Source organism: Fundulus heteroclitus, chromosome 4 (assembly GCF_011125445.2).
Source record: "Fundulus heteroclitus isolate FHET01 chromosome 4, MU-UCD_Fhet_4.1, whole genome shotgun sequence".
NCBI lineage: Eukaryota > Metazoa > Chordata > Actinopteri > Cyprinodontiformes > Fundulidae > Fundulus > Fundulus heteroclitus.
The window spans coordinates 6,498,607-7,075,322 of record NC_046364.1 but is presented as its reverse complement, the minus strand read 5'-3'; the positions used below and the strand labels follow the sequence as shown (position 1 = coordinate 7,075,322).

The 576,716-nt window shown below is 39.5% G+C and overlaps 4 protein-coding genes, 3 long non-coding RNA genes and 2 other non-coding genes across 12 annotated transcripts; 5 read left to right on the top strand and 4 right to left on the bottom strand.

The window, feature by feature from the left end:
* The first annotated feature begins 67,777 nt into the window (after window positions 1-67,777).
* Window positions 67,778-212,151, top strand: lrp4 (low density lipoprotein receptor-related protein 4). Of its 3 annotated transcripts, XM_021320592.2 has the most exons (39): window positions 67,778-68,149; window positions 124,253-124,399; window positions 150,136-150,252; window positions 155,134-155,247; window positions 155,334-155,450; window positions 164,908-165,036; window positions 171,516-171,635; window positions 171,726-171,851; window positions 172,546-172,671; window positions 174,253-174,387; window positions 175,914-176,039; window positions 176,434-176,664; window positions 177,668-177,824; window positions 178,341-178,558; window positions 186,767-186,943; window positions 190,229-190,354; window positions 191,798-192,006; window positions 192,541-192,622; window positions 192,713-192,818; window positions 192,896-193,097; window positions 193,192-193,381; window positions 193,954-194,085; window positions 195,178-195,318; window positions 195,405-195,491; window positions 195,570-195,741; window positions 196,531-196,693; window positions 196,851-197,076; window positions 197,429-197,732; window positions 197,895-198,113; window positions 201,229-201,363; window positions 202,818-202,926; window positions 203,257-203,449; window positions 203,951-204,064; window positions 206,366-206,477; window positions 206,835-206,896; window positions 207,315-207,402; window positions 207,513-207,654; window positions 207,857-207,918; window positions 209,447-209,534. In XM_021320592.2, exons 1-38 carry the CDS (start codon window positions 68,089-68,091, stop codon window positions 207,896-207,898), a joined length of 5,457 nt encoding a protein of 1,818 aa, XP_021176267.2. In that variant the 5' UTR covers window positions 67,778-68,088; the 3' UTR covers window positions 207,899-207,918; window positions 209,447-209,534. The 3 variants fall into 3 exon arrangements, with proteins under 3 accessions (XP_021176267.2, XP_021176266.2, XP_012726230.2); XM_021320591.2 differs by lacking the exon at window positions 207,857-207,918 and having other exon boundaries at window positions 67,779-68,149; window positions 203,305-203,449; window positions 209,447-212,151; XM_012870776.3 differs by lacking the exon at window positions 207,857-207,918 and having other exon boundaries at window positions 67,779-68,149; window positions 209,447-212,151.
* LOC118562881 lies at window positions 156,579-163,151 on the bottom strand. Of its 2 annotated transcripts, none has more exons than XR_004930856.1 (2): window positions 157,208-163,151; window positions 156,579-156,647 (listed from the first exon to the last, which is right to left on the bottom strand). XR_004930856.1 is itself a non-coding variant. In XM_036135973.1 (2 exons), exons 1-2 carry the CDS (start codon window positions 162,921-162,923, stop codon window positions 161,834-161,836), a joined length of 1,056 nt encoding a protein of 351 aa, XP_035991866.1. In that variant the 5' UTR covers window positions 162,924-163,151; the 3' UTR covers window positions 156,587-161,833. The 2 variants fall into 2 exon arrangements, 1 of the variants encoding a protein (XP_035991866.1); XM_036135973.1 differs by having other exon boundaries at window positions 156,587-161,994; window positions 162,029-163,151.
* On the bottom strand, window positions 163,816-164,643 carry LOC118562882. Its single transcript, XR_004930857.1, has 2 exons — window positions 164,445-164,643; window positions 163,816-163,884 (listed from the first exon to the last, which is right to left on the bottom strand). It is a non-coding gene; the product is annotated as an uncharacterized LOC118562882 (long non-coding RNA).
* Window positions 212,152-214,619: 2,468 nt separating the features above from the next.
* LOC105931883 lies at window positions 214,620-220,124 on the top strand. Its single transcript, XR_001166541.3, has 6 exons — window positions 214,620-214,753; window positions 215,086-215,209; window positions 216,046-216,125; window positions 217,317-217,413; window positions 219,420-219,535; window positions 219,627-220,124. It is a non-coding gene; the product is annotated as an uncharacterized LOC105931883 (long non-coding RNA).
* LOC118563015 lies at window positions 215,277-215,390 on the top strand. The gene has a single exon (XR_004930965.1). It is a non-coding gene; the product is annotated as a small nucleolar RNA SNORD67 (small nucleolar RNA).
* LOC118563011 lies at window positions 217,122-217,234 on the top strand. The gene has a single exon (XR_004930961.1). It is a non-coding gene; the product is annotated as a small nucleolar RNA SNORD67 (small nucleolar RNA).
* Window positions 220,125-251,906: 31,782 nt separating the features above from the next.
* Window positions 251,907-252,467, bottom strand: LOC118562798. The gene is made up of 2 exons (XR_004930806.1): window positions 252,076-252,467; window positions 251,907-252,007 (listed from the first exon to the last, which is right to left on the bottom strand). It is a non-coding gene; the product is annotated as an uncharacterized LOC118562798 (long non-coding RNA).
* A 40,268-nt stretch (window positions 252,468-292,735) lies between these two features.
* LOC105931903 (protein kinase C-binding protein NELL1) lies at window positions 292,736-562,475 on the bottom strand. Its single transcript, XM_036135703.1, has 19 exons — window positions 562,472-562,475; window positions 562,093-562,276; window positions 537,095-537,265; window positions 503,525-503,621; window positions 491,157-491,229; window positions 490,561-490,643; window positions 483,546-483,680; window positions 479,632-479,734; window positions 476,349-476,422; window positions 471,594-471,693; window positions 468,315-468,443; window positions 389,964-390,089; window positions 369,295-369,417; window positions 337,080-337,175; window positions 321,237-321,377; window positions 310,114-310,307; window positions 303,187-303,363; window positions 301,886-302,110; window positions 292,736-298,136 (listed from the first exon to the last, which is right to left on the bottom strand). Exons 1-19 carry the CDS (start codon window positions 562,473-562,475, stop codon window positions 298,086-298,088), a joined length of 2,286 nt encoding a protein of 761 aa, XP_035991596.1. The 3' UTR covers window positions 292,736-298,085.
* LOC105924062 (piggyBac transposable element-derived protein 4) lies at window positions 428,079-435,680 on the top strand. Its single transcript, XM_036135972.1, has 2 exons — window positions 428,079-428,379; window positions 432,224-435,680. Exons 1-2 carry the CDS (start codon window positions 428,252-428,254, stop codon window positions 434,247-434,249), a joined length of 2,154 nt encoding a protein of 717 aa, XP_035991865.1. The 5' UTR covers window positions 428,079-428,251; the 3' UTR covers window positions 434,250-435,680.
* Window positions 562,476-576,716: the final 14,241 nt, after the last annotated feature.

Below are 576,716 nucleotides of genomic sequence, written 5' to 3'. Positions count from 1 at the left end.
AATCTGCGTCGGAATCTGCTACATCACTCACAGTGTACAGACATCAGGTATAAATACAGGTAAAAATCTTTGTTTTTTGACATATGTAACGAAATAAAAGGGAGGTTGTGAGTTTGTGATATATCCTTTGTTCCACAGCCGAGTAACTGGCTACTCAGGCTGTGAGATGTTCAATGTGTTCATTAGAAAGACAGGCTGGGGAACTAAACTTTCTCTATTGTGTCTCGTTTTTGCAAATACCTCTCTGTAGCACCAAGGAAAAAGTCTAGAAAGTTTGTGTGCAGGAAACTTTGGGTCTGCAGAGATGTAAGCTGTCCTTTTCCTGACCGTAGACCTGTACATAACCTGGAAGTAGGGAACATCAGCCCACATTATTTTATCTTCTCCATGTACCTAATTGTTTTTTGTAATTTGGACCCATCCTGTTTTGTGGATGAGCCAAACTACAGAGTGGTGGGCAAACACAGGCCAGACAGCAGTGATATCAGTGTAAAAGATGACCAGCAGTTTCTGTGGAAGGTTGTACTTCTTGAAATGCAGCAGGAAACTAAGCTCTGGGTGGTACTAATGGTATCAGTGGACCAGCCGATCCACTTCAATTTTATACAGACGCCTCACCATCCTGGATCAGATCAATGACCTTGGTGTCATTTGCAAATTTCAAGAGTTTTACATATGGTTCCCATGAGGTGCAGTTGTTTGTGTTGTTAAAGAATTGATCTGGCTGTGGTCACCCCAGGTTCTTTTTCTGAATAATGTGGAGTTTCTATTGTAGAGTTATGTAGCAATAAAAAGACTCTTGAAACCAAAACTATATTTTACCATATTTAATCTAAAGGGCAAAGGGATGTTTACAGCTTCAGTACTGGGCTTTTATACACAACAATGCGATTGGCAGATTTACGGATGCCAGAGAGCCACGTTCATTCCTCACATTAAGTAGGATCCATTGTGTACACCCATTCAGGGGTGAGCACAGTATGATATCAGCGCTCCCCTCATCACATTGGTGGAGAAGTTCATACTATAATGTAGACGTGTCCTAGCTGACACGTCTTCCCCTAATCAGTCATACTGTCTAATCTAAGTATGTTGGAAGAGAATGAGGGGGGAGAAAACCCACCGCTGGGGATACCGGTGCTGATGGTTGTTATGCAGGAGAAGATGCTCCCCAGCTTTACCTGCTACTGCAGGTGAGTCAGGAAGCTAATGATACACTAACAGGAGGAGGCTGACACTGAGCCCGGTGAGCTTCTAATGGAGGATATTTAGGTTGATAGTGGTAGAGGCAAAGCTAAAGTCCACAAAATGAATCTGAGCGTACATCCCTGGGTGGTCAAGGTATTGCAAGCTGAACTGTAGTCTTAGGTTGACCACATCGTCTGTCGATCTGTTGATATGGTGAGCAAACTACAGGGTATCCAGCAGGGGGTTTGTGATGTCCTCCAAAATATTCAACACCAGTTGCTCAAAGGATTTCATGACCACAGATGTCACAGTGAGACTTCAGTAGTCATTTAGCCCTCTGATGCTATCTTTCTTGTGGACAAGGATGATGGTGGTACATTTGAAACAGGAGGGAACCTCACAAAACTCCAGAGACTTGTTGAAGACCTGAGTAGAGATTGGTGCTGGTTAGTCAGGTCAGACTTTGAGGTGAAAGGGAGAATTCCATATTGGTCTTGGAGCTATTATGGTTTTATGACGCTGAAGGAAAATATCAATATGTTCTTCAGTTATCTTTGGCAGAGGTAGCAGGTCAACGGTGAGAGCAGAGGGGGTTGCAGAGTTGTTGGTGAGAGGTGCAGGTGATTCTGTGGAAGTGAGGTGGGAATGGCTGGTTTTCAAACCTAGAGAAGAACCTTTTGAGGTTGTCAGCCATTTGGGGGTAATCACAATGTGAAGGTATAGGCTCCTATAGCTTGTAATGTTGTTCAAGGTCATGTTGTGTATTTCGGGTGTTGGACCAAACTGCAGCTAAGAGCTGGGACGCCTCATGATGTGATAAAAAAATGTTTTAATGAAAGAAAAGGTAACACTTATATAAAAAACTGGCCAGGCACTAAACTGAGACGGACCAGGGAACAAACATGAGGTGTCAAACGCAGGGTGGCATAATTAATGGTAATATAATGGAGAATCCGACAACTAAGGGAAGTGACAGGTGCAATCCAAAAATAACAAAATCCAATCAAACCCCCCATGGGTCATGACAAAGATCTCCCAGAGTGTAGCAGGGTCATTAGCTGAAAAGCTGCTGTTTAGCTTCTCACTTTAGCTTCTCTTAGCTGCTCTTATCTCCTTGTTCCGTTTGTTCCGTGGCATCAGAGGTTACATTTTGAGTTTTTCTTGCATCCATCTTGTCCATACGATGCCACAGTTTGCTACCTAAGAGAAAACGGAAGATCAGGTTGGCAAGTGCTCTAATAGAAATTGTTCTTAAAATGAAAACATGATAGATTACCTCCAGTTATATTATGAGAGGTGGAAGCCTAGGAGATTGCATGTGAGCTCTGTCTAGAACACATAATGGTACACTCTGAAGTAAGTCTTTTAATTGCTTCGGTGGCTTTAGTGTGGCTGGAAAAACCTAGGACTTTGAATCTATGGTTGAGGAGGGTAGCTTGGAATAGGAAAATCTGTGGCTCATCCCATAGTTGTCTTTTGAGGTTGTCTCCAAAGTCTAATGCAGCTGCTAGTTCTGGCTCTGTCTTCTCCTCCTGAAGGCTTCGCTCCAATATCTTCATGAGCGGAACCACTCAGCAAACAGCTCAACAGTGGCATCATAAAATGGAGCCAGTAAAGAAAGGCACCCTCCAACAACGTTGAATTTTTTGAAGTTAATAAAACAATGTAAGTTTGTAGGCCAGCTAATGCTGCTCCAACTGGCTCCCTTAATTCTAGCAAACATGGTAACATTGAGTATGTGCTATTTCATCTGGTCTCCACCTCTGGCATCAGCTTCAGTTGTTCCAGGCCCAGATTAAGCTGTACTTGTGAAAGCTTCTCTTTTAAATCCACTGATGATTGGACCATTGATTCACTACAGTAGGAACATAGGAAATCTATTGGGTTTATTCTAAATTGGAAGAGCATACCTTGGCAGTGGTGCTGCTTCTAAAGTAGCCAACCAGTTTCATCGCTTTGGCCTGGATGGTGGTCAAGTGACTTCTTCACCATCAAATTCATTGCATGTGCAATGCAAATGTGATGGCAAAGCTTCAGCTCTCTTACACAGGCAAACCTATCAGGAGCACCGTCAGTGACCATACATGTCACCTTATAAGTGATTCCCCACTCCTCCATCAAGGAGGTTTTCACATTAGCTATATTTTCAACAGTGTTTAATTGGGGGAATTACTGCACTCCCAGCAGTCCTGCACTGACCCAAGCTTTCTCATCCACAAAGTGACATGTTACAGCCAGGTACGCATCAATGTTGACGGATAACAGCAGCCAACTTATCTCATAAAAACTTTCTGGATCAATAAAGACCAAATAAAAACTGTTAAGCGAGGATTTCTTGATGCCTAGGAGTTGCTCTCTGGTAAAACTCACTGGTATAGCAGCAAATTATAGTGGAAATACACCTAAAAATATAAAGTATGAGCGAGCGTAGTATAGATGGGGCCATCCGCAGTGCCATAAAACCGATGATGAAATCAACATCAAACCAACAACAAATTTAGTCTGACAGGGTCAGGTGGTAATTGAATATGGATAAAGAAAACAAGGCAAAAAAAATAACATCACACTGTGGTACGCTGTAAATTCTTACTAACATTTTCATCAAAATATTTACTCAAACACGTATATTTCACATACATGAAAGGACTTGATTTCCAAATCATGTTCATTTGTCATTGTTTTGGACCCCTTAAGAAATGCTAAAACATGCAGCATAGAAAGGTAAGAAATAGTGTGACAGCAACAAAAAACATTACTGTATAAGTTGGTTATAAATAAAAATCCTAAAATATGCATAGTTTAAAGACATGACTCAATGAAATAAGAAAATAATGAGCTGTGTAAATCATATGTAAGTTTTAATTGTTGCATGCTTGTCCAATTCCAGATTTTTCAAGTAGACCACAGCCCTTTTTTTGATACTTTGGTAAGTTGCTGCTGATGTAATTTATATTGCACACTTAAATAGAACCACCTTCAAATTGGGTCAGTCTCTTTGTAATGTAACATCCACAAAACATAATCAGAGAATCAGTGTAAAAGTGTCCAAAACATTAAATGTGTGGTGAAAACCTGACATCAAGAAATAAAACAAGGAAAATTGGAGAAATGTTTTCCTCTTGAAGCACCTGTGATTGCTTATCGTAGGAAATAGTGGAGCCTGCTCAAATTTGCCATTGCACTCATGTCTTAAACTCTGTCTCTATTCTTTCATCATTAGCAAAGTGGGCCTAGTGATCCACAAAATGAAGAAAGCTGAAGCCTATATAATTAAAGACATTTTTAATGAGTGGAGTTATGCCCTTCTTAGAGAAATTGACAGGACATTGTAGAATAATAAACTAAGGGCTTTTTGCTTCCCTGACCTGGCTTTTTTTTAAGAGGCCTAAAATTCTGTTCTTTTGGCTTGCCTGGCCTTGGATAAGTAAATCACACTCAGTCCACCTTGAGGCCAGACACTTTTTGATATGTTTCCATCCTTCTAGCTCAATCAAGATTGAAAAATCTCAGAAATGTTGCAGTTTTGTTGAGAAGGGGTCATTTCAAAGTCTAGACTAAGGCTGGTTGGTAATGCAACTTGGTAATGATTAATGTGGACTGACATACGTTTTTACTGAATGTATCAATTTTTATTTTGTTTAATCAGTTTTGGCCAAAAACCGCCGAAGTTTCTCAAAATGCTCAGGTTCATCAAGGACATTGAGGTATTCTCGACTGAAAAGGAGGTCAAGTGATGCGAAGACATGAAAAGAAACAAGGAGCGGCTGTCGCTTGTCATCATGAAGGACATTTATAAGGTGTTTGAAAAAATGCAGTATGACATCAGGGAGTTGTGCAGAGACATTAAAACTAGTTAAAAACGGGTTTAAAGGATTGGGACAAAGAGCCAATAAACCCCACTGTTTATAAGCTTACCTTAACTGTTCAAGAAGGTCGTCAAATTGAGATTTAATAATTCTGGGAAGATCTTTGGTATAAAGAAAGGACTGCCCTTCGAGATTATGTTTCTTTGTTGTTTCCAATCATTGGTTACACAGCCTTATTAGTCATCTTCAGCACTACCCTGGTCACCTTTAAAACTCCCTCTTGTCCTTTCTGGGATTTATTGGCTTTCATCTCACTTCTAAACTTTAACCTTTAGTAAGGAAGAATGAGTTTAACAGAAGAACAAATTATAGAGGTTGATATAAGCCAAGCCATTTCCAACTAAACACACACACACACACACACACACACACACACAAAGCATTTTGTTTTGCATCTTTAGTGAATTAAAACTGTCAAAAAGAGTGAAAAGGAGAGTGGTTTTGAAACCAATATTTTTGTAAAAGAAAAAAAGAAAAAAACGTCTGAGGCCTGTACAGGTGAATGATTAATACTGTCTGGTTGCTTTGGTTCAAATAGAGACTAAAGATAGTGTTTTGATGTAAAATCAATCACTACTTAATTTAGTGCAGCTGAGGAAAACTAGCAGGGGCCTCAATGGGAAGCTGCAGTCTGGTGTGTAACAGCTGAAAGTATCCCCACCACAGTCACCTTCCCCATGTGAGCCTCCCACGGTGCTGCACTTATCATGACAAATGACTGCATTGATGGGATTGAAATACATCAACACATTTCATAAAACATCTCCCATGTGGACTATTCTTAAGCTGTACTCCCTCATTCCCAATGTTAGTCACGCCAGTCGGTCTTGACTCCTCCCACCATCACCAACCCCACAGCCCCCCCACACCGTCTGCAGTCGCCCTTCTTCATTTTCTTCATGTTCTGCAGACGGCAGTTTTCCTAAGCGAAAATCAATATTATATAGAGTGTTTCTACATGTCCACGACTGCAATATATTCTGTTTGATTTAGCCATAAAAGAAGTAGGCTATCAATTTGTGCTTTTTTCTGATTGGAGTACAGTAAAAGACAGCAATGACAGAAGAAAACTAAATTACTAATCTATAAATGATTTTGACATAAGCAATGTATATTAAAAATAATCTAATTCACAACAAATCAGAAATGAGAGCAAAGGTCTAAGACTTTTACATGTATACAGCAATACACACTGAAATGTCAGTTGAGTGTGTTGGATGAAGCCTGCTTTTTTTAGTGACTTAACAATTTGCACATATTGAGAAACATGAGCATAATTCTAGACTACATAAACACTAAAGGCACTAACTACAGATGAATGGGAGTTAACTGCAGTAACACACTTGTATAAATTTTATTTTTATTTTGTAATTGTTTTTTTTTTATTCAGTCATTAGAGTCAATATAAACACAAAGAATGATGTCCTTTAAACTCTATAATAAATACTTAAAACTCTTAGTTACATTAGGGTTCTACTATGTTTTAGCACTTTAAGATCCTCGAACATTTGTTAAAGATTATATATAGGACAGAGACACCTTGCTATATAATGCCTTACAACAGAAATCTCAGTAATGACGGATGATGAGAAATATTGGAAGTGTCCAAAAGTACATCACTCTCTAATAATATAAAATAAACCACCAACAAACTTCTTCTATCAGCATTTTGTTTCACTGAGTAACTGCTGAAAAGCTTTTCTCGGGCAAATGGCCACATTGAGCCTCATCCAGAGTGCAACCATTGGTTTAGCAATTCATTATTGGGGCATTGCTGATACGAAAGTCATTATTCTCTGGACCGTTTCAGCCTGATTAAAGAATTTGTGATCGCAGACAATCATTCAAGGTTTAAAGCTGAAACAAAAAATAAAAAACAATAATAAAAAAAATTTAGGAGATGACTTAAATCATTCAGGTGATCACTGAGAAGTATGATTGCTCCATGTGTTCCTAACTGAGCACTTTGCTCTTAGGCTGCAGGGGGGTTTCTAGAGTTTCTAGAGTTTCAGTTATCAGGCTCCTCTTCTGTGGAACCAACTCCCAGTTTAGTCTGTGAGGCAGACACCCTGTCTACTTTCAAACATTCCTTGATGATAAAGCTAATAGTTAGAGTGGCTCATGTTATGCTGAACTATCCCCGCAGTGATGCTGCTATAGTCTTACGCCTTGTCTACACAGAGACAAACACGGTTAATTTTCATAAACTTTAGAGGACAAAGCACAACTGAAAAGGCTGTAGTAGGTATGCTGGGCCCATTGGTGGCACTGTGACGCTGCCAAAGTAACATGCCAAAAACATCAGGCATGCGCAGAGGAAAAAACGCGTTTGAAGTAAACAGCACCATACCGGGGGATCAGACCCAGGGCATTATGTGGAGCAGGCTCGTTAGAAAGGAAGAGTTTGAAGACCCTACTAACAGCCATAACAAAGCAACACTGGACAGCGCCATCTTTGTTGTTATTTGTGAGAGTAAACAGCTGACCTGGTTTTCTGTTTAGCTGTCACGCCGTCCTGGAGGGCGGCATCGGCTGAGCTACCACTGCCAGCAACTTCATGTTCTCCTGTGGATGATACAGTTGGTCCTGTCTTTCAGTGTTTAGCCCTGTTTCTCTCCTAGATAGCTATTAGCTGAGCTTTTACTACAACTAACTGTATGTGCTCTCTTTAATTCTCTAGACCTCAAAACTGGCACAGAGCTTATTTGCCTATAAAGATAAAGCCATATATGCAGCTAATCTTGCCATTGCCCTTTTAATTTTCTCTAACATGGAAAGTATACTCATAATGAGGGATTGCTGAAAAGTCAATGGCAGTGCAAGCAACTGTCCACTGTGGCTATATATGTAATGATTTGTCATGGAAGAACCCAAATGTAAGCCGGACACAGAGCTGATGCTTAAAAAAAGGGGTTTATTAACAAAATCCAGGAGGCAAACAGGCAGACTTTAGGCAAGCAATAGAATCAAAAAGGGACAATAAAACAAATTCAAAAAACAGGCGAGGAGAAAACTGAATGGGCAAAACTGGCAGACAGGCAGGTTAAACTGAAACAAGCAAGGGTGAAGTTCTCTTACCAAATAGCTTGTGGGTGAGGATAATACAAGACGTTCTGGCACTGGAGACTGATCTGGACTGAGTATATATGAATGTTAAACAGGTGGAACCAGTGAGAGGAATGGAGCAGGTGTAAAGAATTGTAATCAGATCAGCTTCAGTGCCAGAACATTACAATATGCTCATCCAGTAAGAATGAATGCTCCAAGTCAGTGAATCAATACAATCTGCTGGACTTCTTTGATAGAAAACTTTTTAACCAAGCTGTCTGCATCATACAATAGAATTTACTCTATAAAGTGCCTTAAGCTGATGTGTTGTGAATTGACGCTTTATAAAAAAAACAAATGGAATGGAAACAAGCCCCTTCACATAGACAGCTTATGATTTCTTTCAACTGCAGTGTCTAAATTTTTGTTTCTTTAATATTGCTGACTATTTTAAAACTCAGCACCTATATAAATGAATCTTCTGGTAAAAATTGTCCTTCAACAAAACTAAAGATGAGCTTTCTAAATTTCTTGGAGTTTTTCCTGCTTGTACAGATCTTACTTGTGCAGTCACATCTTTCCTGGGATTTTTGGGGTTTTTAGTGTGGTAAGAATAGTATCTTCTTGTCTAAAATGTGTGTCTTTCAAACTGATATGAACGAAGCCCCAGACTGACAACTGCATACAAATATATCTATATAAGTTTAGGCTTGACAAAGGCAGTAGAAGATTTCTGAAATGTAGAGGAAGATGTATAGGTGTGATGCAATTACGGTGAGCAGTGATGGTTTCCAAAGAGGCACTAACTGCAGCATGAAGTGTTCTTGTTCAAAGTTATGTTTTGCCTAAGGGTAGATTTCAGCACTCTATTTTTTTGTAGAAAAAACTTCTATCCGGCTTCTTCATCTGTGTATATAATTTAAGTGTCCATCAAATAAATACAGCCATTGAAAAGGGAATGTAATAAAGAGAGTCTGGCTTTACCAAATAGATAGGTCTTAGAGGTTTTCATCATTTTGAAGGACAACAAATATGTCAATGTACATATCTACAGTTCACAAAAATGATACTCAAGCAGACATTTCATTGAAATCCAGTATTAGCATTTCTGTCATGGCATTTCTTTCAGAATTGTCAAAGGTGGAAACCAAAGTAAGCTATGTGGAGTATGTCACTCTCAGTCACATTGTGTTGTGGCTAGAGACTGTATTATTGTAACCTACTGTTGGGAAATCTGCCAGGAAAGAACATAAGTGTAAGACAGTGGCTGAAACCCACAGTAAATGTGAGAAGCTGCAGACTCTCCTCCCTAAAGAACTAGTTCACTGCAGGGTGCCAAAAGAAACTATAAAGCCCCCATACCCCCCCCCCCCCCCCCCCACCCCCACCCCCACCCACGGGCTTCTCTCCTTCTTTCGCCTGCTGGCAGCCGCATCAGGGAGGCCCCCCTCTCCTCTTTTCCGTGGGCCTTAGTGACAAGAAGGTCTACTTCAGAGACCTGCAACCATGTGCTCAAGCTGGAAAAGGAGCTAAGTAGATACAATCTGTCTTCTGTGGAATCAGACGTCGGAGTAAGGAACCAGCTTCAACAGAAACCAGCTTTTGTGATTTTTTTTTCTCAGCTTTTGCAGAACATCTGATCTGTGACTGCATGAAGCGGTTTACTGCGGCTGGATGGTGCCTAAGTACGTTGTAGGCTCGCCAGCACCCCACAGCGCCGAACTTCCTACAGCCAGTCATACTGACCACTCAAAGTGCTTTTCACTATAGCCACGCTTACCCAATCGCCCTCACTAACACACACACACACATTCATAAACCGATCTCGAAATCAGATCAGTAGGCAACTTCGGGTTAAGTGCCTTGCCCAGGGGCACAAAACATGACATTGGGAATCTGTAATTGAACCCACAACATTCTGATTTTACAACAGCTACTCTACCCATCAACCCACAGTTGGGAATATCAGCTGATTGGGCTGATGTTCACTAGACAATACCTAACAGACCAAGAGTTATTTGATAATCAATAAATATCTTAAAATCATGCGTTATGGCACCACACTACCTATGTCTTTACCGGTCTTTGGTAATACTGCTAAGCTATGGATATTTCCAGCTTCATTATTGCAATAGTTTAGTGTTTGTAAATGTAACTTGATCTGTTTTATGTCACGGTTGGATTTTCCATGAAGTAAGGTTAACCTGACCAACCAGATTGATAATGTGTGGCACTCTAATTATACACTTTATCAATCTGGGACTGCTCCATTTAAATCCGTTTGGGGAAAGGAGGGAATTTTAGCAGAACTCTGAGCTGATTGGGTGAAGTGCCCGGCTACCAAAGGTTGGTTTTAGTCAATAACGGTATCAAATTAAAACGTAAGCAGCAAGCGCTATGAAAAACCACAAGAAGGTAAGTTCTACCATCAAAAAAGAAAAAAGTGAATTCTGACAAAATTGTTGATAGCAGTAGCTACGCGTGTGTCCATCTGCGCTGCCATGTTTGTGTTGGTTTGTCTGTGGACTCAACCGCTCTTGCTTTTATCACACCGGTATGTCCCACCCTAAACCTTAATACTGCAACATGATTGGCCCGAACTGTTTTTAGTTCGGACACAAACGGTTGAAGCTGGAGCGGTACAAGATGGATTCTTGTGTGTTTGTGAACGTACAAATACCATGAGAATTCATCTTGCAGGCAAGGTTAGTGTAAGGTAAAAAGTGTTTATTGACATAGAGAATGGTCGGATTTTATGGTGATGAATGATGCGAGGCGATGGGTGACTGGTAAGGCTCTGGTCATGGACTGTGTAGAACGAAAAGAGAGATAATGAGCACCGGCAGCAACAGGCCAGAAAATGGCCAAAGGTTGGCGTATGGATAGATGGTTTGACTGGAGCTAGGCGAATACTAGCCAGGCTTGGACTGTACAGACAGACCAAGGTGTTGTTCGTGGCAGGAGGACGATTTCATGACGGGGGTCGGAGAGGCTTGATGGAACCAGAGGAGGAGCACTATGATCCCTGGAGGCTCCAAGGATTTCCGACTAGCCACGGAGTCGGGATGGAGAGAACCAACAGTGGAGTGGTAATGGTTGAGTTGGAGCAGAATCATAGAACCAGGACAGAGTGAACCAGAAGCTGGATGACAGGACCTGAATAGGAACCAAAATGGATCTAGGATCTAGAATAGAAATTTAAATGCTACAAATGTAATAATGTCTAAAATAAGGTTTGTATAAAAACAGACACTGTGTGGTTATTTAAAACAAGAATATATTTCTGTTGGTGCATTATCTATACCCGCTTATTTTTGCAGGGACTCATTTTACTGTTGCGTTTATCTGTTTCCAAGCACACTGATTTTAAGCCTGGGGTATTGTGTCATGCACATAAAGTTACCTTTATTAGGACTGTGCTTAAGGTATGGTTACGTTAATCACAAAGACTTTACTGTAATCCTGGATGAATCATTACTCTTAAATGTGTTGATAATATCTCCTGTATCTTGGGCTGTGTAAGTCTTTCATTTTATAACTGGGGTCTCCATCATAATAACGTAGTATGGTCTGTGAGTTAGTCATAAAAAGAAGCTTGTTTTTACTGCCTTCCAAACGTTTTTATTTAGCCTTTGTAATTTCAGTGCTGCAGGACCCCATTTCTTCCCAACCCCCATTTCTTCCCAAAGCTGGCAGATTTATGAGTGGAATGTGGGTTTTCTGTGTAAAATCCCAAACCAGAATGAGATTGTTTACTATATTTACCAAAGAGAGACTGAACATAGAAGCATAACATCCAAATAGAGCTAAAGGTCATCCAGCTGAGTAACTTAATTTTCTTATCAAAGTTTTAAGACGTTCATATTTTTTCACGATTCTAACACTTTTATACAAGCAACAAGCGATGTTTCACCATGACGTGGAGCTTGAGCACTGTCTGTAGACCAAAACAAGATATGTATCAAGCTGCTCCAGCACCCATTTCCCCTTCTCAACCATCGGCTGGTATGAGCCTATTTGCAAAGGATTAAAAAAAAAGCATAAAAAGGATAAAAACACAGCAAAACAGCATCACCTTTCAGAGGAACATGTCTAGTGAAGAAGTAAGTACTGTATTTTTCAGACTATAAGGCACACTTAAAATCCCAAAACTTTCTCAAAAAGTGATGATGCGCCTTATAATCCGGTGGGCATTATGGTCCAAAAAATACAGTAACTCATAACTTTATAATGTTGTTAGCAAGAGAACGTTGTGATCCAATGGACATGCTCTCCGCCCTTTTGTGCCTGGCAGTGGCATCTTATGCGCAGGACGTGGGTAAGCCCTTAATGGCAGCTGTTCCCATGCACGTACATATCAGAGAGAGATATTGTGTGATGTATAACCATAGTCCATCTAAAAAGATAGCTTTAGTTATTCACAAAACATTTTTTTTGTTCTTTCTATCTAAAATAATGGAATTTTTCTTATTGTTCCTTTAAAATATAATCAAATGGTTTCTGCACGGACGAGTAAGAATTATGTTCAGTAGTTTGGTTTGAATCTTGAGGATGTTTCTGCCCACTTTTCTGCCTTGCTATTTTTAATCAATGCTTACAGTGAAAAAAATACACCTTAGGAGCAAAATAACTGTTTCTTTCTGAGCACATTGAAATAAAAAATGTTGCTTTAACACAATATAAATTCCCTTGATTGGCTTCAAGACCAATTATTAATGCTGTGCTGTTTCTTCAGCCCTTTGTCCCCACAAAGCTTTGGCTTTAATCAAAGTTGATAGAATTACAGTAACAATATTGATCGGTGGCCATCTGAGCAGCTCTCTGCTTTTGCTGCCAGCTCTCCCATGGGATTCAGAGCCTGCTTTTCAGGGTAAAGGGAAAGACCAGCTTTGAGTACAAAATACAATGACATTGCTTCGAAACATGAAAACCATGATGATACTGTGATAGCTTGTAAAATAATTCTAATGATTAAAATTTTAATTTCTAAAAGCTTAGATCAAAAGGTCAATTACATCAGGGCTGCAGTACAAACATTGTTAAAGGCATATATGCAGACGGGCAGGTATATGCATAATAACTACCATAGCTGAATATGAATAGGCAAGTTGCATGGAGAAGACCAAGGAATACACCAACTTGGGTATGAAATTTTGAATAATAGAATAGTTTTAAACAATATTGAAAGGTTTGACAAACGTTTGAGTAATTGTAAACATTTACCTAAAAGGCTAAAAGTAAAATTATGTAAGTTTTGGTGGCCAGTGTACTCACCCATACTTGATGGGTGCCAAGTCAATGTATAATCAGCCACTGAGAACTTTCCGGACGCCGTTAAAAGGATGAATGACAAGTTTGTTTTATTTTCAGCTCCTTTATATCCCCTTCTTTATGGCGTACCCTTTCGCACAAGCTCTCCTCATTCTCCAAGGAACTGGAAGGGAACTGGAAGGTAAAGGACAAGTACATGTCAGGATTTGGGGTTTTGTTATTGGTTTATTTTGTACTCCTTTCTATTTTACCGATTCTGTCTTAGGTTTAGGTTCTGTTTTAGTTTTGGTTTATGGAATAGTTTGAGTTTTGTTGTGGTTTGCTTTTGTTCTTTATTTTATATTATCAGTCAGGGTTCTGCAAGCTTTTAGTTCAGTTCTGTTTACCTCCCTGTTTTCACCCAATCAGTTTGTCACTCCCCTGTCAGCAGTCACCAACCTATCAGTTCGGTTCTGTCAGTCACTTCCTTGCCTCTGATTAGTTCCACCTGTTTTCCTGTAATTAGTTTCTACTCAATTCACCTGCTCACTCCTCTACTTATACCTGCCTCTGTCTCCTGCACTCGGCTAGATCATTGTCTAACTAGCCTTCGGTGAGTTTTGTCCAGCATACCTATTGTCTGTAGATTAAACCCAACTGCCTTTTTTGACATCTGAGCCAGCCTGATACCTGATCCTGATTTTCCTGCTCTGTTTCTGATTTTTCTGCCCGTTTTTGGACTGCCTCTATGTGTACAGGTTTTTGGACTGTAATTCTTACCACTGAGTTTTGCCTGCCCCTGTATTGTTTAAGATCGCCTCCATTAAGCCTGCTTTTTCATTCACCCTGCCTGTTCGGCCTGAATACTGGGTCCTGAATCAGTCTCTCGTTCATGACAGTACAGGAAAGGAGGATGTGCAATCTGGGGATAAATCATCATGTGGGAAGCACAGCAATCACGTTCAAGAAGACGCTCTGGGCAGATGAGACCACGATGGAAATGTTTGGCTAGCAGGCAAAATGCTATCTGCCTGAACACACCATCCCCACCGTGAAACAATGGTGGTAACATCATAATTCAATTCAATTCATTTTTATTTTTACAGTGCCAATTTACAACACGTCATATTAAGGCACTTTAGAAAGTCAAATTCAGTCAAATCCTCCAGACAGATTGCTCTAGAAGTTTCCTCTCTAAGGAAACCCAGCAGATTATATCGAGTCTCGACAAGCAGCATTCACTCCGCCTGAAAAAGCGGAGAACCACAGGGACAGTCGTCTGCATTGTTGATGGCTTTGCAGCAATCCCTTATATTGAGCATGCATGAAGCGACAGTGGAGAGGAAAACTCCCCTTTAACAGGGAGGAGAACCTCCAGCAGAACCTGAACCAGGCTCAGTGTGAACTCTCATCTGCCTCGACCCACTGGGGCTTAGAGAAGACAGAGCAGAGACACAAAAAAGCACAGAAGCTCACATTGATCCAGGAATCCTTTCTATGTTATATGGTATTAGCGGATAACAGAACGCCAGACCAGGCGTACCTACTATAAAGAGAAAAAGACACAGAATAAAAAGTTAAAAGCTGAAATAATAATACAAAAATAATAACAGAGTGATAAAAATAGACCCTGATGTCCTCCTGCAGCCCAAGCCTATAGCAGCATAACTAAAAAATAATGCGTTGAAACATTTCTTCAGAAAGGACAGAAATGCATGTCAGTTGATGGGAGGATTGATGGAGCCAAACCCACTACATTCATTGAATACAATCTGTTGAAGGCATCAAAACCACAAGACTAGGGTGGAGGTTCTCCCTCCAGTATGATAGTAACTACAAACATACAGCCAGATCGATGAATTCAAGGAGCAACGCATATTTACATGTTAGGTCTGGCTTTTCAAAGTCCAGATCCAAATGAAAATTTCTGGCAAAATTAAAACTGGAAGTTGACAAAAACTGACATCATTGCCACCTTTTGAACTAAACTGTGAAACTGTAGAATGAGGAGACAAACTCCAAGACACAGTGTCCAACCCATTGGTTCACAGTGTTCTCGAAAGCGCACTAACATTATTATGGCGTGTATATCTGCAAGGCACCGGGGACTGATGCATGAAAGCACGCAGAAGTCACTCAGAAGCATTAGGTTACCATAGTGATCTCACAATGTTAAACGTGAACAGTTAAGATCCAATACCACATGTGTTGGAGCCCATGAATCTCCTTTCACAGCATGACCCGTGAGACTGACGTGCAGCACATAATCGCAGTCCCTGTTAGTCCTGGTTGTGCTGTGGCGGGGATGAGGGAATATAGAGGAGCGGAGGTAGAGCGAAAGCTGTTGTTGTGTTTGTTATGTTTGGGTGATTCACTATGTTGGGCTGGCAAGAGAAGAAAGCAGGATGCTTGAGTCATGAGTGCGTTGTGTTTACTGCTGTTCATCAGAGAGCTCTGATTACTGTACCTATAAAGTCATTTTATAGCTTCTATAAAAGGAACACACACTGAAACAATTCTTGCTTGCATCATCTCTGGTTCTACAACGTGATTGAAGGCAAACTGCTTTTTCAGGTTTGTTTAGAGTTAGCCTAAACTGAGAACTTCTTCAGTTGGTAGTGTCCAGTCCGGTGGTTGCAGTTTTCCTTTCTTCCAGTGTGAGTTGATAGAATTGATTGAGGTATAAAGAAGGGCTTTGCTCAATCGTTGTTCCAGGATACTTTTCTAATCTTCCAGGAGATGAGTCTGGGGATGCTTTCTCCCTCTGACTGAACTAATCTGATTGAGCACATATCCTGTTTTTTTTTTTTGTTTGTTTTTTTCAAACTCTGTTTTTATTATTAACTTTCTGCAGTCAATATTGCTGTCAAGTTTCATTGGAGAAAAATATGTTGTTTTTATCTGCTTTCCTTTTATAAACACACAATTGATGGGCAGCATTTTGATTGTTGATTCTTTATTTATTATACTACAAAGCACAGAAACAGCAAATCCCACGCGTTCTGAGAACTACCTGGCATTTCATCAGATTTACCAAGCTGATACGATGCTGGATTACATGACACGTGTTTGACAACTTTCTATTTACTTTAAAATGATCACTAAGGGAAATATTTTTCTGTCATCAATAGCAAAAAAATTATTTTACTTTTCTTTTCACCTGAATTTCACCCCCACTGTGTGACAATAAAATTATTTCTCTTCTTATCTTTTTTTTTAACAACAGTGAATAACTTTTGTGGCTACAACTTCAAGTGCAACAGTTTTCAGGTGCCAGAGCCTGGAATTTAGCAGCTGCATTAATCTCTTTAGGGTGGAAATGTGCAAAAGCCCTTCAAGATAAAAGACTTAGATACTGGGATAGAATCAGTAGATATGATGCCTTAAAAAAAAAAGACTAGAACTGGTTGGTTTATGGATTGATGATTTCAATCGTACTGAAGCAGAAGACTCGAGTCCAAGGTTTCCATTGACCATGGTGATTTGAGTCCTAATGTCGGCTGCTGCTAAAAGACTCAAACTTACAGACAGTGACAATACAACCCCAGGTCAAAGGGCTGCGCCATACACAGTCAGGTCTGTAGCAGAAATGGAGGAAATATTACAATGGTTTTACATTGTGAGTTTTCAACAGCATCTATTTTCCCATGAGGAATATTAATGAAGGACCACAAAACAAGCACACAGACAAAAAAAACTTCAGCCGCAGCGATTTACATTTAAAAAGAAATACCTTCATTCATCTTTTCAGTTCATTTTATAATTCTCTTTTCTATGTGGAAAGTTTCCAAACCAGCACATTGGCCCCTGACACCACAGCAACAGTGCTTGTTTTCAAGTGACTCAAGTGAACCAGATCACTTTAGAGAATGACGTGGAGTTGTCATAAAACACAAGCAAGGCATGTCCTTCATCTGACTAACTCTACGACTAAAGATCGCATTAAGGGGTGTTGAAAGTCTGACTCACACATTTACAAGTCTTTCAAAGTTTTTAAATTATTTATACTTACTAAATGGCTTTTGGCAAGTCTGAAACCTGACATATTGAGATATTTAATGGTTACTATCAACATAGTGTATGTTTATTTTGTAATTAATCACATAGGACTATCTTAAGTCCTTTAAGTCTAATGTCCTTCAGTAACTAAACCCCTTGGAAATTGTGTTTAATTTCCAAAATGTAAATATAAACATACTTGGAATCATTAGGTAGAACTTGTAGACATCGTGTGCTCACACTGAATGAATAACGCATATACAGCGGCCCTCAAAAGCTTCTTGTGACAGAATAAATGTTACCATGATAACTCAAACTTTTGTACATGAATAATACATTCCTCCTGTGTATTTAAACTGAAAAAGAAAAAGAAGTTAAAAAGGCTGCAATAGCCCAGTTGCGTAGGTTTTGTACCCTTAAACTCTTTAGCCCCTTTTCGATTTTTTTTTTGTTTTTGAGATTTAATCTTTTTAATTAAACACCTCATTCAATTTATAGTGAATCTTACAAACCAGAAATAGTTTAGCTGACCCAGTAGGATAATTGAAACTTTGCTGTTTGCATCATTTTTGTTAAAGCCGACAATTGCAGGGAAGTTAGAAAAGGTCAAAAATGAACTCACTGAACAAACATATGAGTCACATTTACATGACACAGAAATACCCATAAACGTCCATACACACAAAAACAACACCGCACCACAAGAACACCATACACAGCGAAAGATGGTGGTGGCAGCATTGTAAACTAGGGTTACTTTTCTTAAGAAAGAGCTGAGGTTTTAGTGAAGGTGACTTAAACAACAGTGAGCTTTGACTTAAAACCATCAGTGTGTCTACTTTCAGCATCACTCTGAGTCCAAGCATACACTCATACGACCAAGAAAACACTCAATGAGAGGAAAATCAAAGCTCTAGAAAGACCTGGCCAGAGTTCAACACTAAAGTTAACATAAAATATGCGGCATAAACAAAAGAGGACTGTTGACAATAGATGTCCTCACAATGCAATACTCGGGGAAACTTGCAAGACAGTTTGGGTAAATATTCTCCAAGCAAGATCCTAATAGACTTCTACAAAATTTAACTGAGCTCTGAAGTTGAATCAAAAGGTGTTTTTACTGAATATTTTTTAACGGTGTGCACACTTATTTTTTACAAGTTTTTTACAAACTTGTTAGATTTCCCGTTGAATTGTACAGGACAGATGCCATATCAATTATGAGAAGACACATAGATAGATATTTTAACTCGGATGTGTACACTTTTGAAAGTCACTGTACGCTAAAATCATGTGCTCTTAAAAAGCAGAGACTGGCCACATCTTCCTGGGACTGGCTTCAGTTATGAGGAAATTCTATGTAAAGACTAATTAAATCATGGACTTTGCTTTGGGTTAAGAAGGCAGGTTTCATTTTTAGGACCTCATTTTAATAACCCATAAACCTACGTCATCTGAACAAGTCACCATTGTCAAGTCGTTATTGTTGACATGAAACAGGGAAAAGGTTCCCTCAGTCCAGAAACGGCACCTAAGAGCAACCTGACCTGATGCAGCAGGATAAAAGAAGAAACACAAGAACTTGAAAAGCATAGAGAGAGATATGAGGAACATGGAAATGATTCATTTCATTGAATTAATAAAAACGCAGGGTTTTCATTACTCTTGCCAATGACTGAATGAATCAGAAGAGCACCGCCTGAGGCTAAAACAGTGAGGTCATTCTGCACATGAACTGTTACAGCAACACAGGCTGGTTAGACTCATGTTAACACATGTGGGACATAAATTCCTGTTCTGCAGCCATATGAATTCTGCTCAAGGCTTTTTTTTATTGCTTCTATATCTTCCTTCCACACTGAGCTGTTGTGACATCCCACAACCTTCTTTACAATAAAGATAAATGTTGGCAAAGCAACAGGTGCATCTTCTTGCAATATTTGACCTTTGTTGAACATTTTGTTATAGTTTGCCTTCAACACAATTTATGAACAAAAATAGTAAATGGTAAATGTATGTCTAAGTTTTAAAGTAGCGTTTTCTGTTACAAAGAATTAAAAAAACAGTTTTCAAATAAATGAAGTCAAAATCTAGCAAATTTGATAGCTATGAAGTGTGTAATGATGAAACAAATTTGAATACATGATTAATTACAAGCCAAATTATGGCTATTAAAAAAAGCTTTGAAAGCATAATTTATTAGGGCTTTTACTGTACTGTATACATAAAAATAAATATGTCTGCTTTCGGAATTGATTTAGGCACAAGTTAGTGATTGTACATCTACAAATTTTAATGTTGAATATAAAACTAATCTATACCTTTTACCAGGGGGAAAAGTGTTAATTGATACAGGACACATAAATACCAATGATGACAATGAGGATGAAGTTAAATAATCATTATTGTGGACTTTATTAATGGAATATGATGCCTTTAAAGCCAAAAAGCCATTGAATTTTCACTTCAAGACTGCAGGGGTATTTTAAATCACTTTAATTTGGTTTAGCCTCATCGTTATAGATTTCAAATGTAAATAGGTATAAAAACACAGAAGAAATTAAACTGAATTGTTAATTTCTCCATAAATCTTATGATAAAGGTCTTTAAGTTTTTAATACCTAAGAATTCCCCAACTGAACAAAGGAAGAATTCAAATTTGACGTAATGTCAAAGAAGCAAAGACTCTTTACCACTGTTAATGGATAGTGTTTGAAGTGCTTCTAAAGCTTGGAAGAAGCAAAATATCTCTAAAATATTTTAAATGCTGCAGTATTAATTAGGCAAAAGTAGCATGGATCCTGCCCTGTATTAAAGCTACAATTGGTAATTATGTTCACAAATACTTTGTGTTATATTGGGTAAAAGTTGTTCGCAAAAAGGAGGTTTAAAAAAAATTCGTCTCTGTGGGAGATGCAGGCCTGTAAAAACTATAATCAGTCTCTGCCATTTGGCCAAAGGTCTTGGATTTGTCAAAGTTTTATTCCTACACTCACCAGTAGATGTTATATACTCAACCCCCTCTGTCCCTCAAGTTCTGGGGGAATCACCTTATCTATTGGTTGTCCCACATGGCAATCATTCTGACGTGCTCACGTAACACCAGTGTCCATGCTCTTTCCTTCAGAGTTTCCACTTGCCGGCCGTGCATGCGCACTTCTAGTGTTTATGTATCTTGTTAGGTTAGCAGCTAGGTTAGTGTTTAACTTAGCAGTTAGCCATTCATCTTATACTTTGAACATGTCGGAAAGTCGCAAAAAGCGAACTGTGTTCATGTTAATGAGAAGAAGAGAAAGGCCTCAGTAGAAAGAAATAAGACCAGAGTGGATTTTTTCAGGCAATCCCTCTGAATAGCAGAAGAGCAGCTAAGATGGTGTTGCGCATGTGCAGTTATTCAAAAAAAGGATATGGGAAAACTTTCGGAAAAATCGCAGACTTTAAACATCCAGATTGCTGGTGGTAGTGTGTTGTTGTGGGGGATATTCTTTGGCACACTTTGGGCCACTTAGTACTTATTGTGCATTGTTTAAGTTGTTGTTGACCATGTCAATTCCTTTACAGCCAGTTACTGTTATGAGTCTTGCTTCTCCATGTCATGTTTATGCTTTGGACCACCACTGTGTCTCCTTTGCCTTCTCCGAACTAATCAGACTCAGCTCAGCTCACCTGCCCCATGCCTGATTGTCTCTCTGCTGCACCTGCACTCTGGATTATTTAAGATCACCTCAGCCTCTTCCTCCTTTTTGCCCTGTTACATCATCAGCTCTGCACAAACCTTTATGTGCATCATCATGGACCACTGTTCACCACATCGATGGCATCACTTTAGCCCTGCCCACTGAGCAATTCCATAGCTTTAGGTGGCCGATGACACAATAATTTGTTGAAGTTTGTAGACTTATACAAATCATTCCAGGAAGTGTGTTGAGGTAGCGATGAGGAACAGCCACAATGGCAACACATGGAGTGGCGCAGAGGTGTGAGGAGCAGTTAAACACCGCTTGAAACTTAAATTCAATTTATTATTTACATTGCAGGTTATGGATTCATCGTTCGCTCCTAAATTTAGCTGATCAAAAGCAAAATTAAGTCAGGGAACTTAAACATGGTACTCACACTTTTCCCAAGTTTCTGACAAAAGCAGTTTCCTCTGACGATGGATGGATGGATGGATGGATGGATGGATGGATGGATGGATGGATGGATGGATGGATGGATGGATGGATGGATGGATGGATGGATTTTTTTTTCTCAAGTATACAAGAAAAGAACTCCACATGCTATTTGTCCAATACGGCAATGAAGGCCTGTAACTCCCTCATGTCAGTATTTGCCCACTTTTCCAGCTGATCCAACATGTTGAGCAGGCAATTATGGCTTGATGCAGAGTTCTAAAAAGATTTAGAGTTGTGCAAAGGAATCCAATATAAAGTACAATCTATCACTTCACTCTGATCAGGCTTCACAAGCTCGATAACGTTTTTGCCAGGTTTCAGCCACAAGTTATGTGCAGACAATAAATCTCAATGTGTTCTTTTGTTCCTGAACATTCCTTCTTTTGAGGTTAGATGAAAAGTGGAAACTACTCTGGCGATGTACTCTGCCTCACTTGCGCAACCAGGTAAGAGGGGGGGTGGACATTTATCTTTTGTTTCTCCACACTAAATCTAAAAAATAATAATTTGCAACATCTGGTTCATGTCTGACATTGCTGAGGAATAAAATCATTTACAATCCACACTCGCTTTGCTTAGTCTGGAAAAGAAGTTGCTGACCATCTGAACAAAAAAGTATTCTGATGTTTCTTTGTCTTGTTTGATCTCTGTCAACTAACAGCTGAGAGTTTTGTAAACCAGACCTTTAAGAAAGGTAGCCCTTAATGAGACGCATGCTTTCTGCGCATCATCACCACGACTTGTTTCTTTTTTTTTTCACAGTGTGTTATTTTGACGTCTTTAAAGCAAATCCTATACAGTAGTTACAAATGTGCATTTCCCCTGTTTGTTAGTGTAGGGAAGATTCCCTCAAGCGTTTTCCCCATCAAAAAGTTACATTGAAACTGAAGTGGATGTTGAAGAAAAAGCTCTGTAGGGATTTGGAGAAACATATAACTTGTATTTGGCAACAAATCCAGAAATAAGTTGTTAAAAGCTCCTGTTTATTAATTTTTTGTTCAATGATTTACATGTGTAAATCGCGCCAAGGGGTTCAGACGTCGAAAATGACCCACCAATATTAATATATCGGTGGAACAATACTAAAATATTAAATAAATAAATAAATAACAATTAAATGGAGCCAAAAATGTTAGTTACAGGACCAACTGAGAATGAAGTTTTTGAAAGCTGTGTATGAGTTAATAAATCAAACTGCACCCTTGAGGGATAAAAAGCCCCTTTTATAATCACCTATTGCAGCTGAAAGTGTAATTGTTTCAATTACCTGATTAGATAAATTTCAAGACAATTTTCTGTTCCACACTGTATAATTTTTCTTTCTTTTTTCTTTATTGCAGGTTTTTTTTCTGACTTCAGTCAGTATTGTGGAACGTGCTAGACTTTTAGTGAATTTAAATTTGGTTTATACTTTACAGTATCCTATGAAATAGAATTTCAAACTGTAAATATAATCCATAGATAGTTTTTTTTCAGTTTGTATTGTAAAACTAAATTGTAAAACTAAACTTTAAATAGATTGAGTGCTTTTGTAAGCATTTAGATACAATTCAGACCAACAATACTGATGTCTTGTGTCTCTTTCTCTTCATTAATGTCTGGTTATTTTACACTCTCGTGTTTTTTGTCTGTAAACATGAGTAAAATCAGTAAAATGTGGTCAATCTTTACCACATTTACAGTACAAAAGCTTCGCCAATTGTCCTGCACGATATTTGCACAGCTCACCACCGGACTAGATAGGACTGCAGCAAAGTAATTTGACATAGACTGATTTCTGATTTACCCTCTGCAGACAATAGCTGAAAGCTTGGGGAGGGATTTTTCCAGCTAAGAGAAGCTTTTATCTTTTATCATTGTTGCTGGGCTCTTTACAGTAAGTTTCTCTGCTGTTTGCCACAGTTACACACAAACAGACCTACAAAGTGAAATCAATACCTGCTTCACCATGGTGACTGGTAATGATATACGTAGCTTTTCTTCTGTCTCTGCCAGACTGCTGACTCGGGTAAAAAGATAACAAATGCATCACACACCTGTCTTGGCCACCACACAATGTATTGTATTGACTTTGGTATTATAAAACTAGTGTTATACAGGACTTGCAAGACTGTGCCATACAACATATCAGATTGTCAACAGGATCATGTTGTTTACAACTCTACCAAAAAGAGAACCCTTTGTTTTCTACTGGCAATAAAAAAGCCATAAAGAGGCCACTTGTTTAACTATCAACTGGCAAGGACTGGAGCCAGTGGTGCAATTTCTCCTGTTAAAGTCTGACTGCCACCTGAAAAGCTCCTGCTTATTTATAGAAGAGTAATAATTATAGAGAACAGTAGTTACCCTTTGAGCTTTCCCCATTAATACCACATTTGCCTTGTTGATGTACATCCACAATATGCTTGTGCAAATTCTCAGTTACTACCCTGGTCTTCACCACAGCAAACAGGCTTAAATCAGAGACAACCGGACTTTTGCTCAGTTCTTTCTGAAAACATTTAGGCACCTATCCAGGGGTCTTTGTCAATTCTGGTGGCTTGCACTTTAGCAACCTGCAGTTGGTGCACGGCTGTTTTTAAGGACATGGAGGCCCATCCTCCTAGGCGCATTCTCAGTCAGATGCAAATCAATGACCCACTCCACCTGTCCTGGGTCGTTAGATACCATTGCTTGGTGTAAGTGGAGTACTTGGTCACATGGATCATGATGAGACTGCTGATGTTATCTCTCTGGAATGTGTTGGAGGACCAAGCTGTAATCCTCCCCCTCTGTTTAGTACCTACAAAATATTAGCTGAATTTTTTTTTTTTTACCTTTCTCAATAATTCATATAAAATTAATATTAGCATTACAGCAGACAACTCCTTACTCCTTGCTGACTGACACTTTGCCCGTTTCCCTTGGTATTTTGATGATCTATCTCTGGTGATGAGCTCCATGTCTCCATGTGGAAGTAGGGAGACCTCTTTGTCATTACCCTGATCCAGTGGTCTCAAAATCCAGTCCTCAAGGTGTGTAGGGAGAGGGGCACATCCCAAAGTTACAGAATACCGGCTGCTTCATGATTGAGTTTAAGATCGGTTCCTTGCACTGATTCTCCATTTGATTCTCAGTCTTGACCACCACACCGCATTGTTATCATTCCACGTCTGAAGTACCATGGTCAAACCGAAAATTTACTTTATACCTAAATCTGCCAAAGGTAGGTTGATTTTTTATTTATTGATAGTAATAGAGGGTGGATGTTTTTCATATCTATCTTTTCTGAAATAAAACCCCAAAAATGTTATTTAGGCTGATACAACTGACAGCCTCAACCACTGCAACTTTGATAAAGTAGAACAATTGTTGTTGAACCGGGAATAACTGGACAAGAATCCCTTCCGAAAGAGCACATGATTAATATCTGCTGATATCCACTATATCCTTTGGATATGAACATTTAAAATTTGATATTAAAATTCCCAAAATTATGTAAAGTGGGTGCCATCTTTATTACTGGTTGTTAAGCCTTACACCCCACTAAAGTTTTCTTTCATTTTTTACAATCTTACAGTACAATTGTGGGTTTATTGAAAGTATAAAAAAAGAAAATTAAAGTTATTTTTAGCCATATTGAATATAAAGTGACAAAAGTTAGTCTTAGTTTAGCATATCACAGCTCAGTACTGTAAATGCTGTCCATATGCCTCCTGTACAAAACCTGCTGCCAGTGTTCAATCAGAAGCAGGAGGATCAGATGTGACATGCTTTAAAAAGTTGACAAGGATGACAAGAGTGTGAGACCACAAGAGACAACCTTGTCTGCTTACCCAAGTGATGTTTTAATTTCAGCTGTGGGCCTCCACTTGCTTTTTTTTTCCTCGAATCCTTTCAGCATGGAGAGGCTTTTTTCCTTTTCCCTTAATAAAATCCAGGACCTTAAGACAACATTGACTTTGGCACGAGGGCAAGAGCTTTGGGAAGTGACAGGACTCCTAAAGAAGTTTTCCTCTTCCGTGGCTTGCAACTCCGATCAATGTTACCTCAGACTTGACATTCCAACAAGCAGGCCTGCCGCCTTCTGTCCCATGGCGTGTGTTCGTGCTCTACCGATGAGGTCACTGACTCCTGCGAAGGTCAAAGCTATAAAGGAAAATGATCGCTTTTGGAAATAAATACTGAAGAAATCTTTTTTTTATCTTTAAGAATATCAAGCACAAACCATTTATTTTAATCAGCTTAGATTATGATTTTCCATTCATTTTACTGTGTCAAGATAAGTTTGAGGCTTTGTAGCTAATCTTTCACTTTAATAAGACATTTTATTAACACTTCTATTAACTTAACTTTTTGCACTGATTTAACATTATAGTATAACAAAATAAGCAAAAACTTTATTCAGCCTTTGTACCTTTCACTAAGAATAAAAATGTTTTTGCTCATTGGGAACTTTCATGGTTTAATGGTTTAAAAGGAATCCATTTGTTTGCAACGTTTGTGAGATTATTATACATTTTTGCACTAAAAATTAATGAATGAAAAAATAATTGGGCATTCCCCTGGAATTTAGCTGGGAAGATGTTATTTTTGCATTCGACCAGGGTCAGTGTTACTACTGGTAGCATGAGGCAACCCTGTTCAGGTTGCACAGGCAGTCGAACTCAACCAGGATGGCACATCAACACAGGCCATTGCCAGGTTTGCTGTATCTCCCAGTACAGTCTCAAAAGCATGGAGGGAATTCCAGGAGGACAGGTAGTTATGCTAGGAGAGATGGATAGATGTCCTTAACCTGGTATCAGGTCTGGTATCTACCCCTTTGTCCTCCAGAGTCCTTACAATGTGACCTACAGTTGGTCACTGGACTGAATGTCTCTGACCAAACCATAAACAGAGTTCATGATTGGTGGCCTGAGGGCCCATTGTCTCTTGGTGGGCCCTGTGCTCACTGCCTGCATGAATTAGTGCATGATGGAGCTCTACTGGCATTCGCCAGAGAACACCTGAACTGGCAGGTTCAACACTAATGCCCTTTTCTTTTTCCAGATGAGAGCAGGTTCAGTCAGTCATGTCCAAAAGGTGTGGAGAAGTTGCAGCGAACGTTATGCTGCCTTCTACATTGTTCACTATCATTGGTTTGGTGGCGGGTCAGTGTTGGTCTGGGGCGGCACAGACTTGAACAGGACAAAATATGCCGCCCTGACTGACTGAGATAAAGTAAATTTAGACAAGTAGTTTGACCCTTTGCTTGTGCAGTGGGTCCTGGGTTCCTCCTGGTGCGTGATGATGCTGGGTCTCATGTGGCGAGAGGATGCAGGTAGTTCCTAGAGGATGAAGGAATTGATACCATTGGCTGGCCTCCATGCTCACCTGACCTAAATCCGACAGCTCATCTCTGAGACATCATGTTTAAGTCCATCCAACGCCATCAGGATTCACCTCAGACTGTCCAGGGGATCAGTAAGCATCTGGGAGGAGATACCCCTGGACACCATCCTTCATCTCTTAAGGAGCACGACCCGACATTCCATATCAGTATGGATATCCAGCAGAATATTTTTTTTTCCAATAGAGATCCAATGTGCTTTAAAGTATTCCTTTAATTTTTTTAACAGTGTAATTGGAAACCATGAGCAGCTGGGTTTAGAGGATTATCCCATCTTATTGTTGTGACAGAGTGTTAGGACTGCTGGTTATTTAATTTGCATTAGCTGACCATAGCAGTAATGAAGGGCTAATGTCAAATTACATGTATGCTTTTTTATTACTGAACACTATAATGATAAAATTAAACCGACATTTTCTGGATACAAACACACACACATACACACACACACACACACACACAATGTTTCATTTTGGGATTTGGAAACAGTAAATAGTTGCGGTAATCATAATAAATGTACAACAGAGGTTTAGACTGAATAGAATTTTGAATAAAAAAGGTTATGTGTCTTTCTGTGCAGTGATTTGTTTATATTCTCTGCTGATGTTTTTGAACTACTTGAATGCCAAAGAGATGCAACTTTGCCTGCAAGCTGACTTTTTGCAGTATTTGTGGGTACACAAACTCGTGAGAATCCATCTTGTCCCGCTCCAAGTGTTCGAAACCAAACCACGTGTCGGGCCAATCACGTTGCAATATCATGGTTTAAGGCGGAACATACCAGCTGTGACGAAAGCAATAGCTGCTGAGCCCACTGCCGAACCAAAATAAACATGGCAGCGCAGGAAGACGCACGCCTTGCTGTCACAATCACATCTGTTTGGTCAGAATCCACGATTGTCACTATCCAAATAAGTGTGCCTTGACCAGTTTAACTTGCAGTCTTTCATGGCACCTGCTGGTTACGACATTTTCATACATTTAATACTGTGATTGGCTAAAACCAACCTATGGTAGACGGGCACTAGGTGTGAGTTTGGCCATCAGCTGAGAAACTTCTGCTGAATGTTCCTTATTTCCCCGTACGGATTCGATGGGAGCAGACCCAGACTGATAATGTGCAGGACGTAGAGTGCTAGGCATTATCAAACTGGCTTGCCAGGCTAAAAGAAATTGGATTCCACTATCTATGGATATCTGACAATCCGTTCGATCGCATTTGGACCCCACAGCCTTTGATTAGTTTGTTATCTTGTTGACATTTTCCCCTAAGAGTGCCATTTGAGGAAATCTAATTTTATCTCAGGAAGTATTGGCATTATTTCTTCGAATCCCAGCCTGGGAGAGATAGATGTGATTGTTCCTGAATGTAAGCAACAACTTCTGTGGATTAATAATTGTCTCATTTTTAATTATATTTTTGCTGTTTTGAATAAAAAAAGAATAGTTATTGTTAGGGGGAAATAAGCATGTAATGTCTTTATTTATCTTTTATATCCTTACATCATGGGCTGTTTTCTGAACCTTTGTATTGACATTAATAACTTTATTTGACCTCCAACAATTCCTAAATAAAACACTAGCATTCATAAAGCTGCTTGTTCTGGGAAGCATGAACAATTTTTCTGACTGTCAGGCTATGGATGTAACAGATACAGCTTCATTTTCTGCTTGACTCAGGACTTTTTATTCTCATCACGAGTCTTTTTGTACCCACTTTTGTGTCATTTCACTTCTATTCAGTTGTCTAATAATTTATATAATCTAATTATACAGTGATATGCTGTAAGGAACATGGTTATCTGACTACAATAAATACTCCAATAAATTCAAAAGTTGCTCATAGATAGTTTGGTTTGATCAAATCATAAACGTTTAGATTTCACGACTCAACTAATCCAAATAGGAATCAGATTGAAATTTGATGGAAATGAGGACGAATAAAACTTTTTGAGGAAATAATAAACAACTACTAATTTAGAACCAAACACTCTTGTGACTATTGAGCTCCAATAATTATCCGGAAAGATGAAGGTGATATACAATGATTAAGTACATTGTTATAAAACAGCTTGCCTCTTGCTGGAGACTTTTAATAAAGTGATTGAAAAAGACTGCTTGGTATTGAATTCTAACAATTTTCATCCCAGATGAATTCTGTGATAACTTGTGTTTTTGTTGGGTCGTAATAGAAAAAAAAATTGATCTCTCACCCACCCTAAGATTCAATATTTCCTAATTTTATATATATATATACAATTTCAACATTTGTAAATTACCTGAGGTTTATGAGGGATAATAGGGTGCCATGGTTGTTAAGGATAAGTATTTTGACAGCATTTTTTTTTTATCAAGTAAAGGTTTATTATAACCCTGACACTGCTATCTAGGCCAAACTAAAGAAAACCAGCTGATATGTAGAAGTCTTCAGAAGCAACTCCCCCTGTGGTGAGCAGAGATTGAAGCTGAACCATGGCCTTAACACAGACTAATCATCCTCTCTGTCTTTACGGCACCCAGGGGTGAGATTTAATGAGGCTAATGGATGTATGACTAAACATCCTGCAGCTGTCATCCATCAGGAGAGCAGCAGGTCAGAGGCTTTTGATGGCTGTCTGTGTGACAGAAGAAGTAGAAGTTGTTTGCATGTCCTTTCACACGACTTTGCCATCTTACTTTTTTGACGAGTGAATTTCTCCATTGTGAGATCAATAAAGACTATCTTATCTTATCTTATCTATCTTATCTTATCTTATCTTACTTTTGAATTGTGAATGTAAAATGTCACAAAGCGAAATAATGCTCGTGCTTGAAAATGTCAGAGTTACTGAAGCTTCCTATAGTAGACCTGAAAGAGACCTCTGTTAGGCAGAATAACACAATCCAACAGTATTTAGATGTTCAGGTGGCACAGCCATCATCCTGACTAAAAATGTTTTTTGTTCTTAACCTATATATTTAGTTTAAATACCTTTTCTGCTATAGTAATTCAATACCAAATGCCCATTTTGTTATGTTTTTCAAGGCATTAGTTGAACCAAAACACAGACAGGACCATGGAAGCAGCATGGTGAGTGGAAAACGATTTAAATACAAAGAAATAAAACAAAACTTGCAAGCAGGTATGAGGAGACAAGAACATGCAATACAGACAAAGAACTGTGTGGAAAAGGAAATAGTTACGGAGAACAGCCAAGCTTATATATTGAGGTAGGGTTGGAGAAATGACAAGAAAACCAGGTGAGTTAATCAGGTAAAATAAGCAGCAGCCGATGCAGAGTGCAGAGGAGCAGCTTGAGGAGGGAGACTAATTAACACAGAATGGAGCTGAACAGAAACACAAAGAAATCCTGGGAAGTATCAATCAGAAACCAAACAGAAAATCTCTAGATGTACAAAAACAACAAACTAATAAAAACAAAGAAATAAACAAAACCCAAACACATAGAGATTGTGACAAATTCTAAGCATGTTTGTGTTCCTGTTGTTGTTTCTCCGTACTAAACCATCATCAGGTTCTCACTGATGTTGCTGCATACTTTCCAAAATTTGCCGTCATTTTGATTACATTTGCTGTAATAGCTCCTATGTGTACCTCTGGCAGAACTAAATTTAAAATAAAAGCAACTCCTTTAAAAAATATCAACACTGTTTTCACCTAAAATATGTTTACCTCAATTCCGATCAGAACGAAACTTCTTGGTTGAATGAAAATATTTTTTTAAATCTAAAGCATGATATTATTTTTAACATAAAGGGTTTATGTTATCACTTCCCATATTTCCTGTAACACTGCACCTTACTGGGGGTTTGAAGGTGTTGACTTAAACTAATTCAATTCAAATCAATTAAATTTTATTTATATAGCGGCAAATCATGAAACATGTCATCTCAAGGCACTTTACAAAGTCAAGTTCAATCATATTATACAGATTGGTCATACATTTCCTATATAAGGGAACCAGTTGATTGCATCAAAGTCCTGACAAGCAGCATTCACTCCTGGGGAAGCGTAGAGCCACAGGGAGAGTCGTCTGCATTGTACATGGCTTTGCTGCAATCCCTCATACTGAGCAAGCATGAAGCGACAGTGGGAAGAAAAACTCCCCATTAATGGGAAGGAAAACCTCCAGCAGAATCGGGCTCAGTATGAACGGTCATCTGGCTCGACCGATTGGGGGTTACAGAAGACAGAGACACAACAAGAGAGACAAAAAAGCACAGAAGCACACATTGATCCAGTAATCTGTTCTACATTATATGGTAATAGCGGGTGAGCCGTCTTCTCTGGATGATGTCACAGTTAACAGAACGCCAGACCAGATGTACCTACTATGAAGATAAAAGAGAGAGAACAGAAAGTTAAAGCAGAAATGACAACACATAATGCATAATTGAAGAACAGTAGAACTCTAAAGAGTGAAAAAATTAGATCCTGATGTCCTCCAGTAGCCTAAGCCTATAGCAGTAAAACTATAGAGGTAGCTCAGAGTAACATGAGCCACTCTAGTTATAAGCTTCTGTCAAAAAGGAAAGTAATCTGCAGGGTCATCTAATTCTGTGGTGTCTGACTAGAGGATGTTGTCTAAAACTGATTTGGGGGGGGGGGTGGGGGGGTTGGACATTTGTAAAACAAAGACTATACAGACAACAATTTTGTAGCCTACGGAAACAAATGTGGTAGTGTCAAATGTTGGATGTTGAAACCAGGTGCTTTCACATCAAACTTCCGCCTGCAAGCACAGCTGTGTGATGTGGAAAATCCAGTTGTGCACGTACAGGATAATCACTCATTCGGCTTGACTCCAAGACAAAGACTACAGTATATCCTCCTTTCACTGGATTTTTTTTCTTGCTTCTTTCACACGGTCACTTGGTGTTTGAGCAGAAATCCCAACAGCTGCATAAAACAGTAGGACTTCTCAGAAGTCGAACAACTTGTTTTCGCTGCTCTTTTGTCACAGCACTAATACCTATACAGCCCATTATAGCAGTAAAGTGTACGTTGTAATGCATCACAACACTTGAAAAGGTCTCAAAAAGGTTGCAAGAGCATAATATTACCTTTTGCATAAATACAGTTAAGCAGATAACTTTTTGTTGTTTTAGTTTCATATTAGTGGTGGTTTTACAATAAATGACAGATTTAAAACTGGAATTATTTGCAGAAACAGAACTTATGTTAGACATAAAAAGAAAGATTGTGAAATCTACTGATCACTCTGTAGAAATGGATTGTAACATGTTAAAGGAAAACCAGGGGAGTGCCTGACCTGTTTAATGCTGACTGTACAAAATGTCTCCCTTGGATAAAGGCTTCACGACTTTCACGTTCTTTACCGTTGTCTTTGAGAGCAAAAATTGCCCCTTATATTGCTGGTTTTCTTGACATGGAGTTTGCTTAGAGCGCTCATATCTCATGGTTGCACCTGGTTTTCACGGATGAAGCATCAGACTAATTAAACGCAACAAAATTGAGTGCCCATGCCTGAGAGAGCTGCTAATCCCGATGTTTTGCTAGTCTACACTATGATCGGCAATTTAAGGTACCATGACTGTCCGGGGTGGGTGTGTGGGGGGGGGGGGGGGGGTCAAAGATTGCTTTTGCTTACACGTTCCGATTCTGATCAATAGTATGTATTATTATCTTTGTTTTCAGTTTTCACAATTTGGCTCTGGAAAGTTCAGTACATTTTGGATCTGTGTCCTTGCAGCCTTTTTACTGTTTCAAGGTTGGTGTCCTGAACTCAAGGCTAATTCATGCAATGTTTTGGAGGGGGGAGGCATTGGAGTGTGACAGACCTTTCCAAAGTAAGTCCACCTTAGGGAAGAGGACAAAGATGGTGGACACATCACAGCGCCACTGAATATGAATGCTCTGTGACGGCGGGAGCTTCTGTCCAGCAGCCAGAAAATACACTGTCACTTGAAAGTCGTGCAGATGATTCAGTGTGTAAAAATGTATGACATAAATGTAAAAAGAAGATCTGAATAAGGTATAAATTTGATCCGTTAAACATCTATTTTTTAAAACCTTCCCATGGGACAACGTTTTACATGCATGAAGTTATTAAAAAAAACTGAACTAATTAAATTGTGACTACTTTGATGTCTGCACGACTATTTAACTGGGCTTAAAGATGTATCTATAATTGGCATTTGACATGCTCAGGTGAACACAATCGCATTTACATAGAGAGCTGCTCTGGCAGAGGTTTGCTCTGAAATGCAATTTGTTTTCACATAATTCAAATTAGATATTAATTAATCAAAATTAGGAGATTAGTTCTGTTTCTCAGGAAGGATTATTATATTGGTGTGAAATGTGAACATCAACCCCAGAATCGAAGCTAAAGACCTTGTGAAAATGGATTAAGAGAGTATCATTGTCATAGTAACGAGTCCGAAAAGGTCACTCAGCGAGGAAGAAGCCAACATTTCACAAGCAACATAAAATTGCTTATACTTAGGAAATGCAAAAAAGAAAGACCTTAATATTGGATAATATTAGATGTCCTGAGGTCGGATTAAACTAAAGCTCAAGCATATGGCCATACAGACTATTGTGAAGCTTAGTTCCTTTAGTGTTTGCAGCAAGATGTTGCAGATCTTCTATGACACTGTTGTGGTGAGTGCCAGCTGTTCTGCAGGCATTTGTTGGGGTCGTAGCATTATACCCTATGACTTAAAAAAGTTAAACCAATAAAGAAGGCTGGCTCAGTTCTGTTATCTGCTCTGGAGCCTCTAGAAGTGTTTATGATCGGCAGGATGCTTCTTAAAATGAAGAACATAACAGACAACACTGAGGTTTTTCTTAGTGACACTTTAACACAACAAAGGAATGTCTTCAGTCTGAGGCTGTTGATAAAGACTGATGCAGGGGACCTTTCCTGCCTCAGCCATCACCATTTAAACTGACCCTTTGAAGAAACTCATATGGTTCAAGTTGCTACAACGTTTTATTTTCCTTTAGGATCAATAAAGTTTTTTTTTTGGAATAGAGTTAAACGGAATTTTGTTTGATGGAAGCAACTCATAAGATCACCCAGGAAGATAAAGCTTAGACACAAACGTATTGTGAGCAGAGATGAAAAGGCGACTAAATCTTTAAGATTGGGCCAAAATTCCAGCAAACTATAGTGAGCAGCTTGTGGAAGGATACCCCAAGCATTATCCCAAAAATATTTCAACATTTACAGAAAATATTATGTATTTTATCATGAATAAAACCATTGTGATAATTCTAAATAGCATGGAAACAGGAAATGTGTAGCCTGTTTTAGGTGATGGTTTTTAAATCTTCCGGGGAATGTGAGCTGTACCTTTATCATAAAACTACAATATATATTTTTTTATTTTCAGAAAATTAGGCAAACTGTTCTTGGAATGCCCTGTTTATGTATTATGTATTATGCATGCTGACTAGGTTAAGAGTGTCAATTTGAAAATACATCAACACAAACATTTTCAACCAGTGCAGAGTAACACTGGAATCCTCAATTTAATTTCATGTAAATATTTTCCTCTGCTATTTCCCCCTGAACTTAAAGGTAGACAGAGAAGGTGCATAATAAATAAAGCCTCATCAGAATTTGGCTTTATAATTTCACAGTGAACCACCAGCCTCAACCTCCACCTTTTTTCTCCTCAGGTGCCTAACACTCTCATTCTTACCGTCTCCTGTCCTGCTCATTTCTCTATGTCTGACAGCAGAAGACTCTATTAGCTGTGATTGGTCACAGTTTACAGCCATGAAATGATCCTTGGAGAGGAAACACCAAAACCTAATAAAAAAAATAAAAAAAAACATTACACACATTAGTTATAATTCTGGACAGTAAACGGAAAGCAATCTAATGGTGTCACTTCAAGCCTGGCAAAACATTTGCTATTTTTGCTGTCTGGGACCAAACTGTCCGATTACCTGTTTCTCATTGTTCAGATGGTATGGCGAGAAATTCAAAGAAAATAGCCCACCCTGAGCAGAGCATGTATCAAGTGTTGGAAGAGAGAAAAAAAATAACTCATCTTCTGTGAGTCATCTGAAGCTTTGTTAGAATGATGTTCAGGTCGGCTGTTTTCCTGAAAAAAAATAAGAGTTGCAAGCTTGAATGCTTTCTGCCTTGGGATATGACACCAATGTTTGTTTGTTTTTATATATATAATTGCACAGATGGAGTCAAATGTGAATCAGAAAGGTGTTTTGAAGAGTTACAATACATTCTGAATGAGAGCAATTAAAATCAAAGAAGCATATTTTTACATTCTCATTCTTGTTTCAGAAGGAGACCTGACGATGACGATACAAAGATCTGATGAAAACTGCTGCTGCTTTATGTACCAAAAAAAAAAACACCTAACTTAACGTATAAAAACAGTAGCCTTTTGGTTTTTAGTGTGAATGCAGTTTAAATTATATGAAAACAGGAATACATACCATTTAGGTTTGATCAACCTTTCCACCCTAGAATAGAGATGTTCTTTTAAAGAAAATTTAAGGAATACTTGTATTCTTAAAGTATTGTCAAATGGTATTGTCTACCAGTTTAATACCAGTTTACATGATAGTTAGAATTTTGTGGACTAGCACTGTGGATGTGTGGTGACAAAAAAATACACATTTGTGTGTAAAAGGCATAAAAGATGTGAGCTTGTTTATGTGAAATAAAAACAGCCTGGGAATTTAGCGTTGAGCAACTCCACATGTGATCTTTAGTCACAAAGATTCAATTAAATTTCATTTCAAATCATTGCTTTCCAATGTCAAATAAACAACAACAAAAGAAAGAAGCAAAATGTTGCTTTTTCCTTATTCCTAGTTAGAAGAGAAGGGAAGCTTGACATGTGGAAGGCATGGATGCCATTTTTCCTGTAGTATCTTATCGATCAGAAACCTATGGGAAGAGAGAGGAAGCTGAAACAGCTAACAGTCTTTTGCAGGAACAGTGAGCAAGAATGTCTAAACAAGAGATAATAATTGTTGCGTGGCCACAAAATGATTTAGTAAGTTGTATACTTAAAAGATGAAAGAACTGTCCCATCTTAGATATTCACATTAGTGCCTTTTCTCTCAGTGCAAATTTCTAAAGGTTAAGTGCAACAAAGAAAACAAATACACAATTGACAAAATGATTTTAACTTCTTGGATTTTAGAAATTGCATCAGTCAGAGACCTATCTGTGTAACGGATAATCTGACTTTGCATCTACTTTAAATGTCGTGTCCCCTGTACTAACAGCTATACCTGCGTGTGTAAATCGCATCTGCTTGTGAGGAAAAGACAGCGTGCAATCACATACTTCTGGGGGAGGAGCGTCTGAGAGATTTACTGCTGATTTAGTGCGAGCAGTCATATTTGTCGAGGAGTGGAAATGTTTTCCTAAGGCTCAAAGCTCTTAATAGAAGGTGGGCGCAGTCACAAACACACGCTCTCTGCCACACAGGCCCAGACCTCGCACAGTTACAACCAAACTTCTCAGCTGCTGGAGAGCATCAGTAATGAAGTGCAGACTGAAAAGCATTTGATGTGAGAACCTTGCAATTATATGCACTCTCACCGACTGTACATTTATAAGCCCGCATGTTGAAAATTTACTGTATGCAGCCTTTTCAGTTATGGAATATCACCGACAGATCACAGCATGCCCCGCACTAAACATGGCAGCGCTAGCCGTGTTGACAAATATACCCGGGTGAAAGGATGCTTAACTTTTCCAACCCTAAGTATCTGTTACTGCCCTCACATCCTCCTCCCACAGGAACTAATCTCCTGAGTGTTTCCATCTGTAATCACTGAAACAACAGTGCCAAAGGTCTTACAGGCCTCTCGAGGGGGAAATCCATAAACACTAATGTCTACAATTGAGTTTCATGGAGGCAAATGTTCCGAGTTTTTATATGTTTGTGGTTGAATTTAATGTCAAGCTAGCTTTTCAGCTGATCAGTACACGTCTCGCTTTAAAGTTGAGCGATAGTTCTACTCCAAGTTCATGATCTTGGTTAAATTGAGCAAGGTTGCTGCTTTGGCATATGATTGACTATTTTACGTAGCATTTACAGACATGCTGTCATGCTATTCCAAACCAACTTTATTTATACAGAGCTTTAAAACAATGCACGGCTGAAATAAGGTGCTGCACATAACTGCTAACTACAAACATGCCGTAAAAAAGGGAAAAATTCAAACAGAAATGTGACATAAGAATGGTAAAAGATTAAAAACGGTGAAACCAATTCAAGCAAACAAGGTCAGACTAGGTCTTGCTGATGTTGAAAGCCAAAGAATAAAAATGGGTTTTAAGACGAGTATTAAAAGCAGGGACTGTAGGAGCCTCTCCGATGTGCAGGGGAAGGTTTTTCCATAGTTACGGAGTAGCAATAGAGATGGCCCTGGCCCCTCGAAGCTTCCTACTAGACATTGGTAGCTGCGGAAGCTGCTGTTCAGATGACCTGAGAATGTAAGTGGGGATGCAGAAGCTCTGAGTGCTACGGCAAGGCAGGATCATTCAAACATTTAAAAATAAAAATGAACTTTAAAATGCATAGGCAGCCAGTGGCTATTGCTTTCATTTCATTTGTGTTGTCAAAAACCTCCCAGTCTTCCCAAGCAATGATGGTTTAAAAGTGGCTGCAAGTTTGTTTATGTATGTTTGTGTAACTGGCTTTGATTATGTAGTTAAGCGTGATTTAGTGGTTTGCCAAAATGTCCTTATCACAAACAAATAGTTCTGTCAACAGTAGCCGAAGACAAACACAGAGGCCTGTTCTCTTTCTTTTGACTACTGCTCAAAGATCATGCAATAACGTGATCAGATACAGCCCGATCACACTTTAAACACTAAAGATAAAGTTTAATTATGATGAATGGCAAAGTTTTTTCTTGAAAGTACAAGCCGTAGGACAATATATCTTGCTCTTTTGCAAAGGCTATCCTATAATTAAACCATAATTCAAACAAAGTAGTTTTTCTATTAATTTCTTAGTAGTTAGGACCCCCCCCCCCCCCCCGCCAAAAAAAAAGAAAGAAAAAAGTAATGGAACTGGGTTCAGTACACAGACAACAGAAAGTTTTAATAATAGATATGTAGTGATGTTTTTTGACACGGGTCTTTTCTCAAAATTGTCAGATTTCATCAGGAAATAATATATCTGGGTGTTTAAATTCCTTGTTTGTGGATCCCCAAATTAAAACCCTGTTTTAAAGTTTCCATCAGTTGTGCAGGTTGAGTTATCTGAAGGATGGGTCCATCTTCATGGTGGTCATGACCACGCCTGGGTAACATATGCAGTGGTGGTTTTTGATGTGGGCGATGTGTAGAGTGCACCATCCTTTCAGGGGTTGGCACAAGTACTTGGCAAAACAAACAAAAGTGACGCGTCAGGAATTGTTTTATTTAAAACTCAAATGCAGAGAGAATGGCATGATGATGTTTATTGGGGATAAAATAACCACATTTTACAACCTCAGAGGAGACACGAAAGGAACTGGAAGGTCTACCGAGGATAAGCTGGGAAGCCATGCAGAGTTATGATGAGGAATTGGGAAAATTAACAGGCTTTAAGAAGTGATTGGGCAAAAAAGGACTAGATGAAACTAATCAACACAAATGCACAGCAGCTCTATGAGAAAAGTAACTGGATGGACTGAGAAAATGTGTCACAGAAATTAATATGTAGGGATCTGGAGAGAACAAACTGAGAAAACCTAAAAAAAATAACCGGGAATCAACCCAAACTGGAATCTACTTGCATGCAAATACTTAAAGGTGCCTTGACATCTCCGTATATACCATTTCATGTAGTTGTTATTATTACATTTGTAAATTCTCCAAAGAATTCATTAAAAAAAATGTTAGCTTGTTGTTTTTTCATGGTAAATGTCCCTCCTCAGTAAAAGGGTAGGGCACAGTGATGATATGCAGCTCTACCAAGTTGACTTTGCTCTGATTGGCTAAAACCGTATTTGAAAAACCAGTCAAACGCGGCTCCGCCACACCACTTCCCCCCTCCATCCACACCTGCCTTCTCGGCGCGACACTCCATTACAAATCCATTATGGTTTTATGGCTGGTGGAAGTGTTTGTGTTGCAGAATGTTAGACAGGCGCAGCCAAGCTGACCAAAGGCTTTAATCTTGGAGCCAGCTCTTCACCATGGTACCGCGGCAGAGAACTCGCTGCCAGTACAGCCGTGACACAGAAACGTTATTCATCTGGGAGCCATCTCTCCTGGGCAGTGACAGTAAAACCATGCAGCTGGCAGCTGGTTTAGCTTCAGTTAGTCAACCGGATTTTTCAGTTACAAACACACCTACCTCACATTTGACAGCATTTACATATGAAATGAACTTACGGGTAATGACAGCATTGTGGTCGCCACCTTCCGTTTTGGTGCTAAAGTTTGTTTTTTTGGGGGGGGTTTTCTAAAAAAAAAAACTATTTGAATCACAGCAGATCATTTTATACTCCCAAAACCTCAGAAAAACAAAATTTGTTGACATGGTCCCTTTAAAGATGAGAACACAATTCCAGAAACCTGACAACTGAAAGAGATGCTAAATGCGGTATACCTAAAGAGAAAATCACTATCATGGTACAAGAACAAACAAAATACAAAGCCAAAGTCAGTATTAAAACATAAAAACCCATGGATCCTAACATTATGGGAGCTGTCAATTAATGATGTATTATTTCTTTGCTTGTCCAGGCAGGAGTTGGTGCCCCTGTCATGTGCCCAATGGTAAATATGTAGCAGAATATGGCTGCACACCTTAGATGCTCCATGATGCTGAATATTCAAACATTAAATAACTTAAAACCGTGCATAATGGCAACATCATTCTGAAAACAGATTCTTTAAGACAGAATTAGAGATATTTTAAGGTGTTTTTAAATAAGAAACATTCTCAAATATTGCTTTTAAAATGCTTCTCGTTTTTTGGACTTTAGGACCGTCTTAAACTGAGACAAGTGAGTAAACTGCACGCTTTTGAAAATAGAGTGGAAGTAGCTAATCCATTGTGGGATATAAAAATGTTGCCAGTCATAAGTACATTGGACAATGAGGATGTTGTTGTTCAGTAGAGCTGTCTGATTATAATCCCTAAACAAAAAGGGATGCAACTATGACTAAGATGTAAAGAGAACCCTTACATTGTTGTAAGATAACTTATTCTGAATGAACTTCTGATGAATACTTTAAAATGACAGCTCAACAGTTTCAACACCACCTGGTTATCTTGGTTTTTTATGTCCATTACTGATTAGTTGTGCTGTACAGAAAGAAGAATTTGCCCCCTACACAAGATCAAGCTTAATGGACCTATTGAAAAGATATGGTGGTTCAGTCCGATTAACAGACTCAGTGCTTACCTTCTAGGCCAGTCAGCATCTTCTGTGTTGCTTTGTGAGACATGCATTCAAGTAGAACCTCGTCAGATAAAGTAACTAGTGGAAAATTGCCTTCAGGTTAGTTTCCTCAATTGGAGCCCAGATGTAAAGCAGAGAGTGCTCAACAGTTTTTTTGCCCCTTTTAAAAAATACATTATTCGTGATTTGAACTAATGGTTAAAATATTCTTGTCTAAAAATTACAAATATTTCAATAATTTGTTGAATCTTCAGATAAGTGGAGACAATGGACGTTGTTCATAGAATGCCTCCTCTAAGCACCAAACACCACAAGCCAAATCCTTCCATTAACACCCATTCATTCAGGGCTCTTTATGGCGTACATCAGGCACATGCCTCAGTCATAGACACGCTTACACACCAATGAATACAGTGGGGTCATCTTCAGGGACAACATCAACATCCTTCCAATTAGTGGATGATCTGCTCTTCCTCCCATGGCACAGGCTTTCATACACTCACCCCCTTCATCTCCACCATATTGGGCAAGAGTGAAGTGAATATATTTGAGTAGAGCAATAAAAAGCAGTGCTTGTTCAACTATGGAATCTGTTCTGTTTTTAGCACTGGACGTGGTTTCTATTGCTTCGCTGAGCTGTTGTGAGAATAAACACAATTGTGAAATATTTCATTTTAAATAATGCCTGCCGTTCTCCCACTGGTCATTTGAGTTAATGCTACACCAAGTGATAGGCCTCTGGCTGGAGCGACTTGTGTTGGACAAAAACATAAGGTCTCAATGAAAAAAATCATAAATTATTTAAAAGATTTCACATGTGAATAGAAGAACATTTCTAAATGTTACATTGTTATTGTTTTTGGGGGGGGGTTTTTTGTTTGTTTTTTAAGCATCCGGTCTGGCAACGTGGCAAAAAGAATTGTTGTCTTAATGCCAAACAGAGCCCAACAGTTTTTACTTTAACAAAAGAAAGAGTACAAGAAAGGGAGAGACAACATCCTGAGTCTGCTTCTTCACCTGCAAAGAGAAATGACTAAAGAACAGCACAACCAGCTCTTAAAGATTCAATCAACCAAAGCCTTGATACCATCACTGAAGAATATACAGTATTAATCAATACAACATCTATAATGTGACAGGAGAAGATAATAATAGGGGTTTTCTGTATGGCAGTGAGTCTGTAAGTGCCTGAATCCAAGCACCTGTAAGTGTTTGTGATAGTGCGCTTGTGTATAAAAGGTTTATCGATGAGAAAAATGCTCAATAGTAGTTGTGAAGAGCCAAAGACCCGCCCAGAGCAACGAGGCAGACGTCAGGGGACCCAAAACCCCAGCTGTCCCAAAGGATCCCCACAGCAAAGTTGCCCAAGAGGGGCCAACCCAGGAAATCTACCTTCCCCAACCAAGGGAAGAGGAGAGACGGTCCCAAGGAAACCCGGCAACAGCCAGAATGCCGAAGCCCCGGGGAGCCGCGGGGACGAGCCCGTGGATGTCGCCGGCAGCCAGCTACGCCAAAATCCTTGACCAGGTGATGACGACTGAAGCAGGTTTTGACCGGAGCAGAAGCTGATGAATCTCCAGAGAGGGCAGGGCAAGCTCTACATCCACACAGGAACACACTTTGATGCTGGTGGAGCACACAAGCCCTAGAATGTCGATCCAGAGAAAGAAGGGCGAGCGCAGAAACCCACGATCGGCTGGCTGAGCAACACAAACTCTGGAGTAGGTTCATGCAGGCAGAGAGATGAGACGTTCTGGCACTGACTTGCTGTGAGAGGCTGGTATATATTGGTGGTCCCAGGTGGAAAAGCTTGATGATGATTAGTCAGTAGCAGGTGGAGCTTATTATGGTGAATGAGAAGAGTGTGGAGCATGGACAGGGGGATAATGAGTCAATCAGACCCAGAAACACAAGAAAGGCCCAATCATGACATAAATTGAATTGATTGTATAGATAATTATGGTAATTGGAGTTATTACACATGTACTGGATTTGGAAATGACTTCACTCACAGACCTATCAGTATAACGGATACTCTGACTTTGTATCTACTTTAAATTTCATATCCCCAGTACTCATAGCTATACATGCGTGTGTAAATCGCATCTGCTTGTGAGGAAAAGAGAGCATGCAATCACATACTTCTGAGGGAGGAGTGTCTGAGAGATTTACTGCTGATTTAGTTTGAGCAGTCATGGTTGTTGAGGAGTGGAAATGTTTTCCTAAGGCTCAAAGCTCTTAATAGAAGGAGGGTACAGTCACAGATACACACTCTCTGCCACACACACACACACACACACACCCAGAACAACTGGGCTACGTTTAACTTTTCTTTTCCTGTAGGTTGTTTTGTTTGCTATGTTAGCCTTAGCTCTTCCTGAAGCTATATACCAGTCCGTACAGTGGAATGTTAAAACATAGCATAAATAAACATAATAAATGCTAACTGGACTCATCAGTCGCTATCTAGTTATGTTCGGCCCTTATGTTCTCTAGACCAACCTGGGTACGTGACACATGTACACACGGATGAGGCCGGTGACCATTGTGTCATCAGCAAACTTCAGGAGTTTGACAGAATGGGTTCTGAGGTGCAGTCATTGATGTAGAGGGAGAAGAGTAGTGGGGAGAGCACACATCCCTGGGGGGCACCAGTGCTAACAGTCGAGGTGCTGGATGTGAAGTTCCCAAGGCTAACCTATTGACTCCTGTTGGTCCTCTGACAGGTGGAGTCTTGCTCAGTGTGCTGTGTGAGGATCCTTGCATTTGTCCCTGGATCATTGAGGTGTTTGAGGATGTAATGCAGATCTAAGTTGGCTGCAACATCCACTAACCTGTTAGCCCTGCAGGCAAATTGCAGCGGGTCTAACAAGGGTCATGTGATGTCCTTCCTCTGGGCCAACACCAGTCTTTCAAAGGATTATCACTACAGCTGTCAGGGCGACAGGTCACTGTGTAAAAGAACAAAGTAAGTCGCTGGTCCTTGTCATTATGATTAAAAGCACCTTGTGTGGCAGATAAAATCCTATCTTAGACAGCATGCTGACATCCAGTAAAATCTTCTGTCAAAGATAATGATTGGGAATGACATTAAACTTCATTTGATGTAATTTATTAAGCTTTAAAGTGCATTAAAGAGTCTATAGTTGAATAGATCAAGGGATGAACGCTTCTTGTTTCTTTGATGTTCATCTCCACTTCTCCTCACAATGTGGATTTATGAATCGTGAATACTGGGAGGGAGAGCTTAATACCTCTTTATTGTCTCTATGACTATTCGTCTTTTACAACAAAATGCTCACTTTCAGGCAGGTCCAGACTCGGGTGTAGTGCAGCCTCCAGCAGAGCTGGGTGTGTGTGTGTGTGTGTGTGTGTGTGTGTGTGTGTGTGTGTGTGTGTGTGTGTGTGTGTGTGTGTGTGTGTGTGTGTGTGTGTGTGTGTGTGTGTGGGACAATAAACTGACTGTAAAAGAGCGGGGGGTGGATGGCATGGGAGAGGGCTCAAAAATGTGTTTGTGTGGGTTGGTGGGCTGGGGGGAGGTGTGCTAGAAGGTGCAATGTGTAATTCATCACTAGTGGGAGAAAATTAGCCTGCAGGGTATGTTAGATTTTATGAATTTCTACATATCAACAAAAGGCATTAGCTGTATGTAATCTAACACCACCAGTGCAAAATGAGATAAAAGCACCAATAACAAACAGGAATAACAATATCTGATCATGGGTAATCATGGGTATTATATTATTGAGTTAAGTGAACTTTCTTATTTTTTTTTAGATATCAGGATGTTTCAGGTTTGGCAAAGTCACATTTATAATTATTTATAAAAACATTTTTGATAAGGTCAGTCATGAAACACTCACTGTTAGATAAGAAAAGGTGAAATTTAAAAGGTTCTTTGTTTATTACATGTTTATTGGATTGAGTGTTTTATTGTTGATTTTGTAAGGTGACCTTGAGTGTTTAGAAAGGCGCCTATAAATAAAATGCATTGTTGTTATTATTATTATTATTATTATTATTATTATTATTATTATTATTATTATTATTATTATTATTTCTGAGTCAGCTGTCGTTTACACAACTTTGTTGGGTATATTTCGGTTCTGTGCGTATTAAAAATCATGGAAAGAGTTTTGCAATTAATTAACTTTTACAGTTATACTTAATATCAGCAACAATTGAAACAAAAAGATCAATAATTACTTAAGCTTGTTTTTCATCTATTGATTAACAATTTTCAGATAATACTTTTTTGCATTGCTCATTGCTCTATATTTGTCATGTTAAATCTTTCCTTTAGCTCAAAATATAGTAAGTTAGATATCTCATCAGTGGCTGGTATTACATATATTAATCAGTGGCTGTTCATTTCTGGCTTTTTTAACAGAATCCACATTTCTCCTAAAAATTTATTGAATATAATTTTCAAAAATTTTATTTAGTCAGTGTTTGATACCAATACATCTGTATTATTTTATACATGACATTTCTTTAATTTAAAGTTTACAGGAATGTTCACAACCACAATCTACCAAGTATCCTGTAGGTGACAAGGTGCTTGGGTTTTGGGTTCTTAGGCTCCATCTGTTGTCTCTGATCTCCTACTGTTTGTGTTCTCTAGGTGTTGCTATATTCATGTATTCTTATGTGTTTGGTTTCCTAGTATATATATATATATATATATATATATATATATATATATATATATATATATATATATATATATATATAGAGAGAGAGAGAGAGAGAGAGAGAGAGAGAGAGAGAGAGAGAGAGAGAGAGAGAGAGAGAGAGAGAGAGATGAGAACCCACTTTTATGCATAAACATTAAAGTTTAAACAATAATAGAAATGTTGTATGCTCTCATTGTATCACTTGAAATAGTGGTTTAAATTGCCTGGCAGACATTTGCTCCTCTCAGGAGATTGTTTAAGCATTAACCTTCTTTTTAGAGCCATCATGAGGTCACAGATTGTGCTGTTTATAGAGTAAACTTTGCAAGTAATTGCAATATTATGCCAGGAGTCACAACCAAGCGGAGGTTCAAAACTGTCAGTTTAATAAGTATGGGTAGAAGTTCAACAGGAGGAGGCAATCAGCAAAGCAGCAGTAATGGCAGGACCCCAAACCGTGCATCGAGATAAGAAAATCTAAAGAGCTAACAAAAACAAAATCTGGCCATTGAGAGAAGCAACATCTATCATGAAAGCAAAACATATTTGTCATTTGAATTACATTTATTTTACATTTCTTTCAGACAGATGAGCACAAAAAGTAAAGTGCAGCAGCCCCAGCAACCTGCTTCGAAGCATATTATTGCCTTTAGGCATGCTCCGCAGCATCTTATTTGTCTATTTTGGCTTGTCTGTGTTAAACTTGTCTATTTATTTGAATGTTACTGTGATTTCAGTTGTACAGCACTTTGTTGACTTGGGTTATTTTAAAGTGCTTTATAAATAAAGGTGGTATGGTTTTTGAGTCTGATGGGAGATGAATACATGTAAAGAGCAAGTGAAATGGTTGTGATTCAATATTTAACCCAAACAAGCAGATTTTGAAAGCCTGAGATTTCTTCTTCTGTCGTCTAAATCTACATTCATAACAGTGAAATTAATACAACAGACAAGTTGGCAAAAACAATTGGGTATGCATCGAACAATCAAACCCAAGAAACTATATTCCATTAAATGTTAAGAGTAATGTAACAGATTAAGCCACTCAGTGCTTTTGCTTTTGCTTCCCAGGCCTGGTCACATATTAAAATGTAATTGCTTATAATATAAATGGAAAGCTGCATATCATGTAAAGCTGAATGGCACTACTCACTAAGTGTATACACATTTCCCTTTTCTTAATTTCCTTGTATCCCCGTCAACACTGCAGTAGCGTTCAAAAGAATACCTTTCTATCTTTTACAAAAAAAAAAAAAAAAAAATACTATAACCTGAGCATTTAAAATCCCCCTGCTTCAAACCTCTCCAATTTAAATAAAACATGAGGTTTAAATTCACAAGAGTTGCCTGAAACAAGAAATAGTTCATCCTCCAGCCTACATAGTGCTCCATTAGTTTTAACAAATAACGGGCACCCTTATGGGGTCCTTTTAAAACACAAAGCCTGAACAGCCTAATGAGCTCTGGCTGCTCTCTGTAGCTTATTCAGCACTGGAGACAGAGGAGCTGGACAAGAGACCCCGAGTCAGCTGGTTGGAACACAGAACCGGCATGATCTTGGAGTCGCCCTTGTCTCACCAATCAGGCCAATTTGTAGCCATTCAATTCCTCCAATCTGTCAGGGTGTGGTGGAGGGAGTAAGGCGGAGCTCTTAGGAGAAATAATGCCAAATGAGACTCTGGGGGATTGGAGACAACAGAGAAGCTGGCTGTGTCCCCGTCTCTTCCAACACCGGTTTCTATAACATTCTCCTCCTTTCTTTCCCTTTCCAATTTCTGGAACAAAATGACTCCTACAGCCATTCTCTACCTCCACCCTGAAAAAGAAAAGATAAGCATTCAAACACTAATAGCTGTGCCCTTGAGATCTACTGGGCTAACCAGCACTCCTGTAAGCAAAGCTGAGCTTGTGCTTCTCTTGCTTTTTTGTTTCTGAGGCCACATACTCTGGAGACATTGTTAAGACTATTGAGTGTTGCTGAATATGTCACTGGCTTTGTCTCTAACAAATTTGGCCTCGAGCAGGAATAGAGAACTCCAGAGATGCATTTTTGAACTTGCCAAATAAGAGGGTGGTATGGAAACATTTAATTAAGCCCATCTTTTTTCAGTAGTCAATTTAACAAACATCAGCAAAAAATAATCTTACTGAGAACTAGAGTCATCTAAAATTAGTCAAAAAGTGACTAATTTTAAAACGAAATAAACATACAGAGCCTCTAAAGGGACATTGATAAAAAGGTGTGCACCAGAAAGTAATTTTATTTTACTGCCCTTCAATGTCCCTTTAGGGGCTCCGTATGTTTATCTCGTTTTAAAATTAGTCACTTTTTGACTGACTCTTTAGATGACTCTAGTTCTCAGGTCCAGGGTCAAAGTCCGCAGAAAAAGTTTTTTGACCAACATAACCGGAACCTGTGAAAGACACAACGGGACATCCTTACATTTATTCCATTTAAAGGAATATTAAGAGCAGAACATTTTTAACTGTATGTCCTTGTGACAGTTAACCTCTACCATGCTCCCTTAGTTGTTTGCAAAGTTGCCGATGCATCGACTTAATGAAACATGAAGCTCTGCCAGCTTCAGTTTTGCTGCTGCCGCTTCTTCTGTAGATTTTGAGCTCAGTCAAATTCCTCAGAGGAATATTTAAAGTAATTACACACTGTCTGCAACGCCTAATATTGCAAATTGGTTCACTAAATTCCTGAAAATTTCATCAGCATGCACTCTGGCCCGCAGCGTTTCTCTGGCCTGTTGGAGTTAATGTGGAATCATTAAGGCTGCTCTGTGTCGGGCACTCTGGACCGACACAGTTATGTTCTCAAATTTTAAGTGTGATAGGGGTCTGCTGAGCTGTCTGGCGCCATCGTCTTTCTAAGCGTGTCATTACTTTAACCACGAAAACAGCACAATGTATCTCCGCGCACAGACACACTCATGCACACACACACACACACACACACACACATCGCTGGGCTACCAGTCAATCCGGCTGCTTTACTAAAACATGAAATATGTTAATAAAAGCGTGTCGCAAACAAACCACAACAATTCTCAGATCTGGAAATTGCTTTCAGTTAAACTGGGAGATGTTGGGGCATATGACATTTTACCAAACTGAAATATGTGTAATAAATCGTTTTTATCATACTAATCTGTCAGCAGGGACACCAATTGCTATTACACACTGCAAAGACACATGACAAAGATTCCCTCTGTCTGAAACCCTTACTATAAAATGTTTTTTGTTGGCACTGGAGTCCACACGGTCATTTATCAGCTTTAACTTTTTTTCTGCTTTTTAAGTCATAGGATGAAGCCTGAAATTAGCCAGACCAGCTGAAAATATTCTGTACCAACCCAGAGGCTGGAAGTGGTGCCAGAACATCAACAGTATTTATAGTTTTTAAAAAGGGAACATAAATACAAAGTTTTGGCAAATTTTCTTAAGGTCTTTCAAAATTTTATTTGTCCATAATCTGTAAATGACACATATAAAAGTAACTATGTTTACTGTAATATTACTGCTTAAGTCTTCTTAAATTGAATTCAAAGGAATCATCATTATTGTACCAAAACTGTTCTAATGATTCCTTTGAATTTCATTTAAGAAGACCTAAATGATTACAGTAAAAAATAATTACTGTATTAATAATGTGAATATTAAATTTGATCATTCTAGTGTTTTCTTCTGTTTTCTCTACAAAGCATTAAAGTTCAAATAGCAAATAAAAGAGAGCATTTTTAAAACAATAATGTGTTTGTGGAAATCTGAATATTTTTGCATGAACACATTACAAAATGACATGTAAGGTTAAGAAAGATGATAGGCCATCGGTATGACTAGCATGAACAAGGTGGTTAGATGCCCTGATTGAATGCTTCGGATTTCTGACCAGGTGCCATAAAGGCAGACATATTTGTGCAGTTTGAGAGCCATATTAAAAGCCAAATAACAAGAAAATGAAGAATAGTATGATATACGCATTAATCATTTATATAATGAGTAATGACAAACTCATCACTCTCTTTCTCCAATGTTTCCATCTCATAAGAGCATGCTATTTTGGAAGAAACAATGTGGTGTTTGCTTTAATTTTTTTAACTAACTTACCTAATTCAGTGCGGCTAATACCCGGCTAATTTAGTGAAACAAGGCCCTTGATTTATTGCAGTAAATAGCATTACTGTTTAGCATTACACACAATAACAGTGATAGCATTACTGTTAAAATAAACCTTTACTGGAATAGTTGATGATCTTCTCCTTCCCCTGCTGCTTAAATCAAACCATTAGTACCCGACATAAGACTTGCCAAAAGTTCACGGGGTTCTTTCTTATCAAACAGGTGCTCCTCATCACTCAACACGTGCACATGCACACCTTTACACCAATGCATTGCCCGCGCCTTCTTCTCCGAGTGCAGGTGTCGTACCTTATAGAAAGAGCAAAGTGTAAACAGGTTGGTCTTTTTAAACAGAAGGGAAACATAAAAGGCGGCTTGCAGGCTTTTGAGGCTGCTTTAGATTTGCTTGGTAGCCTATTGACACAGCTGCAGGCCCCACCCTCTGCCCGTATCGCCTGAAGAAAAGGAGCTTGCCTGGCAGCCTACATGCTCTGCAATCTGTTATTATGAAAGCTAAAAAGAAAACTCTGACGTACAGAAGATATTGTGAAGAAGCCAAACAAAAAAACCTGACAAGCCTTTATAAGCTCTGGAGGATTCAACGCTTTTGTCAGTCGAGAAATTGGGATTCTGTGTGTCCTCACTCATGTCCAGGCACATTCTTGCATACGTGCTGATGTATATACTGTAGCTGTGTGGTTTTGATTATGTGCGTGTGATCTTTGTTTGTGCTGTCACTGCCCAGCTGTTGCATAAAAAAAAAAAATGCCGCTGCCTCAGAAAAGAAGTGGCACACAATTACAAGTTCCAGTCGGAGGAGCACAAAGAAAAGGCAGCAGCGGATTGGCCGATAAACAGGACCCTATTTATAGGGAACTCCTGGGCACTTCGGAGACGGCCAGCTCTGTGTTTGTGATGGAACATGCACATGAAGGAAACTGTCACGTAATTGCACCCTGTTAAGCATTTGACCTATCATTTTGCTGGAAAGTGGAAGGCTTGATTTGGTGAGAGCTTTGTTGTAATGATTACAGAGAGGAAGAATGAACAGAGGGTTTAAATCAAGTGCACGTCAATCAGTGGGTGCACAGAAAAGATGTGAATGAGGAACAATGTCTTTGGGTCTGGGACCTCCAGAGAGAACGCTCCTACGCATACAGTGCTTTGCAAAAGTATTGATACTTTCTGAAATTCACATTTTCTTATGTCAGAATGACACATTTTATTGAGATTTTGTGTGATGAACCAACACCTAATATTGCGTAATTGTGGAAGTAAGATTATTCAACAATTTAAAAAGTGGGGCATGTAATTTTACTCTGCCTCCTTAACGCTGATTCCACTAAACAATATTCAGTGCAACCAACACAAGTCACCTAGGCATTAAATAGAGTTCATACAATTTGATTCAAGTATAAACACAGAAGTATTGTGAAGGCCCCAACAAGTGAGAGCGCCTTCTATGGTGTTTGTTGGAGCGTATATACAGCTGAAAGGAATTATAGACCAGCTCTGTCCTAGGATCTGTCCTAGCATCAGGACAGATCCTAGGATCCTCACTTACCCCGTGCATGTGCTGGGAGACAGAAGCTGTTGCAGAACTGGAGAGATTCTTCAGCTACAGACGGCTGCATCCTAATTGCACAAAGTAGCGGTATCACAGATCCTTCCTCCCAGCAGCGTTTAGACTTTTTAACCATCACTGCTCTCAATAAACTGAATAAATGTTTACAACCCAGCAGTTATCTGGACCACTTTGTTTATTTTTTTTTTACATTTATTGTCTGTTATTGTTTTTTGATTCACAAACATACTTGCACATGTTGCAGACTTTTTTTAAATAATGATCCTACTCCTACACATTTCTTTGAATCTAAGTAGGTCACTTTAATAATTGTACAGCATATGTTTTGCCCTTACTGTACAGTCTCTTGTTGTTATACTCTCTGTTTTTATATTTTTACCTTTGTGTCAATCTGACTTTAATGTTGCTGCATGTACACCTGAATTCCCACCTGAGTAACATTGCAGAAGATTTCTAATCTATTATTTTATTATTTTTTAACATTAGTGAAGGAACAGCATCATAAAGACCCAAGAAACGCACCAGAGAGGTCAGGAATAAAGTTGTGGAGACGTTTGCAGCACAGTTTAATCATAGTCACTGTCCAAACCAGGGGTGACCAACACGGTCCCCGTGGGCACCAGGTAGCCCCCAAGGACCACATGTGGTATCATTCAGCCAGTTCTAAAAACAGCACAACCACCTAGTAAGCTGCATGTAAACTGTTATTTTATACCGTTGTTCTTCCTTTGTAATCACACTTGCATTTAGTTTTTTTAAAGAATAAAAATGTGTTTATTTACATGAAGTTAAGATGGTCAGGACTAGTCAGAAAGGTCAGGACTGAAAGTATCAAACAGTACCAGTGCAGTAGCGAAGTAGCTCTCTTTTTGAAAATGGTTGTTGACCCCTGGTTCAATCTATTATCCGAAAATAAAGTGTGGCACAACTGCAAACCATGGCCGTCCATTTAAACTGAAAGACTTGTCAGAAAGTTTTGTTGCATTTCCACTGGTTGTGTACACCACAGTGGCACACGTTTCCTCTGACAATGATGACATTTAAGTACAGGTTCCAAAGTAATAGGATTAAAAAAAAACATCCCAGTACAATACGTGGAAGTCGGAGCATTAATGTGAAAATGTGGAAGAGTTTGTTGGCTTAAATAAAGCTGTGGATGTTTTTGTCTTCATCCTTTCATTTACTAACACCTTTGGACTATGAGATCATTTTCATCTTCGGAGCCTCTGCAAAATGTGACTTTATGTAAAGAATGCAAATAACCAAGTGTCAGGATAAATTAACTAAAACTTTTTATTTCAGAAGGGCGCTCCAAGAGATATGAGGGATGTTCAACTGAGCAATCCGACGTATGGCCCTTTGCTCAGCACCCTGGTTGGGAGATGAATCGCTGCAAACTTTGATTGGGGAAGTTATGCAGAGCCTGCTAGTGGGCGTAGGTGGTGGCTTCCATGGGTGGGACGCAGTGGGCACGAGAAACCCAAGTCATCAGTGGTTCTGGTAGACACCAGGGTTCTGCAGCAGTTCTGGCTCACAGGACTGGCTGTTAATATTTGGGCCCGTTCCCTGTGGTCAGGGCTGTGATGCATTCATACCGAGTTGGATTTGTGCTGCAGCTCCTCACAGGATCTCAAGTCAAACAAACAAGCGGCTGTATTTTGCCTAAATACACATTCCAAGAGTAAAACACCATGCATACTATCTTATTGCTCCACACCAGCCAATGTGAAAAGATTTCTGTGCCACACACCTATCTTTAGGATCTGTAGAAAACTGGTTCAGTATAGAAGCTACAAAGGAAAGTTATATCTACGGTCTATAATATAGAGTTACATTTAGTTCCCCAGGGACATAGAGTGGAAAATCTGATTTCAGTACACTACAGAAAGCTTTCTGAAAACTGCTTAACTCTTTACTTTCAATATATTTGTTGTCTTGTGCTGAACATTCAACTAACGCTTGCCCAAGTGGAAGTGTAGTTTCTCAAGAAGAGGTGCCAAAAGTTGTTAGCTTCAAATTTTATAAATACGTAGCTGGTTTTATTTGGAAACCGCCATGATGAGCTCCAGTTTCTACATCTCACCAGATTTATTTTTTAATGACAGACAGACAAGAGAACATTTTGATATAATTATGACTTTGGATGAAAATTGTCAAACTGTAATACTTCTATTTCTGGATCCAAGTTAAACATACAACAATTATGCTTCATCCAGCATAGCCCAAATGTTATTTGATGTTTCTACGTGAAAGTGGGATATATAATGTAGATGTGTTGGACCAAAACAGCCTTTTTTTATTCCTAGCATGTTACAGGAATACTCCAACTCAACAAGATGAGGAGAGCAGCTCCAAAGACTCATGCACCAACATCAAGCATGGGCTCACATGAGACTTTCACCAAAACATTTTGCCATTTTAATAGCATGTTGTTAAATAGTGTTAGATCAACTATTAACACAAACTCTGAAAAGGGAGTCTTACAATGCAAGTTGAACATATACTAGATTCCTTAGGTTGAATAACAAAAAATAAATAATTTGAACACTTTAAACCTTTAGATCAGAGACTGTGATTGGTGCAGAGAACTGCAAGGTTTTATTATTTTTATAGTAAAATGAATTATGCTCTACAAAAATATTGTCTTAAATGGACAGTGTGTAACAAATTTGGCATTTAATTAGCAAAAATCAATGACTGTTTTCATAAATACATATTCCAGCAAAGTCTAATAACGTCACATCAAAGATTTAAGCGCTTATCATGACTTAGAATTAGTAGTTTATAAATACATAGGTGTCGGTGCACCTATGTTGCGTCGCTGTCAGCCATAAGCGTTTTACCTATCTGTCTTCTATATGAAGATGTGCTGTTGGTGGAGGAGTATAAAACAAGCTGAGATGACCGCAGCTCATTCTTATTATTACCGTTTTCTGTTGAAATTGAGTACCACCCATACTGTTTTTCCAGTGAGAGGGAAGAGAAAGTAACCAAAAAAAAAAAACAATATAATGGGGAAAAGAAACTAGAGTCTATAATGGCGCAGCTATTATTACCAGGTGGAGTGGAGCTAATTCTGAGGGTGCCCAGACTCACAACTGAGGTTGCAGGCTTTCTGCTGGACAGGTAAGTTGATTTAATATAACAATGAAGTTTATTTGTGGCGTTATGTTAGAAATAGGGCAGTGTAGTCCAGCAACTACTCTGTCTTCCCAACAGAAACGGATGATTTGTTTGCCTCGCTCTCTCCCTGTCAGGGAGGGTATGTATGACAAAGGGTATGTATGTGCAGTACGCGGAGGGATATTGGCCGGCCCGTTCAGTGTCTGTAGTACAGCAGCAAGACCAGCTAAGTCTCTTTGCTGGTGTTTATAGTCGCTTATTTTAGAGATCAAATAAGCGACTGCGTGTTCAGAAACGAACCCAAAAAACAAGCGGACTTGCCAACAGTGCCAAAAACCATTTCACACAACGACCGTAGCTATTAGCAGCAGCTACTACATGGAGGACATGTTTACGTTGCCACACTTATTATACTCCGAGGCTTCCGTAGTAGCTATTACAGCAAATTCATTTGTAATTCATTTAGCACCATGAGATGGTGGGCCAGTGTGAAAACTTTACACAGTGGAGCTTTAATTATGCATACATTTGCGTAGTTTTATAGTCAACTACCTAATAGTGTTTTGGAGTGCATTTTGCTGCCAGAACAACCTTGACGCAATGCGGCATGAACTAGACACCTGAAGGTGGGCTGTGGTATCAGGCACCAAGTTGTTACCAGCAGATCCCTTGAATCCTGTAAATTGCTTTGTGGGGCCTCCATGGGTGAGACTTTTCTGGCCAGCATATCTAACAGATACACGATGAGATTGAGGTCTAGAGAATTTGGAGGCCTGGTTAACCGCATAAACTGTTTTTGTGCTTCCTAAACCAGCCCTGAAACACTTTTGCTCTGTGGCAGGTCACATTATCCTGTTGAAAGAGACCACAGTCACCACAAAACACCATATCTGCGCAGAACGGTCTGCAGCTCTGCAAACTGTGATAAACTGTGTATTTTGAGCCCTTTCCATCAGAACCATCATTAACTTCTTCAGGAATTTGAGTTACTTGAGTTAGTTTATCCCACCCACCAACATATTTCATGATAAAGACAATCTGTGTAATTCTTCTAACCAGTCAGAACATTATGGCCAATCAGTGTTTATGATGTTTTACTCTGATCTGAATTGAGAAACCCCCAAAGTTCTATTACTTCCCACCCACAGACGTTCTTTACTTTTAATTTTTTTAGAAAGCCCAGTCACTTTTATTGTTGCTCACCTGCTCTGTGCAATGTAAAACCTTTGTCATAGAAGGGAAAAAAATAAAAAAAGTGAAAATTAAAAAATGAATGAGGGGAACTGTTTATTGTATATTGGAATAATGCTTCATCTCCATAAAATGCAATATCATCAAAATTCAAATTCATTTCAGTACATTGATTAAAAAAGTAAAACTCATCTGCGGGGCTTCGTTAAACATAATAGATTACACATAATCTAAACTTTTGTTTTTCAGAAAACTGAAAGTTAACATCAGGCATGGAAATCAAAATGATTGTTAATACAGAAATGTTGTTTGATGGCATGCTATGGCCTTTACAATCGTTGGGGAGGGTGCTGACTTGACAGCTGTTTAGCAGACAGTCACTGACACTCTCCAGAAGAAGGGTAAGTGACAAAAGCTCTTTGCTAAAGCAGCTGGCTCTTCAAAAGGTGCTGCACCCAGGCAAATTAACAGAAAGTAGGGTGAAAGGACAACACTGTTAGGAAACTTTTGAGTCACAGCCACCAAATCCACAAATATCCAGGACATGGACTGAACTGGTTTAATTGTTTTGTTTAGTTACTCCAAAACCAAAGACAATACCAGATGTCTCATGCCCTGGGCTAGAGAATAAAAAGACTGAACTGTTGCTCAGTTATCCAAAGAAATCTCTTCAAGTGAAACGAAATGTTGCATCTTATCTGGAAATCAAGGTTCCAGAGTCTGGATGAAGACTGCAGAGGCACAACATCCAAGTTGTTTGACATCCAACGTGAACTTTCAGACTTGGTGTCTGCCTTAGATACCAATGCCTGTTTTAATAGCCACTGTCCTTGACTGGCCAGCAAACTCTCTTCACTCCCATAATGATTCTAAGAATTATTGTCACGAGAAAAACAAGAGACACCAGAGCCAAAAATCTGATATCACTGTAAAGCTGTCTGGGCTTCCTTAACATCCCACTGGTGCTACAAACTGATCACCTCTATGGTGTAAGGTGTTTATGCAGTAATTCAACAAAAAGGAGGCATGATCAAACACTGAGTGGATAAAAGGCCCAGCACACCAACAAACCTTCAGTAGTCTCACAAAACAAACCTCTTTTGATGTGCTTATGTAGTTTTCTAATCATCTAAGAAACTGGGATTGAGTTTTTAATATATGTAAGTTGTCATCATCAAAATTAGTGAATGGGCGTGCTTCGGTGATGCAGTGGTTAGCGCACACCACCCATGTAAGGAGGCCTTAGTCCTTGACGCGGCTGACCCAGGTTTGACTCCGGCCTGCGGTACCTTTGCCGCATGTCTCTCCTCTCTCATACCCCCTTTCCTGTAAGCCCATAATATGAAAAACAAGCCACTAGTGCTGTAAAAACCTAAAAAAAAAAAAATTGTGGATATATATAAAAATTGTAATCTAATATTTAAACATTGCAGAAAGTCATGTAGGGATAATATTAATATAATATTTAGGTTTCACTTTTTAAATTGAATTACTGAAACAAAGTGACCTTTCATTAATATTCTAACTTATTGAGATGTACATTTATGTCTTTGGCATGATAAAACATAACAAAAAACAACAACAACAAAAAAAACATTATTTTCAGTGGACGCAGTCTGTTGATAGTAAGAAATGAATGTAACCATATACAAGTTGCTTTGATGTTTGAATTGAATCAGTTGGTGAAAACCGCTCATAATCCTACCAACTCTATTACATTAATAAATAAAAAAGTACAAAAAAGCTTGTGTTGAGATATAAATGAGGTACAGCCATAAACAGAAAATAAGATAAGATAAGATAAGAAAGGAATTCATCCATTACATCATCTCATGTAACAAATAGGAAACAAAAAGCTAAATTACTGTAAGAAGGAAGCAAATAAAAATCAACAAGTGAACAAAGTTGCAGAACAGTATCAATGACCCATCATATTTTTAGGGGTCAAGGCAGGATTATTTTTTTTTTCACATTCTTAAACGTTTCCCTTCAATTTTAAACTTATATAACTTTTCACTATTTGCATTTTACTGTAAACCTGAAGCTAATTCTCAACTTGTAGTGCCCATGGTCCTGGAAACAATATAAATACTGCCATCCTTCAATAACTTTACCTTAAAATGGTATCCAGAGGACATCATGTGTGCATTCTGTAAAACACTGTGAAAGGAGAAGGATGATTAACACCAAACTGTCAAACTCTCAGATCTTAATCTTCCCCCGAGAGATATTTCTTCACAAATCTGGATCAAAGCTCCCGGCTGCATTCTGTTATTGAGGGGCTTTTTTCTTTTTTTTTTTTCTTTTTTTTTTACAAAGCCAAGCCCTATCCTGGTCTAAAGCCACACAAGTTTCAGCCTCCCCCACTCCACCATGCGCAGGGCCAAATGCGTGCCCTTCAGCACTTAGAGCCTCTTTGGTAGCACCGCTGCCTCCAGTGATACAGAAGATTTGATGGCTTTTGTATGAGGATTTAAAACAGGCCAGGTGTGTCTGCCAGTGCACACCGGTTTGCAAATGTGTATGTATTTTTTATTTATTTTTTGCAAGAATGTGCATGCGTTCAGTTGAGCATCACTGGACGGATTCCTTCTCATGTACACCTGCAGGATCAAGTGTCTGTGTTTGCTCGAGTACTGTAGGTGATGACTGTGAACCAACGTGTATAAATCTCTCGAGCACCCACTGCTAATAAACAATGACAGATAATTCATGCTGAATATTAAGAGTAATCCTGTTGCCATGAAAAGAGAAATCTGTTTTCTGTTTGTTTAAAGCTCAGTTAAAACCAAGCAAACTTGGTGTTTTAACAGGTGAAAGTAAATCCCCAGGTAAGTGGGCGGCTGTGATATGGGGTTTACTTTATGGCACTACAGGTTTAATCCAGCTTTTCCTACAGGAGCTCAGTCAAAGCAGTGATTTTCTACAACTGCAGAAGTATTTATACCTATAAACCTCCCTCTTTCCACTGATCCACAGCATCCCTCTTTGCACATTTACAGACTTAAAGTGTTGCATATTCTTGTTTGCAAAGTTTGGTCAGTTTGGATGGAAAATATCTGTGAAAATCAAATTTCAAGTGTCGTGACAGATACTTTATGTAATTTAGATCTGGACTTTGACTAGGCCTTTGTAAAACATGAGCATCCTTCGATCTAAACAATTCCATGGTAGCTCCTGCTGTACATTTAGGGTTGCTTTCACAGTGGCAGATACACTGGAAGCCTTACTTTTTACAGGTTCTCTTCCAGTACTGCTGTGGATCCATAACCACCGTTACTCTCACCGCCTTCCACCGCTCCTGCCGAAGAATCCTCACAGCATGATGCTGCCACCACCATGTTTACCAAGGGTGTGGTGTTAAAGCTGATGTGCAATGTTACGTTGTTTTGCATATTTGCCAAAATATACAATATTAGTCTAGTTTTACCACTCATCCCCATGTTTGCTTTGTTCTCTGTCTGACTTTCTGCAAGCTTTAAACACTCATGGCTTACTCTCAGCAATTGCTCTGTTCTTGCCGAGTAATATTTGTCTACCTGCGCTTGGATCCCTGCTGCTCCTCCTCTCTGATTAACACACTTCCTGTCAGTTTAGGTCAATGGCCATGTCTTTGTAGGTTTGCATTTGTGAAATAATCTTACCTTTCGTAAATGATAGATTGAAAACTGCTGAATTATATGTCATTATATTATTTTTTTAACCCAACCATGCTTTTCACTTCTCCACAATTGTACCCCTGACCTGTCTGGTGTGTTCCCTGGTCTGTACACCAATGTTCTCTAACAAACATCTGAGGCCTTAACAAGCAGTTATTATATACGTTGTATGCTAAGATTAATTTGCACACTAATGGACTACTTTTACTAATAAGGTAACTTCTCAAGCCAGTTGTTTACACTGGATTTTATTGTTTTAGAGCAAGGGGCTGTAAATGTTGCATACTCTTTGGATTTTTATTTGTAGAACAAATAATTGAATAGATTATTTTTTTAAAAAACTGATATAACATGTGAGTTACCACAAATTACTTATTCTGATTACCAGCGCGGTTCTTTGAAACGGAGCAGACGGTTTGTCACTGTGCCAAAAATGACAGCCGATCCGCTTTTAGGAAAGAAGACCTTCCTCTTTGGAAATTGTGGTCAAAACCCAAGTCTCCACGCTATGAAAGGTCAACGGCGAGGCAAAAGCGTACATGTGTAGGGCCCATTGTACAAAGAGAACAAGGAGAAAGCAGAGCATCCACAAAAATAAACCGTACACAGAAAAGCCCTGTAGTTATCCAGGCCGCAGAACAGGCTGCTAGGCTCCGAACCACACCGCAGCAGGATGGAGTGAGAGAGAGAGAGAGAGAGAGAGAGAGAGAGAGAGAGAGAGAGAGAGAGAGTCAGGGTTGAGAGCATAGAGAGAGGAGTTGAGAGAGAGGAGATGGAGAGTCAGGGTGAACATAGGAAGTGGTGTGAATGATGGATGTAGTGTGGACAAGGATGTGTGTGTGTGTGTGTGTGTGTGTGTGTGTGTGTGTGTGTGTGTGTGTGTGTGTGTGTGTGTGTGTGTGTGGTGCAGCAGCAGCCAGTCCCGGCCATGTGGACTGCGGTGTGGTCGGGTTCCCCAGCTAAATTTAATAAGGGTGCTTCTGGTTACATCATGCCCAGAAAAACCAAAAGACCGAGAAAGAGAGTTGGAAAAAAGATGCCTCAGTCTACACTGACATTACTGAAGAACCACTCAGTGTGTTTAAAAGTTCCAGCTGCAGATTAAAGCTGCGATCATGTGTTTCTGTCTCTCATGTGTAAAAAAAAGAAAAAGAAAAAACTTTGTGGCCATAAGGCTTTGACGTTACCTCTTCTCCGGATAAAAGACATAGGTTCCTTACTTACATTTATACAACGACGTCCGTTTGTTCTTTCTTTCATGAAACTCTGCGAATTCTGTTGCAAATGTTTAGCTTTAGGTCTGTTTTTTTTTTGTTTTTTTTTCACAACTACTTTAACTCCTGAGGAAGTACATCAAAACGGCTCCCCGAGCCAAGATAATCTTGGAAGTAGTCCGTGAAAATCATTTCAGTAACATTGGAGAGAAGAGGGCTAAAATATACTTTTTCAAGGGTTTTTATTTGCATTTCCTTCAAAAATAACATTCTCCAGATTATGTATTAAGGACAACTCCTTGGAAGCTGCCAATTTAGACTAAACTCATGCCTTAACAAACCATAGTGAGATATTGAATGATCAGAATTATTAAAATACAACCATTTTTTACTGTACCTTGATAAAAAGTTTACTATCGTTCTTTGAATATTACTATCTCATTATTAGATAAAACATTTGTCTTATGCATATGCATAGGACTTTATAGACACATGACATTTATTTATATTTCAAGTCCAAAAAAGTTTTAACACCCTCTGAAATTCTCCATAAAACGTTTAAATTTTTTCCCTCAAATGTTGGAACCGTTTAGATCATCGTTGTCATCTTCACTTATCAAATTTAAATAGACTTCGATTCCAGCTACACACTTCATGAATTTTAAGCATAAGGCTTCAGAACATTACTGATCTGTGCAAAAAAAAAAAAAAAAACGTGTTTTTAATGCAGACTTGTGCTGAAATATTTTAACATCAACACTGGAAATGTGCAAGGAGTGACACAGTTTCTCAATGAGCAAAAAAATAACAGCTGCTAACGGGATCAGTAGGCGTTTGAGTATCACACCCTGAGCAATCTGGGAGAAGGTTTGATGGCATTTTAACCACAGTAGCCTGAAGGAATCCAGAGTAACTTGGAAGAGCACTGTCAGTCATCAGAGTCTGATGACACACCCAGAAACGTGACCTGAAGCTCTAATATGCAAAGAGGAAGGCATCCATTAACTTCTCCTACGTCTGTTGAGTTTGTTGGACCAAAGCACATCCTAGAGGTGAAGGGGGAACATATATGTATCTGTTAAATATGCAATTTGGAGGTTTTAAATAACGTTGTTCAGTAAAGGGCTGTAAATGAGAAATTTTTTCCCAAAAATAAAAAATAAAAAATATTTTTCCACTAGCTTTTACAAGCTTTAATGACGGTGACAGATGTGCTACGGGGAAACATGAACTGTATGGTTTTTGTGTTGGTGGCATTTTTATAGCTTCGGTTTGTGTTTGCATTTTAATAGTTCAGTAAATGAATGACTGGTGCAATCTAAGTTTGTACTCAGATTTAGAATTTTGTTTTTTCTTTTTTACATTCAGCTTTTATTGGGAATGAGAGCAGTTGACATATTCATGATGGCCAAATACTATTGCATTTTTCTTTTAAATGTGCATGCTGAATCAAAATTGTTCATTTTCCAAGTTCAATGTTGTGACAGTAATTACTTTTTACAGTGTTTGTGGTGCATGCAAGGTAAAACATATTGTCAAATAATTTTGTTAGGGATTCTAAAGAGTCAAACTTGTGATTACCTAAAAACTGTGTAATTCAATGAAACAAAACAGTGCTTGAATAACAAGAGTTTTTATAGTTGAATAAGGGAAAAATAGTTTTTTTGTGCTTTGGTTAAGAGATCAGTTTGCAAAAAAATCTAAATATACCACATGGGCTTCACAACTTGACCTCAGAAAAGTGGTGTGATTTTGCAGGTATGAACGTTTTGTACATTTCTTGAGACATGTGATCCCTCTTTTATTTCTCCCATCCACTCTAATTATCTTGAATGTCATATGTGAAAGGGGGGATCTTTGTGAGAGCAGAAAAAAGATCCTCAGAAAATTAATTAAATCACGTGTTAATCTCCTTTGATATTTTGTCTAAGCAAGTGGTGAGGAGGAAAGGTCACGTCTTTGTTCCATACTCCCGTAAGTGCACATGCAAACTCTCTTCTCTCTCTCTCACACACACACACACACACACACACACACACACACACACACACACACACACACTACATTTACTCTGACTGCGACATTTTGCTCTGACCCAAACCACGTCCAAAACCAGTGGTCTCTTAAAGTGACAGAAAATATACAAATCAGAGAAGCATAACTCAAACTTTTTAATCACTTTAGACATAATATAAGTCCTTGGTAAAATAAAGAACAATTACATACCTCCATATTACTAAAAACGGATCTTTAATCTCTGCCTTGTTAACCAAATCCAAAGCTTCTACCTATTTGACTTTGCTGTAATGAGAATGTGCTCCAGGCTATCCCACTAAGACATTTGCAAAGCGGTGTGGAGAAAAGGAGAAATGTTACATGTGGAATCCTTAAGAGAGGTTTAACCTTGAACTATTTAACACCAACCGCCAGGTACGTGATTGGAAATTACCCATATCCGCAAGTAAGAACGTTATTTCACAAACATTTAGCCGCGGGTAGACTTTTTTAATGATATTTACCAAATTGAATTACAACGTAATGGCATATTACACAGTACCGTTTACTTATTTTTATATTTTGTGCTCTCATCCTATGCTTTTTTGGCTGGACAGTGGTTAAAAATTTGCTTCAGATTTTCTAAGCTAAATAAATGCTGTTGTTGCTTTTTTCAAAATAGACGTTATTTGTTTCCCACACTTTAGATAACATGTCAAAGTGACTTCGGGGACCATGACCAGCGGAGGGGTGCACATCTGCTACCTCTACCTTACACCGACTCACTATGGCCAATTGTTTGGCATCGAAAAGCTCAGTCAGTGGCTCTAACATAAGAACTAATTTGGTTATCACAGCATCCAAACCAGTGAAAAAATAATATGACAAAAGCTTATAAGGAAAAGTTCAGAAGCATTACAAGCAAGCACTGAAGCACTGTCGGAAATCAGTTTACTTCAGCAAAGTGGACTAATTCAAAGCCTTAGTTTTATTAAAATCAAAAGTATTGGCATTCATTTCTCTCATACATTTAAATTGCTAGAAACTTTTTTTTTTCATTAAAAGAGCCTTAGCTGATGTTCAATGTCTTTTATTGGACAGGTAATTCTATTCATTTCAGACACGTTGGTCTGCAAGAATCACTCCATAGAGTTAATTGTTCTGCAACACCATCCACTATTTTACCCCCATCCAATAGTCTAAAAGAACTTTGGAGGATGTCTTTGGCTTTTGGAAACCATATGTTGTTTATTATCCTGGTTTCAGCTTTATTTTCCTTCACAATCTTTGGAGAACAATTTTTAAATCCAGTTGGAAAAATGGCTGAAATAAATCATGGACAGTCTTTAAGTAAAGGGATTTACACTTTCCTGATTGGCTTTGGCAAAAGATCTTAAACACACGAGGCAACATTCATATTACAACATGACAGATTTACTCTTATCTTTCTCAAACTGTTTTATGGAGGTCTGGAGAAATAGGTCTAATTTCTCGTCATCATTTAGGCGTAACATGCCTGGTGTGAATTTTTTAACTGCCAATGTTTTAACTGGACAACTGGATTGAACCTCACCTAAAGAGAAAAAGTTACCTTGCTTTTCTGCAGACAGATCCTCATTGTCACTCTCCTGCACAATAATCTTTCACGTTGAGCTGCATAAATTTGCATCTCTAACATAGAGTAATATTGTAATGATCTGCAAGGGGAAGAACATACTATTGCAGTCTTTTACAGAAAAAATCCAATTTACACCCAAGAATGAAGAAAAAATAATTTAAAAACCTGTTTTATAAAGCGCAAAGAGAGAAAGAAAACAAGATTTGAAAGTTCTTGATTTTTTTTTTTAAGTTTTCAACTTGAACCTGAATAGAAGGTTCAACGGCTCTAAATGTCAGATGTGTGTCAGAGAGGGAGTACAGAAGAAAATGAAATTGTTATTTTTTTGTTACAGTAAACAAGCAAGTAAGCCCTCTTCCCTAAAATCCCCTAAAAATGTATCAAAATCTTTTTTTTTTTTTACTTATTTGCATTGTTCCTGTTTATACGACCCTGTATTAATAAGTGGGCAGTGGTTGAAACGAAGATTATATTCTGAGGATTGAACAGCAGCTGGATGTAAAACAGCTGGTCTGTCACTTAAAGACCTTAGTGAGGACCGCTTCTCTCCTTTCTCGTAAGCAAAACAATGTGTACACTTTAAACATACTCGTTCGACTTTATGTACCTTCACCAGATCTTAAATTCAAAAATGTAATCAAAGTCAGTCAATTTATTTAGCCTATACTGTGTATGATTATGTTTTTGTTTTTTTTTGTACTCAAAAAACAAATCCCACAACCGCTCCTTTGATTTTTGTTGAGAAAAAAAAATGCATTCCTTTGGTCATGGCATCGCTGGTTAGAACGCTCTGCATTAAATCTGAAATATGTGGCGGCACAGACCACTTCTGTTGGGATGAAATGCAATTCTCTGATGGATGCTCCACAGGAAAGCGGAGGAAAGGCGTGTGCGGAATGATGATGGCCTGTTTAGGAACGTTGAAGCTCATGTCCCAACTAAAGCTGCCCTATAATTAGATAGTGGGGTCGACAGCTCCCTTTGCACCGACAAAGAAAAGCAGGAATACGTAGACTCTGGACTCTGAGTGTTTTATATATAAACACTAAAAGCTACCACACTGAAGCTATTCACCCTTATTTTTACAGATTTCCAGAGATAAAATTCCAAGAAAGTTTTGAATTTCACATTTTTGGGACAGAGTTGAAGAATTATGGGGTGTACGTTATTATTTTTTTTCAATAAAATAATTGAAAATGTACTTTGCTGATTTAGTTTCTTTTTTTGAAAAGGAGTTGGAGGAAGTGCAAACCTATCTAGTCCCATTCATCCCAAAATCATCAATTGTGTGAGTTAAAGAAGATTAATTTCCAACTCTGATTAAGCTTAGTGTAACAACCCTGCAAATTAATAAAACATGAGTGCAATGGGATTTTGCAACTATTTTACCAGAGCTCTACACAATAGCTTAAATAAAGTAGAACTGAAGAAGTCTTCTTCTATACCTACAGTGAGCTGCTTCTAAGAAATGAGATTAGTGATAAAATAAACTCCGGCATTTAACCAATGCAATTTGTAAATCAGTTTTACAAGGATAGATTTTGATCAATGTTTCTAAATAGATTTTTCTGATGGTTTATCACCTAAAAGACACCTACATAAAACTGTTAAATTCCAATTGATTTTCTGAAATTGTACTGCCTTAATTAAATTATCCAAATAAGTTTGCTGATCTGGTTGGTCCTGCCGCGTTAAAAGGAAACAAAACAGAAGAACTGGCTTCCGATTAGAGAACATACAGTTTATAATGTAGAAGTACCTTTTCAGTGACAACGGAAAGATGTGCCATACATTGTTATCTAATCTTTAAGAAGCTATGCTCGCTAGCAGGTTAATGACTTACCTTTAGCACTAATGCTAAACCAGTTAAAGCCAGACACAAGCTGTAATTCTTGCTGCAACACAGAAACTTTTCTCAATCACAAGTTACCACCAACTCTTTAACTTTTACCCATAAATCGTGCTTTGCGAAATGAGTATTTGCAAAATGCATTTTGCATTTTTGTTATGCTTACATGTTTCGGATCATCAAACAAATCTTAATATCAGACAAAAATCTAATGAGTAAATATAAAAGGCAATTTTGAACCAGTGATTTCATTTACTGAGGGAAAACGGTTGTCTAAGCCACTCTGAAGCAGCAAAGCAGACCCAGATCAGTACACAAGAACCACTGCCATGTTAGACTATCGGCATGATGCTCTTTTCCTGGATCAGTTTTTAACACTAGGTGTTACACAACCCACTCAACAGAATGCTTTCTGAAAGGTTTTGAGGAGGGGGGGGTTCACAGCTTTGGGAATTGAGCTTGTTTTAAGTCTGTTCGTTTACCTGATGGAAGTGGGACATGGGTGGGTGGTGAGTACAGGTCTTGTTGACGTCATCCCACTATCCCCTGTGCTGTCCTCACCACCCGTGCTAAATCCTTCTTCTCCTGCACTGTGCCGCTCCCATACCGCACTGTTACGCCGAGACACAAAATGCTTTCTATTGTAGCACTGTAGATGTTTTTTAACAGCTTAGTGGAAAGTCCCCGTTGTGGAGCTACAGGGCCAGCATGTCTGAGGGAGGGCACAGTGTTAAATGCTGAGCTAAGGTCTACGAATAGCATCGTAACATAGATGTTGGGATGCTGCAGATGAGTCAGAGCTGAGTGAAGTGCCAGGGAGAAAGCATCCTGTGTAGAGAGTGATTCTCCCAGTAGGTGAACTGCAGGCTGTCCAGGCCAGCAGTAGGATCCTCTCAAAGCACTTCATGATGACAGGGGTCAGGGCAGCAGGACGGTAGTCATTGAGGCAGATGAGGGTTGTTTTTTTTGGGAACAGGGCCGATGGTGGATGATTTCAGGCAGGCAGGCACTATAGAGAGCTGCAGAGAGAGGTTGAAGATGTCAGATCGACCTCTGTCAGAAAAACCTCTGCAAGTTGGTCAGCACATGTTTTTAGCGTCCGACCTGACACCATGTCTGGGCATGCAGCCTTGTTGATACTGACCTTCTTTAAGCATGAGGTCACCTGGTGCTGCTGTAGGTCGAGGGGATGATGCTGTACCTCTGGCTGGGGAAGACGTCCAGGCCTTCTACTACTATTAGAGTTGGTGCGTGCGACGACAATGGTTAAGATGTCGATGGAGGGACAGCAAAGCCCTTTTTACGCAGAATGAGCTGGAAATTGTAGTTGGAGGGGACGAATGGCTGGATTTTGGTCCTGGACCTGTTACCTCTATGGACTGATCTCAGATAACTGACGATGCATAGATGTTCGAATTTAACTTGACATACATTCACAAATGATTATGCCTGAATAGAACTGACAATATGCAAGGGCAACTGCTTGAAACGGCCTGCGTGATGGTGCAGCTGGTGGTGTCTTGCAGGGTGTCGTTCTGGGTTCAAATCCCAGCCTGGGGTCTTTCTGTGAGGAGCCAGAACGCTGGGCCTGTGTGGTATCTCTCCCACAGTGCAGAGGTGTCTGTTATGTGTTCTCTCTAAATAGCTCTAATGTGTGTGTGTGTGTGTGTGTGTGTGTGTGTGTGTGTGTGTGTGTGTGTGTGTGTGTCCCACCTCTCACCCAACGACTGAGAGAGGGCGTGCAGCAAGATCTTCTGAAACTATTGCCAGGCATATATTTGTCGTAAAATTATATCACTCTCAGCCGATGGAAAGTTGTGCAATTCTAGGAAAGCAAACCATGCATCTGCTAGAACATTGTTGGAATTAATTAGATTTTAATATCACCATAAGGTCCCTTTGGTAGCTCTGTGCAAATTTGCGGGATGAATGACTGCGTAATGACCTCATCTTTTGGTCATTATTCTCTACTCTAAAACCCGCCACTCTGTCATTCGCCTCCATTTACTTAAGTGAGAACAGAAAAGTTTTTTTTTTTTAACGCTCCGCTTCTTCTCCTCTCCAGCCTCCACTACATGGGAAAGAAAAAAAAGAGTCAGAAAATAAGTTTTAACTTGCGAGCGACAGGCTGTTTATTCGCGTCTCTGACGCGGCGCTCTGTTTTCTGCGAACCCACCGAAAGACGTAATTTAACAAATGACACAAGGGCAGAGATTTTGGACGAGCCCATTCGCGAAGGGACGGGGGCGCGCAGGACGGGCGTGAGATGAGACGCGACGTAGAGAAAAATGACGCTACATAACTTCCAACTACATTTCCCCTGTTTTGCCACTTTTAAAAAGTAACCACCCCCTACTGTTGGCCACTTATGCAGATGTTAACTTCCAGTGGCTTCATTAGCAGTGTGAACTCCCCTCCCAGCTCCGCTGTGGTACAGTCCTGGGCTCCTTTTGCCATCCACACCGTCGGGGAGCCGCTGCACAACATGCTGGAGACCGCGGCTGCGCTGCTCCGCTCAGAGTTAACTTTTTAATCCCGGCGTTGCTGCTTTCTCACCGGCGCGGAGGAGGCGGAGGAGACCGAGGGGGGCAGAAGGGGAAGAAAAAGTCAGTCATGCCAAGAGGTTAGGGTGCGAGCCGGGGGGAGAGCGTCTTCATGTGAAAAGAAGTCCGTCGGTATTTGTTTAGTGTTTAGGGGGAGAGAATAAAGAGAGGAGGGTGGGGGGGAGAGAGAGGACCGGGGGGTCGAGAAGCCCAGAGAAGAGCCGAGAGAGAAGAGGGGCGCAAGATGCAGCCGGCCGCCGTGCTGTGGGGCGTCCTGGCAACTTTGTTTGTCAGCCAGAGTCCAGGTAAGAGAGACGGCGCTGAGAGTCGGGCTTGAGACTGCCCTGTGTGCGTGTTATTGTGGAAGAGGTGGACCCAGGTGGATATGTGTATATATATATATATATATATATATATATATATATATATATATATATATATAAAAAGCATGAATATTTCCCCTGGATTGTGACACTTTGAGACAGCCAGACCCAGCAGCAGCTAACTTTCCCCCCTCAGCGGGGACGCAGGGTTGGTGATTGAAAGGGACTCGGGGTGAGAAATGTTTCATTTCCCTTGATCGATGCACTATTTTAAAAAAAAAACATTCTGAAACAAAACATAAAGTGGCTGGTCTGAGCGGCGTGTTGTTTTTTGTTGATTTTTGTTTGTTGTGTAACAAGACTTTGCTCTATTGTGACTTTTTTTTTTTTTTTTTTTGCATGAAATCCTACCGTGATGCTACGGAGCGCAAGTTTGCGCTGACTTGAAATGTGTTTTAAAATCAAGCCTGCATTTGGGCTCCTGCAGCATTGGAGGTGTGTGCATACGCCAGCTGCTGTCAGATCTTCGCCTTGGGGCTGATTTTATTTCTTTATTTATTTAATATTTTACCAGCATAAACTGATGTGGGAACAAATTATCCGTCCTGGAATCGGGCAGAGAGCTCTTTGCTTGACTTACCTCCATGGATGCTGGAAATGAGGCGTCGGATGCGTGAAATCTCGGGGTTTCAGTTCTCTGTTTCTCTGAGCTGGAAAAGTTGGGAGCACCGCTATGAAAAGCCTCCTGGGTTCCAGGGAAGCGACAGCGGGATTAATCTCCTGATATGAAGCCTATTGTGCTCTCATTGCAGGTGGAGAGAGGTGTAGCTTAGATCCTGTGCCCCCCCCCCCCCCCCCCCCACCACCCTGATCCCCCTTCAGGACCACTTGTCATAAGTATGAGGGTTTTCCACCACCCCCTGTCCAATGTTTCTCCAACACCTTGTGTTTACAACATGTTAGAACAGCCGCTGGAATGCCAGGACTCACTGAAGCCTTTCACACACTCTCTCTCACACACACTCTCACACACACACACACACACACACACTCACACACACACACAAGCAGACGGGGCCCAGCATTATCATACACATGGATGCCCGGTGCCGTGCTCCCTGACATGTCATGGAGATTTACCTGACAGCCGAGCGAAAATTACATCTGTAATTATCTGGTCGGATCTCAAAAGGAGGTTTGCCGCGAGTGTGACATCTCCTAAATGTCAGAAGAAGACCGTCTGCGAAATGTCACCGAGATATGAGTCGATATCGCCACCGAAAACAAAAGGTACAATGGATGAGCCTATTAACAGTTGGGCTTCTCATCTTTTTTTCAGATGTAGTTAATAATGCCCCCCACCCTCCTCCCCCTCTCACCAACACACACACACATACACACACACACACACATACCCACAAACCCCTCCTTATCTGGAGCTGGGAGCCGTCCTGCTTTGATTATGGACTTGTTCTGTCATAAAGCAATTAAGTCTGCCGGGCGTGTGTCACGTATAAAACACGTCTTTGTCTGCCGTCTCTGATTGCAATAGGCCTCTGCTGGCATTTTAAGCGGAGGATAAATTGTGCATCTCCACTAAAGGTCTTTGTTCGCGTGATGACGCCGTTGATAGATGACGGTCACCTTTTTATTTTCAAATCAGGATTTTAAAGTTTGCTACGTTTCTTGTCAAGTTATACACACTAAAAACAAAGTTTCCCCCCTTTCTTTAGGATGAGATGCTTTTTGATTATTTAACCTAATTACAAAAGAGCCAATTTTGTGTTTGGTTTAAAAAGGATGAAAAACGAGGTTGATGCCATAATTTTAGAGTCACCTTCTCTAAATAGCACAATCAAAGTCAGACGCTGGTTCCATTTGACTGGGGATAGCCTGGGGCTGTAATTTATCAAATTGTGTTGATTTTAATTCGGTTCAAAGATACTTTCTTAACCCAAAGGAGAATTAAATGCTGGTGTAACTCATCTTATAGGCGTTTCTTCCAAGAGTCGTTGTAGATGGTGTAGATGCTGATGGCTGTAGACAGGATGGCTCCCCTGTTCTGTGTGTGTGTGTGTGTGTGTGTGTGTGTGTTGTGTCCATGTCTAACGTGTGTGAGGTCAAAATGCCTTCTCAGCCAAGTCCACTGGCCTTGAAGTAACAGGCTGAGTTGGACTAATGGCATGTTGGCAAGTGTGTTCCGCAGTTTAATGGTGTGCTGTGGGACGGCACTTCTGCTCTCCCACTCCTGTAATTCCCACAGGGGCCCCTTTTCATTCACTGATCTGCTATTGATCGGAACCAATGTTTTTGCCCCAAAGAAGACGTTCCACATCTAGCGTTTTGAAGCAAGCCTGATAGAAGATAGTTCTGATATGTTGGGAAAGGTATAGAAGGCTCAATGTATTCAATAATGCTTCAACTGTAGAATAAATATTCATACAGAAGTACTGTATGATTGTGACGGCTGGGTAGACTTCCAAAATAAAGTTGTTTTTTTCTTTATATGAGGCTTTCGAAACAAGAAAAATAGAAAATGGGTATTATTTTAAATCTTATTTCTCTCTTATTGATCCAAGGATTTCATCTTGGAATTGAATTGGTCCAAAACTCAGAGTCCAAATCACAGCTCACCATAAAATCAGGATTTACAGCAGAGGATTTTCGGTGTGATTGCTTAATAACCAGCAAGAAACTGTCCTAGGGCTTTTTTTTTTTATAAAGCCAAAACTGGCTGGTCGCTTGAGAAACCCCAACTTGCATTGAAGGATCTAAACGGGAGGGAGAAACTGATCTGATTGATTTTTTTTTTCTTTTCCCACCCCTTTTCTCAATAGACCCCAATAGACTTCACTGGAAAAAGATGCAACGCTTGCTATCAAGGAATTAATTTTCCAGCAAAGCTGCTCTGAAAGGAGAGAATGGAAGCTTGATCTTTGGTTCAGGTTGCTCCCACCCGCTGTGTCCTTTCCTGCTTCTTCTGTACCGTCGTTGGATTGATTAGCCTCCTAACAATGGATATTTTAAAACCGCCTCTCACCAATGGGTTTTTTTTTTTTTTTATTGGATTTCTAGGCGTGGTTGTGCATGCCCAGCAATCTCTAGAATGTACACGTATGACATTGTCTTGCAGAAATGCTCCAAACCACATTTAATTAAGTGTCCCTTGAGTAATTGTGCTAATGTAAATAGTGTTGCAAGGTTGATATTTATGACTAACCCGGCCCGCAGATAGATTTGTGCCCTCTTGTGTATTGTTGTTGGTGCAGCTTCTTCCCTGTAGGGCACAGCACTTCTCTCTCATTGGAACATGTTGATCTGGAGAATGTGTCTGTGGCTGTTTTCTATAAAACAAGACTTCATTTTTATATTACTTTTCAATTTGTCTGTTTTCTTTTTTTTTTTTTTTTTGGCAGATGTGCACGTTTACCTTTCGTTCCGGCTCTGTAGTTACGGTTAAAGGCTTTTAGCGCACTTGGGAGTTTGGGAAAGGGGAAAAACTCCCAAGATTGTTTGCCATGTTTAACAGTAAAGCTGCAGGGCTGGGTGAGTTTTGTACCATCTTGAAGACGGTTTGCTTGGTCTTGGCCATGCTGATGCTTACGCCAACGGAAAGGGGAACCAGCCACCCGATACCCCCACTGTGCTTTGTGTGGCTCTTCTGAGGAGATGGAATTGCACCTCCAAGGTAGCAAGTGGAGGTAGCCAATGATTACTTGATTTCCACCACCCCCCCCTCCTGGCTCTAACATTCTCTGATGGATAAATGTCAGACCTCAGACCTCTACCCTCCTCGTGTTCCTCTAAATCACCTGGCCCTCACTCCGCAACTCAGGCCTTCTCTGTATGAGACCCTTGGGCGTGCTTTTGTCTTCTGGATTGTTTCTGGTTTCAGAACATGAATCTCGGGCCCCGGGGTGTATTTCAATTATGCTCAGCGCTGTATTATCTGTCACAGATGTCAGTTTTCAGCGCACACAGCAAACGGACAAACTAAGTTAACCACCATCGGCTTGCAGCGTGGAGAACAATTGTTCTCATTGTGGCAACAGAAATGAGCCGCTGGAAGAAACGCAGGCCAACGTTTAATTGCATCATCTGGCTAGTTGAAAGGAAGCTGAAAAGACATGTTTGTTCTGATTTCTTGGGCCTTCCAAGATAATTATATTTTGAAGAAATTTTAAAATGTTGTTAGTCTCTGTAATTTGTTTCAAAAGCAAGCTACAGTTTATTTTTTTTTAAGGGGCTGTCCAGGCACAACAAATGAAAATGTCTTCTCTAGGAAACCAAATTATAGATTTTCCCTTGATTACCTGAAATTTAGCTCAGCGGTCGTTCTGGCCGAGGCTATTTGGTTGGTTGCAGGCACTCCAACCAACCAAGTGGCCAGAAATGGGAATGCGATGCATGGATGTCTTTGAACTCGTTAAACCAACAACAAAATTCCCTTTAGAAGCTTCATTTAAAATTCAGTTTTGGATTTATTAACGACAGAGGTCTCCACTCATTCTCACAGTGTAGCAGTTGTCATGCATCATATTGGCGGCCCATTAGAGGCTTGGTAGGGAAGGAGACTCCTGCCCTTTTTCCACACCAAGTACCGCGACTCTGAGCTCCTTGGGGGTTGCAGATTATTGGAAACTGTAATAAACTCTGGTTCTCTGTCTCAGCGGGGGCCTGCTGTGGAGGACAGAAAGATAAGCAGGCCTGGAGACTCGCTGTCTGAGCACACCAGTGGAGGGGGGAGTGGGGACACAAAGGCATTTTGAAGGACACACTCAGGTAGAGATCCATAGTAACTTAACTGTTCATTAGGTTCTCTCCTCACTCTCTGCGACTAAGAAATAATGCTTCTACTGGGACATTTCAAGACATTTGTGGAGAATGGTCGGGGATTGTTAAGACAAAGGGCTTCTTTCCATCCTCAGTGTGGTTTTAGTCATAGAAAATAAGTTACTTTCCATTGTATTGTCTCTATTAAAAATAAAGACATCAGGGGATTGTCTCTGCAGACAAAGGTATTATATTTGTGTGACACCAGCATCTGAATGGTTTGGGTTTTAACCAAGAGTTAGGGGAATTGCCCTTTTTACTCAACTTTTGGAGAAGACTTAAGTAGGCCACAGAAACCTCAGAATTTTCTTATATTTTTTTTTTGTTTGTATTTGTGGAGACATGGTTTATTTTGTTGCTTTGAGGATAGCTGTCTACAACTATGAATGACCACCTGCAAGGTGATTTCTTTTTTTTTTTTTTTCTTTATAATATTCGCCTTGGGTTTTGAAATTTCCATTCATTACAGATACAATAAGAGAGACAAGAGTGTTTAACTTTTTTGTATTATTCAGCAGTGGACAAATCAGACAAAATTCCTTTTAATTAAAAAAAAAACATGTTGTTCATAAATATTCTTAAATGTCAGCGTTAAAAAAAAAAACCAGAACAAATAGTCTACCTGACCAAATTTTATTTTTTTTTTTTTTACCAGATTAGCGTTACCATCTGTAGTAAAGTGCAATAGCAGAAGCTTTGGCCATCAGCAAGCTGTTACTTGCTGATATCTGGATGGTGAAATGTGGTGGTGGCAGCATCATGCTGTGGGGATGCCTTTCCTTAGCTTTGACAGGGTAACTGGTCAGATATGACAAGAAGCTGGAAAGTGTTAAACAAAAAGTTTTAAACCGGCTGCTGCTGCTGCTGGCAGAATCTTGTTGCAGAAAGGATAATCAGCTAACTGTTTTCAGAGTGGTTGCTCCAGTTTTTATTTGTCTGAGAATCCGTTCATGTATTAAACCTACCCTTATTATTGGTAGATGGGGCTATAACAGAGGCTTTGGATAGTTTGTTGAGGATTGTAACTCGTTTATATTTATAGAACTGCTCTAATTTGCTGGCTGAAATGCTGACAAAAGGGGACTCCATAACATGGCTCCATTTTGTTCAGCTTTTGCTGAAAGCCCCTGTTTTTGACAGTGACAAATGGCTTCATGTCGTTATAAAGACTCCTCTGGTGTTTTTTGACCCAGTCTGAATTGTTAGCAAGGAGCAGCTTGAACGCTACAGAGAGCTGGGTTTGCACTTTAGCGTGTTTATTCTTGATTCAAGTTAGGTTTGCCTTAAGTTTGATATAGAACCAGCTGCGTAACTTATCGTGTTTGAACAATGGCGGAAAAATCTTTGTCTGATCGGCCTTTATTCTTCTCATTGCGGTTGTCAGCGTAAATATCTAAATATTCCTTGACAGCAGTGTAGAGATTTTCTGGGATCCTCAAGCTCTGTTATCTCCACTCTTCTTTACTTTGTCTTCATCTGGTAACTTTTCAAAGGTTGTGAGGCAAAACATAAAGTTCATCTATATAAGCCTGCACTTCAACCTTCTTTCATTTGTAAATCTAAAATAATGTTTAAAACCAAAAGGCTCTTACCCCAAATTTTTGTTACAAACAAATGTCAATTTACAGCACTAAGTACATATTTTTTTCCTCTTAATTCACTTACAAAAATCATCTTTGCCAAAACCAGAAGTCAGCGCAAAATTGTTAATTAGTTGAAGGATATAAATGAAAGTCTTGGAAATGTTCTCTGAGCACTACTACCTCTGTACGAGAGTGAAAAATTACTGCCAAGTCTTAAAAAAAAAAAAAAAAAAAAAAACACAAAATTGTTCTAAAATACTCAAAAAAATGACTGCATCTAATGTCTTAAATATAAATAGCCCCAAGTAGATTAAATGCATTTAAAAACGTTGAGTGATTTTGGTTCATTCATGGCGGAGAGACTTGCTTTTCATCACAATAAAAGCAACAGAGAAGCAACATTTACTAAATCTGCTTGCACGGTTTGCTTTTAACGCCTTTGTTCTCATCCCAGATTGTCAAGTGTTGACAGAAACAGATTTGCTGAAAGTTCGAGATTCAAATAACTGCAGCCAGAGAAAGACTCGTATCTGCATTAATTGGATAAAGTGTCTTTCTTTACTCTCCGAGGTCATGGGCAAAATGGGGTTTTGTATGTGTGCATGCATGTTTTTTTTTTGGTTTTTTTTGTTTTGTTTTTTTCACTTGCCTTCATGGCGGCTTGCAAACAGGCTGCCATTAGCGGAGCCTCCTTGGAGGTAGGAGATCAGGCTTTTTCTGCTAATTGATGTCAGAGCTGTTAGTCGGGTTTTTGTTTGTCTCCGGAGGAGTCATCCTAAACCCACCAATGCTGAATTAATACCACACACACTTTCGGTAAGTAAATGATAATCTGGATTTAAATGGCTCACACTAGGTGCTAAGCCTCAAAAATAGCTGTGATCATGCCAAAAAGACATCAAAAGATTGAGTCAGCCCAATTTTAGCATCTGTTCCAAAGAAAATATTTAACAATGGCTGAGGCGAACTCTTCACTTCTCACTTGATTAACGTTAAGATGCATGAAGTGTGTTTCGGTTCAGAACAGCTGATATGAGTCAACCGAGTGTTTTTCCTCTGAATTAGGAGTGTTGTGACTCATAGAAAAAGCCGTCTTCAATGGAGCTCTGATGCTACACGCAATTCACCATGGCAACTGGTGAGGAAAAGAAGGTCGTCCTACTTGAGCCTGCCGGTGTTAGAAGTTGTGATACACGCTTATGGCGAGTATGAGCACAGTTTCCAAAGAGGGGAGGAAGGAGGGGGAAGTGATGCAAGAAGGCTGGCGTGACAAATGAAAGACTATTGATGTGGGAAAGAGCTGCACCCCAACTTTGAAGTCAGTAATCATTTTTTTTTAATATATATGTAACATTTACCCAACTGGCCTTTGCACACGATTCTACCTCGCTCTCGTTTTAATCATACTTGACGATTTTTCTCTAAGGAGCTACTGAAATCTGCACAAAGCGTTTAGGAAATGGGTTTAGTTTTATTATGCTTTTACATGTCCAAATGGAGCAGTAAAAGATTATAACTAAAACATCTCATAAACCTCAATATTAAATTTGGGTTGTTTATTGAAGCAATGGAAGAAAACAGACTGCTAGTCTGACAACAGCTTTAGGGTCAACAGGATGGATCTTAAAGGTAAATAGCAACGTAATATGCTTATAAAAAAAGACCAAAAAAAAACATTTGTTCATGATTAAAATAAGGTTATATACACCAAGCCTCCATCTTGATAGTGTTTTGATCCGAAAAAACAATTTGCTCTCTGGCGCGATTAAAAAATCTAAACAGATGTGGCGACATCTAGTGACAGTATCGCAGAACTATCATAATGCCAATTTGCTTAATTAATAAATCAATTGTAAATAATGCAGGACTGAGCCTGATCCTCTGAAATGCCTCAGAGTAAAGCTGCAGCTCGGTGTGATAGAAGACCAGCCGTTAATAATTAAATCAACCAATCTAACAGCAGCTTTAAGAGCCTCATTTCAGAACATTTACTCACGTCTCTGCGTCATATCTGAGCCTCGGCAGGTTTAGCGTCTCCTTCAGTGAACACCAACGTTCAGACTGTATTCCCAGCGACATTCCAGTCTCTTCCCTCTTGGAGTCATATTTTTTGTGCTTTTTTATTTTTTTCTCCCCACTGGATCTTGGACCTTTCTTCATTGTTTCGCTGGGAGATGCTACTAGCCAATGGCCACTTCCTTGTTTTAACCCCTGCTATGAATGCGCAGGTTATACTGCCGTTAAAATCATAAACAAAGAGGGCTTTATTTACTAACAAACTGTGCAAAAACCAAGCATAAAACAACTAATCCACCAGCAGGACGTGATAATCTTTCATAAAAACTTTGTGTGCAACCAGAGTGAGCTACTGATGTATAAATAAAAAAGTTAAATAACGTGGCTATGCACCTTTAACATTGTTATCAGGGTTTCCCTGTTCTTGCAGTTGTCTTGCAACGCTCTCTCAGTCCCTTTTTTTATTTTAAAATTTTATATGATAAACCAACACAAAGCACACAACTGTAAAATGAAAGAAACTCTTATATGGATTTCAAACATTTTTGCAAATACATTTAGTAAAAGTCTGGAATACATTTGTTTCCGCCCCCTTTGGGTTTTTTTTTACCGTTTAAAACAACATGCCACCATTTGCCTTGAAATGACACCTGTGTGAAATTTAGTCTCAGTATAAATCCAGCTGTTCTGGGAAGGCTCCTGAGGTTTCTTAAAAACACGCGTGACCAAAAATCAGAACAAAGGCTCCAGCAGACAGGTCAGCGGTAGAGCTGTGGAGTAGTTTAAAGCGGGGTTAAGTTCGTATCCAGGTCTTTAAACATCTTACCAAGCACAGTTCAATTACTCATGTCGAGATTTAAAGTTTACGGTGCGTCTTTAAATCTACGAAGCTGTGGCTGTCCGCCTAAACTGAAAGGCTTGGACAAGGAGAGCATAAGTCAGAGAGGCAGCTAAGAAGGCCCATGGTGACCCTGGAGGGGACGCTGAGATCCACAGTTTTGGTGGTAGAATTTTGTGACTCTCCATCTTCATGCAGGAGTAACAAGAAAGCTATAAGAAGTTCTGTTTCCAGTTCCAGCCACAGAGGGCACAACAAACATGTGGAAGAAGGTTGAGATGGGCTAAACGTTGAACTTTCCGGCCTACATGCAGTATGCAACCTGTGGTGGAGAAACCAAGACTGCACATCGTCTGGAGGGCATCCTTGCCTTGGAACGTTGGGGTGGCAGCAGCAGGCGGTTGGCATGACGTTGCTAATAAGGGGCAGAGTTGATGTAGAGATCTATGGCGCTAAATACAAGGCAGTAGTGGAAGATATGGAAGTCTATGTTAGACTGCCACAGTTAAGGTCCAGACATGAATTTCTGTGGTAAAAACGTAATTAGATTCTTTATTTATAACATAAAACACTTTACCCCTTGTTATATTTAACCATTTTTTGTAAACCACTTTCTGTATATTGTTAATTTTGAGCTTAGATTGTCATGCTGACTCTTGAAATCGATGCCTAATTTTGGAGCATTTTTGTCACGCAGCCACTGCTTCTCTGTTTAGGGATTTTTGTTTTGTTTTCACAAGTCCATCTCTTTTTTTTTTTTTTTGTTCCCCTCTTCTGCTCAGCTCTTAAAACTCTAATATATCAATCAGGATTGCCTTCTTAAACCAGCCTGGCCACCTTCTCTGTTCACCAGCGGGGGTCTTTTACATAGGGGCATGCAGCTGTCTCCTAGATTACCTCCAAAAGGTGACTGAATGAAGGCTTTCAACATGCCTGCATGCACAAACATCCCGCTCAGCCACAGGCCGGGCTTAGGAACACACACTCGCAGCCTCCATCTCGAGCTCCAGATAAGATTAGAATGTGATATGATTTGAAAGAGACCCCACACACGCTTAGATTTCTGCACTTGCTTGCCAGCACACTTGTGAGCCTCAAGCACTGCACTAAATTAAATAACCGTCTGTGTGCGCAGTAGCATGAAATGAATTGTCCTTGTTGTGTTCACGCAAACTATAGATACAATTCTGTTAGGTCTGAATGTTTTAGGAAAAAAAACAAGCTACAATTTAATCTGAATCCAATGTTAAGTCGGCAATCTTATGTTTTTTTTGGGTTTGTTTTGGTGCATCGCACAGCTCTGATGCAACAGCTGAAAGAACCTGAGGTGGACTTTTTGATCTTAGCTTGTGTGCTACATCAGTATCACGTTCCCTCCCACACCTCACCCGGGTCGTACAACTGCAGGGAAGCAACTGTTGGAGATCTGATGTCCCCCCCCCCCCTCCCGGCCGTGGAAGTCAGTAGGAGATATGCTGCTGCGCCGGGGAGTTAAATTCACATCACCGCAATATAATATCATGCCCACGAAACTAAAAACCCGACTGTGACTCTGATGGCCAAAGGTTACAGTGTCTCTCACATGTTTGGCGATGCTGATAACAACGTTGGGGAGGATAACCGAGAACCTTTGGTTATAATTGGACCCATATGTTGTTGCGCATTCCTATGTACAACGACGTATCAATTACATGTAATGCATTCATGATGTTGCCACAAAAATGTTTTATCTTTTATTAAAGCCTATAGAAGGCATTGTATATTTGATCACTTTTACTGTTAAATTCAAGGGCTTTTTTTTTTGCATTCATGAACAAATGAATGTATAAGAGTACAACATTGTGTGCTGGTTGAGGATCGTACAAGTGTTGGATTCTTTTACGCACTGCAGGTTGATCTGCGTTAGTGGGATTTTACTTAGTTTATTCCGTTGTTTTTTTCATCTAGCAGTTCAAATCATTTCCATTCTGCAAACATTGTTTTTGTTAATCAAATGTTTTTCTCGTGAAAAGTTATATATATTTTTTTGCTTCTTTGTTAAAATGAATTGATTTTATAGAGTAACCAATTGATGTATATTAACCAATGGCCATATTTGGCAATTAAAACTAGCGTGACATGCAGGATTAATGGGAAGCGGAACAAACTGTTGTCAAAGAAGTTTGGGGTGATTTTTCTAATAAAATTAGAAATTTGTCCAAAGACCAAATAGTCCACTCACCTGATATGAGCGGGAGAGGACACGGTGTTGTGTTAAATCATGTAAATCCTCCGGTTCCCCTCGTGCTGTTTTATGGCAGCCGGATTGTCTTCGTTTAAATGATTCTTGTGTTTACTCTTTCAGATTTGGGATTTTGAACAGTACATTTTTCATCTCGTCTAGCTCTTTGTCTCTGTTTGTCACAGTTTACAAAATTCTAAAACGTGATTTTTGCTGATCAGATAGTGAGACTTTGCAGAGTCTGACTATGACTCTGTTTTGCATGTATTCTTTAGCCGCCGTTACCGCTGGTTACCGATCATAAAAAATGTGCTTATGCTCACGTTTTGGTTTCCTGCGATGCGTGCGGCTGCTGGTCTACTGTTGATTGTCATATTTTTCTCCATCAGCTCTTATTTTTCACTGCTGGTTGTATTGAAATCTACAGCGTGCTTAGCATTGTGAACTATTCACAACTTTTACAGCCATCCTAAACTACTGATAATGGGATACTCGTTCCTTTTAGACAGGGACACACACTGAGGAAGCTGAGCCTTCCTTGGGGCTTTTATGATCGTTTGACCTTCTAATGTGTCATCTACTGACGTGCAGTGATGTCACCTGACAGTGCGAGAGCTGAAACCCAACTCTCCACACACACACTCCTGAGTTATGTTGCAGGTGAAGTACTTTACCGGACGCTTTACTCTTTTATGTTGCTATACCTGCTTGTGCTTTGACCTGCGCATTTCATCATATTCTGGTGCCAGGAAACCTACAAATTCTGATAATATTTGCATACCTGCAGTGGTTCTCGAATGGTTTACTCATCCATGTTAAAGCTCCAGGTTTTTGTGACTTTTTAAAAAAAAGTTCACAATCAATGTGGTATATCCTGTGTAATTTAAAGGTAAAACATATAAATTCATTAGGCCATTGTGTTACCCCAGTCTTGTATCAGCGCTGAACTTCCTCCTTTCAAGTGAGGTAGTTGCTCTTGGGCAACGTTTGGCTGGGCGCTAAGCTCTTTGATTTGTTTTTATTACTCTTTTTTTGCATACTTCTCAACTTTGCTCTTGGAAATAAATATTAGTGTTATGAGCTTTTAGCACAAACTGAAAAGGATATGCTCATAAAGAACGAGTCATTTTGGGGGGAAAATTTCATCTTTTTCCTACTGTTTGTTTCATTATCCTCAATCAGTGTCCCCAAACCCAGGAGGCTGTAACTGGGCTACGTCTGCTTCTGTGGGGGAAATGAAGGTGGTGGTTGCGGAGGTGGTGGGGGTCTTTATTAAACAAACAGTGAAGAGCTTTGGAGGCCCCATTGAGGCCTGGAGCTGGAATGGGGAAGCAGCTGAAAGCGCTGTACTTTCTAATGAACTTGAGTGGCCCATAGAAGCGGAGCCCTTTCACAGAAGCCAAGGAGGACAAAGTGTCAAAACAAGCCCGGCTCCTCTTCGTTCAGAGGGGCTAAACGCCGCCTTTTGACTCTGTGGAGTGTGGGCATCTGAAGGGGAGGCCATGAGGAGAAAGGAGAGGGAGGCAGAATGTACTTGTTGAAACAATGGCCTCTTAAATCAAGCACCCCTCCTTGCCTCTCTTCTTCTCCTTAGCTCCTCTGCTCCCACCTCCCTAAACCCGCCTTGTATTGCCTCGGCTTCCAATTAGACCAACTCTTGCAAGAAGCAGTTAAAAGCCTCGTATATATTGCGGGGCCTCAAAGGAGCTGTTTTGGAGTTGTGTCTCTCTTGCATTGTTTGCCTCCCTGAAAGGTTTTAGTATTCAGAAAAGATTCCTGTCCAGGCTTCTCAGAGCTCTCAATCTGCCACTGGGGGACTTGTGTACCACCATGTCCTCTCCGTTCACCGCCTTTTTCTTTTTTTTCCACCCTTTTTTTTCTTTTTCTTCCTGTTCTTCTCCACCCCCTCCATTCCACATCCCTCGCTTCTCGTCCCATTCTCAGCCAAAACTCTTTCTTCTTGTTTGTGACCCCACTATTCCTGCTCCATGCTCGGCTGCTTGCAGGGGCCGGGACAGGAGCCGCGCATGGCCGGGCCCGAGCGCTTGCCGCCTCCCTCCCTTTGGTTGTTTAGCCATGGATGAAAAGCGGAGACAAATATGTCTGTGGTTCAAAGTCCATCCCAGCAATTACAGCGAACTGATTAAAGAGCTGGCCTACACACTGGCAGCTATGTATAATACTACAGCTCCCACTCAGTGTTTCATAACAGCATCTTCAGAACAGATTTGAGCTCAGAGCCTGATAGAGGCTCCTGTTGGGTCGAATAGACTATTTACGCTGCAGTTATCAGGAGTCGATACCATAAAACCCTGCATTTATGGTTTGGATTTATTATAAGTAGCAGATTGGAACATTGATAAGCTGGTATTAAAAGCGAACTCCAGCAGTGATTTTTCAGACAAAACAACAAACCGAAATCTTGCTTTAACAAAGTCCATACATCAAAGAATGAATCAGATCTTTTATGCTGTTGAATTTGAATCGACAGCGGACCATGTCGTGCTGCACACACATTTGTATTTGTTGCAGTTGTCGTGAAGTGTACATCCATCATGGCCTTGCCAAATAGCCACAAGTCTCCCAGGACTGGAGCCATATTGTAACAGAAGCTGCATTGTTTAGGGTTGTTTATTTGCAGGTCCTTGTACTGTGATTTATCTTGGACTCCGCTGTCACTGACAGTCACAAACAGCAGGAATCCTGAAATTGATACCGCTCCCTAATTAGCCTGATTAGGGATTCGTAAGACTCAAACTATTGTGTATTCCTGACAATGTTTCAATCCAGTCGCTGTTTTTTTGCTTTGTAAGTTAAACCTCTTTTGATTATTGGGATTTATTGTTCATTTAATATTTCAGACATTAATACAGCATTTGTTTCATGACTCTTACCCTAATTAGTTCTCTTGAAAACGTTCATACGTTTCACATCTGCTATGTAACAAAATTGAATTAGTATGCTTTTTAGTAATTAAAATGCAAATAAAACCCAGAGAACTAAAACGGAGTGGCTTATAATTAAATTATGGTGCCTTTTAAGGCCTTAACACACCTCTCCATGTCTGTATAATGCAAGTCACTTTCACCTTACAGACTCGTGCTCATTCATATTATTTTTAGCTCACTGGTACCCACATTGTTCCATGCAGAGATGTAGAGTTTTCACTACAACCGCACAGGGGGTGATAAAGTGGTGAATTGTATACCATCTGCTCAAAAGGTGGGAGGAGCGAAGAATGGTGGTTTCACACCAGGATCACTGCAGATTTTGTCTTTTTCGTTCTTGAGTGGGGGAAAAAAAAAATATCCAGATTGAGACACCACAGCTTTCACCGGACTGTTTCTTCAAAGCAAGCCTTGTTTTTTCTTCTCTACATCACATGTGAATCACATTTCTCTCTACTGTGTGTCTGGCGCCACCCTTTGAACGGAGGCATTATTGTCAGTGCGGTCACAAAAACCAAGGCAGTGGCTGCATCAAAATACCCTTTATAATAGCTTGTAGCTCCTGTTCAGCTCCTGTTCCATGACCTTTCATGTGATCAAAAGTAAGAACTCTGTTGTGGGGAGGAAATTAGCTTCGGACTGCTGTGCTGAATTCGGACAGCGTTAAACTCCGACATCATTACGTGACGGAAGCGCACTTGACGATGCGAGTAGGGTTGCCAACTCGGCCCCTGCAGAATACGGGACAGCTTAGCGACTGCAAGGGACTTTGTGGGGTTCCTAGGCAAAACTAGCCGTGGTAGTGAGCATACAGGCTACTTTTACTGCCTCCTTCCTTACTGACTGCTCTATTTGGACAGCACTGATCATGGCGACCGCTGACGCACTTCCACTTTGGCTAAAGAGTCCCTGCTCTATAAGGGTATTCGGATTGAGCCTGGTTTAGCGCAGAGTCTTGGCTAAGGCTGTACGGTATACCTTCATCAATGTCTGCTATATTCGTATTGCAAAGGACTGTTAGGGGTGTAACAATTGTTCGCTAGTACATCCCAGCTGTTAAGAGCTTGCAATTTACATGCTAACGTAATATGTAGCCAGTTAGGGTTAGAGTCTCACAGCAGCAGATGCTCATACAAGATCCAAATGACACTGTCCAAAATGCTAAATGTCACAGAGCATATTAAGCACAGATAAATAAGAGAGGAAAGAAGAAAATAGGCACATATCGCAACTGATATCGTCATTGCAACATTTACCAATATTATTGTCACTATGAAATGTCTATGCGGATAGAAAGAACCATGGAATATGATGCTGTTTAAAAGGATGGTTTTGCAGGTAGATCCAATGAACAATCAGGATGTGCGGCAAAACTAAACCTTTTTAACGTTTTAGGCGAGCTAATTGTGCAGAGCTATTTCTAGAGCTGGGCAAAATGGACCAAATATAAAGGTTGATATTTTTAGGCTGGATGTCGATAAACATGTCGAGATAAATGTTGTATTTCTTTTCTCAAAGTAATTACAACAAGGCAACTGAATCAAAGCTTTATCCCAAATGTCTCACAGGCACATTTCTTGACAAAGAGCTGTAGATGAAATGAGAAACGGTTGTAAAATAACCTACTGGAATACATAAAAATATAATTAGGGTTATTTTATTAATATTAAAGTAATTATTTAATATTAAAGACTTAACGTTGACCATCTCGAGTCTCATCTTGTATCTCTTTTACAAAATCTTCGATTCATAAAATCTTGATATATTGGCCAGCCAATTCAGGGATTTGTAATAGCATTGCATATACAGAAGCCATTTTAATATCACATATTGTTCTGCAGATATTTCTGCATTGTTACGACTTCTCAGCCAAACTTTGGCACTTAATTTTTCTTGGCTGTTGTCATAAACCTGTTCAGCTGGATTTAAATTGGATGGAATGGATCTTGACAGTGTGCGCACATACAAATATACTGCAGTTCATTATAGCAACTGAAAAAAGTTTAATTTTAGCATAGGAAACAGCAGACCTATCCAAAGAAATGCGAGAATATTAAGGTAAAGAGGACAAATAATGAGCGCTTCAGTGACTTTGCCTCAGGACTGTCTCCCAGAGGCCAGATTTATTGTACAGGCCTGGAGGCAAAACGGAAGGAAGACAATGATATTGACAACATAACTCTGAAAAGGAACCAGGAGACTCATCTCCATGGTCCGAAGTGAATTGAAGCTGGCAACAACAATATTCTACTAAGAGCCTGCATTAATTAGGTCAGCATGATATTCCTCTTTTGTTGCTTGGTGCTTGATCCATGAGGTTTCTATTCTGAGAAGCGCCTACTTAAGTTATTGCATTGGCCATCTAGAGACAAATCCAACTAAGCCAGGCAATGTCCGCTGCTTCACATCGTCCTAATTTTAATTTTATTTTAGAGAACTTGATTTAGATCAGTGGTGGCCCAGAGAGGGTACTCTGAAAGACACTCACCGTTTCTGTCTTTTCACGTATAGATGACTCTGACTGTATCATTCTGTTTGGTGACAATTGAGGACGGTATCGTAGTTTTTTTAAACGCAGTCCTGCAATACTTCTGCGTTAAAGACGTTGTTTTGTTGCTGACCTTTAGATAGACCTGTCCATTAACTGTGAATCATACCCTTGTTCAACCTTTTTTTTTTTGGCTAAGTTAGAAAACAATTAGGAGTGAGCATACATTAATGTTTTTGTCCAGACGTGGGTGGCTGGTGGTGCTTTCAGATCTTGTCCAGGTGTTAGCCTGGGAGGGAGAGGAAATCTGGAGAGCAGTTTAATCCGACCCAGGTCTGAAAGCCAGGATGTGGGCTGGAGCACATAGTTAGACTGTTAAAAGGCGCAGACCTGCTTCTTAAAATGCCCTTTCCTTCTCATTCCTTCGCCATCTACAGTCGTTAATTGGGTTCAGTTTAATTTAAATACATTATTACAATATAATCACTTTCAAACACGAGCGATTCATTTCCCAGGAACATATCCGTTAACGAGTTATAAAACTTTATTTAGAATTGAACTACTTGAGTCATTATTCTGAAACCACAAAAAGGAATATATAAACTGGCCATGTTTTATTGCTCATAATTGTGAAGTAAAAAGGAAATGACACAGTCTTCTAGGCTATGCCTCTAACAGCTTTGCACATGTAGAAACAGAGAGTTTGACCATTGCTCTTTGTTAAACATGGTAGTCAGTCTGTATGAATGGAAAGCATTTGTGAACTTTATTTTAGATGTATCAAAATTGGGAGTAAACCAGTTTGAATGGTCAGTAAGAGTAGAAATGAAATACACACGCTTGTGGTTGCAGCTTGAAAACGTGACAAACTTTGAAGGTTATGAAGAGTTTTGCAATTCGAAGAACTCTGTCTGCGTAACCTACTGAGTGTTATTTACACCACAATGTTTGCGCTGAACCTAACTGTATTCAGAGCGTAGTGATTGTGGCTCTCTTGCTTTAAAACTTTGTGGCCTTCCTGACTACCTGCCTTTCTGCATGCTGTCTCAGACTGATTGCTCTAACCTTGTCTGCCACAGACGATGCATGGACACGCTCTTGTAAAGTGACGTCGCTTCTGATGTCGTTCAATTTAACCAGGAAGCTGTAGGCTCGTTTAAGAGCGCAGTTAAAAGAGGTTTAAGGCTTCTTCCGCCTCCTCGTGCCCTTTCATTATTCACATTAACGGTACGCATACCTTTGGGGTCTAATTAGGCCTTGAATAGATTTTTCTAACCCCTCTTCCCCTCTCTTCTTGCTGGAAATCCAGTTGAGGGTCATCTGCCGGGAGTGACGCAGTAATTCACTGCTGCCTTTAGTAGATGTGAGGAAGGAGAGATGAGGTTTCATTTGAGGGCAGGAAAGAAAAGGTCACGACTGGCGACTTCCTGATATCAGAGGTGTCTCCCTCTTGTACTTTCACAGTCAGTCATACTTAATCCCTGACAGGTGTTGGGACTTAAACGCGTCTCTTTCATGCTCCATGCATTTGCTCTCCGTCCGTTGTGTGCGTCTTTTATGTTGCGGGCGTGCGCGTATCCGTGTCAGACAGGTGCCGGGACGCTGTCGAGTTGCCCGGCAGTTGCAGCAGAAGTCGGGAATAAAAAAAGGCTTCAGCTGGCGCCTGTAGCAGCCTATCATGCTGCACTCAGATACGAGCCTCTGGCGGCGTGCCACGAACCCCGCGCGCACACACGGCGCACGGATAACCACTCAACTGACCCTGTTGATTGTAACAAATGCGCACATGCACTTCAAAGGGAGTACAAAGGCATCTTCCTCTGCCGGTTCCCTTCCTCGTCTGTGACGGTCTTGAAGCTGGCACCGCTGGCACTGCTGTCTCCCCCCCTACCCCCCCCGAGGGTTAAGTTAGACGCTGTCATCAAAGCGATCGGTGCCAGCCGGTGTCTAATTGGATTTAATGTTGGCACTTTGGCTGGGCAAAATTGATTCATGAGTAAGACCTGGCAGTCCGGCCGGCTCGGCGCTGCACAGGCTGCTTTGTTCTGCTGTTTGCTTCCCCTCACTTTTCTAACACTGCTCTGAGTATCTGTAAATACACTTGGAAGCATTGTGTGCGTTTCAGATTGTGCGGCTCCTCTAAGTCAAATAAGCTTATTAAATGTCAGTCTTTCAAGTATTTTATTGACTCAATTTACTTTTCTGACATCCTGACGTTCTGTGTATTCTATGTTACTCTGAGCCATATCGAGGCTGCACGTTAAAGTAGAGCTTTTCAAAAATAAATCTTGAACACCATTCCTGTGTTTTCTCTCAAAACCGAAAGGGTCAATGATGGCAACCAACCCCCCCAACCTTTTTCCTCAGTCCTGAGTGTAGTGTCAGCACCCTTCCCCGCCTCCTCCACTCATCAGCAGCACTTTTAATGAAGGCTATTCTTAGGCCAGGGGTGTGTGTGTGTGTGTGTGTGTTTGTTGCTACATCCCTTCACTGGTCTTCTTGAAAAAGATCAGGTGACTTGTTGCCCCCCAAAGGAGGACACATAGGTCATGTGCATTCAGGATGCACAAACACCTGTCTGGCTATTCAGGCAGCATGAAAGCAGCTTTGGAATGCAAACATATCCCCCCCCCCCCCTTACCCTTGAACTGCTTATGAACTCTTGTTTGCCTTCAGGGAGGGAGTTATAGTTGAGGTAATGGGTGGATGGCCATTGCTCTCGTCATTTACCTACTGGCACCTGCAGCACGAAGCGTCTGGAGTGTCTGATGGTCTTCATCTGATCCAGTGAAGAACGCAGTCCGCTTTGCAATGAGGATGCCTTCAAGTTTTTACAATCTGCCATGTAACCACCACACACTTCTGTGTGTTTTTACTAGGATTTTATGTGATGGAGAGACCAACACAAAGTAGCAAATTATTTTCAATTGGAAGTAAAATGATTCATGCATTTTTTTCAATTTCTGTTTTTACAAAAACACAGATCTTATATATTGGAATGCGTTCACTATGATGCATAAAAATATCCACTCCAGCTAGTTACCGGTGGAAAGGCTCAGAAGTTTGCAAAAGAACATTTAACTGGAATTAAAAAAAACAACAACTGAATACCAAAAATGCACCAGACTTACAATCAAAAATAAGTTTACAGCAACTGTAAACTTACAACATATTACAGAAATGTGGAAGATGAGATGATCTTGTCAGTTGAGAAGACTGAATGGGCATTGATCAGAGAAGCAGCCTGGAGGTGTGTGGTGACTCTAGAGGAGCTGCAGAAAAGCACAGCTCAGGTGGAAGAACCTTTTCACAGGGCAACAACTTGTCCACGACTCAACAGTCTGACGATTATGTAGGCGGAGATCGGCCCCATGTCAAAATGCAGTGCTTAGGGGGAAACGTACACTGCACATCCCCTTGAGCATACGATCCCCACAATAAAACATGGTAGAAGCGTCAAGTGTTGTTTTCTTCTCATCAGCAGGGTCAGGGAAGCTGCTCAGATTGGATGGCAAGATGAACGTAGCTAAATACAGAGTAATTCTGGAAGAAAAGCGGACTCTAAAAAGGGGAAAAGGTTTTTCCTCCAAGCGACAAATAAAACCTGATCATGTGGCTATTGCAGCGCTATAGTGGTTTCGATAAAGGTGGTCTAGTCAAAGTCCAGACATAAATGCAATTGTAAAACAGTGGTTTGAAAAAGATTGATGTTCATTGGCTCTTTTCCTCCAATCTGCCTGAGATTTTGCTTTTTCAAAGATTAATGGGAGACATCCAGATTTGCGATGTTAAAGGAGACATACCCCCAAAAGACTTGTAGCTGTAATTCCTGTGAAGCCTGAAGTATTAACTGTGGGAAGCTGAATGCAACTGCATGCTGCACCTTTTTGGATTTTTATATGTAAAACACATATGCAATAAATTTACAACATGACAAAAGGTGAATACGTGCAAGAAGTATACTTTTGCAAAGCACTGGTGATTTGGTTCACAGCTGTTCATCCCAAAACTGAAACACAAGGTATAAAGGTGTTGACAAATGGAGAAATGGACCCTAAGTAATGTTTATTTTTAGAAATTACATAAATACTTTTGTCATTTTTGTGTCGGCGACTCATGCTGTTGTAATTTCCATCAAGGAAACGGTCTTGGTAGTTTATGCTTTGATGTTTGGAAACTAATCAGCAGCCACCAGGAACCAAATGATGGAAAATCCGCCTTTAAATTTTACTAAAACAATATCCAGGGGAAAATCGAGTGCTGATCTCGTGCTCTATATCAGTTAGAAAGCTCTTGGCACACAGTTTTGCAACAGAGCTACCATTCAGACTAGCGGTCGGCCACCAAGCATAGACTTAACACATGATGCACTTTTGAACCGTCTTAATGTGATAAAATTTACTTCAAATGTGCCTAATTTTACGACGGTCATGAACCCGGTACAAGGTCAAAACAGCAGCATTGGCAAATACATAAAAAGATTGCTTTTACAGGGTTAGATTACTTGACGTAACTTCTTTTAAAGAGTGTAGAAAAATCAAATCTGAAGTGTGGAGACACTGGAATTGGGTTCTAATGTAGAACAGGATGCACATTTTCTACAAATTCCTTTTTATTGCCTTTTTTTTCCAAATGTCATGCCAAATATTGCATCCAAGCAACTTGTTTGCGATTCCAATCGTCATATTTCTTTTTTGGCTAATGTGAGTTGGACCTTGTTCTTTTTGCACAGCAGCCATTTTTTTTTTTCTAGAAACTCCCCATGGAGGCCATTTTTTTCCCCCTATTCTTATTGTTTAATCACTATCATTGACTGTAGGTTTGCAGGCCAGCCACCCTTCAAAAGGTCCAACACTGTTGCATGTATTCTTAATTTGTCAGTATCTGTCTTAAGGCTGGTTCACACGGCAGGATTTTAAAACAGTCGGCCGATTTTGAAAGGTTGAGAGACACCACACGTAACAATAAAAAATAAATCTTAGATAAAAGTGGGTTTGCTCGTACAGTTTTTCACTCAGGATCGTCAGACGGGAAATCTTGCGAATCCTCTCAAGATCAAACGCGAGTTCAGAGTAAATAAACATAAATGACCAGGAAGAACAATGGCGATAGTCTGTGGTCTGATTTTGGAGAAAAAAAGCCGCTGATTAAAGAAAGGGACCTACTTCGTGTTACCAGACTGGTTCTATTTAAGTTATTTTTGTGGGCTTACAGGTCTGGCAGTACTCGAACCTGAGGGAGATGTTTACATCCATCTCAGGATTCAACTGGGGGGTATTTTTTCCTAGCTGTTTTGGGCAAAATTATTTAACTTAGCTCATGTTTTGAAAGGGAAAAAAAAAGACCACGTGGGTTATATTTCAAAAGTCATTGCAGTACATGTGTTGAGTTTTCCATTGCATCTTAAAGAAAAAAAAAAGGCAACACGATAAAGTAATTTTTTTTTCCAGCTCTGCAACACATCAACAGTTCTTTATTTCTCTCTTTGCTTTTGTGTTTTCAGTGTCTCAGTCTGACCTTTTCAGATTTTTCTGTTCCAGAGAATCATCCGAGGTCAGCGAGAACAAAGAGGAACAACTTTTTTTCTCTGTGGTGAAGCTTGATGGACCTATTTTCACATGAAAGCAGGTGAAATAAAAGCATCTTTAGAAAGGCTTCCTATTCTCCGTTGAATTCCCCTTCTCAAACACCAGGACGCTGCTCTTGTTAACAGCAGCCTTCCCGTGGATTTCTGTGCCACTCATGAGTCACTGGCGACTTAATGGTGTTGTGCCCTGTTTACTGTGTTGACAATGCCCTTGCAGATATTCCCCCTCCTTTGGGAGAGCGAAGCACTCCCTATCTGCAGAGCAGCGCCACTGGAAAGAAGTGGATTGAGAATGAGAGATGCAGGCAGAGGGGAGGAGAAGGGAGAACATCAAAAGGGGGAGATGCTAAATATACTCATCCCTTTTTTGGCTCTTCGTGTGCATCTGTATCTCACAGTGTGGGCTTGATGAGAGGAGGTTGAGCGAAGAATGTGTAACTGATTCATTCTGCTGAGAGGTGCTTGACACAGAAATGCACTTTCCATCTGATGCTTTTTTATGTGGAAATTGATTCCTTATTCAGATATATGACTCTGAAGTAATGCCTATTTATCATCAGCCACTGCAGTATTTTAATTCTATGTGCAGATGGCTGAGTGAAAACCTAAAAATGCAAAGTAAGAGATGGGAAGAATATTCTTTCTTTGCCCAGAAACGTGAACAATCACGTGGTATTTTCCCTTTGCATACTTTCTTTTCAGGCATTTCATTACTTATGGATTTCCTGCACACACCCAGGATTTTATCGCACTGCTGACTTTCCCAAATGCCGTTCTTTACCACTGGCAAGCACCAGTCTTTACAGTGTCTACAGAAATCGAGGTGATGTCGATTGAGCTGCAAAAAAAACGTTTTCGCCACACTGGACTTTGGATTTGGCAAACTAAAGATTCGGGTCGCTGTTTACACCGTGATGAAAAAGCTACTGGAAGCTTTCCAGATTTTCCCGTTCCTCCGGTAAACTCTGGCTGTTTGCTCTTTGATGTGACCTAGCCTGCGTTGACGGTTGCCACACCGATGAACCTGAGGTTTTCCATCTGTTCAGTGTCAAGACCGACAGGCCAGACTGTCACTCTGATCACAGCCTCTCTCCAAAATGTCTTTATCTCATGGCTCGTGGGAACCAGTCAGTTTATAGCTGACCTTCGGTGGTTTAAAGGCACAGACTTAGATGTGAGGGTGACGGCTGGGAAACAGTGGGTTGACGGCTTTTGAAGATTTTAGCAGCGACTTTAATGACATGTTGTTTTTGTCTTTGTTTAGATGGATTTCTCTTACCTGGCTGTATCATCAAGCACACTTTTCTGTCTGCTGCGTGCTCCCCCAGCTTTACTCTGTCTTTAACTTGCTGGAAAACCAAAAAGAACCCATGGCACTTTCCTCCTTTTGTTGTTTGTGAGCAGTCAGCTGTTTATAGACTTTCTTGCCTCAGCCTGTAGGCTTGTCAAAGGCATTTTTTTTTCCCGTGGTCCTTGGTGCCAGTTCCGTTTTAGCCCTCAGATCTGTTGCGTTTGACCTCTCCAAAACACAGGGCTGGACCTGAACACAGCTCTGGCCATTGTACTAGCACTTAATGATTCTGCCCCTCCATTTTCGCACTAAGTCTCTTTAACTTCCGCTGCCTCTTTTTTTTTTTTATTGAGCCAGGAAATGCCTTCCCAAAATGGACGTAACTTCCAGGTCATTGGACTTGGGGTGAGGGGTCATGGTTGGGTTGTGACAGCCCTAAATGGAATTATTGGGCAAAAAATAGTCTTTCTGAAAGTTTTTAATTAACGTTTCAATGAAAGTACACAGATGTTTGTCGTATGCGTTTCGCATTTAAAAGGCACACTTCATGGCTTTCTGTCTATTTCACTTCAAATCCCTTGCCATTTTCCACTTATTCTGTGTTTTTTTTTCTCCTGCTCACGTTTCTCCTCAGGTTTTAGCTCTTTTTTTTTTTTATACATCTCATTGCTAAGGAACAATGACAGCCGTGACAGATCTGCAGTTCTGCTCACAGTGTCTCATGTGACTTTAGCCAACCCCCCTACACATAAATGCCCGGCTGCACGTATACACATACACACACATGCTACCATACAGCCAAGTGCCTGCTGGTTTGCAGTTTATGATGCTGAACCCCCCTACCCGGCCTTGCAAAGCTCTCTCTAGTCAGCACCCCCACTCTGAGATGACAGGAGGGAAGCGTCCAGCTGGATGGAGCTGTTGTGTTCCTCTCCTGAGGGCTTTGATCTTTTGCCCTTCATCCCCCCCCAAATCAGTGGCCGCCTGCCAGCCTGGAAAGGCCCTGGATTGCTGTTTGATTTAGCACTTTTCTTTTGTCCAATGGAGCACAGGCCCTTGTTGGCCTTAGCGTTGGACAGATAGCTGGGCGACAGCTGGGCAAAGGCAGAGCCTTTCCCTATCGGCCGTCCCCCTTGTGCACCAACTGCCTGCCTTCCTGGCTTAACTAACCCCTTAGTCGGCACTCACCCTTGGCTCCTCGTAGCTCCACGGCGCAGACTTATTGTCTCTAGGGCCGCTTTCGTCTCTGGGGAGCAGAAGGAGAAGACTGAAGCTCCGTAGCTCTCCCCTCCTTTAGTACCCCCTGATCTGGGCCCCATTTTTTTTCAAGGCTTTAAGACTGACCTGTCAGCCGCTCTCTCTTCCCCAGAGTCAATGCGGCCCGGCCCCCTTAAAGACCCATCCACATCGGCCTTCTGTTTGAACAGGCCCCACCAAAAGAACCCTTGTGCTTTCTTTTGTGTGCGCATAAATAAGATCAGAGTTAAAGTCCCTGTGCTCTTGTGTCCAGAGACGGGCCCTGTGGGCTTGGAGGACTAATGCTTCTTGGCAGGCCTATTGATCCCAAAGCTCCCTGTAGAACGTTCACCAGCTCTGTAACTGCCCCGATGCTCTTGCCAGACACAAAGAGCTTACGCTTTCACACATCTGTAGCCAGTAGATGGCCATTTATTAAGATTGGGTGTTTTGACTATACAGCATTTAGTCCAAAAACCATCAGTGTCTCTTCACTTTGTTTTATTCTTAAACGTGGTGACTCTTTCGAGCAGCAGTTTATGGTTTGCTCTCCACCGTTTAAAAATTCAAAGAGGATACACCCATTATGTCTTTTAAATTTGGTGAAATTAAGGTATGTCATTTGGTTTCAAGTACGTGGTTCAGAGTAATTGTAATTTTCCACCCCATGGAAATGAGTTTTTGTTGGAATAATTATGAAAAGTGAGTGTAATTCAATTTGTTAATATCCCAGCTGCACTGCAGATGGTTTAGATGTGTTCCACATTTTGGTAGATTCGAATGGAAATAACTCAAAATAGTTTATAGAACGACTAAACTCCCTCAAACAGTTTACACGTGAAATAACCCGTAGAGAGTCCGATCATTGGTCTGTTGTCTGCGTTAGAAATAACAATCCGGCCGTATTTCAGGCTGTTTGGTGGCAACACGCTGAGCAAAGTTCTTTACTCAATTTTCTTCAAAAATAGGAAAGATGTGAGAAATGGTAAACAAGTACCAAGGATGTGTTCCAAGTGTTTGACTCACTGGGTTCAGCTCAGTCTCCGATGTTCCTGTTGTTTATGTCTGACTTGGAGAAGACCCAAAACAGGGTGAACCCTCCTCTTAAATGGGAAGAATTTAAACATCATAGATATCTAAAGTAGGGAGTTTAACAGATAGCATGTGAGTGATGGTGAATGATAAAAAAAATTTGATAATTAGCTCAGCTGAGCTAAATGTGCACCATATTTTAACCTGCTTACCACGCCGAGTTCATTGTAAAACATACATCAATTAAGAACCGTCCAAACAGAAAATATCCTCATATTCGTCCCGCATTAACAAAAAAAAAATAGGTGTCAAATTATATTTTGGTATCTAAACTGCATGTTTAGAACGGTTTCCCCACTTATCCCTTCTAAACGCAACATCCTGAAGCTTAAACCCTGGTCATACCATCAGAACCCATCAAATCTCATTGTATCCCAGTAGCCTTGGCCTCATCCAGGAAAACGTCTTTACAGTCTAAATCAGCCCAGATTTATAGCAGGGCCTGGTTGGAGCAGAGCTCTGCTTAAACAATCGTCTGTATTGTAACTTAAGAAGCAAATAGTCTCCTGTCCTGGCGTCAGGATGTTTTTTTTTTTTTTTTGTTTTTTTTTTGAGCTGGAGGCCACCACATGTCTGTATGTTGGGGGGGATACAGAACATGCTGTAAAACTTTGGTCCTTTCTTTGGGATGAAAGATGAGTGGTGAAGGATCACTATAGAAAGAAAGACTAAATACAATTTAGAACAGATGAAATACAGTTTTAATGAAATTGTAATGGTGTGTTTGCAGTATTAAAAACTAAAGGTTATAGTTGTTTTTATTTGTAAAAACATTGAATAAATTCAAATGTATATTTAACTATTTGAAATATCTTTGCACTTTCTTGGATTGAAGATATTACTTTGGACACAAATTGTAAATAATTCTTCCTTTTTTGATGTTTTCGTAGCGGTTCCACCCGTTTAGCACGGCTGCTTGTATTATTCAGATGTATTGTAAATAGCCAGCGATGCAAAGGTTCAGGAGCTTCTCTGTCACACTTCAGAACAATTACAGAAACTAATGTTTAAAGTTGTCACCAGAAAAGACTTGTCATTGAAAAAAAAAGTAAACCCTAAAGAAATTAGACCGTTAAAAAAAGGTAAATATTCACATCAAAGATGTTGGCAAAAGTGTTGATTTCACAAAATGTGTCTTTTGGGTGTGTTTTGTACCTTGTGTCTGGAGCCACTGTGCCAGCCGTTTTTTATTTAACGAAGAATGCATTGGGTAGTTTGGACTAGTGCTCGCCATATTTTGCGGTGGAGACAAAATCCATCCCAGATAATGGTGCATCGTCTTTGCAGGGTGACGCATACTTGCAAGCATTAGAATGCCCCTCAAAGAAAATAATTGACATTGGGCAAACTAATGCCATCTTCCAAGCCATAAACGTGACATCCTTCACACCAATTTGGAGTTTGCCTTCAGGGCTCGTTTCACTGCACGGTTCTTTTGAAACCCCCTGCAGAAAATGTCAAGAGTACGTCCAGGTTCTTTCAAGCTAGTAGGAGTCAAGTGAAATGCCTTTTTTTTTATATGATACCAGCACCAAAATGTATGTTGTGGGTCTGGGAGATTTTTAGCTCTGGAAGCTCTTCAAAAGAAAACCGCTTTCTGTTTGGGAGCTCCTCTAATTCGGCTCAGCCTTTTCTCTTTTAACGTATCTGTGAAGGAGGCATGAAAAAGTGTCTTTTAATGAGTGTGAATAGTCATCTTTAGTTGCCTCTGCAGTTCATTTGAAACTGCGCTATTTTCCCTCTGCCTCTAATCAATCATCGAGCCCCCTTTACCTCGCTACCTTCTGTTTCCCCTCCGCTCCTTTCTGCTGGTAGAAGCCTTTTATTTTTGTGACCCCCTTCTGAACGTCCATAGACACGAATGGGAAAAGCTGCTGGTGTTTGTGGGGGTTCAGTTAAAAAAAAAGAGGAAAAGTGAGTGAAACGCAGAAAGAAATAAGCACACAAAGAAGAGAAAGAGTTCTGCCAGTGTTTCTTAAACACGTCGAACTTTGATCCAGGCTTCCTGGGGGCTTTTGTTTGGAACCTGACGATCCCCACTGGGCATTGTGGGAGCTGCATAAAAAGCAGCACGGGGTCTGAAGCAAATTTTATGTAACCATTTGCCAAAAGGGGGGAAAAAAATCATTTTGTTTTACTGTGAAAAAACCCTAAACTCCCATTGGCATTAGAATTTGGTAAAAGTGGAGTCTAGTATCTTAGATGTTGGAACAACATTCGTTTGTTAGGTGTATATGGGCTCGACGTTATGCGTCCATATTTTTTTCCATATGTATCTTTCATTGCTTCATCAATCTATCAAAGCTTTCAGTCATTCAGAAATGTATCTGTTTTTGCCGTAATGGTGCTCACAGCCTCATTCAGACATGCATGCGATGTCATTGATGATTTGCACAACATTGAGCAGCAAACCAAGGGAGAAAAACGCCTCGTCCTCAGTCACATTTTTCTTACACGTCATACCAGTTAATGTTACTGCCAAACGTCTTATTCTTATGAAACATCCTGACTTGTAGATATGTGCTGCTAGAAGCTTCTAAGCTTCTCGGGTGGTCACTTTTTTTCCCCAGGTGGGTTTAATCGTTTGCTGTGTTCCATAGTTGGTTTCATGTCTCTGATTTTTATCGAATCCCATCACAAACATTCTTTTGTCATGTCTGCAAAACTCGCGCTATGTTGTCACTTTTGGCACAACCTCCAGTATTAAAAGAAAAAAGCCAGCAACATAAAGCGGTTAAAATCGGATGTAATGAAATGCTAGAAGAAGCAATCTTTAAATTGGACTGTGATGGTTTAACTTTACTTGTCGTGAATCTTGCATAGAGCAACGATCCTCTGAGGCCGTTACAGGACATCTGTATTTACACTTGATTAATTGTCGTACAGGTGGGCTCTTTTTATGCACCGCCTGAGTCTTTATTTTCATTTTTAACTTAGAATTTTTTTTTCTTTGTTTATAGAACAGTGAAATCCATCAATTGTTTTCCTTCTAAGCAATAATGAACTGCTTTGTATCGATCCATCGTAGGGCGACCAAATGTTCTCTTTTGCCCGGAAGCTTCTCACGTTCTGTCCGGGGCATCCGGTGGGGATTCATAGATTGATTTAAATGTCCGGTTTTCATTGTTGTCCATGGAACAAATGGACAGATCCTTCAGTTGACTGGTGTGATGCGTGGCACATGATTGGCTTTTGTTTCCTGTGACGTCATCCCAGAGCCACTGCCTTGTGGGTCGTTCTTCTCTGACATCTTGTAAACAGCGGCACAGCGCTGCTCCGTCTGTGAGCAAAGCACAAGTGTACCTTTAACAGACAACAGTACCATAGTCAGTTTCCTTATTGGAAAGTTATGCTTGTATAAAATAGGCTTAAGCGTCATCAAAAAACAATTGAAGTTACACTTGTACACATTTTGTACAGTTAAGAGTTTGAAGACTGTCACTTTTTAGTTGCAAAAGTGATTAATGTCACTGGGGGAGGTGAAATTGCCCTCAACCGGTAAAAAAGGAGAACTAAGAAACTGCATAAAATGAGAAAAGCTCTATGCTTGCATCTTTATTCTTTTTGAGCCACCTGTGTCTAAATAGCGGGAAGAACTGCATTGAGCAACAAACATGCTCTACTTTGCAGCATAGATTTAGCATGGAGGTACCTTACTTGCACAAAAAAACTTTCTCATAAAACTAATGAAGAAATGTTGCTGTCTCAGCTCAGATGCAGGTGGTGGTGTTTTTTGTTTTTTTGCAACAAATAATGAGATGGATGATGTTGGTGTTGTCCCAGTTCAGACCTGCGGGACTTTAATGTCTTGGTGGAAGCAGAAGGGAGGACGCGTTGCGCTGCAAGGGAACGTGGCTGTTGATTTTTTTTTTTTTTCCTGTCTCCTTTCTGTCGGTGTTATTCTCACACGGACATCTGCACGGCCTGAAAGCGACCATGCTGTTACCTTAAACTCAAGTTCATAGTGGCTGAGTTGCACAGGATGACTGTGTTTGAGGGTGGGAGGTGGATATGCGGGGTTAAGGAGGAGCAGCAATTAAAGGGCTTTTGGAAAAGGGGGCCCCTGTTCTGTCTTAGATGCTTTTCACCCCTTCCCCCCCACGCCCCCATAATCCCCACAGGAATAAACAAATTGGTCTTTGCAGCCGGCAAACTGGGTATAGGGGCTCTTGTAATGGGCTAGACTTGCATTGTTTGTCTGTGTCCTGTAAAAGATGATTTTGTGAGTGTTAGATTATGAGAGAGACAGGGAGACCATGTGTTACGGGGCCACGTATGAGTAAGAGGTGTGTGTGTGTGTTTGTGTGTGCGTTTCACCACAAGTGCTGTAATTGGCTAATTGCTCTTAGCTCAGTGGTGAAGTGTGTGGACAGCCAAAGAGGCCTGAGCCTCATTTGCTTAATCCACATGTTAAGTATCTGAGCCAGATTACAACGTGATACCCCTTAAACAGCTGAGCACCCACAGCCGGTTTGCCTCCGACACTTTTGATGACTTGTAAAGAATCATGCCTCATTATTCCCTGAATTTAACCTTATACACATTTACAAGGTAATGGCGAATCTTTAATGTCAAGTTGTACCTTCAAATATCTACAGCGTTTGCATGATTTGGATCTTAAACTGGTTTAGGGTTCGTTTTATTGGTCTACAGAGCGGCAGGTATTTTGGACTCTCAATCCTGCTGTGTAAAAATTACTTTGTGACAAAAAGAAATGAGAATTTAAAAAACATGTTTTTTGGGAAGTCCAATATAAAGATTGTTCTGTTTTCGCACACAGCCTTCTGTGAAAGAGTGGTCTTTGTAAAACATGGTTTTACTTTTATTTCTACAGGAAGACAAAGGTGACTTAATAAATTGAATTTCAAATGTTCTTAGTCATTGTTTATAAGCAATTGTACTAGCATGACAATTGTCTCTTTGTCTATTCCTTAGAGAATCTAGATCCTTACTGTATCTCTGAGATCTTCTAAAGACAAACTTTTGAAATGCAGTGTGTTCAGTGGAGGTTGAAAGATAAAAAGGATAGTGACACGTTCAGCCTTCCTGTTGTCTTACGTTCTCTCTCAGCCTGAAGGAAGTATATTGATATGTAGTTTCATATCAGTTTCTTACACCTTTGCACTTCCTCAGTGCAAATTTATAAATACTGATACTCACTAATGCTAAAAATTGCTGACTGTTCTTCTCTTTAATAGCATCCACACTAAAGAGTTCTTTCAGCACAACCCAGTAGTGCGTAGGTCTGGTGCATTGACGGTTGCAACAAGGACGTTTTTCTTTGTCTTGGGTGTGGGTGTTTTTGTTAGTTTCCAGTCTGTTTCTAGTCAGAATTCATTAATTCAACTACCATTTTTCTCATTTTTCCCTTCCCCTTTGAGACACTGTCACTACCAGCTATTTTTGAAGGCCTAGTTTAAAATGGAAACATCCTGATTAGTAAAGTCACTGCATAGTATTGAGTTTAGTTGGACTCTCAATCCTGCTGTATAAAGATGACTTTGTGCAATCAACACCCTATAACCTCATTTACATTAACTTGATAAAATAAACATTTTTTGATTTAAAAACTCTTGCTTATCAGAAATGTACCCCCATTAAAAACTGTTAAAAAGCTGAAAGTGCGGTTAAATAGCCCAATATCACATTTTCATTTGGATCTACTGCTAAGATCACGCTTCTGAATACAGAATGGGATCTAAAGTAATCTTTTAATCCTGCACACTTTTTAAATTATTAAATCAATCTAGAAGACAGTTGATGCTGACTGGAAGCAATATTAGCATTACAGAGTATTCCAAAATAGATTCTGATTGAAAATCTATGGAGGAAAAAAGGAAGATTTGGAGATCATCACAAAAAGAGAGTCAAAATATGTTAAACATGCAAAACGTTTGTCATATAGAACCTTCTATTGATTTTTGAAGGGTGTAATTTTTGACATGCCATTTGTTAATAAATGTTTGTATCATTTTCTTTTTACTTTTTTGTGCTGGAGCAGCTTGTTTTGTGTGTCATACATCTCTTATTGTAATTGCCAGCACTTTTGTTACATACTTGTGGTTTAGACTGTGTGTCTTTAGCTGAGTGAAACATTAGTTTTTACTCAGTCATTTTAACGGTTTAGCTTTGGCCAGCCAACGAGGCCAGCGTGTTTATTTCTTGTAACTAAAGTGCATCAGAATGGGCTTAATTGTATAACGATAAAACTTCACATTCTTGCTTTCTTTTGACTTGATTTGTTCTAACTCATGTTTGATCTGATGATCCTGATTACATTCACCTTAAACACATCTTGATTCTTTTTTTCTATTTAGTTTCATATTTACATCATGTAAATTTGGCAGTTACACCCCAGCGTTGATCCTCAGCTGCTTCTAATCTAAATCTCTCTGTGGCTAGGCCTTATGCCGTCAAATGTCTTAATCGGATCAGAATCCCAGGAGTGTAATGTTTGGCCAGCAAATGCAATGAACGAAGCGAAGGAATCGTAATCTTCATCCTGGAGCTTAAACGTTGTTTGTTTTTTGTCTTTTACTGATTATGTGTGTCTTAAATTTTAACGAAAGCAATTTAGCTGTTTTTAAGATGGTGACCAACACACATTTTTAAATGTTCGCTGCTGATCACTATTCCCGTGTGTGTTTTGGTAAAGAGTGGGACATTATCTGAACTCAGACTCCTTTCCTAATGAGCGTCAAGCCCGTCTCACCTTACTGGCGGACACTCTTTTTAAAAAAAAAAGAAAAGAAAAGCATCCTCCTCTTCTACCTCCGCCCTTCCGTCTCCACTTCTCGCCCTTTCTTCAGCCTGAGAGCGTTTGGCCGTGCAAAGCAGCCAATGATTCACCCTGTCTTTTAATCATTACAGGTTTTATTTTACCTTTCCCATCGGGAGGTCAGCCTCACTGAGTCGCGATACTTGAGCTTGTCCCCGTGCAGGTCCGATGGCGTTTTACAGCTCGCTCATCAAAGGTCTGACGGTGAAGACGCGTGTTCTTCAGTGCACAGCACAGGCGTAGACTTTTTGTTTTTTTTGTCTACATCGGCATCCTGCCGACGATGACAACTCTTTGTATCAAAGCTGCCTTTAGTGGGGGAAAAAAAAAATCTCAGGAAAACCTTGTCAGGGAGGAAATGGCACAATCTCAGAAAGAAAGCGAGTTTGATTACGTCACCGTCCTCATCTTACCGTCTTTGTCGCTGGCATCCTACTCCGTTCAGCTCCTCCAGATGCCGTGACATTGAATAAATCAGATCCCCCCAGCTCATTGTTGAATTATCAAAAGATTTCTTTGGCAAAATGTACTTGCCTCCTCTTCATTCACTTCCTCTGTTGCATAAAAAGGACGAGGATGGGAGCTTGTAGCATAAAAGGTGAAGAATGAAAAGCAAGACACTGGATTTTCTCTGATCCTTTAATCAAAGTCTAGAATATTCTATCAGTGGAAATGCGTTTCTCTCTTGCCGCCACTCATTCTGCTCCACATTCCACTTTTTTTTTTCCAAAGCAAAGGGGCTTGCAACTCTTTCAGCCCTTATCATCTTGCATCCCCCCCCCCTTCATTTGATCTGTTAAATGGGCTGCATCTGTGAGGCCGGGAGGATATGCTTGGAAAGAAAGCATCCTGCGTTTGTTTTTCCAAATGACGAACTGATTTATGAGGATTTTGTCTCCGCAGTGGGGATTGATGCTTTCACACACCTGCTTTAAATTAATGTTGTTACTACATATGAACACTCACTGTAGTCCCTGTGATTGTCAGCGCCGCAGATGGAAGTCGATTCAACAAGGCGGCGTTGTTGTAAACAACCCGGTCACCTTTTTAAAGAGTGCCGCCATGAAAAGCTGCCAATGATTAACCCAGGAGTTCTTTAATCATTAAAGGTTTTATTCCTCTGACATTTCTGGAGGTCAGTTGCTTTTTTTTTTTCTTTTTCAAAGCAGTAAAGCTTTGTTGTTGTTAGATAACTGACAGAAACCTTTTCCTGTCCTTTATCCAACCATAAGTGGAGTGTAACAGTTTTACTCATCAAATTATTTTAGGCATGTTCACCTCTCTGATGGCAACTCAGAAGCTCGGTGGGAAGCATTTCTGTGCTTCCTTTTTCTTTTTTTTCTTTTTTTTTGCCAGCAGGCAGGTCTGAGCAGGCCTGGCGCTATGATCCGACCTGAGGCAGCCTCTCCTGTCTGTTTTTTTTTTTTTTTAACAGTCGGAACCCTTATCAACCTTCCCGCATGGCATTTTTGCATGTGTGCTTGTGTCAAAGTGGTCCAGACAGGTGGGTTCTTTTAATCAAAGCAGGCTAAAATCAGACAGGCGGGATCTGTGCGTTGCAGTCCAGGAGGGTAGGGTTGTCACTTCGCTTCATAGAAGGATTTCCCTGTTAGTCAAATTGTTCAAAAATGGATGGTCTTTCAGAGCAGGACTGAAACAAAGTTTTCCCAAATTAAAGCTGTGTTGACTAAAATGCCATGCTCTGAGTTCGGAGGCATAGATACTAAGGTCTTGGCTCCCTCAAGTAAATGTACCTGAACATATGTACATCTTTTTTCAAATAGAAAAGCAATATAAACAGGTGATAAAATACAATATTTTACTTTTTTACTCTTGGGCTGTTTGTAGCGTAACGGAAATACAGCAGCAGGTAATTAGTCAGGCAACCTGCTCAGGCTGAGCTTGCAGTCAGCTGCTTTGCGGAAATGGTGCTGGTGGCCTGCCGACTGTAGTTTTACAACAGTGTTGCCTTAAAAAGAGGGATGGGTGGGTACTCTGTTTAGTTGTCCATGACCGTCTGCATGTATCCTCCTTGATTGTGAGAGAGAGAAGTGTAGTATCCCTCCTTCAGGCAGTGCTCAGTAACTGTGTGTGTGTGTGGATTCCACCCAAAACATTTGGTGCCGCAATAAAATGGTTAAAAGGATCTTTCATTATGTCTTACTCAAATTACATCTGTAAGTGAGTCTGAGAAGGTTATTTATTCTAGCCATCTTTCTAACTTCCTCACAAATGTGTGAAACGTTATCGGCGATAATATACGGTAGATCCAATTACTGAAGCCTTATCGAACAGATACAGTTAATTACACTCTGGAGGAGCAATAAATGTGTGTCACTCGATTGCATCATTTTGGCGTAGCTGTGTTCTTTTCCTTCTTAAAAATAAATGCCGCGTGGGAGTCTTCAAGCATTTATGATTGCGCTTTTATTCCCTCTTCCGTCCCATTGGGTTTGTTCGTAGCAATCAGGTACTTTACGATAAGTGGAGAGATTTGGAACCAGTTTCTTTAATACTGATGAAACTAACGACTCTGTCACACTCTGCTGTCTCACATGGGTTGTTTGGTTGCGTGGGGGGTGGGCTGTTGCATTGGGGCTCCATTAGGATTGATGTCTTTATACACCGAAACGTCCCGGGCCAAATTACCACTCATTCAGTTACATCCCGACTCTCCTGTTTATGAGCGTCTTAAATAGGACTGTGTTATTACAAGGGAGAACTGAAACACCAGATAATGGTTTGGGACTGAAAAGCTGACAAACACAAGCACAATCTTAATGGGTTTTTTTGGCTTTCAACTTGATCAAGGTGGGCGGCTTAACTAGCAAATTAATAATTTCATAATTCAGTGATTGCAGCGTCTACAAATTAGACTTTGCTGAGTGTCATGTTTCCACCTCCTTCTGGCAGTTGATGATCCATTAAGAGTTATTATGCTAGAGGATAATTGTTCGCCAGCCATAGGGAAATGTCTAACTTTATACACGGTGCAACTTAGTGTTGCACAGTAACAGATATTTCTGCTATCTCTTTAAAATGAGGGTTTATTGCAGAAAACAGAGTCAGCGCTTGTCATTTATTTGCTTGTGGGGGTGTAAAAAAAAAACACAAAGCATCTCATGTTTAATCTTCCTTGTGGTTTGTTGCAGCCGGGCTCATGGCAGTAACTACATTAGGGAGCAGAAGCAGATATAAGTTCCTCATTTGCAGACGTTTAGCAATATCAGCTTCGTAGCGTGCACAGCCGCCTCCAAAGTTATTGGCACCCCTGGTAAAGATTAAGCTGTTTGTGCAGCAGCATAATCTCACAATGGAAAATTCTAAAATAATTGTTTGTCTTTCTCCAATTTTAATCCATTTAGTGAAACGAACCCACGTCCCTTGGCCACTTTTGGAAATCGGAAGACCAGAGAAATTCTCATTTCAGCAAGGTGGACATGTGTTGGTCTCCGTATGTCAGAAAAATAATTACCCTCTCCAACATGCCCCATCTATAATCAGAAGAAGAATAATAAAAAAAAAGAAAAGCAATTAGAATTGTGAAATGAGGCCAGGCAAGGACCTAAGTTTATCTTGATACCGCCTTCGGTGAGGAGGATTTTTAGGGTAGGTCCACAGAAATGAAAATCCTCTCTAGAGAACCGTGGCCAACAGTGGCATCTCTGGGTCACCATAACAACTATTTATTTTAAGGCCATTGTACACATCTTTTCATGGCATGCCAATTGTTGCGGAGCGTGCTGTATGTATCTTCTTTTTTATTATTATATATTTTTTTCATTTTCTAATATCCAGCACTCATCAAACACAGATGATGAATTTTGTGCACCATAGCAACCAAACTAGAGTCTTTGGAGATGGTCTATAATTAGCTTAAGTGAAGCTGTACCTCTGCAACCTACACACACACACACACACACACACACACACACACACACACACACACACACTGAGGAAAATAGGAAAAAATATGTTTAGTAGGGGCTCTGATTTGGCACCTCGTTAGAAAACTGTTAAATTACTGAGTTTATCTTTAATTTCCAACAGAAAGGAGATAAGTGGCTGCTATTGCACAAGTAATAATTTAGCGGTTCTTGACACCTTATTGTAAAGAAATTTATTTAAATAAAGGTAAACAAAAAAAAGCTGTGCAGTGCATGCTGTTGGTTATATGGCTATGAATTCTGGAATTTCGTTCATGTTAGGCCAAAGACGAGAAGTGAGTAATCTTACCCATACTTCAACTGTAGAGGTAGAGCGTTTTAAACAACACATCTCTATCCTTTCTTTGCATCGTCTGTTATCTCCTACCTCAAACAGACACTCGGTCTCTATTGACTTCCCCTGCATAATTCCCAAGATGACTCATCCTCTGCTCCTGGAATCCTTATCCATGAGGAAATGCTTTCTTCACATTTCTTGCTCTTTATTTTTTATTTTTTTTTGTAATGCTTGTCAAGGTGAAAGTCCCCTCTGGGGCTTGACGCACAGAATGGTTCCTTGCAATGGTAGGTGGAGAAGATTTATAGTGTATTCATTCTCTAAGAGGAGTAACGACATCTTTAGTGGGGCTAAGGCTGGCAAGAGGTGTGCTGTAGCACCCCTAAGGAGAATTTGGCCCTTCTTGACTGTTTTGTAAGCGCTTGACAGGTGAAATAGTGTGGGAACTGCAGGGAGTGTTGCTTTAAAACGCTTTTTTTGTTGCGCTTGTCGGGGATGTGGAGGTGCCGCGTGAATGCTCAATAGCTCTGTAGGAGCCGCTGGTGAATGGTCGAGGGGAAAATGGCTTCCCGAGATTGTTTCTTAGGCTCCTTCGGCATGGAAGCTGTCCACATCTCTTTTTCTCTCCAGTGATGACTCCCATTGAGGATAGCAGAACCTTTCTTTTTTTTTAATGATCGGACTGAGTCATATCTTCCTATTTTCTCCGTCAGAGCCAATTGGTCGCCATATGAACCTGCCATCTGAACAGCTTGCTCTGAAACACTCTGCCTAGGGAATAAATGTCCTGTGGACTTTACCATAATGGCACATTGCTGTCTCGTTGTCAAAAATGATATTCTTTGTTGTTTTGTTTTTCTCTTGCGAACAGTGCATAGTGCTAATGTTGCATTGGGTACACATAGATGGATTCAGTTGCAATTTTAACCCCGTCTAATATGCCATTTATGGAAACAATAACCTGCTCTGAGTTTGGTCCAGGCCCTTCTAGGGTCTGATATTTGGTGATGTTGGCGATTGGAGTGTGAGTCACCCATGCTTTGACGAGGGGGGTCATTTGAAGGGTTAAATGGGGTCCTGAGAACCCGGAAAAATGCGGAGCTTTTCTTGCTTCCCAACTTGAATCAGAATGTTCGTCTTGTTGTCGAAGACGAGGGAAACGTGAGAAAAGTTCAGGCCAACAGTCGGTGAAGAAAAACGTTTTCATTCAGAGAGGAAGGAGAAGCTTGAGCGGTAACTGTTGAAGAATATGGCTTCTGATGAGGACGCATCGGATGGGTGAGGGAATGGAGGTTTTACAGGAATAGCGTGTGGTTGGTTTTCGGGATGGGGAAAGTAAGGCAGAGTGAAGCAGGGGAAGGAATTGCTCAGAGCCGCTGCCTGGCGAGGCCCATTGTTCATCCTTCCCTTTAGAGCTGAAGGAGACAGGAGAGTTTCACACGCCACTCGCAGGCATCCCGCTGGGCAGCGCCGGAAGGGGGCTATTGCAGCCGGCAGAGAAGGCCTGGCCATAGGGATAAATTACTCTGAATGGAAGGGTCTGTGTTTGCAGTTTTCTCCTCTTTTTCTAAAAGGAGCCAGAGAGGGAAGGAATTCAACCCCAACCACAGGTTGTCCGCTTCGTTTCTGGAAAGCTATGCCTTCCAAGTCACCAATTTAACATCTCTCCACCCCCAATTCCCTGAAAACCTCTCCCCTCCCACCATCACTGGAATGCTTCAGGGTTTCGTTGTTATGTAGGGAGCAGGCTGGTTGTTTTACGTCGTTTCATAACTAAGATATGTTAATGTATTCTTTTATTAAAATGTATTCTAAGAAAGTGTCTCAAATTGAATTCTTTGTTTTTTTAAGCTGTCCCTTACAAAATGGATACATGGTTTGTTTTTTTCTGGGAGTTGGTAATATTTACACATTCTGTCCAGAAATTAATTTCAGGACATCCTATGACTAATACTACTTTTTGGTTTAGGTTTTGGCCTATTCTAGTTTTCTTTAGTAAGACATACCAAATAATTTATGTAAATTTAGTTTTAATTCTACTATTGAAAGCTGTTATGAACCATAACAGATCATTCTGCAGCTGTACTGTAGGATGTAGATGTGGTGAGTCCTACAGAAAATTAAGCAGTTACAAGAATAAAGCATTTTCCCAAATCTTTATCTTTTTCCAAACTTGAAACAAGGTTTATCAAATATTGTTTCGTGATGGGTTTGCAGGCAAAAATGTTTTCGATCTATTCCATCTGATGTATCAGTAATAGGGCTGGTCGATATGGTTAAAAAATAAATCGCTGATCATATTATAACAAATCCAATTAATCAAGTCTTCATTCACAAAAGAAATTATTTGAAAAACTTGCTTTTATGTCAATCTTTTCATCTGGGAGTTGACCTGAATTCAAAATGCAACTAAATCCAAGCTGTGAAACAAGCTTGTAAAACAAGATGGCCGCCCTGCCGTTGTAAACAATAAACATGTAACAAAATGTTTGCGGCTAGCGGTTTTACACAATGAGCTAACAACATGCTTCAGTTTACTTGTGTTCAAATTAACTATAAAAAAATATATATATAAAAAAAAGAAGAAAAAAAGAAATGTAAACTAAAGCATATCATCTTATGGTAAAAAATGTTCCACTCTACAATATTTTCACAATATATTTTCTTAAACATATATTCAGCATTGCATGCTATTCTCTTCATAGAAGCCCATTAAATGCATTGGCAAAAAAAATCCAGATTTTAATCTTAAAATTGTAAATCTGAATTAATCGATTTTAAATTGATCTTTCGACCTGCCCTAATCGCTAATTATTAGAAATGCATCAATCTGGCATTCCCTGCATACTTTCACTCTCTGATGGAAATAAGATTAGACCTGGCAATTCAGGTTTTGGCCAGATACCTTTCTTATTACTTACTTTAACACAAATAAAATCAGTTTATAGACAGAAATTGGGAGGAATTTTTAGCTTGTACACATTTAACATCATTAGTAGTAGTAGTAGTAGTAGTGGCTGTTTTCTCAGGGTCTGACTTACTTGGGGGATGACTATGGCACAAGAGTTAAGGTGGTTGTCCTGTAACCAGCAGTTGCTGGTTCCATCACCCACTCCGACCGTCGTTGGGTCCTTGGGTAAGACACTTCACCTGCATTGCCTGCTGGCGGTGGTCCGGTGGCGCCGACGTATGGCAGCCTTGCTTCTGTCAGTCTGCCCCAGGGCAGCTATGGCTACTAACATAGCTCACCACCGTCAGGGTGGGAATGGGTGAATGACTAAACTGTAGTGTGAAGCGCTTTGGAGGTCATCAGACTAATTAAAGTGCTATACAAGTACAAGACATTTATCATTTCTACCCCAAGGAGTATATGTTTTATTTGGATTATTTGCCACAATTACAATGGGTGTAAAAATCTTTCTGCCTTCAAATTCTGTTTTCTGGCCACACATTTATTTTTACATGCAAGACCTGTGCTTCCAAAAGCTTTTCAGTATAAATTGTAAATTGACAAACGCAAGTGCTCCCTTTTACATAGTTTGGCCGTTTTCATGCTTAACTGTAAGACTGGTACATATTCAAAAAACGGGTCAATATTGTGGAATTGGCATACTCTCTTTCAGACATCTGAAATTTACAAGTGCGGTTTTTGCTGTGATTTCCACATGCTAACATCATTTGGAGTCTTGTGCTGAACCAGAGAAGGGTAAAGCTGTGGAGCACGCTGTGTCAGTTTATGACTAGATATTACAGCGCTGGACCCCAGTGCCTGCTCTCCTCATCCAGTCAAAAACCATAAAGTGAGTTACTGCTTTCCCGCATGGAATAATCTCCTCTTATTACACTTATCCCTTCACTGTCGGTTCACCGCCACAGACGTGGGCTAAATTACACTGCTAAAGCTCATCTGGCATACGAGACCTGTTCAGGACCACTCTTCCTGTTTTTCTTCACAATTATAGTATTAGAGAATTATACTATTAGCGACGCGGTCGACTTTCAATTTCGGTTGACCATTTTTAAAAAAGTGGATCAAATTTATCGGGCTGCACTGTGGAGCAGTTGGTGGCGACGCTGCGTACTGTTGGGTTCAAATCCCAGGCTGGGGTCTTGCTCCATGGTTGATTGTCATCCCTAAATTGCCTTTAGGTGTGAGAGTGTGCGCTTTGTTGTTTGTCCTGTGTGTCAACGGTGCCCTGTGACCGACTGGCAACCTGTCCAGGGTGGAACCCCGCCTCTCGCCCAGTGACCGCTGGGGATTGCCCCCCACCCCCCAAATGGGTCAGCAGGTATAGGCAATGAATTGATGGCTCAAATTAGGGTACTTTGGTATACCGGTACTAATGCGGTTCCAGTGTACTGTGGCATTTTAAACGGTACTATACTGCATTTGGATGGGACCGGTACTTGCAGCACTGTTGATCTTGATAACCATCGAAGCTTTCTCCTCATCATAGAAGCTTTTTTTTCTGCTGATATTATGACATTGATCTCCTAATTAAAAATTGTCTAAGAAAATACATGTTTGTACCGGTACCAATAGCAAAATGTTTGTACGGTGACACTAGTTCAAACTTTCACTCACTGACCACTTTATTAAGTACACCTTACTGGTAGAGCTACACAGTTTATTGAATCGCAATAAATTTAGCAAGTTGTATAAGATCCCAACCACAAAGCACAACGCTGTCGGTGCATCATATATTGTGAGGTAGTGGTATAGTTATGACGTACGGTTTGTGCGACCAGCCAACAAGAAGATAAAAAATTGTAAATGAGTCAAATCATTTCTGACGAGAAGGTGAGACATTTTATTTAACTTTGATGCATTTGCTCGGTCAGCAAGATGATCGCTAAACTGACTTCATCTGCCATTCTTGTTTTGAAATTAATGGTAAGGGGAGACTTTACGATTAGTGTTGATGTCGATCCATCACGCCACCTCCTGTCGTTTTACAACAACGCTTTTAATTTGAAAACCTACAGCTGCGTGGGATATCTCTGTCTCCTCTTGTGTTTTATGAACGGCCTGGAAGAGCTCAGACGCATTTTAATATCTAGAATTACCACAGTTTAAAATCCCATTGTAGCTGCTGTTTGAGCTAATTCCAGTTATACCTGTATGTTGATTTTACTATTCCTTATCAACATTTATGGGCAGAAAAGACACATTTTCACACTGAGCCTCACCAAATAATGGATTTCCTTTGGTGTCATTGTGTGCCTTTTTTATTGACTCAGTCCAGTGTAGATCTCTTATTTGTCACGTAGGTCCATGCCAACCAATTTTTTTTCAGAAATAGAAATAGTTTGATAGTTCAGTTTTATATTTTCTTCAAATAAAACAAAATCGACGTCAACAACCATTTTTTTGCTTCTTTTTTTTTTTTTGCACTTCATTTTGTTTTCCAAATAATCTGACCAATTTGGGACAAATTCAGTTGGTGCTAACCTTGTATTCTCTTCAGTTTGCAGTTTCCTTCAAACCTCCCTGTGTCACAAAACCTGCAGCACATTTATTTTCTTGTAGCTGGATGATTTTAATTGTTCAATAAAGACTAAATTTGTAGTGAAGATTAGCCCAAAACAGCGTAAACAACTTGAAAATTCAGCCTGATCTGGGTGTGATCTCCTCTGAATAGAACGCTGAGCTGCGGAGGCTTTGGCCCCCGACGGAGGCCTCGGCCGGTGGAATTTAGGGTTTAAAGCCAGGACGGTGGAAAGTTGTATGCGTCTCTTTGCTTGTGGATGTGTGTGTGTGTGTGTGTGTGTGTGTGTTGGGCGAGTCGATTGGCCAAAGAGTCAATCTGTGGATTAGAGAGAGCTCGGACACCAAGTGCTCACTCAGCACATTGTGCAGCAAGTCTAGTGTTCACAGCCAGAGGCAGAGCTCAGAGCTCTGCTGTGTTTACACTGGGGGCTTTGACGCACGCAGGCATGCATGCATGTACCCTCTTGCGCACAGACACCCACACGCACATAAACAATTTTATCCATACCAGATCCAATACCTGGCTTTATGCTCCTAATGTCTGATTCCCCGTAGAGCTGCAGCGACACTTTGCAATCTGTAATGACGTGTAAATATGAAGCATGTGTAAAAAAAAAAAAAAAAAAAAGAAATGTAATGCTCGGTGCAGTGATGTTTATACTCGTCTCAGTTAAAGTTCCATTACTTTCTTTTTTCACTCCTAATTCATCCTCTTCACCTTAGCGGTTCAGTTCCATTTGCTGTTAAAGTAATGGGCGAACCCACCCCACAGAACCTTTTGATTCCTTTCTGAACACTTGCTTTCTCACCCACAGTGCTCAGAACCACCACTGGCGTCCTCCCACTCCAGCTCTTGACTGTAGACTTGCAGCTCTCTGCATGCCTTGCCTCTGCACTCTGTGTCCAACCTTCATTATCTGCATCAGAACTGGCCAGCCGGTCTCCCGTTCGATCATTAAAGGAAACTCCACTCCGTACTCGGAGAGCCCAAATGGAAGCAGTTATCATGCGTCTATTTTGTGCGGTTTTTTTTTTTCCGTTTTTTTTTACCCTTTGATCATAAATGCATAGTATTTATTGTGTCTTTCAAGTTGGGTATGGAGCGCAGAAACACATGGAAGTCCCAGAGCCACAAAAGTACAGTGGGCAGCCGCCGGAGTCATCACAAGAGGCTGACGGCAGAGGAAAATAAAACGCTTTTGCAGTGCATGTTTGCACCTCTCCCTCTGTTACCCCCTCTTGTATAAACATTTCTGAAAGCTGCAAGTTTGCGAGCTGTAATTCCACCCCCCCCCCCCCCTTCCTCTCATGTATCTCTTCGCTGGTTGTCGGTCTCGGTGCTTGTCCAGCAGCCAGTCAGTCAACCCTGGCCAACTAAGCGCTATCTTTGAAGCGACTTCAGAGAGACCGCGGCTCTGGCCGTGGACAACATAAAGTGTGCGTGTGTGTGTGTGTGTGTGTGTGTGTGTTAACTTGTATACAACTCATGTTTATGGGCCTTTAATTTCTAACCCTCAGCAGCAAGATAATTATCCATCACCATGTGTGTAATTATGCTGTTTTGGTTTATTTCAAGTGAATAAAGCAAAGCATCTGCCCTCATACCTCTGACTTGCACTCGGGCTAATAGGCAGTGATTTGTTTAAGGGCATGTGTGATTATTTGTTTATCAAGCCATGTGGATCTGTCTTCATTATGGTTAAAGAAGTGTTTTCATGGTCTGGCCTTAAGAGGCAGGCCAACGGCACACACATACACACACACACCGTCATGTTCTCCTGCCGAGTTATGTTGTAGGGAAGTGATTGAGTCCTGCAGTGTGATAAGGCTGAAGTTTTAATGAAAGTCTGTGATGAGCAAGCGTGAAAAGAACCCCGCTGCTGGATCAACTCCTTCGCATAGCGGACGCTGGTGTGTGTGTGTGTGTGTGTGTGTGTGTGTGTGTGTGTGTGTGTGTGTGTGTGTGTGTGTGTGTGTGCACGACTGAGCACACCAGGGGGGATGAGGTTGTCATGGCAAGCCAGCAAAGGGTTTTATTTTATTTTTTTTACAGTGCTTTGAAGATATGTTATCGGCTCTATACTTGTTTGACTGGTTCTTTGTTTATGCCTTCTTTAAAGTTTTACGTTTTTTGTTTTTTTTTCTACTCACAAAGTCGTGCTTTCCATTTTTTTTTCTTCCCCCAGCCGCGCCCCAAATGTGTCGCTGTACTTAGTAGCTCGCCACATCAGGGTGGCTTAACCTTCGCCGTCTAAATTATTAGGTGGGGATGAGCTGATGCACAGCAGGGGACTGGCAGGAAGGATGAGCTGTTTAGCAACTTTAAATCAGCTCAGTATAACCTGAAGACATTATGACTACAGAGCATTGAGTTTCTGGACCATGTAGGTGTTGGAATCAGCTTTCAGCTGCCATTATGTTATGATGTAGGTATTTAAAATGAACACAACCTTGGGCACCTGCAATATCTAAAGAACCAAAAATATATATATATATTTTTTTATTTGCTGCAATTTTGGAATAAATCTAGTAGTGAGAAATACTATAAACTGCAGTTTTCCAAAAATAGAAGATTAATCTCCTGTGTGTGTGTGTTCTGGAGCAGACGTTTGACTGGGAATGGGGTGGAATGAGATTATCACACTGCAGGCTTTTAAGAAAAATGCCTCATATTAAAAGTAAAAATGTATAACTTCGTTTAATTTTTCTTTGATTATGATTTAAAACAGAAAATGAATCGAGTGGCCTTAGTTTTCACATGACTATTAGAATCAGAATCAGACATACTTTAATAATCCCAGAGGGAAATTACTTAATTATCCATGAGTGAATGTAAATGTTGTTTTTAGCATGCGCAAAGTGTTGTAGCCTCCTCCCAGCCCACTGACCAGCTGTGCACAGCAACATGTTGGGGTGGGGATTCATCCAGATAGAGGATGATACTGTGGAAACTTTAACCGTTTTTGAATTTTTACTTTTTAATATCTTAGTATAACTTGATTCCAGTAACCAGTCCCTGCCAACTTTGGACAGCTATTTCCAAAAGACAAAATTAGATTATGGAAAACCCCTCTAAGAGCAAAGCAGATCTCTTAATGATGACTAAATGTTGAGTTTATTTATTTTTGATGTAATAAGTTGAGGCCAAAATATTCAGAAATTCTCCTATGTGTTCATTTTTTTCCACATTCGTGTTGCAGGAGAACATTTCGTGAGTGACAGCCAGCGCAGGTGAGCGGCCTTCTTGTAAACGTGCTCGGCCATCCGCGGCGTTCTGCCAGCACACTCACGCTGCGATAAGTGACGACTGTGGATCCCTGTTGCCTGACAGAGACGCGGGACGCCAGTTGTGTCCATTCTTGGTGTGCGGCGCTGCGCGACGCTGCGCTGTGAGGCTGAATGCAGCTGGTTTGGGACGGCGAGGGCCAAGCAGTTGCTGACATGCCGAGACGCAGCTGTCTCTCGCCGAAGCTGCGCCTTTACAGCTCAATACCAGCCGAGGGTAGAGGACGGACAAAAGGGTTGACTCATTCCTTCCGCGCTCCTGTCCTCGCCTTCTCATTGTCTCTTCTGCAGAAGTTCCCTCTTATCACCGTTTTTACAGCAGCATTCTCACACACTGTCAGAGAGATGCAGCTCTGACCCTCCAGGTAGTCTCACGGGAGGTCCATGCCTAATTAACTGGAAGCCTTTTGACATCATTTAAAGCGTGCGGCCACCCGCTCTCTGGGCTGGGTTCCCATTGTGTTTTTTGGCCCCTCTGCTCCCTCCTCAACCCTTCACACTTATTATTTGACCATTTAGCCAGAGCAAATAAAGAAATGCCGGGACAGACCTTGAACACTGCTTGGTTAGATCTCCAGCGTCGTGGCAGCTTCTGGTTGGTCTCAGTCAATGAACACCGGCTCTTCCTGTTGGTGGGTGAGGTCTAAATGTGGCGTTCGCCGGGGTTTGTGGGTTCATGCTTTGTGTTTACCTTGAGGAGACCACCTGTCTTGTTCCACACCAGGCCTGCCGGACAGTTGGGGGTGCTGGGTAGCAGAAGGGAATGATCATTGGTGGGCCTTGATATCTTTTTCACCCCTGGAGACTCTCTCCAACTTTAACCTGAAGTTCAAGTTGGTTTTAATCGGTTTTAATCACCAAGTTGCTTCACACAGTAAGGAATATGACTTCAGATCCACTTTGCTCTCAATGAAGACATTTTAAATACAATGTTTAAAAAATAGAAATAGAAATCTTTTTTCTTATAATTATGAATGTATACATTTTCCACATTAGAGGGAAGACGTGGTTGGATTGGTAAAAATAAGCAAGATGTCGATCTGGACATTCTGACAGGCTGGGGGAAGAAATGGTCTCTTTGGCGTCTGCAGCACCGACCTGATGGTAAACATCAGAACAGTGTGTGCGCAGGATATGTTGCGTCTGCAGAGATGTTGGCTGGCCTTTTTCGGACTCCAGACCTTTATAAGTCCCCGGATGGCGGGGACGGTCAGCTGACCTGTCCCGTTTGTGGATGAGCCAAAACACACAGTGATGGATGAACACAGGACAGACTGAATAATGACAATGTAGACGATGACCAGCAGCTCCAGTGGAAGGAGGCGCTTCTTGAGTGGCAACAGGAAGTACAGTCTCTGCTGGGCCTTCTTCTGAACAGTTTCTATGTGTGAGGACCACCTCAGGTCCTGAGAAAGATTGGTTACTGAGAACCAAAAGTGATCCACAGCAGACACGGTGTTGTTGAAGATGGTGCGGGGAAAGCACCTGGATCTTAACCATCTCGAGCGGGTTGAGCTCTAGGTGGTTCTGAGCTCCGTGGACATTTGTGCACAGAAGCGAACCTCCTTGGTTCTGTCTTCAGCAGATAAAGACACTTTCATGTTCATCATTATATGTCCTAATCGTACAAGCTCACACTTAACTTCTATGTGTTTTTAATTCAATGAAAATTGGCAAATTGCAGGAAGTTAGCTTTGGGCCATAGCGTCTAGCTGCAAAGCAGAATGAGGGGTTTAGAGAAATTAGTGTAATATATCACTGGGCTTTCTGTCAACTCACCTCCTTGGTGCTTATTTCTTTTGAAACCAAATGTTCTCCATCAGTATTTTTCTAAATTTGCTTTCTAAATCTCCCAGAATCCTGAAACGATCAAACACACTTCTCTTGTAAATTAACATTGAAATATAAGAACCGTCAAACCTTCAGCACTAACACAGTTCTAGCATGAAATGTTAAAATGGCTTTGCTCTGTCTTTGGAAATCTTTGGAAACAAAACCGTTTTGAAAATATGACCCTTACAGATTTCTTTAATTTTTCTTTAATTTTTTTGTCACGTGTTTTATCTCAGGCAAAGATAAACTGAGTCAACACAAAAAGCATTTTTAATCAATCAATTTAATTTATTAAATGGAAAATTACTATTTAGGCCAATCTCGCACTATATGGAAAATATATTTGCCACCTTTTTATAAAATTATGAGCCAAGTTTGATTAAAAACATTTCTTTTGGTCAAATTTTACAATCCAGACTAATTCCTGATTACTGTCAGATCTGTAGAATCAAGAACTCTCTTTAAATAGAATCTCTGTCGAGATGAAGTAGGCTACATATTACATATATGTAATATGTTCTTCTTTTAACAGAGAATTACCTTGTATCCTCAAATTGAAGAAAAGCAGGGGCATTTGAGAAACAAATGCATATCTGGCCAGTAACTTTTACAAAGGCATTTCTTAAGACTATGGAACTCCAATGAACCACAGTAAGGCCCTTTATCATCCAATAGAGAGAAAACAGAACAGTGGGGAACCTTCCCAGGAGTTGCAGAATAACCCAAAGCAACATCTAAGCACTACAGGCCTGACTAGCACCAGTTAAAACCTGTCTTCATTATTCAGTAGTAAAAAAGAAAATGGGGAGAAAAGACCATTCCCAAGTTCTAAAGCAAAAACCTTTGCTGATTCATTAAAAAAACAGAAACAAAACAAAACACAAAGACCTATTTCAAGTTTTTCACAAAAAACAAAAACCTTTATAATCTTGTTAAAGGTTTTGGAGTGGCTTGAACTTAAATCTGATTGACAAACTGGACCTCGATGACGTCTAGTATTTAAAAGAAACCATGAATTCTGCTTCCTACCACAAAATCCTGAAGCAGATCATCCAGGTGTTACTTCATGAGGACAACTGTGATCCAAAGCACACCTGCCAGGCCACCTCTTAACTGCTCAAACAAACTTCAGTAATGCTGCGTAGGTTTGGAGCGGACTAGTCAAAGTCTAAACCTAAATCTGATTGAGATGCTGTAGCTTGGCCTCATACGGGCCATTCTTGCTCAAACACCTTCAGATGTGGCTGAATTAAATAACTCTGTAAAGAAGAGTCCTCCACAGGAAGGCAAAAGACTCATTAGGACTTGTCACAAAGCCTTAATAGAAGTTGTTGCAGACGAGCTTTGCACAGCCGCTTTTTGAGTTTAGGGAGCAAGTTTGTTTCTCAAATAGTGCTATTAAGTTTGGTTTTATAAATTCATTTGCCCTTTAAAATGAAATCATCATTTGAAAACTGCATTTTGTATGTACTCTGGTTATCTTTGAAATTTTGTTCACGATCAGAACCACTGAAGTACAACAAATGGAAGAAATTTGCAAAGGGCATAATTTTTCACAGCGCTCCTTCAAAACTGGACAAGAAAAAAAGCTCAAGATAGTAAAAGTACAAGGTTCATCCTGTCCTGATGGTGCTTTGTCTCTGCGATCCTTCCATTCAGTTCTCCCGACTCACCTTTTGTTTAAAGGAAATCCAAACATCACAGCAGCGGACAGATAAGGCAATTTTTCTCTTCATGTTTCACGTGAACGACCTTTGATACATAGATATTTTGTTGTCAAACCTGTATTTATTTACAGCACAAAGTAACCTACTGTGTCTACATGAAAAGCCTCGCTTGTGATCTGTTATCTTTGCGATGCATCAGAGGCTTGTCACGCTGGCGCTCTCCACAGGCGCTGGGCTGCCAGGCCTGGCTGCTGCATCGTCTCTGTCTGCAGCCTTACGTAACAATGTGGTGTCTGCCCATGATCTCTCTTTGCTTTTTCAGTAGTTTTTATTTTCTTTTTCTTTTTTTTGCTATCAGGAAAAAGATAATAGTCTGTCTGTCTGGTTTGGGCATACATTCATACTTTGCTAAACTAATGTTTGTCTTTTGCTTGCTGTGTGAGCCTCCTCTCACCATTATCAGTCTGGGCAGATTGTATTCTGATTTTTTTTTTTTTTTTAGGTTTTCTGAGTCTCTTACTAGCTTGTGATTATTGCTAATGAAGATTATGACTATATGGTTGGAGTCATTTAGCCACTTGTTTTGAATGTGTTGGTTCCTGTTTCTTCACAAAGTAATATTTCAGTAAAGCGTTTTCCCTGACAGAAACATCAGTAATAACCCGTGATTTATTCTGTGCATTTCGAGATCCTATGTATTATTAAACAATTTTCTTCAAAGTTAAAACTTATCTCGGCATGTGATGCAATACTGACATCACCCTTAGTTTAGACGTTGACCTACCACCATCCAGACGCTGCAGTCCTTTTGATTTTTGGCTGATTTTACTGTGTAACTTTAACTTTGCAGTCAAACTCTTGTTGCATACTTTGATCATGAAATATGTATTGTAGTTTGTAAAATTGATATCTGCTGATTATATTTGTCAGATTTCACTGATTGCTTACATTTTAACACTCCAGTGTTGAAGTGAACACTGTTAAAAAGCAGTGACAAAGAGCTTCATAGGCAACAGAAGGGCTGATTGAATAAAAAGTTCCTTTTTCTACGCTTTTAACCAGAAATATATAAGATTTCAAAATAAACGTTGCTCATGGAAAAATCGTAAGACAAGGTAGAGCACATTTACGTTCTAGAAAATACATAATGTGTTATTGTATTATTGTTTAGGAAGCACATCGTGAGCATTGTTCAATCCAGAGTGAAATTCCTTGTATATGTAGGCATACTTGGCAAATAAAATAACCGGTTTGATCTCCGCAGACTGCTGCCATGGGTCCCTAAGCAAGACCCTTAGCCCCAGATTGCTCCCCGGGCGCCACTCAGTGTAGGCAGCCCACTGCTTACTAATGGATGAGTTGAACACCGACACAAATGAAAAAATATGGAGAAGCATAACTTCCACCCATTATTGAATGCTCTCTGGCTGGGGAATGAACATTTAGACTCTGTGATCTACTACACATAACAATATAACCTAAACACATGTAACCCTGCACTTTCTCTCTGCACAACCCCGGAGTTTTTCCATCATTAACGACCATTCTCTGGCTTCTAGGGGTAATTACTGGAATCAACACTAAAAATGTACTGGTTGTGTTAAAATAATAAGGATTACACTCAGCAGTGCGCAGCCAGAGTTGATGGACTCCTGGATGGGTGTCAAAACATATTCACAAACACTAAGCAAAAGTCAGGTTGCCTTCGATTTACGCCTCACACACACCATTACACTGCTATTACAAGCGTGGGCCATTAATAAGAGGCAGAATGTTAGAAGTCATGTTTTCATGTTGTTGACACCAAATGCTGGCCGGACCGTCTGACTGTCGCAGCTGAAATCGACCCTCATCGTACAGGGTAACGTTTCTTCAATCCGGCATTGTCCAATATTGCAGCGGTTGTATTTTAGCCCAAGTTTTCTTTTTGTAGCGAATGGAAGTGGCTGCAGCCCTTTTGCTTCTACGTTTGATGTGTTTTGTGTTCAGAGAGGGTACTCTGTATTCGATCCTGGGAGATTTCTTATAATCAGACTACCATATCTGGTACCAACACCTATGCTCTACTCAAAGTCCCTTAAATCCTCTGTCTTCACGGTTCTGTTGATTGTGCTTCAAATTATGCAACTCGTCTTCACCACATTTGCCATGTGATGCTCCGAGTGGCTAATAAAGCATACCTTATAAAATGGTCAGTGTGTGTTGGTACTATGTGATGGAATCAATGTTCAAAACCATGATTTATTTTTCCTGGTATGGAACACTCTGGTATTGAAACAGTTTTGGTTTTATACCATTACCTTCTGCACAAGTCAATTTTGTTCCCTCTCATCAGTCTGTCAAGATTTGGAGTAAGAAGATTAATATGGAAAGCTCTTTTTGATGCCTATTATTTATCAGCCATACATTATTTAATGCATCAGAAGATGTGGTTAACAATTAGGGTAGTTTAGGCATCGGTGACTATGGTTTAAATTTCTAATCAAAAGCTACAATAAATGTTTCAGAAAGTGCTTTGGTTCAGAAAATACCAGTATTGACTGTCCTTTAAATGCTGATATTGGGATAGGACCTTAAAAAGAGAACTGGATGGGATCATCTCTCATTTTCTCTCATGCTTGTGACACATCTGTTCGTTTAGATCAGGGGAGTTCATTACTTTTAGTGTTAAATATCAGCATCAATAGCAGTAGCGTCCATCACGGTTGAGGGGAAAATGTGCTTCGTCCTTGATTTGTTGATTCGTCCTTGTTGAAAATATTTAAAGAGCGTTCCCTCTGGCAGGTGGTATCCCATAATATCACCACAATGATTCCTTGTGCTTGTGCAGATTGATGGTACAGGGTTGTAGCTGCACTGCTTTAGAATAATTTATGTAAGTTTGCAGAATGGTGTGGTTGGTGGCTTCCTGGAAGTCTGTGAGTTTCTTTGGGTCGGGTCAGAGCTAGTGACCTCTGCTTTTTAAAGCATGTTTGACAAATGCTAGCCCTCTGATGTGGCTTCATGTTGACAAGACTCCTGCTCCAGCTCACAGACTCTAATTTAGCGCTATGCAAACCCACACACATCTGACTCAAACGTACATTAGCTCAGGGTAACAAATTGAGCTGAGCTCACGACACTACGGTCTAAGCTGAACAGGCTGCGCTGACGAGTACCAAGGATCTCTTGTCGACTTTAGCAGACAGTCTGATTGTCCTCTGTTGTCTCTCGGAGGATAAACACCACGCCCCGAGGGTCAGAGACTCGAGGGATTACAGAGTGTGCTAGAAAATTAGAAAGACAAGTTTAAAGACAGGAAGACTCGGATGACGCCATCCCTGTTTCACTCCGATTAGTGGGGAGCTCTGGAAACAAGGGGACGGGAAGAGGGAGGAAAAGTAAGGAAGAGGAGAAAAGAAGGGAGGCAACTTGGGGGGTGGTGGGGGGGGGGGACATGAAGAAAGGATGGTGGAAAGAGGAGAAAGAGACGGAGCGAGGGAAATGAATAGAAAGAGGCCATTAATTTAGTGCTGTGGGAGGGATCTGAAGGTTATTGAGCTCTCCCTGCCAGGCCCTCCTGGGTTGACTGATGCCTTTGTGAAGAGGCCAGGAACCACACACACACACACACACACACACACACACACACACACACACACACACACACACACACACACACACCCTCCAAGAAACTTGGGTTGTGGCAGGCTGGTTTTAGCTAAACTGACACACAAACACACACAGATGGTCATTAATGGACTTCAAAGCGACAGCAAAATGGGGAAACCTTTATTTGTTCCATCTCCTGGTCTTGCGTCACTGCGACGTGTGTGTGTGTGTGTGTGTGTGTGTGTGTGTGTGTGTGTGTGTGATCATGTGGTGCCTTTCTGTTGCTGTGGTTAAGTCTTGGAGAACCGTAAATGTTTTTGCGTGGATTTGACGTCGTTTGATGTTGAGGGGTAACAAAATCTGCACATGCAAAACTGGTATGAGATTGAATGTTTATTAGTTCTATCACACGTCCTGTAGTTTTATTTTTTTTTAAGTAGGCTTGTTGTGCATGGGAGTACTACGTAAAGGCTCTTTCTGGATGATGACATAATAAAGCCCAGCTGAGCGCACAACATAAAAGATCAAGAAAAGCATAAAACACGGGAATGTATTGTTCACTCACGAGAAATCCTCCTGATGTTGCACATTTACAACATAAGCCTGTTTGTTTCACTCATCTCCGTTTTATATACTGTCATTTCTGACATGTAGGCTGATTAGATCATGAGTATGAGACACTCAAAGTCCATTGATGACTATTGAATATGTCAATGAAAGCTTTCCATGCTTTCCTGTGGTTGTTTGCTTTGTAATGGTTAAGCTTGAGGAGGAAAAACTCTCCTGTGAATCACCAACTGCTGTCTCAGGAAACACAAAATCCGGAAATGCATCGGAGTGGACCCATCCAGTAAACCCATATTGTTATTCTCACAGTGCTTTCAAATCATTCACAAAGTAAAAAGATAACTAAAAATTCTACCATGTAAGCAAAATGCTGCCACGCAAAAGATTTTAAGGTGGTGGAAGCTGCTTCTATTCTTTCGTAACATAGCGTCTCGGTGACCAACGTCACTAGAAGTCCTTGAATCAGTTCACCAATGGCTTCCTTGTATCCTTCAGAATTACAGTCTCAGCAACAGGTTGTCAAGTTTAAAGCCTTCATTTACAGATCTGGGGCTCGTATTGAGATCTTACACTTATTTTCACGATGATGTTGCATCCTTATGGCGATTGAAAGGCACGTTGCGATACAGGCTTTGTTTTGTCCGGAAATATTTAATGTTGGATGAACTCTGACCACAACATCATGTTACACCACTAATTATATGAAATATGAAAAGTATGAGCATGTTCAGCACTGAATACCTGGTTGGGGCTCCTTTTCCCTGGATTACTGCATCAGTGCGGTGTGGCATGGAGTCGATCTGTCCGTGGCTCTGCTCAGGTGTTATGAGAGCCCAGGTTGCTGTGATAGTGGCCTTCAGCTCTTCTGCATTGTTAGGCCTAGCGTGTCGCATCTTAATCTTCACAATAACCCATAGATTTTCTATGTGGTTATGGTCAGGCGAGTTTGCTAGCCAATTAAGAACAGGGATACCATGGTCCTTAAACTAGGTTCTGGTAGCTTTGGACGGTTGGGTTGACCTTGGACCTCAGAAAACACAGAGGACCAACGCCAGCAGATGACATGGCTGGTGACACTCCAAACCATCCCTGACTGTGGAAACTTTCCACTGGACCTCAACCAATGTGGATTCTGTACCTCTCCTCTGTTTCTCCAGACAATGGGACCTTGATTTCCAAAGTAAATGCAACATTTACTTTCATCAGAGAACATAACTCTGGACCCCTCAGCAGAAGTCTAGTCCTTTTTATCTTTAGGCCAGACGAGACGTTTCTAATGCTGTCTCTTGTTCAACAGTGGCTTGACACCAGGAATCCGACAGCTGAAACCAGGTCACGTCTGTCTGGTGGTTCCTGAAGCTCTGATCCAGCTGCAGTCCACTCTTTGGGAATGTCCCCCACATTTCTGAATGGGTTTTGTTTCACAATCCTCTTCAGGGTGCGGCCATCCCTGTTGCTTGGACACTTTTTGTCTACCACATCATTTCCTTCCCTTCTCCTCTCTATCATTGTGCTTGGACACAGAGCTCTGTGAACAGCCAGCCTCTTCAGCAATGACCTTTTGTGTCTTGTTCTCCTTGTTGCAAGGTGTCAATGGTTTTTTTGGACAACTGTCCAGTCAGCAGTCTTCTCCATGATTGTGTCGCCTACAGAACTAGACTGAGAGACCGTTTAAAGGCCTTTGCAGGTGTTTTCAGTTAATTAGCTGATTAGAGTGTGGCACCAGGTGTCTTCAATACTGGACCTTTTCACAATATTCTGATCTTCTGAGATACTGAATTTGGGGTTTTCATTAGTTGTCAGTTATATTCATCAAAATTAAATTAAAAGAAATAAACACTTGAAATATATCAGTCTGTGTAATGAATGAATATAATATACAAGTTTCCCTTTTTGAATGGAATTGCTGAAAAAAAAAATCAACTTTTTCTAATTATATGATCAGCACCTGTGCATATGTCATCTCTTAAGTTAGATCAAAAGATGAAATTGTAAATGGTTATATTTAAATATTAATTTGTTGTGATATTTGAACTGTGAAAGCAAGGTATTGTTTCATTTGTCAAATGAAGCCTCACAACTTTGCACACGTCTGCAGGTTAAATGTTTTTTCTTTTTTTTTTTTTTTTTTTTCTTTTTTTCAGTTTTTTCAACTGGAAAGCAGCAACTCATAACAGTACCTGTGATTTGCTTCAGAAATTTGTAGATGTCATAAATCCGGGTGTTATAAACCTCCACAGGGATTTAGCAGTTAACTGCTGTAGATAGAAACAAGTCACATAAGGGAGTAAAAATCAGTTTTTAGTCTCAATTCAATTGAGAATCAGAACGGTCAACTGGTAACTGCAAACATCCCTGGCACCTGATGCTTCCTGCATCTGTTTTGCTGAGTGTTGTCGGCATTGTGGTTTATAGAGTGGTATCAAACTGTTATTAATGATGACTAAAGCAAACGATTTGGATCACCAGTTTATGTCAGATAAGGTCTGACGTCCTCTCCTTCTGGTCATTTGCAGGTGTTCAGGCCAGTGCTGACTGTTCGTGTGGGAGGAACCACTTCACATGTGCTGTCAGCGCGTTCGGGGAGTGTACCTGCATTCCGGCCCAATGGCAGTGCGACGGAGACAATGATTGCGGGGACCACAGCGATGAAGACGGCTGCAGTGAGTGTTTGCTTGTTACAACCACATCCTCAGCATAGGCTTAACTTTAGCTATCATAGTCCTACTTTTGGCCTACGTATCTTATATTATGTTTATTTTTTAACTTTAAAAATTCCACTTTTTATTTGATTGCAGTAAAGAAAACAAGCAATTTTTACAAATAATTACTATCCGGACATTAAAGAGGTACAGTCGGTCTCCCAAGATGAGATCATAGTTATCTCTTTTTGTTTGGAGGTTTTTGTTTTTCACCTTGGAGTCGGCAATGATTATCTTTCAGTAGAAAAATATGGCTGCAATTAGGTTTGCACAATATTGGAACATTTTTGACAGGGCCATAATTGTACCATATATTTCGGACTATAAGGCACACTTAAAATCCTTAAATTTTCCCAAAAATTGATGGTGCGCCTTATATGTGATTACCGCTGTTCTTACTGACGGATTTTATGTGGTACATTGCGCTCAAAAATCTGTTAAAATGTGTAAGTACGACTTTTGGCAAGGAAGCTGCTCCACTCAATGGATATTTGGAGCATTACGGTACACTGTGTCACTACCTGATCGGACCCCTGAGCTGTCTACAAGACTGCCTGACTGTAATGTCTAAACTAGAAGTGCATTCATGTAAAGGCCCCCACATTTTCAGGCGTAGTTCATCCCAATGAGGTCTGCGCATACAGGGACATGCAAAGCTAAATTTTTACTACTTCTTGGCAGCAGGAAGTCTTTACATCAAACTGTTTTATATATGACACTGAGCTTAATACAGTGAGCTGCTCCAAGCAGGCCGTCGGAAGGACGCAGCATCACAGTCCCTCTCTGTTCTCACTGACAGGTGGGATTCCTTGATCTGCCATTTAAATCTGGTTTTAGCATCTACTGCTGTAAGACTCAGTCCAACCGGCTAAATATGTATAAAATGCATGTTCATAAATATATTGGCCAACGATTATTGCACTTCAAACAGTTCTTTGCGATATGAATATTGAACAAACTGATGTTGTGATGATGATGTATTTGCATTATATTGTGCAGCTCTTGCTGTAGCACCCTCAGCATAAAATGCTGAAGTTGGATGATCAAAGTATGGGAGATTTTATGGACGGATCAAGTTTGTTTTTGCCCACCATGTGATTGGTGGCACATTTCCAGCGTACTTTTCTTCCTGCCACTTAAAATCTAAAATAATGAGATTAATAATTTCCAACCTTTTTGTCTGTGGTGGTGTTATAGGTCACAAATAAAACCTTTGCAGACATCTGGAACCAGCTGTGGCAGTTTTGGTTTAAAGTACTAAACTAAAGCCTCTTATTTATTATTTTTCCCACCTTAAACCCTGATCCACAGAGATACTTTCATGTCTTCATTGCAACAAGTGAAAATGGAACAACTCCAGTCTTTTTTTTATTTTATTTTGCAACAAACTGAATATTACCAATTTGTAATCCAAGATATTTGTAGGAATCTACCTGGGCAATTAATTGATTATGGATGGCCACTGGAGAGTGGTCTCCAGCTGCTTTCAGGTCAAAGATCAGTTCTTGTGTTTTTTTGGACGTTAATATGCAAGCAAACAATACACAATAGTACGATTTTGGTGATAGAAATACAGGTAGAAATGATTTTTTTTATACACTAAACTGACTTTAAACATGTTGTATGATTTTAAAAATCTAATTTGAAATATTTACTATGTGAACGATAATTTTTCTTTTGCACATTATGTACTGAGCCCTTAAGCAAGGCATTAAACTACCTCCACACAGCCTAAGGTTGTCTGGTCTTGGCAGCTGTATGCTGCATTTATTATATAACTGCATGACTTTTTAAAACTCGTTATAGATATTAAAATGTGTTTGGACAATTTTCCTACATTGTGTTGGAAAATAAGATTGACTAAAATATGGTAATTGACTTCATATGGATCCCATCTTTCCCCAGTAAAACACTGAATGGCTGACTGGTTAGGCGGGTACCGTTTCTGAGGGAGACCGTGTATGCCCAAAGCACGCACACACACAAACATGCTTGAGCAACTTCTGGCACCAGCTACATTTTGGCTTTGGGGGGTGGGGGCGGCTTGGCAGCAGAGGCAGACGGGAGTGTTTTCCTGCAGAGCATGTCAGTTTGTCAAGCGGAGGAGATCTTCGCTGCTCTTCTTTTTCTCGTCTGTGTATCGACGGGAAACATCAATGTGTGGGCCTTTTTTTTTTTTTTTTATTCTCGTCGCTGCTCGCTCTTTGAGCAGACGAGCACATGTTGGCCTTCTTTTTTTTTTTTTTGTCGGGCACTTCTTCGACCTCTTTTAGAGGTTTGTGTATCAGTATTCTTTCTCCATCACTCTTCTTCTGTCATATTAAGCTTGTTAGGACTAAGGAGAGGGAATGCTAAGCGTTATTGATCTCTGGCCAGTTGAATGTTTAGTGAGTCAGATTGCCACGTATCGATTCGCAGTACGTTGGTTATTTAAAGAGGCACATGGAAGCAGCTGACAGATATCGGAGCATCTACCTAGACCGTCCCAATCCATTAGTACTGTATGATCGATTCTGTGCTTTATCACTCTGCGGCCGGACCATCGCTCGCTTGGACGCCCTCCAGTCAATCTTGTTACAGCGGACCTCATGTCAAAGGGATGCATTCTGTTTCACTGTGATGCTGTTTGTGCACAGCAGTGTGCCCGTCACAATTTATTCCAATTATTGTTCCAGCTGTAAAGCTGAAAAGTGTTTTAATAAGTTATGCTTGGCAAAATTGCGAAACAATTGAAGCAATTAGTGATGGCTGTTTTGATTCGGATCTGCTAGACTTTTTTATTTATGTTTTTATTCATGAACAAAAAGTCGTAAACATGTTCAGACTGGAACCATTAGTAGTTTCTATTCATATGCTCAATTAACTTAAAACTATCAAACGTCTTCTGCTGGTGCCTTCGGGTTTGAGTTTATTTTGTTATTTCTCTTTTAGTATTATAGGGTTCCTAGCTGTAGATCGATAATTGTTAAAGATTAATTTAAATACCGTTACATGTAAAAACCTGATTGCACTGAACTAAAATGCATTTTGCATGTACCAAATAGACAATTAATATTTTTCTTCTTTAATTTTGTTTTTATTCAGTTGATTTCTTTGTACACTATTACCTTAACAAGCTTATTCAATAATTCCAATACAGTCAAACATAGACGTATCATGACTTATAATAATATAAGCGTAAAAGAGAGCAAACAAAAGATAGCATTTAATAACAAGTGTTTACAGGCTAGTCTCTTTAAAAAATAACTTTATGGTTATTTTTGGATTCACCACTAAAGTCAGTTGCTATATGCACATATGAGCATTATTTTTTTCACCAATGTATTTAACCATTACATGATTTATTTTACGTTGGTGGTTAAATATTTTGAGAAATGATGGGGATCCTTAATAATAAAAATGTTGAAATTTCAAGTGTAATGTATTTGTGCAAAGGATCTTACACTTCAGCCTGTTCACATAGACTGTGGTTCAGAGGCTTTTTTTTAAATTATTTACTGGATTCACATTCCTCATAGTACTACTACTTAGCATGGTCAGATTTATCTTTATTATTTCAAAAAGAACAATACAAACACATTTCTTAATACTGTAATGCTGACCAACTTTTTATATATTTTTGTGCTGTTTGCACTCAATACTTGGTTGGGGATCATTTTGCATTAGTTACTGCATCAAGGCAGCATGGCACAGAGGCAATCAGACTATCGCTCTGCTGAAGGAAGCCCAGGTTCCTCTGATCACAGCCTTCAGCTCGTCTGTCTGCTTGACAATGATCCATAGATTTTCTATAAAGTTTAGGTCAGGCCAGTTTGCTGGCTATTCAAGCACAATGACGGTCACTGAAGCAGGAATGTTACCTTTGGACATGTGGGCAGGTCTTATGTCCTGCTGGAAAATGAATTCATCACAGTGGACCAACACCAGCAGACATCATGGCTCCCCCAATCATCATGGCTCTGCAAACGACACACTGGACCCCATGCAACTTGAATTATACGTCTTTCCACACTTCCTCTAAACTCTTGGATCCTGGGATAGGAAAGGAAAGAAGTTAAGAGGGTTATGAGACCAGAACTTCAAAGTGGATGCAGACACTAAAGGAAACATTTGATGTTTGATCCCTATGAACAAAACAGATGAATGTGGAAGCATAAAAATTTGAAACAAAGCTATTTGAAAAATATTTTATCACACTGCAGCGTGTTTCAGGGTGAAATTATTGGAAGCATTAGAATCAACATATGTAAGCATCTTTTAACCTGACTAAACACAAATGCATTTTATTTATTATTTTTTTTTTATTTTTGGGGACAGTGACAAACACAATTTCTCTTTAAAATATGACAAATTAACTGAATGAGTGTATATTTGCAGATACGTGATCTTTCAAATGTTCCTCGGGTGTTAAATTAAATTGCCTGCAAGCAGAACATTTTTGGTAAAAACTTGCATGAAGGATTTTGCTCTAAAACTTTAAGCAATTGTTTGTGTGTGGAGAAAGCGAGCACAGAAAAGTGAGCGTTGTTGAGTGGGAATAAAAAAACTCTTCTATAGCACTGATTCAGTTAACTGAGTCCAATTGTAAAATCGAGGAGTGAAATTTTATGGTTTTCAGGAGCGTTCTTTAGAAGCATTGAAAAATTGAATTTTCAGAGGCACAGCTTCAGTTGGCGGAGGCCTGAGTGGTTTTCCTCAAGTCTGATTGGCAAAGTTGTGTGACCGTGAGAATATCCAATCACAATGAACTCACACAGAGAAGCACAGAGGACCTCGTCTTCCCTGCTCAATTGAGGCAGTGTGGTGTGTGGCATCCAGACTTTTTTTGAACTTTAATGTGTTTATCATTTATACCAATTTACCAATTTCCAGACAAAGCACAACTGTCTTGAAACACAGCAGAGGAATGTGTGTGTGTAAAACTGGGGAGGAGGGGAGCACAGGCTGACCGTCTCTATAAAGCGATCTAATTACGACGTGGAAATCATGTGGAAATAGGGCAGTTTAAAGATGTGGTGTGTGTGCGCGTGTGTGTTTGTGTGTGTGTTTGTGTTCTACCATCTAAAATTTCATAGCTGTAGAGAGACCAAAGATGGATTAACAAAGAGGTGATGAGGGACTAAGAGGGCCATTTAAAAATGTTCATCATGTCGGTGTCTATGTGTGTGTTTGTACTTTAAGTATAGTGATCTGGAACAGCAATCATTAGCTTACCCCGTCACACTCAGAGCTGCTGGTGGGTGAGGAGGAAATGGACTTCACAGCCATGTGTTCTCCCCTTAAACCTCCTGTAACATCGGCCCCATTTGTACTGGACCACACTGGCTGCAGAGGTCTGCGCTTGGCGGTCATAAATTCACCTTCTGAGGCAGAGTATTTAAAGTTCAGAGTCCATACCAGTCTGTGTTCAGGGTATGCTTCTCTGCTGCAATCATTTACTGTCTTAAAAAGAACAGTGAAAATGGATTTTTTTTTTTTTTTTTAATTCTCCAAGGTTGTCTTTCTGCTGACGTTATATTTGTAGAGGGTTATGGAGTAAATGTGTTAGTTTATTTATATATATATATATATATATATATATATATATATATATATATATATATATATATATATATATATATATATATATATATATATATATATACTCAGTAGACAAAAAGGGTCAATAAAAAGTTCAATAGAACAGTTTTCCTTCCTTTTGCATCCTAGCCTATCATGTAGGTTAATACTACAGTCATTAATCCTCCTTACCAATCACAAACGCAGACACAAATAAGCTCCTTCACCAAGCTTCAAAGAGTTCAGAGAGCACATGCTGTTTCTTCATTTTTTTAAGACTTACAGTTTGGTAAAAAATTGGTTGAATAAATCGTTTTGTTATAACTCAGTGTTCTTTATACTCGGTTAAAGAAAGGAGTGTTCCGATTGGCTCAAACCTATAACAAACTACGGCAACTATACAACACAGTAACTATGTTTACATGCACATAACTCCTTGATCGGATTGAAATGGGTTCAGATATAAAAAGAGAGAAAAATCTGAATTCATTGTTTAAATAAACCGTCTGCTCACAGAGAATAAAGGCTACTAGCAACACAAACAAAAAAACAAAATGTTTTAATAAATCTATTTAAGATCTGCCTTTTATGGGGCTTTTTTTGTCACAAATCATGATAAAGGACATATACCATATTTGTTTTATTTGTGCAAAGAAAGTTCTTTCATATAAGTAAATAGTTTAGGTTTAGACTTAATAAAGAGACAATATTTCATCTGTATTATGGTTTTTTTTCTTTAATTTTGTGATTTTGACAGCGACTGATGTTTTGTCTGAGTAGTCTTTTCTGCTCCGACTGGATCTTTAGGAAGCTGTTCTAACATCTGATTCAGTGTTTATCTCGCTTTTACTGTTAAGCTTTTCATAGGAAACGGTTCCTGAAAGTAGGCGTAATTTATTTAGGTGAGGCCTCTGTTCCCACACAGAGTAAAAGTTGCTATAAAAAAATCTCTGCTGGAATCATTTCATAGGTAAGCAATGATTTTACTCGTTGATAATTGAGCTAATATGGTTCTTTTTTTCTGGCGGATTCAGTTAACGGAACAGAGTTTCTCAGCAGCTTCACAGACTTGGGGCTTTACTCTAAAAATCCTATTTCCTAATGATAATTGCTTAGCAGCATCAAGTATCTGTACTGCACAGCTGAGCATGTCACATTACAGATGGAGGATAGCGGCCACTCTTAGGGACCCTTTACTTATCAAATGTCCATGTACATAAATATTAGAGACCCTTTTTTAATTATGATAAATAAATACTAATGCAAATGAACAGCACTTCTAAAGCTTCATAGCTTTGTAAACATCCTAGGGCCTGATTGCAGGTCTCTGTAAACTGAAAAAGTTGAGGGTCACACTGACTGACATAGAAATCCAAATAAAACTCCATACTGGGATAGAATTATGTTTTGATTGCTCCTGATGTACTTTCATCATGACAAGTTAACAAGAGTAGCACAGGGTTCCTGCACACTCTTTAAAGATTTGAAAAAGTATGAAGTTGGCAGTTTCCTGGTCTGAAAATGTGTGGAAAGAAAAAAGTTGACTGTGGAAAATTATTAGTTTCCAAACTTTTCTTATTGTGTTATCTCTACGTTAAAGGCAATCTGAATGTGTAAACAGTATAGTTATTCTTCTTTGGTTTCATATTTTCATAATTTTATCTTTGAATTACCGCATTTTTCGGACCATAAGGTGCACCGGATTATAAGGTGCAGTGAATTAACGTGTGGGTCTTTGTCTACACATAAGGTGTAAGTGTATCAAGCTCGGTGTCACATATAAAACTGTTTGATGTAAAGACTTCTTTCACCCGAGAAGTTTGTAGTGTGACACTTACCTGTATGCGTGGAGTACGTCTAGAGTACGAGCGGACCTCCGTGGAGGGAACTACACCAGAGTATGTGGGGGGCCTTTACATAAATGCGCTTCTAGTTGAGACATTACAGTCAGGCAGTCTTGTAGACAGCTCAGGGGTCCGATCAGGTAGAGACACAGTGTACCGTAATGCTCCAAATATCCATTGAGCGGAGCGGCTTCGTTGCTAATTAAAGTCACATTTGCACATTCTGACAGATTTTTGAGCGCATTGTACCACATTAAATCGGTCAAGAAGCACAACGGTAATCCATATATAAAGTGCAACATCGGTTTTTGAGGAGATTTAAGGATTTTAAGTGCGCCTTATAGTCCAAAACATATGGTACCATGCCTTAACGGAATTTATTTTGGGTCAAATAACCCACAGATATACACACCTTAAGATATTTTAAAGGGTTCATTTTCCTACTTCTTGGAGTCAAGACCTAGACCTAGAGTCAAGAGCTACATTTCAGACGAGACTTGTGACTGTGGCTTGGTGGGTAGAGTAGTTGTCCTGCAATCAGAAGGTTGTGGGTTAGTGAATGTGAAAGCAGTTTGACTGGTCAGGATGACTAGAAAGTGCCATTTAAATTCAGTCCATGTACGTGTGTGAAGTCAAAAATCTGATCTGGTTTAGACATCAAAGTGATTAAAAAAAGTAATTTTTTTTAACAGTTTCTAAGAGTTGGCCGCTTGTTTCTTGGCCAGCTAAGCTGCCTCTGGAGGGTGGCTGGTCTCAGCCCTAGAGATGGAGTGAAGAGCTCAAAGTAAAGCCGCTGTTTCTCTACATCAAAAGGAGTCGGTTTAGGTGATTTGGACATCTGATCAGATGTCGCTGTCATCTCCCAAAGGACATCTGACCTTTGGAGGATTTCCAGACACATCTCTCGGGGGGGGGGGGAACTCCAGGGAAGACCCAGAATTCGCTGATTGGATTATTTATCCCGTCTGGCCTTAGAACGCCTCGGGATCCCTCAGAATGAGCTGAAAGATGTCGCCCCGTAACCTGATCTTGGATAAGCAGAAGACAATGCACGGATGGATGGATTTAAGTTTAGCTATGGGGTTTTAAAAATGTGCAGGAATTCTTTCTAAAGAGGATAATATCATACTGTGTGCCAAAAGTGTCAAGCATTTATACTTATTATATTTACTTAGTGAAATATTTCATCTGATTTTGGAACTGTACATTATAGTATCCGCTATAATTTCATGAAAAACACGTTTGATCTGATACATTTGAAAATCGGATCATAGTTTTTCTACAACAGTCAACGCAGATGGGCTTAGTTTGGTGCTGCAGTCCTATGTCCCATTTGCATCCACGTTCATGGGGTTTCACCTGATGACCCAGTGTGTGACTGAACACCATTTCATTAAACATTTAGGTTTCTGAAAGGATACACATGTTTAAGACCTCAAAGAGGTAATCAAAGAGTTTGGATTTCTTCGCCCCACTGGTTGAAGCTCTTAAACTGGGCGACACATCTCAAGGACAAGAGACTAATTAGCTTTGATGGAAATTACTGGAGACATAACTCACACATTTCATCAAATTAATAAGGCATTGCCATCTTCACATTCATTTTTCCACAGAAACAGCTGCCTGAGCTCTGGATGGCATACAGGAGGGCCTTTTTTTATGTTTGATGGCAGGCCAAACACATGAGCTGTGAGAAACTTGGCCCTGGAGCTTTTCTCAATTAGAGGAGGACATGTTTATGTTCTTGGCAGCATGTTCCATATCCATAAACCTCCATAAGGAGAATGAAGACTGCACGGTGCTTTGTGCGTGTCTGGTTATCTTGTGAAATCTCAGTGAGGGCTCTAGAGGCTCGGGGAAGTGGACGGAGAATGATGAAGGAGACGACGTTGTCTGCTTCATGTTATGGTTAGTGCTCTCTGCTAAATGTTTTACCGCCGTCTTTATTTGGCGCTTACTCAATCTGTCACTGTGTTGGGTTGAAAGAGAACGCATGGAAACAGGAATTTAGATGAGATTGGGTGAATATCTTCTTTCTTTTTTTTTTTTTTTTTATCTTACAGCTCCATGCTCCGCAGACTTACTGAGGGATTTCAGCTAGAATCACAAGTTCTTTATTTGGATTTTGACTGTCTGGAGAAAGGCTTCAGATTATATGTCCAGCTTTTGTCTTGTGCGTCGGCGTGGACAGGAGGCGAGGATTGCAGAGGTCTGCCGAGTTGTTTGCTGCACACTAACAAACCCCATGAACACGGCCTCTCTCACTGGATGGTGAAGGCCATTTCTGCAGCCTGCTTAAGGACTGGTTGGTCTATATCGGGTCTTCCACCAAGGCTCTTCCTTTGCTTAACAAGCCTGGTGCTAGAACCAGTTCTGTGCTGGTTCCGTAAAAGAGCTAGTTGGGTTTTCCACAGCCGTGGAGTGAGCAGAGTACCGTACCCGTGTGCCGCGCCTCAAATACATGTTTGATCCTCCCTTGTTGTGTTCTGAACACCAGCAGGAGGAAACCACATAAATCACCAATGTCCGTCTCATCATCCCTGCAAACAGATGCCCTAAGATCATTATCAAAGTTTTTTTTCACACTGTTTTAAACATTTGGTGCTTGTGAACGCCTCACAGTCTGGTCTAGCTAAGCTGGAATATATATTAGTGCCACAAACAGCAGTTAAACACAGCATTTACGGTGGGATAAGCAGGGGCGCCGTATAGGAGGGAAGTTAGGACAATTTGAATGGCCGCTAACTGACAGGATGATTTAGATATTTTGTCATGGGGCCCAAAATTTGTGGAGGCACCCCTGAGGATGAGGTAACACTCTCCTGATAATATTAATGGTGACTTAAAACAGAGTTAGAAACTGCCTTTATAGATTCAGCAGGAAACATTGTTAGCGTAGCTTGGTGCAGCACATTGACCTAATTAAACTTTAGGCAGATCAGACAAAGGGCGCTTATGTTACCTCAGTGCTTATCTGACTTTTTAGTAAAGTTGTATCTCTTTATAGAAGACACAGCTACCTTCCTCTTCCTGTTTAACTGTCACTTTGCTAAAGGCAGCCATTTGCTGTGATATTGCTGCCAATAATTGTATGCTCTCATAGATACAATACACTGAGACCTGTCTTTCTGTGAGTTATCATTTCTCTCTCCTAATACAAGGCTGTCAGTACCTACAGTCATTAACAAAACGTTTCCATTAATGTAAGGGTTTCACCTAGAAAATTAGTGCACTGACACATACTTTGTTTTTAATATGTGTTTCTGTCCTCTCACTGCACATGTTTACAACACTTTAGTTCAGATGTTACAGTACCTGCACTGGTGGGTCTACTTTTGAGTGCAGCTGCTTCTAGAACAGTCACAAATAACTCCTGGATCAATATAGATGTATTAATATCCCCACAGTGAGAGATCTCCCTCAAGTCTTTGGTTTGGGAATGATGCTATAAAACCAAATGAAATTTAAAACAAACTTTGATTTTATTTTTTGATCATTGCTTTTGTTGCAGAATTATTTTTATCACACTTGTTTTATTGCTTTTCTCTAAGCATGCAATAGATCAAAATGTTAAAACCAAAAGACAAAGACTGCCAAGCTTAATGCCTAACTGATCATTGGAAGATTAATCTGTATGGTTTGAGCCCTTTTTAATTGGAGAAAAATAACAAGCCACCTAAGACTTTGTCGCTCTTTTGTCAGTCTACTTTTAAATATCCTTAAACCCTGTCCTGAAGTCTGATTTATACTCCTGCCCCTCTTGTTATCAGGCCTAGCACAAAGTTTTTCCAGACACCCTCTTCTTTTCTTTCCAGTTTAAGTTGATAAAATAAATCGACCCTCACGGATGTTGAAAACGCGGTCTTAGTAGCAGTTATGGATAGAGCACTTTATTGGTGATGTTCCACCTTTTCTTTCTTTCCAGCACATCCATCAGGTCCTCCTTTTACTAATTTCTCACTGTGCTTTTCACTTCCAAAGATTGTAAGCATTTGGACACTTGCATGCTTGCTCTCACTTTTGCCGCCTAAAACCACCTTTACGCATGCCAAAATAATTTAATCCTTAATGACCTCACCTGCTTTCATCTCAGCTGACTTGAACTTTGTGGCAGTGTGGAAATGAGATGAAACGCAAAAGGAAATTCTCTGTCTTGTGTGATTTTTAAAATCACAACGTGAGGTTTGGTTTTCCGACGGCTCACAGACGTCTGTGAGCTTTGGGAATTGAGTGTGTGTTGAAGTCACATAAACTCCTCACAGGGGTGTTTTCTACACTTGTGTGAGTGCTCTGCTTTGGATGCATTTCTGGATTCTGGTGAGATGCAAGCAGGACTCCAGGTGTTGTTATCTGTACTGTATGAATGATAGAGAAGTGTTTGAATCACTGACTTATTTTAGTTTGGACACGGTAACTGGAAATGTTCTGAAAGCTCACAAATTGTCAGATTTTAGTTGAGAAATTTCAAATAAAATTGAAACCGAAGTTTTTTCTGTGATGTAGCTTTGACCTTTAAGCTCTTAGTATACTTGTTTTTTATTTTTTTAAGTCATTAAATTTGCAGGGACATGGCTAAGACTAGGCCACAGTGTTTTCTCCACTTAGCTAAACATTGACAATAGACCTGACTCTATCTTTAATTCTGGAAAAAAACAGAAATAAGAGCTGTCAGACATTTAGAAATATGCAGATGTTTAGATATATTAGATATTCAAATGCTTTGCCTTTTCCCCCTCCTGTTTCATCCAGTAAAATTACGTTTTTGCCAAGTCGACAGAAGAGAGTTCCAACCATATACATTTTTGAAATAACGAAAGTTGTTTTCTTGTATTAATTTTAACACATTGTTGTCTTGCTGAAGCTGATAGAATACGTTTTTTTTTGTATCCAAATGTGGCTTCACTAAACAGTTCCATACACTTTTAAGCTCTTGATGTTAAGAACTGTACCCTTTTTTAATTCCACAAATGTTTCGATTAATTTAGAATAAAACTTTTTTTGGCTCTTGATATCAAAGGGAAAAAAATGCTTAATTTTGAGGTTCTTTGTACTCTGTACTCTGCACACCAGGCCTAATCATAAATGATAAAAAAAAAAAATGGCAAACCTTAAACTAATATATGGTAAACTTTTCTTGTCCTAATCTACTGTAATCTGACCAAATCTTGGACATCAAGAAAAACACAACCCGATTCTTCTTCCTACCATTTGTTCAAGGTAGCTAGATTTGTTTGGTGCTATTTTGGTTTGGAAAAATCTTTAATGCATTCTATATTTCTGACTGCTACCCTTAATTAAAACGTAATGGAGCACAGCTGCATTTTCTTTGCTGGTCTGCATGGTTTGGAATGAACATATCTAATAGTTTTGTCTTTGAATGAAGATACACTGGATATACAAACAATTCTAGATATGTAAACGAGATCAAAGCCTAACTTTTTTAAACCAGAGTCCGATTTTAAAGACAGTCCAGTGGGGGAAAAAAAAAAACATGAAGGAATGACCGACCCTGTGCTTTTAGCAAATTTTCAAAAGTAAAACAGAATCTCACAGGTTCACACTCCAGTTTGTACCACCAGAAAAGAAGAACCCCCCTCTGTCCTTTAATCCGCCATGCTACACAGTGGCAGCCAATCAGAAAGCGACTGGGACCACAGGAGCTCAGCTGATCTAAAAGCATGAGCGCAGAAGATTAGGACCCCATTCGCTCCTTCTCCATGTGTTGCTTCATCTTTTCCTCCCTCTGCCCTTCCATCTCTCGTTTCTTTGCCCTCGGACCACAGGAAACCCGCACAACCAACTTACTTTTCCTCTTCCCAAAGACTTTCTCATTTATTTCACACTGTGTGCTAGAATTTCTTCCCTTTTTGTGTCTCTTTTGTTGTGGCAAGATTCGGAGTAGTTGCTTGGCTGCATTAGCATAATCCTCCCCCCTCTGTTTCCCCATCTAAAGGTTGCTGGGTGCTTTCCTCCGCCTCCTTCCTAAATATTTACTTCCTTCTCACTAAATCAGCTAGGCACACTTGTTCGCACAGAAGAGGACATGAGAGGTTGATGGAGGACAGACAAAGTGACTAAGACAAGAGGAGGACCGGACCTTTCTGCCTTTACCAATGCTTTACATACTTAAATAGGTTTCAGATGTGGTCAAAATAAATAAAACGGGATTGTTTTAGTAAATACTGTGCAGTGTTATCTCTTTTTAGACGAACTTGGTCTGATTTCTGGACTTTGAATAATCAGTTAGAAGGTGAAGAGCCACTATGTGTTAGACGTCATCATTTTAACAGCAAACGCACTGCAAAAACGGAACTAAAAATAAGTAAAAATTTTCTTACAATTAGTGTATCTGTCCTTGATTTGAGCAGGTAAATAAGATGATCTGCCAATAGAATAAGATTTTTGCACTTAAAATAGGAACAACTCATCTCCATCATCTTATTTCAAGTGCAGGATGTCTAATTATCTTAATTTAGGGGTAAACATACTCATTCCATTGGCAAATTATCATATTTACCTGCTCAGATCAAGGACAAAAATACTATGTTTAAGAACATTTTGCTTACTTTTAGATCTGTTTTTGCAGTGCGGGCTTAATTCGGAGGAAACCGGACTTTTGCTCAGTTTTTCTGAAAACGTTTTGCCTTCTATCCAGGAGTCTTTGTCAATCCTGGCGGCTCGCATTCGAACAACCTGCAGATGGAGCACTGCTGTTTTCATGCACATGGAGGCCCGTCCTCCTCGGCGCATGATGACCCACCCGCCACCGTTCTGGGTCGTTAGAGGCTATTGCTTAGTGTAAGTGGCGTATTTGGTCACCTGAATCCAGATAAGACTGCTTATGTCATCTCTTCGGGATGTGTTGGCGAACCGAGCTGTAAACACTGGGGAGTTGGAAGCGAAAAAGGAGAAAAGTCAACACTGAACGGAGGGAATGGGTTTTGCTCCAATTCCTGATTACCGCCAAAACTGACAAAGACTCGTGGATAGGCATCAAAACGTTTTCGATAAACCAAGTGAAAGTCCGGATGCCTCTGATTTAAGCCTGTTTCCTCTTGCCTGTGCAAATTCATCACAACAGCAGAGTGTATTTAGGAGATTTCTTTCACGCAATCCCCCCTGAGGAGCGGAAGAGCAGGTAACATGGTCTCGCGCATGTGCAGTTATTCAAAAAGAGACTTGGGCGTTTCTTACATATCCGAAAAAAAAACGCTTCCTCTATCCTAAATACGAGTGATGGGTGGTGCTCAACAAACACATTTGCATTTCTTTACCCTGTATAACAAAAGGGTTTCTGTGCAGGGTTACCAACTATAGCTTTAAGTGTATTCAATTAAAAATCCTAAAAAAGTGATAACTCAATTTCTAAGAAATTACATTTTGTTTTTGCTGAAAAAAAAAAGAAAAGGTTTATTTTTATATGGTCCCAAGTCTTCCTATAACTTACTTACTTTTTGGTTTGTTGATTTTCTGTGTTAGCAGCAGTGGAGTCTTTTTTTCTTTTTTGTGTCTGAATGAACCAGTTTGCTGTCAGATTGATATGACACAGATTGATATGGTGGCTTTGCTGAACTCTGAAGAAGGCCAGCTCATTCATCTGACGTCTCCCAACTAGACAACACAACCACAGCTGTGTTTGCTTTAGTCGAATCGGTTTTAGTCCGCCGGAGTTCACATTTGTTTGCCTGTTTATTTGCTTGAGCTCTTCTTACCTTGTCCTTTTTGTCTGCAGTCAAAGCTGAACTTGAACACAGATTCAGTATTTTCAGCTCCCGTTGACTGAGTGATGGTAAATAGACATCATTAGCATTCTTAAATAGATGAGCAAACATTTGAGAAAAAAAAACACGGATGATCACCTGAGATTGGTTTTTGATTCTGATCTCATTTGGTCATAATTTATTTTTTCTGTGTATATAAATATTGCAGGAACAGAAAGTTGAAACTGATTGAGAAATTTAACAATCCATTATAAAAGTTGGATTTTTATTTCAATGTGTCATATGTTTTAACTCTAGCCAGGATACTATTTTTACTTCAGGTCTTACCTAAAAGAAAACAATTGTAATGGTGAATTTGTCTTTAGAAGGATTGTTGAGTACGTTTTACCTTCTTCATACAGCAAATTGAATTATTCCTGGCCCATAAGGGGGCAGACACTACAAGTGATACATGTATTAATTACTGTCCTTAGGTGGGTTTGCATTAGCACATTAAGTTATTGCTGAAGAAATAATGACTTAATTTCAGCTTTGACAGATAAGCCTAATAGTCTTATAATGTCACGATAAGAGTATTTCTTGTCATTCAGCTATTTAACAAGTATGCGTGGGAGGGTTGTGTAGTTGGCAGCACTCAAGTGCTACTCACTGGAGTCCATCAGCAGAGATTTGTCATGGCAACAAGCAAATCCTTCAACCTCAATCTGTCACAATGGAAAGAAACCTTCTTGGGAAGATGATTCTGTTGCTAATATTTCAGAAGATTGAGAGAACACGAAGTGGATACATTTCAAATAAACGCTCAAAAGATCACATTTCAGAGTAGGGATGCACAGATCCACATTTATTCACTTCTGATCCCGATATGTGCCGATACTGATACTATTCCTATACCAGAGCTCTTTTTGCTCTAATGTTACTATAATCATATCAGGGTTTTTTTTTTTTTTTATAAGCTGTAATGAACTCCTTTCTACCAACAAGTATGATATGTATGAACATATCCCAAAATACTACTTAGGATAAGTGTAAGCTCACAACTGAAGTCAGAAAAACAAATCATGTCCACAGGAATAATCCTATCCTGAAAACAAATGTGCAACTGTGCGGGTTTTTTTGAGATCAAAGAGAGATATCCCTAAATGGTAAATGTCCCTGCTGATTTTTAACCCAACTTTATTTCAATCACTCCTGATTTGTTTTTCTTTTTCACACACTTAATTGTAGTAATTTGATCTATGTAAACCAAATGCAAAGAGGGTTATAAAAATCTTATTATCATCGTCGTCGTCTTGATCATATAATGCTACGCCTTTCCAAATAAAATTCAAAGGGGTGATTCATGTGATCAGCACATATAAAGTATAGGCTACCAGCTCAGCAACAAATCATAAGCTTTCAGATGTTATTAAAAAGGGCAATAAGGCGATTACCATGAACGTTATGTGTAAACTTTCACTTTAACCCCATGTTGGTGATGATAGCTGTCCGGTTTGTTTGAAATGACTCCACAGGTGATTCCCGTTGACCTGCTACTTAAAGGCTCCCATCTACTTGCGTGTACTCAAGTCTGTGGACGTCCACCCGACACGTTTACACAAACTAGCTGAATTTTTCTCTGCACCTTGAACTGTTTTATGTGCGATGGCAAGCTGATGCACCGAGCCGCTCCAAGCTGGGAGCGGCAATGATGCGCAGCGTCACAGCCGCTCTGCGCCGCAGACAGGCGTGCAGTGGCTGCCTGGTAGAGACTGAACGCTGCGAAGGAACTCAACTAGCTCATTAAACTCGCTAGTGTACTTCCCCCTGATTTGCCAAACCAGCAATGAGTGTGGGAAATGTGTGAATTTGTCAGAAGAAATGTAGGAAGTCGCTCGTCTATGAAGTCCCCGGAGAGACTGCGCGTCTCGCAGCGTCTGTTGCGCTGCATAAAACATCTCAGCGTTCTTCAGCGGGGGCTTTTTCGGACGTTTAAGTCCATTGTATTGTAGGTCGGCTTGGAGCTTTCAGCTCTCGGTACAATGGCTTTGTCAACGTACACAGTGGCCTTGCTTTGTGGCGTTTCTAGTGTAACATATTTCCACACAGTGGACATGTTGTGATTAAAAGTAAGAAGCTTATGTCCTAAGGGCAGAATTGTATGAGGCTATTTTTTAGGTTTGGTGTTACAATATCTAAAAATGGCGTTGACTGCATCTATTATGATTGTTCCACATATCTTCTGAGTTTTTCCTATCTTTCCCACCACACAATGTCGCCACCACTCTCCCTGAGCTTTCTCATCCCCTAAAGATACACTTCAGGTGTGGGCAAGAGGGGCAGTCAACAAAGTCCACCCAAATGGCCATCTTCTCACTATGGAGTTAATGTGACATCTGAAACATGGTATCCTACCAGATTTAGCTTTCAAGCAGTGCTTAGTGATTGTTTTGTTGGACACACTGATGCTGCAATTCAAGATATTGCGTGGCTTTGCCCTAGACTGTTGCAATGCTCTACTAAGTTTGAAATGACACAAACTGTTGAAATTATCTGACAAACATTTACATTTCACTGTCAAAACTATAATAGCAAGTAGAATCCACCGTTTAACATTCTTGTTCTCATCTCATTTTGTCATAGCAGGCTGTAAACACTTTCAACAACTGTCCATGATAAATACAACCATCCATCTTCTCATTTTATGTCGCCGTGTCTCTCTCTAAAACTACATCAGGCTCAGCTTGGGTGTGACATCTTTCCCAGATCTGAGGTTTCTTAGATCTTTTGTAAGGAAAGAAGAAAATTTGGTCTTAAGGTCAGACAAGCTCTTTTTGTGTTAATGTTAATGACGTTCCAACGTAAACTGTCTCATGGTGAACTGTGAGTGTCTAAACTGTTGCTCTAATATACCTTAGAGCTGAATGTTGAGATGAAAAAAATAAAAATATGATGAGAAATATGAAACAAAGTAAACCAAATGTTTCATTTTTCCCTTTTTATAGACCAAAGGGAATAAATATTAAATAAATGTGATTGGTAGCCTTCCAACAGCTTGCTAATGTAATTACGCTGCCAATATCCAGTATTAACGACAGTGGAGTAATTACTAAGGCAGAAAAAAAAGGTCTGATTTTGAAAATGACAAAGTGGGCCCGTTACAAAGCAAACGCCAAGAAAAACTCTGCATGCTCAACCCCTCTACTCTGCCGGAGCAAACTATGTGCTGGCTACTGCACAGGATCAGATAAGCCATCTCAGCTATAAGAGGGAAATTAAAGGAGGGGAGGAAAAGAGACTGAAGGAGAATGGAGGGATTGATGGGATTAGTACGAGTTTGAGGTGAAACACGGGAGATGCTTTATGAAGCAGAAATGGGGATTTCTTTCAGGCTTATTCCATAAGTATTTCCACATTTATCTTGTTTTTAGTTTACCAATTATAAATGAACCATATATAAACTTCTAGTTTTATTGTAAAAGGTGCTTTTTATAGCATTTGTGTATCCAGTTACTAACGACTTCAAATTAAGGAAAGTTATAACAGAACACATCCGGGGTTTTTTTGTTTTTTTTTAAGTCCTCCAACATTGTGATCGCTTATCACTACTTTTTTTGTATTCAAAGATCGCTTTTCATCCTCTGAAGTTTTTTTTTTTTTTTTTTATCTCTTTCTCGCCATCTCTGATCCGTCCATCTTACCATCCTACTCACCAATGTGTTAAACGACGCCCTGGCAGATATATTGGTCCCATTAGAGCCACTTGATTCAGCTTCTCTGTAGTAAAGGCGAGGCCATTAACTCTGCCGTTCAAGGCCACTTAAAGATGGGCACATTCATCTTCCTAAAGACCGATAGGCACAAGCATATGTGCATCGAACATGGGCTTCCTTATTCAGACTACGATCCAGATGATCGGAAATGTGCAGAAATCTCAATCAGTTGATTTTTGAAAGGACTAATGAAGTTAAAGAGTTAAAAAAAAAAAGTGCTTTGACCAATAAGGCACCGGAATATGAATATATGAAGAAAAAAAAGGTATAAGATTAATAAACATAGCTATTCATTAGCAGTGTAACAATTCAAACCCACAAGAGTTTCTTTCTGGTAGCAGAGTTTATTCGTATTTTATTGTATTGGAAAAAAAATTGAAAAACATTTCAAATAAAATGTGTATGTGTGTGTATAAATCCACCCAAACAAAACTGCCTGACTTTTTCTACAGGTTCCTAGTGATAAGCAAAAAGTGTTAGGGATTAGGATTGTTCTTTTTGCTGGAAACTATAGTAATATAATATAAGCTTTAAACTGTACATAAAACAAAAGCAAAATTACCCCAAGAAGGCAGTTACAGAAGGCAGTGAATATAATTATTTTCATTCTCAATGTTTATGCTGCTGGAAAAGTCTTGTAAATACACTTTACAGACCCTTGATAGCAATGATGCCCATGAATTCCAATTATAATTACCTTTATTTACATTCCTTTGTGCTATCAACTTTGAAAGCTACAGAGATTATATTTTTTTTAAAGAAGGCTGTCTTGTACAGTAGCACATTATCACTACCCAAATACATTTGATGCACATTTTGCACATTTCAGTTACATGCTCGCTTGAATGGAGGCTCACCAGGTCCCATTACCGCAGCCTGGTGCTGTTGGGCATCCTGACAAGTTGCCGGAGTTCAAGCTGAGCATCAGATGTGCACGAAAAAGCCTTTAATTGTCTTTAAACATTACATGGAAGTTTTCAGCAGATGGGCTGGTCAAGTATTTCAAGAAATCTACTCGAGCTTGCACATACTATCTCTTGAGGTTTTAGAGAATTGTCAAAAATAAATAAATTCCTGTAGCAATAGCGTAGACAAAAGGGTCAAGAAAACAAGCAACAGTAGCTCAGTTAGCCTCCCATTTCATGCAAGGCATTCTAATACCAATCCATAAGAGGTTAAAAAAATAAAACTGGACTTCTTTTCTGAAGCTGAAGACGTGTCCTTCCCATCCAGGAAGCTTTCTCATTTCAGAACGTCTGAGGTTCCACGCTTTATAGACCTGTTGACGAGGTCTCGTTAGAGCTTAGATACGTATGTAGATTTGTTGTTTTATTTTTTAACCTTTTTTTGGATTGATCATCACATGGATGAGCGAGAATCTTCACCAACACATTCCAACACCATTTTAGAATAACACGACACATGGCACTGTGAAGCAGGTTGGCTGCAGCGACAGAATAGCGCGTCTGCTGTTTCTCCTGTCTCTTAAGAGAAAACTGAGACTCTACTACATTCTTTCTGCATAAATGCTTGGTTGTTAGAGTTTGCGTTCATGGTTGGTTCTTTCTCCTTGCATATTTGGACTCAACAGCCAAGTGAGTTCCGGCCTTTCCTGGTCTGTGAGCGCCGAGTGCTTATCAGATAAGAGAGACTTGTGATGATGGGACTAGCAGGTGTCTGCGTCTGTTTCTGTGGGAAATGCCGGGGAATGCTTGTGGGAATTGTGTAGCTCGGATGAGAAAAGCCCTCTGGTGAAGGTCGCTGTGTTGTTTTTTTTTTAGACCATGTCTTCTAACACGTATGAGCCCGGCAGCTCTCGGGGGGATAATTGCTCACAGGAAGCGTTTTGGGAAGACCACGGAGTGCGACGAAGAAAGACATTTTTCACGTTTGTGTTGCCACGTCGCTTTCTGAGTGTCCTTGCGAATGAACTAGAACATCTGCTTTTTGATAGTGGTGTGATCGTACGAGAGGCCGGGTGATAACACTGTCTGATCAACTGAGAATCACAGGGGCGGGGACATGAAACAGCTCTGCGTTGAACACCTGCCGTGCAGGTTTGCTGAGGCATCACTCTGTTAATGCTAATGATTTATTTGAGACTGCAAAAAATCCTTCTCATTAAAATATTAGTGGGCAGGCTGTGGTAAATGTGTGGGTTAAGTTGGTAAATAAACAAAGGAGGCAGGTGGAGCGCGTAGGAGTACAGAGGGATTGCTGGATGTGCCGAGCGGCACACGGAGATAAGGTTTGTGTTTGGATGGCTCTTGTGAGTGAGATTTGTGTGTCTGGGAAACCACAGGAATGCAGCGGCAGTGAGAAGAGCAGCGCTGAGCTGTCCATAATCTGTGAGATAAAATTGATCAAAGCACCCAAAAGACCTCATCAGCCTTCCCAGCTTGCTTCTTGCTGATCCACCTGATATCAGGAACAAACCAAACACTTTGCAGATCTGTGTGTGTCTGAAGTAGTGAAATATTTATTCCCTTTGCATCTCCTTATCTCTCGATTTCTGCGCTTTAGCGGTTCTGCTCTGGATGATTCCGAGCCTGCAGAAACATTTCTGTACGTAGGTTTAGTGGAAGTAGCTGTGCGTGTGTCCATGCACATCAACGCAACTCTCTCTTCTTCTACAGACTAGCTGAATTATTTATTGAAATGTAGAGTAGCAGCATTTCCCTGGTTTTGTTGGGCGGCGCGTTGCTGACGTCCGGGCAGACGTACATCCAAAATGCCGTGCTCCAGTTTATCCAGAGGTGAGTTTAAGTGTTGTGACTTCACTCCCAGGCTTAGAGAAGCCTCTCCGCATCTCAGCAGAAATCCTGCTGAGGATAATAAATCAGCAAATTTTACTTCTTTTGGAGTACTACAAGCATCTCTTGGAAGCACTCCCAGCAACTATGAAATGTATTCCTCTGAGCCTTTCTAAGGGAATTTTTGATACCCCGTAAAGCATTAAACACAATCTAGAAAATAATTTCTACCTTTTTTATTGAGAAATCAAATTGATTTTAGATGTATTCATATACTAAAAGTATTTGTAGTATTAAATATTTAAACATTTTCTTAGGTGGAATGAATAGAAGAGGTTTAGGGTTAGGAAAGTAGATTAAAGACTACCCTGAAAGGGGCTGTGAAAAAAAATTGCTACTATAAGTTCAGATAATGCCTTGATCTATCCACACTTGAAGAAACATCCCCTTAAGAACCTATACAGGACATTTCAATGCTATGACAAAGATGATTGCAGTTAATTAACTCAAACACACCGTATCCATCCGACTGTCCCTTTTCCGATTTAATTTCTTCAAAACACACAGGCTTCGACCACTGGACTTGCTATATCGAATATGAGAGAATGTACCAGAAATCCCAACAGCATGAACCCAAGCCGGTGTGGGAGTAATCAGTTGCTACCGGAGCAAACTCAAAAAAGATTGCTGTTCCACTTTTTACTGCAAAGATATTTGTAGACCCAACCTCACCAGAAGTTGCGTGCTGTTCCCGTTGACAGTAGATTTTTTTTTCGTAGAACTTTTTTTTCCTGAGCGGACCTGTGTTTTGCATGATCTAACTGTCAAATGTATCCCTTGGTCTGCCAAGAATAGACCCCAGGTCACCATTGGTCATACAGATGGAGACGCAGTCGCAGAAAACCGCCAGCGGTCTGCGCAGCCCCATTCAATGTGTTCTAATCAGTACGGACATTACACTGCCAGCTTTTCTGTCTGATCTGGTATATTTTGGCCCGACCTCTAAAGGTTGGTCTTTACCATATTTTTCGGATCATGAGGCGCACCAGTTTATAAGGCGCATTAAATATTCTTCCCAAGTGTGTAATATCACTCCACCCCTCCGCGTACACGGCTCTCTCCTGAGAGGGAGAGTTATCCGTCTCTGTCAGGAGGACAGAGTAGCTGGACTACACTGCCCTGTTTCTAACATATGACCAAAATAAACGTAACTTTTATATTGAATTAACTTACTAGGTTTATTGTTGCTAGCGCGTACTCCAGGCTGCCTTACATCAGTGCACTTCTAGTTTAGACATTGCACTAAGGCAGTCGTGTAGACGGCTCAGGGGTCCGATCAGGTAGTGACACAGTGTACCGTAATGCTTTGAATATCCACTGAGTGGAGCGGCTTCGTTGCTAACCAAAGTCGTACTTACACATATTAACAGATTTCTGAGCGCATTGTACCACATTAAATCGGTAAGCACAACGGTAGCCATATATAAGGCGCACCATCAATTTTTGAGAAAATTAGGCATTTTAAGTGTGCCTTATAATCCGAAATATACGAAAGTAGTGAAATGGATCCCCAAACCGCCTGGAAGTAAAGAATGAGACTGTATTATTTGGGCTACAATGCTGCAGAAATGTTTCTTTCATGCTTGCTTAGGCAAAGGTGTGGCTGCTGGACGGACATCTTTAACAAAAGATGTCTGTAGGCGACTCGTATCAGTGTTCTGAATAAAAGAGAAGCTGATAAACGCAAGTTCTTTTGTCATATTGGATTTACTTTTTTCCTCTTGTGCTAATGGCATATCCATGTAGGGTTATGTGGGTCAGTGGGGCTTTACTGTTCCTGAAGTCTGGAGCCACAACCTAACACACACACACACACCCCTACTCTCACATACAGTTAATGCAGCCCCGCCTGTCTGTCTCACTGGTTAACTCTCTGCATGACATCATACATTTTTCATCAAGTCTGCGTCGCTCGGTCAATATTTCATATCAGTTATCGACAGGCCAGTGAGGGTATACTGTAAAAAGGGGGATGGGGGGGGGGGGGACTCCTCCCCTCCCCTCCTTGTTTCTCTGTCCCTCTCTGGTCTGTAATTTAATTAGCTCCGTCTGCAAATGACAAAGGGCCAGTTATTCGGGGTCGGCGTAGATGGCGAGTTGCTGCGCTGCTTAGAGCGGATATGAAGTTAGGGAGGAATGCGCTGAGCTGAGAGCACCGCATCCAAGAAGTGGAAGAGGTGAAGACGCATGAGTCCGCTTCAGACTTGGGTTCTGAAAGAGCTGAGCTCAGACGGAACGGACCTGGCTGCATTTAGACTGTAGGTGTCAAAATCTGACCTTTTTAAGGCAGCCGTTGGCCAAATAAGGTTGCTGACTGATTCTTCGTCCACTACTCTGTGCTCGTCTGGATGAATGAGTTTGTTTTAGTCTTTAAAGAAAATTCTGATCTTAAGCAATATTCATTAAAAAAAATAGCATTTTGTTTTAGTTACGGGTTTGGTTTAGATGACCACAAATGTCAGTTTCCATAAATTTCTGGGGGTTATATGTGATATATCAGCAACATGTAGTGCGTATTTGAGAGGTGAAAAGGAAAATGATGCATAGTTTTATGTTAAACATGTGGCATTTATTTTATTTGTATTCAGCTCCCCTGAGTCAGTACTTTGTAGAACCACCTTGCGCTGTCATTACAGCTCAACGTCGATCGAGTTACGTCTTTACTAGTTTTTTGTACATTAAGAATGCAGTTTTTTCTTTGCAAAGTTTCTAAAAAAAAAAAATAAAAAAAAATATGCGCGGCAACTTCTCTAACATGCCTGCTATGTCCTCTACATGGCTTATGGCAAACATGAAATAAAACGAGGCCTTTCTTTCTGCCACTCCTCAGACAGCCAGATTTGTGAACTGCTGCAAAACGTGTTGTGTGAAGATATTCTCCTACCCGAGCTGTGGATCTCTGCAGCTCCTCCACAGTTTGCAGAGATCTTTGGCTCTTGACTGTTTCTCCGATGTGAAGTTTTTGTTGACGGTCATGTCAATTGTGCCAGACTCTTTCTATTCTCAGGTGATGGACTAAACCTTTGTAGATGTGGATTTCTCATATCATTTACTTGTGAAAATGTTATTTTTGTGATTAGAATTCATATTTATCTTGGCCATGATTAATGACAAAAGATTTTTTGAAGACTTTTACTATTTTCTTCACTGTTGGTTCTGTGTGAGAATTAATAAATACAAATAAATTCTAAAATATTATTACAAGCACTATGTGCAGTTTAGTGAAAGGATCTATGATCCTTAAGTGGCCTGAGTCCTGAAGAAGTCTGTTTCCAAATGGAACACATTTGTTAAGGTCAGTTTCATTATGAAAAATAACACAAAATTAAGTTTTATTCAAATTTCAGTGTTCCCTTCTAAACAGTGCTTTGTGAGATGTTCGAAGCTTTGTTAAATAACCTTAACCATACTTTAAACTAGTCGATACTTTATGCTTTGACCTTTGTTTTCAGGATGTTAGTTTTAATGTTCTCTGGCACTCTTCTGAGGGTTTCACAGATGAGCTGAATTTATGCTGAGATAAATTACACACAAGTGGAAGGTAGCTGCTTTTACTGGACTTACTTTAAGAGCATCGGAAATGAATAAAATAAATAAATTAAAAAACAAAACAAAAAATCAATTCTGAAATACAAATGCACACAAAACTTATCAGGATTTTTTTTTCATAAAACTATTTTAAAATTATACATAATTTTCCTTCCACTTCACAATCAGACCAACACGCAGTAGCCTCCACCACACAAAATTACAAATAATGCATTTACTGGCTATAAAAACACAGAGCGTTAAAGAAAACAAATAACAAAGCATTTTTGGGTGTTTTAGTGAATGATCCTGATTTAATTTATTTTTTTTTACTGGATATGTAGATTTCTAAGTATTGGTGTGCTTTTATGTCGAGAATTCTCGTGGACGGTGGATGGCAGCTTGCCTACGCCTGTTCACCAGGATTGTTTGTTTGTGTGCATACTGCTCACAGTCTTGTCTACTCTTGTGTGCTTGCAGTGCTCCCCACCTGCTCACCGCTGGACTTCCACTGTGACAACGGGAAATGTATCCGTCGCTCCTGGGTTTGCGATGGAGACAACGACTGCGAAGACGACTCGGATGAACAAGACTGCCGTGAGTACATTTCCTCTCCGGCGACAAAACTGTTGCTTCTGCATCCTCTAGATGCCACGCGTAGTCGCAGATTCATGCACACAGCTGCTTTTCGTAATGCTCTTTAGAGTTCAGAGTTGGAATTATGGACGTGGGTAATATGATGTACGTTTTGTAAGACAATGGAGTTGATTTTATGCTTCGCTCATTCATTCAAATCCAGCGCTTTATCACCCTGAACACACAATACCTTTAAATCCTTGTCATTCTGTTCTGTTCTCTGTATGTTGTGTGTATATATATGTGTGTGTGTGTGTGTGTGTGTGTGTGTGTGTGTGTGTGTGTGTGTGTGTGTGTGTGTGTGTGTAAGTTTACTCCAAAATATCCCCCAGCTGTCAGCAGACAAAATGTGGACCCCAGTCGGAGAAGTCAGCACTGTGTCTATTTCTGAAATTGGTATTTATGTACCAGCGCAGAGCTGCCTGGCGAATGTGCGCTGCTACATCTCCGTCCTTTCTGAGGATCATTTGAAGATGGGGTTTTTTGCGAAACGTAGACATTTCCGGAATTATTTCAAGAGAATTCCTTGACCTTAAAGATACATTTGGAAACATGTTTGCAGCCAACTCTCGTGACACCAGCTGTGGGATCGCGAACGAAGCATAAGATTTGCATTCTGTGTTGGCTACATTGCCATCAGGATTTTCCAATGATTAGGAGAGAAAATCTTCTTTCAGAATGTGAAAATCATGAACAAAGGTTTTGCTGCCAGATGAGACAAAGATTAGCTTTTTGGCCACATAAAAAGAAGCATGTATGAGGCGTTTAAACCTCAGAGAGCACTACCTATTGTAAAGTACGGTGGTGGCAGCTTCATGCTGTGGGACTGTTTTGCTGCCGGCGGCGGTGGCACAGGGCGGAAACTTTATGGAACAATGAATGTGAACTTCTTCAAGTTCTTATCAAATCAGTTGCTGGATGGTTAAATATTGGACACAGTTGCATGTTCAAAGAGGATACCCATCTGAAATACACTCCCAAACTGGTTTTGGAAAAGATAAAGCAGGCTAAGCTTAAGCATGGGCGGTTCTAGACAGGGGCCACCAGGGGCCATTGCCCCTGTAGAACTGATCAGGGCCCCTGTTATGGCCCCTGTACTGGGGAAGTCCGGAAGCTATTGATACGGACTTTTCTAATCGCAAAAGATCAGCGTATATACGTGTACTGCATATATTAGAACTTGTATGTTAAACTTGGAACCTGGTAGGGTAAAAAAGTTTTCTTTGAGCTAAGCACGTGCTATGGGAGTTAACTGGCAATGGCTGCCCGGGCCTTCTGTCTAAAGGCTCAGGACAATTTGTCTTACTTACTTACTTTTGACCGACGTGGAACTTGAGAAGATCACCAAATCTTCAAATGAAGAGGTGGCTTTTCAGAGCTGTGGCCATTAGGTCAGTTGTGACTGCTGTGGCTGTAACCCAAGAACCTGCTGGTGGCTGCCGCTGGAAGAAGCCATTAAGCAAAATAATGAAGCGTCTTGTCTTTGATTTACTCAGGAGTGACAGGGTGACATTTTGACCTGATAAGGAGCACTTAGCGAACACTCAGAGATCGTTGGCGTCATTAGGATTTATTCTCTGGTTACCAAAAACACCTGAAACAAACTCCAGGGCAGTATATTGTTTGCCAAGATACTTTGCTTTGACCTCTATTTGAGCTGACTCATAGCCACTGCAATCATTTAAGGTAAAATTGCACAAGGAATCCATTGAATGACACAAACTGATGAATATCTTTTCATCTTTTGCCAAACTGGAAAGGGGGGATTAACATGTTTTTGATAAAAAGCAGCTACAGCCATTAGGAGTAAAAATGAAGCCTCTTGGAAAGTGCAGCAGACACACCTGTCACCCTGTCTTCTGCTACACTTCCAGCTGTTTTTTATACAGCAGTTACAGCGTACCTCTTTGTCCTCCGAAAGCTGTTTCTTATCCATCATCCAATGATATCTCCTCCGCTCCTGACCCACATACTGTATAATCAGCCAGACACTGAATCACTTCCTGATGGGGGGTCTGTCTGCTCCTGGCAAAGCTGGCTATGAATTTTTCATCCTCATGCCCAGTAAATTCCCCCCCCCCCCCACCCCCCTTATTTTTCCACTCCCTCTCCACAACAAATCGGCTTTATTTCATTATTTAGAGCCGGGGAGACGATCCTCCACGCTTGGCTGGAGCAAAAGCCGTTTTCAAGATTCCAGACAAAAACCGAGTCTGAGGTGTGTTTCTGTGTCGACGTGTGTGTTCCTACGTACGATATCCTGGTTTGGTGAAGTTTAAAAGACATTTCACATAGAACAAAAAAACACTATTCCCTGACATACACACACACACACACACGTGGGCATGTTGGGGGGCCTTGTAATGACTCTCAGTGGCCTTTGCCCTTTGACGTTTGGCTGCTGTGTGAGTGATGAGCATCTCCAGGGTTTGTTGACCTCTGACCTCCCTCTGTTTACCTCGTGGACGGAGGAGCGGGATGATGGAAAAGACAGAAGAAGATGGAAGAAGGAGCAGCAAATCAATTATTGTCTTGCATCTTGAATAATAGATAAAAATGAGAGTATTTGTCAATTGTGTTGGGGAAATGAAATTTTAATTTGGACCCACCCGTGGACGTCTGTGCTTTGAAACGTTTTTATAATTAATAGGGGGAGATCCTTGAGGGTAGTGGGGGTTGGTGTTGGCCAGGTCTGATGTGGAGCTCAGGAAAGAGTCAATTCTTGCAGAACATTTGCTTTATATTTATGAAAATTACCTGGAGTGTATATATTGCTGTAAATAATTCCTGAAAATGTCTGAGAATACACGGTAGTGTTGATAATATCATAACCATTACTTAAACAGAGGTTCGTGCTGTCTGCCATTCATGTTTTTAAAAACCCAGTTTTATTTTTTTATTTATTTTATAAAATGGAAATGGCTCACAATACTTAATTTAATTTGTGTTCAAATACACATACCAGAGAATCTAAAGGTCTTGTTGTTTATCTTATGGTACATCAACGCATACCATACTTTCTAAGATCCACGAAGCGTAAAATTGCATCTCCCTTTTTTATCTCCTTGAACATAAATTTCAACCTTTCTTTTAAAAGTCTGGCTTAATATAACTGAAAATTTATAAAATCCACACTATTGTGTGAAACATAAATACATAATCTGCAATTTAGTGTAATTGTTCTCCCAAAAAATAATGAATTGAAAATAAATCGCAAAATGTATTAAATGTAGAAAATCTATTAAATTAAAAAAAAACTCTCACAAGCAATAATAAAGGTTGTTTAAAACAAATTTGCTTATTTTCAGTGCAGCTGTTGAAATAGTCAGCTAAACAATAGTTTTTCTATTATTGAACGAGTGAAACAAAATATATTATACATTTTTAATTTGTAAATAAACATACATTTATTTTCCAGAAGTAAATGAAAATAAGGTTAGACATCAATGTGTGAAAATTTTTAAATATTTGTTTGGGTGTTCTATTTTTACAAATGGAAAAATAGAATACTTGGTCATGATTACACCCTCTTACAAAAAATGTGAAATAATTCACAGGGTATGCATATGGGCGAGTACATACATAAAATATTAGCATGTACTTTAGCCGTCAGGCCTCTTGTTGTGTCTTTAATATCAGAAGTCCAGTTCTTCTCAGGTATGCTGAGAGAGTGTTGCGATACACCAGAGGACAAACTGAAACATGGAGCAGGATTAAAGAAGAACTTTATCCTCTCGGTGTGTTCCTCCAATCTGTTGGCATCCTGTTGCTTTTGTCTCTTCATATAATCCTCCGTTTGGCTCTTAAGCACACGCAGTCGTGCTAAATAATAAATTACCTTCTACTTGCCATCCATCATTGGTTTTCCTTGACAAACCCGTTAACTTGGCCCCCGCCGTGCCCACAGCTGGGTTTCGCCGTCGATTGTGGCGCCGGCGTTTTAGAGCTGCCGATTTAAAGAGTTACAGTGAGGTTAGTAATGGAAATCGTTAATGTGGTAATTCATTTCTTAATGTTTTACAGTGGATTGAAGTTAGTAACTGTTTAAAAGTTCCGTACCATATATCCTCACATTTAACGTGATTAAACCAGACAAGAAAACAATCTGTTGGAGTTTCTCTGCCATAGTTAAGTGGTCCTCAATTCAAAGTGGTTTGTGATTGAGGGGAGCTCAGAAACTCATAATTGAGCGTTTTCATTATTGGCGTATTGATATGCTGAGCTCAAGAGATGGGATATTTGATACAGATGGATGGATGGATTTGTATTGTAAAAAATAGGCACTGTTGTTTTGCTCATAGATGACACATTGCTTCGTTTTGCAACGTAGGGCTTGTTCCACTGTTTAACAATAAAATCAAACTACACTCTTGCACTTTTTGCTCACCACAAAAAGGAAGTCTTGTTATCACAGTTATCACCATTTTACTTCAATAAAATGTATTTTGGTTAGCTCCGTGCAAAATAACCTTTACCACACTTTTTCCCCCCCACTTCTTAAAAATTGAATTCAGCCTTCCTGCGCAGCATTTATCAATAGTTCGGGGGAAATTGCTTTATCAATATAAGTTTTTTAAAGGTCAGTGACTGTGAAGGAACACTGTGAGGTCGGCTTCCATTGGAAATCTTTTTAGCCAAGATCAAACTACAATGTCGTCTGTATGTGAGTGTTTGAGCCCCTAAAAGGTGTCCTTTCAAAACCTAGGTCTGATTTTGGGGAGAAATTGTGTTTTCTCTCCTTTTTTCTTTCTCTGAATCGTACAAAAGCGGCAGTGGCTTTAGCTGTAATGTCAGCAGTTCTACTTTTAAAAGCATTTCTTTCCTTTCCTTTCCTCCATGCAGCTCCCAGAGAGTGTGAAGAGGATGAGTTCCAATGCCAAAATGGCTACTGCATCCGTAGCCTCTGGCACTGTGACGGCGACAACGATTGTGGTGACAACAGCGACGAGCAGTGTGGTAAGTAAGCGGCAGGCGTGTTGTAATACATGCAGAAATGAATTTGTGCAGCCACCATCTGTAACACGGGTTCTTTTGCGTGTCAGATATGCGAAAATGTTCAGACAAAGAGTTCCGGTGCACAGATGGAAGTTGCATTGCAGAGCACTGGTACTGTGACGGGGACACGGACTGCAAGGATGGGTCGGATGAGGAAAATTGCCGTAAGTAAAAAAAATAAAAAATAGATAAAAAATTACATAAAAAAACTATTATAGTCTAGATCCAGTGTTATTCTGACTTTACTTTGATTATTTTATTTATTTTTTGTTTTCATTTGGATAAAATTGTAAAACTTAGCTTCAATATTCCCTGCTACGCTGATGATAACCAATTTTATTTTTCCAAACAAAAGAAATTTTTTTTTTTTAAACAAAAAAAAAAATCTCTCGACAGCTAAAAACATCTGGGATTCTGTGTCTAACCCAATAATCCCTATCAAAGCATGCCACTGACAGGAACTGTAGTGTCAGTTTTGACCAAATCCATTTCTTTTAACATTCCATTTATATGGCAATTTGGGTTGATATTGATAACCAATATTGATACTCCTTTTTATGCTGGATAACCAATATTTACCAGTATTTTTTACATTTTATATATACATTTCCCTACCCTTTTGACACTGCGAAAAAACAACCACATCTTTGACATTCCTTCTCTGCTTCAGTTAAAACACCCCACAATCCCGCGCTGCATCACTGTCACCGCCACGTGCCCAAACAAACACCGCAGGACCAGAATGGCCGGGAGTTTTCACAGTTGGAAACCTACAATGGGAATTTCTGTAATTTACAGACATTTCTGGGAATGAGCTGGAACGTTTGGGACGGCCCCCATAGGACAAATCTAGGACTATCTAAGCCTTGCACAGAGCCATCCTTCAACAATGCCAGACAGGGACAAGCTAGCGAGGCCATTGCTTGAACGGCTTTGGCTAAAATGTAGAAGCTAGGCATGCAAATTTGAGGGAAGATAATTTGTGATTTGTATATTGACTAGGTGGGGTCTTGAAAGTAATATTTTACTAAGCAATCATGTTGTTGGATAAAAATTTGAATCAAAAAGCATGTTGTTACCTTCAAACATTGCCTTTAAAAAAACAGATTAAATGTGATTTATTACAAAGCTTCTAAGTCAACTGATGAAATTGTTTCATGGCTACCACCGCTGGACGGTTGGTGTCAAGTTCTTTTTTAATCTGTGCAGCTTCCCCACTTGAAAAAGGGATGGACAAATGCATGCAGACTTTTATAAACAGGGTTTCTACTCAAAGGACCACGCAGTTTTCCTTCTTTTATCCTCCATTTATTTGGTGAATGACAGGACATGTGCAAATTGGTCCAGAAGCAGGTAAAAACCTTTAAACAAGCCCAAAAAGAAGAAAAATAAACAAACAATTACTAAACCATAAGTTAATTTACTTAAATTAATTTCACTTAAACTACAAAGGAAATGGTAATCTATATAAACAATACAAAGCAAACCACTGTGAATCAAACCCACAAAGTAATCAAAGTTAAATGAACAAGTAACTAAACTTAAGTTCTTTAACTTTAAAATACATTTCGTATAAATATTTACAATTACATTTATTTAAATATACAAATATCTACTTTTCAATATTAGTCATAAATATTTATTTTATAAATATAAATAGCTTCCAGTTGCAAATCTTTCTTAAATGATGCTAAGTTAATTAATAGGTAAACTTAACATCCAAATCCACTATTCAACAACACAACAATCAGTGCAATTATAAAATCAATCAATCAATCAATCAATGCCAAACTTCTTTCACCACAATCCACCTCTTCAGTTCAGGTGTTGCTGTCAATGGGTGTTAATGAGCTGGCAAATCTGGAGGCCCTGTTGGAGGTACCTTGCAGTCTGATTTAATAGACATTACAGCTTGTCTTACCGGCTGCCTCTCTGCTCGTCTCACAGATTTGTCCTCCTCTGCACAAAGTGTCCAGGATCTCTGATCCCCCAAACTTCCGTCCTCTTTGTCTGGCTTGCTTTCTTCTCTGCTCTCTCTTCCTTGTTGTCCGTCCCTCTTTTAAGTCCGTGTGAAACACAGTGCATTTTTTTTTTTTTTTTTTTTTTTTCTTCCCCTCATTTGACTTCACACCTCCCACTCGATCTTTCCATGAAACACTGGGAAGATCGCAGTTCTGGTGCCTTTGGGTACATCTGGAGTCTTATTCCTCTGTGGTTTGACTTTCTGTTTGTTCCTCCACAGGTATTAAGACGATGAGCCTCCTAACATCCCTGTGAAGAATGGTGGTGTTAATTTTATCCTTCTTTGGTGGATGCACTGATCTTTGCTTGACATGTTTTGTTATAGGAGTGCAACAACTTGGGACAACCTGGACATTTACGTCCCTCACAACACCCTTCTTGTCGGGATTAGCACTTACAACTTTGCCCAGCATAAACTGTCCTCTAAGTGCATTTTGGTCACACAACCAGACAATGTCCCCAACAGCAACATTCCTGTGGGAAGTGTGCCATTTACTCCTCACAAAAAGGTTGGGACCAGCCAGCTGCCTCCAACTCTTCCAGAACTTAGTAACCTCATTTTGCATAGCTCCAAGTCGTTTGAATGAATAGCTGGAAAAATCAAACATTTTCACATCACTACTCTGAGATGCCCGTCCGAGCAAAAGACTGTTAGGTGTGATGTACTGAATACAATCCTCTCGACTCTGTATTCTGGCATCGATTGGGCGCTCATTTGCAAGATTGGCAGCGTTATATAGAGTTGTGTGAAATTCACTGAACGTTAGTGCAAATTCTTGACCAAGACTCTGGAAAGCTCTTTTCACAATTCCAACAGCAGCTTCAGCAGCTCCGTTTCTATGAGGCGAGTCTGCGGGAAGGATCTTCCACACCCACTCAGTCCCGTTCTTTGCAGCAGTTTCTTCCAAACTTGATATATTTTGGGTACCCAGATACTTGTACATCTCGTCCAAAACTGGTTTTGCTCCAATAAAATTGGTGCCTGCATCAGACCAGATTTTCTGTGGATGACCTCGGATTGCAGTAAATCTCTGATAAGCCATCAGGAAACTTTCGGTGGAAAGCGAGCTTGCCAATTCGGTGTGAATTGCTCTACTGGCCATACAACAAAAGACGACTCCCCAGACCTTAATTGTCACCCTTTTTTTCACGTCATCTCTGACATGATAAGGCCCGAAGAGATCAACTGAGGTGAACTTAAAAGGAGGAGCCGGCTCAGCCCTCTCAGGTGGCAAATCGCCCATCACCTGCTGACACTTCAGAGCCCGAGCTCTCCTGCAGACCATACAGCTGTCAACAATCTTTTGGGCTATCCTCCTTCCTTTTACAACCCAGGCTTTTTTCCTCATCCTTAGTAGGGTTCCAGCAACTCCATCATGTGCAGCATTATGAGCTTCTCGGCCCAACAGTGTTGACACCCAGGCATCATGGGGTATGATGGGAACTGCAGCTCTGTCCTCTCTAAAGATCTGTACTCTGCCGCCACAGACTAATAATCCAGACTTTTCCTCTTGATAAACCACCAACCTATCTATGGTTGTTCTGGGAAAGTTGGCACTCATCTGAGCAGCAAGAAAAATGTCCCTGAGAGCATCTTCTCGTTCTCTCACAGAAATTACCCCTGTTGAGCAGACTGCCTCCCACTTTGGTTTAACTGCAGCTTGATTTTTTCTAATGAATCTCTTTGCCGCTCTCCAAACCCAGGCAACTGTCTTGACCAGTCGTGTTAAACTACTAAAGCGACAAACATCCACCAGGTTCTGTATGGACACAGATGGCCGCTGCTTTTTTGCCAAGGCCTCCGTTTGATTCTGAGGTAATTCTTGTTTGAGCTCTGATTCCTTTATCCTAGTCCTTGTGGTTACAGCAATGAATGCCTTCTTTTGCAACTTGGTGATGTTTCCTTTTGCATCGATAGCAAGTTGTTTAGATGATTTAATTGGCCACTTTTCAACTGGAGATTTTAGAAATGCTGGGCCTTGTTGCCACTTAGAGTCAATACCAAGATCTTGAGGGCTGGCTCCTCGGGTAATGATGTCAGCAATGTTTTGATTCCCAGGAATCCACCACCAATCTTGGATTCTTGTGTTGCTCTGGATCTCTCCAATCCTATTTGCAAAGAATGATTGAAAACCATAGCTTTCTCTTTGAATTGCTCCAAGAACTGTTTGGCTATCAATAAGGTGATACCACTTCTCAACTTTGATTTGGCTGTGCATTTCAAAGTACTTTTTTAAACGTGATGCAAACACAGCTCCACATATCTCTGCTTTAACAGCCTCACCTTTTTGTTCCAATGGAGTAAGCTTAGCTTTGGATTCCACCAGTCTAATGATTGGATCTTGAGCTGAACCCCACCTCAGATACAACACGGCTCCATAAGAATATTCACTTCCATCTGAAAACGTAATTGCTAAAGGGTCACTGCTGTTATGCAAGGGAGTTAATGCTCTGCCAAACTGGATCTTACTAAGCTGAGTGTACTCTTCAAAGAGCTTGATTGCATCTTCTCTAAGGTCACTGGAGAGTGCTAAATCCCAGGTGTCTTTGACCTGGTTACTCACGTTCTTTGCCTCTTGGAAAGCTTTCCGCACTAGGATTGCCCCTTTCTGTTTTGCAGGAGTTACCAAGCCAACTGGATCGTATAGACCAGACACCTGACTGAGAAGCTCTCGCCTTGTCAAAGGGTTTGGTGTTTGACTTCTGATTTGGTCCAACTGAAGGTCTTGCCCAAGTCGCATCTTCTTTTTCCTCTTTGAAAAATTTATGCTGACCATGACATGAAGTTTGTCCTCCTCCACAATGTACCCCAGGCCGAGTGCTTTATTGTCCTCATCCTGCATTTGGTTTGGTAGAACCATGGTCTTTACCTTCACTTCATCCTGCTTGTTGTTCCTCCCACTTTGCCCAGAAAACACCCATGGTTTGAGTTTGAAACCTCCAGCTTTGAGAATGCGCTCCACATTTTCTGTGATTTCCTTTAACCTGACTGGGTCATTGTGGGACGTTAGAATGTCATCAACGTAGCTATTATTCTGAAGGACTTCCCTCTCTTCTTTAAGATGAATAAATGAGGGTAAACTTGCAGTTTCTCGCATCGCCACCTGTGCAATGCATCCTGCAGGTTTATCTCCAATGTTCACTCTTGTAACTGCATAATCTCCAACTTTCTCATCCTCAGAATCACGCCAAATAAATCTGTGCAGGTGAACTTCTCTTTCTTCCAGCCAAACAGAGTTATACATTTTCTTTATATCTCCTAATGCAGCATAAGTTCCCCCTCGGAACCTTAATAGGACAGCACGGATCGGGTTTAGGACATCTGGGCCTTTCATCAGCAGGTCATTCATACTTACTCCTTTAAATTTCTGACTGCTGTTCCACACAAGTCTTACAGGAGTTGTCACCGAGTGCGGATTTGGAGCAATTAGATGGCTTACGTACCACACTGGGCCGTTCCATTTCTTGATTGCTTCTTCAGACAATTTAATCGCAGCTCCACGCTGAAGCATGTCATGCACTTGTTCAGTATAAGCAGCTTTCCAGTCAGGTTCTTTAGCCAGTTGTTTCTCTGTTCTAAAGAATGTAGCTTCGACTGCATTTCTGTTGTCTGGCAGGGATGCTGGATCTTCTAACCATGGGTATCTAGCATGCCAGTGAGGTTCGTCTGTGTGGCTGTCTCCTCCACTGTAGGTGAGGCCTTCCTTCACTACCTCAAGCTCCCTTTCTTCAGCGAGCGTCATCGCCTTTCCTCCTGGCTGACAGTTGCCACAACGACAACCTCCACACTTGGGTTCACAAGCTGTGCCAATACTGTCCCATTTCCACCACTCCAAGAAATCTCGGCTTGTAGTTGCAGTCTTTGATGCCTTAACTTGGATGGAGACCTGATGATCTAATGGCGGATGCTGTGGGATTTCATGAATGACTTCTTCATATCTCACAGCAGCTGTCCTCATTGACCTTGCAAAATGTGTTTTGGTTGCATGAGCTTTCATGGCAAGTTCCTCAAACAGTTCGGGGTGAGTTCCTCCAACCACCTTTCCTAAGGGCCCATCCCACAGTACAAGGTTCCCCACAACTCTAATTCTTTGTGGTGCCAACTGACCTTCTCTGTGGCTTATAAGTAAGCTTATTTCTCTGGGTCTTACAAGTTCATCCAGCGGTACATCTGGAAAAAATCTTTGCAGCTGCTTTGCCTTCACATGCTTATGAATGTCTGCAATGCTGTCAAGTCCATAACAAACAAGCTGGTAAGGTTTAAGGGTGCCTTTGGAGGTTTTCACACGAATCTTTAAGAGGTAACGTTTTGTCTCCACACAAACTTTCATCCCTCCAACTCCATGGACAATGAGCGTGATCTCCTCACTTTTGAGATTTAATCTGCTTGCAGCCTTGTGCGTTATGTAATTTGTATCCGACGCTAAATCAATTAATGTGCCGATCTTTTGTCCAGCATTTGCAGTAACTTCAAGAAGCATCATCAACACTGGTAGTTCCTGCACTCCACTATCCATCAGGAGATTTAACTGATTCTGAGTTGTATTAAAAACCCTAGAGGCAGTATTTGAAAATACATCTCTGCAATGTTTGGCCAACTCGGGAGACAATTTCTTAAGAAAATCTTCTTGATCCTCAGTATACTTTCTGCTACTTTTGTCTTCTTCTGGCCCCATTCGGTTCCTCCTCTGGGCTGTGTTGCTTTTCTTGGCTTCAGCACTTGGGCATAAATAGTAGTGATGTGGATCATCTCCACTCCTGCAGCTTTGATTCTTGCACAAAAACCCAGGTTTGCAGTATGATTTGTCCTCATGTATTTCCAAACACTTACTGCATGCTCCTACCTTCTTAACCGCAGCTCTTTTCTCATTTAATGTTAATGTTCTGAACTGTTTGCAAAAGTAGAGTCTTTTCCTGTGTTTTCCATCGCCACAGACAACACAACTTGCAAAGTCATCAACTGCTTTGACTGACTTGGTTCTGGCGTGTCTTTGCTCCATTCGGGTCTCTCGTCTACTTGAATCCTCCTCTCTCAGTTGCTCTAGTTGCTCATAAATATTTTCTTGATCTTTCAGAAATGCAAGGAGGTGATCAAACCGATTCTCTGGTACCACAGCATTCCTTTTATCAGCTGCATAAACGAGCCACTCCTTCTTTAAAACTTCAGGAAGCTTCATTTCAATTGACTTTGTCACCAGAGGGTTTTTAATGGCACCAGTATTTCCAAGGTCACTTAAATCCTTAAGAGCTTTTTCAACAGCTTGAATCAACTCCACGATTCTTCTTGGCTGGTGACCTCTAACTGCAGGAATCTTCTGTAGCTCTTCCACAATTTCAATTGCAATAGCTGTCTGATTTCCATAGCGGTTTTCAAGGATTTGAAAAATATCTTCTGGAGTGCTATAGGAGATTAAGCGGAGGTCTCTTGTGATTTTCTCATCTAGACTGTCCAATAGCTGTGCTTTTTTCACCTCCTTTGAACCGGTTGGTTCTCCTTGTTTTTGAAGTGCTTCCCAGTCCCTTTTCCATCTGTAAAAGTCACGTTTGTTCCCAAGAAACTTTGGGAGCGATGTTGGTTTTAGCTTGATGGTTGGTAAGGAATAATTTCGGGACATTGCAATTTGCTCCTCTTTTCCTTCATCTTCTTTTAGCTTTGCATGAATGAACTCTGCTGTCCTGGAAACCAGCTTGGGGACCCTGAGTTCCAATCCTCCCAGCCGATCTTGGATTTCATCCCGTCTGCCATGAGGGATCCATCTTTTCCAGTGAGAATGAGCTTCTTTTGCAACCTTTAAGAGTTCCTTCAGGTGGTTGAGCGTGAAGTCGTATGCCTCCTTTTCCACTCCTGGTCTGATAGGTGGCGGCATGTTCACATTCTGATTCTGCTGCTTGAAGTGCAATTAACAGTTCAGTCCTTCCAAAGGTTCTCCACAGGGTTTCCTGGATTAAGCATTTGACTTCTCTTACTTTTGCTTCACATTCCTTTGCAGTCTTTTCCAGATCAGATTTCTGCTGTTCAGTCACTGCGGCTTTGTCATCTTCACCCAATCTGGATTCCACTTCTGCGATGAGACTTGCTTCCAGATCATCATTTGCTGCCATTACTTTTCCAGCCTCTATGTTGAGCTTGTGGAAACTGTCCTTTAATTCCTCTTCAGTCATATCTTCATGCATCCGAGTTATGTTATTGATCAATCGAGTCAACGACCTCTTTGCTGTCGTCCTCTCCATCTTTAGTTCTTCAACAGACTTTCCATCAGCTGGTTCTGCCATCTTTTGAATCAGTCTCAGTTGTTCACAGATCAGGGAAACAAATGATGTCAGCACTGTCTTCTCTTTAGCAAGATCCTTCAATTAGCTTATTTATTTTTTCTTCAGCAGTTTATGCCGGTTTTTACTGTCAAGTTCTTTTTTAATCTGTGCAGCTTCCCCACTTGAAAAAGGGATGGACAAATGCATGCAGACTTTTATAAACAGGGTTTTACTCAAAGGACCACGCAGTTTTCCTTCTTTTATCCTCCATTTATTTGGTGAATGACAGGACATGTGCAAATTGGTCCAGAAGCAGGTAAAAACCTTTAAACAAGCCCAAAAAGAAGAAAAATAAACAAACAATTACTAAACCATAAGTTAATTTACTTAAATTAATTTCACTTAAACTACAAAGGAAATGGTAATCTATATAAACAATACAAAGCAAACCACTGTGAATCAAACCCACAAAGTAATCAAAGTTAAATGAACAAGTAACTAAACTTAAGTTCTTTAACTTTAAAATACATTTCGTATAAATATTTACAATTACATTTATTTAAATATACAAATATCTACTTTTCAATATTAGTCATAAATATTTATTTTATAAATATAAATAGCTTCCAGTTGCAAATCTTTCTTAAATGATGCTAAGTTAATTAATAGGTAAACTTAACATCCAAATCCACTATTCAACAACACAACAATCAGTGCAATTATAAAATCAATCAATCAATCAATCAATGCCAAACTTCTTTCACCACAATCCACCTCTTCAGTTCAGGTGTTGCTGTCAATGGGTGTTAATGAGCTGGCAAATCTGGAGGCCCTGTTGGAGGTACCTTGCAGTCTGATTTAATAGACATTACAGCTTGTCTTACCGGCTGCCTCTCTGCTCGTCTCACAGATTTGTCCTCCTCTGCACAAAGTGTCCAGGATCTCTGATCCCCCAAACTTCCGTCCTCTTTGTCTGGCTTGCTTTCTTCTCTGCTCTCTCTTCCTTGTTGTCCGTCCCTCATTTAAGTCCGTGTGAAACACAGTGCATTTTTTTTTTTTTTCTTCCCCTCATTTGACTTCACAGTTGGTTAAATGTTTAATTATCCATAAAATCCCATGATTGAATTGCATAAAACCTATACCCCTCCTGTTGCTGACCAGCAGCCAGAAAGTTTTGAAACTTTAATGCCTTGCATATGAACAAGTTCAGTTGCTCAATAGAGACGTGATTCTCCTCCATCTCATCTTTAGTTTGACAGCGCGAGCAGAGTGGAGTCAGAGCTTCAAAGTGTTGCAGACAGCCACTTTCCCAGCATCTGTTTAATGTGCCGCTTTGTGCCTGTGCAGCCTCAGACGTGATGACGGCCACATGCAGCGTGGAGGAGTTCCAGTGTGCATATGGCCGCTGTATCCTGGATATCTACCACTGCGATGGCGACGACGACTGCGGAGACTGGTCTGACGAGTCGGACTGCTGTGAGTCACTTGGATCCATAAAAACTTCTTCTTTTTTTAATCCCTGCACACCTTGAAAGAAAGCTCTTGTATGCAGACACATTTCATTCACTGCAGACTAATATATTGGAAGTTTTTTTCTCGATATTGACTTTAATTGGTCAAATAAATAAATATAAATAAAATATGCAATGTTTAATGTTCAATTACACACGCACTATTAAACGGATGGAGGGCCATGTGGCTCCGGCTTAGCAGACTGTTGTAATGATTGTCCCTCTGGGAGAATGGTTCTGTTATGCTTTCATATAAGTTTCTTTTCCCCTCCTGGCAGATGTCCCTTCTGTCTCCTCTCATTTCCACTTCAGTCCTTTGCTCATTCTGCTGGAAAATATAATTTTATCCTGAGCTCTGTGTGCAAGTTTACCTCAAGTTAAAAAAAGTAGGGCTTATCTGATCGGTAAGATTAGGCGGAAAACCTTTTGAGGGACACAAGCTGCAACTTGGCCGGCAGAGCTGATGTCTAAAACCTGGTTACATTAGTTTTATTTATTATAAAACTCAAGCAAGAGGCTCTGAACTTGAGGATAGGTTTGTCTTTTCTTCTTTTCTGGCTGTTGTCCTGACCAAACTTTCTTAATTACGTAATTTTAGATAATAATAAAAAAAAAACATAAATAATATTTAGGTGCTGATTACATTTTAAAGCTAAACTTAAATAAGAATAGCCTTTTCTCTTGTTAGCTGAAGCTGTAAACTTACCCTGACCATTAAAAACAAGGCTGTTAAAAAAGACTGCACCTAATGCAGCTTTTTAGAGCTTATTTGTTGGACCTGGCATCAACATCAATCCTGGGTTATCCACTAGTGGGCAAACGTTTGGAAGCAGGTTTTGGTTTTTTGGCTTTTATCTGCTTCAGTTTCGCAGCCTAAATGTAGTCTCCACCGAGCCACACTGAGGGACCACCCACTACCTCATGTTCTTACCCTCAAACACCAAAATGGTTAAATGGATGTCTCCTGTTTAAGAATAATAAGGTTTTGGTTGTGTTTCACTGTAATTTAGCTTTTACGGGTTCAACTCTTCAGTGTCTTTGTGCCCACGTTGAGCTTTGCCTTGTCACACTTTTATTTCTGCTTTTCCCACATTCCTAAGAGAAGGAGAAAGAAATTGCAAATATTGACTCTCAGCACATTAGAAGACAAACGGGGACCAATTAATATCCAAAAATCTAAAATCAAATCAGTCTGATACAGTGCCGTCAAATAGGCAGATTAGGGTTTCAATTCAATCCAAGTTTAAATCCAATGTCGTCAAGTTCACTATGTTGACCACCCCACTGAGTGTTCCGACTCCATAACCTGTCTGTACACTCAGGGTGGATTTTAATGCCAGGTGTGAATCTTTCAGTTTTAATTTGTCTAATTTAAACCCAATCAGCAAAGACGCGTATTAGCGCCAGATGTGAAGATGGCCTCTGATCCCATGCGAGAAAATTGAGACAGAAGAGGTCTCTAACTTGCTTTGATAGCCTCACGTCCATTTTGTGCCAAACAGGGCCACCAAGTGCGTTCAAGGACCAGTAACAGCCACTTCAGAACTTCTAAGTCCTCTTCAGGGTTTTATCAGCGCTTAATCAGGGTCCTCGTCGGGCCAGGAGCCAGAGACCCGTGTGACAAATGCTACCTCAATGACGGGGGTGTGGTGGCCTTCTAAAAATATCCCGCTAAAAGCTCAACAGTGCATGTCCTGGTGTGGTGCTCCCCCAAACCTGGCCCTTATGACACACCATCCTGCATGTGTTTGATGTTTCTTCACTCCAACCCACATGGTTTAAAGGAATAGAATTACACCAGATTTGTCACAGTAGAAGTCTCATATAATTAATAGGTATTGAATGTTTATTCTCTATTTTTCTGATCCGTAAGTAAATGTAGTGTTTTTTTTTTTGTTTTTTTTTGCAGTAGGACAGTTGTGCACGCGTTCTTGCTTTAAACTGCAGTTGTCTCCTGTAGGTAGTTGGTCTGATGCAATTATTTCCTGCTGCAGTGCGCCAGTTGCTCACAGTCCCACTCTCAATTTAAAAAAAGGCCTGCTACCGCACAGTGCTACATCCCGTTAATAAAGACAAACAATGCAACATTCCATGTAATTTAGTTACTTATTTATTTATTTTAATCAGCAAGAGGCCTGTTCCAAAAGCAGTGATGGTACAAGAACAAGTTTTTAAGGGACTTTTTGAAATCCCAAACTAATAATATCCCAACAGCTCCCGCAAGACCCTCTTAAATGTATTAGATAAAGTGGTTTACTTCCACTTATTAGGATACAATAATCATTAGCCTGCATTTGCATGAAGAGCCCGCTCTTGAGGGAAGGAGTCTGACGGTAGAGCTAAAGCTTAATAGCTGGAGAGAAAGACGGCAAGCTGCAGTTTGTTCATATTTAAAATCCACCCTTTGAGAATCTAAGGATTGCTTTAAAACATGTGCCAACAGCTGTTCTTTTTTTTTTAACACATTATCACGTTTGACGCATTTATTTCATGTGATTTGAGAGTAAGAACAGATGTTTGTGTATCAGCTTGTCTGCAAGTAAATCTGTAGAGCAGCGGCTTTTACTTGCAACGTTATTAATCGTCAGGATTATAACACAGTCACAACGTTTTATTCTCCGTAGCAAAGGAAAAAATCCTCCGACAAACATTTCTGTGGATCTCCGTCCTTGATCTTCAGTGTGTGTGATATCTTATGCTTGTGTTATTCACTCAAGGTCTCATTCTGCTTCACCTTATCTAACACACACACACACACACACACACACACACACACACACACACACACACACACACACACACACACACAGGGGTTCCCACGCCTTTGATGAGTTTATCAGCAGCGCGATAACCGCAGGTTCAAATACCGTTTGATCATCCAAAAGGTCAGTCAAGCTGCTCTTTGAAAAAAGTGAAAAAAAAAAGAAAAAAGAAAATCATTGCTCAAGACACACAGATCAATCGGTCAGAAATCCCTAGATCGGCTTTGACTGTTCATCCCTCCCAAATGATAAAAAAAACTTTTCTTTTTATTGTCACATCTTTTTTATTATTATTGAATAATTATTGAAATAAAAGTTAGTGACCTACAGTCCCACCTGTGATTGTTCCCCAACCATTCGCTACTTTCACATTTTATGTTACACACCTCTAAAATTGATCTGGGCATATTGTCTTTTTTTTCTTTTTTTTAACAGAAAAAAAACACAAAATACTGCATTGTTACAACATGGTATTTAGGCGTAATTCATATTAATTCAATTACATTTTATTTATATAGCAGCAGTTCATGGTACTTGTCATCTCAAGGCTCTTTCCAAGGTCAAATTCAATCAGATTATACAGATTGGTCAGAAAGTTTCCTCTCTAAGGAAACCCAGCAGGTTGCATCAAGTCTCTCCAAGCAGCATTCACTCCTCCTGAAAGAGCGTAGAGCCACAGTGGACAGTCGTCTGCATTGTTGATGGCTTTGCAGCAATCCCTCATACTGAGCATGCATGAAGCGACAGTGGAGAGGAAAACTCCCCTTTAACAGGGAGGAGAACCTCCAGCAGGTTTCTGCCTCGACCGACTGGAAGTTAGAGAAGACAGAGCAGAGACACAGAAAGCACAGAAGCACACATTGATCCAGGAATCCTTAGCTCCCTTTGCAATGACGCTCCAAACTGAGCATCCGATTTCCACTGATCATCCTTGAGATACTTCTGCCACTTGCTTTTAGGCCGCCATGTGGTGAATTAACTAGAAATGAAAGTTACTTGTCTCACAGTTAAAGATGTATCTCACTGCACAAACCCAAGGAAGAAGTCAGGTGTTGTCTGTAAAACTCAGAGGTGAGATTGTATCAAGGCACAAATATTGTGAAAGACACAGAAAAATGTCATGTCAGCATCTTTAAGGTTTTCAGAACCAATCTGACTTTTTTAAGACGAGTGGTCAGACAGAAGCTATTCCTTAATAAAGGCACATAAGTGGCATCCCACTTGTTTTTGTTTTAATTATTTAGAGATGCTCAGAGCAGGATAAATAAAATTCTCTGGTCTGATCAAACCAAAGTTGAACTTCTTAGCGTGAACTCTAAACATATTTGGAGAAAAGCAGCTGCTTATCTCCTGGCTAACACATTGTGAAGCATAGTGGTGGCTGCATCATGCGGTGGTGGGCACTGGGTGACTACCCGGCATTGAAGGTACGATGGTAAAAACCAAATTTAGAGAGATTTTTCAAGAAAACCTGCTCCAGACTGTTCATAGCCCAGCTACAAATGCAATACAGCTACAAATGGCTGTCTCCAGTGGCTGCGTATCCAAACCGAGGGGGTTTGAGAGGATCTGGAGAGGAGAAGGGAAGACAATACCCCAAACAAAGGTGTGCCAAGCCTGTAGAAACAAACCCAAAAAGACTTGAACGCCGCGATTACTGCAAATTACATGACTTAACAAAACATTAAGCTAAATGACGGATAGGCAAGCTATGACGCTTTTTTTTTCTTCATTATGGGGTATTGTGTGTAGATCTTTGAGTGAAAAAGGCTCAGATCTTTTTTGAGTCTACAATCAAACAAAATTCTGAAAAAGAGAAAACTGAGAACACAAAAGATAAAAATGGTGTAATTTTTATGCATTCTTGTGAATTCAGCTTCACCACCTCTATCAGAGAATCTGCTGCACATATATATATATATATATATATATATATATATATATATATATATATATATATATATATATATATATATATATATATATATCCTCCAGACAGATTGGTCTGAGCAAAATCAAATGAAGCCAGTAAAAAAAAAAAAAAAAATGGTCGGTACATGTCATTGCCAACTAAAACTCAAGTACAAACAAAAATTCTGAGGTTTGTAAAAATGTTAAAGTTTTACAATAATGTTTCAGCGTCCTGGTGGCAGATTGCAGGGCTTGACAATTGCTCTGACCTCTCTCTCTGGTAATTTGCTGCTGTCCTTCACTCCCAATCGGCCCGATGTATTTCTGCTGCATGTATTTCTGGCCCACATTCATTCACGGCGAGCGCTCCCAGTGAATTCTGTTTCATATTTTGTGGACACACTCCCCCTCTTTCACACGCTGACACCCTCGGAGGAGGCATTCCTCAGAGGCATAAGACAGCCCATCCTCAGACAGCATTCCTTGGCATCCACTCTCCAGACACATGAAGGGCGCTTTGTTAGAAGAGAGGTCTCTTTCTCTCCGCTTTTTGGCTCCTGCGAATCTTCGCACATGCGTCGATATACTTAAAAATACTCCACCTTGTATGCATCGTTACCACACGGGGACAACTTTTGGCTTCACGGCTGAGCACATGAACGTGAATTGTCTCTGCTTGTGTGTGTGTGTTGGTGAGAGATAAACGTGCGGGTGAATCATCTGGGCGTATGAGTGGGCGTGCGTGTGTTTTTCCTCGGCGTCCCACACTGATTCACTCACTTTTCCATCTCCGTCTCTGTCTGCCGGTTTCTCTGCGGGGAAAACCACCTGCTGTTTTGATCATCCTTCTCTTCTCTTGCCCAGCTGATAGGCGTGCACATGGAAGCTTCAAGCCTCCACATCAATATTTCTCTCCCCCCCCCCCCCCCCCACCCCTTTCCACATTGCCTCGCTTGTCATTTCGTTCCTCTTCCATCACGCTCCCGCTGACGCTTCGATGGGAGCTCACTCCTGCTGTCAGGAGGAAACATGTCAAAGGCAAACTCGCGCGCACACAAGCTCACACACGCTGAGGATGTAAGATGCTTACGTTTGATTCAGCTTTAATCTTTTCATCCACCGGCATCCTTTTTTTTTTTTTTTTTTGCTGCCATCTTGAGCTTCACTTTGATCTGATCACTCGCGGTGAGGTGGCGTGAACTTTCAAGCCTTAACAACTACTACCTGCTTTCAGGTGATCTTGCAAAAAAAAAAAAAAGCCAGATTAAACGGGGATAATTAATGCGGGTTGAAAAGGAAGTGTTGCCGGTTTCAGAAGCTGCTTTTTTAAATTATGAAAAATGAGAATTAAAAATTAGAGGCAGCTGAGACTACAGCTTTACAAAAGGACAAGACTTCTCCAGAGATTCGTTTTGCTGATCTAATAAAAGCCTTTCTTGATCGTATGTACATCAATGACTTTTCAGCATAAAACTGAGGAAAAATATAATTTGTTTAAACCCTTCAGAGGCTTTCAAATTCATTGATAACAGGAAATTAACACTTAAAGACTGAATAAAATGTAAAGCTCCTGATTCAGAAAAGTGATCCAACATTTGTCTGCATTCTTCCATCCATCCATCCATCAGCTATACCCACTTATGCAGGGGCAGTTAAAGCTTATCGGTTAAGCTTTAAACTATAAAACCTGACACGAGTAACTTGAATAGTGTTCCTTCTGACTAAGTGACCATTGGAGCTACGATCTAACAAACTTTGTGTATCTGTGCAGCCTCCCATCAGCCCTGCAGGTCGGTTGAATTCATGTGCAGCAGCGGGATGTGCATCAACGCCGGCTGGAGATGCGACGGTGAAAACGACTGCGACGACCAGTCGGATGAGAAGAACTGCAGTGAGTGTCCGTTGGTCCACATCTCACAGACGGGCGCTGTTAGAAGTATCCCAAATACATCTGTTTTGGTTTTTTTTGGTTTTTCTGCAGCTTCATCAATGTGCACAGCCGACCAGTTCCGGTGTGGAACTGGACGTTGTGTGCGGTTGTCATGGAGATGTGACGGCGAGGATGACTGCACGGATCGGAGTGATGAAGAGGGGTGTGAGAAAACTGGTAAGACTTGTAGCTAAAGTGTTTTTAGAGGCTAAATATAACATTCACTTTAAAATGTAGCCATGACAACGGCTCTGAAGAGACATCCTGTGCTGAGAAAATCCCTTTTTTTTTTTTTTTTTTTTTTTTTCCTTTTGGGTGAGAAATGCAGTTGTTTTTAGAAAACAGACTTATTGTTTTGGCTTCATGTTGATGTGAAATGAACTCTGTGCTCCATCGACTCTTTGAACAATTTACAGGTATACAACTCTTTATCAACCCCAGAGACGTTTTTTTTCTTCTTTTTTTTTTAAACGAATCTTGGGAGAAACTTTTTTTTTTTTCAAACCAGGAGTGTCCAACACCGTTTCTAGAGAGTTACTATCCTGCAGCTTTTAGATGCATCCCTTCTCCAGCATATGGAAATGAAACGAAAAGCTCATTACCAGGCCTCTGCAGAGCTGATTGGCCGAATGCTGTCCAAGAAATTCAGCCCTTAGATTCATGTATGTTGGAGCAGGGATCCATCGAAGAGCTGCTAGAAAGCAGCTCCTGCAGACTGGAGCGGGGCAAACCTGTTTTAAATGTGCAGACTGCAGTGCAAAGAATGAAATATACGCCTCCCATATTTACTATAGAATACATGCACAGGTTCCTAATACTAACAAGACAGTGACTTTTATCTCATGGTCGGTATTGTTGCGTCTCCTCGCAGACAGTCCTCCTTGTGCTCCTGATCAGTTCCAGTGTGGGAATGGCCGTTGTATCGGACAGAGGAAGGTGTGTAACGAGGTCAACGACTGCGGTGATGGGACCGATGAGCACCCGCACCAGGACTGCAGTAAGTGTTTCAAGGACCTAAATCAGCATCTTTACATCAATTAGTCAAGTGCTTACCACATTGTTTAGTTAACAATTCCTCAGTCACTTCAGTTTACGTAACAGAGGTTTTCTGGTGGGCAATGTTGGCCATGAACTATTTTCCTTTCAGCTGGAGAGTCTTTTCTTCACTACTTCTTTTTGTCTTCTTTGAAGCCTCTTTCTGAAATATGCTTGTTAAGGTCCTGACCGCGCCAGATTAAGACCATTTTATGACCCCCCAGGATCTCCAACACCATGCGAATGTTTCCGCGTCTGTGGTCCTCAGCACATAGGTTTTCCCCACCGTTTATTAAACTGTGATAAAACTGAGAAAAATACATGTAGTTTCCTCACATGTGGATGTATTTACCCAAAAATATTGGAGGTTCCTGCACCTTCTTCATAAGTGTAAGCCTTTGCTGTGGAAGAAGAAACGTCATTTAGATTTTTATCAGTGGCATTAAAGGATGCAGGTGAGCAGGGTTTCTGTTTTCAATGCTTTACACTAACGAGCATGTTTTCTTTTTTTTTTCTTTTTTTCCACAATAATTTCTGGACTAGTCCGATTTTCTCCTCACATACCTTTGTGATAACATTTGGAGAAATTCACACTTCTCCCCGCCTGGAAGCTCTGATATTTTTGTCCAAGGGACAAAAATATCCCCCCCCCCCACCCCTTTGGGGGTTGTGTGGATATATTTTTTAGCTGCTCTGTGAGATCCTATTTATGGCAGCCACAGAATTGCTGTGTAGTACAACGAAGCACAATACTCAAGTAAAAGATGCTCTTTCAGTCTGGACTTAGAGTGATTTAAATTCCATCCAGGTCACTCATTCTTCAAGTTCATTGATGGCCAAGAATTGCAGGTACACTTGGGCCCCTGTTGTTGTAGAGATAAGTTACCAAAGTTGCTACCAGGCTTCTCTGCGCTGCATCAAGGAATCAGATTTTCTGTCACCATGATGATGATCATAATCTCACCAGTCTTTGCAAGCTCAAAAATGGTTGGAAACTCTTGCTGGCCACTACAGTTAATTGTGAGAACACTGCGTTACTGATGCATCCCAGAGGACCTCTCCTAGAGCCCATCAAAATTATTCATTAACTGCCTGATTTTTAGTCTCATGGTCCAGGTCCCGCCGGGCCTGGAGTTGGCCTAAAATCGGGCGTCAGCTGTTTCAGTTGTCGATTCTTTGCCACTGAAAAAGCTCCGATCTCAGAAAGTGGTTCAAACAAATGCGGTAATGTGCTTTACCAGTCCAAAAAAGGTCATCCAAAGGTGAGATTGAGGCTTTCACGTAACAACCGAATGTTTGTGGCATCAGCAGAGTCCTTTCAGGAACGACCACATGTGGCTTTAATAGTGTTTAAATATATTTCTGAAGGAGCCGGTTCTGTTTATGTTGATAGACTTCAGAGTATCCTCAGGCTTCACTCCTAAAGTATTTCCAGGCTCAACATCAAATATGCCAGATGCTTTTTACCAGACCGTGTTTTCATATTTATACTGAATCAGCAAGCTGTGTTTATGTCCCTGTAATCTTTCTGCACCGCCTGTAGGGCCGCGCTCCAGCGAGGGCAACTGTAACCAGAATAATGGAGGCTGCTCGCAGAAGTGTCAGATGGTCAGAGGACTGGTCCAGTGCACCTGTCACACCGGATACCGACTGGCGGACGACAGTAAAACCTGCCAGGGTAACGCTCTCTCTCTCTCTCTTTTGGTGTGGCTGTGTGTGTGTGTGGGCTTATGCTTACAATGTGGCAGAGTTTACTGGGAAAAGTGAGCGAGCAAGGGTGTTAATATTTATGACATCTGCACAGTCTGACAACTGTGTTGTCTTCACTGATGTCAGATTACTCTGCATGAGGTGGGAAGCCACTCTTACCTGGCTGTTATGAAGTGTTGGTGGATATCCTGAAGAGGATCTTGGGGGAAATTTTGTAGCATTACTGATGTGTTTTTTCTATCAAACACCAAAATGTAACGAGGTGATACTCAAACTGGAGACAAACTCTGGACAAACCAAAAATACCTACATATATATAATAGGGCTGGGCAACGATTAAAATCTTTAATCGCGATTAATCGCATAATTAGCCTGATTAATCATGATTAATTGCATTGTATGCGCAAACTCCAAGAATGAATTCAAAACTAGTGTAAAGAGCACTTTTATTTTAATGTTTTGCTGCCATATGAACAAAATTGTTGTAACATTTGTAGCACTTATCAGTAACACATATTTAGTGTAAAGCTCAACTTAAACATGTAAAACAAAAAATAGCAATAATAGTAAATTAAAGCTTATTGCCACTGACAGGGAATTCTCTTTATGGGGAAAAAATCTACCAAAAACAGCCAATTTCTGAGGTAACAGCAGAAAGCAGCATTACCATTTTATGTTCAATACCAAAGCGTGAAGCACAAAAAAGGTCTACAGTAGCTATCCACTTCGCCATTACATTGGTTAGCTTCTCTGAGTCATTGGATTGTTTGGTGATGTCTACAGTGTGTTTGACATTTAAGTGAAATGTTAAGCTCAAGGTGCTCCGATGATAGGAAAGTTTAACTTGGCAGTGGTTACAACTAACTTGTTTCTGTCATATTCGTTGCTGGAAGAACTTTAAACTGAAATGCTTGCAAAGTCGATATGCTTGCATGTTTATTTGATGTTAACACGCGTTTTTTTGTTGTTGTTGCTTTCTCGCGTGCATATAGTGAATGGCAGGGAAAAAACAGGATACAAAAATACATGGATACTTTGAAGCGAGAAGCGACTTTACCGACGACGTCGATGCAGATATATATATATATATATATATATATATATATATATATATATATATATATATATATATATATATATATATATATATATATATATATATATATATATATTATATATATATATATATATATATATATATATATATATATATATATATATATATATATATATATATATATATTAGCTCGAAGTCTTAGAGCAGCCAAAAAAGCTCCAGCAACTATGTGTCATATTACTATTATGCTGTTTCCCAAAAGTAGGAACTTCTTCCTTATTTGTATTCATTCTAAAACTGTTACGTTTTTTTTTTTTTTCCATTCGCCCCTTTTGGGTAGTTTGTGTCTTCCATTTATTTTTAACCCTGAGGGAAATTATTACCAAAGTCGATGTTTCCTTCTCCCATCCTTCTTCTGCTTCTGTGGTCTTTTCCAGATGTGGATGAGTGTGCTGAAGAGGGTTACTGTAGCCAGGGCTGCACCAACACAGAGGGGAGCTTCCTGTGCCGCTGTGTTCACGGCTACGAGCTTCGGCCTGACAAGCGCAGCTGCAAAGCTCTGGGTAAAAAAATAAATAAATAAGATCACCATATTATTTTTTTTCTAGGTTTCTTCCCAAACATGTCACCGCAGAGACTCAGCAAAGTTCGCCCTCCAATAAAAGTTTGGTGGCACAGTGCTTGTACTTATTTTTTAACTTGTAACTTTATCCACTCAGCAGCTCTGGGCTCTTGGGCTCATTCTGAGGTTTCTGGGGTAGATTTAGATGCGCTCCAGAGGCAGAGTGCAGGTCTGGTGCAGCAGCCCATCAATCTGCTGCTGATCAGAGTTAAAGCCAGGCCAGGCAGCTGCCACAACTCATACCCTCAGCTCAAATTATTACCTGCTGTTATTAAAAGTCTCCTACCTCAGTGTTTTCATCTCTTTTTACTACTAATCACCAAACCCTCCTTTAGGTCCAGAGCCAGTGCTGTTGTTCGCAAACCGCATCGACATCCGTCAGGTTTTGCCACATCGCTCAGAATACACCCTCCTGCTCAACAACCTGGAAAACGCCATCGCGCTGGACTTCCATCACAGCCGGGAGCTTGTCTTCTGGTCGGACGTGACGCTTGACCGCATCATGAAGGCCAACCTGAACGGCTCCAACGTGGAGGAGGTCATCTCCACCGGTCTGGAGAGCCCAGGTGGGTGCGGCAGCTAATGGGATGTGGGTTCAGCTGAGGGACAACAGGGTCATTCATCATTTATCCAATTTATTCAAGTCTGCTTCTCGCTGTCTGACTGTACTCTGCCCTGCATCCTTCCATCCATCCATCACCTCGTTCATTTAGGAGCGGAGCCGTATGAACTGAGGGCATGCCAGACTTCAGATTTGTCCTATAATTTTTGTTTAGCTGTTTTTTTTTTTTTTTTTAATCAGCCCCGCTTATGATTCTGTAATGCAGTTTATTTTTCCTGCCTTCGCCTTATACTGATAATTTCATCCCAGGAAATTCATTGATTTTATTTTATTTTTTTTCATCAAAGTGTTTCGGTTTCATGTTAAGATACATTTACAGCAACAGGCTGCAGAATCAGACAATCTGTTGATTCTAACATAGTCATAATGATTTTTTATTTATTTATCAATTGCTGTCCATTTGTGCAGCAAGTAATAAGGGCTGTAAACTACATGTTTAATTATAGAAAGAGGCATATACACTGCAAAAAGGGAAATAAAAGTAAGTAAAATTTTCTTGAAATTGTGGTATTTTTCCTTTATTTGAGCAGCTAAATAAGACTATTCGCCAATGGGATGAGTATATTTACCCCTAAAATAAGATAATTAGATATCCTGCACTTGAAATAAGATGATGGAGATTAAATTTTCTTATTTTAAGTGCAAAACTCTTATTCCATTGGAAAATAGTCTTATTTACCTGCTCAAATCAAGGAAAACTACCACAATTTCAAGAAAATGTTACTTATTTTTAGTTTCCTTTTTTGCAGTATATATATAGATAGATAGATAGATAGATAGATAGATAGATAGATAGATAGATAGATAGGCTATAGATAGATAGATAGATAGATAGATAGATAGATAGATAGATAGATAGATAGAGATATATAGGTGTCAACACATTTCCACAAAATCCCACTAGGTCATTTTAAATAAGTCAGACAACTTGTTTTTCTCTCTGTCAGGGGGCTTGGCTATTGACTGGATCCATGATAAGCTTTACTGGACAGACTCTGGGACGTCCCGTATTGAAGTGGCCAATCTGGACGGGACGCACCGAAAAGTGTTGCTGTGGCAGAACATGGAGAAGCCCAGAGCCATTGCGCTGCACCCCATCGAGGGGTACGAGTCGACACACACGCTTCATAATTCACCCCAGATGCTTTCAAATCCACACACATTCACGTATGCATATCCCCTCTGGACGTGTCCCAGTTGTAGTGCAGCGATTAAAGTTTGGCAGCACAGCATTACCCACAGGCAAGCATCTGTGTGGAACGAGTATTTCACACAAAGAAAAGGAGCAGCAGCTAACTGAGTTGTCCCGCCTGCTTTCATATGGCGCGGTGGCAGGAGAAAGTTTCCTGAAAGGCCCCAGTGAAATTTAAACGTGGAAAACTCGTGCAGCTTATTAGAGAGCTCATTAGCATGGGATAATTAAAAAATGAGAAGGAGGGGGGGAGTCCCTGAGGTCGCACATAACAGATGAGTGATTATGAGGAGGACATGAGCGTTGAAGGCGAAAGAAAACTTGTTTGGTAAATCGGACATCTGCTGTGTGTGAAATCCTGACAACAATCTGTTACGTGCCAGCCTGAGAAGTAAGAGCCCAAACGAGTGTCCCGTTTTCTTCTTCAGTAAGATTTATTGGACGGACTGGGGGAACACGCCGCGCATCGAGTACGCCAACATGGACGGCTCCAACCGCCGCGTCATCGCCGACACGCACCTGTTCTGGCCCAACGGCCTCACCATCGATTACGCCAGCCGGCGCATTTACTGGGTGGACGCCAAGCACCACGTCATAGAGAGAGCTGACCTGGACGGACGAAACCGCAAGGCCGTCATCAGCCAAGGTAAGCTGAACTGCTGTTTGATTTTTCAGCCTCCGGATGATGTAAGAACGAGTTCAGACCCAGAGTCAAAGGTAGAATACTGGTATTTATGTTGAAGGCTGAAGTAAAGACTGAATACCTTTCGTTCTTCTTTGCTTTTTCTATCTACGATGCACAGATGCAGATACATGATAAAAATGGTTAAGAAGCCCTTTTACTGTAGTAGCATAAGGTCACAGTAGTAAATAATTACTCGTGTCCCAATTTTTGCCACACTTGGCGTTCTCTAAAGTTAATCAAAGTTTCTGGAACCTTCAATGTAGAAATCGGTGACTTCCTGTTTCCTTGACGTATAAATATGATGTGACGCGGGGACCCGCTTCTCTTCAAAATGGGAAAGAGAAGAGAAGCAGACACACATGATCTTCAGAAGTTAAGAATGGCTACTCATATGAACTTGTCTATATCTTAAATTTTGAACAACTCAGAGTTTATAATAAAATCAACTATAAAAGTTTAAAACAACTGAGACTGTGATGGAACATGCTGGCTGTTTGCACCACACAGTAAGAAGGATGGTAAAGAAAATAATTTTCAGCAGCAAAGAGTGTCTACATTACCACCATTAGACCCTATATTAATACCAGCCGTTTTTTGGGGAGAAAAAGGCATTTTCTGATTCACTGTCACAAGTATAAACATCACAATGGTTGATAAATTTCACTGTTGCTGAAAAAGCTCATTTTAGTCTCACCCGACCAAAGTCCCAAACACTGGATCTGGTGGAAAACAATGCATGAAAAACTGGGAAAGCGCCTCACTGATGAGTATGATGGAGGAACTATGATGCTGTGGGCCTTTTTTATTTTTAAATGCCTCGGGAACAATAGCATGATCAGTTATTTGATATACAAGACGATAAACACAACTGAAATCAGCTCAATATTGATCTCAAACATCTGGCTGAATCAGCAAAGAAATCAACCTTTGGTCTAGATCCGATACTTATGGAAAACCTGTTATGTGAGCTGAACCTGCGCTTCATCCGAATACACTTAATAATAGCGTCTAGCTCCTGTTCCTTGACCTTTGACTGGTTTAACACGAAGAACTCTATTGAGGGGAGGGAAGGAGCTTCGGACTGCTGTGCCGATTTTGGACAGCCAATAACTCCGATGTCATTACGTGATGCAAATCGTTAATGGATGATTCTTGTCAAATCCGGGTCTACAGCCTTCCCAAAATGAACTACAAAGTGTGCGCTCTCTTCTCTCTGTACATTTTCATTGATTTCTGTGAGGGCGCTGTGCTGATACGGCATGTCACGCAAAGGATTGCTGGAAAATGTAAGGCTTCTTAGCGTCGGTAAGGGACATTGCGAGGTTCCTAGGCGAGACTAGCTGCGAGAGGAAGCTTACAGGCTCCTTTTCTTACCTCATTCCTTACTGACTGCACTTATCACGGCGACCACTTACGCACCATAAGGGGGTATTCAGATGGAGCTCAGAACTCTGGATTGTCTAGAACAAGAGTGGACTAGGTGCCGTTCTCCTAGAAAAACACCATCGCACAAGGTACTGACAGCAGAGGTGCTAGTAATTATGATACCAATAATTTTGAAAAAATAAAGCCGTAATTTTTGAGCATTGACCGTTTCTAGCTTTTCAATTAGAAGTTGTGCTTTAATAGTAAAAGATTAATTTGAGTGCCTTTTCTACATCTCTTCAGCAGGGGCACCAAGGATTGTGTCCATTTCTTTGCATGTAAAACAGTTTTCTCTCTTTGCTGTGCTTCAGTTTACTCTTGTAAACGAGAAATTGTCTCTGTGAGACTCGGTATAAATAAAGGTTGAAAAAAGAGGCTATTAACTCAAGGATTTTGATCATTTCTGTAATCTTCTAACCCTAAAGAAGGATTCAACTGTTTCCCTGCAAAAGCTAAGTTGAAACATCAATGTAGATTTTCTGCAGTGATAAAGTCACTTAAAAATTAATGAAAGCAATATGTCTAAATCATGTCTGTTTCAGTCAATTTGTGCCTAAATTCATGCAAAATAAAAAGCAATGCAGGACTGAATGACTTCTCAACTATTATTGAGAAAAACACTAATTACTCATTTTATTGTCCTCTGTAGGAGGTGTTCCCTCATTTAGTGTTGAAAGGCTTGTCAAAGCAAACAAAACACCACATTCTTTCACTTCTTTGTTCAAGGACCTTGAAACAGATGAAGTTATTTTATAGAAATCTAATTACAAGATTGAAAAGAGGGCAGACTAGAGTTCAGTTTCCCCCTCGGTTGCAAAGAGGCACTCATAGAAAGATTCACAGATGATCTCGCTCAGTGACACTGCCGCACCCCTCCATGTGGAGTTAATTAGCGCCGGATTTGCCTTTAAAGAGCGCGCACGTGTCGGCCGGTGAAATGCATAGGAACAAAAACCATAAAGATGAACTAGGAACGAAGTGCGTGCCTCCGTTCATGTTGCTGCTTCCTGCAGACAGATGTGTTGGGGTACATCAAAGTACAGATTGGCTTTTGAGACTCACTCCCTTACTTACTTTTGGACCAGAACTGAAGAAAACAAGACATATTTGTTTCTCAGCTTTTTTTCCTTATTTTAATGGTTGTTCGCTGGTGTTTCTGTGTTCTTCGTGTTTCTCAGCTGGCAAACAAGCAGCCGAGATGAACACAGATCACAATAAGCTGGTGATGACACCATTGGATTCAACACCCATACTGGAACTGGGAGTAATGGCATTGAACTGGATAGCTACTCTCCTTTTCAGGAAGCAAGCAGAAAACCAGCTTTAAGTAGAAATTAGAATATCAGAATTTGTTATCGTCACTTTCTTATCCCCATTTATTAAAGCTTTGACATGCTGATTCAGATTTTGGATGATTCATAGGAACATAATTCAAAATCTTCCTAAAAGCTTCCTGTCATGAGTGCTTATTTTTTTAGCAGTAGTTCCAAAAACATTAACAACATATTTAAAGTCAACAGGAACGCTGTGGTAAACGGTTTAGATCCTGATCTGAGCTCTTCTTTTTCATTTCAATCCATTCTACATTTTCCCAGTTTGGAGTGGTGGTCCGTGGCTTTTAAACCATCGCTGCCATGAAACAATCAGAGATTAATGCTGTTTCGGTCAGATTTGAGTCACATTCTGGGGACTGCTGCTATGGTGTGTGGAGAACTGAGTCCCCAGATCGCAGCGGCAACTCCTGCAGGAGAAGGAACTGCTCAGATTTAGGGGAAGTTATCTCTGTAAATGGTTTGATCTCAGAGCCCACAATGGAAACACACAAAACAGTCCGAGTAGATAAAAAAAGTCCTTGTAAATTATGTTCCAGAGGCAAATATGATCATGGACCCATAGTACATGCACACATCCTGTGTATCTCCTCAGCATCAGTGAGCCTAAACACCTCATGGATGCTGAAAGTGGCTAATGAACTAGTTAACGGCCGATTTCTTGGTCTATCTCTACGTTCAGGACTGGAACTGGAGAAATTTCAGAGCTCTCTTTCCAATTTCAGCTTCGTAAAATAGTACTGCCAAACTATGACTAATTTAAAGTCCAATTTGCATCAGTTAAAAGTTTGGTCTGTGTGTGCATATCAAGAAGGGGGAAAAAAAAAATCCACACAAGTCAAGTGCCAGAAGATTTCTCTGGGAGAGTCCCAAGCCTGAAAAATAAATTACTAAGAAATGTCTTTATCTTGGGTCTGATCTGGGGGTATTCATCCAACTGACAAATATGCTTGTCGCAGTGATATATTCCCGTGTAGACACATTTTACAAATCTGTGTTTCAAAGTTCTAAAATCCATCCATGCAACACGTGAGCGAACAATTTGTAAGTTGTCAGGAAATGTTCGCCGTGAGCGTTCGATCTGCTATCAGTCAGAATGTGCCTCTAGCTTTGGAGGGTTTTTTTTTTTTTTTTTTTTTTTTTTTTCTGATGAAGTGAAAAGACCGTGGAAGCCCATCAGTGATGATCGGGGGTGTTAAACAGTGGAAAGAAAGAAGGACAGGGGAAATGTTTGATGTGGGCGTGTTTGCGGGGCATCGTTCCTGTGAGCTCTCCTTAATGATGTGTGCTCTGAGGATAAAAGGCTGTAATTGGCCCTGTCCTTTCTCCACAACTTGTGTTTGCTCAGACTACACACAGGACAAATGGGACCTTTTTTTTTCTTTCTTTGCATGGGTCTGTGTGCAAGAGGTTGTGTGTGTGTGTGTGTGTGTATGTGTGTGTGTGTGGTTATATTCTGAGCTGCTGTGCCCAGGAATGTTAACGAGCACTCATCCCCCTGCACCTATAGATCTGCATGTGGGTTTGGATGTGCGCGTGTGCGTGTGAGAGCTGGCTGGATGAGGGCCAGCCCCCCCACGGTGGGTGTCACGCATGGCGGCGCTATCCCGCCTGCACACCTGTTCAGCTGGATGTGGAAGGGCAGGGAGAGGAAGGGCAGTCTGGCTGTCGCTGTTAGTGTGTGGCAGTGTGATTTATTAATTATTTTAGTTATTTTCTGCATAGTCATGATCCCACAGAAAATCTGCCAGAGAGCAAACATCCTGGTGTGGCTTCACATACTGTCCCCTGCACAGTAATATACTGACTGATAAAGATTTGGGGAAATATATTAAATAAGACCTCCAAATGTTACTTCATTCTTCTTTTCTGTTTTTCTTTATTTGCCGCTGATCATTGAACAATGCAAAAATGATTAAACTGAGCATCACAGCCTTATTGCTAAAATACAATAATCTTGTCAGGATTTTTGCGTTACTATAAGAGTGTAACGATACAATTAATACTGGTTTTCAGCTAAGTTGTCTGTTTTGTCTAGTTGAGTTGAGCACTTTGTTTGATTCATAGATTAAATAAATGTCTTTAGAAACAAAATGTCCCCCTCTGAACACACAACCTCGACTTAAGATGCAAACAAAAGCTGTTAATTTCCAAAAGTAGAAAATACTAAACCTTTAAGGGATAATGGCAGAACTATTTCTCAAGATATATCACAAGGCAAAAATAACTCATTAAAAAACATGTATAAATAACTCAGATGCATTTCATATATTTTCTTTCAGGATTTGTTTTGGCAAATAAACTAATTTATGACGCTGTATAATACTATTTTTTAATGATTCATATCTAGGGCCTCTCACTGCTGAAGAAAAGGGTTAATTTTGTTGTCCAACAGGATTATTTTCCCGCTCACACACCTTATGATGACATATTGTCCGTATCGCAGTGCAGGTCTTTATTTCAGATCTCCAGGTATTACAAAGTTAAAGTGCCAGCGGTATTTAGGGAATTCCACACATTGATGTTTGTTGAGGAAGGACAGAATAGCCCCTTTCCTGGCATCCCTGGTCAGACTCTCACGTTCAACAATGGCTGTGGAGACTTGATCACCCTAAGATTCCTTATTTAACACGGTTCCAGATCTGAGAGACAAACATATTGTCCTGTCCCCCCTTTCTGAAGAGTGCCTGAGAGGAACTGGGCTTTGTGTAATGTCATATTTATAACCCATGGAAACATGTCATGGATTACTAATTAAAAGTCTTCCAACACTCTTATTAATTTAATAAAATGTATAAAAAATGGTATTTGCATTTAGGGATGTCAATGCATGTGAAAAATCACACATGTATGCATCCCTAAATGTGCATAAAATCATAACAGACTTCATTACTGTGGTTTTGTTACATATGTGGCGGCATGTTTCATCTCCATCTCCCATTTTGTAACTAAGGCGACACTAAAACTGACTGATTTCTTGTAACACACTGAGGGAAGCGGGCAGAGCGGCAGCCTGTGCATCATTCTCTTGCAAAAATTCCTTTTGATTAAGCTGCTTCACTTCAGAGAAGATTCCTCTCAAAGAGAGATGAACTTCACAGATAAAAAATTCAACAAAGATGACTCCAGCCTTTTCCATCGTCCTTCTTTCCCAGCCAGCTGGAGGCAACGCTGGGCTGCTGATGAGCTCCTGAAACAAAGTGCGACAAATTTGGTCGAGGCATGAGAGGACAGGGAAGTGCCGCATGTAGGTCAGAGGGGACATATCTGCGGAGGCTTGGTGGAAGGTTTGACGCCACCGTTCCGCCCGCAGCTGCTCCTCCAGCTGTCCCCGGAAAGCAGGGTGGGGAAGGGATGAGGAAGAAGGTGACCGTGTCAAAACCAGGCACCTTCACAGACGCCGGTGACTCTAGAGGAGGAAACGGGGTGTGCTGCTGTCTGGTTGATGATGCGATACGATCAGAAAATACAGATCTTATCAGAATCACTTCACGCTTGCACCTGGACCTGTTTGGGGAGGTAAGGGAAGCGGAAATGTGTTAATGGACGTCTGCTGTCTTGGCTCACTTGGCTATTTGATCAAATATTGCACTCAATAATAAAGACGTAGAAAAGTCTGCGACGTTGGAAGCAAAAAGTATTTTCTAATAATCTCTGACAAAGTTAACATTCATCTGTATTGTTGATGGATGAATAAAAGTTTGTACCACGGATAGCATGCCGGCTCAAACAATGAAACCATTGTCCTGCTGCGCTCACACTCCAGTACACGCAGTCATTCTCGTTCTCGTTGCTCGTTATCATTCCACTCTTCCTCCCGCTTTAGCCATTTACCAATTGACATTAATGTTGTGTTGTAAAACACTGTCATTAAACAAGCAGCGGCGTTTTGAAAGGCCAAGCACCAGCGTGCCTGCCTCAATCACCGCAGCAGTGCTGTTGAAGCTGAAATCCCCTTTTCCAACCATTCAGCAATTCCTTCCAACAGCTTTTTCTTTTTTTCTGCTACGCCTCTGGAGGAGCGTTTGGATGGAGGAAGAAAAGCATCATTAATTTGAACCAATTTGGTACAAGAGAAGTTGGGGCACTTCCTTCCCCTCCTTAGGTCAGGGTTCAGGTGGGGGTCCAGATGATACGTTGTATAACTGAAAAAGAAACTGCAGACCGCAAGGACCCTGAAATTTTCAAGGGCCCTAAGGAAAAATTCTGCAAGTTTTTACTGATTCGCAACATCTTGACTTTGACCGAGCCATTCTAAGTTAGCAATATGTTTTGAGTTAATCCGTTACGTTTGCACCTCCTGCTGTATGTTTAGGGCCCCTGTCCTTCTAGATGGGGAACATCCCCCCCAGTCTGAAATAATTCTAACAGGTTTCCCACAAGAACTTTCCTGAATTTACCCCCATGCAGCCTTCATGCATCTTGGCTTTTCCACTGTTGCTGAAAAAGTAGGCATCCCACAGCATGACTCTTCCACCGCTGTGTTTCACTACGAAGATGGTGTTTTCAGGATGATATATATGGAGTATCAATATTCCCCCATGCATACTGTTACGTATGATTACCAAATAGTTAAATTTTTGGTTTCAGCTGACGAGAGCCCCTTTTTCCCCACCTGTTTGCCGTCTCCCCTATGAAGCTTGTGGAAAACAGCAAACAGGATTTTTTTCAGCAATACCCTTTGTGAAAAAGTTCAAGGGACACGAGTACTTTCTCAGGCCACCGTACATGTTAATAACGATGAGCTTGAAATACTGGTGAGTTACGTGTCTTAACTAGTACTTAGATCATCACCTGACCCAAATAGCCCAACCCACAGGCCCACATGTATGACTATCCCACGATGGAAACCCAGATATATTGTATACATAGCTTGTCGGCTGTGGGGGAAATCTGGGCTCTATTACTGTTGAGATTAAGATCACATAAAAGCCTGCACTGGCAGACCTAGAAAAGAACTGGCCATTATTTGTCTTGTTGTGTTACGTTTAATGGTTTTCTTTGATCTTGCAGTCAGATTTTGGACACAGGGGTCAGATTATGCTTCAGAAACCACTTTTATTTTTGGATTTATTGAGCACAACAAAACGAGCTGTTGGCCAGATGAGAGGCTGAGTAATTTGAAAGCAGTTCTATTATGAACATCATGACATCAGTCAGGACCACTGCACTGATGGGGAATATTTAGCGTTTTGATGGAAAGAGCCAGTTGTAGCATCATTCTGTTTTGTTTGTGCCAAGCCTACCAGAATCCTTATTTTTGCTCATTAAAAAGGTTCCAAGCTTTAACGCCAGTGTTCGTGTCATTTTATGATCGACTTTTCACAAAACAGGCCATCTTTATTAGAAAAAAAACGTGCTTTGGTGGTTCTTTTATTAGCATTTTTCAACGTAACCTTTTTTTTCTGTTTAGGCCTCCCCCATCCATTTGCCATCACAGTGTTTGAGGACAGCCTCTACTGGACTGACTGGCACACCAAGAGCATCAACAGCGCCAACAAATTCACTGGCAAAAACCAGGAGGTCATTCGCAATAAGCTCCACTTTCCCATGGACATCCACACCCTTCACCCACAAAGGCAGCCTGCAGGTCAGTACCCCGCTGGAGCAGAAGCTGGATGCCAGTGTTTGCATGCGTGTCTTTTAACGGGTCCCGTAGTTATCGAGTGATGGAACCTGTTCAGCTGAGCGCGTATGTTGCAATCAAAAATGCTAATTCTGTAGGAAAAAGCAGTAAAAAATTGTGAATGCATTCAGTATGATTGTTATTTTTTTTATTTTCAGGCAATCAATGATGTTTTACAGCACATTACGGTCAGAATACTTAGTTATAAATTTCTGTAATCATTAGTTAACAAATGACCACGCTATGAACAAACAGCAGTGCTTCCTAACAACTTGCAACTTTAGGAGAAGTCAGATTTATTAATGAGACTAGAAGGTGGCAGTTTTGTCAAATTCTGGCTGCATTGAAGTAAACCTTCGCAATTTTTGGTCAAATTCTGACGAGCATCGCTGTACTCAAGAGTCAACACCTCAACGTCTCACAGCCGGGAGGTCACCATAATACGTTTTATTAGTAAATTTTAGAGTAATTTTTCAAGTCACGCATGATCTGTCTGTGTTGTAATTGTGAGGTTTGAACTCCACTGCAGTAGCTGTCACAACAGTAGCTCAAAGACCCTGTCCTATCACGGCACTCAAACTCACGTCTGTTTAGTTTTCCCACAGTTATTTGGCCCTGAAAAGGAACTGAAGGCCAATGCTACACATGGATGGTTGAATGGAAAGTTAAAATTACTCAGCTGCAGTCAAACATTCTCTCCTTCATTTGGATCAAACGCAGAGAAAACACGATTCTGCTACAGAAAATTATCCCATTTAAGAATAACGTTTGGAGAAAGCAGTTATTGATTCATTTCATAAAGGTATCTGCCCACATCAGCGGTTGTTTTATACTCACAGAGGAAGCATAAAAAGTAAACCTCCCTGTAAAATAAAGTATTTTATAACGTGATAAATTTCAGGCCAGCAAACCACACCTGCGGTTTAGTCAGTGGACCGATTTTTGATTCCCATCAAAGGCTTTCTGTTGTAGCCATTGCATAAACTGTTTTGTCCTTAAATCCAAGATTATAGTTGCTAAACAGACCTTGACAAAAGGTGTTTTCAATAGAGAGATTACTTTGTTTAGGAGGAATCTGTCCTCTTGACCTGTTCATGGATCATTTCCTGCATAGATCGTCCCAATAGCAAATTTTCTCCCTAGATTTTTTTCTGTCACCAACAAGTGGCAGCACCTTCATTCAATATATTCCCAATAAAAAAAAAAGAAAAATGTGAATTTTTTTTTTTTTTTTTTTTCTTTAAACCATGAAAACAATCCCTCTTCTGTTTACAGCCAGAGAGCCTTAGGCTTCCAGATGGTGCGGTAAGATTATGTCATCATCCGCATATGTTAGTGCCTTCCCGTTTTAGACGCCACGACCAAAAAGAAGCCATGTTTGTGTCAGGAAAAGGTCGTTTTATTACTTACCCACTACAAAAGGCAATGGAAAGGCTGATTGTGATTTTAGTTTTTTTCTTTTCTTTTCTGCTTTTAGAACATGATACCTGGTCTTTTAATATTGTGTCACAGTATTTTGCCTTTATTTTAAAGCATAAATGTACCACAATTTGAATCATAACAAATTGGGGGGGGGGGGGGGGGGGGGTTTATATAAAAATAGGCTTTTTGTGACATGCAGGGAGGGGTACTGAATTCGGTACTACTGGGTACCAATTCACGTAAAATCAAACGACACCATGTTTCTGTACTTGATTACTGTTGTCAATTTAGCAAATGTCTCGCTATATTTAGTGACTTTTCAGACCCATTCAGCGACCTTTGTTCAAAAAAGTGACAAGCGAAACATCTAGCGACTTTCTACTGTGTCATTGGTGACTTCCGGTTAAAGTAGCAATTGTTCTGGAGAGCAGCGAGTGCTGCGGTGAGCCTCTTCACACTTCTCCAACGCCTGTCTCTCACAGACAGACAGACAGCTGCTGCTGCCTAATTCTGAAACCTGTCTGCAGTCAGAAACCCTCTGTTCCCTCACTGCAAATGTTTGCCGCCCTGATTTACAAAACAGGATCAAATATAATGTGTTTAATATTTTTCTCCATCTCTGAAATTGTTGCACTAAAACAATTCCCTGAATTTTATTTACTAACACTTTCAACCCCGTGTTCACTCTGTGGGCCTCTGATAACTCTTGTTTTGGTAAAGTGTGCTGTGGATTCGGGCAGTTTATTAAAATTCATAAATAATTTTATAAGGTTTATTTATAGATCCAACAAGTTTATATATAGAGAAATAACTGTTAAATTGAATACAAATTTGAGCTTTTATTAATAAATTAACATTTATTACATAAACACACAAAGCACCGAAAATGGGTACCGTTAAGTACCTGTATCGATTCCCAGGTACCGGATATCGGTTCAAATGTGAAAGGTACCCATCCCTAGTCACATGAGGCTACATTTTCCCGCATGTGAGTTCTGCTCTGAAAGGATAGCAAATTTTACGTTTTAGACGACTAAAGAATAATATTTATTACCTTCACAAAGGGAAGAGAGACGAGCGGTAAAATAAGTAAAAACTAGGCGTCACTTATTTAGTTAAACCCTGTTGTTTGCTCAATTTGATGGCTGCGCATTATGTTAAACTTTAGCCGAAATTTCATTTTTGCAGACATCCATGTCTGCAGCTTGAATCATAAAATGAGGCATGTTTAGTATAATTTAGGCATGTTTAGTATAATTTAAGAATCAGCAGCACACAGGAAGGAGCCTTGGGGCACCATTGAGCAGATCAAAAACTTTGTCTTACCCAGATAAAAGAATAATTTGCAGCATTGGTGTTAGACCGTTGTGTACGGGTCAGTTAAGTTTTCATCAACACGACAGCAAGGACTTGAGTTCTTTGATAACACGGCGTGTTGTACTTGACATGCAGCCAAGGGAAAGTTTTTGCTCTTGTAATAATAACTCTCTCATAGTCTGACTCTAAAATGAACTGTGAGCTGCCTCTGCATGGCCAGAGGGAGGTCTGGCCCTGATGTTTTAGTTTCAGATAGATTTCCGTCAGTCATTTGAGCTCCCGTTAGTGCAGAAAGGGCCAGACAATGTGGAGCTCCAGTAAGATTGAGCTGCACGCCGTCGGATGAGACCTGACATTTACCATCCTTCAGCTATAGTACTTTACTATTTTGCTGTTGCCAATGGGTAGATTTGCATCGATCAGAATACCACAACAGGAAACTAAGGACACGGTTGAAGGAATGCAAATATGGTCTTTGTAATAAGCTGTGTGTGCCTTCTTGTCCTGTAGGCGGCAGAAATCGCTGTGGATCCAATAATGGAGGCTGCAGCCATCTGTGTCTCCCCAGCAACAAAACCTACACCTGCGCCTGTCCCACTGGCTTCAAAAAAGTGGATAACTACAACTGTGATGACAGTAAGTCGACGAGCAGCTGCACGTGTGCTACTGCTTCCTGTTCTGTCGTTACAGCAGCCAAGTCTCACTTTGAAATTTATAATTTGAAGGCAGTTAAATTAGAAATAACTGACATTTCCGAAAACGCCAGTGCTTGCAACCCAATCACTTCCTAGAAATAAGTCTAACTGATGCATATAATAAGTTTTTAAAATTGTCTTAAGATGGTGTGTCAAGGAACTTTTATTAAAGCCTTACATAAAATCCTGGTTCTCCTGCACAATCATCATGTGAAATATGGCCCTATCTCTCTAATCCCTCTTCAAAATGGGAAACACAAAAGAACATGTAATCTGAGTAATGCTTATGTGTGTTGATCTTTAGCAGAAAATAGCTACACTCTTAAATTTGCCCATATCTTACAGTTAAAAGAACTATTAAAGGGCCTAAAAAACTGGATCCCTGACAACTATTGCGTTTAGCGATAAATCTGGTTGCCTCCACCAAAAAAATAAATAAAAATAAATAAATAATAGGTCATTACTGGGTCTTTCAGTTGGAAATTATCCAAAACATATGGTCAAATAAGCATGGAGGAGGCTCAACAGAACAGAGATAGAACAGCAGAAATGTGTAATACTGAACATTAAATATGTTTACTCCAATCAAAGTTAATATTTTTAATACATTTTCAGTGTGAGATTCTGCGACTGCTATGAAAATTAATTTTACTCATGTCTACCAGGGCTACCAGTAATTGTGGAATTTGCTTCACACGATCTTACATTTGACCATTTTAATCACCAAAACCCGCTTTTGTCAAACCTAAACTTGGATTGTGTTCGAATTGATTTAATAAGCAGGATAGAATCTAATCCTAAAGAAGGTGACAAGCGATAAAAAGATGATGCGCAGTAGTTGTTTTAGTCTTATGACGCCTCTGCTTCTTGACAGTTTTACAATAAAACAGTCCCTGCTCGGGAGCTGAATTAGGAGAGGTAATCCTGTAACAGCCACATAATTGGATCAGCCTGAGCGCTGAGGTGTGAGCTGCTTGAAGAAATGAAATTTGAGAGAACAAATGAGCATGCCGAAAATAAGATTTCTGCTTAGTTCAACATATGATAAACATTTTAAGTTATAATTCAGCCCAATAACTGCTGAGCTAAAATAAATGTTACTTTTATAAACTTTTAATTGATATATATTTTTTACTATTAGCCAGTTTTACAAACTGGATGAGAAACGTATATATCTCTTATCTTACACACCCTCTAGCTGTTATCGCATGTTGACTTCTCTGTAATCACATTGTGCTTTATGATGTTAATCAGTTTGTTTAATTAAATCTTCCTTTTAAGGGCTGCTAGATGTCTTTGTCATAATTGCTGTTGTTGTCATGTCTATTGTTGACCTCACTGTTAAACCTAGAAGACTGACAGAAGACCTTTGGTCTTTAATCAGGTCTTGACAAGTTCCTGCTTTTTGCCCGAAGGACGGACATCCGACGAATCAGCTTCGATACCGAGGACATGTCCGATGATGTCATCCCCCTGGCCGACGTGCGCAACGCCGTGGCGGTGGACTGGGACGACAAAGACGGCTACATTTACTGGACAGACGTCACTACTGACTCCATCAACAGAGCGCTGTGGAATGGCACCAAGCAGGAGGTCAGTGACAAGCTGACTGAACTCTCCACACGTTTCTCCCTCTCAACAACAGCAGTCAGTGAAAGCAGCTGCAGAAGATGGGCATATTAGATTTACGCAATGCTTCCATCTGCTGGAGATGTTCGGAAATGACATTACCAGTGGGTTTGAAGCCTTATGAAATTGGCCCAAAATGTTTCTCTGCTATTCTCAAGATTTTGTTTTCCTGAAGGATGTTATTTAAGTGTGGATCAAAGCACCTATTCATTTTCCCATGGATCTATAGATCGGTCCATCCATCGGTCAGTCCAGCTGTTTGCTCATATATTTCTTTGATTGGCCATCCATTCATCCATCCATCCAGCAAATTCTCTGGTTACAATTTGACCAGTTTTAATTGAAAAATGAATATAAATTTGAATTGAACATTTGTAGCTACACTTTAAAACTGGGCTACCGAAGGAAAAGGAACTCACGACAATTTAGTAATTAAAACAGTAAAATGTTGATGTAAAAAGAAGAAAAATTCTGACTTTTTCCCCCCCTTTTTTTTAGGTGGTGGTGGATACAAGCCTGGAAAGTCCTGCAGGCCTCGCAATTGACTGGCTGACCAACAAACTTTATTGGACTGATGCCGGTAAAATGCCAAATGTAGCAAAATATTTCTCATCATATGTAGAATCAATATCGTTTTATGGGAATATTAACATGCTTGTTTTGGTGCCAGGTACGGATCGCATCGAAGTTTCTAATGCCGACGGCAGCATGCGGACTGTACTGATATGGGAGAACCTGGACCGACCCAGAGACATTGTAGTTGACCCAACCGGAGGGTAAGAACACTAATCAGCTTTTAAAACGTCTGATTTTCGCTCAGATTTCCTCCTGAACCGGTTTTCTGTCTGGTTAGTTTCATGTACTGGACGGACTGGGGAGCCAACCCAAAAATCGAGCGTGCAGGAATGGACGCCTCCAATCGGATCGTCATAATCTCGTCCAATCTGACGTGGCCCAACGGACTCGCCATCGACTACGAGACCAAGCGCTTGTACTGGGCCGACGCAGGCATGAAAACGATTGAATACGGCAACTTTGATGGTTCTGACAGACAGGTAACACATGCCTTTTATCTATAATTCTCAGTCACTTAAAAGTCGAAGGCTTCGCCTGTTTTGGGAATTTAAAAGCTCCACATTGTGTGTTCAGGTTTTGATCGGCAGCCAGCTGCCTCACCCTTTTGGCCTGACTGTACACAAGGACAAGCTTTACTGGACTGACTGGCTGTCCAAGAGCATCCAGAGTGCCGATAAGCTCACTGGACTGGAGCGCCACACGCTGGCTGAAAACCTGGAAAACCTTATGGATATTCACATGTTCCATCGGCACCGGGAAACGGGTCAGTCTGTGTGTCTGGGGAAGAAGTCAAGTCGTTTAGTGATGTTATTACTTTGGCTGTGTAATGACAATTTCTGCAAAGGTATAGAGTTGTTTGTCACTGTTGGAGCCACAGTTAAAGAGCAGTCTGTTAGAACTTTGGAGAGTGAGTAGTATGTAAATAAAAATGTAACTACTGAGTTCTGTTGTATTTTAAGCTAAGGAAAGTCAAAGCGGCTCAGTTATTTGAGGAGATTTTACTGGGTTCTTAGTAGTTTTATTAGTTTTATAATCTCTTTTGACAATATTATCTGTTACCAGAGAAGGAAACATTTTCTATTTATATTTCTGGCTCTGAGTGGCATAATGACATCTTCAGTTTTGTTTTGTCTTTGATTTAGGTTTTTGTTAATTTTCTTTGGGTTCAAATCCAAATGTCCTTTTTGGGAATTGCAGAAAAAAACTGAAAGGGCGATATCTCATTGGTACTCACTTAAATTGAGATGCCATTTATCTCTGGCATCTTTTTCTACTGACAATACATTGCCGGTCGGCCAGTGGGTGATCGGGGTGTGCTCGTGTGTCTTTCTGTAGTGCATAACCCGTGTGCAGTGAATAATGGAGGATGCAGCCACCTCTGTCTCCTGGCGCCGGCTCCCAAAGCTTCTAGCTGTTCCTGTCCCACGGGGATCAATCTGCAGAGCGACGGGAAGACCTGCACACCTGGTACAGAAAACCCTCTGTTTACGTTAAAAAATATATACCTAAACAGATGATGTAAAGAAACTTCAATTTGCATATTAACTCAGGATAAATTGTCAAAAATAAGTTCAGATGTTAAAATAAGTCCCATCATGAATTTTGTGATGTCATGAATGTGTAAGCTGTTATACATATGAAAGGGAAGTAAAAGCAGAAAACTAAGTCAAACGAAATAATAAGCAGAGTTGAGTAGAGTAGCCAGAAACTGTACTCAAGTAAGAGTAGCACTACTACAACATATTCTTACTCAAGTAAAAGTAAAAAGTCATCAGCCAAGAAATTACTCAAGTAAGGGTTAAAAAAGTAAGAAGGCTACTCAAGTACCGAGTAACTATTCATGGCAGCTGGAATTATGTGATCGGACAGACAATAATATAAGGTTATGTGCAAATTCTGGTAGTTTAAAGACAAAAAGGAAAAATATTTACAAAGAATAACATAATTGCAAAATAACAAATTCAGGCAGAAAACACTTTTCTATGTAATTTTTTTCAACATTAAACTTGAAAGCAATACTTACAGCAGTTAATGCATATACAGTATGTCAGAACAGTGCAAAGTACATCCAATGACAATATCTACTGTTTACTGTACGTTCATCAGACCAAATGGCTCAGTGAGCTCAGCAGATAGAAAATAATATTAAAATAACAAAGCTCATGTACAAATAAGAAGTCTCACTTTAACATAAACCCCAGGTTTTTGTCTCTCTGGTGTATTTTTGGTTAAAACAAGTAATTTCTTTATTCATGAAGTTACTCGCAGTAGGTAGAGTAGGCAGAAATTTTCCTCAAGTAAGAGTAGCGATACTTGAGTAATAATGACTCAAGAAAAAGTAAAAAGTACCGTGCAGTAAAACTACTCTAAAAATAACATTGTGTTCAAGAAGTTACTCAAGTAAATGTAACTGAGTAAATGTAACTAGTTACTTCACACCTCTGCCAAAAGGTATTTTAAATGTTTCTCACAACTCGTGTGAGTTTTTTTATAGATGGAAGTATGGACGTTTTTCTTTATGTAAGAACAGGGCTGACATGGGTGTCGGTGTGTGTGCAGGTATGAGTAGCTTCCTCGTCTTTGCTCGGCGGACGGACATCAGGATGGTTTCTCTTGACATTCCGTATTTTGCTGATGTGGTTCTGGCTGTCAATAGCTCAATGAAAAACACCATCGCTATTGGCGTTGACCCCAAAGAAGGTTTGTACGACCTCCTAATTGTTGCAAATGCCTGATGAACAGGATGAGTGGTGCAGAAATCGGGAGCATTTTGTTGCATTTTGTAGGTAAAGTCTACTGGTCAGACAGCACGCTGAAGAAGATCAGCAGAGCCAACATTAATGGAACAGCCCATGAAGACATCATATCCACAGGTTTGGGCCGGACGGCACACACGTCGCTGCACCTCCGCTCTGTCACCTTGTGGTTACTCCAGCTCTGTCTCTCCACAGGTTTGATGACGACGGACGGCTTGGCGGTGGACGCCGTTGGCAGGAAGATATACTGGACCGACACCGGAATCAACCGCATTGAAGTGGCCAACCTGGATGGCTCGATGAGAAAAGTTCTTGTGTGGCAGAACCTCGACAGCCCGCGGGCGATTGCCCTCTACCACGAGATGGGGTGAGTGGGCTAGACTGGTAACTGTCCTGCAGTTGCTGTTTTGTTTGCTTCCTCTTTGTTGGAATCTCTGATGATGGTTTAAATCGGGGGTCACCAATCTTTTTCAAACTGAGCGCTACTTCTTTGGTGTTGTGTCATACGAAGGGCTACCTGTACTGACCTATGAACTAGAAGAGTCAGAGCTCATCTTAACTTTATGTCACATTAACAGGGGCGGTTCTAGACAGGGGGCAACAGGGGCCTGTGCCCCTGTACTAAAAACATAATATTAAATTTCTTAGGATGATAAATGCTGACAAAGATACCGTGACTGACTGGTCATTTGGATCAGTTGTAATTTTTGTCGTTTTTGTTTTTACCCAATAATAAAATAATAAAATAAAAACTAAATAACAATAATTAACAATTAAGCTTTATTTTAAGCTCCCGCTGTATTGAGAAAAGATCAGGGGTCTGCAACCTGCAGTTCCAGAGCCACAATTGGCTCTTTGGCTTATGTAATATATTAAACGATGAAATGTTGACCTGTTAAGTCCCGTCCCCCCCAATCTTTTGTTCTGTGCCCCTGTGAAAAAACACTGGCCCCACCCTGGTCCCCCTGCTAAATTTGGTCTAAAACCCCCACTGCACATAAATGCATTTTTCATGCTTTGTTATAGATTTTGTCATATTTAAATCTATATAAATAAAAGTGTGATTAAACAACATGTAGTCCTCGCGGGCACCATGCTGGTGACCAAATGTGTTGCTTTGATTTTTTTCTCTGACCTATTTGTTCTTGCTTTTTAGTTACATGTACTGGACGGACTGGGGGGAGCATGCTAAGCTAGAACGCTCAGCTATGGACGGAACGGACCGTGTGGTCCTCATAAGCAACAACCTGGGCTGGCCCAATGGCCTGGCTATTGACACGGCTGGATCCCAGTTATTGTGGGCCGACGCTCACACTGAGGTGTGAACTGCTCCTTCTTGTACAAATTATATGTTTTGTTGAGCTAACCCTCCTGATCACAGTTCTTGGGTTGTTTTAAAACGATGAAGATAATGTCATAGTGTTAAAAAATGGATTGAATGTGATGTAACTGTGGTAATCCACCTTCTGACTGTAGCGAATTGAGGCCGCCGACCTTAATGGGCAGAATCGACGCACCCTGGTGACTCCCGTCCAGCACCCCTATGGTTTGACCCTGCTTGGCTCTCACATCTACTGGACCGACTGGCAGAGCCGCAGCATCCAGCGAGCCGACAAGAACACTGGGGCCAACACCATCACTGTGCGGGCGAACCTCCCAGGCTTGATGGACATCCAAGCTGTGGACAGGGAGAGGCCACTCGGTGAGACCGAGGATAAGATGTGGATTGATTTCTGTCTTCATCCGTTTTATCCATCCATCAGTCTGACCATCCATCAATCATTTGGTCGAATCTGTTGTTTTTTTTCCCACGCCATATTTAAAACCTGACCTGTAAAGAAAGATTTTCAGCAAATGTATTACTTATACATTTGTGATCGTCCAAATATTTACTGACTGGAAAAGTCTGGGTTTTCCTTATATAAATACTAAATAGGAAAACTGGAATAAAAAGGGGCAAGCATGCAGGTTCTGTAATGCATCTGACTGGTTATATGGTGCATGATAGCCTCTTTTCTCAGTTTGTGCCTTTTTTCTCTTTTTTTCTTTTTTAGGTTTTAATAAATGTGCCCGGAGGAACGGAGGATGCACACACCTCTGCCTGCCTCGTCCCAACGGCACCTCCTGCGCGTGTCCTACTGGCATTCAGCTCAAGGGAGACGGCAGGTCGTGCGATGACTCCCCCGAGACGTACCTGATCTTCTCCAACCGTGTCAGCGTGCGCAGGATCTCCCTGGACACCAGCGACCACACCGACGTGCACGTACCAGTTCCCGAGCTGCACAACGTCATCTCACTGGACTACGACAGCGTGGATGGGAAGCTTTACTACACCGATGTCACCCTGGATGTTATCAGGTGAAAAAAGGCTCTTAGTTCTGTAAGAAAAAAAAACTCATGTTTTGGTTTAAATGTTTCTCATTTAACAACAAATTGAAAAAGGAAGGAGGAAGTGAGACGCGTTGCGGTTTATGTGCTCGTTGCTGTTCTCTGAAAATATCTTGTTTGGTTTCTCGTTAGGAGGTCTAATCTGGACGGCAGTGGCATGGAAACGGTGATCAGCCAGGGCCTGAAGACCACCGATGGACTGGCTGTGGACTGGGTGTCCAGAAACATGTACTGGACTGACACTGGGCGCAACACCATTGAGGTGGCGCGTCTGGACGGGACTTGCCGCAAAGTCCTGGTGAACAACAGTTTGGATGAACCACGAGCCATTGCAGTGTTCCCAAGCAAAGGGTAAGAGTGGCGACTTAAAAGGGCTTCTTATTGAAATTAATAGTTTTGGACTGATCAAATGTAAGTAATCTAATGAAATTAGGTGGTACGTGTTATAGTAAACTGTTTTTGTTCATTTATAAAGATACTGCCCCTCGCTTTTGTTGCTACTCTGTTATGTTCCCCCGTAGCGTGTTTAAATGCCCATCTTTGATCTCATTTTAGATAAATAACGCCTTAGCCACGCCTTTTTACACTACTTATAATGTCCTATATGTAATTTGAAAGTTTAATTTGGATACGCTGAAATGTTTCATAGCACAAATGTTGCGACTTAGAGACGGCATATTTACCTCACTGTTACGTCCACCAGGCTCGTTTGGTGGGATAACATTACAAGGAGACCACACAAGGATTTTTCTGCTTAAATTAAAACTGAATTTTATTAAATTATACTAAAGAAATAAAATCCCAAAGAGAGAATACCTAAAATAAGAAACCATGACTAACCAGAAATAAGCAAATGCAAAACAAACCTAACAAAACCCAACCATAAGACAGGCTCCAAACCAAACCAAACCAAACCAAACCAAACCAAACCAAACCAAACGGGGATCTGAGGAGGGAGAGCAGGAAGAGAGCCTCCCCTCTGCTGCATGCAGAGCAGCTTTAAAGCAGCAGAACACCAATCAGGTAAATGCATACCACCTGCAGAAGGCCTGTCTCTCGAACCCTAAAAGGAAAATAAGGCCAGGACTGACTGCAGCCGTAACACCTCCCCCCTTAAAACAGAGGATCCTACCTAGGACCTCTGTAACCATTTTCCTTTTTATGTTTGGTCTATCACAATCCGAAATTTAAGAAGGAGCAGCAAAAGAAGTCAGAAGGAGCTGAACTATTGAAACAAAACTAGATGTGTTGTTGAAAAACCAATTAACCTGATGTAAAAAAAAAAAACACCCATTAAGACAAAACACAAATGACTTAGACGATGGCAACATGTGACCCAAAAAGGGAGCACAACAGTCAAATGGATTATTACACAAAGTTACCACACAATACCACAAGTGGCAACTAATAATCCAAACCAACTAAGAATTGGTGACACCACAACACAAATGGTCACACACACAAAGTGGTTTAAAACCCACAAATTACCATGTCAACAAGTCATACAAGTGACCAACAAAATGTGGAGAGTCACACCAACAAAAAGGATCACCATCAGCATGGTCCACCGCCACACTCAAACGTTACTGCTTCAGAAAGCCAGCAACACAAGATGTGATCCAACCACAAGTAGCTAACCTCTCCACAACACCAAAGGTCACAATACAAGCACAAGACAAACACTGAAGACGGACATCTCGGACAACAGGTTTATCACAACATGTCTTGCAGCTTCAAAATCAGATTTTAAAGTGTTCAGCTACTATACGGATCTGCTCTTTTGTACGTTTTTCCCAGTAGCTCTACAGTTGGGGAAGACAAAAAAACAAAAAAAACAGTATCCATTTTTTTAAAAAAATATTCCAACTCACAAAACTAGTCAGAAAATACCAAATACTGTAACCAAACACTGTCAGGAAGTGCATGACTGTTTCAAACCAATGGCAAATCTCCATTTTCCTGCAGCTAACTCAGAGACCAGAACCCTGCCTAACCTTGGCCTAGTCTTCAGGCCTTCCTCCAAGAGCCAAGGCACTTGAAGCACCAAAATACCGCTGGCAGCAAATCCTTCCAGGTCAAAAACCTCTCAGGCTGCAAACCACGGCGGTGCCCTCAGCCCAGAGTCCAGCCCAAAAATAACAAACTAAAATAATAAACAGGGTTGTCTAAAACGGAGTTGCCAAAACCACCAACACTTACCTAATAAAACAAAGACTTCTCTCTCCCTCCTCAAACAAAAGTGCCAATATCCTCATGGACCTCCAACCACAAAAATGGAACAGGAAAAGACAAAGTCAGGGGCATGTAACTGCAACCTGAATACAACAATGAACCCAATCAAGCCTAATTGGTCCACCTAAATTTGGACGAGCCCCCACAAATGTTACGTCCACCAGGCTCGTTTGGTGGGATAACATTACAAGGAGACCACACAAGGATTTTTCTGCTTAAATTAAAACTGAATTTTATTAAATTATACTAAAGAAATAAAATCCCAAAGAGAGAATACCTAAAATAAGAAACCATGACTAACCAGAAATAAGCAAATGCAAAACAAACCTAACAAAACCCAACCATAAGACAGGCTCCAAACCAAACCAAACCAAACCAAACCAAACGGGGATCTGAGGAGGGAGAGCAGGAAGAGAGCCTCCCCTCTGCTGCATGCAGAGCAGCTTTAAAGCAGCAGAACACCAATCAGGTAAATGCATACCACCTGCAGAAGGCCTGTCTCTCGAACCCTAAAAGGAAAATAAGGCCAGGACTGACTGCAGCCGTAACACTCACATAAGCGCTACGTTGTGAAAATGTCACAGCAGTGACCTGATAATGACTTTTTGTGTTTCATACCGCGCTATCCTGACACGTTTTCTAAACTGATGAAGATTCACTTACCTCAGCATGCCGATTGTTTGACGTCTCTGACATTGCAGCAGAGTTGGACCATTTTTCAGATAAATGTTCAAATATATTGCGTAAAGCTTAGAATTTTCATTCCAAGATGCTCAGGTGATGAAGACCTGCGAGTAAAAAAGACAGATGGTCACATCAAGGGAAAAAGTAACTTGCTCTGTCCACCCTTCATCCCAGTACATACACAGCATATACATTATAGTATAGGCATTATGTTACAAATTATGCATATATTTTATGTAAGTGATGGGACTTGATGTCTAATAGAATCCATTTTTCTTCATGTTTAAACCTACATACAAAGCTTTTTAGACAAACCAATATCCATGGTAAGATTAGTTTCATTGTAGAGGCTCAATCACTGGAGTTCACCGTTGTCTTCACCATAGAAATGAGCAACAGTCTTATTGTTGATGGAGAACTCCAAAGGACAGAAAATATGAATGAGTGAAGGACATGAATGTCAGTTTAATCCACCATATTTGGTCTATGTCTTCTATAAAGTGGCTTATCACAAAAGGAAGTTCCCAATAGTGCTGCCTTGTGTCTGCAGGTTTCTCTTCTGGACCGACTGGGGGCACATTGCGAAGATTGAGAGATCCCATCTTGATGGATCCGACCGAAAAGTTCTAATCAATACGGACCTGGGATGGCCCAACGGTCTCACGCTAGACTACGACACAAGAAGGTTAGGAAAAAAGTATAGATTGAATACTATCATGACACTTTTTTTGTACAGGCAGCCTTTCACTGGAAAGATGTCATGACTGTTGTGTTGTGATAGGATAAGGTTTTAGTTATACTTTATTTGCTTTTTACTGATTGTGATGTTTTCAATTGTTTTGTCCATTGATCGGACAAAATACACTGATCTGGCATATCATTTATGATGCATGACACTTTAGTAACACTAATTATCTCTTCATCGTGAATCCCGAAAAGGGTTGAAGGGTTCATTATGGCACCTGTAAGTGGGTGGGATATATTAGGCAGCAAGTGAACATTTTGTCCTGAAAGTGGGTGTGTTAAAAGGATTAGAGGGAGTCTGAGTGCTGATCTGTGTCTATCAAAAATGGTAGGGACTGGAGTGAAGGTGGACCTTTGTGGTCCAGTTTAACAGACGAGAGACTGTAGCTCAGTGTGTTGAAGAAATTAAAGCTGGTTTTGTTGTAAAGGTGTCAGAATATGCAGTGCCTTGCAATTTGTTAGATATAGGTGTCTGGCTGATCATAATGTCTGGCTGATCATAATGATACATAATTTTTGAGTAACTGCACATTTGCAACACCATCTTATCTGCTCTTCCACTCCTCAAGGGGATAATGTGAAAAAATCTCCCAAATCCACTCTAGTCTTATTTCTTTTTACTGAGACCTTCGTCTTCTTCTCATAAACTTGTATGCGGTTTGCTTCTTATAACTCTTAGCCATGTTCAAAGTCTACGGTGAGAGCAGCGGAGCTACAATGAACGGCTAACACCGAAGCTAACCGCTAAGGTAACAGTCGAAGTGCGCATGCATGAGCGCAAGTGCGCAAGGAACGAGCGCACACACATTGGCGTTACGTGAGCGCATCAGAATAATGGAAGGTGGGACAATCAATAGATAAGATGATACCCCAGAACTTAAGGGACAGAGAGCAGGACCAGTCCTCTGACCAATCCCTGACATTCGGACCAAATCTCACAGAGATAAAAAAAAAATGTAACCTTCTTTTTCTGAATACATAATATATTGCCTACTTTCAGGATGGAGGGGCGATGTCTCCCAGTATAACAAAGTGTTTCTGAACAGGATTACCAACTATAGCTTTAATAGTGTTTGTGCAGTGCAGCAGTGCTATTTAACATAGTGTCCTACAACAACACTCCATGTAACCTGCAAACCTTTTTCCGGCAGATCTGATCTGTAGATCTGTATATAGATGTTAAAACACGTTCATTTTATTAATACTAATAGTTCTTCCTTATAATTAAGGATGGAAAAAAACATTTGCTTTAGATAGTGTTTGAGACATTTTTAGTGTATGAATATGTACCTGGAGATGCATCAAAGCTGGGGTTTAGAGCACATGTTTAGGTGTTTGCTCGTACAGCAGAAATGACGCACCGTGTTCCTCATGACTCTTTGATTTCCTTTGTAGGATCTACTGGGTGGATGCCCATTTGGACAGGATTGAGAGCTCAGACCTGAATGGAAAGCTGCGTCAGGTCCTCGTTAGTCCCGTGTCGCACCCTTTCGCCCTCACACAGGTACTCGCCTCCACCCTCCTGCCCCCTCAGCTCGGCTGTGAATCACAGGGCTGACCCTCCCTCGTGGCTGCCTCCTCCACTCACCTGCTCTCTTTGATTCATCGGCTCACCGCGTGATTCTCATTGTCGCCTCTGCGTCCTCCAGCTCATATCGAACTCATTAAACTTAACCATTTCGTCTACTTTCCTTCCACTCATTTTTCTTCCTCCTCTCTCTCTCTCTCTCTCCCTCTCTCCCCCCCTTCCCCTTCCCTTTCTTCCTCTCACCCCACCCTTGCTCCTTGTTCCTTGTCCGTGTTTTTCCTCTCTTCTTCTCCCCCGTTTCCCCAGTCGAAGCCGGTGTCCTCCCCTCTAACTCCTTTCTCCCGACTCTCGCAGCAAGACCGCTGGATCTACTGGACGGACTGGCAGACTAAGTCCATCCAGCGAGTGGATAAACACAGCGGGCGAAATAAGGAAACTGTGCTGGCCAATGTGGAGGGCCTGATGGACATTATAGTGGTGTCTCCACACAGGCAGACAGGTAAGGCGTTTCTCCTGACTGTGTGGGAGGTGTTAAAACTCACCTTCTGTCTGGTGGCTTTGTCTAAAGCGGTGAAGCAGAGAAGAATGTAACAGGAGTGTAGTGCCACCTACTGGTCGAAGAGTATGACCACTGGCAACAAAGGTTAGCAGGTAACCTGGAGGAACAGTTGGTGTCATTCCTGCTTGAAACATAAACGTTCATGTTAATATTCCATGATGGATTTACTTAAACCTGTTTAAAATCCAAGGTAGATGGTATCTGTGAAGTGTAAATAGTAAATTTGTTTTCTGTTTTGGTCTTGATTATTCTCACTTCTATTGCAAAACTTATTTCTTATATAAAGATCTCATAATACCCGAGGGGTAATGCTTTGTTCCAACAAAACAAAGCAAACTGAGGTGCTCTCACTCTATAAAGGGAGCAAAAAACAAAATATTTCTTTAAAAGTAACCCAGTCCAATTCTTTCACGCCTATTCCTTCTCCTCCCTGTCCCTCAGGCACTAACCTGTGTGGAATAAACAACGGCGGCTGCACTCACCTCTGCTTCGCCAAGACCAACAGTTTTGTTTGCGCCTGCCCAGATGAACAAGATGGACGACCCTGTTCTACTGGTTAGTGATCTCTGTTATCGTTTACCGGGTCTGAATCCTAGGCTAGACGGCAGTGACCGATAGGTGATGCGTAGGTCGGGATTTCCTTATTCACAACTTTGGAACTTTTCAGGGTATTATTAGGAGTAAGGGTAATAAGGATAGCAGAGGAAACTGTTTTACACTTAACTCTATAAGTCCAATACAGCAAATTTGAAGTGGCACTGTCCGTCCGTCCGTCGTCTTCCGCTTATCCGGGGTCGGGTCGCGGGGGTAGCAGCTTTAGTAGGGAGGCCCAGACGTCCCTCTCCCCAGCCACTTGGGCCAGCTCCTCAGGAGGAACCCCAAGGCGTTCCCAGGCTAGCCGGGAGACATAGTCCCTCCAGCGTGTCCTGGGTCTTCCCCTGGGCCTCCTCCCGGTGGGACGTGCCCGGAACACCTCTCCAGGGAGGCGTCCAGGAGGCATCCTGACCAGATGCCCGAGCCACCTCAACTGGCTCCTCTGGACGTGGAGGAGCAGCGGCTCTACTCTGAGTCCTCCCCGGATGACTGAGCTCCTCACCCTATCTCTAAGGGAGAGCCCAGACACACTACGGAGAAAACTCATTTTGCCCGCTTGTATCCGGGATCTCGTTCTTTCGGTCACGACCCAAAGCTCGTGACCATAGATGAGGGTAGGAACGTAGATCGACCGGTAAATCGAGAGCTTCGCCTTTTGGCTCAGCTCTCTCTTCACCACAACTGATCGGTACAGCGCCCGCTTCACAGCAGACGCTGCACCAATCCGCCTGTCGATCTCCCGCTCCATCCTCCCCTCATTCGTGAACAAGACCCCAAGATACTTGAACTCCTCCACTAGGGGCAGGACATCCTCCCCAACCCGGAGAAGGCACTCTACCCTTTTCCGGTTCAAGACCATGGTCTCGGATTTGGAGGCACTGATTTTCATCCCGGCCGCTTCGCACTCGGCTGCGAACCGCTCCAGTGAGAGCTGTAGATCACGCCCTGATGAAGCCAATAGGACCACGTCATCCGCGAATAGCAGAGACGCAATCCTGAGGCCACCAAAGCGGATCCCCTCAACACCTTGGCTGCGCCTAGAAATTCTGTCCATAAAAGTTATGAACAGAATCGGTGACAAAGGGCAGCCTTGGCGGAGTCCAACTCTCACCGGAAACGAGTCCGACTTACTGCCGGCAATGCGGACCAGACTCTGACACCGGTCGTACAGAGACCTGATAGCCCTTATTAAAGGGTCCGGTACTCCATACTCCCGGAGTACCCCCCACAGGATCCCCCGGGGGACACGGTCGAATGCCTTCTCCAGATCCACAAAACACATGTAGACTGTGTGTGCACTGTCTTGATTATTTAAATCAAGTGGCACTGATTTAAATAAATTTTGAAAGGGAATAAAAAAGTATTTCCCAACACCTCAAGGCAACCAGATCCACCATGCTGTTTGCACGAGTTGCTAATAAAAAAATTAAAATGATTAATTTTGGTCAACATCATGCAAAGCTCCTATGAATTATGAGACGTATGTATTTTGATTTGTGTTTTCCAGGTCTGAGTAAGAATTGAAATAGAAAATTACGGAGAAAGCCTTTATTCCCAATTTAACTATTTAAAAGTATCCATCCATACATAAATTCATTAATGGTGAAGTTTTGCATTATTAGTTAAAAAAAATGTCAAAAAGATGGCAGAGTGCCCTGGAAATATAAGTCTTGAAAAGCATGGAATTTCAACGTGAACAAATTTTTAGGATTCCTGATAATAGCAGTAGAAATCATATCTTAGTTCTCCAACAGCAAAAAGAAGAAATAGGGCAACATCTGACACAATGTTCTCAAAACAAGTTAAAAATATGGGACTATCGGATATGAACAAAAATGCAACGATATGAATTCATATTCTTGATTTAATGTGATAATTCCATATTTTCTCTAAGCCGACCTGCTGTTTTAAAGATCACATTATACCAAGTTAGATTACGTGCAATAGCATAGTATTTCAAGTCTTAACCCAAAATAAGGATTTATTGTGTTAAAATAGAATTTACTTTATGTAAAAAACCTTTACCGTCTCCATAATGTTTTATATTTTTTGTTTGTAATCTTTAGCCAGGAAGGTCTTCTTTCCCAATCCTCATAAAAAAACAAGCAGCAATGAATACAAAACCTATTTTGGATCAGATTTAAAGATGCCAGATGTAAAAGTGAAACTCTCAGGTTATAGTATTAATTAACCAAACGATTAAAAAACAGGTTCCAGTGTGCTTCTGCTTACTCAGGTTCTTACATGGATGTGTTGGTTCAGTTCCAGGTTACATCCCCACTTCTGCTACCAAAAGTGCCAGCAGCACTCCTGTTCCCAAAAAGATGCCCAACGGACCGACAGAACCGCCACACAGGGGACCTTCACTGATCAAGTATGTTTCTCTGTTTGGAAATGACAACGTTCCACTAGATGTTCGATTTCGACTGCCTTGTAAGGAGCTTCTAAATTTCACTTTTGGGAATATAAAAAAGTTGAAGTGAAATAAAGTAAGAATGGCAGCATGTGCTATAGTGATCTATAGAGAAGAGCCATCGCTGGTGTTGGTCTAAAAAAATAAGCTGCTGGAATTTTCACTGTCCCATTGAGAACGTAATAAATCTTACCAAACAAAAACGCATTTTTGAAAGGTTTCCAAAGTAAAACCTCCACAGACATCTTCATTACCCTTTGTAAGAACAAAACACAAGATTATGACAAGCTGGGCTTTCTTCTTTCTTTTTTTTTTTAGCTGCACTGAGAAGGATTTAAACGCAGGAGGCTGCATGAACACAGTGGTGACAGCCCCTCACGGTAAGTACAGAGAAAAACACACTTCTGGTCTCTGCACACTAAAATATAATCCGTACTCTGGTTTTAACTCCCATCTTTGTGAACCTAAATATAACAGCAAACGGTCGATCACATAAACCCAGGACAGTTTATAATTTTAAGATACCTTTTTATTTCTGCTCTAAAGATCTAATTTCTTACTTGTATGTTTAAAAAAAAAACGTGTTGCAAAATACTGGAAACAAAAAATCTGCACATCTGTGCCAACTCTGGTCCATGTTGATTAATATTTTCGTCACGGTTGTGTAGACATTTAAGCTCTTACCTGTTTTAATTTACAAATGTGGTAACTTACTTAATTTATACCGAAGCACTAAAGCGCCTCGGTGCTAATGTTTAATGTATAATGTTTGCATTTTTCATGTGACGTCCGTTTTAGGAGAAGGACTTCATATCAGCTATGTGATTGGAGGGGTTCTCACCATCCTGGCCATTTTGATCCTTATTGCTGCTTTTATCATTTACAGGTCAGTTACTCAGATTGTTCATTCCCTTAAACCAAAAAAAAAACAAAAAAACTTTGATAATCAAATATTAACATTTGAGATTTGCGTTTTTCTGGGTTTTTGACCTACAGACACAAGAAGTCTAAATTTGCTGAACCCGGTGTGAGCAATCTGACCTACAGTAACCCCTCCTACCGAACGTCCACACAAGAGGTGAAGATCGAAACGTCACAGAAGCCTCCGATATACAACCAGCTTCGATATAAGAAGGAGGTAAAGGCCACGGACCCGGTGGGGTCATTGCAAGGACAACTGACCTTTTTGGTTGATCAGACCCTGTGAATTTTGGGGGATTTGTCAAAGAGAGAGCTTGCCTCTCTTTAGATGACCTGTTCTGAATATTGCAGCTTGTAGCTTTCACAGGCCACAGACGGCAGCGCTCATCTTCTCCCCGTTCTTTTCTTCACCGCTGCAGCTCTCCCATCCCTACAACTCTCTCTCCCCCTTTATCTTTTGACCCACTTGTCCCAAGGAGAGGTAGCTGCACGGCATGAACGAGTGGCGTCTGGTGTTCTCTTTATCTTTGGTTCGTTGCTGCATGAAAGCTCCTGTCCACATTTTGCTAACACCTCTTCTGTGCAGCCGTTGAAGCTTAGATGAGTAAAAAATACTCAAAATAACAACAACCTTGAGAACAAACTGTTGATGTGAGTCCACAGTTTCCAGATTAAACATTTAGCACCTTACTCTGAAAGGAAAAACTAACAAATCATTTCTCAATATTAGCTACAAGTCATGACTTGTGTTTTGTTTTTGGAATGATAAACTGCCTGGTTTTGAATAATCTAGCTAATGAAGCCTGCTTTTAACAGATAGGAGGAAATATTTCATAATGCGGCAAAATTTGATTGCAACTAGAATTAACTGTTTTTGGACAAATGTAACTAATATGCAAGATGCAGCATTTTTTGTTGTTGGCTGATAAATATGAATTTGTCTGTTAAAACGAAGACCAGTTCAACAGACAAACTTTTGTAGCCCAGTGCCTTGCTAAAGTCTTCATAGTCATTCATCTTTTCACGTTACAATCACACTCTTCGATGTATTTTAAGATCATTTTATGTGATAGAGCAACATAATGGTGCATATAAAGGATACGATGCTTCCCAAATTTGAAAAAAGAAACAAAAAAATGTGCCTTGGTCCATGATATTACAGTAATAATCCCTAAATAAAACCCAGTGTAATTTATTGCATTCAATGCTCACCTGTTTAATTAACAGAGCTCACCTTTGATCTCAGTACAAAGCAAGTGTGAAGGCCTCATAGTTTTATTTAAATAAACAGACATGGAGGACAATCAGCATCAGTAAAGACCAAGGAATACAGGGCTGACTAGGTTCCAAAACAATATCCCAAACACAGGACATGTTACAGAGAACTATTCAGTTCAGCAAGCATGTTGAAGAAAGGCTCAAGTCACATGAAGCCAGATTAGGTTGCTTTGCCTATATGCTAAATGCTAGTAGAGAACTAACCTACTAGCATTTAGCATATAGGCGGAGAAATCATCCTGGACATGCCATTCCTACAATGAAGCATGGTGGTGGCAGCATCAGGCTTTTCTTTAGCAGGGGCAGGCAGTCTGGTCAGATATCCCAAACATAGGACTGATGGTGGCATGAGTGGATCTAAATACGGGGCAAAGCTGGCTGAAAACATGTTGGAGCCGGACAGTAGCCTTAAACACCCAACCAGAACAACATTGGAATGGCTTAGATCTCCACATTCATGTGCTGGAATGGTCCAGCCAGCAATTCAGTTGGAAGTCAGGCAGGATTTGTTCTCTATTCCATGTCACTGAGCTTCAGCTGATGGATTTAGGAAAAAAATAGTCCAGATTTTTGTCCAAAAATAAAAAAAAACAGGCTTTACTTTCCTTCTAGTTTTTGATTATGCACAATTTTGTTGTTCTATCTCATAAAATCATAAATGAATGAGTATGAGTCCTTTTTGGAAGAAGTCATTGCAACCTCTTTAATCCTAAATGTGTCTCCTCGTCCAGGGCGGGGTGGACGGAGGCTACACGAAGGAGAAGATCCGCATAGTGGAGGGCGTGTGTCTCCTTTCCAGCGAAGAACTTTACTGGGACGACCTAAAGCAGATCAAGCCGTCCCGAGGCGGCCTGCACACCTGCATGCGCACGGACACCGTGTCCCTGCAGACCAGCAGCGCCTCGCTCGACGACGGCGAGACGGAGCAGCTCCTCCAGGAGGAGGCGTCCGAGTGCTCCTCCATAACCACACTGACCCCCTCAGCCATCACCCCCCAGCGCCACGCCCAGCACAGCCTGCCCGACACCGGCTGGGCCTCCATACGCAAACCCTCCACCGAGAGCGAAGTGTGAGAGCGATTTTTTTTTTTTTTTTCTCCCCCCTGCGCTTCCTCTCACCCATCCATCACATAACACACGCGTGTGCAGACACCTGCGCTCAGAGCCGGTACACATTCAAAGATTAACTGAAGCATATGTAAAGTAATAGTTCATATGAAACCTGGTTAGACACAGAAAACAAATGTCCTGCTTCTGCGTACACACACAAGCGCAGCACTCCCAAGTGTCACTTCCTCCGGGAAAAGTGATAAACTGGAGGAGCGTGCTGCGTTCAAGAACGCAAAGGACTCCAGGTAGGATGTAAACAGAGACGCTGAGACCATCTGGAGCCAGTTTTAAGGATGGAGACTCAACAAGGCGAACGCTTCTCTGTGTACCTCAAATATTTTTGGGAACTATTTTTTTTTTTTTGTTTGGGGGGAAAAAAAAAAAAAGCTAAACCAACATGGATGATTCAACAACTGCTCGCTCAGATGCCAGTCATGTCTATACGAACTCTATTTATAAACCTTTACTTTTCTTTTTTTGCTGAGTGTGGTGTGAGCGGTTTGTGCAGCAGGACTCAGTTTTGTTTGATGACGGTGCCAAAGGCCGAGACTTCACGCGGTCTCCACGCTTCCCTCTCCGCCTTCACTTGCATTTGAGATTCGTAATAATTCTGGGATGTTTTTTTTTTTTTTTTTTTTTTGGTTACTTTACTTACAGACTTGCTGTTGCAGGTTGGAAACCTCAGTCCTGATGGGTTTTCCTCTGATTCTGATACAGCCTCCAATCAGGAAAGGATGACGCTACCCTCAGACGGTCTATGTATTTTCTGCAAACATGGCTGGAAAAAGTTTTCTTTTTTTTCTTTTAGTTTATATTTCAGCGCATGTTTATCGTTCAGCATAGCAAAACAAGCTTTGAGGACGCTAAGTCCTGAGTGTGAAACACTTTAATCTCTCTCCTTCAGTTGTATATTTAATAATGTCGTATTAATTAAAACGTCGATGACAGTTTTTCTTACTTAGCTGTTTAGCTTCGCAGATGGATGCAAACATCTCAACACAGTTTGTTCATTCTGATCTAGCATTTCTGTAACCCCCCCCCCACACACACACACACACACACACACACACAAAAGCAAGCAATATTTTTGCTGAGGATCTCTATACAGTTAATATTACCTATAGTAGCACTTGTAGAATGTAAAGCTTTCTAATAACTAGTTCAGTCCCTCACTTTTTAGCAGGTTAAAACAAATTTCATTTATTTAATTTCCCCTTTTTTCTTTTTTTTCTTTTTTTTACATGGCATTCCCATGTCTGTAATAAGTTCTCATTTTTGGTATGGAAGTGATCATATTAAAGCTCTTGTTAGCAACATACTTGACGTACTGTCTAGAGACAAGAGGGCCAAAAAGCTGGCTCAAAGGTGTTTGCTTGGTGAAACGCTGCTTGGTTAAATGAGAACATTTACCACTTTGAAGCTTGAGCCGAGCAGTCTGCATCCTTAATGCAGGGGTCAACAAACGGTTCCAGTCTCACCCCCTCAGAGAGTGAGGATTCTCATTTAGAAACATGCCTCCAACATACTGGACAGATCCTAATGCAGTTACCAGTTCTGGGGTATTGCTTTAATATTAGACTAAAATTCTTGCTGTTTAAACGCGGTACAGAATACTACATCGCTATACAAATTTACCTTTTCGACGTAATAGGGCCGTGTATTTTGAAGTATCTGCTACAAGCTCAGCTACCTGCTGATTTGCTGCTAGACTAAAGCACTGAGGCCGATGGAAGGGGGTCTTGGCAGCTACATAACTACAGTCTCTAGGATTAGTTGACAGTAGGGCCTTCAGAGCATCGTGACGACCCAGTATTAAGTTATCCCAGCTCCCAGTCTCTCCAACTCTGCTGCAGGAAATGCGGAAAAACTGTACAGATTTTACCATGTGGGTTTAACCAAATGTTTCTGTTTATATCGTGTTGATGGATTTGTAAAGTCTTTTGTACAAAGGGATTTCATGACCGTTTTTAGACTTGTATTAATTTCACTCACTGGAGAGAGAGTTTTTTTTTTTTTTTTTTTTTTGGCTGTTTTTTTGCTGGATCATTTTAACCACTGTGTTTTTAAGCTTTGTAAATGATAGGGAAGGTGCCAGTTATTTAACAGTGCTCTTTTAAAATCTTATCAAATACTGGTCACATATAGTTGTTGTAAAGTTAACAAAAAGGTATTTATGATTTTTTTTTTCTTTTTGGTTGTCACTTATGTGTAAATATGAAAAGGCTGTATATGTATTTCCTGGCAGTACTAACAAGATGTGTTGTGTGATATAGTGAATTATTCCTTTGCTATCTTTTAATATAAAATGGCATTTGCATTTCAATGAACCCTTTGACTCATTCATCTTTGAAATTTTTATTTCACTTTAGGTTTAATCCCTTGGAAATAAAGGGAGAGAAGGTTCAGCTATAATCTAGAGATAAATCTGGAGGACATGTTTCCTGCATTCATCAGAGACGAGATAAACAATTAAGCTACCAAGTAAAATTATTAATGTGGGAAAAAAAATGTTTTCCCTTTTTAAATTGAAGCATTCCACATGATGCGGTCTACAAAGAGTCTGCAAACCTGTTTTTTTTTCTAAAATGTGAAAGTAGAGAGAATCCAATTTTGCATTTTAAGTTCAAAAAAAAAAAATATTCCAAACTAAACGTTGACAGTTTAACAGAAAAAAAAAACAGTTTAAAGAGAAAAAAAAAAAAAAAAAGCTTTCTGTCATTTTAGCTTTTGCATACTTTAGATAAAGCCAGGTAAGAGGTGATGGAAACAATCTTATTTATAAAGCTATTAGTGACAAGAAGGTTAGAAATTTCCTCAGTTTTATTACGTATCTCCAAACTATATTTGGCATAAAAAGCACTGCCCTAAACCAAAAAAAAAAACAAAAAAAAAAACACTGAACTTAAAGTGATATATAGTGATGAAAGGCTAAACAAATTCATGGACAGTTCAAATACCAGTCAGTTATACCCAAAAACTTTCAGGTATATATTGCTAAAAAGACGGATTTAAAGAGTAAATCCATATAAACAAAACTAGAATTCCATTTACAATTAGAATGTTTTTTGTAACTGAAAATGAAACTCATAGATTCCTCACACAGTGAAATATTTTAGGTCTTTTATTTCTTGTCATTTTCATGGTTATGGCTTAGACATAATGAAAACCAAGAATTCAGCATTAGAAAAAATTACATTATGAAACATCAATAAAAAGGATATTTTCAACAAATGTGATGCATCTGAAAAGTACGTTCATTTGCATGCACTACTTGGATGTCGCTCCTTTAGCATGAATTACTGCATTAATGCAGCGTGGCATGGAGGCGACCAGCCTGTGGCTCTGCTGAGATGTAATGAAAGCCCAAGTTGCTTGTTACCAGCTTTCAGTCATGTTCGTTGTTGGGTCTGATGTCTCTCTTCCTCTTGACAAAAGGGTACTCTGTAGATTCTTCATGGGGTTCAGGCCAGGTCTGCTTCCTGGCTGAACAAGCACATTTATGGTCACTGAACTAGCTTTTGGTACTGTCAGCAGGCAAGTGCCCTGCTGGAAAATGAATTTAGCATTTCAATAAAGCTTGTCAGCAGTGAAGGAGGTTGAATCGACTGTTAATTTCAGGAAACGGCGAACTTTCACCAGCAGACCACATGGTACCCTAAACAACTGACATATAGTCCAGTTCTCATTAGCCTCCTGTTTAGAGACCAAAAAGTACCTCTTATTATTTTCCATATAATTGCCTGATTAATATAACAAGTAATCATATTTTTCCATAACACTCCCCAAGATGGTACCTTTGTTGACCTTATGAAAGGTCAAGGAACAGGAACTAGGAAGAGGAGCTCAAAGGTCTAATCAGAACATTTTGGATGCAGCCTTTAACTTTCCAACAAACGGTACCGACGTGTTCAAATGTCTAAACTAGCATCTTGAGTAGTTTGTTGCTGGAGAATTCAGACAACTTTTTTTTTTTTTTTTTTTAAGTTTTAACTAGATATTTAGTGAAAGTGGAGCTCATCCATAATTGGTTAAAGTCCCTATGGATCTACGCGTCTTCATACAAGGAGGCGGTAATGCACAGAGGTGGGTTACATTTACTCAGTTACATGTACTTGAGTAACTTTTTGAACAAAATGTACTTTTAGGAGTAGTTTTACTGCACTGTACTGTTTACTTGAGTTAATATTGAGAAGTATCGCTACTGTTGAGTAAAACTTCTGGCTACTCTACCAACTGCAAGTAACTTAACTGACTAAATAACATACTCGTTTTAACCAAAAATGCACAAGAGAGACACACCTACAGTTTGTGAGACTTCTCGTTTGTGCATCAAATTTGTTGTTTTAATGCTATTTTCTTTCTGCTGAGCTCATTGAGTCATTTGGAGGACAAGTAAACGGTAGATATTGTTGTTGGAAGTACTTAGAACAGTGCTTAATATACCTGCCGCAAGTATTGGTTTAATTAGTTTTACATTACAAAATTATTTCGAAAAGTGTGTGTTTTTTTTCTAGTAATATCATCTTTATTGTCATTGAAACATTACAACGACATTTGTTGTCTGCTTTTAACCCATCACCCTTGGGGAGCGGTGGGCTGCCATGTGCGGCGGCCGGGGAGCAATCTGGGGTTAAGGGTCTTGCTCAGGGACCCAGAGTGCAGGCGCTGGGGATCGAACCGGGTACTTGCATCCTTCTCTGAGTGTAAGCGCGCCTAACACCGAGACGCAGCTCGGTGTATGGGGACTCAGGTTGGCTGTTTGCCAACCTAAGTTGTGATGCACATTGCTGCAGTGTACACTCCTCACCGGCTGGTGGCGGTAATGCTCCAACTTGTTGGTTGCCGAGCGCTAGAGCAAGGTTCGAGCTAACCACCGCCAGCCACGAGTTTTAAAGCGGAGGAGACACGTGTGATGTATTCAAGCATCAGGTAAAAGTTGCCTTACTTGAGGTCGAAACTCGTTAATACAAGACAAAGCGGTAATCCTAGGTTTTAACTTACGTAGGAGTTTTACTATTGATATTTTGAAGTGAATGCTTGATGCTACCTTCATGAGGTGGCTAGCAGTTAGGCTAATTCGGCTAGCTAGCTGGTGGTATTTTCTCTATATTTTATGACGTTTAAGAGTAGCATTTATTGCAGCTCATGTGCCATTGTATCTCCCTAATGAGTCTGGCGTTGGGCATTAAATATGAAGATGTGTCGTCTTGGTTCCTTGTCGTGAGTCTAAATGCTTGTTTTTTTTTTTTTTTTTTTGTTAGCTCTGGGTTTGTTTGTGCTCAGATGTCTAAGAACTTTTCTCAAGGGCCTAAGAAAAGGAGTCCAGTAGCCCTCATGGTGAAGGCACCGAATGGATGACGCGCCCCGGCGGTGTTGAAATGCAAGGTACGGAAGAACCAAAAAAAATCCTCGTATTTTCCCCGTTAGATGGTCATACCAACTAGATGGTGGATGTGAGAGTGATGAGTTGCACTAATCAGTTGAGGTGCTGCTGCAGTGGCATCAGCACCTCAATCCGAGCCAATGTGAGGAGACGCCATGTGCGCTGGGGCCATCTGACTACACCACCATCAATAATAGTAGTAATAAAAAAATAAAACTGGTAGCTTTACAGGTGTTAAATTGGAAATGTGCCAAATTAATGTAGAAAGCCTTTCCTTTTGTAAATTATCTAACATCACAACACATTTTAACGACCATTTAAGAATGGTTGTTCTGTGCTTTGCTAGTATCTGCTGCTTTTGTCTCTGTAATCCCAGCCTGATTTCTCATTTTTTTATATCATTTGTCTCCGTGGGCCTAAGCATCCATTACAGGAAGCTTCTTGTCCCCCTTGTGTAGTGTGTTTTTTGTGCTAAGCTGTTTTTTTTTTTTTTGTCAGAGACTAAAGCTTCAAAGTGCAGCTGTATGCTTCCCCCAGAGGTTTAAGAAAGTGTTTTTACTCTTCTGTATCTTCACATGTTTTAACTTAAAACCATTTGCACAATTTATTTCCTTATTTTGCTCTAAAGCACTTTGAATAAATTGGTTTCTCACTCTGCTCTTTGCAGCTTTCAGCTAAAAAAAACATTTAGGCGTGTATGTCAAGTATCTGTTTCCAAGGATTGTGTTGATTTAAAACTCTTAATATATGTTGGTTTACTAAACTAAATTAATAATTACTTTTTAATTTCCTGGAACATGTAATTTTATTTTTACAAATTTCTCCCTGTGTTATGAAGTCTGGAGGCGAAAGAAAACCCTCTGAAGATTTAAAGGCTCGGCCCCGCAGACTTGAACTGGAACGTCTTCGTCTCTAAAGGTCTGTAGGAGTTAAATATTCTCTTATTACATCAGAGGTAAATCTGAAGGGTGAGGTGTGTAACATCCTCAAGACTTTGAAGCGAGTCAAAGGGCCTCCAGTCACTTTGTTGTTTCTTTATGCTGGACTCTATTCACCTCGAACGTAGGAAGTCTGAAGTGACGTCATCTCCAAGTTGATGGCGTTCCAGTTCTCTGGAAGTTGGTGAAATCACGGACACTTGCAGTAAAGCCTTTGTTAAATGTGTAAAAACAGCCGGTGTGACTAGCAGCACGCTTTAAAGACGCGTTTTATTGCAATATATTTCAACTAAACATTAAACGTGAACGCCAGTTGGCGATTCTTTGTTGCTCCATAACAGTGGCTCTGTTCTACGCTGTATTTTGTGCATAAATGAACAAGGGTTGAACATCGCAAACACTACAGTAGTTTGTTCATGACTGAGAGTAAATTTACACCAATAATCCAGAACGGCTAAGAAAGTCAGACTATGAAGATCTATTTACGGTGTTCAACCAGCAGCCATTTTGAATCCTGGAGCCGGTGATGGTCGTGTTTCTCCGAACTCATAATTCCGACCACTGGGGGGCGTTCCGGTAGAGATCAGGAATGCAGCATTAGAATCTGGATGGGTCATTCCCTGGATAAAAGGGAATGTCGAGCAGCGTCTTTTATTCTAAAATTGTCATTCATGATCCACATTACATGAAATTAGAGGCTCAGAAACAATGAGGGCGATTTTGTGAGTCTGTGAGACAAAAATCTGTCGCCTTGTGGTCGACTTTTCAGGGACTTTTCAGGAGAACATTTTATAGAAATGTGTAGCATTAAGTTCCTGAAGGTTGTAACTTTGTTAACCCGCATCTAAAAGCCCATATTTAGCTTAAAATTAGCAAAGGTGATTGTATTAGTTTCTCTGCCGCTGTTGTGATTTTTATTAAATTTTTTTGTGGATGAACTTGAATGCGCTGACTTTGTCTCTGTGTGTTTTGGGGAGGTGACAGTGATGAGTTGCACTATTAGCCAGGTCGCTGTTTGCAGTGGCACGGCAGGCCTGTCCTGACACGATGTGTTGACACCCATTGTGCACAGGGGCCATCTGAGTCGCCTCTCCAGGGGAGAAGAAATAACCTCCGTTAGGTTGTGGTGTCAAAGTTCATTTATTTCTACTTGATTCATTTTTATTTTCAGACAGAAGATCGAAGAAGGCGACTGTGGGACATTTCTAGTCCAGAATCTGTCTGCCAACAAGTTCCTTGTAGACTGAGTCAGAGAAAAGCCAATGCTGGTGAGCATGAAGAGTCTTTAATAATATTTAGAAAACAGAATAAGAACTTCACCTCTTTAACATGGTTTATATATATATATTAGTTTTTAAGATTTATTTATTAATTTTTTTTAACATGTCTGGCATTTGAATGTTTTACCTTGATGTAAGCTAGTATAGTAGCATGTGGAATGGTCTTATTACGTGTAGCACTCATTGAGTTATTATATTTCTATAAAAACATGATTACTCAGATTTCTGTGCATTTTCACATGCAGAGGATGGGACGTACAGACATCCTCTATGCAGACACCTTTCAACAGTGATACTAGAGTGGAAGGATGACATCCTCCTTAGAAAAGTTCATAAGAACATCATTAGTAGCATACCTCTGGCTCACTGGATGTTTCTGCTGTTTAATACTACCACCGCTTTCCTCACTTTCACCTGCAGGCTTTTTTGATTAAAAACCAATTAAATCGGTTTTATTCTCCCTCTCAGAATGTCTCTGAGATGAGTTGGGTGAACTTCTTCTGGGGGGTTCTTTCTAAAAGTCTGAAAGTTTCCTAAATTCCCAACGTTTCCTTTCTCTCTTGTAGAGAAAACGGCCCCAACGCCGTCACTTAAAACAAAACCTGGTGTCTGGGTCCTGGCTTGTAGCGTTCATGGTGGCGCCCACAAGTGGTGGGACATCGTAAACTGGTTTCTAAGCTGTATTTTTGGTAGACGGCTCACACAGTGAACAATTCAGTAGTTGGGACGTTTGTAAGTCAACGTACCGCTGTACCTGCCACAGATCTAAATTTACCAAACTTCATATGTACGCCACAGTATTCTGTGCATGGTGGCCGTGGCATCATGCTACAGAGATGGTTCTCGTGCTGCGAATTAAGGTCAATTTGTTGAAAATCTGGACCTGGATCAGTTTGAATAGATCAGTGCTTAAGTTTTAGCTAAGGAGGAAGAAATTCCCTTGAAGTTGGTGTTTCAACAAGACGACTCCAAACACACCAGCAGGACCATAGGCTTCTTGGTTCTGGTCCACTAGGTTAATGTTATGTAGCCGTCAAATCCCTGGATATTAGTCAAGTAGAAAACTTGTGGAGTGATATGAAAAATGCTTGGACCAAACTAAGAAATGCAGAGAAATTCTGGAATATTGTCCAATCTTCCTGAGTCTGATAAATGTTCACAGGTGCCAAATATGGGTCGGCTCCATGCAGAAGCAGTTCTAAGAGGCATCATCTTCCAACAAAATCTGATTTTAGTGATTCATGGCAAAACTAAATATGGAGTATTATTTCTTGTTGAGCAAAAAAAACATTTTTTTTATCAAAATACTCCCAGTTTCCTCACGTTGTGTTGCGCGATAATACATTTGCAACGTTTTTCTTAATGTTTTGATTTGGAATATAATGCGCATACGTAAAAACTATCAAGGATTAGCTCTTCACTCACTCTTAGAAGCGCTGCTGTCATTCTGAGCATTCCTACATGCTAACTTCAGTTGTGTGGTGTCTTGTCCTGCTAGAGAACATTGATCCCTGAATCTGCTGCAGAGTTCCTGCAACTCGCTGCAGGGAGTTCTGGAAAGCAGCGAAGTCTAAATGGATTCATTCCTCAGGCAAATTTGCTTAAAGTCGTCTTTTGATTTGTTTCTTCTACCTCTGGGGTGCCCGAAGTGTGGGCCGGGGGGCCATTTGTGTGACCCCCTGACCGCATATCAAGAGTGCTACATATGTGGCCCCTGAGCACGGGGCCGTTCATGCAGCTGGGGGCTTTTATTTATTTATTTATTTTTTAAGTAGAGCATATATTGAAATCTTACAATGGAAAATTTATTCATCCTTTAACTCCTACCATATTACACAGGTGAGATAACGGTCGCTTTACAGCACTGTCTAAAAATGTCATTTACAAATATTTTGTGAACAAACAGTTGCTCCTGTTTTTTTTGGGGGGGGGGGGGTGCTGTGAGTTTACAATTTATTCCTCCACTTCATCCCACCGCTTATCTTCCCTGGCAGACTGACATGTTGCTCTGAATCAACACAGCAGAGGTTCTCCACAACATGAGCAACTTCAGGAAGACTAAAGCTCTACAAATAAGTTTGTTGCTGTGATAACAAAACGTTTTCCCAAGGTAAAAAAAACAGCATTACATTTATAAAATGTAATCATTCTCTTTATTTCTCATGCCAATGAAACATTTCTTCATTTAACCCATCCTTCAGGAACCGGTGAGCTGCGATTGTGGCGCCCGAGGAGCGTTCTGGAGCCAAGGGTCTTGCTCAGGGACCCAGAGTGGCAGTGTGCGGGATTTGAACCAGGGAACTTGGATCCTTCACAGAACAGAAGCGCCCTGCTCTGAGCACCAGGCCCCCATTGACCCTGACTGCTGCCGACGGTCCTTGTTAACGTGACATTGTAATCGTTTGTGTCCACCGGTCACATCTCGCTGTTCTCCTGCTGTTCTGCTGCGGTTCTGGCGGAGGTGACGGTTTGTCAGCGCGGGTTGCAGGTTCTGGGGCGGTCTTGCATCAGCGGCCACCACACTTAAACGTTTGCATTTTGCTCCTGTAAGCCAGACGGGTTTCATAATGTAGGAATGCTTTTGGTCGGCCGTTGTGCTGAAGTTTTGATGCAATAATTTCACAAGAAATGCTGCAAGCAAAAATGTACTGAACTTGTTGCCTGGCTATAAAACAATTGAAATGTTCTATTGAGGTTCAGAGAACGTCTATGTGTGATGGTTTAAAATTCAATACGACAGGAAATGTGACCCTGTGAAACTGTGTAGAACAACCGTTTAAAAGCAGTTTTACAAGGAGAAGAGATTACAACCTTTTGCATTATTTTATGCTAGTATTTGCAGAGTGAGTTAGTTTGTTGAGCAATATATTGTTAGTGGAGAAAATCCCAGTATATAGTACAGGGGTTGGACAATGAAACTGAAACCTCTTATTTTAGTTTGGGAGGTTTCATGGCTAAATTGGACCAGCCTGGTGGCCAATCTTCATTAATTGCACATTGAACCAATAAGAGCAGAGTGTGAAGGTCCAATTAGCAGGGTAAGAGCACAGTTTTGCTCAAAATATTGCAATGCACACAACATTATGGGTGACATGCCAAAGTTCAAAAGAGGACAAATTGTTGGTGCACGTCTTGCTGGCGCATCTGTGACCAAGACAGTACGTCTTTGTGATGTATCAAGAGCCACGGTATCCAGGGTAATGTCAGCATACCAACAAGAAGGACGAACCACATCCAACAGGATTAACTGTAGATGCAAGAGGAAGCTGACTGAAAGGGATGTTCGGGTGCTAACGCAGATTGTATCCAAAAAACATAAAACCACGGCTCGCCAAATCACGGCAGAATTAAATGTGCACCTCAACTCTCCTGTTTCCACCAAAACTGTCCGTCAGGAGCTCCACAGGGTTAATATCCACGGCCGGGCTGCTATAGCCAAACCTTGGCTCACTCGTGCCGATGCCAAATGTCTTTTTCAATGGTGCAAATCTTGGGCTGTGGACAATTTGAAACATGTATTGTTCTCTGATGAGTCTACCTTTACTGTTTTCCCCACGTCTGGGAGAGTTACGGTGTGGAGAAGCCCCAAAGAAGCAGACCTCCCAGACTGTTGCATGCCCAGAGTGAAGCATGGGGGTGGATCAGTGATGTTTTGGGCTGCCATATCATGGCATTCCCTTGGCCCCATACTTGTGCTAGATGGGCGCGTCACTGCCAAGGACTACCGAAGCATTCTGGAGGACCATGAGCATCCAATGGTTCAAACATTGTATCCTGAAGGAGGTGCCGTGTATCAGGATGACAATGCACCGACACACACAGCAAGACTGGCGAAATATTGGTTTGATGAACATGAAAGTGAAGTTGAACATCTCCCATGGCCTGCACAGTCACCAGATCTAAATGTTATTGAGCCACTTTGGGGTGTTTTGGAGGAGTGAGTCAGGAACCATTTTCCTCCACCAGCATCACGTCGTGACCTGGTCACTATCCTGCAAGAAGAATGGCTTAAAATCCCTCTGACCACTGTGCAGGACTTGTATACGTCATTCCCAAGACGAATTGACTCTGTATTGGCCGCAAAAGGAGGCCCTACACCATACTAATAAATTATTGTGGTCTAAAACCAGGTGTTTGAGTTTCATTGTCCAACCCCTGTACTTTACATGCAGTCCATGACGTTCTACAATGTGGGGGAACTGTTTGCTCTATGGTAGGTTTGTCAATCCAGTCTATTATTTTAATTTGATCTCTGTATTGAAACCGATCTTTGAATCTGGACTCTTAGTTGAAAGCTACTGTGATAATTATTGAAACTATTAAATAAACTGGAAAAACATTTTTTTTTAAATGTTTTTGTCCACATCACCCTGTTCTGGTTCCACTGCTTACCTGTGTAAGGTGTCACTAAGAACACGCCCATAAACTAAAATAAGACCTGGGTGAATCCTGTAGCTTCATTTGATTTTACAGATTTACGTAAATATTTGTGTAAATTGTCTTATTTTTATTTATTTTTTATCCTGTCCTGACATGATGAAGCTGCTGCGAAGTTCCAAGGTCAATTTGGGTTTCTTTCTGAAATGTGTCAAGCCTCATAAATTGAGTAGGTTATGAAACATGTCATAAGCTTACAAACGTCTTAATGTTTATACAAATATTACCAAAGTTATACGTAGATATTCACACACTAATGCACAAAGTTACAATCAAAATATCAAACCCCCCTCAGCGTCAACAGGCATTTTGGTAATGGGGATGACAATAAATTACAGAAACGCCTCATTGAGCAGCAGAAATGCTTATTAGCTTATTATTGATGCATATTAGTGATTTTTACAACAAAGGTTGACCCAACATTGAAGTTAAATTGGAAAAATTACTTTTATCATGAGTTTGCAGGATTTTTCATCCCCGTTACAGTGTGGTGGAGAGGGGATTGTTGTCTTGGAGTTCATCCACAGAGTGTTTTATTTATGCAACACAGGCCTTGTGCTTAACACTGAAACTGCTACTACCAGCCTTCATCGTGACGTCCTGTAGGTTGTGTTTTTTTTCTTGGCCATCTGGACTAAATTCCTAAGAGCTCTTGATGAAATCTGCCGCTTTCTTCCACGGCCATGCAGGTTTGCAGCTCTTCCATAAGTTTTAAACTTTCTAATAAGGCTCCCAATGGCATCTCTTCTAGGCCAGAAAAACCCTCAAACAATTTTTAAAGTAACTTATGTTAGGGTTTAATAATTGTGACAAAGTTGTCTAGGTAAAAAAAAAACAAAAAACGACACAATAGACAGATACGGCATTGTGCATTTTCAATGTTGCTTTAATGCGTCACTAAAGTCATAAGGAAATCATGCAAAGCAGAATCTAAAGAAACTGATAAATCATATCAACATTTGGGAGGTTGATTGATTCTGATTGCAATTTTACATATTAAATGATATAGCAAGGCTCTTAGGTGAAGCTGTAACATTAGTATAATTTATATGCCATATTCATCCATAAAGAAGAAAGAGTCTTTACTGGCGTTTACGTGACCATAATGAAGGTTTGTTGTGACACCGGCTCAGAATTCTCATATAATACATAGACATGAATCAAAGACATAAATGTTCAAGTTGAACGTACTGATAACGCTTCCTGTGAAGCTGGAAGGCGTGCAAATAGTCCTTAAAGTTTGAGTTAAAAATGACAGCAGTCACTTTATAAAACCATGTAAACTACTGCGCAATTGAATGAACGTGGCATATGAGCACTCCCCGAGAAGTTAAAAAGTGTAAAAACAGTCATTAGCAAAGATTGAAATGTTCAATTTAATGAACTGTGCAATTTGGATGTCCAAACAATTGGATTTTATAAATAATGATCAAGAAATACCAGCCTTAATGATTCTTATTGCTCTTTTTGTAATTCACTTACTGCTTGTATAAATACCACCTTTTGCCCCATGTGGCACACTCTCATTACAACACACTAAGGACATTTCTGGCTAGTTTCTAAACCTAAAACCAATGAAGCAGCTTCTGTTGTCTGGATCTGCTGCGCTCTGCTGTTGACCACTAGGTGGCAAGTGTACATCATCGTTTCCCCACTCTGATGTCGAATGACTACACTTCCTTCTGACATTAAACACGATGCCTGCAAACAAATCCCTGAAACTTTCCAATCAGAAAATGAGGTTCCATGTTGCTGAAGGTAAAACCTATCCAGCGCCTAAGTCTGGCACGCGTGTCCTCCACCACGTGTCCTCATACGTCATCTGACTGCTCTCTGGTTGTAGAAGAAAGCTTATCTCAGCCTCTGGGAGAGTAAATTCTGCATACCAGTTGTAAAAGTAAAGCAAACTTTCTGAGCTTGTTTCAGCTCAATTTAAACCCGGTTTCCCGCTGCCCCCCCGACCTTGTAATAACTGTGCAGTTGTGTAATGCATAAGTTTGTCAATCGCTAATTCAGGTTCTTCTGCACTTTGCCATTTTCCTCCCACACGTAGCTCTCCTGGGTTTGCCGATGATTCACACCTGCACTGAGAGGAGAGTGTAGTACATTAAGCTTTGATTTTCAGCTGTTGGTGTTTTCAGCTGCTTTTATTGCAACTGTTAAATCAGGCATTTTCTCCCGAGAGCGTGAGCTCTCTTGAAACGGCATGAATTCAAAGTACTTATCTGCAGGTTGTGGCTCCACCAGTGAAGGGTACATTAAGAACATTCAGTACGAATCAAAGGAAACGTCAGGAGTGAAAGGAAGTCGACTTTGAGCTACACGGCACGGATTAATTATTCATCTAGTTAATAGCAAGCTGACACTGAGTTTCTTTAAAGAGCGATGTCATGTAGGCTGCTTGCTTTCTTTCCAGAGCAGCCGGTTGTCATCTTCCACCTGAACTCGTCAACATCAGCTGCCTGTCTGAGCTGTGCTGCTGAACGGCACCGTGCCCTCCTCCTGGGCCTTTCCTTCCCCGTCCGGCTGAAAAAACACCGCACCGCACTGAAGGCTGACACGTTCGGCTGCTGAAGAGACGTTGTACAGCGTTATTTGGAGGAGGACAAAGATGTTTCGCGAGCCGTAGTGGGCTGATTTGTTCAGATGTTTTCCACATTCTGACTGATAGGAGGAGGATGATGTGGGGTTGTGTGTGGTCCGCTCACTGCAGCACTCCACTTACCTGTATATCTGTGTTTACCACGATCCAGAAGGGTGTGATTTGGTTAGGTTTTAGTTTGAAGATCAACATTTTGATTTGAGATTGTTTTTGGTTATATGAAACAGAAAAGCAGCAGCCATTGATTATGCAGTGAATGGTGTCTGGACCCCCTTTCTAACAGGGTATTGTTCCACTTTTTCATGACCTTTTATATTGAGGAATGGACCAAACTTGGGACATGCTGCAGATTCAAGTGACTTATTTGTAGGGCTGGGTGATATGACTTAAAAAATAATATCTCAGATCTTATTCTGCCAAATCCAATTAAGCGATTTAATTCCTCCTTTTCGTGAACTTGATTTTATGTCTAGCGTTTCGTCTGGCAGTTGACCTGAATTCAAAGTGCAACTAAACCCAAGCTGTGAAACTTGCTTAGAAAACAAGATGGCCGCCCTGGCGTGATAAACAATAAAAAAATATATAACAAAATGTTTGCTGCTAGTGGCATTCCACAATGAGCTGACAACAGGGTTAACTTCAGTTGTGTAACTTCAAACTAACTTTGAGAAAATGAGTAAATCAAAGTGAGTAGTATTATGGTTAAAAAAAGTATCCTCTTTACAATACTTTGAGGTATTTTCCTAAACATATATTTAGCATTGCTGCTATTCTCTTCATGGAAGCCCAATGAATGCATTGGCAAAATAAAATCCAGGTTTTGCAAACAATAAATGAATTAATTTATTTTAGACAATTCCACCAAGTAAAAAAAAAGTGATAAACAAAATTACAAGGAAATCACAATCAACATATGCATATTCATCGGTATGAGCACAAATGCCACTTTACATATCCATATATGAACTTAAACATAAATGGAAACTACTAATAAAAACAAAACAATTCCATTTTATTAACCTGCAAGTATAACCTCAGATGTGACCTTGATTAGTTGTGTCTGAAAAGGGTTTTGAGGAAGTCAAACTTATTTATTCATACCCTTTATTCCTATTGTCACCTAAAACGTAATGGTAAACTACTTGTTTCCCCTTTGATTTCTAGTCTTCTGATCCAAAAGTCCCCACAACCCAAGCACACGGAGTACAATGTAATGTAACCCAATGTACTCTAATCTTCTGAATTCAAATGAAACAATTAAGCCATACTTTTTTGACACCTTACAGCCTGATTAGTCAAACACAATGCTGACAGATTTTAAAATGTGAATGTTGCAGCTTATTGAGACTCTTTAGACCAGGCAATGATTTTTTTTATTTTTTTATGTGGTCTGCTACATTAGCCCATCTGGATTGAGGTTCCATGTCCTGTGCGCTTGGAAACAGTGTTCAACATACCTTGGTATTCATTAGTGTTTGACCTGCTGCTGCCTTTCTGTCATCTCAGGCTAGTCTGCCTGTTATCCTCTGACATCAGCAGGAGCCTACACAATTGAAAATCCCGTCGATCAGTTGTTTCGTCGGCACCAACATCAGTTTCATGTTTAGAGTAACTTCATTTCCTCCTGTTTCCTTATGCTAATTCTTATTTTAAACTTTAGCAAGTTTTTTTTTTTTTTTTGCCAACTATGTGACTAAGCAACTGAAGTTACTGCCATGTACCTGGCGAAATTGCTATGCATTAAACTGTCTGGGGAGTGTATTTCCCACCCACTAACAGATGCTGTTTTTTTCTTCATTTGTTTATATATATTTTTACCTTTGCTTTACCATCAAGAGCCCACTGAGGTTAAAAACCTTTTTTTTAAGGGCGACCTGGCTCAGATAGGCAGTAGCAGCACAATTAGCTTACATAGTTACACAAAAAAGCCCTAAAAAAATCATCATAATATGAAATACATTTAAAAGTGAAAACTGAAAAAGAAATGTACATATAATGGAATTGGGTTTCAATTTCAAAGCCCTCGGTAATCCTGCTAATTTCCTGTCATTCTGCAACATATTCCCCTGCAATAAAGAACAAACAAGCCTTTTTACTCGTCTCAGTACTGGCAAAATGACGTGAAAGCAACAGAAAGAGTAAGGAACGGAGCTTTTCCAGGTTACATATGTATGAAGGCAGTTACCGATGACTTTATTCTAGTGGCCAGATCTGGCCATCCCACACAAGAGTATAACTCACAATGATGAGTCAGTACTTTGAAAAGAGCTGCAGTTCCCACAGCGTGTTTACTCCAGTGTTTAGCACAATTGGATGAAAGGTTCTATGAAGAGGGACGCGTCGAAATCAATGATTGTTCGCGGAATTGATAAAACGAGTAGCTCTGCCATTAACTGAGCCGTATTGGACATAATTGAGTCAGTACAAAGTTGGAAGGACCTGGCGTTTAAAGGCTTTTGCAGGGTTTCCATAGTCACCATATCAGATAAGGTATAATTGAAACATTGAAAGGGAAGCAACTCTCAGGCAAAGTGGTTTGACTTTATTTTATCAAAAATAAATGAAGGAAACGATTGATATTTACCCTCCTTCAGCAATTTCAGATGGAACAAATAATGTTTTATCTGGGAGTTTCTCATCCCACTGAACTTTGAATATTACAGTAGAGATGAACATTTTACCATTTTTTGGAGGGGGGGGGGATTTGCACTCTTTTTTTCCACCACATTCTTTCAGTCTGTCCTGAAAGAAGGCCGTGGCAGAGCTGCGACTGACAGGAGTGCAGACAGTGATCATAGAGGACTCGCTGACTATTCTTTATTACAGGAGACAGTTCTTGTTTTGCTTTTAGCCGGGCTCCCGCGGGAATTAAAGGCCACTCAACTGGAGGCAGACGCTTTGAATTTCAGGGTGGAGGATAACGTCAACTTTTGATGTCTAAGCGAGGCTGAGATGGGGACAACTTTAAAAAAAAAAAGAAAAAAAAAAGAAAAAGATGTTTGTTTAGCCTCAGGAAGTTGTCTTGTGAGCGTGCAGGTCCAGCGGGAACTTCACTTTCCCCCCACTCCTCTGAACACACTCGCGCTGGATGCCGTGCCTGATATGAGCTGCTGATCAAAGAGTAGGCTTCATATCCAAACCTGAAATAGCTTTTCTCCTTATCAGGTCATGTCGATTTGTTCTGCTCCCAAAAAAAAACGACCCGACGGCGAGGTAACCCCCGGGCCCCAGTGAGCCCTGCTCATGAATACTTCCACACAACTGTCACGCATTACATTACTGTGGGCTGATGGCAGAAGACAGTTTGATGGCAGTGATTCACAGTACAGTCAGAGGTCCTGCTAATGAAGAGCTAAGTAGCAACTTTACAAGTCTCAAATGGGTTTACCCGGAAATTTAATGCATGACTCAGCCTGAAAGGGCCTTTTTCACTTCATGTTAAATAGGTGATGCATCCTTTCAGACCAATTTGCGTGACTAAAACATGTTCAGCTTCACATAGATGGGACTGGCTCCGTTTAGAAAACTAGTAAGGCAATATATACTGTGTCTTTTTCTTAATACACGGGACATACGTGATGATATGGTGGGTTTATTAGGCGTCCTGGATGTCGGAACAAAACACCCCTCCTACATGTTAGGACTTCAGTTACCAAGGAAACAGCACTATTTGAAATGTCTGCAAAAGAAAGCAGCAGGGTTAAAAAAAATTAATACGATGGATTTTTGCATTGAAAGCAAACGTTTGCGTTGGAAGTTGCACCCAAGTATGATAAATAATAGCTGCTCAAAGCTATTTAAAAATATTAAAGCGTTGATGAACAAAACTTAAATCTATTTTTTCTGGGTTTTTATATAGACCAACACATTGATACATAATGATCAGTGGAAGGAAAATAATGCATCTATATTTTCTGCTTTTTCAACAAATAGAAATCTGAAAGGTGCGGCGTGTCTTTTTCATCCCTCCTTAGTCCACATTTTGTAAAATCAGCTATTGTTTCAATCACAGCTATAAGCCTTTTGGATGGATAACTTTTTTGAACATCATTTATTTAGGAAGTCTAGCCACAGATTTCGAATTAGATTTGGGACTGGACTTTGAGCTCCTGTGACAAGTGATGCATTGGCCTAATTCATTGCAATTCTGGCTGTGTGTTTAGGGTCATTGTTCTGCTGGAATGTGAACTTGAAGTCTCAAGTCCTTCGCAGCATCTAACAGGTTTTCTACCAGGACTGCCATGTATTTAGTTCAACTCATCTCTGCATTAGCTCTGACCACTTTCCCTGTCCCTGAAGAAGGAAAATGTCTACACTGGAGGATGCTGGCTGCACCATCACCAGGAAGCAGGGTTTAGGTGCTCTCATTTGTCCTAAAGCATAGCATGAGTAATGATGACTCATTGTTTGTGGTGTTTTTCCTAAGTACCCACAAAACCACCCACAAAGCAACATTTTTAATTGAATTAAAAAAATAAATTCTATGGGGAAGTTCATTGTCCTGCTGCATATCCAAAGTGCGTCTGAGCTCAAGGTCACAAAGAGATAGTCAGCGAACTCCTTTTACATCTTCTGCAAGGGAGCAGAAATCCTAATTCCTAATTAAAACAACAAAGTAGCTTCACACCATCCCAGCACAAGTGTTTGGGACTTTGCCGAATGTGGGGCTGAACTTTGCCTTGTTTTCTGCAGTGGTGTTCACCTTGTAACTCCTCCTATGGACTTAATTTGTACCCAGTCTGTGTCTTTTCATTGAATCCCGTATACTGACTGAGGGTACGTGTTGCATCTTTTTTGACATCCTGGATTAGTCATCAGTGAATTTATGGAATGATTTAGGTAGACTGCTCAACCCTGGTAAAATTCAGCACTGTTCTGTAGGTTAGATAATCCCACTGTTTCCACTGGTTCCCTGGAGTCCCAAAGCAATAGAAAATGCCTTGAGCCGTTGCAGCCTGATCGAGGTCAATCACTCTGTTTCTCATTGGTTCTTAAAAAATCTCTCCATTTTGTTTAGAAAGGTTATATTTAAGTGATCTTTCAATTCTTCAAGTCTGACAGTAATTAGCCCTCAGAGTGAAAAGTGAAACTGAACCAAAAAATGTGGTTAATAACATGTAAATCATAATTTAACAAGAGGGTAATTACTTTTTCATACAGAGCCAGTTTGGTTTGAGTGGTTGTTTTTTTTTATTATAGTAAATTATCATTTGAAACTTCTTGTTGAATTTACTTAGATTACAGTTGTTGCACTAATGCTTTTTCATAGAACTGAAAATAACCATGGCAAAGTATCCTGTTGGGTCTATATGTCATTCATTATTATTATTATTATTATTATTAGTAGTAGTAGTAGTAGCAGTAGTCTGTGTTAGTGTCTTTAGGTTTTTAATTGTTTTTTTAGCTCTGTTTAGTGGGTTTTTGTTTAAAGTGGTATATGAATAAACATAGTATGGTATTATTATTATTAACATGATTGTTACCAAGAGCACACTCACTGTGAAATTAGCATGGGACAGATCCGATATTGAGTTGTAGGCAGCTGCTATTATCCATAACATGCTACACAACTCTATCTCAGAACACAATGGAGACACAAACTGAAAAGCTGACTAATTGATTTTTGTTTGCATGGAATGCTGGCAGCCTTGTGTAACACCACACCTCTTACTCCTTTCTTGTGTTTTATATTTGCATCAAATTTGGATTGCTGGAATAAATCTTTCTAAGTAATTCACATAGACGAGCCTTTTCTTGTGAGGTTTAGACCAAAATAAACTTGTATTTGAAACCAAAATAGTGACATTACAGGCAGAAGAGTTTGCACTCAGTTTATTTGTTCTGTTTATCTGGTTGCCTGTTGACAGATGCAGTACGTTGGTGCTCGTCAGAATATGACGCATCATAATTTTAAGTGGAAGGGAAATAAAAGCGGAAACCGTTTATAACAATTACAAAAGCAAGTGGTGCCTTTGGCTGGAGGGCTTGTTTAATAAAAGCAGCATGTAGCACATTTGGATGTAGCTTCATGTCAGTGTAGGTGTTCAAAAAAGCCGCAAGGGAGCAACGCTCACAAATAGCACATTTGTTTACATCACCTCGGGAAGATGCAACCAAAATAGGCTGGAGTTCAATAGGCAGTGTTCTGCCGTGATTTGGGTTCAAAGATACGGCATTTATTTTCATAAAGCTTATGTCTTAGGGCAAATCGAAGCAATGAGCGGCCTTTTTCGTACCACTGAGAAGGCTTTCAGAAACATTGCAACATCTCCGCACTCTGAAATCATGTCATGCTGGTTGAATTTTTATGGTGATACATCTTCCCACTTCAGATTTTCATATTTATGTGAAGCCGGTGGATGCATCAAATTTCCTCTGCATCACGAGGGGAGATGACACACAAAATGCTGAAGCCGTTGGGGTCGCAGCATCGCTGTCAACCCTCCTCGGTGCATTTTTTACTCTTTCACTATCAGTCGTCATTTATCTGACTCCTAAATCACGCATTCATCCTTTGTCGGCCTCAACAAACGACAGACAAACAGCGTGAGACGTGGAACTTTAACATGGGCTGTTTACGAATCAGTCTCGCTTTAACATTAGGTCAGCCACAATGAATATAAAAAAAAAAAAGATGGGAAGGTTTACATCAGCATTTTAAAAGTTAGGTTCAAAACGGATGTCTCAACAGAAAATACCTTTTTTTCTTTTTAGACTGAAACAAAGAACTTGTTAGTAAAATCATTGGACCGTGTCAGCATAGAGGATAAATAAAGCATAGATCATTACAATGTAAACAACATTAATTTGCAACATTATGAAACCCTTAGTAATGGTACTGTGCAAAGACCTGAAAATGTTTTACACCGTTTAATATTGTTATCAATTTGCCATTTTATAGAGTTGAATATTTTCTTTTTAATTAGGAAAGCCTTTTGAGCGGGAGTCAGAACTCATTACTTGAAAAGATGCAAATATTTTGGGCAGACTTGTGCTTGCTTTACTTATAAAAAAAACATTGGGACCATTACCATGCACCAGATGAAGAAAAGTATGATTTGACACTGATATAAGCAATTGAAGGCCATCTTATACACTACAAAAATGTGCATAAATGTGTATGATTTTAATTTTCTGAGAAACAAAATTTGGGTTTTTTATCAGAAAAGAAAGAAATAAGCAATTGAAATAAAGCACTCTGTGTATGTGATGAATCTTTAATATCTGAATAAGTAGCAAGTCTGAATGGATCTCTCGATTCTCGACAAAGACAGAACAAAGAACCGTCGCTGGAGATTTGGATTCTGATTAGATGGGAGCTTTATTCGGATCTTGGCTGACATTAACCTTCCCCGCTGTCCCCTTGGCTGTGCAGAGGTGTGTTCATGATGGATAACCTCCCGTTCAGACAAAACGCACAGCCCTCACCGCTCACGCCCATGAAGAGCATATCCCTATAACCGGATTAGGAGTCCAGTAATGGAAACTCAGGGAAACTCTGCCCCAATGTCTCCTGCTTGATGACTTCAGAAATGATCCATCTGTGTTTGGGTGCCTCAGAGGTAGGCTTAAATGTTGAGAACGGAGGATATGTGCAGGTGTCGGGTTGCAAGCGTTCAATGTCAAGTGTCAGATTCATTTGTCTGAGTTTTTGGGGAAAAGGTTCATATTACGTTCTGGCTTGCAGAGTTCAGCAGAGTCATTAGTTATTATCTGTCGATGGTGTTCTGTGAATTATTCAGCGCTGAGATGGTTAGTGCTGGTGCGTTACACCATCATAACCACTTCAAGCATGACCCAGTTTCCCCCCTCCGTCTCTCTTACCTTCTTCTACTCCTGCCTCTTCTTCTCTTCATTTCTCTGCTGAATCTAGATTCAAGGTGTATCGAGTGAAAGCAGCTCATCATCAGCAGCATTGTGGGTCAAGGCTAGAAGGAGATTTTACTTGTTTTTCTTGTATTATTCTGCGGTTCAACTACGGCTTTGCTTTTAATGCGTCTGGTTATACCACAAGCACTCTTTATTCCCTTAAGAGAGGAACAGAAAGAAAAAAAAAAACATCCAAGTAAACAAATAATGCATGTAACCATAATAATTGAAGGTTGTCTTCCAAAAAGCAACAGCTACCTGCCTACAAGCCCGTAGTATGAAAGCAGCATATTCATCGTTTACTCAGTATTACATTGTGAGGTCCTATCGGCTGACTTGCTGAAGGGGAGAACAGTGCTGCGGCTCTATATGAAGATGTAGAGATTCCACGTGGTCTAAGCAGCCAAACGGCTGGAGAAGCCGAGGGGAAAATGGCAGACATCACCTCTGCGCAGTGTTTATTTGTTTTCTTGCAATTAACACGCATTGAATCTCACAAAAAGGCACACAGAACAGATCACCCAACTTCTGCTATAGCTCTTTAAAGGGACCCACGATTAGTTGCAACAATACACTTTATTTGAGAAATATGTTTGAGGAGTGAAAACAAATACAGTAAAGATACCGTAAGATGTTTAGTTTTTATAAATTTAAACAAAATATTGTCACGAAGGACGTCGCCATGTTGTTTACGCTGCATGCATTCTGGGTAAATGACGTTTACTGGGTCCTTTAGCGCTAGCTCCGTCCAGCCAAAACAGCAATGAGTAACGTTAAACGTTTTCCGTTTGAACTGGGGCGCATTGAAATTGCTGACAACAATAATAATAATAATATTAATAATAATAATAATAATAATAAAGGATGAATTATAGCATTGCTCGTAGGACTGTGTGAGGTCCAATAACGCTTGCTTAGGATCTGATTGGTCCGGTCTTTGGTCCATTAATATCTGTCAGTTCGGTGTCAGGTCCGTGATTTCACATTCGGTACTGGCGGCAGTGGCTGTACCTTCATTTTTAAAAGGACTTCCAGCGTTGACTATCTGGTATTTCTCCCAGCGTTTGTTGCTCGCCAGGTAGCGGGGTTTTGGTGCTTTATGGATAAAAAATAGCTGGCCCAGAAGCTAGTTTCAGCTTGCGAGGGTAACGCCCACCCGTTAGCTCCTTCATCAATTTTGTTTGTACAAATGACTCAAAGTCTTCTGGAGAGAAGTGTTGAGAGCACAAATGTGGGTCCTTCGGAGACTGTCTTCTTCCAACGGCTTCTTCCCATTGGGCTTTTCCTCTTTTGCTGAGTGGGCAGCGATGAATTCTCACCTCCCTTATTCTGTTGTTTTTTTGTTTTTAAATTACAGCCAACAGAGACACAGGGTGGCATTGTCAAAATCTACACCAGTCAAACGCAATACAATAACAAAAACAACTCGGATAACTCTGTAAGCTCCAGTCCAGTAGGACCGCGTCATTAACCCAGCATGCATTGCGTAGGTGAAAAAATGGCAACCTCCATGGGTGAAAAATATAACAAAGGATATACATTTTTTTGAAGTAAATATGAGTTTTTACGTATGACAAACAGCAATTTTTAAGTAAACAGGAAAATTACAACATGTTCTGCTAGTTGTGGATCCCTTAAGTCGTAGTTATGCTTTAAAACAGAGCAGAACTGAAGCTATAATGCCAGTGACACCTATTCTATAAGTAATGCCTTAAATCAAATGTATTCGGTCCCACTCTTTGCCTTCTTTGATTCGGCAAAGCTGCCCAAATTTATGAAACCTCAAGTCTTGGCAGGATATTGACAACTATATTCGTGGTTTATGTATAACCACCTGCAGATCAGAAAATGGCTCCTTTTTGAGGGGTTATGACTGATTTATTTTTTTTGTAAAAGAGGCTACTGTTTCATGACAAATAAAGCTTTAATTATTGTTGTGATCCACTAATATGTGAAGCTAGAACTTTACATAGCTAAAGCCGTATAAGCCATGTGCAGTGATGGTTCCTGGGATGAATAATTAATGGTCAGGTCATCAAAGAACACGAAAAAAGCTATTTAAACTGTGCAACTATTTATATATCCCGTTTAACTGGTTACAAACCCAAATTGTCTGCAGATAGTCCTCAAAAAGCTCCATGTGCTCTTATTTGGGGACTGCTTTGCTGTATTGGTGAGGTGACAGGTCGCTACAAGCTTGGCAAACACGAATGCTACATATTTGGTGTTACTAATATAGTGTGTGAATTCTCAATAAACCTTGGTATTGTATCCACGCTTACAACAACTTGTCGATGTTTTGACAGTTTCTGTTCACTTCTCACATTTTCTGTGAGTTTCACGCTCTACCTCAGCGGGCGCTCCTCCGCCAAACAGGAGGAAAACGAGGCAGAAGCAGATGCTTGTGACATCACACTGCACTGGGTCTAGTACACACCAGTGCAGAAAGCCTTTCTGGGCTCCAGTGTTCCCTAAGAATATACACAGACACTTAACATAAACTTTACACAAGCAGTTACCAAAGAATGTTCTAAGAGGAGACCCAAATTCAATCTTGTTAGCTACGGTAGTCTAATTGAGATGTCAGAAATTAAAGGGGGAAAAAAAACCATGACTGAAACTAAACCTCTGACTCCTTCCTGTTATTTCTCTAGCTAGCATTAGCACTGCAGCACAACCAGATGCTTCAGCGAATTAGCAAAGCAGCAGTTTAAGACTCCCACGAGCTATTTAAGACCAGACTTAAAACTTTTCGTTTTTGACAAAGCTTCTAGTTAGAGTGGCTTAGGTTACTCTGAGCTATCTCTGTAGTTATGCTGCTATAGGCCTAAGGCTGCTGGAGGACATCAGGGTCTATTTCTATCAAGCTGCTGTATTCAACTAGCTTCCAATTTTGCATTATTTATTGGTTTTTCATCTTTCAACTTTATGTTCTGCTTTTTTCTTCTTCTTCATAGTAGTCACATATGGCCTGCCGTTTTATTACTCTCTCTAACACAGAAAGTGTTAAGAAAATTAAGTGTTGCAGAAGTACAGAGTGCTCATAGTGGAGGTTAAATCAGTAAAATCAAAGTGTTTTAAGGATTGTTGTTACAACAGAGTTTTCATTAAGGTTGATATAGCTATAACTCACAAAGAGGGAGAGACGAGGGTGCGTAATTATTATCAAAAAAGAAGCAGACGAAGACCAGATAAGGTGACACTGACCGGATGAGGAGGAGACTAACCCTGCAGGATGGGGGCAGGCTCCTGTGCTGCTCATATCCCACCCCAGGGCGTAGATAATTCCACAGAAATAGTACATAACACTGTGTAAGAGATAAGTCAGGATCTTCTTCGCTCAAGGCCCCAGCTGTTGGTGGAAGCGAGGGAGATCTATGTATTGATACATGTTTTGTACTCTTCAACTCTTTTAATACATGTTGATTAACTTTGAAGTCTGTCTCTGTGATTTATAAATGTCAATATGTGTCCTTAATTTCCAGAATAAACAAACACGCAGTTAGGTGGTAAATTTTCCTAACAAAAGAATTCCTGGGTCAATGTAAGCTTATGTGCTTTCTGTGTCTCTGCTCTGTCTTCTCTAAGCCCCAGTGGGTGGAGGCAGATGAGCGTTCACACTGAGCCTGGTTCTGGTTCTGCTGGAGGTTCTCCTCCCTGTTAAAGGGGAGTTTTCCTCTCCACTGTCGCTTCATGCACGCTCAGTATGAGGGATTGCTGCAAAGCCATCAACAATGCAGACAGCTGTCCACTGTGGCTCTACGCTCTTTCAGGAGGAGTGAATGCTGCAAGTCAGTGACTCAATGCAATCTACTGGGTTTCCTTAAATAGAAAAGTTTTTGTCCAGTCTGTCTGGATGATTTGATTGAATTGATTTTTGCAAAGTGCCTTGTGCCTATAAATGCAATTGAATTGCCTTATAAGTTGTTGAAATGTCAGGTCCACATTTATATCTTTCTTCCAGTGAGGAAACCATTTAGGAAGATTCCTTCCAAATGAAGGTTGTTGTTGCTGATATCAAGTCTGAAATGTTGGCATTATGGGACATTGTGATAAACGTTTCCTCAGCAAAGTGTCACCAGCTTCCAGTGTTGTGACACATCAAAGACTAGCTCTATGAAAATGAATACATCAATAGTGAGCATGTTTGATTTCCCCGCAAACCCATCTGGAGCAGTTGGATTTCAGCCCTAAAAAATGCTTTCTAGGTTCTTAGAAAATAGGAAGCAAGTGTTTTAGCTGTTAAGTCAAAATGGATAGGGCTAAACTTATCTTGTGCTGGTACTGTATGTACCCTCATGGCCATTTTTCTGCTCAATAATGGCAGAAGCAAAGACAGTTGGCCTCTGAATTTCTCTGTATCGGGACATTGTAGATTTATATCTATAATTTATGCTATTTGTTCCCCGGACGGCTAGAGAATTGGGTGTGGGAGAAATACCTTTGTTGTATTAGATGTTTGCTTTTTTCCCCATTGCTCTTCCTCTTCCTCTCTGCTTTCTGTATTCTTCTTTTTTTAAGTTCACTCTGAATCTATTTATTATGTCTAGGATTAAAGAGGGAGGCTGGATTGGTAAAAAAAAAAGAAAGGGAATGGGGAAAGGAAATTAAACTGTGCCTCAATCTCTCACACTGTCCCCTCTGTGACTGTAAAGACGCTTTCCTATATTCAAACAATGAACAATCGATGCCAAACAGCAGTTTCCAGCACTTCAGCACTTTTGCCTCATTCTGAATAAATGTTTCTTTTTTTTATCAGACAGATTTCTGTTTTTTAGATGAAAGTTTTGCTAGATAATCTATTTACAAATTTGCATCCAAAAATATCTACAGCACATAACGTAAGTGTTCACTCTGAGTAGAACGAAGGAGCCGCAGCTCATTTCAACTCGTGTGTTTCTGGAATGATTGCGATTTAAAAATCACCATCTTAAAGACATTTTCCTTTCACATTAAGATACATCCAACTTTGAAAACCACCACTGTCCTAATTATGTGCTGAAATACGTATATCTTTTTTGACCATCTAACCAATCAGGTAAGAATTTTTTTCTTCCTCATATGAAATTTGTTTTCTAGATCATTATTATTACTGGTTAAAACAGTTTCCAAAGGTGCTGGTTGTGATTAGGTAAAAAGGAGAGAAGCTAAACTGTGGAAGTGTTCAGTCCCTCTTCCCACATGTTGTTAAAACTCATGAAGACCCTCCAGCTCTCTTTCTCTTTTCTTCCTCATAATCTTCCGCATCCAGACGAATCATCACTTCACGGTGAGGATTATCTCTGAGTTGCACTCTAATATCACACCTCCTAGGCTTCTGCATTAACTCTCATGTGGCACAGGAAGAAAGTTCACATCACCCTTTTTGTCACAAAGGCGACTAAAGTTAATTCAAGTCTAAGTAGAAAATCCATGTATTTTTCTAAGGAAATCTCTGCCAAAGACTGAGAGCTTCACACATTCAAGCAGGAGAACAAAAATACGCGACTGAAAAAGGTTTTGTGTTTGGATAAAAGGAAAACAAATGGGGGATTTTACCTGTGACATTCCTCATTGTGAGTCTCCAAAAAAAGCAAATAATAGGTCTTGGTGGCTGCTGATGGATGCATTATTATTTCTGCTGACCATATAGCAGGTTGATATCTTGCCGAATTGTAGAGAATCTCTTCTTTGTTCCATTTAGAGGTAAGCTATACCGTCCTTGACTCGTGGTCAAGCATACTGAACAGGCTGTTGTAAGTCAGCAGAGAACGCGCTTAACTTTTTAGAGTCCAGAGCAAGACAGAGAAAAGTTGATGTGGCAACCTTTACCAGCCAGGCAGCCCCGACAATAAAGTGAATGATGACTTTAAACAGTATTCTTGATGCCATCTGTGCTGACTGGCTGGGTTTGGCAGCGAGATGTGCTCACACAAAGCTGCCCTGACTGTTAATGAGAGGAGCACGGAGGTTTAGCTTGAAGTGCTGGACCTTTGCAGAGAATTTGTGCTGAAAAAAAAAATGTGTGCTTCAAATACCAATGTCAGATACCAAAAAAAAAAAAAAAAAATGTATGATGTGCTCTTTGATTCCAGATGCAGGGCTCTGCCTCCGCTTTGGAGACTGGATGTCATTGTAAAGCAAAATGAGCCGACAGTTATTTTGTAATTGTCAAAAGTAAGGAGATTAAGCATGAATCTAATTTGGAGCGTTGGAACATTGAACAACGGTTGCCTTGAACGCCATCAGACAGCTTTTATGTGAATCCATGGCATGCTGGGATTTGCTCTCAGCCATCCCCTAAAGCACTGGTCAGGTCAGACACTGATGTGGAGAACTAAGCACCATCTCTTGGATGACATTCCAGTTTATCCCAATGGAGTTGAGCAGGGTGAGAGAATAACCGTTTGGAATAATGCGGGTTGTGTTTGGCCTATCGTTATGCTATAAGAGAAAGAAATCCTCGGCCGAATTACAAGACTAAAAAAGTCCAGTGGTGACACTTGGAGATGTAACCTCCGAAGTAGGGGAGTGTGTCCAGCGGGTTCCAGGAACGAGAGCTTCACTTTCTTACTCAAGCGTCAGACTAATAAATCTGAACTGAGAAGGAAATCTGTGTCTTTTACAGCCTACAGTAAAAGCGCAGTAAGAAGTCATTTTTGGGGGGCAATTTATCATCTAATCTAATATTCATCTCTTTTTAAACTCCAAACAGATGGATGTGAAACCAAGGAGGAGAAACCTTACCTGGCCAGCCATATTGTTAATGTGTAGCACTCTCTGTTCTGCACATTATCGGTCTGGGACTGCTTCTATCTAATCCGTTCAGATTAGATAAAGGCAGATGGACTATTGTGTGTTTGTGAATGCACAAATACCGCAAGAATTTATCTTGCTGGCAAGGTTTGGAGAAACCCTCCTGATTCCTTGATTGTTCTGTTTTCTGAATGTTAATTTTGCACAACTTTGATTGTGTTTGTGCAAAGGACAGAACATTTGGTTGCTTTATAACTTCAACTTTGGGATGATTTTTTTTTTTTTTTTTACTTAATTGTTGTAATGATTTTTTTTATTCGTATACCTTTTAAACTACATACAAATCCGTCTCTACATCAGTTCTGCTTATGGTGCATATTTAAATTATTTTGCAACTTTATTTCTACCTTTTTGTTTCCTTGGTATTGAAATTGAGGTTTTAAAGTTTTATTCTTTACCACAAGGTGAAGATATTTTTGATGTACTGTAAATATATACATTTTCATTATGGGATAGAAAAGAATAAACTTTTGGATGACTTTTTGTTGACTTTGGACAAAAAATGCAAATTACTCCACTCACACCTTTAACCACCCAGGACAGTGATGGGTGGGTCGTTGATCTGCGTCTGACTTGGAATGCGCCTAAGAGGATGAGCCTCCATGTGCTTAAAAACAGCAGCGCTCCAACCACAGGGTCTCAACTGTGAGCTGCCAGAATTGACAAAGACTCCTGGAAAGGTGCCGAAACGTGTTTAGAAATACTGAGCAAAAGTCCGGTTGCCTCTGATTTAGGCCTGTTTGCTGTTGCTATTACCCGGATAACTGACAATTAGCACAGGTAATATTTATATGACATATTTTAATAAAACATTAGGTCAAGTTTTGTAGTCCAACTGTTTTTGATATTTGCTTTTAGTTTCCATTTCCCATGTTTTATTTTGTTTCATTTTTTTCTACATTTCATTGAAAGTTGCTTTTATTCTAATTTTATTTTCCTATATTTTCATCATGATTTTGGATTGTCTTTGTACTGAAATGTGCTACACAAATAAATTTGCCTTGCTTAACGAAATATGTATCAAACAGAAAATACCCGTGCCTTTAGTGGGAGAAAGGTGGAGCAGCATATTTGCAAACAAGTTAGCACAAAATAATTCATACAAATAATCATATTCAATGTAGCTGCCAAATTTTGTGTAATCTCAAGCTTGGATATTAAAACCCCAGTGCAGACGAATTAAAGGGCCCAGGTGGAGAAAAAATGTAATCGACCTCCAGGGGCTGAAAACATCAACCTGATGCTTCACTGGAATAATATATTTTATTAAAATCACATGCCATTAATAGTGCAGTTAACATGACATGAATTAGTTTTGGTCTAATTATTTGAATGCATAACATGCAGAGTCTTAAATCTCTTTTTTTTCCACTTACGCTCAAAAAATTTCTATTTGGGCACAGGTGGTTGGCAGCAGCTTGGTGAATGTAAAAGCTTGTATGCGGCTGTAGCCGCGGCCTTTACTTTAGCAGCAGCAGGTTACAAAATTACTAAAATCAGCACAATTTACACTAAATACATTTTTCAGAAGAAAAGGGCCAAACTGAAATTAAGTTGTATGTGAGTCGATCAATTTGTTTTCCATTTTTTCTTTAATTAACGATGTTATATATTACCAGATGTTATATATTACTTCATGTACATATACAGCATGCATGTTTACACTACGTTTTTCTGCTTGCCTAATAATAATTTCAGTTTACAGCTAAAAAGCATGGTCACCCTCTGTGGGACCTCATAAAATCTATGCTCGTTAACCTCCAGCTTCAGAAAACTTGAACATGGGGCATGCAGAGAGTTTTCACCAGCTTCAAATTGTGTTTTGGTCCCATTTCTGGTCTGGTAGGAATGCAAGACTTCTGTCAATTATAGAACTCATATCTCACACCTTGTTTTGTCACTTTCATGTAACCCTCCCCCCCTCGTGTCTGTCTGGGATTTATATTCATATATTATTTTCTGATCAGGAGCACAGCAGGTTGATATGGAGAAAAATTAAGTTTTCACTGGGCCGTATGTCACCGCTATTAGCCATTTCCTTTAGTTACTGAGTTTGTGGATTAAGGATATTCTTTTAGAATCAACATTGAGAAAATTATGAACTTTGGTTCTGTCCAGCGGTTAATATCAAAACAATGAATCAAACTGTAAAAGTAACTGTCAAAGTAAGACTGGTTTATTTCTAAAAATAAAAGGAATTTTTGCCAATGCTAAAAGTCTATTGCACTCTGACCTAAAATCTTTGAACTTTCAAATTCTCAAAATATAATAACAAGGCCAAAGTTTAAAGATGTATAAATATGGCTGAAGCTTTTGTCGTTTGTGTATGTGTTGTTCTTCTTGTGTAGAAACTGTCATTATATTCTCAAACACAAACACTTTCAGTGCAGGATTGGTGTTTGCAACAAAAAACAAGCTCTAGCATTATAATCTTAAGACTGACTGCTTATTGTTATAGCAGTATAACAGGTGGAAATGTTTGCTTTTAACGGTGGGTGTGATCGCTGAGCTGAGCTTCATAGGCATGCATTGTTGCGCTCCATTTATCCTAAAGGTTGGATTTTAGAGCTGGAATAGCTTTCACCCACACACTGACTGCATTTTGATTGCAGGTGGAAAAATAGGAGACTGACCTGAGCGACAATAATAACCACTAAAAACTGCATATTAGGAACCAAAACCCATAACAATAGATTGGTTAGCAGTGTGCAACTTTTTCATTCAGACAACCTTCTGAGTCAATACTCCGTCTTTAGAGAGCATTTCTACTGTAACTATTGTATATTGTTGGGTAAACTGTTGCTTAAACCTAAATATATAGGAATACAAATGTGAGTTTACCAGAATAATGCACTATTTAAATCCCTCATAAAATGTATCTCATGCTTAAAATCACTGCTAAAATAGAACCTCTGTAGCTTAAAAGGAAAATAACAGAACTAATTTATTCTAGTTTTACTTGTAAGATTGTTTATATATCAGTTTGCCATGATGACTTTAATATTTCTGTCATATACAATTTTTCATTATTTCTGAGTTTGAATAGCCATTATTAAACTTCCGGTTTCATCATGAAAAAAAAAGAGCTCCACATTTAAATGACAATGGGACATTTGAGTTGTATAAAATCTCTTAAAATTACAAATGTTAAGACATTTACAAGTCTCGGATATAAATATATATATTTTTTTTCTTCAACTGACTAAACAGTTCAAAAGATTTGCTTGGCTGAAAACATTAAACCAAATGGGCGGTATAATGGTGTGGGTGTGACTCATTACTCCTTCTCTCTTTTCATTTATGTTACTCTGTAGTTTATTATTAATATCAAATATATCAAATGTTTAGATCTTCTGTTTTCTCTGACATTACTTTCATTATAAAGTTCAATTTCAGTTACCAAACGAAGGATACAAGTTAGAACCTGAAGCAACCTAGAGAGACCTCGAAGAAACTGACACAGCTCCGGCTTTACTTATGATTTTGAATAGATCTGTCATGAATTATCAAGACATCTCAAACAGTTTGAGGCCTCTGTACCAATCCTGACAACTCTGAAGGCAAGGACATTTAATCTGAAGATAGTATTTTATGGTATAAGCTCTCTGAGCATCTGAACCATTCTTTTATCTGGACCTCAGAGACCAAATGTCTCCATCTAAAAAGACAATCGGATTCTGGCTGCAGGCCATGCTGCGTTTTTTTTTTTCTCTCTCCGTCTTCTTTTTCACAAAATTTAGTTCTAAACCCCCAAACTGTTCCTAAATTAAGGTGAGCAGCATACTGATGTAGATACTTCATGCCACAGAGCTCAGCTGAGTTCAGAATAATCGGTTTATTATTGATCGGCTCAGTTACAGTGAAAGATCTCCAGTGATGCATTTAATGGGATCTGTTTATCATGAGCACAGACAGTAAGGTAATTATGAATAGGACTTTTCTAACTTCTTTATTGGCCACCCTGCAATCTCAAAATGTTCCTTTGATGCACTTAAAAAAGCTTTAAGACTTATTCACATCATCCAAATGAAACAGTACTCTCAAAACAAACTTAAACAAGTTCTGAACTTGCTAAATATTGCATTTTCTTTTCTAGTTACAGCAGTTGTTAAACATTGCTGCTTCATCTGGGCATTTCCGAGCTGCACTAAAGCTAACTGACAAACTACAGACACAACTGTTGCTTTTGATCCTCAAAGAAAGAGCCAAAAACGCAGAAAGTCAGTTCTGATGTCACTCTGAGCGATACCTTTTGTTGCACGTACAAGGCCTTGCAAAAGTATTCCCATCCTTTGATCTTTTTCACCTTTTGTCACAGCCCAACCGCAAACATCAGTGTATTCTATTGGAATATTGTGCGACTGACCAAAACAAAGGTATTTGAACCCTTCCTTTCTTTCACATGTGTTTTTAGGCATACCATACAGGGAAGATGGCTGCCTACATGTGCCAGGGCAGTTTTGCTCGACAAAATCGATATCACAAGACTTTATCCTAATTACGAGATTGACTTTAGTAAATGAAGACTCCATCCAGCCATATACTACCTTACTGTAATAGTAACCTGTGTTTGTATGAACTTCCAGCATTTAGAATATTTGTGTGTCGGAGCATGGGTGTCTGTATGTGTAGAAATTAATGTGTCTGTGTTGGGTGGGTGCCTGTGAGAGTGTTTGTCACCTGGAGGTGCATAGTTGTTAAATTAGTTGGCAAGAACAGTAAGGATGCTGCAACGCACAGAACCCGAGAGCATCAAAGGACAGGTGGACTTGGCTCCTGAAAGCAACAGGAGCCCCAAGCAGACAAAGACAAGACAGCCATGAGGTTGAAGCACAGGAGCTGCTTACCTGACTCCGCCAGATAGATTTGCTCCGCATATCCATCTGGAAACCTTCCGTTGAAGTAATTTTGGGAAGGGGCGAAAATACTGGTTAGCTGATTGGCCTTTGTTGGTGATAGACGGGCCAAATAAACCAATCAGATTCCTCGTCGCTCGTAACAGAGCGACGACGAAAACACAACCACAAGCCAAGCTACTCTTGCTGCTGCAGGTAAAGGCTCGTTAGCTCAGCAAAGAAATACTCTGTAATTCCGATAAAACTTGCTCGATAGCCACGCTAACGCTAGTTTCATCGGCTGAAGCCGCCATGTTCTTTAGACTGAACTGTCGCTCCTCGTTGCGTCACACCTCAACCCGCCTCAAAGCCAACGCTGATTGGACGTTCGTTTGGTGAACGGCTCCAAATTTTCTTTAACGGAGGGTAGCCAGACTGATCTGCGAGTGAAACCTTGAAAGCTTGCGAGATCAGGATGGTCTCACGAGGCTAAGGAGCTGCAGCCCCCAGGATAAGAAAGCGCAGGGTGAGACCAAGGGCACAATTGTAGCTCTGGTTGTAGGTTTAGGGTTGTTGTCCTTCTGGAAGGCAAGTTTCTGCCACAGTCTCATTTTGGCAGCCTCTAACAGGTTGTCCTGCACTTGACTTATATGCCATATAAAGTTATTTTTTTGCATGCTAAAAGTTAAAACTTTCCTCTCAGCTGATCAGAGCAGGGCGACCAGACATCCCCAGTTTCAAAGGACAGTCCCCGTTTTGGACGACCTGTCCCTGACAAATGCTGTCCCTGGAAATTTCACCAATTTCAGCTTTCTATGATGGTGGAAAAAAGCTGGAGCAGCAGGAGCTATTACCCGGTCCTGCTGCTGTCAATACGTAGTAGAGGAACTGAGAACACCTCCCCTGTCATCCTTGCAGGTCCACCAAATACCCCCCATTCGCAAGATGTTCCCAGTTTTCATTTGAGAAATCTGGTCACCTCAGATCAGAGCAACTTCCTCCGATGTTTACTGTGCTTCCTACATGGCTGTGCCTAATAATTAATAGGGGGGGGGGGGGGCTTTATAACACCCACATGCAGGAAACAGGTTTGGGTATGAAATGCTAAAGGTTTAGGGATTTGCAGAGGCATGCTAAAGGTTAATTTACGACAGCAACAATTCTTGGGAGTAACTACAGAGGGATTCTGGAACCAGGGGGTTCAGCAGGGTGGACCAAGGAGGAGGTGAGAGGTGTTGAAGGAGAAGTGAGGACTTTGGTGGTTCGTTCAGAAGCTGGAGCTCTTGGGAGATTGCACAGTGATTCAGATGCGAGTGTTTCTTGATTCCTTAGGTATATTGAACAGAGGGGTGGAGAGCAGGTAGGCAAGGAGGAGTCCAGAGCAAAGTGCTGCACAGGACAACCAAAGAGGAACCCAGGAGTAACTGTTTCAGCAATGTGGCCGACCCAATCCAGGAATGGTAAAACATCTTAAACCTGAGACCAAGCATTGCACGAAGGTAAGAGGGTCAGCAAAAATGCATCTCTAGAGATCTCAAAAAGAACCCAAAGATCGAACAACACCATAAACTCTGGGGGGCTAGACTGTACCAACTATATGGGACCATCAGGAAAAGACTGATGGTCCTACAGCTCCTTATAACTCCCACAGACTGAGGAGAGTGATTGTGAACAGGTGTGTGACCAGCCACCTGTAAGCCCCGTTCTCCAGTAGAGATCCTCTTTTCAAGTCGAGACAGACTCGAACAAGAAAACACAAACAACCCACGATCATAACATGGGGTCTCTTGTGGCTTACCTTTCAGCAATGGCTTACCAATGCTCTTTTTTCTTTATCGGCATGTCACATCCATGTCTATGTAGGTTTGCTGTTGTGCCATGCGTTTGATTTTCAAGCGATTTATTGAGCAATGTGCTTTAAAATTTTCAAGTTTGGAATACTATTTTACACCAAAACCCTGCTTGAACAGTGTCTTCCTGATACTGTCCCTTAATGTGTTCTAAGAAACCTATGAGACCTACAAAGAACACCAGGCTTTATCATTAGCTTAAGTTGTACAGACTCTAAATGACACATGGACTGAATTTAAATAGAACTTTTCTAGTCACTCAAAGTGCTTTACACTAGAGCCACATTCACCCAATCACACTCACCAACGCACACATTCATACTGTACGCAGATCAGTAGGCAACTTGGGGTCAAGTGCCTTGACTCTATGACTCTATTATGACTTTTGGTTGACTGTTCAACACAATTTGTTGTGTTGATTTAATTTGAGAGTACAGGGAGCTGGAAACATTTCTGATACATTTCTGATTCCACCTCACAATAATTATTTACTGAATACCCTGCACTTTGATCATTTCTTTCATAGTGAGTATAAAAATGTTGATTTTTAAAGGCCTTATAAAGCTAAGTTCGGAGAGATTCTGAATAATGCGAATTGCTTTAGAACCAGCTATAATTTACATTTTACTTACTCCACTATTCAATTCAGTTTATTCATATTGCGTCATTTCACAACACACTTTACAGAAAAAAATTCCGTCCATTCCATACCATCATAGAGACAGATTTCAACTTATCTTCATAATATCCTAGCTATCAAATTCAGTTTATTATTCAAACTGGTTAAAGCTTTTCTATCTAAGGAGACCCTGCGGATAGCATCGAGTCACTGACTTCTAACATTCACTCGTCCAGCATGTAGCAACTATGCCTTTAGAAACATACAGTACTTGGCTTTTCCGCTCGGGGGGGTTGTGCTTGCATTTTGGTATGTTTATCACCGCAGGGTATATAGTTATGCAGTTTGATCTGTGGAGGATAGCCCATGGTGCCTCAGCCATACTGTTTATCATTGATGAAACAAGATTTACTCCAACCAGCCCCTGGTGTCAGATTTTCACCGTTTTTTTGCACCGCTTTGGCGGTATGCTGTTTCCTTCAACTTGTCTAATTTCTCCCCTGGGACTAAAAGGCAGAATCCATGTGTTGGACATTACTAACTCTTCGGGCTGTTTGACTGGGTGTGAATTAATGTTGAAGTGACAGAGAGATGTTTTTTCTGCTTCACAGGACAGGGACAGTTTAGAAGGAGATGACCGTGTAACCGAAAAGCTTCAAGGCTTGGATGAATTTCTGCATATTATTTTTTGACAGAGTAATTGTGTCAGTGTGATAAAATATATACTACTTTTTTTCATACACCCCGAGCACTTAATATACCAGTGTAGTGTCTGAAGTACACTCCACTGTTTTTCTATAACATTTTGCTGCAGAAGTTAGACTGCTCAGACCTACTCACCTATTTTCATAATTTTCCTCTTTTGTCTGCTGATTGAAGCATTTGGGCAAATTAATTTATCAATAAATAACATCAATGCATTTTGATGTAGTCATCCAGTACATCCAGTCTCAGTCATCCAGTACAGGGCAACCCTAAGTGCTTATTTAGTTCTGAACATGGTTGGCCAGAACCATCACACTGACAGGGCCGTGCTCAGAACTGGAGAAGAAGAGAACAAGAGGCAAAACATCTTCAAGAAACAAAACAAGAAGTCAAGTTGCACTTTACTAAAGCTGGGCATACACCGTATGATTTTTTTTTTGCCCTTGGGCCGATTCTTCAGTCGTGCAAGAATTGTTTTTGTATTGGGGTGAATTTAAGCTGGGGGGTACAGGGGTTGACGAGGGGCGATTAGCTTCTCACGACCACCTCCCAATCAGGAATCATACGTCCGTCCGTCTTCTTCCGCTTATCCGGGGTCGGGTCGCGGGGGTAGCAGCTTCAGTAGGGAGGCCCAGACGTCCCTCTCCCCAGCCACTTGGGCCAGCTCCTCAGGAGGAATCCCAAGGTGTTCCCAGGCCAGCCGGGAGACATAGTCCCTCCAGCGTGTCCTGGGTCTTCCCCTGGGCCTCCTCCCGGTGGGACGTGCCCGGAACACCTCTCCAGGGAGGCGTCCAGGAGGCATCCTGACCAGATGCCCGAGCAACCTCAACTGGCTCCTCTCGACGTGGAGGAGCAGCGGCTCTACTCTGAGTCCTCCCCGGATGACTGAGCTCCTCACCCTATCTCTAAGGGAGAGCCCAGACACACTACGGAGAAAACTCATTTCAGCCGCTTGTATCCGGGATCTCGTTCTTTCGGTCACGACCCAAAGCTCGTGACCATAGATGAGGGTAGGAACGTAGATCGACCGGGAAATCGAGAGCTTCGCCTTTTGGCTCAGCTCTCTCTTCACCACAACGGATCGGTACAGCGCCCGCTTTACAGCAGACGCTGCACCAATCCGCCTGTCGATCTCCCGCTCCATCCTCCCCTCATTCGTGAACAAGACCCCAAGATACTTGAACTCCTCGTACGGAATCATACGGTCGGTTGAAAATCAAACATGTTTGAAATTCAGTTGGCCCTCATGAGGTGACTGTGAGCTCATCCTGCTGTTGAAGCACAGCTACGAGCGTCTATGAGCTGATTTCCCTTAACCTTGCACATGTGCAAACAAGGCAATTCTTCTTCTTCTTCTCAGACAAAAAGATAGAGTGTAGAGAAGCATGGCGGCGGTGTGTGAGACATGGAGCAACTCGTAGAATTACCAAGGTAGTGCGTTTTGTTCTAGTGAGCCTCACATTTAACAGTGAGCATTGACACTTCTGTCTTTTTCTTCTTCAACTGTTTACATTTGGCTTCCGGATAGACGAGTTCAAAAAGGGCACCATCTCTCTACGTCACTGAGTCCGACGTGGTTTTTGGACGTACAGTGTGAGCAGTCAGATTGCATCAGAGCACCAGGCTGTACTGTGTAAGAACAGATATCGTGAGCTGTGAACTTTTAAACCCTGCGATTTCGTTGTATAATTTGAGCTTTATCTGAGTACAACGATTGAAAAATATCGTACAGTGTATGCCCACCATTAGGCACGTAAGCCCTGGTTTATGCTTGATGCATCCGTGAGGTCCGCCCGGCCACCTTAGGTTTTTCTGGCCTCGAAGCCTCGGCTCTTCTCATAACATCCCTACCAAACATCCATGCACATACACACACTTACACCTAAGAACAATTTAGAGAGGTCCATTGACTCAATAGGCAAGTTTTTGGACATAAGGAGAAACTAGAGCACCCAGAGAGTACGCATATAGGCAGCCGCTGTTTCAGCTGTGGTTGTTTTAAAGTGCTTTAGAACTAAACTCAGTATATTGTAAGAAAAACCAGCACACTCCACACAGAATTGTCCTATTTGAGTCCACAATCCTTTTTTTCTGTCAAGCCACTGTGCATTTTCCAGGGCCTATTTCAAAGACTATAATGTTTAGTATTACTAACTTTTATTTATTAATCCATGACTGTGTGACTCTGAGTCCCATTTCTCTTTAACCAAGAAGGGTGGAGAGTGCCAGATATTTTCATGTTTCTTTCCCCCCTTTGTGGTAAATAGGTAAGTAAAATAACCTGGAGTTATTTTTGTATGTTAATTGTGAGAAATATCTTCTTGGAGCGGAAGCTCCTGCTGCCACCATATTTTTATTGTGAGAAACACCTCCAGAAAGACGGAAACAGGACTATCTACACCGACGCACATAATTAGGACAGCTGTGTTAAGATAGCAACCAGCCAAAATCAGAGGACTGGTTTGAGCCAGAAAGCCACAGAAATTGGGAAAGACCCTCTCATCTAGTGCATTAAGTGCTATGCTCCTAATGAGATTTGATATGCTAACATGAATCATTTTGCTAATGTGACAAGTTGCCTCACATCTTATAGTGTCAACATTTTTGTAAAAAATACTTTCACAAATACATTTGAATAAAAGGAGAGTTATGAAAAAAAAACAGAAAAAAGTCTTTGTTTAAATAATTTAATGCTCCTAATCTAAAGTATTCTGTCATGATAATGACTATTGCTTATTAGTACATAAAGCAGTGTACATTGTTAATTTGAAGTGACAAAATGAACGGGCCTTGCAGAGAAGAATTTTAGAGATGGAGCACGTTTTAACACCATGTCTGAAAAGCTTCCCTCAACAGGGTCTGTGGCTTCATGTTTAGGTCAGGGCCAGACGTAAACATGTTTGTATTGAACAGGCCTAAATGTGCTGGATTTGGGATCAGATCCTCTCCCTCAGGCATTTATCGGAGGTAGGCTTTAGAAGGAGAGCTGGGGGCAGAACCAAGGCATATTGAGATTATATATAACTATCTTGGCAGGGGTGATGTCTGGGGGTATCCAGGTGGTTGCTGCATAGATTAAGAATGTCTGGGCTGTTCTGCTGAATCCGCAGCTAACACTCTGATAAGCTTAAAATGTAACTCAGAAATACATTTTATGACTCACATTCTTGAGACCAACGTGAAGCGTTTCTACTTGAAGCTGTTTATCGGACACTCTATTGATTTTTAGTTTATTTTTTGCAATTAGAAATTTTGTAATTTCTTCACAGACTTTAAAGGAGCTATTAGTAAGATATTTACAGTCAAATCAACCTAAAGCATTCTCATTTGTCACGTAGGATGGAAGCAACATTTCCTATAAACAATCGGTCCAATCCATCAACAATGTCTTAGTCAAGTTTTTCTCCTTTCATACCTAGAGGTACAGTCTGGAACTATTTCAGTTCAGTGTAGCCTGTGTTTACTTTCTGATTCCTGAGCCAATCATATGAGAGTTCTCAGGGTTCTCAAAGCAGAGCGCAGCATTTGGTATTTTATTTTGGCAAAAGAACAGCAGCCTGCAAACATGGAAGAGAAACAGAGCAGTAAATAGAACACAATACAACATAATATACCTGTCCTGTGGAAGTAAAAATTCAGTGGAGTTTTACCATTGTTTTCGACCATTGGGTAAATGGCGGGTCTCCATGAAAGGCATCGTGTATGTGTTGATCCGATTTAATCCACAATAGTTCCTTTAACATATAGCAATTAACTTTCTGTTTATCCAAGAATCCGGAGATGCTGACTTCTCTGCTTAAATTTAGGAGCTTTAAGACAGGTAGTGAATGTTCTAACTTCAAAATAAGTTCCAACTCATTAAAAGTTGAAAGTTAAAAGCTTGAAAGTTTAGATAGTGTTCAGGGACACGTCTAAAAGTCGTAGGACAGCAGCCCTCAAAGACTGGAGTTTGACGTTCCAAGTTTGGTGTCGGTTACTTCCTCCCCTTCCCTAATTAGAAAACATTTGACACGCCAGCTTCAGTTGCAGTTAGGACACAATTCAGCAGACCTAATTTGACTTAAAGTAGTAAGAATAGCTCCTGTGTTGTCAACTCTAGTCCTCGAGGGCCTTTGTCCTGTAACCTTTAGATTTGTCCCTGGTCCATCACACCTGAATTACCTGCTTAGAATGCAGTCAACTTCTCCAGAATCCTGCTAATCGCCTGACGATTTGACTTTGTTGAAGCAGAGACACATGTAAAAGCTGCAGGATTGGAGTAGACTATCCCTGTCCTAAGGGCTGCATTCCACTTCTACACCCGTGGAATACTAGGTTATCTAATGCAGTGTGTTTCAACCCTGGTCTTAAAGGCACACTGCACTGCATGAATTAGATGCTCCCCTGGTTCACTGCATCTGATTTCAGATGATGGGTGATTAACAGGACTTTGCTGAACTGTAATCAGTTGAATCAAATGTTTAACTCCTCATTCACACAGACTCCAACATCTTTGCGTTCTCCGTTAGGTCACACATTAAAGCCGTTTTAGTCAATAGGGCATTTCCCACTGGCTATGTGGTGTGTACGGAGGACACATGATAGAGAACCCTCCTCAGTTGCCCGTCAGAAATACGGATCAAGTCTATTTGTGACGGATGACGGTGCAAAACGAGTCAATTTCCAAAAAAAAATAGATAAGCCGGACAGGAAGTGTAAAGCGGATCTGGTGTTTGTCATGTTTGGCTTTATATGTTTCGCCCACATGCAGAATACACTTGGGAAACAGGTAGATTTGCAAAGGTTTATTTGGACTAGGTACACGGGGAACGATCTGTCTCTGCAGAACGGATCTCGAGCAGGAACCAGGAGGACGGGAGATCGGGTTGATCTAGGAGAACGAGAGGGTCAGTTAACAACAGGAGGGGTACGGGAGATGTGCTGCTGGACGTAGCTTACCACTGAGCGGGGAGACCGAACCAGGGAGGAGGCGATGTGGACTCAGCGTTTGCCTGATGGTGAAGCCACAGTTGTCCGGGAGAGCAGAGAGCGGAGGCGGTAGGGGGTCCGATCAGCGCCGGGAGATAAAGGGATCCAGATCAGTGGGAGGAACCAGTTGATGTCCGAAGGAGGCTGGGGTCCAGAGGCGAGTAATCGACTTGAGAGGAGCCAGGAGGAATCCACAAGGGAAACCAACACGAGAGGTTAATTGATGGATCTTGAGAGGTGTTGTCACGAGAGGTGAACGTCAGGACACAAGGAGGGACCTAGGAAACACAGAGGTAAGAGCTTTAGCTACACGAGAAGGTTCACCAGGCTAGAGGCCGAGGCTGGCTTGCATACCACGACGGTAACACTCTGGCATCTTCCCGCTGTCTGTGCGCTGTTCTTGTAATGCTGCTCAACTGCCTGCAGGCGTGTGGGCCCCGCCCACCAGTCAACCACGAACACCTGTGGAGAAAGCAAAGACAGCAGCACTGGCAGCAAGCTGCAAGGCCCTGCTAGCTGAGTCCTGACAGTGTTATTTCAAAGTAAAGGAGGCAGGGGGGTGGGGCGGTCTGCATGCATGAACAGATCCTACATGGTCCAGTTTGGATTGCTGTGCGGGACGTTTTAGCGATTAAAGGACGGAGCGTGCAAGGAATGTAGTCAGTGTGAAGGCTGCCTTAGATCAGGGACACAGCTAAAACCTGCAGGACAGTGGGTCTTCAGGACCTGGGTTGAAATACACTGATCTGACAAATGTCGGAAAAGATCAACTTTATCTAAATAGAATGTAGCTCTCATAATACACTTTGACTGCTATTTAAGTCATGAAAATGTGAACAACGGCAGTTTCTGATCTTATAAGTAATACCTCAAACATTGAATGTTAAGTTTAATCACTACGGCCCCAGGGTAACCAACTCCAATCCTTTAGAACGGGGCTCCTGCATGTTTTAGATGTGTTCCCTGCTCCTACGCAAGCCATACAAAGAGCTACAAAACCTTGTCAGCATGTCATGTGGTTCTACAGATGTCTGCTAATGAAACATTGATTTGATTCAGGTGTGCTGGATCAGTCACCAATTATTCCAATTACCCTGCGTTATAACATCAATTTGGTTGAGTAAGTTCTTATAAACAAACTATAAGTCAGGTGGGAAATCAAGTTGGAATGTAACTTTATGGTGCCATCTGAAATTCTTTTCTTCTGAAACATGGGTGGGGGAGAGGGGGGGGGGTTGCAGGAGGAGGTCTTGCAGTAAAATAATGATGAGCCAAATATTTGCCTGGACAATATCAGGACAGAAGGATCTATTGTTAGGAACGGGATTCAGATTTGTGATTTGCTTATCCAAAGTAAATTCCACCAAATAAATTAGTTTGCTGAAATTCATGTAGATAATCCTGGCAGGTATGTAGACAAAGTTTATAAATGATCTGAAAAGGGCTAAAAAAAGATGTTTGGTCAGTGTATTGTGTATTTCAGTCAGGGCCTGGCACTCTGAGTTAACTTTCTGACCTGTTTAAATCACCGCAGTCCTCCATTTCTGATGAGTGAATGAACGATGTACTTTGAAGTCCAAAGGCGTCCTCTCTTTGTCTCGAGTGGTAGAGACACCTGAAGGTCATTGGGATCATAAAAAGAGCTTTATTTCTCTAATCTTCACTTTCCTATGATTATGAAAAGATGATTTGAAGTTAATCTAAGACAACGATTCGCTGTATCCTTGTTGACCTCATTTAAGCTTTCCTGAGTCACTGCATGGTGCAGAAAGGTTTTATGAAAGCAGAGGTAATCTAGTCTGAAGCGAGGCATAAAGGTGTATGAAAGCACATGTAATGATTAAACTTTCTAGTGTCCGCAGATAGCTTCTTGTTTTATCATCAAAATTGAACCCCGCTGCATGATTATGGAGGCATCTGCGCTGTTTTTTTTTTTCTTGTGTCACCTCCGTTGTTTTCTCATCTCAAGTGCTTTTGCTAGGAAGAATAATCAATCAACATTAATTGCTGTGATAATTCACCCCAATGAAAGAGTCAGTTAAAGCCAGCCTCATAAAAATGAAATAAAACATTAAAGTTTGGTTGAACCCAGTAAGGCCAGAAATGCAATACAGTTGCACAAGGTCACTAAAAGTTGCCTTGCTAATATATTCACACCCCTTAGTTTGTCACATTTTGTCGTATTACTAACGCTGAACGGGAAGGAAGTTACAGGGTTTTCAATGAAAAATAATTTATTCAACTCCCTTTACTCTGAAGCCCATAAATAAACACACAATGGTGGCAGCATTGTGCTGTGGGAATACTTTTCTTTGGCAGCGAAGCTGGTCAGAGCTGACCAGAAGATGGATGGAGCAAAATACAGGACAGCCCAGCAAGAAAACCTGTTATTAGCAGCAAAAGTTAAGACTGGGCCTGAGGTTCATCTTACAGTTGGACAAAAGCCCTAAAATCTAAAAGTACAGTGGCATACATGAAAGGTATAGCGTAAAAGAATAGCCAAATCATAAATTCAATGAAAAATCTGAGACAATACTTCAAATTTGCTCTTCATGGGTGTTTTCCATTGGGTGAGCATTCACAGATTGATAATGCACAGAACGAAGAGTGCAACTCATTGTCAATCTGGCTTGCCAGGTTAGCATGTTTGAGGCTTTTATACGACTTAAGACTGGGGCAGCAGTTTCAGGACGACGATCCTGAACATATAGCTAAAGCTAAAAAGGAATTGTTCAGCTCAAAGCACGGTGATTTACTGCAGTAAGGGTTCAGACATCAACCCAATTTAGAATCTGTGACAAAACGTTTTCTTCAATGTTCCCAAACGCTTTCCGTCAAATCTCACTGCCTGAAAAGAATGCCCACACAATTTAGTCTCTAGATGTGCAGAGCTGGTAGAAGCACGTGCAGAAATACTTTCAACTGTAACATGCAGCAAAATCTTTTTCTGCAAAACGTTGACTCAAGGGGACTGAATGCAAATTCAGTTCTATTCGGTTTTATTTATATAGCACCAATTCACAACCTGTCATCTCAAGACACTTTACAAAGTCAAATTCCCTCAAATCCTCCTGACAGATTGGTCAAAAAGTTTCCTCTCTAAGGAAACCCAGCAGGTTGCATCAAGTCTCTCCAAGCAGCATTCACTCCTCCTGAAAGAGCGTAGAGCCACAGTGGACAGTCGTCTGCATTGTTGATGGCTTTGCAGCAATCCCTCATACTGAGCATGCACGAAGCGAGAAATGTACTGTGTCATTTTTCAGGCTTTAATTTTTTTAAAACTTTGAAATCCATGCATCTTATGTGTTCTTCATAAATATGCACTTGTTTTGATCATATACAAATCCTAATACAATACATTTAAGTTTATGTTTGTAGAATGACTGAGGGGTGTGAATACTTTAGCAAGGCACTGGACATGTATGAAATGTTGAAATGTAATCAAGCATAGTTTTTCCCCCCATAAGCTTTTTTTTTTACTGTGATTGGCACACTCTTCATTTTAATCACATTTATAAAATTCATTTTCATCTAAACTGCTTTTTGATTAATGTGTATGTTTTTGTTGCAAGGAATGGTCAGAAGAAAAAGTACATAATTGTGGATGTACAGTTTTCCTGCACTGATATCACAAAGAAATACAATAAAAAGTTTGTGTCTGAATGCACAATGAGAGCCAAATGCTGATCACATGAAAAAGCAAGGTCTCTATGTATAAATAATACAGCCCAGTGAGATTTTTCATTTTCTCCCTGATTGACTCTGAATTTGAAAAGGATTCTTTGAAAACCCGTGAGGTGTTTCATCACACTGAAAAGCAGAGATCAAAGAGAGATGTGTCGCCTGCATATTTTGAACTCTTGTTAAGGAAGAACCGGAGTGTTATTTCAGCTCGCACTCAGAAAGCGTTCTCACAGAGCGCGTCAGAGGTACATACAGTTAGTGTGGCTCCCCAGCATTCCAAATAACAGAAGCAATTTACATGGACAAACACCTTCAAATATACTGCCTGAATCTTATTTTTTAATGCAAATTACAATTACAATGTCATGTTTTTAAACTAACATTAGGGATGCACATTATTGCAATATTTGGAAATATTTGATCTAATGAGTATTAATTAATAAGTATTAATAAGTTTGAAGGACTGATGCTGTTATAGATATAGGGGCATATAGGGGAGTGGTGGCCTAGTGGTTAGAGCATTGCACTTGTTTCCTGGAGGTTCTGGTTTCAACTCCCACACACTGCCACTCTAGGTCCCTGAGCAAGACCCTCAACCCCAGATTGCTCCCTGGGCGCTGCACAGTGGCAGCCCGCTGCTCCCCAAGGGGGTGGGTTAAAAGCAGAGAGCAAATTTCATTGGAATGTATGTTGCAATGACAATAAAGATCATTATTATTATTATATGCCATGTTATCACCATTGTGTGTGTGTGTGTGTTTTTTTTTTTTTTTCCCCAGTGTCCTGTCTAGCAATATGGCAATAGGAATTGATATCTCAATGCCAGATAGAGCTCGACAGATTTTGCTTTTACAAGTGGAGCAAACAGCTTTCGCCATAGTGCTCCACTTGATTTATGCTTGTAAATAGCTTTATTATGATTCCTGCAAGGAGAATTTCAAATTATATGGACATGACAATGGGAGAGTAAAGGAAGAACAAAAAGTGAAAGAAAAGAAAAAAACGAGTAGAGGTGAAAGAAAGAGGAGATAAAAGGAAGAGAATGATAAAACGTCCTCTGTCTGCTCCGTCACCTGGAAAGAGACACAAAAAGAACAGCACAACCAACAGACATAAAGCAACAGATACACTCGAATAACACCTAGATGCCATTGCTAAATCATATATATTATTATGTAAGCTGATATGTGTAATGTGATATTTGAAAAAAGAAAGTGAAAAAACATAAATAAATAAATTTATTTATCTGGGGTCTGGGGTCCCTGGGGCGCGCCCCAGGGACCCCAGACCCCCAGACCCACCCCGGCCCCACCCAGCGGCAGCACAGCTACCAGGTCAGTAACCCACGTCCGTCAACACGCAGCTCCCAAAGAGCGCCGCAAGCGGCTGCTGTAGGCCACCCGTAGGCCTCCCAAACTCCTCCCAGATGGGGGCAACAGACCCCGGAGCCGGATCCACCAGGCGCCCTACTCCAAGTGCCCCCAGGGCCCCAGGAACCCCTCCATCCAGCCACTGCGCCCTGCAGGAAGCAACCCACCGCCCCCTATTCCACTAAGTGATGGTGTTGATCAGAGGAGCCCAAAGAGACCAATCAGATGTGGAAGCAGATGCTGTCTCTAGATTAATATGATCCAACAAAAGATCTCTATACTGATTGATACTGAGATTTTGTTTACTTTTCCAATTCATGAGGATAGTTTTCTTTGCGATGCATAAAGCAGTAAAAACCATGTAAACTGCTTCTTTTTTCAGAGGACTTTCCTCAAAATTACCGAGCAGGCAAACTGATGGGGATGGTGTAATTTTACAGCTCAAGCACCTTGATAAGTCCTTACATATCTGTGTCCAGAACCTCTGGACTGGTGTGCATAACCATAACGCATGAAAATAATTATCAGGATGATTGCCTATGCAGTGTGGGCAGATATTAGATTGTGCCAGACCCATCTTGAATAATCTTTGTCCTGTGTAGTGTACTCTGTGAAGGATTTTGTATTGTATTAGTTGTAAGTTGGTGTTTCTAGTCAATTTGTGTGTGTGTGTCTGGCTGGCGGGGTTATCTCCAGTTGTCATCAGGTAAGAGCCAACACTGTGTGCAGTTCACCAATTTTACCATTATATTTAAACATAACTGATGCCGGAAAGAATAAAAGGGCTGCACAGTGGTTACCTTGCAGCAATACGGTCTTGGGTTTCAGTCTGACCCTGGGTCTTTCTGCATGGAGTTTGCATGTTTTTCCTGTGCATGCGTGGGTTCTCTCCGGGTACTCCGGCTTCCTCCTATAGTCCAAAAACATGACTGTTAGGTTAATTGATATCTCTAAAATTGTCCTTAGGTGTGAGTGTGTGCGTGAATGGTTGTTTGTCCTGTCTGTCTCTCTGTTGCCCTGCGATAGACTGGCAACCTGTTCAGGTTGTACCCCGCCTCTTTGACAACTGGAGATAGGCAACAGCATCCCTCGCGACCCCAAGAAAATGGATGTCCCACATATCTGGGACCCAGCACCTGTGGGAGATGTGAAAGTGCACTAGTTTAGGTGAAGATTATCCAGAAATAGCTTGATAGTGATTGTGGAGAACCGAAGACCCACCTTCCCCGAGCACAGAGGCAGGCGTCAGGGGACCCGTAACCCCGGACTCCCAAGGGGGTCCCTAAAGCAGGTCGCCCAGGAGGGGCCGACACAGGATATCTGCAACCCCCCCCCCCCCCCCAAGGAAGGAGCAGAGACGACCCCGAGGAAATCCCCCAGCCACCGCAATGCCGACGCCCTCAAGAGCCGCGGAGACGAGCCCGTGGGCTCCGCCGGCAGCTAGCCCCGCTGAAGTGGTCCCGGCCATGGGCCCTGAGGGCCAGAGGCCCCAGGGGCGCCCCGCCCCCGCGACGAGGGCCCCGGCCGCCCCCCGGGGGGCCAGGCCACGCGAAGAGGCCGCCGGGAGTGGGCCGGCGCACGCCCGGGAACCCGCCCCAAACCCGAAGCCAACCAATGCGCCAGGGGGCCAAGGCGCCTGCCAACGAAGTGGAGGAGGGCAGGACGTGGGGGGATGGGCTCCGCACCTATCGGAGACTTGAGATGTTCTTGGGAGAGGAAGCGGACCACACCCATACCTGGAAAAAAAAAAAAAAAAAAAACTCATTCACCCCATCCCTCCCTTGTGCTCCACTCACCACACACAGAGAGAAAAAAAAAAAAAAAAAAAAAAAAAAAAGACGCTGTACACACATTCCCACATAACACTCACATCCAACACTGACCAAAGGGGGGGGGGGGTCACCCCAAATCGACTATACGACTGCTTGTGCCCGACCCCCGGCCCCGGCCCCGGCCCCAGACCAGACGCCCCCCGGACCGGGCCCCCCCAAGAGGGCAGGCCAACACGACCCGCCAGAGCCCCCCCTCCCCCTAAATACCTAATAAACCCCCTCCCTCCCCCCACCTTACCCTTGCCATCCCTGCCCCCCGCCCCCTGGGGGGAGCAGAGGCATCAGCCCCAGACCTGGCAAGCCGCTGACTGCACACCGCAGCCCCCCGCCAAGACCCCGGATACAGTGGCCCGCACCTCCTCCAGGCCCCAGACTCCTTGCCGCCATCGGAGAACGGGGGTGTGCAGAAGACCCCGACCCTCCCTGCGCCTGCTCAAATGTTGTGTTGTTGCATGTTGTTCTCAAGTGCGTTTAAAAACTGGGAGCGCCGAAGGGGATGCACGGCACAGCCCACCCCCCTTCCGGAAGGTAGCTGTTGCCAGCGCACCCCCTCCGTGTGACTGCCCAGAACCCTCAATGTCTAAGTGGGAGAGGAGGTGAAGGGAGCCGTCCGAGGTGAGGCCCACACAACATAAGCCCCCCCCCAGACGTCTTCCCCCCACCCCCCCCTACCATGGCCTATATGAGTGTGCGATGTGAAAAATGTTTGAAGTGAAAGTGTCTAAGATGCATGATAAAATTGGGGAGAGGGGCGTCACCAGAAAGTGGCAACCTCCAGTAACGCCCCCTCCCTCATGACCTACATGTGTGGCGGCGTGATGGAGCAGGCAGAGGGAGGAGTCCGGGGATGGGGAGCAAATGACTGGGAAGCCAACCCAGGGAGCCAGCTCCCCTACTGACTCCAATAGGCACCCCCGCTCCCCGAAAGCCCCACCCAGAGAAGGGGGCCTCGCCAGCGGCACCACCGTAGCCCGGGGGCCAGGGAGAGGCCGCAGGGCCCGCCAGCCAACCACCCACCAGTACCAACACCTCAGCCCCCCCCAGCCCACCCACCAAGCCTACTTAAACTAAATAAATAATAATAATAATAATAATAATAATAATAATAATAATAATAATAATAAGAGGGGGGGACCCTGGCCAGCCGGCCCGCACGAGCCATCCCAAACCCCACCCCCCAGGTGAAACCCGCACCGGAAGACGACACGGACCAGGACCGGGACAGGGGGCCGGACACAAGCCCACCAGAACATCAACCCCCCCCCCCCCCCCACACCCGTGGATTTAATCCCTCCCCAACACTAACGTTCAAACAACTCACCATACATTCGACAGTAGACATCCAGGCTGGGTAGATCCCTACTCCCCCTCCTTTCCCCCTCCCCCCACTGGCAGAGTGCCTATCCAATGAAGGAGAAGAGCATCTGCCCAGAGGTGTTAATGACCATGCCCCCCTACCAGCTCAACGGGCCCCGAGGCCCCCCAGCGCACCAGAGGCCCCGTGCAGGGGCGGACACCCGGGCGCGCGCCGGCCCAAACCAAAAGCGGCACACCCCCCGGAACCGGAACCCCCGAGGCCCCGCCGGGGCCCGCGCCCGAGGGCGGCGCGCCCCAGGGACCCCAGACCCCCAGACCCACCCCGGCCCCACCCAGCGGCAGCACAGCTACCAGGTCAGTAACCCACGTCCGTCAACACGCAGCTCCCAAAGAGCGCCGCAAGCGGCTGCTGTAGGCCACCCGTAGGCCTCCCAAACTCCTCCCAGATGGGGGCAACAGACCCCGGAGCCGGATCCACCAGGCGCCCTACTCCAAGTGCCCCCAGGGCCCCAGGAACCCCTCCATCCAGCCACTGCGCCCTGCAGGAAGCAACCCACCGCCCCCTATTCCACTAAGTGATGGTGTTGATCAGAGGAGCCCAAAGAGACCAATCAGATGTGGAAGCAGATGCTGTCTCTAGATTAATATGATCCAACAAAAGATCTCTATACTGATTGATACTGAGATTTTGTTTACTTTTCCAATTCATGAGGATAGTTTTCTTTGCGATGCATAAAGCAGTAAAAACCATGTAAACTGCTTCTTTTTTCAGAGGACTTTCCTCAAAATTACCGAGCAGGCAAACTGATGGGGATGGTGTAATTTTACAGCTCAAGCACCTTGATAAGTCCTTACATATCTGTGTCCAGAACCTCTGGACTGGTGTGCATAACCATAACGCATGAAAATAATTATCAGGATGATTGCCTATGCAGTGTGGGCAGATATTAGATTGTGCCAGACCCATCTTGAATAATCTTTGTCCTGTGTAGTGTACTCTGTGAAGGATTTTGTATTGTATTAGTTGTAAGTTGGTGTTTCTAGTCAATTTGTGTGTGTGTGTCTGGCTGGCGGGGTTATCTCCAGTTGTCATCAGGTAAGAGCCAACACTGTGTGCAGTTCACCAATTTTACCATTATATTTAAACATAACTGATGCCGGAAAGAATAAAAGGGCTGCACAGTGGTTACCTTGCAGCAATACGGTCTTGGGTTTCAGTCTGACCCTGGGTCTTTCTGCATGGAGTTTGCATGTTTTTCCTGTGCATGCGTGGGTTCTCTCCGGGTACTCCGGCTTCCTCCTATAGTCCAAAAACATGACTGTTAGGTTAATTGATATCTCTAAAATTGTCCTTAGGTGTGAGTGTGTGCGTGAATGGTTGTTTGTCCTGTCTGTCTCTCTGTTGCCCTGCGATAGACTGGCAACCTGTTCAGGTTGTACCCCGCCTCTTTGACAACTGGAGATAGGCAACAGCATCCCTCGCGACCCCAAGAAAATGGATGGATGGATGGAATGGGTGATGCTGAAAAAGTCTATTCCAGCTACATTCCTGACATTTCCCACAACAATGATAATATAATAATAATAATATATTGTCCTTTATAGTGTTACACCCAGCTCATTAAAGGCGTAACATAAATGACAAGGACAAAAAAAAAAGATTGTGTAAAAAAGTCTACATTTTATTCTCAAAAATAACAATAACACAATACAGAAACATTCACAAATGAGTCTCTCTTTAAGAGAGTAAGCCACTACATTTTCCACACAAGTAAAAAGTTCCCAAAACAACAAACAAGCAAAGTCCAAGTAAAAAAAACAACAACACAGCAACTCAAATCACACTGTTAGTCTCTTAGAGTGTGGGCAAAATGCACTGTCAGCAAAGTTCACACAAATTTCAAGTTGAGAGTGTAGCAGGGTGAGCAAGCAGAGGCATACTGCACCGAGAGTACAGCAGCCCAGAGAGAAGTAGTGACTCAGCTTTTATCTCAGGCTCCATCCAAATACCCTTGATAGCTCCTAGCTCCTGTCCCATAACCTCCCATAGGGTCAACAGGAAGAACTCTATCATGGGGAGGAAAGGACGGCCTTTAACTCCGACGTCATTACCCGACGCACATGGATGATGTGAGTCGTATCTGGGTCTACAGCCTTCTGAAAATGAACTACAAAGTGTGCGCTCTCTTCTCTCCGGACATTTTCGTTGATTTCCGTAAGGAGGCTGTGCCCATAAGTCATGTCCCGCAAAGGACTGTGGGATACCTCCGGTTAGGAATGCTGCGGGGGTTCACAGACAAAACTAGCCGTGGAAGGCAACACGCAGGCTCCTTTTCCTACCTCCTTCCTTTCTGGCAACACTATTCGGACAGCACTCATCATGGCGACCGCTGACGCACTTCCGCTTTGGCTAAAGAGTCCTCGCTCTATGACGGTATTCAGATGGAGCCTCTGTCATCCTGATTGTCTTCAGCTGCTGGCTGGGCGGTGCTGTCCAGGTGTCCTTGATCCAATCTTGGGCATACAGGTAAACCTCGAAAAGGTGTTCAAAGGTTAACCAGTAGAGGAACGAAGCAGACCAGCGACTGGAAATGCAGGCTCAGGACTCCTCTTCCCAGGGGGAAAGGCAGTACTTAAAAAGAACCACAAGATGACAACAGAGAGCGAAAAAGAGTAGAGGCACTACAGCCCTGGGGTTGTAACATACAGCAATAATAATACTGTTCTGTGTGAGGATTTGTATTAATCTCTAAATGTGTCATTTTCTTGTATAAATATGCTAGGGACACTGGTAAAAATGGCACAGCTAAATGTTTCAGACTACTGTGAAAATAAGAAACTATCATCTTCAGATGAAAAGAATGTAAATACATTAGTAATCTCAGAAGATCCAAAACAAATGCTCCCACTGCCCTGCTGCTAATCCATTTGGGGACAAAACAGCTTTCAGTTTCACTTAATTTTAGCAATGCTTTGTATCGGTGAGGTTAAATATTTCTATTTGCATGAAAATGGTCTGTAATCCCAAAAGGTTTAGCATTCAGTGCATTAAAGCTTTTGAAGAGACAGAGAAAGCAGGATTAACAAAAAGGTTTAATTTTTCACTTTACTAACCGGGTTAAAACCGACTTTAAAACGTTGTGTGTCAACACCAGTGGTACACTCTGATTATAATTTGCTCATCATAATTTTATTTATTTATATTGACAAGGGCTTTACGTATAGTCTTGCACATGAAATGCAGAAACACCACATAAAGCTGCACTTAACTTCTGCAGTAAAAAAAAGACAAAATAATGGGATTCAGCAGGATTCTCTCTCTCTCTCTCTTCAGTAAGGAAAATGACAAATGAAAAATTTGACATTCTCTAAACATGTTGCAGTCAAATGATTAATTTTACATAAACAAGAGTCTTCTACGTAGAGAATAAAAATGATGCACTGGGGAAAATGAAACTTTCAAAAATAATGACACTAATAACTGAATTAACGCATTGAATTGAGCAATATGCCAGTCTGTGGAAGATTCTTTATAACTGCAGGCTTGTTTATGTATTTTTAATTTCATAAACACGTGTTTATCGGTAGAAATTAAGCTTTGTTGCATGAAAATGTAACTACGGAAAAAGGCTTATGTGACGTTTATGTTTGATCAGATAAACAGAGAGACCTAGAAGTTAACTAGTCAGAATCTGAGTCCGTTAGATTTAGCTTTAGAACCAACTTTAGATTAGATTAGCTTGAATTTCCCCAATGTGGGACAATATAGGAATTTCATATCAAATCAGTTAAGCAAGAGCTGAGTTTCTGATTTGTGTTGGACAGAGAACAGATGCTTGCAGGATCTTGAAGGTCAGAAGGACAGTGTGTTCCTGTAGAAAGAGAAAGTTTGTGTATGTATGGGTTGTAGGAGGGGATTGGGGACACCGTCTAAAAAGAGCATTGAATGTTGCTGGTCATTCAAAGTACCATTCCTGACTCAGGGTGCTACTCCCCTCTTTGCAAACGGCAGTGAACGCTTGATCTTATAGGCCCGTTTACACTACCCTTTTTTAACCGAGACCAGTCCGAGCTCGGTAACCGAGATAACTCTTGTGTATAAATGGTCAGCAGACTGAACTGGGCCGCGCTAAACATAACCGGACCGCGCTAACTCCAGACCAGTTCCAGGTGTGGTCTCGGACTGTTATATTTTTTTTTTATCCCGGTTACCTGATAACGAAGAGCGCATGAGAAGACCGCGTCATGCCCTTACAGTCAGCTGACTGTAAGGGGTGTCTGGCTGCACGTCCCGATTTACACTCCATTCAGACAAATTTCAGACATACATAATAATACTAGCTTCCTTACCGTGCCACATGGTTTCCAGAGATGATTCTGCTTAGCAGTGTGGTGAATCTCAGTGTCTGTTGTTGTTTCCTGCGTCTGTAAATCCTTATTAAACGTTTGTTTGTCTTATCCACGTCCCAAAAGCTGACTCTGTCTAACCATAACATCCTGAACGTTACGGGTCCGCTGTGTTAATTTGCTCGGTCCCGCCTTCAATCCCAGAGAGCAGCAGTACCGCAGATCGTCATTAGAAGGCGAGGAGCAACCAAGGAACCGGGATAGTGTGATGTGTAAACGGTCGTCTCAGCTTGGTTAACTGATCCAAGCTCAGACTGGTCTCGGCTCGGCTCGGTTAAAAAAGTGTAGTGTAAACGGGCCTTTTGTCTCACTTGTCATTTAAAGGTTCAATTTACATCACAGAGACCCCACCCCAAACTCTGGTCCATATAGAGCACCTCTGGTTTGAAAGTGCCCTGAGTGATTCCTTGATTCTGAAGGTTTAACAGAACTCAACTTTCTGCACAATCTGGTTAATGATAGTAAGTCATGATTTAGCATGATGTGCACTTGTTTGTTCACACAGGCCAGCTGAGTTTGGAAGCACCTGTCTCAAATGTTGTCTACTACATAACATCTTTCTCAGTGTAGAATGATGGATTTCAAAGTGTTCAAAAATACTGTCATAATCCCTCATGTTCCCCAACAACAGCAGTTGTTGAAGGTCTTGTTGATTTCTCCATTGCTGATGTATTTCCTGCAGTAAATTCTCACCTGTATGCTCCAGACCAACAAACTGTTGGTCACGCACAACTATCAATCGCTCTGGTCTATTTGATTAGCAGTACCTACCAACAAGCAAGGGTGGGTTTAGTTTTTCTTATAACTATTATCGCCATAGAAACTTCCTTTTCCCAATGACTGTATATTCCTTAAGGCACAGAAAATAACTCTGGGTTCTCCATTGTCCCAGAGGTGTGGTTTTCTTTTCTTTTTTTTACGATGCACTCCTGTTTTTTCCGTTTTGAGCTCGTTTTCCAGCCTCCTCCATCTTGATTCAGCTGGTAAAATCAGCACAGCCAGATTGCTCTCCTCTGCTGATCAAAAGGTGCACTATTATCAGTTATTTGTTTAAACAATACAGTGGTTAGTTGGATGCCCAGGGAATAAGGCAGTAACCAGAAGGCGAGGCAGAGAAATATTAAATGTTCATTAGTGAGCCTCCTTTTGGATATTTGAAATATAAATATTTTCACATTCAAAACTAAATGTGAAAACCTTTTTAGTTAATTTTAAATTATTCATCATGGTATTTTTTTTGTCTGAGCTGAGATGGATTAAATATATAAAAAAAAAGATGACATCTTTGCCTGTATCTCTCCCTTGGCTTTATTCGGTTAGGGTACGGTTCCTTTACTGTTCCTCATGAGAACACAGGTATCTGCAGTGGCTTTCCTTCACTTATTACAGCTCCATGTCACTGTTCCTTAATAGTTTAAAAAAAACCATTAAAATGTCGACTTTATTCATGTGCCAAATGTTACCTTGAGGAGCATTGTCGGGATTAATTGCTCCGCGACAAAAATTTAAATTTCCTCGGAAAGGAGTGGGTGATATTACCTATCCGCTGCACAAGCTGCACAGAAGGCAACATTTTTTTTTCCTGAATACTCTTTCTGCTTTACTGGTTTCACATTTAATATTTGATACAATACATCGCACTACCCATATCCAGTTACAAATGTTAGCAGTGACAAATGGATTCTCATAAATACACACAAGGAACTCCAAACTGCGTTGCAATTTTCCCTGATATATTGGCAGCACCATTACTTTTAGTTTCTGTTAATGCAAGCAGCTCCCCCTTCCTAGCTGCTAATGATTTAAAACTTTTTAGTAACCTTGCATTATTGAAACAGGAGATTTTTCATCAAGGTGAGGCTGTTTCTCTTAGAGCACATTGGCTGCCGCACTGCCATCGCACAGCCTATGGGAGTCTTTAGGAAGTTGAATAAACAGGGCTGAGGGATTGGTTGTGTCAGAGATTAAGAGGATGAGGGAAGACGAAGTTACAAGAGGTGAAGAAATAATTAATGCGTGCGTGCATCCTGGATTACAATGCATTGATCTCGGGTGAAGAAGCTAGCTTTGCTTGTCTCTGTTAGTCTTTGCCGTCCTGCTTAAGGGGTTCAGGCTTTCACCTTCAATGTCCTAGTAGACGCCAAACAGACTAAAATCTCTTTAGAGTTTTTATGACCGCCTCCTGTCAGTCGAGTCGACTGGACTGACAGGAGGTGGACATGTTAAAAGTTGTGTGAAGCTGTGCTGTCTTCCATGTGTTGACGGAACACAGCTGCATCTCTTGACTTTAATATTTCATTGTTATGACAGAATTAGTAGTAGGTCAGGGTTCAATTGCTTAAAAAACAATTGCTTTGAAAATGGTCACATAGAAGGATTGAACTGTAAATGAAGCAGAAAGCAGGAAATGTGCTTTGAAAGACGTCTAGAAATGCTAAAACACGAATTAGATGCATTAACATTTGTTGAACCGCTCCAATTATTCAATTATAACAATTATTAATTATTACAAAAAGAGGTTTATTAGTTTGTGAGATGGTTACTTTTCCAACAACAAAAAAAATGAGTTACATTGTATTTCTTTCTGTGCTACAAATTATAATCAGTTAACTTTATATCAGTGATGTGAAAGTGGACTCTGGAACTCTCTCTGTCAGTCTGATTAGCCGACTGACTGTGATAAAAGAGGATGAGATGTGAATAAAATGATTGTCATCTTCCGTTAGCAGCGGTCGCTTCCAAAGAGAAACATGCTGTCATTACTGCTTTGCATTAAAACGGCATCACATGAAAACTGCTGCTAAAAATCGCTGCGTAGCAAATTGTTTTCTGTCAATTTTTTTTGAACTTCAAGGTGAGAGGTTCAGTTGCAGTAAATGAGACTTTAAAAGTGTCTGCAAGCACCAGGACGGGTTCTCCCTGATGCAACAGAGTTATGTTGCCACCAGCGTGGGGCTTGCTGATCATCGGCAGCAGGTGGGAATATTTTCATACCTCAGGCAAAGCCCTTTGAATACCAGCCGTGTAACAAATCGGTAGCAATGGAGCCACTTTTGTCCCAGGAAAACCCGAAGGACAGACTGAAATGCTGCATAAGTAAAAGGATGAACACTCCAAGACTGGTGCTGTCTTTTTTCCCCCCTGATGAATCATCTGTCCAATTGTTTGGGACATCCAGGAAATCATTTGTCTAGGGAAGAAAAGTTGAGCTCCACCACGAATCGTGCGTCATGCCTAAAGAAACTCATCCCGACACAATATTTTTTACCCAAGAGTGGATTTGCTCGCAACCCTGGCAAATAACACCGCCGTGAATAAAGAGGTAGGTCAAAACCCTCCAAGACCAACTTTTTTTTTTCCAACAATTCGGCTTCAACTAGATTATGTGGGCATTTTCCAGCTTGATTAACCATTACCTTAAGGACAGAAAATCGTAACAAAAAGACCACAGATCTCATAACGTTGAAATTTTGGACCCATGTACAGGAAATTGAAGAGGTTATGATTCAAATGAAAAACTCTGTTATATGCAGAAGCCAAGACAGGGGTAAATGTCAGTGTGTGGAGAGATGAGATTGTATCAGAAAATAATGCTTTATTCTGATTAATTGTAATCATGCCACAATAATTTCAAACTAGTACAACAAATGATTGGTTTTCTAAATCAAATAAACATCCTCCCTGCTAGATGAAAGAAATGATTCAAAGCTCCAAATGAGCTGAATTTCTGCCCTTGACTGATTTTGAGTTTCTGATGGAAAACATTTCAAATCCTCATCAGTCAGCATCTGCCTCCTACAAGCTAAAAATGCACAGCATCATGTATTTCTACGGAACTGATCAGATCTGCCATTTTAAACATGCAAAGAATCGCATTACTCTGCTGTATGAAACGTTCACCCCCTCAGACCAGGTCTTTCTAACTCAACAACATGAGAAAATGTGATTATACCTTCCTTAAAGGAAAGTGCATGCCCTTCTCCTTGAGTTCTGCCAACTCCCTCCAGCACTGTCAGACAAAAAGATACACACTTCTTGCTCCATAATTATGCAAAGCTCTGCATTCATGCGGAAAGCTTTGAGACTGTCCAGGGCAGTGCTGGCCTTACTCCTCATGAATCCCCCCCCCCATGGTGACTGAAATGTCAACCTTATATCAGGAACAGTCATATCGCATGCCCTGCACACATAGTTGCACACAATCCGAGACCGTTCTTCTCCCCCATCATGAATATGGATATTTTTCCAGATTTCTTATAAATGGAGTGGATTTGTTTCCCACACGTACCCAAAGGCATGTTCAGCAACGAATGAGTGTTCAGTCCATTTTCAGCTTTCTATTTCGTTTCCTGCTTTCCCTCTTCTTGTTTTTACTTTCTATATTTATGTAGCCAAATAGTATTACATTTTAAACTTATTCTAACTTTCTTTTCATTTTATCTGTGGCTGCTGTAGACTGGAGTTTTGAAGATTGGTATAGCACTATGAAAAAGTATTTGCCTCTTACTGATTTCTTGTTTCTGTTTTTCCCCCCTCATATTTAAATGTTTCACATAATCAAACTTAATTTAATATCAGATAACGATAACCCCTAGTAAATACAAAAAAATAATAATTTTCAAATGGGGTAAATTATAATTTAGGGAAAAAGCAATGTCAACCAACCTTGGTTGTGTAAAAAAGCAATTGTTTATTCATGAATTGACTGTGATTACCATATTATTTGGACTATAAGTTGCTCCAGAAAATAAGTCACACCAGTCAAAAATGTGTCATAAAGAGGAAAAAATCATGTAAGTCGCACTGGACTATACACATTTATTTACAAATTTATTTCACGCAATCCAAAACGGAAAACCGACATTTAATCTGGTAAACCAATGTATTAAATCACACAGCTGCATCCACAACCGGCTGAATAATATCAAACATACCTGAGAGGTTGAATGGAATAAATTAGCATAACGAGGCTGCTACTCCAACCAGGAAGTTTCTTGCCAGGGCATTTCAGCGTTGTCAAAATAATGCTGAAATTAGACCGTGAGGGTAACGGTGCTACATGCTAAGATAACAGTACGGCGAAGTTGTAAATCTCCCAGACAACAGCGCTGTAAGCTAGCTCTAGCTGTTGTTAGCTTCAAGGACCGCCCGATAACAGGGTTCTCTCTCGGTCTGGACCCCTTCGAGCTGCACGATGCAACAATGAATGCAATTTACTTGTTGGTTCATGTTGGTGAAAATGAATTAAAATTTAAAATTGATATATAAGTCACACCTGACTATAAGTCACAGGATTGGCAAAACTATGAGAGCGCTGTAGGGGTGAGAGCGACTTCTAGTCCGTAAAATACAGTAAGTATATTTTCTACATTTATTTCACTAGCCACATCCAGGTGTGATGATTGTCAGAGATGTAGCATTAAGATGATCTTAAATAGATCCTGTCAGACAACTCAAAGTAGAACAAAAAAAATCTCAAAAGCAACACATCATGAACAGATCTGATTGGTTGTTGCATTTTGGTCTGGAAAGAGCTTGGGAAAAACGGTATGGATGGGGGAAATCAAAGGCCCATTTCCCATTTACCCAAAAAATATACATTAATGAGCCCCAGAACTTTTAGGAAAATATTCTGTGGACAGATAAAACACAAAAATTTACTTTTTGGAAGGTCTCTAGGAGGAAATCCAAATAAGATTTTCCAGCCATCGGCTCATGACCAGCAAGTCCTCCTCTGATCCAAATGTTGCAGCCAAGGCCTAACTATGACATTCAGCTTTTTCACATAGGAAAAGGCTGGTTTGGATAGTCTTTTTGTCCTTTAATAAATAAAATTTGCATTTAAAAATGACTCTTCGTATTTACTATTTTGAAAAAGGTCTAAAGAGGGATAAACAGCATCACAGCACCTTAGACAGGAATGTACAGCTATTTAAGAGCGTAGATAATAACTTCTTGTGGGGGTCATTTCTCATAAGTGTATGTTTAGTTGTAACTTCAGTGGAATGTCATTAAGCTGGATTTCCAGGGCCAACCCTAATTTTGTCTGTCCGACTAAAACCGAACCATGCTCCTTTAAATACAGCAACTTTATTTTTCAGTTCTCAGAATGTTTCCAGTGTTACAAATAGCAGTTTGTATTTTTTTGCAACAACAGGAAAAAGAAGCAGTTCCTATTAAAGAGGTAAATGCAGCAAAAACTCTTGGAAGGCAAAAAATGTAAATTGTCCCATTTTCCACTAAACAAATTAAAAGTAATTAGCATGGTGTGTCGCAGACAGGCATAACTAAACACATGCTGAACTCTGCTTGCTAACTCTTGGATCACAGGGATAGTCAATATAATTACTTGGTGGAATAAAAATGTATTTCAACGCTGGCATTCACTTCCTCAGGTTACTGGGTTTCTGTGATGTGGCCATTAAATACGACAAGTAAAGTAAGCCATAATTACAATGTGTCAGCAATCGCTTTCAAAGGCAATTTTATATATGAAATTGCTACATAGAATTTTAAGAACTAAGAAAGATTAATTTTGCTAATATAGAGGCTCAAAGATCCAAGACCTCTGTCTTTTATCACAGTATGATCTTTAAAGAACATTTCATAATTGAGACCTTTTTTTAAAAAGAACTTCCAATCTTGTTCTGCTCAATTAACCCGCTTTATCTCTCTTCATAACTTTGACTTTCTGAGTAGTATTTTGTTAAAAGTTATGAGCTGACATACAATATTATGCACCTTTTGTTATAGGCTGAGAAAACCTTTGCCTCAATGACTTCTCTGTAGCATGTTTACATCATACTAGTTTTTTTTTTTTTTTTTTATCCCTGCAGCTGTAAAGGGACTTAAATGAGACACTTCTTTGCCAAATATCCTCTTGGTGTAGCTTCTGTAGACCAGCATTTTGAACCTCTGCCATTGCGGGTTACTCATTAGCAAAGTTTAACAGCATTATGATCATCGGTACATTTAATGACAACTGGGGAAGGGGGATTTCCAATTTGCAAGTGTAAAAAAAAAGTAAAGCATATGAATCTTATGATGATAAGTAACTCTCAGCTAGAGCTATGTTTTTGTTATTACATGCTTGGAGGAAAAAAGGATGCTGATAGTGCTGACATGTATAACAGACTCTTTAACTAATGCTGAGGCCAACTTTTCTTCGGCTACTTCTGTCACACCCACTTAATAATAGGTTTTAATGATTTTGAATGCATGTCATGTACATTTCTAATGCCACTGACGTTCCAGTGATTTTTAGGATCATACAGTAACAGCTCAGCAATTAGCCTTTAAGTTACTCAGACTGTCTAGACTCTTTCTACTACGGCCCCACAAAGACTAGGGTGCACTTTAAGGCAAAAGAGGATTTCTGACCTTAAGGAGGTGTCCAGGAGAAAAGCTTAATTTGAATCCCTTTCACACATTACTTACTTTCCACCTTCATTCTCAATCCCCAGGAGAAACAGTTATTCACACAGAACTTCCTGCTCCAGGACAGCGTTCTGTAGGAGTGCTCAGCACAACCAGCTTCTAGTTCCATTCTGGTCAGAAGTTTCAGTATATGACATCAATGGACATCTTTATGGTAAACGGACAGAATGTATATAGTCAAACTGACCACCACTCAAAGTGCTTTACATACTATAGCCACATTCACCCAAACATTCATACACAGATTGGTAGGGAACTTCAGGTTAAGTGCCTTACCCAGAGGTACATGTGACAGGGGAAGTTTGAATTGAAACCACAACCTTCTGATTGCAAGACAACAACTATGCCCATTGAGCCACTCCAACTACTTCAAGAACTTCACTTTTTTGCCTAACCCAACTTACCCCCCAATTTTGCCAGAGATTGTGTGCCTGTACTCCACTAGGTCCTCTATTGCTTTTTTCCACTATACCATTTCACCTTTTCCCAAACCGCAGAGCTGTCACCCAAAAATCCTCAACTACATTTCCTCTGAACCACTCTGTTGGCAGAGGACAAGAAAACCAGAAACCTCTTTTCATCAATATTCTGAATAATCTGGCAGGTCTGCAACGCCCGGCCCCAGATTTTGTTAAAAGTTATCAGTCATGTGGGATTGAACAATATTAACAACCAGGACTACCTTGATTTTGGCTTGATTGATAATTTCAAGTTGTTCTGGGAGTGTTTTTCCATTGTCAGGCAAGATTATATCCATCCAAACAAAAGGGCTTCACACATCAATGCATCCATCCATGCATCCATCCATGCATCCATCCATCCATCCATCCATCCATCCATCCATCCATTCCCACTAATCATTGCAGGGATTTGGGGGGGGGGGGGTATTTATCTCCATAAGTAACTTGGTGAGAGAAGGGGTACACATGAACGCTTTCACTCATACCGAAGGACAATTTAGAGACCGATTAACCAAACAGACATGTCTTTAGACTGTGGGAGAACCCATGCAAGGGTAAAACGAGCAAGCGCCTTTCAAAGAGACCTCTGGCCATCGTTCAAAACTTCTTGATGAAAGGTAATGGCTCAACACAAGTACAAGTACATTTTGCAGTCTTGTCTAGATACATACACACACAACTATATATATATATATATATATATATATATATATATATATATATATATATATATATATATATATATATATATATATATATATAGATAGATAGATACATATAAGCACAGCCCACCTCACAGAAACGAACAAAGATCTCTGGAGAGAAGAGACGGCATACTTTGTAGTTCATGACTGCGTTTCCTTCATGTAATGATGTAGGAGTTATAGGCTGTCTGAAACAGACAGCAGTTGGAAGCTCCTTTTCTACCTACGATAGCATTCTTGTTGTTGAACTAATGAAAGGTGAAAGGAACAGGAGCTGAGCAGGAGCTAGAAGGTATAATTAGAACAATTTTGATGCAGCCCATCACCTATACATTTAATATATTTAATGTGCTTTGTTGCTCCTGAAATATTGCAGATACTAAAGAAGAAATGTGGGTGGGGCTGACTGTTACTATGCTGAATTGGTTGAAATCTTACTTGGCAGACGGAGATTACTCTGAGTCAACTGGTAAGTATCAATTTTAGCAAAGATCTTGGGTAGTTCCTCAAGGCCCCATTCTCAGATCACATTTATTATGCTCAGATGGTGAAGCGCTACACCCTTAGACCCTTAAAATATATATGCCAATAACTTTATATTTCTTTCAAGGGGATGGGCCTGCCGCCTTATCAAACGAATTATCACAGGGTGAATATATCTCAGGGTTTAAAAATGTGAGAGGTAATATGTTTGCAATAAATAAACAAACAAACACTTGAGAAGAGCCCACTAGTCACAAGGTCAGTGTGTAGAAAAGAAATCCATGGGTGGATGGATATCCATTTCCCCCAGCTTAATGCATAAAATATTTTGCATTATCTATTTATTTATTTTTTGTCTGGAAAAAGTGCAAGGTTAGGAATCAGTGCTCAGAAACAACTAGGCCAGACGAGACTAAAGACCACAGAGTATGCAGAAACCTTAGCTTTCCTCACAGACTCAGACGTTAACTTCAGAAAACCACATAGAGGTTTTAATACAAGAGCCTTTTGCCGCCTTAAAACATTGTCAAAATAAAGAGACTGCAATAAAAATTGGACATTTACAGGTCTTTGTAAAAACATATATCAATCAGCAGCTACTGGTTCATATAATTGATATTTCATATATAAAATGGTACCAGAGACTTAACCAACACCAGTGAAGAAGATCATGTCTCACCCAGTCCCTAAATCACTGCAAGGGCTTCCCGTGTCTCCAGATCAAACACCATAAAAAAAATTAGGCTGTGCAAAAACGCTTTGGTTCTGTAAAACAGGACTGAAAATATTCCTGTCTTGCAGCCTTCCTTTCAATTTTAATAATGATTTTATCAATTTGTTTCTATCATGCCTTTGCAAAACATCTTTTTTAAATTAGCACTTTAATATTTTTGAGTTGAGTTTTTATATAATGCTTAAATTCTGACTTTTGCTTTTATGTATTTTTTTATTTTTAACGTCAAGCACTTTGAATTGCCTTGTGCATGAATGGTACACACAAACAAACTTGCCGTAAAGTTCTGCTTTAAAAATCCCTCTTTTTCATTCAGAACACAGACCTACCACATCCTTGTCTAAATTACCCAGCCGGCTCTGCAGCAACCCATTTTTGTGAGGAATTTACACACAATGCAAACTATTAGTAGGTTCTGGCACAATCACACAATATGTGCTGAGATGCTGCCAACAGGGGAAAAAAAGACAAAGCACTCACTTAACATGGATGTGTAATCACAGCAAACAAAAGGTACACAACTATTCAAATAAAGTACCAATCACAGCAACGTTGAAAGGCACTCACTTAAATATAACTATGTAATTGCTGATCATAGCAAACCAAACACAAAGGTGATGTTAACAGGAGACGTGTTAGTGTGGATGGATGGAGATCATTATGGAGATGCAGACCTGCAAAAAAAGTCTACACACTATTTTTGCCATTCAGACTGTTATATTATTTAAGAAATTTGGTAGCTTAACTGCTTGTTTCAGAGTTTATCAGAAGTAACATGTCAATGTTAAATCAAATATGTCGAAGCTGTAACATGCGGCTCCAGTGTGCCATCGAGACCAGAATTGGAATTGGGTCGTAGAACACAAAACAATTTTCTCAAATTGCCGCATATTTTTCACTATGACTTTTAAGTAAACCTCTTTTGGAAAAATAAATTGAAACATAATAAGGTAATATAAATCTAGAAACAGTGCATAAAACAAAGACACAAACCAAATTTGGGGAGAGTTACATGGTAGTTTGTTATTTCTATAACCTCAATTTCATCTTGAGACTGCCTAAAGTGTAAACTCCGTCTTCCCCTTGCCTCTAAGGAGCCTTGTTTAAGATCTGGAGGCAACACAGGGAAATCTGCTGACCCTGGCATCTGCTACCTCACTTGGTTTTACCCCAATATTGAAACGGAGGCTAATCAGAAATGCAGTTTATTCAAGTGGCCAAAGGAGAAAGATAACTGCTATTTATATGTTGTCTTAGGCTTTATTATTCTTCATAAGAGACTAATCTTAGCAGTAAAGCAAACATAAAAAGTAAAACAAGGCAATTTTGGCCTTGATGCTTTATTGATTTCTATGTTTTTCAAAGATAAAGGGGAACCCAAACTAATCGTGTGACCAGCATTTTTCTTGCATGAATTAATAAAGCATGGAAGCAGTAAATACAGATTTTTAATACTAAGCGACATACTGAATAGACATGTACTGGAGTAGCTGAAGACAATTCAGGAGATTCAGATATTAACGTTTTTCGTATCAATGAAATGAAAAAATAAGACAGAAGCAACAATTAAAATGTGCTTGGAAACATTTCAGCTCATATATAACAGATACTGTATGTCATGCTATCAATATTGATATAACTCATCTTCAAAAAATATATTTTGGTAGGTAAAACTCTAACTGAATTACAAAAACATTTAAATGAATGTCTGGGTCAGGTTTTAATACAGCCCTTAAACTCAAAAGTACATAGAACATGTTTGAGAAGAACATCTAATTTGTCTTACCATCCGAGAAACAAACAGATATGAGACACAAATGAAAAGACAGTTTGCAAGAAACTGAAACTCTGGAACGATGGCAGCAAAAGAAACAAGAGTTAGTCGTGAGACACTTCAGTCTTTGTTCCCCTGTGAGATCGATGCCCGTAAAAGCTTCTTTTTGCTTGTCACACATTTCGTTTAGTCATCTAATCGACACCTCATAAACTGTTGACAAAGATATCAGGCAAACTTCACACATTTCAGTGGAAGATTCTTGACATGAGACACCTGAGTTGAAACTGCCTTTGAGGGCCTGCATGAAGCCTGCACTCTAAAAGCGTTGTATATGTGAATGAACAACGGTAGAAAGTCAGGATATTCTAAAAACCGATGGTGTCTATTTAAATCAAAGGTACAAAGTAACCATGCCATGGCTGAAAATAGAGTGCTAGTCAGCAAATAATAACAATAATAATCTGTCTAGGCATTTTGGTGATTGGTTTGCTAAGTAGGGTCTGTCTGGAGGCAGAAACATACACTGCTTTGCAAAACTAACATATCAACCTCAAATTTTTTTTTCTCTGCGTTTCTCTGACTGAAAAAAACACAATAGTTCATAATTCTGAAGCAGAAGAAAAAGGATACACAGCTTTTTTATATATATATATATATATATATATATATATATATATATATATATATATATGATATGTGTGGCATCAGTCTGAACTAACTCCCTTATCCTGACACCTCCAACCAAAGTCCTTTGCCAACACACCAGGGAAGTCAAAGACTAATTAAGTTGGGAAGTAGTTTAAAGCAGGGCTAGGTTATAAAACAACATCTCAGAATCTTTTGGTGCTGTTCAGTTCTAACAATGCCTGCAAGATGATTTGTGCGTTCACAAACAGACGAGAATCCATCTTGTGGCTTTCCGGATTCAACCGTTCGTCTCCGAACCAAAAACGGTTCAGGCCAATCATGTTGCAGTGTTGTGGTTTAAGGCAGGACATACCGCTGCAACGAAAGCAATAGCTGATGAGAGCCCACAGTCAAACCTAAATAAACATGGTAGTGCAGGAGGATGCATGCATAGCTGCTGCTATCACATCTGTTTTATAAGTATCCATGATTTCTTCTCTGAAAGAAGAACAGGAAGAAGTCCCTTGACTAGCTTATCTTGGTGGTGCTTCTCTGCTGCTTCTGTTTTAATTTGATTCCGTGATTGGATAAAACCAACCTTTGGTAGGTGGCCTCTAGGTGTGGCTTTGCCCAATCAGCATGGAAGGTTCTGCTGAATGTCTCTCCATTCCACAAACAGATTCAATGGAAGCAGTCATAGATTGATAATGTGCAGAAGTAGAGTGCTAGACATTATCAATCTGGCTGGTCAGGTTTGTTCAGCTCATCATCCAAGAAGATAAAAAGTGTATAGTACAACTGGGAACCTGCCACAACATGGCTGTCAACCAGTCTGACAGGCCAAATAAAATGAGTATTAATCAGAGAAGCAGCCAACAGGCTAATAATAACTGTGGAGGACCCATTTTGATTAACTGCACGCAACACCATCATACCTGGTCTTACGCTCCTCAGGGAAATTACGTGAAAAAAATCTCTGGTTTTATTTCTTTTCACTGAGGCCTTCCTCTTCTCATAATCTTGTAAAACAGTTTGCTTCTCGCGACACTCAGCCATTTTCATAGGATACGGCGAGAGCGCTGGAGCTACAATGAACTGCTAAAACCGACGCTAACATGAACACTAGAAGTGCACATACACAGCCAGGAAGAGGAAACTAGGAAGGGACGAGCACGTACACTGGTGTTACGTAAGTACATCACAGTCACAAAGATTGCTGTGAGGGACAACCGATAGATAAGATCCACCCGTAACTCAAACCCAATAGATATGATATTCCAGTAACTCAATATATGAATAACTGAATTTAATAAAGATGGGGGTGGAGGTTCACATTCTGGCAGGACAACAAGCATTAAAAGAATATAGTCAGAGATATAATGAAACGGCTTTAATCAAACTAGAATGCTAGAATGGCACAATCAAAGTCAGAGCTGAGCGCAAACGAGAATTTTCAGATATTTGAAATCTCTAAACCGTGAACAATTTTCCCTCCCCTTCACAATTGAGAATTACTTAGTTTTCATCACATAAAATCATATGGATGTGTTTTTGTAAAGTGACAAAATGTTTATAAGTTAAAGGTGTATGAATAATTTATTAAGGTGGCATTTGAACATGGCATGGTACAGGAAAAGAACCAAATACATTCAAACTAGCTTTTTCTTTTTTGCTGACTTTGTTTTGCAAAACGTGACGCTCATATTTTGATGTCATGACGACCATAATCTGTTGCTGCTTTGGCATACTGTGAAGTCCTGTCCCTTCAAACTAAAGGGTCAATTTCTGTCTGTGCTTTTCTGTCCACTGCTGTTAAAGATTGCAGGGTATTAAGAGGGATTGAGCCCACAGAGGGGGACATGGTATTTACTGACTGAGCTTAGTGAGCAAAGCTGGAAAGGGCAGAGAAAACAGGGAAAGAAAGCAGAAAACAGGAGGCAGTCAATGTCTTGAAGACAAAAAAAAATATTGTCTGTGCACATGTGGACAATTCTTTATGGAGAGACGTTTAAGTCTCCACGTAAAGTAAAATTATAGTAGTTAAGGAGGCCTGGTGGTACAAAGATGCAGGAAAATGTCAACTTCACTACAGCTAAGTTCAATTTCCAATCCATTTGTATATAAAAAGGACCTGAATGTGGTTCAATATTTTAGGTTATGTGATTGTAAAAGTGTTATGCCTTACAGCTTTTTATCTATGGAACAGTGGATAATGCTTTAAAATATGTTTTTGTCGGGGTCTGGGAGATGTCTCCTCTCAGTTTGCAGTCTAGTCTTCCTCCACTAGATGGTGTCAGTGAGCATGGTGACTGGGTGAAGCGGCAGGTGGTACCCATCAAGCCTCATCAGGAGAGGAGTATTTTAGGAGCCTGCTGCCAGCACTTCTTCGCCTGAGTCTTAGCCAATAGGTTATGGCCTCCTTTTTCCTTGGACGTACCTGTCATTGAACCCTGTTCACCCTCCATCTGGTCCATCATCCAAGCCTCAACGGGTCAGATTCACCTCTCTGCGGCTGTATCAGACTCCCAACCCCCATTCATTCCTCCCTGGCGGCTACCATCACCTCTCAAGTATGCTAAACTCCAAAACAATATTCCAAGATCCATCAACACATTCATTAATCCTACATGTCCTCTCCTGTGTGCAGTTGAAGACCCGTTCTGTGTTTGTGATTCTGGAGTCCAGATTCTATCACTCAACATGTTGAATAAACTTTTTCCTGTCTTCTGAGTGTGTTCTGCATGTGGGTTAAATCATTAAAAACCATGACAGTTTTATGGCTTCTAACAAAATACAACAGAACATGAACACAAATTCAACTAAAAAAAAAAAAAAAATAAATTAAGAGAGGAAGAATGTGGACAAAACAATTGGTTGCTCAAGAAGAGGCACAACTACGAAATCCTCCTAAATTCATTGGGCAAGTGTTTAAACTAACATAACTTTACCGATGACAAACAAATGCTCAGATCGGGTGAAGGAAAGGCTAACGTTGACTTTCTAGTTCAGTTGAATTATTAAAAAATTATATTCCCTTTTAACAGTTTTGTTCTATTTCCTTGTCAGTCAATGACCCTAAAACTACACATCTATTCAGTGTAGAGTTATTTGTTAGATAAGTGAAGCAAAAAGGCAATCCTGGATACACGCACAATACAGAGAATCCTTAAACCTTTTTTTTTTTTTACTTTTTTACTGTAACAGTTTTGAGGTGCTGATTACACAAATTCACTCACTGATCTTTTGGTAAAACAACGTATGTCTGTTCTCTCATCCATCCATCCATTGTCTTCCACTTATCCAAGAGAGGTATTAGGTCCAGGAAGGCACTCTACCCTTTTCTGGGTAGAGTGCCTTCTCCGTGTCGGGGAGGAAGTCCAGCCCCAAATGGTGGAGTTTAAGTATCTCGGGGGTCTTGTTCATGAATGAGAGAAAGATGGAGCAAGAGATCGACAGGCGGATTGGTGCGGCGTCTGCTGTGAAGCGGGCGCTGTGCCGGTCTGTTGTGGTGAAGAGAGAGCTGAGCCAAAAGGCGAAGCTCTCGATTTACCGGTCGATCTACATTCCCACCCTCATCTCTGGTCATAAGCTTTGGATCATGACCGAAAGAACGAGATCATGGATTCAAGCGGTCAAAATTAGTTTTTTTTTCTCCGTAGGGTGTCTGGGCTCTCCCTTAGAGATAGGGTGAGAAGCTCAGTCATCTGGCGGGGATTCAGAGTAGAGCCGCTGCTCCTCCACGTCAAGAGGAGCCAGTTGAGGTGACTTGGTTATCTAATTAGGATGCCTCCTGGACGGCTCCCTGGTGAGGTCCCACCAGGAGGAGACCCAAAGGAAGACCCAGGACACGCTGGAGGGACTATGTCTCTCGGCTGGCCTCGGAACGCCTTGGCATTCCCCGGAGGAGCTGGCCCAGGTAGCTCGGGAGAGGGAAATCTGTGCCTTCCTTCTTAGGCTGCTACTCCCGCGATGTGACCCCAGATAAGCGGAAGAAGATGGATGGATGAGTTTGAGAGGAAATATAAATAATTGGTAAATATAATAATTGCTGTAAGAATCAGGTATAATCTGACTGAGGGAATTTTCTATAATTAAGGAATAAATACACTCAATGAATGTTGAATAGTAATGGGGGTCTTTGGTCATCCATGGCTGAACAAGTACAAGACGAAAGACACCCAATAACTGGTATCCCTTGTCAAGTTCTTGTCCTTTTTACTCTTGCCTCTCAGTCTGTAACAGATTTCAATTAACAAGAAGTGGTTCAGTGAAGTCAATGAGAGATTATGTGTTCAACATCAACATGGCTGGACTCTAAGACCTTATCTTCAGTCTGTTTGTATGGACAGAAAGTAAAGGCAACATGGTAAGAAGAAGGCATGGACAATGACAATATTTATTACTGATGAATAATGTGTGATCCAGTACATGTTGTTGGTGATGAGTGTTTATTTTTATTTTTTACCATGGACATTGTGCTGTTATCTCAGGATTTAACATCTGCAGATAAAGTTTATCTGTTATTTGCTATGTTCATACTTTTTTAGGCTCTGTGCACAAGACCTCATGTTGTTTGTGATGTTCCCTTGAAATTCTGATTTTTTTGGAAATCAATTGTTCATTAAGATTTGAGAATTGTTTACTATCATTCTTTATTTTTTTTTAGGTTTCATTATTATTATTTTGTTTATTTACCTTGAGGAGTGAAGGAATACATAACTATTCAAACAAACAAATTCTCACTCATATTTTTACTCTTGCTGATTTAAGAAACCAAGTAATTTTTTACATCTTTACGTAACGATTACAGAGCTACCATAGAAAGCATTGTGTGCCTCAGCATACCTGCATGGTATGGGAGCTGCACAGTGCAGGAGAGGAAGGACTTAGCGGCGGTGGTGAGGACAGAGCAGAGGATTGTGGGATGCCGTCTACCAGATCTGGACACGGTTTATGCTGCAGGCTTCCAGAGAAGGGCCAGAAACATTGCTACTGATCACACCCACCCACCCACCTGGGCGATGTTCTGTTCAACCCGTCAGACCTCTTCTTTCCAAAAGCTGTGAGGGCTATCACCTCCCTCTGAGAAGTCTGTGATCTGTTTCATGTTACAGTCACACTGCTGGTAATGCCTATTTGCACACTCTAATTTCTCAGGAAATGTCTGATTGCACAGTTCTGTAAATGAAGGCTAAGATTACAACACAGAATCTACTGTGGGCATGAGCGCATCATTGACGGAGCGTTTAGTGAGTAATTCATGCAACAAATTAGTTATTCAAAGGGTTTGTGAAGAGACTGATATCTGACTTTTTGGACTCAGTACAAGTTGTCTCAGGCCCTAAAGACTGTGTTTAAATGTGTAAATATTATGTCTTGCAGTGTCTGTGTGTTATATGTTATCTGTGTGCATCCTGAGCCTGTGTCTTTCTCAAACAAATGTCACAAAGGTGACCATAAAGGTTCTTGAGTCTTGATTCTCAATAAGAAAAATCTACCACAAATATTTTAATAAAATTAATTGTGAAATGGATTAAGGTAAATCCGTGTTTAGGATTAGTTTAAATTTCGATCTTCTCTGGTTTGTCCAGATGACTGCCCCATAACACAGATAAAGGTCAGTAAATGTCAGTAAAAGTATATAGCCTTATTTTATCATATTCAGCTGGAATTAGTTTTTTGTTTTTTTTGGTATTGGCATATAACATACCTTTAAAGGCCGGTCCATGAAAATATTATTTGACATTAAACCGGTTTGTTATGCACAAAAGGTTTGGGAGAGCTGCTTTAGATATTCTTGTTTTTTTATGAACTTCTGGATGAGTCATCAGTGAACTCGTGGAGCAATTTTTTTTAAAGTGGCCACTCCTGGGAAGCTTTATTCTTGTTCCATGTTTTCTCCATTTGTGAATAATAACTATCCTTGTGGTAAACTGGCCTTCCAAAGCCTTATGATTGACTTTGTAAACCTTTCTAGACTGATAAATTACAAAGACACAATCAATTCTCATCTGTTTTTGAATTTAATTAAGTGATGTAATGCTGTGTTGCTTTTTAAATAAGATTTTGTGTGTGCCTAATTGATGTTGTCAGATAGGTTCTATTTAGGTAACCTTTAGGTGATTTCTAGATTTCTACAGCTCTGGTAGTAATCATACCTGAATCTGAACAAAAGTTATGTGAATAATAGTTTGTCATTATAAAACTATCTGTCTTTTATTTTTTGCATTGAGCCAGGTTTGTTTGGATACATTTTTCTCTTCATGAATAAAATACATTCAAGAATTTGTTGATCTGAAACTTTTAAGTGTGACACATAAGAAGGCTGTTGGGGGCAAACACTTTTTTGCTGCACTAAACATGACAGTCAGTTGTGTCCTCTTTTATCAGCTATTTGATGACACAGAACCGAGCTTTGTATCAAATATGTACCGTCACTTGCAGCATATCATTTCTAACCTTCTCTCTCTGTTGCAATTTATCTCCTAATTCCAGCATATGCTGAACCTTCCTTTAAATCGAAATTTGCTGATTTATTTCCTATAATTGAAATGAACTCAGTGGAATTGATGCCAGCCTTTTCATTAATGGAAAGCCGATATTCTTCCTTGGGGTTACTTGCACAAGATCCAAAATTCAAAACTGGGCGATGTCTGGAAGCCAGTGAATTACAACCTCCATCTACCTTGGGTTAATTGACTCTTAGAATCCATTTCCAGTACTTGTATTTCTCTTTTAGCCAAAGTCACTTCATTATTGCTGCAAACAAAACCATCATTCCAAACATACCGGTCCACATAATCATTTTTAAAAAAGTTACTGCTGCTTAAGAGAGGTCTTATCTGGGCCGTCGTGTGTGCTGATGAGCAGTTGGTTTCTGAGGTTTGTTCTCCATCTGCTCACTGAGATAAAGCCTTCAGCATCATTTGTGTTAGTGGTCGAAGTAGCGCTCTCGTTTGCACAGGCAGAGAACGATCTGCAAGCAGACAAAGAGAGCATGTCATTGAGAACAGGAACCCCGACGGGAGTTTTACCGCCCTGCTTTTCCTGACCTATTCTCTTACGAATTAACAAGCAGCATCAAAAACAGCCTCTGAACTCCAGCGCTTTGTAAAATGGTTAAAAGAAAATGCTTTTCAAACAAAAAACTTTTAGCCAGTAATGTGAAACAAGAAAACCCTTTTTCTTCCAAAGCTGGGGTGCACTTTTTTTTTCCTCCTCTGACAGATTTTCATATTTAAAAAATCTTTTTGGTTTGCATGTGTCCAACTTCTTCGTGGACTATTTAAAATGTGTGCTTACATGAACTTAGGCTGCGGTGCTCATTGCCCGTGAACAATATTGTCTGAGAATTTTATAACATACTATGACCTCTTTCTCTTCAGGGTGCCCTCTTATCCATCAGCCCCACGCCCAGGTATGTCAATCCATCTTCTTTGGCCCGGTTGGTGTGTTGGGATGATGATAATCATGTTCGACTTTTGTGCACATACAGTGTGGTTCTATTTACATGGCCCATTGTGCTCCATCAGGCACAATGGGATGTTATCTGCCTCAGCCAGGCTCAGCGCACTACAATGCTTCATTACCTGTGTGTGTGTGTGTGTGTGTGTGTGTGTGTGTGTGTGTGTGTGTGTGTGTGTGTGTGTGTGAGTGTGGGTGCATTTTCAGCCAGCACACAATGCTCCATTACATTTCTCTCTCAGGACTTCTTTAACATTTCTGCTTGTCTCATTCTCCACTGAGAGTCATGTTATCTGTCCATGTCATGTGTACTGGGTAGATATTTTCCTTTTAAGAAGGCGAATTCACACAAACAGAATGATCACATTTCTGTAAGGGTTGCTCAAGCACTAGATAATTACTTAGTTGTTTATCCACATATATAATTCAATTCAATTCAATTTTATTTATATAGCGCCAATTCATGAAACATGTCATCTCAAGGAACTTTACAAAGTCAATATAGACACACAAATATGCAAACATGTATTGCTCTAGATTTAGAACACTTAAAAAGGAGAAAGAAGTGCTTTACAGCCCAAAAATCCCAAAATTACTAGGATCCCACTGGTTTCTCAGAAGCAAAAAAAAGGATTTCATGGACCTCACTCCTCTCTGAGAACACCAAGCAGCTGGCACAGTAGAAAAAAAATACTTTACTTGAAGTCCGTTTCAAGCCTCACGAAGCTGGGCTGGGTTGGGTCCGCTAACATCTAGCTGGGTGGAAGAATTCACTTCTGGGGTGGAGTCGTCAGGTGGCCAGCTTGGTTGGGTTGGTTGAGGGATCAGACGCAGGCTTGGGGAAAATATGCAAGACGCATGAAACAAAAGATCCGCAAATATAACAGAATAATGATAAAGAATGCCAATTAAAAACAGCATTCACAAAAGATGACTCAATCAGCGATCGGTATTTGAATTTGTCGTTAACTCGGGAGAATTTAAAAGCTTTTAAAGTTATATTTATACTGTACAAAATAAACACGTTCACATCGTGTCAGCAGTTTAGAGGACAACTCCATGAAAAAAAAACAAAGAAGGTCATCCACGGCTTTTGTTTTGCGATATCGGGCCTCCACCTGCATGGATGAGAGTTTGCATTGACTAAGTCTGTGATCCCATGAGGCCATTTCAGGTGAGCTGCAAAGAGACAGCGTTGTAGGTTTAAGTTTGCATCCAAAGTATGTGTGCATTCGTGTGATTGTTTTTCTGAAGGAAACTGAGAATTTGAGAGTTTCTTAATTAGTTTTGATTGTCTTCGATGAACAGTGGGCACTTGTCTATGAAATGTCAGGTCAGATTCAAAATAACAAGGAGTTTTATTTTTAACCAGATACAGTGTGCTGTCAGGTAATTTATAAGAAATTACAGAAGTTAGCAAAAAAAAAAAAATTATTTCATTTGTTGTGTTACGAACATATTTCATTAAATACGGTCATGCCACAATTGCATAACTTTGATTATTATTGAAAAGTTCATTTATTTCTGTAACTCAATTCACTAAGGGAAACACATTATATAGATGAATTACTTATAGACTGGTGTCTTAAAAACTCACCCGTGTAACCTGAGTGGATCAGATCCATTGCTGAATGGGTCGTGTGACCTGGAGCGTTACTTCCCCGAATGGATCTGATGGGAGTAGTCCCAGATTGAAAATGTGCAGAACGGAGAGTGCTACACATTATCAGTCTGCCTTACCAGGTTAGTCAGTTTCTCGATTCATTGCATCATCATAATCAAAGTAAAATAGTCTGCATGGATATTTTAGCAGTTTCATAAGAACAACCTGTCATGTATAATTTAACCCGTCAGGTTATCACAGAAAATGAACTGATTATCCTCATCTGCTGCAGTTTCATTCCCTGCTCAGAGTAATTCCTTCACAGCACCATCAATGTCAAATAACAGAAAGAAATAGAAAGGCTTAAAACACAAGAACATTTGGGGGGGTGTATTTAGATATGCAGATTTATGGGACGTTTACATGGAAAAGGAACTTTATTGCAAGCAGCTTCATGTAATACTTATACAATATAAGGCTAATATATAAAAGACAATTTACAGTCATTTACTTATGTTTTTTTTATTTTAGCTTCAACAAAACCAAAAGGTGTAAAATATATTTCTGATGTGTTCGAAGGAAACCCCAAGGCAGACCCAGAACTGACTTGAGAGACTATATTTCCCTTTCAGCCAAGAAGCACATGACAAGGACAGACGTATGGATGGATGGATGGATGAATGGATGGATGGACGGATGGATGGATGGATGGATGATGCCTGTATGGATGGTTGGATGGATGGATGGATGGATGGATGGATCAAACACTGGGTAAGGTCCATATAATAAATCTTGTATTCTGAGAAGTTTTTTGACTCATGCTGTGTTTGCATGTTGTTCTAAATAAAAGTTTTCTACTCAATCCATTAATTAAAACTACTGTAAAATCCAAAATAAATTACATCAGCACACCTTATGATCCAACATTCTTTAGTGAGTTGTTTTTTAGAATAAAACTACAGTACTCTGTTTTTTCCCTCTTAAAAATGAGACCCTAGTGGTTGTTAAAGGTGTCTGCTTGAGCTATATGTCCCCCTACCGCTTAAATCTATTTTGCCTAAATGATGAATGTTACTGCCTAATAAACTGTGACAGAAAATTAACGCCACTGGTCAGAGCGTGTCTCTGAAGGTCACGGTGGCTGCTGACAGCTGACGCTTTAATTGGTTTATGCTCTCAAATTGTTTCTAGTCAGACATGACATTCTCAAACTACTTTAACGGTCAAGTCTCTGATTTTATTGTCTTCTTAATCTATCAATTACCCAAAAGACTAGATTTCTTTGACGAGTTCCTTTGCTAAAAACCTTGGAGTTTTCTGAGTGGTGTTTGAAGCGTTAATAATTTGTAGTTCAAGGATTTCAAAGGTTGCCTTGTGATGAATGGCTGCAGTTCTGGCAGTTTTATTGATTCCCTACATTACCAAGAATATCTTCAGGTATAATCAGGTAAAGGTTGTTGAACTTTTGTTCTTGTATGTGTTTTCCCAATGTACCTAGACTGAATGCGCTGCTTAAAAAAATAGACACAATGCTCACAAACAAAAGACAGAGGTGGACCTGGCAGCCAGACAACTGGTTGTGTATTTTACTCCAAAAAGATTTAGACCAAACTGGAGATAAACAGCAGCCTCAGAGAGACTTACATTTGTCAAATGGACAGATACTAAACTCTCGATGCATAAATTGCCCGAGCGGCTGATTTGCAAATAGCCAGCTTTTTGCAAACATTTCAACAGCTCATATAAGGTTGGCAATTTTTCATTCAACTTGTTTTGATGTCTGTCAGACCCTAAGTGGTGTTTAATCATTTAAGGCAGCATTAGATTTTAAAATTTTACATCTGTCACAGCAAATTCTTAGTTATGTGCTGCATCTCTTCCTTTTTTTTTCTTTTCTTTTGGAAATCATTCCGTTTTTTTCAGTTTAAAGGTCGCCATATTTACACCTTCTCGAAGCAACTAAAATCAGCTTTCATGACAGCATCCCAATTATACAGGAATAATTTATCCCCTTTATTACTGCTTTGAATCAAGCCTGTAAAGAAAGCAAACCTTTGGCTTACAAAGTTGGCTTGAAGAACACAGCAGCGACTTTTGCATGTAGGGTGTCTGGACGTGGGTGGTAGCGAATATTTCCTTTTCAGTATCATTGTTATTTTCAAGTGGAACCGATAATCTTCTAATGTTACAAAGCAGACTTGGTTGGATGTCACACGTTTAACAGATCAGCGCCCGTGGTGACGTCGCGGAGCAACGGCACCCGGCCTCAGACACTGCTGGCTTCCCTCCGCTGGTTTTCAGAAGCCTCTCCAACAAAGCTCAGTCACCTGTCGGAGCTCTGCTGCCACTGGCAGGCTCTCACGCGTCTGTCAAGCTGGCATCGTATGCGGAACACTGCGGAAGATTATTTCCTCAACAGCTTTGCAGGAAAAAAGGGCTTCGTCTTGGAAAAGGCAAACGGCACAGGAACTGTCTGAGCAATGTGTCGCTGTTTGACACAAGTCTGTGTTCCTCTAAACAGAGCTTGCCCTAAAATGTCTGAGAAACATTAGTGACTACTCTCCTACTTAAATATTCCAATAAAAACAGAATGAAATTAATGTAGTGCACAAATGCAGCATTGCCTGTATTTTACAAGCTAACAACATTTTCATTAGTGAAAAAAACACAACAGTAAAAGTGAGTCCATGCTATGTTTGAAACATGCTAATTTATAATGACAAGATTCTGCTGCAAAAATCAGACATATCATGTTTATCCTAACAGCAACAAACCATAAATGTGTTTGTGTGCTGCAAAACTGTTAAAGAATAACGACTGGCCATTCAAACCTAGAATCTGAACAGCAAGGATTTGTTTCAGGAAGAGATGTCGTCTTTTAGGTTTCCTCAGACAAGCTGTCCATGATTCTTACTCTTCAGGGTGTACCACCACCACCCCCCCCCCCCACGTCTTGCTGAATGACCACTGGAAACAGGCGGCAAGGGTAAGCGTGTGTGGATAATAGATGGATGGATAGCTAGGCAAGCTGTGCACATCTAGTAGTTCTGGTAGAATCTTTAAGCTTAAAGTTTGAAGCCGTAGGGGAAGAAATGTTTTGTTTCCCTGAAAAGATAGCGATGATAGAGATAAACTTGGACTCAACACCACTCACAAAAACAAATCCCAAAGTTTAAGATACTCTGGATTGATGCCTTTTTTTTTTTGCATATTTCTCCACTTATTCATGCAAGCTGTAACCAAACAAATTCTCCTCTTTGTTATTCACATTTTGGCTGTTTCACATTTTAACTGTATGTGTAGCAAATTATGTCAATTCTAAGTAAAGTGATAATGATATAGTAGTAAAAATAAATACTATTCACGTTCCATTTACAATTTGTCACATTGTATTGCAGCACCCCATGCGCCCCCATTTCACAACCTATACTGTGTTTTATTAACACTTGCTAGTTGCATCTTCTTTTGCTAGTGTATATATTTTTTAATGTTGTTGCTAAATCTTTGGTATCACTGGAAATACAAACATAAAAAAATAGGTTTTAAATTCCACAACAGCTATTTGCACACAATGATGTAGTGACAGCTGCTAATATATCTTATTACTCTCACAATCCACTTAAAAATCATATTTACAAAAGAAATTATAAAGTGCTGTGAAACATGCCCAAACATGCCCATGTATTTATTTCACCAGTCTGTAAAAACACTCAGTGCATTTTATCACATCTTGATTGCCATTTCCTACTCTTTTTTTTTTTTTTACATTATTAATTGGAGATAATAAAACATGTGGTTATACCAAAAGTCAGATAGTCATTTTCACTTCTGTTGATATGATTATGCTACCCTTTCAAATCTAAATCTCTCCATGAGAAAAGGAAAATGTTCTACCAAGCACAGAATAAAAGACCTGTGAAGACAGCAGACGATTGTTATCAGCTTTAAAATATTTGACATCTAACCATTTTATAGCTTGCGGGACAATATAGTTAGTTTTTTTAATTCTTTCTTTTTTTCCTAAGAGAAGAAAAGGAGTACTACGAATGCTAATTATTGGTGTTATTGTCTTGTATCGTGCACAATTAAAAATAAAAATATCTTCACAAATCGAAACTAACAGGCTGAGAGAATTAGCAGAGCACAAGTAACATATGACTGCTATAAATGCTCCACCCATGTAGCCATACTGCTAGAACCGACCCAGTTGCTTGGCTGCAGCAGTACGGCTCAACTTGTCACCGGGCCACCTGAGATCTCAAATTACACGAGCATCGATTGGCCGGGATGCCAATAGCCATCTAAGCTGCCTAATCCTTGTTGTTGCATTTCCTTTTGCATTGCAATACAGCGGCTCCGGTTTATCATGCAATGCCCGTTGCAGGAGGAGGCGGTGATGGCGACCGAGGTCCACTGATGCAACAGTGCTCTGTGTCGTTTAGGAGCAGCAAATCAGCCGGGAAGAATAATACATTAGATATAAAGATTAGAGTTCACACAGATAAAGTGGGTTTCCCATCATAAGGTCAGGCATAGATTGTTGTTGCCTTCCCTTTCCCGGGATGCATACAGTAGATGAGAATTGTTGCTGAGGGAGTCACCCCCGGTTACCTCAGCGGTTACTTCCAGGGTTCCAGCCCATGAATGGTAAACACCGTTGGGGGGAGCCACTCTCGGCCAAGGGGCGCTGAAGTTGTGACGGACAAGAGAGCACGAGGGGACGGCTGCCACCGCTCACCGTGACCACGACAGAACGTTGAGGAGAGAGCGCCGGCTCTACAGCTGACTGACAGCAGGTTAATTGACTGAACCCTCCCCAGAGCTGTTAACAAAAAGTGTTTCCCCCTCAGAGGCGGCTCACTTTATCATCCGCGATGAAGATATTCCTTCTGATCTGCGACAAACAGATGCGCATGAAGACCCACTGGGACGGATAACATATTAATTCTTGTTTTTGCATTAGAAAGTGTGTGTTCTCGTGAGTGCTTGAGCCCAAACCCATTGTTGACATTCAGCTGTTTGACTCATTAAAAAGGTAGCAACGCTTTAATACCTTCAAAGTTCATCTTAGAAGAAAAAAGCGAAACGTTAACAAGCATATTTCACTGTTTTTATGCAATATAGCAGCTTCAAAACAAACCAGATGGTTTGGTGTGACAAAGCTATATTCTAACATAACTGACAGCATGTAATGACAGTCTGGCTAACACAAAGCGACATTAAGAAAAAGCATTTAGAAACTTTAGACAACAAATACGAGAATAATACGTTCATGATAGTGTTTTTCTAATTATGTGCATGTTTGACTGAACAAAACAGAATCATTCTGAGTTTAAAACTGCTGCAGCAGTTTTTACAGACAGCAGCAGTCTAATATTTACACAAATGTAAACTTTTATCTTCCTATTTTTACACTGATACAAATGCAATAATAACGCTGAGTGAGCGATCTGAAATGGCCAATTTAATGGGACATATTATTTCATGTTCACAACGACACATGTCATTTTTTGTCCTAACGTTGATAAAATGTTTATATTTCATTACACTTTAATGAAATAGAAACCGCCACTTTACCGCGTTACAGACATTATTCATATCAATTAATTGGACATTAGGCAACAGATTGCCTAAAAACATCTTAAAATGCTTGATATTAAGGATGCATGCAATGGCTAATAATAACTAAAAACTTTTTTCATTGAAACATCAAAAAGGCATCTATATTATTTCGTAACGGCCAAAATAATATAACCCATATTTTCAATTTTACTATAAAAAGTGCACCAGTTTATTACAAAGGCAGTACCGTTTTATAACCAAGTAGTTGTCTTATTCTAATTAAATTTTTTGTTTGTATTTGCATAAGATACTCAGACAACCATACCTTAGAGTGTTCTATTACAACTGCTTATTACATAGCAACAATTTAGGAAATTACACAATATTACCCTAATATGAAAATTATACTTTCAAACTGATTGTTGACAATATGTACGCCTGTTATCAGGTAATTACCTCATAACAGGCGTACATATTGTCAATATATTTACACCACACTGTGTTTGGTAATTAAATTATAATTAATTTTTAGAGTTTCACTATCAAACATTTCTCATAAGAAGATTTCTTAGGTATTTAAAGTATAAAGATTTTGATATTGATCTGATATTGCGGGCTGCCCAGTGGAACAGTTGGCAGCCTTGCAGCAAAAAGGTCCTGGGCTTGAACCACCACCAGGGGGTCTTTCTTCATGCCGTTTGCAGGTTCTCTCTGGGTACTCCAGCTTCCAAAGACATGGCTTTTAGGGTAGTTGTTTTTTCTGAACTGCACGTATGCGAGTGCATGCATGGTTATTTGTATGTGTCCCTGTGATGGACTGTCGACCAATCCAGGGTGGACCAGTGACCTGCGAACCTGCAAACCTGCAAGGGCATTACTATTACCCTATTATTACTATTTTACCACTCCATTGTTAAAATGTATAACAATCTGCTGTTTTGAATACATATTTCTCCACTGGTGGAGACAAACTTTTTGTGCTATGAAACAATTCTATTTGCATTAATGTTATTACCAGGTGTTAACACAATTGTATTGTTACAATGGTAATCATTACTGTGTAATAATACACTATTATCATTTTGTCACCATCTCATAACTGAGCTGGAACTGGGGGTGTTGTTGATGTCAGAGTGTAACTTATGCAACCATAAAAGCACACAAAGGGATAAACAACTTAAATATTTATTAACAGAAGAATTAGTTCACAGCAAATTCTTTTCACGACACAGTCTTTAAATGACACTCGACCCTCTGAGCAAAACTACATTGGGCACTCTGATCTGACAATGGGCAAACCTGTATTTTTCTTTATGGCGGCCGTCTATGAAAAAAAAACAAAAACAGCACATCAACCCCTATAAGATTTGGAACTGCTTTCTGTTTTTTAAACAAAAAAAATATGAAAGCAGTAACACAATGTTGGCTTCTTAATATGAGGTAAAACAAGCAAAAGCTTTAATTTTTAACTGTAGTTTCTTTTTTTTCCTTTCTTTTACATATTTATATAGTTCTTTTTTGGGGGGTTCAAGTGAACACATGATCAAGTTTGGATTATATAAATGTGTTGTGGGGGGAAAAAAGTGAGATCAATTCAAAGAATAGTCCACGTCATCTTCCGTTTTAGCTGGTAGAGATGCCTGAAAGAATTGCATGTTTGTTTTCTTGTCAAACATACAGTTCTGTTGAGTTTTAATGAAGCATTTGTATATACACATAGAGACAAGTCAAATCCTAAAACAGTGAAAAAGACAAACTCATGGATACGAAAAAGGGTTAAGGCAAGAATATAAAAATAAAGAAATAGTAAAAACAATAGAAATGTTGCTTTTCTCTTATTTAACGTACAACACTCAGATCCTAAAAAGCTGTGGTAGTGAGAATTATTCACAATTGTCTTTTTTTTTTTTCGTTTTGTTTTTTTACAGTAATCGTCCATTTACACTGTATTTACAGCCAAAACTGAACTTATACACACAAAGAAAAATAAGTAGCCTCAAATGAACACAATTTCTCTATGAACACAAATTTCTTTTTTTTTTTTCTTTTTTTTTTTCGTCAGCATGTAAACCATTTACACACAGACCAATAGTGTAGTACGGGAGTCATTTTATATCAAATCAGTCAACAGAGAAATCTTAAAATCTTATCATTGAGACTTTGTACAAATTTCTGCTTTCAACTAATATAGACACAGTTCACATCAACTGCATTTCCGTGTTTGTGTGGGTTTCCTTTGTACAACATGTGTTTTAAAACAATGGGACAAAGAGACAAGCATGCTGATGACATCCAAAATGATTTAATGGAAAACACGACAGCATGCTTGCGTGGAGTTTGAATGGCAGCGCAACATTTCTTTATGTAACTACAGGTGATCAGCATTTTTTGATTTCCTTCTGAGTAAAATACTTCTTCATCTATGGTAAAATGATCCATTCCTTTTAAACTTATCCATATGTTAGCACATTATATGTGATAGACCCACACAAAGTATTTAAATGTAAAGTCAAAATATGTAATAAACAATCCTCATAATAATAATAATTAATTTTACAAATGAAAATTTAAAAATAAGAATGTCCATCTGTTTTCAGACCCTTTTTCTCTGATATAACCTACTGCAACTAATTGCCTTTAGAAGCCTCCAATGTCGCATAGCGACCACCTTCATGTAGTTAATTTCACTTTGAATCTTGATTTTAAATTTAGCTGTTTTTTAACATACCAGAGATTTGTAAGAGAGGGGTTGGTAACACTGGAGGAACAGCAGAGACCGACAGCTCAGCTGCAAGAATTTGTTGAGAGTAGTAATTCAGCCTTCTTAGACTTACTGTACAGTACAGTCAGAACAACAGTGGATAGGTTTGGATTAAACATTAATCATTAAAGAATATTAATTCAATATGAGTGGAAATAGAAAACAATATAATTTTCTCAATGTAAAACTGGTAGCGACATACCTAAATAGACTTGTTTCAGCTGTTTTTGCAACAGAAATATGTTCAGCAGAGTATTACCTGATGGTAGCTGAATATAAATGCGCAGCACATTTGTATTCACTTCAGGAGCAGGCATGAGCGTGCATGACTTTGCGCTCGTCTTCGAGCTGGTCTATCACCTACAATCCAAATAAAAGACATTTGGGAATATGGTGATGGAACCTGAAATATTTCAAGGGGTGTGAATACTTCTGCCAGGCACTGTAAGTGAAGCAATAGTAACTAAGTTTAGTCTGGACTCCCTGCATTAGGACTCTCTGTGTCCTTCAGGGCACCAATAGAGGTTAATCTTATTTGCCAGAATAAAATTATAAAGATGACAAACTAAAATAAAACTGAAGTTGACTTCAGGTTCTAACCAAGGACACTATGACCTGCAGTTATACAAGTGTGCTCATAAGTTTACATACCCTGGCAAAATCTTACTTTTTTACTGGGAATCCACTCATGGTTAGTGGTTGTGTGAAGCCATGTACTGCAAAACCTTTTAAATCATAAGAACAATAGACTCTACCCAAATTACCCTGATGAAAAGTTTTCATACCCCAGTTCTTACTACCTTGTATTGCCTCCTTTACCATCAGTGACAGTTTGGAGTCTTTGAGTTGTGGATGAGGCTCTTTATCTTCTCTGATGGTAAACTGGCCCATTCTTCTCAGCAGAAAACCTCCGGTTCCTGTAAATCCCTGGGCTGTTTTTCATGAACTGCACGTTTCAGATCTCCTCAGAGTGGCTGAATTATGTTGAGGTCTGGAGATTGAGACACTCCAGAACCTTCACTTTGTTCTGCTGCAGCCAATGACAGGTCAACGTGGCCACAGAGTATGAATGGTGTACCATTCCTGCTTTAAAAGGCCCTGTTGACTCCTCTCCAAATTGAGTGTCTATGATTGCGGCCAAAAAGTAAAATTTTGCTCTCATCACTACAAATGACTTTGTTCCAGAAATGTTGAGGCTTGTCTCTGTGCTGTTTGGTGGATTAGAAGCAGGATACTTTGTGGCATTTGCGTGGTAATGGTTTTCTTCTGGCGACCCGACCATGCAGCCCATTTCTCTTCAAGTGCCTCCTTATTGTGCATCTTAAAACAGCCACACTGCCTTTTTTTCAGAGTCCTATACTTCAGCTAAAGTTATTTTTGGGTTTTTCTTTGCACCCCGAACAATTTTCCTGGCAGTTGTTGCTGAAAAAGTTGTTGGTCTATGTGACCATGGTTTGGTTTCAATAGAATCCCACATTTTCCACTTCTTAATTTTAGTTTGAACACTGCTGATTGGTGTTATCAGTTCCTTAGATATCTTTTTATATCCCTTTCCTGTTTTACACAGTTCAGTTACATTTCCCACAGACCCTTTGACAATTCTTTAGCTTTCCCATGGCTCAGGAACCAGGAACGTAACTACAGTACTGGATGGAAGATCCAAGGGTCTGCCAGGAGCCCAGAAACTTGCTTTTATACACAGAATGATTACAGACAAACAGATCAGTGGTGAGGATGGTTACCTCTAGTAGCTGTTCAGTCCTGTTTGTTTCAACTTGTGTGCTAAAATAACCGGGTATACAAACATTTGATCAGGGTCATTTTGGTGCCTTTTGATTTCACAGTAGTTTGTCAATAAATGGCTTCACACAACCCCTAACCTTGAGTGAAAAAAATACATTTGTCTTAGTCTGACCATAAAATCAAATATTCGTATGTAAACTTATGAGCACAACTGTAGATCATAGAAAATCTGAAACCAGAGAGTGTTGTACCATGATTTCTACCTTGGCTCCAGCACTTTTATCGTCTTCCCTCAGTCAACAACAATCCTGGACATTGTAATATTTGTATTTTGTGTGGTTTGTAATGTATTACAACGCACCAACACTGGGACTTTGGAGAAAATGTTTACACTCTTTGAACAAACTTGATGATGCTGGAGAGGTTTTGAAACACAGAAGTGAAGCAGGAAAGCAGCGATGTGTCAGAACTTCAGCAGTGGAAGCGCTGGACTGTGCTGCCTTATTAAGCCCGGCTGTCTGTAAACAGATTCAACACTCGGTGACCTCTTGGCATACTCAAATCCAGGGCTGCGTGACATGGCTTTAATTACCCCGGCTCTCTGCAGCTTTCAATTTTTTTCCCCCCCTTTATCTCTGTCCCTCTGCTTTTTCTTTTTGCCATATGGCGCTGAGGCTGCAGAGCCCTGGGAGCCGCAGAAGTCCAGCCCATCTCGAGCTGTGTTGATTTAACCGACAGCTTGGGATGATGTTTGTTCTGACCTGCAAGAAGTGGCTGTGACACATCACATCGCTTAATAAAGCGAGCGTTGTTGTTAAATGTTAGCATCTGGTCCTCATCAGAGGAATGACAGTGATGCTGAGGGAAAATATTTGAGGCAGAAGAGCTTGATGCTGTGAGGGATGTGGTTTATTCTGGTTTAACCTGGTTTATTCATAGCCTTTGAATCGAGCACATCTGAATGTCCGCCATCTTTAACTGGGGCGTTAAAACAACATGCCGATCATCAGCAGACTTAGGCAGTCAGAGCAGCCTCATGTTTGCTGGGTAAATGAACTAAATTGTGAATTGCTGCTGTAGGAATAAAATGTAATTGATCTGAATTGAATGGAATCATATCCAGCTGGAAGAGACCATGAAGATATTTTAGTCCTTTACTAACAAGATCATTTTCATACATGAATGTGGAGCTGCCAAGCAAGGAGAGAAGTGAAAGATCAAAGAAAATATGACATAAGGGCTGTAGTCACTTCTACGATGAACCGATGAGACAAAAAAATCTGAGTTTATGATAAAGCTTTGATGTCCACGTTACAAATCTTTTTTTTTTTTTAATATAAAACAGAATGCTAGAAATGCCCCCAAATAGTTATCTTCACTGCATAAAACAGGAGCAAGTTCATCTACCTAAGTTGAAAAAGCCATCAACAGGAGAACTTAGTGTTGGACTGGAAACAGATCCCACATCATATTATTCACATTCTGTGATTTTATTCAAACTACCGCGTCTCTTGACAAGACAAAACATTAAAGGTGAACCCATTTTATTTTTGTCACCATGGCATTTAAAGGTCTGGTGACACCTTCCTTCAGGTGAGCAGGTACGGGGGAGCCAATATTCAGAAAACACAGACGGATGGAACACCGAGACATGTGAACAAGCTGGTTTCCTGTGGTTGGTCTTTTGAGTTTGCACACATTTTGTTAGGACATTAAGGGATAAAACAAAGAAAGAAAGAAAGAAACAAACATAAAGACACATCCACAGCACGTTAACCTAGAGTGACGACGACTCCTCCTGAGTCACACACACTCGCTCGCTGCTCGTCGTCAGAGTTGCAGCGTAAAGGCGCCACTTCGACACCCAAAGTCTGTCCAGCGTGTGTTTCCTGTGCACACACACCGTCATGCACATGTTTTTGTGCGAGTCTGTCCTATGGATCCAGGGGGGGGGAGTTGTCTGATGGAGGAGGCCGTTTGACAGTCCCGTAGAGGGGAGGGGGGGGCGGGGAGTCTCAGTTGTTCTGAAGGCAGTCGAGATCCACTGAGCAACAAACGTTCCCGTTCTGAGCAACACAGCGTGACAAGACAAGACAACAGGGAGGGCATTAAATAATGCACGCTGCTATTTATTATACATGTTGATTGTAAAGTCCAGAGACTGAACCACTCTTACTTAATAAGGCTTTAAATGTTCTACGTTATGTAGAGGGTAACTCAGAGGACTGAACGTCAACTCTGAGCGGATTTTGCACTTGGAGAACAACCGTCCCACTGCCACACAAACTGTCATTTTGCCAGTGATGTTTTCAACTTATCCACACAGAAAAGTACAATATCATGGGCCATAAAAGTCTTATTCAATATTTTTTCATAAAATATATATTTTAAAGTAGCAGGTTGTTTTATTCATTGCATAGCCTTTTTATTTGAGCAGCAAGTTTCTGCAATTCACTACTGCTCTATGAGTAGGTAATCTGTGACGTTTTAATCTGCAGTATTATTTATTTTTTTATTTTTTTTACAAAGGATTTGTGTTTATGAAAACCAGACTCATACATCAAAAGTTACTTTTTATTGTAGGGTGTTAATGGGTAATAGAGTTTGTGACCTGTTACTCCATCATTACAGAAACATTAGTGTCAGGTCAGCCGAGCTGAGGCAAACTATGTATCTAACAACATCAATCAAGCATATGGACACACATTTTGAATTACTCAGCAGCAGATGCCCTTATATGGACCAGGTTCATAATGTGACTCTGATCTGTCGGCACGACAGCTGCTTTTAGGAAAGATGCTGGTGTAAATGCTCTGATCCAGGTCATGGTGATCCTAATGTTCTTTAAAAAAAAATAAGACAACAGGAACTTCTGTTGTCTTTTATTGAACAGCTTGGGATGTTTCCTGGGATAAGTTTGACAGGGGCTGTTGAAAAATGATTAATACAGAAGGTAATGCAACTGTCCAACTGAAGCAGCAGGAGGGTTGAAGGTAACGCGCCGCTGCTCTGTCTCTGAGCTGTAATTGTTGAGACACAGAGCTGAATTGGCAACATGCTCTACTGTGGGATAGAGTCCTGAAGGAAAATCTCCGGCCCACATTTTAAAACCATAAACATGAGCAGACTTAGGTTATGCGGTGGGACCGTGATCCAAAGGCCCTAAAAGTCTTTCCTCTAAAGGTGTAAAACAACACAATGAACGTTTAGTAGTAAGTCCATACATATCTGCAATACGGATTCTGTACTTTGATGTTAAAAAGGCCATTCTTGCTCGAAAATCATCCAATGTGCCTGGATTTATCTTAATGCTTCTTTTAATCTCAATGCATTATCTTTCATATCATATGGTTGGACTGTCTTAAATGTTTGTTTCAAATTATTAACATTTAGGGAATTTGTGCAGCTGCCTGTCCTAGACAGTATGCTCAAGCAAAGATTTATTCTGATGAGTCCGTTCCCAGTTAAATAAAGGTTTAAATGAAATGCATTTTAAAAACACCTCCATCCTAAACCTATTAAATATATTGTATGTACCATCCATGACAGTCACAACAGCGATCAAGCATTTGCAATAATATGGAGGAATCTTGCCGTTCTTTACAGAACTGAATAGATCATAAGACTTAGCAAAGCACCTGGAATCTGACGTGTGTGCTTCTGCTTTTAAGATTTGAATTTGTTTAAAGTAACAAGTTCACAAAAATTTAAACAGTAGAATGTTTTTTTTTCTTCCTATTTAATGCAGACTTTAGGAACGGACAGATAAACCCTGAGAACAAAGGTGATAGCTTCCAGTGTGTTTCAAGGTAATTTGGGCCTGTTAGGATTATGGAAGCAAACCACAAACTGCCTTGTAGATGAAGATGATTCAGTCTATGGGCAGATAAAGAAAATCTTTAAAATATAAAATAAACTTCAGTGCCTTTAGTGTCCAAAGCATGTAGGAAAACTTTGTCACTTGTGCTGCATTCTATTTGAAACTCGGAAATCCCAGCTTCCGATTGGGAAAATCAACTGTAATGGCTGCTACAGTTGGACTTTGCCCTTGGAAAGTCCAAGAATTTGTTCAAGGCTGAATGTCGGATCCAATATGGCAGCTGCTTGAATCAACAACAGTAAGCTGTGAAAAAATATGTTTATTTTGACACAGTTCTAATCGTGCGTCTAAAATCAATGTTGCAACTCTGAACCGAACAAATTAAAAGTGGCGTTTGCATATGGAGAGTACAACTTTAAATTACGTTTATAAGAGGCATTACGAACAGAACAACAGCTTCCCTGGCCATAGCCATATTGGAACCCCAACCTTTTATTTTTATGTCGGAATTACAGTTCCAGTTAACCCTGTTGGAGAAAACAGGGTTAACTGGAACGTTTTTTACTCAGGATGACCCCATTCCCAGCTCCAATAGCTGGAAGTGGTTGGATATTTATTCAGGTTATCTTTGTCTGATGCTCACATTTGTTTGATCATCGGAAACATTTACACAAACCAAATCCCAAAACAGAAGAGATCTGTGATAGGACAAATACTTTTCCCAGCACTGCATTTTTGAGCCTCAAAAACCAGAGAGCTACACTGTTTCTAAGGTTTTGGATGCAACAGTTTCTCTGATGGATTCAACACCTCAGAGACCCGGAGAAACAAGCAAGATGATATCCCACTGGAACTTTTACTCCGTTTGACATGAAAAAAATCCCAGGATTTATGAGCTAGGTTAGTTACGATTTCACTCATAATTAGGAATTTTTAGCAATCGAAATGGCAATTCAAAGGCTTTTGTTCAAACTTTTAAATCTGTTTGTAGTTTGTCATCCAATAGGACAAAGCACAAAAACATTTTTAATGAGTGTTAAATATGAGGTTATTTGCAGCTTTCTTCTGGCAGCGCAGAGGGAAATGTTAAAATAACGGTTGTCATCCTGCTTGCAGTGGAAACTTATCGATTGACAGGTAGTTAGAGATGACACAACAATCTATTGTGTGTGTTTTTTTCACTTGACAAGCTTTAAAAAAGTTTTCTTGTGAACATGTGATTAATTGTTACCTTCCTGTGGAAAACAGTTAAAACCCATTTTAGAGTCGTGAAGGGAATAGGATCAAGCTGTGATAACGAGTATTCAATTCAAAGGATAATTATGGTTTGCAGCAACCTGTCCGATTTCCCAATGGGGTTATTGTATTATTTTGGCTCGGCAGCTCACGCTTACTTTGCACTTTCTACTTTGGTTGCATTGAATGCAGGTAATCAATGAATTGTACAACCCGGTGGCTGAGTTCTGTTGTTTTAATCCTAAACTGGAGCAATAAAAGAGCCAATACACAAAACTGATTGGATTTCTCTCTAGAGGAAAAAAACATCCAAGACTTGATAAAACAAATCCAGACATGCTGTTTAGTTCTGCAGAACATGAGGCTTTATATCTTGCTAGTAATAGAGCAATATTGGCTTTTTATTGATGTCAGTTGTGTTTTCTGTTTCTGGTCTGAGCTTTGGGCAGGCCTGATGTTACAACACAGAACAGCTGACCACAATGCAGAAAGTAGCCCAGTAGCTAGAATATAACTGCTTTGCTTTAATTGTACATGAAAATAACTGAGGAAGATTAAACTTAAAACTGTTTCGGAACAGTACTGATTTCAGGTCAGCTGCAGACGTATAGCTACAGAATTAGTGAGGCAGGACAACTTGGAAACATTCTTCACATTCGGAAATATTCTGAGTCGTAAACAAACTAGCTGTTCTTTGAAACTCCTCGTGGATTTGTATTTGAAAAGGCGCGCTTGATGATCGCTGATGCAGTCACCCACCTTACACTTGCAGGCGGTGCAGGGCGACTTGGGCATATGCCATGTGTCCCCGCTGAGGCGAGCGACACCTGTGGGGTCCATGCATGTCTTCCGAATGTCGTACGACAGGTTGTCAGCCAAGCAGGGGTCTGTGACGCAGCGCGGGCAGCACTCGCCCTCCGCCACCGCCGTGTACTCGCACAATAAAACGGGACAAACTAAAGGCCAGCAGTCGACCTCCCCCTCCTGCAGAGACACAGAAAAATTTATAAAAACATATTTGAGACAAGATCATTCCAATTTTTTTCTCTATACTTTTTTTTGTGTGCATATTTTGTGTGAATAAAATTACATCTTACGTATGAGAGACATATATTAGATGTTGTGATAAGGAGCTTCTGCACCATTTCTTTAATCTGTTATCTTTCTACAAAAGCTTTTGTAGCATATTATGAGGTGGGTAGAGTAGCCAAAAAATTTACTCAAGTAAGAGTAGCGCTACTTCAATATATTTTTACTCAAGTAAAAGTAAAAAGTGGTCAGCCAAAAAAATTACTCAGGTAAGAGTTAAAAAACATTCAGTAAGAAGTCTAATCAGGTACTGAGAAACCAATAACAGCTGATGACTTAAAATTAAAAAAATATGCAATGGAACAAACACATAAGGTTACATGCAAATTCTGGTATTTTAAAGACAAAAGATACACTAAAGACAAAATAAACACTCATCTGAGTCATTTTTTGTCAACATTAAACTTGAAAGGAACACTTACAGCACTTAATGTATATACAGTATGTTAGAACAGTGCAAAGTACTTCCAATGACAATATTTACTGTTTACTGTACGTTCACTTGACCTCCAAATGGCTCAGTGAGCTCCAAAAGGCTCAATGAGCTCTGCAGATAAAAAATAATATTAAAATAACAAAGTTTGTGTACAAATAAGAAGTCTCACTTTAACATAAAATCTAAGTTTTTGTCCCTATGGTCCATTTTTGGTTAAATAAGTCTGTTCTTTATTCATGAAGTTACTCGCAGTAGGTAGAGAGGCTGGAAATGTTACTCAAGTAAGAGTAGCGTTATTTGAGTAATAATATGACTCAAGTAAAAGTAAAAAGTACAGAGCAGTAAAACTACTACTAAAATAGTAAGTAAATGTAACTGAGTAAATGTAACTAGTTACTACTCATCTCTCCCCATATTAAGAGATTTAATATCAGGAACTGAGATAATTCTACTAAAAAACACACACAAAGAAACACCACCTCTGAATATGTGTGAATTTCCCTTAATCATATGTATGTTCTTTCTATGTACACACCATACAGCGACACTGCTGGCAACCATACAGCCAAGACGCTCCACTGCGGTACAGCGTTCGGCCACTCTGGTCCAGACACTGACTGCTGGGCCTGTTGTCGCAGCTAGGACAGCAGAACAGGTCCTCATCCGGGTCTGCACAGTCACAGGGTCTCCTCCTGCAGAATGTCTGTCCGTCCTGTGCAACAAGGGATTACAGGCGTGACAGGAAAATGAACACAGGCCCAAACGAGCCACGTACAATTAAAAGCACATACTTGCTTGCAACATGAAAAGCTAGCTTTTATCTCTCTTCAACCTCTGACATTAGCGTAGAAAGCGGAACCAGTGCTTTCCACTGAAACCAGTTCCAACTCTCTAACCAATTCAGTCGCTGAGCTGTAAAATGTCCAAGGATGGGAAACCCAACATTGTTCAACCTACATCCATGTTTTCTGCTTATCAGAGATCAGGTCGTTGCAACAGAGAAACCCAGACGTTCCTCTTCCCAGCGACATCCTCCAGCTCATTCTGGGAGAACCCAAGGAGTTCTGAGGCTGGATATATAGTCCATCCAGTAAGGTCTTTCCCCTGGTCTCCTCCCTGTGGGACTTGCCAGGAAAACTTCCAAAGGGAGGCCCACTTAAGGGGCATCCTGATTAGAAAACCACCTCAACTGACTCCTTTTGATGCAGAGAAGCAGTAGCTCTACATTGAGCTACCAACACACATCAAACGCATCACTTCCCTGTGGGATGTTGTTAAAATGAAAAGAAATCAGGAAACATGTCAAAAAGAGAATTGTGGACCTCAAAAATTGAATAGTAGATATGTAGTAGTTCTGCCTTGGGTTGAACTTCCAGGTGCCTGAACCAACGATTGTCTGTTCAAACAATGATACAGAAGCAAAAAAAAAAAAAAAAAAAAAGGGTACTTCCTCTTGCAGCTGAGTAATGACTTTTTTGTGCATTTTACTAGTAGAAAGAGGGCCTTTTTGTAGTCCTCACTTTTTTATTTGGGGTGGGGGGGGCGGGGGTGATGTGTTAGGGGTTAGGGTAAGGCCATAGGAAGGGTTGAAAATAAATGGAAGTCAAAGGAGGTCAAGACACAGTTTCCTGTAAGCATTTAAAACAAGGATGTGCGTGCATGTTCATAGAATTAATACTAAATACCAGTCAAGTAAGGTTGACTCACCCTTACTGAAGCTGAAATGAGTATCTACGTGGATGAGTGATTACAAAAAACAAAAACCGGTGAGAAACAACAATCCAGTGGCTGAGGGAAACTGGATGATAAACATTATACAAAAGGAACAAGATAACAAAGACACCGTGAGCAGAAAAGTATATAAACTAGAAACAGAACCCACCTTAACGGAAAAATGATCAAGATTGCTACCAAGAGGTGACAAAGTAAGTCAAAAAGAAAGAACAACTGGAAACCAGGAAGTAATACATAGCATACATCAGAGAGAATTATTTTTCAAAATAAAACAGGAGCTAAAACATACAGTGGACAGAGAGACTAAAGACTGCAAATCAAATTAAAAAAAAGAAAGAAATGAGAGTAGTCAAAAGTATAGAACAAAAGTGCAGAGAATCATACAACAACCAAACGAACTGAATCTGGATACAAAGAGTGACAAATCCACACATAAAGCAAAGTACTAAATCAAAGTCTTAATTATCCTTACAAAATAATATAGAACTTTATATTACTTTCTTCATAGTTAGACGTTTACATACAATTCATGGCTAAGACACCATAGAAAGACCAACTTGTTTTTCCTGTACTGTTAAATTAGCCAAGGTCTTCCTGTTTTGAGTTGTTAGGATTGACAAAATCATTTATATTTGAATGAATGTCAAATGCATCAAAATCAGATTGATCTTTAACGTTCCTCTGCCCCTGTGTTGCCAGCTACAGCTGTACCTGGAAAAGGAAAACTTTACGATCCATTTTACTGCGCACAGCCGGCACTGTCTGGCCCCAGCAAGATTTTGTTACAGAGATGTAAAAATGTTACATAAAACGGCCGTTAGAAAATGTACGATGGCCCTAAACCCACTTTGCATGTCTTTAAAAGGGCAGCGCAGGGCCGGCGTTTTATCGATCCATATTGTCCTTCATGGTAACTGCTCTGTTATGTGGTGCCATATCTGATGGCCTCGGTCTTTACAGTTATGGCCCTCAGCATGAAGGGAAAGCACCGCTTTCTGTTTGTGATGGCAGACTGCAAACTGTAACGTTGTCACTGAGACGACTCTGCCATACGAAAGCTACACTGCTGTGCTAACCAGAAATAGTGGCCATGCTTGTTCATCGTAACTTTAATGAAAGAAAGTTATTCAAGTTCTTTTCCTCAGGACTATATAGTTGTAGTCACGCAGATACTTCTCTTCTGGATTGTTTGATTTTAAAGGTTTTTATTCTGTTTCTTAAAAATGCTTCTGGTCTTTTAAAGATTATATTGTAATATTATTTCCTGCGGTCTAATTTAAAATTCTTAGACATATGATAACATTTTAAAATTAAGAAAATCTGTGCTGCTAAACTTTAATTTGTAAGTTTCTTATCACTTAGCTCATTAAAGTATATTTAATTACAATTTCCTGTGATGGACTTAGTAGTGAAAATGAAAAAGTATTGAACTATTCTTATTATTTGTAGTAAAATCTGTGAAAATTATACATGATTTTCTCCCTCCCCCAATAAATATCCAAAAAGTGTAGTGTGTTTACTATGCAGTACTCTTTACTCTAATACCCGCAGTAAAGTCCAGTACAACCAATTGCCTGTAGAGGGCACATATTTCCTGTATCCGTATGTCCTCAATTTATTCTCAGTATATTAAAAAAAAAAGAAAAATCTGAAAAGTGTGGCATGCATTTATATTTGGCCTTCCCCAGAATACATTATATAACCAGCCTTCTCTGTAATTGCAGCAGCAAATCTTTCTGTATTTATCTCTACTAGTCTGGTACTTCTGGGGACTAAAATTGTCTATGCCATTAAAATCCAAATAAAACACACTTAAGGCTGAGATGGCGATGTGACAAAACATGAAGAAGTTCAAGTCCCACAAATATTTTGCAAGCTACGGTAATGGAAACTGACCTAGGAGGAAAGTAAGCTGTTGTATTCTATGCTTTAAGTTTGTAGCAGAGCTTGGTGGTATACATTAGTCACATTCCAAGCACTAACATGCTGACAGTAATACAACAAAACATAAACTTCTTTTCATAAAGAAAGATTATACTCTTTACATTACTTTATCTACAACTAAAGGCAGCCCAAGAACTACCAGTAGTGTTTGAGGGGCACTCTGAGAATCCTAGATTTATAAAGTACAAGTACAGAAAGAATGAGTTATACAATCAGTTAAATACACATGTGCCAAAGAATACCCTAAAAGGCATTGATAAATATATTTTGTGAACGTAAAAGAAACGTAAAGCAATGTTGAAGACCCGTCATGTCTTAAGCCATGGCAACCAATCAGAAACAAGTCTTTCTATTTGTGGTAAAGAGCAGAACAACTAAGATGTGATGTGCCGTAAATTTGAAATTTTATGACTTTATAAGGCTCACTGGACCCATCATTTCCAGCCGTCACTTTAGATCAAACAACTATTTCTCTGCTTTATATAAATCTTAATCTCTGAGCCTCCCCTTCCCAGAGACAAATGTGATCAATATCTCACTTTCCTGCAGCCACTGTGCTCTACCTCAATGTGACTCCTGAGTACAGAAGGAAGTCATTAAGCTGCCACAAATATTTGTCACAGTGTAATTCAATGATAAACAGGCGGGGGTGTATTTTTTCCTGCTGTCAGAAGGATCAGATATATTTCACATGTATTCTGTTTGGATCATAAATCTCCATAGAAAATATTAGCTAAATCAATACTGGATTGGCAGTTGTGCAGAAGGTGTGCTGCGGATGTCGACTAGAACTCACAGTAAGAATAAGGTGGAAGATTTCTTTGGCCAGTAGTGTCTTTCTTTTCTTTTTTTTTTACTGTGACAATAATAATACGACCCAAAAATATGGGGGAACCTATTTAATGGATAATAGGAAAAACAAACACCTTAAAGTATCAATGCAATGCACGGAAGAGTTAAGGTTTTCCAAATTTAACAGAGAAATAATGTGTTTTACTTTCAAAATAGATCAGTCTGGAACCGTGGTGAGCCATGAGGGCATTTAAGTAAGTAGACCCAAAATAAAAGATGTGAAATGATTTCAATTCAATTCAATTCAATTTCATCTATATAGCGCCAATTCATGAAACATGTCATCTCGAGGCACTTTACAAAGTCAAAATCAATCATATTATACAGATTGGTCAAACATTACCTATATAAGGGAACCAGTTGATTGCTTCAAAGTCCCGACAAGCAGCATTCACTCCTGGAGAAGCGTAGAGCTACAGGGAGAGTCGTCTGCATTGTCCGTGGCTTTGCAGCAATCCCTCATGTTGCAAATCTTTTGAAATACGTGAACATATTTAGAGGAAAACCTGTCTTTTTTATAATGGTGTAAAATTAGTTTTGCTTGGAGTTTTCTATTGAAGTTTTCTTGGAGTGCTGTCATGTTACTTTAGGAAAATAATATTGCCAGCCAGAAATCCTTGTATGCGGCAACTAGGCAGCGTTTCCACCTGAGCGGCATTCTTCATCCTGGTCTGAATACCTTCAGCCTTAAACTAAGCAACAGCACACGTTCTCATGGTGATTTTGTTCAGCCCGGCATATTTTCATTCGCTGTCAGTTGGTGTTCGCTGGTCAAAGGTATTTTAGCGGCCTGGGAATGACTTTGGCATGAGACAGAACCGAGCTGGTGACAGATAGTCAAGGATATTGCAAATGCCATCGGTGCGTTGCAAAACCGTCACACAGGATTATTTTCCCTTATTATAGGAAACTAAATTATAAAAAATGATATGCATTGCTGACCAAGTTTGCAAAAGAAGGGAAGTTCTTCTGCACAGTTCACATTTTTTCAGGTTAGGAACAGGATTTGAACTGAGTTAAACTCAGGAATAATCTCCACACCGGGGCGGCTGTATGATCCTCGAAAGCTTTGGAGATTCTTCACAGTTTCATTAAAGTTGCAAAAACAAATAAAACACAGAGTTGTTTTAAGGGTTTAATTACTCTTTTGGGATTACACAGATAAATCATTTCCACATTCACCCAAATGGACACAATGGATCGGATTACAACTGAGCAATTAAGATGATTTTTTTTTTGCAGTTTTTGCTGTCGTCATTTCACTACAGAGATGAATCATGTGTTGTTGAATTGGGCTGTTTTCATTTTGTTCCTGTACTTATTCTCATGTTTTTCAGTAAAACTGAAAGCTCGTTTCCAGTTTGCTCTTCATGTTGATTTTATAGCTCTCAACTTTGGCTGTTATGCCGTGACAACTAGTAAGTGTGTGCCATCTTGACCCTTGTTTAGATAGTAGAAACTAGAGGCCATCTGTGAGCGGAACAGTTTACTACTGCTTTAAATGACCTGGTTGAGATGGTTTTTTTGATTGATACCATAACACTTGACCGTCAGAGTGCCCAGGCCAACACCATGCATATAAGAATCCAGCCATTATTCCTCTTTTGTAAACACATGTCTTTACATATTTCTACTTTGTTGTTAATTTATGCAAATTTCTTCATTGAGAGCAAAGTGGAACCAAAGTCAAATTCTTTTTAGTTTAAAGCTGATTCTGATCCCACAATTAAACTACCTAAATAAACGATTCATAAACTGTTATAATTTCTGCAAATGTAACAAAGTTTTACACAGTTTTTGCCAGCCTTGGATGTTGTTGTTCATTCTTGCCTTTTTTGTGTCTAATAAACAGTTGCATGTTTTCAGTTTAACTCTTGTGATGCAGATCTACAGCTCCTATTGTGTAAATTACACAGTTAACAATAAAGCATCTTACCTAAGCTCATAAAAGAGATTTCATTTAGTTTTCATTCTAGTGTTTTGCTTTTCATTTATTTCTGCCACCTGACCAAAAGAAAAGTTTAAACTCATTTATGAAGGTGTTTCAACAAATGTTTGTTGTTGACCAACACCAAACAAATGGCATGCGGGGAAATGGTATAATCCAAAATCCCAAAAAAAATCTGTACATTTTTATTATTAGTCTTTTAGTATGTACACAGAAAAATTCATAACCACTAAATGATCTACCTAAAGTCCCTTACCTGGTTAGTATTTTTGCAATACTAATGAGACATGACAATTAGTGATGATTTTATATCAATATTATTTTTGTTGCCTTTCCAGGCTCCTACATTAACGCCCTGGTTGATTCAGTGTTATACTGGCATTAACTGTCCCCTTTGCTGGAGCAGCACACCAAAACTAGAATCAATAAATTATTAAAGTTGGGTGATTTTTTTACCTAAATACCACTTTATCAAATTTTTTGATGTTCAAAGCGTTTTGCTTTCAAATGTGGGTCTTCTTGCTGGTGAGAATAACGGCAACAAAGTGGAAAATCAAAGCATGGGTTTTTTCCAAAGATGATTCCACACATTCCTTGGTCTGGTTTCTGCCTCTAACACACCTTCAGTCCTCAGCAACACAGTTATTAGCAATAAAACACGGTTTACCGCAACGCTAAGTGTGACGAAAAAAAGCCAGTACCAAATGCTCAACCAAAGCACAGAAAAAAAATGCAGTTTTATCATTTAAGAAGAAATGTTTTTAACTGATTCAGCAAGATTAATAATATACCTTTTATTTAAAATTTAGTTGTATTAATCTTAAACAGAAAACTGCTAGTTTGCTAAATAAAACATGAGATTAAATAATAATTTGAAAAGCTTTTTTTGGGTGAATGATGAAAAGAAACTTCTACTTAAGTTATGACCAGCACCCTTACTAATTGGAGAAAATGACAATGACTTTATTTTAACTTCTTCCTTACCTTGCATGAGCAAAGAGCACAGCGATCAAAGGTGGGTTTCCAGTCTTCGCCGTTGCGTCTTATAACTTCGTCTTGTGGGCAGTTCCCGCTGCAGCCTGGACCAGATGTGCACATGCAGTCGTAGCCTCCTGGGAGGTTCACACACACACTATCATTCCAACAGGTGTGTGTCTGCAATCTGCACTCATCGATATCTGAAAGACAAGGCAAAGGCCCCTGTACATCAATAGGTAAACAGCATTTATAGCCGTCACATTGGGTGTGAATGTCATTGGTGGATGTGGATGTATTTTGATTGTGTAGCATAAAGGCAAACTTCACCTTCCACGGCCCTCATCTTGGACTCAAATTGTAAAGTATTTGACGTATTTATATGTTTCCTAAAGTTTGCCACTAAGGCAATGTGGTTGGTTTATTTCCATTTAAACCTTAATTTTCTTGTAAAAAGGTTTGGGCTATGTTTTGTCACAAGAGATGAAGCATTAAGCTTAAGAGATGTTAATAGTTCTTGGGTTCACAAGAGTAAGGCAATATTGAACTGGGTTAAAAAAAACACAAAAACAAGACATTTACAATGCAGCCACAAAACAAGATAAAAATCAGGGTTTCTTCAGTGCCTTGTTTTACCAGAAAAGGAAAAAAGAAGAAAAGGTATCAGGCTTTGTCTTAACAAAACACATTATGCCATTATGTCCTATAATCCACACTTTCATTGTAAATATGTTAATATTTTTGTAATGTGCCACCACATACTTATCAAATTAAAAGCAAATGGTAAATGTGAGAACAATCGCAATAAGACTTGATAAGATCCATTATTCCAAGTGGAATATTTCAAGCCTTCAGTAATTTTGAAGATTATGGCTAACAGATAATGAAAACTCAAAATTCTCAAAAAATTTGAATTTTCCATAATATCAATACAAAAGGCAATTTTAAACAGAAATGTCAGGCTTCTGAAAAGTATATTAATTTCAATGCCTCAGTACTTGGTTAGGGCTCCTTTTGCATGGATTACTGCAACAATGCGGCATGGCATGGAGGAGATTAGCCTGTGGTACTGCTGTGTTGTGATGGAAGTCCAGATTCCTTTGCTACTAGCCTTAATGTCCCCTATATTATTGTGTCTGGTGTCTCCCATCTTCCTTTATGACAATACCCAAGAGATTCTCCGTGGGGTTCAGGTCAGACCAGTTTGCTGGCCAATCAAGTACAGCAGTAACATGGTCACTTGTACCAGCTTGCGGTACCTTTGACAGTGTGGGCAGGTTACCTGAGTCCTGCTGGAAAATGAAACCAGCGTTTCAATGAGCAGAAGGAAGCATAAAAGCTCTAAAACTTTGTGGTAGACGGCTGTGTTTACTGTTGGCTTCGGAAAACACAGTGGACCAACACCAGCAGATGGCCTGGCACCAAATCGTTTTCTGCGATTCAGTTCAGCAGCAGAACCAGCTAATAAGAACGGTTACATTAATATCAACAAGTATCAAAGAAGGGAGTGAAGCAGAGAGCTGAGGCCGGCTGGGACTCTGGGGAAGCAGACAGTTGTGCAGGGCCACCTGATCAGGAGGGACAGATGAGCTGTTTCACACACACATACTGGACAACAAGAGAGATGGACAGATAAGAGTTACTTGCTGGCTGTGGATGTTAACAAATAGGTGTTGATACCTTTTTTTATCTATGCCCAGTTTGTCTTGCTCAGAACCATGTACAAAAAATAACTTGAAATATTGATTGTAGTAGCTAACTCAGGTTCAGCTTAGACATGGGATGAGGGTGATGGCCACGCCAACTCACCCCTAATTACTTTAAGCACCCAAAGTCAGACAGTCATAGCCTAAAGGTTTTATTTCTTACCACCCTCAGGAAAAGAAGTGTTTAAACACAAAAACAGCACAGAGAGAAGGTGGCAAACATACTGTGAAGAGAACCACATACTGTTTTATAATTCGTCCTAACTCATAGTATGTTGTGTGTTTCAGATGCCGTTTTCTATTGATTCAGCCAGAGAGACTTCAGTGTGATGAGATCTTCGTTTCTTTGTGAATATTCAAGGAAGACTAGAATAATGTGCTCTTAGCACAGCGTCTAGTCAACATCAGTGCTATTGCTGTAATTTGGATGGTACAGCACCAGGAGGCGTGGTTAAAGTATTGTGACACCCATGCCAGGTGTTGAGGACTTTCCGTATACCAGTTGTTGTAGGCCGGCCGGGTCAATAGTACCAGTTCGTCCCTGGCCCAGGTAAGACACTTCTTACACTGTCTCTGGTTCAGGAGTAGTTTGACCCAAGAAATGCAACATTTGTAGCCCATTTGTAGAAATTGTCTCCAGCCTCAGTCCACTCCCTGTGACACTCACCCACTTCTTGAATGGATCTTGCTTGACATACCTCTCAGCGCTGTAGTTATCCCTGTTGCTGGTGCACCTTTTCCTACCGTTCGTTTTCCTTCCACTCAACATTTTATGAATACACAGTACTTGGAGGAAGCAATCTGTGAATAACCAGCTTATTTAGCACTGACCTTTTGTGGCTCACCCTCCCTGTGGAGGGAGTCAATGACCGTCTTCTGTACATCTGTCCGGTCAGCAGTCTTCCCAATGATTGTGTCACCTACTGACCCAGACTGACAGACCAAATGTTTCCAATGGTTTAACCTTTCCACAATATTCTAATTTTGTGAGACACTGAATTCTGAGTTCTTGGGGAATTTGGGAAAGAAGAGTTTAAAAATATATCACCCTATGTGTAATAAATCTAAGTAGTATAGTTTCACTTTCTGAGTTTTTTTTTTTTTTTTACAATATTAAAATATTTTTACATGCGCCTATATAAGATTTGGAGAAAAACTGAGCAGCAAAATGTTTTTAAATGATTTTAAAATGATATTATGCTTATAAATGACAAACTCAACTGTCTGAAAGACGATCTAATTAACTGATCTAAATCCACATTTTTAATATATATCACAAAATTATGACTATGATCTTCTAATGACCTTGTGTAAAAAAAACAAAAAACACTGAGACACCAAGAATGTATCTTTTCCATATTTCAAGGGAAAACATTTTAATTTCTTTATATTTTTCCCCCACCTATTTCCATTTACTGTGAGGACTGGGATGGAAAAGACATTCAGTATTGTTGCTGTGCCCAGGATAACGTTGCAGCCCCAAGTTATTTAATCATTCTTTTAAATTAACAGCCTTCAATTGCTAAGGTGGGGGAAATTGAACGTTCAACATTGATGCGGTCAGACATGGAGGGTCATGAGCAGCGTTAGCAAACTCTTATTCTGCAAAAACCTTTCTTTGAACTCCATTTCAACTGAATCGTACAAATCAGAAGTTGACTTTCTCCTTGTTAGGCGGTTTAATGCACATGCTCTTTACAGTGACGGTATAAAGCAACATTTGAGCCGAATGAAGCCTGTTTTCTGCAGCCATGTCAGGAGAAAAAAAAAAAAAACATATTTAAGTTTCTACAGCATCACCATGAGATTCTTCCTTCAGGCTGTAGCATTTTAAATTCATCCTTCTAACTCTTTCATTTTTAATTCTATGTTTCTAACTGTATAATTTATTCATAGAGCTATAACTTTTTTTTAGTGATCTCTATGATCTATGATGTTTTAATTGCATAACTATAATTAAAATTTAGCTTGATTATGTGGATGAACTGCATTTATGCTGCCTCGGCCGTCCTTGTGCATAAAAAAAAAGCTCAATCTGCATTGCGATAAATCAATAAAGTCTTAGGTTCCATCTAATCTTCATATATATGGATTATACTTTGCATACTATAGTTGCATAAGAGATTTAGCTGAATCATCGAAGGTTCCACTCAGTCAGCTTTTTTTTTCCTGCCATACCCCAACAAACCAAAAACAAGAAATCCTTGCAGAGAAGAGGTGGATGATATTTTCATCTACTTTTCACAGCCCCAGGGTGTAAAAAAAGCCCCTCCTTAACTTTTAGCATGGCATTTAACTCTCTTTATCCTCCCCAAATGTGAGCTGTTCAGAAAGAAGAAAAAAAAAAAGGACCAAAGGCCTTTTGACAGCAGCTCTGTTCTCCCCTGCCAGAAGCTGGTGCCTGTAATCACCCCCATAACACACTGACGGCCCACTGCTGGTGCTGCTTAAACAAAAGGACCACATAGAGGAAAAAAACTGGAATCGCTCAGAAAATAGGTTTCTGTTTATTGGTTGCCTTTGTTGAGCAAAACATGTCAGCAAGTCAATTTCTTTCTACATTGTATGACTGCGAGCCCATTAAAGCGTTTTTTTCTTTCTTTCCGTCTGTTTTCCCCACCGCCCTCCCCTTAGTTCTTTTACATTTCCATCAGGCATACCCGGGTTTAATCTTTTGTAACCTTCAGTAACCAATTTGGCACAAATCACAGTGAAGAAAACAGAATCAGACGTGTTTCATCTTTTTCCTGTCTGAGCTGCGCTTCGCCACGTTCAGGGGAGCTTAAAGTGAGCGCGCTCATCAGCGGTCGGAAAACCCATGTCCTCCTGCAGAGCATCACTCACACTTCGACCTCGGGTATTATGCCATTTGCAAAAGCTTAAAATCTTGCCCAGAAATGGTTCTGATGGGGCCACTGCCTTGATACGCACATTTAGGCCTTGCATTCAATAAATGTAAACTGATAAGCAAGACTCTTCAGAGTATTCAAGGAGGAATTCAAAGAACGGTTCAGGGATTACAAACATAGTTCTAGTGAGAAGTATAAAATAAACATCATACATGCTTTCCATAAATTCTGGTCTTTTAATTATTTATTTAAGCTGCTCTTTTTCACACTTAAATGCATCACACAACAAACAGCTTCAATGAAATAAAAAAAAAAAAGACATGCACATGTTATAAATAGCCCTCACCACTATTTTGACAGGATGTAAACTGAGATTATTCTGGCTTGATATTCGATCACTCCTTTTCACAGCCTTGGTAAACTTGATTTTAACTGGGATGTTTTCGGGCAATTTCTCAGTTTTTAAACATATTCCAACAAATTTTGAACAGGGTCGATGTTGCGTCTAGTTCGGACGTTCACTGTGGACGCCTGTGGCATCCATTCTAAAACCTAATCTGATGTATGTTAGAGACCGTTGTTCCACCAGAAATCCTCATCCTTACTTCTCCCGTTCTCTCCTCCAAACAAACTCATCGTTAGTGGGATCTAACAGTCCAATCATTGTCTCATCTGGGCATAAAACCTATTCCAGATGGCAAGGGGTGGGGGGGAGGGTGAGCTGTAAATTTCAATGAAACTTAAAAAGGTGGCAATTTTAAGTAGGAGCTTATTTATTAGCCTGCAAGCTCTCAGTCACGGCAATAGGAATCCTATGGTGCACAGTCCCTGTGAGCGGGGCTTGATTCTGGTTTCGGAGGATTTTCTGAACTTTCTGAAAATGTTCTTACTTCCGGGGATACTTATTTGGATCAGACGGTGGGAACTTGAATAAAATTGGGTCATCCAAAAATAAAACGAGCCCAAGAGGGAAATATTGGTGGGTTTGCACGTATATATCTAAGTTTGTATTAATAATTTTGACCACGAGTGGATATAAATCCACAGTAAATTCAAAGTGAAACCTGCCTTTTCTGTACTTGAGAATGATGAGTGGTGTCCAGCGAGCAGATCTTCTCTGGGTGGACTTGGAAAAATACTTGTCAAACAGGCCGCGACACGACACTGCGACACCACTGAATGTGCACCCTAATTAGCTCCACTATCAATTCTTCTAGAGAAGGATGGAGTGGAAAAGAGCTCAGCCGCAAATTTATTGTGCCTCCGACAGGCTATTTGCATACGCTAAATGAAATCCCCATCAGCCAGTCAGATATACTGTACCTCTGCTAGTGATGGATTAATACTCTTCATGCTACATTCACTGCATTTAGCCACAAGCTGCTTCTGGAAGACGAGGCACACTCTTAGACACGCCGGCTGTAAACGGCAGAATTAGGACCAAACACAAAAGCCCTTTGGATAGACCAGCTGAGCATAGGCAACCATATGTGAAACTTTTCCCCACAGCCAAACGTGCTGTCACACATGAAGGCACTTATCCTATGTCAAAACATGACAATGCATAGGCACGGGGAAACGCTCACAATGACAAAAAAAAAAAAAACACCAGGCACAAGCTATTAAATCCCTCTGACAGATGTTTGTAATTAGAATGCATCAAAAAGCTCAGTATTTGAGTATTTAAATTATGTTTCTTTGGTAGGTCTGCAGGCAGTCCATATGGAGAGGTTGAGTGCACTACAGCTAGAGAGAAAGCGATGCAGGCACCCTGTCTTTCACAGAGACATTGGAAATTTACGGCATGCTATCCTCATCTTTATTCACAATCTGTTTATTACAGCCACCTGTCGCCCCCTAAAGCGATAGGCATGATAAACACGGGATGAGGCACGGCACGTGCAGCTTTTAGTTAAAGCCATAAAGCAGTTGTTTGCAGCTGCTCTGGTTCTCACCTCAGCAGTGCAGCACAAGGTAACGTCGTGGTATGTCTTCTCCACACTGCACGGCTAAGATTATTTCTGTCAATAAAGCGGCTGCTGTTTTCTGACCTGGTGGCGGAACGGTGATATTTATCTGCGATATTTTCAGTTTTTTCTGTTTCTCCAAACTGTTTTGTGTAGTTAAGTGTAGTTATTTCAATAATAGTAATAATAATAAAAAAAGCTTAAAGATTTAAGCTGCTGTAACACTAGTCGCGTTTCCATTGACCAATAAACTGCGCAAATTGTAATTGCGGAAATAAATTTGTTTATGGAAACACAGCAATTTCGAAAATATTCTTATTTTTCGCTAAAAGGTTTTTGTGCTAGGATCAGGTATTTATTTTTTTTTTTTTGGGGTGGATTTTTCATGGCTCTAGTAGCTCGCTTTTTATGAAAATAGGCTGACAGGAAGGTGGGTGGAAGAGACATGCGGCAAAGGACCGCGGATCAGATTCGAACCCGGGTAAACCGCGTCGAGGACTAAGGCCTCCGTATATTGGTCGCGCTACCCACTGCGCCACGAGCACGCCCGATCAGGTGGTTTTTAAGCCATATCGAAATTGGTATATTTAGCAAAAACTGCAATGGTAACAGTTTTTTCACATCACATGAGTCACGTGATCAACAACCAGATGTTACTACTGGTGAAATAGACGAAGAAGACGATTTTTCACATTTATTCGTGACAGGGGTTCTACCAACATACCGGATTCAAAACAGGAAAGAAATGCGAGCCTTTACCAAGATCTTGAAGCGGCCATGAAGGAAGCGGGGTTCCACAAGCTGTGGCAAATCTTACGCTCAAAATGGAAAACTCTGAAACAGAAATACCTGCCGGAGAAGGGAAAGTTCGGCAAAAGTATTTCAAACAAAAGATAAAATTTGTTTGAAATACTTCTCCCTCATGGAAAAGATAGTCGCGTGAATAAACTTATTAGCGTAGCATTTTAATTGTATTTCTTATTTAATGGAAACACCGCAATTGCGAAAATGTGTTGTACCAAAATTTGCAGAATATCGACAATGTTTTGCGCACATTTCTAAAAGAAACTTTTTGTCCCTCATCTTTCCATGTATGTTGCTGTTTTAAATAGACCAATATGTGAGAAAACTTCAAGTCCAGACATATTTGAAGACCATCGATATTGAAGGGCTGCTTTGTTGTATAGTGCTTGCATGAAAAGTGTAGAATTCAACGCTTTGTATTGCATAAGAATACGGTAATTTAAGTTTAGAAATATTTAAGGAGCAACTGACAATCCGAGGACGAGGTTATATACTCTGTTAGTAATCAAGTGGTGAAATAATTATTAGCTGCATTAAATCATAAAGTAGGTCCAGCTGCCGGCAGCTGGAGGTCCATTAAAACCTTTAAGAAGCACTCTGTAAATCCTGACATAAATGGCTGGTACACATTGCATCTCTGAGCTATGACGCTCATGCAGCGGAACTTACAAACTTACCAAAAACATTTCTGGCCGCTTACAGCTTACACTGAGGTCAAACGGCATATTTTTCAGTATCGGTTGCGTAGGAAGGTGATGCTGGATCGTTATTTACCTGAGGCAGCATGTCTTCCTACACTATCCAAACGCAATGCAGATATTCAACAGATTGGATAAAATGCGTTGCATAGATGGATGCTCCAAGAAAAACTGTGTGCCATGGATTATTTCACATTTGAAAAAAAAAACATGGTTCTTCCAGGAAGAAGCTCTTCTTGCGGCGTATTCGCTCTGAATGACAGGTACTTGTTGCAGTTAACGCTCACTTGGTGAGAATAATTACTTTTGATACCGCAATAAAATGTGTTTCAAAAATAAACTTCACTGAAAGACTCTGCAAAAATGATTAAGTTGGACAATTTATTTTTTTAATGAGACTCAACATGCAGCTCATGCAGGTGGCCGAGTAGAAAGACGGAGTTACAGTGTTCTGCTCTGTATCACACATGCTTTAATCCTGCCAGGTCGATTTCAAAAATAAAACATGCTATTTTATGTTTGACTGACTTATGGAAGACTACTTAGAAGACATTATAGTCGGAAATATCCTTTTAAAATGTAATTTCCCCAGATGGCTTCAAACCTAACGTTGGGTGTTATGAGAAGAAAAGGCCGCTGATATAATATCACAGCATCACGCACGTCTGGTTAAGGAGGGCGATACAAAAACAGAAGACAAAAATAACTGATTTTTTTGTCTGGAATATAAAGGCAGACCAATCAGTGCATTCAGCTTAATCACATTGTATATATCATACAAAAGACGAATATAATTTCATCTTGTCTGATCAGTAGAGCGCACACTCCCCAGATTATTGTTGTAATTTGTTGCAAATAGACTTTCGAATAACATATTCATGTAAGTGTACCACTTCAGAAATGATTTTCATGGCTTACAGTTGTATCACAGAAAACATAACAGCTAAAGTGAAAGACAAGTCCTGTCTATTTGAGTAGAGAGTCTAGCCAGCCACCTAAGCGACCCGCGTGCACTCAAAACAAACGGAGGGAAAGTTTGTGCTACTTCTGATGTGAAAATCTAAGAAGTCTCATTATTGTTCTTATAATGATGTTAAAATCCACTGAAAGTGAACGCGTGAGCATTTCGAAACCTCCCTTCGGATGCATTCATGCCGTAAGAGCATTGCTCTTCTGTTTGCACACGCTTGATTGAATCACTCCAACACTAAAACTTGCGCCATCACAGCCTAAGTCAATTTTGCAGACTTGCTGAAATTTAAATGAGACTAGTTTTTGGCAGAAACTGCTGAGATCATACCTTTCCCATCCAGGTAGATAAATGAGAACAGTCTGCTGATGATGCATTTTGATTCAAAGGTTAATTGACGGCCGACATATTTCACTCAGTCAAGTGATCCTGTTTGCTGCCTTTCTCACGAGTACAAAGCGGCCATGCTTGGATTGTTAAGAGGAATGTCCAGATTTCGAGCGAGTTGCAGCACTTGTTCTCATACAAGCTGAAGGTCGTGTGTAATGTAGCGAGCCAGCGAAGTATCTGATGTTCGGTTAATGTTAGAGACAGGAATCAGAAAGCACTTATTCTGGAGCTTTAAATGTCACTGAATGAACAAGCTCTTTTATAAGAAATTTCATCTCAAAAAATGAGTCCTGGTAAAAATCAGCATTGTGAGTATGCAGACATGTAGATAGAGTAGTTGTATTTTAAGCAGTATAGTAACTACTCCTCTAATTTGATATTTGTAATTAATCAGATGGGACCCATATATCTACTCAGCTCTCCTCACCTTTATTTACTGAACTCCTCAAACACAAATGTGATCAAAAGTGCTTAATAGAGAAACATAGCAACATAAATCAAATGTCTTTTACACAATCAAATGCTAAAACAATACTTGGAAAGACTTTTTGAATAAAACATATGATTAAAATGGATGAAAACAAAAAAATAGCAACAAAAACTGGTCAACAACGTCTGAAAGATTTTTCTTTTTCAATGCAGAGTCCCTTCCTCCCATGAGGTGGAAGTGGCTCAGCAGCTGAAACTGGAATTAGCAACTTTTTAACAATGAGAAGATCGCCCTTCTGAATGTCAAAGTGTTTTAGAGATTTACAGCTTAGCCAGTTTTACCACCAATCTACTGGCCAACTAGCAGTCAATCAAACTAGAAAAGTGCATCATATTAAGTGCAGCTAAATACGAACAAATTTAAAGTCGTATGGGTGCTTGTTTAGGGGATGCGAATAACTGTTGTTCTATTTCCTCCATTGATTATTTCGTTTTTTTTATAATATAATGTAAAACACCTTAGTATCATGCAATTGCTTTTAGGTTATGTCTTTAAAGGTAGGATTGTTCAGATGTTAAATGGTACATTTTTGTTTTAGCTAGCTACATTTTTACGTAAATGCAAATTTTTAAACAATACTCAATTCAAACTGGGAGCTATACCTTTTTGCATCTAGTTATTGTTTACTAAAATTATATTTGTTTCTTATGTTCTGTGGATGTATTTTCAGCCAAAACAATCCAGTCACTGAATTGTAAAACAAAGGGCCAGTAACATTTTACAAAATATTTAAATATAAAATGTTCTTTTGATGTGCGGTATGTCATAAAGAAAAAAAAAAAAAACGGGATTGAAAATGATCAGCTCCATGTAGTGATTTCATGTTGTAAGGAAACTTTTTCGGGATCATATGGAATCTTTGTACACGTCATAACACCCTCAAACTTGAATGGTCAATACTTTCTTTGTGCATTTTATCTGGGTTATTTTTTGATCATTGATTTATTCTTTAAATGATAAAAAAAAATGTAGATGTAATTTTTGAAAAGTCAGAAACATCACGTGTGAGAAGGATGCCAAAAAAAGTAAGCATGGATTTGTTACCTGGATATGGACTCGTGTGAATTGTTACCACAAGAAAGGCCCTGCAGCTCATGAGCTAAACCGCAGTGAGGGGGATGGAGGGTATTAAGCATTTTACAACTGAACCGATAGGGAGAAGAGAAAATGTCAATAACCGTGAGAATGATGAGCGTCTGCTGATGTGCTGCGAGTTCCTGCAGCACCGATAAGGACGATTTCAGCTCAGTGTGCTCACCAATGCAGGAGCTTCCGTCAAGCTGGTACGATCCATTGTCATGGAAACCACTTCTGCATTCACAGTGGTACCAGCCGGGTAGGTTGACACAGCGGGAGTGGTTGTGGCACTCGATCAGGCCCTCCGCACACTCGTCTATATCTGAAGGCATGAACACACGACAGCGTCAGGATCAGTCGAAAACATATTTTGGGGAGAAGAAATCTTGAACTGGGAACCTCAGCTAATCTGTGTTCTTTGATATGATGTCTTTCTAAATCGAAGCAGGGTACGCCAGCTGAGCCTGAGCTAATCAGAACGAATCAGTAATGCGACTGCAGAGCCCACATCAGGCGGCGCCTTAGTCGATTGTCTAGCACAGCAGCGATCAAGTTCCAAAAAAAAAAAAAAAACACATTTTACAGCACAGATGCTTCTATTGTCAACATTTTCATATCTTCTCTTTGCTCATTTGAACTTTCTTACTCAGCAGACTATGGAGTGCAGCACAGACATGCCCAGCCACGAGGTTTAAGGTCTGTGCACCTTCTCGGGAGAGTAAATGTATCTCATCCATTATGCATGCTGTTAGCTGTGCTCCTCATCTACAGCGCTCTCCCTGCTGGCTGTAAAAGCCGACCTGCTTGCACACTTTAGTTAAGGTGTGCCTGAAGGTCACACCTTCAATCACGTTAATGCAGAACGGGGCAAAAAAAAAAAAAAAAAGAGGAACTCTGCATTGACGTTGGCATTTTCATCAGGTAACCTAACATGACAAATTTGATGCAGTCTAATTTATACTTAGTATGAATAGTATCAAGAATTAGACTTAAATTTCATATAATGAAAAAAGTTTTGTTTTATCTTCAGTCTTTGTTGATGATGAAACACGTCCTCTAACTGATTAGGGCTGAACAATTAATCGCATTTTCAATATAATCGCAATTTAAAAAAAAGCAATTTCCAAATCGCAGAGGTCTGCAATTTTTGGCTATGTAACAATTAGGGATTTAGCCACGTCCATTAGGTGTTGGTAAAATGTTTAAAGTGGGTTTGCCTCCACATGGAAGGGAAGACAGTTGCAGCAGTGAGATAATCTAATTGTATTACTTGTTTTAGAGTTTATATAATCATACTTAGCATTAAGTTCAGGTCAATCAGTTTAATACATAGACTTGCTTGTTGGTTGGACTTTATGTTCAAGGATTGATGTCCAAATCAACTAAAAGCTCTTCTCTTGAATAATATTCTGATTAATAGAAACATTAAAAGTTCTTGTTTTGAATAGTCCTTGTTTACAAATGTCTTTATTTAGACGCCATTTTTGTTGCTTGTGGTTAACGCAGAGAAAAGTCAAAATTGCAATTTTGGTTGAAATATATCGTAGGCAGAACGCAATAATTTCTGCTCTGAGTTTAGATGCTGTGGGTCTTTTAGCACCTAATCTGCACAGCGAGGAAACAAAATGATTTGTTGTTTGTATATGTTTAAAAAGACATGATAAATTAAACTGGAAAAAAAATGCATTAGATCGCAATATTAAGAAAAAAAATTGCAATTAGATTATTTTCCAAAATCGTTCAGCCCTATAACTGATGTCCTAAAATGGTCTAAAAATGGCAAATTAATACGTATGTCTATTAAGTCTTTTCTTATGCACAAGCACATAATCGCATTATGTTATATATGACATTAAAGAGGATATTAAAAAATGGATTTAATCAATCTTGAGTTTTTAAAATAAAAAGCAAACAATTTGTAAAAAAAACAACAACTCAGTTTTAAAGGAAAAAAATATGACTTGTACATATAATTAGTGCTTGTAAATGGGGTTATTCAGGTTTCTAAGGTTCAGACGCCCGCACCCCTGTGACCTGACTAAGTGGAACACATCCCAGCTTGTGATTTTGGAGCATTAAATCGCTTGCCTAGATCTACATCAGACTCACTACTCTTTAACGTATATCATATCTGTTAAAATAAACTTGAAGCTTGATAAAACATGGGGTCCCTGAAGTTATTTTAATATTTTTGTGTCATTTTATCCAACCTTTGAATAACTTTTCTTGATTCAACAAATCATGACTGATATCCATTGTTCATTTTACCACAAACTTTTAAGAAATATATTTGTACAACACATTCAATTACAGTTCTATTTATAAATATTAAACAGCAAAATCATATATACACAAACGTTGTGTGTGTCAGTATTTATTCTGTTTGTGAAATAATAACTTCTAAGTGAATATGAGGTCCCCCAGTCCTCGGCATAATTTGCATAACAGTGTAATAACTATTTATTTGAAGTCATACGTGCCAAAAAGCAGTTTTCATGCTCAGGTTCTCAGGCAAGAGTACATGAATCGGTCTTTGAGCTGAAACGTTTAACTAGTTTGATGTTTCAGTTCTAGCTTTTTTGTTTGGGATCATCGTTCTGCTGCATGACATATTTCAACCAAGCTCCAGCCCGACCGACAGCCTCATGTTTTATTTCAAATTTATTTCATTTACAGGAGTATATGGTTGACTAAATGACTGGAAGGTGCCTCAGTCTCATAGCTGCTAAACCAGCATACACTTGACCTTTGTGCTCTGGATGTTTGGTCTGACCAAATCTGATAATGTGCATTATAGCAAAAACACGTCTATTTTAAAGAGGGTCCAGACTTTTTGGGCCATCGTAAGTAGTGAAGTCCTTAGAAGTGCATTTCTTTAGGCATTGCATGAGCTAGCATTAGGCCGAATTTATGATTGATCATTTGTATTTTATGATTGTGTATAGAACTTTGGTCCTGTGGGTGTTTAAAGTGCTTTATATATAACATTGGTTTGGTATGGTATGGTATGGTGTGGTATGGTATGAATTTGCTAGTATCTCCACTCTTGTGAAAACTGGACACTGTCATAAATGTTTACAGCTAGTAAAATTGTTTATCGTGATTCAACAGCTTTCTTTTAAAGGGCCTCATGCCCACTAAAAGTCAGCAACAGTTATTTATTTAAGATTGCATTTGACTTTTTTCCAATTTGATGCAATCTCAGCGCACACCTGAATGGTGCAGGGCACCAAATTGGCCTACTATAGATCCGCTAATACTGGTAAGAAGCAGCGTCGCTCACTTAACAATACACTTTACTATGGAGGCAGTAAGGGTAAACATTTCCCCTCTCAGAGCATCTGCTTTTAGACTTTTTATGCGTGATCAACAACGTTTGCACCCGTCCATCTGTGAATGTCTTTAATCATTTATCATTCTCCACCTATTTTCTGCTTTGTACAAATGCTAGAATTAGAACAGGATCCTCTTACCTTCGACTATAAGGCACAAAGCAGTGTGAGCTGTGGTGTGCATTGCTTCTGGTCTGGTGTAGTTAGGTAATAAGATGTGACACTTGCCTGGAGGGCTGCCCTCTGTCAACCTCTCAGGTCAAAAACGTAGTCAAAGCTACAAGAAAAACATTGCCTCTTTCAAGGCCCATTGGAAGATACCAAGATTAGAGGTGTCTGTTGGATGAGAACAGCTAACAGCTCAAGAGAAGAGCCCAGCAGGGCAGGACAGATGCAATCAGGAATGTAGTCAGGCTGGTGCATTCAATGAACCTCTGGGCAATTAAGACACTGACCCTAAAGATCCTGATTGCAGGAGGCTGATCTGTGGTTTGCTGCACTCAAGTTAATAGACATACTACTATTTCTAAAAAAAAACAACCAAAAAAAACATTTTTTACAACCTTGTATTTTTGTGCCAGTTGAAAAGTTATATTTAAAAGACTGCCTACTTTTTTGATCAACCATAGTAAATTAAGTTGTCTTCATGGGTCTGATGTTCTAAAAACTTGAGGGGAGTAAATCTGATCTGCCTCCAGAATAAGTCTTTTCAGCTCATTGTTTCTTATTCAGACACACTTTTATTATCTGACCCAATCTGTATAATCTGATTTAATTTGACTTTGTAAAGTGCCTTAAGATGACATATTTCATGAATTGGTGCTATATAAATAAAATTTAATTGAATTGAATCGACTTAGCCAACCCTTTTGCCACGAGAAATAAACTTGACATACATGCTACCCGTCTATTTGTACCTTACAGTTTAGTTTGGAGATGCTGCTTTTGTTGCATCCTAAACATTTAGACTTCTTTATCTCCATTGTCTGGTAAGTGGAGTAGGTATGTGATGTTAATTGTTATGATATATTGTTTTTATTGTTTCATACTTGTCCAAATGTTGGGGTGTGCTTAGTGGACACTACGCTCCGCCTTGTTGAGAACTAACCATGCTTGCATTATGACTGAAATATCTGTGTTGTGTAGACGTGCCACAGCGTGGTTGTGATCACTGACATCACTGTTGTGTCTATTCTGGCAAATACATTTAGTGTTAGTGTTGCTGTCTTGCACAAAAGAAAAAATAACTTCAAAAGTAGATGTATGAGCCACAGCCTTTCTATGTCTTTGTTATTTTAATTATGTGTTTTCCTTCAGCCGTGGGGGGGCCTGCTGACTACTGGAGGATGCACAGAATGTTTTTGACATGGTATGAAACTGTAAGGTAAACGTGAAAGTCTAAGAATATATCAGCTTAATTCTAGAGGGACAGAAGCTCAATAACGTTGCTTACTGCGATGCCATCAATGCAGTAATGTACTGCTCGATGTTTGCACCTGAACGGCTTTTCTATTAGCTACAACAAGCCATTAGTGCAAAGCTTTACCCATATGTGTCATCTTTTCTACACGTGCCATATATTCACTAACGTTTTTTCAGAACTTGTTGTTCTTCCTTAAGGAGATACGTTTTAATTTGGAGATAGCATCTTTATGATACAACTGAAGTGCAATAGAGCTGATTACCCCCATTTTAGTAACTCAAAAATAAATTACCACAGGCATGACCTTGTGAGTTTATTTTTATTTTTTTTAGAGCGACTATGGAAAATTAAAGCATATTTCCACAACAAAGGCATAACATGCCATTTATTTTAGAAACTGCGTGCACAGAAAGTAAGTTTGTATAGCTTTATGTATTATTTTTGATGACAGATGAAGCAGGACAAAACTCGTTAGTTCATTGTTAGATAACTTGGATTAAAAAAACGCATTCCATTTGAAAGTTGAGCTCTTATCCAGCTTTGTTCTTCTAAGCCATGCAGCCTGGACAAAAAACAACTTAAGCTTTTAAATGAGGCTGCACTGTTCAAAGTGTTGGCACGACCATAATGTGAATGAAAATCGCGCTGAAACACTGCGTCCTCCAACTTGTACCACCATATATCATATTAGAGCTGCTGTCGGCTGCAAGCAGTCTGTGCGAAAAAAAAAAAAAAAAAAAAAAAAAATGACTGATAAACCTTTCCCTCTGAATACAATTCATGGACATTTTCCTCTCATCCTGCTGAAAGTTGGGAAACAACATACTGTATGAATTATGAAAAACAACCTATACCTTAAAAAGATAAACTGTAGGTTTTTTTTTAATCACCAAATTTCCCCATTGTGGGATAAAAAAATATATTTCTTAATCTCATCTCCTCTCATACCTGTCTCATGAGTTTTGGAGGAGGCTGTTGAATAACAACAAAACAGCATGTCATTGTATTAAGCTGCACAGTGGGGTTTTTATTGCAGGGACATCTTTGCAAAAGCCATTGAGAACATAATCCAGTAAATATAACAAATATCTCCACATGACCACTGACGCATTTGTTACAGTTTTTATTATACGGAGTACTGACAGAGTGAAGATGGGGGGAAATAAGGCAGAACTTGGGACTGCAGCACAGCTGCAGGAACTATGGCTTAGATTGAAGGCTGCATCCCAGCACAGGTCACTGCAGTGTTGGTGGCATGGCTGCAAATACACACTGTGACAAAAGCTGTCATCTTCAACTGCAGAAAAGGAGAAACAGCACTCGGTGAAGTTACTCAGACAGCCCTAACTGGGTTTTACTGCCAGGAGGAGACAAAGGGATTCCCTTGGGTACAGTATGCAGCGAAGTATGACCTGACACAGACAACAGAATGCTAAACATTTCACGTTAAAGCTTTCCTAAAGATCTGCCACGTGCATCGTCAACACCGACTCAGGAGATGGCTTTGAAGGGTTCCAGAAAAAGCAATCTACGCTTTGCTTAACTGTGTTTGTTCATTCAAACACAAAAGCCAGCAGGGCGTTATTTGTTTGTAGCCATACTTATTTTTTTTATTTTTGTTATCAAGCAACAAAAGCTTGTTCCATTCTACAAGGCTGAATCTGTGTCCCAGTCCACGCATAGCCGGATATCTGGGAGAACAAATAGACTATTTTATTATTTATGGCCTTTCATCCACTCAAAGACTCTGTTTTGCATCACTAAAAATTATTATTTATGAAAACGGCCAAAGTGGAGGTTTGAAAAAAGGCTGTTTTTCTGCCTCTGTGTGTACATGGCAAAACAGAGTTATTAGGGTCCGGCGCATCACAGTCTGTGACAAGTAATGTGGCGCTGACATCACGTGTGCGACCATTGTGCTGTGATTGTTTACAACAGGGTTCACCACCATGATGCCCGTGGGTACAAAGTAACCCCCCGAGGACCACATGGGGCGCCCACGAGCCTGTTCTAAAAAAAGCAAAATCCACCAGTGAGCTGCATCTAAAACTTTATCTTATTCCGTTACTCTTACTGTTTATTCACAGTGGAATTTATATAGATTTAAAAATGACAATATCTATAACAATGCATGAAAAATGGGTTTAATTTTACATAAAGTTAAGATGAACTCTAACTAGTTCAATGGTCAGTACTGGTAGCCCTTCGTATGACACAACACCAATGAAGTAGCTCTCAGTTTCAAACAGGTTGGTGACCCACTGGTTCATAATATGTATCCAATCAACAAATTCACTTCTACGGGATCAATGGTGATGTTACCTCGGCAAGCACACTATTTCCTTTCTTCACGTCGGTATCGAGACTTCAAAATAAAAGTACACATGGAGTATTATAAACATTACATTAAAGTTGCTTCAGTTTTGTTTTTGCCTGATCATTTTATAAACCCAGCTGCTCCAATACGTTGAGGTGTAAAGGAGAAAGAGCTCTTAGAGGTTTTACACCAAGTCTCCCTCCCAATACAGACGCACAATACCGCTCAATGTCGCCGTTGTTTTAAATGAGTATGACTGGCTGATATGGGTTTTAGCTTTGCAGTACACTGCCCCTCATGCATTTGGCATGTTTAAAACGACTCTCAGTGGTGTATTTGTGCAGGTTTGTATGGATGAAAACTTTTCTGAAAAGGATCCCATGTGTAAAATGTGAATTTTTAAAAATGATATGGGGTAGATATTGGTTTTAATAAAGACCCACATGCAGGTGCACAAGGTCTATAACAGAGTCTTACACCCTCTGGAAAAATCTGCATTATAACATTATGAACATTTTCATAGATTCTGAACACTGAGACCAAAAAACAACATCAACAGTTGTGGAGATGTGCTTATTGTGTCTGTTCATTAGAATCAAGCTTGTGCAAATCCATTCCAGTTGTCTCTGCACATACATCTGGATTTTAGGACAAAATGCAATGACGAAGAGGAAACAAGTGTTATCCACTTTACATCTTGTGGATGTAATGTTGTGGCTAATTGGTGCATATATGACAGCAAGTCGTTCATTAGAAATTAGAAAAAAAAAGTTCACCATTAGTAAATTTTTTGAAGCAATAGCAAGCTACGGGATTTGGTGTAAATTCATCCCATTTAGTGCTTTTAATATAGCTTTTCAAAATGACATTAATTACATTTTAATAAAACTTGAAGAAAATGGGACAAGCATTGTGAGTCAGTTTGCTACATTAATCATGAGGAAAACTGGTTTCCCGTCCAAAAGTTTTTTTTTATCTTCATGTAACAATATAAGTAAATCAGAAATAATTTGGGATATTTTGCTCAATATTCTGGGTTTATTTAGTTAATACAATTTTGCCTCTCAAATCTTGTTTTTTTTTTCATCCTCTTCCTGATAAGATGTGCTGGGCACACTGTAATCATTATGTTTATCATTATTTCATAAAAAAATATACAGAAATTATCTTTTGCTCCAGTACTGATGTTGAAAATGTAAAAGATCTGAAGCCTTGCACTCCAGTTTCATGAAACTATATGGGAAGTCCTCTTTTAATAACTATTGTTATTTAAAGACCTGTTTATGACCAGCTTAGGACCATTTTATTTGGGCTCAGTACACATTATTTTCATTTCCACTGAGTCAATAGTGGTGGTTGTGTAGAAAAGGGGCATTTTTCATATGTTTGTGTTTATGTTTGTGTGTAGTGTGTCCACGCACAGCCTTCTCTTCCCCATGCCTATGAAAGTGAAGAGGACAGACGACCTTCCTGCGAGACGGGGTACGATATGCCAGACTCCATCATCCCTCAATTTGAGTTAGAGCCACAAAAGAGAGGAAGCAAGACCGTGTTCCCACATTTTCCTCTGTTTCTTGCAACGACAATAGAATAAAGAGTTCTTCGCACTGTTTGGAAGGCTTCCCTTCAGCCTCATCTGTGAATATTGTCATTGGGAAATAAAGGCTTTGTGACAGCCTAGATTTTGAAAAGCAGTGCAATTTGCCTCACAGGGAAAACTAGGAGCTAATCCACACAAAGCTAAAATAACTCAGAACCTCCCTGGAGAGCCCTCTACCCTGCTGAGCTTTACATAATTACACTCATCCCAGCTCCACTAACCTACTGAAACAACTTCCTGGAAAAACTCACATGGACCATTTAAGTGTAAATCTGTAGAATAATCAGAAATCAGACAACATGCTGGATTGAAAAAACTGCTAAAGATAGGTATTAAAATCAAAGCTGAACCACCAACGCTACCATGGAAATATTTTAAACCTAATATTAACCACAGAATATATTTTGCATTCAGGCTAAGATTTCTGATTCGGGAACCTAACAACCTTTGCTTGTTGCCTGTGACGTGGTGCTGTTTGGAAAGTTATCTCTTCTAAGTCTGAGGCAATGGTCCTGGACTGGGAACGAATGGACTGTCACCTGGGATGGTTCGGACAACTGATGAGGATGTCGCCTGGGTTTTTCCTGGCAAGTCCCACTGGCAGGAGACCTCAGGGAAAATCCAGAAGTTACGCAGAGGACCTATACATATCCTGTCAGGTCCGAGCAATGCCTTTGGGTCCTCCAGAAGAAGCTGGTTGATGTTGCTAAGGAGAGGGACGTCTGGGGTTCCCTTATGGGCTTACCACCCGATAGGCAGAAGACAATGGATGGATGTTACTTAATAGATAAAACCACTCACAGAGCAACAGTCAGTATTTGTTTGGTCTGCAGTCAAAAAATTACTCTGACATTAAATGTGTAGCGGAAGAAGGATGCTGAGGCTGGAACTGCCAGGCGGGAGGCCTAGAAGAAGACCAAAGAGGAGATGTATGGGTGGAGTTAACGAGGACATGAAGGTAGTTGGTGTAAGAGAAGAAGATGCAGAAGCAATGGTTAGATGTTAGATGGAGACAGATGACTTGCTGTGGTGACTCCAAAAAAGTCCATATCAACACTACAAAGTGTTAGTGCTCCACCACTTTTAGTGGGACACAAGCACCATTGGTTATGTCACCCACTTTGTTTTTGTAGATTGCTCTCTTAGTTTTGGGATCGTAGCCAGAAAAGGCAGGAGAAGAATCTGAAGGAGATCACGAGGACATGATGTATGTGCTCTGGGTAGCAACACTGTCACTCATCCATTAATAATACTCATATTATACCCTGAATTAATCTTAGCATTACTACACGTGCCTTTACAGTTTTCATGAAAAAGGAGGTTGCCAATTAAAAAATGAATAGCTGAGGCAATAAAATGTGTTAAATTGTGTAGCAATATGATCAAATATGATCATTATGATCAAAGAGGATTTAAAATTCTAGAAACTTTGGACATTTTCTTCCCTTTTCAGTGTGAGACGTTGCAAGTTGCTGGTTTTTGACGGTATGCTCTGAGCCATTCCTGAACACGGCACATCGTCCCACTTTGGCAGCAATACCCCCAATGAATATGTGAAATAAAATAGTCCCATTTCAGTCCCATTTCTTATAAAAAGTGAGTCAGCACTTATCCAAATGCACCGTCTTCAGTACATGTTATTGCAAATGTAACTCTGAACCCTTTTACAGAGCAGTAGGAAATGATCAAACAAAGAATTAATTTTACCATGATCTGTTCAGCTTTTGATTGCTTGTGAGTAAAACCTGAGAAAATATGGTCAACTCTGTAAACCCGCTGGAGAAAGATAGTGAAACCGGGAAGAATGGATCAACACGGGATGAGTTAAAAAGATCAGCAATAAGATCGACTCTCTTCCCATCAGGGGTTTTTATGTCCAGGGGCTTTCTGCTTCTCACCGAAGCACAGACTACGCTGTTGAGAGGAAACAAGTCTGAGCGGCAGAGTTGGATTTTTATTACACCGGATGAGCATAAAATCAGAGAAGGGTTTGAAAAAGAAAGAAATGTCAGCAGACGGACGTGGGAATACAAGAAACAGACACAGAGAACAGGTCACTGATAAAACTAACATGTAAACCATCTGCGCAGCGCACACAAGATGCCGGAACCTTTTAAGAAAAGCTGCAAAAACACAAGCAGCTCTTTAAGAACAGTAAATAATTCATGCCTCATCCACCTCCACAATCTGTTGTGATGTATTTGAATGTTTACAGGGAATCGAGAACATGCAAAGGCATTTATGTTTAACGCAAGTAAGAAAGGCAATATCAATAACATTTACACCCATTGTTTAGGAGATATCAATAAAGAGTTAAAGTTTTATTAAAGATATCTCTTTTTAAAAGCTACAACGTCAATTTAAATCTTAAAATCTAGACAGTATAACTTGAGTTGGCGGTAATGTTTACAGGTATGTGCTGTTAGTTTCTAACTTCAGTTAATTATGTATATTGTACAAATGCAGAAAAGGGATTTGACATTCAGAGACTGTGAGACGGACAGATTTTCCGTGTATCACATCTGTAACAACCCAAGGCAGCAACCAAAAGGCCACAGGGAGGAGCCTCATTAGCAGGATATATACATTTTGGTGTCCTATTAATGGGAAAGCTGCTTTCAGCAAATTATTACCTACTTTGCATAATGTTTTCCTTCCCTTGCCCTTCTGAAGTTCTTCAAGGAACACATGCAGGATCATTTTGCAAATGCAATTTTGTATTTTTTTTTTTACCCCAATCCGACTCTTTGCTTCTCATGAAAATAAATTCAGTTTAGAGCCATAAATAATGAGCCAGCGCCAAATGCAAGAGGAAAACATTATGACTGTGCATGAGGTTTAATTCTCAGAAAACATCACTGCAGACTTAACTTGCTACATTAGTTAACTGGTAGACAGTTTGATGCTGTTTATTCATTCGGGGGGTAGGGAGAGTGTTAATTATAGGATTCAGTAAAATGTGCTGCACCCAGATTAAGAGTGATTCATTCTCAGACTTTCAAATATTCACAAGTAAATATGTATTAGCTTCATTATTGTTGTTTTTACGACAAAAATGCCTAGGTTTTGAAATGGAGGAATTTAGTGCAGCAAAATAAAGAATCAGGGGAAACGGATTCAACAGTGCCTTCCAAAAGTATGACTGCCTTAAACTTCATCACATTTTGCCACATTTGAACTACAATCCTCACTATGTTAAACGTCCATTACTTTGAAAAGGGTGATTGTACTGCTGGAAGGTGATTTCTAACTGGGCTTCCCCACAGCATGATGCACAAAATATTCATGCCTTTATTTAAAAAAAGATTTTATTCCTGCACCCTGACAAGTTTTCATCTGTTGTCCAGGGATAATAGATAAAAATTAGCCTTTTACCCAACCAGATAAATAATAAAATAAAAAAATAAAATAGCTTTCCTGCTGGTGAATTGTCCCGCTTTGGATTCCTGCAGCTCCTCCAAAGTTACCAATGGCCTTTTGGCTGCTTCTCTGTATAATATTATCCGAGCAGAAATGTCAGTTTAGATTTGTTTTAGATATGTTTTTTCTGGTCATATTTTGTATTCCCTAATGTTCTGTGACAAACCTCTCAGGACTGCGCTCTAGTTACTAATCAGGCGGCTTTGGTTTCAGCTGATTTTATTTAGGGGTGTCACAGTGAAGGGGGCTGAACACTAATGCAATTCACATTCTCCAATTTCTAAAATGATACATAATGTTTCATTTTCACTTTAAGACACACCTCAGACACACCAGTTGTCTGTGTGAAATCAAAGGAAATCAGGCAAGATATCAGTAAGAGAACATTTTCACCTCCAGGAATTAGATTCATCCTGGGATATAACTTTTTGCACACCTAAAGAGCCGCTAATATTAGTTACTTTGTGTTGGTCTACCACACAAAATACACAATTTTAATCTAATAACAATGGAAAAGGTTAAAATTAATTAGTTAATTATGTAAGGCAATAAAAAATTTAAGTTATACGTGAAAATGCTTGTAACCTGACTTTTTTTAGTTTAAGATAAATAAAAAAATGGAATAAATCTAATTGCTTGCAGCGCACAGTCTTAGGTAGCGCGCAGTGTACACATGAATGTCACTCAAGATTTAAATTTAGATAACTCTTATGCCTTTGAATTTTCTCCTGTTAATTAAGCTGTGCAACCTAATTAAGTCTAACAATTTTGACATGCAGTCTGCGGTTCTTGCAGCACGTACAAGAACGGGGGAAACATGTCACTGACAACATGGAAGACAAAGGAGGCTTTACAAAGGAAAAATACAAGAAAATCCTTATGCAGTTTAATCAGACATTACTATGACTGAGGTCTGACTGCGTGTAGAAAGGAGGAGATTTATCACACACCTTATGGAGAAACCGTTAAAAGCTTGCTGTAAATAGCTGACCTGTAAATATGTGCTTTCTGGGAGCTGGCTGATCATTTCTGTGAAATTGGACTGTCAACACTAGAGTTACATAAAAGAGGAAGATGAAACCAGAAGATGTAGATAAAAGAAAAAGAGGGGAGATGAATTAACCAATATTGACAAAAAGGAGAGGAAACAAAGGGACAAATCAGCAGGAAGCTGATACATATTGAAACAAGAAAAGGGAAATAAGACAAGACATGAAAAGGATAAAGATGCAAAATGATAGAAGGCAAACAGTGCAGGAAATGTTTAGGGAAATGAATGGAAACAGAAAGATGAGCTGAAGAAGGGGGGGGGGGGGGGAGAAATTGGAATGGAGGTTGAAAGAAAGGAAAGTAGAAATTGACAAGAGGGAGTGGAAAACAGTGAGTTGAAAAGGGAAGTAATGACAGGGGCGGGGGTTGAGTAAATACCAGGAATCGCTCATAGATATAAAAAGACAGTATGGAAGCAATTTGGGCAACGAGGAGGAAGACAAGGAGGGGTTAAGGCTAAAATGGAATTAGAAAGGAGGACGAAATGGGAATAAAGCTACAGATAAAACGGCAAAAGATGGGTTTTAAAGGTGCGGAGTAAAATCAAAAGTAAAAAGCCGTAATAAATGGTGAAAAATGAAGAAGTGGGGGTTATGAAAATGAAATGAGATAAAGAAGAGAAGCAAAAAGGAGGTAGAGCAGGAAAAATTAACTGTCCTTTCCTATGGCTCTCATGGGATCCTCAATCTCTGCTGTGTCTAATTTAAATAAAGGGCCTGGAGTTGGAGCATAAATGTGGGTTTTGTATGTGTGCACATGATTATAATTCCCATGGGGTACTTTATCCCAATCCCACACCAACCAATTGTGCTTGGTGTCACAGAAACAAATCACAACTTCGGCACACTTCTGTGTGTTACTGAGCTATAATGGCAGCAACTATCTTAAACAGGTAGATGGGTGGAAACTGACTTTAAAGGCAGGTCAAATCAACTCAAAATTCTGTAGATATCTGTATATTCCCTTTAGAACACAATAACATCAGTACATTATATTATTGCTATCTAAGTAACAACCCCAAAAAATAGAGAAATCATTGCACCTCCTGGAGGCTTTTACAGAGTTACAGCACAAAAGAATAGTTTTGCTTATAGGCTTTACTCATGTCCTCAAGGAAGACTATTGAATTAAATTTACCGATATTGCAGCAAATTATCTCGAGGAAGATTTATTTTTTAAATATATTCTTATAGCATCAGGAAGATTTATTTCAAGTGGGTCTGAATACTGAAAAACTTTGCATCATTCACTTTTATGTCCATACGACCAGAATCAGAAGGGCCAGGTCTGTCCTAGGATTGCCCGCTGGACACAGCAGCCATGTTTCCATCCAATTGCCATGCAAATTTAAGCGTACTTTATAAATGTAGCAAAGAAGAAGAATGCTTATTAGACATGTTTCCATCTACTGGGGTGTGCATAGTTATAAAAAACTTGTTTAACAGCCGATTTGGCATGTACAAAAACTAACCTTGCATGAAAGTGAGCTGTAATCCACGCAACCCTTTGACCTGCCGTGAAAATGAACGGCAGCCACACAAACTTCTTTACTCTTCAATAAAAAAAAACCCTCAAAGAACTAAAACTCATCCAAATCCACTGAAATATAACTTCATTCAGTTTTATTCAACCCGATAATCATCGAACCTGAAGTTTTTTTCATGAGTTTGAACTCGTTCATCTGGAATTTTTGTGCACCGCAAGTTTTAGGCTGTTCCCCTACCGACAACTCTTTCGTACACGAGGCCCCTGGTGTGGAGCAAATTAACCAAGCTACACAAAGCGTAACTGGGTCAGAAGGTTTGGTCACACGTAAGTGTAATAAACAGGAAGAGGAGGTTTAAAACTAGTATGGAGCATGAGTCAGTCAAAAAAAAAGGAGAGAGGTGTCCAGGAATGTGTTGCTATCAGGGAAGTTGTAATTGTTCTGTTATGTCAACTAGTATTGGCGATGTTACATGCAGTCTGGAGATGTTGAGAAAGAAACACAGTTCCATGCATAGGAATACAAGGGAACATCTGGGAGGACGCCGACAGCAGAAACAGCACATCAGTCAGGTGAGGTAAATGTTTGCTACGTAAGCACTTATTTGTCAAATTCGGCAAAGTTGTTTCCCGTTTTTCACAAAATCCACCAACAAAACCTTGAGTATATTTTGAATTTTGCAATTTCCATCGAAGTTTTCTAACATGCTGATTTGCATTAAAAAAACATGATGGAAACATGGCCGGTATGTTTGGTAGGAGACAGAAGAGCTCTAGCAAAGGTAACATGCAAACCTCCCCTTCACCCATGAAGCTCCTCCGGTGGCAAACTGCTGCGTCACTGCTCCCATCTAATAAACCGTTTACATCCCTGCTGCTATGTGCAATTTTTTTACATTTATTGTAACTAGTCTGTTGCTTTTTTTACGCACAACTCTACATGCACATTTTGTACATTTAGAATCACCCCACTGCAGTTGCAGAGTTCATGCAGTGTGAGGATGACATTTTAATAGTTGAACAGTATTTTCTCTGCATTGTAAACTTTTCCTTACTTGCTGCTGATACACCTGAATCTCCCCACTGAGGGACAATGAAAGATTATTCTATTCTATTTCTTTTCACTTCTGTAAGAAAACAAAAGAGACATCGATATGAATAAAAAAAAAATATCAAAAAGAAGCCGCATACATTACTGCTAATAAGCTGTAAACAATATACTAAATATAGACTTTATTCTTTACTCATCACAATCAAAAATCTCTGTCAAAAATCCTTTCCAGAGAGAACCATTGGCTCTCTGTGCAGCTATCTTGATTGAAAGTACAAGTAAGGACTTCATAATATTTTGTATAAAGGGCAAATACGTGAACCTAGCATTGAGTGCATTTACGAACCTGTTTCACAGCGGCGCCCTGTAAATCCCGAGGGGCAAACGCACGTGTTTGGAGACACGCAGGTTCCTCCACTCCGACAACCATCTTCACAGAAAGCTGGGAAAACAAACAGCCGTGAGTCAGAAAAGTTTCTCAGTGTGTCATGGACGTGCTGCCAGCACTAAACCACGAAAAGGCTTTGAATCTGTGCAGTTAGGCAGTGTGTGAAGTGCTAAGGCACGACAGAGTACAAAGCAGGCCACTGACTGTCTTAGCAGCAAGTGTAGTGCTGGGGAAGCTTTTTCTTCTTTTGTTTGCAACCAATTTGAAGCTCAGAATGATGGGCCTATTGGTTAAAATATGCAAACACAACGTTGACCCTGGTGTAGTGGGACTTTTTGTTCTTTTTCTACTTGCGTGCCCTAAAGTAATTATACCCACTGTTTTCATGTGGTGTGGTGGTGAAACCGTCCTGTTGCAGTACAACATTTCATTTAGAGGGGAGTTTCCCTCCATTTGTGAACATGGAAAACTCACGCCCATCTTATCTGATGGTTAACAGAAGCCGTTGTGTAAGAAGAGAAAGACACATCTGGTAAGGAACTTTGTTAAAAATATGAGTGTTGGAGCCCTGACTGATGGAACACCTTGGTATTCTGTATCCTGCTGCTCTCCTTGCTGCAAGTTTCAATAAACTGCTTCAGTGCACTTAATTGTTGGTAATTTTCTTATTTTCTTTTGAGACACAAAGTAAACAATGCCTGTGTGTGCATTGAAATAGCTACATACATAAAAAAAAGTTCATCAGTCAGACTGGCCTTCACTTTAAAAAGCAGCAGGCATTCAGTGTCTTTCTGAGCTAAAACTATGAAAAAATGACAGGAGAGGAACCTTGGAGATTTGTATTGTTTTATTTCTGCTTTCATAATACCACTTGTGAAATTTTAAATCCTATGGAAGTATCTTCTGCAGGACACACCTCAACAAATCAATAGTTCTGACACACTATCATACTGCATTTGGCTTGAACGTACACATCATGCAAGTCAACAAAACAGTCACTATAATAAAGCTGCAAACTAAAATAGGCTTTAGTTATCCAAACTTAATAGCACAGATCAATAATAACATTTGTACCAATTTTTTGAGGTAATAGGATGTTTAAAAAAACAGTTTAGATTTATTTATAATTCAGCTGTTTTCATTCTCTAAACCAATATGATGAGATTCAAGGACATCTAACATGCTATTTTTAAAACTTTTAAATGGAAACATGCTTATTGCAATAGTGTTATTTAAATATTGCACCACTCTGTGTTTTTATATATATATTTTTTCCAGTAACTGTATAGTGATAAACCTCCAGGGAGTTAATTAATCCACTCCTGTTTTTACTGGTTTGGTCAGTTGTAGTAAATAAGATGAGAGAAAAGAACAGATTCATATGAAATTATATTGAGTTAAAAGAAATAACATAATGCTTCCCTTATAGCAGTGTTAATATATTTTTAATCTTCATTGGTCAATTTGAGTTGAATGTAAAAGCATCATCTAAAACCTGGGCATCCATCTTTTTATGCCTTTTTCATATTGCCCAGATATTGTCACTATATTATAATTTGTCTCATGCAATTTCCCCCTAAATACATATTTACAAATGAGGTTATAACAATGGAGGAAATATAGTCTCATTAGAATCAGACTTTTTTAAGACATTGAATTTATACTTACAGAAAAATGTCACCAGCAAAAACTTGCCTGTACAACGTACAATGTCAAAAGAAAATTGGATTCTAATGAGACTATATTTCATCCACAGTAACCACATTCAAATCACATGGACAACCTTTCAACCATCACTTTTCAACCAGACCTACATGGTGATGAGATAGAAGGTAACGATCTCTTGTCTACACCATTTTTGCAAATTCTTGCTTATAATCCAAGGAAATTCTCAGATTACTGCAAAACATTTTTCATATGAATTTGGGTCAAACACCTTTAAATAAATCCTAAGTGTGAAAATAGCACTAAAACCTCATGGAATGTTTGACAAGGCACACAAATGTGTGTGTTGCTACATCAAAATGTGACATTTCATACATTTTGCTGCTCATTTTACAGTTACCAAACTGTTAAATAAGAGCAGATTAGAGCTTTAAAAACCACGAGCACAGCTACTTTACTGCATTTTACAGGAAATTGGCATGTATTGCTTAGATTTTTTTCTGCAGCTGCAGGAATGAGAAAAGTAGGAAGACAGATGCGATATTGGCAACAAACAGAAAAAGCAGAAACTAGAAGGGGAGAAAAAAGTAAGTGCTTTTAAAGCACAAAGGACTAAGCCAAAAGGAGGGCAGACTTAATTGAGTAAGTTAATTAAATAGAAATTACTTGAGTATTTCTAAGCTTAATTAATGACATGATTCAAGAGATGAGCCTAAATGGGCTGAAAAATCTATTTAAAGTCACGTACCATAGGGTGTGTGAGCAAAATATCTGTGAACGGTGTGCAGCGACTTGTCTCAAATTAGTTTATGACACCAAAGGAAGACCATTTGTCTGCATGAATTATCACCATACTGTTTGGAGAAAAGGGGACTGAACATACAAACAACTGCAGAGCAATAAATAAAGGTAGGACCCAGAGCCAGGCACTATTAGAGCTATCAATCTGACCGGTTCCACTGTTCAAGAAGTTTTATCAGACCCTCATTAGGAGCCCGATTGCCTCTGTACTAATAAACCTCACTCTTAAAAATGAATTAGGCTTATATTTACACGATCCATCGCCTGCTTTAATTATCATTTCAACTTCATCAGCAAAATGCTGCCTGCCAACTGAACTAATGGCATGATGAGATGCAGGGGCACTGCCGGTACATCACTGTGAGGGTTGGCGTTTTCTAGAGCTCGGAAAACAAAAACATTTGCTGTGAACAGTTCTTCCAGTACATCCAAGTTTACAGCTGCCTCCACTGTCACAGAGATGTCAGCAGAAATTAAGGTCCTCGGTATAATGTAGGTCTTCTGGCAAATTCAGTAAGATAAACACGTAGCTTCAAATTTATTGCTGAATATGTTGTAAAAATGTTAAATTACAAACATTAATATTGCTTCATATTTAACTGACCCAGTATTGCTATTAAGTTAAATTTTATTTTATCATGCAAATATCACTATTTAGTCCACAGAAATAAATAAATAAAATGTTATACACATTTATCACAGCAACATATGTGCAGGAAGAAAAACAAATAACTAAATATAACCTGCTTCTTTCACTTTAAATATATAACTACATAATTGAATAAAGTGCAGATTTGAAATGTAGATAAACTGCCTTCCTTGCTTGAGTACTAATTCTTCATATCTTTAACTGTCGTGGGTTCTTGCTAACAGCCCCTGTGGTGGGCCTTGACAACTTAGACTTGACTCCAAAATTATGAAAAAATCATGGAGGGCATGTCGATGTCTTCAGGTTATGATTTTTATTTTCACACCTCTTTTTGGACAGCACAGCAATGTTACCTTCTCTGTAACCAGGCCAGACTGACTCAATAGGGCCAGCAGATCTTCTTATTAATCATAAGCCCTGCCCTACAATTAGATCTGCAAACAATTGTGCATTCATTTTATTACACGACTAAAAAAAAACCCACTTATCCAAGAAAACAATATATTTATATCCTGCTTTCATTCCAAAGCTACTTTCTTTAGTTAAAAAAAATACAATTAAGCTTCCCTTTATGGGAAAAAAAAAAAACAGGAAAAAGAAACCGGAAGTATCACGCCCACTTTCTCTCGAACGCCACAGTCGGACAAAACGTCACTACCTGGGTGAGTGCAAACGTGTGTATGTGTTTAAGTGTAAATGTATGAGTTCCGATTCATGAGCGTTGCCAAGTGTGCACCCTTGGTTGCGCAACATCTTACAAGGGAAAAAAGTGAGTAGATAAAGCGATCCGGCTGCAATTATACACAGAGAGGGACACATAGTTGAATGAGTGTGTGCGCACGTGAATTGCTTTGTGTGTGTGTGCGTATGTGTGAGTGCGTGCGTGCGTGCGTGTCAGCGGGATGAACCGTGCTGCACTGTCACATTAACACAAAATACTTCAAAAATTATCAATCCAAAACTACATTTTATAGTGATCCATCCATGCATTCCTCCATCCACCAAACCTGATTAGGTCGATGGGATCCGGGAGTGAAAACAAGACTCCCTCCCCCAAGTAACACTCTCCAGCTCATTCTGGGGGATCCCAAGGCTTCTTGAGGCGAGAAGTAAAATATGGTCCTAACAGGAAGTTCCAGGTCTGCCCTGGCATCTTCTCTCAGTAGGACGTACCCGGAAAATCTCCAAAGGGAGGCGCAAAGAAGGGTTCCAGATTAAGTCCCCGAACTACCTCAGATGACTCCATGCAAAGGAGCAGCTTCCCTCCGATGTTGGAGCTCATCCCTTCCTCTCTATGGCTGATCTCAGCCACCACCGATTGATGGCAGAGGCCTTTACAGTTGGGTAGGTGGCGGGGTGCGTCTCTGTTTTGGCCCCGTTTCAGAAAAAATGCCCAATCTACCCTGAGTAAAAAGAGTAGTTCTGTCATACTCAGCATTTTCGGTTTCAGAACAGGTGATATCAGTCAGGTAACTAAACGTGGCGTCCAATCAAGCCAGAGTTGCACGAGGCATGAAAAAAGCCCGGATCAATGGAACGCAGATAACACAATTCACCATGGCAGCGGCAGGAAATAAGCCCGGTGCGCATTTCCTGCGAGTGGAATTAGAAATCTTTAAAGAAGGCATATGGAGAATATTAAACCATAGAAAATAATGCTGTTGCTGCAGAAAAAGCGAGTCGGTGGCATAGAGTTGCTGAAAAAGTCAATGCATGAGAGATATGAGGGTTGTTTGACAGAGAATTAAAGCTATTTTCTCACACTCGTTCAACACAAAATGGGGCGGAAAGGGGGAGGGGGCACATTGATTACAAAAGTATGAAAGTTTAGCCAGGTAAGGTTAAGTTCTAAGTTTTTCTTATGTCAACTGTTCGATGTAGCTCACAGAGGTCAAGTGAATGCTCAGGGAGTTTGTGTGTAAGCTCAGACACATGAAAGATGAGGGGGAACATTGCCCCAGTATCTGTGATCTGTCTTTTCTCAGTCACCGCCCATATCTCAAAACCATGAGTGAAGTTTGGAAGGTAGAGAGACGGGTAAATACGTTTAGATTTTTGACTCAGCTCTTTTCAGCACGATGGGCCAGAGGAGTTTCCGCAATACTGCGTATAAGGCCCCGACCTGTCTCCCGTTCCATCCTATCATCAATCCTCAATAAGACATCAAGGTACTTAAACTTCTCAGCTGGAGGCAAAGCCTAACCGCCAACCCAATGTGAGCAATCTACCCTTTCAAGTTGAAAAACACGGCCTCTGACTTTCAGGAACTGGCTCTAATCCCGGCTGCTTCATTCAACTGCAGACTGCTCCAGTTCATGTGACAGGTTTAGTCTTTTTTTTCTCTAATTTAGACTTTTTTTTCAGCAACTATATGTACAAAATTTCTCTAAAAAATACTTGTTAAGTAATTCCACACAGAATTTGTATAGTTTAGGGGTCACCAACCTTTTTGAAACTGAGATCTACTTCATTGGTACTGTGTGATACGAAGGGCTACCTGTACTGACCTTTAAACTAAAGAGTCAGGACTCACCTTAACTTGATGTAATATCAACATATTTTAATGCTTTTATATCTATATAAATACAGGTATTAGTAAAAGGAAAAGCAACTGAATAAAATAGCATTTTAAATGGTGGGCTGTGCTACTTTTTTGAATAGGCTTGAGGGCACCACCTTTGGTCCTGGGGGCTACCTGGTGCCCACGGGCACTAGGTTGGTGACCCCTTGATAAATATGACGTTTTTTAAAACCCATTTTCATCACATATTCTCACTTAAAACAGATTGTAAAACCACAAAGAGCAAACAAACAAAACAAACAGTAAAATACCCCAGGAATTCCAATTAGACACGGATATGAAACTTGACAAACCTACTGTATTTACTCTGATATCTACCTTCTGTAATGTTCTAGGGAATGTGTGTCATTGTTTTCTCGCCAGATACATTTGCCGGCTTTGGAAACGTGGAAGTGATATTTCATTTCCAGGCAGGATTGAAAGGAGAATCAGAAATGCATTGCTGAGCTTCAGCAAACACTGTGGGGAACACAGAAGACAAGTGGTGTTTCACATTTGCAAGAAAAGACTGAGCAGGGTGTTGTATTGTATTTTCTCCCATTTCTTTTTCTGTGCCTGTAGACATTGATGTTTGTTTCCTGCTCTCTGTCACACACAAAAACAGAAGTTTGCCATTGATTCCGCTAAGTCTTCACAAAAGCTGTTATCTTGACCCGAATATCTCACAAGAAGAAGTCACTCTATCATTCCTCTCCAATATTTGTTTTTCTTGTGTCCATTTTTAGCCATCTTACATTTCCATTTTCCTCCGCAAGTTCCTCTGTTTGTAATACTCTAACACAACATTACCAGGATGCAAGCTGCAGGAACAGGAACAGATCCTGGGGTTGCTAGGAGAGGACAGCCCTCCTTCAATATAGTCCCAATGACCTCCAGCTAAATTATCTCCCTGCTTAAGTGTCCCAGTTGCTGACTCGGGACTTCCTGAGACATGCTTATGCTCATAGATTTGCTATTTGAGTTCCCCATTACATGCCATAGATTGCTTTCCAGTGGGTGGCAAGAATGAAATCATTCCACTCTACGCCATGGCAAGCCACTGCATTTACGGTCGTTGGGCATGTAAGGAGCCATCTCAGAAACAAGAGCAGGAAAGCCATAGGCTAAGGAAGTGAATACTCCACAATTCGCATAGGTAAGAAGGGGGGGGGGGGGGGCTTTGAAACCAGTAGAACAGAACTGATGTAATAATTAACATTCACAGTGGTTTGACAATGTTGAGTAGCATGGTGCACATTTTAATCTCCTTGTCATCTACATATATTTAACAGGTGAAGCACACTTATGAGTTTAAACATTTCAGAGAAATTGTTGCAACTAGCTGCTGACTTCCTTTTGGTAACCAGCACGTTTTAAATATAGCACTGACTTCAAAAGCCAGTCAGGTCGGCTAAACGTAATGCATGTTGCAATAGAAGCTAACTGCTGTAGCTCTCCACTAGCCGAAAGATTGAAAAATACACCACTCTACTGTGCGTCAGCAAAAATGAAATCTATTGCATACCAGTGTAGCTCTTTAATAGCATATGAATATCAGGGGCTTGGGATAGCATAATGCTCCAGCACGTCCTTCAGCAAACCAAAGCCACAAACTTTAAGGACATGTCAGTAATTTTTTTGTGATGGTCGTTACTCAGATAAGCCATACATAGTGCACTCAGGAACACTGTGAGTGAATGGCTCTGTTCAGCTGCTCCATTTTACAGGGGTCAGAAACAGAAAGTCATTACAACAGACTTCCTGACAAACAGGGATTCAAACCCGGGACCCCTTTATTGAAGGCACATACTTTGCCCACAGAGGAACCTGGACTTAGGCACCACTGCCATGTGAGTGTTCTGGAAATGTCACGACAATAACTAAATGATATTAAGTAATGGCAGCAGACCTGGCCAGATTAAATTAGCTAACGACAACTGACTACATGGAGGCAATCATATATTGCGTATGAAACAATAAACTTTCAACCTAAGAAGGTCAGGCAATCATTAGCTATAGTAAGAAAAATTAAATGATACAGCGAAACAAGGCTCCGTAAATGTTCAAACCTCATAAATATAAGTTTAAATAAGTAGCAAAAACAACAGTGTGACTGAAACATTTGGCAGTCATTCAATTTCAGGATAAATGATAACCTGACCAGCCAGGTTGATTATGTGTAGCACTCTAGTTCTGCACATTATCCGTCTGGGACTGCTCCCATTGAAACGGTTTGGGGAAAGGCAGAACATTCAGCAGAACTGTCTAATTAGGGGAAGCAACACCTAGTGCCCGCCTACCAAAAGTTTAGCCAATCACGGTATCATATTAAAACGTAAGCAGCAGGTGTCATGAGAAACCATAAGAAGGTACGCTAGTCAAGGCGGGGATTCTGATACAGATGTGATAGCAGCAGCTACGCCTGCGTCCTCCTGCGCTGCCACGCTTATCTTTGGTTTGGCTGTGGGCTCGGTAGCTCTTGCTTTTCGTTGCACCGGTATGTCCCGCCTTAAACCTCAACACTGCAACGTGATTGGCCGAACCGTTTTTGGTTCGGACACAAACGGTTAAAGCCGTACGGTACAACATTTATTCTTGTGTGTTTGGAAACACAGGCAACGTTACATAAATGAGCCAAAAAAAAAAAATGTGTTGCTACTATTAAAAAGAAACACTTCAAATATGTGATTATATCATCATGTTCAAACATACTTATAAATGCCAAAATCATGTCAGCTTTCAGAAATAGTATTTAACTCAAAGGTCAAAGCTGCTATCAAACAATCTGACCAGTGAAAGTAACTGTCCTTTTACTATAAATATAGGCCACAGTTTTATATTATATGAGAATGAATCTCGAACCAATGAAAGGTCTTGCAAGCATTTACCAAACCAGCAGATTTCCATCCACTCCCCCTTCCACTTTATCTCACACACTATAGACTTTAGCAGCGTTAACTTGTCATAACTGTGCAACGTGAAACGGCTGTAAGAGAAAATGCTGCGCCACGAAACGTCCTGTTGAGTGTAAAGTGCTTTTAGCAGCATGGAGACTTGAGGCTGTCTGAGAGCCCTGGCTTTAAACTTCTTTTCAACTAAGGAACATGTCAATGCGTGCGGAGATCCGGCCTTGCTGAATAAACAGTTTACATGGCCAAATCACTGCCTCTGGCTTATCATTAGTCTGCAGTGTTTCGCCGCACTTTTTAATATTGACTCAGCACACCTGAGACATCAAGCAACGTAGTTAGAAGGATAATATTGTTTTTTTTTAATCTTTTCATTTAATGAGAATTTCTTCTTAGAGGTTTTAAGGATCTGTAAGAATGCCTTCCAACAGATGCAGATATCAATGAAAAGTAAGAGAGAAAGCGAGTGAAAACAACACTCATTACATCTGAAAGGAGCAGTGAAAGTGTACCTTGATAATGCATGAACACAGCTTCTGCACTCTTCTCATCTACAACCCTAATCTCAGAGGACGAAGGATGCCTCCCGCCTCTTTGCTGCAGAGGATGTGTATAATTTTTTTTATTTTTTTTTTTTTTGCTGAGCTTACTCGCTAATGAATGCACAACAGCAGGCATAAACACAGGCACAGAAGTTTGCTGTCTCCAAGAGAGGGCTGAAGAGGCCAGAGCAAGAGCCGAGAAAGAAGCATTGCCAACCCATTTAGTCATACAAATGCCTTACTTGGTTATGCGTCAGGCTAAACGCAGTTCACCTTTTGCAGAACTCTCTGTTGGGCATTTTACCAAACATCACAGATAATGACTGCACTTACAAGACAATAAGAGCCTGGGCCAGGCCGTCGGCATGGATTAAAGATGCATTAAAGAAGGTTTTTACTGCCATAATATATCTGCAGAGCTTTGAAAGGGTGGTTGATCAATAATGCTGACGTGACAATTAATTCTGCCAGGTGCTTCTAGAGATCTCTTGCCGGGGAACAAGCTTCCACACATTTTAAACCGCCCCGTGGAGTGGTGAGCCACAAGCAAATCTTCCAAATGATAGCCTATCTGGCCATCTAAGACATTAGAGAGATTATGCACTATTATATTTTTTACTGCCTATCAATTTCACGCAGAAGACTTGAGTTGTATCGCCCATTTGGTCAACGTAAAATGTCATCTTACATTAAGAAACATTTTTTTTGTTTCTTGGGCAAAAAGTGGAGATATTGTGACTGATCCACAACATTTTCAATGTAGTGGCATAGATTTAGCTACCTTTTCACTTCAACTGTCAGTTCACAGCAGCAAAATCTTTCTTTGAACACAGCCCATCAGACAAAACACGGCTGGCAAACAGATGGCACCAGATCGCTAAGCAAATGCTGAGGTCTATACAGTTTGTTTGACAGACGACTGAATAATGTGTACAAACTTACAAGTAAATTTTTTTAAGCACATTTTCATTATAAAACTGCAGTTGCTAAAAAAAAAATGTGAGGTTCTTTTTTTCCCTTTAAACATATCAAGTCATTTTTACATTTATGACATTTTAAGACCTTTCTTTTACCAGTTATCAATTTACCAGGATGAGGCAGTAAGACTGATCTCTTAAAAGCATGGTTTAAAAAAAGTTTTGTTTAATTTGAAAAAAAAAAAACTAAGCGGTTGCGTGTATTTACTTTATCCTACTGTCTTAGGGATCATGATTAGGGAACCCGGTGGACAGATTGTTTTCTTCTTAATTCAGTTTGCAAAACTGAAAAAAAGGAAGGAAGCAGAACCAGGAATCGAACTTAAGCCTCTTCCACAAACATTTCCGTCATAAACTCACAAAGACCAGCAGCCTCTGAACTCCACCTGACCATTCAGAAATCACAAGTGGAAGACACATGCGTTGTTTGTAGCCACAGACTTGCTGAATATAGTTGATTCTGATTCCAGATTCCCCAATACTCATCACAAGTGATAGTTTACCAAAAATATAGCCAGCATGGGATAGTATATACTTTTCATTTACTGCCCCACAGTGGAGAAATTCAGGTGTAACAGCAGCAACATGTCACGCAATATAAATGTAGGGGTATTAAAACGTTTTGGGAGGGACTGTGTTCGTTTAATTTTCGGTACTAAAGGGCAGAAAATAAAAACTTAAAAATGTAAATTTTTGTATAAAAATAGACAAAAGCGACCAATTTGGGTGATCCATCCATCCATCTTCTTCCGGTTATGCGGTGTCAGGTTGCATGGGTCGCAGCTTCAGTAGGGAGGCCCAGACGTCCCTCTCCCCAGCCACTTGGGCCAGCTCCTCTGGGGGAATCCCAAGGCGTTCCCAGGCCAACAGAGAGACATAGTCCCTCCAACGTGTCCTGGGTCTCCCTTTGGGTCTCCTCCCGGTGAGACGTGCCTGCAACACCTCACCAGGGAGGCGTCCAGGAGGCATCCTGACCAGATGCCCGAGCCACCTCAACTGGCTCCTTTCGACTTGGAGGTGCAGTGGGTGATGAGCAATCTGGGTGATGTTTTAAATAAACTGCACTCTTCACAATAAATAAAATTTACTAACAAATAGTTAATATAGTTTATCTACGCTTATTTATTCTTTGGCTCGATCTGAATGACCTGCTAAACGTGGCTTCAATGTTGCCGTTATCGGTCTTTGCACCAAGCTTCTTTTCTTCCTTGTAGAAGAGACGTTTGCAAGTCATTTTAAGTGCATTAACAAGTTAAACTTGTTGCATACTCCACGTGAACAGAGAGATTTCTTTCTTGTAGTTGAGATGGCAAGAACACGAAAAGGTTTGCTTTGGCTCTGTCTATTCATACTGAACGAGACGCTCAGCTGCAGAAGTAACAGAATAACCGAAACGGTACGCCTTACCAAAATGTTCAAATGCACCAACGTTACACCTCTAATACATATATATATATATATATATATATATATATATATATATATATATATATATATATATATATATATATATAGTATATAATTTTTTTTTTAAAGCCTAACAGCTGCTTGTAGGGAGGTTCTGCAACATCACTCTCTTGTGCACCTACGATGCAGCAGTCTGTCACTAAAGGAGCCATCAATGAACATGATTCTTCCAGCACAGACACAGATCCCAGGTGGGTTAGAGTTCGGAGCAGGAAGGGGACGACTGCATCACAACTCCGATGCCAGGCTCTTAGATGGATGGTGGCTGAGAAGTGAGAGGTGTCGAGATCAGGGAAGAAAAGCAGGCAGTAATCAAAGATGGGTGGTTTGCAGCCATGGCGACTGGGCTCGGGGAGGGATGCGTCTGATCAACCTTGTTGGAATCAACCCCCAAAGCGGGTTACCACACCTAGAATTCTTGCTAAGGACTCTTCCATCCATTATCTATACCTGCTTATCTGTGCAGGGTCACTCATCTCCAGCAGCCATTGGACAAAAGGCAGGGTACGCCCTGGACCTCTTGCTAAAGATGTTGCAGATAAAGAGAAGTGTTTTCTGGATCATCAATAACTTCAGCTGCAATGAAAATGACTCGAGGTTAGTGAGAGTCATCAGGCAGCACCAGGGCTGTTTCCACCTAGGAGGTAGACTGCAGAATCAATTTGCCACCCAGGCAGAGCTTGTAGACTTTTGGAAAATGACCTTGTGAGGAGCAAATCATTTGTTTAATGGATCCTGTTCGCTATGTGGGACCAGTGTTCATTATAGAACATCAGCCTTTTTAATCACAAGGAGGAATTAGTTGCTTATTAACGCGCAACAAGACTTTTGAGGTAAGGTTGGCGGCTGTTACTGGTATTGAAGTAGGCAGATCGTTTTTTTAATTTGATCGTTAATATCATGAGAAACATTTGAGGTTATTACCGTTACTCTTCAATTTCTCTAGTTCTTTGATATATTATATCTTTAATCTTTAATCATTCTTCATGGTTTGAAGATTGATTTATTCTGTGAATATAAATATTATTATCTCTCCTTTCACTCACATATCACACAGTTGTTAAAAAAACGAAACTCAAAAATGTCTTTCTAATTGAGTCATGTCATTCTTTTGAGTCTAAGAAAAGACTTGTGACGGCAACTCTTATGTCTCTGCTCAAGTGCAGAGACTACGAATGGGTAATTGATATGAATGCTTTGTCAAAGTCCTTCATTTCTTAAATTGACAAACTCAATCTTTGTGACTCATCACAAACTCAATAGTTTGATTCATCATTGTATGTTGCACTCTACTGCCAGAGGGTCGCATTGTCTGCGATAAGATAGAACCATTGGCATGTTCTCGTTTATAAAGCTATCCTTGGCCTTCTGCCCTTATATCGAATATGATACATTATCCAGAAGAGTGTAGAAAATCAGAAAACCTATTCCTATAGATGAGGCCAAGGACTCGCAGTGAGTTGGAGAACAAAAGCGTTCAATTCCTCCCACCTTTTCATGGAATCAGCTCCAGAATAAGAATATGTCTGAATGTACTTGTTGAAAGAAAAGCTTAACATTTAAAATGATCAAAGTTCTGAATGCAAATCTTTTGAATTTTTTCATCATTTCACTACACAGATGAACATGTTATCGTATGTTTTTGTTTTTTGTATTAATATCTTGGTCATGACTCATGTTTCATAATTTGTAAAATTGCATGTGTAACTTTTTTTATTTTTACCAGGTCAATCTTGTAAATGAGAATTTAAATCTCAATGGATCTTTCCTAGTAGAATAATGTAAGAAGAAATGTCCGCGATCTAAAGAAAACACTAGACAGTCACGCTATCAACAGAAAAACAGTAAAATATGACCTTAGATAGATCTCCCACAAAGCCATTGTTTGGTTCTTGAGTACATTTTCAAGTATGTCAAGGTTTTAAAAGCATCCATAAACATTAAGGTTTGAATTGTTACTGTGTCAAAACAGCAAACATTTTGAACCATACTCTTTTTGCAGTAGGGAGCATAGAGTAATACGGTGCTACCCCTCCCCCACATGTTGTTTCACATCGCCAATCAGGTGACTAAAAAAAACTTACCACAAAGACATCTGTTTTTAAAACAAAAAAGCACAAACCGTTAAAGAGTGGCAGATAGAGGAGCGCCATCCCTCACTCCTATCGAGGTAACGCTATTTGCAGGAGGCAAGATACATTACATGTGTGTTTGGGAGCCAACTGCAGGGTCCACCTTCAACAAATAACCCGACCAGCTGTATATTATCTTCTTCTTAAACTCCCAGTGTAACCCTGTAAAGAGCTGAATACTGTGAAGCTACATTATTCTGCACAATAAGCACATTTACATGAAAACAAGCATTCATCCTTCAATTATTTATCAAAGACGATTCTCTAGTGCGTTGTTTTTTCAGATAGTTTCACTCATTTCAGGAAGCAGCTTCAGCGTCTCTAGAAAAGACGTAAAGTTCTTTTTGAAAAAAAAATATTATGGTTTCTCACCATAAAAGAATACTACTTGCAAACACTTCCAAGAAGTACCATGTTCAGCTAAGCCTACAGTGATAGACTCCATGACAACTTCTACTAACATAGACTCTATGTAGGGCTGTTACTTTTTCTCTTTCAGATATCGCTTCCCTGACAACTTTTATTTGTGTGTTTAGTGTGTCGCACGAGGATTTATTTACTATTCAAGCACTGTGTAAATGTAGGCCTTAGAAGTATTAAACACTTTAAACAGTCTTTATTTAAGGAAAAACGGTTCCACGTTGTACAGGCACAACATTAAAACAAGCCATATTTTTGCAATAAAATGTACAGTTGTTATAAAATCCTGAAGCATATTCATACATTTATTCCCATTTATTCCCATTTACTTTTTTTTTTTTTTTTTGGCATGGCATTTTAGGAACTGTTGTTAAAGACTTGGGTTGGATTCTCAATAATTATTTTTTTTCCTTCATATTTCTATAGTTTCTTCTATATTTTTTTCTTTCCATATCTGAAAGAAAAAAAGCCTGATGTATTTTTTGCATTGAGGACCCCAATTTGCTCCCTTTGAAAGGTCAATGTAACTATTACCATTTTACTAACATTTATTCTGGGCACTAAAAGTTATTTGAGTTTAGTCTCAAAATTAACTTTTTTTTTTTTTTTTGCAATGTTAAGGCTGCACATTAAATAATGATATTTAGCCCAGCATTACTAAATGAGTTCAGAGAAGTGAAATAATTAAATGAAGCTTTTTTATTTAAAGATTGTTTGATCTTCAATGAGAAAACCAACAATTAGAGAGTGTGATGAAAGCAAAACAATAATTCATAATACTGAGGTGTACATGCGATGTGTTAGTATGTAGGAGAAAATGTAACCAAACAGGAGAAGTTAACATCCTTCCATGATTTTTTTATTTTATTTTTAAAATTCCATATTTGAAAGAAAAAAAAAATCCATAACAAACTGTTGACAAGCAAAGCAACAAATAAGATGCACATTTGTCTCTGTGCCTGCATTTCCGCAGAATCAGTGTGTGGCAGACAATAATGAGCTGTTCACACTAGGTCTGAATAATTTTATCTGTTCTTATTTGTGGAAAAGTCACAGGGGCATGAACCCATCAGAGCAGCCAGGAGGAGGAACAGGGACGTCCTTGGCAGCTCAGTGTGAGGAGCTTTCATAGCAGAGGGTGGTGCAGGATAAGCGACTCCCTCCGTCTGAATCCATTACTGACAAACTCACATGTAGGCAAATGACACCACTGTTTCCTACAAGCTCTGCGGCTGCTCAGCTCTCTGATAAGAAGAAGTTTACCGCTGAGAGGCGAGATGTAGTGGCGGAATTGACTATGACCCATGTTGCTGAAATCTGGAGGGGGGTTATGCATCATGCAGAGACAGATTTGATTATAGGAAGACGTTTCTGTTTTACTTGTTTACAGCTGCTGCTACAAGGGAAAAATCCGCTATTTATGCGCTTTCAAAACAGGATAATAATCAAATGACTCAATTCCTTCGGCCACCTACAAAAGAGATTATTAGAAAGTGGCTTGTGATGCTGACAATAGAGAAACAAATAAGAAGTTTTTCTGGTATCCCCCACCACAGTTTGCTTTTATCACTGTATTTGAGGGGCGTCTGAGAATCTAAGTAGTTAAACTGTAATTTGGGTGACAGTATGCATTAGCAGGTTTAACTCTAACAAATGGTGGGAAAATCAATTTGCTGATTATTCACCCGCCTCTAAAATTTGGTATTTTTCCTTTTTGTTTAATATCATCTCAGTTTGTCCGACAACTGCCGGCAGATCGTCGGTCTAGTGGTTAGAGCAGGGTGCTTGTGTCTTGGAAAGGCGTCAAGTTAACCAGTTTGAATCCCACAATCTGCAACTCTGGGCCCCTGAGCAAGACCCTTAGCACCATATTGCTCCCCAGGCATTTCAGATCTTCACAGAAAGAGAGATGGGTTAAATGCATTAGGGGAAAAAAATATTTGTTGAAATGTACGTTGCGATAACAAACTATCATGATGATGATTAAATCGTTTACTGAGATTTAATGTAGGATCCAGACAAGGTCAAAGGATGCTTCATGTGTGGACCAGATGTCATTGTGCAAAACATATTAAACTGGGCAATTCAACTGTGAACTTGTGTTGAGTTAAATGTAGGAGGGCATAAATAACAGGACTCTTCCAAAATGCACAAGCAGTTTATAGTCTGCATTTTCAGAATATTCGTTCCTTTCAGTATTGGTGCCTTCCCTTTCAAATTAGCTCTTTAGAAAATGGGAATCAAGCAACCCAATGATAACAAGACAAAACCTGCTGTGAAACAATGGCATTGTCTCACCAAACACACACACACACACACACACACACACACACACACACACACACACACACACACACACACACAAAGCTGAACAATATGACTACCAAAAAGTCTTCAAAAGTGATGAGTGGAAAGCCTGTCATCCTGACAGACAGCACGGGAAAGAGGCGGAGGATGGATGAGCTGTGGGAAACAGACAGGCGATAACAGAAGAAAGACTCATGGTGATTGAAGTGACAACAATGAAATCTGCATTAAACCAAGCCTGCAGTTGAGATGCAGACGTTCTGGCCGTGTGTGTTAGGTCTCATGCCAGTTGAGGTCAGATCAGGAGAAGCAACAGCTGGCATTAAAGGATATAGGAGGAAATGTCATCTATTCCTTCAAAGACAACTGTATTCCTCAACTTTTCAACACAGACAACCTCAACACTGAAACTAATGTTGCTTCCCTTCCTCTCTGCATGCTATTTTAAGTCTGGAAATGCTGGTATGGCTTGCATGAAAACATTTTTCGCTGCTCCAACATTGACAGGGTTACACCCCCAATAAACTGTTTAGTTGTAATAGGTAGAAGATAATAAAGTAGTTCATATGTATTGATAATTGCCAGTAATATTACCCACTTTTTCTGACATCTTTTGAACAAATGAAACTACTTTCTAAATGTGAAAACTACAGTTGGAATACTTCGACTTGCTATTCATTGTTAAGGACATAAAGTGTAACTCACCCCAAAATCAAGCTTTTTTTTGCAGATAAACAATATAAAGTGGGCCTAAGGATGCTATTTTAATGTTACTATGCAATGTTACATATATTCATGCGAACTTGTTTAGTTCTGCAATACTTGTCTTAAAACCATCTTGGTAGGACCCTCTTAGGGTTGAACGGTGGCTATGGCTGTTGAACCTTCCTATTGGTCCAAACGGTACATGGCTGAGCCAGCGGCTCCAGCTGATGAAGCTCAGGCCCCCAGGGCTCCACAATGCCTCCCTCAACCTCCTGTGATGAGGGAGGTGAGAAATCTTCTACCTGAAAAGAGTGATCCTAGGTGAAACCACCAGCCTAGGATACACCCTAACCTGCTCATCCCCACACTTTGCCCTGCCCTTCGGTATCTCTTGGCGTCTAACCCACTTTGGTAGCATTTTTCAAAAATTTTTCTGGGGGTGGGGTTATGCATTGACACCAGGCTGAGTTACACCTTAAAGTTGCAGCGACAACTCTGATGGCTTTTCCAGAACATGTGAGCAACATTATTTTCCAGAATGCATCTCTTCGATTTTGATTCAACTAAGTCATTATTTATGTGTGTGGAGCCTGCAGCCAAACATAAATCAGTCCAAACCTGAATATCTGAACTTAAGTGGTAACCACAGCAATGCACCAGGTACTTTTCTTTATTGCATTAGAGCAAACAAACTTCAGTGTAGTTCATAAAACAGTAAAGAGGAATGCTTCTGGCTCTGTGCTACATTTGCTTTATTTTTTTCATTTCAGTTAATTGTATAGGGGAGAAGCTATCTGGAGAAATTAAGCCTACAAACGCTATCATTAACTACTTTTTCAACAGATGAAATTATGAATTATTTATCAACTAAGATACAATTTGTGATGTGCACAAGGTCTCATAAAATTATATTAGGCTACTTTGACCAGGATGAAAGTTGTAAAAATACATAGCCTTTCTTTTAATTTATGAAACCAGTTTGTTTTTTTTGGTTTACATAGGTTTCACAAATCTCCTACTGTTTACAGTGGCCTCAGTATTTATTGGCACCAATGGAAAGATGGGCAAAAAGCCTTTCTTTTGTTTTGTTTCCTTCAGTTCCGCAACCTCAGGCTTAAAATTCAGTTCCAATTCAGTGAGTTTTGCAGATTTAGGTCCTCTTCCAGGCTTATATATCAGGGTTCCAGTTGTTTTTACCCTTTTTTTAAAAACTTTGTTCTAGCAGGAAATGTGGGCAGGAGAGATTGTTTTCTTGAAGCCAATTTCTGAGGACCAACACACATTTCCCTAACTTAAATTGAATCTTCTCCTGTCCTTTCCATTTTAAAAATGGCAAAGACAAATGATTATATGCACACTGCTGTATTCACACTCCCAGAAACCAGGAAGCAATTAGTAACAGTAAATCTTAGTTCTTAGACATTCAGATCAACATAAAAAGAAACATAAAAAAATAGTATATTGTACTTATTTCTAGAAGTATTTAAGGGCTTGAATAATTGTGGCACTGGGGATTTTCTGGAGTATAATTGTGCTACTGAAAAAAATAGATTATTATAAGGCTTTCCACACATCTTTACTAGGGGGCAATACATAATTATGGTTTGTGGTTATTCTTATTGTCTTTCTGTGCCATGAAGCAAAACTGCCAAATATATCTAAATCATGCTTATCATTGGTTTAATACTTTAAAGATATCCCCATTATAAAACTGATTGAAGGGAAAATACAAAACAGACTTGACAGAATGAGGACAGTCTGCTAGAAATTGCATTACAAGGCTGTATCTGTGTATATGAGCAGAATGCATGAGATGATTTTTCTCGTTACGCCATAGTGGATGCATCTAACAGTGGGACACAGAGTAAAAAATAACTGCCTCAAATGCTAATTGGTACAATGCCCTGGAAAACAAGGTGTGTTTTTTTTCCTTTTTTGGTGATACATTCACATTTGTAATTGATCATAGCTTCAGATAATGTGCTTTCCACCAGTTTAGATGGGTGAAAAAATGCCCTTGAGCATGAAACTACACGGTAAAAGTACCACTACATGTTTTGTTCCTATCATAAAAGAGAGGCAGAGAAAGGACTAATTCTGTACACAGAAATTCTAATGTTTCCTACTAGTAAAGGAAATGAAGGCTGATACCCACCACACATTCTCTCCCTTCCCTTCAGCAATAGCCCCTCACCCCCTCCTTTGCTTGCTGAATGAATCGGAACACATTAATCTGGTTTCACAGCAATCCGTTAGCTGGTAGCAACCCGGTTCCTCTGTGATTATCTCTGATAGAAAATGAGAAAAGCATGAGTCAATGCTTCTGTTCTCACTACTCAAATCCTCTCCATTTAAATTCCCTTTGTCTACACAAACCCTTCCAAGGGAATGAAATGGACCATTAACAAGATTAGCTCACTCATTCTGCTGCTGACAAAGGTTCTGCAATAGACTGGTGATCATTAGGCTTGCACCAGGAACAATGCTGATCTATAATCTTACACCATATTCCGCCTGAACCACTGTGGCCCATTTATTGTAGTCTGAGGGAAATGACATAATGGTGAACTATTTTTATGTCTCAAAGAGAAGTGCAGTACAAAAGGATGAGCTAAGGCAGTAAATGTAAAATAGTAAAGGTAGAAGGATTCTTTAACCTCACATTTTATTTCATTTTCCTTTGCTCTCATTCCAAGTAATTAGCTATGTTAAAAACGATTTTTGAGGTGAAGGCCTTTCCTTGTGTACATGCAATTTGCACAATTACAAAGATCAGAACAAAAGGGGGACAGATGGTGTATCCAAGTATCAAGGGATCACATTTCATACTATCCCAGCCCCCCCTCGAAAACCTTGACCTGGGTGTCTGATGCAAGGCTGCTGCTCTTGGTACACAGCAGTGAAAATGTGGGTATGGCAAGAATATGCAGAGGTTATGAAAAAGGATTTTATGTTGGCATTAAGGAACTTCCTGCAAACTCTCTTACACCTCAAAACAAGCAGGCACTACGAAGTGTTTGCTTATTAGCTTTTTCCCAGTGGAGGTTTGACTCTACTAGGGTTGCCCATTATCACTGATCCAGTTTCTGGTTTCATGGATAGGGCTTCTAAGTGAGAGAGGAGGGTAACTGGCTGGGAAAGCGCTGGGTCTAGTGTTGCTGTTGGCCTTCTTAGGCCGAGACCTTCCGAGTAGATTGGAGTGGTTTGTAGCTAAGTGCAAAGCTGATTGGATAAGAGTCAGATTCTGTAAGTAGGTGAAGTAAGTCCTCAGCCATAGAAACATGTACTGCTCCTTCCAGGTTGAAAGCCAGTCTTTGCCTCAACCAGAGGACTTCAAGTATATTGGTGTCCTTTACCCTCCTGGATGAACTGTGGGCTTAGCACCTCAATACATCACAGACTTGTTATCAGTGTATCAACCCACCCACCCCACCCGTGGGGTATACATGTTTTGTTCATGTACAGCACTTTGAATCATCTTGTTACTGAAAAGTGCTTTATAAATAAACTTGCATTGCTTTGTCTTAATACAGGTGCTGAATTGGTTAAACATAGTGAAAAAAACAACTGAGTCACAAAGCGGACACAATTATTTATCTGTCTAGATTCTGACCCTTCCCTATGACCATGCGATATGAATCGAAAGAATAAGATCCCACATACAAGTGGCTGAAGCAAGTTTCATTCACTGCGTGAGTGGGCTTACATTCAGAGACAGTGTGAGGTACTCCAATCCTGGGATGTAGACCTTGGCAGAGATGCTTTTCCTCCACGTAAAAATGAGACAAGTGAGGTAGTCCGGGCCTCTGATCTGGATGCCTCCCGGGAAATCCATTTTTTAGCCACATCCCATTGGGAAAAGACCCTGGAGCGGATCCAGAACACACCGGAGGGACATTCTAGGTGAGGCCCGCCGTGTCATCCCTCTTGATGAAGTGGAGAGCATCACTGGTTGGATGAATGGGTAGCAACTAGTCTTCAAAGAGTCTGGTATTTTTTAAGACCGTTACAGTAAATCTAATCTTAGATTCACTTGTATAATATTCTAACACTGGTTTTCCAAAAAAAAGTGCAATATTGAACTGGAATTTTTAAGGCAGCCGTGAGTACAATCCTCTTGAGTTAAACATATCCCACCCTCATTATAAAGTCAAGGCTGTATGAAGGATGAGGAATATGAACCTCCCGGAGCAGACCCTCTCTAGCTAGTTTTTGTCTGCCCAATATCTGCAGCGGCGTCATTAACCGTCACCGAAGGGGCAAAAGGCTCACATAGCAGCCATATTACCCCTATTTATTCTCCAGCAATAAAACTTGAATGAGGCATAATCAACATTCAGTCAACGAGAAAGCAAAAGTAGGTTGACCGTGGTTGCCTGACTGATGATAGTGAATGTGTCGAGACCAGCTGAGCTCCCTCGAGATCAGAGAGACAAGAAGAAAATGCAGCCAGAGAAAGAAGGACTCGCCCCACTGAGAGTCACACTGTAGACACATTTCAATTGGGTTACAGGAGCCCATCAAGAGAAGTCTGATAGCTTCACTCTGGCAGTAATCTGCTGGCCTCCAATAAATGAGAATCAAACTGGGAGCATTGGGTTTTATAAAGTGTGGGCAAGAACAAAAGAGGTAAGATGAGGTAAAGTTCTTAAAATGACTACAGAACCAATAGTCCTTCCCTGTTGCAATATTTCCACTTGCACAAGTATTATTATATAGGAAAAGAGTGTATGATATATGTGTAGTTTTACATGCTGAGTGAATATATCTTTGTTGGAAATATGCAGAAATAGGCCGAGAACATTCAACATGTTATATATATATAAAAACAACAAAATAGATTGTTTGTTAAAGCCTTCAGAGTTTATATCTGTGACCAGTGGATCAATGGCTTCCTGCCGACTCACAGGCCTCACAGCACCAAAAGAGAAGAGGGTGTAACTAGTATAAATGTGTCAACAAATTCTCAAACTAAATGAAAAATCCGTACTTTGGTGAAAAGTCTGCTCATATTTCACATGATAGGTGAGGAACACTTCTTCTGCCATAGGACCTTTAAAAACTGGCTTTACAATTTTCTCTCAGAAGAAGTTTGAGAATCAAATTAATATTGCATTAATGACAATTTTTATTTTTGTGCCTATCTTTTAATATTTACTTCACTGGAATATTTCAAGGTTTCTTTTTTGTTTTATTCTCAACTCACTACCTTTGCAATCTACATCTTTTCATACCCTGGAAATGCAGAGTCAAATAAGTCATGGAGAAACAAATGAAGGTGTAAGAGCCATCTGCCTGAGACTTTGTGTAATAAGAATATCTATAATAGACATGCAATATAAGAACAAAAAGATGCTTTGTTGTTTCAAATCAATGGAGAATCATCATGGCAATTTAAACTGTATAGCTTAAACAAAATCATGAATACAATGCCTAGAAAAAGGATTTAACCCATTTTGGAAATAAAACCATAGTCAATGTAATTTGGCTTTATTGACAAATATTGCAAAAATGAAAACTCTCCAACAACAAATCAGGAAAAGATCTCTACAAAATATATGTCAAACACATATAAGGTAAAGTAAATACCTATACATTGTTCTCCTCTGTTTTTGATCAGTGATTAGAAGATGGGCCTTTGGGTGTAGTCACACCACTTAGTCTGTGTGGATATGTCCTAATTAGGCTGATATCTCTGGAAAAGGCAGTTTTTCACAATTGCTTAATGCAAAATAGCTTTAGCTTTATCAGGTTGTTTGGGAATCAGATGTTTGTAAGAACGATGAGCTTTAGCCAGATTTAGAGAATGAAATGCTTCTTCCATGTCTTAATGATAGTTTCAGTAGAATTATGTAGGATGCCCAGTAAGTTGGAAATCTTTTTTTAGCCTTCACATGACATTTCGGTTTTCAACAACCTTTTCTCTGAGCTGTTTGGAGTGTTCCTTTGTCTTCATTTGGCATTTGTACAAGGGATACAGATGATTCAGAAAGTAGGGCTTCCAGACACAGACGTTTTTATACTACAATCAATCGGTACGGATAAACCGCAGGGTCCATTTCAGTAACATCCAACTGGTTTTGATTAACACTTGCCACTCTAAGTGATGGCCTGAGGCGATAAACAGGATCAAGTTTTAAACAAGTTCCAATGGGAGCATACGAGCAGCTGTTTTCTGCTCTTAAAATGATATAATAGTTTCACTAATTAATAATTTGAGGTTTACTTTGAAAACAAACAAATGCACTATTGGTCAGTCTATAGACTGGTCACTGTGGAGGGGTCGCAACTGGTCTACAGAGACTATTTTAAATGAAGATTTTGCCTACAATGACTGATTCTTCTTTTGAACTGCAGATGTTTTTTTATTCATGTTTTTGACACTGGTGGTTTTTATTTGACAGCTAGCTGACAAAAAGTTGAGTTGAGAAAGAGGGAGAAGAAGTTTAGTGAAGGTCTACAGGCCGGGTCTTGAACCTGGAACTGATCTGTGGAGGAATAAGGCCTCCAACGTTTGGTCGCTCTCTCTGCCCTCGCTCCCCTGCAGCGGCCAAACTGCAGATGTCTGAGGCTGAGCTCACGTCTTATTTTACAGTATGTGCGGTTGTCCACCTAAGTATAATATGGATTTTTTTCCAGACTTTTCTCAGTTTCTTATTCCTAAACACAACATTCTTTTAATCTGTGGGGATTTTTCCATTTGTTTCTGGGGTCCCACTCACTCATTGGTCTCTGAGCTTTTAAAGCTTTTGTCATATTTTCATCTGACACCATCTGTACATGAACAAACCAACCACTTCAGGGATACTAAGGACCTTGTCGTCTCTCATGGACTGTCCATAGCGCTTAGTGAAATTTCTGAGACCGCGATCTGAGATGATTTCCCCATCTTTACTTAATTTACAGCTCCCTCTGCAGCCAGTAAAACACTGGTAGTGTGTCGCCATCGTCACATCCACCTCTGCTACTGCTGAACAGTTTACTGCTGCTTTTATGGTTTTCCAGTGTCCTACTTCAACCGGTCTGGATACCCCAATATGTCCTGACGACTTAATTTCCTATTTTTACAACTCTTGTCATGCTAAATTTAAAAAGTCCAAACTCAAACTTTAACCATTGTTATCCAATGATATCACACGTGAACTTAGGTGACAATGGCAAACGGCTGAACTACAGTGCAGACTGCATTTATCTGAGGTCTCTTTGTTTTGCTTAGTACCAGAAAACTGTTAAAGAAGCAGAAACACACATTTTGTCAAGCATCCTAAGTAGCAGCAGCCATTGGCCAACTGTGGTATTTCTACAATTAGGTCTGTTTTAAATCCACCTGCATCTGTGTTGCTTGATGCCCCAGTCACTACTTCTAAGAAATTCCTCTCCTTTTCCATTTAAAAAGTGGCATCTGTTGTACGTGCTATTGGTACACCTGTTAATGTACACAGTTGTCTCTGCTGTCCCTGGTGGTTGGGCTGTTTTTAAGCAGTTTGAACCTGTGTCTTTTTCTTATTTGAACAAAATTATACAAAACTTACAACAAGCTACAAATTGTCCTCTTAACCGTCTTCCTATCAAATTGTTAGAAAATGTTTTTAATTGTTTTTTAATGTAGTTGTAAGGACCCTTCTTAAAAAAAAAAAAAAAAAAACTTTATTGGACCTCTATTTCTTATTTGATCTTTTTTTCCAAGTTCTGAAGAAAATGTCACGTCATGTTGGGTGCCACAGGGTTCCATTCTTGGATAAATGAATGAATCTATGAGTGATCCATTATAGAGTCAAGCTTTATTTGCCTTTGGGAATGGCCTGACATGTCCATCCATCCATCCATTTTCCGAACCGCTTTATCCCTCATGGGGTCACGGGGGTTGCTGGTGCCTATCTCCAGCGTTCACTGGGCGAGAGGCGGGGTACACCCTGGACAGGTCGCCAGTCTGTTGCAGGGCAGGCCTGACATGTAATTATTGTAAATATGAATAAGCCAGTTACTTCTATCCATGTTCAGAACTGAAAAAGCCTTTTGGCCAACATATGAAATATCTTAAAGAAACAAGAGAAGAAGTCAAATTGCCTTTTAAGCACTTTGGCTTGCCATGTCCCACATGACTGTGAATCTAACCCAGCACATATTATACCATTACAAAGTTAACTGAACAAGTAAGTGCAACGTAAGAACAGCGGTATGATAGTTACTTCTGAGTGACACTTGAAAATTGTCATGCTCTAAAGCACTTTTTGAAAGCTTTCAAGATAAAGTAGTTATTCACAAAATAAATAAAAAGGGATTCAGACCATTAAGAAACCGTAAACCATTACTCATCCATCTGTAAGGTGTAACAGGGCAAAGATTATTTGGAAGTTCCTTCCTTAAAATGAAATAAAAAACGTTCCTGTTTGAATTGTTTTCCATAAGTTGTCCTTGTTACACTCAAACTATCAGCGAGATTACAAGTGGTTGCATTTTATGTTTGGAAATGAAATTCTGTCATTCCAAAAAAAAAAAAAAAAGCAAATTAAACATTTATGTAAGACAGAGTAGGGGATTTTCTCAAGGGCATTCACCTGTTCATCTGCTAATAAGCTAATGATATATTCCCCCCTTGTGAAACCAAAAATTTCGCTCCATGTAATGGTCTCATTTTTTTCAAAAAAGAAAACCAAACACTTATTTTCTCCTTGCAAACATTAGCGGTGACACAGACTAATTTCTTATCCGTGAGAGGGCAGCGATGATGTATGAGGGGAACGAGATGGGAGTCACAAGTCGATTGGCCAACCCTTTTGCCATCACAAAGTAATGAGATCTCAGGGGGAGGGGGGTATTCAGACAGAATAACCCAACTCCTCTTCTCACATAATACTAATTGGTCAGCACAGAATAAGCAGGATGCAGCATGTTTTAATGACATTCTCAGTATTTTCCAATCTACCTCTGACATTTATAATCAGTGAGTAGGAGTGTCACTGTCATAAGCAGTTGCTGGATATGGGCTAATCATCTGTACTGCAGATGCCAAACATGAGGGCTTTTTTGTCAAGAATTAGAACAGATTTTATCATCTAGAGTCAACAAGCTTTCAAATCTATAATGAAAACTAGCAATAGTCTTTAGATCTTTGGCGTTTGGTGTTACTACCTTAGTCCAGAGGGAACATAAGGAAAACACTGCTTCTTGAGTAAGACTTTTGGGTTTTTCACTGGCACCACAGATTGTGCAAATCTGCTGTCTGCTACTTAAAACTGTAGGCACTAGATGTCACTAGATTTCACACACTGATGCTTTTAAAATGAGCATGGAAGAAAAAGAAATAACAATTATAATTCAATGTTTTTTTTGAGTAATTTGGGGTTGATAAATGACTTCTCAATGACCAAAACAAACTAAGTCAGTTTGATCGGTCAACCCTGTTGTTCAGAATGCAGTCCGGTGGTTCTAAAGCCATCTAAATGATCTTTCCTAATGCCTACACCAGCAAACCAGAAGTGAAGTTTATTCCTTAATCAATTTTCATGTGAAATAAACCCTTCTGCATAGAGCTAATATTCTCAATAAAATGACTGATAAACCCCTGTTGCTTATTTTAATAAACACATCACGGAATATTTTTATCGACTGTTTGTAATTTGTTTAGTTTATTGAGAGCGGGAAAAAAAATGGGGGCTGGCGCAGGGGGAATATGAGTCAGTAAACCATTTGAATTATCTTGCAGCAAGCCACTTAAATAACTTAATTAGCCTCGAGAGATGTTTATCTTCAGAGTCCCGACAAAGCGCATTCGCTCAATACAACCATATATTTCACTGTGAGAGCAGAGGTAATGCACTGAGATCAGTAATCCATTCCATTATATACATATATATTCAATGTTTGTGGGTGGTTTGGCAAAAAGTGGCAAACCGCTGAGGATGTTCTATGATGTGATTTCATACTAGATGAGTGGTCTATGACTCCGGTCCTTGAGCTGCAGTGAGCTGGAACTTTTAGACGTGTCCCTGATCCAACACGCCTGAATCAAATGGCTGAATTGGCTCCACAGTACGCAGTCAAGTTCTCCAGAGTCCTGCTAATGACCGGATTATTTGACTGAGGTGTGTTGAAGCACAGACACAGATAAAACTTTCAGGACGTCGGCCTTCGAGGACCACTAGATGATTCCTGTGTGACTGCTGACCTGTGCAGGGTGTGCCCCGCCTCTCGCCCAGTCATCACCGCCAATAGACACCAGCCAAAGCCCGACATCCTTCTGCTCAAATATGGATGGATAATTTCATTCTAAGAACTCTCCTGGCGAGTTTTCTTTTCCCCATTTTGGCATGCATGTGTCTGCATGTGCATTTGTTTCTTTATTCTGCATGAACGTGGCGTACATACAGAAACTTACCTGAAGCGAAGCCACAAAATGACTTTGATCTCTTTCTAGACCTGCTTTCTGCCTGCTTCCCATCCTAATATCTGTTTTGCATTCAATTACAGCAGGTGACACAATAGTCTCCCGCTGATAATTTGATGCTGCCATGTTTTTATTTTTAATCTGCCTTACTCTCTTCCTTTGGCCGTCCTTGTCTTCAGTCAAACCCGTGACAAGCTCACTTGCTGGAGCGTGTTATAGGTTCTCATTAACCACTTGACTGATATGCCTCTTTATGTCCCAACACTTACACGGTAGCTTTTAACCTGTAACAGTTTCAAAATAGCAGCAGACCGATAAGACAATGGGGACATTTTGGGTGTGACAGTTGTAAACACACAAAGTTATTAGTGATTCAGAAAAGGGGGGGATACAAAAAAAGTAAACTGTCTAACTTAAAGTTAGCTCTAGAGAAAAAGAGTATAATATCAGACTAAATATTGACCAAAGGAAAAACAAAGTTATTTGGTAGTGGAAAAAAAAATTCAGCCTATTTACCCATTTGAAGTAGACTTTGTTAACCCTGATTGGTTCAACCGGCAACAAAGTGATCAGAGAAAAAGATTCTGTAGATATTTGAAAACTGTTTTATAAAGTAGTGGTAATTTAAATTATTTATTTATTTTTTACATATTTTGAGGTCATAAATGGAGTTGTTAACTATATAAAATATGAGTTACAAAATATGAGAAACATGAGTCATCAACAATTAACTGAATAAGAATATTTTATCGGAATATAATAGTGGAATCAGTGTCTCTATTTTCACTAATACTCTACGTCCTATTTTTGCCTATCCATCTAGATAGAGACTCCGGCACATAGAGGGGATGAGCACCGAGTTACAGCTTTTCAGACTGACAGACCACTATCTCGAGCTTCTGCTACCCCATCATGACTTTTCATGCAGATGATCTGCGTTCCAGATGCTGCACAAGGCTTAATTACGCAGAAACTGTGGTAAAATTTAGAAATTTATCCATGAATGGATTTGTACATTTAAGATTTAGAAAAAAACGTCTGGTAAGGCAAATAAGATAAATGACAATGTCTGTTGATTGTCATATAAGTGATGAGGCTTAATGAGATCATGCTTAAGCAGGTCTGAAACACAAAGCCTCATTAGGCTTAATGATACCCTCATGACTTGGAGAGCTGCCAAGCGTATGCACCGAGTCATGAAACTTTCATGAAAGAAATTCATGCAAGCTGATGGGATGTCTTTATTTACTGATCAAACAATAGAAATGAGTAGGCAGGGTGTTTTAATGTAATAATATGCAACGCTTGAAAGCCAAGAAATTCAGAAATAATTTATCATTCAAATGTGTTCTGGTGCAAAAAAAAAACCAACAACCATGTTGTCGTTTGATGATTGTAAAGTCGATTAATAAATAAACACGATAAGAATTTCAAAACAAAAGCATTAGTTTAGAACGTATAATAGAGTAAGAGAGATTAATATATTTTCTCATGGAATATTTAATATGCTATTCCATGTTGTGGATAAAATGACATAAAACCACAACATTGACATCCATATAATCTGAGATGAAGAACAGTTTGAAAGACTTATTTTAGTTGCCAGTCATGTGGGTAGATAATGAAGCAGCTTTTAAAACGCACAAAAAAAAAAAAACTTCTCAAACTACTACTGCTACTACTTGATCTTAGCAGACAATAGCAAATTACACAAACCAGGAAACGGCCAATATTAGATGGCAAAGGGTATTCAGGCCACATAATTCTCAGTCTTAAATATAATTATAACAGTAATAGGAACTATGGACTTCTCTTCATATTCCAATGTAAGCATGTAAAAGACTGCCTCGCTCGCTCGTCATCGGACACAAATCAAATTAAACTTCTTCGTGTTTGTATTTTGCGGTGTAAATTGTGAGTCAGACTCAGATTTATAAGCTCATACATGAAATGAATAAAGTGAGAACACACACAGGTAGGTTATCAGAGTTTAGTCTGTGAATCCACCTGGATGCTCTCTGTTTCACAGACGTTTCCGGTTGTGGAGGTTTGACCGATCTGAGAGTCTCTTTCTTTCTCTGGCTTCAGGCTGAGCCACTGATGTACCCTCAGGATTCTGTTGTGGATATTGTGTGTAACTTTATTGCAATTTAATTCAAATTATGTTCTTATTTTATTTCCATAACCTTTGTTATGATGGTTGTGTTGTTGTAATTGCAACTGCAATTTTTATTTTATTTTTTTTGAAGATTGGGGGTGCATCCACCCGGTTGGGACACAGAAGTGGGTGCGCGGCTAAAAAAGTTTGGGAACCCCTGGTCTAGGGCATAGACATCAATAGTAGACCATTGAATGGTAAGTTCTCTACATGTGGGCATTTTTAACCTTGTTAACGTTCTATATCTTCTAATTCACTTTGACGGACTGTATCTGGCCTCTTGCTCAAAGACTGTTTGAAATAGACACCAGCAACCCTGCATCCATGAGCGGCTATAGACAATGGATAGATGTTTTAATTCATAATCTGTATGTCTAATATTATTGTTTTCACAACCACACACCAATAAATATTTTCAGGCAAACATGCTCACAAGCTTCAAAATACAAACAGACGAGTTTCTAAAAAAATAATCTCTCTGGGTTTAAAGGTGAGAAAATTTATTTAGTTCCCGTCTTTCTGTACAAAAGAATGGATGAGTCTTTTAAAAAAAGGAACTGGTTCCCCATTTGACCCCAGGGCTGCTCTGATGTGTACATGTACGATCATATATGTATTCATATAGTTTTCCTCTATGTTTTACTTAGAGGAAAGTTATGTGTCCCATTGTTTAAAAGGTAAATGAAAGAGTGAGACATCTCATTTTGCAGCTCTGATGATGGACTCCAGTGCATTCCTGTTTTTTGTACCCTACACATGCATCAATTGTCCAAATGGGGTAACTGTCTGTTAAATATACAGTTACATGTACCTATGACCGAGCTTGGTGGAGCATGAATGTGTGTTCGATATACAGTAGAAGAGAAAAACCCACACATAGCTTAACAATGCCCAAAGACATGCAAGGCCTAGATAACTATCCATACATCTGTATGCACATGTATCACTCCAAATCTTCACAAGGCCAATGAGGAGAAGCTGTTTGCAAAGACATTTCTTTGCAAGGCTCCAATAAAAATCCATCTTTCTGTTGTCTACAGCTGCTCTTCCATGCAGACTTCTTAAACCACAGCGTTCTCTCTGTCTGTTCAGACCTTATACTGCCCACTCATCTTTGAACACCTGAAACTTTCCACTCTAATCACTGTAATATTTTTAAACACCTGCAATCACACTTTGAAATTGAGTGGACTTTTGCTGTTGCTCTTGTTGTATTCATCATTTTATTTTTGCTGTTTTATCTTGTGTTTTTAGTGTTGTTGTTGAGTAAAGTATGAAAAAAAAAAAACTGTGACGAGATGTCAGGATGTAGTCCACTCTTTCTTTACACAAAAACAAACTGAAAATCTTCCACATTTGATTTTAGTAAACTAAAATGCATATTACAGGGTTGCTTCCTGAAGGATACACATACTTTATGTGACAGGATTTGATGTTCAGTGTGTATGACGTCTTTGTGTTGGGACTCACAGAAAAACTGCTGTTGGATTACATTTAAACTAACCAATCATCTTCCAAAACAATTAGAAACCCCATCTGAGTCAGGTCATTAAAATGTGTTTGATATTTGAGAACATCAAATCGAGGTCAGTTAAACAAAATACTGTCTTAAAAAAAAAACGATTTAATACTGTTTTTCTCTTCTTAAATAAAGAAGTGGTATTGACAGATAAAAAAAGCTCTTTTAAACATCTTGTTAAAATAATTCACACTAAATTTGACCTAATTCAAAATTGAGAGAGTTCTTTTTTGTTCGTTTCACTACACAGATGTGCAGTGAGAGCCTTCCCAAACTTCTACAGGCGTATTTTAGTTGCCTGAATTGCATCAATTACATACATTTTTCACAGTCCTTTTAGCTGCAAGTAGTAAACCATTTATACTGAAAAGTATTCTCTATTTTTAGAAATAGATTTTCTATGTTTAAAACCCATTCGCTTCCACGGATTGATCCTCCAGGCAGCTGAGGTAGTGAAGACTATAGTTGTCTCTTGGTCTTTCAAATTGCGTGATGTACGCAGCATGTATAGGGAATGTGCTAAACAAAATGTTGCACATATATATGTATATGCACCACTGCAGCATGAATAAACATGAGGCAGGAATGAAATGTGCTAATGACAAGAAAGTAACACATAGTAGTGTAAATTAAATGTTTGAATACACAAAGTTGGATCAAGTGTCAATCTTGGACGGACGGCACCCACCACGGAAAACCGGTTCTTAATTCTAACCAAGGAGGTTCCAACCAGGCACGGTGCGGGGGTAACAGGTCAACAGGGACAACAATGTTGGACAGGGTGTGTGAGAAACAGATTGAAACTGGTCAAGAATCAATTTTCATCATCTCTGCTGCAGCTGCTGCCTGGTTAGGTGATTTAAAGATGGAAGGAATCATGTCGGTATCAAGTGCACAATGAGCCCCGGTCAGACGCGAGGAAGGATTTAGGGTCTTTCTTTGTGTCCAGAGGGCTGTTCCAGGGCAGGCTCTTACCTCTGCAGATGGTGCCATTCCCCACATAGCCTGGCTTGCAGGTGCACAGGTGTCCTCTGATGGTGTTGGTGCAGATGGCGTTCTCGTCACACAAGCTTTGGCCACTGGCACACTCGTCATGCTCTGTGGGAGAGAGAAAAAGCGAGTCTACCATCATAACGCTGAGGGACATGTGATTTTTTTGTCTTGGAAGTAAATATGGTAAAGTCATTTTTTCAAGAGGCAAAAGAAAGTCTGCTCAAAGAAGAAATTGAGAAACTGTATATGGATAGAAAAAAAATTCCTTAGTTAGCTAAATATGACTGAGTCTGATAATTTTATTGTGTTTACAGCTTTGTCTTTGAACAACTACACTTTCTGTCAACTTTTATGCTTGCTGTGCTCACAGTGGATTAGGAGTGTGTGCTGATTCATGACGATGAGTGGTCTTTAAATAACCTCAATTAACAGTAGATGCATGAAAAACAACAGCTGATGTTTAGCAGGTGTGCAAAGCGACTGCTTGGAGTCAATTAGGTTTTTGTTTTTTTACTCATAAACCACAAGGCTTTGCACAGGGATACAAAATATGTCAACATGGCAGCACAACAAAAAAAGTAAAATTCATAACTATATTGATTCAACAAAACTTTTATATTTTTGTTTTCTTACATCATACAACTGATGATTTTATTTTTTACACTGAAATGAAATCTTTGCAAAAACCTTTGCAAAACGTTTGTAGGAGATAAAATAATACGAATTATAATAGAATATAAACAATAAAATCAACAAACTAACAAAACCATTTCATTATTCACATAAGCCCATTTGTCCATATTTTTAAACAATTCACACACCACCCCTGTTTTTTTTTTCAACCCACTGTAACCTTTCTGTTGTTTAGGATTTAGTCTATTTTACTTAATGTTAGTCCCTTTTCTTCAACCATTTTCTCAGTTTATGAATACCTTTAACCAAACTGAATTAATTTGAGATTTGATGCATTTTTTTCTTAATAATGTCCTTATGCAATATGTTCATCAATTTAACTGCCTGTCTGCTTTTCAATAAATTCTCAATTTCATTTTCATTTGTTTTCACATTTTCACATATATATCTTGAACATTTTTATTTGATTTCATCTTTAAATTGTTTTTTATGTTTAGTATAATATATTATGATACAGTGCTACCAATAGATACAAATCACATACATTAAAACAAGCTAAATTTGCATCTCCTGCCAAGTATTCATTATTTAAAAAATGGGACGTTATTACATCAATTCAATTATACTGTTGTTTTACGGCTCTCCTCAATCACACTTGGACTTTTGACTGAGGGAACTCATTTTCTGAGATTGCAGTAAATAGTATCAGAAGTTAGAGCCTTCATGGTTGTTGACAGAAAATGGGACTGTTGCCAGACTAAAAACCCAACAACAGCAAATTTCTTCCCCTTTAACTCCCCTTATAAATAATAAACGATTTTATACTAGAAAAAAGTGCAAAGGAAAGCAAAATGAAAATGTATCCAGAGAGATATTGTAAAAAAAGAAATTGACTTAATAATAATATGGTGATGTCATGCAGTCTCAGGGTCAGTGTTTCATATTCTGCCGAGCACTCTGAACTGCCCCCTTGGCTTTTACATGTCTGCCATTAGCCAGAGGCCAGAAGGAAAACCAGGAGCGCATAATGAAGCAGGCTGTGCTTCAACAATTACACACTTTGGGCATAACAGCAGCTTCTTGTCACCACACCTTTATCTGTATAAATGTTTTAAACCCCATGGCTATGTCCCATGATTATTCCCTTTAGGAATCCATGTCCAACAACGCAACACATTTGGGTGTGAGTTGTTGGTATGAATCCCGGGATAAAAGTAAAAGACAAATTAAAAGAATGTGAGGATGCTTGTTAAAGCTGGTAAAGATTGTTATCCAAAGTGAAAGAGAGTCTTACACTGACATAACCTGAAAGGCCGGTCAGGGTGGAAGAAGCCATCACTCCAAGATAAACATGAAAAGCCAAATTTCACACAGGGACAACAATTTTTATTTTTGGAAACATAACCTATAATCTGATGAAATTAAAGTGTTTTGACCAAATGACCAGAGCTAGAAAGTTGCAGACTAAAGGCACCTGAGGTCTCTCACAATACCAACCTTCTGGATGTAGGGGAATGTCTAATTAATCACATTTTCACAATATCTGGGTTCAACTTGTTATAGATTATCTTTTTTTTTGTTTTTGTTGTTTAAACTGATGAACGGTTTTCAAAATCTACTTAACTGCGAATGCCTTTGGTTTTTTTGGCCACATCATCTAAGACACATACCATGTAAATTAAAGTTTCCCCGAACCCGTTTAAATGTTAGAATCTGAAACATTTGTTTTCTCCACTTTTCAGCGCTGAGTTCTCTGTATGGATTAGAAAAACTGAGGCTCTTTGCAATTATGTTGTTTTTCTTTTCACTGTGACTTTCCCTTCCAATGATTATGAGAAGAAGAGACGCAAGATTAAAAGATTATTGAGTGTCATTCATTTTGCAATCAAGCCCTTGCTCAGTCTTGTGTTATAAATCCAGTACACTTATTCCCTGCACAAGACCAGCTTTTACCCCTCAAAAATCACTTCCTACAGAAACTGTGAGATGCTTTTATGCAGCTTGAACCAAGATAATGAAAATAAAGTTGTTGATGCATGAATCATCTAAAGTAATTGAACAAATATTTGAAGTGTTCAAAGTTTAATATCTATTTAAACATTGCAAATATACAGATAGCTCAACATTTCATCTCCCAAATCTGCATTACTGAATAAATGTTATTCAGCATATCTAAACATATATCTAAAAACTTACTATGTTGAATGACATTGACAATCAATGGCACACACAAAGACGTTGTGGCTTACTGATCTGGACATTTTTAACATTTATTGTATTTATATTTACCATAAATCCCAACTGTGTGTTGCGTGGAATCTACCCACAGCCTTTAGGACATAAAAAATTTGGGATTACGCTGTAGAGGAACCATTATGGCAGATTATCATAGCTCTCATGGCATACCAGAGGGCATACCCAGGTCTCCAGGGTCTCTGTAGATGGACTTACCCCCTGGCAGGCCCAAGCAGAGGCAAAAACAAAGGAAGCAAAGGCAAGGTTTAGTTATTGAGCTAGCAGGACGTACGACTCACGATTGGGACAAGGGCATTAACTCCTGTTGGAGCAGAGGAGGGGGTATCTACACCAACAACAGCTGGTGCACCAATGCCACAACTGTAGATGGTCGTTGATCCATGGATTTGGAATATCCAATGTTTAAATGGAGACCTGTTGACTTGCCCTGCCAATTCACTATAGTCATGTTAACTGCCATATACATACCACTGGATGCCAAAGCTAATGTAGCCATGGAAGAGTTGCAGAAAGCAGAACACTCATTCTCATGCTGTGCACCCTATAGCTGGAGATTTCAACCATGCAGCTCTGAGGACAGTCCTCCCCAGATTTGAGCAGCATATTAAATGTGCAACAAGGGCTTTGAACACACTGGGCAAAGTCTAAAAGGCTGCAGAGTAATCCCTTTACCACATCTGGATGCTCCAATCACATGTCCATGCTCTTTATTCTCACGTACATCCCCATCAGGAGAAGAGACCTCCCACCCATAAAGACTGTGAAAATAATGGCCGACGGGTGCATTGCATTAGATGCAGGACCGTTTTCAGAACACAGTTTGGACTGTGTTTTAGCATCAAGACGTGGAGGAGCACACTGTGTCACTGCTATCCTACATCCACGTCTGTGTTGACACTGTGAACAAATGTCTCCAGGTTTATTCCCTTTTGTATTTTATTTATTTATTTATTTATTTATTCATTTATTTATTTATTGTGCCCTGTCTGGCAATGTAGCCATAAGAACAGTTTTTACGTTTACAAGTGGAGCCTTACTGCTTTTGTCGTAGTGCTCCGCTTGATTTGCATATGCAATAAGCTTTATTAGAATTCATACTGGGAATATTTCTTGTTAAATGGATGCTGAAACAAGAAGGTAGAAGAGAGAATAAAAGGAGAGAAACAGATAAGACAAAATGTCGAGTTGAAAAAATGAAATGAAAACGTGAAAAAGACACAGAGGATCCTAAATTGTTGGTTGTTTGTACATTACATGTACAAACAATCAACGTCTTGATACCATCACTGAAGAATGTACACTATTATTTAATATGAAATGTATAAAGTTACAGCTGAAGATAATAACAGGGGTTTTCTGTATAGAAGTGAATCTGTAAGTACCTGAATCTAAGCATCCGTCTCCAGGTTTATTCCAACCAGAAACTGGATGACAAAACAAAGTTCCGGTTCAGCTGAGGCAAAGCAACACTGCTTTCAGATGTGGTGATAAAGCAATTTATATGGCAGCAAAAGCCGGCCTGACAAGGCTGTCGTCAACATTACCACTTTGATTAAACTAATTTCTAGATGGTGACAAGGCAACAGGGATGAAGTCTCCAAGCTGGAGGGGCGGGGTGGCCAAAATAACTTGGACATTAACACATCTAAGAACAAAGATGTGATCGTTGCCTTTAGCATGAAGTCTGGCCTGCAGCAGATCACCATCAGTGTGGAAGCACATGGTCCATGGATGCAGTCCTCCAATGGAGCTGCTGAGAAGAAGGCCCAGCAAAGTCTCCACTTTCTGAGGATCCTGAAAAGGCTCCACCTGATGCAAGAGCTGCTGACCGTCTTTTACTGCTGCTCCACTCACAGAGTGCTGATTTACTGCATGTCTGTCTGATTCACACATAAAAGCTCTACAGAGGGTCATCGTCACAGCCCAGGAGATCATCGGCCACCCTCCTACGTCCCTGAAGGACCTCTTCAGACCTTGCTGCCCGAAGAGGTCGTGCAGCATTGTGAGGGACTGTGCACACCGAGGACACCAGGTGTTTGAGCTGCTGGCCTCAGGTTACAGTCACAGAGTGCCGAGGTCACACAGTAATAGACTGAGTGATAGTTTAGACAATATTGCTATGACTCTAATACTGGGAGACACATCGCTTCTTCAGAATGGCCCATGTGCATTACACAAGATTTATGGCTGCACTATTCATGCACAGTATTTTATTCTGTACATCATTTTTCTCAAAGCACCTTACATGGGTCAGGAGTCAATTCCGTTGTAGGTCGGTACAGTGAAAATATGTCATCAAATGTTATATTACTGTAAAACCTACTTCTATCTACCTGTGTCAGACTGTTTTAGCATAATACGGTACATCATGGAATAACCAGATAAAGCCTTTTAGGAGCTGACCTCAGGCTGCGGTTAAAGGATGGTTCTCACGGCAGGATTCAAAAATAGTCGTCCATTTTCCTCAAAGCGAGAGAGACGACACGCTAACGATAAAAAATCATGGATAAAACAGGTTTGCTCGTACAGCGTGTGGTGTCCGATCACATGACGAGCACCACCCACCACACACGAACGGATTTAAATTAGGATCATTCAGATGTCAGACTGGAAATCAGAGTGAATAAACATGAACGACAAGGAAGAACAATGGTGATCGTTTGTGGACTAATTTTAACAGAGAAAAAAAAACATAACGAAAAGAAAAGGCGGTGGTTAAAGGAGTGGAGCCCAAACTGTCTCTACGTTTGCTGCACTATGATGTGGAGGTGAGATGTGTTTTTTTTTTTTCCCTTGGGGTTTCCCTACCCTTCTCCTGATTGGTTACACGTCACATTCAACAGGGTGCATGTTCGTTTGTCCTCGTGGGACACCATACACGCTAGGACATAGGTCATAGTGGTCAGGGCATTCTACTTTGTGGATCCAATCACTCTTAAACCACCCCACACGGCAGGAATATCTGTTACGATTATCTTAAGAGAAGAAGAAGACCAGGTAAAGAAATCGAGCTAAAATCCTGCAGTGTGAACGGCTTTAGTGTTAAAGGACTGGAGGCAAAAGTAAAAGATTTCAAAACATAGCCTCTACACAAGCAAAAACAATACTGACATATTTACATTAAAAAACAGAAGTTGATTGATTTTTAGCAACATGTTTATTGACTGCAGTAAATCCACCGTCAATTAGAACCAAACATGACTCTGTGTTTATAATTAATTCCTAAAAGAGAACTGCTTGACAAAGATTCACAACATAGGTTAATAGTTGATGTATCTTCTGTGATATAATAGTAAAATCTGCGTAAAAGTGCCAACAAGGACGCAGCCTACAGCTGTATGCACTCAAGATACACACACACACACACACACACACACACACACACACACACACACACACACATACACACACTCCTCATCAATGTATGAAAGCTTGGTGGGAGTCATGACTAATACAGTCTGCTTAATTAATGAGTAGTGCTCATGAAGCCCTGCAGCGACGGGAAAAATTATTCTGCCTTCTTCATCCCATGGATTTCCACCATATGTTGAACTAAAAAGTAGAGGTACGAAGTGGAGTTTACGAGAGGGGCAGGCGAAAGCAGGTTTAATTTGTGGCATAACATGGTTGAATGTTCAGTGCATTAATGTTGAGAGTTGATGAAGAGGGCAGTAGCACAAAACACTGATGGAGAAATATGCTTATAAATGCTGTTTAATGTCTGCTGAGTAAGTTAAAGTTATCTAGTTTTTGTACACCAACAGCAGGACAGAATGAATTAATGAAAATGTTTGTTTTCATATTACTCCTACAGACTTCTATGTACTTTACAGGGAATTTATATGATAGACACGTTCCATGTAGGTATTGCTCAACACGAAACGAAAAAGGACCACAGTTTTCCAAATTTGGAACAGACAACAATCTGGAAAGTGTGGCATGCTTTTTCATACCCACACAGTGCAACCAAGTGACTACAAGGCCTTAGGGATTGGTTGGTAAACAGTTGTGAACTAGCCATATAATGAAGACTAAGTACCGCAGGTTAGCAGACATGTAAGAAAAACAACAAACGAGTGGCAGAAGGTCCTCTGCTGAGATGACTCCAAAATGCAACTTTTTGGTCTGGCGTTTGAAAACCAGAGTTGATTTTTATTTATTTTTTAAATCAAAGCATATCTTTAAGTTAGAACGGGCCGGTCAATTTCCAAGCTCTGGCCATCCACAATATTATTTCTTGATCTTCTTATTTGCTTTATCCATTAGACCTTTTATTACATGATCACAGGAATAAGGAAAAAAAAATCAGAATAAGCTGAATCAGCAAGTTGCATCACACAACAAGGAATTGGACTTTGGTTCCTCCCTGCTCTCAATGAAGAAGTTTTAAGTAAAATATACAAAAAAGGCAACTAGAAATATTTGACATTTTTGGAGACAGTGTTTTTGGTATGCTGATCCAAAATGTACTTTCAAATTGTGCAATTTCTGTCAACCTGAGCCCAATCTATGTGCAAAACAAAACAAAAAAGAAGTCAATGGAAAGAAAGGTCGTATTTACACAGTCATGCATAAGAAGGAGTGAGACACTTTAGCCCAGCTGCCTGGTGCAATCCACAAGTACGCTTTGCAGCCAAAGATACAGTCAGCAACTTTCAGTTGTGCCTTTGTGAAAATAACCCTTCCAGTCCATGGTGAGGCAAAACTGGCTTAACTTAAAGGAACTCAGTGTTTTCGCTGTTTTCTGGACGTTTGTTCCAGATAAGTAAAGCGTAGGAGCTGAATGCTGCTTCTCCATGTTTGGTTCTGGTTTTGGGTATGCATAATTTACCAGAACCAGAAGATCTGAATGGTCTGGAGGGTTGATACAGGAACAACAGGTAATGTACGCAGACACAATAAAACTGGTTTTGGAATGGATAAAGTAGGCTGATAATAAGCTTCTAGCATGACTTTCCCAAGGCTCAATCCCAATCAGAAAACATATGGACTATCTCTAAAAGGTATGGTATGCGCAGTTGTAGGATCATTTTTCATAATTGCCTATCTTAGTTTGGGTTCATATAGGGCCTCCCGGCTTAAAGTAGGTTTATAAACAGGAATTAAGATATTATGCAGGAAGCAGGAAAAGGGGAGCTGTTCTTGAGTCGTATATGTTTTGGGTAGAGACCTAGCGGTCAAGTTCGTAGAACATAACTCAGTGAAGCATGAAACATGTAGGGAAGCATGTGCTTACAAGATAGAGCAGTGAAGGTCAGAAGGTCAGCATGTTCTCATGGGCCAACAGTATGTGCATGGGGGCAGGGGTGCCGCCAGGAGTTTTAGGCCCCATGACAAAACATCTCAATCAGCCCAAAAGCTCATATCAATATCTACAGTGAGTCCAAGAAGTATTTGATCCCTTGCTGATTTTCTTCATTTGCCCACTAATAAAGATGTGATCATTCTGCACGTTTAATGGTAGATGTATTCTAACATGGAGAGACATATTATCACAAAGAAAATCCTGAAAAAAAAATCTAAGGAATATATATTAATTAATTTGTATTTCATTGAGGGAAATAAGTATTTGATCCCTCTAGCCAAGCACAGTCAATACTTAGTGGCAAAGCCTCTGTTAGCAAGTACAGCAGTGAGACGTTTGTTGTAGTTAACCACAAGTTTAGCACACACACCAGGGGGAATTTTGGCCCACTCTTCTTTGCAGATCCTCTCTAAATCAGGAAGGTTGGTGGGCTGTCACTTGGCAACTCTGACCTTCAGCTCCCTCCATAGATTCTCAATCGGATTGAGGTCCGGAGACTGGCTGGGCCACTCCATGACCTTCATGTGATGTTTCATGAGCCAATCCTTTGTTGCCTTTGCTGTGTGTTTCGGGTCGTTATCATGTTGGAAGACCCGAGGGGAGGAGGTTGTCCCTCAGGATTGTACGGTACATGGCTCCATCCATCTTCCCAGTGATGCGGTGAAGTAGCCCTGTACCCTTGGCAGAGAAACACCCACAAAACATTATGCCTCCACCTCCATGCTTGACGGTGGGCACAGTGTTCTTGGGGTCATAGGCAGCATTTTTCTTCCTCCACACATGGCGGGTAGAGTTGAGGCCAAAAGTGCAATTTTGTCTCGTCTGACCACAGCAGAACCTTCTCCCAATACTGGTTCATCTTTCAGATGATCATCGGCATACTTAAGGCGCACCTCCACATGTGCCCTTCTTGAGCAGGGATACCTTTCGGGCACGACGGAGTAGTTCCATTGTGCGCAAAAGTGTTGCCAATGCCAATTGTTTCCTTGCACACTGTGGTCCACAGGCGCCTTCAGGATCATGTTACCAACTCCTGACGAGTGGTTGCAGGATATTTCTGACCGTTTCTCTCAGGAGCATTGTCACCCCACGAGGGAAATCTTCTTTGGAGCAACCAGGCCGAGGTCTGTTGATGGTTCATGTTATTACTCTTTAAATTTTCTAACATTGCACAAATAGTTGTTACTTTCACATCCAACACCTTGCTAATCTTTTTGTAGCCCATTCCAGCTTTGTGGAAGTCAACAATCCTGACTCTGATGTCCTGAGACAGCTCGAAATGTTTATTTGGCTTCATTTAGGAAAAGTGCACCTGAAATGATTATTGTGTATTCTAAAGTGAAGTCTAAAAACGATTTGAACACATTTATACAGCCATTTCCATGCGTTGCTCTGGGATAAATAAAGAACTATGTTCTAACACATTTCCTGACTTGCTTAAAAACCGTGCTGTGGTAGCTGTCTATCATGCCTGCAGGAGGACTAAAAAAATTAATTATCACTCTCACAGAATAATTTATGGGGTATATCAACCATCAGCGGTTGGGAAGATCTAGTAAACTGTCCAAGTGAGTGTTTTTCACCCACAATATAATAACTCACCCCAATAATAAATGATAATGTCAGTGAAAAATGATTACATTGTCAGTGGTCACCTTAGCGATTCTCTGGGAGATAACAGCCGCCTAATGTGAGCACGCTGGCTGTGTCCGTCAGATTTTTTTCTAATTAGTGATGATTATGGAGTGATGCAGAGTCAAGTCTGGACATGTTGAGTTGACCCCAGAAGTGCTGAGCTAATGACGCATAATAACAGATCATCATAACTGTGGATAGCGGCCATCGGACGCAGTGAAGCTTGCGCACCGTGGAAGCCTTGGAGAACATAAAACGGTAGAAGGATTGGCAGGTTTACTGCTTTTATTTTCTGGTTTAAAACATAATGGAAATTAATGGATGCTGGTGGAAAACAGAGCTAGATATCTGACCGTGGTTCATCCAGTCACTGTTCTCTCAACGATCTCTATTTTTTATTACATATTATATGGAGTTAATAACATGCAATGGCTGAACACAAAATATTTGTTTCCTTACTCACACGGAAATAAGTGCCTGATTTCTTCACTTTGGTCCTTTTTGTTTTTCTACTATTTTCACAAATTTCTGATCTGAACATTTTGCTATCCTAAACCTCAAGTTGTTTTGTTTGCATCCTACCAATAATTATGCATCAATTGTCTACTCTTAGTGTTATGAAATGTAAATATAATCATTGCAAAAGGTTTTGTTCCCTGAATATGCTTAAGCATGTTTGTAATAAGAGACTATAAAAGAAAAAGATTAGCTTAAGTGGACATTTGTTGGGAATTAGCGTTTAGCGCACTATAATCTAGGAAACTGATGTAAATTGAATTGAAATAAAAAGCACAATTTAGTGTGCAAAAAAAGGGTAAAGCAATCACATGATTGTCATCCAGGTCTCACAGGCATAATCCAAGACAGCAGGGAATCTTGTAAGTCTTTTGAGAAACGTTTTTTTTTTTTTTATATCACATAATAACTGGGTCTATCTGCTGCTAGCGGGTGCATTGCAAACTGTTTCTTATTGTTTCAGTTTACAATAATACAATCAAAATTTGTTTGGGCAAATTCAATTAATACCAGTTTTGTTTTCTTCATGCAGCCTAATTAAAACATAAATGTAACCTGAATTGGTTAACAAGGTAAGACAAAAATAGAATCCTGGAAAATCAACACAATAAGACTGTTAAATTACAATACGGAAAGGCAAAAGCAATCCACAGGCATCTGATATCACTGGTAAAAAGATTTACAAATGAAGAAAAACAGATAAATACCATAAAACAAAAGTTAAAAATAAAACCATTCTGACATTTTTTCTCATGACAGAAAGCTCAGAATAGTCCTGCTTAAAGATTATTTTGAAGAGAAACACAATGGCCAGTCATTTAAAATCACAGGTTTTAATCATAAAAGACCAGTGAGATAAAAACCCATTACAGCGGTTTAAAAATTCATTGAAAAGCTGTCTGGTGTCCTGTTTGTTTCTTTAAATATGTCATGAAATAAGGTTAACTTTCAACTATATCAGGTTATCAAAAGAAAAGTCATAAATGTTGTAATTTTTCAGGTAATGATAATGTTAATTAAGACGTGTATAATTGTGTTTCAGAGACCTGAACAAAGAAATTTAGGTTCATTTGCTGCCACATATAGATCAAATTACCAAAGCAATTATTACAGGAAAGCATAATGAATAAATTCTATGTATAGATTTGTCCTTTCTAATTTTTTTTAAAAATGGTGTGCATTTCACTTACTTTACAGTGTATATCGGGGGATCTTTGAGTTAAACCAACACTTCATGATTCCATCTCCCCATGTGTAATAAATTCCTAAAACCTGTCCTCATCTCTCAAGCTTTCAACATCGCCTCATTCAATAATGTCAAGCTGAACACTTCAGTAACGTGAAATTTAATGACCTGTGACAAGCTCATAAAAAAGAACAGAGCACGGCAGAAATTACAAGGTTCAATCCCTTTCTCCCACCCCAACCTCATCTCCCTTTTTGTCCTACATAAAGTCGTCGTGTTCACTATTCCCAGCCTTGCTGCTCACCTCAACGCGGGGTGAACCAGCAGAGATCTGTCCTGTGCCACAGGGCAAAATATATTGAATGCTTGTCATAGCATTCAGCTCAGAGGACATAGGTTCCTATTAAATTAGTTGGGGGACATTTCTAAATTCCCAGCTGTAATATACCTGGGGCTTAAGAGAATGTTTTCTCTTGACCCATCGGTCAATTAATATCACTTTTTCTATGCACCACTGCATGAAGCATTCACGTGTGTTGTTAAAAAAACAAAATATAAGAAGTACACAAAATACCGTGACTGCATACAGAAAATGAAATGCAATACTCACATAAATTGGTCAGACTGCAGTCCCTTTGTGATAAATGTACAGTTTTATTGTATTTATCGTTTTATTTCCTTTAGGATTTTACTACCCGTCCACCAAACACTTTGATGTCCACTGATGTATGTACGATGTATGCAAGTCCGCATGCAACTTGCTTTAAAGGTATATAGCCATGTTATATGCTTAAAATAAGACCAAGAACTGTTTGATCATGACAAAATAAGGTGATATACACCAAGCCTCCATCCTGATAATGTCTTCATGGTCCTCTTTGTGTATAAATATATTCCCAGAACTGGGCGGGATAAGCAGATATAAACATGCTTAATTAATAAATCATAATTAAATAATGACGGACCGAGCCTGACCCTCTGCAATGCCTCGCAGTAAAGCGGCAGCTCAGCGTGATTGAAGACCAACCGTTATTAATTAAATAAACCGATCTACAGCAGATTTAAGAGCCTCACATCAGAACATTTACTCACGTCAGTCAACTCTGCGTCACATCTGAGCCTCGGCAGCTTTAGCGTCCGCTTCAGTGAACACCAACGTTCAGAATGTATTCCCAGCGACATTCCAGTCTTTTCCCTCTTGGAATCATATTTATATTTTTTCTATGTTTTTTTTCCACTGGATCTTGGACCTTTCCTTATTGTTTCGCTGGGAGATGCTAATAGCCGTTAGCTACTTCCTTGATCTGGCCCCTGTTGCGCATGCACAGTACGTACTTCCATTAAAATGTAAATAAACACCAAAGGCTTTATTTATTAACAATGTGAGCAAAAACTTAAAACACCAAAATACAAACTAATACTCCAACAGGATGTGATAATCTTTCATAAAAACTTTGTATGCAACCAGAGTGAGCTACAAATGTATAAATAAAAAAAGAGGCAAATAAGGTGGCTTTGCACTTTTAAGGCAAATTGCTTCGAAAAACTAGACTTCTCTCATTCAGGTAGATGTTGTAATTTCTGATCCAGTTCTGCACAGAATTTTGACTTTTTCCCACTAGTTTCTCCAAACTTCTGTTTAAACAAAATCTGTGTCATGTAATGCGGCTTTCAAGTCATGTCCCTCAGACTATTTACTTCTAAAGTATGTTTCTCACAAGAACAATAGAGCAAAATAAAAAAAGTCACTTTAAGTTAATTCTACTAATGTGGTGATTGGAAGGCAAGCTAAAGTGCTGTTTTATAATCAGATATCAACTGCAGTAAAATGGTCTCATTTATTTGCCTCTGACAAAAAGAAAAACGTAACTTCTATAGTTATTTATGAGTCGTATTCTGGGTTTAGCAGTTCACTACGCTCTCTTCCTAGGATCTCTTTCAGCCCTGTTTTAATACCATTAAGCACATAGTGTAAAATAACTCCTTATAACCTTGTCTTCTTGAACACATTTATCAAAACTTAACACCACTTTATGATATAATGAGTCAGGAAAATGGGACGACTGACAAGAGAAAAGAAATCTGCATTACCACCGAGCATGTTGGAATTGACATGACGCACTAATGGCCTCGCACTTAAAGCACAAGCGGCTCCCATTATGATACTAATATATCCACTTTACATTGTGAAAGACTTTGGTTTGCCTCAGTTCATATCCTATCAATAGATCGTTGCCAAACAAGCATTTTAAAATGTATTTAACATCCACTGACATATACAGTTCGATGCAGTAAAAACGCAAAGGCAGCACCTTATATTAATGGAAGCATGTTCCTTTAATGTACTTTGTCAGCAAACATCCATCCCATAGATACCCAAAGAGCTCTATTATTATTATTATTCCCCAAGACTCATTCCGTGGTTAGCCAAGGGAAGAGGCGAGGGGACAACGGTTACAGAGGAGTAGCTTCAAGTGAGGACAAACATCAGTCTAGATGGATGCTCAGTTTTCTGATGAGCTGAAAGAAAGAAAAAAATCCCCACATCAACCCTTTAAGGGGAGGCTAAATATAAACACCCACATCTCAGAGGCAATTACAAATAGATGAAAGAGAGGACCAAGACAAACTTATCTGAATTCTTTCCCTCCCCTTGCAAAACTGCGTTTGATGGGATTATTAAATTGGCTGCTGCCAAGTCTGTTTAACAGCATGGTCTCCATTTTTGAGCACTTAACGTATACAGAGAGGGCTGCCAGACTTTTCACACCAAAGACACACGATGATTAGATAAACATTTGAAACTGACCCTGATTAAATTTCCATAAAACATTTACCGTATTTTGGGAGAAGAGATGCAGTCATTTCTAGTTCTGAAAAGTTATGCGTGAAATAAACCGCAGCTCCTTTAAAATATTCTTCCAACAGAACCCATAAATATTAACAATATAACAACATGTGAAGATATGGAAATGTTCTGGATGTTCCAGGTTTTAGGATAATGTTAATCTAACCACAAGTTTACAAAATCGTACTGCAGATTTTGATATAAGAACCTTTCTGAGTAAAGAAGGATGAAGCCATGTCAAAATAACATAAAATAAACTGACATAACTGTTTATAGAACCACATTTAGCAGGAATACAAATAAAGGATCACCCCAGTTTGAATCCCACTTTAGCTGTGATGTGGATAGCCTCACATGCCTCAACAATCCTTTGGTATAGATTCATTTCTGCCTCAAAAACAGCCCCAAGTCCCACGGCTGCAAAACAAGCTCAAATCATCACCCCTCCACCTCCATGTTTGACAGTTGCTGCAAAACTGTTAGAAACCTTCCTAAGATGAACAGGCAACTGGAGCAGCTTCTCTAATGTTACTGCTAATCTTTTTTTTCCCTTCTTACCATTATGTTAACGCACACATTTAGAAGAGAAAATTGCCAAAACTACTTTAAAAAAAAGGGTTACATGTGTTGATCAGTAATGTTATCGACTGGTTGCTGCTTACCCTCTTAAATAATACTCAAGTGCAAAGGGTTCACTCTGTTTCAGTGTTATTTTTTCTTTTATAAATAAAGAAATTGTTGATGAGGTTATTTTTGTTCATTTAAAGTTTTTTTTACAATCTGATGAGGATCAGATCATTTAAAGGCATACTATGCAACATTTTTCAGTTAATTAATGTGTTCCATACCGTTTTGGATGATTAAATGAGTCATTTCAGGTGGAACAAAGGTTTTCTCGGCTGCCCTGGTGGTCTGTAGGGGAAATACCGTACTTGCAATTGCAAGAGCCCTCGGCCCGCACACACAGGCTCAGAAGTCTCGTGCAAGACCGCGAGAGTCGGTCTTGCTTTACGGCGAGAACACCATGTGTTTTTGCCCTGCCATTCACTATATGCACGCGCGAAAGCAACAAAGAACCGCGTGTTAACGTCAAATAAACATGCAAGCATATTGATTTTTTATTTATTTATTATTATTATTATTTATTTATTTTTTTTTAAATGTTGGCGAGGCGGCAGCGTGAGTTTGGCGAGGCGGCCACATCGCCAAGATAGCGCTGCGGGAAACCCTGATGTTCATACCTTCACTGTGTTAGTCATTGTTTGTACTGCCGTTTTTTCCACTTTTCGTTGCGTTCGCCTGTCTGCTAAGCTCAAAACAACCGCGCCTGGCTAGACGGAGAAACCAGAACAGCTGAGCATCTTTACGACAAGGCACTTTTACTTTCGCCCTCTGGGGGGAGCCTCGCTGGAAAATCAACCCCGGTTGCATAGTACACCTTTAAATCAAGTCATAATTAGTTAAACCTTGGATCAGAAAGATGCTGTGAATTTTTGAACCATGTATGGACCTAAACTAAAACTTCTACACGGGGTAAAATGGGCATTTGCAGAACAAACTAAGGCAATCACAGGGTAGCCTGCAACACAAATAAAAATTTAAAGTATGTACGCTCATCTTTCTCAGCAAACACAATTTCAAACAATGTTTATTGCAAAGTTATTTCAAATTCCAGACAATATTGAAAACGAACATTTAAAGAACAATTGTATGGATTAAAATAGTAAAGTTTGGAACCAGATTTTGTTATCTAGCGACCACCAAACAACATGATATTTGGATTTATCTTCAGTTTCCTCTAACGTTATGGACATATAAGCAGTGAAATCAGTAAATGCATTCAAATCATCAACCATAAACTGCATAGTTCTTGTTTAATCTGGCTGCTGTGACACATTAAATGAGCAATACTTATTTGTGTAGTAAACTATTTAACACAAATGTCTCCAGAGAGCAGGATGTGAGGGATATTAAAATCACATATTTATAAACATGAACCTCTTCGGTTTGAATATCTAAAAATTAGAAACGAAAGCTGGTGTCTCCTGAGTTCTTTGACTAATTATTATTGCTGTCAATCTATGTTGCTTGAAAAGAGCAGACCTGATCCGCTCTTATTTAAAAACAGCAGTAAGCAGACATAAAGGGGATTTTAATGAAACCTTCTTTTCAGAGTAAATCATTAAGAGATTAATCATAAGCACAGTTTTAAAAGGCTCTCCAATCCTATGAATTTGGCCTTATTTTGGAAGAAAATCCTACGGCATCTATGACTGAATATATAAACAGAAAATTACCTGGATCTACAGCATTTAGCTTGCTGTGTCTTGTTGCTGCTAGCCACGTTTTTGCCTGACGATAAAACAAGACTATTTAAACTCCTAATGCAGTTTCAGTGCAAGGAAAGATGATAACATTACCAGACGATAAACTAAGCAACAAAACGGTTTGTAAAGGTATTAAATTCCATGTAACCCACAACAGAAAATGGCTCTGCTTTCCCCCCCTCTCTGAATTATTTATTAGGCTTTAGGAAGCTGAAGTCAGGTTGTGTTTGATTACAATTACTATGTTTATGATCATCTAAATCCACACAGACATTTTAAAATCCCGGACAGATTAGAATTGCATTGGGGGGGGGGTTATGCTGGTTACCATACAAAATGGAACTTACACGCTATAAGGCTTTAAATTGAACCTGTGTTATTTGCATTCACGTCTACATCATGCTGTAAATTGCCAGGTTTCGTTCTCATCCATCATGTAGTGGAAGATGAATAAGAATGTGAGGAATAAGAAGCCAGTTTTGTGCTCTGTGCACCGTAAGTGGTTCATCAAGCCTGGGGAAAATATGAAGGAAAAAACAACACACAGTCCTAACAACATTGCTTGACTGACAGGTAACCATATTTAATTTGGAACGGCAAAACTTCTGAGGCGATGGGAAAAAAAAATAATGTGCATCATGCACAGATAATCACCCCCACAACAAGTGCAGAAATTCACACCGCTACATCAGATGCTTGGTGCACGTAGGCTGCAGAAAACCCATTCCAGGAGCACTGGAGGCCATATTTAAGTTTTAAAAGCCTGGGATAAGGAACTTCACTCTTTCCGCCACCTCTCTTTGTTTCCCTGGAGCAACCTGGTCACTTCCACAGAAGAGGAATAAAGTGGAACCACAGTTACTACAACCTCTGGTTTTACACGACTTTGTCTGCTTAAAGGAGGTGGAGGAATGAGAAAGGGACGAATCAAATTAAAAGTTTCGAAGGACTAAGAAGATGCATGTTGTAAAAGCAGTGCAGCGGCTCTCGGCACTCTGGGAAAGACGTGCTGGAAGCAAAGTTTCGGGGTGAAGGAACTTAAATGATGTGTTGGTGTTTTGTGGAGACAGATTCACAGGCCTAGAGCAAAACGACAGGAACAAACACACAATGACCGTCTGCAACATAAAGACATTGTTTTCCTACAGTCGTTTTGTTTAAGCTTAACTGCTAATCATGTATTCTTACAACTGCTGAGACTCATAGGGCCCGTTCATGTACCACGGCCCGTCTCATTCATCGGTTCGATGATTTGGCCACAAGGGAGGAGACAATGAATCAAAGGAAAAAACAGTTAAACATATATTTATTACAATTTGGAATTCCAAAGTGGGAGACAACTTACAAGTTTTTATCACCGACGCGGATATCCTAATCTTATCACGAAAATGCTTTCTGTAAATTGTAAAAATGTGTCTCAGCGCTTACACTCGAAACAAGCTGTTTTACCCAGAGGCGGCGCCAGAGGGGGCTGGACTAACCCCCCCCCCCTTCGTGCAGCCTCTGAGCCTGGCTCAAACATGTGCTTCCTGACACTTGACCGTTAGATGTAATCTATTACCCTAGCTTGGTTCCTGGGACTTAACTGAAATACCATTGAGACCCTGAGAAAGGTTTTTCTTAAACCACTTTCTCTTGCACAAGGCTCTCATAAATTCCCCGTTCTGTGCCGTGGCTGGCACACGCTTGCTGAAGTCTGAATCCACCTCTGTGCTCTGCAGACATTCTCATCTTTAGGTTACTGGGTTAAAGGTTGATTTCTGTATAACTTTAAAATTTCACTTCATGTATCTGACAACGTTTGGTTGCTCTCTTAATCCACACGAACATTTTAAAATCCCGGACAGATTAGAATTGGATTGAAGACCACTCAGGTCTTCTGGCTCCAGCCAACTCTGCATACCTAGAACACGAACCAAACACGGAGAAGCAGCATTTAGTTCCTATGCTCCACTTATCTGGAACAAACTTCCAGAAAACTGTAAAAGTGCGGAAAGCCTGAGTTCCTTTAAATCGAGATTAAAAACACATTTGTTTAAAATTGCCTTTGAATGTTCAAGTTAAACTGTTTTTAAATGTTCTTTTTTGTTTCTACATTCTATCCCTACTTGCTTTTATTCCTATATTTTGATCATGTAAAGCACTTTGCATTGTCTCTGTACTGAATTGTGCTATATAAATAAATTTGCCTTGCCTTGCCTAAATGAGCCATTAATGAAAAGATTTGATGAGGCTGATCTAAATAATTAAACAGTTTCTTATCTTGTGATTGTAGATGTATTTCATCATGGCAACCATGTTATTTAAAAAAATAAATCACTGGTATATAAATATAATATCACAATGTGATATTTCAGAAAAATAAGTTGGAAAACATTTAATAGAATTTTTCTTCCTGTATCGTTCAGTTAAAGCAACTGTAAAAAGTAACGTTTTTAAATTACCATAGTATAAATTTTGACTTGGGTCAAAATAGCTCTCCAATAGTGTTCTGTAAACCAGTGCCAACATTACATCACCAAACCCTTAGCATACTTAAAGAAACAATAGGGATTAAGGCAAAAAAAAAAAGCTAATTACAGAAGCTGATGGGCAATTCTGTGAAATATGAGGAAGCGACTATGAAGATCGGAAACCCCTGAGGGTGACACACAGGGAGAAGCAGAAGGAGAGAGAGGGAGGACAGCAAGTGGATTTATCTCTCTTCACAGATGCAAAGAGTCTTCCTTGGTCTCCCAGTCAGCAGCGAGGGCAGTTTACCAGCTGCGGAATGGATTGATTGGCGATGGATCCATGTCCCCGTGTAGCTGCCAACTCCGAGCTGATTAAAGAACACTTCTCTGGAGAGACACGGAGCGGCAACCAAGTGCATTTTATTTACTCTTGAGAAAGTGTTCCCCTCTATATCCTTTTTCGGGGAAAATTGTGGCCAGCTTTCCCAGAACAGAGGTTACTTTGCTTTTTTAAAAAAAAGCTTAACGTCCACTGAGATACATTTAGGCACAAAACTCGCAATTTTTTTTGTTACTATGGCCAAATTTGTCAAGAAATTCTGAATAACACGGCTATGTTCCTCTAAAGCTACAATTTACTGCTGCATTTGTGTTTGCAACAGTTTTTTTAGGCAGTAAAAAAAATACTGGTCTTTGAATTGTGCATTAAAAAAAGGTAGAAATGAGAACATTAGAAACAATTCTTCAATATAACTATTAAGAGAAAGAAATTTTTGTTTTAGATCCCATAAAAGTAAATATTAGCTAGAGATAAGCTGTCAAATATCTCCAAAATGTAATAAATGAGGCAGCTAATCAGAAATAAACTAAAAAATAAAACAAAAACGCCCCAGAAGCTTGTGTACTTGACCCCCTTCTGTTCTCTATTCTCCTGACTGAGCGGCCAGGAGAAGCTTACAAATGAGACTGTATCAATTATACTTAATTGCAAAGGTGAGGCAAAGGGATACTCTCACTAGGGTACACAAGAATAATTGTTTTGTCAAACATGCTGTAAAAAACTATTTACTTGGGCACAATTTAAACACATTTGAATAAACAGGGGGAAATAATGCTACTTTGTCGAGCGTGCTTAATGTTAATTGTGACCAACTATAATAAAAAGTAGACAAATTTACGTTTCCCTTTTTAATTCATTATCTGTAGGCGTTGCATATTCTCTCTGATGCAGTTTTGATGCACACAAAGTCTCTATACTACATTTTTTGTAGAAAAGTTGGTCGTGCATATTAGCCTACTTATGTTTACTGTTGCAGACCTCACAGTTTGCATTTAACCAAATAGTCAAGGCTAAATAGCAAGTACATTTCTGGGTGGATGTTTGGATATCATATAATGTCGGACGTTCAAGTCCTGACCTTGGACGGACGGCGAATTTAAACCTGCGTAGTACTTAGCAGCAGACTTGCATTTCGACATGCATCAGACGTACCGGTGCAGGAGTATTCATCCACTCTGGTGAAACCTGGTAGACAGTCACAACGATAACTTCCAGGCAGGTTCACACACATCGTATTGGACTGGCAGTAATGCATCTGTGTTGCACACTCATCGATATCTGAGGGGAAAAAAAAAAAAAACACAAAGCACAAGTAGTGGATTATTGAACGCCCAGATGCCGCTATAAAGACACAATCCCTACTTTATGCACCTGACAACAGCAGGTGGTCAAACTTCACTGAAATGCTGTTTCAGGGTTGATCTAATCAGATCACAAAGGAAGGCTCTTAGGGCATTGCACATCTTTGAGTTGTTTTGCATTGAACAACACAGACAGGTCCCAAATATTGGCCCTTCTATTGATTGTCCAAAAAGAAAGATAGAGATAGTCCCCCTCTTAGTCTGCAGTCGTATTTAAACATACATATGGTCTGCTGTTGCCACAGGTAAGCTCATAGCAGGAAAGGCAGAGGAGCTAAAATATTGGAAAACAGACGCGAGACAACAATAAATGTTAAAACACACAGAGAAGAAAAGGTGTACAGTAAAGAAAAAGCTGATAAAATGAGGACCTTATAAGCGAGTAAGCCAGGGAAACACAGGGAGAGCATCATCTCCTTTGACACCCATAATATGCAGCTAATATCGTGATAAATTACACCTTCTCTCCGCACACAGTTCCTCCCTTCCTAATGTAGCTTGAAAGACATTGTATGAGCATTAAAACACGTGGCTTAGGAATGCATTAGCTGAGCTGGATGGCTGCTGATGAAATGGGACGCGAAACACACAAGGGAGGAGTTATGCAAAAGGGGTCTGGGTTTGGATGTGTGTGCCCGTGTAGGTGCGCAGTTTAGAGCGTTTATGTGTGCAGCACAAGACCAAATTCCTCAGGCTAACAGGCCTTTCTACCACTTAAGGGACTCTGCATGCCACACTTGAGGGAAGGAGAGTGAAGAGAGTTATTTCCATATCCGTTCCTTGGATAAATACATTTTAGCTTTGAGGTGTTCGGCTCAGACTTTTCCCTTACAACAGGATGAATTTAGATTAACTATGTAATTGACTTATGTGCAAGACCCAAAGGTTTTTTTTTTCCTTCCCCCCCTTGGTAAATTTCATCCCTAGAAAGTGTACAGTGGGAGTGCTAAATTGCAGGGTTAAGAAGAGACAGAGGATGTCTTTAGGTGTACAAAGCCTCGATGGCCTTCAGAAAAAAAAAAAAAAAAAAAGAAGACTGCTACATCAAAAGCATGAAACTTATGTGAGTGCTTTGAGGCCACAGAACAGTACCTGAGTCCAATTTCCATCTTGTTTGGAAGCACTACGCCACTCTGAAAGCCACTCATTTGATTACCCTTTATTGGTGAAAGGCGCCAAAGCGTCGTTCAAGGGTGATGGCAGCCGGCCTGTGATGTCGCCGACTCGCAGCCTCAATAATTCAAAGTCAAGAGCTCGCCACTTTTGTCAGCTTTCATTATAAGCGAGAAAAGCGTTGAGATCAGGCCAGAGGAAGGACGAGGCTTTTTTTTTTTTTTTTGATCTGTGTCGTTCCAAGATTCTGTTCCCGCGTGTACGCAGCGGTGTGTGTCTGCACGTGGGCTTGTGTATTTGCCCTCGGCAGCGTCCTCTGGGGGCATTGTTGCAGGTGAGGCCTGTTGACAGAACTGGAACTGTCATTTTGCAGAGGGGGGAATTCGTTTTTTTTTTTTTTTTTTCTGAATTTGCCACCGTCTTTTTTGGCTGCCTTCCTCCCTCCTCATCACCCTGCACCCCAGACCTCCTCTTCCTCATCTCCCACCCCCCTCTGAGCACGCTCTCTTCATCTCTCGGCTGCTTTATTCATGCTCTGATGTAGGTCAGGGCTGGGTAGGGGAACAGCTAAAAATAAGGCGGGATAGGACTCTGTGCATGTGCATTTATGAGTGAGTGAGGGTGTGCACATGTTTCTGGCAGCTCAACCCTCTCTGTGTGATATTGTCTGGCAAAACATAAGGATAGAAAAAAAAAAATCTGAATCTGAATGTCAAGTGTTTGGGTGCTTTGAGGCAGTATAGGAGAGGACTGTTCATATTCCGTCATCCAAGTTTTTCACTTGCATGGCTCACCGCTTCATCTATCCATAGTAAACCGGTCGTCTTCTTGTGGACTCTCCGTTTTTTTTTTGTTGTTGTTTTTTTTGTTTAGTAATATCCAATTGTGTGAAGGTGTGTTTGAGTGCGATTGCATAAATATAATCCAGATCCTGACCAAGGAAGCAGATAAGCTATGTTTAAGGTCAGTCTAAGCAGTGAATTTCATTTACATGCCAAATAATTTGGAGAGAAATTGTGTTTGTTTCTTTTGCATCCAAAGTACTCGTTTGTTTTGTTTTTCTTCACTGAGTGTGAAAAGGTTCAACGTGAGGAAAGACAAAGAGAATTTGAACCCTGCCAGGCTTGATGGACATTTTATGCTGAGAACAATTTGTTTGAATTAGGTAGAATCTTTTCAACATTTTTAAGCCTTCTTATCCCCAAGAAGAAAAAGAAGGTTGTTAATGAAATTCAATCTTGTCAGTGATTTGTTGCATGCTGCCGTTGTTGGTAGAAACTGAAAAGCCCCAATAAACTGAAAAACATGAATTACCTACATGTTGGGGAACACCTGGCTTGATTTATTTTCGTCAGACCCAGCGTTTGCTTTTGTCTCTCCTGTTTATGCATTGATAAACAGTGCTTTGCGAGATACGGCACACTCCATAAATGTTCACAGATATTGTTGAGATACAAACACATTGCATTTAATCGTCCTTTCCTCTTTTAGTCTGACACAAAGGAGCCCAGATGTGAATTAAAAAGGAAGTTATTTTTCTTTTCTTTCAGAAATCCAAATCCAACAATGTTGCCACGTAACAACATATTCTCAGATTTATGTCTGGACTTTAGGAATATGAACATTGTGGCTCTGGTTCTATATGCAAGGCTGTTTCCTGCTGGAAGGTGTACCTCCAGCCCACTCTTAAGTCTTTTTTGTGTCCTCCAACTGATTTTCTTCCAGGGTTACCCTGCATTTAGCTCCATCCATCCAGCGTCCCTCTCCTTGCTGCAGAAAAGCACTGTCACCGCGTGATACCAAAATGTTTCACCGTGGGGATGATGTGTTCAAGGTCATGTGCAATGATAGTTAGTTTTGCAGGTAGGCCACAAAGTTTGGTGTGAACAGATCACCTTCTTCCGCAGTTTCTGTGTCACCGGCGTGACTTCTTTACTTTGGCACCACTAACATTTGTCCTGTGAGCAAATTCTCTATCCTGAGCTACTGATCTCTGCATCATCCTCAGAGTTGGCTGCTTATATAATAAATACTTTCCTAGTTTTAGTGTATGGCCATGCCATGGCGAGTTAACAGTTGTGCCGCACTCTTTTCCTAATTGATTGATGGATTAATAGGTGCTCTGAAATGTTCAAAACCTGAGGTAATATTTTATAACCTTATCTATATTATATAACCTAACCCTTCTTTTCCATTTCAACAACTTTATTCCTGACCTTTATGGTGTGATTCTTCATGATGCTGTTTTAATGCAGCTCAGAGACTTTGGACAGCTCTATTTCTACCAAATTCCAGTTGCGCATATAAGGTGAACTCTGTTTCCTAATTCAGTGATTTCAAATGACAATTATTGCATTATATTCCATTTAGTGATATCAGAGAAAATGTGACTCAGTGCAAATATGGCCAAACTTCAGATTTTGTTAAAACCATCTTTTATTTTTCCTTCCACTTTGCATAAATGACAGTAACATGTACCAGCAAAAAATAAAAAAAATAAAAATCCTTATTTATATATATATATATATATATATATATAGAGAGAGAGAGAGAGAGAGAGAGAGAGAGAGAGAGAGAGAGAGAGATTTTCAGAGTAAAATTACCTTTGCAAGGTGAAGAAACAGTTTCATATTTATTGGTACCCAGTTTTGTAAGACGTTTGTGGTAATTAGCTTTTATATACTTGACTTGAGAATGTTGAGAATGCATTTATTTCCAGATTGTGTTATTTGCACCAATTTATGCCCCTGCATAAAGTTATCTTCCATACTGTTACTCTTTTTTTCTTTGCACAACCAGTGTCCATAATATAAAAAAAACATTTCTGATATTCCAATTCCATATAGTATGCAATGTTTATTAATGTTCAAGTACTCCTTGGAAAAGGGATCAAAGCCCTTAGAATTTACAGCCATACTAGCAAAAAAAAACATTTTTAGGGTTGAAGGGATAATAAACATGTGTTAACAAGACATGGCTCCATCTTTAAAATGGCAGAATTAAAAAAAAAAAAGAAGTCCTTAGTGTGTCTGCAGACAACCTTCACACACCACAGACACATGTACCAATCATAATTCCTTTAATTTATTTATTTTACCTCAACCTGTCAATTTTCATTACATATTTAGTCTGGTCCAGCAATGACTATCCATGATAATTGAAGCATGCATGGAGAATTTCGTTAAGCATGCAGACCTGTGCAATACACAGCATATTTAATGTCCTGCACAGTCTAATCCACTAAGTGTAAAGGGCTTATCAGTGTTTTGTTTAATTTTTACAGAGGGGGAATTATGGTTCCCTATAATACATGCCTTTGCAATTATGCTGTGGGCTGGGGTAAATAATTGCACACAACAATTCCAAAAACTCAAGATATTACAAACCACAGCAATTATTTCCAACGTAAGTGACTAATGTAGTCCAAAAGTTATAATGAATTTATAAATTGAACTAAAAATGGTGCTATAATATTTTATCCATATAACATCAAATGTGCTAAGTATTGCTAAGTAATACAAGTATTTTTTTTTCAAATACTTGTAGTGAGTAAATGTGACGCTAATACTTAAAACATTCTCTATAAATGTGCAGGGGAAAAAAAACCCAATGATGATCATTACATGACTGCCAAGGCCTTATTTATCAGCAGTCCAAAGCAATTTTTATAAAATCAGGTGATGTTTTATTTATTTTTTGTTTGTTCATTTAACAAAAGCATCCAGTAAACCACTCAATTAAAAAATCAGATTTTTCTCACAATTATGGCTTTAGAGTATTAAAAATAGCAGACAAAAGGTTTTCCCATTCGCAGATGTTGCATTGAGATCTAGTTCAGAAAATCATCACCGACACTGACACGATAAAAACAAGATACTAATGAAGAATAATGTTTTATAACACGGTTTAAAAAAAAGCTTTGCAATAAATTTAATTAATCGCATAGACTGTTCACAAACTGCTCACAGCTGCTCACACTGAAGGAATATGAGAATTCCCTTTATTGATCCAACCTGTTGTTGTTTTTTTGCACCTCACTTCAATAGAATATTTGAATCTACTACAATTAACACGTTTTAAATTGTTTTATGATGTAACATAATAGTGGTAGAAAATGTTAATAATTAGCAGATATTTGGATCTCATAGGGATTAGTAAAGGAAATAATTATCATGAAAAAAAAGCATAAAACCTTCCTGGGAACCTTTACTTTGGTTTACATCTGCTGCTTAAGGCCTTTTCCACACATAGCAGGATATTTGGGAAACAGATACATTTTTATGCATTTTGGCCTTCATCCACACAAAAACTCTTTTTCATCACTAAAAAACGATTGTTTCTGAAAACTAATTGGAGATAAAAAAAACTCAGTTTTTGAGCTTGTGTGTGTACATAGCTAAACAGAGTTTTAGGGTACGGTGCATTACAGTGTGCGACAAATAACGTGGTACGTTGGTGTTGTGATTGTTAAAATATGTGTCTAATATATGTTACACTGGAGAATTTCACTACTATAAAGTCAAAGGTATCTCTAATCGTTTATTTCCAACTCCCTTTACCCCTGCAACCACACAGCATTTCCTGTCTTCACCTCGGTATTGAGACTTCAAATTAAAAGCATACATGGAACATTATAAGCGTTAGAGTTGGTTCAGGCGGTTTTTGCTTGTTCGTTTTTTACAAGCCCAGCTGCTCCACTACGTTGAGGTACAAAAGGAGAAAGAGCTCTTGGAGGTCAGGAGTTTTACACCAACTCTCCCTTCCAATAGAGACGCACAATGCCGTTCAATGTCTCCATTGTTCTGAAGAATTATGACTGGCTGACAAGGGCATTATATGTTCAGTGGTTTGTTATGGGGCCACATCAGACTCTGACAAGAATAAAAACAATAATATTTAGACAGCTCAATTGTGGATTACTTGCAGATTGTTTAAAAAACAATTGTGATTTGTGAATTCAACAGTATCCTATTTGTGAGAAATACAATTAGAATCAGGCAACAGCATCATTTATTTAACAACCGCTTCGACACTCTTCTTCTGGAGAATGTCGGGCAAACTGCCGACACATCACACCTCTATGAAGAGACCGAGTTTGGATTATCTTGACATTGTGACAAGATGAAAGACAATACTATGTTGTCTCATGCTTTTTTTTTTTTTTTTTTTTTTTTTTTTTTTTTGCAAGGACACTCAGCTTTTAGTATTTGACTGAATATTCTGGCTGAAATATTCTTTGAATTATAGTGAAGATGACACACTCTTACTCCATCTTAAATTTCAAACTTCATTGTTTGTTTAAATGGGGGTTCCTGTTCTGACGCTTAGCAAATAATTCTTTGTTCAGATCATGAAACAGTCATTTTATCAATGTTTGTGTGTACATTAGACAATAGTTGAGTGCAAAAAAAACAAGTTTAGTTTTGAGTTACTGAAGAGAACATCTAAATAGTAACCAAAACGTTCACTGCATACCCAGCACTTAGCACAGTTCAAACATTCTATTTTAAGCAGCTCCTACCATACTTCTTCTACACGTCGTTGTGCAAGATTGTATTTCGAAAAAGGCAACTCCACTAGTTTGCAATTAAATCACAAGTATGACCAAAGCACTCAAGGAAATGGATTCACAAGTCAATGACTCTTGTGAAAGTAGTGATCTATTTTCCCAATGGCTGCAAGCCTAAAACTCCAAAGCCATTATCAAAACTGAATAAGTGTTTGTGAAATGAGAACAAAAGCCCAGGTGGCTGAGGCGCGTAAGAGAGATATTATTTGTACATTTAAGAAGGCTCCTGTAAACGCCTGCCTTGTGCATTGTCTGCAGAGAGGGAAATTAAGCACAGGAGAACCGAATGCTATGGCTGTGTCGGAACAACAGAACTGTGTAGGAGCGGAGGTTTAATCTATCTGTCACTGTGAAGCTCCAACAAGGAGCTGCCATTCACTGCGCTGCACATCGACACTTTCAGACAGCGTGAAGACAGAAACGGAGTCCCTTCTCTCTCAGACGGGCCGGCAGGGTTTACCTGGATGGCAGGTTCTGTGCCTGTTCCTGCAGAACGTATGTTTACTGAAAAGGCTTGGAAATAAACCGGTACGTCAGGAAGGGGTGGGCTACGCAGTATGTGTCTTCTTTTTGTTCAACAATACGCCGCACAGCCCAACATCTTATTGCTTCTGGAAAACAGAATCAGCTCGGTCACTGCAGTGACATCTACTGCATATCAAAGACAGACACAAAGCACAGCCTGAGTGTCTGATCTGTTATAATGAGGGAATAAATGCGCTCAGCAATCAGAGACACCTCGGCTACTTTCGCAAAGATCGTCTGACACCAGAGGAAACTGTCAACGACTCTTTCCAGCTTCAATGCAGTGGAGTGGACGTATTCTGAAGACGGCACCAAAGTAACTCTAAAACGGGAAACACGTGTGCAATGTCACACAGCTGCCGTTCCTTATGGTGAAGGTCGCAATGACCACAACATCAAGCTAAGCAGAGGACCGAGTGAGTGACTCTGGTGTCCTAATTGTCTCATTAGTGATCTTATTGGTCCTATTAGTACCATTGTTCTGACTACAACTTGTAAGCCTGTCACTTCCAACCATGATCAGAACTGCAGTACTTTTGGATGAGGTATGAAATGTCTTCAATAACTAACTCAAGATCTACAACGTTTTACTTTAACACTTAGATTTTACATACACCCCGTGGAGGAAAGATCTTTTTCTACACTTACAAGTGATTGTTATATGCTGTGCATTTTGTGAAAACCACAAGGTATAAAGTCTCTGAAGCACATTTGTGATTTGACCCGCCATCACACACTTTCCTATCTTGCTATGAAGGCATTTTGGGGGGAAAACACTGACATGTATCTAAATGAGGATATAAAATGACTAAAGAAAAATCAAGCCTTGTCACATCTACTACAGTGCTCCTGTTCTGAGCAGTGTGTGCCCAGGGCCTCGACTGGGAATGTCATTTTTGCCATGACACCAATATCTCGTTTTATTTTCATTTTTGATCATTTGGGATCAGCTGACCCTCTGGAAACTAAATCTTCAATGTTCCATGTGGTCAGATATTTTCTTTGCCACATTAATGCCTACGTGAGCCGTTCTATTTGTTCATCACGATATGCCCATGATCATCTACAACCAGGCCCACACACAGAGACAGGTCAATTTACCGTTCTCAGTTAACCTAACATGCAAACAGTTTGACTGTGGAAGAGAACGTACGCATAAACCGAGAGAGGATGCAAACTCAACGCAGCAAGGCAAGCATTTTGACCCAGGACCATCTTCCTGCAAGGCAAGACAGTCAGAGGTTATATATTAACCTACGGTGGTTATACATTAACTGCTATGCATTAACTTCAGTAAGCGTAAATTATCTTGTTGGTAGAGGTCAATCAGTGGCATAAGTCTGTCAGAAAATGCTAAAAAAAATGCCGACCAAGAGAAACCAATTAGTGCAATAATCCAGACATCATGTAATCTGTCTGTAAATGCAACCAAGCCAACCTGTGGCATCCAAGACAAATATTTGCACGTATCCACCGATTAAGAATTAATAAGAAATGCAAGTAAGCATACTATCGCTCGTGTATCAGATTGCCTCCAAAAGCAGTCCTGTGTACACAAATCTGTTGGTGCAACAGCAGCAGCTGATCCCTGCACTGTTCGGCTGCTGCAGCTTCAATGTACGCAGAGGCAAATCTGTCCTAAAGGTCCTCTACATACTTATTTGAGACTGATTGAGAGGTTCTCTACCATTAGCCGGGTTGAAACTATGCATGGGTTGATAGGCAACACTAACTAATAACAGCTAAATACCTGCATCGATGACATCGAAACACGATCCATTTACTTTATCAGTGCCCGGGACAGAAAGCAGTAGAAGAGCAATATATTATTGTTAAGTATACAGGTTTGGTCATGTTTCTTCTGGTTTTAGTGAATTTTGAGTTTGTTCTGTAAAACTCATTATAGCTAGGAAGAGGATACAGGGACATATTTATACAGTCAGAAGAAGATTCATGGACAAAAATACGAGAGAGAAGATGACAGGAGAAAAGATATAAACAGACAAGAACAGGAAACAAGAGAGCAAACGACGCAGCAATAAAACAGAGATGGTGAGGCGCTGCGAGAGACATCTTTGTGATGTTGTAACTTTACCAGTAATATGCAGGAATCACTTGAGAGTAGAGTTGATATTGAGGCATAAATATTTAACAAGGCAATGTGGGGGAGCTTAATTAGTTTTATTGTTTTTCTGACTCACACGCCTCAGCTACATGGTCAATGCTGATCTGACACTTGTGAATGTGATTGCACGTTTGACTGTAGATGCTAAATCAGGTTCATTGAGATACATTTAATTTCGATGGCTTGTAATATCAAGTTGAGGATGGTGGGCGTACTCATCAGATTACGCTTCAATTGATGTGGGTTGCAGGAGAAAGATGTAGAAGAAGGATTTGATATGTTGAGGTTGAAGTTGAAGCTCAATGTGTTTGACTTCTGAAGGTACATTGTCTCCCAAAACTATCCGTGCTTTTTGGATTTTACACATTCTGCCATGTTAGTAGTTCAAGCTTCAATGCGCCTCATTGCATTTCCATGTGATAGAACAAAACAACACAGCCTGACATTGAAGTGTGAGAAAAATGATTCATGACTTTCAAAGTTTTTCCACAAATAATCTGAAAAGTTTGTTGTGGATTATTATTTAGTCCTCCTGAGTCAAAGCTATGGGAAAAAAAAAAACTTTCACTGATACTAGTTGCAAGTCTTATACGGTATGTTTCTATTAGCTGTGCATATCTAGAGATGTAGATTCTCTCCCTCTTATTATGGGGTGTTGTCTGCGTCTGTGCTGAGCAAAGTGGGTGTGGGGAGGAATGAATAGGAGAACGGGGGAGGGGAGACGAGAGTGACATAGAGCAAGAAATGCAAATTTAAAAGATAGAAATAGTCAAAAATTTAATTGTGAAAAGTTAAAAGTTTATTCTTCTATTTTGTTCATTATTTTTTCTAGCCAGACCATGTCGTCAAGGATTAGAACGCCAAGGCCCCCGCCTTCTACCATCTTAAGGTGGCGATTAAAAGGAAAAAAAGAGCGACATCCTGAATACAAGCAGCCAAAATGAGCTTCCTCTAAAGGGCAGCCAGCCCCAGCCATAGAGACGGGGTTAGGCACTATAGGCCCAGTTCCACTGGCCCACCCGTTTTCATTCGGCACACTCGACTCCTCCCTGCCTTAGTCATTCCACAATAATGGCCTGGAAGAGGGATACGATTCCTGAGCGTTTTATTTATATATATATATATATATATATATATATATATATATATATATATATATATATATATATATATATAAACCATGACATAATTAATTTACATTAGTCGTTAATTTTGTGCACAATTTTACTTTATTACGGATAATAAATTGATTCATGCAACAACTAAAGAAATCTGAGGTGCCACTTGTTCTCCAAGAAGACCCTGAAGTCCCAATAATAGAAACAGAACTTGGTATGGCTTTATTTCAACAGCAGGTTTGTTCTTTTGCTCACCCATAAAGTCCAGCATTTTCCCACCTGAAAATGCTGTGGATCTCCACCAGTGGTACTGTGGACCTTATTGCTGCTTCTCTATTTAATTCCCCTCTTGCCTAGTCTGTCAGTTTAGGTGGACGGGCATGTCTTGGTAGGTTTACAGCTGTGCCACATTATTTCCAGTTCCGGATGACAGTGCTATGTGACACATTTAAAGCTTGCGATCTCGTACTAAAACCTTACCCCTGCATTAATCTTCACACAACGTCATCAGGGGTGACGTTGTGTGAAGATTAATGCACACAACGGTTACTTGCTGCACAGGTTTTAACCTGTGCAGCAAGTAACTTCTGAGGGCAATCTGTTAAATTTGATCTAATTTAGGGGTATCAGAGTAAACTGAAGCCTTTGAAAGATTTTTACTGGTAAGTATTTTTTAAAACCACACCTCGTTTCCTTCCACTTCAGTTAACCACTACTTTGTGTTGATCTATTACATAAAATCCCAGAACAATATGTTTAAATCTATGGTTGTAGCTTATTGAAATGTAGAAAAACATAAACAGTGTGCATTTTTCTGCAAGGCCCTGGGAATATTGGTCTTTATGAAACTGATATCTCACTGTGACAAAAAATGTTGTTGACCTGGTGGGAATGTTATGGCAAATAACTAGTATCTTTAAGAAAGAAATTATGCAATCTGTTAAGTTGCCAATGCTATAAAGTGTGAAAAGGAGAAGACTCCTGTGGATTGACCCCCACTGTTACAAAATATCAAAGTTGTTAATGTGTTCTGGTTATGGCTCGTGGTTCTGAAGATGTTTTAGGAAACTAAGTAGTTCAAGATGCAGATAATGTTTGATCAGAGCCGTAGTTTTAGCCTTGGTTCATGTCAGCAGCATGCATGCTGACTCTGTTACTTGAATTGCTTCAATCCCTTTGGGTGTTTTTTTTTTCCTTTTTCTAACCAGGCTTCATATAGAATAAAGTCAATATTAAGATGCAAAGTTGTCACCAGAAAGGACACTTGGGAAAGGCACAGTTTTCCTAGATCTGAGATTTATACTTCTTATCTCAGTGGCAATGGATACAAAGGAGACATATTGAGTCACCTACAAAGGAGCATAGAAATAGTATTTTGCAAAATGTTGCAAAAGGTTTGTCATAGCTTTTGGCACAGGCAGTCAGAAATAGAAACTCAGAGAAAACCCCATTCTGAAGAACACTAAAGTGCAGCCGTTCCCTTCCAGTCCAATGCAGACTTTAGTTCCCACTTTTACTATATGGAGAACAGATTGTCGCAATGATCTAATTTGTGCTCTTCCTAAACCAACTATAGCTTCAAAAAGTCAGCTACTTCAAAAATCCAGCTGCATAAATGTTAATAAGGGACATTTTTAAAGTCTCTGCATCTGTCAGTTTTTCAATTTATTTTAAAATAAACTAAAATGATAGAAGCTAAATTTGAATTGAAATATTACAAATCTCAAATTGAAGCCAGACTGAATAGCTGCACCTTTAGTTTTCTGTCAAACATATTTAAACCCTTAGCTGCCCTTATGTCTTAAGGTCTAGGCAGGCTGTTTCACAGCTGAAAGCTGTAACAGGAAAATACTCCTCACCTTCTGTTGTAGTTCACATCTAAATCTTTATCTCATTGCTATTTAGATCATGAATAATATTGGCAATAACAATATTGTTATTTATTATTTCAGGTTTTAATTATGACTTAATTTTCTGTATAAATGCTTTTTAATGTTATTGGTTTTAGGTTACTATCACCTTTGTGTCTTTTATTCAATATTTTTATGTTTTTGTAGTAGTTTTAATGTAGTACTTTATTTTACAAATGTGTGAAACATGCTCTAGAAACATTATTTGATTGATACACATATATCTTAAACAAATACTGTAAATCTTTACCCTAAAACAGGAGAGACAAGCTGTAACTTCTAACTGAAATATCCAAACCTTAAGAGCTAGAAAATCTTTAAAACAGAATAAAAAATAACAAAAAATAACAGCCATTGCCTTTTTTTATGTTCCTCGGCATTTATTGGATTCCAAAGCAGCGCTAAGGAGAAGAGAAGAGCTTCCATCAGCAACAAATTTGTAAAACTCTAAATCGGCTGAGTCTGACCAATATTCAAGTACTAAATCGGCAGCCAAAAAGTCTGTGTAAACTAATTTCTACTTTGCAGTTTGTTGAGCCATAAAAAAAATCAAATATGGCTAAAACAAAGCTTTACAAGAACACCATACGTAATAGGTCAGTTGCTTGATATCTGTTGGTTATTTGGAGGCCCGAAGTGACAAACAATGGCTCCAGTAAGTTCTGCATTCTTTCAGGGATCTCCTCCAAGACGTCCCTAAAAAAACGCTCCAAAGCGAGGTAACGTGGAGGCATCCTGATCAGATGGCTGAACTACTGCTACTGACTTGTTTTGGTGAGGAGGAGAAATGGCATCACTCTGAGCTCCTCGTGGAGGTGGATGGACCTCCAAAGCCGATCTCAAAAGCTGAGTTCAGCCATACCACCCCTCCCCCTCACTCCCCAAGAGGAAGCTCATGTCAGCTGCATGCATCTGGGATCTTTTCCTTTTAGGCATGATTCATATTTTATGACCAAACAGGAGAATCAAAAAGTAGATGGACCAGTAAAGTGAAAGATTTACTTTTGGGTTCATCTCAACAGACCAGGGGAGAACCCACATTACTGGAGAGAAGGCCCCCCCAATCCATCTAACCATCTCCCATTGCTTTCTACCATCACATGTGAGCAAAATGGAAAAAAATACATGAATTCCTGCTCTCCTCTTTCAACTTTTTACATTTGAGAACCATGGACTTTTCCCCAATTCACTATATTTATACTACTCGTATTGTAGCGTATGGTTGCATTGAGTTTTTCCTTTCTTTTAATTAATGAAGTGTTATTTTGTTTAAACTAAGGTGAATTTCACCTATTCTATTATGAAAATGTTTGACTAGATTTGATTAAAACAAAAGCTTTTTTTGACAACTTAACAATTAGCTTTTTAGAGGCATTCAAATAAATTAAGCTGCGTGCAAAAAAAAAAAAAAAAAAAAAAAAGTTGATAGGTTGACAGGACTGATTTCAAGTAAATCTGACAAATTACAGGTGGAATAGAAAATTGGCAAATTAAAACATATTTTTGCAATCAAAATAGTTTTTAGAGTTTATTTCAAAAAAAGCAACTGAGTTTGTAATGCTCTGTCCCATTTTTCCTCAAATGTCGAGCTGTGAATGTGGGGCCACATGGCTCTCCCCACAAAGAAACAATATTATTTGTCCCGAAGTCCAGGACAGTCGGGAGGGTAAAAGCACCAGATGGTGTGCAATAGCCCTCATTGTCTCAGAATGAGGCTGCAGGGAGAGAGTCGGGCCCCATTCGGTCGTGGCCTCAGAGACACCGTTGCCACGTCCTGCATCAGTGTCACAGCCAGCCTCCTCCCCCTAATTAAGGCCAGCCCCTCCAGTTCCACCTGACAGCCGAAAGCAGCTGGAGGACGCAGGAAGGGGAGGACAGGTCGAATTCTCAGGATGACCGTGAAAAGGAGGAACTCTCATGTTCCAGGAATGCATCAGCAACACCTGAATATTTTGGTTGAGGAAACAGTTCAAATCTTCACTATAATCCTGACTTTCAACTAAGATTAAAACTGAGTTAGAAATGCCCTACATTCTCCTCAAATCTCGTTATAGATGGTAGCTGGTGGCAGGAAGTGATAAAAAAAAGACTTAAAGCCAAAAGAACCCCAACAGAAACAAACAAATAAAACTGCAAACTTCTGAGCTGAAGTTTTCATATTTATTTATTATTTTTTTTTGGCAAAAAGGTTTTAATTATGCTAACAAATCAGTCTTCCAAACTGCAACTGTTAATAGATTCATATCCACTGCTGAAGCTCAGGGTACGTAACGTATGTTTGTCTTTAACTCCGGGTTGGTGCCGCTGCCTTAAACTTTTAGAATAGCGTTCCTCTGGGCCTCCGAATCAGAAAATCATTGCTTACTGGGCAGCCCGTTTACTGAGTGTAATGTAGTGAGAGAATTATCTTGATTTTGTGTAGTCAGTTTGGTGGTTAATGGAAAAAAAATATGGGAGCAATCTTTCAGTCGTCATCCCAACTTAATCCAAGATTGGAATCATAATCCTAAAGCCCAGAAACTGTTCATTTTAAAAAAGGAATGATAAACCAAACTGAGCTGCTTATAGGGGATTTTACTCATTCAGGGCTGCATTCTATCTCACAACCACACTTTTAATATTTACCTGCAAGTTCTTTGGATTCTTTTTAAAGATCTCTGTTGTGGCTTATGTAGTTTTAAATTAATGTTAATCACCTTAAATGTCACTTTCATGAGACTTAAGTGTACCATCTGTCAAAGAAAGGAGCCTCTGATCTGAGTTACTGCTAAATCAAATAAATATTTACCTATATCCTTTAAATTTGGATTCTGACATGAGGTGTGTGGGAGGCAAAGCACCTGCTTTTTTTTTAACACGAATGTCTGCAGAAGACCAAACTTTCAAAAACAAGGGATCCATTTTGTAAAATTGCCATTTTTTTTAATCACTAGAAACCCGTTCAGGAACAATCCAGATGGGCAAATGATAGCTCCATTTAGTAAAGCTGCTTGTTATGTTTCAGATGTGTTTTGTCCATTATTCCGATCACAGCTCATTTCTTTAAACCAACTTACATTAGCTGGAGTTAGACTGCACCTCATTAATTTGTAATTCATGGTGGTGGAATTTAAGGTTTATGCTCCTCTAAGGTACTATTGGAGGCCAAAAGAGTGTAGAACAGCTTGTTCTTAGGGGTGAGTTTGGATGTGATGCTTTAGGAAATAACTCTAATATTCAGACAATGGATAAATAAAGTATCATCAGCATAAAGCTGGCAACTTCTGTTAGGTTACTTTTACACAAGGTAATACCTAACCGGTAACCAATATTTAATTCCAGTGCTTTCGGCATTATGTATCTTATTAAGTTCCTTAATTCTCATTATTTTCTCCCAGTTTTGGCACACACATTCAGAGAGAGAAACTCATAGAGTTGTCTACAGTCTGCCTGAGCTCATCTATCTGAGCTATTCAAGCCTAAGTCATGGTTCTGTGCAACACTGCAGCTTCCCCCTTATTGCCTGTCCAGTCGGCACTGACGCTATCAGCACCTTATTCAGTATAGCCGGCTCAAAACTTATAATTGATAGAGGAAATCTGATGCCCCGAGCAGCTGACATTCAATGCAATCTGAAGGACGGTGATGGAAATGAGGAGCACATAATGAAATATGCCGCCAGCACAAATGGGAGGAAGAGCCACTTGTAATGTGATCTGCTCTAGCGCTTAAATATCAAGTGCAATTAAATGCCAGTGGTGGCGGCACGGAGGCAAGCTGAGAGAGGGTATGGAAAGGAATCTGGTCCCCATCTGCAAAGACATCTTTCATATAGGAAGCGATCATTTGGCTTTAACCCGTTGACCAGATAAGCAAACCCGATGTTTCTGATAGGACAGTCACGAAACAGTGTGGCTAAGAGATGTAAGGAGGACCTCGGAGCAGATGTGGAAAAACAAACGAGCCATTGTTTGAGAAGGGAAAGTCTTTCATTGAGAAATTTGAGTTACATTACTGAGCATTATCTTTAATAACAAAGGCTTTTATATACTCAGCAAGAACTTGGTTCTCCTTTACAGGGGTGCAGGAACAAAATGGCGTCACTAGGTTCTCGCAGCTTGTTCTTGACCCATATTCTGGGCAGAGCTCTTTTTCTTGTGTGGTGTCAGAAAAAATATGAAAGTAGTGGGGTGCAGTGGGAGAGACCTATGAAGAAGTCTGAAGAGCTCTTTTGAAATATGAAATGTCCTAAGCCGAAATAAGTTTGTTTTTGGCGCCTCTGGTATAGGAAGACATTTTTACATTCCTAAACAATAGTAATAACTACACAGTAAAGGTCCTTCCTTTACTGTCTAGCTCTTGTTTTCCTGTCTGTAAACCTTTTTCTGTTACTTCAGACCCTTCCTGTTTTTCCTGTTCTCTGTGTAGAGCCCCACCCCCACCCCCACCACCGACGAACTCATGACACCCCCAGTGGGAGAGGTTGTCTGTGGGCAGGGCTTGAAGACCATGGAGAGAGGGTGCACTCAGCTGAGCACCAGGTCAGCCATTTTACACTCATCTTTTTTTCATGTTCCACCAGTTGTAAACTGCAGGACTTTACCGCAGAACATAAAATGTTGGGGAAATGTATGCCGCCGTGCAGACTTTTATGCACGTGTGAGAGTGTGAATTTAGATGTGAAAGACCCTTCGACACGGACACCGAGCTCGAGGGCAGACGGATAATGATTGAAGGTGACAACTTTCTTTCAGTATTAAGTTCTGTCATTTTGTAGATAGAAAGTCTGAGCCCTCAGGATGGGATCTTCTATCAAGTGTTCCTTCCTACAGTATTTATATTTTAATTAGATCATCTTGAAAAATTTAGATTTCTGGTCTTCCAGATGCCAAGTATTTTCGGTCTCTCTCATTGTGAGTAACAGAGAAAGTCCTGACATCACTTCTGGCCAAGACAGATTTATGAAGAAGGCTTTTTTTTAGCTCAAGAAAAGCCTTAAAGATGAAAAAAGTACTATAAAAATAAAATACTTGACAAAGTGGGGGGTTTATTTATATTTTTTATTTTATTTTTTGTTCCAAAAGTATTTTGGAATAAAAAAATTCTATTTTCTTTCCATAATATCAATCCTCTGATTACCTGGATAGTGTTCGATAAGCCTACAGTACATCTGTCTTATTAGATCTGTGGACTGATGTGTAAATGCAAAGGAGTCCTCCGTCTGTTTACACAACAGATGCTTACCTTTACATCTTTCATAGCCTGCTCCTACAAGTCTCGTCCTGATATCTCAAACGACATCTTTCTTAGATTTTTTTTAATGCTCTTCTTAATGTTCATTAATACATTTGTTGGGAATCTGCAGTTTTAATGTGTTCTCATTCCAAAGGTCAAACACAGTAATGCCAAAGGTTTTGGCATTACTGTGTTAAAGTCCATTTCATTGAGATTCTATAAAAGTACCAAATCTTAGTCAAACTGATCCTATTGTGAGAATTTTTAGCCTACAGATTCCAGCTGTGGAAGTCTGATGCTAACCAACCAATAGGCAGCAGTTGTCACCTTAAGACCACCCCCATCTCATTTGCATAATGAGGTAGAAATGCATAATAATTGGAAAAAGGACAGGCCAAAATAAACAGGGTTGAATAAATAACTGGGGAAAAAAACTATGGAAAGACCAAAATATTAAAACGTATAAAGAAGTTAATACATTTAAAAACAAAGCTATTAATAAATAAAGTTGACAATTATAATGGAAAATAAATAAGGCAATTATTAAAACAGAACTAATGAGCTAATTTAAAGAGATTTTTACATTTATGTCCCCTCGTATAATTTAATTACTGCTAACATTTATTTGCTGCATATTTGTGCACTTATTGCATGGTTATTTGAGCACGTATTTATTTGTGTATCAGTATAATTATGTCACAGTTGGACCTCTGTATAAACATATATGTAATTTTTGCATATATATATATATATATATATATATATATATATATATATATATATATATATATATATATATATATATATATATATATATATATATTTAGCCAACGCAGCTTATACTGGTGTTATATTTTTCCAAAGGATAGTCATATTCACAGATTCAATTATATGTAAATGTGGTTTGAGATCAATTCCAGCTGAGCTTCTCACCTCCCCAAAATACCTCTGCCTTTCTTGGAAAACAACAGTGGGTAAAACACTGAACAGGTATTGAGAAGAATTGGTCTTTTCTTGCCAGCATAGTCCAAATGGCTTCTGTGATATAGTTTTCTGTGGCCAGTATAGGAGGTTTCATTCCCCTCACTTGTAATCACATGGAGCGGCCTGGTCCCTCATTGTTCTCTGGTTTTCCCTCACATGTCAATCCGGGTGCCAATCCTTTCTCCCCGCAACAGAGGAAAACAGCTGTGCTTACTGAAAAAAATAGAATTCAGTGGACCGAAGATTGAATAGTAATAACAAGGAACTCTTGAAGCTGTCAAGGAGGTGTTAAATGGCTGGGGAGGCAATCAAACATTGATTCAGGTTCAAACAATCCTACTGTGAAAACTGCTAAAAATTCAAAGACCTAAAAAAAACTGCAGTGTGCCAAAGTAACAATGGAAATATAATCAACACAGCAAACACAACTCAGATGACAAAGATATTGGCTATCTAAAAAACAATCTTACCCGTGGAAAGGGGGTCTGAGCTTGGTTCCAGGAACTGCTGTGGTGAACCAAATTAAATCAGAGGAATGTGATTTAGTAACCCAATCAGTCCACTAAGCCATGTGTGAAAAGCAAGTGGAACAGCTTTCAGCTATAACTGTTAAATGAATCAATACAGAAACTGGACTAAAATGTAACTGCTGTAGCAAATAAAACAATGGAATCGTGATCCATCCATCCATCCATCCATCCATCCATCCATCCATCCATCCATCCATCCATCCATCCATCCATCCATCCATCCATCCATCCATCCATCCATCCATTAACATTGACTACAAGACCAGAAAAGCCCAAAACAGTTGGTTGAGAAGCCTGAGCAGCACAACTGCAACTATATTGATCACCACTGTTGTTGCCAAGGCAGCACATGCGTGCTAAAGGAGAGGCGGAGTCTACATAGGCCCACATGCGCAAACACGGCAGTGGGTAGCCGGTTATGCATCTTGAGGCGTCACGACAGAGGCCTATCCACTCTGGGGGCTGGTTTCAGACGCAGTCGGTTTTGCGGCCGCTTCGTTATGACGGGACCCCCTAACCGACAGTGTGGCTCGTCGTATACGCCCAAACCCAGCTTCGTCTGGCTCACACGGGTAACCTACATAGACTGATGTAACATAGCCATGGGGCGTTGATGTTAATGATGTGTAAATGGTTGTGCAGTCACTGAGGTGGATGATTGTTGTGGGATTTAACTGGTGTGGGGAGACCCGAATGACTGTAAGTTGACTCGTAAGACCTGCTCCTTTTCCGAGCTGTTTATGTAAACCGGCATGCCATTACCAGCTTTATTTTATTTTTTTGTTTGTTTACTGCCCCTATGTTGCTCCTGGCTTTGCACCTCCACATGCCTTTGTTAGCGATGCACTTTCCTGCTGACTTCTTCCACTTCAGCTCTTTTCCAGACTCCGACATATCTGTATTCAACAGTGACATCACCTTCGCCACGTCAAGGTCACTCACAGGTGGGATGCAAAATCACCTACAGTACAGCACGGTGCTGCAGCCCACTTCTCTCCGGCTGGTTTCAGTGCAGCTGTCAGTTCTCACCTCATCGACTAGATGTGCATGTTCTCCATCACTGTGATGTCATGACAAATGGCCAGCCAGCAAAGCAGAGAAGAAGCACAGAACGAGAGAGCGATACCGGAGGAGTAAAAGTGATCTCTCCTCTGACTTTTTATCGCTCTGTTTCATCATGGAAATCACCTCATTTACTCTGAGCACTTCTCCATTCGTCTCCTTTTGTCACCGGCACAAGCCATTTTCTATCTGCAACGGCGGTGGGCGTAGTTGTGTGAGCGTCTGAGAGTCTCGGAGGAACGGGGACAAAGCAGCGAGATTACTTCATGCTGTTGTGTTTGCACAAGCCGAAGGCACGCTGCACACTCCTGAGCTGATATGAACTGTTTCGTTTTAATTGGCATCTGAGGCGCCGGTAGTGGAACATGACTTGTCCGACATCATGATCGACATAGTCTTGTTCTAGGTTCTTGAGCTACTGCTACAGTCAACAATTGTCCTAGAACATTGAAATGCACAATATTCCAATGAATACAAAATGCTGCTTTATTTGAGGTGGCAACTAATACTGTTTAGCAGATATACATTAAAGCTCCACCATGTATACTCTGGGTAGCAGCATCAAGTTATGGGGATGCTTCTCTTAAGCTTAGACAGGGAAGCTTGTCAGAGTTGATGGGAAGATAGATGAATCTGAAGTTCCGAAAGAAAAAGCCTGTTATAGGCTGCAGAACATGAGAATAGGATGGAGGTTTATGCTGAGCCCGACAACAACCCTAAACATACGTCCAGAGTGACCTGATTGCAGACTGCTGACACATCTGTTTCCTGCACTTTCTAAGGTCTCCGCCGACAGCAAGACTACTGATATTATTAAGATTATTGAGGTCTCCTGGCTGTCTGGTTGTATGTTATGTTGTGTTGGTCTTTTGCACGAATTTGCAATAAAATAAATTCAAGTTTCTGGTTCCAATGTGACAAAAAGTGCAAAAGTTCAAGGGATTTTGGAGGACAATGCACTATGTCAAAGAAAGGGAAGCAATAGAACTAGACCACAAGCACTCTTTGCTTTTCTTTCATTCAACTGTTTCTTTTACATTTCATTGAAAGAGTGAATGACTACAAATACGTTACATTTCAATTTCCTTTTACTGCTTTTTATTAAATCTACTAGTGTGATTTTCTTTGCACTGTTAAGCCAATACTTTCTGACAGTAAATATGCTAACATTTTTCAGTTTGCACTGATTTGTTCCTAAAACTTCACCAAAGCAAGGGAAGGGGCGTGCTTCGATGGCACAGCGGTAGAGAGCACGACCCAAAAATACGGAGGTCTTAGTCCTCGCAGCGGCTGAACCAGGTTCGATTCTGGCCTGAGGCTCTTTACCGCATGTCTTCTCCCTTCTCCTGTCAGCCTACTTTGAAAAAAATGAGCCACTAGTGTCATAAAAACCTAGAAAAAGAATATAAAAAAGAAAAAAAAACGACATGAAATGCAGACAGTACGGATGTCCTCAGCCGTCTGCGTAAAAATGAAAACCCTCCACAGAAACAACTTTGTGAAGACGATCTCAAACTGCAACTGGGATCAGAGTAATGACTATTCTGCCTCATAGCAAGAAAATGCAACAATTTGTATCTGGATGCTTCAGCTGCACCTGGATCTAGCGCCTCTGTAAGCTCTGATATTACATCACCGTGCTTCAGCTGTAACATGAAATGCCTTTAAAACATTTATATGAGCCGAGTCTCTTAGTCAAAATGAGGGACATTTTTATGAAAAAAATAACAGGTTTTCCATTTGATAGACCGTTTCAGTCATATAATGTGTTCTAAAGAATAAACAAAAGACACTGTTTCTTTCTCAAAAAAAAAAGCAGAAATAACCCAATAACAATAATCAACTTTCCATGGAGTGCTGCAGAGGCTTTGGCTTCATATGCTGGGAATCTAATCAGCACCTTGCTGCTTCTATTCCATGTCAGGCTAGGGGTCCTGTGCCTGGGAGGCTGTAGGAGTTGCTTAATGACATGAAGACAATTAATAATTCAGAACAAACCCTACGAGGGACTAAACAGAGACGTGACAGCCTGCTGGTGGCCTCAGTGAATAGCATGGAAGCAGCAGCACGCTTCATGGAGTAATGTGACATGACAGCATTCACCTCGGATGATAGAGAATGGAAGAAAACTATCAAAACGCTTATAAATATCTTATGTAGGCTCTGAGAAAAAGGGTGGCGCTGCTGGAGAGGGCTGGACGGAAGGGGAGAAGAATTTCAGATGTACTTCAGCCTCTGCAGCAGCGACTTATCTCATGCAACTCACCAAGATGACAATTTGTGTTTACTGCCGTGCTTTCGGCGCGTACAAAGATGTGTTTGCGTGTGTGGAACAGCGTGCGATTCAAAGCAGATGATGGGAATGGTGGGTTGGGGCAAGCAGCTGAGGAAGAAAGTGCAAGAAAAATTGCACAGACGGGGCTGATTCATTTCTCCTTGTTGCATCTGTGTGAGGGTGTTAATAACTGCGCGCTGAAAAATACGAGCTGCAGACAAAAAAGAAGATAATGAAAATAAAAACGTACAGAGCACAGGCTAAATCCTATTTACCTTCTGGCATGGGAAATTAACACCGCTACAAATCCTTTTCTGCAAGTTGCAACACGGCGAAAAGCCCCCAGGTCAGATATTACGAGAATACATAGGACTGCTCAGCCATGAACACTTCACTCTTGAGGATTGTACAACATAGATCTGGAGGAAAATTGGAAAGGAAGTGAGAAAGAGGAGGTAATAAGAACTAAGCTTTGGAGTTTTGTGATGAAAAGTCTTCAGGGACACTTTCTTTACTTTGAGCTTCAGTGTCTAATAAAAGAAAATAAGTTGTTTAGTTCTCGGCTATAGATTTATTATCCCAGAAAATACAATGATCCTCTATATCTTTGTATTTTCAAAGGCACTACAATGATGCATTAAACCCCGATATTACATTAAATGAGCCGTTATATAAACTGCTTTGTAAACTTGTCCACAACCCCTTCAACTGTCCCACATTTTAACACGTCACAGCTACCAACCCGCATTTTACTGGGATTTTTAGGTAATGGACCGACACAAATCAGCTCAAAACCGTTCAGAAGAAGAAAAAGTGCAGAAGGTTTTGAATTATGTTTTTCCCAAATATAAGTAAAGGATGCATTTGTATTGAGACTGAAGGTTTTTCAGATTCACCTTTACAAGCTCAGTCAGGCTGTACAGAGGGTCCGTGGAAAGCAATTTTCAAGTTTTCCAACATATTCTTCTTATTTAGGAAGTGTCCATTGTTAAAGAGGCTGTGTACAAATGTATGCTAAATTGTTCTGCTTTTTTTGTAAGTAAAATAAATAAAGCAAAAAGCAATGTATAATTTTCCTCTTTGCTTTATATTCTTTTCTGTTTTTATTTGCTTTATTTACTAGAGAGGGCTGAACAGTTGCAGGAAACAAGTAATAACATCTCAAGTCAGTTTTCTAGCTTAGCACTAATCATGCTGTTTTTGAGGTCGTCTTCTGAATCAGGTTAGCCCTTTGCATTCAGGCCGTGTGTTTTTGGCCTTAATTTAATAGTCTTTCCGACTTTGATGCAACATCTCAGAGGATTAAACATCTCCCAGTGGGCAGGAAGTGCGTGTCTCCCTTTCAATCTCACCACTGGCTAAAACCAGACCGACAAGACAAATATTGATCACAGGAGGTTCTCCATTCGCCCCGTAGCCTCATTTAAAGCAGCCTTATTGTTTTCAGATGAATCCCCAACCACAGCCCCCTGTTGATTGGATTTAAAGCATGCTGCCACCTTCTAAGCAACAACTGCTGCGTTTCAATTCCTTGCACTTGAAATTTATCTCCTAAACAGGCTACAAATAAGAGAGAAAATCTATATCCTTCTACCCCAGTGTGACACTCTCAAACTATAAAGAAACCAGAAAGAAATTATGAAGAGCAAGGACATAAATGGCGCATTCCTGGTGGTCTGTGACATGAATTCACTTGAAAAGGTCACAGTGATAAAATCATATTAGGGACACAATAGACTACAATGAGAGTATGTTACACAGTGATATAGAATTGGATGAAGTTAAGTCTAAGAAGTTTTATTTTCTGAAGTTAAAGCTTTGTTTTTTAGGACAAGACGTTTGTAAGGTTTCTGCATTATTGCTGCAACATTTAATTAAATTTGACTTCATTTATATAGAGCCATTTCACAACACGTCATCCCAGGGTACTTTACAAAGTTAATTCAATCAAATCAAACAGACAGACTGGTCAAAAAGTTTTTTTTATCTAAGGAAACCCAGCAGATTGCATTGAGTCTTTGATTTGCAGCAATCAAGAATATGAAGTGCAGAATAGTCACTTGTGCTAATGTGTTATATGTATCCTGGAATATAAAATAAAAAAAAAAAATAATTTGTCATGTTCTTACAAAGGCAATACAAAAAATAACTGAAAAACACAGCAGCAGAAGTGGCTGGTGTCTGAAATGTAAAGCACAAAATGTAATCTGTTGAATTTACTCCTCTCAACTAACCACAAAAAACAGCACAGACTGTATGAATGAAAAATGAAAAGGTGTTTTCTTTCTTTTACTATAAACCAAATAAAAATTATATATATATATATTACTGGAGACTTGTGATATACTGTGTGTGCAGGAGACATTCTTAGCTAAACAGGACCTGGAGAAGTTGAATTGCATACACAAAGAATTTTACGGCGCTGGTGAATCCACTACCGACCTTAGCACCAGAATAATTCGGGGAAGGATAGCCGGTGGTGTTGCAATATTATGGCACAAAAAATATGATCAACTGGTTGAGGTGATTAGACTGGGTGTGGATTGGGCCATAGGGCTAAAATTTACTTGTGGAGACAAACTTTTTATTGTTTTAAACATATACACACCTTATGAATGTCCTCAAAACGAAGACGAATTTCTTAATAGATTGGCTTTTATTATGTCTTTTATGCAAGATAATCAATCTACTTGTTTTTTTATTGTGGGGGACTTAAATGCAGATGTTACAGATAAACATTCTACATTTGCTTCGCATTTAATGCAATTCTGTCACAGTAATGCCTTAATTCTTTCTAGTAAGGCACTTTTGCCTAGCAACAGTTACACCTATATTAGTGAATCATGGCATACAACTTCCTGGTTAGATCATTGTATCTGTTCAGCTGATGCTCATGACTCCATTCTGGGAATTTGTGTCAATTATGACCTCGCCACTACTGACCATATACCATTCTCCTTATGTGTAAACATGAATTGCATACCTTCTGTTTTGCCTGTAGACTATAATATAAGTACAGGAAAAATAGCATGGGATAACTTGACTGAAAAAGATCTATCAGATTATTGCTATCGAACTAATGATATGTTCAGCAATATATATTTACCAAAGGGAGCAATCTCATGTCGTGATATGAATTGTAAAGACCCTCAACATGGTATTGAGTTATGTACTCTGTATGAGAATGTTGTGAAATCCCTTCTTATCTCAAGTAAGCCACTGCATAAAACCATCTCGCATAGCACCAAGCCGGGTTGGAACGACTATGTAAAAGAACATCATGCAGAGGCCAGAAGGGCTCTTAAAGCATGGGCTGACGCAGGTAAACAGAGACATGGTCCCTTGTTTGAATACAAAAAACAAGCAAATGCTAATTTTAAACATTCTTTAAGAATCATAAGGAGACATGAAAATACTATGAGGTCTGACTCTCTCGCTAGAAAGTTAGGAAATAATAATGTTAAGGACTTCTGGAAAGAAATAAAGAAAGTAAACAACTGTAAAACGTCACTTCCATCTACTATTGATGGTATTACTGGTGTAAAAGAAATCACTCAGTTATGGAAAGAGCACTACAGTGCGCTATTTAATTGTGTCAAAAGCGATATTCCTGACATAGGAAACATTCACAGTAATGAGAATGTGACTGTATCCCCACAAGAAATATATCATACAATTATGACACTGAAAGACAATAAGGCCTGTGGGATGGATAACATTTCCGTTGAGCATTTGAAAAATGCAAGTAAAAAACTCTGTGCATTACTCTCTATGTGTCTTACTAGCTGTCTAGTACATGGTCTGTTACCTAATTCAATGCTATCTGTCATTCTGGTACCTACCATTAAAGATAAAACGGGTAAGATTAGCTCCTTGGATAATTACCGACCCATAGCTTTAGCTAGTAGTTTATCGAAAGTTTTTGAAAGAGTCCTTCTAAATAGGCTGGAAGAGTTCTTTTTGACCTCTGAAAATCAATTCGGTTTTAAACCCAAACACGGTACAGACATGTGTATTTTTGTGCTACAGGAGATTTTAGATCTGTATAATTTGCACAACACTACAGTATTTATGTGTTTTATTGATGCTTCTAAAGCATTTGATCGTGTGAACCATCAAAAATTGTTTTGCAAGTTAGAAAACAGAGGTATACCCAAATATCTAATTAGAATAATGGCCTATTGGTATGGCCATCAACTAATGTATGTCAAATGGGGTAACTCATTGTCTGACTCGTTTAATGTTGGTAATGGAGTAAGGCAGGGAAGTATATTGTCCCCTTACCTTTTTAACATTTACATGGATGAACTATCAAGGCGCCTGAATTGTTGTAAAACAGGCTGTGTAGTTGGTGACCGCATAATCAATCACATAATGTATGCGGATGATTTGGTAGTCTTATGCCCATATAGTGCTGGCCTTCAACAATTACTAAGGGTCTGTTCCCAATATGGATGTGATTTTGATGTCAAATACAATGCTAAGAAAAGCAATATCATGATTGTTAGAAGTAGATCAGATAAGCATCTGATAACCCCTGACTTCTCTTTATCTGGCATTGTCCTCAATATACGCAATGAAATTAAATATCTGGGACATTACATAACTGATGACCTATTTGATGATCGTGACATTCGTAGGCAGTATTGCATGATATATGCTCAGGCTAATATTTTGATCAGAAAGTTTGGTATGTGTTCATCCTCTGTGAAGGTAGCTCTTTTTAAAGCTTTTTGCACTTCATTTTACACAGCCCATCTATGGCGAAGATATAAAAAAAGTAGCCTGCACAAACTTTATGTGGCATACAATGATGGCCTGAGGCTCCTACTTAAAGTGCCTAGATGGAGCAGTGCTAGCCACATGTTTGTACATACCGCTGTTCCCACATGTGCAGCTACACTCAGGAATCTCATGTATAAATGTATGTGTAGATTATCTGTGTCATACAATAATATAATAGTAATTTTAGTGAACCCTGTTTTTAGTACAGTGAGATTTTTCTCAAGATTGTGGAAACATTGGCGTCATCATTTATTTGTGGCTCAGTGACTGTCATTTTATTCCTTGTTTGTCTTTTTCTTTTTTTTATCATTTGTTTTTTACTATGGACCTCTTTTGTGTCTGAAATAAAGATTGATTGATTGATTGATTGATATAATATATATATATATATATATATATATATATATATATATAGAGAGAGAGAGAGAGAGAGAGAGAGAGAGAGAGAGAGAGAGAGAGATAGATAGATAGATAGATAGATAGATAGATAGATAGATAGATAGATAGATAGATAGATAGATAGATAGATAGATCGATCTTAAAAATGACATTGTGAGGTGGATGACAAAAACAGTCATGATCCATGAGTTTTTCTGTTTTCTCTTTTTTTCTGATTACTCTGGGTTGTTTAATTTTGTCACTGGGGTCACATTGTTTCCTTTGGATTTTATTTCTTGCTTATTTGTTTTCTTCTTGTTCTTTCATCCGTGTGTTTTTGTTCATTCATTATTGTTAGGCCCTTCCCCTTTTTAATCCTTTTGCGTCTAGTTCAGCTCCATGCGTGTTATCTGTGCTTATTAGTCTCCTTCCTCTCATCATCCCTCTTAAAGCTGTTCAACATTGGAACCAGGTGAAAAGACTCACCTGGTTCCAATGTTATTGATCACATCTCAGTATTTAAGCTCCCTGACTTGCCTTATTCACACTTGATTTCATCCATGACATATTTCCCAGTTCCATCCAGTTCTCCTTGTATGTGGCATGCAGGTATTTGCTCTTTGTTTTCCATAACAAACCGTGAACTTATTATGCCAGACACTTCCCTCTGGCAGGAGGCTGTGGTCCATCAGGACCAAAACCTCACGCCACAAGAACAGTTTCTTCCCATCCGCTACCAGCCTTATCAACAAGGCCGAGAGCCGCCCTTGACATTTGACACTGTCTCTCTCCCTCGTTTGTTTCATACTGAAATACCTTCTACTCCTTATTTCATACTAATTAGATAAAGTAATAATAATAAAAACAAATCCATGTGCTTTAAGACAATGCCTGACTTTAAATAATGTTAAAAACTGATTATATAATACTGTATTTTAAAATTGAAACCCTATGTGGTTATTCTTAAATAGACCATAAACGTCTAAGAAGTTTCACAAATTAGGAATAAACTAAATTTATGACACGCAGTGTCTGGAAGTAATATAAAGTCTGGAATTGGGATAGGGATTAAAAGTAATGAAAATTATAAACGATAATCATAAATGAGATAAAATCATCCAGGAAAAATATCTAATGGCTGATTAAAATATGTACTTTAGGCTACTTATTTGGTCTTGCGTAATCAAGTTATATAAGACCATTTTTTACACCATTTGTTTTTCAGTTTTCATATTTACGGCTTTTATATTTAAGCATGTAACTATTAGTTTTCATGATATAAAAAATAATCTAAGTAGAAAAAAAAGTTTAACTTTGTATAAAAAAATAAATAAATCAATGTTAATTAATAAAAGGTCACTATCTCTAAATCCTAAATTCAACGCAGCCTATTCTATGGAAACTTTGTCATTATTGGTTGATCTTGATAATATCCAAATAAGTCAGTACACAGAAAAAAAGCATCAGGCTGTGTTTTTACGACCCTTGTCACAACAAACTATACGTTGCAGAAAATCACAGCTTCTCTTCTTTCAATAACCTTTAATCATTTTTATATTGTTGGCACAAAGCAACATAAAATTATCAAAGCAGGTTGGCTTGTCACATTCTAATTATGGCAAAGGAAATAAACATAAAACAGCAGCATATCCTCTTTTCGGTTGAACAAAAAGCTACAACAAATTGTAACAGAAACCAACAAATGTGGAAAAACCAAGAAATTTATGCTGCATAAATTAACTAACAACTACTAACAATATATAGTTTAATGTTGGCAATACCCGGGAATTAATGGGAATTATAAAAATTACCATGCTTTACAGAAACTAAAACACGTATTCAAGAAAGGACAAAGCTAACGTTGGGCTTTGTCTGACATTAACGGTCCATTTCACTGTGCCTTGTACGCCTGGAGCAATGTGAATTATCTGCTGGAATTTGCCTTCCACCAATTCTGAATGTACATTCAGAGCCATCCTTGAACTGTGTGGCTGTTGGGAGGAAATAGCTGCCGAAAATCCATTTACCAGCATCCCATAATTAGGACTGAAAGGAGCGATTACTTGTGCCGCTCTCCGGGACAGAAATATGTCTGCATGCTGCTGGAACCGTTTCATCTTGTTTAGCTTTAGGAGGGTAAGTCAAATTGGACCCAAACATTTCTTCAAAGAAGGACAATTATTTCCCACCGATATTGAAACAGTTTGAAAGCAGTGAAATGAGACGTGCCATCTTTCATTGGTGATAGTTATTTGCATATCAAAAAATTGGATGATATTCCTTCTATACCTTTCAAATGATACAACTTTTGCTATAAGCTTAGAATAATGTGTTATTTAGTGTAGTGAATAGTGGATATTGAATGTCTGAATAATCCACTAAGAGTAAAGCAATCTCTTAGAATAGTGGACGGAGTTGACTCTTGAAATTACAAAACAAAACTGACTGGAATAAAAGTTTTCTGATGAATTTTTATCTTAGAACCTGCTGTATGCGTGCCAAGGCAAAGAATGACTGACATGAACGTTGTGATCATTCAAACACAGTTACGTTTGCAGTGTTCCTAACACAGTTTAAGTTTTAATTATCTCTAACACTTTTCAGAACAGTTTTTACATTTAAGAACAAAACCTTTGCCAAGGTTAGTTTTGCTTTCAGAATTTATTATCTGCTTAGGTATGTTTCTCCCCAAGACGAAGCCAAGGATGGAGCTAGTGATGCCGTTAACGTTTTACTTTTCTCTCACATAGAAAGTACTCCCAGCGCTTCTATGATCGTTTTGTGTGTCTGGTCCGTCTTCTCTAGCCCCCAGTCGGTCGCGGCAGATGGGCGTTCACACTGAGCCTGGTTCTGCTGGAAGTTTATTTCTGGGAAAGGGGAGCTTTTCACCCCGCTGTCAGTCCATGCATGCTTAGTAAGAGGGATTGCTGCAAACCCAACAAGACTGTCCACTGTGGCAACATGCTCATCCAGATAGAGTGAATGCTGCGAGTCAATGAATTAATGCAATCTGCTGGGTTTCCTTAGATAGGAAACTTTTTAACCAAGTTGAATAATAAGCTAAACTTGACAACATTGTTTAATTACAGGGATGGATGTAGAATTTATGTAACTGCCTTTTTTGTAAAGTGGCAAGAGATAGCATGTGTTGTGAAACGGTGCTACGTAAATGAACTAAACTGAATTCAATTAGACATGTTGCAGAAATCATGAAGACACCAAATGTGTAGTAATGTTGTATTTTACTGCTCTATGGCATCTGGACTAACTCAGGTCCACTCTGGTTTAAGATATATAATACTCAGAATTCCTGGTATCCCGTTTAATTAGTTTTATTTCTATAGTGCCAGACAAAACAAACAGATCCAATTAACATGGAGAAATATTAAATACTATCAAACAATAATAAAAACAGATCCGAGATCAGTTGCAGTCATTTCCATTCCATCATAACATAAAGCTCTCACCTCAGTTCAGTTGTTGAGAATTTTCCATCTAAAGAAACCAAGCTAATGGTGACATTTTTCTGGTGAACTGCCTTGCTGGCATATGTGACCCTGTAACCTATATAATTGTTGCAGAGCTCTCATTGGCCTCAGACATGCCTGGAGGCTAAAATTCTTAGCTATTTAAAAACATTCTTTCAGTGCTCCGAAACTAGATCCTTCGTGCATGCTCAGTGTGAGGGATTGCTGCAAAGCCATGGACAATGCAGGCGACTGTCCCTGTGGCTCAACGCTTCTTCAGGAGGACTGAATGCTGCTTGGAGAGACTTGATGCAATCAACTGGGTTTGCATGGATAGGATTGACCAATCTGTATTTTCTGACCCAATCTGTATAATCTGATTGAATTTGGAAAGTGCCTTGAGAGGACATGTTCCATGAATTGCCACTATATAAATAAAATTGCATTGAATTGAATTGAACTGAATACCCAGGTCTTAATGAGCTTTGCTGCTGTAGAAACTTGAGATTTCAATTCAATTCAATAAAAAAAACACTTTATTAACCCCTAAGGAAAAGTAATTAAATAAATAATAATTGAATAAAAATACAATAATATGTTGCATGGACAGAAGAAAAAAAAATCAACATTGATAAATTATGAGATATGACTTTTTTTCCCCAAACTGATTATCTAGCAGTGAGCTAAGGGCTTCTCTGTTTAGCCAGCAAAGACAATTTTCATCTTTTTATTGTGAAAAGCTGAAAATTGATCAGTGAACTCCAACCCTTCTCTGCATCCTCAACGTTTGGTCCTCATCAGATGCTTAGCGCCTGATTCAGCTACAATTCCCTGGAACATGCAGAGATTATCTTAGTTGTAGTGATTCCCTTCTCACAACAGCATGTTTTACATTAATAGTAGCTGTTTTAAATTCAATGCCACACCAGTAACAATGGTTGTGTCCTGGCAAAATAGTACAACAGATAAATTAGATATGTAGATAATGTGAAACTCGGTCTCTTAATGACCAGGTTAATTTGATGCAGTTTGTTTAAGATGCAAGCATCCCATTTATTTAGTTTAGACAGGACACTAAAATAATAAAAATAAAAGATGCAAGCATCCCCTTTCTTTCGTTTCAGTGTTTTAAAAATAGGGATAAGGACAAAAGTTGGAGACATGAGGCAGGGATGTGACTGTGAGAGATGCATAGGGCACTCCCTTCACAGCATTATCTGCTTTCTCATTACCAAGAATGCCAACAAACATGTCCTCAAACTGTTTTAAGGAGTTTTCATGCCTAAACAGAAGGGCGAGCTGATTTTTCTAAGTTATTTAGTGAGAGAAAGACAAAGTGGATGTAGTGCTTTTCTAGAGTGGCTTAGTTGTCAGCTCTTATACTTGTAGGATTGTGACTAAACACTAAGATATTAATATTTGATTCGCTGAGAACAAGAGGGAGCTAGTTTGTTGTTTTGAGATGCATGTATATGTTAGAAAGAATTACTGCATAGGAGCAACGTCAACATGAGGCAGTCTTCATGGACCCAAAGGCTTCTTCAAATCTTACAAATAAGACTTAGAGAAAGAGAAAAGAATATAAAGCTAAAATGTTTTAGTGATAACAGCGTTTAAACTCCTTCCCAAAGAAATGTTCCTGCCATTATTGTCCAGAAAAAAACATGCAGGAAAACTTACACCACATAGAAGCTTCATACATGTAAGGTAACACATAACCATAGAATCATGTTTCTTTATCACTGGAGCTTTAAAATAAGTCATAAGTGTGATGTAAGGGAACCTTAGTGTAATTAAAGTATCAGGCAAAGTTTGCCTTGAGACTACAAAATGTTGGTGTGAATGATAACCTGAATATATTTACTAATGTTTTGCAGTTTCATTTACATAAAAATTCAAAGCAAATGTAAAGCATGATTTTCCTGAGGTAATTTAAAACATAACTGTTGCTATTTTGATTTTAATTCAAGGGCTTGAGCGACAGCATGGAACAAACACAACATTTATGAGTGCTTTTAGAGTTGTTATTGTGCCAAAACACCACACCCTTCCTCACTGTGCACTTCATAGAGTAATTCCTGTGTAGCCTTATAAAGCATAAGAAGATATTTGGTGGCTGGTCAGTCGGGCTGTCTGCTCAGCTAGAGCCCGCAGTCCAGCCCCAGATTTAAAACAATGTTAACTTAACAAGATAGTCGCTTCCACAGCACAACTTTATGTGTTTTTCCCCACTGGATATTGGGGGGATGTGCTACCCCTAGTGGAAGTATCTTGGGGTCTTGTTCAAGAATGAGGGGAAGATGGAGCGGAATTGGTGCGGCGTCTGCTGTGAAGCGGGCGCTGTATCAATCCGATGTGGTGAAGAGAGAGCCAAAAAGTGAAGCTTTCAATTTACCGGTCCATCTACGTTCCTACCCTCATTTATGGTCATGAGCTTTGGGTCGTGACCGAAAGAACGAGATCCCGGATACAAGCGGGCAAAATGAGTTTTCTCCGTAGTGCGTCTGCGCTCTCCCTTAGAGATAGGGTGAGGAGCTCAGTCATCCGGGGAGGACTCAGAGTAGAGCCGCTGCTCCTTCACGTCGAGAGGAGCCAGTTGAGGTGGCTCGGGCATCTTGTCAGGATGCCTTCTGGACGCCTCCCTGGTGAGGTGTTCTGGGCACGTCCCACCGGGAGGAGGCCCAGGGGAAGACCCAGGACACGCTGGAGGGACTATGTCTCTCAGCTGGCCTAGGAACGCCTTGGGATTCCCCCCGAAGGAGTTGGCCCATGTGGCCGGGGAGAGGGACGTCTGGGCCTCCCTACTGAAGGTGCTACCCCCGCGACCCGACCTCGAATAAGCAGAAAACAATGGATGGATGGATGGATGGATGGATGGATGGATGGATGGATGGAATTATTTCAAAGTGGTGGGACTTGTCATTCTTGTAAGCGAAGCAGGAGCCTTCTTTCTGGCAGCTGACAAGCAGAGTGCAGTATACCAGGTAAGGAATAAAAGCACTGTGAACCAATGGAATGGCAGATGTGGACGCTGAAAACTTCCTTGAGCCTGAAAACTGGCTCATATCTACTTACTAATCACACACTGGGCACTCAATAGGTTTCAGCGGCACAGCCTCGAGTGGGCATGTGGGCAGAATGGGCTGAAGTGAAGTGTGTGAAATTACACATAAAGGAGAGAACCTGAATTTGAGGAGTAGACTAAAACAGAGCAGCAAAAAAAAAGGTCGCTGGAAACCAAGAGACGACACAGCAGCGGTCTGAATCCATCTTTCACTTTTAATTTTTATGTTAATATCAATTAATAACAGCTTTGTGCACTCAGAGGAGTCAGTTTTTTCTGCACTGCGTGTTGTAAAAAACTGCATGCTTCAACTGTTTTGTTCTTCTCTCAACTCTTAGTGCCTTGTTTCACACAGGCGCGCACACACACACACACACACACATACACACACACACACACACACACACACAATTATTAACCAAGGATCATGAAAGACGTGTCGCCTGATGAGCTCACTGTGCTAGGAATTAAAAAAAAAAAAAAAAAGATTAAAGCTCAAACTGTGTTTACACAAAACATTTAAAAAGAGAAGAAAAGGCCTCCAAAATGATGCAACACACTCCTAAATATTCAGTATATCTGGGGAAAGAAGTTATAAAAGATGTACACACACTGTTGTTCTTTGGTTGATCCAGATAGTTCAAAATAAGGCTGAAACTGCTCTCTGTCAGGTTTCTCCTCTTTTTTCCTCCATCTTTCTTTCCATTTATTATTGCTCAGCATCTACCTGGAAGTCAGCAGTCTCCCTTTCTTTTCTATTTCAGCAAACTTTATCGTCTTATCACCCACTAAAACAAACTACAGCTCACCTGCGGCTACTGTTAGGCCGAGCCGAATCCCAGTAACACATTTAGGATAAAGTAAAGATTCTGCTTTTGATTTAAACGCATTTAAACACTTTAAACACTTACGGCAAAAACAGACGCTTACTGCTGACCTGCTTGTTGTGCAACTCTACGTTGGTTTGGCTATGAATAACATCGTTATCAAATGCCATGGGCAATTGTTAATGATTCTTATGGTGTGCTACGATGGCACAGGGGTAGTGAGCTCAACCCATCCAACCCTTAGTCCCCGGCCTCGATTACGGCCTGAGGTTCTTTGCTGCATGTCTACCCCCCCCTCTCTCTCTCAAACCCCCTTTCCTGTCAGCCTACTGTGTGAAAAGACGAGCCACTAATGCTGTATTAAAAACTTTTTCTTTTTTTTTTAAATAAGGTTAGGGATTCTTAATCAAATGAACCAGCTGGGGTAGTGCCTGATTATAAAGAATGAACAGCCAAACAGCTCTCAGTCTCACTCGGTTGTTGTTTTATGAATACCTGCCAGGTAAGGTGTGGTTTTATAGACCAACAGATACGGGAGTGAACTTGTGCACTGGCAGGTTCAAACAACAAGCCCTGCACACGCATGCAGAATAAGCTCTACTTCTCTTGAAACTAAAGCATTTAATAACAAAATACCTCCTTGTCCAGTTAAAACACTAAAATGTTAAAACTGTTTAACTATGTGGGGAACATTTAGCTAAACCATTAAGTAAACAGAGGAAAGGATAAGAACACTAACTCACTAAAGATAAAAATAATGATAGAAACAAGTAACAATAAAAGCAAAACAATGCTCACTAATAAAATAATAAAATAGCAACGCAGGGCTATTGCAGTTTAGTGGGAACATGTAGCTTTAAAAACCACAGCTTGTTACGAGTAATTAGGAATGAGGCCAGATTAGATTCAAAAGCTAACAAAAGACAACCAGTCCACAATGCAAAGCAGAAAGACCGAACAAAGGAAGCTCCCCACAACAACCCAAGGGGTCCAGAAGCTGTATTGAGATCAGATTCCATGTCCAGGAGAGGTTTTGCATGCACATTGTTGCAAGTGCAGAGCTCTGGTAATGTTGGAGCACAAGCTAGCAAGATTTAACCACGTTTAGAGCTTGTAAAAATGCCATATATATCATCCGCGTCTTCCCTAAACACACATCCTGTCAGGACAAAAGCTCAGCTCACAGGAGACATCCATCAATTTCCCCTTCTGATTTGCTGTTTACACAGCTTTCTCTGGAAAAGGGACTATTGTTCTCAACCTTTGTCAAGTCATCAGGACAGTTGTAAAAATCCTGGAATATTAGCCAACAAAGACCTGACCTATCAAGCTTCTGCTGAAAACAATTTGTGAGAGTTCATTCATATTTACAAAAGACACAATTATCTGTGAGTCGTTTTGAGTTTTTCCCGCCAAAACAAAGCACTTTAAACCTTTATTTTTATTTAACTTTCAGAATTTTGGCTATGAATATATTCATATGCATAGGGCCAACATATTTTGGAGTCTTTGTCATTTGATATGTTTTGAAGCCTTGTTGTTTTAAGCCCAATAGTTCCTGCTGTGGACTATAAACTCAATGTAAACTCTGGCGTTTTTCAGTGTTTCTCTTCCGGTACATCTTAAAACGCACAGATGCATCAACGCTGCACCTATCTGATCTCATCAATATTGCTTTTGACTCTCCATAAATTGCAAACGTTGCATGCAACCTGCCGACCCGCAGGTTCTGATTAGTCTCTGTACCTAGTCGGAGCTCCACCTTCCTGCAAACTGTGTGGAAGGCAGAATTTCCACCCATCTGAAATAAATAAGTAATGAAGAATACTTAAAGTGTCTTGGGACGTGGTGCAATGAAAAACAAACCCTCATAAGACAGAAATGTGAGTGAAATGGGGCCTTTAAACTCTCCAGATTTTGAACCCACAGCTGTGACAGACTGAATAATTCATAACCTGTTCATGACTCCAGCTGTAAACAGAAAAACAGAGCAGCTTTTACAACTATTTACCGCTTGCACATTCTGTTGAGCTCTGAAAGAACAGTTTAAAATGTATAAATGGCTGCACGCGATCAAACTGACTGCACGGCTTTTCTTTTAAATCTTTGTTACATCATTGTGTTCATGGTTCGGGCAATAAACTGCTGCCTTTTGTTTTTAATGACAAAGGTGAGGTCAGGCCACGCAGAAGCCACAAGACGGAGCAAAAAAACAACAACATGAGGATTATATGCACGTTAGTGGAAGATTTTTTAATGCCTACACAACAGATAGATTCTCTCAGATAGCGAAATAAATAAATAAATCTGAATCCGACATAAAGTCTTGCCTGCCATATAATAATGAAAATCAACTGCACAGAAGTCCATTATTAAAATAAAATGGATAGATGATTGTCACATCAGAGATGATTTATGATGTGTGAGCCTTTGACTGCTAAAATGACTGCACACACGAGGCATAAATTAATGCACAACAGCTTGTAGACAATGTGTATCAGCCAGAGGTTTCTTGAAAATGGGGTTAATATATTGTTGGATTCAAATCAGCATGAAAAAAAAAACATTATGATAATAGTAATTATTTATTATTATTATTATTATTATTATTATTATTATTATTATTATTATTATTATTATTATTATTATTATATTTATGCAGATGTGTAAAAAATTAAAACAGTGTAAAACGATTTTGCACACGATTATCATTCTTAATAATAATACAGAAATTAAGAAATAAAAATAAATTCATTTTGAAAATAAATCTCTGTAAGGTCAGTGAATTAAAGTCATTTAAAGTTGATGTTTTATTTATATGTGTATCCTCTTGTTCAGAAAAAACAGTCCCTTCAGTGTCTGGCACCAGAAAACTCGACTTATTTACATGATGGATCTTTCCGAGGGGAGAAACCCAAACGAGACCACCACCACCCGGAAGTGGTCATGACCATATATGGTAATGTGTAGAATGGAAACCCTATCGGCCCTCGGACCCAGCGTAAGAGAAATCACTTTGCACCGTGGAGCGGTGGGCGAGCCCTCTGTGGAAGGACCGCGAACCGGACCGCGCAGGTAACGCATCTGTGACACTTTCTTAAAGAGACAGCGGGTTCACCTGGTCAGATCTGAAATGCGGCTTTCAGAGTCTGAGGGCGAGCAAGAGAAGCTCCAGTCAGATGGGGAGTCAGAGAGCGCGAGCAGCCACACCAACCTGGACGAGGACTACGTCCCCAGGGGTCTGGGCCCCGGATCAGGAAAGTGAGTTTTGGCACAAAAGTCGGGCGTACACTTTGTGCGTTTTTGCATTAAATGAATGACTTTGCAAAAAAACTAAACAAACAAAAAAAAAACAACCTTAAACACCAGCTTGTTTGACATGATGCACCGCGCTGCACCGCCGTGTTAGTGCCATTGTTTTTTGTTTTTTTTAATTTAACACCAGTGGAGGGGCGGGTGTTGCAGCCCGGTACAGATGCCCAGATCAGCAAAACGGCCAAAGTTGCGCTTTTATATATTTAATTTCATCTTGCTTCCCTACCCGAACCGTGCGGATGTGGCAGCGCGTTCGGGGGTGTGGCAGCCCCCCTTTGTCCTGACTTGTCTGCGCGCATAACCCTGCTGGCAAAGCTGATGGAGGCCCCACATCCATGTAGGGGGTTTGGCTCCGTTTAATCAGGGTCTGCTACCATCTTGAATGCTCTGCTGCACCCAGTTAAAAATAGTTATTTTAACGAGACAGGTAACGAACAGGTAGCCTAATAGATTAGTTTAAGGGTTAAAAAAATAATAATAAAAACGAAATACAAGTGCTACATTTAACATTTAGTCTTGTCGTTTTTTTGTGTATCTGCTATCTTAACATATTCATAAATAAGATCTCAAAATGACTGACATTCCCATTAGCTGCATGCCCACATAATAAGATGCTGATCAGATTAGGCCAGTGTGTGTTGTCATGATGGAAGAGATGAGAATGTGAGATAAGGGGAAACGGCAGTATGTCCAATCTTTTAAAAGAGGAAAGTTTTATGTATCTAAGTACATAGACTTAATAATGGTTTTATCTTCTCTGATTATATATAGAGAAATGATGCAAGTTTTTTTATGTTCAGGGGGAGAACCTTGGATTGGATTTGAAGTTTGTTTAGTTGGTAGATTATTTATGGAGATTATAGGTGGAGATTGTAAAAAGTGACGTCTTTTAGGATTTGTTTATGCAAATTCCCCCAATAGTGATAAGACAGGATTGAATATTAACAAAAAAATAAATAAATGCGTGTGTATGTTCAGATTAATACAGTATAAATTGTGAAGTAAATGTAAAACCAGTTGACAAGTAAAAAAAGCTCCTTTTTTTGCCATCAGCTAAATTAAGCAATTTAAAATATAATATTCCATCCGTCACTGAGGCAGCTCAGCTTCTCAGCTGCCAAGCCCTGCCCATCCTGCCCCACTGATTTGCAAAACTGCATAAAAAGAAACTTGCAAGTGTGCTGTACATGTGCAAAAAATGGACCAAAATATCAAAATCTTCTATATTGGCTCTGACTGTTGGTTTCACACTCTCCCTCTTTTTTAGACATAGATTGTTCTTTTTCCAAAACCCAAGACCATTACATATTGTAAGCGGTCTTAAGCACTATTTGTTTAAGCTTTTTGTTTCAAGACCTTTCAAAGTTATTTTTGAAAGCATGACTGCTCTTATATCGGTTTTCTCTTCATTGCAACATCAGCATTACACCGGCGAAGCTGCGGAAACAAGAAAGCAGCAGGTTGTTGAAACATCTGGATGTTGTTTTTGCATGATGAGCTGCAGCCTGTTAACAGCAGCATCTTTTGCTTCTGGCTGCAGAGTGGCACAGTTGTTAGCATCGTTGCCTCGCAGCACGAAGGTCATGGGTTTAATTCCCAGCCCGGGGTCTCTAAGGATGGTGTTTGCATGTTCTCCCCATGCAAGAGTGGGTTCTCTTTGGGACCTACCGCTTCCCCCCACAGACCACAAATGTGTATGGTTAATTGGGTTATTCCAAATTGCCCTTACTATGTGTGTGTGTGTGTGTGTGTGTCTGTTGCCCTGTAATAGACAGGCAATTTCCAGCCTATATCCTGCCTCTCGACTAGTGACCACTAGAGATCCCCCCCCCCCCCCCCCCCCAACACACACACACCACCCCCGCAAACCCTCATGGATAGGTGGGCGTGGGCAGAGGTAATGGATGGATAGATGGACGTTTTGTTTCAGGTTAAAACTTCAAACTGATGGAGGTCCTTTTAATACGGCACCCAATAAATTCAAATGCTGTGAAAAACTGCACACAAAGCAGACCTTTGTCATTTTTTTGGAGGCCACTTCAGTGTTATGTGTCCTAATAGGTCTTGGGAGGAGCCAGTCGGGCTGTTACAGATAAGGGGGCGTGTGGCTTTGCATTATTTTGTAGACTGGACACTCATGGACAGGGCGCTGCTCAGAGCAGTCTGCTGCAAGGACTGTAAACAGCTCCAAGCTTTAACTTTCTATAAATTCCTTTCTTTACTGGTTTGTTAACAATATTCACAGTATTATGGACTCGAAAAAACCTGCCCTCCTGCTGGCTCATATTTGAAAAAGATTCAAGTGTTATTGTGTTTTCGCTGAAGACCAGCCTTTTTAAAATGTCCCTGAAAAGTATTATTTAATTCAGTGAAGTAATCTATACAGCGGTTGGAGCAAAAACAAAAGAAAACTAACAAAAAATAAATAAATCAACCTTGAGCTTTATTGAAAACCGACAACAATTCTCACTTATATCAGTGGGCCTCAAGGAGACAAGCCGGCTCCTCCAACCCTTAATCTTAACCGCTCGTTAAAGAGTCAACAGCTTCAGTGCAATCAGTCAGTGATATACATAATTAAACCTGTTTGTCAACTGTAGGCTTAGAAAGTTTTTTTTTCCCAAGAGAAACGAAAGAATGACAAATGTCACATCCGTTTAAGTCTGAGTAATACAACGTGGCCACTTAAGTTTTATTGTTTAATACTGGTACAATTTTACAAAAAGAGTTTGTAGCATTTTTATAACACACTGCTAGATCCAGTCCAAGGGATCACACCGAAGAAGAGGTTGAAACTGAGACCATAATAGGCATGTGAGTCTCATGTTTGGATAATCTTTAGTAAAAACACCACATAACATTAACACAAAAATTCAAAATAAAAAAACAGTCACTGAAATAATATACATTTATATGTATATGTAATGATATGCAAAATGTATTTATTGGTGTTTTGTTATTAATTCAAAGCCCTGTATAGAATAAATTACTAAGTGGCCAATTGGGGTTTTAAAAGAGTATCGCTCTGATAACGATGATCCGTGGCACTCCTTCAGTCTCCGCACCATGACTGTCCGTGTTCGTTCTGACAGGAAATATTTCCAACAGACTAATGTGTCTGTCTGTGGGAGTGCAATGTAACAACAGGTATCAGTGGTCTGGAGAAAGCGCCAGTCACAGTGGCACTTTTTATACGATCTCATAGAAACAGGGTTTGCACGCAATCTTGAAATGTTCAGAAAAGAATTAAATTTCATGTAAGTGCTCACCATGTCTGGATAAAAAAGGAAAAAAGAAAACAGAGTGCATAAATATATAGTTTACCTGTCTTATTTCCATCCATCCATCCATATTTATTTATAGTTTTAAAAAAGGGCCTAAAAAGACTGACAACCTTTGATTCAAGTCTGAAGTAGTGTGACGTTTCCGCATGAGCTGTGTATAGGAACATGACTTTAAACTGTAGAAAAGTTATGATGGGAAATATTAGCTGTTTCTAAACATAAAATCCCCAAAACATTGGAACGTATTTTTTTTAACACCTTGGTAAACCTTGTTACCTGTAACTGATCCATGCTTACAGCACAATGCTAAGGATCCTGTCAGAGAGACTGAATGCAAATAACTTAAAAAAAAATGTATCAGTTCAGGTTGAAATCTTCTTTACTCTATTTTTTGTATTGCTGGGTCAAAGCAGAATGTTAAACTGTTTGACGATGTCGCAGCTTTGTTCAAACAAAAACTATCACCTAACGTGTCATTAACCCTCATCCATCTCCTTCGCCAACAGGAAAGCCTTCACTTTTGAGGACAGTTCCGGTGACGAGTGGAATTGTAGCCCTGCAAGGAGAAGAGCTTCAAGGAGGCAATGTCGCTCCGCGTACGCCTCTCAACTGTCCTCGCCCCTGAAATCTGCATCCAAGACGTGGGGGGAGAAGGTCAACAACAAAACTACCCCCAAAAAAGGCTCCTCCTCCAGCAGCCCCCGCAAGAGACTCTTCAGCCCGTGCAGGACCACTCGAAGCAAGAAGCGGCAGAGGCAAGATACAGGGCCAGGCAAAGATGGAGAGGATGATGAAGACCGCTGGCGAAACATCGATGAGGAAGACACTGAGCCAGTTCAGCCACGCTTCCGTCCACAGAGGGACGTGGGTCCTCAGCTGAACAGAACAGCACACTACACACCGCTGGAGCTGTTTCAGCTATTCTTCACCACTACGGTAATTGATACGCTGGTAAAAAACACTAATACATATGGAGCAAAGAAATGCCAAGGCCAGAGGGAAGGCTGGGTGCCTGTTACAGCTGCGGATATGTACTCTTACATCTCCCTCGTCCTCTACATGGGCATTGTCCCACTAAAAACTCTAAAAGAGTTCTGGAGAGGATCCACTCTGTTCAGTCTGCCATTTCCTGCTTCCGTCATGCCTTGCAGACGCTTCCTAGCCATATCCCGCAGCCTGCATATGAACGATCCGGCCAAGGAGGCCGCCAACGACCAAAAGAAGGGGACACAGGGCTTTGACAAGCTGTTTAAGATAAGGCCCCTGTATGACCAGATTCTGGAGGCCTGTCACAGCCACTTTCACCCACACCAGCACATATCCATCGATGAACGAATGGTGGCGAGCAAAGCCAGGTTTGGCTTTAAGCAGTACAGCAGAAATAAGCCGACAAAATGGGGGTTTAAGCTCTATGTCTTGGCAGACTCAAGATGTGGCTACACCCTAAACTTTTTTGTCTATGTGGGGAAAGATGGGGAACCCACGGGGAAGGGGATAAGCTACGACGCCGTGATGAGACTGCTCAACATCCCTTTTCTGGGCAGAGGCTACAAGCTGTACGTCGACAACTTTTACACGAGTCCGACGCTCTTCCTCGACCTTCTGACGAGGAAGATCTGGGCCTGTGGCACCATTCGCTCCAACGTAACCGGTTTCCCCAAGGCAAAAACCAACAACATGCCGGAAAAAACCCCCAGAGGAACCATAAGGTGGATCAGAAAGGGAGCCCTGTTGTTTGTTAAGTGGTTTGACTGCCGAGAGGTGACAATGTGCACCACCATGCATAAAGCTTACAGCAATGAGATGGTAAGCCGAAAAGTGAAGAACAAAGACGGACAGTGGATCGTAAACCACATGCCCATTCCGGGCTGCGTCAAAGATTACAACAAACACATGGGGGGCGTCGACCTGTCAGATGCACTAATCGGCTACTACAATGTCCTTCATAAAACACAGCGGTGGTACAAAACTCTGTTTTATCACTTTGTCGATATAGCAACAGTAAACTCCTTTATCCTGCACAAAGAAATGTGCAAAATGCAAAATCGGCCTGTAGGTACACAGAAAAGCTTTAGAGAAGAACTCATTTTGTCCCTGGCTCAGATTGGTTCTACTCCACGCAGGGCAGGCCCGCAAAACCTCATGCTGCCTGTCTTTCCGTTCAGAATGCCCCCCGTGCTTCCAATGAATGTCCAGCCTGATGCAGTGACCGCCGCGCCGCCTTCCTCCCCGTCCAACGTGGAACTTGCCTCAGCTCCTTCCTGTCCAGAGGAAGATGGCCAGAAGGTTTCCACCGGTGAGGCGCCTGCTGCAGAGTGCGATGTGCCTGGTTTCGGGCACCTGCCTGCTTACTTTTTTGAAAAAATGAGCAACGTGACCTCCAGAAATCGGGCCACTGCTGGAAGGAGGTCATGTGTGGTCTGCAAAAGAAAGTCACCAATCTACTGCAGCACTTGTCACAAGACGCTTTGTTTGACAACTCTGAGAAACTGCTACAGCAAATGGCATAGAAGCAATAACATCTGTGTCTAAACGGGAGGGACAAAGCTGACTAATGGGTACATCTTTAGTATCGGTTTACCTACTTGATGCAGTTTTTGAAAAGCGTGTCTATGTAGAGTGAGCTCAACCTCTCAGTATTTGTATTTCAACCACAATACTTGAATGGTTATTTAGATTTACTCCTAGCACTGTAACATACTGTATACTATATAATACAGATAAAAGATAAAGAATAGATTAGACCCATTTAATCTTAGTTTATAAATAAACCTCTAGACAAAAGAAATAATCAAGTAAATAGCCTCATTTACAGATTTTGTTATGATAGGGCTTATAAGGGCGCTCCCTTTGGTGGTCTTTGACCTCTCACACATGATGCCACCTAGGGAGGAGATGTGAGATTAAATGATACAAATCTTATCCCGTTACCATGTGCTATCACAACGGCAGCAAAGTGTCATTTATTGTAACAGAGTGAGGTCCTTTGAATGTTATTCTGAGAACAGCACATTTCTGTGTTAATTTGCCTCGTAACTGGGAGTCAGCTTCATAATGATGGTAGTGTACGCCGTTATGCTCATCTGCAGCCTGATTATGACCAAGATGTCATCCATGAAACCTGAAATTATTTCACTGCTGCTCACTAACGTGAACTTCCTTAATTACTTATTACGTCAGTATGAAACTACTGGGCTCTTGGTGCTCTTGTCCTCCACTTTTGTATGGCAAAGTTGGTGCAGGCATCTTTCTAGATGTTAACATTTTACTACATATGCCTACCTCATAGGTTAAGGATACAGCTAGTTTGCCATCAGATGGTGATACAATTATACATATGGGTTTTGGCATGCTATGACTGAATTCTACTGTAGTGCCTGACAACTTGAAACCCACATAAGGCAGCTTTGTGCCACAGTACCTCAACACCCCTGGATCAACCGTTCTCTTTAAATGTACATTTCCATCTTGGATTAAAAAGGGGTATTTTGAGGGCACACATTTTCTTTCTTCAAATTTTAAGGATTTAAAAACATAACTTTTTAACACTGTCTTAGATAAAAAAAAAAAAAAGTTTTGGTAATGTGTTCAGCCATAGCACCAGAGGTACAGTATCAGGGTTCATTCTAGATAGCCTTCGGATGCACATGCAGTCTAAATAGTAGCCCTGAAAAAGTAAATGCTCTGGTAGTCTGTTTGTAGAGACTTTATCTATGTAACAGTAGCACAATAACAATATTGTTTTACTTAAAAAACTGTACAAATCAAAGTAGGAAACAGCTGCATAAAATGTTACAAGGGAGGTATTTAGAAAAAAAAATTGTCAAGTTCAGCCTCCGAAGCAACGCATTCACTTATATTTTCTACAGAATTTGTCAAGCCTCCATATTTTGACCTACTTTGAGATCTACTTTACAACACCAGAGTTATTTCAGTACCTAATTAGTATATAGCAAAGTACAACCACAAAAAACATAGATAAGAGCTTTATGTAGCTGTAGAAGGTTGGTGCTAAACTTTGTGCTGCTACTGCCACAACAAAGTTCCTAGATCCATGATTATGTTTAAGTGAGGACAAAGAGTTTTGTATACAGGCTGTCACCTTTTATTTAAAACAAGTACATTTTAATTACAATAGTTTTATACTTTTTATATGAAGCAAATAAACAATATCCCTGGACCTAGGGTGACTAAATGCCCTGACTTGTGTGGGACTGTGCCACATTTTCTAATCCTGTCCAGGTCACTGTCACTCCTGTCCTGCATTTGGCTGGATCAAGTTCTGAAAAGTACAAAAAATAAATAAATAAATACAAATGAACAGGCACTTTTCCCTGAAATGTAAAGGAAGCAGTCATCGTCGCAAAGTCGCGTTGGTTGCCAATCAAACAGCAACCCACGATGCTAGTAAAATTAAACAGAACAGCTAAAGGATTTTAATGTATACAAGATATAATGGAAACCACCTCAAAGACAAGAATATGCAGCTACAACAAAGACAGCAGAACAGTTTAGAATTCGGTAAGACCAGCGAAAGGCGATTCTCAGAGCTTTTTGTCAAGTTTGCCAAAATTATTTTTAACTCCAAACGGAGGAGAGCACGATGTAAAGCAACACTGTAGAAGTCACACAAGAAACAAACAACTGCCACAAACAACACAAAAGTTATACAATGTTCTTATGATAAACTTTAAAAACTATAAGCTTTAACAACAAAAGTTTTGTTTTCTGATAAACCTTGAATAGATTTATGAAACTCTTTTAACAGTTTTATTAAAACGGTTAATGTTTTTTCTAAACTCTTGCTAATTCATTGTTGTGCACTAATAGGCACAGCAGAGCTGAATTAATGTGCGATCTGTGTTAATTTAAAATGTATGACGCCATCATGGTGCTGGTAATGTCCCTCATGAGCATATTTATTTATTTTTTAATTTTTTTTTTTTTTTTTTAAGGTCTGGTCACCCCTGTGGGACTGGTGATCCTAACAAATTACCGGTAATACATTTCTCTCTCTGGTACTAGTTGGGAGTCTGTCTGCAGGGTTCTCTTACCAGCTGCAGACAGAACAAGCAATGGCTGGCTAATAACTCAATGGACAGAACTCCAATAATCAAACCTGGGTTAAACCTGTGAACGAGCCAAACAGTGAAATATTACGCCTTAACTGAGAGTTTTTAAATTCAGTCGGTCTTTTAGGATTAAAACACAAATAGAAATCAATTTATAACACTCAAAAACTAATATGCTGATGCTCATATGGAATACAAAGTTGGAGCCAATTGACTTCAACATAAAACTGTAGATCTCTGGTTAATTCTTAACCTAATTATGATTGCTCAGTTTATTTATTTATTTTTTTGGACTTTGGTCAACATGAAAATCTGAAGGCTGGCATGCTGGCTGAAAAATTATTTTAGCTTCACTACAGTGCTTCAACTTGCCGGAGTCTTTATTATTGTAGTAGGGGGAAGAAAAACAACTTTTTTATACAAAGGGCAGTGGCTAAATCCTTAAACCTTTCATAGGCATTGATCAAACTCTTGTGGATATTTGAAGTAGTTGTCTTTGCTCGCAAAATAAGGTATTAAAGCAGCATTGTTTTCTCAGTTAAATAACTGAATGGGATTTGAAATGATTTATTTTTTTAATCTCATAATGTGAAGAAAAACATTTCAGAACATGTTTGTACTGTATGGACCAAGCCTGATTTCAGGCCTACTTACTTGAAAATTCAAGGTCTTTATTTACATGTTTCCTATATTTGTATTTGTATCTAAACTGAGGTAGATGTTTAGGAATAGGAATTTTTGCAGAAGTATAGTTGTTTTACATGTTTATCTGCATATCAGATGAAATTGTGGGTGCACTGAATAAATACTAGAGCAGTTTTACTGGAATATGCTGAGAGGATTTTGACCCACTGGTAGAAATGCTTTAGAAACATGATTCTGTGACACTAAATATATAAAATGATGTGTTGCATCTGGAGTGTTATGTAACATTTTCCATTTCCATGTGAGCAACTTGAAAAGTCTGGGCATTTTATTTTTTAGAAGCTTGGCAAAGCTTTCATTTGAAGCCAACTTCCCAGTAAGACGCACGCATCCCCAAAGAGATTGCTTTGAGTTTTGTACCATATGATCAGTAATTTATACCTCTCAGAAAATCTTTAAAAATGCATATGCGCCAGTTATTTCTTCCTTTAAGTCAGAAAGGAAAATGAAAAGTTACAAAAGTGAAAGGTTGTTATTGAACTGTTGCATCTTTTTTGTTGCATCTTTTTAGTTTTATTTAACAAGGAGGTCTCACAGACAGACATCTAGAACAGAGTAAGTCAGTGTCTTTATTGGGACCCAAATATTGTCTGATTTGTCTTAATAACATTTCCTTTCATGGACTTCTATCAATTTTATTTATATATATATATATATATATATATATATATATATATATATATATATATATATATATATATATATATATATATATATATATATATATATATATATATATAAAACCCAACAGGTACATACATTTATTAAGTGCATTCTTCTTTTCTATGAGTACATTTTTCACTGCCATTTTTAATGTTATTTTTTTACTTTGCAGGAAACAATAATGAAAGGGACAACCTTTTATTTGTTTATATTTGCATAAGCCATTTCCATGAGAGACATTTCCAAGACTTTTTTTCTCATCCAATGTTCATGACATTGCAGTCCTACTTTTTATCTTCTATTGACTTTCTTACAATGTACTTTTTTAAGCAATTTTTTTTTATATAAAAAATAAAGAAATGAGAACAAAATGACTCCTTGCTTTACTATCTGATTGTTTTTTTTTAAGTTAAGCAGGGAGGGCAAAGGTCCTCCAGGATTATTGCCAAACAAACATGTTCAGCATTGTAAAATTTGCTCCAGCAACAGCTGAAGTATTTTGTAGGAATCTACAATAAGGTTAAATGTAGGTTACAAACAATGTGGCACTATTACTCAAAACTACATTGCATAATTACGGCACACGCTTGCTCAGAATATTATAAATAAAACAATTAACTGGTTATAAACCAAATTACTGTTTACCTATAGAATGGCTTTTTATTATTGCCCACAGACAGGAAATGAGCATGTTTTCTTTAAATAGAAAAACGGGGGAAAGGAACCTGGGCTATGTAGGGATTATAAGATAAGATAAGATAGGCTTTATTGATCTCACATAAGAGAAATTCACATGTCACATCGGCTCAGTAATCAGAAGAAGGTGCCAAAGTAGGACAAGGTGCATCAGGTATATACAGTGCGCTCCCATTTATACAGTGGATCAAAAAGAAGTAGATAAGAAAATAAAAATACAAAATAGAAATAAGGCAGAGGATGTCTTATGTACATTCACGATGACTTATATGCATGTGTATTGACATATATTCAGTATTTAGGTGTATTTATGGACCTTAAAACTGATTCACACACATTCACTGCCAGTTGGGAACTTTAGCAGTACAATGGTTACAATTTCCAAGCTGAAGTCTATGTTGCTAGAGACTCTGCAGACAGAAGCACCACTCAGATGGGAATTAACATCTGTGATTTTTTAATACATAATATATATATATATATATATATATATATATATATATATATATATATATATATAATATACTGTGTCTACAGATAAGAGACTGTTTAACCATCAGCCAGTCACAAGCACTGACATTATTTGGATTTCTTCAGAACAGTAAATTGGGAGCAATACTTGAGCTGCTGCTCTGAATCTCACTTCTCAAGTCATAAAGCGGAGAATCCACAAAGACAAACCTTTGTTTTAATTTCACAGGAGATTAATAGCCTTCAGCAAAGCAGAGTAAGCACTGTGTGACAAAATGTAATGTGTACAGACAAAACTGATCCTGGTTGAAACTCATTTCCTGCACCGCTAAACCTTTTCGGAAAGCTTACTCTTGGTTGTCAGGGCTGTCACTGAAGCTCAGGAAAGTTCTGACCTGTGTTTTATTCTTACATGGAGAGAACCTCAATCACACGGCTCAATTGTACTTGCAGAACCGAATGAAGACAAATATTATGGTACTTAACTGTTCATTAACGCTTAACGAGCCAAACATGTTGATATGTGCCAGTATGACCCACAGATGTGCTATAACAGATATTTCTTGTAAATATACCTTTCTTTAAAAACAATAAAAATTGGGACAGAAAAAAAGACCCAATATCAATTGGAGACAAGATTGAGCAAAACAAATTGTTTATGCTGCTTCATTTTAGCAAAAGTCAAGTTTTTGGACACACCGAGGTGACTTTCAAATCAGGCTAGATCACTGTAGTAAAACAAACTTCAGGGCTGTTTATGATCAAAGCTGCAGATTAAAATGTTTGTAAGCACCCAAATCATGGTTATTTTCCTCATCATTTCTCACATTCATGACATCAGACAGATTTGTTGAATCCTGACCTCTGACAGTGTAACTAATTGTAAAGTGGACATATTGCATTTAGATAAAAGTATATTTTAATTGTCAAATTTAACCTAAAATATATAGCTAGGATTTCTAAGTAACCTGCAAGATTTTAAGCAGCAGATACGTGATAAATACATCGTGTTGCAAAAGTTTCCACCCACCTTTAAAGTTGACTACATTTCACAACAACAAACATTTGTGGATTTTGTTGGATTTTGTCTGATAGACAAGCTCAACATAATGTAGTGGGTACATAAAAAGTGAAGGCGAACTAAACTTGCTCTTATGGAACAACAGTTTTTGAATTCTATTTCTCTATTGTGTTTCTAGTAGCAATTGTATTTGCCCCTTGTTATTCATGCACCATGTTATTTCTGTGAAAAAGTGCCTGACCAATTTATGTAAAAAGTGGAAAATGTAGAGAAAGCAACAAATACAAATAAAATTAAATCAATAAAAATGGACAAAACAACAAATGTGGACCGATACTACAAGTGCGAGATCAATTCAAACTTGAGCAAGAAGTAAATATGACAGAAAATCAGGGTCAGAACTGAGAGAAAACACACTGAAACCTTATTAAATCTCAACTATGAAGCAAACTAAGACCCATGAGATACAATATATTTATTTTTAAGATACACAAGTAACTGTCATGATGTTTGTTAATCTTTTTTGGGTCCGTCTTGACCTGTCTGCTCTCAAATAGGTAACTGAGAAAGGTTAGGTTAGGATGTTTTATGAAACTCATACTTCTCAGCTTTGACAAAGATATAGTTTTGCAGGAGTTGTTGGAGTGTTTGTCTGATATGATTCTGGTGTTCTACTGGGTATGTGGGAAAATAAGGATGTCACTAAGGTAGACAAAACCTAAAATGTTAAGGAAATCGTGGAGGACATGATTAATAAGGGCTTGAGACATTATTCAGGGGGTTAATCAGACCAAAGAGCACAAATAAGTATTCAAAATGGTCAATATGTGTCTTGGAGGGTAGTAAATTAGAAGGTGAAGAGTAAGATCTCATGGATTCAATGTCTAATTTGGTCAAATTGATGTGAGTGTTATGGATCTGGAGCCAGAGGCAACCTTAAACCAGTTTCAAGGGAACGGTCATCAAGGGAGGTGACGTGAACAGGAGGTTCTGGACTGGCAGCTTACACAAGAGAATCTCATCAACCCTGATCTCATCCTCATATGTAACACTGGAGAACCTCCTCAACCCTAATCTCTGGCCCTGTTACCCTGCAGGAGGACTATCAGGGTTGATGAGGTTCTGTTGGGATCCAGAATCAATCAGGGCAAGGACTGGGTTTTAATATTCTTTTGTACAAATAGACGAAACAATCTGGAAGCACGGATTAATTTTATGCTGCATACTGCCTGCCATTACTGCCTTTTTTACTGCCATGTTGCAGTAAAGAAGGCAGTAAAGAAGGCAGTCACTTGTCCAGAAGCCATTCTTTGTTGTCCTTTCTCCTTAAGACAAACCTGTACAACCTTCTCTTTTATCATGGTTCAGCCACAATAGGTCTAGGATCTCAGGAAAACTGTCTGTTTTCTCTGTTGCACTATGTCGATTATCAATGCAGATTAATAACATGATTAAATCCTCAGGAGACTGGAATTTGTCTATGCATGCCAAACAGAGAACATTCTCCAGACCAGAGCAATGCTTCTTCCTGGAAGAAGAACACAAAAGATGTAAGTGAAGGATTATTAGAGTAAAATCTAACATGAGGGAGAATCTGGTGTTTGTGTTAGGGAATTCACTCCTCTTTATGCTCCTCCTAAATGTCCCGAACGATCTCCAACTGCGTGAACATAGCTGCCAGTCGCACCCTGCAATCAGAGGAGGTCAAGCACACACACACCCCAAGTATTGCACACAACCCTGAGGATATAGCAGTTACTGAAACCTCGGAACACATTCTACACTTTGAACCACATCAAAGACCCCCAGCAGGTGGACAGCTTATGTCCTGACAATATTTCGTGGCCATCGTTATGGCAATAGTGCTAGAAGTCAACACCCTGCCGCTGTTTTCTGACAGGATACAATCTTATCACATCATTACACACCATTACAGCTTTTAATGATGTCAACAGATCCAAGCAAAGGATACCGTATGTTATTTGGGTCATTAAATGAGCCAATGTGTGAATAACCAAGAGATTTAGCTGCCCAAATGCTGGCCATGTTCTTCCTTCCTGACACCCATCCGCCACAATGTCCTCACACATGTTAGTTATGTTCTAAGCAATTTATCTATATCCTAATATTGATATTTTATTATACAAGCAGTCATGCTGTCATTGATAAGTGTAAAATGTTCATCTTAGGTAAAACTAAATTAACTAATGGTTTCTGAACACGAACGTTGTTGAATTTGAAGAAGGTGAGTACAATCAAGTGGGAAGTGGCCAATTTAACAGACATATTTCAAAGCAGCTCAGTAATAAAAATGCTGCTTTGTTGTGGTAACAGAAAATATGCACATATCCCTAGCAGTTGGCCACTATATAAAATTACAACAACAACAAAAATACTTCAATCAGAATATACCCAGTTCGTTTTTAAGTCCTCGTTACGAAATACTTTTAATTTCATGCAACTTTAACAGGAGAATAAACAGATTTCATTATACCTTCACGAGGCGAGGCATATGTCACATGGATGTATGGCAAACTTTTACATACACGAAAGCTGTTTTAAAACTGAATCTGTGCCTAAAAGTGTGGTGCTTAAACATGACTTGGTGCATTGTGAGAGCATGCTTTCTCACTAGATGCATGTCATCCATCAGAGGAGTTACACACTTGCCATTGGGGAGTTACTCTCTGCTCACTGCAGGACATTCATTAGATGAAGGTCAGACAAAAACACCAGCTGCTTTTTATTAACACTGAACCTTTCAATGCAGCCATCTGCTGGCTGGCAGTATTTATGTTTCGATCATTTTGTGCATCCGCTTTACTGTCTATTCATTTATTGCCCTGCGCTGCCGCTAATCTAACGCCGTAACACTTTATCGTCTCCAATTAACCACTAATTTCAAACCGAATTTTCCTATTCAGGAAGTAAAGTACAAAAACAAGACTGAAGCTCTCAAATTATTTTCAAACCAGAAGAAGTAGGATGATTTTCACACCTAGTATTCCAGTGGACCTGGTCTGAACGAGGTTTACCGCATTCTGCTTGTCTGAGTTTTGGTGTCACAGTACATTTTATCAAATGAACCAAACCATTTGAATGACATTTTCCTTCTGGCCTGTTTTGGCACTGTACATGCTAAGATTGGCCTCTGGTTCTTAATACCCAGGAAACTTGTCCTCTTCTTCTCCTGAACTGCCAGCTCTTCTGATAATGTCATATATTTATACATTAGTTGAGTTTTTTTCACCTTTGTGGAGCACTGCTTAACTGTATGGCTGGATCCCACAGCCTCCATTTCCTGGCAAATGGCTTGAAAATGTGATTGTTCTTATGAATTCTGACCAGCAATTGCAAAAAAAAAAAAAATGTTCATGTCCATATTTCTATTAGAGCTATTACCTTGTCACTTCATGTCTGACAGCAAGCTATTTCTTCCAGCTATCTTGCCACACACACACACACACACACACACACACACACACACACACACACACACACACACACACACACACACACACACACACACACACACACACACACACACACACCTGTATTGAGTTGTTTACCCACAGTGAGCTGTGCTATAGTCCGCTTCCTACATTTCATTCACTTAAAGTCAACTAGAGTCCTCTTTTTCTAAACTGCACCAGTTTGATTGACTATTCACACCTCCTCAAATAGTCCGAACTTTCTAAGCAAACAAACTATCGCTCATTTCAACAGGACTATTCTAAATGCAGTTTATAATAAATAAACTGAATGATGTTATATGTAAAATGCAATTAAATGCAAATTGTCCAAATATTCTCACCAAGTAGCATGCTGTCATTGCAGCCGCCAGACTGTCTACTCAGTAAATCCCCAATCAATTAGCGATTGATCAACATCAACCAATTTTCCCATAATTCACATTCAAATACCTATTTTATTACTCCCATTCAACTCACAATATTCAACCAAATGTATTTGCAGAAATACACAGGTGTGTACAATAACACCTATTCTCATCGCTCCTCTCACCTGAATCCCCTCGCAGGTATTCAGTTTTGAATAAAAACAAAACTGTCGACCTGACATGCAACGGGGCTCTGTCCCTCCTCTTTTCTAATGTGACAGCTCATCTTGGTTGTACCGGAGCGTTAAATTAGTGCAGCCACAGTTGCAGGAGAATGTTGTTGGAGGGTTTTATCTGTCAGCGGGTAATCTGGTCTGAATGTTCAGACAGCCTAGCGGAACATATGGGTCACATACCTCTGGATGTTTTTGGCTGAAGGCCACAACTCCATGGGGTAAATCTGATGTGATTTCTGACAGCTGAAATCAATTCTTGGGAAAAGCAACAAGTGCTATGATAGCTATCAATGTTTATTTTCAAAAGGCAAATGAAACCTAATTATATTGTTAACATTGTAATTGCACGTGATTTGTTTTCTATGCCATCAGAACCTTTTCATTAACTTGACAGCACTGATACACTCTTTAAAACCTGTTAGTTTAGGAAGTTTCTGCAGGAGAAAGAGTTATTTAATGACAATGAATCATCCAGTTTTCTGTCGTATTCACAAGTCAATCAGTGTACGTGTGTGTTTTTGGTGTGCATGTGCAGTCCAAGGACACCGAATGAGATAATTGGAGATGACGGATATCCTCACAGTTATAATTGTGTCATTACCAGCCTGTGGAACATGATCATTAGTCCCTGTGGTCTGTGCTGTAATTAACAGATTGGCAGTTACTTAAGGGAAGAGAAGTTTCTGTACCCGTTGAGACTTTGCTAAAGCCAAGTCTTCACCTTTGGGATAAAACGCACTAAAATGTCCTCAAGTAGCCGAACTTTTTTAAAGTTATGCCCTAGACTAGAGGTCTTCAAATCCAGTCCTGAGGGTCCGGTGTCCTGCTGATGACCTGCAATTTTTTATGTCTCGGTTTCAACACACCTGAGTCAAATAATCAGAACACCGGATCTCGAGGCCTAAATCAAATCAAGAGAGAGACTCCTGAAAGTTTTGTACACAAATCACTACAACCACTTGGGAATGAAGCACATTGCAACAATATTTATATCCCCTGAACATTTTACATTTTTGTGATGTCACAGCCTCAAATGACGTTGTATTTTGTTGAGATTTTATGTAATAGACCAACATTTTTTTAACAAATAAAAGTCTGATATTATTTGCATTCTGTCTGTCTGAACCAATACTTTGTAGAATCTCATTTTGCTGCGGTTAGATCTGCAAGTGTTATGAGATGTCTCTACCGGCGCAAGACATCCACAAAGTCTTGCCCATTTTTCTGAGCAAAACAGCTGAAATTCAGACAGGCTGAAATGAGCTCATCTGTGAAAAAAGATGAGCTCCCACACTGTCTTAATTGGAATTAGGTTTTAACTTTAATTGGGACATTCAAGCACACAAATATGCAACTTTTCTAATGCTATATGTTTAGGGCCATAATCCTTTTCAAAAGGAAACCTCTTCCCCAGTTTTAGCAGATCTGTTTTTAGACTCATATTTAGCCCATTTTCTCATCTACTCTGACCAACTTTACTGTCCATGGTAAAGAACGAAGATATTCCCTTAGCAATGGTTTTTATGTCTCTGTGTGTACATTCCAGCCGCATCTAACTTAAAAGACGACGTAGTAGCTTTATATCTCTCTGTAACCCACATTGCACCTCACCTTCCAACTCCCCCGGCCTGTTGCAGAGATAACGTCACAGGAGTTGTTTTTTTGTACGTTTCTAAAGCAGTGTCACAGGCGGCACCAATGGGCCCAGCATGCCCACTACAGCGTTTTCAGGGGTGCTGCATGCTCTCGTACAGACGCACATCTTTTCTTAATAGTCTATTAAAATATATTTAAGCTCTGTGTGGTCTGGGACTTACGAATCATGGATTTGGGTTTGTTCAGTACGTGTTAGACTGTACTTCTATACAGTGATGGTAGTGTATGTGATTTATACAGAATATCTGTTGATTTATCACCCAGCGTATGTCTGGCCTTCCCAATACCTGCAAAACGTGTATAGTTCCAATGTAGCATTTCACTGTCTCGCTTTTCTAAAGTTCATTTTTGGTTAAACGTTCAGCTAAAGCTTTCCTGTTTTATTTTAGAAGTATTTCTTGATCAAAAACATGTAACTTTTAGACTTAGAGCATTTGATCATCTCAAAGTTTGGTATAAGTTTATGAGTCAAAACCCCAGTTTTACAGAAATAAAGTGATAAATAAAGTGCTGAGATGTACTTTATCTTTTATCGTTTATGTATTTGCAATATTTATCAAAAGATGTTTTTAGTGGAACAGATATACAGCTATATATACAGCTTTGCTCTGAGCTTGAAATTTTTTTTGGAAAAAGTTGGATAGATAATAAAATGAACTGCCAACCTGTAAATCAAACTAAATGCGCGGAAGAAGAGTGGAAGAAATAACAACAATCTTTGATATCAAGAAGCAAAAAATGTTCCTACCCCCCACACACACACACACACACACACAAATGATCCATGCTAATTAAATAAAACAGACCTTTAGGTAATCTGCATTCACTCCCATTAGGCTACTTAGAGCAAATTAGTTTCTAGCCTTGCATGGGAGCTTTCAGGCTCCATTCCAGTGAAAATTTGAGCATGCTAGCCCGCAGACCAGTCAGAGCAGCAAGCCAGCAAACCCTCTGGCTCAAGGATTATCAGCCCAATCCCCCACAGCTCAGAGATGGTCAGGAAATTGAACGGAAATAAGCAGGGATAAATAACCGTATGAGGAATGAGGCGAGGGAGCGGTGCCGTGCCAAGGACAGCGTTGGCTGTGTTGGAACACATGCAGTCAGTGAAGTGCAGATGGCAGAGATGGATGCCACCCAGAAGAGAGTTTGAGAAGTGGGACAGGGAGTACAAGAGAGTTTCGGAGCCAGCAGCTCACTGTACACTGTCGTTGGGTAAAATGACTGTAATTTATTACAGGTCTTTGAGTGACCTTTTAACAGAGCGCTCACCCACTGAGACTTCAGCAGACCTCAGACTGCCAGTGTTACACTGTGGGCTGAATCAATCCACCCACTGCACACTGAGAAACTCTCCTAACACTCTTGGACTTTAAGCACTTTGGACAGAGCTATCGCTGCCTATTCTTTCCAACACTGCCTCCTCCTCCATTATCTCTGTCTAAGCAGTCATACTAAAGGTGTAGTCATTTTTAAGACAGCTTTCATGTCAAAACACTAGTTATTTGAAATCTCACAAAACTGGGTGGGGCTCTGAATGTCTCAGTCGTTGCATCCTTCGGCAGGACATTTCTTGGGCATTGCCTACTGCCGGTGGTCAGAGGGCCCAGTGGGGCCAATGTATGGCAGCCTTGCTTCTGTCAGTCTGACCCAGGGCACCTGTGGCAACAACGTAGCTCATCACCATCAGGGTGTGAATGTGTGCATAAATGGGTGAATGACTGAATGTATTGTAAAGCGCTTTGGGGTCGTCTGACTTGATAAAGAGCTTTATAACTATAGGAGTACCATTTACCATGTATGTGTTGAAAACAATGTAAGGCTAAAAGAGGAAAATTATAATGCAATTTTTACTGGAAAAAGGTAAAGGATAAGCACATTTTACAATTTGGAACATTAGAGTAGCCTACGTTATACAACTGTGATGTCAATTTATGTAATTTAATCCAGTTTTCTCCCTTCTATTTAAAAATGATAACGTCAACAATAACAAAGTTTTATATCCATCCTTTCATCCATCCGTTGCTGTGCTACAAAAGGTTTGGTTCAGATATGAATGAATATTGATAAGTGACAAAGGCAATTGTTAGTCATTTTGATGAAAATTACAAAGATGCGGGACCGCTTGATTATCAGGAATTAATAGCTTAGCAGCTCTCAGCCTCTGTCAGAAATTGTTGAATCACCTGCCTGGTGAGGTGTGCTATTATAGAACAATAGATGAACGAATGGATTTGCATACTGCCGTCCTCAAACAGCAAGTACTGCACACATATATACAGAATAAACACATAATTAACAACTTTTTTCCAAATACAAGAATTTAATAACAGATTACTTCATCTTCAAGTTAAAATGCTTCAGTCACCAAACTCTTTATAGGAGCATTAAACAAGTTTAAAGGTATTTTTTCCCCTTTCTCATACATGCCATTACAGTTGTCCAACGCCTAAATTTAGTTTTCGTCATTTAACTGCAATAGCCTCTATGGGGTTCATTAAGAGCATGTGCGACCATGGTCATTACAAGCAGAGTGCAAATCTATTTGGGGAGGATTACCAAGTTTCACATTAAATGTCGAAATGACAAATCTGCTTCCTTAATTGATGGAAACAAGTGGTTTGCAACCGGTATTTAATTAAAACAGTTGATTTGAATGTGAATATAATTTTTTTTTTTATTTAATTTGTTGTGAGTGATCTCTATTTACACTATTTAACTTTGACAAACCGGAGATTCTGATGTTAATTTTCCTGTTTGCTACAATTGGAATTGTGGAGCTTGACCCAGCTAGAACCCAAATGGACCCAAGCAGAAGCAGAAAACGGGAGTTGCATGTCTGTTGATGGAGACGTCCAGAGTAGTCACGGAGAATGTGGAACCGTTCTCATTAATTTATGTAACAAGGTAATTGCTCCGTCAGACGGATATGAACAGAATGGAGCAAGCACGAAGGAATATGGGGGTCACATGACATCATAGACCTATATCATTTGCATAATATTTGTCCAAAACAACTATAAAAAATATTTAGAAGACATATTACTATGAGAAAAAAAATCGATTCTTTTTTGATTGACTTTAGAGAAAATAGAAGATTGGGTTTTCCTCCTGCTTGGGGAAAGGTCTAGAACTTGAATTGATTGCTTTACATGTTATGCTTAGGAGAAGTCGAGCAAACTTAAAGAAAGGGCACCACTTTTAGCTTGTCTTTCTTTTTTCTACCTAAGTTGGTTTGGCATGGTCATTCATTTTCTCTACTGACCCAACTTCAGACCCCTCTTTTTTTTTACAATGTTTAGAACAAAGAATGAACAGATGCTGTTGATTCATTCCTTGTCATTACATCCTTGTTTTACCACAACAGAGGCAGAGTACCTACAGAGAGGCTGATTGATTCACAGAGGCACAAACACAGCCAATTACTCTTTAATGTCACTGAGTGAGAGTAAATTCCGCCGGCAGCCCTTTCCAATGCCGATGCATGCCACTGCCCCCATCGTTGCAGGATGAATAAGGACAGCTGAGCATTATCCGAACAGCTCCTAATCAATATGTTTACTTTTGCAGTATGTTAGCCGGTGCACAGGGAACATTAAAGCTAATGATTTGGCACTAAAGCAACCCGTGATATGAAACGAGTAAAAGCTTCAACACATTACGGATGTGTGTGCTCAGGTTTCTGTGACTCCTGGTTTGTTGTGTGACCACACTCAGTGGGGAAAAGGAAGCACAAACTGTCAGTTTTTGAGGATTAGCCGTCACATGAGGGCAGGTGCCACACTCCGGGTGGAGACGCTTCATGTTTCCTGGAGCTTATCTGAAACAGCCAGGACAGAAACGCACACCACACACACACACTCACACAAGGGCCTTTACTCAGACACAACTTCATCCCCACTGGGGAAGCTCTGCGGGCAGCTGCTAGCCTTGATTGGCTCATTTCTAACCTCAGAGGATGTGACTCCTGCAGTTTTGCGCCCCCAGTGATTTTTCTATATTTCTGTCTGTTTTTTTTTTTACTTAAAGCCCATCATAACCAAACATCCCTCAGACAGTCTCTCTGTATCTCTGACTGTCTGCTAGCCACGGTTCTGATCTGTGCTGTCCAGAAGTCAAGCTCATATCAGCTCATCTGCCATCCACTATCAGTCTCTGCAACATGAACGAACATCAGTAGTAGAATCCCGCAGAAATGACTCCCTGAGTTCTAAATCATGTCTCCTGGCACGGTGGGCCTTGTAAATAACTTTATGTCATGAGATTATCACAGCAGGGCTTTGGACATGAAACGACAATCATGGCCCATTCAGATACAGTATACACAAAACTAGTCAGTATAATTCTACTTCCACAACTTGGACACCATTCAAGTTAAGGCAAGGCATGTTTATGTGTATAACATATTGAAGTAACAAAACACTTCAAAGTGTTAATGATGAAAACGTAAGAGAAGAAAATACAGAAAAAATAATACCAGTGGCATAATAAAGGAAAGTTAAGAACAATTTGACTACAGACTGAAACTAATGATGCTTCAGTCAATATTTTAAATGGATCAGTCAAAGGCAATGCTAAAAAAAATGGGGTTTTCACTATGATCTAAAATAACTCAGGCTTGCAGCAGGTTGGCAGTTTTCAATGAGTTTGTTCCAGATAAGTGGAGCATAAAAACTGGATGCTGCACCTCCATGTTTGGTTCTGACTCTGGGTATGTAGAGTACAGTTGAACCTAGTGGTCTGGAAGGTTGGTATAACAACAAAACTTCCCTGTGTATTACTCCTGAGCTATTCAGTGATTTTTTAACCAACTGGGATATTTTAAAGTCAATCTTTTGGGATAAAGTTAGCCAGTGGAAGATTTCAGAATTGGGATCATGTGCTCTGCTTTCTTAATTTTAATGAGGATGCGAGTAGGAGCACACAGGATCATCAGTAGCTGTCTGAATTTTAAGGCTGTGAAGACTCTGTTGCAGTAATCAATTCGACTAAAGATAAAAACATGTTTTTTTTTTAACATCCTGCTGGGATATTAGTCCTTTAATCCTGGAGATGTTCTTCAGGAGATAAAGTCCCAACATTGTAATTGTCCTTATGTTTCTATAAATGATCATATCGCTACACCTAGATTTCGAGCCAACTCTTCACCTCTTGTCCTTTGGCCAAAAAAAAAAAAAATCACTTTTTTTTATTAAACTTAAGATAATTATGGCACATCCACACATTGATTTGTTCAATGCATTTACTCAACGCTTGAATGGGTTCATGGTCACCTAACTGATGACTTTTTAATGTAGAGCTGTGTATTCTGCATAGGGTTGCCAACTGTCCTGCTTTAGCTGGGACGTCCCATTTTTTTAGCCAAATGTAAGTGTCCCGGTTTTGACACTTATTCTTTAGAAAAGAAGCTGTTTTTAAGTCTATTTTTTTCAATAAGTTCTATAATAAGTTCTTTAAAACATAGGCCTGTAATAAGATAGATAGACAGACAGACAGACAGACAGACAGACAGACAGACAGACAGACAGACAGACAGACAGACAGACAGACAGACAGACAGACAGACAGACAGACAGATAGACAGACAGACAGATAGACAGATAGATAGATAGATAGATAGATAGATAGATAGATAGATAGATAGATAGATAGATAGATAGATAGATAGATAGATAGATAGATGCGCTGTGTTTCTCAATTAAAGCAGGTTGAAATTAACCTCCTGGGACGTCGTCATCTACCAGATTATTGGCATTGGTTGCTGCCATTCTAGTTTACTTACTATATCTGTAGTATGTAGTCTAGTCCTATGGAAAGCAGCTAAAATGAATAAAAAAACAACTAAAACATTGAATCAAGTTTTAGAAGTATGCCTGTTTTTTTACACCAGCGATTATCTCTAAAACATAATGTCAGTAGATTGTTGAGAGTCAGCTTTAATCTGTGATAAACTCAGGACATTTCAAACTGAATTCTTCAATCTCTTTAAATGTTTCAAAGCATTTTCTCTTCTGCTATCCAGGGTTAAGGCAAATACATATCAGAAAGTTGTGATTTTTATACATATCTACAAATCCAATGCTGAGAAAATAATGGCTGTTCAGGGAAGATAAAATCTTGAAAAGAGCACTACATGCCTTAAGAAGTTGAGAACCACATAGTCCCTTTGTTGCTCGTTTAAAATCGGACAAGTTATATGTCTAAAAACACATCAACCAGAAACTTTTTTTTGGACAGTAAAGGATTTTCTTGCTTTGAGGCTGACAGCAAATCTCATGAAATTTTAAAAAAATTCTGAATAATTGCGCAGGGAGAGCTATTATTCTTTGCAAGCTCACGTCTATCAACTGTTCAGTGCAAAAACATGTCAGAACAGCAAATATTAGACTTCCTTTAATCTTAATAATATATTTTACTAAAGGAAAATCCTGCCTTTTAAGGATTAGATATAAAATAACACCACAACGTGCTCAGTCTTCTGCTTAATAAAACAACATTGATATGATTATATTTATATTTCATATATGCTATTCATCTAAATAATAGGTGTATATTTATCGGTAGCAATGATATTAAGCCTAATTTAATTCCTGCATGCATAATTCTGAATGGAAAGCAACCATTTGTCCATCAATAAAGCAATTACCATTGACAAAACAATGAAAATGTTTTAATGAGTTTGCTGCACAATAACAAAGCTTATTTTTCACGTTATTTTAATCTCAATAAAAAACGCTTTAAATTCTTCTTTTCATGACGCATTTAATTGTCCAGACAAACACTTAAGCTGGTTATTTCCTCTTGTACCCTGCAGGATCTGCGGGAACACGGACACATCAGCCAAGATAAGCAGTTCCAGCGGCAGTAAGCGCGATGCCATTAGCACAGAAGTCACTGCAGATTATCAGTGAGTGGTAAAAGTGAGGAGCGGAGAGATAGAGCAGGAAGAATAAAAGAGACACAATATGTTGTGGCTCCGAGCGATGATTGACTGGAGATGTGGGATATCATAAAATGCCTCCTGAGCCTGTTAGCTAAGGTGACACATCAGAGACTCTGTTCCTGATCCTGAAGAGTTCCGCTCCTCAGAGCTAAATAAAAGCAAGCTGAACAAACAGAAAATGGTTTCATGTGCTGGACTCAAACTGCTCTAATCTATCCACCGGGGGAGGGGGGGACTCCAGACTTTTGGCAAAATCACACTGAAAAAGAATGACGGTTTTTAAGTTGGTGAATGCAATGAAAGAGAGCAGAACTAATTCTATCAATGCTCCAGCATTTTACGTGACCTTCACTTTAATGATATAAATACAGTGGTGTTAAAAAAAATGCCCCTTTTCTTCTGTTTTTGCTTTTTTTGTAATCTAGCAAATGTTAGTAATTGACAAAGATAAACAGAATAAAAAAAAAAAAAAAAAAAAAAAACACTTTTTAATTGATGATTTCATTGATTAAGGGAAAAAGCCGACCAAACCAGTCTGGCCCTGTGTGACACTTTGATTCATTACGATCAATGTTTGGATTTTAGTCTAGACTTTGAACAGGGCACTCCAAAACTTTTTTGTTTTTTAATAAGTCACTCAGAGGTGGCCTTTTTCCTGTGCTTTGGGTCAACTCTCTGCTGTTAACAAAAAAGTGTGATTGGGCTTAACATCCTGTAGTGATGGCTGGAGATTCTCCAGCAGGATCTTCTTGTAGACAGCAAAATTCACGAGTACATCGGTAACAAATGATCATTTATAGGAAGTCGCCAAGGTCTTGAAGAGGCAAAGCAGCACCAGACCGTCACACCACCGCCACCATTTTTAAGTGTCAGTATGATGTTCTGAATCTGAAATGCTGTGTTAGTTTTAGGACAGATCCAACTTGACATACACCTTCCAAAATGGTCAGTTTGCTTCCCATCAGTCCACAGAATATTGTAATAAATTACGTAATTTGATAACAACAACAGCAGTTAAGTAATTGATAGCACGATCGAGGATTTAGTAGGAATAAGTAGCATAATGGCGACAACCTGTTGCGACTTTTCTCTGCCAATGACACAATGAGGTGCGGAGCGGTTGCTGAGCAGTAGCTCCTCCAGTGAGTGCACGACAGGGTATGTACACAGAACTGCATGGCATGCATATAAGTGTTGACCATTCACATAGGAAATTTACCATAGACGTAGCCATTTGTGTCAAAGAAAATGAAGAAAAGTCCCCCGATGAAGCTCTGTTTCGTCCGCAGGATTGTGCACGAGCTTGAGTTTGGTCTGTGCCCGTCGAGGGTTTCTCATTGGGGGAAAAAATAGTTGGGGATGGTGCTTATAGTTCAAACTAAACTGTTCTCCTCAGTCACGGCTCAAATTTGTGCAGGATCAGGTTCCTTTGATGAATGAAATCATCCTTTGAAAACTACTTTTCGGATTAACTTGAGTTACGTTTATCCATTATCCCATCTTATGTACGTAATCTCCTCAACATCCACACTCCTTTGAGACACTCCGGTCGACAAGCAAGTTTCTCATCGATGTTCCGAGATCAAAGTTAAAACGCGGAGGTGATCGAGCATTCGCTGTTTCTGCTTCAACACTGTGGAATGCCCTAGCCCAACATGTCCACAACATGCAGAGCATAGAAACATTTAAACGTCTTAATCTCTTTACCCTGGCATTTGATAATTTCTAGAAATGTTAATTGTTATGTGTTACTCATCCATATCACAGATTTATTTCCTGATCACTTGTTAACTTTGGTCAGCTCTGATTGTTTGTAAGTGTGCTATATAAACACAATTGATAGTGACATTTGACAATATTAACATGTGTTAGTTGATCTGAAACATTTAGGTATGACAAAAAAGCAAACGCAGAAGAAATCTGCGAGGGGAAGCTTTTTTTACACCATTGTGTGAGGAAAAAATATGTGATTTAATCATTGTAGCAAGACGGGGCAACATAATTTTAAAGGGTTTAGGTTTGCTAAGTGAATTTATGCAGATGGTGGGGTAGTTGAGGCATACAAAACATTTGGCTAATTACAAAAGCTAGTTTATTTCAGCTTTTTCTGCCTAAATACAGTAAACACATTCACAAAAAACAGAGGTTTCAGTACAGAAAACAGAGGTTTCAGTAGAAAAACAAGTAATTATGCCGGCAATCAAAGCTGCCTCCCAAAATAATACCACCATCAGTGTTCCTTGCACTCCACTGCTGCTGTGAAAGGTGAATGCTTCAAGAAACCAATGACATCTGTTTTTGGAAGCATAAAGTCAGTCTACTTAAATTTAATTGAGATTAAAGGACAAATATGAACTTGGTTAGGAGTTATAATACAGGCTGTTCATATGCATTTTGCATGAAATTAGGCATAAAGACGTTATAGGCATTCTGAGAAAAATCCATCCCTGACCCATCAGTACAGTAGGTTTGTCCCAATTTTTTAGCGTAGAAGGATATACAATGGCCTTTGCGCCACTGCAAGGAATGAATTAGTTACTTTCAGCAATGAGCACTGTCTGGCTTTCTTTCACAATACTTATTGGGATATAAATTCAAGCTTCATACGCAGTCTATGAGGACTCATAACTGGTAAAATAATATAATTAGTAACCTAATTAATTACAAAATAGGTTGGTGTTCCTTTCCAAGGTAAACCACTCCAAACATTCTGCCTGCTGAGATGAATTAATCTTCAAACATAACATCTCAGTTGCATGAATAGCATGAAATCGAGATTATTATCAAGTAATTTCTGTATCATTTATGCAAATATTATTGCACTGCTGTCTATGTGTGGCATATACAAGGATTCTCAACAGTGTACATAACCATGATCATATGCCAGGTTTTTGTGATGTAAATTGAATGGTAAATGTTGCTTACATGTCCACACTCTGAACTAAAATGTACTATATAAGTACTAATTTCAGTTTCAGCATTCAGTCTATTTGAGTTTACACCTGCCTTTATTGACAGAGAATCTGATTAACCTGTAATAAAGTTCAGTTCCTCCAGTAGTACTTTACTGACATATTGATTATTTTTGTCCTTTCTTTATACTCATAGTTTGCAGGTAAGATGCAAAAGGATGAAAAAGGATCTAACTGTATAAATCTCTAAATTTAGTCTGTCAGGAGAGGGGTACGGAAATATCAATATGTGATACAGTGAAGGCAGTTATCAGTAATTGGAGAAAAATATAAGCAACAGTGTTACAGGGACATTTGAACAAATGTAATGGAAAATATAGGACTTCCTCCCTGGCAAGCTCTGGGTGTGTTCATGCGACAATATTCTCCCATGTTTGCTTATGCACTACGTCTGGACTGAGGGGTATGGTTTTGAGTAAGAATCCTTTCTATCAAAGTAAAAAGCCAGACCTGACTAAAACCTCCCAAAAACCTTACCGAAGAATGTTAGAGTCTGATTAAACCAAACTTAAACTTTTGAGCCATAATTATATAAGGTATGTTCAACCCACGCATAAAAACTGCATGCAACCAAAATAACAACACCATACCCAGATTGAAAGGTGCCGTGATGGCAGCATGCTATGAAGGATTTTCTTTTTCAATTGCAACTAGGGGTTTTGTAAAAATGGATGATGTGAGTAGTCCCATCTATTGTCTTCTGCTTATCCAAGATCCGGACGCAGGGGCAACAGGTTTAGTAGAGAACAGGATCTATATTCCCGCCAGCCATTTCTGATCTTCCCCGGGGTCTATTCCCAGTGGGACATGCCGGAAAACACCCAAAGGGAGGTGCCTAGGGAGCATCATGATTAGGTGACCAAACTACCTCAACTGGCTCCTTTCAATGTGAAGAAGCAGCGGCTCTACTTTGAGCTCCCCCTAGATAACAGAACTCCTCAACCTATCTCTAAGGATGAGCCCAGAACACTGCTTGTAAATAGTAAAGGGTATATGGCTTACACTTGTAAAGCGCTTTAGAATCAGAATATTTTACTTGTCACGACATGTTACTGAGACGAAATTTCTCTTTGGCTACTCCGATACCCTTTACTGAGGAGGGATATGTGGGCTGACAAAACAAGCTGACATCTCTGTTGATGAACTTCTTTGGAGAATTTGCATATTCAGCAATATCATCATGAAATGGTTTATACAGTGGTGTCACGGCACCTTTAAGGCCGTCCTAAATTCAATTAATTTCTTTGCCTAAAATCTTCAGTTGTCTGCCAGAAAGCTGAAAGTAAAGATGGAATTTATTTTTCAACATCACAGCGAGTCCAATCATACAACCATATCACCAGAAGAATGACTTCAACATAAGTAGATTGAAGTTGTGGAATGGCCGAGCGAGTAAATCTGATAGAAAATCTGCGGGGTCACCTGCAGAATCCTGTGTGCTCAAGACCGCCTTGCAAACAAATACATTAAGAGAACTCTCCCAAGGTAGACTGGAGCATTTATTGTCAAGTAGAGCTGTGGAATAAATACTGAAATATTGCTAGGCAATACAAACATTTCAATAATTTATCAAGAAACAGAAAAGGTCAATAATAACAAAAAGAAGATTTATATATTCAGTAAGACAGATAACGTGTGTAACCTAAGGGGGAGTGCATACTGTCAGTTATTTAAGCAGTTTGACAAAATGGAAAAGAGATTGCAAACAATAGTGTGCACTTGATTTGCATTATTTATATGTGCACTTTTGAACAGAACTGCGAGTGAGATGTTTAAAACAAGAAATTAGAAGTTGAAAAAGTGTCATTAATCCATTAGGTTTCGTAACTGTTAACGTAATTCAGTTTTAAGTTTATGTCAGTTTATGAAAATAATTGTAATAAGTTACAATGTTTTATTAATGACTATTTATGTTTATATTTAAAGGTTATAGCTAAGCTAACCCCACACCAAAACTGGCATTTGTCGATGTGGCGACTGGATCTTTTTCCATCAACACAATTCATTTTTCAAAAACAATAAATTCACCAGAGTGGTGCAGAATGAAAGTATTAATTTACTGAATAACTAATGAATGCGACAGACTGTGGATCTGTCCAGGGTGTACCCTACCTCTCGCCCGGTGAATGCTGGAGATAGGCACCAGCAACCCTGCGACGCCATGAGGGATAAAGCGGGTCAGAAAATGGATGGATGGATAGTATATAAATGATTGTTTAATACATTTTGACAGATCCAAAATATGTAAATATTTACACCAAAGTCTTCTGCACCAAGAGGAATATTAGGTTGAAGTCCCGTGAGACGGAGCTCAGTTGTTACCAGTTCGTAGTAGCTTTGTGGCTTCTTTTCTGCAATACATTTCTCACATTGAAGTGTACCAAAAACGAAGCAAAACGAGGGTGAACATCGGTCAAGCTTTTGTGCGCTGCTGCCAAATTAAGGAAGCAAAACGGCTCAGAAGCCACGTGGAGCTTGCCACTTTCCATCTGGACAGGTAGGTTAAATGTTAAGCATTTAGGTGGCAATAAAAGCGAACGAGTGCACCACCTACTGGCCGAGAGGCGTTAAACGTATAGCTATGTCCTTTAAGCACACCTTATATCTTAATACTTAGCTTAATTTCAAACCATATCAAAACCGTTCAATACAGAAAAATGTATTTAGCTCTATGCTTAAAGTGGATCAAAAGATGCAGTATAATATGTGCAACTTTACACAGCCAGGTTACTGTATCTACATTAATGTTTCTTCCTTCTAAGAGAAAACCTGCCATTTGAACCAGTTATGTACATGTTTGAGAGCCACTTAAATGCAGCTTAAGTTATGTTGCTCAACTTAGCTGGAGACCAACATTTGTATGTGACAGAAAAAGATGCACTGAAAGGCATTGCTGGACCTTATATAACTATATCCACGTACCTTTCCATGTGATATTTAGAAACAGAACAGACATGTTGGTGAGTATCAGAGGAGAAAAATAACAGTTTGTTATTCCAGCTGCATTCAGGATGACTGCAATGAAACGCCGCAGTAGATGAACAGTACCATACAAATAAAAGCACAGAGCCATAACATTTTAAAAACAACACCGAAAAGACTTAAATCCAGTGAAATATCCAACATTTTCATGACAACCACAGTGAAACCCAACCTTCCGGTAAGCAGTGTCCACTGAGCACCACGTTTTTACTGAGATCAATAAAGTAGCTACTGTGTCTCATCTTAATGAAGTTTATTTTAAAAACAAAAGATTTAAATGTAGGCGGTTACAGTTACATATATCTTTGTCTCTTTAAGCTCTTCCGGTAGGCCTGAGATTAAACACATAATCGATGCATAAATTCTTATTTGATCCCATTTCCAATAATGCGATAATGCTGTTGGGACAGACAATTTTTACTAGTTTAATGTATACCACTTTTCAAGTCTCTTTTTACTCAGCTGACACTTTGAAAGTCTTGTGGAACATTAATGTCAGCCCTTTTCTGAAAGCACATAATTCAGATGGGTCTCATCTTGCACAACAGCATCAATTCCAAGGCTTTAAACATTCAAAGTAAGATATAATACAGGAGGATTGAGAAACAGCTCAGGGAAAAAAAATATGGTAAAGAATTATTCTTTACATTCTTTTACATTTGTGATATTTCTGCTACAAAACTAATCTTTCCTTCTCTGCAAATCTACACTAAGTGAAATCTAATTAACTTTAATCAAAATAAATAGCTGAACCAAAACACACATCAGCCTAAACGGTGGTAAATCTGCCTTTATTTGTAGAGGAAGAATAGGCCTGAGATGAGTTAATACTGACAATAACGCACACACAGTGACCCCGGACGGTTCTTAACAGCAGGAGAACTCTCCAAAGCCACCTTTGGAGATGATTTTAAGATAAACGATCTCCAAATCTGCATATGAGAGCATCCTTGACTCAATTTAAGCATCTTCATAGCCGCTCTGACATTTTCTTATTGTTTCCAACAACAAACAATTCCAGTTTGCGCTGCAGTCATACTGCATGAAAGACCGTGGCAAAGCACAGGAGGGGTGCGTGAGAGGCTGTAAAACACCTTCCTGCAGAGTGGAAGATCATTTGGGTTTACTCAAGACAAAAAGACTGAAGCTGAAGATATATCAAGGGGAAAAAAAGATATTCAATGCCTTGGTGAAGTTTGATTCAGCAACACCTCCATACTGGGATATCACCCACCATGAACAACACACAGCAGCCTCTAGAGTGAAAAGAGGCCATGTGGGAGCGGGTTACTACTGACTTAGGAAATGGGGAATCATGCTTGTTTGTCTTTTGCTGATGCAACATTCTCCATAACAGCAGGACTATATCGGTCTTATTTCAGTGCTTCATTGCTGAGCAATAACTCTCTACTCAGTGTGTCAACAGCACAATCCATTTTTTTTTCTCCTTTGGACGATTAACAAGCTGACAGCAAAACAACAACAACAGCACTATTATAATGTCTCTGCAGAGACGTTTGGGAAGAAACAGTAGATCTGCTGGGAGTCTAAGAATAATACTGACAGCATAAACAAGAGATGATGAAGATAATAAGCCTGAGTGAACACAAAGCAGGAGGCTTTTCACCAATGACAGATTGGGATCCCCGCCAGATTCCCAAATTCATCCCATATTTGATTACAAGCTATAATGCATTCTGATATGATACATACGGAGAGCTTAAAACAATACAACGAAGTCTTAACAATTAAGAACACAAAATCAAACAAATCCAAACACAAGGGAGGGTAAACACTTTTATACCTCGTGGGCAAATGTGGTTCAATGGGTATAGTAGACGTCTCGCAATCTAAAGGTCTGCAGTTTGAGTCCAGCTTCCTCCTGTTACATGATGAGCCCCTGGGCAAGGCACTTAATCCCAAACTGCATACTGATCGATGTATGAATGTTTGAATGAATGTGGCTATAGTGTGAAGTGCTTTGAGTGGTCAGTATGACTAGAAAAGTGCCTTAGAAATTCCGTACGTCTATACCTAAAGAATTTAAACAAAATTTGGAATAAACAGGAATTATATTCAGTGGATTAATGGAAAAGTTAGAACCCTTCTAAGACACTGTTCTTGACATTGTTTACATGTCAAGTAAAGAGGAGTTCCAAAAAATATTTTTGAAGGGGACATTTGCAAAATCCACTTTTTTAGGCCTTAAGTAGATTGTGTTGTGTACTTGGAGTCTCTAGGAACATATGTATATTATATATATATATATATATATATATATATATATATATATATATATATATATATATATATGTGTGTGTGTGTGTGTGTGTGTGTGTGTGTGTGTATGTATATGTATGAAGTGTCTCCTTTAGATTTAATGATACCGCATCAAAACAAGTTGCTCTCAGATATACCTCCTAACGGGAAAATATGGGCTAAATGAACAAGTAATTCACACCAAAGCATTGCAGTTCCACTTTATATAGACCACACTTGATTTTAATGTGAAAAGATTTTACATGAAAAGATTTGCAGAGAGGAATGCAGAAACAAGGATTTCTTATTGCATGAGTCTTGTTAAAACCATGTCAAGGGAATAAAAACAATATATCAATGCATCAAGCTATGGACATGGACGACTAGCTCGATTAAAATTTTTTTTAGAGACATTATTATCTTAGAGAAGCCGGATATCAGAATTATGTAAATGTGTTCAACCGGTCAGCCTCTGAATCAAAAGGAAAAAAAATGACTTTGACAAGAGCCTAAGCATACCAGGGCATTTACAACTCAAAGAATATACTTTAAAACTCAACAAACATGAAGGCCTATATTACAGAGTTCCATAGCTTTGGAGCTGTCTTTGAATATAATGTCACCACTAAAAAAACATTCGCTAATATGGCTATTCTCACACAATACAAATCCAAAGAGGCCAAAGATCCCTCTACCTTGTGATGAATGGAGAATTGTTGCCACAGAATCGTATGTCACTGTAATTGCATAATTTCTGATGTTTGGCAGCTAGGATATTTAAAGCAGTAAAGAAGGTTTACTGATGTTTATCAGTCTATGCCTGTGCAAATTCTCAGTTATCCAGGTCATCACAACAACAAACAGCAAAACGTATTTAGACTGATAAACGGCAAAAAGGCTTAAATCTGAGGCAACCGGACTTTGACAAAGATTCCTGGACAGGCATCTAAATCTTTTTTAGATAAAAAAGAAAAAAAAAAAACTGAGCAAAAGTCCGGTTGCCTCCCATTTAAGCCTTTTGCCATTTATCAGTCTAAATAAGTTTGAGATAAGATTGTAGCAGAGAAACAGCAGCTCACTTATTATTTCACTTTTGCCTTCAAGGCTCCAGCACCACATTTCTTTACCTGTGATACTGTGGCATATGCAATTACATCACCAGCTAGGAAAAACTGACATAGTTAGCAAACACCTGAAAAACCACAGAGGAACTTGTGCAAGTGGTCCAAAAATATCACAGCAATGACCCAGTAATAAATTACGTAGTCTCGTGCTATGACATGCAGACACTCAGTCTGCAATGAAGTCACATCCCTTACTTACAAGATGAAAGCTAGAGTTTGATCTAAGTTCTTATAACCTTGGTTAGTAATTATTTGACCTCTTTGAGGCACTCAAAGCTGTGTATAGAAAGCTTCACCTAGTGGTGTAAAACTGCTTATTGCTTCTTTAAACACCCATACACCGAACTGACACTGTTGAATACTAAATTTACACGCTACCCTCCAATACATCTAAACTAACAATACGAGAACAGAAAACAAATTATCTATGACAACAGAACTACAACATTTTATCAAAATTGAATTGCTATTTTTTAGAGGTAACATGACTTGATTTTTCACAAATGGTTCTTTATTCTTTCACATTTAGACCCATGTTTTATTTGTGTTAGACACAGTGTGAAAGCTTAAAGCTTATAGTTTGTCATTAGATAAATCTCCAAATTGGGCATTATTATACAGCTTCACAAGCAGGGCTCTAACCAAGCATTGAAATGTGTTGCAGAACTGGAGGGAACCGTTAATAAGGTGTGAATGAAATGCAGTAGTTACATGTACAACACACCAACAAAAGGTACAGAGGTAAAGAGAAACTCCCTACCACAGGGATATGTTAGTCACAGAGAACAGAAATGGAAAAATCTATTCAATTACCAAAGTTTTTTGATAAAGAAATTAAGTATTCCCAGCATGCATTGGTAAAATGTATTTGCAAACCATTATAGCAGATGATCAAAGTATGTTCAACCGGATAAAAACAAAAAACAAAAACACAGTTGCAGTTGCCATAAAAATCATATCTACTAAGAAATAGTAAATCTACAAATGGAGCTCAACTTATTTCAGCTGTTTTGTTTGCTCCCCCTTTAAGATGTTTCCTCTACAATAATATTTGCAGACTCCATCAGGCATAAATTCCCCATGCATATGCTTTTAAGTGGTGACAGAACCTAAGGTATGAACAGTGTTTGTAAATTGAGACAGTATATTATTCTTTATTTAGCAGACTTTGCATGAGTTCAGGTCAGGGTTTGATGATATGCAAGGACATAGTCAAAAATTATGCAGATGTTAAATAGTCAAAGTGATATTAATTTCATTCAAGATTTTCCAAAGCAATGGTTTGGGAAAATTTAGATCCAGCACATATTCCTAGAAATCAAGAAAGACAAAGGCATCAATGCATCTTTTGTGGAATAAATACACGTGCTCTCCTCGGCTGCTGGCCGTTGAAAAATAGATCTGCATTCGTATGTGACTGTTTGTATTTACATGGCTGTGTATATTCTGCCTATGCAGGCCCATTTCTGCTTTCTCAGAGATTAGGCAGATGGCTTTGAATATTAACACTAACCAAATTCTCTGGTGGGTTGCAGAAATAAATTTGTCGTTATATATTTGAACCAGCAGACGGGTTCAAATTGTAGCAACCAACATGCTCGGGGAAAGCTTGCTTTTTATTCAAAGAAAAGCTCTGATCTTCTCAGATAGAAAAAACAAACTGTCAGAGTTATACCTCTATCACAACATCGCATACTGGCTTTACATTTCAATGGCATTTTATGATTTTTGCAACAACTGTATATGGCTATATACAAACAGTTACTGATAACATTCCCAAGATAGAAAATTAAGTGGAGTTAAAACTGACGATTTTATTTGAGCTTATTTGAGTTATTGCAGAAAATGATTGTAGATTTAGTTCAGCTTAGGTTTAAATATGAAGAGAAATGCATACAACGTTTGCTGTTAGGACACATCCAAATGCAATACTCTAAAAATTAGACAAAATGTGCATATAAAATAATGAGATATAAAATCTGCATTCAGTCCCTCAAAGGACAAACATACAAACAAATAACATTGCATCGAGTCAAATAACATGCATGTCATTTGACCTCACCACGGGCGCGGGTGGTGAGGTCAGCGGAAAGTGTTACTGGATCACAGCCGGATCTCTGATGGGCATTTACACCAGCAGACCTCAAAAGGAAGCCAGAGCTGACCCCGGACACAATTTTTCATCTTCCAACTCAGCTCGGAACATTAAAAACCAAATCCAACAGATTTAAAAAAAAAAAAAATAATGTTTTTATCCCAGAGCGATCAAAATCAATCACTCCTATCAGCTGAAGAAAACCTTCTGTACAGAATGTATTACATATCCTGGTGGTTGCTAACCCTTGTTTTGTGTAATACTTAGTTTTATGATATATATATATATATATATATATATATATATATATATATATATATATATATATATAATACACATGTGTGTGATATTCTCAGCCAAAGAGGAGCAGCCAGGTTTTTTTTTTACTTTTTTTGTGAAACAATGAAAATCTGAGCAATGACAGAAAACCAAAGCAACCACAGATAATGCATGTACACAAAAACAAAGACAAAAAAATGGTACCATGAGGCGACAAAGCAATTATCACACTGGGACTGGGGTTTCTTAACACCCTTCCAAAGCAGCTTTCTGTGTACAATTAAATAAATGTCATAAGAAGCATACCAAACATGACACGAGGATGTGATGGTCATATTTAATATTAGTAAGAGCAGAGCTGGTCCTCCTCTTTATAATATACAAGAGCAATTAATTTGACCTGAACAAGAATTCAGCAGATATCAGTGACACCCCATCAGCCTAGAGTTTTTTTAATTCAAAAGCAGACATTATTACTCCACCATTAAGCAGTCAAAGACTTTATCACTGTTATTACACATTTATCCTAAACCAGTTTGACTGTAAATGATCAACATTCAAAGTAGCAAATCCAGTTACAATAAACATTTGAGCTGGCTTCAGGGCTCCAACCCCCAAACATGGACATAACTGATGTAGCCAAAAAGCCATGGCTTCAAGATTTTAAACTCTTGATCAGGCAATCAGAGTTTCCCAGCTCTCATGTCTGGCATGGGACTGATTTGGACTGGAGTCCCGCTCTAGGTTAATGTCTGATGCAACTCAAAGATGTGAAGGCAGGCTATAAGGCTCATGGCTACCAGACGCATAGAAGGCTCAGCGGATTCAAATTGTTGTGGCTGTGATCCAAAGACAATTGCACCAAGCACTGAGCAAATCCTTCAATCCACAGACTCATGCTCTAAAGCTTCTTAATCAAATAAAGCCATTGGCTTCATCACAAGTAATCTGAGCCTGCAGCATCCATAGACTGGGGATTTTACTCAGCCAACAATCCCCACACCAGAATGATCACGGACTTTCTTCCACCAAAGAAACAGCGAGCATTACAAAATCTAGCTTCTTTTTTTTTTTAAATTGATTTTATGGTTTCAAAACAGAAACTTAAGCATACTAGAGCTAAGTGCAATTTATCCAACTTGAGCATAAGTGTCAAACCTTATAAAACCATGCTTGTGAACAGGAAACATACCTGGATAGACTCTGAAAGAGTTGACAGGCATCCCGCTAAGCCTACACGGACCCAACTGAAGGTACGTGTTTTATGGCAAACACATTTTAATATCAGGCACACATAACAAGAGCAAAGAAGTGACATTTTCAAAAGATTTCATGAATACAGGAAGAAAGAAATACTATGCAAACCAACCTGCCATGCTGTTAAAAGAAAATTTCCTTGAAAACTTAACTTGTTGGGTCACCTTTGTCAGCAACAACTGCCATCAAGCAGAACTGGCAGAAATACATTTTACCCACTCTCCTTTCCAGAAATGTTTTAATTAAGCCACAGTGGATGGTTTCTGAGCATGAATTGCCCGTTTACGTTCAAGCTGTAAAACCTCAAATAGATCTAATGCCAGAATTTGACCAGGCCACTCCCAAACCTTCATTTTTACTTTTATGAGCTAGTTGAGGCGGATTTGCCGCTATGTTTCACTGTCCTGCTTTGTTACCCAAGTCCACTGGAGCTGAAGATCACAAACTGATGGCAAGACAGTCTTTTCAGGATTTATTGGTACATAATAGGAGCCATCAAGTTGGCGGGATGCTGAAGTAGCACAGCAGCCCCAAACCGTCACATTATTATCACCTCCATCTTAGACTGTAGGTGTGCCTCTCTCTTTCTGCAATTCTGTGATAGTTTAACAAGAGTTTGGATGCACAGCACAAAGTAAAGTTTTCCACTTTTATCTCGTAAGGCAACATAATATTAACCTAAGAGACTTGGGGGTATTGAAAGGATTTTCTTTCACTGCAAAAAGGGAACTAAAGGTAAGTGAAATATTCTTGAAACAATTGTATTTGTCCTTGATTTGAGCAGGTAAATAAGATTATCTGCCAATGGAATGAGCATGATCACCCCTAAAATAAGATAATGAGATATACTGCACTTGAATTAAGATGATGGAGATGAGTTGTTCCTATTTTAATTGCAAAAATCTTATTCCATTGGCAGATTATCTTATTTGCCTGCTCAAATCAAAGACAAATACACTCAGTTCAAGAAAAAAATGACCAGAAAAGTGCTGAAACTTTTGATATAGGTCTTCAACGGTGATTTTCACCTTGAGACAGATCTTTTTTTTTACCCTGTCTTGTTCTCATTATTAATCATAGTATCTTATTATTTCATCATAAATATTGACCTTAACTAGTGAGGTCTGCAGTAACTTAGGCATTGCTCTGAGTTCTTTTGTGACCGCTTGAGGAATCCTCAGTGTGCTCTTGGACTAATTTTAGTAGGCAGGCCACTCCTGGGAAAGTTGGCCACTGTTCAGTATCCTCTCCATTTGCGGTTATTAACAGTTTCTGTGATTCACTGGAGTTTCAAAGCCTTAGATATGGCTTCGGAACCACTTTAAAACTGATGGGTGGTAAAATATGGTGTATCTCATCAGTTCTTGAATTTATTTTGAGCCAGGCAGGATGTACACATGCTACCTATATGTTGTCAGACAGATTTATTAAAGTGATTTCTTGTTTTTACAGGTCTGGCACTAGTCAGGCCTAGATGTTGCTTGTAAGACTTAAACAAAATCAATTAATTAGTGATTTGTTTATGATTTAAAGGATTTAAAGAGGGCAATTACGTTTTCGCACAATGCCAGGTTGGTTTGGATCTCTTTCTCCTTTTGATACATGAGATAATGCTTGAAAAGTTTCATTGTCAGCTTACTCAGTCTATATTTGTCAGGTATTAACCTTTGTTTGATGATCTGAAACATTTAGGCTAGGCAAAGAATTATCTGAGATGAAGTAAAAAGCTTTTTAACTGTGCTGTAATTTCGACTGGTGCACTTGGACAAAGGCTGCAGTTAAATAATTGTGCTGCCTGAAAACAAACCACAAGTAGTCTGAAAAGTTTTACAGACAGCTCGCTGAAGGCAACCGAAGATGGATCACTAACTATCTACAGAAAAATAGTCAGCTTGCAAAACCATGGCAGTTAGGACCCATAAAACAGCAACAAATTAAAACATACACACGGCTGGCTTGTTATTTCAACAAATTACAGTCAAATCAGAAATATGTGTATGCACAAGTAATGGCGGATGCATGAATTAAGGTCCTTTGAACTGAATCCCTTTCAACTCTTACAATTGTTATAGTTTCACAGAACAGGAAGCTCTATCCAGGGGAATTTATGTCACCATTAGCTTAATAATTAAGGTTTTTCACAGCAATCCATGTTCTTTTAAGACCGGTCACCATAATTGTGCAAAACCCCTACTTCAACTCCGAGCTTCCATGAAACGGCTCTTAAAAGCGAACAATGAATTAAACGCTTTCACCCACTGCTACCCATACAGCCTTTTTTTTACAACCAGACCTGCACAACCTGAGCCGAGTGAAATAAAGTCATACCTTCACAATAAGTAGAATCCCCATGGATGGAGGCATAGCCGCTCTTGCATTCACACTCTGCTTTAGTATTCCGGTTTTTACACTCAGAGTTTTCTCCACAAATGAGTCCCTCTGCGCAGAAGTCATAACCTGAAAGAGAGAAGCAAAGGGAATGATATAATTTGCTCACTCAAGGCAATGAAAAGTTTTGTATAGACAGGCACACCAAATGCAGCTCTTTGGGAAAGAGATGAATACTTTTTTTTTTTCAATCATGAATGACAGCAAGCCTTGTGTGCATGTCTATATAAAAGTGATGCGGTTTTAAAAGTTTTTCCTTCAGTGGAAACAGTCACAAACATCAATGATAAAAGACACAAATGCACAAATTGCAGCTCGTGTAAGAACAGGTTGAGCATCCTAAAAGGTGAAAATATTGCTTGGATGCTGCTATTTTGCTTCTGTCAATTTGCTACCCGGTTGTTTTGTCTTGGTCTTTCTGAACAGGCACATATTTAATTTAAAAAAACTGGCAAGGCAGCCAATATACCACTGATGGAGTGAAGCTACTATGAAGTCGGGCTCCCTGTCTGCTAATACTACCCATTGTGTTTACATCCAGGAGCAAACTGTGTGCAGAAATGAAATCTCAAATCTCCACCTCAATCAGCCATAACATCATGCCTGCAGTTAGGTAAGCTGAAGAACACTGCAAATTGTGTTACAACACAATGTTCAGCTGAGAAAACTCCTCTGGTTCCAGGTAAAGGCTTCTGCAATTATGTAATAAACTAAGTATGATTATACTGGATAATAGGTTTCAATTGCCCTGCATGTAACTTGATCTGAATCTAAAGCATTTGGTTGTATTTACCTGTAACAGGTTTATTTAAATTTAATTGGATTTAGACTTAGATTGGATCTGAAATGTAAAATAGCTTAAGATGAGACTTGTGAATTGAACTGTAGATACATGGAGATAATTTGAACAGGCATAATTATTTTTTACCTTCTGGTGATTTAATTTACACATACAAATCAAGGTTTAATTAAAAGAGGAATATTGTGATAGGTTAATTCCCCTGTGACCAAAACTATACAAAGACCACCTGAATGTCATTGGTGACGTTTTTTAGGTAAGATTACTTTTTTTTGTTGAGAAAACTATTAAAATGTATGAATGAAACCAGCTGTTTTAGAAATTCACCCAATATAAATTAAAGTTTAGCTGTAGAGCAAAGACAGCAGGAGAGGGGGAAAAAAAGGTTGCTAGGCAATAAGATAACCCATATGCTAATGTGTGAATGATGTCCTGGCCTAAATATGTATACATTTAAAGCTAATTTTAGACAAAGTATGATGAAATGAACGAGAACTAGATCAAGTTAGAGCAGTGAAAGTAGTTTTAAATATTTAGGTTGTGAACTCTTTAGTATGAATCAATTTATTTTAACCCGGCTGAACTGACTTTAGATCCTATTCTTGTGAAAGATAAACTGGCAGCTTGAAGTATATCTTTTATTCCTCAGGTCAAGATGACTTCATAGTAGGCAGGTGGTCATAATGTTATGGCAAATGCCTTTTTCCCCCGCCCGATATCTAAACCTCTGCAGACCTGGAGCGCACGCATTCACAAGAGTGCTGAAATGGATAGATTGACCGAAAATTAGTCTGACTGATGAGGACAGTGACAGACAGATGATTGTGTCTTACTGTGCAGATCTATCTCATCCTGTCGTGTAATAAGTGACAGACAGGCTGCACATAGACACCCTATGAGGCAGTGCCCCCAGGAGCCTAAGAAAGAGCTTTCCTTACATCTAGTAACTAGCACACAAATGGAAAATAATTCAAACATGGAAGTATACACTTACATGTACAGTATGTTGGTCTAGCACAATAATGCTGTTTGTGCAAATCTTTGCTTACGTCACCTACCTACACTCAAGAGAAGAGTTTTTCTTTTCTGTTGCTGTGCAATAATAAGGTACGAGCCCTGCGACAAATTTGGAATCACCAGTTTGAGCGAGCCTGTGCGACCATGAGGACGTACCAGGAAGAAAAATACATTTCACACACTGCAAAAACGGATCTAAAAGTAAGTAAAATGTTCTTAAAATGTGTGTTTTTGTCCTAGATTTGAGCAGGTAAATAATATTATCTGCCAATGGAATGAGTATTTTGACCCCTAAAATAAGATAATTAGACATCCTGCACTTGAAGTAACATGATGGAGATAAGTTGTTCCTATTTTAAGTGCAAAAGTCTTATTCCATTGGCAGATTACCTTATTAACCTGCTCAAATCAAGGACAGATACACTAATTTTAAGAAAATATTACTCATTTTTAGTTCCGTTTTTGCAGTGCAGGGGCTGTGGAGTAGATGTGAGATCTGATCAGATCTGATCAGATCTCAGCGTTAGTTACTGTGGATTCAAACACTGGATATTAGGGTTGGGAAGGAAAAAGTTCCAGGAGCCTGATAATTTCAAGTTCTTACTGTATAACTCTCCAATCACACTCGCTCTTCAATCCCCTATCAGTTCCTTTATAGCCTATTCTTCTCCTCACCCTCCATTCTTCTATTTCCTTCCATCTCTCACACATATTTCCTCTTACTGTTACATTTCCCTCCCGTCTTCTACAAGCATCTTCTAACAATCTAATGCATTTCCTCTTTTTTACTCTCATGATTGTTGCTTTTTTACCTTCAATATGTAATCATCCAAATTTATTTTTCTTTCATCATTTCCTTGTTTTTATGTTTTGTCCTCTCTCTCTGTATTATGCATGCTTTTTATCCTTATCTAAAAATATGGTGAGTGTGAGGCATGTTACCAATCTTATCAGGGACAAGAGTACAATTTCCTTCTAGCCAAACCTGCCTTGTGTTTTTTTTTTCTTCGTAATGGCACCTAATGGTACCATAACTGCCAGCTCATACAGTTTGTTTAGTCAATGTATTTACTGACAGACCGCTGCCTATTTACCTTGTAGTACTTCCCTGCCAAAGCAGCAGGGCCCAGGCAAATTGGCATAGCAGGTGCTCAGCAAAAGACAGCCCAATCTGCTCTGATAGCTATCTTAGCCAAAAAATAAAAGAAAAACAAAAAAAAGACACTCACAGAAAAGGAAATGTAGATAATTATTGCTGAAGTCCAACTTAAGCAACAGAGAGAAAGGGATATTTTCACTCCTCACTGTGGTGAACACAGTCCCACACACACACACAAACCCAAAAAAAAGGGGGGGGGGGGGTTTGTGGATTGCTAAACGAGTGCAATAAATGGAAGTCATACCTCTGCAAACATTGCAGCATCTGCCCTCAGGTAAAATCTGCTCACCGATGGTGCAGTTAATCTCCGGACACGTTTCTGTAAATTTCACCATCAAGCCATTCTACAAGGACAACACACAGAGATTACAATTACAATGCTGGGGTTAAAGGCGTGAAGGTCCATGCAGCAACGGTTACTCTTTTTTTTTTTTACCAGAAAAAATGCAATTATAAAATCCAATCTGTTACAAGGTGTAAATTTTAACCCATCAGTTATATAACCACTTCAGCAAACAAACCTTCTGTCTTAAGGCTTTGAAATAAGCATGGCTCTGGAATAAAATGTTGTTGAGAAGATCAATCTTTATTTTTATTAGATATTCCCTTCTCTTTCATGTTCATCAATATTTTTTTCTTTTGTTCCAAGTCTGAAGAAATTTCACATGAAGGTTTCTGTGGGTATTGCACTGAAACTAAAATGTAAAAAGATTTTTTTTATTTTTTTATTTCTGCACGTTAGAAGCACATAGACAGTTTATTGCATCAGTTTTTCAATGGCTTAACGAGTGGGCTTACTTGCTCTTCTGAAACAAAAATTGTTAGAAATGATTTTAGAAGTGTGGTATGTATAATGGTACAATCCCCAATAAAAGCTGGTGAACCTGTTAAGAGTGGTTGGTACTAGGTAAAAAAGGGAAAAGCTAAAGCCTGTTTTATAGCCATTAAACATATCAATTATTGTCAGAAGCATGCCAGCAATGGCTTGAAAATGAATTAAAATATGTTATTAATTTACAACCATAAATATTGATGCATATCATTTGGGATTTATGTGATTATTTCAAAACTGCGGATCTCTGCAGCTCCTCCAGAGGTACCATTTAGGTGCCCGTTTAGGTGGACAGTCGTGTGCTTATAGGTTTGTAGTTGTGCCATATTGAATACAAATAAACAGCACACTTCTCAGATTTGTCTCAGAAAGCCTTTGAAAACCATCCTTCTACTTCACAGTTATATGCTTTTTTCGGTTGGTCTGGTCCATAAAATACCACTAAAAATATATTGAAGTTTGTGATTGTAATGTGACAAAGTGTGAAGACGTTCAAGGGTTGTATGAATGCATACCAACAGGGTTTCATTGAGCCACTTTGAAGACGGTTTAAAATAATTATAAAACTTAAAAAAAGTATTCTGATTTCTGTAATGTGACATAAGCGCTGAGAGAAATGTGGGATGAGCATAGGAAGAATATTTAATAAGAACAGAAAACACACAGGAACTCAAAGAGCACAGGACGCAGCACAGCACGCTAAAAGACGGATCCAGTGGGGAACAATAAGAATCGCTGAGCATGTAGATTGAGGCGGGGTGGGGAAAAGACAAGATAACCAGAAGAGCAGTCAGGGCAGCTGTGGAGCAGCTGTATCAGACAGGGCAGCTGAGGGAGGGAGACTAATTAACCGGAACAGAGCTGAACAGAAACACAACGAAACCCAGGGGAAGAATCTAACAGATCTTACAGGAATAATTCAAAATACAAATAACAAAGAACACTGGAATACATAGGGATGCTTAAAGAAACAGAATATGGAAAATCCATATCTAACAATAATGAGCACAGAGAAATGAACGGAATATGAAAAAAGGCAATGATCATAACAGGCACATCCAAGAAACCCCAAACATCCCAAGATCTCAAAAAGGCATTTTAAAACACTCATGATTGACACATTAACACAAAGAGAGAGTCATTTAAGTCTAGATTTAATGGTCAAAAATGAAAGATGGCTATAAATACTGAAACTGCTACAGCAGGGATGAACTCACAACACACACAAGGACACAGATAGATGAAAGTTGTCCATATGGATTTTCAGACAATGATACACAGACTCCTGCCTTCTGACTGGTATATCAGCCTGCTGGTGGTCCTCTGTGATTTCTCAAGGTCTCAGGTATCGATCAAAACCAATATGAGGATTTTGTCCTTCGGAGCTCCCCTTCATGTTGGATTTTTTATAACAAATATAAGGAACTTTGGAGCATCATTTGTATATACAGCCACCAAGTGATTAGACCTTTTTGCAGTCAATTTATGTGTTAAACTTACAGGTACTTTCTTTTAAAAGTTAGCCAATTAAAGCTGCTGATTTACTTCACTTAACTGCCAGAGGCTCTAAGGATTGGTTTTATTTAATTTACTGAGGTTCCTGTGTTGAATCTTGTTAACATAGTTAACAAGGCACACTCTAATTAACAAAGTTAAAATAGCATACGATTAATAAACATCGTGTTGCGCAAAACTGCAGATATTTCCAGTGCATAAGTTGGGTTCAAAATATTAAATACTCTTTATTTTTATAATACTAGTTAGCTTTACAGCAGAGCATTAGTGCCATTGTTGATGGAAAAAAAAATATTTTACCACAGAGAGTACATTTTCACCAAACAATAGTACATTTTAAAAAACTTGGATATTTAGTGATGTTGAAAAGTTGTAAACTTGTAAGAAAATAAAAGACGATTTTCCAGGATTAAAAGGCACAAATTTACAATATTAGAAACTCCAATATTAACCAACATTGTAAAGTCAAACATTTACGACAAAAAAATGCAAGAAGCCTTATGAAAAGCTGAGATGTAGGAGCTGGACCAAAGTGCAGACAGGAACTTGGGTCCCAATGGTGTGTGAAGAATAATAGTAAACTCTAAAGAACTTACAAGGGAAATAATTGAAGGAACAAAAACTGGAACTTGCATTAAGGCAGAAACTAAAAGCTAATGGTAAATGAGCATGCAGTATGGAGCATAATGATGGGGATACAGGAACACAAAATCAGCAGATAAACCAGCAAGTGAAGAATCTATGAAGTTTAGAGGGGCCTGGTCATGTACTATCATCATAGAAAACACAAAAACATTATTAATCTTCTAAGAAAAACAATATGTGCCAAACAATCATCCTGATAGTGTTTACTTAGTCCTATTTGAGGGTCTGGTGGCACCTGTTGTATGGCATCCTTGCTTCTGACAGTCTGCCCCAGGGCAGCTGTGGCTACAATGTAGCTTAACACTGTCAGCCTTTGAATGGGTGAATGAATGTAATCTAAATCACTTCAGGCTATAGAAGTACTTAACCACTTTCTTTTCCCTCCTACGCTGGGCATTGCTGAATCGCTCGGCTCCATTGCTTTACCTTATTTTACTCATTGCGCACAATATCGCATTTCTGGTCACGTGGTCTTGTTATGGTAAATGTACAGAAGAGTGCTTTGTTTATTAAGAAACAGAGCAAAAATAAGTGTAAAAAGCAAAAATGTTATATAATAAGCAAAGAGAGTGTGGTAATTTAAATGGAAAACCTTTGTATGCAACCAGAGTGGCCTACTGGTGTAGAAAGCCATAAAGTCATAGTACATCACTAGTCCCTTTAAAAACAGACAGGGTTGAGGAGAAAAGTGAGGCAGAACACAAGTGAAAGTAATCAGATGAGAACAATGATGGCAGAGAGCTGAAGGTCAGGGACAATGACTGACAGGGACCGACAGGGAGCAACATAGGAAAGAAGTCTAACCAAATAAACAAGAAAGAATTCAATCAAGAATGAATGAACTATGAACAAAATCCACGAACCAGTCTCCAGTAGTAAGAACTAAAATATAAATGAACACTTAATGATACAAAACTAAAGAAAGCCTCATCTGAAGAACTAGTTAAATATAGTTAAAATACTCATACAAGAGTATTCAATCACATGGATATTGTGACAAGTGGTAAATTTAAATGATGTACATCTGGATATTTGTGTGATAAATGGTTGCATAGAGAAAAGTTAAGTCCCTCTTATTTTATGTTCCCCTTTTTTCACGAGAGAAAAATGATTCCAGTCTCTGGCCAGTTAACTGGTGAATTTCTAATGGAAATGTAAAAAAGCTGGTACAACGCAGAACTGTAAATTTTGACAACAGATCAGATTCAATTCCATCTATACAGCCGCCTTATTTCTTTCTCATTCTCCTTCTTTCCTCATCCCCTGAGGAACTTCAGTCTTACTTTAATCACTCCACACATGTCCCACGCTGTAAGACTCAGAGCTTAGACACTAGATACTCTTTGAAATTTGCAATGTCACTCAAAATCAGGATCACACATTTACGGACACCTGCTGGAATTTATTGGACATCCTGGTGGTAAACAGCAGCTTTCCTCAAAGAAATAAAGCCTTCATTCATATCAAACAATACAAATTGGTTATTAGTGTCCGTATTTATGAGTAAAAATAAGGGAATGATTGAAGTATGACAATATTCCAGGCTGTCAGAGGACTGATGAATAGACCCAGAATCTCCCGTACGCTTATTTGTAAGCAGTTACATTTACAAATTTGTAATTTCCTCTTTGGAGTGCTATCTTTAAAGATAAAGGCATTCTCAGAGAGGAAAATTCAAATTTCTTTCATGCTGATCTGGAAAAAATGACTGCCATTATAAACCTTGCAGTGATGCAGTTTCAATTCAGTGTATGCCTTTGTTTAGCTGGCTTCATAAGTTATTATAATTACCTGGCTATCTCACCATTAGAGCAAAAATAGGTAGAACGAACAGATTGCAAGAGGGTGGGAAAATAATATGGCCTGCTAGCTAATTGAATAACACACCAAGTGGTCCACCACATACAATCATCGCACATTTCCCCTGAAAAGATGTGCCTGGTGATATTACTGCAGATAAGATGATAAATGCAAGAGAAAAGGATCGCAAAATGCAATAAGTGATACCTGGCATTCCTTGCACGTCCTGGAGAGAAAGCGTTGACCCTCAGAAAATGTCTGTCCCATGTACGTACATTTAGCTGCAGAGCACAGAGGATGAATAAAATATTAGAGTGCAATATTGTTTTCTTGAATGTAAATACAGTAGCTGCAACAATTAAAACCATTTTTAGCTTAATAGTAAACCAAATAGTGGCATTCAAAGAATGTTTTGAGATTACGCTGGAAACTTTCTTTTCCTCGTACAACGTTCTGCATTTTTCTTTTACCTGGTTACTTTTTTTTTTCTTTGCTAATATGCATAAGCGGAGGGTAAACGTAACAGCACATTAAGAACACAACAGATGAAGGACTCATAGCGCATCCCTCTGCTAATAAATCAGAAATAGTAAGTGAGCCACATGATGCCGAGTCCTGCTTTCCTCCTCTCCAGGGTGCTGGACCACAGCATGCTCTGTCACAGCTCAGGAGCGCAGCTTCCTCGTTCTTCCCTGCCAGAGCTCTGATGTTCACAGAGGAACAAGAGGAGGAAGGAGGAATGAGCAGAGGGACAGAGGGAGGCAAAGGAGGGCTGAAATTATTCAGGCGCTCTATACTTCAGGGATTGCTTTCTTTTTTTTTTTATTAAGAAAGGCACAGCTGTCTGTGGGTCTGGGACCAAGAACCATATGTGCTTAAAACTTTAAGATATTACTTATATTTCAACGTGCATGAAGACAGATGTGATCTTTGCTCTTTCAAACGGTAAATTCTGCTAGCAGAACAACACCAGTTGTGTCGGTTTGAATTCAGATCTAAACTACTCTGAAAATACAAATGAGTATGTATTAATTTCCAATGCACAGGCATATAAACCCCTGAATACGCTGATCTGAAAATAACATATTGACCACATGCCTGATTGTGTGCTGGTACCCATAGAGGCATAAGCTATGGTAAAACACTGAAGATGTGCTGAGCTATTTGTCACCAATATGTTAGCAGCAGATCCTTTAAGTGTGGTAAGTTGTGATGTGGGGCCAACATGGATCAGCCTTGTTTGCAGAGCACATTCTGGAGATGCTCAATTGGACTGAGATCTGGGGAATTTGGAGGTCAAGTCAACACCTCAATCTTGTTGTGCCTCTCAAACCATTCTTGTTTGCTTTTTGGCTGGGTAAATCATCCTGATGAAAGAGTATATGAGTACCTTGACTGTTCTGCCGCAAAAATGTTCTGCACGCTTGGTCATGTCCAGTAACAAAGCCATCTTGACTTTTTGTTTTTTAATATAATGTTACTAATGTTCCAAGACCTTAAACAGTATTGCAATGATGCTTAATTTTACAACTAAGTCGACATGAATCTCAAAAGCACAAATCAATCAACAATCGAGATGCTCAATGATCCTTACTAACCTCAAAAACCGTCTGCATGTTTTTGAAACATTACCTCAAAGCTTCTCACATGTCTTGTTAAAGAGAACGTTCCGTGATACATACTTTTAAATACATTAAATTTTGTGGTCGACTTATCTTTAAAAAAATCATGTAAAAAGATTAATAGTTATAAGATATAACTTCAGACAAATCAGGTTATCATTGCCAGAAAATGCTGCAAAAATGTTTCTTCATTGCACGATTTTTTCGCATTTTGAATACCATATTACTAACTGGTCACTGACAAACTTGACATTAAAAATAATAGAATCACTTTTTTAAAAAAGGGTTTAAAAGTATTATACAGAAAACCTCTGTCCTTTCATCATTGTCTCATTCTCCAATAATACAGTATTCTTAGTTTTGAAAAATTTAGAAATTTTTAAATTGCCTGTTCAATATTTAATACTTAATAAACTCATTCCACCACTTCTGGCTGAGTTTATTAAGCTAAAATCCAACACTAGTGGAAAGGTAAGAAGAGCGTCTACTAAAGGTGACTGTGTAATACCTCACAGACACACAACATTTAGTCAACAGGTGTTTTCAGTCAAGGGTACAGAAAGTTGGAACATCCCAGCTATTATAAGGGACTCTAGTACATTCAGTTAGTTTAAAACCAATTGTAAAAGATGGCTCAAAGGGAACCAGATCTGTGATCACTAATGTCAGATTATGCTTATCATGTGCAGTGCTGTTAATGTTCCACTATCTTTTATTCTATTCTTTTGTTATTCATTGATTGGTTGATTAATGTCTTCTATCTAGTGTCTGATTGTTTGGTGTTTTCTTGCTTTTTTCCTTTTGACTGGCCAGAAACTACATATGTCAAGTAGCCTTCAGGCTAATTCTGGCATATTTACTTTTGAATGTTCATGACTATGCAATGCCTATTTTAAGTAAAAAATAAAAAAATAAAATTCTTATACTTTTACAATTACCCTGCTCCAAAAAAAGTAAACCAGAAATGTAACTTCGTCACCTAACCAATCAAATTTTCTTCTACATCTTATTGTACAAAAATGAAAAAAAAAAAAAAAAACAGACGGCAAACAGAATGAAATTAATTTGTGGGTTGATTTTTTTTTCATTTAAAGCCTTGGCTAAGGAATTAACCCTTTATGTATAGTTGGAGGAATAGCAGCTGTTTAAACTCTCAAATAACTATTAGGTACCCAGCATAGAGAGTCGTAAACATGTAAACAGGGACAGTCTTTCACACAGCCAAATTGAACGTTTTCTTGCCTATTGTCCTGTTTTTGCAAGATGCAAATAATGCAAATAATCGTTTGCAAGCAATGAACAATAAGAAACAGAACAGTGACCCAGTAGGTTCAGAAAAACGATATACTGACTGGGAAATACACAATTGTTAACATGCAGCAACCATTATATTTTTTTAAGCTGAATGGTAAATGGTAGCACCAAAGCCACTGAAAGAGAAAATAGATCATTTTGTAAGAAGTTGAGTTATGCTGATAGAAATAATATGTTTTATTCCTAAAGTAGATATGTAAACTACAATTTTAAACTAAGATAAAAATAACTTTTAAAAACACACAAATTCAAGAAAGCCAGTAAACACAATTTATTATGAGTTTGTCTGATCTAATTAACCAACCAGTGAAGTGCTACTATCTGATGCTCTGCTAAAGTACCAAACAATTATTGTTGATTTATTCAAGTAAACAAATTATGGTGCCTTTAATTACAGCTCCATGTTCATTTCAAGGGGTCACAGTCAGTGATTCTTTTTTAGAACCGCTGAAAGCAAGTTATTAAATTTTTGACCGGAAGCTCTCCATGCACTGTGAAACAGAATTCTGCACAGAAACTATAGAGATCTGTGATGGACTTCTGCTGATACTTACGTCGGCATGTTTTACAGCAAGTCCCATCAACATGGACAGGCAGCATGTCGTCTGAGCAGTTGGCTGGAGGACAGAAGATCCTGCGACACTCCACCACACCATTCTTTCAGATAATTTTAAAAGAAGAATAAATATCACAGTTTCAGTATCCAGATCAGTTAAATTAATCTGACTTGTTTAGGAATGAAAACTAGGGAAGTCCTTAACAAAAGCCCTATTAAATAACTAATATCAACTGTTAATAACTTTTATTTTTATTTTCAAGGAATTAGTTTAATTAAAATTGTATCAAACCTTTTTTAAACAGATAAAAGACCCATTTAGATCAAGACCTCGTTCACAAGGGTGACCTGGCCGAAGAAGGCAGCAGAATGTGTCATAGTGGATCTCATGTTAGCGGCACCCTAAGTGAGCCATGTGGCCACATATCAGCCTGCCAATTAAAAATGTCAAGCTTATTTCATATGTATAGCTTGCAGATTATTTTACAGGGTGTAGGCATTAACTGTTAATGAATGTAATATGGTTTTCCCAAAGAATTAATGACGTTCACAGTAATAGCTTCCTGTCTCCCTATCTGGGACGTCAGCCGCTCTTGCTCACGTTGTTAAGATTTCCAGACAGTTTTGTTTTATAACACAAAAGTGCCAAAGCTTATGAGACAGCAGAACAGCCATTTCTATGAGTTTTGTCACGGCACAAATAAACAAAACCACACTTGAATATTTTTGTGCAAAATGATCAATGAGTCTTATCAAAACAAATAAGTTAACATGTTAACAGCTTACTACTTTAGAAACTGGTCTGTGTAAAAAAATAAAAATAAATATATATGTGTTAAGTGGAATATAGAACTTTATTAATGATTGAAGCTGTATTTGTAGAGTCAAAAAACTTATTTGAAACAAATGAGAAAACAATATTTCATTTGATCTATGTTTGACTAGGAGCACATAAATACTGGCTGGGATAAAATATCTGTTGCTGTCAAAAAAGGCAGTTTGCACCGTTTTGTCCGTTTAAGCTTTTTAAATAGCATATTTATACAACATTGATTTTTAACTTTAATGTAGTTTCAGATTGTTAACCGTTATGCACAAACACTTGATTTTACATGACTCGAATCTGAATTGGGTAGGAAAAAAAAACTCCTGATCTGGACATTCCTTACAGTTATAACTTTGCTAACCCACCAACAACCACCCCATTCTAATGAAAACCTTTTTGTTTTGTTTTAGAATATCCAGAGAGTCGTTGCTAGATTTAAGATAAAGTAAGATATCTTTAAATAGAAACTTTGCATTTTAATTTTACCAGTGGTGCCAGTTAAAACGGAAGTCCTCTACTAACTAGGTTTTGTGAAACTTACTGCCATGCATGACCTCACATTAAAAAAAAAGAAAAAAAAGAAAAAAAGAGAATACAAGTTCATCTCATCTGAAATTAGTCACAGGAAACATCCCTTGGTCCTTTTAGATTACTTTCAGAATCAGTAAAGGCAACACAACCCTGGTTTTTCTTTCTTGGATGCCATTAACAAAGTTGGTATTAAAAACAGAATGTCAGAGTTGTACTTATAATACGTAAGCAAAGTTTAAAGCTCTGTTGTGTCGAGCTACATTGTGCAAGTTGCACACTTGCACTGGTTCCACAGCCACTGCTGCAGCTATCAGTGGGACTGTGGCCTGTTCTATACCTCCTGATTACTGCTGATGTGTTTTTCTGATTTCACCCCTCATCTTATATTCTTTGCCTGCATTCAGAAGCCTCAGATTTTTCTGTGGCAATCATTTGCTTGGTGGAAAGCTACACTATAGATCCAAGACAGACACAATGTTGTTTAAAACAGACTGAGGTCGGCTGTTATCAGCATCTTTTTCATGCAATTAGGCTAAGTGAAAATCACAAATTCACTAAGACCTGTTAATAACGCACCTAATGGTGCAACTCTTGTGTATAACTTGTTAAATGTTTTTATCTAGCCAACACTGAATGATTAATCTCTCAACACCATGTAAAACAACCTAAAACCGCTGTCCTAAAGTAAAAACCCATCACATTTCAGAATAAAAGACGCAGATTAATTACTGAGGCTGCACTGTTCTTGAGTAGCCTGTTGATATGAGGTATTTATTCAAACCCTTAAGGGCTGCATTAATTTCTGAGCCTGATATCTCTCTCTGCAAGCGCCTCTTCATTTCATGAGTCATCGAAAAGCATTCCCCCTAGGACGCTGTGGTTATCAGTTAATGGCATGTCCACAGGAGGAAACCAGACTGACTAAACGCTTTACTGTGCCTGATGTGTATTGATGCAGCAAGTCTAAACTCTCAGGACCCTGAATGGCCTGATTCAACACATTGCGAGAAGCCCATGTGTTTGAATGCAGCCAGTCGGGTATGGAAGCTTATTAGATGATGCATCTTGTGTTAGAGGGTGGGCAGGAAATGCAAAGATTCGTTTTTTTTTGAAAATTAAGAAAACTGTTGATTGCAAACACTGCCAATATATGCTTGGGGCGTGCTACAAGACACAGAGGTTATTTTATCGTGTACCATTTTTCTAGGTGTGATTTAAAAAAATAAATATATACTTTCTGCTGACGGCAAGGCAACTCATTGCTCTGAGACCCTGTCAAGAATTTGAAGAAAAATAAAATCATATTATGTAAAACTATCCTTGAACATTACCTGCAACAATATTTACTGACAATAACTGGGGTTCTTACTAGAGATTCACTGATCAGGCTTTTCCAAGTCAATAGTGATTTCTGAAATATGAGCTCCATTTTCTGACTAATTTTAAAGAACTACAAAGCATGGAGGAGAAAACAAACAGTAAAATACCCTAAAAGACAATGTGAAAAAATATGATATTTCCATTATTATGCACTAAAGCATACATACATCCTTAACTTTTATTTGATTTTAATTCAGCTTCAAAAAGTATTTGCAGTCCCTAAAACATAACGCTTTATGACTTGCTATAAAATTATTATTCCAAAATATTTATCTTTTTCTTCAGAAAACTCTAATTTGTCAATAATAGCTTTAAGACACAAAGACATTAAGCATGATTGAGATTTTTGTGACAAAGCAGATTTGCTCAAGTTTAAGTCTGCACTTAAACTACGGTTTAAAGCAGGCATGTCCAAATTGTGGCCCAGGGGCCATTTGTGGCCCTTGTACTGATTCTGGAAAGATGCATTTCAAAAAAGATTTGGTCCACCTACACAGGTGGCTGATGCAGATGGAAGATTTTAGTTTTTAATTATGGCAAATTATCACGGAAATGTTAAAATCCTAAAATTGAAAATACTAAGTACGACACAAAGTATTCATCTTTTAATAAACACACTTTTGACATTCACTTTAATGTCATAGTAACGTCTATCCAATGACATTTAATTACCCAAATGCAGACTTTGGTGCATTAAAATCTGTATTGAATTAAATTATTAAAACTGGCTAATTACAGCGAGTGTTTTCAAGTAACAACCGGTCCAAATATTGTTCTTATATTGCTAGACCAAAAAGAGTAAAGTTTATTATTATTAAAGAGTCAAATTAAGTTATTTAAAAAAACTTGCAAACTGGATGGCCATATTTTAATACGAGAAATGAGCACAACCCTTTTTAACAATGGTTTACACATTTATTTCCTACAAAAAAATTAGACTAATTTATTTATTTAAAATGATTATATTTTGTAGAGCAGGTAACAATGTGTATAATTCCTTTTGGTTAAAGCTAATTGTTAATTTTTTGGCCCTCGAATTCCTTTGACTGGACAATTGTGGCCCATGTACCGAAAGGATTGGACACCTCTGGTTTAAAGCATATTGCTATTTTTACTGTGTGTTACATCATGGTAAGCAGTTGAATGTTGGGGCTTTGTACGAGCGTAGCACTTACTTTACACGCACAGTTCCTGCAGTTTTCAGGTTCCACCCACAGCTCTTTGTCCCGGTACACCAGGCCATTGGCGCTGCAGGTCCTCTCGCAGTGACAGCCCTCCAGTTGGGTCAGTCTAGACTCAGCATAGTTCAGCTGCACACAGAATCACAAAAGCAATTTTAAAGCCTGAGAATGCATCATAGCGGCCCATCACCCGGTCCCCCGTATCCTCTGGTGGAGCCTAGTCAAGTTTCACAGAGAGCTTTTCCACCAAGAGCCACTCTTTTAAAGGGCAAATAGAATAAGTGATAATCATTCAGGTCAAGACCGCACCTCAGGCAGTGGTCTGCTGAGACATGACAGATAGGAATGACAGCCCCCACTCTGCCTTTCTCCCCCTTCTATTTGTACACCCTCAATTTATTTTTCTGTAACTTTTGTTCAAATCCAACGCTGTAATGTCTCACCACCCCTAACTCAGAAAAGTGGCAAAGCATTTTTAGCTGGAAGGGGGCAGCAGGTGAGATGCAACAAACAGGGCTGAATTTTAGACCTTTCCAACAACTTACATAGCAAGAAACATGTTTGCATAGGTGTTGGCATGTAAAAAAAAAAAAAAAAGGACCTACTTTTATCCAAAATTATTTTTCCTGTTGATAAAAGCTGTCATTTAATTATCCTGTTAATTCTACAACAAATTAGCTTGATTAATGTTTTGACAACTGCCACAGAGTGAAGCACAGTTTGTGTGATTCAGTGATATTAATAAAAGTAAACAGATGAGGTTACAGTAATACCAGATGTAATATAAGCTAAAATAACACATAATATATCATCTCAAAGCATCAGCTCTGTCAAGTTTTTGTTTGGGTCTTAAAAAGATTACAAGTCTGTCTTTCAACCAAGGAACTCCTGTGTATTGTTATTTGGGTATTTATTTATTTATTTGCCAGGGACATTGTGCAACAAATGTGTGGCACAAACCAGTTTTAGCTGCAGACAAATTTTCATCTGTTGTACAGATTACTACAAAATGTAAAAAACATAAAAAAGAAACACCCACAAGCAGCAGCAACAAATTACTCACATTTAATATATACATAAGTGAAAAAATTGTTTATCAATGAACACTTTTCTGGCCATCCTTCAACCATTTCTTAGCATAAAAGTTAAACAGTTGCAGAGCGTGTTTCTCTAGAATAGTCAATGGTAAGAAGTAAGGCGGTAATAAAAGCCAAAAAAATGGAATCACATTAACTGTTTTAGTTCTTTAAAAAAAAGGTCTGTTAGGCTTCCTAAAACTTTCTCAGTTTCTTTTGTGACGTTTTTTAAGCTGATCCTCATTAACTTAAAAAAATATAATCTATCATAAAGAATGTGTGCTCCAGTCATCAACAGATTAATATAATCTCTTCAAATGAAAGATAAAATGTTTTGTCACCATCGCTGCATACGATTGGCCCACAGAGGTCATTGCAGCTGAAGGAGGAAGGAGAATGTTTTAATCCCAAGATGGACAGACACAGCAACACAATTCATGTCTAAGTCTTGATTATGCGCAGGCTTCATTGTTCTAAAGTTATCTGATCCTCCTGTTCCATTTGGAGGCCAAATGAAAATAGAGTAAAGAGAATATATCCACACTAAATGCAGACAGCAGGTTGGTGCCTCTCTGAGTATTCAGCATACTGAGGTGAGTGAGCATAGCAGAGCATGAGATTAAGTACTATTACTACCGGGAGACTGAGATATTTGAATAAATTCCTTTGCAGTGCAGCATGTGTGCAGTATACACTCACCGGTCATTTTATTAGGTACATGTTCTCAATTAATTAGCACAAATAGTGAATTAGCCAATCATATGACAGGTACTTCAGCATTTAGTCATCTAAATGTGGCAAAGATGACTTGCTGAAGTGCAAACTAAGCATCGGAATGGGTAGAAAAGGTAGTCAATAGATTTTTAATGAGCCATGGTTTTTAGCACCAGACAAGCTGCTCTGAGTATTTTAGAAAGATCTGATTTACTGGGATTTTCACCGACAACCATCTACAGAGAGTGTATCATAAAAGAGAAAATACTAAGTGAGCTCCAGATATGTGGCTAGAAATGTCTTGTTTATGGTCAGAGGCCAGGAGGGAACGGTCAGTGTGGTTGGCTTCAGTTGATAGAAACCGAAAGTAGCTCAAATAATTGCCCATTGCAACCAAGGCATGGGGAATAACTTCTCTGAATGCACACCATAAACACGTCAAATCGTAAAGCACATGGGCTACAGCGGCAAAAGGCCGAGTGTCACCCCTGTTGACAAAAAAATAAATAAATAAATAAATAAATAAATAAAATGAAAGACTCTACAATTTACACAGGCTCATCCAAATTGGACAATTGCAGACTGAAAAAAGTGTTGCATGTCCTAGAAAGGTTCAGCTGCACCATATAGATCATACAGTCAGAATTCGGCACAAACAAGTCAAAACCATAGGTCCACCCCTGCCTTGTATCAATAATTCAGGCTGGTGATTTATTTGTAAAGAGAATATTTTCTTTACTCATTTTGGGCCTTTAGTAATAAATAGTTATTGCTTAAATGCCACATTTTACATGAACATTGTTGCTGACCATGTCTTCCCTCTAAGACCACAGTGTACCTATCTTCTGTTGGGTACTCCCAGCATGGTGATGCGCCATATAAACAAGGCTCATATGATCACACATTGATTTCTTGAATCAGAGATATCCAAAAAAACAAAAAAAAAACAAAGAAAAGCTGGTGCATCTGCCACAGTATCAGATGCATAGAAATGTGATGCTGCACTGTTGTTTACCCAGGGCAGTGTATCTGTCCATGCCGATGAAACACAAGGAAGATATGCAGTAGAGCACCAGGGGCATTAGCGCACAAGGGCTAAAACAAAAAGATTGTTGAAATAATAATTCAAACTTTTATTCATTTGAATCGTTGCGAGTGGACTTGAAAGGAGGAGTTCATCTGAGGCAAGCTGCGAAAAGCTTTGAAGCTTCTCCGTAAATAGGGATGTGGAAATGTCTTTCCCCTTTCACAGAACTCTGGCTCTCTGATGCTGTTTAGGTCACATCTTACCAGAAATGTAGTAAGTAGTAAAAGGTTTTCAAGTACAAGTAGTATATAAAAAAATCTATTGTCTATGTGGAAGGTGAGGCGATTTTTAAAGGTCCTATTGATATTGCTCGTTGGGTCCAACTCAGAAATGATAGGTTCACTCAAGAGAGTCAAAGCTGGTTACACCCCCACAACCTCTCAGAGACTCGCCCGAGCCTCGGTGTCAGAAACAGAGGAGTTGCTGTAGTGTGATTGAGGCTTCTAAGGAAAAAAATGAAAAACACTAGATGTCACAGAGGCATTTTACTCTGTTTAAAGGGGCCCCTGTTGAAGAGCTAGGAGATTTATGAATGGTGGAGAAATGTCTCAGCAGACCCCTAAACAAAATGTTTGAAATGCAGTTTCAAAGGCTCGGGGTCTGCCTCGAGGCGCTGCAGAGGAATGCATTTCCTGTACAACCTGAGCATCAAATGGCACCGTGATGCAGCACAAAGGACTCAGGGGCTAATAGGCATGTAACTTCTATTTCTACACCAGGCAGGACGGCTTGTGAAAGAATAAACCTTTTTTTTCCCCCTTTTCAGAAATACCTATCCCAAGCAAGGCAAGCGAAGGAAAAAAAAATGGTTCTGTAGATTTATCACATCCTATCTTTTCCTTTTTGTTTTGTTTTGCACAGCTTATGTGAAAGTTACATGGCAAAATGAATTCTGACCACATTCAGGTAGCCAATGATATCTGGAGCATTTAGTCGCATTTGAGTTAAAGGAAAGATAAACTATAACTGTCGTGAAGAGATAACTAAGACAATGGATGCTAGACTGAATCCAATAAGGTGCCAGTGCCCAAGCTGCCACACATCGAAGGCCTTAATAATAACTCTTAAAGCTGCAGTCGGAAGTTCTGAGAAAACACGCGGACTTGGCCTGAAAATTTGAACACGCACATCCTGCAGGTTCCTCCCCCCTTGCTCTCTGCTGCCCTCCCTCCACAGCGAAGCCTGCCATGCTGCTCTGATGTTTACACTCGTTTTATTCCAGGCTCGGTCTAATTCTTTCTTTTTAGCCTGCTTTTCATCATTGGTCTTCTTCCGTTTACCCGTCTTTGTTCTCTGAGCAGGTCCAGCTTGAAAAACTGGTAGTTTTCCTGCAACATCGTGTTGTTTTTGCAATATTGAGCTTAATTGACGGCATGAGAGGCTGGAGGCTTGTGAGCAACGCATGCATAAGCGTGATTGACGCGGCTAGCTCTGATTGGTTGCTTCAGAGCAGGAGCTGTGCATTTCGGCAAATGGCAGCGCTGCCCATCAAGCTCCCACTGGGAAAACCGAGAGGAGCTTCATATTATTTACAGATGACCTGTCTCATAATTTACTGTCAGGACACAGTGGCAGTTTTAACAAATATGTCAAAAAAATAATTTATAGAAAAGTGAACTACTGCATCTTTAAGTACCACTAATGTGGATATGTTGACTACTTGGGAGTGCTCTAATTTTCTCATTTTTATTTGTCAATTTCGCGATATTCCTGTGAAAATTCTCAGTTATCGCAACAGCAAACAGGCTTAAATTGGACGCAACCGGACTTTCTATGTATATATTTCTTAGGTGATAAACGACAGATTAGAAGTTACCAGTGGGGGTTGGTTTATATAGTTTATGTCCCATATGCCATTTATATAATTAAGCAACATTCGGTTTTAAGTTCATGTGACATATAATACCATCTGCTAATTTTGTTTTCCAGTTGTAAATTGTAGCAATGGTTTTGTCAGATGTGCCACGCTCTGGAAGCAGAACTCACAAGGAAAATCAGCATAGTTAAAGTTAATGTTAGCACGTATCAGCAGCAACTTGCTGGGTTGGTTACTTAAACTGCGTAAGGAAAAGAGAGCTTGTCTGGAAGGTGGATGGACTCACGCTGCATCGGGTTTCAGCAGAATTTAGCTTCCCTCAAGTTGCTTAGAGTCAAAGGCAAAGCATCACAGAAATCTGATGCATTTAAAAGCCTCTGCGCTAATTAAATTGGTGGGGGTTGATGTCGGAAAGCTTAATAGGAAATACCCAGAGGACTTGTTTTTGCAACAAGTAAAAGCTCGGTGATTTTCACATACAATGTGCTCCTTCCTATAAAGACAGAAGTGTAATACATGCAAATTCTGCCGTGATTATCCACACACAGAGGGGCTTAGTGTCATCTCACCTCACCTTGACACTCGACTTCACAAACTAGGGAGCAAGCAATTATTCACTGCATGCTCGATCCTTCAATTTTCCACTGCATAGGCAGAGAGCCATTTAGAGCGGGAGATGACTACATCCTCCCCGCTGTGACTTGTATGTGAAGTGAGGTCAGGTGGCAAAAGGTCGAGCTGTGCTCATGCGAAGGAGGAGGCACTGACACAGCGGTAGGGTAATGGTCGTCATCTCATCCTTATTTACACCGAAAATGTTCTATAGCTCACTCACCCACTGGGATGTCCTTGCCTCATCCACTTCTAAATGGCATCGCCCTTACAGCCACATAAGTGCGCGCACACAAACACACACGCACACACACACACACACACACACACACACACACACGCAATTACATATATACACAAAGGCCATCACATACTCTTGCGGATGGTTTTTGCAGATGTTTAGCCTTTGGAATGGATCACTTTATCCCACGTGGCTCTCCAAAGCACATGGCCCGTTAGTCTCCTGTCGAGTTGATGCCGCCGCATTTCCTGAGGAAACTCTGAAGCCCGTTTGTACCTGTGCCTTGTGTGCGCAGCTGAGACCAACCTAAGCTCTGCAGTACTAAGTTAGGCAAAACAAATATTTAAAATTTTTAAAATCTACATTCAGATTTCATGTCTCTTGCGGCCATTGGTTAATTTGAAACTAAATTTGCATTGCGTCAGTCCTCGTCTCCACACGTTATATACACTTTTAGGTCTTGTTCTGTCAGGGTCTTTGACCACTTTACTGTTTTGGCACTTGTTGGTTTCTTGTCTATTGTCGGATCCCATCAGCTTTGAATGTTTGTTTTCTTACTTCATCACGCAACTGTGAAACATATAATCGATTTGCTAATAAATACGCATTAACTCAAAGACTAATTATTAAGAAATTAAGCTCAAATTGTCACAATTATGTTAGAAAAGTAGGTATTGTATCATAGGTGAAGTTGAGCAACAGTTTTGCATCAATTCTTGGGTAAAAAATTACATTATGACATAAAAAGTAGTTTATAAATGTTTGCCATTAGGGTGTGAAGATGCAGAAGTGGCAGAATAATCCTAATTTTAATTCAATTAAATTTTATTTATATAGCGCCAATTCATGAAACATGTCATCTCAAGGCACTTTACAAGGTCAAATTCAATCATATTATACAGATTGGGTCAGATTATACAGATTGGTCAGACATTTACTATATAAGGGAACCCAGTTGATTGCATCAAAGTCCCGACAAGCAGCATTGTAGCATAATGTAGCCCCGCTTTTCTTGTACACTCCTATATATAAATACACCGCAAAAAAAAAAAATTCAAATTCACTTAATCATTGAGTTAACATATATTCTGTGAAGGCCTCACATGTTTGCTAGAGAATATTAGTGAACAAGCAGTCCCCCCTGCAGTACCTGCCTCACTATTTGAGAAGCATTGGATTAGAGGCAGGAAAAAGCTTCAGACTTGAGTGGATGTCCACCTTCCAGCAGGACAGCGATCCTAAACACGCACCCGGAGCTGGACTAATTGCAATGCACTTCAGCCAAGCCAGCAACACAATTTCAATCCATGTTTTTCCCCCTTAAATTCAAGATGTGTTATCATGTCCCACAAGTTCACACATTCGACATTTTTCTACTGCCTGCAATTTTTCATAAAATGCTTTTGCAATAGGCATTTGTTAGATGTCTTTCAATCCATGGGGGGGTCATTCCATTTCATTACCTTGAGGGTCATCTTGGCGAGGAGCTCCTGCAGGTCCATGATGCCTTGCACCAGGCTCAGGAAATCGCTGCAGGTGGGGCAAGCTCAATGGGCAAACAGGACGCATCAAAAGGAGAGGAGAGAAGAAAAGGAAGAGCAATAGAGAAACTTTTAGACGGAACTTTCACAATGTGAGAGAAGAAAAATGTCTTTTCTCTAACTCCTTCTGTATGATACTGTCCATGGTGGTCGCAGCAAAAAAGAGTGAATCCTGAAGTGGTTGTTGTTAAAATGTCTGTTTTAATGCTTGTGGTGGGTGTCTGTATCAATATTAAAGCACCAGGGTCTGATTGCCTTATTGATCAGAGACAGAAAGAGTAACAAAGCAGTGACCCTGGATCTTAATCTGTTTGACAGAAAACAAATCCAGAAAGAAGAGAAGAAGAAACTAGGCTGCACTGTAAGACCAAATGAAGACTAGACCTGTGCTAGAGAAGAGAGAAAACATAATTCCTGTCTGACATATTGTCTATTACAGGCCAGTGCTGCAACGGCATACACAGAGGACCGTTCTTCTCTCCTTTCTTTGTTCATGACAACGCTGTTAAGATACTTACTGCGATTAAGATTGGGACACTGTGTGATGTAGCCATTAGGAGCAAAGATCAGTTTCACGTCCTGAATGGTGCCCTGAAAACACAGACAAAGGCAAAAGATGGATTATCAACTCTGCGGGTCGTTCCTTTGGATCTTCAGACCACAAAATGATTCAAGATAAAAGAATAAATAGCATAGAAATGTTAGAAAAAAGGTACAGGCTTTTTTTAAATATATTGCATCCTAACATGCTTGCAAAAGCAGCAAAAATGTATTGTATACTTTTAATGTTACAGTCGAATTCACTGCATCAGGCCTACCAAAATATCTGCATTCCCAGTCCAAACTGCCGAGAGAAGATTTAAGGCCAGCTACAGTGTTACAACCAGACAGATTCTGTGCTCTGAATCTCTCTAATCCATCAGATGCTGCATTGCAGCAAAGTTGTACTGCCATACTTTTAGGTAATGTATTTTCTTCTGCATTATGATTTTTTTTGTGTTATTAAGACATTTACTGTGAAAATTCTTAGTTAGGAACTGTTGTACGGCATGTTGGAGGTGCTGGTGCACCTGAGACAGATGCACGGCCGTGGTGAAGCGTGAGTAAAGCAAGTTGTAACAGAAGGGCTAATTTAAATTTAGAAAAAGACAGAGGATGCTTAAGATTATTTGTAAGGTCCTCATTTCTACCTCTACGCATGGGTCAGCCAGAAATATCTTATTTAATGTCTTTATTTTACAGTCTTACTATCTCGTTGAATTTTAGTTCGACGGTGGCATCAAATTGTGATCAAGGTGGTGCTGTAAAAATATCAACCTTAAGATCGTACAACCCACATTAAAGTCGACTTCATGCCATCGGTAAAATTAACTCTTGAAAGAAGTGGATGTGATAGTCGACCTCAAGTGCTTTCATTACTTCTGGACACATCGCGTCTTTTATTTGTGTCTTCCAGATGTAATAATTATATATATATATATAAATGACCTATCAACACATTAACTTGGCATAATGCAAAAGAAAATGCATTAACTAAGATGATGGCAGTCGTTTTGAGTGTTAAAAACTGTTTAACTTTTTCACATTTTCTCTATTATAGCCATAAACCTGTGAACCTCAAAGGTTTGTTGGAGAACTTTAGATCAAGGCGTAGTCATCAGTCAAAATCCAGACCCAAATCCATGTCAGTGTCTGTGCCATTACTTAAAAATTGATGTTCAGAAATTAGATTTATCCCATCTGAATGAGCTTAAACTTTTTTTTTTTTTACAAAGAACAACATTCAGACTTTATATATGCAGAGTTGGTGAAGACAAACTCTAAAGGACTGCACCAATATCCACCACTTTGTGTTATTTAAGGGGTTTGCATAACTTATCAAGAATCTGTGAAATCTGTAAAAAAAAAAAAAATGGCAAAAGAAAATGTATGCCTCTGTCAATTCTGTCCTTTATCAGGATGTTAAAAATAAACCCTCTATTTTTTTTTTCTGAAAAAAATAAGAAACACAAACAACCCTAGAACAATTCTAGATATGAATAACACATTACAATTTAAAGGGGGAGTACTTTTTCACCAGAAATCTTTATGGTACCTTATAATGTACCCATTAATTTATAAATATCATATATAAATATCTCTTTAAAAACGCAATAGACAGAAACTACATCATTCCTAGCCAGAAATGATTGCCCCATGAAACATAACATCCTTTAAGAGACTGCCAATTACGCTGAAACACAAGTCATCTCCTAGGCACATGGCTAGGAAACAGAACTTTCCCGATGACCAGAAGTAAGAGTTTCAGAAAAGCGCACCTCTTCTTGTGGAGAACGTGGGTAATGAAACACCAGGGTGCCCACACACATCGAAATCCAATATCATTTCACTTCTCCTTCGAAGTAGCTACTGATAACACACAGGAGGGACATTAGAATTCCCCACCTGAAGCACAATCTGCATCATCGTGTCTGCTCTATGCGTGTGTGAAATCCCATTTGCGGTACAGTTTGCTGTCCTGGATGCCTTTTGTCACACATACACATAGTGATAGGCAGCCTTCAGGTGAACAGACTTCAACCACAGACTAACAGCAAACACACAAATACCTTATCACAAACACACACACAAACACACACACACACACACACACACACACACACACACACACAGGCAATGTGAGCAGCAGATGGTGAGAAAGAGATTGTCAGTGTCGATCAGAATGGAAATGAAGGTATAGATCGCGAACGTCTCTTCCGCCGGTGTAATATAGGAGCCCTGACCACACATTTCTTTGAATGATCAGAGGGGGATTTGAACTGAATACAAAAATATTTCCTTCCCTCTTACAAGCTCCATGTCTCTCTTTCACACACTTAACATTTTTAAAGTCTAACACTGAGTGTACTTCTTGGAAATCAGACGCATGTTCCATCGCATTACACAAGCAAAGAAAAAAATCAAGAATAGCCTCATAATTTGTTAGGTGTAGTTAGTCATGACTGGAAAATAAGAATAAAAGAAACAGATAAATAAAATAACTAATCGACACAGATTTCACAGCATAAGCAGCTTACTGTAAATGGGGTAAGGAGAATATAAACCTTATAAAAAATATAGCCCAGTACCTCAACATCATAATAATCACTGTCCCAACATGTTGATGGATTTGTTGGTAGTTACTGAGCACTGTACCTGTGTTTAAACATTCAGAACTGTCTAGAACTTATGACAAAATAGGTTCATTAGGAAGTTACAACTGGCAAAATATATTTCTTTGACAGATACATACAGACACCAACACATACACAGCTAAACAAAACATTGCACACATACAAATAGATGCAAAAAAATTACCTATGGAGAAATCAACCCCTCCTCAACTAAATATCATTTTAGTGAAAAATCCTTAAAATATTTTTTTAAAAACTTGGAACGTTCGGCTTTTTCTACACTGAGATTCCTCCACAGATAGAAACACAAAACGCTTTCACAGATGCCTCAACACTGGGGATCTTAAGATTATATTTTCTCCTAAAATCATGGCCTCCATCTCAGTCTGAAAACATCTCCCGCGTAGTTCCGGGGCAGTTTTGTGTTTGACCAGATCAAAAAACTTTCAGGCATTTTACTTGTAAAATAATATATTGAATGTTCACTAAATTGATTCTAATCGCTCTTTTCTTTAGTTTCTACAACGTTTAAATTGCTGTTTCATAAATATTGCCCCAAAACTTCTTCACACTCCTTCAGATACTCTACAGTAAGGGAGGAATACAGTAATTTAAAAAAGCAGAACGAATTTAAGCTGATGGCAACACCATTTGATCTAAAACTAACACCTTTCAAGAGGAGATGTCATGTTGGTGGCATTCAATGTTGCTACTCTAACGGACCAATTAAGAAAGTGTTCAAAAGTCCTGCTTATGCTCCCTTCATCCCCCACAAACAGAGTTTATTCTTTAGTGGGTGTCTAACTGAAACTAACCCTTTACATATTCTTCATAAAAGTATCCATGGTCATTTTTGCCTTGACTTGGATTCAGGTTAACTTTGAGATGTCAAAGAATTTGATCCGTTTTGTTCTGTGCACTATATCATGCAGACAGGAGCAGCTGCAAAAAAAATATGCAGAGGGAGGTTTTGGAGGAAAACAACAAATCTAAAGTAGATCCTCAGAATAGACATTTAATTAATTTGGTCAGTTTGTGAATTAAAAATTTGCATCCTTTCAAACCACAAAATCATCTCAACCAAAACATGCGCAAAACTCAATATCAGAGATTTTTCAGAAAAATACAGTTCTTATCTTTGCATAGAAACACTGCATGGTGAAATAGTAATAAAACACAAAATTATGAGGCATTGGAAGATTATTTTTTATTATTTTTACTTTTAGGAAGACATCACGGGCTGCACAGTGGAGCAGTGGGTAGCACAGTTGCCTTGCAGCGAGAAGGTTCAGGGTCCAAATCCAACCCTGGGCTTTTCTGCATGGAGTTTGCATGTTCTCCCTGTGCATGCGTGGGTTCTCTCCAGGTACTCTGGCTTCCTCCCAGAGTCCAAAAACATGACTATTAGGTTCTCTAAATTGTCCTTAGGTGTGAGTGTGTGCATGAATGGTTGTTTGTCCTGTCTCTGTGTTGCCCTGCGACAGACTGGCAACCTGTCCAGGGTGTTCCCCGCCTCTCGCCCAGTGAACGCTGGAGATAGACACCAGCAACCCCAGCAACCCCATGAGGGATTAAGTGGGTCAGAAAATGGATGGATGGAGGAAGACATCACAGGGTGGTCCTCATCCTAGGGAATTTTGACACAGGCTCATTGCCAAATTCTGGCAAAACTGGCATCACTCAGAACTGGTAGGACTGCTGTTACTTCTAAATGAAATCTAATTTGCCTCATAGACACTCAGTTCTGCAAGTGCTCCACAATGCTATAAAATTAACCTTAACCTTAGCATTGTCATGCACTGATTTAGGCTGCATAAGACTGGCCATAGCAGCTTCGTACATTTTATCGACATTGCAAACACCCGTTTGAGAGCTCTGGAAGAGGGCGCCTATCCACCATTATTGGCTGCCATGGTAGCATTCACAGGAAGACGGAAAACACAACTTGAAATCACACCGGTCCAGTGGGCTACCTGGAATGCCAGCAGAGATGTGCAGAGGAACATTTGTCTTGGTACATTCATGCACATTTTCTATTTGAACATCCCTGCATTCTGATATGTTAATATTGAATGTACAAAAACTGGGAGGTTTGCTAGGACTTGCTTTCATGTTCAGTCAAAGAAGAAAAAAAAATTGGGGGGGTGGGGGGGGTTGTAGAATAGAGGTCCTACACAGTTTACCCGACCAGGTAATTACGTTCAAAGAAAATAGTCAGTTCATTATCACTTCCTGATTTAAAGTTCAGAGCACTGAAGTAAACAGGCAAAACAATTAGGATTACCAAAAAGGTGTTAGTTTCTGCATAATTTAAGATCAGATCTAAAAAAAGAGAAAAACAGCAGTCAGAAGAGATTAAAAAAGCCAACAAAACAGTTTATTAAACTGATTAAAGCTTCATTCGAGATACGGCTCAAAAACAGAATATTGTGTAAATGTTCAACACTCATTTCAGATAGGTGAACTCGTACTGAATAGATTCATCACTGAGTGAAATATTGGAAGCTTTTATTTCTTTTAATTTTGATGATTTTGGCTTCTTCAGGATGGAATTTCCTGTTATCTCTAGAAGTACGCGGAAGGCCCAAAATCTTTGCAATCTGTTTCTTACTAAGGACAAAACTTGTCTTGCAAGCATAATCATGCAGAGGAAAGTGGTTTTAATTAAACCTATTCACAACCTTACTTTAGGGACCCTCTGTGAAGAACTTCTACTGCAACGTGCACAATGAGAAATAAGACATCTTGTGGGATGTGCATTGCAGCAAAGAGAAAACAATTAAAGCCGGTGGCTACTGTACAAAAGTGAAGTGACATCACACAAAACTTTGAATAAGGAGCTTTCTAGTTGCTTTCAGTTAACTAGTATAGCACCAAAAATATATAAATAAATTTTTGGAAAATGTAGGTTATGTCCTTTTCAATAAATGCTCCTCTTTTCCCGACACACTCAATTCCGTTTCTGTTAAATGAAAAAATAAAAAAATCTGTGTTAAAATAACATGACCTAAACAGATGTCAGCAAGCTAAACATCTGTCTTTAGAAATGTGGACATTTAAAAAAAAAAAAAAAGTTGTCACAAACAAAAATTGGAGTCATGAATGATTAGATCTCATGTCACTAAAGCCACAAAATATAGTGGGTTAAGTCTTTGCTAGAGAGCAATGCTAGTTTGTGAGATCATTTATTGTTCACATGGAAAAAACATTTCTAAAATGAAAAACGCTAATGTTTTGTTACAAAATCAAATCTCTGGAGTTGTGGTGCCTTGCAAAACCATTTACTGTATACCCTTAACATTTTCCTTCTGCCTTCTGTCATTATATAAAACCAAATGCTTCAATATTGTAATTTATGGGGCAGACCAACAAAAAGCTCAAAATAATGATGCAAGATTTGTAAACTTCTTTTACCAATAAAAACAGTGACTTGCATTTGTATCCATTTCCCTTTAATCTGATGGCTTGGAATAAAATCCAGTGAAAGCCTTTGCCTTCAGAAGTTAAGTATAGCATCTAAGGGTTCCACATGTTCCACAGCTGATCTGAGGACAATAACCCATAGAAACTCTGGAGGAGCTACAGAGATCCATTGGTCAGGTGGGAAAGTCTGTTGACCTGAAAACTATCCATCATGCACTCTGGCTGTTATGGAAGCTCCTCTTATCTGGAAAAAAAATCCCAGAAGACTTTTAAAATGCTGAGACCCTGGGTTCTTTTAAATCAAGGTTAAAATCCTTTGTTTAGAGCTGCCTTTATATGTTAAGGTTTGAGTTTGTAGTCCAAACTGTCTTATTATGTATCTGATCTGCTGTGATTGTTCCAATGCAATGTGATGTTTGCCTCTGTGATGTTTTCCCTCTGTCTCTGTCAAGGTGCGTTCACACTGGCGCCACAATGTCGCCACTTTTGCTTGCTGTTGCTCGCTTGACATTGAAAATACCAGAAATACAGCAGTACAAAGGCGCCATCTAGTGACGCTTTCACTTAAGTGCCACTTCCAGCCTCCTCACTCACTGTTCTGCAGGCTTGGTCCGTCCTGGATTTGTCTCAGTAGTAATAACTGGTTGAGTCATTAAACTCAGGCCGACCGCAGACCGCCACTATCGGTTTTTCTTCTATGTTGAATGAAAACTGCTTCGTCTCCGCTGCAGTCCTACACCCCACGTCACAGCCGCACCCACTTCCTGTTTGGTTCAGCTTTTTCTTAATCCAACAACTGTCGCTTTGCATCCATCGCAGGTGTCGTGTCACTCTAGTTTCGTTTTAATCACCAAAATTGCGCGTTTTGCTTTATTAGAATTGCCTCTGTGGCTTAACGTAGCGTCACGTCGCCATGTGTGGCATCTGCGCATAGGGATACGATGTAAATCTGCCGCTAGGCCTGACACATTAACATTCAATGTGAACGCACCTTAATGCTTTTCTTTCCTCAGTTTTTCTGTTTGTTCATGTACAGAACTTTGAATTGTCTTGTTACTCAAAAGTGCTTTTAAAATAAACTTAAAATACTATCCATAAAATACTACTGTTTGTAGTTTCCCTCAAACTGTTTGTAAGACAGCAAATATGGAAGGTGTTCCATTGAGATAGAATGAAAAGTTACATTTGCTGTGTTTTCTATGTATGCGAAAACCAATTCAGCACCTCATATTATAGACAAGCCTGACTCACATATGCCAGCGGCAGCATCATATCGTGGAATTTTATTTATTTATTTATTCAGCAGAGACAAAGAAGATGGTCAAAGTCGATGGTAAAATAAATGGAGCTAAATACACAGCAACCCCGAAGAAAACCTGTTAGAAGCTGCAGAAGTCTTGAGACTGGATCTGAGACCCTGCAGGAAAATTCCTAAAACCTGCAGCCAGAGCTAGGATGAAATACTGTGGAGCAAAGCATATTTAAGTGTTAGAATGGGTCCATGGACGTCCAGACTTAAATCCAGAAAAGAGTCTGAGGTAAGACATGAAAATTGATGTTTAATTCAATTCAATTCAATTCAATTCAATTTTATTTATATAGCGCCAAATCATGAAACATGTCATCTCAAGGCACTTTTAAAGTTTAAAGAAGCTCACCCTCCTTTGTCACAGACAGGGTATGAATTATTCTCCAAAGAGGAATGGTCAAAATGTCTGAAATCTTAATGAGCAAAACTGATTGAGACATGCCCCAAATGGTAAGTACTGAAAAACGTTGATTAGGGAGGGCTGAATAGAAATACACACCACACTTTTCAGGTTGGTATTTGTAGAACTTTTGAAAGCCATAATCATCATTTAGGTGTAAATTGTTTTTTTTTTTTTTTTGCACAACCCCATGTCTGAAGTGATAAGGCACCAATAAAACTGACCTAAAAAACAGATTGCCACTTTTAGAGCTATCTACACAACATTTCAAACAGTTTCTTCTTTTTAGTTTACCCCCCAGAGTATGTTGGTGAAGGTTTGATGCTGAAATGGAACTAATTCGAGCAACTAGGCAAAGGCGAATATACACAGCACAGGAAAAACTTAGGTGATCTTTCTATCATTGTCCATGTAAGAATAATTATCATCCAGTGGTGCATGAAACGGAGCATTTCAAAGTGCTGGCTTCAAACGAGCTTACTGTGTCCCTGAGGAGCAGCATGCTTGGCACAATGGATTTTAGATAAAGATAATTTATTACAGTTGCTCCCTCAAATGGAGAGACTCCCAAGAGGAGTGAGAGAAAAGGGAACATCTTCAGGCACCGCAAAGGCTCAGTATGTTTTATTTAAAGGCCTAGTTAGCTCATCTTATCATTATCCCACTCCAGTCCTGAATAGGATGGACTGAACCTGCTGCTTTATTTCAACTCCTATCAACAGTGTTACATTCATAGCTCTTGGCTATTTTTCTCTTCCCTTCACCTCTTGCTTCTCAGCAGTCTTTAAACTTTACACATACAGAGACATAAGTAGGCTATGCATACTTCCTCATCTTTAACAGGTTAAACTAAGGTGTAATTTGACACGGTGCAGAGAGAGTACTGCAAAGATAGCATCAGACACCTGTACATACCTGCTATCTTAGCAAATATTTAATGTTCTAATGTTTGTGGTCTCTGTAGTCTGATAAAATTGTCTGGTTTTATTTAATAAGCTTTGACTGTCTTACCTTAGAATTTCTTTTTTTACTTTTCAGAAAATCTAACTTGCCTCCTCTCATGCTTTGAAGTATCTGCTTGACTAATTTATTTGTATGACTTAAGATCGTAAAAATCTTGCAAAAAGGAAATGTTTTTTTAAACAGAAAAAGGGATGAAAACACATTCAGGAAGATGAAGGGCACCTCAACAGAAATGTAACTAAAAAAACCTGAGGGCCATAGGTCCTATGAAATTCTAAATGATTTTCTGACAAACATTTGTACACAGATGGTCAAAGCAGAGAAAAAGGTTTAACCAAAATAAAATATATCCAGTACAAGAATGGATAAATATTAAAGGTGTGGAAAAATGTAAAAATATATATTAATCTAATACTCCAGTGCCAAATTTTCTGACATAGATTAATTCCATTAATTTATACTAGTTTAGCTTCTATAAGTTCCTACTAGAAGGTTTTTATTAGTAATTTCTTCCGTTTCTTTCGTCACACAGGGGCTCATTTCTTTTAGCTACTGGCCACCAGGCTGGATAAGGACCAACATTTATGCTGCCATCATACACATAGTAAGGAGGATAGTAAGGGAGGTTAAAAAGAATCTCACCGTTTGCTCAGTTATATCGCATCTTTTTGCAAATCGCTTGTCTGGACCTAAACATTAGGAGTCTGCTAAGCTTGTCCTGGACTTTACGTACAGTGGGCTTTGGTCAAATAATGATTGAGTCCTGCAACAAACATTTCATGGTGACTAGGGAAAACTGTAAGACTCCATGCCATGATTAACTCTTAGAAATACTTGTAGATTTGACATAAAAATCTTATAGATTAGAAGCAAACTGAAAGTGATTTCCCGTCTGGCCTTTGAGGAAAATAAAGATCCAAAGCACATAGACAAATCAACACAAAAGGGGTTCATCCGGCAAAGTCCATCTTGTCCCACATTCATCTACATGATTCAGGTATGTAGACGTTAATTATATAGAAAACCCATCACAGAAAAGGGTTTTGGTAGAGGAGTACCCAAATGCAAACAAAGGGAGGCCGAGCTGAAGCAAAAGTAAAGATGTTTAGTATACATATTAACAAAAGCTAAATCCAATGACTAAAAATCTATAAAACGTGAACTAAAAGTCATGAAACTTAATTAATCTGAAAAAGCTAAAACAAATAAATCATGAACATGGAAGGAAGAGGAGGCAGGGCAGAGTAGAGCAGGACTGAGAAGTATCGATGAGATGAACCAGCTGTGGTCAGTTTTAAGGTCATTTCATGTTCTATGCATGTTTTTCTGTCTTTTAAATTGTTTTATGTTGATAACGACCCATCTGGGGATTAGCATTGTAAATTAGTGGCTATAAATCTTACAGTCTTCATTATTTGTTCATGCTTAAAAGCCTGCCCCCATGCAAATAAAGAGAGAGAGAAACCAAAAGGGAACATATTTATACTGCAGAGAATTGATGAATGGAACAAGAAACAGCTGAGACTAAATTAGAAGAATGGAAGCAGCTGAGAGAACAATCAGAGAACCAAGAAAGAGGGAATCAACAATGGTAGAATAGGAATTAAACAAAGGCCAGAAAATAATAAGTACACAAACAGAACGCAACTAGATACACAAAAGGCCATAAACCAACAGGAGACCGGAAAAGTCAGAAACTGTAGGAAACCATAACCAAAACCATAACCGAAGAGAAAACAGAACAGAAAAGGCCACACCGTCCAAAGAATCATCAATTAGAAGCCAGACTAGTCCATTTGCAATCCTCACCCCATCCAAACATGAGAAAGAAACTAGGGACCTAAGTGACCTGCAGATAAGGAAACAACGGAGAGGATTTACGACTTTGTACTATTCAGAGAGATTGTAAAGAAAAGGAACGGTTAAAGAAGTCCTCCTTTATTTTAATGATTAGAACACTTTATAGCAGACCAAATTATTTTCTATTGGCAAACATTGTATTCTATTGGAAGCAATTGTAATAACAACACACTTTTGGTTTTGTAAAAAATTAAATAAAAAATTAAATGTCAACATGGGATTTTTTTCCCGCAACTAAATAAATGTACTTTGATGAAAGGTTTAGGCCACAGAAAGTAAATAGGATTTTATATTTCAACCTTTCTACAGATAATCTTGATGAACTTCTGCTTCAAGTTTAAAAAAGGAAAACTGCTCACATAGATAAACTGTAGCAAAGCATAAGAATCATTAGAAGAATATCTTGGGTAAAAAGCTTTGTTCATCAAAACATACAGAAGCAACTTAACCACAGTTACCATTTTTTTTTTTTTACGTCGGGAAACACAATATATGAAAGAAGAGCTTGACAGGAAAACTTTGTTTGATCCCCCGATCCAAAAGGGAAAGCTGTCAGTTAAAAAGGGGTATAATGACATCACCAAGATTTTACAGAAATGGGATTTGTGATGAAAAATTACTTCCCATCAAAATGTAAAATACTGTATTTTTTACATGAAAATGTAAATGAGAGCTTCTATAGCACGCAGAGACTAGCAAATAGGAAATAGGTTGAGGAAAGAGGCGTGCTGCTGTTTTTAATGCTTGAATGCAATATTGCAATATCGTATCCTAAAAATAGCACAAAAAGCTATGTACTTTGCAAATTCAGAATGGTGTGCGGAAATTCTCACCACACTCTCCCTTCCCTGCCGCAGTGAAGTGTGACCCAAGTGGTTTCCCTGAGATGTATATCGGCACTTTCAAACAAGCCGCGGCTGAAAATGGCCCTTCTGATACACTAAACAGCAGCACCTTGATTGAGTGCGTTAGCAGGGCAGCTGTCAGCTGAGATGCTACGATACCAGAATGAACCTGAGGGGAAAATTTCCTCATTCCCTGTCACTTCACAAGAGGCTCTGCTCCTCCACGCCATCTGTCAGCGCTCCTGACATGCACGTTTAACTGCTCCGCGCACATGTACACCAGGACACACTCGAGATGACCGAAGGCGAGGAACCGAGCGACAGCAACATGACTTTTAAGACCCGAAACGTATCGTTCTTTTCGTCGTTTTTTTTTTTTTTTTTTTTGGCGGCACATTGGACGAGAACCAAAGGGGGACGATGGACAGTGCTCCAGTGCAGCAACAATGGTTTTAAAGCGTGGGGAGGGGAAATCATTTTCGCCACAGTGGGGCTTTGGAGCTAATCAATACGTTACAAAAGAAAAATAGAAAGCCCACTGATTGCGTGGCAGGTGGGAGGGAGATCTATGAATATCAAAACTGCGTGCATGTCCCGGTTACACTCTGCCGTGTCCCCCGCCTGCTGTGAGCGAACGCACGGGCCCGGAGAAAATAAGTAACAATTAGAAATTGACGACAAACGCGATGGCCTCGGCAATAAGCATCCAGAAGCGCATGCTGAGCTTTGTGCAGTTCTTCTGAGCCGCCGGCGCTGCTGTTGTAGAGTCGTGTTGTTGTTTCTTTTCCCCCACACACCCTCCTGCACATCTGTCCAATAACAACGGGCCTAATTGAATGTGAGGCAGGCTCGGTTGCATGCAGTCTGTGTGCGTGCGTGCGTGTGTGCGAGCGGCATCGGGGGAGGCGCTTACCTTGAACAGGCCGTGCTTGTGGCTGTGTTGACCCAGCCACACTCCACTGCCTAAGGTAAGCTCCATCTGAGGAGGGTCTATCACCCGCTCATAAATCCTGCCAACAACAAACCAGAGAAGAAGGTTATGTTAACGACATAGGCACAAACACATTTTATTATTTTTTCCCCTTTGCTTGTTGTTCTGACATGAACACTGATCCAATGCAGCTGAGCACCGGGATAAAGCCAACAGAATAGGCCCAGCTCTGCTTCTTCCTACTCTCTTCTTGCTTTCACGAGACGCAGAGAATGTTGAGCAGAGGCTGCTCTCCCCAAGCATGACAGCCAGTCTCACCCCACAGCTCTAACACGGTATTATCATCTGGACCCGAGATATATGCCGGCTTAACCGCCCAACTCCTGACACAAATACAAACAGGCTTTGGCATTGTTAAACTAAACATCCCGGGAGTGATGCAGCACCATTGTTTTCTGCACTAAAGCGAGCTTAATAATGCAAGTGAGCGCTAAGTGGTCTCTACGATGATCTAAATTTATCAAGCTTTGTCCACCACTTCCTTTCTAAACCCATACAGACCCTACACTGAACGATTATTTTGCCTTGGTTTTCCCAATTAAGCCCTGGTGACCATATATACAAGTTCTAGTGTGTTTGAAGCAAAGATTTGTGTACTTTCACAGAAATATTAACTATATTAATTGTTTGAAGAACTCAGGAAATACTCTGTGCCAAGACAGGCCTATACTGATTAGAGAGCGGAAAGTGAGACTTGTGAGTCAGAGATAGGAGCAGCTGCACAAGCGGAATTCACAGATTCATGTCCAACATATTTAGGCATGTAATTTTTTTTTTAAATAGATTCAATACATTTGAGTAAAATAATTGCCTGTGAGGGCAAAAGATCATTGATAATCAGTTAGTTCTACAGCTCATTTGAAACCGAAAGTAGATTTAATTGGCACTTCATTATAAATTAGGGAATTTGTAATGGTCAAAGTTGACAAAACAACAGAACATAAAGCTAAAAAAATGGCTCCGCTTTTTTGACTATCCAACTGTCAGACTGACAGAGTTTTTGAAGTACTCTGATTAATCTTTCCTGAGGCCCCTTTAATTAATTTGCCAACCGCTGAGTCTCATAATCATATCCATAGCCATTTAATCACACTTTGTCTCTTTACATTCTGCTCTGTTCTGTGTGTGACAGATTGTTTTGTTCTCCTGTCAATCAGTGTGCAAAGAGGCCCAAATGGACAAAGGTTTACTGGCTCTGGTGGAGGAAAGTGAAAATGTTGGGTCAATCAAGGCCAGTCAAAGTCAGCTCATTTTATTCTTTCATATTTTTTGTATTTTTGGTAGCAATCTTTTTGAGGTTTAAAAATTCACTGTTTTCCACAGGACATTTTATAATAACAAACCTTCTGTAAGCTACTCTTATACTGTATAAATGTAGCTTTGTGGTTCAGACCAATAAAATGTTGTGACAAGAAAGTGGTTTGATCAGGGGTCATAATCATATTTCATATTAGTGGACAGACCCAAGACGGGATCAAAACCACAATCAGCGGAAATAAGGTGCAACATAAAATTATAAACAGCTGAGTAAAAATGCACAATACCTTATGGTCAAAATTCATCTTATACTTAAAAATACTTAAAAACAATGTGAAATTAAACTGACATGTAAGGGTTGATTAAATACAAAATACAAGCTAGAATAAGCTTGTGGATCCAAATGGTAGTAAAATAGGGTTACCAACTAATCTAGAACCAACAAAGTGAAAGAGGATGAATTGGGAGATTCATTGATTTTTTTTACAAAAAAGAAAGAAAAAATGAACAAACATACTGTTATGTCAGATCACGTTTTACAAACCCTATACAGCTTTCAGCTTATTTGCTGAAAGATAGTAACATTTTACATGTATTTACTATTTAGTATTTGTAGTAGTGTTTGGGAGGTAATTGAAGTCTATGAGAAAATAGTTTCCCACTACACAGAGATTAAAAAAGGCACAATTCTGTTAAAATCGACTGAAATAAGCAATGCCTTGCAGAATAACATGTTAATTTTACAACATACAGAGCTATAAAATCTGTTTATCTTATTCAATATTAATTATTAAGATGTGCTGAAGTTCTCTATGTTCGGGAGCTGACTTTTGATCAGCTGTATTGTTATATTCCTTTCTAGGGTGGATGATAAAGTAATCTAAAATATATATTTGAGTTTGCGTTATTACTTATCAGCTCTTGTCCCTTTTGTTGCCTCTTGAAGTTTTTGCACAATAGTTTACAGATTTAAATTCTCTTAACAGCCTTGTCCCATATTCAATTAATCTTTTGTTTTCTGATATTCACTGTGAATTGGCGCTATATAAATAAAATTGAATTGGTGAAATTGAACGTCTCAGGAGAGGCCATGCTATAAGAAAGTGTGGGGGAGTTTCTGTGAGTAATAATGGTTTATTCCTTAAACAGCTCACTAAGGCTGCCATTTACTGCTAGAGAACATAACATATTTGTGTTGCTGAGGCTTGACATGCCATTAATTGACCATCAAGTTGTGCCAAATGTGGACAAATACTTTTAAAGAATTGCTGCTTCCACCATATCTTGCCTCAGCTTTCATCTCCACTGTAAATTCAGCTGCAAAAGGCAGCCTTGCTACACTGAGCAATAACATACCTTCAAAACTGGTGTCCATTAAGCCATGTTTTATTATTAAATGTTGTGGGGTAGAAATCTCTAGCATTCATTAAAATCAACACAGTAGGAGACAAATTGCTAATCAATTAGGGCTTGTTGAACAAGCAGTGGTTTGCCTAGAGTGTGTTACACAGTGAAGCTCCTTTAACCAGCCTCATCACTTACTTGGCGCCCCCCGCGGCGGTCGTGTTTGCTCACTTCGCTCTTGAATGTTTTGCTTTCCTCTGCCAAAAATCTCAACAGGCCAGGTGCAAAACACCCTAAAGAAAATTAACCACATAAACCTGCTAGGCCAGATAACATACCTGGGTGGGCTCTTAGGGGCCGTGGCAATGGGATGATATTCTCACCTCCATTTTCGATCTTTCCCTCAGTCCGAGAATTGTTTCCTTCTGCTTTAAGACCACAACTATCATTCCTGTCCCCCAAGAAGAGCCCACCTCCCTGCTCATATGATTGTGGATAGGTAAAAATCCCGCCAATCAGTATCAAGTGTTTTGAGAGAGTGGTTCTGACCCATAGTCAGAGCAGCAGTGCACCGGTCTCCCTGGATCCATTACAGTATCTGTACCAGTCCAACAGATCCACCCCAAATGTCATTGCTGCGGCCCTTCGTCATTCTGTCTCCTCCTGGAAAATAAGACTCCTATATTAAGATGTTCTTTATGGACCACAGCTCCGCCTTTAACATGGTCGTCCCCCACAAATTCACACACAAACTGGCCTTAGTAGCTTGAATCCAACCCTCTGTGACAGGCCTCTGGACTTTTTGACTGGCACGGCATAGCCTGTCAAGATAGGACTTCAGCAGCCATCACCACAAACATCGGTACCGGACAGGTGGTGGGGACGAAGCGACCTACATGAGGGTGGTGGCCAGTCTGGCGTCTTAGTGCACCGACAACACCGGCAAGACGAAGTAGATGACAGAGGACGGGAGGGAGGGAATTTCTCATGAGCCACTGTTTGTCCAGGAAGTCGAGGTGGAGAGTTTCAAGCAGTTTCAAAGTAACTTGGAATCCACATCAGCGATGCGTTCACATGGACACTCAACACCGTGAAAGTGGTAAAGAAGGTTTAGCAGCAGTTTCCCTTTCTGAGGACACTGAGAAATCTTTGTTTCTCTCCAAAGATCCTCACCAACTTCTAAAGATGCATCATTAAGACCATCTTGATCACAGCCTGGCATAGCAGCAATACTGCAGTGGACTGCAACAACATGGTGAAGACAGTAGAGTAGATCAGTAGGACTCCCCTGTCCTCCCTGCAGATCATGTATCATTCCAGAAGAACAGCCACCATCCTCAAAGACTGCACCCACCCTCAGCAAGGACTCTTCACACTTGTCACCTCAGGCCGGAGGCACAGAAGTGTAAAAAGCCTAACTTCCAGACTAAAGAATGCATTTCGCTGCTCTGTAATCATTTGCTGTAGATACTACTCACTGCCTCCATTTAGATAATCTGTTTTATTTTGCATGTCCTCCTCTGGTCATTGTACGCAGGTGATACTCCACATTTGTACAACCATTTATGTATATTTCTGGTATGCAATCTGATTTTCTGTCTGTTCTTCTCCTAGTAGTTTTTATTTTGTATTATTATTTCTCTTTTTTACTTGGTATTTAGTGGCAGTACAGTAAACGAAAAATTTCATTACACGGGGAAACGTGTTTCTTGACTGTGTGTATGACAATGACGTGAAACTCAAACTAAACTGAGGTTCATTCATAACCAGTAAATTGGGTCAGTACTGCTCCACTTTCACCCTGCTCTTATAAGCCTTTTTTAATGACAGTGTGTATGTGAGAGGCAGAGAGACCCACATTTTGATAAGACAGAAGGCAGGTGCAGAACTGCTCCCCATCATTCATGTGAATGCAGAGAATGGAACGAGGCGCGAAATCCTCAGCTGTGAAAAACTGGCCCTGTGGTCAGCGTGAAAGTAGACACACTTTATGGTGGACTGTATAAACCCAATTAGTACACAACATTTGAACAAAACTATGCATTTAACCTTGGACTGTGAGAATTTCAACCACTTAAACTAACTTCCCAAAGCTTTCTACATGCCACAGGTGACAGCAAACAAATAATACAGGTAAATGGTATATATATGTCAAAAACAACATTTCTAAATCCATTGATACATTGTACAATGGCTAACTTCCCCTAATTTATCCACTGACATTTCCAGTCAAATATGTGTCTTTCTCTCTGGGTGAGAGGGACGGAATCATAAATCCAGAGCAAACCCTATTTTTTTCTTAAACAATGATTCAAATAGATCAGAGGTATTACTTTAATACATATTATTCAAAAGTTCATCCTGGAATAAGTAAGAATTCCAATTAATGTGAGTTGCAAAACCATGCAAAGATGTTTGGAGCTGATGTTGGTTTAACAGTGTTCAGGTAATATTATAAATCAGAAACGCAAAAAACTATTACCAAAAATAACAAGCATAAATGAGTAAATGAAACAGAAATACCATTTATTCCTTAAATTATCTTTCCATGGAAAACAGACAATTTATGTGAGTCATATATAAGAAGAGATAAACAAAGCCAATGTATTGTAAGCAAAATGTACAAAAATTCCCAACAAACAAACTTTCCTTTGTGAGGGCAAATCATGATCACTAATTCTTATGTGGTCATTATTACAGCCCTGACTAGATAACCTCCATTTATTGAGACTGGATGTCGATTCCAGCTAATTTACTGAGAAATCTGTCTACTGTGCTCAACATGGCTAATGATCAGCACATTCTGGGATGTAGTTTCAGCTCCTTCTACAATGTTGGTTTGTAGCCCATTCAATCACAGCAGAAGAACTCAATCAGTATATACAGGATTTACATTTTCTGGCTCCATAAAATTTGTAATTAAACCCTGTGCATGTGAGTTTGAATAACCTGGGGTTACTAACTCACAGTCCAAATTAGATTTTTAGATGCTTTTTCTGACTAAGTATTAAGGTGACATTTTTATTTGAGAATCTTGGCCTTGTTTTCCAGTTTCATTTTTAAATTACCAACCTTGTGTGTTTTCTCTTTCTATTTCCCTTCCCACTGTCCCTACCTTTGTATAATCCTTCCATAGCCTGTAAAGTTATTCTATTCATGTCCTCTATCTCAGTTTGATTGTTACTGTGCTTGATTCCCACCCTGTTATTGTCATGATTGGGGTTAAGGAGGACCCATGCGCTGCGCATGGTGATGATAAAAAATGTAATGAAGTAAAGAAAACTTATGATACGCGAGGAACAGGGCAGGGAAACAAACCAAGAGGAGAAACCACAACAAACATGAAGAAACCAGTGAGGAACAGAGAGGATGGAGAATACATACTGAGGACGAAAGAAGAACTATTCAGGAGGGACGAGGAACAGCGGGGACAAAGTGAAAGAAAGGCAGTCAGGTGGGAATGAGGAACGGATGAAACCTTAGAAAAAAAGAGGAGCTGAGGTGAGGAGTGAAATGAACAGAAAGTGAAAGGAAATGCAGGGAATTAAATCTAAAAGGAACTATTACAAAATGCATGAACTAAACTTGGAGAAACTAGAAAGTATAAACAGGAACAAACAAAAGATAAATAAACTGAATAACTCAAACACCTCAGGGAACAACTAAGAAAGGCAAGATCCAGGAATCTCAGTAAAGAAAGTCAAAATAGAGGAAGAAAGAGAAAGAAAATCAACGTCCAAACACTTCATCATGGCAGTAAAGCTGCCTTCGTGTTTCTTAAAGGGGTCAGATCTTTGCTTCAGATATATTATCATGAATAAATATTTGAAATCTTCATTTTCTTTTTAACTTGAAGTCTTTTAATCTTTTCAGAACTTAAATACAATTTAAATTTCGCATTGCTGGGGCCAAAAACTCTGTTGGGTTGTCTCTGGGTACTCTGGGAATTCCTGTCAAACTCCAAAGGCACGCATATCACCCTGAATTTTACGTTCCCTCTGTTTATATATCGTTTGATAGAGCGGAAACCTGTCCAGGATGCACTGAGCCCTGGGATAGGCTTCAGCCCCCACGTGACCCTGTACAGGGTTAACCAGCTCCACAAACAGACCGGTCAGAGTTGTGTGTACTTTAGAGCAGAAACTGTAACAATAGTAGCAATAACTATTTCTGGAGCAAAAGCCTAGTACATAAAATGAGGCCTGGCTTTTTTTTATATCCTGCTCCAAAACAGCTGATTTAAAACCTTACCAGGTTTTCGAGCTGCTTAGACCTGCTAATGATCCATCAGTGTGACCCAGAGGTTCAACCAAAGAAAAAATGTAGGATACCATCCCGGGAACACCAGAATTGAAACCCAGTGATTTAGGCCTAATGTCTTCTAATATAACCAGAAGAGCACAGCTTTATGCTCACGCTTAACATATTTTAACAAGTTGAGTACACAGATCCAAGTACTTACAGATTCACTTCTATACACAAACCCTCTTTTATTATCGCCAACTGTCACTTTATACATTTCATATTAATTAATACTGTATATTCTTCATTGATGGTATCAAGGCGTTGCTTATTTGTACCTGTACTTTATCAGCATGTTATGCTCTTCTTTTTATATCTCTTTGCAGGTGAAGAAGCAGACTCAGAAATTTCCCTTTTTCACTTTCACATTTTCTCTCTTTTGGTGTTTCGTGCCATCTGTTTCTCTCCATTTTTTTTCTCTTCCACATTCTTGTTTCAGCATCCATTTAACAAGAAATATTCCCAGAATAAATTCTAATAAAGCTTCTTGCATATATAAATCAAGCAGAGCACCACGGCGAAAACAGTAAGGCTTCACTTGTGAAAGTAAAATCTGTTGGGTTCTTTTTGGCTTTAAGACAACAATTCTTAACGCTTTACTGCCAAACAGGACACACACAAAAAAAATTGAAAAGAAGTTGGGTAGGATTTTTTTTTTTAATTTTAACAATGTTAAAGAAATACATAAAATTATAGATTTAAAGCTAATTTTTATGTGAGTTTGAATATCACCAACATCAGGACTTAAAATATTTTAGAATGACCTTTCATGGAAATAAGGAAGCGTTTTCTTTCTGAACTGATTTGTCTCATCTTTCACAAAGCAATATTTTTGCAGTCTTCTTCAGAATGTTATTTTAGTTCACAGAGATTAGTCTTCATTTGTAGCAGCACAACCCTCCAAGCTCTAAACACAGCATTTAATCAGATTTATGTTCTGATTTTGATTCTTTATGAGTTTACAACTAAATAACTGCAAAGCTGTGGTGGCAAAACAACCCAAATCATCCCTGGCTGACCATGCTTGACAGCTGGAGTTAATGGTGATATAACCTGTTTTTTATTTGTTTTTTGTCTTTGTTTTGGTAAATAGGACACTGTCCATAATGGGCAAATTTCTCCACACACATTGCAGAAGTCTTGCAGATTGTTCAGACTCAACCTTTTAACCTTTGCAACAATCTAATTATATATATATATATATATATATATATATATATATATATATATATATATATATATATATATATATATATATATATATATAGACAGGCATTTCAAAGTATCTCTGTAATTCCTTTTGCTATACGTTGAATACAATTTTTATTAAACTACACCGTATCCATCTCACTAATACTGTTTTCATCAATATCTTTAAACAAACGATATCAACTTTTAAACCTTTATATAAGCAGAGAGGTTGTAAACATATGCATGGGTGATTTAATTCAACAAATGTCTTTCTATTCCTTAAGCTTTAACAATAACAGCTGTTTCCATAATTATTAAAAGCTGATGTAAAAAACAAAAAAAACAAAACAAAGAAAATAACATAAAGTGTCAGCAAAGGTTAAAAGTTCTGTATGTTGTCAACCACTGATAACACTTAAGTAAGAAAGACGATCGGTTAAACTCACCCTGATGTAAAGTCATAACTCCGCCCCCAGACACATTCAAAAAAAGGCCACAAAGGTGGGCAGTTCTAAGAGTATTCTAAGTGTTCAGATGAGTGGTGGGGGTGAAGTAGGGCTCTGAGTAGCGGTCAGGACGAGTGACTGTGACATGTTGAAACATGGAGTGACAAGGACAACCTCTGTTTTTTTTTTTTTTTCCAATGGATCAGTCTTTTAAGGTGGAGGATTTTTCACCCCCCTCTTCAGCGGAGGTTGAGGGAGCCCAGGGGGGCTTAGCCTTCAGCTCAAGCCGCTGGCTCAAGGTGCTAACTCAGCGATGCCCAAAGTTTCTGAGTGGTAAAGTTAGCAGCATGGGTGCTGACATGGGCTAACGTGCAACGCAGTAACAAACACGAAACACTATTGATCAATATTCTCAGTGCTCGTTACTCCAACTCGTGAGTCTGACTTACCACCAGGGCGACACATGTGTCTGACTTAGGACTGACTGCTTTTATACCCAAATGTACCAATGTACCAATAGGAATATTCAGCTGAAATAGCCACTATTAAACCCTTTAAGAGGGAAGCACTAAGATGGTTTTAAGACAAATATTGCAGAACTATACAAGTTAAAAAATCTGGATGCTAATGATTGTTGCAGTGCAGTTAAATTAAGATGCTGAATAAAGTTGGGCCAGTGTCCTGTTTTACTCCAAACAGAGAGACCTGTATAAATTCACCAAGCTGTCATTGCATCTCAGCTGCATGTACTTCTAAGAATGGCATCTGTCAGTCTCTGTTGTGCTACTGAAGTGCTGGGATTGAGCCAAACAGGACTAGCTCTGCACAAAGTAGAATTTCACAACACGCGGTAGCAGAAAGACACTATAATAATGCAATTAGAAACAGATTTTTCTAACACAGATAGTTTAGACTAGGGATGTTCAATCTGTTTTGCACACTAAGAAATGTCAGCATGTAAGGCAAAATAAAATAAAAAAATCAGACGCGGCGAAGGTAGCCAAAGAAGTGGAGCATTCTCTCTGGGAGAAGAAGGCAAACTGCAAAGAAACCACTACTATGAAACTAGAACATGTAATGGCAGATGTATCATGTTTAATGGATAAAATGACCCAATTTATCCGACTGAAAGGTTGTTTCCGAGTATAGAACTAGTGTTACCTACAATATGTAGATGTAAATAGAGCCTAATCTGGGTTTGTCATCAGAATCCCAGCAGAATTGTACGCTGGCTTCCTCCCTACGTCAGAAGCGTGTAATTACCAAACCTGGACAATGACCTCACTGTTTGATAAAAGTTTCTGATAAGACCCAACTAGTCTTGCTAAAGAGATATTCTTCTAAAGAAAAGGATGGAGTGTGGTAAGAGATGGATGTCTCATTGTGTCCCCTGGGTCTCCTTGGCACACAAAGCTCCCTTTGCTCGCCACATGCGGCTGGAGCTAGACTGCATGCTGCAGGTGGGCTGGACCCCGCTGAGCTTGACAGGGGAAGGCAAGAATAATGACACACTTTATCACACTTGAAGCTAAACAGTGAACCTCTAACATAAGAAAACCATCAGGTGGCCGAGGAACTTTAACTCGGTTTATGAAAACAAAGTCTAATAAACCGATAAAGGATTATAGAGGTTTCAGGAATAAAAAAAAAACACTTTTCTTTCGTTGCTTACATAATAAAACACTGAGTAACATACCTTAGATGTTTTTTTTATTTATATTCTATTTCTAGTTTTAATTAATTCGAACACATACTCACTCAGGTGATCAAACAAAAGAAAGCTGCAAAGGGCAAAATGTTCAGTCTAAGAAGATTTACATTTTAATTTAATCATTTAACTAATATCTTATTAAAATATCTGGGATTTAGATTTAAGAACAAAGTCAACAAATTATAATGATTAAAATCTCTGGAATGATTAAGACAATTTTACCATGAATCAAGGCAAATCTGAAAAAAAAATGTTTTTAATGTGAAGCAAATATTTGCTTCTTGTTTCATACCGAGCTCTTGTCTGCGCTTTGATCCGATGCCATCAAGCATGACAGATAACACACAATGACAATAAGGCTTCTTGATTCTTGATTAGTTAAAAGTCAATTATTTTTATTCTCTCTTTGGCTTTTAACCCAGTTTGAGATGCTTATTGTTTTTATCTGCTCTTTATTTTACATCTCATTGTATTTGATGCTTTTACTGTTTTTATTCTGCTTTGAATTACAAGTTATTTTAGAGTGTGTACAGCACTTTGACCAAATTAGGTTTATTTTACCATACCGTATTTATTTCTAAAGCACTTAAAATACAGCATAGCCGCTGACCAAAGTGCTGCACAAATACAAAATCAAAAAACAACAATAAAACAGTAAAATAAATATGCAAAAGAAATCCAAAACACAACAAATACAAGGGAATATTAGGACACCGATAATAACTCATTCTGGGTTGAAAGCCAATGAGAATTTTTAAACAAGTTTTTAATACAGAAATAGACAAGGCCTGCTTGACCATCATTGATCATTGCACAATTTAGGAGCCAGAGCTGCAAAGGCTCTGTTGCCTCGGGGTTTATACAAAGTTTTTGGAACTGCTAAAAGCAGATCTGACCCGTTTAACAACAAAATCATTTTAAAATGGATTTCAAACCGGATAGGAAGCCAATGAAGGGACGTCAAAACCGGAGTTATGTGCTTTTGTCTACCTGTACCAGTTAAAAATCGTGCAGCAGCATTTCGCACCAGCTGTAATCGTAAGAGGGAGGCCTGACTATCTCCGATCAAAACAGCGCTGCAGTAATCCAGACGTGAAGTAATAAAAGTGTGGATCACTGTCTCTAAGTGAGGCTTAGAAAGGAAGTGAATGATTTTGGACAGGCGCCTCAGCTGAAAGAAAGACAACTTAACCACACTGCTGACATGGCATTCAAATTTCAGGCAGGGGTCCATTTTCACTCCTAAATTTGAGATAGTGGACTTTTTGTGTGGGGGGCCAAACAAGTAAAATCATGACCTCCACCTTTTTTTCAATAAAAGAGAGGCAATCAAGTACCATCCTTCCACTGATATCATTGAGACAATCCAATAGAGACTCCATGTGAAAGCATTATGGTTTACATGGAAGTAGACTTGACAATCATGCACATAAAAATTAAACTGCACACCACGCTTTCTAAAAATAGAACCTGATGGCAGAGGATAAAGTAAGAACAGGAGAGGACCAAGAATGGAAGCCTGGGGTACCCCCCCCCCCACCCCCCTTCCAGGGGAGGGCAGCAGAGGCAGAGGTAAAATCATCACACTAAAACTTATTTCATAAAGGTAGGGCCTAGACCACTGAAGAGCTAAACTAGTGATGCCCAACCACTGCTCCAATCTGGAGATAAGAATGTCATATTCGACTGTGTCAAAAGTAGCCGTTAAGTCCACAAGCACAAGTAAAACAGAGTTTCCAGAATCCAGTGCTAAATAATATGTAATTAAAAACCGTAAAAAGAGCAGATTCAGTGCTGTGGTAGATTTAGAGTCCAGATTGGAAGACCTCCAAAATGTTGAATTCATCCAAAAAGGCCTTCAACTTGATATAAACAACTTTTTCTAACATTTTTGAAATAAAAGGTAGCTTTAATATTGGCCTAAAGTTTGACAAACAAAATGGATCAGATTTTTTTTCAACAATGGTTGTACCACAGCATAATTGCTAGGTACCACACTAGGCATCAAACTACTGTTAATAACGTTAAGGATAAAAGGCCCGAGAGTAGGAAATACCTCCTTAAGAAAGCATGGAGGAACAACATCAAGAGGGGAACTGGATGATTTGATACTGGTAACCAGTTTCTCTAGATATTAGGAGGAAATAGGCTCCAAATGATCAAATACAGCAGGACAGAGGTCCAGGACGGAAGGATCATTGGATAGAAGAGACATACAAGCCCTAGCATTAACAACCTTGTCCAAGAAGAAATGGAGAAACTTGTCACAAAGTTCTGTTGATGCTTGTTTATGTGCATTAAAAACAGAGTTGATTATATTATATAGAGTATATAGAACTCAAGGGTTTCCAGAGTTATCAGGAATAATAGAGAAATATTTCACTCTGGCGGTTTTCACAGCTGTTTGATAGTGGCACCTACTCTCCCTCAATAAATCAAATGAGACTTGAAGTTTGTCCTTTCTCCACTTGTGCTCATTTCTTCTGCATTCCTGTCTAATGGCACGGGTATAGTTACTCAACCAAGGGTCCGGTCTCGCCTTTGATCGCCTGGCTTTTATCGGGGCCACCTCATTGAAAACAGTATGACACAAATCATTAAAATATAAGGAAAGCTCCTCAGTGCTGAGAGACACTGAGAGCTGCAAGTCTAAGCGATTAAAAACAGCGAAGAAATGAGCAACAGTGGGTGAGTTAAATACACGACATGTAGGAGCAGAGGATTTAAGAGGTTTAGTAAAGGGAAATAAATCAAATAAAGCAGGCATGGGGTCTGAAAACAATGCATCGCCAATTTCCAAGTTACAAATAGATAAACCATAAGATAAAGCAAGGTCCAAGATGTGTATATGTTCATGGGTTGGAGCCTTCACTGACTGAGTGAGGCCGAAGGCATCAAATATGTCCAAGAAATCCCTCACCAGCAGTTTTCTGGGGCAACACATGAATAGTAAAATCTCCACCAATTAAAACCTTGTTGTATTTGGACATAAATTCACACAAAAAAAAAATCTGAAAATTCCCCAAAAAGATAAAATATTTATTACAATTTGGTGGCCTTTATATAACTGCACACAAAAGCGGAGGAGAGCAGCTCAACTCAAAGGTGCTCTGTTCAAAGCTAGAAAAAGCAGTCTGGAGGGGCAACGGCAACAGACAAAACTTGATTTATAAATAATCACCAGACCTCCTCTACGGCCCAAGGACTTTGGGCTATTAAAGCATGAGCAGCCTTGGAGTATCAGTTCTGAAAAAAATACTGGACTCACCCAAAGGGATCCATGTCTCAGTCATGCAAAGAAAGTCCAAACCCTGGGATGAATAAAAATCATTAAGGATAAAAGTTTGATTCTAGGGGGCTATATAAATAAATTTGAGTTGAGCTTGAGTTGAGCTCAAGCTCAACTCAAGCAAGGGTTCCTGAACTTAGCACTGCAAAACACCAAACATCCATATTGGACATAACTTTATTGTGGCACAAAACTTAATTTATTTATAAAAGTGTAATAACAAAGACTCAGGCACCCAGACTCCACAGTCTATCATTTTTCTGGATCACAGTCAGCTGATCATACTCTTAAGCCTCAAGTAAATTTTTATCAGTTGCTTTTTGAATATATAAAACATCGTTTTCTCCTTCTTGTAGCTAGATGTGATGCCAAGAGTCTTTATGACAGCAGGACAAATAGATGTCAAATGACAACTACAGCCACAAAAAAAAAAAAAAAAAAAATACTTCTTTCAGACTCCCAGCAACCAGCACAGCAGGAGTAGAGGTGGTGTGCAAAGCACATAGCAGCTGCAGTGCTAAGAGGTATGCACCAAATTAATGCAACCACTGCCAGCCTGCGGTTGGCCATAATCGGGTTATAGTCCTAGGCATACGCCAGCCTGACCATTATTGCTTCATTTTTGTAAATGAATAATCCAGCCCTCTGCAACTGGACCACCTGTCATGCCTATCCAACTAGTTTAGTGCGGTATTGGTATTAATTGCTGAACCAATGGAATACTGCATTTGCTTAGTTATCATTGGTGATTTCAGTCCTCCACTACTTCATTGACATTTATCAATTGTCCTTCATTAGGCTACCTAGCGCAGCAGGACTAATTACCGAGGTCTGCCAGAGCTGCTGCAGTGAAAGTGCGAGCACTGATCGCTTTAAATGGTGGTTATTTTTCTGGAGTTGGTCCATTGATTTCAACCCCAGAGGCCACATACTTTCTGTGTGGTTTTCACCATGTTTTCTGTGAGGTTGTTGCAATGCCACCATCCAATCCCTTCCTCCTAGAACTGTTTTTTCAAGCCCAATCCTTGCTAAAGTCAACAATGTCAAGGTTACAGAAGGCATCGTGCAGCATTACTAACCTGATTTCAACTCATTATTATTCTTTGAGCCTAACCCTTCTCTTGGCAGGGGCATCACCAGGTAATAAAGTAATGAATGGCTGCTGCTCCGCCGAGCAGCGCTGGCTCTGTCCTTCACAGGAAATTAAAACGTTACACCTGAATTCCTCATTTGGGGTAAGATTTCGAATTGTTCATGCATGGTTTGACTGCGACCTCTGTCACTACATTTTATCACGTTTATATTAAAACATCATTTCATATTACTGAACAGCAAAATACATCGGAAGGCAAAACTGGCATTTTGTATGATAAAGTTCAGTGTCTTTACAAATCTGCCATTAATCTAATGTACCGTTCTATTATAACAACCTTTTTCTTATCGTAATGATTTTGACCAGGCTCATGAGCTGCTTAGAAGGTAGAGAAAAAGAAATGTACCTTCCAGCTGACTGGTTTTTTTAATGAGCAAAGTAAGAATGTCATTTTCTGGCTCCTGGATATAAGAATCCCACAAGTCATATCATTATGGAGTATTTAAGGAGGTGAGCTTTCACAACATATTCCTTTTTTCATTATCAAAATGTCTAACAAAATAGACCACATTTCAACACTTACATTGAACTTTACGCTAGAAGCTCAACTGGCATCAGTGTAAAATCAGTTGTCATCATGAATTGTGTATATCTTACACAATTAATGATGAAAAAGAAATGATAAATCACAAAACAGGAAAAAATAGCTAAAAAAAATAGATATAAAGATAAAGAAATCTATCTAAAGTGGCACACCAAGCAGAATCAGCTGGCTTGGCTTTTGGCTTTTTCAATAAATTACTATATTTAGTTTAACTATAAACTGTAAAGTAAATCCAGTTCCCATCAAATAATCCTACAATCACAGTTTGCCATAATTATATTACCATACTAATCATCAAACTGCTTCAGGAATAAAGAAAAAGTTGTCATCAACATCAATTAACTTGATTAGCCAAGCAGCCAACAATCCCCAGACTTTCTCCTCACCTTTTCTTCTTTTATGGTTCTGTATGCTGCGCTCTTGGCTGATTAGTATGATCAAGAACGCCAGTGGGGCCAACGAGTCCCTCCGGTTAAATCCCTCTCTTTTAGTTCAGATACTGTCCGTGTATACCTCCACAAGAACCCCAAAACTTTAGGTTGTTTAGCTGTCTCAGTATACTCCTACAATATGCCTTATGTGTCCTATACTTTTGAGTCTGTTTGTGATTCATTGAAAATCCTAAAATTACATACATTCAAGTTGATCTATCCTATTTGAACATTCCACCAGGGTAAATCTAATTTGCGCTTTGTTTAATTTGAATTAATACAATATTCTTAATTAACTTTCACAAGTGGTCTGTCCACCTTTTTGTGTCAATTTAAACTGGGCCATAACATTCACAGATGAGCAAATCTGAGAATAATCCAGCTAGTCCCCTATTGTTTAAACATAAGCTTATAGAGAGGTCACAAGCATAGGAATTCAAAGTAATTTATGCATGATTTACATAATCCCTTAAATTGTTCTTACATCTCAATATTTTGTGAAACCTGCTTTTTTGAGAGCTTTAATAGAAGGACATTTAAAACAACTACAGTAAGAATGAGAAAAATTAATCAAGGTCAAAAAGGCAAGAATGGTAGCAAGTCTTTTCATAATAGGAAAGCACACACAGATGCAATGTGATCTGTGTAAATGTGTTCAGGGTAGCAATGTGCAAGAGGGAGTTGAAGGTTTAAGAGGAAAAAGAAAAACACTGGCTGTTGGCAGTTCATTGCTAATGAAACCCATAACAGCCCCTCTTTGAGCCACAAATGTGGCCTGTTTGGCTATAACTATGTCTTAAACATTAATGTCCATGGATGATTTATGGGCCAAATGAGGTGAATAATGTGGATCCGTATGCATTGTTAGCAAAGCTCCTGGTGAATTCAGGCCACGTAAAGGCTTCTGCAATAACACCTTGTTATGCTGAACCTCAACCTGCTACTCTAATATGGATGAACCCAGTATCCACTGGCCTCTATCCATAATTACGGAACAAAAATGTTATGCCTACAACTTCACTTTCTAGAAGAAAAAGAAGGAAGCACAAGACGTATAGAACGAAATATCACACCCACGTTGTCATGACTGAAGATTCCTCTAATAAACTCTGTGATTAACTGTGATGGCAATGGGAGACCCTACTTAGACATACAATGATTTAAAGCTATAGCTGGTAATCCTGTTCAGAAACACTTTTTGTTATACTGAGTAAAATTGTCCTTACATCCTGAAAGTAGAAAACACATTATGTATTCAAAAAGAGAGGTTAAAAAATTGTTTTCGTGGAAGCTGCAGTAAAAAAATCTAACCAATCTCTGCCGTTCAGTCTGAAGAGACTGGATTTGTCCGAGTTTTGTTCATGCTGTCGCCCATAGACGTTATATACTCAACCCCTCTGTCCCTCAAGGTACGGGGGGCATCATCATATCTACTGGTTGTCCCACATGCCAATCATTCTGACGTGCTCACGTAACGCCAATGTATATGCTTTTTCCTTCATAGTTTCCGCTTGCTGGCTGCACATGCGTACTTCTAGTGTTTATGTATCCGGTTAGCTTAGCGGCTAAGTTAGCAGTTAGCTTGGCGGTTAGCCGTTCCTTGTAGCTCCGCTGCTCTCACCGTAGACTTTGAACACGGCTGAAAGTCACAAGAAGCAAACCTCTTTCATGTTTATAAGACAAAGTGGAAGGACTAAGTAGAAAGCAATAAGACCAGACTGGATTTGTGAGATTCTTTTTGACATGATCCCCATGAAGAACAGAAGAGCAGGTAAGTCGGTCTTGCTCATGCACAGTTATTCAAAAAGGGACTTGGGGAAACTTCCGAACCAAATAGTGTGATTATCACCAGGTAGTTGAGCCACTAATATTAATCACAGCAAACATCCCATGAAGAATCTTCCAATCAGATAATCTTGAACATAGTTTTAGCAATGACTGTATTAGCAGGAAAGACAAAAGATGATTAAATAAATGCTCAGTAGTGATTGAGCTGCAGTTTGATGGGATAACTCCAACTTAAATGGCCAATTCCATCAAAGAATTCCCACTTTAAAAGCACTCATGTTCAGGTGTGTGAGGACATATGTTACGATCACAAAGATGGATTGCGACTGAGACAAAAAGTATTATCACAGGAATTAAGCAGGCCCCTTCCTAATTGTCCATGTAGGAAACAGCTGTTGTATTATTGGTTCTGACCAAATGCACAGTCCCATCAGAGTTACACGAGATAGAAGCCGGGAAAGTTATTGAAAACTCCACATGAAACATGTAAAGCCTGGACTCTACTGACATCATAATGCCATTGCACTGTACCACCACCATCCTCTCAGCAAGATAAATGTATACACATGCTTTTAAAAAGACGTCCCTCATCCTGAGCAACTTTAGACTCTACAACAAGGCTGAGCAAGTCATGTATTTAAGGGCCCAGATCCTACATGTTTTTGGATGTTTCCTTGCTCCAGCACACATGATTTAAAACATGGTTTATCAAGCTGGTGTAGAACTTAGTGACATGATGTAAGAAAAAAAGTTAGTGATTTCAATTAGATCTGGTAGAGCATATCTGATTTAATATGCCAGGCAAAGGCCCCCATGGACTGGAATCACACATCTCTGCTTTTCATTGCTTTCCTTCTATGTATGATGAGATAACAAGTTTGGCAGAGTTAATTTTGACTTTATGTAGAAGTTATGTGCAGCAGACTGTTAGTAAAGACATGCCCATCTTTTTTGAGCTTCCATCTTGAATAGGCCATATGATAGTACAGCAGTTATCCAAGCCATCGTGTCAAGCTATTCCAGAAATACACCTGTTCCAAATGAAATAGTTCAGGTAATGAAACAGTAACTCAGTGCATTGGCAAACAGGCTTAATTTGCAGATTTTCTACAATAAGAAATATAATCTTTTGACTCTGGTTTGATCATCCCAATCATCTAATGATCTATTCATCCATCATTTTTTTCCCACAAACTAAATTGTGTTTAGGATTGCAGCATCTTGAGCAAAAGAACAGATCCCTGAAAGGTTGTCAGTCCATTAAAGTTGTTAGTTTTCTTCAACAAACCAGGCAAACATTAACAAAGGTGTAACCAAGGACTATTTCACCGTGCATTACATTAAACTTAACAAAGTAACAGCTGGTGCAATCTCCAGCAATCATTGGACAAGAGGTGGATTACACATTGGACAGGTAACCAGTCCATCATAGAGTCCACTTGTGTATTTTAATCTTGGTTTATACAAAGCTGTTCTTTGAAGGACAGATGTGTTTGTTGGGGAACTTTGACGACAACCAAGGAATATTGGTTAGCTCATAAAACTTTCCAAGACAAAACTGTCTAACAGGATGGACAGGGAGAGCATTATTCAGAGAAGTCAGTGGTAACCTTTGAAAAGTTCCATATATTCACAGCTCAGGTGGGATCCACAAATCTGGCCATCATGAAGTAAGTTAAAAAGAAGGACATGCAACATGCTGTGTTTGGTGGAATTACTGTAAACGCACAATACCCCCACTGTCAAACATGGTGGCGGGAGCATTATGATATGGAAATGCTTTTGTTTTGCAGGGAAGCTGGTCAGACCTAATAGTAAGATGGTCAGAGAAAAATACAGTTGCAAATTTGGAATGTAGCAGCTAAAGTTTCGTGACTTTCTGAACTTTCTAAAGTGTTATGAATATATTGAACGTATGGTTTTTATCATGTCCCTATAATGCTTCAAACCTTTTTCAGAATATGTTTCTCTACTTTGTCACGCTGAAGGCTGACTGCCAGAGCTTGTTTCGTGCAGCTGCACAGGAGATAGATAAGCAAGAAGGTTCTCACAGTAACTTACTGAGATATGAATTCTCAAGGTTTGTCATGTAAATATATTCGCACCCCTCCTATCCTTGAGTATAAAAGAGATCTACCAACTCTGACATGACACTGACAGATACTTTGCTCTCATGTTGTACAAGATTAATTTAATAAACCCGAGTGATTTTCATTATAAAAATGCATGGATAATCTTTTTTTTCCACAACTGGAAGAAAATATATTAGAGGCTGCAGAATAGTATAAATTACAAAGACTTGGGTGGAGTTTCAACTTGCAGTTTAACAGCAACCCTAGAAATACAACCAGAACAACAATAGAATTGATTAGCTCAAAGCGCATTTAGGTGAAAGAATAGACCAATCAAAGTCCATATCTATGTCCAATTAGAAATCACCAGCAATCGGACTGAGATTTGGTCATTAAAAAGTAAAAGTAGAATAAATATCTGTCTCTGGCCAAGAAGAGGCAACACAATAGAACTGCACCTCTACTTTCAGCAAACTATTGGGTTTACAAAATCTAGATTAAGGGGTGCTGAATACAAAACGCACAATACATGTTTATTATTTGTATTATTTGGGGGAAAAAATAATCAAACTATGTTTCCATTTCCTTCTACTTTAAAATTATGCCCAACATTGGGTTTTCGTCACAATCAGACAAAATGTGAAAAACTTCAAGAGCTATGAATATGTCTTCAAGAGACTTTTGTCAAGGGACAATGAAATGTCTTGCAAATTAGCGAAGATAGCGAAATCATTTCTAGATGGTTCCCATGACAACTTAGAAGAGAAACTTGTTTAAAAAAAAGATATAAAGCAAAGACAAATAACCTTGTGATAAGAATAGTTATCTAACCATGTTTAATTCTTTTGATATCTCTAAAAGGCTTGCTACATAGTGATATCAAAGCATCCTTTTTGTACCCATTTGTTTTTTTTATATATAGATATTCATCTTCTGTTACAGCAGAAGGCCAGAATGGCAGCTTTCTTCAATGAATCTATGAATGAAAATGTAATGCACCATGTTCATATTGAAAATAGCAATTGGTTTCATGTTATGACCCCACTGAACTCCATTGCCCACAAAGAAGTATTAACACTACCTAAGTCTTAGTGATGTTTAGTGTGTGTCTGGAAAGTCTATCCTATTCTGCATTTGCATAATGTTAAAATAATGAATGAGAAGCTCAGGTGAGATGCTTTTTGTGACTGGTTGCTTTTGTTTGAGCATATTTTTGTTCTGCATCCCTAAGGGAGAAGGCTTTAAGGAGAAACAACTTACTTTAAACTCAGTGCTGCTTGAAGGTTGACTTTCATATCACATCTAAAGATCACACATGCAGAGGTCTGGCAGCACTGGGTACCAAATAGGAAGAGACACTAGAGAGAAGTGCAGGAAAAAAAACCCCAGCAGCAGCAGCTAAAAATGTAAAGCTGTAGCAAAGACTCCTGTAAAACATCAACCAGCTCGATAAAAAAATGACCTTCAAGTAATGGACGCCAACATGGTGAACAGATGGAGCCATTAACTCCAACTAACTATCCAGTTCCAAAACAAAAAAGGATAATCTGAGCGTGTGATCAGCTTCCAGGTTTTCAAGTAGAGAGATTTGGATATTTCAATGACATATTGCAGCTCTGTGAGCTTTTGACCTTGTCTCTGCAGCATTATAACCACCAGCAATAACTGACACAATGTGTGTGTGTCTGTGTGGGGAGTTAAAATGACCTACAAGTATGCACCTGGAAAATACATTTAAAAATGACAGGTGTAGATGAGCGGAGGAAAAAAAAAACGTATTCATTATGAGCAAGCGTCATATAGCCTACGTTCAATTATAACATATTTGTTTATTTGAATATATACCATTATTTCTAATTACTAATTTGCACCTAAAAGGCTCATGAAAGAAATAGAGGGATAATTTTAATTTATCATTTGGACTTTATTATTTTTTTTAAATCTGGGTGTCAATTCAATTTTATGAGAATTTCTTTGTGTGAAAGGAGAAAAAACAAAGCCTATAAATTCTGACTCACAATTGAGGGCTCTTTCAGAACAAGGCAGAACTCTGTGATGAAACATATTAGTCCCAAACAGCTACGTAATGTAAAACATTAATTTACCCGAAACCATGGCAGCAATGATCACCAGTCATGATGTCTATGATTTAATGAGCAGCCATTTTCATCATTAACACCTATTGCACATTGACTTACGCCAAACAGGGAAGATTAAAGGGCTCCATGTGTTGCTATTATCTATCAGAATTGGTAAAAACAGAAAGTCAACTTGAAACTGCGTCATGGAGCCCTGGTCAGCATTCAGGTTTTTCCCATGTAGGCTGATATAATTTAACTGCACCATATTTTTGACGTGCGTCACATGGCGCAGTGAAAGACAATTTAATGCTCTGAGACGTCCCAAGTGGTGAGCTAATTTATTAGTCAGAAAGTAGGTCATGCTGTCAATTTGTCTTGAGTAAATCTTGATCAGCAGAGTGTTTGCATATTGCTTTAGAAGATTGTCAGTGTTCACTGCAAAAACTGGATTCAGTTGAATATACTTGCATTGCTGTAAAAACCAACTACTACTTAGAAATAACAAACCCAGACCCCCAATAACTAGGGGCTGCTAAATTCTAAGGACAGCATGTTTTAGCTTGTAATTTAGAAATCCCAAGTCCAAAAAAAAAAACAAAAAACTATATATCACCTTGATCCTCAAATAATTCTGCCTCATATGACATAAACCATGCCCACTCCTTTAGCAACTTTTACCAAAACTAAACTGATCTACAGTACATGCCATATAAATCAATGCAATCCCTTTTTGGTTGTTTGACAAACAGAATAAAGATTGAAAAATCAAAACCTCTCTTAAAATGAAAGTTTAATCGGTGAGAAAAAAAAAAAGTCAGTTTTGACTTGTCTTCAGTATTTTAGATTTTGGATAAAAAGCTGCTAGAGGAATAACAAAATGCATGAGCGATTTTCAAGCACCTCATATAAACCACAAAACAACCAACAAAACCGGAACAAAGCTGAATATAAAGTAATAAGGATTCTGTAGCCACATTGTGTCACAGAATACCTCCTTTGTGTAAAAATGGACCATAAAAATGAATGTTTAATGGTCATGCATGCAGGCATCATGGTGGATGTGTATCATATGATGCCTGCATGCACTATAATGCATGCAGGCATCATAATGATAGGGGAGGCCAGTCCTTTGGCAGTAAGACAATGGTGGTAAGTTTGATGTGTATTTTAGATAATCATCAAACATCCCAACAATATTATTTAACACCTACACTCATAAAATAAGGTCCTCACATTTTCATGTTGTAGTCTGGTTTTGTTACATTAAAATATGAATAAAGTTCCCATCACTTTTACACTGGTTATTTTTTTAGATTTAGCTGTCTACAGAAAACTTTAAAAGTTTTGATTAATAGATTTTTTAAAAATGGTTTAACATGTGGTTGAACAGACAGTATTTCACAGCAGCATCTATAGATATTTTTTGATTAATAACATGGAACTTTAGACTGTCCAGTACTAAAGCACCCGTAGTTCAGGTTCAAATGAATCGAAAGATGGCTGATGTTCTCTATTCCTTCGCATGCTTAGTCTTCCAGACCATTTCAACAAGGCCTGAAATCCAAGTTTATGAGGAAACATGCTGTGTTTAACAAAAGAAGTAAAACAATATGTATAATTAAATATCCAGTCTTATTTTGTTTCCCTGAGATGCCTAGGCCCACTCAGAAGAGTTAAACATTAAAACCCTTAAGCAGAAATACTTAGAGGAACAAAATAATAATTTCACACATAGTACTGTGCAAGGTATGAAAAAACGCTGTAAATCAGGAATAGTTTCAGCAATTGGAGAGTAAATAGTTTATTTTTATCAATGAAACTGCAGAAAACGAGCAGATGAGGGATGTAAATCAAGATGATATCTGCTGTGCCCATCATTTGCCTTCAAGACAGCATCAATTCCTCCAAACATCTTGGAGATTCTTTGGAGAAGCCTACATCCATGGATAGATGTGGTTTTACTCAAATCCTTCTGTCTCTTCATGTAATCCCAGACCCGCTCGATGATGTTGGAGGCAATCCTCCAAGGCGCATTCTAAGTGAGATGCAAATCAACCCACCCCTGACTCTCCTGGGTCATATTGCTTTGTGCGAGTTGAGTCCTAGGTCCTCTGAAACATGATGAGACTACTTATGTAATCTCTTTGGAAATAGGTGGAGGACAGAGTTGCATACAAGATCATATCCCGGCGCAGTCCACTTGCCCCTCAAGAGCAAAGGAGACACTTTTGACAACAATGAGGTCCAGATTTTGGATAGAGAGAACAGATGGTTTAAGCAGGGGTGAAAGGAGCCCTCTTTGTCAAAAGAGTAAAGGCAACACTGAACAGGGAAGATTGTGCTTACAACCCCTCAGTTTATACAACTCTGTTCTCCAACTCATCTCATCATGATTCAGGTGACCAAGTGTTATCTGCCAGAATTGACTCCAGGATCAAAGTGTTTAAAGAAAAGAAAATCTGAGTGAAAGTTCAGTTGCGTCCAATGTAAGCCTGTTTGCTAATTAGATATTTAATTTTAACAGTTTATTATTTGATTTTAACATTATTCTACACATAGAGGACTTATGTTCTATCAAACAAGTAAACTAGCCATCATTTGAATACCTAATCTGATAATAAATGCCATTTTACTACAGTTGATTAAGGGCTATGTTGTCTCCTCCTCTCCCGTTTCCTAAAACAAGTTTAACCTCTCAACATTTGTTTTTTTTTTCCTTATATTCTTTGAAATGTGTGTCTTTGGTTCCAATCAAGTACCAGCTGATAATCAAAACCATGAAACAATTGAATTAGTTTGGATGTACAAAATGTTAAAAGGGCCAATAACAAGGAATTCAGTTTTGCCACACTTGTTATGAAATTACCATTTAGCAGAACAGTGTAACTGATTGGTCATTTACTACGGTGGCAGATAAAAGGGGAAATAATCCGCGTGAATCAGTTGATGAGCTCTGAGGCAAGCCGCATTAATCAATGGAATAAGAAAGATAATTACAGACAGAGACTGAATGGTGTCAGATAAGATGAGAAAGAATTCAGAGAAGAAAAGAGAACCAGGCAGTATACACAGGTACATAATTAGTCATGTCTGGGATGAAACACTCAGGTCAAGGGGCTCTGACAACAGCGCCTCCCCTGAGCAATCTGGATCCATTACTGGAATATTTGATTCCAGGTCACTTCCAAACAGCTACAAGGTGGTGTTCAGAGCAAACAATGGAAAAGCAAACAATCTGCAACAATGAAAAAGTGATGCCTAGCTTTTAACTCGTCTTTTTTTTATATATATTCTGCAGATATGTTACGATACCAAACTCAACCTTGGCTTTATGTTTCTACAATAACACTGGAAAAAACAACTCATGATTGATCATAGACACAGCAAAATGTATTTACTTAGTAGTCACATATTTTGACCATAAAAAGAAAACACAAAAAACATATTAATCAAAAAATGAAACAATATACACTAAGTATTTGTCCTGATAATGTTTAATTAATCCTTTTGAGCCCAAAAAGGACTTTGCTCCATGCATGATCAGAAGAAAAAAACATTGTTGTGCCATTTGTCGGCATTACCCCTGAACTATAAGAAAGCAAGATGGTGACAATTGATGCAGCTACTGTCCAGCAAAGTCTCGCTGTAAAGTGACACCTCGCCATGGTCGAAGATCAATCAATCTACAGGGTTAAGGTTACTCTATCTTTACGTACCTCCACCGGATATTGCCAAGTCACTTGGCTCCATCACAGATTTAAGTAGACGCCAAATTAGATGTGCCACATAGTGGGGCGATTTGGAAAAGATCTCTCATTCACGTGCTGCATGGATTTGTACCAACAGATTACTGGCATTACCTTTCACAGGTAAGAACATATAGAGTACTGATAATTGTATTTATTCATTATAACATCATTATAACGTTGTATTAACGTATATGGGCTCAATTGCTTCTCCTTGTTTATTCATTGCGAACATGCTTAATATCGTACTTCCGGTCACATGGTTTTGTTATTGTAAATATACACAAAAGGGCTTCATTTAATAACGAATAGAGCAAAAGCCAAGTGTGAAACACATAAATAATATACATTAAGCCGTCAGGGTGCAATACTTTAATTGGAAAACTTTGTATGCAACCAGCGTGAACTACTTGTGTAGAAAGTGGTAGTCAGACACATTTTGAAAAATGCCACCAAAGCGGGTGGTTCCAAGCGGCATGGATGAGCGGTGGGAGTTTTAAGCCCCACGGTGGTCAGGAAGAGGGAAAGTGACCTGTTGAAACATCTAGTGACCAGGGCAACATCTGGTGGTTTTGTCACGGATCTGTCTTTTGAAGTGGGGTATTTTTCACCCCCCCTTCCCAAATGCTGGGCTATGGTGCCCAAAGCATGTACCAGTGATAAAAGCATGTATCGTTTGAGCCAATAGGAGAATTCCACTGCTATAACAGCTTTTCAACCCCAAGAGAGTAGCACTAAGATGGCTTTAAGACAAATATTGATGAAATAAGCAAGTTCACATAAAAATGGGGGAAAAAATTGCACAGTAACATTAAAATACCGCCCTTAGACCCAGTTTATACAGTTTTTCTGCAAAAAGAATTACCACATAAACTGGATTTTGGGGTGAGTTACACTTTCAAGAGATGGTTGAGATTTATTTAAAGCACAGCTACTTTGGCTAGAAATGCTTAAAGACTCTGTTTTGCATTGTTTACGTGGGAAGGTTACTGTTATGCACCATGACTCTGTTAAATCACCACAGACCACAATATTCATAAACATCTAATGCAGAGGTGATGATGGCTTAAAGACTTAGAAAATACAATTTCCAGAAGCCCTCTGACATGCAATAGACTGGAGTTCAACATTGCCATTTCAGCTATTGCCTTGGCCTTCCTGTCACTAACCACTAATTTGAAAATTGTGTGATCAAAGGGAAGAGATAAATCTGTAGCAGGTAAGGCATAACCTCTTAACTGAATTATCATTTCAAAAGGGAACGTTAGATAGTGATCATGTGTTGTTCCATTTAATGGACATTAAAGGAGCAAGGAAGAAAAAATAAATAAACCTAAAGAAATATGCAACTTAGGAGCACTTTATTTTCCCTGAATATATTGATAAAGCAAAAAACAAGTTTACCGCAAATAAAAATAGAAAGTTGTTAAAACCACCGTGTGAGCGCTGACATGGGATAATATGGCTGGAATAACTTTTTAGAAGACAAAGCTGAGTTTAACACAGCAGAAATAACATATATTTTAGAAGTTAAAGATAAAGACTGCCTTATGATCCCCAGGACCACTACAACTTTTTAAATTATTGGATTATGTTGAAGATATCCAAGCTCCTCCAATGGCTGCACAATATTGGAAGAACACATCATATGTGATAAAGTTCATGAATGTTGCAATGAAAGTATTCCGCATGGTGAACACTTGGCTAATCCATGTTAATGCATTTGTACAATATGTTTATGCAAACCTACATCCCAAATAGTGAATAGTCAACCCAGCTCACAAAGAAAAAATAAATTAACTATTTCCTTGTTAACTATCTACTTTAAGGAAAATGTAGCATCCGACTACATCTGCTGTTTTGGCAGCAAGACATTTTAGTTTCTTAATGACTTTCCCAGAACATCTTAATGCCAATCTAAAACATTTTTAACTGCATTAAACAACAAGCATCACCAAATGTATCACTGGCATAAAGAGCCTGAATTTTAGCTGCACAATTAGCTAACAATGATTGCAGTCCAAGCAGCGTTTAATGATGATATTGAGGACCATGTTATTGTGATAATGAGAAATTTGGAAATTTGATGTGCAGCCTTAGCCTCTGCCATCATTTTCAGCCATGAATGAAGATTACCATTAGTATTACAATGAGCTTCTTAGCACAATGAGAGGATGCAGGTGAAGAAGGTGTTGCGTCCACAGCTCTGCACAACACTGAGTGTACAATTTTGCACAATAAATTTACCCTGGGGAAGTGCTTTGTGTCAATATCTAACCTGTGTTTTTTTGCCAATTACTGTGAACTTATCACCCCGCGGGTCTGAAAGTTGTTTTTAATGAGCAATGCTGTGATCATCAGAAAGTTATTTGAATTTCTTTGAGTGTGCACTTGCAATTTTTCCGCCTCCTTACTAACTATTGCTAACCCTAAGCCCCTAGCCCATGGGCTTGTCCTACCAGCATAGCAAACAGATTAATCTGAATTACAGCCTGAAATTTTAACAGATGATTTTAGTCTCTTAGTACCCAACTAACAGTATGCACAATTTGGAGTTGTCTGCACTTCTCTCCTACTGGGAACCACAATCTACATTAACTTCAGCTGATAGGATGCTCAAAAAAGTTGGATAATTTTTGAGTGCCATCACGGGGAATGCTTTCCAATCATGAAACATGTCAGAAGACCTCCAAGACCCTTCAAAGATGATTTTTAACATTGTTGTACAGCTTTGTATAAAGGAGGGCCTAAACTAAGTACGAGACAATCTATTGAAAAATTGTTTTAGGAGTTTTCCATCCCATGTTGATACTTGTATTTATAGCTAAAACTACTGATAACCTAGGGACTTGGATTCTCTTTAAATGTAGTAGAAAGTAAGATTTAGTGTAACCTTTTTTATGTTACATGACAGGCTTTGTCTCAGCTGAAGACACTACTGGCTAGATACAGCTTCTCCTTACACATGTTTTAACCTATGTCATGTTTTCTTAGGACGGATGTCTGGCAGACAACGGTTAGCATGACGTCTCAGAATGTCCATAAACTCTCTCGTTTCTGATCCTTCAGATTAAGTACACATCCTAACCCCAGGGTATAACTCTTTCACTTAAACACAAAGACTCTCAAAATACACACAAACAAAATGACAGGTACACAGTGAAGGTAAAAGCCTGAGGGTTTGGTGCATGCAACAAACAGTGTCAAAGGCAAGAAAAGGGACAGCAGAGATATCCAAAGGTCTCTAGTAGGTCAAATATGTCATCACAACGCTGTTTTTTTTTTGTTTTTCCAACAACACATTTTGAATTCTCTGTTTATGTTGACTGCATTCATATAAAAAAACATGGAGTCTTCAATAAATAAAATGCAAAATTATAAATGTACGAATTTATGCATTAAACTAAAGCGCAACACTGAAGTTATGACCCAGAATGCCCTGAGGTGACCTTCAGAAGGAGCTTCACGTGGGCTAAAGACAGAATGGTGGTTTTCTCTCTAAAGGAAAATGAGTCATCTCAAAACCTGCACGCCTTTATTGATAGCCGCCTCCTGTTTCACCAGTTCTGTTGGCAACACAGCAACCTGTGTCTGGCTGCACTGTGTTTTTCATTTTACTTAACCTTCACTGAACCAAGATACAGAAAACAATTCAGATTTAAATTCTCCTGAAACAGATACGCATCAGTTCAGGTCACAACAACAGAACCAGTACATGAATAATACATGCATGTAGATTTTATTGTTATTATTATTATTATTATTTTTATTACTTTTTTAAATATGAAATTATTGAACAAAATGTCAAATCTTCTAATCCACATGGTATCAGGAGATCAAGCGGGGTCAGAATGGTCAATCATCTTAGACTCCAATATGTTCAAATGTGCCAGATTTAATCTAGAGAGACAGGCTTTTTAAAATTCAGGACATTTTACAGCTGATTTTAAGCAGAAGGAACAGCATATTTAAATTGCTTTATTCCCAATCCTGTGCAGTCTTTGGGAATAGATGAAAGGAATAATTTGTCAGAAGAAAGACAATAACTTTCTGTTCTTTTATGAAGGATGTAGGTCTGTAAAATGAATTGGAGCAGACCAACAATATATTTATAAATGAGAATATGCCAAGACTATTAAACCCCAGAGTGCACATTTCAGTGGTGTGTTGGAGTTAAAAAATGCATGTTGAGCTGTATCTGGAAAAAAATAAAAAATTGCAAATTCAGCTCCTCGCCAGGTCCAGAAAATAAACAAATAAGACCCCATTCTGCTTATAACACAAGATTGTATTTGGACTGAATAAATGTATAGCACTTTTTTAGTCATACTAACCACTCAAAGCACTTAACACTATTCACATAGTCACACTCAGTGGTGTGCACACATTCACACAGCAACCAATGTGCAGATTTACATAAGCATCTTGGGCCTAGTCGAGGAGAGGAGGGTGTCTGGTTTGAAGACCTCAAGATCGCATCTTTGGTTTTTGCGGATGATATTATTCTGTTGGCCATCACCTCCAGTGCACTCTGGAACGGTTTGCTGCCGAAAAGTGGCTGGGATGAAAGTCTGGTCCTCTATTTTGAGGCCATGGTCCATGACTGGAAAAAAGGTGGATTGCACCCTCTGGGTTGGGGGTCAGACTCTGCCTCAAGCAGAAGAGTTTAAGAATCTTGTTGACGAGTGATGGTGGGACAGAATGGGAGATGGACAGAGGGGTCGGGGCTGCATCTGCAGCAATGAAAGCTGCTCCAGTCTGTTGTGGTGAAGAAAGAGTTGAGCGAAAAAGCAAAGACCTCGGTTTACCGGTCCGTCTACGTTTCAACCCTCACCTATCTTCATAGGTTATGACTGGAAGAATGAGATCATGGATACAAGCGGACGAAATGAGCTTCCTCTGGAGGGTGGCCGGGCTCAGCCCCAGCTTCTTAGCATTGAAAGGAGGCAGTTGAGATGCTTTGGACATCTGATCAGGATGCTGCCCAGGCACATCCCTTGGGGATTTCTGGGTGTATCCCGTGACCCAATATTGGATAAAAAGAAGACGATGGATGGATGGATGGATGGATGGATGGATGGATGGATGGATGGATGGTATTGGATAAAATGCACACTTATGTCCCATTTTTCAAATTTTTCTTTGTAAAAAAGAATGAACCACACCCATTTCCTTTTACTTCACCATTGTGCAGTAGTTTGTGTTGGTCTGTCAGACAAAATCCATTGATGTTTGTTGCTGTAGGATAACATAAAATGTAGAAATGTTCAAGGGGTATGAGCACTTTGAAAAAGCACCATATTACAAAAATCAACACAAAAATAAATAAAATCACTGTGAGGATTAAAAAGAAAATGCATCGGTTGACAAATCTTTGAAACAAAGTACTGTCTTCCTAAACACAATACAGGTGAAGGAATTAGGCCAATTAAAATTTCAAGGCTCATGTGTCTGACAGCTTGCTTTACAGAAGGGTACATTCCTAAGATTAAAGTGAGTTTTTCCCTGATACACATGGCTGTTTTTCTCTCTTGATATTCTGTCCAAATGAACTTGGATGCTAAACTCGGGAACCTGGGGAACAATCAACATTAAATCTAAGTAAATAAGTAAGCCAACATTTTTTTTTTAATTTGTACCCTCATCTGTCTGTTTCATGAAAAAATCAATTATGGTGACACATGATGACACTAAAGATGCTTGATTCATAACCATCCACGTAGTTTATGTGGAATAAACCATTGCTTTCATACAGTGACCATAAAGGTCTATTTCTTAATTTTTTTTATCATTTACTTAGCCTGAAGAAGTTTGTTTTTTTGCATAATTATGTCCATGACCCAACATATGGACACTTTGACAGAGCTGCTGTAAATATTCAACAAGCATTTCAGTATGACATTGTGAAATCTGCAAATGCTGACTAGCAGAGGCAGAAAAAAAAGCATGTCCTTGAGACAGTGTCACACCAAAACTAAATTTCTGTTTTCTCAGATGAAAGGTACCATGACTTGAGTTCCTCTGGGAAACGCATAAATGCATTTCTGCCTTCTGGTGAAAATCATGGAGAAGATATGTTTGGGCAGATATCAGATCAGAGATAAGAGTTCCTGCCAACACGGTGGTGGGCCTTAATGTCTGACCTGGAAAACTGGGAGAAGTTCGATAAGTATGCTGTCATCTGCCTCACTTTGATCTTACAGGAAAAGCTTCACAGATCAGATCCACAGAAAGGTTGTAATTTCCTGGGCATGTACTGGTAATATGAATGAGATGGTGAATGGAGCTTGACACCTTTTGGTGCTGAAGGGTCCAGTTGATCGGACCATTTTTGAAATTATCTCCACTGAGGTGTTTTTGTCCATCTTTTTTATATAGGCTGACAAAAGGAGGAACTAAACTCCGGCTCTTTTTGTCTAAAGCACTCTACTTTCTTTTAGCTACTCAGCAGGAATTAGGGTAAAAGAAATTTCAGAAAGGTGCTAATGTCTTCAGGGTGATTACTTTCTAGACAATCACACAAGAACTATGTAGGAGTTCCTTATAATCTGCCTCATGCAAATAAGAACTGCACTGAATAAACCCAGCAAAAAAGACACATTTAGATTTGCGTTACTCAACTAGACATATGTTTCATATATTTTCTTTTTTTTTTTTTTTGCTATTTTCTATTCAGTAAGTTTTTTTTGTCCTGCTTATTGTTCACAGCTACAAGAAAGAACCAAACAAAAATGGTGACAACTGAAATGCAGTTTTTAACAGAACACAACATTATTATACATAGAAATATAATATTGTATAATGAGAATATTTTACTGAAAAATACTTCGAAGAAAGTTTTATTGTCACCGATGTTTCAGTTATTTATTAATAGCTTTAAGCTCTTGCGCAACTTGCATATCTTTCTTCTTGCTCATTCCTACAGTAAAGTATTCAGACAGTTACTATTTTAGATGTGCTTTCTAAGAAGGCAAAAGTTTGAAAGTTTTTCCAGTATCTGTGTGTGCTCGGGGTGAGCAGTATCTCATTGACTTGTTACTGTATCCATAGTATGAGCTGACGACAGGGTAAAAGCAGCCATCAGACCTTGAAGTTTCTGCAAAAGTATGATGAAATGAAAATATAAAGCATTCGCATGGCAAAATAAGAGCGAGGAGGTCTGTAATTACCGGGACAGAGTTCTAATATTCAGATAAAAATATAAAGCACTGGCATAACATAGCTAGACTCGGTAAAAATGTGTTGAATGTAAAATTTATAAACAGACTCGGAGCATTCACTTTGAACAGTTAAGTTTCAGCCCCTGCATTCATTCCACTGACAGACACAACCATGTGCGAATGAGCACCACGGCAACCCGTTCAACCGCACTCTCCGAACTGCTTCCGCTCTCCTCTAAAGAACAATTTTTGTTTGATTATTTTGCGACCTGTTCTCCCGAATAACACCCTGGTACAATCTTTTTTATGATCACTACTGTCTCAACTCATAGATATCCACTCACTTGGTAATTAATCTATAAGACAATGGCCTTATGGCAGTAGCAGGCGTGTGGGGGGGAAAAAAAATCAATATCACCATATAGTTAAATCATCCAGTGCATTGTGTGGCTGAAGGTGACAGAACATTTCTACAATGATTTACACTCCTTGACAGTGCACATGTCCAGCAAGTTAGATGGAGGGGGGAAAAAATGGGCAAGTAGCCCTTCCCAACTCTCAAATAGAGATGTGAGGAACAAGTAAGACTGATATAGCTAAGGTGAATGTTTATAGATCAGCTCAGACAGAGTTTAATGTCCCTACTCAAGAGCTGGTAAGGCAATTATATTACTGTTAGCTTTCACATCATGAAGGAACTGTGTCAGCTCAACGCGCTGAACATGCTACACATTGGAGGGATACAGCATGTTATATAAATATACCACCTCCCTCTCACATTCTCGGTGTGCTAATTTGCCCAACGACGTTTCCCCTTCAGCACCGTTAACAACCTGTCTCTCTAGCTGACACCCCAGCAAACAAATGTTTACTTTGATAATCCCAGACAGCTTATTAGATGTGTCAATTCAGAGGAGCGGGGGGGGTTTTAAAAGAAAGCCGTTCCTGGAAGCGATTAAGTGCCACGCGCGCCTCACCTGTTACAGTCGACGTGCAGCAGGAGGTGGGAGGTGCTGATGGTGAGGGCGATCTTGTGCCACTGTCCATCAGCAAGGCGGTAGGGGAATGACTCAGACCGTGGCTTGCCCTTGAAGCGGTAGTGGTAGCGGATCTCCTCTCTCACGCCGCTGCTTTCCAGCTCAAAGAAACTGGAGGTGCAGAAAAGAGATGAAACTTTCTCAGTTTCTCAGAAAAAAAAAATTCACATGAAAATGCATTGTGAGGACAAGGTCTTGTTCAAAACAGATCAATCCATTATGTTGTTAAAATTTTTTTTATGTATTTTCTGTATCCCGTAAAGTTGCACTAAAGTACCTTGTTTGACCGCAAATGGTCCTCTTTGAAAATTAATCTTCTCTGCACAAAAAAAGAGAAAATACAATTGTCTCCTAGGTTCTTATTTGGCTGAAATGAAATGATTTTCTTTCACATTATACCCATGTTTTGCATATGTGTAGGTATTTAATGGCATCACCGAAAGTCAAGTGGGGAAAAAAAGCTAAAAAGAACCTTGGATCTGGTAAAACAAAATCAAAACTAACTAGAGATCATTTGTGAAAGTAGATGATTCTTGCAGTGAAAGCTGCGAGTCAGTCTTTCAATGCAACCTGTTGGGTTTCCTTAGATAGAAAACCTTTTGACCAATCTGTCTGGATGATTTGATTGAATTATCTCTGTAAAGGGCCTACGATGACATGGGCTGTAAATTGGAGCTATATTAATAAACTCATTTGATCAAAGAAACCAATTTTATTTAACAAAAAGAACAGAAACATCACAATTTATCAAATCAAAATAAGAAATATTCTGGATTTTTCTTTGCAGTCTACAATTGCAAAGAAAAAAAGAGCAGAATGTGGTGTGAATAAACACTCAGTAACTCCATAAGTTAATTTTCACCAGAGGGAATAAACTGCAGCTAATACTGATCCAATAGCAATCCACAAACAATCCTCAATCAGACCTCATTGACCAATGCCCAAAGCCTTGCATGTGTCAAAAAGAGGTGTGAATGCTAAAGTAAAAACATGAAACAATCTTTAAGAGAGGCATCAGGTTTTTTTTTTAGCAACCACATTTGTATTACTACTCAAATATATGTTGAAGAATTAGAAAATGGAGAACTTTTAGCTCTTCAAGTAGGGCACCTGCATAACGTTTTATTAATCCTACATTCATATCAAACAAACTGAAAATTGTCGAGTTTTTTCAATACTAGTAATTTTCTACATTAGAAAAGATTTAATAGAATGTAAAATAAAAAATGCACAATTAAATTCCAGTTACTTTTAAACATGATTAAGAAGCTGCTTTTATTTTATTTTATTATTTTTTTTTGCCTTTCCATATAAATTTCCCCTTTAGCTCAAACATTTGGAAGCAAAATCAAAAGTACAAATTTTTTCTTGTTCTCATAAAAATAAGCTCCTCTCTGGCTTTAACAAAGGCATTGGATTATATATGATATGCAAACTGGGAGATGATTTGTCTGTCTTAAAGATTTCTTAAACTCCTCTTATGTTTTAAACTCTGCTTTCTAAGAAAGGCATTATGACCCTTAACTTGAAGTTGCTTTCAAATGTATAGTGGCTGTTTTTCCTGTTTTTTTTTTTTTTGGTTTTTTTTTTGGCCTGGTGTGTATATTGCAAAACAAAATAGGGGATTTTGATGAAGGAGAATTTGAAGTAGGAGATCCAGCAGCACTTGGGATTGAACCAACATCTGATGCTTCTCTTGAAATTAGACTTCATGTTCAGCCAGTCGCCCCACAGTCCAGCATCCAGAGTCTCCATGGTAACCAGCTGTCGTACTGGTCAGTGAGTGGCGGTGGTCTTCACCCCTTTTACTGCCAGGACCACATCTCCATCATTTGTGTGAAATACTAGCAGCTGCTACCATCCCTGGTATATCCAGATACATTCAGAGATGTTGCTAAGGAGTTAGTGAAAATCAAAAACATAGCACTATGTTACTTGCAGGTAAAAACATTTTTTTTATAGCTGGGAACAATCCAAGGACAAAGATTAGTAGGAAAATACGTGGCACCATAGACTCCAAGCTCTACCTGGCTAACAGCTCTATTAGGCCGCCCATATTCCTTGCATCCTTACTTAAGAGCTATTATCCACAAATGGGGCAAATTTCTGTTAATATGATTCCTGTACCATTTTTTAATTCATGTAAAGGAAACAAAGTTGACAAAAAATACCAGATTGCAATTAAGCCATAATGCCAGATTTTCTTTAAAAGCTATACAAAGTGTAAAAAAAAAAAAGTTATTTTCCTGCTCTACAAAATCAGATAAATAAAAAAAAATATACAAGTAATTTTTCAAACAACATTTTTACTGTAATTATCAGACTAAATCGCAGCTCAAAACACAGTTTGACAAATAAGCGTGCCAGGGATTGAGTGATTTATTAAACATTGTTTCAATAAGCCAATCATTTGACCAATTAGACTTTCTACACAAATACCTAATATAACTTTTTGTTCCACCATTTGCATTTTACTGTCAATGCAGCTGTATTGCTTTCATCTCTTGTCACGCCATGTGGGCCCTCCACTTCACTGTTATCAGCCATGGTGAATTAAAAGCCTGATAATTACAGTTTGCAGCAGCCTGGAAGCCGCAGGCAAACAGTCCTGACATTTTACGCTCCCTGTGGCTATACATGACCTCAAAACAGGAACCTTTGCTCCTTAGGCAAACTCCAGATTAAAACAAAGAGAAATTCTTCTTGTGGAGACATATCCCCACGTTATGTCAGCTACAATTATAAGCACAGAATATAGCAATTCAAATTATATACAAATCCAGCACATTGGTAAACTAATCTCGAGAACTCATGCATATCAGACACAACCCTGTCCTGTCTGATCACTTTTTAATAACATTTGAGTTTAATCTAACTGAATTCTCCACCCCCAAAAGAGGGTTCCATTATAGTAGATTTTTATCGGATAATGCTGTATCAAAACTTAAAGAGTCTGTCCCCTTTTTAATATCCTCAGTATTGCAGAAATGCCCTGTAGATGGCAGCATTGCTGTTTCTTCCCATTCACAAATCGATACCTTTGCTAACAATGTGACTTCCTCATTGCGTTCTGCATTAGACAATGTAGCTCCCTTGAAAAAGAAGGTGATTATTCACAGGAAGCTGGCTCCTTGGTTTAATTCAGAGCTGCGTTCCTTGAAGCACAATGTTAGGAAATTGGAGAGAAAATGGCGCTCTACACACCAAGAGGAATCCTACTTAATCTGGAGGGACAGACTATTGTTGTATAACAAGACCCTCCGCAGAGTTAGAGCAGCATATTTTTCATCATTAATTGAAGAGAATAAAAATAATCCTAGATTTCTCTTTAGTACAGTTGCCAAACTTACCCAGAGCCACAGCTCTGTTGATCCATCCATTCCCTTAGCTCTTAGTAGTAATGATTTTATGGGATTCTTCATAAATAAAATTGATGCCATTAAAAATAAAATAATTGGCATCCTCCCAAACATGATTACCTCGTCCTCAGTAAGTGAGGCAGCATTGGAGGAATCTTTAGAATCTGTGCAGTGTTTGAACTGTTTAGAAGCAGTAGAGCTTTCTGAGCTATCTAAAATTTTAGCTTCATCTAAACCTTCTACCTGTATGTTAGACCCAATCCCAACCAAGTTGTTTAAGGACATATTCCCTTTGATCAGTGGCACTATTTTAGACATGATTAATCTATCCTTAGTAAATGGATATGTACCACAGGTTTTGAAAGTAGCTGTTATTAAACCTTTACTTAAGAAACCTTCTCTTGATCAAGATGAGTTAGTAAATTACAGACCTATATCTAATCTTCTTTTCTTATCTAAAATTCTTGAGAAAGTAGTTGCTAATCAACTTTGTGAACATTTACAAAGTAATGACCTACTTGAGGAGTTTCAGTCAGGCTTCAGAGCTCATCATAGCACTGAAACAGCTCTGGTGAAGGTCACTAATGATATTCTCATGGCCTCAGATAATGGACTTGTGTCTATACTTGTCCTGTTAGATCTCAGTGCTGCGTTTGATACAGTTGATCACAATATTCTCCTACAAAGACTTGACCATACTGTAGGGATTAAGGGGAAAGCATTAGGCTGGTTTAAATCTTATCTGTCAGACAGATTCCAATTTGTTCATGTTAATAATAAATCTTCCTCAAACTCTAGGGTCACCTGTGGAGTACCACAGGGTTCAGTCCTTGGACCAATTCTCTTTACTATATATATGCTTCCGATAGGCAAAATTATCAGACAGCATGGGATTAATTTCCACTGTTATGCTGATGATACTCAGCTATATTTATCCATAAATCCTGATGAATCCAATCAATTACTTCGACTGCAGTCATGTCTTGATGACATCAAAAGCTGGATGACTTTAAATTTCCTGCATCTAAATTCTGACAAGACCGAAGTTTTAATCTTTGGGCCAGAGTCCTCAAAAAATAAACTTCTTAACCAATCACTTAATCTGGGTGGCATTAATCTGGCCTCTGGTAATAAAGTAAAAAATCTTGGTGTTATTTTTGACCAAGACATGTCATTTAAATCCCATATTAAACAGGTTTCCAGAGTTTCCTTTTTTCACCTCCGGAATATCGCCAAAATTAGAAACATTCTGTCCAGGAGTGATGCTGAAAAACTGGTCCATGCATTTGTTACTTCAAGGCTGGACTATTGTAATTCTTTACTATCAGGAAGTCCACAAAATGCAGTTCAAAGCCTTCAGCTGATCCAAAATGCTGCAGCAAGAGTTCTGATGAAAATCAAAAAGAGGGGTCATATTTCTCCAATTTTAGCTTCCCTTCATTGGCTTCCTGTTAAATCAAGAATAGAATTTAAAATTCTTCTTCTAACGTATAAAGCCCTTAATAATCAAGCTCCATCATATATCAGAGCTCTGATTACCCCGTATGTTCCTAACAAAGCACTTCGCTCTCAGACCGCAGGTCTGCTGGTGGTTCCTAGAGTCTCTAAAAGTAGAATGGGAGGCAGATCCTTTAGCTATCAGGCTCCTCTTCTGTGGAACCAACTCCCAGTTTTGGTCCGTGAGGCAGACACCCTGTCTACTTTTAAGACTAGGCTTAAAACTTTTCTTTTTGACAAAAATTATAACTAGTGACTCATGTTACTCTCAGCTACCTTTATAGTTTTGCTGCTATAGGCTTAGGTTACTGGAGTATATCAGGATCTAATTTTCTCACTATATTGAGTTCTACTGTTCTTCAATTATGCATTATGTGTTGTCATTTCTGCTTTAACTTTCTGTTATCTCTCTTTTCTCTTCATAGTAGGTACACCTGGTCTGGCGTTCTGTTAACTGTGACATCATCCAGAGAAGACGGCTCACCCGCTACTACCATCTAATGTAGAACAGATTACTAGATCAATGTGTGCTTCTGTGCTTTTTTGTTTCTCTTGTTGTGTCTCTGTTCTGTCTTCTGTAACCCCAGTCAGTCGAGGCAGATGACCGTTCATACTGAGCCCGGTTCTGCCGGAGGTTTTTTTTTCCCGTTAATGGGTGGTTTTTCTTCCCACTGTCGCTTCATGCTTGCTCAGTATGAGGGATTGCAGCAAAGCCATGTACAATGCAGATGACTCTTCCTGTGGCTCTACGCTTCCCCAGGAGTGAATGCTGCTTGTTGGGACTTTGATGCAATCAACTGGTTTCCTTATATAGGACATTTTTGACCAATCTGTATAATCTGACCCAATCTGTATAATATGATTGAACTTGACTTTGTAAAGTGCCTTGAGATGACATGTTTCATGATTTGGCGCTATATAAATAAAATTGAATTGAATTGAATATTTATGAAAACTGTATTTGTACCCACCAAAGAGAAAATCAACTGAGGCTGCAGCGTTGCAGGTTTATCTAAACCCAAAGTTGGAACATTTATGAGAGTTAAAAAAACTGGTAAGAAGAAAACAAAGAGAAGAGTTCATAAAATGAACTGGAAAATATGTCAACAACGCTACGTAGGGTTAGACTTTCTGGTCTTAGAAAATACTTATAAAGGCTGTTTAACTGTCAACTGAATTTTGGCTTCATGTTTAGAGATAGCTGAGCATAGATTTTATAGATCTTTTAATCATTGTTGACTATTGTAGGCCGTCTCCCTGAAATATTTGCAGTCTAACTGCAAAACACTAAATTTGTTACCCTTCTAGTCTGACTGCCTTTATTTTCAACTGGTTGTTTAATATCCACACCTTCATGCAAACAGGTGCATCTGAATTAATTAGACAATTTTTTTTAAAGTTTATTTCAGTAACTCAATTAACTAAATGAAAGATCCATCCATCATATATGGCAGCTTATCGTTGCAGGGTCATGGTACCTGTCTCCAGCAGTCATTTGGTGAGAGGCGGGAAGCACCCGGAACAGGTCGCCAGTTCATCACAGATCAAACACATTGTTTAGATTTATTACACATGGACTCATGTTTTCAAAGCTTCATAGCTGATATAAAGATTTTCCGCTTACACCTGAAATGAAAAATGAAATCACAACATCTGATTAGTTAAAAGATTAGTGTCTTTTATAAGACCAGAGCTCTCAACTCTCACGCAGTGACCGTCTGACACACGCATGTCCCTGACCGCACACACGCCACGCATGGCATTCCCCACACACAAAAAATTAATAAATAACAAAGCCCATCTGGGCTGCGTATGATCCGTTAACAGAACTGTCCAATCAGAGCTCAGTCTAAACCCCGCCTTCTGCGGAGCTGTTTCAGCGTCGTTCACTGCGTGTGGCCATCAGTAATTCCTGCTGTAGTTTGTTTTAACATAACAGCAAATAAAGAGCAATCAGAGTTATATATAACTTTGCTCTTAAATGTATTCAGTGATTATTTATACATTTGGGGTGTGTTTCATTTGATCCATTCATGCAGGTCTGTCTAGAAACAAAAAGAACAGTCGTGTGATATTTTTTCTGTTTTGACCACCAACTGAACAATAAAGTGTGAACACTTCTCTTTCACTATTTAACAGAAGTGAAACATCCGTACCGCCATGCCAAGTCTGCTAAAACAAGACGGAGCCGACTAGAACTGCTCTTCCTGCATCGCTCCCGATGGAGGGGGTACAAATACCCTGTGACAACTTAGCTATGACAGAAATGTTTTCCCATTGGTCTGTATAACACCAATATGAAAACATTTCTAGGACAGAAAGGTGGGCATGATGAAAAGTATGATTAAGACCTGCTTAAAGTTATTTTCAAGAGGTATTTTTAATCTAAGAATGCACTTCATTGGAACACATATTCCAATCTATGGAGATGTACCTGTGAATTTGTCATCAGATAGGTTATAACCCTCTGCAAATCTAGACAGCACATCCACACAACTGGTATGAATAAAGTCCCAAATTAAACCGAAGTCGCCTCCTGACCTTCACTTCTATTTACTCCCCTGCCCTTAACACCTCTTTAATCTTCTCCATCTTAACACATCATTCCAGCAACTCCACTCCTCTGTCTCAGTGATTCCCAATACCTCTGCTAATACCAGTGACAGTGAAGGGCTAAGACTTCTATGTTGAGGCCAATCATTAAAATTCTTTTAATTTTTACTTGCACAGTTAAAGCCTTTTACAGACTCAACTCTTTGATGGTGACTATGAGACACATTTTATATGTCATACAACAACATCAAACAACATTAGCATAACCACGTAGTTGTAGACAATTTCTACTATACATAAATATACGAAAATCTCAATATTTTTCTTAATTCAAATATTTTTAAGTGAACCATTGTCATAGAATTCACAACAGAAGTCTGCAGAAAGTCAAATAATTCTAATATACAAGCAGTTCAAAGCAAATTATTCCAGGCGAAAATGAAATGAAATGACACAGGGAATAGGCATTAAACACTTCACATCAATATCAACTGATTTAATCAAACTGACGGGCTATGAAAACGTTTATTAATACCAAACTATTACAGAGACTGGTTCAACTGCAAACAAATACTTTCAATAAAAAGCACCAACGCCAACAATTACTGAAAACAAAGCAAGAGACCCGAAATTCTAGCCAGGCACAGGCGTGGCACATTAAAAGGTTTATTAATTAAAAATAAATAAATAGAAACCTGGTGCAGGCAGGCAACCTCTCCAGGAGCAAGCTGGGCAGAGTCTGGGGAACAGACCCTGGGTCAGACTAATACAAGGAACTTGGCTGGACTCGTGAGTAGTGGAAACAATCCAGGTCGAGATCCAGAAAACAGAAGCTTGGTAGGACAGTAGGGAAATCCAAAAAACAACAAAAGGTCTTCATGTGGTGAACAGAAAAGGGACCGCTAAAGATCTATCCATGAAAGCTATCAATAATTTGACACAGTCTGTGGAGAGCTTATGAAGCGCAGGAAACAGGTGTGAGGAATTAGCTTGATTGCAGAGCAGCTGAGAGGCAGGCTCACAGGTGCGGTGCATGACCCAATTATCACCTCGACTGCAGGCAGGCAAGCTCAAGACCGGTACAGCTGCATTTCTAAATGTCTGATTGTTCCAGGAAGTGCAGTTACTGCCATAATCCAAAAGTGGAAGGAACATGATTTAAATATCTACCAGTCGAAATGTGGAAAAAGCAGGGACTGTTTTTCCCATGAAAACTAAAAGTAATACATTAAATCTCTTTGCAAACTTACTGTGCAAGACTCCACAGTCTAAGAAAAAACATGCAGAAGCATGCTTACAGTTTAACATTTGGACAATCCAGCGACATTCTAGAAGAATAGAGTTTTGTCAGATGAAGTTGAATCTTAGTTCTTCATTAAACATAATCTTTGGAGGAAGAGTGGTTATGAACATCACTCAAAAAAACATGCCAAAAGTGGAGTTTTCAGGTGAAACATCATGGTATGATCGGTTGTCTCATAACATATGGTACTGGTCAACTTCATTTAACTGAAGGAAGGATAAATGAAGAATTGTACCTGCAGATTGTTAATGAGGGTCCGAAGATGAAACAGAGGATTTCACAGCAAAACAATAGTAAAAATCAAATGGCCAAGGAAACTATACACTGGTTTCAGATAAAGATAGTAAAATGCTGGAATGGCAAAGTAAATACCCTGACTTTGGGAATAACTGAAGAACAAAGTACATGCAGAGGCAAATTAGTTTTGCATGTGGGAATTATCTGGGTTGTTGCTGACATCTGATGACATTTATTTTGTCAATAGCACCATTAGAAAAATGTACACAGAGAAAAATCAATGACATGTTCAATTCTTATTTTATCCAGTGTATGCATAAGTGAAAGGTTCAACAAAAAGCTGTTGTATTTCTATCCTTGTGGTTTAAAGAAAATGTCCTTATACAAATGTGTCGCCTACTGTTGTCCTGATGTCATTACTCATAGTTTTTAATTTTCAACACCATAACCACAACGATAAGCAAAGTCCTCCAACACAAAGTTGAGAAGGACAGGAGTGGTAATAAACACAACCTTTCTGCTCAGCTAATAATGGGGCATCAACCCCCCACAAAGCTGGCTGTGTTAACGCTTAAACAATTATTACAAACTAAATTAACAAGGAAATGTTTTTTCCACAACATCCAATCCCATTTGCATGCATAAACTAGTGGCGGCTTCCTCACATATCAGCGTGTGAGAGAGAGAGAGAAGTGGAATCGGGGCGTCTATGGCCAGCCAGTTCGGCAGTCTTTATACAGCATGTCATCACTCTGAAATTAAATGAATACATCAATCTGTGCCTGTGCTGGGCACCGACCTGACACCCCATCTTCATCATGCTCCCGGAGCCAGAGCCGCTGATACTTGTCAGCTGGAGAAGAATCATTTGCATCGAGCGAGGAGCAAAATGAGAACGAGAGCTCTCCAGCTTCGCCTCTCCCACTGATGGAAACCTCCTCGGGGCTTCAAGAGAGCCAAAATCACCCAATGAGCAGAAACACTGTTATCCTGATTTGACTCATGAAATAATCATCAAGGGCATTAACTCCACTACACAGCTAGTGTTTATTTTATGAACTATTTAATGGTAGCTATTGTGTGCCTGTGTTACAGAACAGTAAATGAGAGGGGGCGGGGAGCTGTAGACTATTGGCAGGCAATAAGTTTATTATGAATTGCTCAGTCTGATGGACACCAAAATTTGGCTTGTCTCCTTTGGAGCCTTTTCTATGCAAAACATAAAGGATGAGCTTTATCTGTTTCAACAGGCTTTCTTTTATTGATGATCCTTTCATAAGCAGCATTGTACAAAGCTGTTGTTATACTAATGGCATCTGCACGGATCTGAAATGCTCCAACTGTGAGCATCAACAGCTTTCAGAGTAAGAAAAATCATGTTTGCATATCAAACAAAATAAAAAGGAATGGCTGCCAGTGGTGGGGAAAGGGGTTGATGTGATGTGAAAATTAAACTGTTGTGAGAGTCTCTATGGGATAAAAACGCGGTACAGAAAACAGGCACTTATTGCACAATCTCGCCCAACATTTTCAATTCGGAAAAAAGTTCATTTTTATGATGCGATGAGAGCGAGTGAATGGGTAGGTTAGTGCTCATGTGTGGTATATGAGTAAAATATGTACTAATAAGTCCCTTAGGGAACAACCCAAATACTCCAGCACATAGATTGTATGTAAAAGGTATGAACAAATTTGAGTGTTTTCAGAAGTATTACATTTCAAAGTTCAAAGGATTATGTAGTCTCTACTCTTCTCCACTCTTTCTTACACATGGTCACATGAGCACATGGTTTAGGAAGAAGTCAAGAACTGTGTGTCTAACCATTGCTGCATGTTGCTGCTCCCAGGAAATGAAAACATATACTGTGTGGAGGAGGTTTTGGTAAAACAAAAAAAATCAGCCAAAGTGAATCCACATATGATGTTGAATTCTTTTCAGCATCTATTATCTTATTGTGTGAAGTAGAAATTTAAGATAAACTTTTTTCTAGGAAGAAAACTGGAAGAAAAGCATTGAAAACAACTCCTAAAGATTATCACCCCACATTTGTTAAATGTATAGAAATGTTTGCAATCAGTTTAGTTCTCACTGCCATGTCCGAATGATCTACTTAAAGGTCACTAAGAGAAGAACGCTCAAATGAAATTCCTGATTGCTTATGTTGTTATTAAGAGAACTTAGAATGCTTCAGATTTACTTAAAGCATATATGTATGCTTTATTAATTGACATAATTTACCCAGCTTACGCCGTCTGTAACACAGCCATAGCAAAACTCTGACCAATCATTGCTAATTTCACTGCAGAGCAGGGATTTGTTATAGTTTTGGTCCTGCTCTCACAACTTAGTGGCTATCGCAGCGGTTAGCCGTTCATTGTAGCTCCGCTGCTCTCACCGTATAATTTGAACATGGCTGAGAGTCACAAGAATCAAACCCCATTCATGTTTATGAGAAGAAGAGAAAGACCTCAGTAGAAAGAAATAAGACCAGGCTGGATTTAGGAGATTTTTTTTCACGCTATCCCCGTTAGGAAGGCAAGTGCAGGTAAGACGGTCTTGCACACGCGCAGTTATTGAAAAAGGAACTTGGGGAAACTTTTGGATAAATCGATAAATAAAATACTAGTTTTAACAAATCCACATATATGCATATGATTCCCCAATGCATTGTAATTTGATTTTTTTTTTATACGTTTACTCTACACTTGCCAAATTAATGCAGTTGCAGCTTGCAATTGCAGTTTTATCAGAATAAAAAAAAGCATTTTTTTATAAATGTTCTACCTGCCATGAAGTCTCATTGTCAAGTCTGAGTTTCTAAGAAAGTAAAATGAAATGAACGCATGATAAAAGTTTGCAGAAAGTGTATAAAAATGCACTCGTGCACGGACAATGAACGTGCTTATTAGCGATTATCAATATTCATCTCCAATTTATTTGAAGGGAAAACTTTGTCATTAAAATGTTTTTCTTAAGATGGAAACTAATCTTTATGAAGATAAACTTTATGTTTATCATGCCCATTATATCCTAAACCATTTATTCTATGTTAAATCTTCAACATTCTAACAGAAGGTGATAAAAAAGACTAGTATTGCAATATTGTTTGGTGTGAAACCCTCAAACGTGCTTTTGAAAGATTTATACCTGGTGGAAAATTACTTTTTGTTGAAGTGAGCATAACTTAACAAATTACTAGATGGGAGGTTCACAATTTTTTTTTAAATTGTATTTTCATATTCTACTATTTAATATCATAAAATGAAACAAGTTAGTTGAAATCAGATTCTAATTTTGAACATTGATGTTGTTTTGTCATTTGTCAAATAAGCTGACAAACCATTAAAGACAAATTCAGGCCTTTGAGCGCTTCTAACAGTGGGATATGTCAGCTCTCTGGAAATATTTTCATTTGTAATTAGAGGGTGAGATGACCAGGCACTTGTCTTTGAGTTGGACCGAACAGTATTTTTATCCTCTTTCTTATTTCACAAAATTAGACGTCATCCTAGATTTCGAGTAGCTGTAATTTTATCAATTTAACTCTGCAGAAGCAACACTTATATTCAAAAGCAATGAATAAAGAAGGGAAAGCTACCTGCATCGGTTATGTCTGATGTCAGAGTGTATGAGTGAGACTGGATGAACACATGTCTAATAAGCTACATTTGAAGCCTCATAATTTACACTTTTTTATATTGATGTTATTACCACCAGAACAAAGGCAGTAAGATAAGGCAAGCTTATTTAGATAGCACCATTCATACACCAGGCAATCTGGTGGTTTGCAGGACATCGAAAGAAAGACAAAAAACAAAACCAAGCACAAGCATAGAACCTCAGCAGAGAAAAAAAGAAAAAGAACCAGATGTTAGAATACAGATATTAAAGACATTAAGGAGTTCGTTAGTTTCTGCTGTAAACAAACAAAGTGTTCAGTTTTGATCCAAATTAACTTACTGTTTCTGAACATCTTAGGTAAAAAAAAAAAAATTGTTGAATTACTTTCAAGAGGAATTGAAATAGTTACACAGGCTTTTTAGAGGGGATGTGTTGTTCTGTTATGATTCTGGCCTGTCTACTTTCGTACGCGTCTCCTGCTCCAGCCTTATTAAGGATTATTCGCTGCACCTGTGAGACCGTCTCTCAGCCACGGCATCAATCTCATCCGTCACACCTGTTTTCTGCCATTTTCAAGCCTGCTGTAGACACCCACACAGTGGCAGCTTTTAATAATCTGTAATTTCAGCTGCACTGCCCAGACCTTGTTGGAAATTTAACTCAGCTTCTGTTTTCTGGACCGCGACCTGGACTGTTGATCACAAGACAGGCCCTTGGATTTATCTGCCCTTCTCAGCTCTGAGCACCCGTGTATGACCCAAGCCTGAATGCTCTTGATCCCATTATGAATATAGTATTGTAAACACAACACCGTGTCTGGCTTGAATACTGGGTAACCTGCCATTCTGAGTCCTGACACACTACAATTGGAGTATCTTGTATTTGTAACCAGTTACATTTTAAAATTAACCTACCAAAAACTGTAAATACATATAAAGTGGTAATTAGAGAGTCTGGTGATGATCCAAAGTGATGATCCAGAGTGAGCAATAAGTGAACAGAGAGTCACATGTTGGGATGGGTACCAAATTAGGTACTTTTATAGGTACCGACCGAATCCCGTCAGTACTACTGGGTACCGATTCACGTAAAATCCAACTGTACCATGTTTCGGTACCTAAGCGCATCACAGTCAACAAAACATGGCTGATAGAAAGCGCAGACTCCGCTTTTCAAAATGAGCTGTAGATTACGCTCGCTGCAGTATTTGTGAGGGGAAGTGCAAGACTAGTGGCAAGAATACTTTTAATCTGAGGAAGCACCTGGTCACTGCTGCCAATTTAAACATCTCACGATATTTAGTGACTTTGCAGACCCATCCAGCTACCTTTTCTCAAAAAAGTGACTAGCAAAAGATGTAGTGACTTTCTTGCTATTGGTGACTTCCTGTGAAAGTAACAATCATTCTGGAGTTATTGTCTTAAGCTCTTCTGCAAGATTCTCCAAGCACTGTCTCCCAGACAGACAGACGGACAGAGAGACAGCTGCCTTGTCCTAAAACCCGTCTGTAGAGAGCAAAGAGAGCAGAGAGGAGAGCCTCTCTGTTCCCTCATTGTGAATATATCCCACCCTGATTTACAAAGTGGGATAAAATATGTTGTTAAAATGTTTTCTTCTTCTCTGAAACTGTTGCACTAAAACAATTCTCTGAATTTTATTCACACACAGCTTCAATTGAGGTTCAAGAGGTTCATTTATAAATCTAAACAACTTCTTATATTGAGAAATAAAAATGTTAAATTGAAAAATATATAGATTCTATTAATAACCTAACATTTATTCCTACATAAACACACAAACGTACCGAAAATAGGTGCGGTTAAGTACCGGTATCGATTCCCTGGTACCACCAGTACCATATCAGGAAGGTACGCATCTGTAGTCACATGAGGATTCGCTGCCTCCTTAGATTAAGGTTGTGTGCGGCAGACTGGGATTAGAAAGTGCTTGTGACAGCACTGACAAGAAGCCGTTTTGGTAATGAGTGGTCTACATCAAAATGCAGAGGCAGCATCAGAAAGAGAAAAGTTTTGGAAATGAATGCCTGCCTGACAGTGCTGGACTAGCTGTATATCATCCTGTCCTTTTCCTTCACCTCCAGTGTCACGCAGCTATTTTATGGAGGGTAGCTGACAGCCAATTATCTGCTCAATAGGGAGGGTCAGCCCTGCGAGGCTCATCTGTGGTACAGGAGGAGGAAATAAAGCAGATACTACAACGACAAAATACACCAATGACTTTAGGTGCTGACCTGGAAAATCTGGCCAGGTTTGCTGGAGAGGATTGTAATTTAGTTGTCACGGGATGACTGTCCTTGATTGAGGTTCTCACAATGTAGGAAGGTATTAGCAGGTAGGTGCAACTTTCACAAGTGACCACAGCTTGACATATATGGATCAATTTGCAGGAGGGAAATCAATTCTCATTTTCACAGTTTGGACTGTGTTAAGTGGTTCATTATCAGCAGAAAGGTACTGTAGGAGAGAGACCACCTCTGGTTCTTGGTGTGGGGTTTATGATGGGGTCAGGTTTAAATGGTCAGAGAGAGGGGGCTCATTACCTAACATGGCAACACAGAGCAAAGAAAACACTTCTACACCTGTATATCTTACAAAGCAGTAAATTGTGGTTTATAAATGAATTTTAAAGCATTTGTGACTACAATTTCTCCAACTTTATGTATATATGCCTTCTGACCATTTTAGTTTGGACAAAAATGTCCAAATTGGAGATTTCTACATGACAACTACATATTTAGATAAGCCTAATGCCTTTAGAAATAGCCTCTCACACACAAAAGCAAATAAGTGGCTGTATTTCCTGAATGGATCCCTGATGTATTATTGCTAATCTGAAGATCTCCTAACAACTGATAAACTAAATCTGGTTGGTGCTCTAACTACTGGCCAAAGATTCTCTCAACAAACAGCAACCAATAACCTGCTTCTTCGAGCCTTCAGCTGTTTTGCTGTTGAACCACATAATTAAGATAATTATTATAAACAAACCTCAGCCACAAGATAATCAGAATTTTAAGATGACATATTGGGAGTGTTGAGTTTGTTTTATTTATTTTTAATTTTTTTTCGCTTTTGTTTTCACTGTGGAGATTAAAAAAATAGCTTTGCTGTCAACGTCAGAGGAAATAGAAGAGAATAAATGAGAACTGAATATAATTAACATTTAATGTTTCTCAGTGGGGACAATATGAGTTCATCTGAAAAAAAAGATTTGAAGCTTCTGACACTGGTGAATGTTTTCCAGCAGAAAAGTGCATGCAAAAGACTAAAATGACAGCCGAAAAGCTGCAGGAAGATCTGCAGCAACTCATAAACTATCTCAAGCATGCCGAGGTAGTTAATCTGTAGCCCAGATATGATGGATTATTGTGGATGTCCATTATGCTTAGTGCATAAAAGGTTCAACATTAAGACATAGGTGTGGTTGCATATGTGTCTGTGTGTTATAGCGATACCAGCAAAGAACAGTGAGGGTATGAGACACTCATAGCAAACTCATGAGATATAAATTATGCTCTAGTTTCACCTCAATCACCAGCAACAACCAAGGAACATGAAACTCTGCTATCTAAAGCAATTATTGCATGGGCAAGCAGTTGAAGTTTTTATGTTTTTTGGGCCCCCTTGGTGTCACAGCTCAAATTAATGTGGCTGCTTGTACATCAGAGAACAGATTATAATGAACCCAACAGCCTGGGAGGAGGGGAGTTAGTTCAGGCTTTAAAACAGCAGACACATCATGGGTTGACTTCAAAAACCAAGCAATACTTCATGGCAGGGAGTGCTGATTTGATATTTAATGGGTCAACTTGTCTTTGGCTGCATAAACAAATATGAAACAATTAGCAGTGGTGACCTACAGTTGTAATATGTAGAAGGTGCCGCTTTGAATGACTGTTTGGACCAGCTACGATACCAAAGACAACTTCATATAAACTTATAACTTCAGTGGAAAAATACTAAACACACAGATCCAATTTCAAGGGTCATTGGCTAACAAGCACAACATGTCATCTATGTTTGACTAAATGAATTGTACAAACTGGAGTTGATCATGTAAATGCAGAAGTATGCTCTGTATTTTGTTCAAATAATAAATTCAGAAGTTGCAGAAGGAGTCATTTGCACAACTACGATTTGCCTTAAAGTAATCACAGCCAGTAAATCTCAGGAATAATCCAGGGAGCAAAGTGTGGAAACAGGTACTGAGGTAGAGAGGGTGTGCCTCTTTACTCATCCCCCACTGCACAGAAAAGATCATACATTCAGTGTTGATACTGGCAGGCTTTATTTCTCCAACGTTTAAACAAATTATATATGATTGGCTGAGACTTTTTTTGAAAATCCAGTACACATTTTCTAAAACAAACAGAGAAAGTTAAACAACAATACGTGAGTTGGCAACACACCACCAACCAGCAAAGACATCACAGAACCTCTGGCCAAGAGTGATAAACCACAGAGTAAGCTGTAGATCTGGCAATAATAATACTTCCTATTTTCATCCCATCTCAATGTGGGATAAAAACAGATGCAATGCCTTAAAGTTGTTGTTTTTTTTATTACAAAAAACAGAACTGGACAAAATCATGGGAAGTAAAACCCTTGTAGTTGAAAGTATGAGGAATAAAAGTCATGATTTTGGAGTTTTGGTTTTGTTTTGGACATTTTGGACTAATTTTATCAATCAGCTCTGTCCCCTCCCAGCCACCACTCAGCACCTGATCAACTCCACCTGGATCGTCTAAATTATACCAACTCTGCTCACCTGTCACACTGCCATTTTACACGTGCCTCAGCCAACCTACCCCTGCCAGAACGGCTCGTCTTGTATCTCTGCATGCATGTTGGTTCCCGGTGTCTTCCCGTCGCTCTGCAAGTTTGATCCTTTGGACCTGTCCTTGCCCTGCCCCACTAGTTCTGTTTAATAGTGCTTGTGTGCACCGCCTGGTAAAAGTTTCTTCTGGGTTTTTTTCTGCTTCGCTTTGCCTGCGCTGAGAACACATCGACGACTTCTAGTCGAGTCTGATTCTGCCTGCAACATTGCCTGCTTCACAAGTCAACCTCTGTTTGCATCTCCTGGTCAGTTCTGGTTCTGTCAGCAAAACCTGGTCAAGTCTGTCTGCAACAACTGGTCAGATCTGGAATAATATTCTGTATTATGGCTTCCAGGTAGGGGTGTGATGGTACTCCAGAATCTGGTCTGGTACTGCCCCATGCTGTTCTCCTAATGAGAACATCATAAATGACTGATAAAGATTACCGATCTCTGTCTTGGTAAATAAGGAAAACAATAAGAGATGGTGGGGGGGGGGGGGTTCAGCTACAGTATGCATCCTGGCTGTAAAGTCACTGTTTGATATGTTTTAAATACACTTCAATCAAGAAAAAATGAATAAATGCCTTTAAAAAAACCTAGGTAAGCATTAAACATGATTGCTGTTGAAAGCACTTTTGCATTCATGCTTCCAGCTGGGCCAGCATCCCAGATGTAACACCATCGGCCAACAGTAACCTTCCGTTTGTGGACAGATATCTCTGTATGGGATTTATTTATTTTATTGTTTCTTTCAGAGCAATTTCTCAGAATTGGAAACTACATCAGATGTCATCCTGGATTTTGAACAGCTCTCTTTTTCCAAATTTCATACTGCTATACACAATGTCGATAGAGAAAGCAGGAGTGACCGAATTTACCAAAAACACCTGATGTCTTATCCAAGGGTTCCTAATGGTGAGCTGGTGTTTGGTGTTTAGTAATGTTCAGTACTGTTGTCATTTGTGCTTCTATCTATCTATCTATCTATCTATCTATCTATCTATCTATCTATCTATCTATCTATCTATCTATCTATCTATCTATCTATCTATCTATCTATATATATATATATATATGTATATATATATATATATATATATATATATATATATATATATATACATATATATATATACACACACTGTAACTATAGTCTGTTCTTTTGAATACTTCTTTGTCTTTAAATAATCTATTTAAAGGTCTAATTGTATTATTCTCTAAATTAGAGCTGGGCAACAAAACAATAACAGTTGTGATACACACCTGATCAATACGAATAGAAAATGCATACATTTTTCAGCTGTATCACACAACCCTACTCTAAATGCACAAATCCATGTTAAACACTACTGTTACAAAATAATTTTCCTCCAGGAAAAGAAGTGTCTATTCATCTATAGCCTTCTGTTTTCCACCATGTTTTATAAACATCTTTCCTTCATGCAAGAGTATGTCATGACTTGTTAAAATCTCTGTTCTTATTTTATTAATCTTCTTTCAACAATAATACAAAGTTAAACTTAAAGCCCAGTGGTGATTTCAATGATGAACAGAATTAGTTTTTTTAACTTAATATTCCCAAATTACAGAATCCAAACCCTCAATTCTCTGTATTTTTGGAGGCGAATCCCATTAATCCATCCTCACAGGTAAACGATTTCAATGAATCTTGGCAACTTTGAGCCGCTAAACCTGATGAAAATGCTGACAGATGTGTGAAACCTGTTAGGATTTAATGTATTGCTCAACTGAATGCCAGTTGAAAAATAATTCTGCGAAATCTTTTGCTCTCCCTGTGCACGCAAATATTCACAAACTTACAACAAAGTAGGGAAAATTGTGCCCCCCCCCTCCCCCTCTTCTCAGCATATTTCACTAAAGAGAATAACCTGTGAGCGCCGTTTGGATTGAGGTGCAAAGAAAGAAGCAGGTTTCTAGAGTGACAAAGGGGCCGGCAGACGAACAGAGCAGCTGGATGAGCAGACTGTGCATCTTTAGCGTTTGAGTGTTAAGGTGGGAAGAGCAGCAAAGAGACTACGCTTTGAGTTAGTTCATCACACAGCTTCTGCCACTTGCTGACAATGAAAGCATTCCTGGGACCAGGAAAACTGCTGTCTAGGCAGAAATCATCTCTTTTTGTTGTATTCAACCAACTGGAGCATCAATAAACCTTTCACCATGTTCCCCAGCGCTTGGCACAAAAAGAGAGAAAAAAAAAACACTTCTGCTGTTGCGATGACTTCAGAGAAACGTCTCCATTCAAAAGATATTTTCGCTTTGAGGGTGAGGAGAAGAGCGCAGAGAGAAGGCTATTATCATATTGTGAAAACTCAGTTAGCAGAGGAGGTGGGAGGAAAGAAGGGTGGATTTGGATGTGCTGAGAGAAAGATGTAAGTAAGTAGCTATAAGACAGAGAGGGAACGTGTGATTGGATTTGGCTGAGTTGTAGAGCTGCGCTGGCTGTCGGGAAGCTGGCTGAATGCTGGGCTTGAGTTTTAATGGAAATGAATGGGCATCAGCAGAGGACTCTAATGGGGCCTTCAGAGATTATTCAAGGGAGCAGATCTGCGGTCACAAAGCAACACAGGTCTGCTCCAAGCCAGTCGAGATTCTTCTCATCTCATCCAATTTAATTACTTTGCAGTGTGGCAGACTACGTCACAGGACAGCTTGCCTCAAAATATCTGCAGCCTGCTGCAACTTGGGCAGATTTGCATCTGAATGTCTGCTTTCTGGGACGCACGAAGTTTGTAAAAGAGCGACAGATCGGAAAACGGTAAACTTGCAAAAGGTTTATTATGCTTTCTGAGAACATTAAGATTCAAGGGTCTCTGGGTTTTATCGTGTTACAGAAATCCAATCAATAAAACGGAAGGGAAAAAATATGGCCTACTCTATCCTGTGCAAAAATATTTTCATTCAGTTCAGTTCAGTTAAACTGAAAACCCTACATTCATCCCTGAGAGCACTTACAGGCACAATAGGTATACCAACTCACTCTGTGATAAGAGAAGAACAGCATGGCATGGCAAATAAGTGGGGTTCAGCTAAAGTTTTCACAAGTAGTAGTTTACAAGTAACAGCTAGTCGGACAGCCCTCCAGTTTTAGCTGATTTTAGCTGTTTAAAACAATTAGAGCAGAAAATATTCACATGCATTGAGCACATTAGTGGATGTGTACAGTTTATCACTTCACAAACGGCCATTGTTAAATTTGAGATTGTTTTCTCTGTCCCTTTGTTATGCGTTCTGATCACTACTTTGCACAACTGCATTGGCAGAGGCTGCTGGCCGTGTCAATCTGCCTGATCAACTAATACTGAGTCTTCTGGGATAATCTCCAAACAATCAGAAGACCTGGAAGAGAACAGGAACTTTCTGTATTTGATGTGGCGGCACAAATGATAGCCTGTCAGAAAATCCAAACATTTTCTCCATTGTCAGAGGACTTGGGGAAAACTTATAATATCTTGTGAAAACATCCCGTCAGATGTGTTATTTCAATATAATTCAGTGCAAAGGACTGCTTAGCTGCAATGGTTGGCCAGTGTCCCCAATATGCCAACTTCTTCATTCTTTGCACACTGAAGTCGAATGGACTTTCTTTTCCCTGATACCTTTTATCATCAAAAATGCTCATGATCAGATCAGGAAAAACTTAGCTACAGAGGATAATGAAATGAGCCAGGAAAGCATGGGTTAATTGCCCCTGACAGTCACTGTAATATTCAACAGTAACATCACTAATGAATGTTTTCCTTATATTGTGTAGCCTGATTTGTCAAGCTGCCTCATATCAGATAATTAATTCCGTTTGCTGCCATGCAAAGCATGCTGCATTCTGTACTGCAACCAAATTAATTTGTATTCTTTATGCACTATGGATCTGTGCAAACGTGCGGTGGTATTTTGTTTTTTTGCAGAAAACGTGTCCGTATTTTCCATGTCTGATGCAGTGTGCAGGATGTTGTTTTGAAATGCAACCTCTAGGCTGTGTGCAGCCAGCAACCAAATGTAGCACACACACTATAAAAATGTAGCAATCAATTCAAATTACTGTCTCCCCTCCTCCTTTTCTTTGTTCTCTGCTTTTGAGCACATCTATGCTATATACAGACATTCTGGCTCTCTTAGCACAACAACAGATTTCACTAAATAATCCAACCAATACCTATTTGTACAGACTGTGTAAAGGCGTGCACTTCCTTTTTTTATCTAGATGGTAAATGATATAAAACAATTCAAAACTAAGATTTTCACTAGTTTTTTTGTTTTCTTTCTCACTAACTTTATATGATATAAAAGATTTTGCTTCTCTTTTCTCTCTTTTAAAAACAGCAACAAACAATGGTAGCAAAGCCCTCCTTTAATGATCCGATTCGACTGCTAACCTAGTTAAAACGAGGAACTGTAACGGCTCATGGTAACTAATGTTGAACAAGATGGTGGCACCAAAGAGGTGCATAATAAACTGAAAAACACATGATGTGTTAATAAAAAATATTTATTAGGAAAAAAGTAAATTCAAATTTTATTATTATTGTGCTGTTAGCCGGAGGGCTGCCAATGTGTAAACTCATGATAAAAAAAAACATGTTTTTGAAAAAAAAATTGTTTTTCTTTTTATAAGGAAATTCTTACTTAATTATAAACACTTTTTATGTTTATAAATTAAGCAGAAAAACAAACTAAATTGGAACTTTTTGTAAATAACATCCACGTTGCAACCTATCCATCTCTCTCCAGTTAAAAGGTGGTAAATAGCTTTGAAGTTAGCATGCCTGACGACTGGGTTTGCTGGAGTGTGGCTGAGTGTCTCTAATATAACATTTGCTTAGTCCGAGCACTCCTCTGAGATACATATGTTGCATGATGCGTGTCATTGTGCCTGAAGGAGGAGAGCAGTTCTGTCAAGTGGCCCCATTTAGCCTTGCCTCGCTGTTGTTTGGTCAGCCCACTGTGCAACAATGATGCCTGCAGGTTATGTCACAGAGAAAGTGAAGACGGAAAGAAGGAGAGTGGACTGAAAATAAACTCTCAGGGTCACCTTAAAAGCTCAGACGAAGACAAGACGTGCCCTCTCAGGAGTGCTCTGTGCAGAGCGATTGGTGAGTTTCAAACAGAAGGGAAGGAAAAGAGTGTCCGCAAAGATGCAAATAAAGCTTGCAAAGACACAGATTGGTACCTAAAATGTTGCTACTGCGTAGATGAAAACGTTACATTGCCTTTAAAAAAGTACCTTTCTGCATTTTGTCACATTACAACCACCAACTTTATTGTACTGTGTTTGTATTGGGGATTTTTAGCCGTACACTAACATACAGTGCATAATTGGAAAGGAGAATAAGTAACTGTTTTTTTAACCTGTTTTTTTTTTTTATAAAAATCTTTACAGCCTCTCCAGACTTTGTGAAATTATCTTTCACTGTAGTTGGTTAAAGGTCTTTTGGGGATGTCTTTACCAACTTTATACACCTAGACATGGCAATTATTGCCCTTTTTTTTGATAATTGGTTCTCAATCCGATTTAGTGGAGAGTGTTTGTGAACAGAAATTTCCAAATGTTGCTATCTTTTTAGGGGAATTAGGTCTGTACTTGTCCATTCTGACACATTAAAACGTTTTAGCTTTCTGCAACACATCACATCACGCAAACCAAAACCTTAAATTCTGGCATAATTTGACAAAAACTAATTTGCTGTATCCGCCTACCTGGCTTGCAGAGAACTGCATGTTTCTTATGGTTTTCTTTTAACTGTGGCTTTCTTTTTCTAACAGTTGCCATTTTGACAGGTCTTCCTACCTGACCTGTGTCTCCCCGCAGCTCTTCAGTAGTTATTTATTGGTTGGTTTCTTGATTAATGCTCTCCCTGCCCATCCTGTGGGTTTTGGTGGCTGGGCATATGTTTGCAGGTTCCATTTTCAGACTAAAGACTAACCTGTGCCACGTTCAAAGCCTTATAACCAAAAACTACTTTAAACCTCTCTAAAGCTTTCAACCTGACACTGCTGTGTTCATCTGTCTTCGTGATGCTATTTGTTCACTGCTCTTCTCTAACAAACCTCTGAGGCCTTCACAGAACAGTTTTATTTATACTCGGATTGAATTACAGCCCGGTGGACTCTTCAGTAACGTCCAAAGTGATCTGAAGGCAACTGGTTCTAATGGATTTTATTAAGTGGATTTAGATAAAGAGGGATGAACACAAATCTGAAAAGTATTCTGACAACCATTTTACTTCCACATCACAATTACGTGGGAAAGTGAAAATAGGGTTTGAGTTGTTTTACAAGGCACTGTTACGTAAGCCACCTTTGCAATCAAATGTCCAGCACAGTATTGTGTTGATGTTTAGGGATGAGATTGGCTCTCCAAATTCTGAGAGCCTACACAGTACGAAGCGAGTAACAACAATTGATGGATAGCTGTTACTTTATTATACTATACAAATAGCTGCCCATTTGAAACTGAGCCCCATAGCAACACAGATTTACTTGTAAAGAGCAGTCATTTCTACACTTTGCTAAATTTTGTCCTTGTTTGTGCATCATTGGTCTGTTGTTTTGACAAAAAAGCCAAAAATGTCAGCAACATGAAGTTCTTTAATCCTTAACTTTGATACCATCAGTTAACATCAGTCTAAACCCCATGATGCTGAAACACACCGGTTGAAAGTGTTGCTTTTTAAGACCTTTTGTGTCACACTCTAGAAGACCAACATCCTCTTCAAAGGTGTGTCCATCAGGTGAGGGTCTATCTGGTCAACCATTGTGTATGACTTTGATTTTGTCTTTATGCTCTGCAAACAGCCCATACGTACTCATTCACAAGCTCACCGAGCTGCATGTCTCACAGAACTGTAGGCTTTTACCTTCAGAGGGCAAGAGGAAAATCAATGTTGCCTGCCCTTTAAAACAATTCTCGGCTGTGGAGTTTCTCAGGGGGCTGGAAGGAGCTTTCACGCTCCCACTTGCTTATGTCTTACAGCACAGAGTTCTGCAGTATCAATTAGCCCGCTGTCTCAAATTCGTTGAGACCCCGATTTAGCAAAGACGTCTTCCTGCACCTGCATACGAATATTTTTCACTTTAGAAAAAAAAAAAAGACATTTTCTGCACTGGATGTTTATGGCAGCTCATTATAAGGTAGCACACTCTAGTTAGGCTTCCACACTTCAGTCTATATATATATACACTATGAGAGGCATCAGATTGCTTGGTAGTTCACACCAAAGTTTAGACTAAAAATATGAACTAGGTCTTTTTCAGTTCCGAGTATACAGGCAGAGATGCAGCATCATTGCAGCCAATCAGCATTACAGTTTGACTCAGACTGACATTTACACAATCACACATTGCTCTTTGCTCAACACCGTTTCACCAACAGCCGTCTGTGGCCAGCTTCAGGTACGATGAGAGCTCCAACTTGGGTTTCATTGGAAGATTACAGCACTCTCTAATACTTGCAAGAACATATCTTGGGAAAGGGAGCCGGAGGAAAAGAAGTAGGGGATTATGGAAGGATTACCTGTGTTCTGACTCGTGGATGGAGAATATGACTCCTGATGTGGAGGACTTCTGTTGGATGGTGGCCAAGAAGGTGAATTCGCTTTTACTCCTGAAAAGTTGCACCACTTTCTCTGTGATGTGTGGCGGGGCGTGAACTGCCCTCCCAACATCTAAAAGGAATAAAATAAAATCAAGGTTAAACTCTTTTCACAGCCAGTGCACTGTCTTGGCCCCACTATGTGCCCCTGTCACCACTATAAGAAACATATTACCAGTCTTACATGGCAAAATACAAAGTGGCATTTTTGCTCTTGCACAGTACTTCTCCAATATCACGCCAGGTTTGTCTGATGTACTGTAAAAAATATGTCTATCTGATTGTGTCATTCTTCAATCACCCATTTAGAAACATGTTTATAATTATTTATTAGAACTGAACAGTTGTACACCAAATATACAATTTTGTATCCTATGAGATGGAGGAATGGCACTCTTAGTGGAGAAAAGTGCTTTGGCTACGTATCTGATAAGCTAACTAACTAAAGATGAACCAAACTGCAAAAAAAATCACTAGGCAAGAAAATCAAAAGCAAATATATTTATTAGACAGAAACAGAACCAAACAATAAAAGCACTTCTAAGCAGGGTACCAAGAGAACCAAAGTCAGTTTCTGTCCAGGGAGAAAAGTCTTTAACAAACCGGTAAGGAAGATTAATTATTTCACAGCCCTGTACCTGGAACCAAAACAACAAACATGAGAATTTTTGCTTTGCATGGCTTTATAATAAAAAAGGCATGCTAAATGGGTCCAAATATGAAGAAATGAAGGAGATTTTATGGAACAAGAATAGCACGTGTGAATTTCGATCAAGGGTGTGGGCTCAAAGCATTATGAAACATCAGTCTTGGAGGACTACTTTTGCCATGATGTTGTGTCTTTTCTATCTCTTTTATCATATTAGAATCAACTGAGAATGAGGTTTGAACGCTCTGGTCTGGCCTCAGCGCTCTAGGCGGTTAGGGTTAGGCGTCTCATAACCTTTATTGAGCAATTTTTTTATGGACAACCCTTACATGTACAAGCACACTCTCACGTACATCCACAGATGCTTACAGATACACTTCTATACAGATAAACCCTACAGCTCAGGGTAGACCTTGTATTAAATAATACTGTGCATTTTTCAGAGACGTTATCATAGGCGTTAGTTGTTAGTACCTGTGATACTTCTGTGTCTGTGTCTTGTTATTCTTTATATCTCTCTTTCTCTGCATGTGTAGAAGCAGACTGTGAAGATGTTATCTTGTGTTCTCTATTTTTATCACCTCTCCTTTTTTAACGTTTTGCCTCACCTTTCTCCCTTCCTTTCGTTCTCTCTTACCTTTCCATTTCCGTGTCCACTGAATTTGAAATAATCCCAAAATGATGTCCAATAAAGTTTTTGGCATGCGTATAAAGTGGGGGCACTATAGCGAAAGCGGTAATGCTCTATTTGTGAAAGTAAAACTGTTGGGCTCACTTTGGAACTAAGAAAACAATTCTGATGATAGTAGGTAATTCTGTCAGTTTTACTTTGAGCTTTAGACATACAGAAAGTCAACGTAAATGAAGCGTTTTGATACCGTAGTGGGAGATTTTGTTGTATCGTTAATATAAATACAATATTATTACTGTGATAATTAAGGTGGATGTGCATCAACTGTGTAGCAGCAGCACCCATGCATAGCATACATGACATGAGATTTTTCAACAAGACCAAAAATATCATTGGTAGCCTTGCTTAGCCTTGATAAAGGTATTTTTGCTACAGTGCCAAACGCTCAGTTAGGCAATGCTAGAGTGCTACTTCCCCATAGCATTGTGTCCTTCTGCTCCATTTCAACAAAAGGCAGACCAACAATGGTGTTGGAGGGTATACCAAAACTATAAGGCTCTATATGTTCTGAATTCCTCATATATCTGTTAATATATCTAATTTAAACTTTCTTTAAGGCATGGACTGATATCTGATACGTCTAATTTTATATGAATACCACATAGGAAGGTGTGGAATACATTAGCTGGTTTGCGCAGGAGATGTGGTTCTGCATTAAAACGTATAAGCATGCTAGGTGAATCAGGCCAGGAGGATGAGCTGCTTGTGTGATCAGATCAAAAATGCCCCTACAAATGATCATGGTCACATGTGATTCACAGGACCTGCTGCATAATCATTAGTACCAGATAACAATTTCATTAGCCTGTTTCCAAACTGTGCATAAACCCAACAACAATATTAGGGAGGACTTGTGTGCGCGCAGAGTCCCTGGTACAAGTGCCTGAGCCACCAGAGCTGCAACTCAGGAGCTTCCACAATGCACGCTTTACATGACAGACAGTCCAGTAGAGAGAAGCCTGTAGTTGTCTCAAGCAAAGGGCTTTTAAATCTCCCCTGGGTGACAGCAGCCTGCCTGCCCTCACACTCAGCCTCCCCACTGTCACAGCCCAGTTGATGGAGAGTCACTTCCCTCAGCCCCCGACTTTTTCAACATGCAGGCTCTCTGACCAGAGTCAGACATTAGATCATCCACTTTAATCCACAGGGACACAGGCCCTGTTCTAACGGTGCAAGAATACAGTCAGACCTTAGATTTCTTAACCCTTACCCAACTGACAAAAAAAAAAAAAAAGCAGCGCAGTCAAACTTCAAGGGCAACAATTATTTATCAGTTCAATTATAGTACATTTGTAGGTTCTGCCTCTTCACAGCCATAATCTATACCAGCAAATTGAGGAAATAAGTTCTATCCAAAAAAATGTTGTGCATTAAGTAAAGCAAGCTGCATTCTTTGCAAATGACTTCAGGAAATCAACTGTTTAACTTCAGTGATTACCATTAAGGATCGTCTGAAACAAACAACAGCTTAACATGCACTACAGCTTTTGTAACATTTTCTTTGTAACATCAATTACAGATAATATAATGATGCATCCAAGATTGAGATAGAGAACATTGCAGCTTTGGACAAAAAGTTTGATAGCTTAATAAACTGACAATACAATCTATTTTACATATAAATCGAAAACATTTTGTGATATTAGAAGCTAAAATAAATAAATACAGGCACCTCAATAATATTTGTTAGCTCGTGCTGTTAAAACCAAAAGTTCTTTGAGTAACTATGACATTAGGGGTCTTGTTTACATGCAGCACAACTGACTGAAGCACAGCTCAGGTCATACCCAGAGTAACACCTCATACAGCATATCTGGTGATTTGAATAGATGTAAGACATGTAAGGTAACACAAAAGAGCAGAGAAAAAACTAATTTAAGCTTCCTGCAGTAATTAGCTTCTTTGGTTTCTTCAGTCACTTATTAAGACTGGTTCAAAAGGTCGCTATCGCTCGCTGAAACAGTCACAATGACCATGTCCCTATATATATATATATATATATATATATATATATATATATATATATATATATATATATATATATATATATATATATATATATATATATATACACACACACTTTTCTTTAATCTTTTTGTTCCACAGTTACTGTACTTGTCTACAAGGCCAAGGTCTATTGATCACTGGTAATCAGTATATTGCATTTCAGGAGAAATGAGGAATTCATAATGTCAAAAACCATTAAAGTATTTCAGGGAAAGCTGTTTTAATTAAGGAAGGATAGATTTATATCAGCAAGTCCAGACGATTTAATGCAACATCATTTGAATTTTTATTTCTCAGCAGCCCCCAGTTCTGGGGGAGGAATTGAACCTTTTTTTCCCCTATGTTCATTACAGTAAGTTGCTTCTGGGTCTGACTCAGGGTCAAAGATATATGTACCATTGTGCATCGGCTGGCAGCCATTTTCACATGTATGAAGTGTGAGTGTAAGAATGATTTTGTGCAAAAAAAAAAAACAATGAACATGTTTGGTATAGCCCACTGACCTATCCTTAATGTTTATAGAAGGCACAATAGCGCACCTTCAGTATTTCACTTAAAATATAGTTCTTTGCTGTGATACAATAAACTGAGATAGTTATATTAAACTTCAGTTTGCTAGTGCAATAAAAGCCAGAATTTGGAGGGAAAAAAAGGCTAAAACCAGAGCATTTATTTTTCTTTGAATCGCAATCACTGCACTGATGACGAGGAAGGATAAAATGGGGGAATTCTAACAGCTTGTGCTGCATACATTACTCCTGGGTTCTTGTCGACATCAACAAAACCATTTACAGTGACAGGAGGAACAGGTAGAGTGGGATGGTTTGTCAACCAGCAGTCAGGTTGAAGTTTAGCATAGCAGGCAGCAGGCAGCTGTCGCCCCCCCCCTCACAGTCTCGATTTTACAGCTCATCACTTTAATCAGAAGCCTGGCGGGTCCTCCCCCAGCCTGGCAAACTCTCACAAATGTCGCCTTTAAGTGGCAGCGAGGAAGAGGAGCTCAGCGGAAGTCCAGAGAGCCTTCACTCACCAAAGATGAAGCTAGTCAAGTCTACGGTGACTTCAGTCTGGTTTGATATAGAAAAGTTGTGTGACCATGTCTCTACCAGATAAGCACATCACCACATAATGCTCCAGTCTTTGCCACAGGCACAAATCAGATAAAGGTTGAGTTTTTTACAGCAGTCCAAAGTTCACCATCCAGGTAGCTGGCAAGGAAATGTTTCAGTCTGCAGCTCATCCCGGAGAAACAGATGCCTGGAGAAACTTACCTTGCCTAGTGGATGGGCATAATGAGCAGTGACATCAGCAGACCTGTGACATATCCTCCAGTCTCTGCTGTGGAGCCCAGCATCACCTTTAGGCAGTGGTGGGAAGTAACGAAGTACAAGTACTTTGTTACTGTACTTAAGTACAATTTCCGTGTATCTGTACTTTACTTAAGTAGATTTAATAATGGATACTTTCTACTTTTACTCCACTACATTTAACAGTAAGTATCTGTACTTTCTACTTCACTACATTTCTATACAGCGTTTCGTTACTCGTTACATCCAAGACGCATTTAGGTTTTTTGATTTGTTCGTTAGTTTGAAAGTATCCAATGGCGAGAGCAGAATCAGTCCGCTGAACCAATCCAAAGCGGGAAATAACCATTAGGCCCTCCCTCAAGAAGAGCAGCACAGTACGCAGGACCTGCAGAATCATTAACTCCCAGAATGGAGTCCAAGGTCATCCTCCAGAAGACCTGCCCCACCCATGGCCTTATTTAAAACGCTTCCTGGAGATTCCAATGCCGCCTTTGCCTTACCCGAAAGCATGAAATTCTATCTTTCAAAAATTCACCATCAAATTTGAAAAAACATATTGAGGTAAGTTAAGTTGCTAAACGCTATCGATGTTAAATTAATTTGTGTTAGTGAAGTTTTATGTAATCTTAGCAAGCTTTTTGTTGAACTCGACTGCAGTAAATAATACGATTACTGTATATTGTTATAAGCTAGCATGAACTACCAAGTAACAGTGATTACTGCGGTCGTGATCACGTCTCCCGCCATGAATGTTACATATAAGTTGACGCTAAAACTCCTTCACGTCCTGGTTATTAAATAAATGTTAGCGCCATTAAAATAATCTCCATGTAACAGTTACAGTCATATTCATTAAATTAGAATATGGCAGTGTTTCCCGCAGGAATTTGCTTAGGCGAAGCGGCGAGGAGTTGTCGCCCGTATGGCAAGCCGATTAGGCATATTATCGTCCGTACAATAACGCGCAGTTCCAACCCGTATTTTACGCGAGCGCGCGTTTTTTACGTCATCGCGCGTTCTGGTTGGAAACGCGCGGTGACGTAAAAAACGCGCGCTCTCTCATTTTGCATTTTTACATGTAACCCTGCAGGTCATCCCTGGAATTCTGATGCATAGAATAAAATATCTAAATCTAAACTGTCACAGGGGGTAAACACAACAAAAACATGCTTTATCTGCAGCATTGCTCATTAAAATGGTACATTACTGATTTATTAAAACTAAATACGATAGGTACACTTAATGACATTATATAAGCCGTTAGGTATTATGGTTGGCAAGTACTTTTACTTTTAATACTTAAGTAGTTTTAAAAGCTTGTACTTTCTTACTTTTACTTAAGTAAAATCATAATGTGGTACTTTGACTTTTACTTGAGTAAATTTTTGTCTGTGTATTTGTACTTTTACTTAAGTACATTGTATGAGTACTTTCTCCACCACTGCCTTTAGGGCTACCTTCGGTCTCTTTCTGCTGCCTCTCTGATTAATGTCCTACTGGCCCAGTCTGAGTTTTTGCCGGGTGGCCCACAATCTGTAGGTTTATTGTAGCACCATGTGCTTTTCATTTGAAGATGATGGATTCGATGGTGCTCCAGGGTAACATTGAAGTTTTGGATATTTCTATATCCCCACTTTGACTTTTACTACTTAACAGCTTTGTCCCTGACTTGTTTGGCCAACTCCTTGGTCTTCATGGTCTGATGCATAATGTTGCTGCAGCCCCTGGGGTCTTTCACAAAAGGTGTGTTTATGTTGACAAACATATGGCACTTAAATTGCACACAGGTGGACTTAATTTCACTAATTTTGTGAAAAAGCCTTGTATGTACACAACAGCCGCTTTTGAAGGTAACTGGTTGCACCAGAAGTTTCCAGGGATTTCACAGCAAAGTAAGTGAATACATATTATTTGGTAGAATAAAAGGATACTAGTGTCAAGCTTACAGAGAATTAATGTCCAGTCAAAGCAACATGTAAACCTTTCCAGAAGTGGAGCTTAGACATACTCATTGTCTTTTCAAGATTCTGCAAAGGTGCTTCTGTGTTTGATAGATAAGACTCTTCCTTTGGGTGAAGCTGACCATTAGAGATAATTCTACTTAATGGTTTCTGGGAAACACATCTGGAAAGCGCAAGAAAAACAATTATTTGAGCGTAAGATTGCCGGGAATACGGACTGATCCATGATTTGTCAAAATGTTTTGCATACCCAACTATTGTTTGGAATCCTTTATATATGCCCTTTCTTGCATTCCAATCTTTCAGATTGTAAACGCCGTTTGTGGTGTACGGTCCTGTATGCCAATAAAGCTCTCTACCGCTACCTCAACAAGGTCTGGGGTTTTGCCTGAGTCGTCTTTGATAATAATTTTGTTTTGAAAAGAGGTTTTTGTCTGCACTAATTCCTTTCCTCTAAGATGCACATGCCAGTTTTCTGTTTTGAAGGTTGTCAGATGTGATTGTTTTGTGCAGATCCATCATATAAAATAGAATTAAAAGACATTTACATTATAAGTTGGGATGTAACAAAACAAGTTAAAAGCCAAGGGGAGGGGGGTCACAGCACTGTAGCCACTGGCTAAGATTTTACTGCAGGTGACTGTATGTGCTCTCCTTCAACCGATACACTTGGATACCGGCTGAGAGATTATCAGCGTTTCTTTCCTAGATAAAGCCACTAAAGGAGCTACTGTTGCCATTAATTATTACTTTTCTTGATCATAGAAATTACCGCTGGATCAGTGCCTTTGTGTTTATGTTGTCTGTATGCTCTGTCTTCTCAAACCCCCAGTTGGCTGTGACAGATGGCCGCTCACACTGAGCCTGGTTCTGCTGGAGGTTTATTTGTATACCAGAGGAGATTTTCTTTCTGCTTTCGCTATATGCATGTTTGGTATGAGGGATCGACGCAAGGGCAATGGCCTTGCAAACAACTGTCCACTGTGGCCCTGAGCGTAACATGGCACCCCCCCCCACACACTTTTTGAATGTGTGCCCTTTGTCCACCCCCCGCTTTTTCCATAATTTACATGTGGTAACATACATTTACGAGCCGTCTTTAAATGCACCGTGAGCGAACTCTCAATCCTGCTAAATCGGTGGATCACAGACGGGGACGTGCAGCTGAGCAGTGTGTGTGTCAGGATGTTCAGCAAACCAGCCGGAGCAAAAGGCAGAAAACTTTTAAAAAAAAATGTTCCCAAAGAAAACACAAGTTAAATGATGACTCGTTAATACAGGCCAGTAAATCAGTTAGTTGAAAAGAATACTATTGTTACCTATGGGTTGCATCCCTTGCTGGTTTGTTCATGGTGAGAATAACCTGAAACCTCTTTGATTTCTGTGTAGGACCTCTGCTCGTTGTGGCTTTCCACATATTTAAAATAAAACTTTTTTTGCCACAATAGAAAGAGCTGAAGCAAGGAGAGCAGAAGCCACCAGCAGTGGCTGATGATGCTGGGTCTTCACAGGTAAGGAGAGGTTACAACTTACTGAGTAAAATTTATTTATCTGCAAGGAGAGACCAAGCAGTTATCAGGAGAGGGTTTTCACAGATGTTTCACAGTAACTCTCATTCACACTCTAAAATATGTTTTATCTGTATAGCCCAGGGAGAACGCCATGTGTCAGGCCAGAGGCCAGGCCGCAGCAGTGGCAGAGAGTGACAGAGCAGGAGATGGAGCTTTGTTTGATTTATTTGTGTTTTCAGATATTATTTGACTTCGACATTATTTGCGTTCTTGAAGGAAGCAGAAATATGTCATGCCAGTCTTCTTTATTTTGATTAATTCTGCACATCTGTTACTATTGACTACAATGTGGATTTGTTTAGTGTTGGGTGACTTTATATGTTCATGCCAATAAATTCAATTATGTGGCTCATAACCCTGTTACCTTGTCACTCCTATTCCATATCATGTGATAAGTAATAATTTGCTTATGGAACGGTTGTTTTTACTAAACATCTCATGTTCAGTTTTCATCTGGCACCTCATGATCGGGCTACTTGCCTTGTAGATGTCAGAGGGTCATAGTGTCAACTCAACCAGAGTTTGGCAGTTAAAAGTTTCGATTTTCTTAACTTAGGGAACTAAAGTCGATCCCCCGGTGCTGTGATTTGGTAGGGGTGTAAATCACCAGCTTTATCACAATATGATTTGACATTGATTTGTTTAGATGATGATACGATATTTGCCGATATCAAAAAGTGTTTTATGATTTCTTACCGATGCAATCGATTTGATGCGATATCATCTGCCCATCTAATTTTTTAATATTTACATTGATATTGACTCACCAAAAACCCAACAATGATGTTTTGAACATTTTACGATGAACATTGTATTTCTAAGCAGGCATTTAATCAAAAACAATATTATTTTAATTTTAAAATAATAATAATAATAATAATAATAATAATAATAATAATAATAATAGATCACTTGTTCACTGTCAGGTTCAAACACCTAAAACATTCATTAACAACACAAGAAGGAGAGACAACAATGAGATTGATTTTCAAATAAGCTTGCAAGGAGATCGAACGGAGATGCTTAATACAGATGTCCAAATCCGATCTGAAGCAAATCCGTCGCCCCCTCTCTATTTATTAGGAAAGGGAATCCCTGGTTCCATTTTGAATCTAAGGGGTAGGGATAAGCAAAATAACTGTGACCTTCCAGATAAAACCAAGCAGTTCACACAGTACAGCCCTCCAGATGGCTGAATAGAGTTCATAAAAACACTTATCATAGTCACAACATATTTCTCTGCTTTCTGCAGGCCTTCTGCAACTATAAGAGAGAGATCTAAACCTTAGAACTTCTTAGTAGTAAAGAGTAAATATATATGATAAATACAATGAAAATACTAAATAACATAAAATATATTGACATAGTAATAATAATTCTATCATTCACTTAAGTCTCATTCCTTGTACATTTCAAAATAAAGGTCCATCTTCAAAATGACTACATGGAGGAATAGTTTCCTTTTGCATCGATGTAATTGAATTGTTAATCATTGAATGGATGTATCAGTGTGAATCAATGTATTGTTAAACCACTATGCTGTGACTGTTGGTGATTATGTGGTTCCTTGGCCACTAAGGAGATGAGGATGAGGAAGAGGATGATAAATCGCCCTTTACTGTGGCTACACGCTCATCCAGACTGAGAGACTGCTGCGAGTCAACAACTCAATGCAATCTGCTTATTTTAACCAATGTAAATAATACATTGAACAAGATTCCAGGGTTTGATTACTGGAATTAATTTGAAATGTATGTGATTGAATTGGAATCAGTCTGATTCAATTGAATTTACTTTTTTTGTAACATGCTCGTGTGTTGTGAATTGGTGCTATACAAATAAAGTGAATTGAATTAAAGACCATCAACTTGTTTTTGCAGTATGATTTAATTAAATTACTGGAAATTATTTTGAAATGGAGTAAACTAAACTGCAATATGTGTAAATGTATTTTAATTGAAACTAATTGCTTTAATACAATATTATTATTAAATATGTAGATAAACTAATAGCTTCAGTTTATCCTGTTTTTACCTAATACCCACAAAATAACTGCCCATAAAGCTTAGAATCACATTGTTCTAAATTAGTTTACTAAATACTTTAAAGACGCTTAGGTCTAAAACGAAACTAAAACAAACATAAAATCTTAGGAAATGAAATACTGGAAAAAGAATTGCATCAAAAATTAATAATAATAACAATAAGAAGATCATTGCTTTATTTCAAAATTCTAACAGAAAAAAACAATGCTTCCAAAAATATATAAAGCCTTGAAGCAGAGTGATTCAAAGAATCCTAAAGCAACCACATTTTACTGGTCGATCCCATATTTCTCTGCCTGTGATTGAAAGCCAGTAATTTTTTGCCACATTTTTAGGCCTCCAGTCATCTGCACATCCACAGCAGGCCACCCAGTCATCCATCCAGCACACAGCACACTGTCCCTCAGGAGCTAGCCTGTTTTTGGCCGCCCAAGGCAGGGCTGCTTTGGTGAGGAACGGAAAGAAGGTGTTGGACTAGAGTGGAAGATAAAGAACTGACATATGAAAAGGAAAAAGAAAAGAACCACACGACTCACACGGACCCAAGGTAATGATTGGGACAAAGCCTTGTACGTACACAACAGCCGCTGTGACTTCATTACTGCAGAAGCAGAGGAAAAAGCAAATGCGAGATGCATTTCCCCAATTATGACAAAGACAAAGCGATAACCGTTGAAAATGTAAGAGCAGAGAGACATATAGATGGTGTGTAATAAATAACTGAACAAGGTTATCGGTGCGAAAAAACGAAAGTTGCTTCCAAATACAAAGAAATGTTAAATACCGATACAAACTGGCAGTGCAACTGAGAGGGAACAGTGTCTGTACAAACGGCTAGGAAGAATACACTTTGATGCACGTGAAGGATGCTGTAAGTGCATGTCAAGCAACCCCCAAACACAGTCGTGCTCAGCAAGCATCTCCTAAGTTAACTTGGCTTGCATTTGAAGAGCTTCTCGGGTACTGAAAAATTCATAAAACTGAATCAATAAAACATTGATGATACTTTTCAACCCTCTCCTTCCCCCTTTGCAAGAAGATAACCTGGCAGTAAACATTTAAAACCCAGTATTTTCCATCCTGTTGATTATTGGTGTAATGTCATGTGTCACGCATCTAATGAGCCTGGCCACAGATGGCAGTCTCAGAGTGGAGCTCCTGACAGAGGTAATAACCCTTTATCACAAACCATCGGACTGAGTGCACTTTGATTACTGTAAATAAGGATGAAGCTAGAGAAATGAAGACCGTCCATATGTGGGTGAGTCCTCGGCTGTCACTTAAAGGACAATAATGTAGAACGCTGCCACAGATTTCTGCTCAAGAAATATTCAATATTGGAAAGAATGATGAAGATTTCCTCCAGGGACCCCACACCAACATTTTGCATGCTATATATCTAATACACATCACATATATGCACAACAATAATGGGATCCCAATGGCAACATGCCTGCAGACAGCTGTTTGGCTGCATGGGCAAAGATGAATAAGAAGAGAGGATTCTTTTACTAAATTATTTTGAACCCTTTATACTCACACAAAGCTGTTGAAATAAATAGTTATAGTTCCGTAATCAAACTGAACAATTCATGAATGCATTCTTCCAGTCAGTTTTAAAAGGGTGCAATGACGGCTAAGAATGCATATAAAGACAAAGGGAATGGACATATTATACTCTTGATGTAATATATTTTGCTTTCTTTATGTCGGCGTAAAAAAATCTCTTGCGGCTAAAAAAAATTAAAACAGTGAATTATGAAATAGTCCATGATGATGATTTTCTTATGGTATGTGGATGTGCTGGTTATGCAAATTTAATACAGTCACATGCATTGGAAAATGATTTGTAATTTTTTTTCAAAGTTTAGTTGGTAGGGACAGACACACATCGACATAGACAAACTGAACAAAAGAGCAGTCCCATGTTTGCGTCATAGTGCAAATGCAACAGCTAATTCACAGCACTTGTCCCTAGATGGGCTTTTAAAAAGTACCTCTAACAATTAAAGTGATAGTCATTTAAAACAGCACCACATAATATTGACAACATCTACAAACAGTGAAACATAAAAACATCCAAAATGGGTACAGTTCTGTTTTTGACATAACCAGAGTTTGGTTTGTTTTTTGAACATACTTAAACTGGTTACAGACTTTAAATCAACAGGAAGTGAGTTCCAAACTGCAGATCCTCTCATGGACAGAGCACTTTGAGCACAAGTGGTTCTTCAAAAGCGGACCTTACAATTTCCATCGGAAGCCGCTCTAGTGGATTTGCTATTGCCCTGAAATCTCTGTATGCAATTGCTTAATGGTCTAGGTGCATGTCCATTTAAACACTTAAAAATCAATTTTAAAAGATTGTAATTTATAAAATTAGGAAAGTCCAAAATGCCAAATTTAGCCAAAATGTGACAGTGGTGGAATCTGATTGGCAGCTTATGGCCAAATAAAGTTAAAGGGAGATATCATGCGTTCAGTGCCTTCCCTGTCACATTTAAAATCATTCAGTTGTGGTCTAGATAAAGTGGAACGGCAATGCTTTGGTGGTGGTAAATTATGTGATGCTGCCTGTCAAAGAATCTTGGAGGCTCTTCAGAAACTGACCAATCAACAATCGCAATTTGTCCCGAAGTGAAACGTCCCTTACCTTCGGAAGCTGCTCCCTTTCCCTCCAACAACATCCCAGGATGTTACATTACTAACGCATTGCAGTCAAGAGTAATTTAGTTATAATAAACCTTGGTAAAACTGTTTAAATATCATTAGTAGGGGAAAGTATAATTCACGTGCTATCCTGGACATTTAAAGGGTGTTTATTCATTTCCTAAAGGGAATCTAGTGAAATGTAAAAGATGGATATGCAGCCGTCCGACCTCATGAACGGCTAAACACAACAGGGATCGATGTTGAACTATCACATGTTCGTCTGTACGAAGGTAACTCCACTTTTGCTCATACACATTGTATAGTTGATGGTCAAATTAAAGGGTAATCCTTAACGCTACTTTTGCTGTGTTTTAGATATCTGTAGGTTGCAACTTCTGGTTGTATGAGTGGTGGTGTTGTTGGTGGTGGTTGTTTTTGTTGTTGGTGGTTGTTGTTCTTGTTATTTGTTGTTGTCAGCTATGATCCATCACCTGGGGTCCGTTCTTCGTACGGTGCTTAAAACATCCAAGATCAAATGACACATCCAAGATGATTTCATCCGGCTAATCCTGATCCGGCTAATTGGGTTCTTCGAACACACCTGTTGTTTATGATTAGTATGGCTGGATTGAGTAATCTGAGATAACTGCGCGTTCATGCGTTTGTTTAAAAGGGGAAATGTATCGATAGTAGAAACAATGATCAGCAGCGCTGCTATTGGCTGTTCAGCAAAGAACGCCCACAGTTTTTCTCCCAAACAGAACAAGAGCTTTTAATGGAAGGTTATGCCGAATTTGAGTCATTAATTAAAACACCTCAAAGTCTGCTAAAGCCAGGAGAGAGGGCTGGCAAAAAGCAACAGACAAATTAATGCATAAAATATGTCCTTGGTAGATGTTTCTATCACTTTCTACAGTATGAATTTTTGCATTTTAATAATAAGTACTATGTTCTTTTATGTCAGAGCCTCCACGGGACCCACTAGAACATGGGAACAAATAAAAATGAAATACAAGAATATTCTACAAAATGGTAGCCTTTAATTATTATACTTTATTTTAAAAAGGCACTTGTTATGTCAAGAGATCCAAATTTCAGTGTCATACCTTAGACACTGGAAGTAAAGGGCACGTGCAAACTGGGAATTTTAACAAAAAAAAAAAACAATCTTTATCCATAAAAAATTAAAATCTTCCTTTTCCAAGTCATCCACAGTTTACACGGTAAAACTGTATTGCTCCGTGTCTAGATAATCCATCCATAGTTTTTTCTAATACAATATACGGCTCGACAGGAAGCAAGCCTTTCAAAGTAAAACTAAACTTCACAATAAAATGGCCTGAACAAATCTTCTCACTGAATAGGATAAAAATAAAAAGCAAACCACCATACAAATAACTTAAAATTTTAGATTTATGGCTCCAACACCACTTTTTCCTCTTTAAAGCCACTGTTAAATGATTGTGTTGTCTGTTTATAACAGCCACCAAGAAATATCTCTCTACAATTACACTGTCGCGCTGCACTAAAGGATCCTGTCTATTGCGCAATACGCGATTAATTCGAAAAACTCTGCAAATTATTCTTGCAACCTTCCGCAACAGGTTGCAGTCGTAAAAATGGACATAGCTACGGCAGACTTCCCATCTCCTCCGCTTAT

Bases quoted from the DNA above. Each gene is read 5' to 3' on its own strand.
- LOC118562881 (XM_036135973.1), bottom strand. From the start codon at position 162,923: ATGTCCCGAAATTATTCCTTACCAACCATCAAGCTAAAACCAACATCG. The intron at 161,995-162,028 runs GTGCTGAAGCCA...CACAGCCCAGAG, and splicing joins TCACTACTATTTATGCCCAA to GAGGAACCGAATGGGGCCAG.
- lrp4 (XM_012870776.3), top strand. From the start codon at position 68,089: ATGCAGCCGGCCGCCGTGCTGTGGGGCGTCCTGGCAACTTTGTTTGTC. The intron at 190,355-191,797 runs GTAAGTCGACGA...GTCTTTAATCAG, and splicing joins TAACTACAACTGTGATGACA to GTCTTGACAAGTTCCTGCTT. The intron at 206,897-207,314 runs GTAAGTACAGAG...CGTCCGTTTTAG, and splicing joins AGTGGTGACAGCCCCTCACG to GAGAAGGACTTCATATCAGC.
- LOC105931903 (XM_036135703.1), bottom strand. The intron at 537,266-562,092 runs GTAATCCTTCCA...CTGCACCTCCAG, and splicing joins ATCCACGAGTCAGAACACAG to TTTCTTTGAGCTGGAAAGCA. The intron at 491,230-503,524 runs GTAAGCGCCTCC...CTGTGTTTTCAG, and splicing joins ACAAGCACGGCCTGTTCAAG to GGCACCATTCAGGACGTGAA.
- LOC105924062 (XM_036135972.1), top strand. From the start codon at position 428,252: ATGCGGCTTTCAGAGTCTGAGGGCGAGCAAGAGAAGCTCCAGTCAGAT. The intron at 428,380-432,223 runs GTGAGTTTTGGC...CTTCGCCAACAG, and splicing joins CTGGGCCCCGGATCAGGAAA to GAAAGCCTTCACTTTTGAGG.